The sequence below is a fragment of the Coturnix japonica genome, chromosome 3, assembly GCF_001577835.2.
Source record: "Coturnix japonica isolate 7356 chromosome 3, Coturnix japonica 2.1, whole genome shotgun sequence".
Lineage (NCBI taxonomy): Eukaryota > Metazoa > Chordata > Aves > Galliformes > Phasianidae > Coturnix > Coturnix japonica.
In genome coordinates this window covers 23238126-23684049 of record NC_029518.1, presented here as the reverse complement: position 1 = coordinate 23684049, position 445924 = coordinate 23238126, and the positions used below count along the sequence as shown (strand labels likewise).

The 445924-nt window shown below is 37.2% G+C and overlaps 2 protein-coding genes across 7 annotated transcripts; one reads left to right on the top strand and one right to left on the bottom strand.

The window, feature by feature from the left end:
- Positions 1-23977: 23977 nt before the first annotated feature.
- Positions 23978-277821, bottom strand: PRKCE (protein kinase C epsilon). Of its 3 annotated transcripts, none has more exons than XM_032443307.1 (16): positions 276918-277821; positions 189509-189572; positions 120198-120357; positions 119274-119308; positions 117709-117794; positions 116037-116169; positions 113634-113776; positions 112467-112563; positions 110760-110974; positions 107752-107925; positions 70249-70403; positions 51042-51180; positions 48445-48633; positions 44338-44484; positions 36848-36908; positions 27140-27251 (listed from the first exon to the last, which is right to left on the bottom strand). In XM_032443307.1, exons 1-15 carry the CDS (start codon positions 277263-277265, stop codon positions 36894-36896), a joined length of 2100 nt encoding a protein of 699 aa, XP_032299198.1. In that variant the 5' UTR covers positions 277266-277821; the 3' UTR covers positions 27140-27251; positions 36848-36893. The 3 variants fall into 3 exon arrangements, with proteins under 3 accessions (XP_015713011.1, XP_032299198.1, XP_015713012.1); XM_015857526.2 differs by having other exon boundaries at positions 27146-27251; positions 36879-36908; XM_015857525.2 differs by lacking the exon at positions 36848-36908 and having other exon boundaries at positions 23978-27251; positions 276918-277819.
- A 19336-nt stretch (positions 277822-297157) lies between these two features.
- On the top strand, positions 297158-411701 carry SRBD1 (S1 RNA binding domain 1). Of its 4 annotated transcripts, XM_015857537.2 has the most exons (24): positions 297158-297287; positions 297959-298115; positions 299705-299751; positions 301938-302121; positions 302894-302976; positions 303523-303688; positions 304516-304878; positions 306444-306610; positions 307516-307633; positions 307777-307915; positions 310450-310546; positions 311455-311590; positions 316461-316564; positions 320907-321014; positions 327430-327587; positions 329615-329705; positions 330688-330795; positions 353724-353815; positions 365547-365629; positions 392024-392130; positions 393933-394109; positions 397494-397661; positions 408352-408536; positions 410756-411701. In XM_015857537.2, exons 5-24 carry the CDS (start codon positions 302894-302896, stop codon positions 411043-411045), a joined length of 2940 nt encoding a protein of 979 aa, XP_015713023.1. In that variant the 5' UTR covers positions 297158-297287; positions 297959-298115; positions 299705-299751; positions 301938-302121; the 3' UTR covers positions 411046-411701. The 4 variants fall into 4 exon arrangements, with proteins under 4 accessions (XP_015713023.1, XP_015713021.1, XP_015713022.1 ...); XM_015857535.2 differs by lacking the exon at positions 299705-299751; XM_015857536.2 differs by lacking the exon at positions 299705-299751 and having other exon boundaries at positions 301938-302129.
- The last annotated feature ends 34223 nt before the right edge of the window (positions 411702-445924 follow it).

Genomic DNA, 445924 nt, shown 5'->3' with positions numbered 1-445924 from the left:
CCTTTCAAGTCCACAGGAGAAAAAAAAAACCAACAAAACAACAACAAAAGTATGTGGGGGAAAGAGAGCATGTAATACTACTGTTCTTACCCCCATATCTGTAATATTGACCAATGCATGAGTTTCAAAGGCTTGTTTTTAATTATTTTGGTATTTAATTACATTAGTGCACACAGTTACATTACCAGATCGGTGTCTCACAGGGGACTTGTCTACTGGCTGGAGCAACAGGCTCCAGTGATCTAATAAGTGTTTTCCAACTCCTAGATCTACTGTCTCACTGAAAATTGGCAATGTTTCCTGCATCTCATTCCAGCTTAAAATAAACCCTAATTACGGTCTTGCCTGAAGTTTGGCATCTGGTAGCTTTATGGCACATAGGTACACAAATACAGCAACATTTATTTTCTGTGTATTATTATCCTTCCATTTATGCTGGTGAGAACCATTCTGCACCAGCTCTTCCTCCAGTTCCTCTCCCTTCCCCACAGACACTTATTTGCACACAAACTACATTTTCTTGTCTATTTTCCCTCTTAGCTCCATCCCCCTCCCCTTTGGGAACAATAACCGAGACATAGAAACTTTCCAGTTACATTTGTTTTTCCCCTCAGAAATTAAAATGATACACACTGGTAGAGGGAAAGGACAGCACAGTAGCAATTACACTTATGTTGAGTACAGCATTTGGGCTGTGTATTTTGGTTGCCTTCTGAAGGTCCTTTTATTTTAGCCTCAGGCCTACTTGGCTCCAGTAGGTCACTTGTTTCCAACAGTAATAAAAATAAAAAAACTGCCCTGAAAGGAGCACTCTGGTGTTGACTTTTTTTTCCAAGGATGTTGTTTTCTAGTCTGTCTCAGTTTCCGGTTCCCATGAACCAGCAAGTTGCTGTTATGTTTGGATTCACTGCACCATAGGAAAAGTACTTGCTTTCTTCTTTAAAAAAAAAAAAAAAAAAAAAAGAAAGAAAGAAAGACAGACTTTAATAGAAGCCACCTTGGTTTCCATGTCTTTTTTTTTTGAAATCTAATTTTTTTTTTTTTTTCCAATCTTTTTCCTCAGTTTTTTTCTGTATGCTTCCCCTCCACACCCCCCAGGGTAAAAAGCTTTTCAGCTTTACTGAGAACTTGAGTGGTACCAAATGGATGGGGCTCAGCTTCTTGCAGCTGCTCACTTTCCCCATGGAGAGCACTGCTTTGTTGAGAGAAGCAGAGGTTTTTCCATTCCAACCAGCACATCAGGAAAGAGCATTCTTTTAACTAACCAGTGAAGCAATTTAAAGGGCTACATCTGTAAGCAGGACTAGAGCTTTGAGAACATTCAGGTCCTTATCAAACACACCTTGCTTCATTCCAAAAAGAGAATTCAGGAGATAAAGGCACAATGGGTAATGAAAGCCCAGGGAACAGGATTATAGTGGGCCCCGGTGGCACAGGTGGTAGGAATGCCGCATTGCAGCACCGGGGCCCGGGTGTCCCAATCCCCCTGTGGTGCAAGTGGTAGAAGTGCCACTCTGCTACACAGAGGCTCGAATCCCGGGGTTTGGACTCGATGATCTCTAAGGTCCCTTCCAACCCGCACGAGACTATCACTATTACTATTTCAAAATCATAGCTTGTATAAAACACACATACATTAAAACATATATGTATTTACACATGCAAGATTTGCTACACCATGATCTTCAGTAATTACTGAAGGATTTAGATTCAGTAGGTTTATTCTTTTGTTTTGGTAGCCTAGTTTCATAAGTTAAGACAGCTGGTGAGGTCACTGGACTAGAAGATCCACTCAACCTTCTTTCAACCTGAGTTGCCCTTAAAGGCAATTCAATTCTTAGACCACTCCTCAACCTTAAACAGTTTCTGGACTTGACTGATGCCAAAGCTTGGCAAAGATATCAAAAGATTGTAAAGGTCCAGGAAGCTTTTGTCAGAAAAAGGCAGGAGAGAGGAAGAAAAAAAAATAAATAAAATTAGATTGTTCCTTCCCTTCCCTCTACTGGGAAAAAGCAGAATGTTTTTTAATAGTATACAGCAATGGAACATGTATCAAACAATATATTCTCTTCAAACATTTATGCCTGTGACTTTAATAAGTCAAAGAAATACAAACTGTCACATCAAAGCCCCAGTTCCCCTCCTAGAGACCTTAACATTTCTATAGCAGTGGTCGCACTGATCTACCAGGCTTCATGCAGAAATCACCCTCAGGTGCAGCTCTAGGCACTGGAGTTCTCTGGCATGCTGTGAAGAACACTGTACTCCTAATGAACAGCCGTTAACAACCCATGGAAGCAGCTTAGGCATACCATGGAAGAGCTACCACTTACTTTAACATCAGTGACGCAGACACACTGCTTTTTTTCCATTGCAGTTTCATTCCAGGGATAGCTATTACATGCTCTGACAATTCTCATCTCAAAAACAGTGGTCTTGAAAACTTCAGGATGCCCCTGAAATGTTTTCAACCCCTAGGAAAGGTATGAGGCAGATGTGAAAGCAAGATTTTGGCCCCAGTCTGCAAAACACCCTTGTTTCTAGGGACACTATCTCACCTTGGGAGTAGCGTATGTTAATGTCTGAGGAATTAGCAGGAGCTGCCCTGGAGGCGACAGGTGAGGAGCTCCAACACTACCCAATGGCAAAGAATGTCTCACAAGTGCTGTGACTACAGTGCCAGTGCCGGTAAAGAACACAGCTTCCCTACAGATAAGTGGTTTGGAGATAATAGGATATCTCTCCAAAAACAGACACGCTTTTCCACACAGGAGCTCCAGGTCCCAGTTTATAGCTTTCCAGATTTTACTCCCCACTCCTCCCTACCTAATGTGAAATAAAAACATGTAATAGAGACTGAAAGCTTTAAGGAAATCCCTCATAGTTATTTATGCACACAAAACATGGTTTGGGGTTGGGCAAGAACAAGGGCAAGAGTTATTCCCCACATATTGCCCTTTATGACAGGGTAATATCTGCTTCCACAAAAAAATCTTACTGACACCCATGCTGGGATCTCTGCTCCTGGATTCTGCCTATGCTCTCCTATATTCACTTAGGATAGTGGTGCCAAGAAAATCTGAAGAACCAAACTGACATTCCACTGTACAGAGTGGTAATGCATTGATACTACAACTTACACAAAGATGGACTTTTCTGTGAAACCAAGGGCAACACATCAGCTTGTCTCCTACAGGCTCATGCTGCCCTTATCCCTTCAAGAAGTCTAGAATGGAGAACTCTACACTGGAATATATTTATTTTGCTGGCTTCTAACAACAAAGAGGATCAGCAACCATCTTCTGTCTTGTCTCTTTCTAAAACCAAAGATAAAAACCTATTTAATTAAACAATAATACTTTGGAAACTGATATCCAACCAGTTGATCAGGGCCCTTTTAAAATCTATCTTGGCTGCCATTGTGTTTCTTGATTGGACAGCCTAGCCTTTATAAACTACTCCTTCCAAAAATAAGGAAACAAAAAACACCCCAAAACTTCTCCTCCCCCAGCACACACCAACACCACAAAGAAAATACCTCAAAATTTGCTGGGTCAGAAAATAAATTGAATTTGTGATAAAACAGGACTATCGATTTTGGAGCCCTCTGAACTAAGAAAATGTTGTGGTTCCTCCCTTGAGAATTATAACAATAGTTATAAATACCATATCAGAAACTTACAAAGCCTTCTGAGAGAAGGCTTTAGCCCACTCCTCCTAGACACAACACTTTTTCTGAAGAAAACATTAAATTGATACTGCTATCATCCATACTATTATTTTCTACAACTGAGATGGTAACGTTCTGAGGCAAGTTAGATTCAATAAAACACCTGAGTCTTTAATAGTTGAATGACTAAGAACAGGCATTCCAGAGGCAAAGAAAGAAAAGGAATTTAGATTCAATGAAAATGCAACAGTTTCAGCCTCAAAGATATTAACAAAGAATATGCGCTATAAAAGAATTCGCAAGGTCAAAACACAGTAAGAATATTCATATTCCTTCTAGACACTGCCAACTGGATTTGCAGGCTTCTTTGAAACCTATTCTAAGCTACAGATTGCTTCAAGTTTTTCTCTACATACGCGCTGGTGCATTAATAGTACCTATAACCAAGGTAAGGTCTTTGGGTACATATTTACTTGCTTTTAACAAACATGTTTGTTTACACCAGATTATCTGTTTTTCCTCAGTTTGATGACAGAAGTCCCACCCAGATGTTAATTACAGAGAATACTTCAAAAGCAGAGGCACTTCTCAGAATAATTCTGGAGAAAATGCATAGCGCACTTTTCAATTACAAGCTGAATCCACTTTAATATTTTTGATGGAGGATCAACAGCTACTTACGCATTTGCTATTGTTCTGTATACTTAATGAGGCAAGTAGTAATTGTGGAAATATAAATAAAAGCATAAGCACTGACATCACTCTTTCCATACCTTGTGAAAGCATCTAACTTTCAATTAAATCTACACAATTTTTTGCTTTTCAGTGTTAGGCTTCACAATACTAACCATATTTTATTTTTATCTTCCCCCTGACTCTCCCTCAAAGAGAATGGCGTTGCAACCCAGTCTAGTACTAGACACAGAGGTGACAGGGTTGCATTTGGTGATCTTTGGGATCTCTTCTAACCCAAGGCATTCTATGGTTGCATACATGATGTGATAACAACCACCATCTCAGCAGCCTTGTGGAGGCAGCATGTGGGGTTAGATGTGAGCAGCAGCTCTGTAGCAGACATCCAGCGTGCAGAGCACTGGACCAGGTATTGCTGGATCACAACATGACCCTGGATAAGGAATTTGACTGTTCAACTCCAGTTTCTCAGTTTGTGAAATGGGAATATTAATGTTTAACTACCTAAACAAACCAACAAGAATACTCAAATATCAAAAAGTCCACAGTGCTTCCATGTTTGAACTACAGGTTACATACAAGGAAGCTCTCTTCACCAAGGATCTGATCTACCATTCCTTCCTCAATAGAAACCTTCAAAAAGTTGTTCAGGAGAGCAGTACAGAATTGGCACAAGGCCTCATAGTTAGGATGACATGGGGATTTAACTTAAAGACAAGGTCAAAAGTTAACTTGATCACAATCTACAGGTACACATACAAAGAGAGAATAGTTATAACTAGAGGGCTCCATCTCTTAGACAAAGGCAAAACAAGTACTAGAAATCCAAATTACCCAAGGCTGCAATGAGTGAGCCAGCAGTAACAATCTTCAGATCAAGGCTGAAGAGACGTTTCTGAGAGATATGCTAGGTTCACCCATAAGTCACCAGGTTACCTGCAGGCATTGCTGGCTGAGATTACACATACATTCCTTGCAGAAGGTCAGGTTAGTCAACATTTATACATACTTTCAATCTCAAAAATTATTTGTCAACAGCAGAAATTGAATTAAAAAAAAAAATCTAAGAACATTTCTAGAGTTATAATCAGCCTCGTGTATGGATAACTAATAGTGAGGCACTAGTAACAGGACACTATTAAACTTTCTGTGGTAACTCCAAAATTTAACAGCCTTAACACTGGCTCAGTATGGTTTAAAGCATTTTTCTTGGTGGCACATGCAGGAAATGGGAAGGCAAATATTGCAGAAAGGGTTGGCAGAGGTCAGCTGTATAGCACTCTGCTGGGAACAGGGGAGAAGGGAGGGACAAGCAGAAGAAAGTTAGTATGTATCAGAGCCTCAGGAATGAGAACAAAGGTTTCACCACAGCTCACTTCTGGGAATACCTTCCTTCATTCAATTGTAAGTAGCCCATTTTCCTTCCTAACTCGAAATATTTCTGTAAGAAAGCACAGGAGTCATGCTTATTTTTGCTAAAATAGCCAGCACTCGCCCAATTTGAGCAGCACATTCTTCTGAACAATTAATCCACTTCATTGTAGCTGGTAGTGAAGGCACTTTTTGGATGCACACCTCTTTTGAACAAAGTTTATCAAAACTAGAAAGTCAAAGCCCTCCACTTTTAACCTTCCTTATCATGATTAAGATGTCTCCAGAATCAACAGGCAGCATTACTCAGTAATGCGTGCATCCTTTAAGGGCTAACAGAAGTTAAAAGCTGAGCTCTAGGCAGGGATCAATTTGGGTAGTCTTGCATAGCCTGCTATTCCACCACATATTCCTAAGATGCAGCTAAAAAAATAAATCTATCTTCCAGATGCATATTAAAAGAAAAAAAAAAAAAAGGTAAATACCATAAAGTAGCATCTAATTTATTAGAAATTTTTCATCTCTGGTGTTAGATGTTTAAACAGACTTCCTTCCCATGAAAAATGGAGGTATTTATGCTCAGTACTTTGTCTAGATACAGAGGATTTAGGTTTAACTACTCCTTATCTGCATGATTTAGAAAGTAAATTAAACCTACATTTTCTCTCTTGGAGGCCCTACAGGCTACTGTGCCATGAAGATATTCTGGAGCAAATACAGGTGAAGATTATGTCGAAATGATGCACTGCCTCCAGTACTACATTCCAAAAATAATACGTTATTTACTGTAAACACCCATGAACTTTATGTACGTGTACTCTTATCTTTTGATTCAAAGGTAGTTGGCTGCAGAGACCAATAGAAACTGAACCACAAACAACATTTTGTGATTTGCTATTTACTTTCCATCATTTACCAGCACAGATCCATACCCATCCAGAAAGGGGCGAGGTGAGATACTTTTTTTTTTTTTAATTATTTGTATTCTTATTTTAATTATTTGTATATATTTTTTTAATTATTTGTACAGAATGGCAAGTTTCTAGATCCACAAAACATTATGCTACAAAGACAACAGTAAGTAAGAACAGCTAAGTACACTGAGCTGGGAACTACTTCAGATGTCACTGATGATCCCAGGTCTCTTGTTAAAAATCCACTCTCTTACAAAAGACTTCACAGTGATCATTTGAGCACAGTTTCTAAGAGGCATTTAAATAAGTTTTTGGTAGAAGCTGAGCATCTACCAGTCATTAGGAAACAAATTACTCTCTGCTTGTAGATATCTCAAGTACAGGGTACTCACATTCCTACTATCAAAGGAAAGTCTTTCCTCATTTTGGGAAACACCCATTCACAAGTACTATAAGCTTAGAAAAGTACAGACCAAGTTCTGCATCATTCACATACCCCACAAAACATATGTGAAGTAATCAGGGCTCTATAAGACAAAGTTTATTACTTAAATGGGAATTACACCTCACCTGGAACACACATTCTGGATCTCACTAAAAATAATCAAGTATAGATAGAGACCACAGATTTTTATCATTGTTGGTTAGGTTTTTGTCCTCTTATGCACCCCATTACGCTATAACCCATTCTGCATCAGCCTAAGGCCAGAAGAGGCCAGGCAACATCTTGTTTACCCCCTGGTTCTGCTTTTGCATCCACCCAGATACCAAATCTGATCCAACTGGCTAGATACAGCTGGATTTACAGTGCATTCCATTAAACAGTGATATCTAGACACTCTATGTCCTAACAGGTAGGCTTGTGCTGAGTGTGCTCATCAACAGGATTATAAAAAGGCAGCCACTCAATTACAGCAAGTCAGTGACATCATTCATCTTCTCTGCAGTCCAGCAGGTAAAATTCTTCCCCAAAAAGCACTCCAACTATAGGGCTTTTAGCTCTTATGAAATTGTGGCATCTTACAGTTCGGAATGCAAACATCAAAATACACCTGATCTATTGTGCAGGTTTTCAATAAGCAAAAATCTGTCAGAAGACACCCAGTTTATCTCCTTGATTGCAGGAGGTGCCCAATTCATGCCTGCAACACTGGAATGTAAAATATCTAGTAATCATCACTGTATCTGAGAGCATTCCCACCTCCAGACTGTGACAAAATTGCTCCAAGTGACTTCCCCTTCTCCCAACAGAGATCTTATCACAAAAGAGCAATCTTATCTTCTGGGTTCACAGTGGGTAACCAGATTTCTTTGCAGTTCTAAGTTCAGTTAACCTCTGCTTTAATGTTGGTATGATCACAGTTATACTTCAATGTGTAGCACTTTTTTAGCCGCGACTCTCTAAGATCATGATGTCTGGTAAGTGTTAAGCCATTCTGAGACAACTCCCCCACCCCACTCAGTTTTGGTCACAGAAACACCTGGCCATTGATAACTGGATTACAATAGGGCATGCAGTGTCATAGCATCCACGTGTTTTCTATAGTATGTAAATCATTTTCCTTGTCCTAAAACTAATAGTTACTAAGAAAGACTCTCCCTTACCCAATAGGGCTGCATTGCAAAGGGGAAGATGACATTTTGTAGCTATAAAAAGAGCCTTTCCCTCCATCTAGTTAGATAAAGGTAACCTGACCCAGGCTTACCTCTGACTATACTTCAATCACTAAAGAGGCATGACAATGGAGACCAGGTGCCTCTGCTGCCTATTCAGTTGTATTTTGATGAATCTCAAGCACAACATGTACTGCTCTGCTGCAGTAATCATTCATACATTGTGACTTGAAATGCACATCTCAGTAGGGATACCAGCTTTAGCAGCCCTCTGCCCAGTTTCCTCGCTTTTTCTCATTTGCTCTCTTCTGACTTTCATTCACATTATCCTGACACATTTGCTCACACAGCTGTGCATGAGTAAATGACTCAGATTAAAAATGGTAGAACCAAACATTTTTATTTTACCTATGGGACTACTCATGGTTCAGTCCAACAAGCACAACTTAGTGTATTCTGGTAAGTGTGTAGAAGAGGAATATAAAATAAACAATAAATGTGAGGCTGAGGGAACCCACTTGGAAAGGTATGCTCAGTCTGCTCCCATAGCTTGCACCCTGCCCCCTGTCTATCTTGCTGCCTTAAACTGTGTTGTCAAAAGCCAAACAGGAAGACAAAGAGGAGACATAAGTAGTAATTTCTGTGTTATTAAGCTGCCAGTTGTGTATACACAGAGCCTACATGCCATGCATACACTAGGGAGAGAAGAACAAGGAGAAGAATAGGGTCAGCAGGGAGTGACCATGGTATGGTCAGCCTTCCCTCCACCCTTCAGAGCACCCTGCTCTAGCACTGCTGCTTCCTCAAGCCTGTGCCCCTTTGACACCACTTCCATCATCCTCTTCTGCAGAACCACTTAACCGGCCATATTGGCAAGCACTATTAAGAACTCTCTACCACCAAATTTGCTCTTTACCTTTCAATTATGTGTTCTGTTAGTCAAACAACAAACATAGGCGAGGAGGATAAAGAGGTCCCAGTATAGCAACACATGCACACCAAAATGATCACTGCAAGTGATACTGAATGATGAAGTGCTGCATGTTCAAATATGCAAAAATACAAACCAGCAAAACACACAGAACACAAACACCCCTAAAACCTATGTTCTTCTTTCAGCTCCAATCACCAAGCACAAACTCCCTTCTGCAAAAGAATGTTTCACACTGCAAATGAAACCAACTCTGCTCTTAGTCACTGAGATACAACCATATGACCTGAAACTAATATTCAAATAAAATAAATTAAAAATCCACAACCAAGTAGCATGAGACTCACTAACTGAAGCGTTAGTATAGTTTTTATATTTTTGGAAAGAAAAAGATAAGAAATGTTCATATAAAAGAAGAATCAAGAAGTATTTTTCAGTCTGCAGTTTGCAAGACTTCAGTGGTTGTCCAGAGAACTGAAAGAAAAAAGAAAAACCCACAAGCATTTTTACTTTTACGAGAAATAAAGTAGAGTAAGTATTGCTAGTGTTCAAGACATAGTCTAGCATCTAATTTCTATCTAGAATAAGATTTTCCTGCAGATTATTATCCCTGAGGAAATTTCAGAAGCCTCACAGTAGGCAACTACAGCATATTAAATCTTTTTCTTTTATATAGAGTTTGAAGGGATGATAATAAAGTCCAACAATACATATATGTGAATACATATTATGTATTTCTTCCAGAATTCAATCTTAAAGGCTGCCATGGTGGCAACTACCTACAGCAGAGATGCTTCTTGACATTCATAAATGCTGCTACCTGAGCATCAGTGACAGCATCCTTCCTTCAAGTTAATTCTTTTCCCCAGACACGAAAAACACATTGAGAATTGGTTCTGTTGCAATATAAAACATTGTAAAAAGGTAGCTGCTTAAATGGGCATCAACCAATGGGGTCCAGAATGCTAGCTGGAGAAGTCTTCCCACGACTGCCAGCTCATACAAACGAAGCCAACACCAGGTAGAGGTACTAGGAGCAGGTCAGACTCTTCCCCTGCACAGTGGCAGAGCCATTGGAGCTTGAGAGACTTTATTGTCAGCTTACATTTACATTAGTGTTTATATTGCTTTAATGAACACTTCCTATACCAGTGCCAGTATTTCACAGCTTCCCTTCCACACCCTTCACTGCAAGAGGTAGCATTTTCTTGTGGGTTCTATCTCCTGCAAAGACTTCCTTATATGGAGGAAGGGTTGGTCACAGCCTGGCTTAGACTCCCTCCAGATGGCCTCTCCATCATTGCCCAGAAAACTGGACAAGTTCTCTGGGTCACTCTGACATGTAATTTCCCACACAGAGACTTTCACATCATTTCAAATACCAATACAGAGAAATCACTTGAAAACAACAGAGCAATGAAAAAACAAAACACAATAACACATGGTGAAGCAAAAAGGGTGGACTGAAGTGAGCTGCCATCTGCTTTCCAGCTGACAGCAGCTTAGTACACAATGCTTTAATCATAGAATCATTAGAGTTGGAGGGGACTCTTAAAGGTCACCTGATCATCTCTCCTGCACCAAACCGGGACAAGTAAAGCTACATCTGGGTGCAGCTCCTGCTGGCCACACTATTTCTTATACAGGCCAGGATGCTGTTGGCCTTCTTGGCCACCTGGGTAAGTTCTCCTGTGCTACTGGAAGGGGTGGAGCCTGACTACCACTGGGGAAGGATCTCTTTTGGAGACTGCTCCTTGTGGAGACTTTTAGGGTAAGCTCCATCCATTCTTCATTAACATAACTTGTTTAGCCTAACTCTTCTGTATATTTCTTAATTATAACATCAGTATATTCATTGATTACACAGTATCTCAACAAAAGAGAACTTCTCTCTCATTATCTGCCAGCCAAATGTTGGTCATCAGCTAGGCTTAACGTTATCTTATCCCTCCAGGTGCTTTGAGGCAAATCTAGCACACAGGTCCTACACCTGCTGTGAGGATAATCACATGGTTACATTAAAATAAGTTTCTATCAGGAGGGAAAAGAAAAAAAAAAAAGTAACATTTGCAGTTAAACCAAGGATAAATTGTACAAAAATGAAGCTAGCCTGAACCTTCACCCATTAATTTTATTTAAACCCTTCAAAGACGCAAGGAAGCATTATGAATAGTTGGTTTTAGTACATGAGTGGAATGGGGTCGTGTAAGGTTGAATGATATGAAGATGGCAACAAAGATGATAGCAAATATTCAAAAGGTTATTTGTAAAATTCAAAAGGTTATTTGTAAAGGAAAACTCACCAATATCGATGCCTTGGCTGGAAAAGCTGGGGCAATCTCCACCAGGGAGCAATCTCTGAGAGATGCTGCCTTAGTGGTCGTCAGCCCTTAAATGAGGTCTACAGGAGGTGGAGTCAAGCTCCACCCCTCTCAGGAGCACAGCTAAATTACTGTTACCTGTGCTCCCACAGCTGACCCAACACTTGCCTCAGCTCATTAATCAGAGGTTCAGGCTGTGATTACCAATTTCCCATACAGGCTGCTAACCCTCCAGCCTCCCACTGCCACAGTGGAACTGCCAGAGCACAAAGAAACTGCATGCATAGCTCTTTTCTCTGGCCTCTAGCCATCTCCTAGTGAGAAAGGGGCAAGAATAGGCTACCCTTTACACCAGTGTCCCATCTCAAAGCTTTTGCCTCGCTACTGAAACTTCAAAACAGCCTCTAATCTAGAGTTCACATAGTTTAACAAAATGAGATAGGAAACCAGAAGCAGAGATTAACAAAGGATTATCAAACCTTCAGTACTGAAGAACAGCTTTTGTCTTTACTAGATCATCTAATTTTATTTCCCTGAGTAAAATAAAAGTGATCCTACATACCAGCATATGGTGAAGCATAACAGCAGTTTGTGCTAAAACTAAAAGCGTAAAGTATGTATACTCTTTATGCTTGAGTGTAGGAAAGACTTCACACATCATATTTTTCAGTATTGCATAAGATTCTTCAGTTACATATCAACACAGTAGCATGCTCTATTTCTGCCATATTCTATGATACTAAAGATCTCACAAAATATAAAGCATTTTGAGAACACTTTTTTTGTGGGATAGACTCAGACATTTGAATGCAATCAAACATAACAGAAGCCTGACTGAAAATTCCATCAGCTACTACAAGAAATAGTTCAGCAACAAATAAACCTGAACATCTTCACCCTTTATATTGGAAGACCACTGGAAATCCTGAGTGCTTGTACAGACTGTATAACCAATACTAGGGAAAAACACACCTCAATCTCAGAGGTTTTACAAAGGAACAGTGAGTTCCTCCGACTCCTTCCAATGCTCCATCGTGTTCCACAACAAAGAAAAAAATTTGATCAACCTCTTTGCTTACTATGCACACATGCAAATCATAGAATCACCAAGGTTGGAAAAGACCCCCAGTATTATCCAGTCCGACCATTCACTCATCACCAATATTTCCCCACTAAGCCATGCCCCTTCACACATTGAAATGCCCTTACCTCTCAACTCCCCACCTCTTAAAGTCACCCTTTATATCATCACTACATATATTTATACTTATATATAAAAGAAAAAAGAAACCTGCTTTCTACAGTACCTGTGTTTCTCCAGCAGCAACCCTTCAAATCAGTCTCCACAGTAAAATGAAGTTTCAGCTTCAAACCTAGCAGCAAAACCTACTTAAATCCTGTAATGGCCTCTACAGCCCTCAGCAGCCCCAGCTGCTGGTGATGGCTTTGACACAGCTGCTGCTCATGATGGCTCTGCTGGCTCAACACCCCAGAGCTGCACCTGTGCAGGGAGCAAGGCCAGTGAGCCTCTCCAGACTTATTTGGAGACCAAAAAAACTCTCAAACCCAAGTGCTGTAGGTAGTATGTAAAGCTTCTGATAAAACTTTCCAAATAGGAACAAGAAGTTAGAGTCACTCCTTTCATGCAGAATTGAGTTCAGGAGTGAAATCCTTGTGGGTCCCTACTAATTCAGGATGTTCTATGAATGGCTATCAATAATTAAAACCATTACTGGAGTGGCAACCATCTCTAGGCAGGGAAAAATCTTTATGGATGGTAAAGGTTGAACAGACAAATCACTGTAAAAGAAGGAACTCAACTCTTCCTTAGGGTGTGTGTGGGTTATAAATTGGAGATCACAGTGTGTCCAGGTGATGCAGTAGGTGAGGGTAAAAGGCTCAGCCAGGGGAAAGGAAATACAACCTCTTTTTTGTGTGCTTATTTGTTTGTCTTTTTCTAAGAGCTCTTCACAAGACAGCTCACCTCTCCTATTGTGCTATTTATCTCATTAGAAGATCAAACCTACTCTTTGCTCTGCCAACATCTGATTCCCTTGCAATACTTTAATTCCTTGTAAACACTTTCGGTGTCCCTCAACTCCCTGTTTGAAGCTCCCATTCTGTGCAATGCACATCAAGTGCAGCAGTGTGCTTACAGCTCTAACTGTAGCTATTGATTTTAAATTTACCTTTTCAGACACACCTCCTCAATTCCTTCCTTTGCTTTTCTCATCTATCTGTTCATTATTTTAGATTATAAATGGACTTTAGGGCAAGGACTGCCATGTTGATTAAAAACAAAAGTTCCCCACAGAGTAGGATCGTGATCTGTTTAGATATATGGCTAACAGCAGAGAAAACATGAATATTTCAAGTGGACAATGTTATTGCTCATCAGTCACATCTGTGCTACAATAGGGTGTATGAATTAAATTCAGCAGAGTTGTAAAGAGTATTCATCAGATACAGGGTAAGCATTGAATGGTCATTATGGTAATTTAGTTTTCATCAGCGTGGCATCTTGTGGATGTAAAACATCCTGGAAAGTTCATGCTCAGAGTACAGAGGAAGCCAGGAGAGACAAAACACTTGACACAGAAAATTAACCTGAGAAGTTTCTAGGGCGGATCACTTTGTGGGCACTGCACAGACAGAACGGAGGTGCCTGGAGCTGGCCTAAGGAAGGGCTGCTAGATTGCAGTTCTGCTGCTGCCTCTTCACAGCTAGCATGCTACTTCAGGAACAGAAGTACATGTGGCACTGTCAGACACTGGATGGCATTTACACAGATTACTGAGTAAAACTGAATCACTGCAAAGCAGTCAAACTGATGCTCACTTTGCCACTCCTAATTATCATTGCATAAAAGACAAAAGAAAGAGATGACAAAACATGTTTTCGAAAACATATCACCATAGCAGATGTCAGCCCTTCTTTTCCATTGTACTTATGGCTATTGTACACTCAACAATGAAATCATCTGTCACTTCATCTATCCTTAGGAAAGAGAATTGTATGTATTCATACTGACATGTCAAGCAACAAGTAAATTTGTTGGATATCAACAATATTAAAACTTACAATAAGAGGAAAAACTGTACGCGTCTGAAAACTTGTTATATATATAAAAATACTTTTTATAGCTTTCTATTTCCAATTGGACACAAGAAAGCACAGGAGGGGGAAAAAAATAGGAGGATGTAACTGTGGAGAAGACACATGATTAAATCCTGGCTGATGCCTCCAAATAACACAGACCAAACAAATACCATTAAAGGCCTCTCTTCTGCAAGCAACATAACTCACAGGTCTCCAGAAAGAACATCACTGCTCTACTTCTCCCAACAGTACTCTGAATGCTGGTCCTAACTGGTGATGTGCACCTGGGAAGCCAGTGTGCACTGGTTCCCACCCTGCCCCTGCTCTACAGGGGGCGTGGCAGTGCTGGGCAAGACAACAGGATGCCCTGGTTCTGGAGGTCAGAGAGAGCAGCTGCTGGGCTCTCACCAACTGTGCAAACTGGCAGAGGGAACAGCATGAACAACCCAGCACTGTCAGAAAGAGAGCCACTGGTCTGCAAAATAAACAATAGGAGACCAGTCTTCTCATCCCTTCCTGAGCCAGGACTAAGAGATTGAGCAGTCTCAAGAAGAGAAAAAGAGAAGTGGCAGAATTCTGACCTTACTGCAGAAGTTGTGGGGGAAGGCAGACGGAAAGGTCCTCTAATGAGCTCTGTTTGTTCCCTGAAGTATTTACAGTGCATTTATAGGACTTGGAAAGAGTTTCAGGTGTCAGAGTCATATGCTGGAAGAATCATCTGTGTTGATTCACTCCTGTTAAACTGCTAATAGGAGTCTTAATCTGGTCCACTCTTCATCCGCTCTTTATTTTAATGTGACATACAGTACCCTAAGAACAAGCTCCCAATAATGTGGTTTTTCATTGTAATTGTGGGGACAATACAGATTTCTTACTTTAGGGATAAGTTTGCAAGGCCAATTCATCTGTCTTTTTACACTGTGAATCTCAAACACATTTCTCATTGCCAGAGAACTGCAGAGGACTGATCAGTAGTCACAACAGCTACTGACAAAGCCACAAGCATTTAGAGTAATTTTTTTTTCCTGTTTACATAGATTACTTTAAAAAAGATTTCAAAGAGTCAATTAGTGCTTGTTCATTGGGCATCTGTGATAGAAGATGACTAAGTGAATCAGTAGCTCCTTTCACTTATAATCACTCGCTGTGAGTGCTGGATAGCAGTTGCACAAAAGTGTATGGCTACTTTTATTGCACATGAAAACTAGCATTCAAAGCCAACTGAGGGACAAATGGGACTGCTCAGAACACCCATTAGCTTCCTGATCAAATCTCTCTTTGATATCCAAAGAGGTACATTCCAGCAGCACATGCTATCGACTGCAATACCATGAAAACTGGCTGGTTCACATGCAGGATTGCAATTTTGGTAAATCTGTTTCCTTTAAAATACTTTTTGCAGTGAGGAGAGAAAGGGTTGCAGAGAAGAAAAGGAGACTGAGGTAGTAAAACAAGGCAGAATGCCAACGTTTTCTTTCAGTCAGTGCTTGTACCTATTAAAACATTTTGCCAAATCAAAGAGAAGAATCACTTCACTGTTTCTGGGGTCTGATGCAACCCTTTACACTCACTGTGAGGCTGCACTTAGCTGGTATCATTTTGCAGGCTGGGAAAGCTGTGATTTACAGTCTGGGGGATATGAATTCAGCAATTGGTTCACAAGTTTTTGGAACTTTCAAAGCACAGCACTGGACATTTGTTCATTCAGGATGCATTTTGGCAGATGGTGGTAGCTAAGGAAATTCATCCAGCCTTCTACCTCTATTAACTGTTGGCTGGAGGGTAACTAGCGCTCTGTGTTTATGTATAGTTGGTAGTATTAACATTGTTCTGGGCTCCTGTAATGAAACGATTTCTTTGCTTCTCCTGCTGTGAATGACAGTGAATGAATTGTATTATTGTAGCCAAAGTCACAGCAGGCACTGGGTCAATGGGTAAAACTGTCCAGTGTAAGAGGGAATATCAGCTAACAGCTCAATCTTCAGCTGTTGCTGTGAACTGGAGGGAAAAAAATAGAAAGATGGGGGAAGAGACAAAATTAGTCTGAAAGAAAAAGAAATTAATAATATCAGTGAGAAAATAGCCATAAATGGACCAAACCCAAAGCAGCTTGTGCACCAGACAGTTTGAGGGAATGCTTCTAATAGCAACTTTCGAATTTCCACATTGAGGAGAATGCACATAGCTTAATAGGTTTGCAGGAATATTTGAGGTGCTGAACTTCATGCTGAGAATACGCTCCACTCCAGTGAACTTAAGAGTTTTCTTTCCTCTCAAGACCTGAAGCTGCCATGCACCTCACAGGCCAGGCTCTTAATTCTCTTGCCTTAAAAGAATGGCTCCAACCTTCCATCATCTTGCTAGACAAGGCTGTAGCTGAGCTGTGAGCTGGTGGCTTGAAATGGGCTGGAAAATCCCCATTCCAAATCAATGGAAATCATAGAAACAAAAAGTTTCAGCAAAGCAGCTGGTAGTCCAACAGGTATTTGGTAAAATACTAACCACGCTGAGTTCTTTGAAAATTGCATGTACTAACTGGTAACCTACTGAGTCTGCCTAGAGGCTTTCAGGTCACCGAAGAATGCCTGTTTGTAAAAAACAAAATCAAACTAAACCAAAAACGACATAAACATCCCCCTAAAATGGCATGATTTTGTCAGCCCTATTATTTGCTACTTTCCATATACTGGTAAGCATGGAAAGAATGTATGCCTGTGTTCACACAGTAGCTGCCATCACTTTGTATTCTGGCTGAAGCATGAAGGCTATGTGGAGAATGGCAGTATGCCATACTCAGCTGGGTGATGTTTCTGATGTCTGAGTGGGAAGAGTGGCTGCTGTTCAGCCCTGGAGGTGATGTAAGCTTCTTGTCTGAGGACAAGGTATTCTTGACAGGGATCACTGGCAATTCTTCCTTCACATCTGCTCAGTGACAGGTGTTTGTATTTTATCTTAGTTCTCTATCAAATATGTCCCCTGAAAACTACGGGCTTTCTTGTTGAGTATTTTTTTATAAAATCCAAACTTCAAGAACTTAATTTTATGTCTCATTTGAATCATTACACTTGAACTATTACCATTTCAGTAACTGCATCCTTAAAATCAGAACACCAGCACCAGACCAGCAAGGGTTCCAATGCAGTCCAACACCCCACTGATAGACCTGCTTAGTTTCCTTCAGCACAGGATTGCCCTTTATCCACTTCTCATCTTTGCAGTGGTGTCCCCTCAATCTATTTAAATAAGAAGGGGTAAGGTTACCTCCCACTACTCCAGACTTTCCACTCTCTACCTGCCATTCCACAACCTCACTGCTTGCTTTTAGTAGTTCTGCATGCAGACAACCCTTTGAGGAACTAATTCAGCCTCCTAAAATGAAAGAATATTGACATGGACAGTTAGCAGTTTTCTATCATGTTTGCAAGCTGGATCGTCTCAAAAGAGGTCAGGCAATTGCCAGAGCCAGTGCAAAGCAAAAAGTGCAAACAGGAAACTCCAAGAGGCAGGAAGGGAGACTGCCTTCTTCATGCACTAGAGCGTGCTTAATCATCTCCACATATTGTGAGAGTGGATGCTGACCTACAGCATTTCCCATAAGAACACTTCAGGGAACAGATAAACACAGAGGAGGAATGGAGTATAGCACCTAGTACACTTGAATCCTAGCTCAGAGTGTCCACAAAGTTGGGATCATGTGTCTGAGAACAGAAGATGAGCAGGATCACCCCTTTCAGCCTCCATGAGCTGACAAGCTGGCTTAGCAATCGCAACATGGTACACTTAAGACCTTCCAGAAGCAAAGAAAAAATGAAATAAATCATTTTGAAAAGTAGCACTTTTGTCAGGTTGGTCTACTGGTAACATTATAATAGCTTTCTTTTCTGAAAAATGAGCAAATAAAAAAGTAGAATATCGATAAATTCAAATGTCTTCTGACTGCATACAATTTTTGCTCTAAAATAATTTTCTAGACTGGAGTTGCGTAGTTATTTGATGATTCTCATATTTGTTTTGTTGAATTGTTTTGTGTGTCCATGTGACATAGTCCCACAATGGCAGTGAGATAACAGCTGTTGACTGACATTGGAATTCTTTACCTTGTGCTGCTGACTTTTTGTTGATGTTTCCATTATGACAAAACATACATGATATATTTTTCATGAGCATGAAGACCTTTGGGATTTTATTTAGATGCTTCTCAAGTGTAAGTCAACACTGCCATTTAAAATGGGGCACAAATGAGCTGGGTTAGCTTTAAAGTAGCTAGCTCTTTACTCCTGGTGACGTAATCAGCAGCCACCTCAGTTCTTTGCTGATTGTGACCTCCCCTCCCACAGGTGACAGATAACTATTTGAACAAGAGACTGCACAGCTGAGGTACTGGTATCCATGCTAGTTATGTTAAAAGCAGCTTGGGCGTATCTCGGAGCAAACCTTCAAGGCAAAGACATCCACTTTGCATTCCTTTTGTTCACTTCTACATATAGCTTCTATCCAAGATCCGTTTCTTACTCCGACCACCTTTCAGACCTTTCCTCACCACAGTGAAATCCCCTCCCATTCCAAGGAGATTTTTCCTTTTGGACTGTTGCTGCATTTTCTATCTTTCCCGTTCTCACCAACTTTTTCCTCATTTCTTCTGCTGTCCTTAAAATAACCTCCCTGTCCTTCCACTTAGTTCTTTGAATGCCTCCCATGACTTCCCGTTTCATGTCAGAGCAAGCTGAAATTGCGTGTCCACTTACTCCTGGCCCTGCACAGCTGCCGTCTGGGAATGCCTGATAGCATGTTAACGAGGTGCTCATGCATCACAGCCATGTGTGGTTTACATATTTCCACTGGCAGCTCCGAAGGGGTGTATGTTTTCCCAGATGTTTGGCAGGAGATGGCCTCAGCAGTTTCCTCACACTCAGAAGTGCATCTCAAGGTCTTGCATTCTTCCACTTCCAGATTCTTTTACTGAGGAAACCATGTTCACTACTAAGTATTATTTTACCTTAGTAACGTATGGTTTCCAGCAGAATTCCTGGAATCTGATGTTTACAGGCAGGGTCAGAGGTTATAGAAATACTTTCAATTTGCATAAGAGTAATACACCAGCAGTTTTTTGCCCACGCGTAATGTCTAATTTGTGTGACAACTGCTTTTTTATTGGTGTTGATAACCTCACTGGCTCTGAAATCAGCTTGTGTGGGTGGTTCAAATCATTTCTAGACAGTTCAGTAAATGAAAATTAATACTCCCTGCTCCTCTTCATAATCCAGACTTTTCTCCCAGTGAGAGCAAGAATACTAACAAGAACAGAAACATCAGTACAGCTTTCATATTTGAACTCTCCCAGCTGGAGATCTCTGTCAGTATATCAACCAAATACATGGTGGCAGCATTATTATCCACTGCAAAATGTTCCTGCAGCGTGTTATATTTATTCCTGAGCAAGCAATTGGAAAAGAAAAAAAGGATTATGTTACTAAGATGAGCATCTTGACAGTTCACAGCTGGGTATTGGCCCTCAGAAAAGTAACGGTTTCTCAGGCATTCAGCAGGACTGTATGAGGAGGGCGTTGTCTGCAAGCGGACTCCTTATGGAGGCTAATGCTACTTATGTACTTCTTCAGCTTATCAGAATAGCGGTGTTCTGCAGCTTTACATTTCTTCTCTCACTGAAGTCAAGATGTGTCCAGCTGCTGCATGGTCATACAGGACTGCTGATGTGTAAGGGGAGGTCAGGTGATAGCAATCTCATATCTAGAGTAGCGCTAGATCACTATGAGGGACCTGCTGCAATGTAGACTTTGGATCAGAACTTTATGGCCTGTACTTGGGAGACTGACTGAAAACTGATGATATTAACACACTCAGAGACGTTTTACCTAGAGATACACATCATAGAGTCTATTTCAAAGGTTTATGGCGGCAGTTGCTAAAAAAATTGGTCCAAAATTTGGGACTGGAAAAGTGCTAAAAAGATCTGCTCTAGAACACATATTTTTCAGCCAGGATTTCTGCAGTCTGGGAGGACTGATCTCAGGGTTACCAAGGGACTCGGTTAAGCATCTAGGATGGGGTGTTTGAGGGATGGGCACACATCCCTGTACTTTGGGAAAGCAGCATGATAAACTGTAAGAAGACCTCATAGCAATGGAATTTGAGATCTAAGAGGTTCAGCTTTAGTCCTATACTACATTAAGTGTGCAGATGCAATGCACTAGCATGTGAGGAGAGAGCACATGGTTTAATCAAAGAACAAATGTATCCACATTATCCCAGCAGGTAAAGTTTAAAGGTCTTCAGTTCACTTCTGAAACAGGACAGTGTTCATCCCCACCCTAACACAAACATTTACCTAAGTGACATTTGCATAATCTCTGTGGCCCTCATCTGTCCACCTTAATCAACCACACTGTTATTAGAAAAAATACGCCTCAATGTGCCTGATGTCTTCACATACTTCTCCTTGCTCGTAAACCAAAAATAAACACAAACTGTTCTTTTTTTTTTTTAATGTATCACAGCCTTTGAGTGAATAGCTTTCTTAGAACACAAAAGTTCTCAAACTTTGCCTGGGTGTGACCATATTTCACTTACAAGCTTAGCTCACAGATGCATCTTCTCTCATTTTTATAACAAAAGCCACCTCCCTAATGCACCAAGCACTGTACCCAATTACAAACAGCTTTTCACTGTTTGGTTTAGAAACCAGAAAGAGGATCTTAAGGGTCTCCAAGCAGCCACAAAGTCTTTCCACAGGAGGCCACCTGCAGGTATTCTGTGAAGCACAGTCTGGAAACACCTTATGCTCAGAAACACCAGTACAGTAAGAAGAGGCACTGACAAGATCCACCCATGTTCTTTTTCTTAACACTAACGCTGACTATATTCACACAACAATGGTCAAAGCACCACTGTGGCACCTTGGCTCAGTTTGCTGATTTGCAAGATGAACATAAAATATCTTTTCCTTTGTACAAAAGGAAACTTTCGCTCTCTATGCCAGTCCTGTCAATGAAAATGGGAGGTTATTTACATATATGCTCTTTTTTAATTTTTTTCTATGTGAAAGGTCACAAGTAACAAGCACGGTTCTGACTAATTTTAGACAAGCTTCTTCATGTTGATATACCAGTCTTTCTCTACCACTGTAACCATCTGATAGTTATATTTGAGTAGGGAGGTATTTATTGTCACTCAAGGAACATCTGGCCAGTTCCCAAAAGGTCAAGTGAACAGTTACATAAGGTGATCAAACTAACACAAATTAGCTCATGTGTGCCAAAGGCAGGACTCCCGTTCCTTCCTTCCCACTCACTGCACCAGTCGTCAGTGCTTGATCATAACTCCTCCCTGGTCATAGATCTGGGGCCAATGGGGGCTTTGCTGAGCCAACCAAATTTGCACAAAATTGTACCATTTAGACTTGCTCAGCTTAGAGAAATGAGAATCTACTTTGGCACAGAAGAACATCAGCTTGGAGCTGACTCTTTATTGCGGTTACTAGCAGTGATAGTCATGCTGCTTCCTGTAGTACACCAGTCACTAAATCAAACTGGTGGTATTGGATAGTGATGATAATTGTATGCAATGCTCACATCAGTTCTCAGACCGATGCCCAAATCAGCAATAGAAACATCCGTGTACAAACCTGGAATTCTTTAATGCATTTCCAAATTCTGGAGGTAGTCTTGTGTAACAATTTCACAATATTTACACTGGTAGCTTGTGTTCCACCTCAGGTTGCTGTTCTTATCTCTTGCTTCCACAGCAATGATGAGGTAAAGGAAAGATGGAGTGGAAATTATTTTATTATACATAGAGATACTTGAGCAGGCTTGGTGCCATGACCCTGGGCAGCCTGTTCTGTGCCCACCGCTCTGTCCCTCACCCCCATCTGGCCCTCCCCTGACACAACTCCATGCTGTTCTCTCTGGCCCTGTTGCTGTCACAGAGAGCAGAGTACCATAAGAGGTGGTACTTCAAGAGTAGCTGGCACTGGTGAACTCCAGTGCCTTCAAAAGCAGTTTCCCAGGGGACCTTGCTAACTAGTTCCCTGAGCAGCCTAAAGCCTGACTTGTTTACATCCAGGGCTGAAGTTTTAGTGGCCACTGCCAACCTATTTCCTATCACCACAGATTGTGAACTTCACTGCTTCACAGTCACTATGGCTAAAAAGGCCACTAATCACCACTTTGTTTAAAGACAACAAATCTAGGTGGGTATATTTTCTAGCTGGCTCCTTTAATACTTGCACCAAGGTGCAGCACCAGAGGTGTTTTAGGAATATCCTGAACTTGTTTATACTAGCTGTCTTTCCAAATCTTGCAGTCTAACAGCAAGCACAAAAACTCATATGCATCATTTGTGTTCTGGAAACATCTAAGACATTAGCTACAGCAGTAAGAGAAAACATCATATGGACGGATACATTTGGAGACCAATGATGCCTGTTGTTTGCAGGATGATTTTTAAGCTCTTCAGATGGTTTAATTTTGCTAAACATACTCAGAAAATCAAGATCTTACATAGTTTTTTAAGTGGCAAAGTCTAGACAACAAAACTTATGCCAATGTTGTCCATACATAGAATTCAGAATATGCGTATAATGACAAAAACTCATTGTGAAGAAAATAAGTGAAGGATTACACAAAAACTGCAGTGAATAAAAGAAAGCATGCTTCCAATTCAGAAATATATATTTTTAAGGCTATCTAGTCAACCTTTGAGAGGTTAACTGGACTCAGTGCCAGACCACGCTGATAGCTGGCTTTCTGAAGCAAATGTTAAGAATTTTAGACCACGAAAACTGAAAGAATTTAGGGTTAAAATCAAAACACAATGAAATATTGAAATATTTCAGATAATGTCACAATGACAGATAATGTTAAAAAAGCATTTAATAAAGTCTCTAATTAATTAAATCCCTAATTAAATAAATTAGACTTATGCATGCTATTAATCCTTCTATTCAGTGAAATGAAAGACTAAAGTAGTCTCACGTGTTTGCATGCAAAGTGCCTCTTTGAGTTTCAACAATACAGCTAAGCAAAATTTTGGGATCAGAGTGCTAGGACTCAGCAACCATTGCTCAGTTGGTAAGCACATAAAAGTCTGTAAACTCACCTTTCAGTTTTGGGGGCAAATATTATATTGCCTGAGGTAAATGGTTTGTTCACCGTTACCTGTGTTTCTCTTGGAGCCTTTAGTTCTTCATAGATGAATCTGTTAGTAAATCCTTCCTTTGCCAAATGTCCACTCCTAAAAGACAAGCTCATAATACTTTGTACAATACTTAACAGGAATAATACTCGTCCTTCATCTTTGTTTCTTCCTCATGAGGAAATACATATGAAGACTTTGGGAAAAAAAATAAGATTTAACATCATTGTATTTATTAGGTTTTGAAACAATACACATTCACATCCTTTTGAATACAGTACATTTGGCACAGTAATAATGTTTACAATGAAATAACACTAATGAATGGCAAGAGATTCAAATTACATCCATAAGAAAAAAAAACAACCCAAACTGTACAAATAAATCCTCACAATAAAAAAGCCTACCCCTCCCCCCCTGAAAACTGAATATTTTATATTTAGCCAGAACTATTCTGCACATAATTTAAGAAGAGGTAATTTTTAATCCTTTTTTGGAAAGAGTTACTTTTCACCTTTTTATGGAGAAAAACATGTTTCACTTTTTTTTAATAAGGTTTATTTGGAGGGAAAACACGAAACAGTGGATTCTTTATAATCATTATTGATAATCTTTTTGGCATTTTGCACTCATTTTACAAAGAAGGAACAGGGAAGATTTTACAGAACAGGCAGAAATGTAAATGTCCATTTTTAAGATTTATCTTTAAAAAATGTTGTAGGTAACAGACAAACCTCCTGATGTAAACCCAATGCAGAGGATCTAACTAATTATACTGAAGAAATATCTGCCCATGCAAAAGTTTTTATCTCCTTGACTTTTCTCTAGCATCCTACCAAATAATGCAGGTGTTGAGGCCTCTTGAAATACAAACATTTGCTGATTATCTCTGTTAGAAATGGGAATATAGCTTACTTTACAAAAGCTTTAAGGGATGCTTTTCTTCCTTCAAAATAAATTCTCATAGTTTTATGTAAAGGCCTCGTGTTGTACAAACAGTAGTGCACTATTCAATAACTTGCCTTCCTAGCCAGTCTACACACCTATGGAAAGGAACACTTCAGCATTGTGATCAGTTCTTGCCTGGATGTCAAATGCTAACTGTGATGAGAAATAAACAGAGCCAGTAGTGAGACATGAATTGATGGGCAGTTCTACAATATATTTCTAAGAGAAAGAAATTTAAACATTGAGATGATGAAATCATTAAGATGTTTCTGCGCTGGTACTCAGCTCCAGAAGCTAGTCTTTTCCCAGTACAAAAGATCACTGAAGATAAATTAAATTAAACTAAAGGCTTGATCCATTATTACACCTGTAGGCTAGACAACACATTAATTGATATATCATAATATTTAATATTTCGAAATCATCATAAGAATATATATAATAATTACACCTGAGTTTTAAAAACAAAACAAAATGGAACTGAATGTTGTCATCAGTAACAGGCTATGAGCAGCCAGACTTAAAACTGACACAAACTAACTCATCTGCTTGAGACCAAGATTATCTCTTAAAGCCAACGGTTCATACTTTGTCCACCACAATTTGTAACATTCCTTCTCTTTCCTAGCTCTATCATATCATAATAGAGTTGAAGAGAACTATACAGGAGATTTAGTATAGCTTAATATATGTCTACATCTTTTTATAACAAAAACCTCATCTCTCTGACAGTAACTTGAACCAATACACATACAAGAGTATTGCACATGGACATTATTATAATTATTCTTTCATAGACTAACATTTTAATAGTATGCCTGAACATGCAGCAGTTGATACCTCTATATTCAATGAATTCCACAGGCCTTGCAGCAAACACTATATACAAAATCTCACCTGTACAAAAGGCAAAAAAGCTTTTTAGTGCCACTTTGCCAATCACAAGTATATATATTTTTGTGCAGCTGGAAATCCATGTGCAACAATTAAAATGGATTCCAATGACCGCTCACTCAGTCCAGTAAAATATATAATAAAATGACCTCAGCGATACATGTACACACACACACACACAAAAACAAAAAAACAAAAACAAACAAACAAAAAAACAAAAAAAAACCAAACCAAGAAACCAAAACAAACCACAGGGTACTCCTGGAAATATAAGTACATAACACTGTTAGCGTATCTACAGGAGGTAACTTCACATTAGTAATATTGTCCACATGAGTTACCATTTCAATTAATACACAAAAAAAAATCAATTTACAGCTTTCGATAATGTCAGTTTGTAATGTTTGATCTTCAGTTTTTCAACACACTTCCACAGAATGCATGTGTAGCCTTATTTTGTGACTTCTAAAAGCAGTTTTCTTTTTAAGATTTCAAACATAAAAAACAACAAACACAGTAGTATTATGGTTTTGTAAAAGTGTGCAAAAGTAACACACTGCTGAGAAAATAAATATAAATAAGAAATTATTTATCAACTTAGCTACAATGGAAAATGCAGACTTACAGTGCTTATAATTAACTTTTAATATAAAATTAATTATAAACATTTGCAGGCTTGCCATCACATTAACGGTTTGTTTCAATGGATATTCAGATTAGTAACATGGATCCAATTGCCTAAAAAACTGTAAAATGCCTATATATAGCTGTGTTAAAGCACTATAGGCTTTTCATTCTTTAGCCCTTCAATATCTATCCATATAGGATCTTTCTTAGAATATAATTTCAGTTATCTTCATTACTCTTCTTATTCCTAAATGTTTTCATATATGTTATGAGGAAATTCATCGAAAGTCTTAAGTGATTTACTTCTTCCTCTGGACTGCTTTATGTTTGTACCTCACCTCAGTAAGACATTCATAGTTGAGGACTACACCCCAAAGAATGCAGACTTCTTCACTTACTGAATGAAGGGTAGGTAATATAAGACTTGTTCCACATTTAAGCAAAGATCTCACAGCAACCACTAGAGCCGAAGAAACAGTTCTCACCTCCTTAGCTTAAATTCATGCAATTACATGACATGATCTGTTAAATTGCTTTTAATAGCATGGCTCCATTTTCCATGAAAAGATTAAATTTTGTCCTGTGGGGAGATCTTAGGAATAAAAGAAAAGTTGCAAATATATGGCAGTGTGTTACATCTACAATTTCTGATACAAAATTGTTTTGCATTGCTTGTGAGACAGAAATTAAGAGTGCTTTCATGTCAGAAGATTAAAGAAAAAAAAAACCACAACAATAAATATATACTTAAACGGGGGATATGGGCTCAGGGTAAAAGAAGTAGTTCTTGATCTACCGAGTCTCAGTAATCTGACGATCTCTTCAGAATCACTTCTTGCAGCATCATTCATCTGTCAGCCTAAGGATGTCTATGGCAGTAGCTCCTCTCCAAAATAAGAGAACCCTTTAAATTCTTCTTGATTGATTTGTTTTATAATTGTCTCATCCACTAGAGTTAATACCGGCTCTTCTCGTGTAAAGTCTTGATCAAAGTTATTTACATCCCTTTTGGTTTTCTGAGAAGAAAAATACAAACAAGGTGAATGGTAAAATAGCACAGCAAAATAAAATATCCTCTCCCTGCTTCCCCAACCCCAAGAAGCTGAATTTTATGGAATGGCTGAAATAAAAGAGGAGCTACTTCACACAAATAATAACAGATGTATGAGAGAAGCTACAAGAGCAAGTACTATAAATGAGTTCAGGAGAGGCCAGAGAAGCAGTACTATCAATGAGTTGCCAGAGACTTGCTGGCCTCTGACAGGCGAAGGAATAGCAATATGATGATAAAGCAGGAAGCTGAGATCAGGACTAATTTAGAAAGGGTCTTGGCATAGTTGACGGCTGTTTCCTCATAGATTTGAACACAATGGTATCTCATCTGAGAGGCAGAGAGTGAATTTGATTTCCTCACAATATACCCAACTCTACTTTAACCATTCCTTTGTATCTGGATATATTTGGCTTTAACATTAGATGACAGTAGATCACAGTCCAAAATTTTGATCATTGAGAACTCCTAATGCAGACTAATGTAATCCAGAGCAACATGGCAAAGCACAAAAGTCTAGCTACAAAGAAATCCATCTCAGAGCTCTCCCTTGTTTCAGTGGCACCAGGATTTCTCCATGAGACACTAAAGAACCTTGGTCTTTCAGTAAATTTGGCCCAATGGGTTGCAATTGGACATGCTCTGAGTGGGATAAAATGTGTTAACTAGAGAGTGAATTGAAAAGGCTGGCTCATTTTCCTTAGGGTGCTCACAAAAGTGACTATCTGTAACCACTTACTTGTAAAGAACATCAGGCCATGGGGGAAAATGTTCCTTAAAGTCATTGTCCTGAGACCCGTACCATTCATATTTTCCATGTTAGCAGCATATTTCAGGCATGTACAGGTTCAGGGAATTGGAACAAATATTTTCCTTTCCCCTTTTTTATCTATCTTTTCTTTTTGTTTCATGAAGTCTGACACTTGATGGAGGCACAACGGCACTGTAAAAACCTGTTTTGCATCCATTCTCCACATCTAAGATAAAGATGATACCAGAAATAGAATAGCTATTTGATGCGCAAAGTTAAATGATAAACTCATGAAGTGGTATATCATAGTGTATAATATGATTGATACACTGATGAATTCCAAATGGGTTAGAAGCCTTCTTTCAATGCAGATAAATTTTCCTATAAATTAGATATATCATAGTATTTTCTTCATTAGATCTGCTGAGACTTATAGTAAGCATCAACAGTGTAGCTTGTAAGGAGTTTATAATTATAGAGACTCTGTAAACCAAGTACTTTCTAAGTTCAGGCAATCAAAAATATGCATTCTCTATCTACAGCGTTCCACTAAAAGGAAAAGAATATAGACTTTAAAAACATTTATATAAACATATGGCTATTTTGTCTACATTTGTAATATTTACTTTGTACAGACATCTGCATATGAAGTGTATGTGACCCACTCCAAACCGTGTAAAGAGTAAAGGACACAGCTTAGGTTTCTTTTCTTTTTTTTTTTTTCCTCTATTTTTTTTTTTAAACCACTAGCTATTTGGGGCGAATAAACCCTGCAGTAGCTGAAAACAAATTCATGATATATGAATTATGTTCAGTTTTTCATACTGAACATATTTGGCAAAATCATATTTTCTTTCTGGAATTAAAAGATTAAAATGAAAATTTCCCAGATCCTAACCAAAGCAATAATTCATAATAGCTACTTTTTCCAGAGCACTGTTGCTGAGATTTATTAATATGTTAAGTGAAAATCAGTGCAGATGAGTACCTGCAAAAATCTAAATCCCGCTGATTACAAATAATTGCACTTCCAAAAGAACTTTGAAATGCAAACACTTCTGAAACAACAAAGAAAGGTATTTACTTAGATTAAAAAGCCTAGCATTACTTACAGACTGCCTTCAATGAGATATCCAAAGAAGGAGAAAAATATTTTACTTTTTTATGAGCAATTTCCTATCTTTTTGGCAGCAAAAACACAAAAAACATTCAATTTATTAACAGGACAGGTATGGAGCGATCTGAGGTTGCAAGGATATACTAGCAGGCCTCTAATTAACCAACTGCTCTAGTAAGATGAAATAAACCACAGAGTACAAAAGTGAAAGGATTAAGCTATAGAAGTCAAGAAGTAGAGGTCATAACAAGGCACTTTTCAAAGGAAATATATATTTGAGAAGTCTTTCTTAGCAACTGAGGCAGTTTCTTCCTGAAGCTATGGCTATTTTGCAAGGCTCCATCCCCTAAAATGAAACAGGTCTGGCTACATTTCTTCCAGCATTGCTATCTTGATGTACTTGCATTGTGAATACTCTATAGATTGACAGCATAGTCAAAAAATAGTTGTAATATGAGGGCTCAACATGTAGGTATGAAGGGCTGTGGTTGTCTCTGAGCAGAGAAGCAGAGAAAAGAAAGATGATCTGTGAGGTAGGCAGAGCATATGATAAAACAGACTGCAGCTATTATCCAATTCGAGAATTAAAAAAAGAAATCACAAAGTACAAAGGTCTTTAGATTGGCTAGCAAGTGCATACTATAAAGGCAGTACTTAAATAGGTTCTCTTCTTTTTGCCATAAGCTCCTGATTCTTTGAGAGATATTATTTTCATGTTTTCAAATGTTTTTCCAGATAAGACTTCTTAATTTCAGATGACCGAAGAAACGATAGTTATTAGGAAACAAGAATCCCCCATATCACAGCTGTCTCCAACAGAAAAGTTTAGTTTGGCTTCAGATTCTATTTTAAAATCGTTTTTCCTTAGCAATCTGAACACTTCATAGGTATCGCATCAGAGTATTGACCTCATGCATGACCTAGTTATTTTGGGAGACTTGATGAACATACTACATCTGGCTGATACCATCTGATCAGACAAAACACTGTTACACCACAGGAATAGATCATCATGATTTAATAAATATTAACATGACCTCATCATATTAACATAATCTCATCAAGGATGACACTTTAAAGTCAAAGTTATGTTTGATTCTATTCACAGATTACAGCTCTGTGCAAAGAAGTAAAGATATTAGAGCTTTTAGAATTCTGTCTTCATAAAACAGCATTTCATAGAATCATAGAATTGCTCAGGTTGGAAAAGACCTTAAAGAGCATTGAGTCCAACCGCAACCTAACCATACAACCCTAACTCTAACAACCCTCCACTAAATCATGTCCCTGAGCACCACATCCAAATGGTTTTTAAACACATTTGGGGATGGTGACACAACCACAATGCTTAACAACCCATTCTATAAAAAAGTGTTTCATTATATCCAACCTAAACTTACCCTGGCACAACTTGAGGCCATTTCCCTTAATCAGTTTTCTCAGTTTTCCAGTACAGATACGGAGAAAGACCGCTATTTAAAGAGCTAAAATGTTTTTACCCCCTTAAATCTCTTAATATAATTATGAAAAGAATAAAAGGAATTTAATGTGCTATTAATAAGCACATATTGAGCAGTATTTTATCAGACTGGGTTATTTTTCTCCATAATTTCAATGAAAAATTAATTTTCTACATTCAATCACAAACCGAAGTTCAAAAAAGAAACTCCAGAATTTGTTAATAAGTTCTCCAGTGTCAACGATTACCCACCTTTTCTGTAAATTATTACTATATGGCACTATATGAATTGCAACAAAGAAAAAAATCTAAGTTGGTGTTCTCAGCAACATAAATACACTGGGAAGACTAGAACTTGCCATTCATTTCATTACTCTTCTGAAGCAAATGTGAATAACATGGGATCACTGGAACTGAAAAGCTACAGAAATCCTTGCACATGGCAGAAGGTGGTCTAAACCAGGGAACTCAGCAATGCCTGAGCACCTCCTCAGCTGTGCCACAAGGCCAAGACAAGAGGTTTGGTGGACTCTGATGTCTAACTAGGCTTAAATCAATTCTACAGCTAGTTAATATGTGCCTCAATTTCATTACTCTGTTTTGCTTAGTTTGCAGAGAATCAGCCTTTCAAGTGCTTTAATGGTCAATGCCTCCACAAAAATGGGCTGGAATTGTCCAATGGCTAGAAAAAAATACTGACATAGAAGTCTTATTTTGTAGGAAAATCAGACTAAAATACAAATTCAAATGATGAGTTAAATATAAACTTGCATTAAATATAACTATAGGAATCATTAAGTCAATTTGTATGTTTTTGCTCAGTTCAGTAGAATAAAGAGTTAATCCAGAGCAGACAGTTAATACCAGCAGGTGGGGTCAGGAACGGTCACTATAACAACAAATAAATATGCTAGTAGAAAAAATTATTGTATTTTTTGGTTAGCATACATTTTGACACAATCACAGAATTATCAAGGTTGGAAAAGACCTAGAAGATCATCCAGTCCAACCATCACCAATACTTCCCAGCTAAATCATATCCCGCAACACAACATCCAGACATTTCTTGAACAGAAACAAAGCTCATCCATGGTTTTCACAGACTCAGATACTGTCAGCACCTTCCTTCACATACATATTGGACTTTCTATATCACTGAATTACACACTTTACTCCACTGCAGTTTGCTGTCAGGAGAAGTGCTTGATGCTTCAAGCCCACAGTGAAATCCGAGACTTTGCCATTCTTCTGGGAAACTCTTCCAGGGCAGCACATGGTGATGTCAACTGCACACCAGGCACATTCAGTCTGGGCAGGATGTTGCTACAGCTTTTGCTATGCAGCATCGGGGGCAGGGGACAGCAGCACAGAATGAACAGGATGGGCAGTAGGAGGTGAAAGATTCACACAGTATTGTTCAATTTTATCCAGAATTTTGCTTCACTGAGAAATGGTGGCTAGGTTTGACAGTGTTGCCAAGAAGAGGTCCTTGTACTGGGATGATCAGTTTAGTATTTTGTTTCTACCAGCAAGATTTTCAGATTATTTTTAAAGACAAATGGAAACTAAAGGCATCAGACAAATCGGTTTGAAGCACAAGGTTATGTGGCTAACCTCACATCTATATCACTGTCCTTTCATTCACCTCTCTTTATTATGATAATAAAAACCACAGCAGAAGCAGAGATCATTGCACTAATGAGTGAATTTCTTTTCACAAAGGTGCAGCAGCTTCTAGAAAGTTGAGAAAAGTCATGATAAGCACTCACTTTCACATATGACTCATTCTATATATAGAAATTAGCACAAATACTGTGAAAGAAATGGGCTAAGAAGCAAAACAGTTCAGGCTTGTCTTTCTGTTTCTCATATTGATACCTCTTCACAGTATTTGCATGCATGGAGAGGCCATTTGAGAACCCTAAGTATTTTCTAGAATGTCTGATTTGAGAAGTTATCAGAATAACGGTAGAAGCTTGAATTTTTTATTTAGTATGTCAGTTTCTCTATTCACATGACAAAGAGTTGCAACAAATCAAACATAATCTATAGTGCATCAGTTAAAGGTTATGATGAAAAAAAGGGTTTTTAATCCAGGTAGTTTTCAGAAGAATACCAACATTAATTACTCCCAAGTAGAGGGTGACATGTTGTGCTTCTAGATTATTTCTTTCATTAGATGTGAAGGATGCCAAATTAAAAGAAAGAAATGGATAACAAAGATATTCAGCAAAGATTTTAATGGACGGGCAGTATCTAGAAAGTATGCCAACCTATGGAGGCTGTAATCTAATCTGTTATGTAAGTACATGAACATTTAATAAACATCAACCTAATTCACAGAACTATGAATTTTAAGAGGAATAATTTCTGGTGCAGGAAACTGAAACCACGTTTCTATCAAAACAGTATGTATCTTTCCTAGGAGTAAGAAGTGGGTCAGGAGGGAAGGAAGAATTACCTAAAGAATTAGAAGGTAGATAGAAACATTTAATGATTACATGGCTGAAATGCCATTCTTAGCACTTCACTTCTGCACAGCCTTTCTCTTATCCCATAAACAAAAAATACAACAGTGACAGAAACAGCAAAGCAAAAAAGATCAAAGCTCTGCAAGTTCACTGACAGTCACCTTGTGCTCACAGTCTGAGAAATGAACCTCACCCATAATAAAATGTTGTAAACCACAGTACCTTATGGCTATACTTCAGTATGGCTTTTTGCTGAACAGAGCACACAGCACTAAACCTGTACATACCAAACTTGTTTTGTTCACAGCCTGATTGCTAAAGCACAAGACTTGGCTCTGTTGAAAACATCTGTGAAGACAGAATTCACAGGAGCTGCAAGGGAAGCCATCACTACAACTTCCTGCCCATGGTCAGTCCTTTACCAATAAGATCTGTCTCATTTATCTTATCAGAGCTTGTTTCCATTACAACTTAATCATAACTAAAGCACAGAAGTATGCTATGGTAGAAAACATGCCTTTTTTAGAGTGAGAGAAGTTGAAGGGAAAAATGTCAATTTTTGCACTTCTGCTTTTTATTTTTCACCCTAAAAGTATGCTTCTGAGGGTCTAGCTACATGGGAAATTATTTTATATTTCTTTGGGGTGGGGAGGGCTTGGGAGAAGGGAAATAAATGGAACAGCCCTATTAAAATGCCCTTCATCTGCACAATATAACTCCTACTGCAATTTAATGATACTCTCTGCAGAGCAGATTTTATACGGTTCCCTCTCCAGTTCACATTTTATTGGCAAGCCTCCACCAAAATCCTCAGCTGTTCTCAGGTCGCGATCGCCAAGTGTCACCTCCCATCTTACATCCTGGCACACATCCAAGGTTAGACCATTTTTGGTTGTGAGCTCCTGAAAATGTGTTTTAACCATTGTTATTACAGCTGCATTACAGCCAGTCAGGGCAGGTGCACCTGCCACATGCTGAAACACCTGCTGCCAAGTACTCATATACACGTGTAAAAACCTTTCTGTCTTACAGATCACTAACGCCTCATCGCAAAGCAATGGATAAACTCAGAGAATGGAGCTGATTGGTGTAGAAGAGGAAGAAAAAGGTGTTGCAGGAGGGTTTGCAAGTCAAGCACAAATCCTGGATAAGTGGTCCTAGAATTCCAGGAGCCACCTGATAAATCATGGAAAAACTTAAAATGTGGAAAGTGAGATATTTGACCAGATTTGTTCTGTAAAGGATCTGTAGTGCATAGAAATATTACTTAGCGCATAGCAGTCACAATCCTACTACAGAATCACAACAGTTTTCACAATAATCTTTTTTTTTCCACTTCAGGCAATTTAATAATGAACATTTTGATGCTACTCAACTTGTGACTTACAAGAAAATTGATGAATGCGATGTCAAGTGCATAAAATGTTGGGAAGTCATCCATACCCTTTTCCATATACTGCTCATATAGCTGTTGCATACTGTATATATGTGCATGTGTATATGTGTAAAGTTACTTTCCTAGTTTGGTAAATAGAAAATACCCTATTTACTTAACCCTCCTCTGAATCACTGTAATTTTAAAAATTAATTTTCACAAGTATGAAAAACAAATGGCTACTAGTTTAATTGTATTGCTGCTGACTGTGGGGAGAAGCTTACTCTGCTTTCCATGGGTTAAGCAAGCACAAAAACAAATTATGGAGATTCTAATACTAGTCAATAGGTGACTGATGTAATTAGATATTTCAGGACTCATCTCTGCCACGTATCCTGATTAAAACTGGCTGACTTTTCAGTGTTTTATTCCACCTACAGTCACCTAAACAATGTAATCATAGAAAAAACCCCTAACAAATAACAAGTTATCTTGCACATAGAAATGGTATTGCAGGTCTCACTGTATGGAAATAGAGAAAGCTAGACAAGCATGGCTTAATACTGACTACTTAATTGTTTGCATGGACGTGCAGCATCTCACTGTCATTTTCTGAACATGGTTTTATTAAACATGCCCAGTAAGATTTAGTATTTGTAGTGGAAGGGGTTTCATTCTTGGTTCTTCTACTTATCTGTTTTAAACTTCTGCAATTGAATATGTGTGATCTCTTGATTGTTTCTCATAGTGCACTTAAAAGGCTTTTGCACAGTGGGAACCTCATCTTGCAGGGAACTTGAGATGTTACTGGGGACCTGAGGGCATAAATATATTCAGTCAATTTCTCCTTCTTCCTATTCTTTTCAAATGAAAACACAATCTTTCAGAGACTCGCAGGCAGTCAAGATCTTCAAGTTGTCTTTTCCTATACTCCATAACTCAGGAATATTATTTACATGAACATGTTTCAGTTTAAGCACTTAAGAATGTACTGTAAGTAGCCATGATAATGTAATTTCACTTAATGGTTTAAATTGTTTTATGAAGTAGGACTAGAGAAGAGAGAGCCAAGAAGTGAAAAAAAACCTGTCCTACTCCAAGGAAGTCTGAAAGGAAAGCAGAAACACTCTGGCTTCTTATCACTACATGAACTTTATTGACAACAATGAACTTTATTGAATATAAACTACATGAACTTTATTGAATATAAAAGTCTTTAGTGTTAAAAGACCAGGACTCGACAAAACAAAATATTGCTGATCCCTGGTATAGAATCAAAAGAAACAAGGGAATCCTACAGTAGCTTTCAAGCTTCTACAATTCTAGCATTGTGGCAATCACAGCTAAAGGCAGCTGCTGCAGAGATGCTGTAGAGAACAAGAAACATAAAATAAGACAGACTGAATGAGCATATTCTGGGAAACAGAAACTTGTACATCTGAGCATACAAAGCTGGGATTTGCTAAACACACCAGCTTGCTTACTCCCAGTGTCTTTTAGCTGTGATACAAGCTGGATTTAAGTTTCTTGAAAGCTGTCTACTCACACCTGAGAGAAGCTCATGGTTGTGCAAAGTTTTAAAGTATTTGAAGTGATCTGGAATCCAAGATCTTTTGTCATGCCGAGGAGAGAGGTAGAAGAAGACCAGACATCTCTGTCCTGACCTGCCCAGACGCATTATTAGACCCACTGTTACAGGATACATTGCTAGAAGTACTGCTACTATTGCTCTTGACTACCTGCTGCTGACTAAACTGCGGTGACAAACTTCATCCCTTACTAGTTGCCAATGCTTCTAGTAGCGAAGTGGCTAACACAGCAAAGTGGTGCTTTTAGGAACGAGCTTACATGAAATACTCTAATTTGTGATACCCTGTGGCAGAGCTAGTAAGTTGGACTTCAACAGCTAAGAAGGTTTGTAATAAAATGGCTAACTCCCAACAACCCACAACCATTTTCCTTTAGTGATCATTTATTTATTTATTTAAAATTTCATTTTATTTTTTATTTATTTAAGGATTTATGTTAGCAGTTTTGACACCAATAACATCTTCCCTCTTCTCAAACTTTTTTTTTTGGACATTAGTATTAATCAAGTCAGAGTCACTCCCAGAAGAAAGGTCACTGTTTTCCTGTTCCTAAAACGCCTGCAGGGAAGTGGGAAATATATAATGTGCAAAGTTTAAGAATGATATGTGAGTGTCTGAGGTCTCAGGATCCCACTCTGGTGTTTTGTCTAAGCAGTAACAATTCATGCAAAAGCATGCAGGATAGCCCCTTGCGCACCCGCCTGCTAAATGCTCATTGCCATGCAGTGATGACCAAATGGAAATATATTATGGAACTGAAGGGACACCTCAAGGTTATTAGGCCTAAAAATGGACCTACCTTGATATTTTCCCCATACTGAAGGCCTTACCTTAAAGAGGGACATTCACACTGAAGCAAACTTGAAAAGAGAGAACATTTATACAAAACGAAATTTACTTGGCCTGTAATTTCCTACGTTCTGTTTGGTGCTACTGAACGATACTGCATTTTACAGGGCTTCTCCCCCACAATGCAAAGTCATAATTCTGCATGTATGACAATACAATCCACTGTCACCAAAAACAGAGGTGTGCCAAAAAACCCCCGAGAAAACAGTATCATGACTTCCCAAACAGCAAGTTTAAAAACCCTCACTAAAAAGTAAAAATATGTTTGCCTATTCAAACCTACCTGACCTACCTAGGTCAGGCATGAAAACATCTGAAAACTTGGGAAGATTTATGAGTTGTGTATCCGTCTAATATATTTGGAAGTTTTCTCCAGAAATGTCGTCCCTCTTTAAGGATTCCAGCCATTTCTCACAGTCAGCAGATGGCTGCTGCAGCAGCATTTTAAACACACATTTGTCTCATTGAATACTTTTTTGGGAAACATTCAGTGAGACACCAACCTACATGGGAAAGTGCGGCTTCTGCCTGTTTGCCTGTGCAAGCAGGACAGCTGCACACTCTGTACGCATTTGTATTTACTGTTTCTTACTCAGTTTTCAGACACTGTGGATATCCAGCTTGACACAAGTCATAAAAGAAGTACTTTTGATTTTTTTCCAGTTTTTCACTCATTTGGGAGAGAGGGAAAAAAAAAATTTATCAGTGCTCAGAGACTCCAGTTATAGCACAATCATTGGCTAGTACCAGGATTTGTTTTTTGGGATGATTTTGTGTCCAAGCTTTGCTGCAGCACAAAATTGAAAGAGGGCAGATTGCTGGCATCCTTAAGTCAAGACTTAACAAGGGAATTTAGGTTTACGAGGAAACTGCATACAGACAACGTGGCCCAGATAGTGACAACTAAGGGGGGAGGGATTTTGATAACATTTTGTGTTTATATTAGGCCTACAGGAGATAAGATACATGTAAATTATTGTAGGAAATTTGAGACTGAAGATCAAGATGAAATCTGCTAACACTGAGGTCTGGTATAGTATAGAACACTCTTCCAAGGGAAGTGCCACGTGTTCCATCAATTTAAAGCCTGGCTGATCATGAGCATTTGGATTCTAAGTCTTCTCAGTTTTATCTTTTCACTGCCACAAAACTTTGTTATGCACCCTGATCTAGTATTACCTGGGAGTGGAAACTGAGGCACAGAGGTGTTAGGTGAGAAATCCTGGGCCATGCTATGAGTTTCTAGAAAAGCTGTTAGCAGAACATTTAATCCTGCAGAATATTTAATCCTGCACTTCTCAGATCTCCGGTTATAGTTGCCAGACCAATCCTCTACCAATTCCCTAGTAAGTCAGAACTGAAGAAAGAATGTACAAGTATTCAGAAAACATTCTCAGTGATATAATGGTAGGAATAGAAGAGACTACAAAATGAAGAGAATCAAATCAGATGAACTAAATAGGCCCTTTTGGCAGCAGCTGTTGTTATTCAATACTGAAAGATAAAGTCCTGCAGTAGATTATCTTGCCCATCATGTCTTTAATGCTCTTGAAGAAAGTGAAATTTAAAAATGTAAAATCAAGCAGTTATGAACGCACAGAGAAAATGAAAACAATGTATTGTTCTGTAAAAGCTGCATCCTCACAGTAAATCATCATAATGTAATTACTTTGTTAAATTCAACTACATGCAGCCACACTAAGATTGAATTGCCACAGGCACTGATAAAGCCATTAGAGATGAAACTTTGGCTTAATTGCTAGAAGGAAATACATATGGCAAACATCTGTTTTATCTGACTCAGAGTTTCAGCTTTTTCATGTAGAGGACGTCTTATTCAAAGCCTCAAATATCCCCAACCTTGATATTTACAAACAGGGTACAACAAGTCTTCTTATTTGTGTGTGTATAGAGTTAACAGAAAACTCAGTCTGGAAGGACAGGAATGGACAGGCTGGGAGGTTATCTTTGCAGCACAGTGCCTTACATCTTCCTATGTCTCACTGTTCCTCACAGCACACTGGGCTATTGTGACCGATGGCATAAGAAACATGAGAATGATTTCACTGAGCACATCTTGTTTTACCAATAAACCCCAAAAGAACAAAACAAAACATGAAGAAATTGAGGCTTACACAATGCTATCACTTCAGCCAAATGAGTGAAATTTGGGGGCAATAATTTTCCTGTGCCCCTGCCAAGTGGGACTGGAATATTACACATTACTATCAGCCTTTAGGCCACCTCTGCACACCTCTTGGTGAGCTTCCCTGCCTGATGTTAGTGGGATGTCAGCTGACCAGCTATGCCCTCAGAAAAGGCACAAACAAACAAAATTTCTTGCAGGGGATTTAGAGCAATATGGAGAGAACTGAGGAAAAAGCAAAATATTCCAAAATATACTTCTGCTTCGCTGTTTCAAACATAAGCTTTTCCAATAAGTAACAACATGGGACAATATAAACTCATAAATACATATTCAAGGCAGTCATCTGTTGCAATCATTGTTTTTAATGTATGTTTTATTATTTGTTATGGAATTGACTGAATCATTCCATCATGGCACTAAGCAAGATCTACCACAATATTAATGACTTTGGCAAGAAATTAATAGAATGTTCCCTTGCTTTTGTTATTAATATTGCAGATGTGCTTTGAAAATGAAGATTATCTAATTAACCAAACATTACTATGGAAACAAAGAAAGACAGAGGGTAGAGAACTCCTGAATACTGACAATGTCTTTGTGGTTTTGGACAGTAAAAGTATATTGGAAACCGTAGCCTGGTGTTATGGCTAGTGCTATGCTGGTGTTATGGTTAGTGATTTGGGAGATTTATTTCTCTGAATGAAAATAATTTCAGAAAAACATATGGGCCAAAATATTTTAACATAGGAATAAAGTACCTCAGAGGGAGTGCTGTCTCATAACAAGAGCTTTGGAGAAGTGATACCTGCCTGTACTAAAATGGTACTTCTCTCTTGCACATGCAATTACAAATCCAAGTCTGAATTAAGAGCAGCAGGGAAAAAAAATATTATTAAACAAATGTTAAGACAGTCTGTGAAACCATAAGAATTATGTTTTAAGAAAACTGGAAATTATCTTCAAAAGATAGGTCATTGGTGCTTAGAAGTAATAAATGTCTTCTTCATATCTCCTCCAATGTATGCTTAATTTCTAATGTACATATTAATGTTCTGTTGATTTTTCTACAGAAGTTTAAGCTTTTTAACAGCTCCAGACTGGAGAAACCCTTAGTATAATAAACTGTAACAAATAGAAAAAGTAAATCAATTTTGTTCTGGATTTATGAAAGGAAGGGGTAGTACATAATATACATCTTTGTACAATGGATTTTCACCTCTTGGTGTTGTCTTTTCCAAGTCACTGTGCTGGAGTAGCAGTAAAAGACCCTTCACAGCAGGTGTCAGGGAAATCAAATCTGTTTTCATTGTCAGTACTTCCTAGCACAACCTGGCATTTCATTCCTGTCACTTCTTAGCAAACTAAACTTAAGCCACTTGTATGAGTGCTCTGCCCTCTTGTAAGCTTTCAGAAAACACAGACAGATTTTCAAGGATCTTTTGGAATTCAGTAATTTTCGTTCCAAGGCTAATGACAGTTAGGAAACAAATTTCAGCTTCCAAAGTGTCATTAGAATCACCACATCATTCCCAAAATAGAAGGACATTAATGGTATATTTCTGGTATATTGAAGAATATGTTTGTATGCCTCCACAGTATGAATGAGATTTAGAAATAACTTTCAAACTGACTAATAAATAGTCATGCTGTGTTTCTTCCAAGCACACTTGAAAAATTCAAAGCTCAGGCTGGCAGAATTGAAGAGACATAACTTTAACTATGGAGAAGTTACAGTATCGCGTGATACAGACTGTTATAAAACCTATTATTTTTGAGCAAGGAAAAAAGCTAAAAGAAAGTAAAGTTGTTGTGCTAAGCAAGGAATGCATACATTTTTGGAGTCAGTAGATTAGTGATGCAGAACTGAAGCAATCAATGCCTGTTTCCATCCTAGCACTTCTTTGACCTCCCTTGGCAGATTATTCCATTCTCTGGTGAGACCTCAGTGTTTGACCACTTTCCCCAATGACTTTAATTGTTTAGTTTCAAGATTTTACATAGTTCAGAGCTCATCTGAATAAACCCTATGTTTTATATTTTTGAAGTATACATGACACAGAAATTATATTTCCCCCCTTAGTCATCTTTCCTGTTGGGTCAGAAAATAGACTAATGCCTGTGTAAACATACTCATTCTTGCATGAGCAGATTTTTACAGGTGTGTACAAATTGTAGTTCACATGTATGCATGACTATATATATGTATTACATGTTATTTTTTCTCTGCACCTATGTACACTCACATCAAATGCAAGAATGTCTGTTTTCTAAGTAATTAGGCCTCATTTGTAGCTGTATTCACGAACCTAGACTTTCCTGAACATAAAATTAAATATATTTTTTGTATCTCTTTTTAATGTTAGAAGCCACTTTGAAATAATCAACAGTCCTTTATCAATACTGAAAGATGTTAAACCCCCCCCAGAAAAACATTCCAAGTACATCATTACTTATGTTCAGTTAATTCATAGCTATGGAATCAGTGAATCTCAGTGCTACTCCCACTACTGAATTTAGAGACAAACTATGTAGATTTTAAAGTAGATATTATTTTACTAGCTTTAAACATCTTACCTTTTTATTATTATTATTGTTTATTATTTTTCAAAGCAAGTGCAATTTCTTCTAGCTTGCCAAGTATCCAAAATCACCTTTTCAGCATTTATAGAGAACTGAACTTCCCCAGAATCCTTTACAATTTCTGAGGTTGCATCATTATTAATTAGATTCATGTGATCTTTCTGTCTGGGCTACTCCTAGATCATGTTCTAATTTTCAACTAATAAAGCATTAAATGTTAAGAAGACAAGCAAAAATTTCAGAATAATCTTGGTCAAAGATTTTTATACAGCAAAAAAACTGAAACAGTTGTAAAATTTATACAGCTGGTATAAAACAGCTGATGGATCATAAACACAGTGTAACTATATAAAGTATACCCTTCCTAAGTATAAAACAGTTATTAGTAAAATTGATAGGATGAGGTCACCAGAGAAGTTATTATACAGAAAGCAGACTGAAAATATGAAAATAATAGGGTTGCCTCTAATACAAACCTCATGCTATCTAAATTTACCACCATAAAATAAGATTTCAGAAAAAAATAAACATACAGAACCACTAGACAGCAGGAATCAAATTTGCTAGAATGTGGAAAAGTTGACATATACAGTTTAGACATAAATAGTATAAAAATCCAGCACTATTAAAGCAGCCTGAAGAAAAATGAAGATAAAGGTAAAAGGAAGTATTAAATTATCCGAAGAATTATTAGATAGCAACTAGCTGTTACTAAAATTTTACTAAGAATTATTTTGAAATAATCTGAAATCACTGCTAAAAAGGAAATAATCAGTAAAGAAAACAGAAAAAGAGAAAAGAAACAAAACAGCAGGTGTGGGTAAAATAGGAATGGCTTTACAAAACAGCAGTAGTGAAATAATTACCAGAAAGAGACAGAAGCTGCACTGAGAAGGCAAAAGAGAAAGGATAAAAATGCCTGGCATTCCAAATCCCTCCTGATTTTTAAGAGCAACCACCATGAGAATACTTATAAAAAAATATGGACATTATGAGAACATCTACTGTCGGAGTGGACTTGCATCTTCAGTCATCAATGGAAAACAGCCATTAAACACAATAGATGTGAGGATTCTGAGACTTATTAGATGTAGGCTTTAAGTGAAACCTAATCTGGAATTGTGCAGTCTGATCGATACCTGTATAACCAAAATACTGATAGATACTGAGCAAAGCAACACAAATGATTACGAGATAAAAGGCCAAGCTCTTATGAAAACAGGAAAAGAGATACTGCACATATGGTTCACTGCTAAACAGTGAATAAGGCTGTCTGGAGCTCTCTGAGGAGCCTGTCTTGAGAGCATTTAGAGCATTAAACAAGTTTCAGATAGATGCCAGCAGGGTTAACCTGGGGTTTACACTTCCTGCAGCAGCACAGAGATCTGTAAACTGGCTCTGGCACTATATGTGATCCACCTACTCCTCCAGGGAAGGGCAGGGCAGCAGGGTAGGGAAGCCAGGAGCTGGCTCTGGCTGCCCTGGGCCTGTAGCATTGCAAGTCCTGTATTCTCCAAGAAATATACTAAATAAAATATTCCTATACGATAACACTTGAAACTCCTTGAAATTACTCCTAGAAAGGCATTCACTAGGGTTAATTTTCACACTGAGTCCAACCTGTTGAATTCTTCCTTCATAGCTATAGAGGGAAACACACTTCTCCAAGTGCAGGCTCAGAGGAATTACTTCAGATTCCTCCTCTGGGTGGTCCCTGCACGGCCACCCCCACTTCCACACATGGGACTCAGGGAAGTGTATCTCCCTGGACTTAAAGTAGATACACCAAATACAACAGATACTAATTCAACAATGACAAAGAAGGCTTTCCACTCTAACATTAAGCTGATATTCAGTGTTGAGACCAAAGATTCATTATTCCCTTTTTAATTTATTTAAACCTTCAAACACTATCTAAAGAAGTAAAGAAAGAAGTATGTTAACTGTATTTACAGGCAAATCAAACATTATGATTAGGAATATTCAAAATCAAAAGATGAAAAACAATGTCAAAGGATTATGTCATAAAATTATTCTCTTGCATTGTTCAAGTATCAAATTTGCTGCTCACATTCACAGCTGAAAAGTTGTCATTTCATGAGTTGCAAGTACAAACTACACTTTGAGTAGTTTCATCCAGGGAAAGGCAAGAATAAAAAAGTATTTTCTCTTGGCATTTGTAGCATCTGCATGTGGGGCCACTAATTGCATGTTTCTGCCAGTTTAAAATGCAAATACTTGATTATTGGTTACCAAAATGCAAATGTATCGATTTATCTAATCATGATGTACATTTATTTTCCCCAAGAGGATGTTTCTTTGGGAATTTTTCAGTCAGAAATCTTTTCCTCTACCTTTCCCTGCAAAATCCACCCTCCATCAGCAATGCAGGACTTACACAGAAAGTTTATATCCAATTGAAATAATCTTTTCTGACCAAGACATCTTTAGAAATATGGGAAAATAATTAAAAGAGGGCATTTACCTCTCCCATGGTTTCTGTGACTGAACATGAACATCTTCCTGTGTGTTGAATCTATCCTTAGCACTTACCTTTGCAGAAGAAATGAGAAGGCAATATTTTCTGCTTGTTTTTATGCTACTACTTCAACCCTCAAATGTTGCATCAAGTAATTTCATGCCTTAAAAAAGACAGCGACTAGAATAGTCAAACCATGTTTTCTATGAATGTTATTCAAGCTGCTACTTACAATCCGAGGTTTGAAGGGTGGCTTGATTTTCCTTTGTTCTAGAAGAACCCAGTCAATTTCCTTGAAAAACGGATGCTGCTTAATCGCATCTTCCCCATTTTGTGATGCCACACAGCCAAGTCGTTTATTTGGATTTTTTGTCATGAACTACAGGGTGGGGGAAGGAGAAGAGGAAAATGTTAAAACACAAATGACAATGGCTGGAAACCATTTACAATTTAATTAGTAATTACTGTTCTTGGGGTTTAGTTTTTAGAGATAACCTCCTTTCAGAATGTTACTTTTCCTGGAAGAGCAACAAGGACACTTCTCCAAATTTCAGAGGCTACAGTCAAACTGGAAGACTTGGAAGCTCTGAAAATAAAGTTTCCTATAGGAAAATCTTTCTGTTAAATTCTGTGACCTCCTGGCTGGGAGTGCTACAGGAGAAGATTCTTATTCCACCTTTGGCCCAAAAATATAAAAGAAACAAAGAAAATATTAAAACCTCAATTAAACCTCCTGTTTATAAAAGGTGTTTAGGATAGCTCTTATTTTATCATGTTTGCACTGCCTTAACAACTAAGTTTGGAGACAGAGGCTAAATATTATTCTCGTTTTTTATTTTCTTTGGATACATAGGCTTCATATAGATCCAATTCCTTTCAAGCAAACACATGAAAGGTCCTTTATGAACTTCTAGAATTTCTTTATCATATGAATAAGAATAGCATCCATAGCTATGAAAATTACAGGAGTTCTGCCTGTACATTTCAATAAAAATACATGGAATATATTGAGAAACACCACAACATTCTGATCCAAATATGAGCCTTTGGTCTTGCATTCAACTGATCTGCAATTTCTTTTGCAAGTGGACAAGTGCTATCTAAATTACAGCCCATATTTTCTAAGGGCAGGAGAAGCAAAGGTTTTGAAAGGATTAGTACACTTTGGTGAGGTCTCTTGGAAAACAACCAAAAGCATTCCTGCACTCCTCTGCTTTATTTCACCTCCAAGAGCCTCTGGTTACAAGAGAGAGCAGGCCAGGAACCATCAGCCATGCATTTTGCAGAAGCAGAACATGGAAATTACAGGGTATGCTTTTTGTACTCTGTAATCCAGGTATCAAAGAAGTAAAACCTGATCCTACATACATCTTTGTTTTAAGCTGCAGGCAGGGAAAACATCATGTCATATTTAACAAGTCCAGAACATGATAATATTACTATGTAATACAGTTTATCACTGTACTTCACAAACTTGGAAATGAATGATGAGGGAGAAAAAATAAATTAGGAGCAAATACTTAAAACAAGTGTCATGCACAAATATGATACAATAATCTCAGAGTTCTGAAGAGGACATTTAATTCCATAAATTTCATACTCTCTGATAAATATTGTTCTTTTTCCGCTTTTATTGCCATTTCTTAAGCACAAGCTGGCATTTAGTTCCTGTTTATCAACAGCACCAACAAGGATGCTACTGTCAGTGCCCTGACAGCTGCTAGCTGTATTGATGAGATGGTTGCCAGTAGGGCTTATTATACTTACAACACTTACAGTCACAGCCATACGTGCTGCCTATACTATGGCAGGAACTTCTTGTTTAAGTGAGAGCGCTGAAGTTCAGAGCTCCTACTGACTAAATGACAATGGGAAAAAAGGTTGCTCAAATATCCATGTAACTTGGGGCCTGAATCAAGGATAAGCAGGTTCCCAAAACTTTGCTTTGAAATAAGCAGCAGTGTTTAATAGCAGAGTTTTGCCTCTGTAGCCAGAGATCTATGTCATCTGCATACTCAGAGGGCATACACTGTACACACAACCTTTCTCAATCACTTGCAAAGAAGCTAATTTCAATGAGGAATTGTTTTCCTTACCGGACAGGAAAGAATTTTAAATAGCAATTCCTGTCAATTCACAGAAACAGAGCTAATAAGATTCCTGGGATTTCATAGGATAAGCAACATTCTGCCGTGCAATACTGAGTTGTAAAATTATCCTTGTTAGGATTTTGTTAGAATAAGTGAGAAAACTGTTTCTTCATAAAAGAGGAAAACATTTTTACTTGATGTAAGAGAAAATCATTATGTTAAATTCTCCTTACAGCTTGTTTGGAGGAGTGAAAAAATACATGGTTTCTAAAGAATAAAACTGTCTCGAAGCACAATGTGAGGAAATGAAGTGTTCCAAAGCTAATCCCTTGCTAGCATTCAGCAGTAAAATACATAGACGCCTCTTTCTTTCCTCTGCTTTTCCTGTTCTTCATTTAATAGAATGTGGACAAGGATCACATGCAGAGCACAAATTTCAGGAGTGTTTCACACCACAGCTGCATAAGCTGCAGGTTGTTAAATGTAAGGAAATGTATTCTTTTTAGTGTTACATTACATTCTATCACTTTATGCTAGTCAAATCATCTTGTCCAATTAAGAGTAATCTCTTATTATGGTGCAAATCTATTTTATGGATGTCACTCTCTTTTTACAGTTTAAAATGGCATTAAGGATTAACTTTAGACAAAAAGATGCAAAAAAACAAGCAGACTGTACCAAAATATAAACCACCATGTCTACTATTAACATACAGACTCAGTAAAATAGACTAATGAAAATGTATAGCAATGTAAACTTTGAAAGAAATGTATAGTGTTGGATGCCTTTACAGTCATATTCACAAAAATACATTGCTTACACCTACAGCCTAGTTCCGTGCCTCTATTTTTGTCTGGTTAATGAATAACATGTGCAACATTAACAACTGGACATCTCACTACATGCACCACAAAGAGTGAGACCGTAACTACCAAGCCTGTTTTTCTTTTTCCTCTGTCAAACAAAAACCTTCTTCTAGATACAGTGATTCTTGCACTACACACTAGTCAAGGGTTATCAGAAAACTTGCCCCCTCCAGTGAATGTTTCCACAATTCAGAATAACAGATGGACTGGTTAATGTTGACTCACAGAAAGAGCCTTTGGATTGAAAGACAAAGGAACACACCTTACAGAATGTGAAACAAAATAGTACAGAAAATCTCTGAAATTCTCTTCAATAGCCTAGAATAATCCTGAAAATCAGTCTGAATTCCTGTAGTTCAATTCCATACATCCTAGTTGTGGGACCGATAATAACTAAAGTCTTTGGGAATAAAAAGAGACACATGAAAGTATCATGTCAGCTAATAAAATGACATCAGAGAGGTGTCTGGGGGGAAAGGGAGAACATGTATAAAGGTTAGCTTTAATAAATCCACCATGTTTTCACTACCATGAATGGACCAAAAGAGATACTCCAGCAAACAATTCAGACAGATTAACTTGGATTTCTGGTCTGAATCATTCTCTAGAGCTCCCTCTCCACCTAGCCCACTATGGTCTCTCAGGATAAGACTGAAGGTATCTTTATTAAAAGATTACAAAGTGCTACCTGTCCACTGGTGTAAAAATCAGAATATGTTCAAGTTTTCTATATAATTTCAAAAGATAATCCTGTATGAATGTAACTCAAAATATAACTCTGTAGGACTTCACATTACCAGCCGCCCCGTTCATTGAAAATTTCCTTTATTCCAGGCAAAAACTGGGGCAAAACAACTGCCCGAGAGTAAGACTACTTAATCTAAGTGTTATGTGAATTAAAAAGCAGAACATGCAGCTGTAAATAAAAAGCTTTCAACCCATCTTGATAATGTAGGAACAAAGGCATCAGGATGGCAAATTCCCCATTGGGTTAAATCAAAACACTGAGTCTGTTTCTTTACACAGTGCTTTCCCAGCTCTGGAGAATATGCAGCATATGAAGTGTCAAAGTGATAGCACGGTTCTAGTTGGTTGGGTTTTCCCTGAAACATGAATCTGCAGTACACAGATTTATGCAGTGTACAACTGCGTGGAATACAAACATTCTGTTCCTTTCCCACAAGCGGTGTAATTTATCCCAGGCCCCATTATCCTAACAGTGGCACTTTGAACTGTGCTTGAACTCCCAGTGGTGACTGTTCTCAACAACTTGCAGCAAATTCAATTTTAATCAAGGGTAAAAAAACCAACAACAACAACAACAAAAAAAAAAGCAACAAAGAAAACCATGAAGAGAAGGAAAACAAGTAATGGAAGACTCACTGCTTTTAGAATGCTGACGGCTTCTTTACTGAGCCAGACTGGATATAAGACATCATCATGAAGGATGGATTCAAAGAGATCATCTTCATTGTCAGCTTCAAAGGGGGGTTGCCCAGCCATCATTTCATACATGAGAACACCCAGAGCCCACCAATCTACTGAAGGGCCATATTCTAATTCCTGGAGGATCTGGTACAGAAAAAGAGATCCGGTTGAATAGTTAGTTTAGACAATACAATCAAATGCAAATTTACTGCTTAAACATGCTAGACTTCTTTTTTTACCCCAGGGCACATGTAGGACTAAAACCCACACTGATGTCGCTAAAGAGCAGGCATGATCTCTTACCAATACAATTTGCACTAACAGCTATGTGTCAATGTGTAGTTATTCTCAGAAGTATTAACTGAGTTTAGTAGTCCCGTGAGTAAAAAAGTATGCTCGTCAGCAAAAGAGCTGTATATCCTTCCAAACTGTTTAAAGCAGGTCACGCTATAAGGGAAGAAAGATCACATAAACAAAATGGATCGGTGGAAAATGTGAAACATCTCCTTGTCCCTATCTTGAATAAAACAAACGTAACCAACTTGTAATGTTGTACAGAGATCATCCAAGAGATTTATTTGCATGCTTTAGGTAGGGCTGAAGGAAGCTAAAAGCAGTTTTTGCTCAAGTTCTTTTTACAGCACTGAAATGCTGCGCAATACATGGTTCTAGGACTCACTTCAACTGTGTTTGCTTTTAAGAAAAAAAAACAAAACTGGCAACAATTTTTTAGGTGGCACAAGTTCAACCTTGTAGCAAATACTTTTAGTAGGGAGTAGTTATTTAGCATGATGGATTTTTATTGTCTTAATGTTACAGAACTATTGTACAAGGAACAAGTTTTTGGCTCCTTTCCACTGAAAAGAAGCTTGACGTTTGGCTGCAGCATTTCAGCATGACAGGAGACTGGGGAAAGAAGGGGAGGTGACTGTTTAAGGTGAAGGTGACTGGCTTAAAATTGTTGGAGTGGCAGCAACTCCTTCACCTTCTTAAAGAACATTAGTATTTCAGCCAGAAGCCTTGTGGTGAACTTCATTAGCTTAATGTTGTTTTGGAAGAATGATTGTAAAGTAACGTATAAAACCAAATTTAGTTGGACGTATCTAAGTAGCTTCTGACTGGATTTTTAGTTGATTGGATATTAATTTTATACACATTAATTACAGAAAACAAAACTCTTTGCAAGTGTACTTTCTGAGTGGTTTGGGTACACTCTGTAAATCAGATATTGCTAAAGAAAAGGGAATCGAAACATAGTACTGTGGTGCAAGAGAAATAGAATCAAGAGGTATTCTGTAATCAAGATGACAATATGGGAAGCCTAAACTATTGAATTCTGCAAGATGAGGATTTAATATAAAAGATCCTGGGATCTTGTTATTGCTTTGTTTTTAGCAACATTTTAAAAAGAACCTGCCAAATGACACAATTAGTATACTAAATCAGAAAAGAATTCATATAAAACCAAATCCATCACACTGGCATTTATTTTCTTTTATCTCCAGAGTTCTTTTCAAATGCCACAAAACATGTTCATAGATGTCATGATAGTTACAGGGTGACTCACACCTTAACAGTTGTGCTTCCAGAGCTTGACAGCCAAGAACTCTAACAATATTTCTAATTTATTATCACCAGCAAATAATAAACTAATATTTTTCCCTGCTGTAAGTTTATGGCTGATGAAAGACAAGTTAATGAAGCTTTTAAACTAGGTAACCACACTGAAACTTTGGCAAAAAGATGCATGGATTACTAACCAAACTGAGCAGACAAAATCTGTCTAGCAGGGAAACCGTGCAACATCAACTCATTTGAGGCACTCAAAAATGCAACTCATAATATTAAAATTTAGTATATGTGAAATAAGTACAAATATCAGCAACTTCTTTTACCCAACAAATGCCTATAAATGAATTAGGGTATTACCAACTGTGTGCAGCATTGTGTATGAGAGGCTTTTACTTCTTTATGAAGGTATCTCTATTTTCTCATCATTCATGTGATAAGAAGTACTGAAAAAGTAGTGTCTTTCACTCATGAACACTTTAAAGAAAGGAAAAAAATACATTCCCACAAAACATTATGGAAAATGACACCAAACCTATGGTCTCTTCTGTATGAACATCCTCTTTTAATTCTTATGAACAATTAATAACATTATTTATAACTATTAAAGACTAGTGCTGATAGTAGTCAGTTGCTTGCAGCTTCTTAAGGGCTTCTGTGAAAGCTTGAAGTGTTTTCACAATGATGCTGTGTCAGAAATGAGATTGTGGAGAAAAATACTATTAAATTCAGGGAATAAATACCAAAAAATCCATGCTTTGACTCTCTATGAACATGGAATACTGTTTCTAGAGGAATACTGTTTGTAGAGGAAACAATTTGTGCAGGATTATCCCAGAAAATCTGTGGCGCAGTCTAGCCTGCTTAGTATACTACTTTCATCTACATGTAAGAAGTGCCTAAAAAAGAAGTGCCTACACATGTTATATAGTCCATCTGATGGATTATACTATCTGTGTTCTTAGCACCATGCAAAAAAGTACCTCTGGAGCTATATAGTCAGGTGTGCCACAGAAGGTTGTGGTGGTCACTCCATTCAGAATCCCTTCTTTGCACATTCCAAAGTCAGCCAGTTTACAGTGGCCTTCTGCATCCAGAAGAATATTGTCCAGTTTCAGGTCCCTGAAATATAAAGGCCCGGAATTATGTCAACTTTCAAATTTTGAGCATACACTCATGAATTTGAACACAAACTATAAAACACACCGAACAGATGGTTCCACAAACAACACTGAGTATTTGGCCTTTGTGTATGCATGAAAAATAAGTGGCAGCACTTACTGAATAGACCTCAATAATGGCAATAAAGAAGCAGGTACTGACAAACATTTTGCAAGACAACACCTTTACTCTCTCTTCAGCTGCATGGAAGCACAACTGTATTAAAAACAGAATCAGAAATGTTTGGAAAAGATCACATTCTCTTGATTGCTATGAATCCAAGATTCTATGTGAAACAGGTTAATGATATCTAATAAAGCCACTCTCACTTTTTTATCAATATAGTGTAAGGAGTACCAATTTAGCCATATTTATCAAATGGGCTGAATTAATAGTTACTTTTCAACATGGATTACTTTGCATTGGATCCTTAATATCAACAAATTCTGTCTGAGTGAGGGACTAGAAACCTTTACTTTGCTCTGAAGACTTTTTTTTCAGAGAAATGTCTCCCTTCCAGTCCCTAGAATACAGAACCACAATTATACTGGAATCATTAAGACAAATAATTTAATAGCCTTTCTAAGGCTGCACTATTTGAGATACATCCAATTTGCATTCTGAAATTTCTCCAGAGATGCTCTTTTCTCTCTATCACCCCAATTTCAACAGGTAAAATAAATTATTTTTTTATTGATTTCGCCTTTTTTTTTTTTTTTAATGCTTGTTTAATATTTTTGTGTATGCCAGCCTGCCTGTATCTTTTACTATGTCATATGACAGCAAAAAAATATGGTATTTCTGGTATACAGCAGGCTTAATATTCAAGGTATTTGTAATGACTGCACATATATACAGTGCATCAGACACTTCTGGGAAACACTTGATGACAATGTTGTAGAAATTAGTTGTGCTGTATACATACTACTAAGTTTGTGCATTTGCAAGAAATTTGAGATGGCCAAAGTCAGATTTACCTCACTAACTGCAAATCCACTGTCTCTCATGTAAGCTAGCCTTATCAAATATGGTTTATGAAGCTGAAAAATACATGGGCTCATTGCAATCAATACCCTCTACACCTGACTTTGCTCTTTCCACATCAGTTACACTACTTTTGTATACATTCATCTGGTCACACCCATGAGGCCCCCAGACCACATTTATCGTTTTTAAGGTCAACCTTTTTATGAGGTCCCTAACAATCCAAGATCTAACTGTTTATAACATAATCACCTACATCTAATCATTTCACCCATCAATCACCTCTTGCTATCCCTTTATTTGCTTAAAGATTTGTGTAAGTAACAGAAACCAGAAATAAAAACTTGACAGTAGAGAAAGAGAATAAACAACCTGAACAAAAAGAAAAACATGAAGAACCTAAATATATACTTACCTATAAAGACCAAAAGTGAAATTTTAAGCCTACCTACAGGAGGTTAAAATGTAAGTTGGGAGTCTGCCAAAATGATAAATTTATAGCTAGTCTATGAGAATATCACACACTGAAAACCTTTTAAAAACAATTTTGTTAATTTGTAGCTGACATTTTTTTTTAGAAGGTAAATTTTTAAAAAGAAAGTGTAATAACTCAAGAAATGTACAAAAGTAGGTAACGTGCCATTCAATGCCTCAGAGAAGAAAAAAGGAAGACTAAATCAAAACACTCGAAGATGAGGAAACAAATGAAAAAAGAGTCCTCAAGGAAGCATTTTTTTTAAGTGCTTGTGAAAAAAGTTTAGTTTAAGACCTTTATGTCTCCACAATTGAAACCTAGCTCCCCTGTCATCTCCAAAATTAAGAGCTATCCATCTCCAGAATGTAAATTTGTTGCCTATACAGAATAATCCATTTGGATCCATTCTGTCTTTTGCTTGGTCCCTGGTATTAGTACCAGCTGTCTGCCTTTAAATCAGAGCTTACCAAATAATACAGTGTCAGATAGCTCCGTGACAAGGATCTATTACATTCTTCTTTTTCTCATTTTGCATACTCTTTGTAGGAACTAAGAAAGTAATCTGCGTCTGACAAAATGAGCTCCTATAACCTGAGTAACTACTTGCAACTGCAAACAACCTAACCAGTTAAGCTAGGAAAATGCGAGGTTGTTTGAATGTATTAATGATACATTAAGCTACTTTTCTCCTTTGTTTGTTTGCCAAGATACTTTGTACAGCCTGTTCAGTTGACTTGAGCAGTCAATTGCATAAGTTAAGCATTGTTTTTTTTTAATCATTTCTTTTTCTCAGAAAATGTTAAAAAGAAATTTAAGCCTTGATTTTTGTTTCTGGGCATTTGCCAGCATCACAATCACCTCAGAAACAGGAATGATTGGCAGGATCTCAAGAGATAATCAGGATTATAACAATGCGGTTTGTGCATGTCAGAACAGAAGAACAGGCTCACAGCAGGTAACCTGCAAGACAGCATCCATAATGCTCATTCATTCCTCTACATGCCAGTGTCATGAGACACCAAGTGTTCTTGCTTCCCAGAAATGCTGCAGTGGTGAGGATTTCACAGAACTGGGTTCTTCAAGTCTGACTCCAAACAGTAGCCGGTGAGATAACCACCTTGTGTGTGTGGCATGTGTCACATGTGTCATTTAGATAACAGGTAATGTTCTTGTTGAAAGTAAGGCAATTAAACAGTCAAGATAGGCTTTGACCAGAATGTCTGCCAAACATTACTAACAGTAGCCTTTGAATCAGGTAAACATTAGTAACTAAATAAAACCATATTTGAAGAACAGGATCAAGTAGCTAAGAAACATGATCACATGTTGGTTTAAGCAATCATTTTACAATGAAACATCTCCACAGCATCTACTTCTACTCTAGTTGCTGAGAAATTAACAATATACATTTCAGCACGTAGGTCAGCATGAAGGTGAAAAAACAGTACCTAGTGATAATAACTGCATCAGAAACAGGTATATTTCTTTGTAGGATGAAAATGAAGTGAAGGACAGCACCGTACTAAACATCTATAGAACATCAAAGCAGCACAAGTCAAAAGTATGTAGTTACTGAACAACTGTCAAAGAAACAGATCCTTCATATTTTTTTTTGTTTGTGTAACTTCCAGCTACAATAAACGCTTTCAATACTGTATTTGAAATCTTTGCCACTGCCATTGTTTCCCTGCATGGGAAAATTGCATCCTTTCTGCAGGCGTTGAATAGACAGGCTATTCACAGAAGGAACCACTGAAGGTAAAAAGGAAATATCCCCATAACACACAGAGAGCCAAAGAATCATTTTCCAGTAGTATAGTTATTGAAATTCATAACTGAAGGCAACATCCTCATTAAATCAATTAAAAATTTCAATTAGTAAGATGAAATTTTTTTTCTATGTTAATTAATGTAAGACTTCTACATTCCTAGAGTTTTAAACTTACTCAGCAGTATCCAAGTTGTATCTGAGACAGAGATGCTCTCTTGCATCTAGAGGTCCCTCCTGTACCCAGCACTAAATTTCTCTTTGCTGTATTTTAAGTTAGTTAATGTTGCATTTTCAACATAAGTTTCAGTCAAAAGCAGTAAATACCATAGAACATTTGTATCACGCTGTCTGAAATGGTATTTTCTGAATAACTTCTACATTCACACCATACTCCTTTTTAAATGTGTTCCTTCCACGATTCCCACCTGGAAATGCAATAATCCTTCAATGAGCCTTAGGCAGAGATGGGATATAGTGTTACAATGCTGCCTCTTGATTTAGCCAAATTCCAAGGACTCGATTTAGTCAAACTTTGTGCTGGATCCCAAAGGCATTCCTACATTCCCATGGCCGGAAGGGCAGTAATTTTTTTTATCAGGTAAGAAAAGTCATGAATGGAGCTGGCTTCTGCCTCAGAAACTTGCAGTTGCATCAGATAATAAGCAGTCTTCTCCTTTTGAAAAACTTCAGATTTTAAAAGACATTTGTGTTGAAAACACAGACTGCTCAAAGGTTTTTATGAAAGCAGCATGTGAACAGCTGAGGGCTTTGAGCTCAGTCTGCTGTCCTATTCCTGAAGCTGAGCGGTTTGGTCTCTCTGGGCCTCCAACTGTGCATGTGAGTGCCCTGACATTTTGGCTACTAGCAGTTCAGTGAGGGATTCACTTCTTTTCTTCTCCAATTTGTTTAAATACATCATTTCCTTTCTTTTTTTTTTTTTTCATCTCAAAGATTTTAGCTGAAAAAAAAAATCCTGAGAATGACAGGATGAATCTGTATTCCCACTGACTGTGTCACTCACTGCTAAAAAAACCTTTATGTTGAGCAATTGCTAAATATGCAATGTGACACAACCTGTCCTCACTGACACCTCCCTGATCCCACTGAGGACAATAGAGTCCTTAGGTTTAGCCAAGGACTAACTCAAGCTGAGGCGTACTACTGTGTGAAGTACAATGCTTTGTGTTCTTATTTTCATATCTCAAATAACATAAGATTGCATACTGTAACAATAACTTAGGTGGAGCACAAACAAGCAGTGCCTACTTATGTAGGTCTATAATCCGTTTAAACAAAAAAATACTAAATCATTATTTGATAAATCCACTTGATGAAAGATGGTGAAAGGATGGCGTGAAGCTAGAAAAGCTTGTCAGATCAAGTTCAGAAAAATGAATTCTGAAAAAATGCTAGCAAAACCTTAGTAAATTTATCAGAAGACATACTAATTAAGTTTTCATATTTGGATCAGGTAAAAATTTGTCTTTGGAACTCAAATGAAGTGGTGACTTTCCACAATGGCCTTAGTAGATATGATGACAAAGTCATTATCGTTTTGATGGTGGAATATGAATTGTGCAAACATGAAGAAAATAAAAGAATACTTTGTTTTAAAGTATGTTCCTGTGGCTAAGTGAAAAGGCAGATTCCCCCCCCCCCCTTCTCTACTTCCTTCAAGTGAAGTTTTCTTACACAGAATAGAAAAACATTCAGCCAACAAATGCATCACTACCCATGTAGCATGGGTAGCAGTCTTTATTAACTATCATCTCAGCAATACAGCCTCGCAAATCTTAATAGCACAGAAGAAAATATATTACTGCCTTGCACATGGTAGGAATGACAGAATAAAAGACATAATCACAATTCATTCCATTTCTTTTAAGAATTTATCTAAATCATGCAAGTAACTAGAGCTGTGAAACATTTTGCGCTGTTGAGGTAGCACAACTTGCCTCAGGATACCACTGGGGTCATTTCCAGTGGTATCTCCAATATGAATATACGGACTGTGCAGCTTCCTAAAGAAACCTGTCATTCTTTCTTGGCTAAACGCACTCCAGGACAGCCAAGATTGGGACCTGGGAGCTTCACTTGCATTCCTAAAGTTAGATGAAATGAATTTGAGCCTTTGAGTATATTCACGTATGTGCTGCTTCCCAGCTTTCTGTGTTCCAGATAGAGATTATCCTGTTTTCATTTCAGTTAGTCTTGAAACTAATTTTTGTAGGAGATAGCCAGACAAAGGCAGATTAACAACAACAACAAAAAAAAGACCTGTATTCATTTGTCTGATAGAATTCTCCCTCTCTCTCTCTCTCTCTCTCTCTCTCTAACACAAACACACAGAGTTTGTAAGCATTTGTAGTTATTCACTGTAAAACTTATTTTTCTTCAATTATTTCCTATTGCACTTTCTTGACTGTAAAACCTCTTCTCCCAACACATATCCATTAAACAGCCAGACACTTAACTGTTCTACTTGGACACACAAAATAAAAGTCTCCAAAGCATTATTCTACATTGTTTCAGGCTCACGAGAATGAGCATTTTTAAAAAAATATGAAAACAGAAGAAAAGCTGCCACTGTAATCAGCAATGGTTGAAGGCATTTCCTGTATTTTGCTATCAAACCGGTTGTTTTTTCCATTACATGCTAAATGAACTTTACTAAGGTCAAGACACCAAAGAAAAACAGGATCATAATATATTTAATCAACCAGTTGTCTACTTTAGTCTCTTTCTTTCAGATATTTAGTCCTGGATCTCATCCCATGTCCCCAGTTTTCTCCCTTAAATTACCAACGCATGTATCAGATCCTTCAAATTCCGGATTACGATGGTTGTTCTCTATGGCATTTAATTTAGGTTTTGCACTTACCCTAGCCAAAAGGTCAATTAGCTTCACATTGTGTGACAATACCAATATTGTTTTAGCACGATATAACTGTAACAGGAGAGACAGATTTTCATTTGCTATCACAGTAATGAGCCAAAAACTTCCCTTTTAGTTGGATGTCCACTGTTTTCACAATACTGCCTATTAAGATCAAGTCTAAGGTTTGAAATGACTATTTAAAAAATAGTCGAAGCTACAGTATCATAGGTTAATTTGATCCAACTCCGTACAACATTACTGTGCTGTCATATGTGCTCTACATACAAACTGTATGAAGGTATAAAGCACCCCTATTCTATGCTCTGACCCTATCCTTTCTCTACAGAAAAGTCATCTTTGTTTCTTCGAGGAACACCAAACAACAGCCTTCTATTTGGTAACATGACACAGAAGTCAACACCTCCCTCGGAAATGACCAGTTCCAAATGTATTGTTGACTCAGTGAAGGGAGAAGGATGTCATTTTTTCCCAGCAAATAAGAAAGCCCCATGCTCTGGTCCAGTTTTATACATAAAGGAGAATATTAGCCTGCCTGAGCTTTGTGATAAGACTGAAAACTGACTCATGAAGCCTTATTATCTACCCCAGAACAAAGAAAGGCCACTTGGTGCTAGAGATGGCCTCCAAAGCTCTCCTTAAGACCTGATCTCTCCAGCACCCCACTTTCTTTCCAGCTTTAAAGCTTTACATTTTCTCTTTTTAATTCATCTGAAGCTGTTTATCAAAAGAAACAAATGAGACTCACATAAATCACCATTTTTCAGCCAAAGGGCCAGAACTCCAGCATTCTCAAACAAGATAAGACACAGTGAAGATGAAGAACTCTAAAAATATTAGAATCTGCTCATAAAGGGTAGTACAGATGTTATACACCCCCAATAATATTTATTCTGCTCTCTGTCAGGATGAAATGGAATAGTCATTCAGGAAAAAATAAAACTGTTGCAATGCTGGAATACAACATTATAACTTGAATTTAATCATTTTCTTTCATTTCTTTTCTGGAATATCTATCTACACCACAGACCTATAAAGAAAAATATTTTCAAAGAGATTAATTTATTTTAGCAACCCCTACACAGGGCATACAAGAAAATGGCCAAACATAGGTGACAGGGAACAAATCCTGAGCAAGCCATTAATGTGTCAGCATGAATCTACATTTCAGCTCATTTCTTTACCAGCCAAGGATCTCTGCAGCTTTTTAATGCACTGGAAGTGTAAAGGAAACGAACTGCTGAGGGTTTTTACATCCAGGGTTTCTTTTTTTAAAAGAAACAAATGTATCAGAATTCTCTTCCTTGTGCTCCCAAGGGTGTCCCAGCAGGGAACAAACACAGTCCCTAGCAGTAAGCAGACTCCTGTTAAAGCTCCATATCACGTTTCCATGGAGTAGAATGCTTTCTTAGCCAGAAAAAAACCCTCTTTGGTGAACTTTTGTACAGACACTGATTTTTCCAGCCTCACTTTGGCTTTAGTTCAACCTCCTGGGTCTTTTTACAGAAAGCCTTTCCACAGGGTAGTGCCCGTAATATTATTCAGCATGGACTAAATAACTTATATATCATAAATGAAATGATGTAATTCAGCAAGAATTTTGCTTCTAACAAAATGCTTACTTATATGGAATCACTGAGAAAAAGATTTTAATAATTTCTGCTTCTATTCTGATTTCAGGAGCATAGCTTACATGCCTGAACATCTTTTTACCCGATCACATGATCTGAACTGGGGAGGGTTATGAAGACTCTTAATATAAAACTTTTTCTAATCCTGCTGTATTTACAAGGATTAAAACAGCAGCAATCAGAAAAAAAATCTTAATATATTTCTGCAGAAATTCTTGGGAAACCAGCTGGTTATGCCTATTCTATTTTTAATCATTTAAAAGGATTCATTTATACAGGAACATTTGGATTTCAAAATTCTATATAGCTAATTTTCCATTATATTTAATAAGAAAGTTGCTGCCGTAGAGGGATTCTGGGAAAACTAAGACAAACCGTTATTATTTGTCTGTAAAGTACAATGGAGATGCCAGAACAAAATGGCAGTTACTTTCCCTTCTATGTTAACCTATACATAAAATAAACCTCAGTATCACTTCAAGGTAGTGGTCACAGAAGCTTGTGATTTGCCCTAATGGTCCCAACTGCAGCTCCAAACCTCATTTTGATTCATAATTAAAAGAGGGTTACATATCTTAATTCATAAGATATGCTTTTCAAACTACAGTTGCATAGTGAAATCAAATTATCCCCCCAGCACCTCTGACAGCAAGCTGTACAAACCCTGGGGGAAATTCCCTGGGCAGGAGGCTCCAACTCCAGCATTGTTTCAAATGCAGCACAAGTAGCTCCCCCAGTGTCCTCCAGAAAACACATTCTCAGGAGAACTACTCTGTAGTGCCAACAGAATAATATGAGCACCAAAAATGTACTCATACAAAAGAACTCACTATTTTTAATTAATAGAAATGCTATGGGAAGGTGAGTCAAGTGGGTTGCTCCCATGAAAAATGACAGGTCAAGACTTAGGAAATGTACAGGTTATTCACTTTTACCAACATCAGGTTAGCAAAGAGTGCTGTACCAATTTGCCTTTAGTTGTAAAACAGAGAGGCTACACACTAGGGTTCAATAGTCTAGTTCAAATGAAAATAAAGAGAGGTAATTCTGAAAATAAGATTTAGGAGACTGAAATATATATATAATAATAATGTTAGATACTTTCTGAGTAATCATTGCATGTAAATACTGACTTCAGCAGGATTACAACATAAACTGTTCACCAAAGTAAGCTATTCACATTTAAAAAAAAAACCAAACAGCTGAATTTGAGCCTGAGAAGCTGCCGTCAAAACTTGTGTGTACCTATCCAATACAATACTACTTCAGAGACTTGCTCCCCAGATTCTTTGCTGTGACAGGATCAGATATTATCACGTAAAACTCCCAGATATTTATGTGGGCTAAGACTAGACTGGAATCTAGACATCTCACAGATGAACTAAGTAACATAAAGTTTCATTAAATTATACTATTCAATAAAGTCTCTTTGCATCCTTTTGACAAACTGAGTAAACTGAGCACGATTCAATTCCCCTGTAAAACTGCTTTGCTTTTCTGGTATCAGAAGCAACTATTACTGTAAATGAGAAGCATGGTTTTTTTTTTTAAGAGGTAGTCTTTATATAGCTATATATAGAAGTAGCAGCCTCTATATAGCCGTGTCAACTTACAACCAAATTTATCTCAGATTTTTATTATGTATTATCACCTTCTGGATTTCCAATAAAAATACATGAACAAATGAATCTCCGAGAAAGTTAGTAATCAAAACAGAGTATAAAACAAAATGGGAGGGACTTTGCACCATCTCACAAAGACATGCATATGATGAATTAGACTCAACTTTGGCATACTGTGGAGCAAATGAGGATCCTAGCTTATGGACTATGGACTCTGTGGCCAATTTGTAGCATTGTGTTAAGACTTGAAGGAATAGTAAGTGAAATATCAAAGGGCACTACAATATGATTAACATCCAGTTTGGTCCATTATCATCCACCCTGCCCCAGCCATCATCATTTCCACTTTCCTTCATAGTCCCATGCTACAACTGCTGTAAGAAGGTGAACATAACTGTGTATGACTGTTTTTTAAAATGGATCCTATAAATAAGATGTGTAAAAAATAAAATGCTTTTTTTCTGTATTATTGTGTCCTATGAGCTCCCATAGCCAAGCCAGTAATGACTTATGTCTGAGTTTTATCAATAGATTTGTAAGTTTCAGCTTATTAATATCAGCTAATATTTCGCTGCTGTTGTTATTACAGAGAGGATTTCCAGCGTGCTATCTCAAAAAAAGAAAAAAGAAGAATTATGCAGTTCTTTTCCTCTTGGGTCATCCACAGAAACACAGAAATTTTGTCCTGCTGCTCAGGTATCACATCATACAATCTTGTGGAGGCTGTCAAATTACCATCTTCAGCCTTGTAGCAAGTGGTATACTTCTGAGCTGCTGTCTGCTTCCCCACTTCATAATTCAAGGATGTTTTTTATTCTATTAGGTATTTATAAATTTTCATATGAATGAGATTCGGGGCCTCTTCATGATGATAACGTAGAATAATAAACTGCACAGTCCCCTTTGGATTTATTAGAAATTATTAACAAATAAAGTGGTAGACATTTTGCATTCCTTTTTTATTTCCTCAGAATACAGTACCATAAGCACTTGCTGTCCACTTACTGGTGGTTAACTTCAGGCAAATATGTACTGAGGCAGTTTCTTAACTGCATATTATTTTTGCTTTACAAGTACTCCTTTACAGCTGTGTCAGATTTATTGATGTTTGGAAGCTTTTAAATATCCAGTAGCCACTTTACTGACTATAGCAATTCCATCTGACTCATTATTTCTGTTAGGATATATTTAGGCATTTTTTAAAATGGGTGTTAGTAGACCATAGGATCTCCCTTGGAAACCTTATAATAAAACAAGTAAATAGTTGCTGAAGTGCTATAATGCTTACTTGTTGCAACTTAATAACATACTTAATATTCCAGGTTTTGCACACATTAAGTTCCTCTACTCAGGTCATTATTCAGTTAGCTTTCTTTGTTTCTTTTTCTTACGGCACTCCTACTTTATTCAGTTTTGTGACAAAGAGCAACCAGTGCTAAGCCTTCTCATCCTTTCCTTCCCTCTGAAAGGCAATCCTATGCCTAAGACTGGAATACTTTATGTAGAGTATTTTTACAACTTTTACTGTCAAATCGACATTAAAAATATATACAACTGCACGTACTATTTGCATTTGACATACTTTGAAAGATTGTATTTTCTGACTGTTCCATATATCAACAGGACTAAATTAAAGCCTGGAGGAAAAGATACACCTATGTAAGTATAGGCATTATTTCTCCCCCCTCTCTCACTGTTTTGCAAGACTGACTAACAGAAACAAATTCCAGAAGTAAGAGGCAAGAAGTGAAGATGTATCTGTCATTGGAAGAAGTTATGCTGGAACTTCTCCTTATACACTGAATATTATCTTATATTACTTTTTTTTTTTCTTTTTCTTTTCAATAAAAAAGCCCTTTATATCGTTAAAGTCAGCAATCTGCTTATTTTTCTCTTGTCAGGGCTGTGAGGCCTACATTAACGTTTGTTTTGCTTTATTTTCTTCTCACATAAAGGCCTTCTCAGTAGCATAATACAAACATGCATAAAAAAAGTAACCATATATTGCAGTTTCACCTGATATGGAGCACTGATCAAACCAAGCCACCATATTATGCTTTCATTCAAAAATGTTATTAGCCATTAGATTTACTATAAACAGGATGAATATAAGACTTAAACAAAAATGCAGCCCTGTGATGTTGGAAAGCAAAACTCAATCTAGCCACAGCAGAATGGCCCTGCCTGGCTCCATCTTCCCCTGCATGTTTCAGGGTGCCAATAGCCCCAGGCCTCCCGCAGCAATTGCAAGGAGAACAGTCCCTGGCAGAGGTCATCAACGTGTGCAGCCCAGATAGCAACACTTAACTGAAGTTGTGACAACAGGAAGATCCCTTTCTATCAGAGTGTTTTTGCCCCTGGCTGATGCTTTGGCCAGTTGCATGTTTGGAACTACTGGCAGCAAAGGACAGGACAAACATTAATTTTGCCACAGGAAAGCAAGTTGAGTGACTCTTTACTCTCTAGCCTTGGCACTCAGCTTTCAGGTGATTTTCAGCACACTCCTGACTGCCTGATCTATTTTGTTCTGATTTTCTGATCCTAGTCTGTCCAAGGTCCTTCTGATGTAATCCCAGTACTGTTTATTCTAGTGGCAGCAAAAACTTTGAAGTGCTCCCCAAAATGCTGGGTTCCTTACAGGCTGCCTTTTCTCTGATTCGGTTCATTTAGATCTTATATTTAATCTCCTGGAGAGGGGTATTATTTCTGTTTTCTTACATAATATTATGAATTTGCCAGCTAAATGGATGTTTTTAATATTTTCAAAGGTTTCAATGGTAATGCAGTTATGCTCGCAATCAGATTAGCTATATTCTCTTTTTCCATAGCTTTTTGCAGGGATGAGAAAAATAATATACGTTTTTAAACAACAGCGAGGACTTCTATTTCAAACACTTTTGTAATCATTAAAATTGAAGCAAAGGGTTCTAAATCATACAGGAAGCTGCACAATACCCACATACGAGTAGTCTCACAGAGTCAAAATCAGCATATGAGTACAGTGATCTACATGCAGAGATGTTTGCTGGAGCAGTGTCTAAGAGATAAGCTGTTTTATAATAAGGAGGGAGTGTAAAGTGGGGGGAAGAGGAGGTAAAGAGACTAAATGCACACCTTGAGCTGAATACAGTGAGGTTCTGATCAAAACACAGAAAAAGTCATATGTAACTGCCTCCTCCAAAATGTGTCATCCAAATTTTCTTTAAAGGTGTAACATTTAAAAAATGCTAAATAGAGCTCCTTGCATGTTTTCATCTAACATTTTGCTTTCCTCTCCAATGCTTCTGTTGCATCCCAGGTGTATGACAAACACTCTATGAAATGCTTGTCACCTTAGAACCACATCTGCTGTGCCCTTTTCTGTATTACTGTGAGACTTTGGCAGAAGCACTTAATAGCATGCAAAAAGGCAAAGCCTCACCCTTAACATGACATAGTTTCAACACCGTTGCAACTGAGTTATAGAAATATTTTCCATTGTTTGAAGATAAACATGACGGAAGGGAACAGCAAAATTCAATCCTAACATTTGTCAGTTTGCAGCAGAATCAAATTTAGGAAGGAACTTCAGAGTTTTAATGCAAGGAGAAACAAAAACATTCTTTTCCTTCTGTTGGAAAATTGAAGACTGTGGCTTTGTTTGGAGCCAGTCTATGTGTTTCTGGAGAAACAAAGCTATGCCTCAGGGCTTTAGGGAAACTGCAGGGATTGCCTTATGTTGGTACATTTCAGTTTTACATGTGCTGTAACTCTACTGATTTTTATTCCGTATAGGCCTCCCTCAGTTAAAACCTTCTTATCAAATGCAGAAAGGTAACACATTTTTTCCTGTTATAAAAACAAAAGCACAAACATCAATCATCTAAAATCACTGACATTTATCCAGAAATAAATATAAACATGCTCTATAGCATTTAGCTGCCATTATCTGCTCAGAAGTGCTGTTGGCCTTTCTACTGAGAGTACCGGAACATGGCTGCCCTCGCTGGAATGTAAACTTGGCATTAACTCTGGCAGATTCCCACTCCCTGCCCTCTCTCATTTAATATTAACCCACTCCTATACTGTTATCAGAAGGCAAAGGTCGTAGCTTTATTTACAGAACACAGCACTATACAAACGATCATTAAACAAGAAAATCTTGCATCAAATAAACATGAAGCAAAAAAACAATGCTGACCTTGCTACTGGGAACTCCCCCTGGAAGTACCTTGTCATTCCCCAGATGAGGTCAATGTCGCTGCTCTGTTCGTCTAACTATTTACTGCCCAGCACTGCTCCTCTACATACCCGACTCCTACACAAGCGCCAACTAAGGACTTTCTTATGTTACAAAATCAGGAGAAATTTAGAAAGCATTTTACTGTTGGCAAGACGGCAGGGTTCAAATCCTATTCCCACAGTCTTTACTCATTCTTCCACAGCTGGAAACCTTGTCAAAGGCTCTCCTATCCAGCAGCAGCCTTTAGCACAAAGCAGAAGCTAGGCAGATGGCAGGGTGGACTCCCTGGGTCCGAATGCCAGAAGCCTGGGAACCAACCCTTCTTCCTGCTTCACATCTCCCTCGGCCCAGCTCCTCTCCACCCCAGCCCACTGCCTTTTCCTGCGGGAAGACATCCTGCTTATTTATGCATTTCATGACTGCTGGTTTGCCTAGACCCATCAAGAAAAAGCGCAGATAGGGTGGGAGGCCACTGAATAAAATCCCATCGGAACTCCCACCTGGTCTGGGAAACTTGGACCATACATGTACCCTGGGCCACAAGTCTGGCAGGAAGAGTCTGTCCGCTAGTGCAGCTTTGGCAGCAGTCCCTGGGTGCTCTGGGACTCAGCCATGCACTGCAGTGCAACTCATGCCTTGCCTCCTGCTGTCATCAAAGGGGATGGAAATAAATTGCTTATTGCTCTCTTGAGCCAGAATTAAACTAGCTTCTCTGTAGAAGACTTCTGCAATGGGCAGTTTAGGAGGGGAAGGGGCAGTTTTTAGAATATTGCTGTACTTAGGTCTGAGTATGGTCTGTGAGGTACATGGTCTTTTTTGCCCTTGTCCAGAAACCATAGCTCAAGTAGTGATTTAAACTTTAACTGTTTAGGCTAACAGTAAGATGATCTTTACATAATTACATAATATATAATTACAAACACATTCAATGTGCTCCCCGCCTACTAGTTTGAATTCTGTAGTTTAAAGAGTCAAAAAATGGAGGGAGGAGAGGAATTTTATTTGGTTGCTGCCATTCAGAAATAACACAGTGAGGTAACATGGGAGAATGACAGCTTTTAAGGTGTTAACCACTGACCATGCAACATTTTCATCAGTGTAAATATAACTCCTCATTACTTTGCCAAGGTTACACTGAATCATATGACCAACACTGAAGTCAGACTTTCTAAATATTCTTGTTTCAAGTAAAAACACTCTGATGAAAGTGATTTTAATTTTAGGTAGTTCTTCTCACTGAAACACCAGTGTGTGCTGTCTTGATAGATGGGAATGCTGAGAGAACTGATAATCCAAGGAAAAAATTCAGTTAGTGTTCAAACAAGTTTTTAGGGTATTTGTGTAAAGAAAAAAAATAATAAAAAAGCCCCGAGGGATTAAAGGATTGGCACCAGAATATTAATATTCACATTCTCCTCAATTTGGTGTTAGTATATCCTTCATCACAACCAACATACTAATTACAGATTTCACAGATCCTCAGAAAGCTGCAGCAAGTTACAGGATGGATTGCTACTTCGTATTGTTGAGCAACATGATAACCCAAAGTTATGAATATGAACTCCTCTGTAAACAGGTGCCGTGCAATTTGAAGGCAATGTCATCTCACAGACCTTACATTTGAAACCAAAAGAATCAGAGTCATAGAATGGTTTGGGTTGGAAGGGACCCTCAAGATCATGTACTTCCAACCCCCCCGCAATATGTAGTGATACCTCCCTCTAGACCAGGTTACTCAAAGTCCTACCCAGCCTGGCCTTGAATGCTTCTGGGGGGGAGCATCCACAGCCTCTCTGGGCAACCTGTTGCAGTGTCTCACCACCCTCACAGTAAAGAATTTCTTCCTAATATCTAGTCTAAATCTACCCACTTCCAGTTTAAAACCATTTCTTCTTCTGTTGCTACACGCCCTTAGAAGATGTCCTTTCTCAGCTTTTCTGTAGGCCCTCTTCAGGTAATGGAAGGCCCAACTGACATCCTCATGGAGCCTTCTCTTCTGCAGGCTGAAGAGCCCCAGCTCCCTCAGGTGGTCCTCCTAGGGGATCTCACAAGAGCAGAGTAGAGGGTCAGAATCACCTCCCTTGACCTGCTGGCCACACTTCTCCTGATGCTACCCAGGATACAGTTGGCCTTCTATACTGCAGGAGCACATTGCCAGATCATGTTGAGTCTTTCATCAACAAGCACCCCAAATCCTTATACTCAGGGCTGTTCTCAAGTCAATCTTCACCCAACCCGTATCTGTACTTGGGATTACCCCAACACAGGTGCAGGACCATGTATTTGGCCTTGTTGAATTTCATGAGGTTGGCACGGACCCACCTCTCAAGCCTGTCCAGAACCCTCTAGATAGCACCCTTTCCCTCTGATGTGTTAACTGCATCAGCTTGGTCTCATAAAGAATGGCTTAAACCAAAATAGGTGACACTAATTTCCAAGTCAAAATATTTTTAATCCTCTTGGGTAAAATTAAACTGTGTGCATTTAGTTTCCTTGTTCACCATTTCAGAGGCAGCACCCAATGGAATTATTTGAATGGTCTTGCATTATGCACCACAACATGCAATTGTTGGCCACTGAAACAAGATTTGCAGTACACTCAGTTATTTCCTCTATCAAATATTAACAGGGGATGTTGGTTTGTTTGTTCATGAGCTGGTGCCCCATCCTCATGCTGGTGCTGATGCCTGGGGAGACAACAGTTCTTTGCATGTATTTCAGGCCAGAATGGGCTACTTGCATCACCTCACTTGGAAATGAGTGGCAGAGTCATCCATACGAGAATTCCTGTATTTGGACCAACACTTGCAGGTTAAGTGGGTCTCATTTACACATCTGTGGGAATTGCACCACAGTGCATTACAGGGTCAGTATAAGAAGGAAGTACAGAAGTGGTGGTTTCTTAACACCCATTTTGACATATCTTCCCTGTGTGAGAAGATACATTAAGCTGACTGTAACACCAGACTCCAGAGACAGGTAAAAGTGAACACAGACCACAAAATTTCTTCATTGAGTTTTAAGTCCAATTCGGCTTGTAAGCAAAATGAGATTCATAGTCTTGCCCTTAGTTCCTGAAGGTTGGATACATTTTTTTCTGAGTGGTGCAATTGCACAACACAAATAATAACAGCCAGAAAAAGAGATGGAAAGTTTTGTTATTTCTGATTGACTCTATTGTCAGGCCCAAACTTGACATGTGCCTAAATAGTGCATGCCAGATGAGGGGGAAGGTGGAAGGGATAACGTATTTTCTATTAGTTGCTTTAGAGTTTCTGCTACAATGACAGTAACGTTATATATTTAAAAAGGTCACACAGGGAATTATCCTAAAGTTTATCTATTATGCAGTATGAATACAGTACAGCAGAATCTTTATAAAAATTGTGAGCTTAATCTTTGCTTCCAATATAAACTCCATAAACAGAAGGAAGGTGCTTAACTTCAGCCAGCACATGGATAATTGGATAAGCCTGGGAACAGCTGTGCCAGTTGCTAAGATGTGAACCTACAGAATAATTTCTATTGCCAAACAGGGAGCTGGTTTTCTCTTTGAACTTCAGGGGAAATGAGGATAAGCTAGTTATTAAAAAAAGATGATCATTTAGTATCATCATTGCACTTTCTAAAAATCTAGCCAGCAAGCCAAAGCATGAGCTAAAGCTAGCTATTTACTTCCAAAAATATAACTATGTTTAGTTCCAAACAAATACTTCCACATACATGGCTGAAAAAAGATCAGAAGCTAGAGCAGCTATTTTGGAACTTGCATTTCCATCAAACACCTCAGTTTATTTATATATTCCCCATTTTCCTTGAAGTATTGCCCACATAAGCACCATTTCCCACTTTGGAGAATAACCATTAATTTCATACCACAATGTTTTTTCTAGAGATATAATTACACAGAAGACAAGTATTCTTTATTAAAATTTCTGAAGGCAGGTTAGGTAGTTATGACTGGTAGTTATTCAAGAGCATAGCTGGTTTTTTTTTTCGTTTTTTTTTTCTCCCCCCCCCACTTTCCTTGTTTGCCAGATAATAGAAGCTTAGAAGAGGTGGAAGAATGACTTGATCCCAGTGCATTTTTCATATTATAATAAGCGAGGCAATAAGATCCCCAATAAAAGTCCAAAACTGGACATAATCATGTGCAAAATCCTGTGCCAAAGCAGAATACAACTACATGTATTCTTAATGTTCCTTTTGTTCCTACTTTCATGCATGCTATTTCTCTTCTTTTGCCTCTTCTAACAATACACCCAACATGTCGACATAGTTTCTGAATCAGAAGTTGAGGGAATCTTATAAAGTTTAAATCTTAAAGCACTGTTTCATCATAATGACATTTTTCTTGGGATCAAAGTATTTTGAATCTGACAAAAAGCCCCAGAAAGAACACATACACACCGGGTGACTCAATGCAGAAAATAAGCTCAAATCTTTTCATGGAGAAAAAACGTCCTAAAAATTCTTCCCTTTTTAAAGCATCCAAAATTGTCTGATCATTTATGGTGGACACTTAGAAAATTTTGAAATTGCCGCATTCTACTATCTAAATGTATCTAAAATGATCGCCCAGAAAAGGGTAAGAATATAAAAATTGTTAGAATTTATTTATGGGGTATGTCAGACCTCTGTCACAAAACCCATAAACCACTCTGTTTGTGAAAGCCTGAATTTATCATGAGCACTGACAGTCTGCTGATGGCAAAGAAAATAAAAGAGATGGATAAAATGTCAAGATAAAGGACTTATCAGCTACATTGACAACAGGCTGAAATTTTTCAAAGTGATTCCTTATTTTTAAAAGTAAAATACATATACCTAGATGCATTCTTCATAATGCAAAAAATACCACATGTATTTTTGTGTACACGCATGCTCAAGATTTGAGATTTGTGGGGGCGGGGGTTCAAATGGATGTGGGTTACTGGCAAGCAAATCAAAACAATCTGTAGAGAGACACTTCCTGCTGGTGACTAAGGCTTCACCCAAACAGTCAAGAGGAAGGGGCATACGTAAAGCATTGCAGACTACTATCCCGATTATATCAGAGTGAAGACAACTAGGACAAACAAACTCAGGAAGTGGCAGGGAGTTAGAAAACGAGAGGAAATCTATGGCACGGAGAGGAAAATGAAGAGATTACACTGATCTGCAGAAAGGTCACCTCTGGTTCACAATGTGCCAAGCTTTTTCAAAAACGCTTTATTTGTACTATAATACAAAACTGGCACACACAGCTGGCGACTGCTGCAGAGTCTATTCAAATGTTAACATTCTCAATGATAAACAGCCAAAAAAGTTCTATGTAAGCAAATTGGAACAAACAACTAATCTAAATCTGGTTGCTAAGAGACTGAGGATTTTAGCCAAAACCAGACCCTAGCCTCAAGAATACTTTATTTTTCGATCAAAAAAGTACCTGTAGATGACGCCATGTTGGTGAAGAAACATGAGTGCTGATGTGACCTCTGCTGCATAAAAGCGGGATCGAGGTTCGTCAAATTTGCGTGAGCGCTGGATTTGAAACATTAGGTCTCCTCCATTTACATATTCCATGACGAAAAAGAGGCGGTCCTGAAATTAATTAAACAGTGCTATTTAGCTAATTTCTTTTAGTCACACAAAGGACTGCTTGAAGCTGTGCTTGAGGCAACTGCAGCATTTGCGTCATGAAAGGAACAAAAGCTACAATTCTGAAGAAGCTAACAACCAAAGCCCCCAAACCTAAAGAAAACGAGACAAGATCTCAAAGTGAAATGACAAAAATTGAATAGAATCAAAATGTATTAATAAGCAATATGCACACACATACACATACACCTCCATGCATCAACATATAAGTAAGGAATTATAAGCAGTTTCAAGTAATAACTGCTGCTTGTTCTTTAATTTAGCCATAACAATAAAGAAAGTCAATTCCAACATCTACTGAAGAGCTTCAGAGGAAATTTCAGGCTCCTTATTTCTTCTCTTATCTCTTATAAGTTAGCTAGTTTGTCTACAAAATATGTTTCTCAAATTATGTAAAAATGAAATAGAATGGTTAAGCTATAGAAACCAGTGCTGCCAATCCCAAACACTCTCATATATTTTTTTAAATTGCCTCACACACTCATAAGACACTGAAATATAACTACGCCATTAAAATATATATTGAATTATTTTTATTTATTTTGATCCTTATCAATTCAAAATTGAAGTTTTCAAGTCTTACTCCATGGAGAACCAGAAATGAACTTAATTTGTGAGCAGTAACTGCCATTTTCAGATAACCACCACATCTTGTCATGTTCCAGAAAATGAAAAAATCCAGAATTCAAGTATTCAGCAAATAAAGAATTGAGGACACTAGTAAATTTAAAAAATCCCTCAACATCTTGAAACATTTAGGATCTACATGACAATGTAGATGGAGAAATAAGCAAAGAAATGACAATATCCACTTGGTATAAGTCCTACTTTGTAGCTGTTTCTTACTGATTTGAACAATTTTTCCCGATCTGTGCTAACAGCCTTGAATTCTCAACTCTTTTCACATCCTCCCTTGTTTTGTAAATCTACCGCCAGATTATTTATTTTTGTACTGTTAGTTACCTACATCTGTATGATTTTAGACAGAGATGGAGGTAACTCTCATGTGACATGAGAACAGGTACAAACATATACTCCTTGCTCTGCATGAGCTAATGGGAAACAAAAACGTCATCCTCTGGTCACACAGTACACAGTTTTTCAAACATGTGACCAGGTAACAGAGCCACTCTTCAGCTTCCACTTAACACTGCAGTTAAACTCTGGCTCGTGTTGTCTGGTTGAAGAAAAAGAGACCGGATGCAGCATTGCTTTGGACAAGCAAAACCAGAAAGATGGAACTTAATTAGCTTCCTACCATTGAATCCATTCCTGCAGATTACACAGTTTACAGATGCGAGTCCAGAAATTCATAAATGTTTTCTGTTTGTCTTTAATCATCTACTCTAGGGCTCAGTTTCAAAGTATAGCACTTGAAGTATGCTTAACCTTAAATAGACACATTAATCCTGCTCATTAAGTGCCTAAATATTATATCTATCAGGGTCGTTTCCTGGAGGAGGCTAGATACGTTGGGCTTACATTTTGCCACTTAAAGAAAAAAGATGCAGAAAAAAACTTGTGCCTTTCCACCCATATCGTGGAGATACAAAACCTTCAGGATCATGATGCAGAGCACTTAAACTTTTTGCCGTGTTTAAAAAACACATTTTTTGCTTTCTTTCTGAAAAAATACAGATCCCTGTGTAGTGCCACTGATTTCCTTCTGCAACCCATGGGAATTACAGCTTTGCTTTTAAAAGAAATCTGATAGCTCTCAAATGGTGTTATGATTTCAGAAACTAGTGGTTAAGGATAAGACAACACCTAGTCAGCTTTGCAACAGAGAAGTAAAAACTTTGATGATATTGGTATTGTCATGTAACATAAGAGGATAGAATACCTCTAAGCAGAAGACACAGGCATTATCCTTCATTAGGCTCCTCATCACCATACAAGAGGCAGAACACCCCTGGTGAGTACTCCTGGTACCAGTATCGCTTTGCATCATGTTGCAATAAATTATATCTTACATGGAAAGATACAGTGCAGTGTTTCATGCATAGGAACTATTTGGACTGAAGGCCGTGGAGAGTCTACCTCACATTTGGCTGAAACTTGCTGAAACTGAACACTCTTACGTTGCTATTTTAAACTATCCAAAATTGGTTGTCACCAATGCACAAAGGTAATGGCTGTCATACAGAACTTTTTAGATCAGGGCCATTTCCTAACATATCAGAATACAAATTTAATCACTTTTATATTGAATGCTTCTATTTTTGAGCCAATTTTTTTTTTAATTATTATTTTTTTTTAATATCCTCCAAACACCTGACTGCTGATTCTAAATATCAGAAACTGTGTTTAGTTCAAATTTCTGAGTTCAGTACTTTGTAGTACATTTCCAATTTAGCTGACTAAAAACTATCATCTCGATTGTTTAGTGAAATGTCCTGTCAACACTTGTTCTGAGCAAAATATTTAGCAGCAGCTCCATTATCAGAGCTGAACTGTGTTATTTTCTTCTTCCCCATCATTGTTATGTTGCATATCCCATTCTCATGTGACGGGATATTTCTGTCAAATTCTCGGCTTAGTTAACCATCTCTTCAAAAGTATACCAACTAAAACTTTGATTTATAAATCTATGGTTGAAATTGCTCTTCTGTTGCATTTTTCTGCTACACATTTCTATTTCAAATTATTTCAAATTATTTTCCCAGCTTCCTAATTAGAATTCATATGAAAAAGAAACACTTTGAAAATTCTTTTCTCTGTTTTTAGTCTAGCAAACAGTTTGATTTTTAGAGAAGGGAAGTACTAATTCTCAAGTACAAACAAAAATATGCACAACATACACGTGTACAGCAGGCTAGAATTTTAACATTAGAAGACAGTATTTTTTTTGTTGAAATATAACCAGTTCCCCATAAAAACTACTACCCTAAAGCTACTCTCTGTTCTGCTTCATTTTTTATTGTTTCTTTCTTTTTGCTCTTTTTCACTTTTTGTTTGTCAGGACAATGGCATAATCTGCTGGGACACAAATTTACATAGAAAGAGGATGCAAGAGAAGACATCATCTTATGAACATCATCTGAGACTGGTAAATCTATTTATTTTTTCCATCATGTTTTCCAACAACTAAAACAAACACAGCTTTAATTCCTGCTACATAAACCTTTTTCTTTGTCTTTCATCACAAGTTAATGATTAAAATACAATTTCTTATCACTCCATATATACACTTTCTATCAGGATGTATGTATGAATGTGTATGTGACCCAACAAAACCATTTTGAGTTCCATAAGGACAGGATTTCATCCTCAAATAGTTATGAAGTAATTGAACTATGCCTTACTGTAAATATTATATGCATCATGCTACAAGTATCACCAGGATATAATCAAGTCTTTGAGTGCAAAAAGATAGAGTGAACGCCCTGAAGAATTATGCATTATTAAAGAACAACATCGTGTTTACTTAGTTAAAAATGAGATACAAGTTATGACTTTATTATTGATTCTGTTCCAAAAGAAAATTGAATGGATTTGGATTGCATTATTTTTGGACTACATTTTAATAATATCTGAGCAGTATGTCTTGGTGAACAAAATAAATGTAAAGCAGCCCTGGGAAATATTTCATTACATAAACAGAAATAAAAGGAAAGATCAAACAAAGACGTTGCAGATTAATACACTTTTGGCATCTATAAAGCAAAAAATGATGCAAAGTAAGTCAATAGGCTTTCTGAAGAAATTAGACTCTTTTGCAGGGTTTATTTTAGCTCTTAATCATACCTGCCTTTCATTAAGTTTCTCAAAAGGTATGGTTGAATGAGAATACTTAAAATAATAGGTGGGAAGAAAAACAGAGCAGAGAACACAGAGAAGAGATTTTAAAAGTGGATATGAAGTAAACAGGCTAGAAGTCAAGATAAAACACAAAGTCAACTTTCTATTTTCATTGTATTTTCTGACTCTTAACCACTGTATTTTAATGCATGGCTGCCTGCTTTAACACCTCAATTATTCCAGACTCTCCTCCTGACGTTCTTACTTATATTAGTCTTCTGGATGCTTTTTGTTGGACTCCTAAATAAATTTCTCTAGTCTTTGTTACTATCACAATTGGGAGAGAAAGCCCAGTTTTCACTTAATGCAGGGATATTTCATCTTCTCCTTTTTTACTCCTATATTTGAGCCTTAATTTTGGTTTTCATCCTCTTTGACATTCAAAGAAGCCTTTCTTTTAGCTCTACAGAAAATACTTCTAACACTTTACTCTTGATTCTGATTACTATCCATTACTTTCCCTTTTTGAAACTGCTTTCTTTAATTTTTAGTTGTATTTACAGTTACTTTGTCAAGATCATTGCATACATTAAGTCATCCTCCCTCCATCGCCACTTTACATTTACTTGGCTTTAAGTTTTAAATGTTCCATTGGATAGAGCTTATATATTTTGTTTATTCTGGAATAATGACTAAGTTTTTAATTGGAAAATGTGGGGTGATTTCCAGAAACATCAATAATAACAAACTCTCAGGTCATAACAAATTTGATTTAGTTCCTTTCTGTGGAGGTGTGATTAATGACTAAAGTCTTCCTACCACCAAGACCAAATATTCTTGCCAATCAGTTTTGATTTAACAGATGACACTGCACAGTGTATTATTTGTTTACCACTGCTGAGGAACTGGCTTCTACGTAAACCCTCCATGAAAGTCTAGACATGGAATGACTTTGATGTAGTGTTTACATTAATTATTGTGTAGCCCTTTAAAGATATTTTTCAATTGTTATCCATTAACCTGTCTGATCTTTGTTTGCCAATTAAAATCTCCTTAGCCTTAGATTGCAGCCTAAAGATAATGGATGGATAGACATAAGGCCAAATACAATTATCACTAACAATCTGAAGAATATAAACATTTATTTTTTTTCTTTCAAACAATTCTTCTCAACTGGGGAACCCAATATACAGTTCAGCAGAGCATCATTGTTGAAATATCACAAAATAAATAAATAAATAAACAAACAAACAAACAAACAAACAATCTGTCTCTGAGTTTCAAACAGGAAACGCATGTCCATGCTACAAGCCTGAGAACAAATCTTTTCACTGTTTTTTTGTTTTTTAGTTCAACTCATAACATTTAAAACAACAAATGTGCACATCTTACATAACATCTGCTGTTGATAAGCCAACTCAAAATACTAATTTTTCTACCATTTATGTTTCTCATGCAACTGAATGTGAAAAAATTTTTCTTGATTTTCATTAGATCCCCAAACTAAGTTCTTTGTGTGAATACACTATTTTCCACTCAGTTTTGGGAAGCTGAGTTAGGTTTCTCCAAAAGCTACTGGAATTATCAGGGAAACTAATATGTATATTAAATACAGGTAAATTTAAATACAAAATAATTCATATTCTAGTAGAGTACTGTTACATAATGGGACCTGTTCTGTCAGGAAACTTGTTACCAAAACAGAAGTCAAAGATATAACTTCCATTGCACAAGAAATCAAATAGATTTGGAATGCTTTGCCAGATGATATTTTATTCATATCATACATGTATAGAATTCTTTTCCAACTAGTACAAAACTGTGATTACTTAACTTTATTTAAACAGGATGCTCAGTTTGTTTTAAAATTACCTAAAACTGCAGCAACCGCCCCACCCTTCAGAACTTGGATAAACATTTCCTGCTTCTGATGGAAATTACACAGGCACACTGTACACAAAACTAAAAGAAAACCTTCAAACCTGAGCAAAAGAGTAAGCAGAATGCTAGACTCATCCTCCACAATCACAGCATCAGAAGGGAAAAATATAAAAACAAGAAAAATACCTGATATAATATTAAAGAAAACACCAAAATTTCCCTCCTGTCAATTTAATTCCCCCTTGAAATTTAAAGCAAATGTTTTCAAGAAGATACTGTGATACATTGTCTGACTTCAGTGTTTATTCTCATGACTAATTGTGACGTTTATCTTGTTTTGTAGCAATGCTTTCATAAAGTTCCAAATAAGCTGGTGACAATTTCTGTGAATCCTGGATTTTGTGGAATAAATGCCTGTTCATAGGAACTGATATCGTACACTTCCTGAGAACTACATATGTAATGTACGATTTGTGTTTTCCAGTTAAACAGAGTTTTTAAATTATTGATTTATTTTGCCAACCAGAAACTTCAAATCTCTCTTAAGTTGGAGAATACTATAATAGCAAGGGCCTTTGCTCAGTTTCACTCAGCTTTCCTTGGCAGGTAAGTGAACTGTTCTTGAAAGTAAAGATGCCCTCAAAGTCAAGAAATAAACTGGAGCATCCAAAAACCATACAAATAAGTCTTGCAAGGCCATCTACTTTATTCTGCAGATAACAGGCAGGCTGAACCTAGGCCAAGGGCAACTTCAACCTTCTCAGTGCTGCAAGTCTGTCCCGTGGAGCTGCAGGCCACTGGTCTAACTGCAAAACTGAACTGTGTTTTACTTGGCCCACACAGACCTAAGAACCAGAAGCCCCAAGTCTCAGTTAGGCTGGTCTGCTGGAAGGAAAGTGGTTTTGTCTGCACTGCACTGCAGTGAGGTCTCTTGCTGTACCAGAAATGCCCTGTTCCCAATGCAATGGGTGGCATTTCTTTAACGTACTCTGCTTCACAGGTGAGAAAAACACAAATCTAGAAATTGATCTTGATATTATTCTGACTAGCTCTGAAAATCAACACTGATAAAGATTCTTTGCCCTCCACTGTCATTCTGTTTCAGTACTCGAGATAATAACACTTCAACCTGTTTTCATTGCTTCAATTTATTTGCATTGCTTCTTGCACTTGTCAAAATATCAATTCCCAACTGCACTGCAAGTAATATATCACCTTCAGAGAAGCTCTTCAGTGCTCTACATATTTGTTTCTCATTCTCAAAGAGTTGATTATTTTTACAGATTTTACAAACTGATCACAAAACATCTCTGTTTGTAGAGACCTCAGAGCCAGAGGTTCTCAAAATCTTTACACTGTATCACTATAAAAACTTTCATTGTAGTGTTTACTGAACTATAACATGAGTCATTGGAAAAGAGTCTTTAAGCAAGTTGTTTGCTTGAAATCTCTAATGGAAATAAAGCAGGCCTGGTATGTTGCTCTTTTCATGGAAGATTTATGTTGCCTCCCTGTGGAATACCAATTCCTAGAAGAGAATGCAAGTTTTAGCTTGTTTTTCATGCTCCTAACACATCCCATAGCACTATTTAAAAAAAGAAACCATAGCTAATCTATATACATTGAGATAAATTGACTGGATGGTGTGCTGTGGAACTACTATGTACTGACTGTAGGTCGTAGAAATACAAGATTCAGAACAAGAAAAATCATCTAGGACATGATGGCCCCACCTAGTCTCTTCAAAAAGATATCAAGGGATGATTAAGTTTTACCTGGACTGTTACTCATGAATGAAGTATTGTTCCATGAATTTTCCAAAGATACATGAAATCATACTTTAAAATTGTCCAAAATGAAGGAAAGTCTGGCTATCCCAAATGTGTAAACAGAGCAAAAAAAGAACAATTTTGTTGTCCTGCTAGCATTAGCATTTTATAAAAGTTTAGTTGATTATTTCAGTTATTCAAACAATCTAACCCTATTAACTTCACTATCACTTCCAAAACAAACAGGTCCTCATCTTTATTACAGGTTTTCAAGTGTGGTAAGATATGGATATGAAAAAGAAACAACAATACTCTTAGAACTAACCCTCATATATGGAAAATAATTAAGGATGGTTATGTCCTGTACACATAGCATTTTCCTGTGTAAACTACAAATACCTTATGCTTCCTATTTTTTTCCCACATAATTATTCAGATTACTATCCTGACTGAATTCACCATATTTTTCATTACTTAGTGTAATGATACTCATTCAATGACAAATTAAAAAAAATATATATATAGTTCAAAATATTGTTATTAAAATGATAAAGTTTAGACTAATTCAGTGTAGTACAAAAATATTGGGTGGACAGTTGTTAGTCTGCTACCCATATAATTTACTTGGTGGGAATATGATGTATAATTCTGGCTCAATTTGAATTTCCTAAACAGACCAAAATTTCATACTGTGACTCTGTTCTGTGACACATATAACATTTAATGCTCTGACACATTTTAACTATCATATTGGGCTTATATCAGAAATAAATGTGGATTTTATTAGCCAAAAGCTTGCAGTGAAGGTGTATGGTCATTTTCATTTCATCAGTTCAGCCTCTACCATCCACCTTTAGAAATGAACTGAAACAAAAAATTTCCATCTTTGGGAAGATCTTTAACCTCAAATTATTCTGGAGAGAGATGTATTCTCTACTCAGTGGACTGTTCTGGGAACTGATGCAAATCTTTCAGTCTCTCCCCATGCTGATGTATTGGGAATCATGAACTCCATAGTGAGCTCAGGAAAGGTCAAATTCCGCCTGTTCCCAAAAGCCCAGGCATAGTCTGGGATGAGAGCAGGGTCCCCAGAAGTGTGCTAGCTGGTGCAGGATGCTTTCTGTGTTCTTTCTCTGACACAATTGGAGAAACACAACTGGAATCCTCCTCAGAAAAGGCATGTTTTTTGGTTCTAGTCACTTCAAAAGGGGTATCAAGTAGGAAAAGCTTCTCAGGCCATTTTCCTAATACCTTCATTTGACAACTGATAAGCTGTAGAAGGAGCCTTTTATGAAATTCTTTGATCTCACTGTTTTTCAGTGTTGTTTGGAAAGAAGAATAGTTCTGGTAAGATAATTTTAAAGACCTCTCATTTATTGGCCTGATGTACACTGCGGAAAATTTTGTCAAGCCTACAAGACATCATTTTGGAGAAAATGTTACAATATGCAGGCAACTATTAATATTCCTTTGTTCTGATTATTATAGGAAAAATATAAACTCTATCTTGCAATTAGAACTAACCGTATAGCTTTTGAAGGCACGTAAGAATTTCTAAGAGCAATTTTAACCTGTTGATATTTTACCAGGGAGCTTGGACAGAGGTTCCACATGTCCTAGGTATCTCCTCCGCCCATGGTTTGGTTCTGAAACCTGTCTTGTTTTCTCTTTTCGAATTGCACCTGGTCATCTCTTTCATGTCTTTGAGTGCATGGGGAAATTCATTCCATGCTATGCAGCTAACAGAAAACTCCTTGCAGAACTCGGCCAATTGGCCTACCAGCAGTGATATAACTTGGGAAAGGAACTTAGCTAAGTAAGATAATGAAAATAAAGAGATAAAATACTCATCTGACAATAATTTTTTGAGAAAGTATTCATTATCACTGAAAAAAAAAAAAAAAAGCCAGAGAAGTTGTTATTGTTTTCTGAAGTGTGTGAAATTGCTGAATACAAAACACTATGCATCTGCAGGCGGGTCAGTGAACAATCTTACATTATTTTGCTATGCGTAAAATGACTGTGTTGGTTGTAACAATAAGAACCTGAAGAACATGCAAAGGGATGCTCTGATGGGAACATTAATTATGAATGACTTATTGATGACTTCAAACTAGATGCTAGTCAGCCAGAAACAGGCTAGTGACTCTTACAGGACATTTTGTGAGATTAAGTGATAAGGAACCCGCTCATTTGTACTTTAGAAAGTTTACAGTGGGGGAGGACAGGGAATCCTGTGCTCTATTCAAAGGAAGTAGATGAATGAAGTCTTTGGCTACATAAAGATACTCACTACCACAGAAACAGCCCTTCTCTATGATGTGAAGCTTTTCAGTAATGTTCCCACGTACTTAAAAGCAAAGGTCAGCCAGTGACAACAGTCGGTTCTAGTCTGACAACACAGCAAGAAATTTCTACTGCACTGTGATCATCCAGATGGAAAATTTATATGAGTTACTGTCGTATCAGTTCACAAACCATGCCCTGGGTGCCAGAAATAACTTTTATTCTGCAGTTTACTTGAACATGATGTTCTGAATAGCAAAATAATAGTTGCATTTGTACTAACAAAACCGTGCAGAGGATTTCAAGTTCCCTAAAATGACACATGAACATGAGTAACTGTGTATCTAATCACATGAAAGAAAAAATGTGTAGTATTATTTTGTAGTCTTTATAGAGAAGGCTTTTATTTTGGGAACTCAGTTTGGGAACAGCAAAATTAGATTATTTTTCTTTTTTTTTTTTTTTTTTAGCTCTGAAGTAAGCAAAGAAACATTTTATTCAGATACATCTAATTGGGCTTTTCTTTTTGTACCCTTCCTTTTCATGTACGCATTATTTCATTTTGCTCTGATAATAACAGGCACAATAACAGATTGGTCCTCAGTTCTTCAAGTTCATTCTTTCAGACTGTACATACACAAATAAATATGTTGACTTCAAATGCATACTACTGCTAGTTGTAAATTATCATAACAAGAACGAATGACAGGGACTCAAGTATTTGGTAAGTGTTGGAAGTGGTGGAATTAGGATGGACAGAGAGAAACAATGAGACAGCTACTCAAAACAATGCTTAGAAAAGTGCCTGTAGAACATCTGCCCAACCTGAGTGCAGTGCAGACTTTGCTGAAGGCTGGTGCATTGCTGTTGCTGGAACCTCAGGAATTGCCTCATGTTGCTGAGATGCAGTGTGCACACTGCTACAGAGCAGCTGCCAGAGAGGGAAATTTAACCTTCAAATGCTCTCTCATGTTTCTTGTACATACCACTATTACACCTACAAACTCAGTGTTTCATGCTTTGCTCTCATACAGTAAAAAAACCCAAAATAAAACAAACAACAAAAAGGGAGAATGAAATTACAATAATGTAATTAAGGAACAAAAAAAGTTAACATTTTAATGTAGTTAATCTAAATTCAAAAAAATATGTCAATTTTGGAATATCTAATTAAGCACATACTCTCACACACAGCAAATGCTAGGAGAGCAACATACAAAGTTATTGCTAAAGGGAGGTGGGGACCCTGAAGTATTATCTCAGTACAGGACTTTCTCCTGAAATGAGCAGTCATCACCTGTTGCACCAAATTTAACATTTAATTGCTTTTGCATTTTTAAAACTGTCTGTGATAGTCAGACCCCTCAGGGCACTTATAGCCCCTAGTGTCTCCACACAGCCCACCTTGGGAGGGCCAAAACCTCAGACACCCAATTATGGGCCCAGGAGCTTCACTTCAGCCTAGCACATGCCCATAGGTGTGTGCCGCTGCCTGTCAGATGGACAGTCCTGTTTCATCTCTTTGCCATGTCAGAGATTTCTGATGGATCCTGTTACCAACACTCATCCCTGCCTTCAGACTCTATAGATCTGTCTTGGTTCACAAGGGTGGACTGTACTGGGTCACCCTCAGTGCCAGGTGCTAATAAACACCAACGTTGAAGGTTTGGACAAATTAGAATGAATGGTGGTTACATTTCTATTCCTCAAATGAAGGCAGTCAGTTTTTGGTACAACATGATCCCAAGTAGCATAATGTACAAGAAGATAATCTGACTTAAGCATGGGTTATCCCCCACATGATCTAATCACTACCCAAGCTACCTATGGGAAAGAAAGCAAAGAAAGAGATGCCTCAGCTGATTACAGAGATGTCAAGTGCATACAGACATACAGACTATAGATGAAGATTTTCCTCTAGATTGAGTAAGGCTCTACTCACTTCAAGACCTAGTAACATCCTAGTAGGTTTAAAAACAGGACAAACAAGTTTCCCCTGAAATAAGGAATGGACATACATCAAGATATAGAGTCAGGACACTACCAGCAGCCACCGACCTCTGTTTTGGGCAAAGCTTTTGTGCAGTCAGACTAACACCAGCTGCCTGAAGTCACATTGGTATAAAGTCTTCAACTTGTGTACATGCACTGGGCAGCTTCAGCGCTTGTATCTACAGATAACTACACATTTTGAATATATATATATATATATAAATATATACACACACATTTTATAAATGCCTAAATTGAGACAATTTTGTCAGCTATCCAATCAGTGAATTTTGATCTTTCTGAGTGGGAAAGTGTTTTGATACACAGCAAACACAGACTTCAACTTATCCACTGTGTCTATATTCTTTCTAAATTATCTAGAAATCTGTCTCTTTGACTTGTCCTTTAACTGGTTAAAGGTTAAAAAACTTTAAAGATCATGGTATTTATTGCAACATCAAGGATGATTACAGAATAGCCTGGCAGTTTACTTCTCAGAAGAATGACCATAAAAAAGAAAGATGTGTACATCAGGAATTTGCAGAATGTGTTTCACTAAAAGATAAACTGAAAAAGGAATGTATGTTCATGAATAAAGTAAAGTTCCTATGTTGACAGTTACTGAAAAGCTGAAGAGGCAATATTTTCTTCTACATTCTGTCATCTAACTTGCTGGAAAATAGTTAGATGACAGAATGAATTCTGGTCAGATAAGTTTAATTTCAGGTTAAATGGAAAATATAACACAATTCAAAGCACAAGAGAAAAAGAAACTGCAAGGTAGAAATATTTAGTTTACATTAAATTCTTGGCACTGTTACTGCCACTAAACTGCCAATCATGTGGAGATGTTACAAGCAGATACTGTAACCGAACAAAACGAATTAACCTCAGAAGGAAAGACTTGGACATTGTTCAGGAACTTTAATAAATGTTTCTGTTCAAAAATTTCAGGAAATCCTTGAATTAAAATCCTATTAAAAACTACTTTTTTATGTTGTAAAACATCAACTCAATTTCACACCAACTCCTACTTTAAATAATAATCATGCAGGACACCTATAGTTGGAATTGCACTGCCCAATAGCCTGCAGCTTCTCTCTTACCCAGCATTAGGACAAATATTTTCTTTCTAGGGGAAAACCTCTGAAACCAGTTCTCTACCTTCTCTCTCTAAAGCATCTTTTATTTCATTGTTTCAGCAGCAACATAAGACAGTAGATATAGCACTATCTGGCCTGGGAGGACAATATCATATTTTCACAGACTAGAAAAAGCCCTTCCATTGTTAACATATATTCAGACATATATGTTCTGTATAAAGACATACACAAAATAGATTTTTAAAAATTTCTTCATCTTAGTGAACTTGGCAACATACATAATTTTATTACCATGGTCATCCTGTGTGAAAGATGGCAGCATAGGGGCAGTCTGACAGAATGGCATCTGACATGGAAGTGTGTATGAAGCATTAAGGTATCACTGAATTCCTCCATGAGGAAAAGATGGCACCCACTGACATTCACTGATACTTGGTGAATGTTTACAGAGACCAAACAGGGGATGTGATCATAGTGAACCTTTGGGTGGTATAAGTTTCTGCAGTGGTGATAGGGATAGTGGGTAACCTCAACTGGTGCAGATTTTCATAAACATGGCATGCAGGCTCATGTTCATCTCTGGTGAAAACAGCCAGGAAATGCTTGTGACCATACTGAAAATTAGTCTTTTGTACCTGAGAATTTGCCTTAATGGTGTTCTTGTGCACCTTGCATCTGTTATATTTTGCATGGTAATAAATAATGAGGCATTATTTTGAGTGACCTACGTATTTTTAATGTACATTTAGCTCTGACCAAGTAAACCACAATAGTACTGACAAGAAAATTTCAAGACAATATCCACTTGATCATAACTAATTTTTAACCTATGTTAAACTTTGCAAAGCTCTAAAATCCTTTCATCCTTACTAAATTCAGAAGAGTAAGAACCTTTGCTCCAAATACATTAAAAGACATGATCAAAAATTTAAATTACATAAAAACTAGTAAGCTCAAAAATGGTAATCAGGTAATAACCATTCTGGGGATACAGAAGTTCTTTTTGACAGAGATTATTAATAATGCAGTTTTGAAAACACTTAATGCTGGAGATATAAAGTAAAACACTACATCAACATTATATAAAATATTCAGGAAGCAGGGTGATGAAAGATCTGAAAAAAGACCTTAAATTTATCTTTCAGGTCAGGTGAGTCTGAATAGATGTGATGAAGTAACAAACTAGGAGGTGATAACAATGCTTAAATTCTTCCATTAATCAGATGACACTAATGTTACTAAAATTACGCTGAAAAGCAATTTATCACAGGTTTCAGACACATCAGTGTAGATTTCATTTTGCAAATGCAACCAAACAATATATGTGAAAATACTTAAAGACAAGCACAGTCTGAAACTAGGGCCAAATTACATACATCACTGAAGTAACTGAAATTACTCATAATGGCAAAAGCCGGATTCAGAACTGAAGTGCAAAGCTTAATTTCTCAGTACTGTGATTATATGTATGCAAGTAAAAGTGTGCAAAATACTCAAAGCAGCCAAATACTCAAATACCAAAACATTAATAGTGACATCTGAAGTCAGATAACCATTATTTTTATAGAATATCAAACACTAAGACGGAAAACATAGTAATATGGTCTGGTACAATTCTATTCCTTTCAGCTTAAAGACAGCTTAGAAAGACATCTAGTTTCAGAGTTCTGTTAACCTCAGTTCCCTTCTTGAAGATAGATTTTATCACCAGTTTAGCATTATAGGTAGGCAGAATCAATCTAGGTTCAGATGTCTGTTACACAAACAAAACTGTTGGAGATTATATGCTCCATCCACGTTTAGAGTCTCCAGTTGTAAAATGGCCATATTAGCTTATTAGCTTCTGCTGCTCCCACAGGGAACTCTTTTTTTTTTTTTGTCATGCTTGTTTGTTTGCTGAAGCATTCAGGCACTCTTGTAGGTAAAAGAACCATAAATAAACTCACTAGTAAATTAATTAGGATAAAGTCTACACCTAGTACATACATAGGACATCACTCTGACCCTCACAGATATAGAAAAAGACAACAACATTACAGCTGTCCTACAGCAATGACCTGGAATAAAAGTATACACAAACAAGGACTAAAGGAGGCATCACACTGAATGTTCAGTAGGATGTACGACATAGGAAATCTTAGCACATTAATTAATATTACTAAGGCATTAAATCATTCTTTTCAAAACACTTCCCGCATGATTTAAGTATAGGTGAATCACTTGGTTAACTTATTTTGAGGTGCTATCATGAAAATTCTTGTATTGAAAATTCTGTCCAAGATTTTATACAGAACCTTAAGAGATTTATAAGGAGTTAAAAGTGCCTTTCCTTACAACAGCGATTAAGATAGTCAGGCAAGAATAAGAAAATTAGAACTATAATCTTCCTGAAGGATTTCAATGCCTTTCTGCAGAGCCAGAATTTCACCTTGCTCTACACTTGTGGAAAGGAAAATTCTTCCAACAGAAAGGAAATCAGGCTTGGTATGGCTGGCTAACATTAAGTCAACTTTAGAAACTGTTGTCTAAGTAACTTGGTGAAAGACTAAGTTTATGCCCTTGAAGGCATGCCTCTTAGTGTCTAGGGACATATTACATCGTGAGTGCTGATGGAGCAGGGACATTTTTAACCTTGGGAGGGGTAAAACAGGGAGCATAACAATGAATACTTTTCTTTTAAGCAGCAGCTGATTTCTTGAACTTCATTTAATTGAGGAAGTAGCATCCAGCTGGGCTATTCCTCTAACAAAGGCCTTGACTAGCACAGAAAAGAGGTTGGGCAGAAAAGGCAGGAAGAAAAATTTTTTACTTCTTATATAAGAGACTTTGTATTCCAGCGTGCTTTCTCAGACCTATTCATTGCTGGAATTCTCTCCACTAAATTTGTTGCTACAGAAAAACTCAAGCAATTTCAAAAATTTGGAACATTATTGTTTCTATGAAATAAAAAAGTAACTAAAAGTCATGACATTGCTTCATAGGAGAGGAAGTTAGCAGGAACATTATTGTGATAAGTGCCATGTAAGGAGATACACTCAGAAAAGATGTCCCCCCCCTTCTGCTTAAGGGTTCTTGGATATCTCAGCAGCATCTATTTTAGGCCTATCAGAAATAGGAGTAGGGGGAAAGAGGGAGGGAGGGGGAACGAAAAAAACCACAACAGGATTGGAAGGGACCAAAGCAAATGCTCAGCAGCTTTGGAGAGCTCAGAACTGACTCTCCCAGACCAGAGGCAGTAATTCAGATGAGGGTGTCAGCCAGAAATTAACTCTGAAACAGTCTTTCACAATAATTCTGCTACGTGTTGTTCTGACACATTACAAGCAAAACCAAATTAAGAGCATTAAGTTAGAAGTGATCCAGTAAGGAAAAGTCCCAGTATGAAAATGTAAAATGTATATACATTCTAAATACAAATGAAGATCTTTAAACTCTGAAAGTAGTAGCCAACCTCCTGACAATCCCTGTTCAAGTACTGCTCAGAGTCCATTTTAGAGGAGACTGCCAAACATACACATGGAATTTTACTTGTTTTTACTCTTTTTGAATGGATCTTTTGTCTGGGATGGAGGAAAAAAAAAAAAAGAAAAACCAACAAGAACTGTGGAAGCCCATAGGCTGCTTCGGAAGACTCAGAGTGGCTATGGTTTTAACTGCTACTACAGGTGTTCACTATCACCAATTACACATAGGTGACTTTAATGTTCTGTCAAAGATGAAATAAGGCAGTAACTTTTCTGTGCTTCTGTGATCTGCAAAACCTCCCATGTCTCAAACACCAAAGCCAACAGGTTGCAAGCAAGCAAGAAGTTACACTAGAAATTCCCCTTGTATCAAAATGAAGATGTGACATACCTCTCAAAATGCTCAGATTGTTCTTGACTTTAATCCAGAAACTTCAAAGACAAAACACACAAGAAGTGGAAGTCTGGATATCTACTAAGAAAAACAACATACCCGTTCTATCAGGCTGTTTCTAAACATCAACTTTTGTGTCCCGTAAGTTACAGCTGTGAAGTTCATATAATAGATTCTACAAGAGTTATGAGCTAACATGACACAGTAAGATAACAGAGGCGGCTTACTGACAGATTTGGCTTTTAGATTCTTTGAGTATAGTCAGTCTGTGAGGTTATAAAAAGTATGTGATATTCACCAGGAATGATCATTCTAGTCCAACATATATGCCAGATTTTCCAACAATCCTGGTAGCCTTAACACAAGTAACAGTGTTTAAGCAGTACTTCCATTTTGCACTTGTTTCATCATTATCCACAAATACGTGCAACTACATTTTCATGAAATTATTACACAGCTAATGAACTTCTGACACACTGATTTTCTTATAAAATCTTAACATACAGTAAACTGATCGTGAGACTAATCCTGCAGAAATTTTATTATCACAGATTCACAGGGGTTGGGCACTGCTAAGTCCCTCCAGTAAGTTGCACAGGAAAGTATCCAGATAGGTCTTGGATATCTCCAGAGAAGGAGACATCACAACCTCTTTGGGCAGCCTGTTCCTGTGCAATGTTACACTCAAAGTAAAGATGTTTTTTTCCACATGTTTATATGGAACTTCACATGTTCCAGTTTGCCCCTTGTCCTATAGCTGGGCATCACTAAAAAGAGGCTGGCTTCCTCCACTTGATTCCCACCCTTCAGATATTTAAAAGTGTTGATAAGCTCTGTTTAATGCACCCCAGGATACCATTGGTCTTCTTCGCCACGAGGCACATTGCTGGCTCCTTTCCAGCAGGCCAACCCCTAACCTGTACTGATGCACATGGCTATTCCTACCCAAGCATAGAATTCTGCACTTGCCCCTTGTTGAACCTCACAAGGTTCTTTTCTACAGAACTCTCCAATCTGCCCTTGTAGAACAGCAGCACAACCTTCTGGTGTGTTAACCCCTCCTCTCAGCTTCACATCAACATTATCCTCCCAGTGAATGAGTTCCACGTTTCTTTTCTAATGGCCAGAACTACTGTCAACATTAAAATTTGCTTGCAAAATCAAGGTGAGAAAACTTGTAGCTCTGGGAAGATTCATCAACTTGCCTGGCACTCAGCTCAGACATTCAGCTTTCTGTGGTCCCTTCTGAGCCTAACTATGACACACAAAGAAAAAGATTTGTTAAATGAAAATAATTCCTTTCTCCTTTTTATTCTTCTTACCTCTTGTATTATGATAATGATCACATTAATGAAATACTTATAGCTACATTCCACTGCCCAGGCAAGAATGCATTGGAATGGTTTTAGTTTTTCCATTATTGTAAAAGATCTGTCTTTCACGGACTCCACAAAGGAAACACAGCCACACATTGCAAAAAGACAATACAATTCTAAATAACCTCTACAGGCACTGATTTTTACAACATGTATATGCCAAATGGTTTTAATTTCATAAGAAAACAACATGATAGTTTTCTAAATTACCAATATAAAATGGTGCAAGTAATTTTAAGGTACACTAAGTTTCAAACTGTTAGAACCTAACTTCATAAAAAAGATAAAGCTCGCGGTAGCTTTGATTTCACTAACACAAATTTACTGAATGCCAGTCCTGGATTAAAAAGTCAACATTTTCCAGAGCTCCATATAGACCCTTTTTTTTTTTATTTTTATTTTTTTTCAGATTTAAATCTTACTGTTTAAAATATATATATATCTTGTTAACTCGATCTCTTAAGTTTCTTTTTAGAAAATTAGATCATGAATTGTTGCATGCATTATTTTTCCCCTGTGTCAGTGTTGGAGTGCACAATGTTTTTCCTTCCACATAAGCATGTCTATAAGAAGCCCAAACAAGTTCAGAAAGAGTTATATAACATTTTTTTTTCATTTTTGGGGACTATAATTAAAGCGATAAGATTATGGCATAGATCCTAGAACAGATTAAGTGCAAAATTCTATGATGAATTAAAGTTTGGGTCATTAAAAGTGCAGACTTAGATTTTTTTGTTGTTGTTGCTGTTGTTAAACCACACACAATTCAACATCTAGGACATAAAACCTTGCACTTAACAAACACCTTTATTGGATATCAGCAAGAGTACTGGTGCATAACTCAAAAGAATGAGAAAACAACCAAAAAATTCTTACTAGCAAGCCTGACCCAAAACTTCTGTGCTGTATCTGTCAAGACAGAAAGTAATTATGTGAGTACATGCATAGTCATAGTTGTAAGAAAATTTTTCACTAATTCTTGGGGGAAAAAAAAAAATCTTCAAAACAACTCCTCAACTCCTGACAGAGATAATTTGGATGTACACAGCACATCTCTGAATTTTGGTAACCGTTTTATAGATCTATAACATTGTCTGAACACAACGCTTAATATTAAGCATTCTGGAATTGATAGAAATAGAAAGCTGAAAATTTTTGTGTTTTGAAAACTGATAGAAAAAAATGAAGTCACTCAACCTCCACCAGGTATGGTGTTGTTTTCAGTGAAGATTCCATAAAAATGTATGTATGAGCAGCTTAGCAGAGTAATACACTGCTCTGCGTTGTTCTTTCAGGGGACAGTTTTCGCTGTATTAGAAATGTGACCACATAAAAGTATCCATACAGACCCCTGCTGCAACCCTTCCCTTACTGGAAGTTGACTGGCTGTTAACATTTTCCAGTATCGCCATCAAAATCCTTTAACACTGAGCTTTCTTTTTCCAAATGCCAATGAGTTTCAGTGTGTTTTTCCAAGTACAAAGCATTTAATGAGAGGTTTGAATTGTTTCTCAGTGCTGAGTCATAGAGAAATATATAATAAAATCTTCCATTAGTTCAATTAATGAATGTAAGTAGAACCCATGTTTAAAATCACTTCAGTAGATCTAACTTTGATTTGTGCTGGGGTTTTTAGTCATGGAGATACGCATGAAAATTCAAATCAGCTTAAGAATGAAGCCAAAAGTTTTTTGGAGAGTGATGTCAAAATAAAAAAAAAAAAACAACTTTTTTAAACAGCTCCAAAAGATCTGAAATTATAGCAGTCATATTAAGGGAAAGGTTATGAAAATAACCTGAGCACAGTAGAGGCTGCTGAACACTGAACAACCAGGACAGAAGTATATTTTAACAGAAGCGTAGGCACTTTGAGCACATGATTACACAAACACATTCCTGCAAATGTTTTCTACACTTGGTTTTGTTAGAAAAACTGTGACAGTCACACCTCTTTCATTCTCTTGAAATATACCCTCCTTCAGCCTCTTTTATGGTTTAGAATAGGAAGCAGATACTGTGTTAAAATTACAGTCAGAACTATGTGCAAGCACAAAGTCAACTGGATTTCAAGATTTACATGAATAGACTTCATGACAAACAATCAAAGTAGCAATGGAAAACTCACTTGTGCATGCCTTTCATATCGCTTTGTCTATCTGGCTTTCCTATTTTATCCATTTCATCCCTCAGACTCACAGTGGATAAGACACAAAGTGAGTGTAGCCATCAGGTTAAGACTTGTATCTGTCTGAGTCAGGCCTTGTTCAAACACAGAATGTCAAGACTGCAGACTTCAAACCAGCAGCCATGTGCTTGGCAGTGATACTAAGCAGAGCAGCAGGCTGGGAGCAGGGCTGATCCTGCCTGGAAAGCTCGCAGCTCTGCAAGATGATAGTGACAGGCAGTCACAGTGGATATCTGAGACAATTCAGATAGAATTGCCTGAAGAAAGGAAAACGCACAAAGACATACAAGATCCCAAAAGATCAACTTGTCTTGAAAGTGCCAACACCGGTGTACACAATGATACAACTACTCTTTTCCAAATTTACTGCTGTATTTTTAGACTGAAACTTACAGTCTCATCTTTTATTCTGCCCTTTTTAGAAATCAACATTCAGATCTTTTACATTCCACTTGGGATCAACAGTTATAAATACTCTCCTGCATAGGTAACATACTGCTGAATCCTGACCTAACACTACACAGAAGTGAAATAATTACTTCCAAAGATGGACAGCTAAAATGATGGCATAACATCTTGAGAGTATAATTATTTATGTGTAACAATTACTACCATGGTTTCATTGGCTAAATATACCGGAATTAAAAACAAACAAAAAAAGAAAACAGCAATTGCATGTGCTGCTTACATATCTATGGTGCCAAAAGCTCAGTTTCTAACAGATGACAAAATGATGTCTCATCTGCAATGCATACTTCTCGTAATGGCAAAAGACCTACAGGCTGGTGTTTCTGATTTTTCAGGAGTCAGTGAGAATTTAACCATTATTTTCAAAAGAATCAAAATTGACCCACAAATCTTGTTTTCCATTTACTGAGCAACCTAACAGTAAACGTGACTATAAACAATTTAGGAGCATATCTGAGGTGATTACAGCCAGAAAACACAAACATGAATAAACTGCAGTTCAGTCTTTCTTATTATTCTTTTGAGATGAAAATTCCTTTCTCTCTAGAGAAGTTGGGTTAACTGTAATTTCACAGCTGGCTTTCTGTCTGAATACTGAACTGCTACAGAGCAGAGCAAGTCTCTTCCCCTCTTGTTGCATGTCAGGCACCCAACAGTGTCAGACAGGTTAAGCTTACTGATACATAGATTTCTGTTTTTCATTTTTAATTTTTTGTAACTGTTGTTTTCACCTCTATCAGCAAATAGATCTGATTCATCCATACCAGGGCTTGCTGGAATGGATGAAATGAAATTTTAGTTACTCCAGGAAGAGGGAACAGAGCAAGTGATTTCTTCTTTCAGCAGCAGCTGTATGGCCTCAGATCAATGCCCACATCTACTACTGAAGTCACGCTACTAGTTGTTCACTGTTCACATGACATGGAGTAAAATACCCATATTTTGTTTTTGTACAGACTCAAACAATGCTTATTTTCCATTTTTGTTCCTCTAATAGTTAACTGCACTTATTCAGCATCACTGAATTAAATGTAGTCATTACGAAAACAAACCAAAAAACAACCCCAACAACATCACACAAGTTGGGCAACATCCTGAAAAAAGTTTTCAATGACTTATGCCTGACTGTCAGATATAAACTCAGAAGACTTTCTGTTTCCTTTCCACAAACATCCTCATTTGGTGACAGACTGTGACAGTAAAGTGTTATACAACACTGTGAAAAAATGTATGGTGCCATCACATGGTATCTTGCTTCCCTCATTATGAGACTGATTAAAAACTGATTAAAAAATATCAGTTCTGGATCAAATCACAGCTGCAGAATAACTGACATAGCTTCACTTAATTGTTCCACACAAACAGTGATGAGAACATGAACCTTATTTTTTAAGATATGGCTTTAGGCTCAAGGGAAACCTCATTGCACTCTACAACTTCCCAAAGGGAGGTTGTGATGAAGAGGGGCTTGGCCTCATCTCCCAAACAACAAACAGAACCCAAGGAAATGGCTGCAAGTTGTACCAGATGAGGTTTAGACTAGACATGAGAAGGAACTTTTTCTCTCAGAGTAGTGAGACACTAGAATGGCTGCCCAGGGAAGTGGTGGAGTTGCCATCCCTGGCAGTGTTCAAGAGGCATCTGGATGAGGAGCTACAAAATCTGGTTTAGTGGTTTGTTGTAGTTACGGTAATGGGAGGACGGTTGGACTTGGTTATCTTGTAGGTCCTTTACAACCTTGTGATTCAATGATTCTATGCTGCTATGGAGCATTCAGTACCAATTTTCAGCATCAAGGTTGACTACAAAGAATATATGAAGCTTAGAGACATGTAAAAATAAGTGTAGGTTTTTATAAGCAGTAAGAAAAAGTGAAGAATTTTTATACACTTAACTGTATGGCTTACAGGTCGAAAAAAACTCATGCCATGTGTACAATACTGACATATTTTAAAGTGGGCCCATCAGTTTTTCATATTACAAAAACAAGGTATTGGCTTATCAAGCTATTAAATTATCAATAGCATTTATGAACAGTGGATTGGTGGAAATGCCATAAATAGTTCGAGAAAATTCCAGTCAGAAATTTTATTATAAATACAAAGTTAAGACAAACTGAATCCTTTGAATGCAAAAAGGATTGCAACTAAAAATTTTAAAAGATAACTTTTATATAAATTAACAGTTACATCTATGTCTGAATCTGCCTTTACATTCATGTAGATAAATATCTTTAAGTTTGAGCACTCAAAAAAAAAAAAAAAGCTATCTTATTTTGAATTATAAATCACTTTATTTTATTCTGTGTATGTCAGTGAAGTATGCAGGTATGTATTTTTTGAACCTTACCTATTTTACATTTTCAGTTTCAGGCTGTGGAATGTTCTGTCCCAGCATAGCAAAGAACATAATATAAAAAAAGTTTCTTGTTCACAGTTATTGATACTTTGGAATCAACAATTGTTGGGTTGTGCATTTCAAAACTAATGTCAAAGCTTTTCATAAATCATTTGACAATAAACACAAGAACAATATATGCTGTAACTCCTAATAAATTAAAATATTTAATTTTAGTCTATAGCATCTGTGGTGTTACACGAAACAAGGGAGACAGATAAAAGCTTTGCTTTCTTTCTTCCTTCATGAAGTATCAAAAACTAAGATCAGGACACAAGAAATACAGACAAACACGACAAGCTGCTAAAGCAGAATGATGCAAAGTTTGTCAGCTATGAAGAACTAAAAAGAAATCTCATGCATTACTGGAAAAAAATGATCATTCTCAGTGGGATGTATTTCTAGATTCTAAGATTACAAAATTCTGGGCTTGTAGCTTACGTTGTCCCAGTGGTTTCACGTTGCATTTCTAGAACTATTCCTGGACTAAAATGCACCCGATGAATACAACATGGCATAACCTTGGTCTTGTGCAATTTTTCATTCTAAGAAAAATTATATTAATCATTAAAATGTGTTCCCTGGAATTAGGAACAAAAGAGCAGCGGTAACAATTTACATGAGCTACACCTTTTGTGATTCAGTAAATACACCAGCAGTGATCTGAAGCTTCCCATTTGGTACTTTGTAGTCATACTAACGTAGCATTTCAAAGCACATGTCAGCTGAACTGACACAATTTCCCATGTCTTCAGTTCCACAGGAGAGAAGACCTTTTTGAAATTTTCCTGTACATTCATCTTGAGGTTTCAGAAAACTCCTTTGAAGTTTATAACCAAAAGGTTTCTATGGGACAATTTACATAAATCTTAAGTGAGTTTTAAATAATGATCACAAACTTCCCTCTTTTAAACTAACAGATATACATACACAGGGGGAAAAAAAGTGTGTTTTTTTTAATTTTCAGATTGCAACTTTTTACAATTTTTAATCATCCTACTCAAATCCTCAAGTAAATTTATTTGTAGTCAGTGTGTCTTTCTGAGGTCCTCAGTAATTGGATGAAGGCAGGAACTTGCAAGAAAAACGTGTGGGCAGGACAAAAAAAAAAGATAATTCTTCACTGCATCACGATAAGATCTGGGAACTTTTTTCATAGTTTTGAGTTAATTATTCAAATAAGACACAGTTAATTCAGTTTGCCAAGACACAACGTTCTCTTTGCAATCCGGGAAATAAGTTGAATAATGTAATTTAGCATTTACTTCAAAAATATTTTCAAGAAGAACCCATAAACTCATGTGTCCTTTAGCCTCTTCAAGCAGTAGCTTCCGCATTTCCTCAAAGAATGTAAACAACATTAGAAACAGCATATACTAATGGATAAAACATTACTTTGCTCTGGACAAGGCCAGTAAATAAACCTCATTTCTGTCAATGCTGTTTGCAGAATGATCTTAACCATGCAATCAGATAATGGTTAACAAATTTTAATGAATCTGTATTGTGTACCAAATTCTGAAAAAGGTGATATTTTAGGTTCAAGGGAGCTGCCTGTGGCTTCTTAAACCCAAGTCATCAGTCTAAATCCAGTTAAAAAGCAAAGTGAAACAATACTCAGATATTGGGTTACGCATGTGGCTGAGATTACATGTTAGCCTAAGGGATATTTGAACCACACCAAGTGTTTTATATAATAATACAACATTGAACTGTACTGTGGAAACCAGTAAATCTCCCCAGGCACATCACCCAGCAACAATTCTTTCTTAACTTTTCCCACAGGCTCATGGCAAATTTCCAGAAGTTCAGAGGTTTTGTGAGTTTAAGTCTCTCTAAATTCAGATTCCTATCTAAAATTCTGACCCCAAAATCTCACTAGATAGGATCTTCCTGTTTCTTGTTGTTGCCAGAAAATCTCTGCAGGCTTTCTCTCCTATGCTGCTGAGTATAGCAGTTGCCATTAAAGAACTTGCTCTTGAATACTGCTTGCGTGGAAAGGATGTTTGTATGTATAACCAACAAAGCAAACATGTGGCACTAGCCGGTCTGAATGACAACTCAGCAATATGATCACATCTAAATACAACTGAAGAGAATCAGAGTTTATATCATTGGGAATAATGAATTTTAACTCCCAGATGAAAGTCCCTTTTCCTGCCTAAATATTGTTTCCCTTTCACTCTAAAATTATCTAAAAATACAAATGAGAATTCTTGGATGTCCAAACAAGTTATAGAAGAGCTTTTAATTAGCTTGTTCTTCTACTGTATGGGTCCACAAATGGATCCATGGGTTTTACTCATCCATATATCCAACATAACTACTACTATTTATGGAAGAGATGTCTACACTCTACCTTTATGCTAAGCAATGCTCAGATAAAGGTGTAAAATAGTCACTGAAATAAATTTTAAAATACATTTAATTAAATTTATATCTCAGAAATTCAAGAAAAGGACACTGCAGACAGAAAATCTGAAAGACAATGGCACCACTGTTTCATTGAAACACTTCATTGAAAAATGAAGTCTAATGCATTATGCACAATGACCTTTTGGCTCAGGCATGACATTGCCAGCAGTGGTTTGCTGCCAGCAATACTGATGGGAAAACTCAAAATAATGTAATACTTGCATCTTTCTTTTATCACCTCAACTCTCAGTGCTGGAAAACATAAATTGAGACTGTTCTATCTGATTTATTATGTATCATTTACCTATACTATAGTATGCAATATTTTGAGTTAATTACAGAAAGCACATCAATCAATCTGTTGGAAATCCTTGTTTCCTCTGTTTTGGAAAGTGCAGGATATCTAATTGCTAATAAGGTAGTCAGATACAGTAATTCACTATTGTAAAACACTGGAGAAATAATGCAGCTTGGAGAATTTTAATGTTGTAGACATTAGATATATATGCAACAGGTATACTGTTATAAAGAAATTGTATAAATGCTGCACTATAGGATCCTCTATTTACAGGCAGGAGAGAACTCAGTACAGTGATCTCCATCATTTGCATTTCCATATAGTTTTCTAGTTTTCTGTGTAGTTTTTCACTCTTAACATTTCCCACAAGCTGTATTATGCGCAAGGATGTCACCCCATTGAACGCCATCTTTGGCACATGAAATATCAAAATTGCACTTCTTCTGATACTGTTAATGTATCTTGAAAAATGTCATAATATGCTTCATTCTCTGTCTACATTCTTCCTGCACATCATCTTCAGTATTATTAGAGATAAGATACTGGGTCGAACAAACATTTGTCTGTTATTACATATTATTCAGTATTTCAGGAGATCATATCCTGATATGACATTTTATGTGCCTCTCTGTGAAAAATAGCTTCCTAAAAGAGGATGAAAAAAATCACATAAAAGGTTAAAAAAACTAAACCACCCACTTTCAAAGAGACAAATTGTGAGCACACAGAATAATGAAAACTGACAAATACATGCAGAATTCTTAGTTGATATACAACCTTCTCTGTTCAATGCATTTTCACAACCCTTCCAAAAAATGAAGCTCTTCATAGTTATTTACTGATCAATGAAAGCACCACACACTGACTTTTTTTTGTTGTTGCTCTATATGATAAACATGAGTTACCTGAGCCAACCTTTCCCGATACCTATTGAAAGTCATTATTTGTACATCTCTCTCCACTGTCTGGTTTTCTGTTGTTCTATAAATGCAACAGTGACCTTTGAAAGCATTAACTGGATCTACTTTCTTTTCTATCTTTTCCTCTTTTCAGAACATGATTTATTTTTGGCAAAGCTCCACACAGCTAAAAACCCTGGCAATTCACAAGTATAAATTAATCAGACAACAGGAAATACTGCCCAAAACTATAATGATTTCAGTCATCATCTGAAATATCTAAAGCAGTGCAGAAGAGAAGAGAGGCTCTTATCACCAAGACATGTTTTTTTCTACACTTCTGGAGGCAGTTTTAAGGAGTAGAATTCTGTGTGATTATTTTAGCACTGGGCTTTTAAAACAGAAAATAAGTGCTATAGATTTTTGAAGAAACATCACTACTAAAGTATTTGAAATTATCATGGCTGATTATGTGAAGATTTTTACAAAAAATAAACATATTTTCAGCAGTTTATAAAATGGATCTCCTTCATCCTTTTATCTGCTGAACTAAAAGTACCTAAAAGCACAACTTCCTTTCTTGTGCAACTGGCAAGGCATATGTACTCTAAAGAGTAGTTGTTTTCCCAGTAAAAAAATGTGTCTTACAGATTTGTGTCTTACCCATATGTGTCTTACAGATTTAAATTTACTGTTTCTAACTATCAGTGGAAGTTGTATTTACCCCAATACCTAATTTCTTCCCAGTTCAGAGTTACTGTGGAAACACAGGCACGCAAGTGACTCTCCTCTAAAGAGTCATTTCTCTTAACTGCTATGTTCGTGTCATGGATCAGCTTCCTTATAATCTTTTTAAGGAGATAAACAATGCACTGAATACTTCTGAGCTTAAAGAATGGTCTTGGACCCACCCAACATGGAAAAACAAAGAAGCTCTTTACTCATTTCCCCATATATAAGCACAATGCTAAACACTACTGTAATAGACAAAAGCACACCCTTCTGCAATAAAAAAATAAGTGCTTGTATGTGTGTGTTTGTTGCTGCTAAAATTACTCAGGACTGAAACTGACACAAAATGGCATGAATTCGACTCTCTTAAATCTTCTAATGCACCTATTAGAATCATAAAAATAATCTCATTATGGTGTGGTTTTAAGAAGCAGAGATTGGAAGAAATCTATTCTAAGTTACACCCTACTCAAGTTTGACCTACCTCACACATGGTATATGTGCAGATGACATTCTATGCCAACACTCAAATTATTCGGTATGGGCCACAACAATATATTTAAATGTGAGATGAGACTGAATTTAGAATTATGACTGTGCACATTTCAAAAAAAGCAATGAACATTTTAATAAAGATGCAAACACGATTGTTTTGTAAATCCCACTTCTTTCCCATGGCAAAATTATCCTGTGTACAATTATCAACTACTAAGCTGTTGCAAAAGAAAACAAGAAAAAGTATTAAAGTGCCCAAATTAATCCATAAATCCCAATGAGAATAATTTCCTGCATTTAGGAAAGAAGTTGAAGAAGAATCAAATTTTATATACAACTTCCTTTTTCCTGTCTCATCCTGTGGGTTGTTGTAAGAGCAACACCTAAAAAATACACTATAAAATGTTGTCCCACTATCACTTAGGTAAAATGGATTTTAAGAGTTTTTTAAACAGTTAGCCATTATAAACAGGGCATCCTGGCAGCAACCCATGAAAACATTACATTTCCTCTTATTTTAAAGGTAGGTTTTATCATTATAAATTCATTGTTGTATGGAACCCATTAGAGGTAAATTCTGAATAGTGCTTTATGACTATAAAATACAAGAAATAGTGTAAAGTGTACTTCTAGGGCAATGAGAGTCATGAACTGAAGTCTGTACTGACCAAATTGAAGGGAGAAAGGAGTTCTGCACCAGGTCTGAGGATGGTCTCAAGATGTGAAGAGGAAGAATAGGAAAGAGGGTCATGGCACATGACTGCAAGGTGATACGCCCTGATACAAACCCATCAGGCATATTTCCTTCAAGGGTACTGTCATAGCATTAATTACCTCTATCTTTTCTACTCCTTTCTCCCAAGATGAAACTAAACTAAAGTCACAATCCAGCCTTATTCTGCAGGATTTTATTTTAAGCAGCTTTGTCCTATTATCCTGTTGAATGATGGGCACTCCACTGGGTAGTCCATCCCCCCAGTTTACTAAATTAGGTATATCAGATAATGAACCAACTAGTATCATGTTAAGACAGCAATAAGACAAAGCTTCTATGATGATTTTACATATCCAGAAAGTGATGGATATCCTCCAGTTCTATTCAAAGTTGGCTACTCCCTTTGCCCTGTTTGGATGACAACATTCCTTGTTCCTCTGATCTCTGCTTAAAGCATAGTGTACAAGACAGGCAGACTCTACAGGAAAGTTACTGGCAAAGAATATGGTATATTCTGAAAACTTTTTCCCCCAAACATGCCTCAACTGGAGCAAGAAATTTTTCTCAAGGGGAAAAGTGTACAGTATGTAGCTTGAGATAATCTGTTCAAGAGATATGCAAACAGTACTGAAAAAGCTCCTTACCTCCACCTGTTATCCTTAAACCCTCCTGTCTGCACTTGACTGCAACAGAACTAAAATCATGAAGCTGAATTTTACACTTGGCTACACTAAGGTACATGCAACACTACTGGCAGCATTAACTCTAAAATCCTAATATACTGGCATTAGGTAAATAAAATCAGTACAAATTATAACTCACCCTCAACTATTTCATGACAGTAGTTAAAACTGAATTCTGGCTGCGGATGCTGAGTCAGGGCTATTCCCAGGGTTTGTCGAGGCCTCAAAAGGTTACAGCACAGCAAAAAACATGGAGCTGCAGCTGCAGCTCTCACTTTTATACATGCAAACTAGGAACAAGCCCTAGCTTTGAGAGGGTGTGAAAGAGTCCTGTTCAGTTTGGGTGCTGCATCACAAAATAAAAGTCTTTCCGGTCTGAATGAGAAGCATTTAGACTTTCCTGATTGATGCCTTCTCTATGCTGGAGGAGCACTTTCTCCTACAGGCCCTTGATGAGTCTGGCTGCACCGATAGCCTGACTTGAAGTGTAACACTAAAAGGGCTAATGTGAACAATGAGTCTTTAGTGACCTAACCAGGCTTTAATAATCTTCAAGAACAGCTAGCAATAACTGAGCAGCATAATAGCAAGTTTCCAAAACCGGGTCAGTCATGCTGGAAACAGGGGCTTGTGTGTGAGAGAGAGACAATGATTACAGTATTTAATCAGCAGCTTCACCGTTCCAAGTATTTTTGACCACAGCATCTACTTTTAGACAATACTCTGATTGCAACCAATGAATTCATGCTCTGTAGCAGTCAATAAGAAGTCTAAATTTAACATATTTATTACTCGAATGCTAGAAAAACCTTATTCTGCCAAATTTTCCCATATTTACAGGGCTTTGATGGTGTGATATAAGCTGTCACAAGACATTACTCTGAGTGCTTTCTGACATATTCTGAAGAATGAGTTCACTGCAGTATTTGTGATATAAAATGACTGCAGAAACCAGTTGAGAATAAAAAGATAGCTATAATTGTACACATTCTGTGTATATACATATTTAATAATGCAATTAAAATATTCAAAAGGATTTTGAACATAAATAAGTATAGATGGATATAAAACACCTACCATTTTATTCTACTTTTTTTTTTACTGCAGTTAGCACTTTCCATTAAGAAATAATTATCAGAAAAATTTCCATTTAGTTTGCATTAAAATATTTTAGCACTGAAATAGCTAAAAATACAGGGGCTAATTTAGTCTTTTGTCACACACATGTACAAATCCAGCGAAGCAGGGATAATAAGAAACAGAATTGGGACCTACAAAGTTCTAATTTGACACTAATCAGTAATAAAAGGCAATGCAAACTTGTGTTAATCTGATTACACCCATATAGCAATATCTACATAATGGCTTTAGCTGCTTAGCAACAAAAGTACAAGAATACCAGATAAAGCAGATTATAAACTCTGATTATTCCCAGATGAATGTTACAGTGGCCAGTCAGTTAGGTTAATTTGCACTGTATATCATAAATGGCACAGAAGACATATACTTTTTTTTGTACAAATATATGGAAGAAAAAAAAAAAGACTATCTTCCACGTTAGCTGAGACAGTTCTCGTTAAATATTACAGTGCTTCTTCTTGAATTAATTTAGAAAACAAGGCTTAGGGACATCATTAATATATATTCCTCTTCCTTTACACTTTTACATTTTCTGACAAAAATATATCACTTTAAAAATGTAACTTCAGTTTATATCTTTTGAAACAATACACTATTTGATACTGATCCTAAAACAAAACACTACTATAGTACAGTAGTGCTGGACTTTCAAACTCTCCCTGTAATCATTTCAATACGTAGGGCACCCTGAAAGTAAGGTCTCCAACCTTATTTATGTCTATGGAAAATACAACAGACACAAGGAGGACAAGAACACTATTTGAAACAGCAAATTCTCAGCTACAAAATATAGTTTTTCAACACAGTCACCACCACCACCAGCTACGCATTTTCACAAGCAATGAATAAGAGCTTGCAAGCTGTGCTTATAACAATCTGCAGCCACAGAAGTGACCCACTGTTACTGTCAACACCACTGAAACATACCACCCACCACCTCACTGTGCTCACATCCACTCTTTGGTGGTCCACTCTATAAACATTCAGTGTCAATGAATGTCAATGGGTGCCATTTATTTCCGCATGGAGAAATTCAATTCCATACCTTTCCTTCATATGCACATCAATGTCAAACACTATTTTGTCAGACTGCCCCATGTCTGCCAACTGTTGGGCAACAAAATGTAACTGAGTACTGATGAAAAGGTTTAACTCCCACTGCCATACCACCAGCATCCACCTGCGATGTTATGGGCCAGCATAATAAGATAGCAGGCCTTGCTTTTAGAGCAGCCCTCATTCAAACCATGAGTAGATGAAAGGCTGATCCCTTTTGTTTTTGATAAAGAGGCACAAAGATACGGCAAAAATTAGAAAGTAACGGCACAAGTGCTGAAACTAAAACAAGATCTCCTAATTCTTAGCGTTAAAAACTATCAGCCTTACCCAGAGCACTCTAGACATTGTGCAAATGCACTGAGAGGAGCAGTATCTGAACCACAGTGCCCAAACCTAGGACAAATAAGTACAAAGCCTCTAGGTGAAACATAATATTTAATAGATCAGCACAGTGGTAATAGGCTCATTACTGTCTATTCATAAATGTCCCTGAGGTCTTTCAAAATTATGTTGCTACCTAAAAGCATCAGAATATAGAGAAAAACCAAATGGCATTGCAGGTCTGTTCCAGAACTGTGCACAATGAATAGGTAGGCTGCAGTGAACATGAAGCCAATTGCACAAAAATAAAAAATTGTTTTTAGGGTTGGATAAGTCTAAAATTTTAACTGTAGTGACATTTTTGACTCATCGTAACCTTTGTTCAATTGTTTTCTCTAATGAAAATAACTGTAATGCTGACTAAGTGTCCTTATGAATTCAATTAAGTTTTTATAATTCATTATGAACGTTGTTCTGTACTTGAAGTACTCCTTAGTACTCTGTACTATGGCTGTCTAGAAAGCAGTTTTGTTGAAGACAGTAATCTAAATAGAAAAGGAGAACCCAAGTCCCAGATTTAAGTCATCTCAGGAAGTTGGATAAAAAACCCAAATGGTTGATGTTAGAAGCAATATCTCCCCAGTGTTTGAAATTTATTATGAATTATCATAATCTTCCCATCTTAAATACTTAAAAACAACAACATTTTCTTTCTAAAGCATCAAGATAATTTATTATAAAAAATTGGAGTGTGAACATACATGTGTATATATATATATAAATATCTCATATGATAGAGCTCTACAAAATTTTGTATGCTACAAAGAAGGTTGAAAGGGGCTTGTGAGGAACAAAGTGAAGATATGTATACCTACATTTGTAGTGTAAGGTGAAATGACACAAAGATGGTAACAGATATTCAAAAAGTTATTTTCAAAAGGTTTTTTATGAGGAAAAACTCACCAGTATGGATGCCTTTGCTGGGAAACACTGAAGCTATTTCCACTGGGGAGCAGTCTCCCAGAGATGCTGCTTTAATGGTGGTCAGCCCTTAAATGAGGTCTCGAGGAGGTGGAGTCAAGTTCCACCCCTTCCAGGAGCACAGCTCAATTACTCTCACCTGTGCTGCCACAGCTGACCTGACACTTGTCTCAGCTGATTAATAAGAGGTTCAGGCTGTGATTACCAATTTCCCATACACGTAGAAACTCAACTTTCCATCGGAAAGTCTTTAATTTTCAGAGTTCTAAAACTTCCAGCTATGAATAAAATATTGCATTCAAGAATGCCTTCAGAGAATGCAGCTCTAGTACTTAAGACACCCTCACCAGCCACGTGACTGAAGCACTATCAACCAAACCTATTGCTGACACTGTCGAGCAGCAGGTTGCTGAAGCAAGGCATAAGGTTGAAGAGGATATGAGAGAGGGGAAAAGGGCAATGTTAGAATTCTTGTCAGAGAAACACAATATAGATGAGAAAAAGAAGGTAAGAGGAAAATGTGAAAAAAAAAAAAAAGAATGCAAACAGAAGTAGAAGAAACTTTCCATTCCCTATCTCTGACATTTTCTCAATAAAGGACATGAAGCTCCTGAATAAATCGAGGATGATGATAAGCAACAGTAAGCTCTTACAAAAGCACTGTACACTGGATGCTGAACTTTGTGCAAGTTTCTGTGAACGTCATATGTAGAATGCAAAATTCTTTATTTGCATCCCAGTAGACAGGGATTAGCTTATAAATTTATGCTTGCAAAGCAGGCCTTTGAAAACACTGCTAGTCTAGAGAATAGGAATTGTACAGGATGTGATGTGGTTTTAGAATGTTTTATTCACTAAAATACATGAAAGCCTTTCAACCTAAAAACACACGTTGGCCGTGTTTGTGCCACTATATTTTACACTCTTTCTAACGTGTGGGACTGGGTCACAGAGTTCATACCTCAACTACTGCAGACAAAACATCATATATCAGCTTCACACACTTTATCTCAAGCCCTGGAATAGAACCCAGCTCTCTTGACTTCCTGGTCAATGTAGAGGATGACAGTACTCTCTAAAGTACAACATTTATATGCATATAATTTAAATATAGAATGTTGATTTTCTAGCTCATTTTTGATGGAATTAGAGCAAACGGGTTTCATTAAATAAAGTTACTTACTGAGCTAAGCAAATAGGAAACAGAATTTGTATTCCATAAATAAATTTTTAGAAGTTTATTAGTCTTTCAACTCAAGGCTCAATTTCTGAAAAGTACATTTAATTCTCTGGAAAACTTTGACCTGTGCATAGTTTTGCGATTAATCATGTGTAAGTATGTGCTTATAGTTAAACAGGAATATTCTGATGAATTGAGGCCACAAAAAGATTACGATGCTAATCCTGAGTTTAGAAGAATTATTCCTGTATTTAAATTAGTGATGCATATAAGTTGTTTTTTGTTCCAATGCCTGTAACCTGCAGAATTTTCATCTGCATCAAGAAGCTGGGTAAGGACTGCAAAAGGGAGGTTGGGATATAGAAGGAAAAAAAACCCAAAAAACCAGTATGCTGTTATTAGCCATTATTTGGCATGATTTCTAAATATTAAATAATTCTAAAATATAATCTCTTGGATATTAGTGATGACAATCACATAATTTAGTAAATGGTAATAATGAAAATTAGATTTATGGAAAAAAAAACCTGAAGCATACTGACTGAACAATGCATGTTAGGCAACTTTTCTTTAGTAATAACATGAAGACACAGAGGGAAAACACCGCAACACCAAAAGCTGAACTCTTGCATTTAAATTTCTGTGGAAGAGGAACAAAGCAAGCAGTTTTATTGAATAAAATAAACCTCTAAGAGCTCTGGCAATGAATACTGAGCCAGCCTTCCCATTAGTTAGGGTGTATTCAACAAATAAGGTCGACTTGAAACTTAGAATTTAATTCCAGCGTGATGACTTCAATGACCAGTTCTGTAAAATATAGCAGCCATGGTATGGCAAATAACTCCAATGTAAGAAACTAGATACTACTGTTCAACACATTTTAAGTTCTACTGTGCAATGGCCTTTCTCCCAGTAAAGCTACTTTAACCACAGACCATACTTGTTTAAGCAAGTTTTCCTACCTGTTTTTCTACTAAACACAGGAGAATAATTCATTGACTCATTCACTTAGTACCATTATTTTTTCTTATTGATAAATATCTTATGGCTTTTACAAAATATTTAAATTATTAATTGATGTTAGTATTAATTCTAGCTTTTACATTTATTGCTTTCTCATAGAGTTCTTTGCAAATTGCATGTAGCCTTGAAAACCACTGATTTTTCATCTATGGACTTTGCATTTGATTGGATATCATTCGATGTAGTTTTGATTATTTGTTGTCATTGGTCTATGATTTAACTACCAATTCTTCTGAGTTCGACAAAAAAAAAAAAAAAACAAACCACAAATTACAATCTTGTTATGTACATTCATTACAAGAACGAAGTAGCTCAGTTTCTCTGGGTAAGAGATCTAGGAATAGAGAGGCTGGTAAGAGGAATTTCTGAATACCTTGCTTTGATAAACTACCCCAGAGAATGGTGAGGAAGACCAAAAGCACAATACAAAAGAGGCAAGAACAAGTGGGAAAAAAAAAACACACAGCAAAAAGGAATAACATCTCCAGAAAACCAGAGTAGTAGCTGGAGAAACTTCTGTCATAACTCACTGGATTTAACTGACATGTTCTGATAGACAACAGTGAAACATTTATTTCTGTTTCAAAGTGTGCAATTTGCTATAGACTTAAAGATTCCTCTCTGTTCATGGAGTTTATCCCTTGAACCCTACTACAACCTTTCTATCTCTTTCTTCATCTAAAATTGCCATTATGCTCAGTGACAGTAACACTTTTTACAGTGCTTATATGTACACACATATATTCAAATGAAATTAAAGTCTCAGTAAATGAAAGAAACACCCTTTGTGGACAAAGTGTACATGGAAGAATCTTCCCTGTACACACTTTCCTGGGCCACTCTTTTTGCATGTTAACTTCAAAGCTTATAAAACACTAATGCTTTTTCCGTATTTTTGGAACTGTTGAGTTCCATTTATTTTTCCCAACAACTTGTAAATAATTCTAAACAGGCCCTTCAGTAATTCATTTGTGCTATGCACATTTTTAGCTACACCACAGAAATGGCTGGCAATATGTAGATATTTACATAAGCACACACATATGGTAATATGTACCATTATGTACTCTTATTTTTATTTAATATGCAAATTTAATTATGCCTTTAATCTAACAAACATCTGTTTCCATTAAATTGACTCAACTGCTCAAATGTAACATCTTAATGAAAGAAAATAAACCCAGTAGCTTGGATCTGTATGATGACTGGCAATTGAAGGAAATTAATTTTCAAGTATGTTATTTACATTTTATAAATAAACATATATGTGTGTGTGTGCATATGTATACTCACTAAACTCATTCCCTGTAAATGAAAAGCTGATCCTGTTGAAATAAATGGGATGATTTGTTTGATTGGCAAAGATCAAACACTTATGCATTGAAATAATAAACATTTTATCAGACAATTCAAAAATAAAAACTGCTTCTGTAAATTAAATTGTATATCACTGATATTCTATTTGCAAGAGAGATTCACCTTGCATACATTTTGTCAATAAAGCTCTCTGAACAATTAAGTAAAAATTGTCAGGTAAGATGAATGATGAGAGAAATAAAGTGCCAGGAAAAAAAAAAAAAGATAAACAGTAACAGTCTGCTACATAAATTGGGTCTCACACACTCAGAATGACTGGATTCAGAGATCCCAGATAGTCAGCCACAGCATCCAAACATTTGCTTCATCTCAAGAAGCAAATCCAAACCTTATATTAAAACAAGGAATTTTTAACAAAAAGTTGCTAGCAAGGAAAACATTGTGGGAAAAGGCTCTCAGTATCAGTTTCTTCCACCTTTCCTTCTTCTTGCTGCTCAAGTACATGGCCAGCATTAGCGTTATAGGAACTTACTTGATAAGCAGCACACATTGATTTTATACTGCACAGCACAAGGAATGGAACAGATGGGCATTCTGCTATAAACGTGTTTCTAACAAAATCATTTTAGAGTTTTTCCTCTGAACACTGGACATTAAAAACATTTGCACTTAATTCAATAGGCATTATAAATGTACACAAGAAACCCAGAAAATGGCACCTCAGCAGCCTTTTTTGTGTTTTATTTATTTATTTGAACTCATTTACTGCCATCTCCTGGTACTTACAGGGTAATAGTGTTTTTGCTATTTATCAGCAGCCAATGCCCCCTTTCAGCACTACTGAAACGCTGAAACATCTGCATGTGCTCAGGAATGATTTTGCATTATGGTTAACTATCCATGTTGCTTCTTGTTATTCTGGAAATAGTACATATTGTAGTGTGGGCACAATCTCATAGAAGGTTCATGTAGCTTACCTTTGTCTGGAAGCAGCAGTAAAGTTGTGTTAGGTATGGATGTTTCCGTGCTAATGCCAGAATTCTCTTTTCTGTCATTGTGCAGTCTACATCATCATCTTGAAGTATGACATCTTTTTTCAAGACTTTCACTGCATATACTTCATCTTTTCCTTTTAGCTCAGCTAACATTACCTAAAACAAACAAAAACCCCATGTACACAAAAGCAACACATATGATAAATGGAGGACTGTGTATGAGTTTGAATGCACTGGGAATAAAATGAATAAATAATGCAACAGTGTAATGTTAGTTAAAATTTCATCCAGGCAAGTATGTATGCTTATAAAATTAAATTATGGTAAGTTTAGGGAAAGATCTCTCTGGTATTCTTTAAATTTGAGACAAGCCTTACATAGTTTGATAAGAATGCAGAGGACAAGAAGTTTGTATCCCTTTATTTGCATATCTCAAATAGTCCCTATTAATTAGATCTCAAAAAATCTAAAATCTAGATCTAAAAAAAGAAGGAACATAAATTAATTCCCTCCCTTTACATCCTATTTCTGGTTGTGAGACTTGTATGTGATGAACCTGATATACAACCCCACACACTACCCTTGAAAACTCATGATTTGAACTGTTATTTAAGATTCATGTTCTGTGCTCTGTTTAAGGTTAGTCCTGGCTTGGAGCCAGGATAAGCTTCAGAGAATAGATCAGAAAATGGGGAGACAAAAAAGAACTGCTTCAGCACTGTGCTCTTACATCTGCAGTTCCCATATATCAAGGAAGGAAGAGAGCACTTGTGAAACAAATTCACATTTCAGTTCTCCTTTTAGGTTCCATAGTGCATAGCACTGTGAAAAGAAAATCTGTAAGCACTGTAAATAGAGCCCCTTCTAACCTCGTCAGTTCCCTATTGTAGGAAAGTATCTGGTGAATTATGTCATACCTAGTCTTTTCAGTAGCTTTTTAACTCTCTTAAATTCATTGTATCATGTAAATTGTTCAGTGAAGTGAGTCAATTTGAACTGGATATTATCTAGAGAGGAAATGAACTCAGAACTTCACAGAGCTATTCCTGGGCTGATTTTTCCTGCTTAAACAAAACTATTTCAGTGATAAAAGGAAGGTCAAGGAAGATGTGGGCCCTCTCCAGAAGGAAACTGGAGACCTGGTCACAAGGGATACAGAGAAAGCTGAGGTGCTCAATGACTTCTTTGCTTCAGGCCTCACTGGCAAGTGCTCTAGGCCCAGAGCCCAAACTGCAGAAAGCAACAGTAAAACTTGGAGAAGGTGGATCTGCCTGTTGTATGTAAAGATCAGATCTGAGACCATTTGAAGAACCTGAAGGTGCACAAGTCCATGAGACTCAATGAGATCCATCCACAGGTTCTAAGGGAACTGGTAGATGAAGTTTCCAAGCCACTATCCACCATATTTGGAAGGTCATAGCAATCTGATGAAGTTGCCACTGATTGGGAAAGGGGAACCATAACCCCCACTTTCGAGAAGGAAAAAAAAGAAGACCCGGGGAACTACAGGCCAGTCTCACATCTGTGACTGGCAAGATTGTGGAGCAGTTCTTCCTGAAGGCCGTACTAAGGCACATGGAAGATAAAGACACAGTGATTGGTGGCAATCAACATGACTTCGACAAGGGCAAAACATGCCTGACAGACTTGGTGGTCTTTTATGACAGAGTCACAGCATGAGCAGATAAAGGAAGTCCAACTGACATCATCTACATGGACTTGTGCAAAGCGCTGATGCAGTCCCAAATGACATCCTGGCTGACACAAGTTGAAGAAAAACAGATTTGATGAATGGACCACTCACAGGATAAAGAACTGGCTGGATGGTTGTACTCAGAGTTGCAGTCAAGGGCTCAGTATCCAAGTGTAGTCCAGTGACAAGTGGCATTCCTCAGAAATCAGTGTTGGGACTAGTGTCATTTAATCTTTTTAGGTGACATGGACAGTGGGAGCAAGTTTGTAGATGACACCAAGCTGAGTGGCTCAGTTGACACACCAGAGGTAAGGGATACCATCCAGAGGGACCTGGACAAGCTTGAGAAGTAGGCCTGTGCCAACTGCATGAAGTCCAACAATGCAAAGTGCAAGGACCTGCATAATGGTCAGGGCAATCTCAAGCACAGCTACAGGTTAAGCAGAGAACAGCTTGAGAGCAGCCCTGAGGAGAAGGATTTGGGAATGTCTATTGATGAAAAATTCAGCATGAGCTGGCAGTGCACACTTGCAGCACAGAATCCCAAATGAATCCTGGGTTGCATCAAGAAAAATGTGACCAGCAGGTTGATAGAAGTGATTCTGTCCCCTTGCTCTGCTCTCATGAGACTTCACCTGGAATACTGCATCTGGTTCTGGAGCCCCCAACACAAAAAGTCATGTAGTTGTTGGAGCAGGTCTGGAGGATGGCCATGAAGATGATCAGAGGGCTAGAACACCAACCTAACAGTATTGAGACTCTTCAGCCTGGAGAAGAGAAGGCTCCAAAGAGACATTATAGCTGCCTTTCAGTACCTGAAGGGGGCTTACAGGAAAGCTGGCGGGGGGACTTTTTACAAGAGCATGTAGCAACAGGACAAGGGGAAATGGCTTCAAGCTGGAGGAGGATAGACTTAGACTAGATAGCAGGAAGTAATTCTTTATTGTGAGGGTGGTGAGATGCTGAAGCAAGCTGCCCAGTGAGGCTGTGAATTTCCTGCCCCCGAAAGCATTCAAGGCCAGGCTGGATGGGGCTTTGTGCAACCTGGTCTACAGAGAGGTGTCCCTGCCTATAGCAATGAAGCACTGACATTCTGTTTCACAAGACTTGTCCTTAGACACCGTAGTGAGACAGAGCACGGAAAATTCCATCTGATCAGCAGACAGATATTCATGATTGTCACTGTAAAGGTGGCATCATGGTAGAAACACTTTCTGAATATCAGTATGAGTACTTTCCAAGTAGTACAGTCATAAATAAGCTACGTATCAAGGGGGAAAAAAAAGTAGCTACCTACCTTGCCAAAGCTGCCTTTCCCTAACACTTTGATGAAGTTGAACTCCTCAAGGCCTATTCGTTTGGTCTGTGCTTGTTTGACTTCTCCATTTTCACCATTCTCCCCAGGTTTGTTAAGCTGGTTGTCTGCTGATGTTGTAGCTGTTGCCCTGTGCTCCTCTCCCCGGTTGTCAAAGGATAATGCTTTCCTAATGTTGTTTTCCAGCTCTTTGATTTCTGTGGAAACAAGAGAAAATTTTAAACAAACACCTTAAGTACAAGCTCTATTAGTCCATATCAGTTTGGAGAAGGGACATTCACCACCCTTGAAGGTATTCTGCAGCTAAGTATATATATTTAGTAAAATGTTTCTTCACTTTAGAGTAATCAGCTAAAAACCTGCTGCAATAGGAAGAGAGACCCTTTGAAATGAAGCTAAGACACATCCAAAACGTGAATGACAACTCAGAAGAGAGGCCAAATAGTTATTCTTGTGATTTTTTGGGGTGTTTCACTACCATGGAACATTACTTCATTTTGAATGCTCACTCTTAGTGCAGCTCACCTTCCTGCTTAAGTATTTCAAAGCCATTTCATCAAAAGTTCAAAGGATAGCTGGGCATCCCCATTGGTGGAAGCCAACATGAATGGAGTATCTTTCTCAGCTCCATCTCCTATCAGACACAAGTCAGTAAAGTATTTGACAACTTGTTATTGCTGATCCACATAGCGATTATTGTGTAGATCTGCTAAATGGTTTTCAAGGCTTCTAAACACCTGATGGTTAATGTACTTCAGAATCTGCCTCAAGCTTTTACATAGTACTTCTGCCTTATGGCCCTGAAAGCAAAAACTGGGTATCTAAAACAGTGAAATGTAGAAGAGTATATAGACAAATTCTTTATTCTTATTTTAACCAAAACATCAGATACTTCAAAATTATTATTTAACAAAAATGTTGCCTCTGAAACCAAAAGGTTGAGAAATTTAAATCAGTTCTGGACTTCCCTGTGGCAAGTTTCCACTTCAGTTAAGGGTGGTAAATTTCTCAACTGGAAATAAGTTTTAAAGAACCTAACACAAAAATATTCATTTTCTTTTGCCTTTGAAGATGTGTTCACAGACGTTCACAGATATTTTCAAAAATACCAGCCAGAACAGATTTTAAACGTACTGCTGACATACATGTTCTGTCAGTCAGGATGTTCAGCTCAAGAAACAAACGTAGTATCAGTGACAATTAACAGTATTTGTCTCTAAATCCTACAGAGAATGCATAGATACGCTAGCATACCCTAACTGGGTGGAAGTTTTGATTATCACAAACATTCAACATGGCACTGCAAAGAGGTAGTTTTATCTCAGAAACTTACTAAAAGACAGGCTTTTCTCAGATAGTTAAAGACACTTATGTTTTGTGGTACTATTTAAAATGTTATCACTCTTACAATAGCACAACCTCCCTACTAATGTAGGCAAGGACCCTCCTGGTAAACTTACACATTTTTTGAGAGTTTTATAATTTTACCTTTCACAGATTTTAAAGAATTGAGAGCAAGCTTTCAAAAACAAGTTTCTACAGTTTGTATCTTTCTCAGTAAATGATTCATTTCCTCATTGTAGCTACTTGGTTGATTAGGTTCAACAAAGGCTGGAGCTGTTAGCTTTTTTACTCCTCATAAAGAAGAGCAGTAAGTGACAGTGTGTATTAGAAAAGAAAAAGTTCAACCTTGATCACATGGAGAAGTTGGTGCTGACTTTGACCTATCTTCTTCTGATGATGTGCTTCCAGGAACCGGTTGCTGATTCTCTGCACCTGCAATTAGCTAAAAACAAAACCAAAAAGGGTACTAAGCTATAAGGCCCTCCAGAGTAAAGTGCTGAGTGGAAATTCATCAACATCAATTCAAAAGTAGAAATATAAAGAAAACTGCTGATTCTCACAGAACCTCAACCCTCAAAAGATGGCATCACACAAAATCGAGACCAGAATATAAAGAACCAGCAATTTAAAAGACAACTGGTTCTTCAGATGAAATAAATGTAATAACCATATCCAGCGAGAGAAAGTTTTAAAAAACCACCCCAGACCTGTGTAGAAATCAATCCCATAAATACATTTAACTATGTATCAGTAAGCACTGCAAACTCACTCATGAAGTAACAACAGGAAAATATCTTTTCCTAGGAGTCTAATATCAATTAATTTCTGAGTCTTCTCTGTTTCTGTACTGTTTTGAAACAACATACAAGGATTCCAAGTGCACAATAATTGGAAAAATGTGAAGAAACAAAGATACATTGTTTTATGAAATTATGCTTAAAATTTGCCTATTCCTGCAAGTGAGAGCAAAGTGAGATAGAAAATGTGACCAAATTCTCATCCAGGATATGTAAGTCCACAATAACTCCTGCAACTTTGGATGAGGTGGGTTAGCTTTTCATTTAAAGAAGATCAGTCTACTTATAATAACAATGGCAACTCTGGAACCATCATCTGACGAACAGTTCCTTTTTCAATTCGTTCACTTACTATCACTTATTAGCAATGTTATGGAGTTTGTCTCAAACAATCAATTAGAGACGCATTTATGTTTTCATGAACTGCTTTGTCAGATATTGTCTCTCTGTCAAATCTCCCTTCTTAGAATTAAGAAGGAGAAATATTTTGAGACTGTAGAATCTCCAGCTCTAGAGAATTACATCAGCTCAAAATAAATTTCATATTGAAATTCAGAATAGATGAATAAATCAATAGCCAAAGGCTTAGTTATGCACTAACTTAAAAAAAACAGAAATATAAAAATCGTTTGTGCTCATCAAGAGAGTGGGATTGAGCTCCAGCTTGTGAAGCTACAACACAGCCATAGTAGTCTCATTTTTATAGCAAAATTACCTTTTTCCTCCTTTGCCCGCTATTAGTGATCTTATCTGGAGTGACTCCAAGATCAGCAAGAACTTTAGCTATGCCTCTAGCATCCACTCCACAGTTTGGTGCCACATTTGTTTCACAGCGTCGATGTACATTCATCTTGCAAACTGCAACAAAATGTAAAGTAATAAAATAGCTATCTTATATTTTTGTCTTAAATCAAACCTCACTGGATCTACCAATAGTTTTTTCAAATAAATATAATTTTGGTAGAAAAATACTTAGCTGGATTTGCAATGACAGTTGAATGTTACTTTAAAATGACTGAACTAGTTATTATTCTTCTGCTAAGAAGACGCAGAACTTACAGTTTTCATACAGTTTTCATATAGTCCCCACAGGAACAAATGAAAACATCTGATGACACTACAAAAGTCTTATACAATTTAAAACAGAAGAAAAATTTCTCAGAGCTTGGACTTTAACCATCCATTTGCTCTCATTCTGTATGTAGTTCCTTGCTCAGTTTTACTCAGGAAAATTAATTCCTACAGCAGGCAGGTCTAAAATCACCAATGTTTTACGTTCTTTGGCACTGTCAAACATTCTCTACTCTCAAATGGAAATTCATGTATTAAGCTCTTTCTCTTATATACCATCTCCTGAAAATCGCATACCAGTAGGAGGGCAGTAAGGTTACAATTAATAAGAAGTAACAAGGAGAACACAGCTCTCTTTAAAATAGCTTAGAGTGAGGAGACAGATGACTTAGATTTCACTGCCCTCTTGTGGAATAAGGCGCAAAGAAAGCAAAACAGCAGCTGTAGTTAAATGCTAAATGAACATTCAAGTAATCCAGTTCCTCACTTCATTATTTTTAGATCAAACTACCAAAACAAAAAAAACAAATAAATCTAAAAGATTTATAAATCTGTGCTTTGTTGTATTGTTAATCAGTGTCAGTATCACTGCATTAACCTTAAAGAAAAGACATTTCCCTCATCATGAAAGCAGTGCAAATAATCTTTGGAAGTAACCATGGTCTTCAGGAGTCAGGTTTCCAGATATACTTCTATTTCCATATATGTTTCAGCTCAGAAGAAGAGCAAAAAGAAACTGCTACAGGTGGTAGTTTCAGTATGTTTAGTTTGTATATTCAGCATTGAAAGCTAAGTGGAGAGGACACTGAGGAGCTGAAAGCACAGCATTTCTGAATACTCCAACTTCACAAACATATTCTGCCTAAAATGCAGTGGGAAAAAATAAATAACAAACAAACAAACAAAAAAAGCAAACCAAACAAAAAACAAACCCAGGAAAAAAATAGCTCTGGAATACACGTTTCATGGTATTAATAATTATACTGGGCAAACAAATACAACTCTGAACAAGTAAATGTTCACCACTTGTTAATTAAAAAAAAAAAAAAAAAAAAAAAGCATGGGAAAAAATTACAACTCCAGCTTGGAAGAATATTAGATTTCGTGAAGATAATATTGTATTTTTCTATGTTTTAGTTTTATAAAAATGTAGAAAGTAACATAGGATAGAGATCTTTTGCATGATGAACTATTGCATCCACAGTAATGCATATGAGACATAACATAATAACATTATTCTCTGTAGTTGAGAAGAAAGGAATGACTATGGTACCTAACAGAGAATATGCCAGTGAACTAAATAAATTCACTATTTAAGTGGAAAGATACTGTAGTTCCGATTAAAAATCAGGGGAAAAAAAAACCCCAAAAAATCAGATTTAACTGAAAAAACTTTTCTGAACATATCTCCACTGTAATTAAAATAGCAATTTGAACAGAATCTTTAATAATAACAAAGTAACAAAATTTCAAGTTATTTCATCACTAAGCACTGGCTAGAATCACAAGGTTAGGATGAAATTTCACAGTGCTCTTAGTGTTTATCACTTAGCCATTAAAGGCATGTATTCATTCTCTTAGTGATCAGCAATATGTGATATAAAACATTAGGTCTGAACTTCACCTATAATTATGCCTCATCTTAAATAACTGCAAAAGACAGTGTTTCAGAGATTACACATTTAGACATATATAGAGGGCTGCTGTGAAAGTAATTCCTCCTATTTTATGATGTTGGCCCACGATGTCAGAGCAGTTGGTGGTGGTACAGCAGCTGAGGTTGAACCTTTCCACCAGTATCACCAGTATCACACCATTACATGTTGCTGCTGTGTGACAGATGACAGAAGAGGGGCACTCTGACACAATGGCGCTTAACATGGAACCACATATGGAGTAAAGGTATTTATTTGAATTCTTTCATGTAGAAAAAATGGCATCCAGTGACATTCATCAACACTTGCTGAATATTTATGTGGATGGGAGCACAGTGGGCGATGCGTTTCAACAGTGGCAATAGTGACATTTGGGTACCTCTGCACCTTACCTTTGCATTGTAAACCTTGTCTCAAAAGACCCCAGAGCAATGAACCACAGTGGTCACAGAAGGTGGGCACTTTGTAATTGTGAATGCTAAACTTGTGAGGCATGTTGACACTGAAGCGCTGAGATCCCACTTGCTGAAAAAGAAGAGCACAACACAATTTACTCTAATCTCTTTATACTTTGTGTACAACAAGGCCTTTTATGTTTTGAAACCACACATAATTAATAAAAAATGAAATAGCCATATACTCAAAAGATGATTTTTGCATTAGGTATACTCTAGACTTCTCCTCACTATTTTATCTGGGGGAGAAAAAGGGGAAGAACTGCTGTTGTCCAAGACAAAAAGTCTAAAGTATACTTCCTAGTACTTCTGGAAAGAATAAATACATAGCTATCAGGCTATCATAGCTATCTTAATGTGGAAGGCAAGGAAGTCACTCCCAATTGTTTCAGGAGCAGGAGGCAGAACTAATACAAGACTAAGAAAGAGATATATATCGCAACCCATTTACCTTCTCATATCTCACTGTTCTTTAGATGATGAAAATGACAACAATTAATTGTGTTTAGGGATTCCAAAGTTTGATTACTTACTAATTAAAGGATGTCACTGATAAGTTTTTATAGTGGCCACTGTACAGCAGAAGATTTATTTCAGTATTTTTCCTTCCCTTTCATATTACCATTGGCTTCTCTCCAATGATCGAGTACCCATTCTAAACAATGAGAGCATTATATCAGCAAAGCATGCAAGTCTCCACCAGTCTGGAGCCTGGGAATATAAATCCACACAAGATTTCCTATCTTCCTGTGGGTACCATGCATAAACAGCACTAGATAAACACAGTACTTTATCACAATCCTATACAGGAGATCAGCTTTTAAGCATTACATACTTATTGTGAACCACATATTGAAGAGCAGTTCAAATATGAAAAATGGCAGTGAAGTGCCCAGGAAGCACGAGTATAGTCAGTGTTTCAGACAAATTCTGAAATTCAGACAAATTCTTATTCAGACAATAATAAGATACCCAAGCTTACTGAATATCCAATCTGCTTGTAACTCACCCACTCAAAAATATAGTGAAATATTTATCCTGGAGAAGAGAAGGGCTCACAGAGCCCTCTTCCAGTACCTGAAGGTAACTTATAAGCAGAAGGGGGACTGACTATTTACACAGTTTTAATAGTGATTGGCCACAGGGGAATGGATTTAAAAATAAGAAGGAAGATTTAGCTTAGATGTTAGGAGGAAATTTATTACACAGAGGGTGGTCAGGTTCTGATACAGGCTATTCAGAGAGACTGAATGCCCCATCTCTGGAGGTGTTCAAGGTCAAGTTGGATGGGTCCCTGGGAAGCCTGAGCTGGTGGATAGCAACACTGCCTGTGGCAGGGGGTTGGAACTACTTGATCTTTAAGGTCTCCAATGTAAACCATTCTATAATTGTATAAAAAGTTTATTAATTAAAAATGAATTGTTTTATAACAACTTCCATGTAAATTAAACTACTGTCATAATCTGTCATTCTAAAGTAAGTTCTACATCACAACAGGACAAGAAGGGCACAAAGAAGTTTACAAAATTTATTGATCAAATACAGAACACAACAGTAATATAAACAAACGAAAGACAGAATCTAGAAAATGTTTTTTATAAACGCTTACCTCGTCATGGGTTTCCTGTTTTTTTAAGCCAGCACACTTCGTTATTATAAGTTCATGGCATCTTTTGTGGACTACACAAGTGCAAACTGTAAACAAGAACAAAAAAAGAAGCACCAAGATGTTTAAAAGGAGAGATTTCATGCAGACTGACTTAAAACTGATTTGAAGACTAGAAGAGCTGGGATGTTAAATACAAGCCACAGGTGACTGACTTTTGGTAAGTTGTATCCAACACGTCTCACTTACAAAGTCAGACAACAATGAACATTTGAGAATGAGGGTTAAGAAAACTAAAGAATATTTGCCAAAATCTCAAGTATGACCACTACTAAAATATTAGCTACGTTTGTTTCCTGATTTTTACATAACATTTCATTTATTTGATAAAATCCACGATTTCCAAATTATATACTACGATATATATTATATACTATAAATATTACACAATATACTACTATATATATTTTATACTATATATATTACACAAAGGTAAAAAACAATTATTGTGTGAAGAGACTCCAGTGAAAAAAAGACACAAAGGTAGTCGATTGTAAAATTCAAAGAAGCAAAAAAGGAAGGTGAACTTTCCTTCTGTAATACATTACCAAATGTTGATAAAAATAAAAGTGTTTCAAGAGGCAAAAGTATTTTGTCAATATTTGTACTGATTACTTAAGCAATTAATAGCATTTGAAGATATGAAAGATTAAAAATTACAAGGACTATAACTGCAGTATTCAAGGTTATTAATTTAAAAAAAAAAAAACAACCTGCATCAATGTAAAAGAATGAATTTGATTTTATTTTTTTTTCTTGTATTGGTCATGGCCAAGAGAAAAAAAAAATTAAAACTCAGGGAATCTCAATCGTACATTAATGCAGTATTTCTTATTATAACATGTAAAATCATTTCTTCATTTGTTTATTTACACTGAAATTTCATCAAGCCTTTTGTAATGAAAAATCATCACTAACTTGGTTATTTCTACTTGTCACATGAGAATTAGTTGATAAACATCATCCCAAGAGGTGACTGCATGAAAAAAAATTAAGAGTACAAGAAACTCAGATGAAAAGTTGAGTTAAAAATGAAGCATTTGTGCAGTCTTTGCTATAACCTTCTTTAATTATGACCTCTATAATTATCTCATCTATTTAATTATAGTCTATACAATTACCTGGCATTTTTAAACAGTAATTCTTAAGTTGAATAAAGACTTAAGGAAAATGAAGACAATTTAAAAATGTGTGAGATGAAAAACAAAGAAGCCAACATCCCCAGACATGCCATCCTAGTTGAAAGTGCACAGAAGAGAGTTAAGATTTGCTGTTCAGAGATGTTAACTGTGCTGCAATTTCACATATGCTGCCTACGACTAAACAGTCTTGAAAATCTCACTGTGAGTTACTGTAAAGACTGAATCTTAGGTGATACCAGAATATTCAAAGTAAGTTGTGCTAAATCCTTATCGCTGTACATATAAATTATTTGATGAAAATATTATTCATTATTAATATGTTACAACAGATGTATTCAAACTGTTTCCCCATAGACTTTCTCTTACCTTGACATTGGTATCCCTGTTTTCCTATTACACCCCTGAAAATAAAACAGTGTTTTAGAGAGTAGAATATATATCTATAAAAACAAAAAACATTTCCCCCCCCCCCCCCTTTTTTTTTTTACTAGATATGTACAGGCTTAAAAGAATTATTTTAATCACTAATCTGATATTCACATTAATGTAATGAGATGATTAGTTCAAGCAGGTACCCCATTTCAGTTACTAAACAGTAACAAGTTGGAACACAGCCTGTGAAGGGATTCAGAAGTAAAGACATTTACTACAGCAAAAAAGTTAAGCCAAAGGACACAGAGAGGGAAGACATGAGAAACTAAAATGGTCATTAACTCAATAAATTGACAATAGACTTAATTTGCCAATACTGTTGCTTGAAATTATCTTAGCTAACCAAAGGCCTAAACTGCAGACTTTTCTTAAAGAATACAGTTGAATTCACATACAATGTAATTACATTGTTTCTCACTGACAGTTCACTGCACACTCTTAAAAAATTCTAATTATGGATCACATCAGATCTTATATGCATTAATGTGCAAATCAGTATCTCTGGGTAGCTTTGGAAAACCTCAGTAGAGTTGCTGAAAAATAACTCAGAACCAAACGTCTCCATCCTTTATCTGAAAATTGAGTGCTAAACATGAACTTTTTTTCTGAAAGGGAGTTTTCAACATATATTGCAATGACAGACTGTACACTAAGTATCCTAAACTGGGAACTTCAGATACCTAATGTTCCCATATTCCTTTAGTAACAGTTACAGAAGCTTGGTATTTCCTAGGAGAAATGTGGTAGTACTTGAGTATCAAAATGAAAGTTATCTTGGCAAAACATAACTGACCGGTAATAGGTCCAAATTTACACTTATAAAGTTAGAAAGAAAACCAAGCCAAAGTTGCTTCATACCATATAAAATCTCTGCAGTGTGAACAGTATGTTGGTTGTCTAAGATAGGTGGCCATAAACTTGTGTCCATTGACCTGATGTACTCTGCGTCGTACAGCACCCTGCCGCTTTCTAGGGCGCATCCGTTCCCGAAATACACGTTCTTCATTGTCTTTGGGTGCTGAAACAGGAGAAAAAAAGAGTAAGTACTGGCTGTATAAAGTAGGAATATGAAAAATAAAAAATAAAAAATAAATATATATATATACAAACGCAATAAATAAGGTGATAACTTAAAAAACAAACAAACAAACAAAAAGCCTCTTGGTTCTAAACCTTTACTTGTAAATTTACTTGTAAATTCACACTAGTCTTGGAAGCAAGTATTCTGCACTTTTTCATTATCAAGCACACCGACAGCCTCTTAAACAACAATCACATAGTTAGATCCTCGAACCAGCTCGGACATTCATGTCATTTGATCTTTATGGACAACAAATGAAAAACTATAAAAAATTAAATAAAATTTTAAAAAATCACCAAAAAAGCCCCAACCTTTCTCCCTCTCTGAAAATGCAGACAGAAGAGCAGGGAAGATGAATAGAAGTATACATTATCATACAGAACAAAAAATTCCAAGGATAGTTTACTAGGAGATTTTGTGGTTATGGTATGAGCTTCAGGCTCTAGTAATCTACTTTGGTCTTAATACACTTTCAGCAAAATTTTCAAAGGAAAGAAGCTGTTCCTCACAAACAATTCCAATTTGGTTGTATATGAGATTTAACAGAAGAGGAAATAGAAACTAAAGTTACTGTATCTCAGATACGTCTCAAAATGAAATCGTTGGAAAAATCCGTCATAACACATTGGGTCCTTTTCCTAAAACATTATTTTGAAAAGTGTTACAAATACCTCCATTATTCTATATTTGCATTAGAAATGAAGAATAGTACACAGTCATTAATGAAAGATATACTTTACAAGCATTCCTAGAACCACCTGTATCATTTGAAATTAGAACAGATGTAGAAGGCCAAAATCTACTCATGCACTGGCCTTCCTAAATCAGTGAGTATAACACTAATGTATTAATACTTGTTAATCAGCTAAACTGAATCATTATAAAAGCAAAGAGATGTGGTTAATTGTAAGCCTTGCTTTACATGAATGAGTTCATCCCCAAGAATTAATACAACATTTAACAATAATGCAGTGGAAATAAACCATTGGAGAGCAACTCAAATCTGCGGCAATTTCACTGTGTTACAAATATTTAACTAGCTCCAATTTTTGAGGAATTAATCCTCAAAAATTAAGGAAAGGAATCAAAATAACTAATCTTTTTGTAAATTTGAAAGGTGTTTATTTAGGAATTCTTAGAAAATTATTTCAAATTAAGCTGATGAAAACACAGAGCAGAGAACCACAAATCAACATCAATTTCTTTCACTGCACAGCAAGGACAAAAAACCATAACACTGTTGAATTCATTTACACCCTAGAAATACCGTGCTCCTTTCGCAGTAATATCATACAGAACCTCTCAACTGAAAGTGAGATATCACCCCACCAGATCCATCTGTGGGACGGCCAGAATAACACTGCTTTTATATTCTGAGTTCTCAGTAAGTAAGTGCTGACTTACACACAATGCTACCCCTTTTGTTTATGTCAAAGAGCAATCATTATAATGGTTCTAATTCTCCTTCAAGAAAGAGATATAAAATAATAACTTTATAAAATCAGTTACACTTCTTTTTGTGAATTAAGTAAAATTCCAGCTTCTAAGAAATACCACAGCCTATGGGGAAAAAAACTTTCACAGAGTAAGCACAGCAGGTAGTTGAAATTCCTATCAAATATTCTTATTTCCAGCTTCTGAAAGAATCACTTTAAATGTCACTGGAAACAAACAGAATTGTCTTAAAACAAACAAACAAGCAAACAATCACCAACAAAAAACACTACTGTGGGAAATAATTCTATAGGTAACACGGAACAGCTCTTCTGCTCATCACTCAGATTTTACAAGTTGCTGAAGTATGCAGTCTGGATATGAGAAAGCTAACACACCACTCTCCTGGAAAGGTTTCACAGTTATCTGTTTTTATGAAGAGAACAAGATGTTCTGAGATTCTGAGAGTGCACAACTCACAGTTGATACGATAATCAATCTACAGTGTCATTTTTCTCCTTTTTGGCTTTTTTTTTTTTTTTTTTTTTGGTCTTAAGAGTAACTCTTAACAGATAAAGCACATGTAATTTTACAGAGCAGATGAAAATCTTTCGACTAGATCAACAGAACATCATGACACCAGGGTTAGTTTTTGTTTGTTTTTTATCAGTACATCTGTAAAAATAATTGCATTACTTTAATTTCTATCCTTAACACTTTCATGAAGCTTTATTTTTTCACTTATAATTTTTACAGTTAAAATAACAGACCAATGTCTTTTTCAGAAATACACTGATTTGAAAACTGATAGAAGAAATATACTAGTTCTAAATATCCAGGTTAGACAGCAGGTCTCCACCACACTAGCCATCAGCCTTACTTCAAATAGATCAAGGCACATTAAGTTCTGTTACACATCGGTAAAGGTTTTCTTTTTTACAGTCATAAAACTGTCTTGCATGCATCACTGTGATGTTCAGGACCAGAGACCCAAACCAAGGAAGTTACTTTTCAGGTAACTTGGGTCTGAATGAAATGTCCATGGGTTCACACCCAGGGCTGTGAACCACTCCTCTCTACAAGCACTGTAAACACCCTTACTTCAAATAAATCCATATCCATTTACCTCATACATGACCAGTCAAACCAGAGACATTCATTCAGTTCTCTCAAAACATCCATTTAAAACTAAACCCCAAAGTTTTCTCTTGTTACATGAGCAGGAAAGTCACAATCTCAGAAAACAGTGAATAGTCAGGAAAAAATGGGAACATTTTGCTGAGAGAGCCAACTAGCATTTTCAAGTCTTATTTTGGAAACTCTGGCAACACAAACAAAACTGGCCTTTTAAAGCTATTTTTAAAGGAAAAAGTCCTACATCAGTATAAAATAGAAAATACTACTAAGATGTAGCACAGTGTTCAATCACGTCATTTACATTCTTAGCAGAGGAGTTCAAATGAAAATTGATTCCGTCATAGTGAGCCTACAAAGCATTCCAACATAAAGAAAAATGTATTCACATAGCACTTCTAAACAGTCACAGAGGGTTATCATTCCTCAGTAAAAGCTGGTTTATTTCTTTGCTTTTTTTGGGGGGAGGAGGGGGTAGGGGGGGGAGTGGGGGAAGGAGAGGGGTTGTTTTTTTCCTGTAAAATACATTCTGTTCCATGTTTTCATTTGGAGTCCTTCAACTCTTTGCATTATTCAGTTTACCCTATTCAAATTTCATTTCTGAAAGGAGGAGTAAGGAAAGCTCATGATCACTTCAGAGCATTCATGGAGAAAACTTACAATGCAGCATACTGATTTTAGGCTTTCTGTGACGGCACTTGAGAACTGCTAAATTTAGGACTAATTTTGCCTCATACTGTATCCATTAATGCCTTTGCATCTTTTCACTGCAGCCAAGTGTAATTCTCAGTTATTTGGAAAACAATAGCACATAATTCTTTTTACATACTCATGTGTACATACACGTATGTTGCCTATAATTTCAAAGTTCACAGTCCTAAAAAGTCTTGCAGGCTTAACTTCAAGCACTTAAAGAAGCATTATACGAGTCAACAGAAGTATCTGGAATTCAAAATTCCATGAAATTCATAAATACTTGCAGAAATTACAAAATGGATGTTGAAATGAACTGTTTGGAACTTCATTTAATACTGTTAATCACATGGTTTCTGTTCAGTACATTTAATAGCCTTAAATTAAAAGACAAATAAGTAATACAGAGTACTCCATAATCTTCAAAGAGAGCAGGACTAGGGGATAAAGACTCTGAACATTAAATAACAAAAGCTGATACATGTCAGGACTCTTTATAATGTGGTTTGAGCACAAATGAGAAAGGTTTAGTGTGGAGTACCATCTGCAACAGACAATTATCCAGCACAGCAAAGTCTGGCATTTTAGTCCCAATGCCCTGTAAGTTTCAGGTAGTTACATAATTCTGAAAACAAACAAAAACATAGAAAAATATTGCAGAAAATGAGAGAGAGAAATGACATTCACAAAATAGTTTCACTGCTTTCACTGTTACTGTGACTGAGTTTTTATGGGTGGACACAGATTGGACAGTTTATGACAGGTATCGAAAGAGCATGCAATTTTTGTAAGCTTTGTCCTAAAAGCATACATTCTCCAGTCAATTTCACTAGTAAAAAGCAAACACAAAGATTTTACTTACTATATCTTGAATCTATATCTTGATTCTGCCTACATGTATTTAAAGACTTCCCCCTGACACATGAACAAATGAAAAGTGATTGAAGTGTGAGAGGCACATTCTGTTTCAGGGCCTGTTTTACTTTTCTTTATAAAAAATGCTTTAAATACATCTCCAGTTGCCTCATACCGAGCCATTATTTATTCCTGGCTCAAACCTTCTCTTCTTCACTCTTATCCCAAATGTACTCATTACTTCCTCAGAGCTGAAGGAACAGTGTCTCTCCACGTCCTTTCAAATGGAAATACTTTCACAGTTGATTCAATCACTAAAGCAGACCATAAAGTAAAAAACTATAAGAAGTCTAATGAGCACCAAAGGTACTACTGCAATTTCAGCATGTAGAGAAGTTTTATTCAATTTTCAGAACTCTCCCAGCCCCCGTTAGCTGGCAGCAATGTGGAGCTAGTGCTCAATAACTGGCATGTTGAGCATGAAAGGACACTGCCACCACAGCCATGATCTGCCCACTCTGCTGAAGGAGAGGCTGGTAGTGAAGAGGAATGAGGTCCTATGCTTGGTTTGAGCAAAGCTCTCCATTAAATGACACCAAGAATTTCCATGTGAAAGTAAGTGAAATAAGCCCTTATGTCATACTGTGTTCCATCTACCCAATGCCCACACAGTTGGTGACAAGCTTAAGGTATTAACAACATGGAGTCACGTGTGGTTTTCTTCAGTGTGCTTTAATGTATGTAAGATCTAATGAACAGACTTCTATTTTATAGGACCTGCTGACAGGACAACCAGTAGGATACAGGTATTGCGTGCCACATCTGTGTTTTAGACCACGCTTATCTCAGAGGAGGGGAAGTTCTTTGACAGACATAGATGATGGGTTCCTGCCTTCATCTAAGAGGCAAGAGTAGAAATCCCTGTACATAAATACTTGTAAAATCAATGAAGTAAGAAAATCAGTGACAAATTAATCCTTTTTCCTCTCAGTTTCTTCATTGGTGGTATTTAATACAATCTTAAGAAACATGGTTTTAATGAAGAAAATAATTAACTATGATTTTAAATTTACTCATTGTTATATTACTGAAAATACCTTAGGGAAGTTATTGCTATGTGAGGTTTTCTGAAAAGTTCATTTCACATTTCAAGGCCTTTAAGATAAAAAAATTAACATTGATGACAATTTCCATACAGCAAGAATTAAGAGTGTTTTCAGTTTAAAAGGAGATAAAATCACAGAAAATGGGACAAAAGAAGTTGATGCTATCTAGGGTTACTTCAGTCTTGCACTGTTATTCTTTAGGAGCAACAGTCTCACTTTGAACACAATGTCTCTATGCCAGAAAATCTGCAATTGAAATCAGAGAGGTGAAAATGTATTCTACACATGGCAAATACAGAAGCTGTTATTCAGGAGAGAAACCCTACTCCAGTGAATGTAATAAGTCTAATCGTGTTTAAAAGTATATAGTGTAGAATTATAACACATAAAATATAGAACAGTTTTTGTGGCATAATTTGACCTCATAAACTTACAAGGGAGATCATGAATATCTCTCATTAAATCAACCATTGACAAATGCTAAAACAAACAGATCTTTTGAATGAACAAACTACATGTATAACACACTATACTATTATAAAATTATTACAACTATGATTATGCTGTCCTTGGGACCAGATTTCCACATTTATTGCTGCTTGTCTGCAGACTTGACCTGCAATATGCTTGCAGCACTTTCCTGAGAGCATGCCCAGCTGCCTGAGACGGCAGATAGTCTCGTGACACATGTTCCTATTGACTGTCCTTTGTTTGGCTTCAAGGAAAGAAGGAAGACAAAACATCATGGTAAAGGCTTTTGTGGAAAACAGCCTTTCAAAATGGTTTATCCCTGGGCACTTATTTTAACAGAGCCCCAGGCAGGATGAGCTGAGCCACTGGCTTTTGTCACCTCCTGGAAAGGAAATGATGTTGTGATGCTAAGAAAAACAACCAACATTGTGAGAATCCCAGGACAAAGCCCCTTTTCCCCAGAGGAAACCATTAAACCAGATAGATTCTGAATGACAGAATTTTAAGCGCGTGTTTGTGATAGATCAGAATAGTTCAAGACTCTTTTTCTAATAGTTGTGTAAGCTGTGTAGAGCTTGTATGATAGGGATTTTAGATCTTTCAGAAGATCATAGTTTCTCAAATATTTTTTCAAACCCAACTTTGTTTCTTCACTGCAGAATACAAAAAGCAACATGCATGGCAGGTACGTAAGATGCCCCAGCCCAATCTCCTGCTGCGGGGAAGTGTCTTATGCACTTCAAGTCTCCCCAGCTACAATTTTTCTGACAGTTCTTGAAAATCTCCAGTGAGAGAAATTCCACAACACAAGTATCCTGTTTCGCTACTCTGGCAGGCAAGCTCTTTTGCTAATATCCAGTCTAAATCATTTAGGAGTAAGTTATCCTGAATGAGTGAATGGCCAACTAAGACAGGAATTTTCTTCCAGCACAAGGTAAGTTAATGCTAATGAAAACGCAAAGCTAACTGCAGTGACTATATTGAAAATAGTGCTTTGTAGCTGAGAATGTATCTCTATCTTGTGCTTTTTGTACTCATTGTATTTTCCACGGTAATAAAGAGGAGGCATTACTTTGGGTTCGAACTAGTATATGTGGCCCAAGACAATTCCTCTTCACTCCAGGCAAGTCAAAAGGCTGGACACCCAAGAGCTATATTTACAATTAAAGCTCTGAAAAATCAGGAGGAATCAGAGGATCGGGATGTCACCAAAAAGTGTTTTGATGAAAGTCCCATCATGGGAGCTTGAGGCACAGAAACTGCACTGAGGAGAACTCTGTGGCTGATAGCTAGTCAGCCTGACAAGAAGATCAAAATTTCTAATATAATTAAGAATATTTAAGAATGTTTCTTTAATCTTACAACAAATATCTTTTACACATAGCTCTCCACTCTAAAAAGACATGGTCTTAATAAATACCATTGATATACAATACAAATACCAATACACTTGATTGGTAAAAGATGGGTCTTCGTTTCAACTGCAGAGATAATTTTTTCCTTTCTTGGGGGGAGGTTGCAGGAGTCCAAAGGTAATCAACCTTTGCACTTCCCATATCTCACAACTTTATTGTTGAACTGAATAAAACAACTGAAAGATATTAGTGTCACTCACCACCTCAGAAAGGATTGTTCTCCAAGACAGATTCCACCAGTAAACATCTGCCACAACTTTTCCCTTTCTAAGTCTGATGTGTAACCCACAACACACTTTTACCAGTGTTCCAACATCTCTTGCACTTTCTGGTTTACATCTTCTCGCTAAAGGACATATTCTGACACCCTGGACATCTTTTACAAGCAATCTCATCTGGTTCACTTCCTAACCATTTGTAATAGACTAAAAAAAAACCCACAGCAAAATAACTCCTTCTCTCTTTTCATCATCTTTTTTGCAAATGTGGGAGGATATTCTGATAATTCCCCTCACCTCCCCTCCACTGTACAACAAAAGCTTAATTAGGAATGTCTCTGACTCACAAGCTGTGCTATTAAAGCAGCTCTCCCATCTACGTCTTTCAATATTAAATATATTATTACTAATTTCAATTCAGTGAACAATAATAGATATATTATGTAAATCCTGAAGTACTTGTATGATTTATTACCAGCACACTCCTTAAAAAATTCAATTTAGCCAAGCATTTCTGAATATGGCTATATGAAAGAGCATATTCAGTGTGTGATGGCTTTCAATGGAACTCTTCCAATATTTGAAGCACTACTTACCTGCCCCGCTAGATGTTAAGTCTAAGCATCTATTGCAGCACTGTAAAAACAGAAGCATGTGCTAAGCAGCACACTCTTTTTCCTTGTCAGACTTATGGGCACAACACCATGAAGCAGCTATGAATGGTGAATCTGAATACAGTCAGTTGTTCCTGAAAGTGCTGTATGATATTTTCTTTTCTGTGAGGGGTGGAGGGACAGAATGGGGAACACAAACTACACAGCTGTCCTTATAATCTACCATTGGCAGAACAAGAGAGCAAGTTTCTCAATAACAAGATTAAATTAGAGAAGTTTTAAGGCTTCTTATTTATTTTTGGATTTCAAAGAAGCAATTTAGGGCCTACCACACACTTGCTAACAGTTAAACAGCACTAATTTCTAATATTAGGCCACAGCTTGTAAATACGCTCTTCATTTTTCCTTTTGTATGTCCTCAGGAAACAAAATAAAGAAGAGATTTCTTTCCTAATTCTTATGCCTGTCAACACAGTTTTTCAGTATTTGATATTTTACAAAGTGTGCTAGCTGAAACATAGTTATATGAGAATCTTGGCTTTTGTTAAACACAGAAGTGCATCTAGTCCCTGGGTTCAAATTACTATGGGGGCTGATCAAATTGTGACTTACCATATGACAGAAACAGCATGATAGAAGATAAAACTAGGTTTGAAATGAGTAACAAAAATTTTTATGTTCCTGACATTTGCTGTCTTCTTGCTATTCAAATCTTCCTACCTCCAGCATTCCAGTATTTATTTAGTCCCTGTTCTCCAGTCTTTGGAAACACAGACGTATCAGGGTCTTTTATGTTTTTAGTGATTCAGTGAGTACATGGTACAAGCCTTTAAAAAAAAAAAAAAAAGAAGAAGAGTACTTCTAGCTTATGAAAAGATTCTTAAATAGATATTTAATTTCCAGCTGAGTCAGAATTTCAGAAAAGTGTTAAAGTATCAGCTGCTTGAAGTAATCTAAGAGGACCTGAGGCACTTTTCTTGACCTACATCAGATTATATCTGTACTAAAAATTATATTTACATAGGAAAAGAATTGGCAAACAGCCTTTAAAGAAGTAACAGATGAGTTGATAGAGATATATTTTGTTATTCATAGCTCTGCAAAATTGATGTAATATTCAGGATGCTTAATTTGCTGATGGAAGCAGCTGGGAAGTGGGAAGGGTGGGATATTGGATGATGAAGTACCTTACTGTGGGAACTGAGGAAATAAAAAGAAGCAACCAAAATGGAAGCAGACAGTTTTAATCCTTTCACTTTGCAGAATGAAACTCAGAGAAAAATAGGATAGGAAAAAAAGAAGGAGGAAGGAATGAAAGCAAACCTGGGTCTGATGAAAGACAACACTTCAGAGAGTATTCTTCTTGATCATTGGGGGAGAAATTGTGAGCAACGTGGCCCACATCAATGAATGTCTCGAACTCCAAGGCCAATCTGAATTAAGTACTGCTGTCAATCAGAAAACTATTTTATTTTTTTAAATTTGTTTGCTGTAAGGGGAAGTTAAATTTCCCTGTTATGGAAAACTCATTCATGAGCACAAGCAGATCTAAATGCATTTAAAGTTAGCTACATAAAAGAGCTGTCAAGATCTGTATTTTTTTTTTTTTTTCCCACATGGATCTAGCAACCTGTCTTGCACAGCTCCAGAAGAATCAATATTCTCATGTCAAAAGAAAACAGGTGAGGCTCATCACTGTCTTCTATAAGATACTCAGTCAATCAAGTTCATTGAAACAACTCCAAAAATTAGAAAGTTTACATCAGCTTTTGTTTTCTCCAGATAGGTGACAGAGCTAATTAAAGCTATATTTATGCAGACAAGGATTGGTAAGGAAGAATAGCTTACTAAGTTAAAACGGGTATCTTTTTGAACCAGTTTACAATACTCTAAACCAACTGATTTTTAGACTTCAGCGTTAGTTAATTTTCTCAGACTAAAAGCATTTCTGTACTGACAAATCCCCACAGCATTCATGGAAGGTTGACTTTTGAAATATAGAGCAAGACTCTATATAAAAATTATCAGTGTGTGTGGGAGAAAATCTGCAACTGACCTTCCAAGAAAAATATTTGTTAAGCTCTGGGCAGTGCATCTGTGTACTGTTATTAGAAGAGAAAATTAAACACAGAAAAAAATAATACTGAAATATTTTCTTTTTGCTTCAGAAAATAAAATAAAATAAAAAATAAATCTATTGTTACTTTAAGTTCCTCACAACTTTCTTCCTGTTTAGTCCAGAAATTTACTCAGACAATGAAAACAGAAGCAAAACAATTCTTGGCGTTACTGCTGATTGAATGTTTCCCTTATTCTTCTATTGCCCTGTTTTCCATTCAGCGTTCTATTTGTCCCTTCCATCAGCAGTACAACTTTCAGCTATCATAAAGAGACAAAGCAGTTCTGACATCACTGACAACACCACCTCATCCAGACACCCATGTGCAGTGCAAGTTCAAACTGTAAGAATAAATACTGCTTCATCAATTGTAAAACACTAATCACTACAATGCTCAATTTATTGTTTTGTTTATCAAGAGGCCAAGAGATAGCAGACACTTTAAAACAGCTTCTCCAGAGAAATTCAAGAGAGTTTATGATCTCAAACCCTTTCTGTCCAATTTAGTTTTCCATGCACCTCAGCTTGTATGCACACACTCCATAATTCATTTTAACTTAGCCTTATCAGGTTGCTGAATAAGGATGTGAAAGTCATCTGGCTGTAAGTTAAAGGAAAAAAATCAGTGCCTTCTTATTGCTGCTGTCACTGATTTAGCTGTTCCCATGGTAAACTTCAATACTGCCCCAGGAAGCTGTACCACCTATCAGTTCACAAGTTGGGAAGTGTGGCATACAGAGATTTGATTTAACAGATCCCAGAACTGTCTGCTTGTAGGATGTGTCAGTTGAAAGCTGCAGTGGAAGGCTGGATTACTTCTCCATTTTTTCCCTTCCTTTTTAAACTTGGAAAATCTCAAGAGAACTATGGCATATGGCAGCACTTCCAAGCTGGTTTCTAAGAGATACTGATTTCCCACTTGCTTTCTCTAAGTGTGAATTACCTAAGAAGGTGGCAGAGTTCCTCAAAAAAAAAAACCCCTAACAGGAGTTATCTTTAGAAAAGGCCTTCTAGAGAGAATTTCCAACTATTTTTTTTTAAAGATTTTGAAAGCTCTACAGCTGTCTTGACTGCACACGACACATCACAGAACTCATGAATTATTTTTTTACAATCATTTCAATTCAGAAAAAAAATAAGCTTCTTCATTAACAAGATGAAAATTAACCACAAAAGATTGTCACACAGCATAACGATATTTTCATCAGAAATCGCATAAGAAAATCTAGTATCACTGAGTGAATCCAAGCTAATTATTTGTGCACAGTGATTCTGTGCTTCTCCATTTTTAGGACCTCACCACAAACTTACATTAAAAAATACAGTCCTTGTAAGATGCAATGCAACCATTTGAATTCAGTTACTTGAAAGTGTCTTAAATCCTATATCTCAGACCGGAGGTATTCAGAATAGCTGCCCATATTCAGAAACCTTAGCCAGTATGCCCATGTTGCAGAATCATTATGCTTGTGCTCCTACATACATGGATATCATCTTAGCACACAAAGTATCTCTGATTTCTTGATGGACAAAAAGTCATAGATATGGGATGTAGAAAATTAGAAGAAGCAGAGTGCTTTTCAGTCAGCCCACGCAGAACATTAGGGGGAATAAAGTATTCCTCTGAGCAAGCATTAGAACTATTATTAGCAGCATCTAAACTTATTTAAAATCATTATTGCAGTACCCATTCCAGCAGGAAACGCTAAGTGCACTTGTCCCTTAGAAAGCAAGAAACGAAATCATTTGAATATGATTCTCTATCTGCATTGTACCAGTCTTTGAAAGAGACATGGAAAATAGGACATACAAAGTGTTCCTGGAAACTAAGGGTAAAAATAAAACTTTATTTAATGGAAGACATTTCAAATATTCAGATCATTCTGCTGGAGGTGTGCATTTGAAAAAGGTGGATTAGAGATGGTCTGGAAGTTAAAAGCATAAATATCAGAGTCTGGCATTTGTCCTGCAGGGCACATGGAGGTAAGCAAGGCATGCTGTTAATACCTGGAAGGAAAAGAGCTGTAGCTCAATTACTGCACAAGAAGTACTTTCTGAATCACACCTTCCAAAAACTGGACCCTTCACAGTAAACTAACATGAGTGTTTACAAGTTTCTCAATGACTGGAACAATCATGAGATGAAAGGCTACAGACCAGCATAAAATCGTAGCTCTATTCTGAATAACAGCACAGCTTAGAGACTAAGAGATATTTGGTGATTTGCCCAGCACCACTCAGAAGGCCCAGGGCAGAGGTCTCTTGTATGCTGTCTCCACACTTTGCCCCCTGGACCCCTGGACCTTCTTCCCATCATTTCTAAGCACTATGAGACAGACAGGGGCTTACATCTGAGAATCACTCCTTTATTCCTACATCCTCAGTATCCTGAAGCTGTTGGAAGCAAGTTGATACAAAGACTATATATAAAGGCTATAAAATAAACCTCTCCTAAATATTTAGTAGTTATGAAAACACTGTTTTCTCCCTATAAAATGCTATTTTATTTGCAGATCTTCATCAACCAGAAGCATAATTACATTCTCACACACGATGTTTGTTAACAACAAGGTGATTTCAGTTATAAGTCTCCAGGCCAAGTCCTGCCTCAAGCAGGTTTGCACACAGCAGATCCTTTAGAAAAGTACAAATGAAAAAGCAGGAGCTAAAGCTGCATCAATAAAAACTGTAAGTGGTATTACATGTTAAAGTGCCTAACAGAAGAAAATGAGTTAATGCAGGAGACCTGAGAAAATTTACTAGTGGTTAAAGCTAGGACATATACCTAAAACCCGCTGGAATCACTTGAGGATGACTACTATGATCTTCTCAACGCCTGCTTTCTCTTTGCATCAGCATGAGTACATTATTCTTATATCTAAATTAAATGCATAGAGGAGTCATTAAAGTGAATAAAACCTATTTATACAAGTTACATTTTCCACTAACGCTACCTTGGCCATGACTGCCCCCATTGCTCCTCTCCTTAAGAAAATCATTTGTACTATTTATATGGAAGCTGCCAAGATTTTTATATATCATTCACAATGAAGTGGGTAGGTAGGCAAATAGATCAATCAACTTCTTAAATTTAGTATGTACGGTTTATTGTGAAAAAAGATACTGTTCACAGGACAGAAATTCAGGATTTTCTGGTTTATTTTTGGTTTTCACATCATTCTAAGTGATTATGATTCATTCACTTGTCTTCAAAGAAGATCAGTGCACTTGTATACTTCAAGTGCCTGCACATTCTAACACTCATATGTTGCAGTAAGATTGGAGCTCTGATTATGTCTTGGAATTTCTGCATGTGCAGTTGTGCAATGAGCGCTGAAGAAACCTGCAACTTAAACTGGACTGATGTTCTGCAGAGACAATGCTGCAAATTAGCACATAATATGAAGACTTTCAAGACTGGACAGAACTTATGTTTCTATACAGGGTCTTCAGCACAGGGAAGTGGATATGTTACACACTGAAGTAAGGATTTAGAAAAAAAAACAGGCAAAATATTAATTATCCTGTTATGTGGCACATTTTTGTGGGCACACAGTATGTAGACAGTCAAATCTCATAAAAGAATAGATATACGCTCCCATGAAATTTCTTTCTGAAAGGGAGGTATGCCTTCAATTATCAATTAGGTATTTTGTCAAATACTGGCAGAACTTTTTGGCCTCTTGTATGGAGCCATCACCAAAGACCCTAAGAGGCAGCAACATGTACAAATACTTTGCCTTTCCTTTTACAGAAAATCTATTCCCCTTAGTGCTTGTGGTTTCAAGGCAACTTCAGTTCAGTGACTTTCCACTGACTAGTACTCGACTTCCAACTGTAGCAAAGTTACCAAGAATGTGAATTAACATTTAGAAATTTTAAGTAAGGAACTTCTAGGAAAGGAGAATTCCTAGGAATCTTAGTCTCTCCAAACACTAATGCAGAATATTAATGGAATGGAAGATGAAAAAGAAAGAAAATTACTAAAGAAGGCTACAAACGCAAAAAAAATTACGGGCATTTGTAAACAAGAAGATTCAAAATCAAGGCAAACAAGCTTTTGAACACAAACCGTATCCTTCACCAGCTTTCCATGATTCAAGCTCTGTAAAACTGTCAGTTAAAAACAGAAGCACCACATACACCCTATCAGATACAAAATATCCTATGAGACTATAATCAACATACAGGTGGGAATTTTAGGACTTTTTCTAGTGAGAGTAAGCAGCCGCCGTGGTGTATTATAGCACATCCATAAACTGCAAAATATTATTCTTTAACTCAGTTGGCCTGTTTATGTAACTCAAAAATTTTATCCTTAGACTAGAACATAAACTCAGCCGTACTTGGTATAGAAAGCTAACAAGAACATTTTACCAGAATTACCATTCAAGCTAGCACTCACTTGTCTAAATGTCACTTACTACAGTTTATCTTTTAAAAACAAGATTTCAATTATTTGATTTTCCCATCTAGACAGAAAATAGATGCCAAACTGCCTTCAAAGAATATTAAAACTTAAATGGAGAGATCACATGGAAAAAATGAAGCAGGGAATAATTCTATGCAAAAATGCCATCCCAGCATTTAAATTAGTTGAAGAAGCTTAATTTGATAAACACGATTACATTTCAGATATTGTGCTAGACACATTATAATATAAGCCGTTATTAGTTGCAGCACCGTGCTGTAATTTGCTCTAGTTATTTTCCTTTTCAGAATGAACTGAATATGGAGTTTGCTTCTAAAATAGGAAACCCAGAAAGAAAAACTCAATTACCCCACTGAAAAACTTCACACCCACAGCCAACGAAGAGCATATTTTTTGTTTCAGGTGACTGCAGTACATTTCCTGTTTATAAGAACTCATTTAAAAATACTTTGAAGACTTGCTTCTAAACAGTTCTATGACCTAGTTTAAAGAAAATGTAAAAGGATTATATTTTTGGCTCTTTAAATCGATGTCCTTTGGCATCTACAAACTTTGCTGAATCGTTTTGGCTGTGGTGGCTTTCCTTATCTGCCCAAGCAATACTCAGCAGTATGGAATTTTCTTTCAGTGCACACTAGAAGTGTTAGAGCTTTGCAAAAAACATTATTTTCTTAGTGAAACTTCTTTCATTGTATTCTACAGAATGATGCTGAAGCCTTTTCAATGCAGCCATACAAAGTCAATCAGCAGAAAAGAAATGGACATAAATGCATCCAAGAAGACCTCCAGAGAGACCTGTGGGTCAATCACAGGCTGACCCAAAAACCACCACAAGACAGAGCTGTTGATTAATAAATGACTATGGGACCTAAGGCTTCCAGGAGTAAGCACTGAGAATCCAACACTAAGCCTGCTTCTCCACAGAGACTGACTTACTGAAGGTTTCAAAATCTGCAAAATCAATTAAAAGAACCAAGTCTCCTTACTGAACATATTCCAACTAAATTAACAGCAGAAGGCTGGGACTCAGAGTTAACACTCAGAAGAGCTAATAAAAAGGAGCTAAGCAGTTTAATTATACCTTTCAAATCTGCCTGCACACATACACACCACACTTCAATGTTCAAACTTAGTTTCATCCCTTCCACTAAAAATATCTTTTATTACAGAGGAGTAAAAGCAAAAAGCTTATTCAGAACAAAAATTATAATTTCAGACAATGCATGGTGGGAAATGACATATACCTTGCCATATTAATGAGTATTTCAGTAGCAGCACAGCTTACGTAATAATCATGGGGTTTATGGCAGCTGGTTATTTTGACAAGAAATCTGAAGGAGCTGCGTGAAAATAGCACAGAAAGAAGGAAAGAAAAGCAATAGGTCTGACATGCTGGATATACTTTTACAAAGCCTACGAAGTTTGTCCTTTGTTACTTTTCTTGGTAATGATATCTGAGGTCCAAGTTTGAATTCTGTGAATAGATTAGAAAAACAAAACAAAAACAAAACAAAACAAAACAAAATAACAACAACAACAAAAAGGAATTGGCAGCAAAAAGACTTAAGGAATCCATCTGCAAACATTTTTCTGCAAGCTCCTCTCCCACTGAAGTTGGAAATCATTGCATAGGGAGAGGGCATTTATTCATTTTTTAAGCAAAGGCAAACTTCTTCAATATATCATAAAGAAAAGAACTAAACTATAAAACGTTTAATCTCGACTGTTCGATAGGGATTTTGGAAAGTAGCATTTGATTTCAGAATGTAGGTACCAACCCTGTCCTAAAGTATCAAAGAGCTTGATCACATCTTTTCAACATGGAGAGGAAAATCAAGAATACATCATTTTACAGCAAATCCTGGCAGTTGAAGACAGACAATTTTGCTAATTGAAATCTTTTCTTCCAAATATGTATTCTGCAGTTTAATCTGTACAACCTAAACAACAGAAGTTAACAAAGTCTGATCATATAAAAGCAAACAGTTGTGACAATGTCTAGCTAGTTTTAACAAAAGTGAAACAGTGCGTCTGACTTAAAATGGTTGCAGCTTCTGAACAAGATAACCACATGAGGGCAGAAGAACCAACGTCTTGCTCAGGATCTCTACTGTTCTCTGGAAGACAAGCGACACAATGGGCTCATACTGCAGGGTAAGCGATTTGTGGCTAAAGATGTTGATGAAAAATGTATTGGGGCAACTCCAGCCTTAGTACTAATGAAGGCAAATGTTTTCCCCTCACCTTCTAGCTACTGCAGATTGAATGGTCATTTTATTGATTTTCACTATTTGTTTGGTTTTTTTTTTACAACCAGTACACTTTATAGTATGATCAGATTGTTTTATATCAAGCTGTTATTAAATTTGCAGAAAAATATCCCACTAGATATTTTATTTATTTATATTTATTTTTAGATCTCACTAGATCCCACATCTAGTTTAAAAATCTGAAAGAACTCCCATTTGAAAACACAATGCAAGAAAGAGCATTTACTGAATATCTCCTATACCCAGCCATAAGTCTTTTATGGCTTTCAGAAGAGACCACTTTATGAATGAGGGCTCCTGATAACAGCCAGATTTACTGTTCTCTCCTCTATCCCATGCTTGAGACAAGATTCTCCAGACCCAAGTGCAGAGACAGGGCCTGCCTTCCCCACCCCAAGGAGCAGTGGCTGAGCTCTCAAGGTCAGACCCCTCGCAGCTACTGCACATGAGCAGCCCCGCTTGGCTACCCAAGCATCAGTAGTAAAACCAACAACCCAGTGCTTGAGCCTGCACGATGACAGGAACCATCTCCTCCACATCCCTTGCTCACAAGCTGGAAAACAAACTGCTAACCCAAAAGGCTGTATCCTGAATCAGTCTGAACGCTTGCCCAGCAGTCTGAGCTTGGATGAAACCAGGCAGAAAGCACGCTGAAGCAAAGCTCCAGACAGTGCCTGCTGCAAAATGCACCATAGAATTATTACTGCTATTATTTTTTCTGAGCTTAAAAAATAATTCTATTTTGCAACTGAAAGCAAGGAACCACCAAAGAGATCTCATCAGCTTTTTACACAGCTCATTAAATATCACTGCTACTATTTATAACTTCAAATAATTACCCATATTGCTTCTACCTCTCAACAGTGAATTTTCCTCTCAGCATTTCCTATCAAAACTGAAGATGCCCTCAGCTGTTTTGAAGAAAAATAAAGAACAAACAACAGCAGATGTAGATCCCATAATGGCTGATGCTGATGAATTCTTGTCTTACTCATGGGTATGGGGTGAATTTGTAGCAAGATGATAAGCTTACACGTAGGAAAACAGGACAGCATAAGAACGTACTATTATAGTAACTGAGAAGGACATTTGCAGTGGCATTTTTATCTATGATGATGCCTTTTCTAAAGCACATCTGATGAGCAACCATGTTTGTACACTTCGTTTTACTCTATGGAGTGCTCTTAGAGAGCACAAAGTGGGCTCCTTTTTAATAGACACAAGCCAGCAGATAGGCTCCCATAACTTTGAACAACCTCCCCTGCAACCAGGGAGCTGCAGCCAAGAACCACCCCAAAGTCTTCAGCACAGGCACAGTGTGGGTTCTGTGCCCTCCAAGCCCCATCATACTGTGCCAGACTGTGCACTCATGTAGCCACAGCAGGCATAGGAAACCCTCCAGGAAATCAGAAAAAACAGCAACAATGATGCTACCTCAAATTACCTTTACACTTCCTCTATTCTGTATATTTCAAAACATCTGCCGTGACACAGCTTATAGGAATGTAGAACATAAAAGTGTATTAAAACAGAAGAACCTCATACAAAATACTACTAAATAAGTTTTAGGAGAAAAAAACAAACAACCTATTTCAACTCCTGGAAATTTCATACTAGGCCACTGATTTCAGCAAGGTTAGTGAGTAAATAAGCATAAAAACAGCAAAATCCCTGTAAATTATTTTGGCACTTTAATGTTCCTACCCCAAATCACAGCTACTACACAATGCTCAGGAAAAAAAAGACACTGCAATGGAATTGTGCACCAGATACTTTCAAAGAGGATATTTGCATGATCAGTGTTTGATTAACAGAATGTTCATATCAGCTAACTGCACTTGAACTATGTTCTGGTGCATGCCATTAAACGGTATATTAGTCTTTTTGTTCCTGTGATTTTCTTGCAAAAGTATTAAAATATGATAAGAGAAATATGCCACAGGTTAAACATAAATTAAACTTGAATAGAATAAAGTAAAAAGAATACAAAACACTCATACTAACAGGTTTTTAGCAGCAGAGAAGACAGTACTTACTGAATTCCCATTGCGCATGTTTTTTTTCTATGTGATTGCTGTTTCTTGTTAGAAGGACAAAAGTTTGTATTTGCATAAGTTTATTTAAAGAATTATTTTTCTTGGTTTTACAAGAAAAGTTTCAACTAGAAATCCTTAAAGCAAGTTCTGTTCCTTACTAGGTCATACAAAGAATCCTAACTCTGCAGCTTCTCTTCAGCTTTCTTCTCTGACAAGGTGCTTCTTCATGCACCGCTAGTTGCTACACTGCACCCAAGAACGAGAGGCACGGCACCACATCTGTGCACAAGCATTCATAGAATAATTCTGGCTGGAAAAAGAACCTTCATTCTGTCTGGAAAAGATGACCTTACAAGGTCATCTGGCCGGGAGCCCATCCATAGTGGGACCAATCTTTAGCATCAGTTGGAACTCACAGCACTCCTCTGTGAAGGCTCTGTTTCTCTTTTGCAGCCTGATGACATAAATTTGAATAATTCACAGGGTCTCAGGTTTCTGTAGCCACAGGACTAGAATAACAATAGTACATCATCTGTAAGTTGTGAAATACTGTACTAATGCTTCTACATCCCTTGGAAAGGGGCAGCTGGCAGAAGTTGCTTGATCACCAGCCCTTGTTCTCATAGGGGACTTCAGCTTCCTTGATACTGGATGCAGCAGGGAATATTACCACTGAGGACAAGGAAAAGGCTGAGGTTCTCAATGCCTTCTTTACTTCTGTTTTTAATAGTCAGACCAATTGTCCTCAGGGTATTCTACCCCCTGACCTGGAATTCTCTAATGGGGAGCAGAAAAAAACACCCACAATTCAGGTGGATACAGATGGAGACTTGCTACTCCCCCTGGACTGACACAAGCCCAAGGGGCTCGATGTGATCTGCCCAAGGGTGCTGAGGTGATCAGGGCTTTGAAGCATAAACCTTAAGAAAAGTGGCTGAGGGAGCTGGGTTCATTTAGTCTGGAGAAGGGGAGGCTGAGGGGTGACCTTATTGCTTTCTGCAGCTACCTGAAGGGAGGTTGTGGTAGGATGGGTGTCAGCCTATTCTCCCAAGTAATTTGCAATTGAACTAGAGGAAGTGGCCTCAAGTTACACCAGGGGAGATTGAGGTTGGACATCAGGAAATAATCCTTCTCTGAAGGAATGTTCAGGCACTGGCATAGGCTGCCCAGTGATGAGGTAAAGTCACCGATCCTGGTGGTATTCAAGAAACACTGAGATGTTGTACTGAGGGACATGGTTTAGTGGGAAATATTGGTGATAGGTGGACAGTTGGACTGGATCATCTTGGAGGTCTTTTCCAATTCCTTGGTGATACTATGTAATCTTGAAATTATGTTATAAAAGAGCACAAAATATATGAGCAGAGGAAAACATAAAGCTTAAATTTCAAAAAAGATACTTGAAAAGTATCTAGATATTCAAGTGTATTCTCTAATTGAACAGGTTTAAGAAAGATAAAAGAAGAGAAAAGGGAATAAAAATTAGCTATCTAAGCTCCATGTTCCATGAAATCACATGGCTCAAGAGCTGGCTGCTGAACAGCAGAAATCCAAGTAATGCTAATAATGGTAACAGAGCTATTTTCTTTTTAAATTGCAAGAAAAAAAATAAATCACTGAGGCTTGTGTACACTGTCCTAAGTCCATTCTGCTGAGAGAAGAAGTGACCTTTATCATGTGGCAGCCTTCCTGGAGTGCATCCTCCAGCTTGTATGGGGCTCCATGATGCTCAGGGTACCAATACAATGAAAATTAGCACTGAGTTATATGCTTTTTAAATTATTATTATTCATGCCTTCAAACAGAAGCCATGAGGTAGTACATCCATAAAACTCTCCAAAAGATGCTGCCAATATGACTTCACAAACATGAGGGGCTTCCTAGGCCCAGCATCAAGGAGACAAACAGCAGTGCACTATTTAGATTTATTATTATTTTTATTCCTTAGAGATGCGATTCCAGATACAGTTCTGAACAATGAAACATACTTGGATTTGTGCAGCCTCTTTCCTGCTGGCCGCTCACTGCTCTGACATCTGCTGCCCTGATGCCCCACCATTCTTTTCCCCTTCAATGGAGCCCTGGAAAAGTAAGACTGACACCAGAGAATAAAAGATGGAGATTTCAGTGCTAATAGTTGATGTGGCCCTTACTCATAAAAGCAGCAGTGCCAGCTTTGCTTTTTTTATTCTTTAGAGAGAAGGAATACTGCTTTTTCAAATCAGTTCCACACATTTTTACTGTTGTTCACCTTTCCTACAGCAGAAAAAGGCTGGCTTGTTACCCTTGGAATGGCAGCATTTATTTTTGCCCGTGTTTTTGCAGTGAGCTAAATCTCATGCAACGAGATCTGCCAGCACTCTTTTCCGAAGTCGTGAAAAGCTGATGTTGCCCTGTAGGCATCCAGTGAGAGCTGAAACACTGCAACCCAAATCCTAGACAAAAGCAGGACTCTGGCAGTATTTACCCAGAAGATTTATACCAGCAAGATCTGGCTGGACTTGCACCAGAGTATGGATTTTAAACATACTGAAATGAGAGGGGAGAACTCTCTCACAAGGAACTTCACAGAACAGTCAGCTCTGTGAAGCAGCCCTTTCCTGGCACCAAAGCCGGTACTGTGCTGCTGTTTAACAGGAGTGTGGGAGAGCTGCCCCAATCTACCTGCGATTATGCTTCTAGAAATGTTATTTCAGCAGTCCTGAAAGCTGCAACTGTGGCCTTACTGCTACTGGCAATTTCTGAAATCCAACAACAAACCTAGGAGACAATCCTACAAAGTTCAGAAAATTCATTCTAACAGATAAAAAGCTGTCTGCTACAGAAAATAATTCTGGTCCAAATTATTTCCTCCCAGCATCCTGAATCTTAGGGATAGATCCAAACCTTAGCACAAATTGGGGAAAAAAAAATATGAAAAACAGCAGTTCCCAGGGACCCTTTGATTCTTTATTTATTAATTAATTTATTTATTCCTATGGATTTAAACAACTCAGGACAAAATGAGAACTGAAGTCGCCTTGCAGAGCAGACAATAAATGTCTGCTGAAAGGGACAGAAAAGATTAAGAATTCTGCAGGTTGGACAATGATTTATACCCACAAAGTAGACAGCACTGTTGATTGCCATCCAGGAGCTTCAGCTTCCTTACACAAGCGTTAGAAACAACTTCTGTGGTTGGTGCTAGAGAACCAGCGCAACTTGTTTGCTTGGGCCAGCTCCTTCTGTTTCCCATCTTCCATCCCCTTTCAAATTTCCCACTCCCCCTGCCGCATTGCATTCCACACATTTATCTCAAGGCAGCAGCCTAAAAGAGATGAGTGAATGCCAGCACTCAGAGCTTAGATAAAACTGCATACTCCACCAGCATGCTCTGCCTGAGGGCCTTTCTGCCTCTGCATTTGGGGCCAGATTTCCCCCCTTTTGAGCCACTGATCAGCCACTGGTCTTTACGTCTCTTCATTCACATCCAACTTTGCTTTCTTCCAAGCCTACCCCCCCCAACCCTCCCTCCCCCCAGCCGCTACTAGTGCAAAGAACTGTGTCCCAAATGTGTCCCAGATTATGAGGACATAAATGCTATTTAAACCCCCAGGCTATGGGGCCTCAATTGCTGAGATACCTCTGAAAGCAGGAAGGCAGCTGGTAATGAGCATGAAGCCAAGTGACTTGGATGATACAAGGTTGCTTGACTTAAACATTATCCCTTTCCTTCTTCAAAACAATGGTGCATTTCCAATATATTCCAGACAATATTTATGATGCAAAACTAAACCACTCTGTTTACTGTACTCAATAAGTGCTATTAGGATGTAAATTATTAGGGGAAAATAATAATGGAAAAGTGGAGGACCGCTTTAATTCCAGAGCAGCAACTGTGCCAGAGCTTCCTAAACATTCACAAGTTCAGTTTTTGGATCAAAGCAGACAAGACGGGTGCTTCTACAATTTTCTTTTGAAACACGGTAGCAAGATGACACTAATTGCTAAGTAATGAGGAAAATTCCACACTAAAATATATATTGTGAATTAAATCCTTAATGAAGCATCATCCTTTTTTTATTTAATCCTTGGTCTATGTTCACCTATCGATGTTTGAATATGGCAGTTCCATTTCCAGTCTTGATCTCATGTGGCCCTTTTCTGCTTGATACGTTTGTGGTTCCAACTAAACTCAAGATTACAAACTGATGTAGCATCAGTTTATATCACCCTGCTCATGCAAAAGCTTCTCTTACACGAGAGTTCCCAGAATAGGTTAGAGAAAATGTTGCCCCAGGGCCTTTCATAGAGCTATGCAATTTTTTGTAATGGATTTTTTAAGGAATTGACTATTATTTTCAGAGGTATTCTGTGAGTGTTAAAGGGATCTCCTGAGTAATCGAAATGCTAACTCCATCACCACCACGGCACCCATCTTTACGGCCAAAGGGAGCCTATGAGGGACAAAACTGCAGAGACTCTAACCAGGATGGGTGACTCAAACTATTCTTGCGCCCAAGCGCTCTGCCAGAGTTTTTATTTATTTGCTTATTTATTTAATGTCTAGATTGAGAATAGAGTAACTGGAAAAGCCACACATTTTGCAGAATGAGTTTGCCTGGGTTCCAGCAACAGCACTTGCAGTTGCTCCTTGTTCTGTCTGCATGTTGGATAACACAAATCTTATTTGTAAACACTCATACAACACTTCTAAATAGCTTTCTAGTCACTATCAATACACTACATACAGCTTGTGCACTTGCTTTGTTCATGACAAAGAACAGAGGTCAATCCCCTTCAACAAACACACACACAGAGCAGCCTGCATTATACATTTTAATTATTCATCCACAGACTGCTGATCTAATGAAACAGTCCAGCAAAGTATCACGTAGGCTGTCTGCACATGCACCCACTCATTTTGTTTACTTTTTCTTTTCCATTACCAGTAAAAGACATTACTTGCAATTCTTTAAATATATATATATATATATATCTATATATCTTCTCAGTAACACCTTACTGAATCTTTTACATGTTGTGTCTCTTCAAGACCAATTACTGTGCAGAGCAAATTATGACCATTTTTGGACCATCTTTGGTCTTACAAGTTCATCAAAAACTCATTCAGAAATCTTTCAGAGCTGTCCAGTCACTGGATTTTAGTGTGCTGCAAACTAAACTCACAATAGCAAGCACAGTGATGGCAGAACAGGCTAACGCTGAGAGACACTTTGAAGCCACTTTCTCCTGACAGCACAAGGTGGAGAGGACCAGTGAGAAGGAAACGTCTTCCAGAGCTGCTACTGTTGACAGAGGTGGCTGCTGCTGGCAGCCAAAACCTTGGGACACCTTTCTATGTTCATCACTGGGATCCATTTATTGCTCTTTGAAAGCACCCAAATATGTAAATCCAAGATCAAAGCAAGATTAATTTAAAACAAGTTAATGTAAAAGTTTAATTAACCATCAGATCTCTTGCCAGATTCTGAATGTAATTATAGTACCGAGTAAATTCTTGTTGCTGCACATGTCATCACTAAAACCTTGGACAAGTGCTTCTAAAGAATGTTGTTGTGAAAATGTCTGCACTGAGGCACATGTTTATGTGATGCTTCTACTACTTTGGAGTTTTGTATAGAAACTAATCAGCATCATGAAAAAAAACACAGCATTTAAATTGCATTATTCATACAATAGACAAGTTCTTCATGTGTGGGCTGCTGTCTCTGAAGATCCTCCCACTGCACTTTCATCTCTCAAAACCACACACTTATTTCAGGAGAAAAGAGATGTGCATTCCTTTCACCAAATCTGTGTCTTTTTATGTAACTTGTTGCATTATTTGCTTAACAAATGGAAGTATATTTTTGTTATGAAAAATCATTCATCTTTCAAGCTTGCCAATTCATAATTTGTCCGTAACTTCACTCTAGGTTTCATCTGCAGCACCTATGGCATTAATGTCATCAGTAATTCCATTAGAAGCACTAAAAGGAAGTTTGCATAAATGCAATTTTCTAAACTCATTTATGCAGCCAAGGTTTCCAGAGACTAAGTAAAAAGAAGTGAACTGTTATATGATAGGCCATTAATCTTAAATTACCGTTAAATCACAGCCTGGTCTAGCCCAACTTGCTGGCTTGTAATCAACTGTTACTTGCACAGCTGTGATCTCTCATTTAGGGCCATTTGTTAAAAGAAAAGGAGGCGCTAATGCATAAGTGCAATAGGAACTTCCTGGAAGGATCCACCTTTTAAAAATTTCCTTACATCCCGCTGTCAGGCAGTTCAGCCTTATGGGACAGGACTACTGAACAGCCTGGCCAGTGACAAGAGCAACAGCCCCAGGTCACTGGGAATGCAGCAGAGTGGAGGCAGTTCTCTGCTACTTCCTTGGGTGGGAAAGGAAATGGCTGAGTCCTTTGCTTGTGATTTCTCCAGCAGATAGGAGCCAGCAGAGACAGGAAACTGAAGAACTGGCTTCTCCTTCCCTGTTCTGTGGCACTCAGTGGGGTGAATGCTGGGACTTCCGCTTCCCAGATGACCTCCCAAGAAGAGTGGAGCAGACACCTCATTTAAGTCTCAAATACTTCAGAATATCAGAGGTATCTAACTCTGAATATGTCTGAATATCTTGTTGTGGTATTCCTTGTTATTGTCTACCAGATGTTTGCTGGTACATCATCATCTCCACCTGAGGTCCGACATCTCTACTGCCAACCTCTGTTGTGATTTTGTCACTGCTTTGCTGCAAAATGTACATTGTGTCCTCCATGTGAAAAAACCCACACACTGACACTGCACAGAAAAACACTGAGGTAATTTTCTCTCAGATAAATTTGACATAAATACTACTTTTATTTTCATCAGCATTTAAATGTGTTTCCTCATTCGGAGGAAAAACATAGGAGAATTTCAGGGTTAAATCTGTACTCTGCCAATATATTTAGTGCACAAGTGCGACAAAATTGGATATAGATCTAGATGCGTCACAGGCAATAATGGTGGTGTATAAATGCTACTGTGTAAATATACACACACACGTATTCATACGCACTATATATATATATTGGGTCTTACTTTATATATATATATATATATTAATCTCTTTCCTCCCTCTCTGTCTTTCCTCCCCCCATTTCAATTCCTTCAGAACAATATGAAGGAAGTATTAGTAAGGTCCTGCAAATAAATAAATTATAAACACAAACAAAACCACACAAGCCTAAACCAAAAACTGCATACACATTGCATCATGATTATATTTAGCAGAAGCAATTGAAAAATTTTAATACTGTGACCATCAAGATGCTCACATCATAACAAGGCACAATTGATATGAATATTTTTCAGGGTAAAAAGTTTCTGCACTCCCTTTAAGGACTGCTTGCCTAGCGTATTTATTTCTTTATGCTTTATAGCTATGCTGCTACTGTCATTTAATGAGGCAAGATCGTAAGAGAAGTATACAAAGTACGAACAGCAGCGGAGAAATAATTATACTATTTGATAGTATTTTAATTCCATTTTTTCAACAGCATATTAATTAAGTGCCAACTCAAAGTTCATGTTAATGAAAAGGAAGAATCAGTCGGTTGTTTGGACAAATAAGAATTTGATATGCAGAATTGATTGGATAAGGATAGCCTGAGATAATTTGGGAATGTCCTGCAGTTAGCATATTCCAAACTGTGCCTAAGTGTGATTTTTAAGGGAAGATATTAAAGCTAACATTGGCTGAACAGCATAAGAACTCCAGCCACTACTTGATGCAGCTAAACTTGTTTCTCTTTATAGAATAAATTAGGAAAATTAAAACCAAACAAGCAGAAATTAAAAACAGTGCTATCAGCTGAGAACTACTGACTGAAAGGTAAATCTAATTTCAACCTAGATTACTCTGTTTTCCCATTTTATTTTTTCTTCTTTAAGAGCACTCAACTTTTGGAGATCGATATGTCCACACACATTTGGGCTTAATTCCAGTTATTTATATCTGGACATCTGGTCTATTTAACTAAATCTAGCAAAAGCTGTTTAACTTAAGACCACACACTGAGAGAAGACAATTACAACAAGTAAACTGGATTTCTCACTTTGCAAATTACAGAGAGGGAAATTTTTCTACTAGTAGCAAAAAATGAGAACTCTCTGCATGAGGTATTCCCATAGTATCAGATAAGTTTCCTCGTTCTCTTTACACCAGCCAGAAGCTTATCTGCCTCTCTTTCTTTCTTTCGAGATAATGCTCTGATTATGCTGATTTCTTTCTTTTTTCTTTCTTTTTTTTTTTTTTTTAATCAGTACCAGGATCTCAGCTGCCACAAAAATATTTTACAATAAATCAGCATAGTATAACATTCTCCCATCATTTTCAGGTAGACACAAAATCTGAAAGAGGCAAAACTTTGCAGCTATTTTTTCCATGAGGATATTTTTGCCTTTAGATGCTGGGTTTGGCCAGGCTGCCAGGGTCTGAGATTCCAGTAAGTTGGAAGAGTCTTTTGCAAAATCTAGTTTATGACTATGTGATACATTGCATTCTTGTATATTACTGTGAAGATCACAACAGGGGGAGGTTAAAGGCAACATGGTAGAGAAAGAGTAATATTTATTGAAGTTAGCAAAAAAGATGGACAAAGCTTCTACTTTTTCTTCCCCTCCTCCCCTAGCCTCCCTACCTCCTCCCCCTCCCCCCCCCCAAAAAAAAGACTTACTTTGCTTACTAAACTTCTACATAAACTTATATTTAAATTTCTAGAAAACCCCTAGAAAGAATAAAGAATTTAAAATGTTTATCTCAATGGCTGAACATATTTTAACCTTGCCTTTCTACTTCTTACATTACATATCATAAAACTTCCACAGATTCCAAACCACAAGAAAACAACCACTGAGCACACATACCAGTATAGATATAGCCCTCATGACAGATAGCTGAGGAAACAGGCCTAATAGGGGTACCTGCGGGCTTCTGGATGCTGTACACACAAAAGCAGCTTCAAACATTGCCCAGAACACATGGAGATGACAGAGCTGACACACTGTGCCTGTTTATTATTAATAGGGTATTTACATGTCTAGCGTATTTACTAATGTCTCTCTTGAAAGGTAGGCTGTAGACAAAGGCAGGCAGAAGTAGTTTTGCCAGGACTGAACTAACATTATTGCTAAAGATATTTCCATTGAGGCTTATACTTAATAAAATTAAACTCCAAGTTTATATGACTGAAGAGATGGGGAGCGCAGCCATGTGCACAGTTTGGAAATGGCAGATGATGACAATGCAAATGTCCTGAGAAATACAGAATTTTTTAATCAACTCTCCTAAAGAAGCCTACCTCAGGCACAGCTTCAGGCCTACTATTTAACCCCAACCGTAGGGTTGTAAACTTCTGTTCTATAACTCACAACCCCAAATTGAGCAGCCAAGCAATTCTCAGATCTAACACCTCTAAAAATACTGCAGTGAGTTTATCCATAGATTTTGTTTTAAAAGGACAAAAATATGTTTATTTTATACTTCAGTTTTTAGAATAAAATAAAATTAGTGCAAGCGCTACATCTATCTTCTGCATGTAGAGCTCTCATCCACATAGATGACACCTATAGTATGCTCACCAGTTTTCTATACTGGCTCCCCAAAGGGAACGAAGACCTCAAGCATGACAGCATTAGTTATATCCAATTTGCTGAGACATAATTTTACTTTTATGAGACAAATAATTATGTGACACTGTAAAAGCATTGTTCTCTTAGTAGAAATACTTGGCAGTTAAATCGTCTTGCAGAGAAAGATACATTCATACTCTTTAACATAATAAAGGTATTGAAGAGATACTTTATGCCACAACATGTTGACTTTTCTCATGATTTCTCACACTGAAAATGAGAATAGTAAACTTTCTTCTATTTTTATAAATGCTTTTTGAATTTTATTTTTTAATTCTTCTTTTTAAAAAAAATAAATTCTTTTTTCTTTAAAAAAAAAAAAAGTAGAGTGATGAAGAATTAGTTGGAAAGAAAACTTCATGAGTCCCACTGAAGCAGTTTATTCTGGAATACCATTTATAGAAATGCCATTTTGTCATTTTTACCCTGAGCAGAAACTGTATGTGATATTTCCACCCTTATACAACTGAACTCATTATACTGTTTCCATAACAACAAATAACAGTACATGAAATTAGATCCCAATAAGATTCTGAGAAAATTAAGTTAGATCCTGCTAATGTGTCTCTTCAAGACTCATTCAGTGAGCGAGAAACCAAATCTGCAAAACTGGCTATGCAGGTACCTAATAATAGAGGCACAAAAGGTTAATACTCATGAAGCAAATCAAGGAAGAGCTACCTTACTCTACACCAGCTAGGTAGGAGAAATCTGTGTGTGACACAGTCACAGGAACTATCGGGACTGACATATCTAACAGTTTTATGAAACAGAGGCCTAAAATAGAGACAGTTCAGAGATGAAGAGGAACCACACCATGGGGCAGTTTGTCAGACAACAGCTTGTTGCCTGGAACAGTTCTTCCTGCCTCCTAAGGTCTCCTGTAGTCCTCCCTTTCTGTTCCAGATAGCACACACAACTGAAGGGTCTGAACTTTATGACTGCTTCATTAATTTCTTTTGGACTCTGCTTTGATTTAGTAAAACAGAAGTGAAATAAGTCCAGTGAAATTACTTCCTCCCAAAGGAATTCAGTCTAAGCATATACTGATGGAAAACCAACTGAATTCCATTGCTAAACTCTGTTGCTACTCTAATCCAAACAATTTTAACCTTTCATTGACCTGCAACACTATAACCATACTCACAATATGGCAAAGCATCATGCCTGTTCCAAAACAGCAGGCAGGGAAAGGGCAGATTTTCTGCACTAGTCTGTGCAATACTCTTTCTCTGTTCAATGACACACTAATAATTTTAATGGAGACTAACAAGGCATTACTACAAATTTATAAATGAGTAATAATCCTAGATCATAGAATCATTGTAGTTGGAAAAGACTATTAAGATCACCTAGTCCAATTATCAACCCATCATCACTGTACCCACCAGACCATGCATCTCATAGTGATATCATGCTGCTTCTTTCTCAGCCTCTTCTCTCCATCCTTCAGCTTCCATCAGCAAGCAGCTGTACAGTGTTCTGCTGACTTGGTGCATTAAGAGAAGCCTGGTTGTACCTACATCTCAATGGATGACATCACACTTCGGAACAGCTCTTAGGACAAAGCTTGTGCAATTTTTCATATAGCAAGCAACATTCTGAGGCAGTACCTATGGTCCTGGTATGTCTGGATGGCAAAAAGAACAAATTCAGTCCAATGAGCTGTTTGTTTCTGGCACCTGGACACCATATTTTCAACACTTGAAAAATGCAAGCTGGTTAGCTAAAAACTGATCCTTAAGCTGGAATCTAAGATTTTTGTGGGCAAACTCTTTCCAAAAGATTTTTGTCTATCATTCATAGTGCTCCTTTACATAGCTGTAACAAATACTCAGACAGAAGGCAGTAGTAGAGTAAATGGATATCCTAGGGAGAGAACAGCACTCAGAATATTTGTCTGTGGGGGACACATAACTAGCCAAACTGAAGGACTGAAATCCAGGCATTCTGCCACAACTACATGGCCTGAGAATCTAACAAAAGCATAAATAAATAAATAAAGATAACCAAAATACAGGACACTGTCAGGGCCAGAAAGTTTAAAATTAGCCTGGGTATCCATGTTTCGGTCTGCACTGCACAAGGCTTTTTTTTTTCCAAGCACAGTCTCTTGTACTGGTCAGGTTAGAAATCAAAGCAGATGAATCCTTCTCATTATTATACAGAGACAAAACATTACTGTTTTCAGCACCTGCTTTCTTCTCTGATTTGAGTGAACAAGAAAGCAGAAAGGGCAGCGTTCATGCCTCTGTCACAATGTTATTCCCACTTCAAACCAGCCGATGTAAAGAGCTGAATAAAAGGGATGTCTTATTGCAGCGTATGCCAGACATCTTTCTTTGTGGGAGACTGAACTGTAATAAAGGTTCTATTTATACCTCACTAAAGAAAACAAAAATTGTTCTTCAAAGCATAACAATTCATCAGGTTGAATCAGCTGGATTTCAAATATGTACTTCCTTACTTAAAAATCTGCCTTGCTCCAGTTTTTTTGCAAGAGCTACATTTCATAAATTTTCCACCATCTACTTACATTGTTACTGAATTTCAAAAGATCTTATTCATCAAATATTGGTGCTAATTCAGAATAGTACTACCATCATAGCAGCTTTCATAAAAATAGTGGCATGGTTTAAAAATTAGTTGTGGGAATATATACTGAAAAAATATCTCTTTTGGGGAACTGATAATACAAAAGTACCCTTATGTAAAAAACAAAACAAAACTAAACTAAACTAAAACCAACACCTTGGTCTGACCTAGTTGTAATAACCACCGTAAAGGTACAGGTATTCCTGTCTTTACAGGAATAGTAACCACACTACATAGCAGCTTACCCATGACAAAACATTTTAACAGCCTGTATGTAGGTATGCAAGCACAGAGCACAACAAAACCAATTTATTTTTTTTCCAGCGGAAAGCCATCCCCATGGATAACTTCTTCCATGGTGATCCCATGGGCCCTAACTAGTATGCATGATGGGCAAAGGACTTTCTGCGTTCCAATTTGAAATATTTCTGAAATGAGTGTGAAATATTGCCTTTCACTCTAACCTGGATGCACACACGGACTATGAGCACTTCCCAGAAAATCACCCTACAATTAAGTACCAAACATGTAACCAGGACAGCTACTAACTTAAATACCTCAAACAGAAACACAGGAAGCAAGGCATCCTCTGGGTGACAAAACAGTCACAGGAAGACACAAGAAAAAGAAGAAAGCATATGGTCAAAAAGCTTTCCTCAAAAAACCAAAGTCATTTCTACCACTTCATGAATCATTTTGGCACATAGAAGAGTAAGACTGGATAGGAGAGGAGCAGTGCTAAGAATCACTATCCAGTTTACCAGGACTGTTTTTTTTTAAGGTTAATGAAAAGTTTGTAGATACAAACAAATTACTATGATATTAAATATAAACTTGAATCAACAATTTGCCAACATGCCAGAAGAGTATTAAGTACTTTGTATTTGCTTTAGGTCAAGAGTGCATAGACAACTATCATCAGCCTCAGTCAATAATACTGATAAAAGAAGATATGTCTGTTCCCAATCCATTACATTTATGCCCTCAACTCCTTTTTCTTCTCCTTTAAACAATCACAGTGGTTAATGGTGAAGAAAATACTTTGTAACAGAAAGATCAAATGTCTGCAAGCACAAACAAAATGCACTTAAGTAATATTACTTTTGATATCATCTTATTAGTTTTACAACAAATTGTTCCATCAGGCCAGTGAATCAGACAGGAAAAAGAATAGCTGCTACTCAGCAGAGAAACATATCTGCATTTTCTGCAACTGCCTCATTGATTCTACAATAATATAAAGTTTCACTGTTGCAAGAATATAATTTCTATTCCTTGTAGGATAGATAACCCCCTGCAACTGAGTAGATATGATGCCCAGAGCTCTCTTCAGACAGAAAGTAAAAAAACAATGGACTGCTATAAAACAAAACAAACACACTTCCCTTAATGCTTTAAGTTCCAAGCCCAACAATGACAACTTCATAATGATAGCAAATATCTTCTGATATACTGATCATTGTAACAGAAAGCACCAGCAGGTATATGTCTTGACAAAACGCTTACAGCTTGAGGAAAGTCATAATCTGTAAACATCAACACCACTTCCATCCCTCCTGCAGGACTTCCCAAAAGGGGTTACTTGCTTATTGAACAGAAAGTCGCAGTGTGTGGTAAGTTTTCAAGATATTACAAGGACTGAACTTTTAGTTTTTGTACACAAAATAAACTGCGACACTTGTACATCCACACACCCATATGCAAACCCACAGACACACTCATACACACACACTGTTGCCCCGCACTTCACCAATCCACTTCACCAATCCACTTCAAAAAACAGAAAAGAATAAAAAAAACTAATGCATGTGAAAATGTTAAGAGTTGGGTTGCTGGCTTTTATTCATACACAGTTACTACTGGTACTCATATACTGTGTAACTAAAGTTAAATCTCTAGAGATTAATTACTTGACTTTTTTTCCCTAATAACTTTCATTTCAGAAAGATTCCGTGATTTTCCCTTGCCTGAAGCATCCGTAATTACTCTGAAAAGAAAAATAAAGTTTGCTAAAAAAACCCACAACAACCGTCAATGACTGGCAGTGACTTTTCTCTGCCTCTCTCCTCTTCAATAAAACCCAGAAATTGCTGATGGACCAGAAAGGTTTTTATTTATTTTTAAAGTTTTATTGAATACAGAAAGTTTGAATAGTTTAACTTAACCTGCCTCTTCATAAGTGCAGTAAAGACATCCAGAGCTGCTGCTGCCTTCACACATTTTGGACTTAATCGTGTTGTCAATACTAATGTCATTTGCTAAGAATTATCTTTCTAGTAGTTTCCTGCACTGTTACACTGTGGATGATTAAGTCCAGCAAGAAAGCTGGAGAAAGAATAGAATACTACATTTATCTATAAAGTTACGCATCAGTAAGTGAGAAAATATTAAACAGTAATAGATGATATATTTTAAGTTAAGAAATTAAAAACATACGCAGGAGAGCATTAGCAGGCAGTGAATTAGTTATAAAACTTTTAATAGCAATCCAGGAACCTGTTGTTACAATTAATTCAAATCCAGTGTGAATGCTGATGAACTTGCAACTCTATACATTTTATCAGTAGGAGAAGCAAGGGCGGCACATAGCTTAGCTGTGTGAAAATCATAGATGCACAGCTTAATTTTCTTTCCTTTTTTTGGTTTAATGCAGATTCGTTTGATTCTCAGAAAAGAGTACCTTTTCCTGTATCTGAGAGAGTGGGGAAGAAAGGAAATCAAACTCTTCGAGTTCTACACTGGTTAGGTGAGGTTACAGTTAAGCTAAAATATAAGTATGAGGAGAATATAGCCTGAAAGTTGGCATCCATAAATAGTTTCCTTTAGTTGCAATGAATTGAGAACTAAGAACACATGAAGCTAAAATATGTATTTTAAAGTTTTGCTGCAGAGGGAAAAAGGACCACATATAAAATGGTTAGACCGATTTTTGAGAACTGAAACAGTACAGAAGGACCTTTTTTATCTTCAAAACTTCTGATCATGGGGCCAAGTCAGTCTCCTATCAATTCTCATTCCTTCTGACACTCACTTAAAGTCGATTAATCAAATAACAATAGGAGTTGTTACTCCTAACAAACCAAACTTTACAAACTTTACTCCTATAGTGAGCACATGCCAGTAAAACTGTATGATTAATTTTTAGGAATTCGAGATCAGATAGAAATTTAAAAATAGAAGTGAAAACTCCTGTGGATTTTCAAGCACAAGTAGCAGGTATAGTTCCTAAATCATCTTCTCTAAATGAAAGTTACCTCAATGATGATTTAGCAAAACAGGCATGTACGAACACATTAATTCAAATTAGATTTAGCTGAAATGAAGGAAGCAATTCACACCTCATAGCTATTGTTTCAGGCTCTTTTGTAAACTCAGGAAATCATTTCAACACTTCTAAAGTTCTTTTCATGTTTGGAATGTTTTCTTTGCAACTATTTGAAAGGCCTCAGAAACCTAGCACTGTGTGCTACAGCTCTTAATACTGATTGTGCTCCCTCTGCTCAACCCAGCATTCTACATATTTGATCTCTGAACACTTGATTATTGCACATATAAACACAGTAGTACCACAAAATTCTTGTATAATACCTTTTCTTATGCAAGAAGCTCAAATTCCTGACCTCCCTAAGGAAAAATATTTGCTATGTTCTCTCTATGTAAATCAAAAGACAAAACCAACTCAAGCCACTCTAATTTTCTGTCACTTCATACTTTGGTAGGTACCATTGCATGCTCAGTAGAACAGTGTGAGACAGAAGAGATTTCCAGCCATACAATCAAATAAAATTTAAATGTGTATGAAGAAATGATTTATTTATTGCAGAATCTCATTGCATTTGCCAATTTAAATCATGCACAGGAGGTTTACATTTTACATTCCCAGAAAGTCATGATATTTGTCATCAGTCAGGTCTATTACAGTAATGTTATAACACTACCAGCCACCATGCATAAATCATAAGTGGTATGGTTGGATTTGTCTGCTCACTGAATTCACAGTTTGAATAATGGTGATATTATTCAATTGCAAATATCATTTTTGTCTAAATACTGTATTGTTATATTCAGCTGGTGTTGGGATAGCAGCATCACACCAAGGACGAATGGAGTAGCGGCTTTCTACTGTATTAGTATGCAACTGAATTCCTTTATTTTGTGAGGCATTATACCTTACTACAGTACTAAAACCAAATCCTAATTCCCCTGTTCTGTTGTGAATACTACCCTTATCAGAAATATTTTCAGTTGGCAAATTATCCTGCATTTTTCCAAATGTTTACTTGCCAAATTTATAAGAAAGAAAGCTTTATAGTGGTCCAAAAAGGACAGCAAGTACAATGTAAGTGCTTGTTTGCATGATGAAGCAAGCTGCAAAGGCTGTTCCACAGCAGCTCCCACAGCAGATGATCTTATTTCATAAAAGTGCTTTTTTCACACATTAAGAAAAAGAGTAAAAGCCAAGGCACCCTGAGGCTTTGACTGTGTCAAGTAATACGACCCTCATAAAGAGTTGAAGTGAAAGAGTTACTGTTTCTGAATACATACACTACAGTATTTCATAGGCTTTCAGTCTCTCCTCCTCCCTCCTTTCAACCTCAGTAGACTCGTCTTAAGTGATTTACAGGGCTTGATCAGTTTGAACGATTTTGTAGATAAGAAATCCCACTAGGAACTAACAGAAGAGTATTCAATCTGCTGATCCAGGAGAGCTTGCCTGTATCACTTCAGACAGGTCATAAGAGCATGGCTGAGGGGCAAATTCACCATCTATACAGGGAGCAGAGCTACAGAGGGAAAATCATAGTTTTAAGATATTATGTAGCTAAGTTAAACAGATTTCCACTTTAAATAAGTCAAAATTCTATTACATAAAGACAAAAAAAGAAAAAAAGAAAAAAAAAAAAAAAGAGCTAACCATTCAAAAATAATGTAGGTTTTCATACTAAACAAGGCTGAATTAGGTAAATTCTTTTTTTCCCCTTGAATGTGGTACAAAAGTGGATTAATTTTTATTCTTCAATCTAGAAAACAAAAAAAACACACTGACATTTCAGTTTCAGTATGTTTTTAATGTTTATATTGCTGCTTTAATTGTCTCTTTTCTTCCCCCCACTTGCCACTGAAGCTAACTGAAAGATGAAATAACCTCATGTAATTTCTCAAAAGCACTAGTTTTTCCAAATACACAAAACAATAATCAAGTTGAGTCCACAAGTTTTATAGTATCTTCAGCACACAGCTCCTCAGTTACAACATCTGGTGGAAAAACTCACCTACACCTAGAAATATACCAGTACAACCTCAAGTCATCCAGACCTTTATGCGTGTAGATGCTATCACATACCTATATTCTATGAATGGGTGTATGGGTGCTCTGATGCTTGTTCAAAGTAGTTTATCCTTTGTTTGGTTGGTTGGTTTTTGTTTTCCAGATAAGGGCCACCTTGCTCCCAGATTAAAGTCTCAGTCTAGCAGTGGCATGGCCTTTATATGTTTTGTTACACACAGGTGTTACTTAGCCTTGATTTTTCTGAAATTGGCAAACTGAAGAAGCCTCAGAGCCTGGGCTGGGGCCTTATAGGAAAACAAAATAAGAAATGCAGTGATGAGAGGCTGCTTAATGTAGCTCTCTGCCTGCCAAGCCCAAGTCTGTGGTAGTGGTCATGTTCCTCTAATACACTGAACTGACCTCAAGTGCAGCAGGCGCATAACCCACATGAAGTGATACCTCCTCCCCAGGACCATCCCACGCTGACATATACATCAGCAATTCATACAAGTGTCACTGCAAAGAAGCAGCACATAGGGATCCACACACAACAATAACCACACAATTTCAGTTCTTCCTGCTTTGGAAATGACGTGGTAACAAACTATATCTTTCTTCAACAAGGAAGAAGCAGCCACCAGAGGGCTCCTACTGTTTTTTGGTTTTATTCCTATTAATGTTAATTTTATTTATTTATTTATTGAGTGCTGAAATTAAGAAAACAAGTTTAAAAATTTCACCTTTCAAGTTTAAAAAGCAGAACTGAAAGACAGACAATAACGGACAATGATCTTAATAAGATACTTGGTCAGTACAAAGATTTCTTAAGACAAAAATCCGCAGGTTTTGAAGGCTGATTTAATATTTATACATATAACACTAAACAAAGTGGGTCAGAAACTGTATGCAACCTGTAGGAACTTCAGTACAAAGAAAACCCTAACTACGGTCTATGTCACCTGTTACAGACTCCCTAGAGAATGCTACAAAGTTCTTTTTAAAAGAAGCCAGAAAAAATAGAACAGCCAAACAGAAAAGAAACCCTAACAGAGCCTATAAAAACTTCATGGAAGTGCCAAGAAGGGTCAAAATTTTATCTTCTGAGAGACAGCCTTCAAATCAGGTGAAATAACACTACAATTAAAAATAAATAAAAATAAATAAAAATAAATAAAAATAAATAAAAATAAATACAAATAAAAGGGGAAAGCTAAAACCAGAACAAGTCTGCGCAAAGTAGCAAAATTGCACAAACAGGCACACAGGCACACAAATATCACAAAAGCAGACACAATTCCTTCTGTTCCAGTTCATGAACTGAACTGCTTGGTGGCTACGATGATGGAACATGCGTGGTCTCAGTGATGTGAACTAAGAACCCAATGGGCAGGAAAGCTGGTGCTGTTCCAACCTCCAGGTGACAAACGGGTGCTCACCCAATGCCTTGCACTGTGCCGTGGGAAGCGTGCAAGGGGATGCTGGAGCCTAGTCAGCTGGGAATGGATCCCAGATGGCCTTGGGTTACAGAGATCTGAGCTTTCAGCAGCAGCTTGGCTCCTTTCCTATCTCTCATTTCTATGTGACACTTAAGACAGCCATCAAGATGCAGTACAGAAGTTATGTGTCCTGTAATTTGATGGGGAGTGCAAATTCTGGAGCAAGTTAGTGCTAAGAGCATGAAAACAGCTGAGCAGGAATAAATGCTTTCAGAGCCATACATTTACAGCTCACCATTTGGGACTAACAAAGGCAATAATTCAATGTTAAAATGGTTCCTCTATCATTTAAAACAATTGTTAATAAAACCATAGTATGATCATGAGAGGATGGAAGGAATTTCTCATAAAGGAATTTTTAACCAAAGTTTGCATTCCCAGCTTAGTGTGAAAATGTACTTTATGAAAACAAGGGCAGAATAGAAACCACTTGTGAAATGGAGAAGCCACTCAGAGATTTAGATGCAGGAATTCATGGAAATACAGCAAAATAAAATACATACTTTATCAAGGTATAGCATATATATAGCAATATATACTATATACAAGGTATAGAAGAAATGTCTACCCAATTAAGGAGAAGCTTGTATTCTTCATGCTACTCTGGAAATACATGTATTTAGGGATACGTGTTTAAGTGACATTAAGTGTGACTGAGTACAGGGATATCAATTAGCAATTCATTGTTTGTAGAGTGCACAAAAAAAAAAAGGGTGAAAAAGTACTATAGCCTCTGTATGTTTATACTCCCCATAATCCTGGCAATCAACATAAAACAGAAAAAAAATCAAGTCTTGAGTGAATTTACAAAGTTGAGCTTCAAAATATACAAAATATATACAAATCCAAGTTATGAAAGCAATGCAAGACAGAGAGGTATCTCACTGGTGCAGGAAGAGAGAAGTAGAGTAATTCCCAGTGGAAGACAGAGTACATTGTTTTCAATAAGAAAATATGATATCAATTGTCCTGCGCCTTCAAGTCTTGGCATCAGTAATGAAGCTACTGTAAGTGGTACTGAGATTTCACACAGGGCTTTGAGACAGGAAGCACAGCAAATGCACAGAGCTGTTAATATTTACAGCATCACAGCACTATTTGGAGCAAACAGAAAAGCCCCTCCAACATTGTTCTACAATCACTAATCATAATACTCACTACAAAATCAGTCTAACATCTCTTTCTAAACCAAATAAAAAGAATTTGCCAAACACTTAATCAAATCTATCCAAGGCCACACATTTTAGCTATGATATTTAACAACAAAACGGTAAGTAACACTATTCCTTTGCAATTTCCAACCTGTCTCTTCAAAATGACCTGCCTAATTTCCTCTGAACATCCCAAGCACAGTTTCCTGCTGGCATGGGACTCACAGATGACAGTTTTCAGTCGTGCTGGTCTCTTTTCAACTCTGTTAGACGGCGGGTCAAAATAGGTCAGATACTGGAAAACCAGTCACAGCTATTGCTTTTTTTTTTTTTTTTTTTTTTCCTCTTTTACTTTTCCATAAACAGCAGAGAAAACTGGCAACAAGCCAAATACTTATTTATAGACAACATTTATTTTTAGGCATTTATTTTTGTCGCTGGAGAACAATTGCAGCTAAATGTACTTACAACTGTCTGGAAATCTATTTTGGAATCAACCTCTGTCAATGCAAAATGTTTTTGTTGCCCTGTATAACTGTACCTACTCCTCTAAACACAGCTTACATCTAATAAGCATCAATATTTCCACAGCAATGGTGTTACTTCGCTAGGGAAAATGCAAGTCCTGAGGTCTTTGCTTCATGTTTTATAAAAAAAAACCAAACCCTGAATTGCTCTGCATGGAGTTTTTCTTAAGTAAACATCAGAGCAGGAAGGGAGCTTCAGGGCTGTATACTACTACTTGCACAGACTGCACTCTGCTAGCAGAGCCAAGCCTCTCATGGACCCTCTCCACATTAACTGCACCGTGCTCCAAAAGCAGAACCATTTGTTTCCAGCGCTAAACCAGAAAGGCTGTGGTTTCCCTACTATGTTTGTTGCTTTCACAGCCAAGACAGCATGAAACAAAAATTGTGCACAGTTTTCACAAGCTACTTTTACTGAATTCACACTTAAAATTTCACGTTCCTGTCACGAATTCATTTGTTGCTTGATAAAGCAATACTTTGTTTTCCCTGTGTTTCCTGCATCTTTCTCCTTGCCCTCTCACTTGATTTGTTCCACGCTCAGGACAAGATCCAAAATGCCTGCAGCCCCAGCATGTTGGCCAGTTATTTATTGACACATGCTCAGGTCAGCCTTCACAAGGTAAGAAAGATAGGTTTACCCTAATTTACCAACTGATAACCGAATTGTAAATTTCACACTAATGTAACATAATGACAGGCGCTCAAGCGCTGTTATTTCAGGGCCATGCATTTCATCCTGCTCTTACATTTCAGCTACCAATAGAGTTGAGAACCTTCTATGCTGTTTACAGGGTTTAGAGGGATCTAACTCCTGCCCTAAACACCAGCCTAAAGGGGCACAGAACAGCCTGCATATGCACAAAGCAGCTTAACAGGCATGACTCCTCACAAAACCCCCGCAGAAATGAAAGAATCATCGGGACAAAAAAATCAGGCAAATAAATAAATAATGATAATCCAGAGATCAGCAGTTAAAATCACTGAGCATGCAAGATGCCAGTCCACCATTCCAGCCTATCCAGATTCTGAGTGCTGCTGAAGTAGGTGAGAAATTACCCGCTATCTGGCTTCTAATTTTCTTGTTCCATATTTGATATTACTTTCTATTAAACAGATGACATAATTCCTCATCTTTCAAGCCACTGATTTTGCTGTGTATTGACCAATGTAGTGACAACAACATCTTTAGAAATGATGCATAGGCAGAATGCAATGCAAGCCTCACACATTCTTCCACCCCCCCGTAAATGTCATAATGGCTTTTTCATTATTGATGACATCTCCAAATGTTCCTAAATGCACAGAGGTGGTTACTGGACCCAATTCTATCTAGGCCATTAGCTGTTTCTCTGATCATATCAAAATGCATCTCAATTCCCCATCTCCCTCCTTGCTACAATTGCTTCATCAATATTCATAAGATCCGAGAGCTTGATATTGATTACCGTAACTAATGGACTCATTATGCAAAGTCATCATGACCTCTGAAGCAGTTCTGCTTTTGCAGCTTATCTAGATGCCTGTTCACAGCATTTTGAAACATCAGCATGAGCGGCACAAAATTCACAGCAGCTCATGATGCTCACTTAGAATGGGCTTCCTCCTTACCTGCCTGAGATGTCACATAACACTGAAAGCTGTCACATTATCCTAAACTTAACAGGAGCCCATGTTATCACACAGCAGAAAGGAATAGTTAATATTAACTGATCATTATTAACATTCATTACGGAAAATCAATCTGATCGTGCTACAACCTCCCGCTGCAGTCAGCTGAGTTATTCTGATATTTACATAATATTGAGCTCCTGCTAACCTAAATTATGGCAGTTATATAACATTGTTCAATGTCATGGTGATTCTGCAAAGAAAAATCTATTTCAGTTGTCAGCAGCGAGGTATGCACTTGGCAAACAGTATCTAATGATAAGGTTTTATGCACAGTGTGTCCAAAATTAATAGCGGCAAGTATCCCTTTTTGGAAAGATAAGAATAAATTCAGGGCAACTACAATGCAAGTTGACTTCCTTGTCTCAAGAATAGCTATTTCTGGAAGAATTATATTTAATGAGAAATCGCTTTTAAAAATAAACAAATAAACATCTCTTTCAGTTTTATGAATGTAAGGAATTAAAAGTGGCAGTTAGACAAATGTCTTTTAACAGGAGTTAGAAATACTGTATTAAGCTAAAGCAATAACTCAAAAGACTGAATAACCTAGAAGAAAAGTGAGTACATCATCAACTGGATCCTTAAAAAAATTAATCTTTAACTCAGAAATTATCATCCAGATGCAAGAATAATTTAGTTAAATATAAATGGTTGAACTGCAGCTGTCCCAATACAGTTAACTATGGAATTATTACCAGCACGTTTTCTGTTAGCTTTATCTGACTTCATTAAAATGGAAAAAAAAATAATGCATATGCGTTATCAGAATTCCCTCTCTTTGAACTGTTTTTGGTACATTAATAATTGTATATATCAAAGTTAAGATTACTGTCAAATTCATCCTCTTCTGCGCCCTGGAATAATATTACTCAGTCAAATATTGAAGTTCTCATTCATATTTCAACATTAAACCCAAATTTAATTTGAAGACTCCCAAATTTAATCTATAGACATTTTATAGTTTACATATACAGTTATACAAAAAAATAGAACACGATCCCATTGTTTAATCAGAACACTGTAAAGGACTTATAGAAAACAACAGCATGCTGGTCTTGGACTTGACCAAGTGCATCAAAGCATAACAGGTTTTGATTACCTTGCTTCAATATTTGTTCTAAAATAATCTAACCCAAACATAAGCTAGCTTCATGTACCTCAAATAATTCAGAGATACAATTTTCACATCCACATGCATTTGGTAATTGGAACATCTTGAAAAGTCAGCATAAAAGTCAAACTGAAATTAATTTAAATGAAAAGACTGAAGAAAAGGTGTCAGCCACAGTTAGAGCAAGAGATTATTTCACCTGAGCATGTATGGCAAGTGCATCCATAGCTAAACTGCTTGGATTAAAAGATGCCCTATGTAGCATGCACATCTTTAGAAGGAAGATTCAGGAGAACATTATATTTTTACTAAAGCTTAACTTTTACTATGTCTTAAACATAGATAAGGTAAGACTAAAGGCATGTTTGGCACATTTCATGGAACCCTTCAGGTAGTTGCTTAAACACACCAAAAATGGCACAAACAAGGGACATGATTTAGTGGAGGGTTATTAGTTAGGGTAGTATGGCTAGGTTGCAGTTGGACTTGATGATCTTCAAGGTCTTTCCAACCTGAACAATGTTATGATTCTATGATTTGCCTTGATCTCTGCATTATTTTCATTCTTTATATCAAAGGTATATCCACATTGTGCTGCTGAATTTTAAAGAGTGGCTCCCAAAAGTGTTTGTCTGCTTAGAATAACTCAGAGCTATGCCATTCACGTTTGAAAGAATGGTGTAAAACATCAAATCTGACTTTCTGTCAGAAGTTTCCATTTTTGGAGCAATTAAGCAACTAACCTATAATGACAACATTTTTCACAAGATGAGGAACCCAAATTAATTATTCAAAGTACATACTCGCACTCCATTTCACAGTGAAATATCTACCAATTAGCAACTCTGTCAGCAAAAATTTAACGTTGCAAAAATTTCACAGGTAGAACTAATTAGGAACTGATAATAATGAATCCAAATTGTATAACTTCAAAACTCTCACTTTTTATTAGCATTCTGGTGCATGTGTACAAACATACCAAGAGGCACCTTTGATTCACGTATCTGAAAAAATTCATTTCCAAAATGTAACTAGTATGGATGTGGTTGCTATTTATCACATGGTCACTGTTAGTTCTTAGATACAAGTTCACTAACATATATTAATGACTGAATAGTGATATCCTTATGACAACTTGGTTCCTTCTACCAAAGAGAAGTATGAAGAATATGCTTGAAGCATTTATAGGGTGCCAAGTCAATTTCAAGCACATATTGGTGCAGGAACGACACAAAATAATGGCAATATGCAGGGAGAGGATAGGGCCTTTCTCTGGAAGCCAGTCCAAAGGAGGGAGCAGTAGACTATGACTACACAGCACAGATATTTTCTACCTCCAAAATAGGCTTGGTAAATAACACATTGATAGAGAAAATCCTCAGCTAGAAGACACTATTTCTCAGTGTAGTTACAACTGTTAGCAAATTTGCAAGGATGAGCTGACTGAGATGCTCTTCACTTTGTGGTGCAACAGCTGTACATGGCCATCTGGATCAATTGCTGAAATACACAACCTCCCACCTCACAGTCCTCACATCCACTGTTAGGTCCCCTTAAACATTCAGCAAGCATCCATGAATGTCAATGGTGCTTTTTTTTTTTTTCCCATGTGGAGGAATCCAATTCCACACCTTTGTTCCACATGCCCTTCCATGTCAGATGCCATTTTGTCAGACTGCCCCTCTGCTGCCATCTGTCACATGGCAACAAAATGTAATGTAACAGTGGTGGGAAGTTTCAATCTCTACTCCCATAAGACCAACGTAATAAAATAAGCAACATTACTTTTGGAGCAGTCCTTATATAATCCTACTCTGCATCTGCAACTGCCGTACCCTTTGGCACAAAGGCTTCCAACTTCTGGTAAGATGCACTGTTATATTCTTCAAGTGTAATCATATGAATGAAGTCGCCTAACATAATTTTCTGCCCTTCTAAAATGCTATCAGCCTCTTGGACATATTCTGCTTAGAGGAAGAACCTGTCCCTGTCTTAGATACACCATGAATACCAGCAGAATAAAACCAGGTCATATATATATATATTCTACAAATGGCACTAGTAAAAATAAATATAATGGTACACCAAATTATTACTCCACTTTCACTGTGATCACGGAACCTACGGAAGCTCTGTCTAACAATTAAGTGATTGCTAATTAATCTGCAAATTCACTGCTGACTTTTTCCCATTGTGGGAAGCCACAAACCTGATGTAAGTAGCAATGGCAACTGATGACAAACCAAAGTATCACAAAACTGAAACAGCCCCAACATCACTTCTGCATTTAGTCCCTTGTGAATGTGCTAAGTATCTGTAAAATCAAGTTGCATAAGTTTAGATCAAAATCATTTGTACAGAAGAACCATAGTGATGTTCAAAGTCAAGTCTGAGCTCTGAGGGTCATCACAAAACCAAAGAGAAGCTACACAAAACTTTCCAAAGGCAGCAATAGACTCTGAAATGTTACATATATTGACACGATCTTTCATGTGCCTAAAACTAGGTACTGTTATTGCCCAGTAGGACCTACAGTCTGAATATAACAACAAAAAAACAGTACTTAATGAGGCACAATATGAAGCCACTATTACATTTCATATCTTCTATCAACAGCTTCTAGACCTCAAGATCACTCCATCCTTTCAACAAATTGTTCAAAAGAAAGGGTACGACGCAGTCACAGAACCACAGAATTGTAGGGGTTGGAAGGAAGGGACCTCCAGAGATCATCGAGTCCAGCTCCCCTGCAAAGCAGGCACTCTACAGCAGGCTGTACAGGTAGGCATCCAGGCAGGTCTTGAATATCTCCAGAGAAGAATCCACAACCTCCCTGGGCAGCCTGTTCCAGTACTCCATCACATATTGGTATGGAACTTTCTATGCTCAAGTCTATGGCCATTTTCCCTTGTCCTGTCCCCAGAGACCGCTGAAAAGAGGTTGGCCATATCCCTTTGACTCCTTCACTTAACATATTTATAAACATGAATAAGATTAATTCTCAGTCTTCTAATGGTTCAACAGACTCAGGTCACTCAGCCTTTCCTCATCAGAGAGATGCTTCAGGCCTTTTATCATCTTCGTGGCACCCTGCTGGATTCTTTCCAGGAGATCTCTGCCTTTTTTTGTATCAGGGAGCCCAGAACTGGGTACAGTACTCCAGGTGACAGAGGATCACCTCCTCTGACCTGCTGGTCACCGTCCTTTTAATACACTCCAGGTTCCCTTTGGGCTTCATTACTTTGGTTACAAAGTGAGAAATACAGTTATAAACAAACATATATACACATACACACACACACAAAACCCCCAAAAAACAACAAAACAGAACTGGAAATGAGTTCAACTTCAGTAGGGAATGATCTGGTAGTCTTAAAAAGCAGCTATTTGTTGGCCCTGCTGGAAGAACAGACTTCTTGTTTCCTGCAGAAGCTCTTCGAAAGGGCTGATAATAGCAGGACTAGGGGAAATGGTTTTAAGTTGAAGGAGGGAAGATTTAGGTTGGATGTTAGGGGAAAGTTCTTTACTAGAAGGGTGGTTAGGTCCTGGAACAGGATGCCCAGTGAGGTTGTGGATGCCCCGTCCTTGGAGGTGTTCAAGACCAGGTTGGACAGGGCCCTGGGCAACCTGATCTAGTAAATGTGTATGTTTGGTGGCCCTGCTAGGCAGGGGGGTTGGAACTACATGATCCTTGAGGTCCCTTCCAACCCGGGTAATTCTGTGATTCTGTGATTCTGTGATTCTCATGAGATGGGTAGGTGGTCAAGCAACAGAGCTGTTTCCTAAAGCTTTCAAACTTTTGCTAGAAATCACAGTGATGGATCAGGTATTTGTAACTTATGTATGGGACAGTTTTAAGACAGGGACGTAGCATTCCCTGTCAGATCATTGCACTGAAGTCCATTCTTGGCTTGGTGAAGTACAACAATTCTCACAGGCTGTGAAGCCCCTGAAATCACATGAAAGGTGCCCAAGTGTAGCTTTAAGCAACATGTGAAAGAGTAAAGAATCTAACCATCACATCCATCACTCACAGCAGTGATGAATGAGCAACAACACCACAGCATGCAGAAAGACCAAAGAGCATTGGATAGCTTACGAGTAGTCTGTGCTTTTAAATAACATTTGTTTTCACAAATCTATGGTCAAAGAAAGAATGATTTTTTCAACCATTCCTCTAAGGAAAAAGGAAAAAAGAAAAAAAAAGAAAAAAAGAAAAAAAAAAAAGCCTAGGAAGTCAACAGGTAAAATGAGTGAAGATGCTCATGACACAGAAAAGTGCTTGCATAAGCACTAGAATCACCTAATCCTACTTTCCTACTGATAAACATCACAAAGCTGATGAGGTCTCAGTGCTTCTGAAGTCCCCATGGAGGGCACAAGGGATTCCCCTTCTTCCACAATGCTATTTCCACTGAGATTTTAGAAGCAGAATTATTTTTGACATTTCAGTTTTGACACTTCTGGCTCCTCTGTGACATAAGAAGTCAACAGGTTTAAAGCAGGAACAGTTTTTCTTTATTAAGAAGGAGGGGTGTAGACAGAGAAATGGAACAGCTTTGAAGCTCAGTCCAGATGGGGAATGTATATTGGGGTATGGAGGAAAAACGCATGCTGCAAATCTTGAGAGACAGAAGGCCTGAACAACATTTACTTTCTGTAGAGTGTTTTGTTTCAATCCATCATTCAGGACTGACAAAAACTGTCATTATTACCATGGAGATTTAGAGCTTCATAATGGTATCTACCTGGACATCAAAAGTTTCAGATTTCCTCTATGAGTTCCTAGATTTAGAACAGCACCTCCTGAAAGAAGTTTTTGTTCTCAAATTATTTTGTGAAACTACAAAGCTAAGTGGAAATGCTCTTTGTAATAATTTCAGTCAAAAAAAAGAGTCTCGTGCTATTTTAGCTTTTTGTTCAAATTAGTCTTAAAATATATGTATATTATTTTTGGTGATCAAAACTCATTAAAAAAGGCTGAGGAAGGATGGAAAGAAAAGGTTTTAACAAAACTGCATGCTTTGAGAGCTTCTAAGCAAGGTATTTTTTCTTAAAATTCCTCCTAGAAGGAAAAGAAAACCCACAATTTCCTGTCCTGTTCTGGCATCTTGCCTTTGAGTGGCCAATAATAACAGCCCAGTAAAAACAGACAGCAACACACAGGATCCAACTGTTTCCTCCAGATGCACCTGCAGATGTCTCTTTGCCTTATATGAGAAAATGCACTGCTTCTCTTGAATCTCTTTTTTGGAGAACAACAGTTTGAAGGAAATGCATTTAATTCCTTCAACCAGATCTCTGATTGATTGTATCAGCTTCTCTATCCCATTCTACAGGTTATTTCACATTAAGGAGTTCTCTGGGTGTGAACAAATGAAGTATGATTTTGATCCACAGACTGTGTATAAAACTTAGTACTGCAAAATTTCAGAATGAAATCAGAGTAGTGAAGCAACTGAGATAGTCAATTTAGATTAAGCATTTAAAAAATCCACATTTGCTATTGAGGGTAGATGGAAAAGGCTTACACCTTTTCTATTCATGCTTCCCCTTTTACTACTCTTAAATTCCAGTATCACTGAGAATTTTTAAGATAACACTAACAGTATCTTTGCATAACACAGGAAAACTTGGGTAACAGAGGAAAACTTGTAACATGCTTATAAGAATTAAGTTTCATCACTGCAATCCTTGCTGAAGATACGTGGGGGAAGACATCAGTCAAGCTACTTGCACTGAGCTAACGAAAGTCTGGAAGAGAGTGATGCAGAAACATGTAGTCTTTGGGCTGCATGAGTTCTCAACTGGAACACCTCCCATTCCTGATTCCTGATTTGCAGAATACTGGGAAACAGCAGAAGAAACAAGAATGATTTTTTAAGGTAAAACATTCCCCAGCATGAAATGCCGCCAGGCCATAATGCTCAGCAAGTATTTGAGCACTGCAGGCATTACTGCATAGGAAAAGCACTGCACCAAACATGAGAGGCATACAGCATCAGGAAATTATTGCAGTTTAGGGGATTGATAACTTTCTAAAATACAAAGAGAATGCAAAATATTCTTCTAATTATGAAAGACACCAAAATCAGGCCGTCTGTTGCATTCTTATTCACTTTGAAAGCTTTAGATTGTGACCACGTAAAACCAAGCCTCTGGAAATAGGTGGAAACCTGTAGTTTCTGAAACTTGATACGTAGAAGAACCATATAATCTCACATAGAAAATGCATACTTATTTGCTATTTGTTGCCCATCTTAAATACATACCCTGTACCATCTACAAATTCTGCTATGTCTCACGTTGTTTGTTTTTTTTTTTCTTTTTTCTTTTTTTTCTGAAAGCCACAAAGAAAAAAGAAAACGTAATGACTTTTTAAATCTTAAAGGATGGACTGAAACAAAACACTCTACAGAAAGTAAATGTTGTTCAGGCCTCCATCTCTCAAGATTTGCAGCACGTGTTTTCCCTCTGTGCCCCAGTATAAATTCCCCAGTTGGACAGAGCTTCAAAGCTGCTCCATTTCTCTGTCTGCACCCCTCCTTCTTAATAAAGGAAAACTGCTCCTGCTGCGAATCTCTACTCTTATTTTCAAAAGTAAAAAGCAATAGAAAAAAAAAAAAACAACAAATCAAAAGTAATCAATAGCCTTCCTATATCTAAATATATTAACTCAGTAAACCGTTCACTTGAGCAATATCACTTCTCAATGAATAGGATCATACTGTAAAAAGCTAAATATAAACTTATCAAGAGAAAAAACAATACTTTCTAAAGACAACCCTCAGCTTCAGAGCATCCTCCAAACAGATCCTGGCTTAAGACAGTAATTCATTGAGTTCATTAACACCTGAACTAAATTTGTTTAACAAGACCTGAAACAGGTTGCTACAGCAACATTGATGTGAACCAGATCTCATATCACCTTCTGACTACTTGGCAAATTAATAAGTTTCATAGAGCACCTAAGAGCTCAAGGTTTATACTTTTTTATGCCCTCCTGTTCTTATTTATATAAACAATAATTTAAATAGTTATTATAAATACATTTAAGCAAATTTGTTTTAATATAGGATGTGCTATAATTACATAATTATTTAAAGCCATTGTAGACAGATGCAAGCAATCCAAAAATGAACACGACTGCATTTGCAGTTACCACAGCTCTTTAAAGAATGTACTTCATAGCAGAAGAAAGCGACACCCTTATCGCCCAGTACCAATAATAACCAAGCAGAAGATATCTCTTCTCTGTCTAAAATTCTATTTAATTGGCTAAAACTTTGTGATGTTGCTGGCGGGAGCTTCCAATTTCTCACCATGAAGCCAGTGTATTTATTTGGTTCCAGTCTGTGCATTTCCTTGGCTACACCCAAGAGAAGATAATGTCAGAATGAAGCTTGGTACTACACTCACTCCAATTCCTTCTTGCAACTGACAGTAAAGAGCACTCTGAGCTGTGAAAATATTGCCTGGTATGCAGAATCCCAAAGCACATAAAACTTACCCATTGTTGGCTGAGTTGGCAAGCACAAGGGCAAGAAAACTTTCTGGATTAAACTATACTACATGCCTAAAGGTAGGACATACTGATATTACTTTTCAAGGTATTTACTAAGTATCCAAAACCAACTTTCTATTGCTAACTTTCTCAGAAATCAGGAAGCAGCAGACAGAACTCCCTGCTTACTCTGTATTTGCAAAATGATTTAAGGAAACTGAATCCAGTAACTAAATAACACAGTGAGCACTATGCAGCTTTCTCTAGCAATATGGACAGCATTCCAGGAGAAGACAAATTTAAAGGTCGAGCACTTTCCTCCTCAACAGTTTGGTTCTCTTTCACCCTGAATGTATCAGCAAGGGTGTTGTTTATAACAACGGGGATTTTTGTTTGTTTTTGGTGTACCCACAAGGAATTGCAGCTAGACCACCAACTGATTCCACACAGACCACCCAAGTATTCTCCAATATCAAAAACAGCAAAAGATTGTTGGAAGTCCTTTATTGGGGGGGGTTTCTTTTTCTTTTTTTTTTTTTTTTTAACTGAAAGTTTTGCTTTTTTATAATATCAATGATAATTTAATCCAGCAAGACACACCGAGGATTCAGGATTCCTCCTGTACATTAGAACAGAAGTGGTGCATAAAGGCAAGGGCTATTTCAAGACAGGAGTCGTGATGGAATCCCTGCATTGCAGGCAGCATTGACAACACGGCACTGTTCTCCCTGGAGATTCAGTTTTCTGTGCTCTAGGCAAATAAGTGCACAAAATGCACAATTGCCTTTTATCAGCACTATTAGTTGTTACCATGAGAGAAACATAGGATAAAATCGGCATCTGTTACACTGCATAGTTACCTTAAATGTCATCCAACCACTGAAACACAGAGGGCTGGAAAATTACTTGGAGCAATATTGTGTCTTTGCATGTGCCACCACATTTTTCACTTGATGCAAAAGCATTAAGACAGTTAATCAATGACAAATCAAAATCCATTCTGTGTACTATTGACAAATACAACTTTGTTTAGGTAAAAGCATTGTGTTGAATTACTTCAACCTAAACATTAACAATGTATAAATTATAAATAACAATAGCAGAACAACCTGCTGCAAGAGTTTTCACTTTTAAAAGTAGTTCTTCTATAATGTAAAGAAACTTGTTTTCTTCTATAAATACATATTTCACATACCAATGGTCTTTTGAAGTCTCCTTAAAAAAGTGGCTGAAAAGTAGTCAAGCAAGGATCTGAAGAACTGCCTTCCTACCTCCTCAAAACATACATGCTGCCAATTTCAAACCACCTTTTGCAGTTTGAAAAGATGTTGAGCTATTTTCATAATCAGCTGCTTTCTTCTTCAAGAGTTTTCAAGTAATGCAATGTGGAAAATGAACCATCTGTATCTTCCATTAGCATAAGAATAAAAGACACAGCAAGAATAAGTTGATTTGATGCTCTATATGAAATTGTTAATGTGGAAAATTCTATTAAGAACTAGCTGAAAATATTATAACTAATTAGCATTAGATGTTAATTAAGCTGCTGCTTTTTATCTATTTGCATCATAAACATAAACGTATCCTAAAGAATGTGTACTATAAAGAATTGCACCTTGTACAGCAGCATCTCCACCTGCTCAATAAGGAATGTGCAGAGATTCAGTCATAACTCAATAGCTTCAAAATGAATTACTTTCCCATCCATATTATTATAAGAATTGACATCCCAAACTTGACTTTGTCCTCAAGGAGGTCACAGATAAAGCATGCTGTAGGTTTTAATGTGTCTCTGAAGAAAGTGTTAACAGAAAAACAGAAGAAGCTGCCTATGGCCAATCCTATGGGAAAAAAAATCTGAGAGCCAAATCTTTGTCTCAGCCTTTGTCAACAGCTAACAGGAAAAGGAAGCAGAGCAAAACAGAACAGGGACCAATAGCTTTTCCTCTGAAGTGACAGAATGATTAGATATATATTTACATGATCTATGTAAGCAATTGAGAAATTCAGCTTTAAATTCACAGCACTTCAGATACAGATTATTCTGTTTCCATCTAAGATTATAATAAATAGCATGGAGCTGATACCCTTCATTTATAGATCGGAACACCAGCTCATAGAACATAACTCTTCTTCATAGATTTGACCATGGCTTGGTGGTCTAAGGTGAAAAATAAAGCTCTTGGTATTAGCCAGAGGCTCTGATGTACTGAAATGGGAAAAAGCCTCTAATGATATTTCCTTCCAGAAAAAGGGCTTTCTTGTTAACAGAAGGAGTTAAAAGACTAAGGCCAGTTACATTCCAACAAAGACATTATTAATTTCATGTATCATTTTTCTTCTCAGTGCCTGACTGTCTGAGTTAAGGGCTGTCTGCACATGAGAATTGATCTAAGATCCAACATGCTTCAGTGTCTTTGCTACCCTATCTGCCTGATTCAGTTTTCCATGTATTTTTATCCCCGGCCGCTCAATGGAATAATAGAGTAGTGCTCACACTCGCAGGCAAAACTGATGTGTGGCATAAAGTGATGATTTGTCCTAAGTCACAAATACCCTTCTGCTTGGGCAGCTTCCCAAGTCTTGTATTCACTCACTAACTCATTACTTCTATAATCCTCCCAGTCTCAGAGGAATTACAGCATCTCTGCCTCGGTTTCCCCATGTAAAAGTACATCTTCTGAAGATTTTGTAAAGCCTAATAATGCTACATATATAACATTCAATGAAGATTTAAAAAAGAAAAAGAAAGCCATGTAGATGCAGCTATTACTGTAAATACTGTATTACAGGAAATCTTGGGCTGTTTTCCACAGAAAAGGCATGAACTATACCAGCAGAAGGAACAAGACTACACTGTCAAGATCATGGTTTATATAATACACTCTACCATAAAATTACACTACCTCATGTCCCGCAGCTTATTCATAAAACCATTTTTAGTAGCCTAAAATGACTGTAAAGCACTGGAAGTGCTTTACAAACACATTATGTTTTGCTGCAGAGTCCCTTGCTGCTTAAACTTTAGCTGGATTTTCATGCTTCCGACTTGCAGAAACTCTTAGCTGTCTTCTGTTTTCCTTTTGGCCTTTTATTTAGTTTTCAGATAGCTTATTTAAGTGCTTTTACCACAAACAATATAAGAATTCTAGGCCATAAACAGAAACAGGAAGCAGAAGTAGATAACCCAGTCTTAGAAAACAGTGTTATTATTCAGAAAACAATTTAAATATTGAGATGTAGCCATCTTGATTTCAAATAAAGGAAGTGCTTTCTCCAGAGGTTTGTCACCAGCTGTGATGGAAATACAAGATGGACATAAATTGCTTAGATTTTCTTCATTCAAATGAAGAAGAACATAGTGGAGCAACAAGGTGCAAAACAGATCTGAGATGGGCACAAATATTTAAAAGAGAGCACAGTATGGTGCAATAGCTCAAAACTGACCAAATTAGTAATGGTCTATTTTTTGTACTCGAGAATTTTCCAGTTAAGAGAGTTTATTATTCATAGGAAGAATCCAGACAGGCACAACAATAATCCAGAATTACAACTGTGATTTGAACACAGAAAGAATGCATGCTACATCACTACAAATAAATATACAAATAGCATTGTAATCCTTATTGATTATTAGTGCATTCGATAAAACAGTGATGGAACTGCATGTTTTTCTGATGCAAGGTACTAAACATACTAACTTTATCCAGGTACTGGATAAAGGAGTATTTCAGTTACAGTTAATTGTTTAAACAACAAAAACACCAACATACAAATGCAGAATAATTTCACTTTGCATCTTCCTTATGGATATAAAATCTCCTCCTATTTGGATCTTGCATATGCAAATGCACACAGTATAAAACTGAAACGCTCGTTTGTCCAAGATCACTCCATCCGCCTCAAAGTCTGTAAATAATTGCTCCTATTTTCACTGATAAGACCACTTTAAAACATATTTTTAAAGTATTTTAAAGTGTCTTTTCTATGGTAAGTTTGTTTCTCTAAACTGGATGGTCTTTAGACAATGGGGGACTGTAACCTCTTCATTCTTTTTTCTTTTTTCCTATGCATTCTGTTCATCTTATCAAATGCAAAACCTACAAAAAATGGTGACCTGGATAAGCAACTCCACACCTCACTGTCAGCATATAAAGGCAAGTTAATTCCCTCCCTAGTATTTGTTTAAAAAATAGAAATATTACAATTTGCAGAGATAATTTCTGCTAACTGTGAACATCTAAATAGGGAGAAGTAGTTTCCCTGGACTGTGTAGTGGCTTCACCCCACAGCAGTCAATTGCCCATTTCAGCATCCTTACCAAGAGAAACCAAAACTCTACCATTCTGTTCAACTGATTTTATCTTACATGTAACTGCTATTATTTGTTATAACTATAGCAAGCTTTAAAGATACCTCACAGGGAAGGATTTGCAAGAAGTTACAGCTCCAAATAACAACATCCCAGTGCTGGCTGGGCAGGAACTTCAGGCTTTGGCTGCTTTGCACTTCTGGAAATGAAGTTGGCAGGAAGTGGAAGGGGAAGTAACACACACCGGGACTGGATAAGCAGCACAGCAGGAAGCAAGCAAACGCAGTAATGGAGCAGTCAGCAAAATAACGAATTCAGCCAAATCTTAAAACTAATGAGGAGTAAAGGAAGCTTGACTTTGATTCTTAGTTGTAAATTCAAACAACATGATTAACGGTCATCTGCTCTATCTCTCTTATTGAAACAAAGCATAAAGCAAGCCTTGTTTGGTTTAGCACTCAGAGCAGAAGACATCACAACTCATGAACTGGTGCAAAGAGCTGCAAATAATTAAACCCCACATAAGCAGACAACCACGGGACTGAGTCAGGCTTTAGCACCTGCAGAGACAGAAAGCAGATGAGATTTTTAAAAAGAATTTAAGTGAGACAGGTAGTTGCATACCAGTGGAACTAATGAACAAAACAAAGAAAGCCTCAGTTCCCCACTGCCTTCCATAGAGAGGTATTTGCCTCAAGAGACCACAACTTTTCCACTGACTTCTCTAGGAGTTATCAAGAATAGATGCTACATGAAGAAAAGAAAGACAATGACTTGTGGAGTAAGCCGAACTTATGCAAACAATGACCTCATGTGCTTTTCTTGGGCATTAGACAGTTCTTTGGTACTACACTTTTAACACCTAATGAGGGTGCATAATCCTATTAAACAAGAGATGAGAAAAGAAACTGATAACAATCAAACTTCTGTTGATTTTAATAACTTTTGACATTTTACAATTGATTTATATGCAGTTCTGCTTCCATAGAGACTCCTGAAGGGAAACAATTTTTAAAAATAAAACAACAAAATTAAAGGAAAACATCTTTTCATCACAGTTACTTAAGTTTTGTACCATTTCTTATACAGTGACCTTCTGAAAAGGCACTGATTACTGAGCAACACAAAAGCAGCAGTAAATTTCCAACATATATATGTATATATGTACACATACACACACACACACATATATATATATGTTCAGAGAACTGTAAAGGAATCACTTCCAGCAGGAATTAACTAACCTTAAAAAACACACTTTAAGTTCAGCTCATCTGTGAAAGATGTATCCCAACCTACAAAGTCATTCCTAAACTGTTATTTGAAGAAGCAGGACTAGAATGGAAAAGAAGACAAATACTTAGTTGGGTACCATGAAGTACTAATAAACTTTATATCCTACTGAACTTAACAACGCCATTATTTAACTTTATTCTCATAATGAGGAATCCTTAGCAGAAACTTCCATTTTCTAATTAACAAATATTTCAGCCATATGTACCCCAGGAATACAGAACATAAGAATGAATGAAAAGAAAACTCAACATCAAAACCAGCAAATTGAAAAATAGATTCCAGATGTCTATGGACTGTTTCTTTTCTTAGTCTTTTTAGAGTAGGTATGAAACTGGAAGGTTGGACTCTTTCCATGTTCTTTTCCAAATCTCTTATTGATGTAAAATGTTCCAGTGGAACTGGACTGACTTCATAAAAACCAGAGATGAAATACTGGATGCCTCACATTATCTAAATTTTCTCTGACAGAAAATGCTGCAGTAATTTCACTTTCATCTGTGCTATATCACAATCCAATCCACTTGAAGTCTTCTGCACACTCCTTTAATACTGCTAACTTCAGAAGCAGTCATGTTGTTGAAGGAATCACTTTTAGACTATAATATAAATAAAATCCTGTGACACAATAGCCAAGACTTCAACAGCATCTGGCATTTGCAAATGAAAACAGAGTTGGATAAAAAATTAATTCTGATATTTTATTTAATTAAAATATATGAAAAAGGTGCAATTCCTCAAATACAACTTTTAAAGCCTCTATATTTGTTGTATAAACAATAAAGGGAAACTGCTTTCTTTACACTTTACATGTTAAAATAGGAATTAGGAATTTTGCACCTTTGAAAAATACTACTTCTGCAGAAAAATCAGCGTAGACTGTCTTGCACAGTATTAGTTGCACCAGGTTATCTACGAATGATCTCAGGACTCTTAAAACTTTTCTTCGCCAAAGTCAGTAGCAATGAAATGAAACACTCCAAATATTTTCTACTGTTTGTTATGTATAGCAAAGCTGGCACAGAGGAAAGTTGTGTGTATTTCCTTCTCAAAAATCTTTCACTGAGTTGCAGTTCTTAGTTTGTAAGCATGCCTCACAATCCAAGTTATCAGTCCAGCTCATGCTAAGAACACTAATGATTCTTCTTGAACCCATGATTCACTTGATATATGGACAATCTGAAAAGTGTAAAGAAACATAGGCCATACTCTTTTATAATCCAAGCCAGCCTTTCTGGAGCAGTGTAAGAAATCTTTAAGTAATGAGAACTGTAAAAAGAGTAGAGACATGAAAAGCAGGGTCACATCCCAGTGTGCCAAACAGCTTGGTAAACATAGAAGGAAAGTCTATGAGCATGCTTCAGAGAAGATATCCAACAAGATGCTACTGACTTACGTAAAATCTCCTTCCTCTTCTCCAACTCAAAAAAATTAGGAAAAATACTCGAAGAATGAAATATGTTGTCCTTATTTAACATTGTCAAATACTGAAGCACAGATAAGGGAAATGCTTAATCTGCCCAGGAGAAGCTAAATAACTTTCAGTGATGTATGCATTATTTTGACAGAAATTACTCAGATGTAGCTCCTTAAAATAAGAAATATGGTTTCTGACAATGAATCCATCCCAAGAATAAATGAAGTAGTAAAATATATCTTATGCATGTTAGATGCCTGACCTTTCTTGAATGTGCAAAATTTACGCTATCAATAAAGAGCAAGAAAGACAGCTTTTTTAAACCTATAATTATAAACTTTTCATCATCGAATGCTGAAGGCTGTCAATAGACACTTGAGGGCTTTTTTCCCCACTCTTCACCATGCCCCTTCCAGAAGATCTATTCAGTAAGTACAGCCAGCAGATCATGTTAATCAGTAACGGATTCTTAACAAACAAAAATAAAAAACTAAAAGTTAATTTGGGATTCTGAAATAGGGATAAACTGTATCTTAATGACTGCAAGTGCATTTCATCACCTTTAGTGTTTTTTCTCTGCTCTCAATGAAGAGTAGGAAGTGAATTGAAAATAACACATGAATCTCAATCTCAAGTCCTTTTCTAGCATTTACCAAGCTCTTTCTCTCAAGGATAACTTCCACTTATTAATGGTACTTGCAGCACATTAGTTAGAAGTACTCTTGTTTATGACCTCTGACTCCAAATGTTTGCTCATGTGAAGAGAAAAAAAGTAGTCATCTGAATTTTACGAAGCCCAAGTTAAAGTCCTTATCAGGAGAACCGTACTGTTAAATTAGCAGTCTTTCAAAAAAGAAAACAGGATAGCTTCACTTCTTTGTCATACAATAATTATAGACTGCACAATGTTTTTAATAAAGACTGAAGTAGATTTTTAAGCATCCTGATCAAAATCTGAAATTACACTTTCACAAAGTTTCACCAGGAGTTTAAATGGGAAAATAAGTCTTCTCTTCTAGTTCTTTCTTGCATTATGATATTCTCCTGCAAATGTAAGCAATTATATTGCTTTGAAAAAGAAATACAGCTGTTTTCAGTATTACAGCCAGAGGTAGCCTGCCTAAACAACTGGTACTTTCATTTACTACAGAAAATTCAAGAATTGTAACAGAAGACCTTTACTTTAAGGGACACCATTTGCAGCAGAGATTTCCAAAATGTTGGCATGAAAAAGAAAAAAATTAACAACAGAAAGTACACCAAAGATTTTTTTAAAACCAGTGAGTCTAGTAAAAATAAAAGCATATGCTTGGGAATTTACGGGAAAGATAACAATTTCCTGGTACTGATCTGGGAGTTATAAACAGAGAATTAAGAAGAAAGGGAGTATGTCTCAGTGCTTCTTTACAACACTGTTTTATAAATGAGCTTTACTCCCCACTGCACCTTGTTGGTAGAAAAAGCACTGACAAAAACTGGAGTTAATAAAACACAGATTTATTCTGGTTGTGTATTTTGTCCCAGATTCGGATACTGATTTGCCATTTATTAATGGTTAAGATTAGTGTGTGTTACAAAAATTATACCTTCCAGTTACTACAGGGGAAATCATGGACCACATGGAGTAGCTAAAAGTGCAACTTTCAGTTAGTTCAGTTAATAAATTGTTTCTGGAGATTAAAATCTATTCTACATTATTTCTGATATCACACAACACATTTTTAAGGAGAAACACTAAATAAAAATGGCAGAAAGAATGATAGGAAAATGAAAGTGCTAGCATGAAAATGAAAAGACAAAGGACTAATCGAAATATAAATCAGAGTATTTATCTCTCCTTCAATCATCACTTTTAATACTTTCCTTAGTATAGGCCCTGTGAAAATCCAGAGATGATAAATGCACTTGAACTTCCTTGTCCAGTCTTGCACCTTGCATTCTCTGTATTTTTCTTTAGCAAATCCTAAACTTGCAGCTAACACATACATGCTCAGTTCAGTCATTTTTACATGCAGAGACTGTCTACTATAGTGGCAAAATAATTTTTTTGCCTGTTCACGGGTAGATAGCATGCATGAAAGGTTTGTAGAAGAGGAAAAGGAAAAAAATAAACTGAGGAAGGGGTAATGGTACCAATAGAAAATGAACTGCACAATTTCAACCTCAGTAACCCACAGATATCTCCTATTACACACTACACACAATTACAAGAGTATTCCTATTCTTTCAGCCAAATTACATCAGCAGGAAGGTGAGGAGGAGTGACGGATCTTGGGAAAGGTGAAACAAGAAAGATTCTCAAGTCCATAAAACCATGCTGCATTCTGAAAGTACCACTAGCGTGAATACAGTATTTATACTAATTTCTACCAAGATCCATTTGCAAAAGAATTTCTGAGAACATGTTATGGTTAGAGGAATCATTAAAGAAAAAAATAAAACCAAACCACATCACAACAGTCTGGGAGAAGCTCCAGTGCATTCTACTTTTGTGTTATCCAACCCACATGTTTAGTGACCAACACATCTTGAAGATTCATCACAAAGACTATTAATATATGAACTCATCTGCATTTATAAAAAATAAGAAAAGGTTTCTGACTATTCAAAGGTAATGTGCAGAACCTGGCCAATATCAGAACTACTGCTCTCTTATCTGCACCTTTTAGCTACTTTTAATGTAAAATATTTTTAGTCATTTGACCTAGTAATTCTCACCTATAAAGTATTCAAATTATAATCTTTTTTTCTAGCATACTATGAATAAAAACTTAACACTGAAGAAGATAAAGAAATCCATATTTAACAATACCAAGTGCCCAGAAGTATAATCAAGTCTAAGCCCCTCCTTACAGTAGCCACATTCACTAATGACAAGGTTTTTAATTAATAGGTGGCTTAATTATTCTTATTTTCATCTCTAATTGTTAGGACACTCACTCTACTTCATGAGTATCGTCTCAAAATAAAAGTAGTATATTTTGCTGATTTAAAGTGAGAAGTACTTTTTCCTCTGGTGCTTTATCTTTACTACAATTTACTACAATTCCAAATTATACACCACAAATATCGTTCATTTTCCCTAAGCCTAAAGTGCAAAAGACTGAAACTACTTAAGATCCTGTGGCAAATGAGCACAGTTAATGCAGGTGTTTTTTAGTTTTCTAGGAAATCTAAGTCAGAATAGAGGCTATTACCTAAGAAACAATGACAGTACTTCCCAGATAAATGATTATTTTAAATAGTTTTTAGAACACAAAACAACATTTTACCTGTGCTTAACATATTACCATTCTTTCTTTTATGCTTATTTGCAAAGAATTCGTGGAATAAATATTCAACTCTATGCAAATTTTGAACCTCTATTGAAAGGAACTTTCTTTTCTCTGTTTCCAGCTGTACTTATAAATATTTAAAGCTTTCATGACTATACTTAAAAAATATATCTTTTGAGACTCCATCTGTTTTCATTACTGAAAATCTCAAATTTGGAATATAAAATTAGATTTTTATGTTACATTGAAGACAGTAAACATTTGGTTAATAACATTTTAAAGGGTTGTTAACATTCCCAAAACTTTCACAATCTCATGAATACATGGAATGGTCAGGAATGGAGTTAGAACCATCTTTAACTTGTACATTACCACATATATTAAGCCTCTGATCAACTAATCAAAGTGGACTGCACTATAACATTTTTCTCGATGATACTAATAAGCAGAGTTGACTATTGCTGGGGGGGTGGGGGGGGAAACAGATGAAGATTGATTCAGAGCATGCTGCTGAGCCAACTGCAAGTAGGTAGAGCAAGAAAACAAGAAAATCGTATCAGAGTATAGGCACTGTGTTCTATGAAGTGCAATGAAACAAAGGAACTCCAAAACAAAGACATGCATGTAAACTACAATACTAATGCTTTTTAATACCATATCTCATCCCAGACAATAAGTGATGAGTTAATGTATGCCTACTGTGTCTTATGAAATAGTTAGACAAATACAGATATCAAAAACTACATATTTTTTATTCCAAATCTTGTTACTAGCTTGTGTATGAAATGGAAACAAAAACACCAGTAGAGTTTTTGAACTGATAGTTTTCACGTTTTAAAAACATCCTACATAAATGCAGTGGTAATATTAAACATAATTATTCCAAAGGTCTTGAATTATTTTGTAACGAAAAAAGCAAAGAAACAACATAAAATATATGTACTGCAAAAGTGGAGGTAAGACAGACATCATTTTGGAATCGTGATATGTGTATGATTCACTATTTATTATTTACTATTACAGACTTATGTAATTTTCCTTAAAAAAGTACAAACTTACAGTACAAGACAAAGGAGCCTTTAAAACTCCCAGTGTCTTGCTTTCTGTGAAGCACTTGTTTTGGCAAACAGCTAGAAGTCTGTCAATAAAAGGTCACCGATCTTTGCCTGAAAAACTCAAGCCAGCTTTGTACAGTAAGGGCCTATTACAAACACAATGCTTACCAGATGTTCCATCAACTAGCTGGATGCAGTCCAAGGGATGGCTACAAGTCCATGCAAAAATGTTCATTGGGAAGGTATTTGCTACAGAAATTGCATAAGCACCCTTTGGAGTGCCTGTTCACTGAGCATTGAAGTTCAGAAGCGTAGTGCAGCAACCGACTGAATCGTCACCAAGTACTGATCTGTATTTGCATTAATTTCTTTAAAGAGATCTAGTTAGAATGTAAGGTTCATTTTCCTAACCAAATGCCTGTGCCATTACTGAGGACAGCCTAACTCATGCGTACAAAGAACTTTACATGGATTATCACACTATTATTTCAATTGTCCTCCATTCATTCTATTATCACTTGGGTAAAAATGGGCACACACCTGTTTTCAGATGCTAGGCTAACAACATGTGAAGTTTTGTCTCAGAATATATGGCTCACCTACCCCATAAACATATAATCATTCACCAGTGTTAGAAAAATTAGATACCTACTGACATCAAATCTGCTTCCCCAAATCTGCTTAGAATTTTATTTCATAATTGTTTTAAATCTTCTTCTTTAAAGCTTCTTGATTAATAAGCAACAAAACCATCAAGAATCTCAGCTGCTTTTTGTTAGCTTGCTTTACAGCAGCTGACTAGAAACTCATGATCTGGCTGAACAAAGATTTCTTACAGTTGTAAATGTTGTCATAAAATAAGTGACTAGCTCCAAGAAATAAATTCATTCTTGAAATAAGCTTTCACGCTTTAACAGAAAGTAATTCTAAGAATAAATCAAATACAATCCAAGAGAAAAAACATTAGTAATAATTTTGATTTATGCTGCCTGAGAGAATGAATGCATAGAAGAAGAAAAGTTTCAAAAATTAGAATTTAAGCTTCTTTTATTCCCTCGGTTTTGTCTTTTTTTGCCTCACCTGTGGTTTGAATCAGTTCTGATCTTTTGATGCTAAAAACACGAGCAGCTGAATAAGAAAAGAATTCCCAAATCCTACTGACATAAAACCAAAGCTTCAAAGGAAATAGGTTCTCAGCTGGCACAATGTATAATGAATTTTGAAAACAGAGTTTCTGGTTATGTTTAAAGTTGGCTCTCACGCTACTCCTTGCTCTGCTTCTATGAAACAAGAAAGCGTATTGGAAGAAAACTGAAAACACTGTAGTACTCTACCTTTGCCCAGGTAGTGAATGAACTCACTGCAAGCAGAATCCATACTGAGACAGAGCAGAGAGCAAATGTGTGCCTAGTTTCTCTAGTTATATATTTTGCTTCACATCAAAAAGAGGAGAAAAGCTATAAAATACAGTCACTACAAAGTTTATATCTCCAAGCACAAAATATTCCTTACAAGGAAAGCTGCGTGAGTGGAGAAGATCCATCTCATAAATCTACCTGAATCAAGTGACTGAAGTCAGAAACCATACCTTTGCACTGACAATTCAGTTTGGTCCCATTCAGATCGTTCCAGATTATTTTAACTCTCAGAAAAAGCCACAGCTTTGAGTCTAAAAATATGAAGCTCTAGTGCTTTGCTGAATCTAGGTAAACAGTTTCCCAGACATCAAGCAGCATCCTTACACCTCGTATACTTTACATTTTATCCCTGGAGGAGGAAATCTGTCTGCTTCAATGCCACGACAGATCCATTTGAACAGATGATTCCCGCTCTAGCTACCTACTGCACAGAACTAGCAGAGACTTGCCAGGGCTCTGACTCCCTATTTGCTTCTCCCTGGCCTCTGTAACAGTAACCATCAGAATCCTCTGGCTTTTTCCAGCACAATTCCAACACATCACCTTCCTCTATAGCACTAAAATACAGAGGAAGATAAGGACACATGCTGCATGCTCAATATTGAGTTCCAAAATAAGACAGTTATTGACTCTGTGCTTCTTTTCCCTGTTTTTACCATAAGCATGAGGGTTATGGGTCACTATACTGTAGGTTCTGGAATTTATTGGAATTTAACTGCCCTTTCTAAAGTGAAGAATCTTTAATTGTATAGGAAGTTTTTTTTTTTTTAGCATGAATTTGAGCATCTAACAAAGATTAATAATCGTCACAACTCATTAGACATACTAAGTAGGAAAAGACTCGCATTGTTCTTAAGTTTTAAATACCTATTGTCTATAATAAACACAGGTAGAAAAAACTCACAACCTGTCAAGGTTATTATGCAAATCATTCTGCATTTTCTGATTCAATACTGACACATTACAAATGGAATTTAATTTCTGAGATGATAGAGAACTGCCTTAAGTAACTCGATATATTATACACAAGCCAATAATTCCAAAGAAATAAGAAATCTACAAATGCAGCAACGAGGTCACAAGTTTTAAATATAGTAACATCTCTCTTTCAGACTATATAAAACTGAGTGTGTTGAAAATGTTTTTAATCATTCCTCAGGCAATTTACCTTTTTTCCATTTGGCTGCCATCTGCTATGCCAGTTAATGAATTGTATCACAATGTCATCGCATTGCTTATGTTTTAAACATTCAAACTGTATTTGGATCTCAGTCAGTTAGCTCCTAAATATTTCTGAAATCATTCAGAAAATTTCATGCACAAGATTTTATAAGCACTGAAATAGATCAAAAAAGTACTGCCAAGCATGTCAATAAAAAAGTCAATGAGTGCACTTTGGCCTAGAAATAATGTCTATGCTACAGCAACACTGAATTAGTATAGAAAATCAATATGACCTTGGACACAGATCAGCAATGAAGAAACAGACGGCGTGTTTTATAAGAGCCTCCTGTTCATCCAAACACTAATAAGCAGACACACTATTATCCATAGCCCTGGTAGAAGCTAAAGATGTATGGGACAAAAAAACCTTTGTAATCATTACACTGAATTTGTGAAGAAAACAGAATATATACAATAGATTTTTCCCAAGGAAATTACTTACAAACGCTAATCTATTATAAACATATTTCTTACAGCCATATATACATACGCATACTGTATATATGTATGTGTATGCGTGTGTATGTGTGCTTATGGATGCATATAGAGCTACCAGATGTTTGGTTAATAGCAAACTTGACTGATCTTGTTTGCAAGTCTGGCAAAATATCTGGCAAAGTTTTACAAGTGCTTATTATTTAATAAAGATCCTACGCACTTGCATTTTGTGCAGTACAAAGTTCAATTAAGTTAATAAAAAAATCCAACTAATACTCTTGCACATTGTGTCAGGCCTACAGAAGCTATGCTTTTTCTGTTTGACTGCAGAGTTTTCTTTTTAAAATATCCTTTTTATGTTCTCAGTGGACAGTTACTTATCAACACTGAAAGAAATCCAATAGAAATATTAAAATTATAACCAAATATTTGTGTAAATGAACTTTACTAATTACCTGTTGCATTTATTTTAACCTATAAATGGATACCTTACTTTGTATCTGTACTGGGGAATTTTCCACTGACACCGCTGTTTGCATCCACGAGGAATACTTGCATATTTACCCCAAATGTATAGAGACATTTTAAATGAAATAAGTCTCAAAAAGCTAAATAACCTTGCAGATTAGATTTGGTATAGAGAGTGTAAGGAGTTGGGCCACAATTGTAATGAAAACAGATATAGAATAATAGAATGGATAGAGTTAGAAAGGAACTCAGTCCAGAAAGGAATAGTCCTTTAGCACTGGTGTACTGCCACCAAAATGGGGAATATACAAATGTATTTTAAGAAACTGTTTGCTCTCCCTCTTCTTGCTATATCCAGATCAGCAAAACATGCTAAACACTTTTCAGGATTGGTTTGGAAAACACACTATGGTGATATCTGAGCTTTTGCAGAAAATCTGAAATCCTAAGTTTAGAGGGCATCATCTTCAGTGCAATAAACAGTTCACTTTGCATTTTATTTTCAGAATGTGGGCCAGACAGTTCCTACCATGGAATTTACAAAAGATCACTAAAATGAATAGCTACTCACCCTCCCTCTCAGTGCAGAACAAACATCCCAAAGCTATAAGTGACATTTAAAACAGCATTAGTTAAAACAAAACAAAGAAAAAAGAAGAAAAAAAAAGTTGATAAAAACATTTCTGTTGGGCTTTAGTTTTATGCAGCTTGTCATCCATTTCTGGGATTTGAATACTTGTGCTTTCCAACCCTTTTCTGCTTCAACTTCTAGAAATGAATGAGTGCAAGTTCTAAAAAGTGACATTTTCAGAAGAAATCCAAATACCTTTGAACATTGAGAGTTGGCACTGCTGCAAGATACCTAGTGGAGAGCCATCTAAACCACTGGGCTTTTCAGGAAGCTCGCAAGTACAGTGTTACTACTACAGTAGAGCTACTTCTCTAAGCAGCTTCTAAAGGAAGCTTTGCAATACATAGGAAATGGCTCCATAAGTGCCTGCGTGTTTGTAGCTTCTCTTCAGAATAAGAGAAAAACTGCAAGCAGCAAATCCAAGAGCTCAACCCTTCTTTCAGTAGTTTAAAAATACATCCCAGATGTCCATACTGGTATCTAACAGAGTCTCAATAAGCCTAGCAATGTGACAAGGAGAGGCAGAAGTACTCTTTACCTCCTTTTCCAATCTCTCACATAAAAGTCTGAGAATGATTCCACTTAGTGTTAGAAGAAGTTCTGTACATTTGCTGAAGAAGTCAGCTCATAACAATGAGTTGTTATTATTATTTTACCATACAACTGAAAGTAGTGCCAAGGGATGAGCAATCTGGAAGCTGTGATCATGGGACAATTTAATTTTAAGAGGCATATGGTAATTATGTTTTCTGTCGGTATCAAGTAAAAAGCTTAAACTATTGATAATATACTACTCTGATTAAGAATGTTTCTTCTTTATCCATTTTTTAGGACCCTATATTAAAAAAAAATGAACTTAAATTGCAGTTTATTCACATAGGAGATAAGCTGCAGAATTAGGGCTGTTGATTCTTAGGGGCAACTTAAACACAGGCAAAGATTTCTGCCCATACTAATGCACTAATCTAATTTACCAAAATAGAACTTCCATCTTAAAATCTTGTAGAAGTGCCAAATAACTGAAGCTACAATATTCAAAACTGGTAATTTAGAAATTTCTTTTATGTGATACAGTGCACTACATTTGCAGTGCACAGAATTACAAGACAATATTAGTTTCTAAGAATGCAGTTCATCTCAATGCCTGCTGTCCTTTTATTGCCCATTCTATGACCTTTTTTTAAAGAAAATACTAAGAAACATGCCACATGATTGTTTCTCCCAACTCAAGTTATTGTTACAGGTTGTTTTTTGTTTAAGTGATGCTTTTCCCCCTCAAGAACATGATATGAAACAGTGAAAATAAAAGGATTTAAAAGACTCAGGAGGAAGCTTCTGAGACTACACTATTTATTTTATACTACCACACATTCCAAAGCTAGGCAAGCTTGGGATCCCAAACACACTGATAAACATTAAGCTACATTTACAGAAGTAGTAAAGATTCCAAGCACTCAGGAAGAGACCTAGCAAGATACACAAATTTAAATAGGGTGCATAATTCCAATTTGAAAGCACTGTGCATCTTCTCAGTGCACTTCCAATTTTTTATAATTTCTATTAAGTGCCTTTCTGATTTGGTTGGTACTCTTACACATTTGGGTGACACTTAATTGTTCCTATGGCTTCCAATTTAATTAAAGTTAATTAGTAATTCTGGAAATCCCAAATTGTATGTTTATAAAGAGTAGGTGGATTTAGATGTAGACTCAGACATCATTATGTTTGCCCGTCACGTTCCCCTATTGGGAAAATTAAGCAAACAGCTCAAGCAACACTAGCCAGACAGAAGTCATCATTTTAGTCTAACTTAGGCTCCTTTTTTATTCAACATATACAGATCAACTGAGATGAACAGTCCCCATATAATGCAAAAATATATAGGGTGCTCCAAAAAGTGGCCTACATCAGAGGTGGATGTGGGTGGTACTGCAGTAGATGTTGAACCTTTCCACCAATATTCTGTTATATTTTGTTGCTTTGGGACATATGGCAGCAGAAGGGCAGTCTGACAAAATGGCGTCTGACACGGAAGTGCATGTGAAGAAAACGTATCATTGAATTCCTCCTCTGATATTCACTGACACTTGTTGAACATTTACAGAGATCAAATAGTAGTTAACAAAACAACATAAAACAAGTTTAGAGACTGTTGTACATAACTGATCCACTTTCACTTGTGAGGAAAACTGTAGCAGCTCTTCTAAAGAATTTTGCAATGCTTCCATACAAAGCTTTTCTGTTGTTACTCAGATTCAGTAGGAAAGCTCTAAAACTACTTCTACTACATTTTGTAAGCAAAACAACTTCTCTAGAGTTCTACCAAATTCACCTAACTAAAGTCTCAGTCATAAGACAACATTTCATAAGCTTTTCTCCTCAGAGGCCTATTTCCAGATGAGCTCTCCTGTTTTTATTCTCCCCTTCAACAATAACAGTAAAAACAAACTCAGCTCTGTAGATTTCTTTCTAAGTAGCTCTAAGTTGTTATGGGGTAATGTACCACACAGCATAGGAGACATTACCATAGCCTTCTCCCATCCAAACACATACATAATAAAAGGATAAAGAGTTTAAGCAACATTTGAAAAGCAGAACACCATTCTTCCCATCTTTCAAGGGTTTAACACACCTGAACACATCTTGCAATGGAACAGTAATGCTCTGCTTGCCTGGTTATCAATCAACTATAAATGGAAGCCTGGAAGAACACTTGCATCTTACAAACCAATAAAATTAACCACACCTTTGTTCTTTTATTGACATAGCGATCAGTAAAATACGTAGAAACTACTATTAAGGAGATGGGTGCTACTTCAATATGAAGGAGAGAAAAAGGCAAAGTCCAAATACTAATTTTTAAACTTCAGGATTTAGTGCAGTATATGCACTTGCAGGATACTGTTACTAATTGGTTAGAGCACTGTACTCATTACAATGAACAAATACATGAAACACATTCTTCCACTGTTTCTTTACTGTTCCAGGCAAAATAATTTCATTTCATACCATTTCCATTTCCAGCTGCTGTCAGGGTTTACATGAACCTTGTTTAGCTGAGCTCTATGAGCTACTTGGGAAAATTGTTAAGACAACATCACTTAAAATAACCAAATCCAAACCAGCCATCCTAATTTCAGCAGGTCAGGTTGTCGTTAAGAACATGACCAATATACTCAACAGAATTGCTTCTTCATGAAATTTTATTCTTGCCATGTACCATCCAACCATGCCAATTAAACAGCAGAAAGATGTCTTACATTAATAAACACTTCTGCATCTTCCTGCATTTTTCCCAGCATTCAACTACTGTACTAAATATCAAAATACCTCTTATCATTACAACATTGCACTCATTAATTTACTTGGAAAAGAAAACATTTAGAGGAAAAATAAATATTAAAATAATTTTTAAAAGCAAATAAACACATTTTCCCCCTTCTGACATCTCATCATTTCTAGCTGTATAATGGGTCACATTCTTAGAAAATTAAGAATTTGAAATTTTATTCTAGGAATCAATAATCCCAGATGACTTATTTCATTACTGCACTTTTAGTTGGCATTGTTACCAACAATGATTACAGATTAAGATGAACCGGAACTGCTCATTGACTCACGAGCATTTACATCAAAATATGTTCACTGTTACTTAAGCTTGTACAGATTAGGAGGGCATTAGCACAGAATTGTCTCTAATGGTTCTGTTAAGGCCCTTGGAAGATTCCATTTGTTAAAGTATGGAAAAAAATATATATATATTTAAAAGTCCCTACCTTCACCCGACGATCCTGAAAGGTCTATGATGACATACACTCTCCCTTCTGGCTCCAAGTCAATCTGCAATCAAGAAAAGAATTAAAAGAAAACTTAGAGTGACCCCCAGATAAAGTGATTGCACATGCAAGGAAACCCAAAGTTTCCAAAACCTGTGAAGCCAAGCTATGGGCATCTCTACAGTTCACTACTAACAGAGCAACCTTTTGCAAGGAGGTGTTGAGGACCCTGCACCTCTCCGAAGCAAAAAAAGAAGGAAGTATCCTTAGCGCTTGGAAAGCTTGAACCCAGTGAATTTTTACAAATCAAACATTCAAAACACTATTCTAAGAAATAGTGTTTTTTATGTGGCAGGAATAAGAGGAGAAAGTGAAATAGCAATATCAAGATTTTTATTTTTATTTAACTGTAATTTACACCAAGCCCAGCTATGCAAATATGAAAAACACTGTAACCTATTCAGATCTCAGTAAGATAGATCAGCACGGGTGGCAGAACAGGGGTAAAAATTAACACACACAGCTCATATAGTAAGTTAACACGCATTTATAATACTCCCTTTGTATTCTTACTGGGCAAAAGTAACACATGCTTTATCCTCTTTCTCTGAAATGCAAAATTCATTTATTTTTGCCACTGGTAGATTTTAATGAGTTTGCTTGCATGGAGATTGCTTTCAGTGAGAGCTGTAGGTTCTCAGTATGAAGCTGAAGTACTTAAATGCTAATTCTTACAACCTGCAAAATCTTTAAGTACAGCAATGAAGTTCTCATTATAATCCTTATGTATTTTACACACATCACCAACTCTACACACTGCTGGTTTTGCATAACTTAATGGTGCCTCACACATTATAGACAATTTTTGTAGGTGTTCATCTCTCAAAAATTAAACTGTTACTAAAACACTACACAAACAATAGCTCTGAATGTTGCAGACCTCACGTAATTGCATGGACTGTGAGTGAAAACAACATGGTGTTCATTAACCTTATATTTTCATTCTCTTCTGGTAAGTAAAGCACACATAAAATTGCATGGCAACTGTCAGGGCACTTCAATCACGAGTGGCCTTGCCTGCAAAGGTCTGTCTCATTTTACACCACTACAGCTAGGAGTGAAGCAGCCCCAACACAGGGCACCATGAGGCCACGCTGGGATTTGGGCCTGGCTCCCAGAACTTCAAAAGAAGGAAATGAGAAAGGACCCCCAGAAGGCCCCTTCTCTCCCACAGGTCCTCTTGGACAAGGTCAGAAGGGAGACCATACACCTCACTGCTGGCAGTTAGCAGCTCCTCAGTGTGCACTGCAGGAGCCGGATGCCTCTCTCCCAGGGAGGTGGTTGAGTCACCATCCCTGGATGTGCTTAAAAACTGTTTGGATGTGGTACACAGGGACATGATTTAGTGGAGGGTTGTTAGTAGTTAGGGTAGTATGGTTAGGTCATGGTTGGACTCAATGATCTTTAAAGTCTTTTACAAACTGAGCAATTCTATGATTCTACACTTCTCTCCTAAGCCAATGCAGCAGCACCTGGGACTCACAGTCAGAAGCGGGCGTCATTTACTCTCATATCACCATGTTCAGCTTCCCCCCACAGCAACAGGGAGGGTGGGTCTCCTTCCACCATTGCCAGCCACCTGAGCTGACACCAACTATACAAAGATGCTTCTGAAGTCGCAAGTGACCTTAGGGAATGACAGTGGCCTGGAATATTACAGCAATCAAGAGAACACTAATTCCCAGTAATAGCATGGGAGACCATTCAGTTTATCTTTGCAAATTAGCAAGTAAACGAGCAGAATTCATAACACAAATATACTTTGATCATTTTGACAGCCACAATTTCAATGTGATTATTAATGATGGTAATTCAGAAGCTTAATAACTAGACAACTTACTACATCGCACAGAGGAGGATATCACATTTATTTGTGATACACATGCACAACTGACCATAATCTCAGAATTGTTCTGCCAAGAACTAGTAGGTTTTCTTCATAAATGAGATTCTCCAAAAGGACCATCAAAATTTGACCCTGTACACAGTATTTGGAGTACACTACAGATGGAAACTGTCAACATGGATTGTAACGGACACCAAAGCTCAGCACTCTGCCCTGCTCTACCCTTTCTACCTGCAATAGTTCTCAACAGATGGCTGTATCAAAGATGCATGTCTAATACTCTGTTTGTATCAGCATTATATACTGTTTGGTTAAGCTTTCAGTAAAGTACTTGATGCAGTTAAAATCCCCGCATATGCACACACAACCCTAACACTACTCTGCAGAACAATCGTACAGCTGAAGGAGCAGATGACCATCATAATGAAGTTTCCCTTCTACTCATTTATTAAGCACAAACAGCTTTAGGAGGGAAAATTGGCACAATGAACACAAGTTTCCATTATGCATCACACAGTTGAAAAATTGAATTCAGATTTTTTGCTGATGCCCAAAGCACAATATATTTTTTATGAAAAGGGATTCTCTTTTACTGAGGAAAGATTTTCCAGTCTTAAAATACTCTAATTCCAATAAGAATAAAATGGACATTTTAATATACATATTTATAAATATCCCCATTTAATTTCAGAAAGCACCTATGCTGACAGTCTTATTGGTCACATGAATTGGTACTTGCACCAGGAGCAGACAGCTCAGCTGCCTCAGCTGACCTCTGTATAAAAGAAAACCCATTACTATCCCTCATCCTCTAAAACCCAGTAGAATCCCCCAAACTTTTGCAAAACTTTATGATTTCGGGTCCTTCATATTTGAAAACCAGCCCAGAATGAAAAGGACTGATTCAATTCTAATTTTGCATGAAACATCATTGAATACCTGGAAACATAACACTATAAATACTCAAAATCAGTCAAGCTACTAGAATAAAAGCTATGTGATTTTCTTTCAATCTATGTATTAAACTATACTTTGAATAAACTGCAGACTGTACAAAGTCATTTCACAACAAAAGACACATTCAACACAATCTGAAGTTCCTACTTTTTTTTTTTCTTGTTTTAACCTGTAGTTCACTGTAATATAAGAGTTATTAAACCAGTGTCCTATCACTATAGAAAGACATCAGTTTCAAAAGAATTTTCACGGAATGTCCAGAAGGATATCACAGGTAAAATGCCCAAAAATATACACATGGGCCAAATTCAGCTGAATGTAACAGACACCCTTGAATGCAATGCAAATAGTCTATTCACAGCAATTCTGAATTTCTCTTCTATTCTCTTACCAAAAATACTTCTCCCTGAATGCAGCCAGGCACTTATACATGAAGAGATGTGCTATGAGAAGATATCTAAAAAGATAAGATTGGTTAAAAGGACAACGGGAGAGAAGAATAGATGCAAATGAGAGATAAGGTCAAAGAAATGATACAGTAGAGCTTTGCTGTTACTGTGATATGTAGCAAAATATATTTCTTACACATATCGACCACACTCTCCACAAGCAGCGAAAGATGTAACACATATCACTGAGCAAATCATTTGATCATAGAGGTATTTTTGTTACGTTACTGCCCTATGCTACTGTCATGGAACTTTTTAAAATACAGTTATCATAGGTGAAAGTGTAAGATTTTTTCCTCTTAAGGAGAACTATAGTTCCTTCTCCCTAAGGATATGAAACTCTGGCAGGATTCTCTTAGACAAGCAATTTGCTCAGGAAACTACACAGACTCTAATCCTATCGGGACTAGGCAGATTAAGCATATACTATTTCATTATTTCAGTTGCACTGATAGTTTACATTTGAATATGAAGACTCTGCATTCTTGATCATTGTACAGCCTGAACAAATCCATTAACACTTGGGGCTCGTAGCCCCAGAACAGAGATTTTGCATGTTCTATGGAGCAAACCAAGACAAAAGTGATAAATCACTATCTTCAGTGGCTTCGTGCCACATTATCATTTGTTTTCAGTTGACCATAAACAACAACACAGGAATGTCATCTATGATTAGGTGCATTGTACTTGTTTCCATGCTAACTTGCCTAGAGAGAAATCCGAGTATTATCATTGACAAAGAACTCAAATCTGGAATAAACAATAACTGCATAAGCATATTTTTCATAACTTTTTAACAGTCCCAAGCTTGAGGAAGTTTTATTTTCATGTTCCCTATTTAGGCAGTACACAAAATGCAGCAAAAACTCTTGAACTGTAAACATGTTTAGTATTTTGGCAACAGTAAGAATACAAATGGTCTCTATAAGCAACAGAAACAGAAAGAATTAAGTCATAAAACCTGCTTTTCACCTCTTGTTGTGATGTTCTAGGATCATCTCTTACACTCTTAAGCATTAACACCTGAGTCCCCCAGCAAGTTCAACTAAAACTGACAGCTTTGCTGTACACTATATAAGATATATATATATATGTTCTCTGCTATAAAATAGCAGAGAAAATGTTATTAAATATCTGAAAGTGAATAGATTTCACAGGATGCATGATTAATTACATGAGGTAAACTTGACTTTTAAAGAAATTGCACAGAAGACATTATAATACGTTGAGTAAACTTCCCTAGGATCTCTGTTTACCTCCACTCTTTTATTCTCCACCGCCTCTTGCTCTTCTGGCCAGAGAAATCAGGTCCCTACCAGAGCCACAAAGTTCACAAATCTGCCTTTCATTATAAATGTTACATATTTGATTTTTATAATTAAAGAGAAACTTAACACAGCTTGCTGTGTTGTAATTGACCACAATGATATACATAAAAGTTAAGACTTTTTGGCCACAGGGGATTCAATCATTTATTTACTTATGCTCAAAAGTCAACAGAAAGACATCAAACATCTTGCATGACCTACAGAAAAGATCAAACACTTTGCTGTGCCAGACACATGTACAGACATAATACAAAACAGAACTAGCCAGGGAAAAACAAGATTTAGCTAAAAGAGCAACAGTATTCAGAAATCAATTCTCAAACAAGAATCCTTCCATTACTTAATATAGCATTTATAGATATTCAATGAAGTGTCCTGAACACGACTTTAATCTACCATGACCTCTAAAGACCTCCCAGCCACCAGTGGAAGAATATTTTTGAATGCATAGCATCATACAAATGAATGTGTTTGCATCCAAACACACACATCCTCTCAAAAAAATAACATATTACAAGGAACAACCGCATTTGTGGATCACTGCATTAGGACTAGGGTGTTCATAGTTCATTTTGTGGTAGAGGCCAGAATGCAAACATAGACAGATGGCTGTATTTACATACAGCAAAATAGCACAGCAGAACAAATGGCTGCAATGGCATCAAACAGCATGACCACACAAATATCACTGCAGAAAACCAAGTTTTTGGCTGTGATCTGAAAAAGGAGAAAAGAATACTTTCACTTTCTTGAAATCTGCAGGTAGAATTGGAGCACATACAGCATCAGGTCTCTGCTGCACCCCACCCTAGAGATCTTCATTGCATCTTTCATATTGAGAATATAGTACTAAAAAACTGTGTCTGTTTAAAATAGTTCTCTGCCCAAAAAGGTTAGAGTTCCTAAACATCTACACTAAGGGGTTAAGGCACCTCTCCTAGGAAGAAAGGCTGAACGAACTGAGCTCATTCAGCCTGAAGAAGAGCAAGTTTGAGGGAGGTCCCGCTATGGCCTTCCAATACTTGAGTGGAGCTTATAAGCTTAACAGATTAATAGCGAGAGGAAAAGGAGAAACAGTTTTAAAACTAAAAGAGGGGAGAGGTTAAATATTAGGAGGAAATTCTTTACTCTGTTGGTGGTGAGGTGCTGGCACAGGCTCCCCAGACAGGTTGTGGGTACCCCATCCCTTAAGGTGTTCAAGCCCATGTTGGATGGGGCCCTGGGCAATGTGACCTGGTGGGGGGAAGCCTTGAGTTGAGTGAAGGAGGGGTCAATAACCTTAAGAGAAGAGATCACCCAGACTGCATTTAGGGCACTTCACAAATGAGCGGGCCAACTGAAAATCATACTAGCTTTAGTGATTTAGGCACTTGTGCATGCTAGTTTATAGGCTTGTTTAACACAGTACAGTTATTCTGAGAATGTCAACGTCTGCAGTTGGTGTCTCATTTTCCTACCTTCAAGCTATACAGCATGTATATTCACTGTACTATGCTGCATTCACACAAGAAATGGAGGCTGCTTTGTACTAGTACTAATAATGAATATAAGGTACAAAGAAGCAATACAAGCCCAGAGGTAAAATGAAGTAGGATGAGCAAGAGTTGGTCTTGGCTAAAGGACGCTCAGCTAGACTGAGCAAAAGCAAAAGCCTGCATAAAGACTTTGATTTGAAACATGAGCTAAATATATTCCAAGGAAAAACAATCACCACCACCACTTTTCATCATTCAATCACTTAACACTTTCCTCAGTAGACAGTTATTGGATTTAAGAATAAAGGAACTCCATCATGTGGCAAGATCTGATTTGTACTTTCCATCACAATGCTTTTCAAAATCCATTCTTCAGCATACTGCAACTGCCTTATCATACATGCCCTGTGGCACTCGCCAGTCTGTAGGGAAATAATTAGCTGACAAAAACATTTAAAAACATCTCCTTCTCACTTATAGACATATTTAATATTGTTATGATGCAGAATTGTAACCAGAAAGGTTTGCCTATGCATATAGGAATAAAACACTGAATTACTGCAATAGGCAATAAAGATTGCAAGTAGACCAGGGTTAGCTGATTAAAACAGATTAAAAATCAGATAGTATTTGTTAAGAAATTATTTTGTTATAGTGGATTTAGTGTGTGAAGTCTCACACAAAATTATATCAAAACAGCCCTGTTTCCTATATTTTTCTTCTCTTTATGAACAGAACACTTTGGTTCCAAATGCACTCTTCTCCTAGGCATATCATGGGAAACTTTGATAGTATATAGTAGGAAATAATCACACAGTATTACTGTGAATAAAGGAAACAACAGTGATGATTTTTAGACCACAAAATTCAGTGACACTAACAGCTGGAAGATCTTAAGTGGCATAAATTCAAACACTTCCTAAATGAGGTAGGATATTTCCAAAGTCAGGGCATAAGTAAATGCTAGGAAACTGTGATGTTTGCATGAAGTGAAGTTGCCCTTTATTTCCTCACATGTTAATCCAATTTTAGTTCTGTGGTTATAAGAAGAGATTCCAGAATTTGTCTATTAACCAAGCGTATTTTAAAGCAGCAGCTTAGGAACACAGCTGATGTCCTTGTCCTCTTACCTATATTGGCAGGAAAATGTTCCCAGACCAAAAGTTAAAATTAATACATCTTATATGAAATATCAGCAGAAAATGAAGATCAGCATTCATCATAGATACTTGTAGAAGAGTTTTGCACCAAGTATTTGAAACACTACTGTGTGATTACTTTCAGCAACTTTCCAGAGGTCATACTGAATTTGCAGTTATTAATTAGCCAATTAGAAGAAAGCAGCAGAGAACTTAATCAACCTTAGTTCAGATGTAAGTGAAGCTGTGCAGGCTTTGTTCCAGACAAAGAGCAACAAAACTCACATATATAAAAATAAACCAAAACAACTACTGTTTACGAGTTTGAGTTCAGTTCAGCTCCCTGGGAAGAAAGGAGACAGGCTTTTCTTATCTGCAAGGCAACCACATTAAATGTTCTCTCCACTTGTACTCATGATAGAAGTGTACTCCTATCTTTGACAAGGAAGGAAGCATCTCAATCCAGCATGCTGCAAACAAACACACTGTACTTCTCTCACACTCACTAGGACTCCCGAGCAGCATTTTAGTGTTCAACACAGGCATCAGATGCAAGCCAGAGTTCATCAGCAAACAAGAAAAAATTCCAGTTGATAAATTCTTACTATTCTACTTTGCCAAGCTGATTTACATACTAACAAGATTTTCATTTCTCTTCAATAAAGTGGCTGCAACTACAGAATATGCAGTTATGATAGATTGGGAGATGGGCCCAGAAGAATCTTTGATCTCAGTAAATGGCTACGAAATAAACTCTTTCCCTTAAAATTTCTGGAAAACAAACAATATTTTATTTGTAGTCTAAAAATTCCCCAGAACTGCAGCCACTTTCTGCAGGATATAGGTTTCTTAATGCTACAAAATTCATTTCACTTTGTAGTTAGCTGAAGTGCATCCTGTGTCCAATTTTGGCTGATGATCAATGCTGCATATGGCCCAGATGTGACAAGAAACTGTCACACCCAAAGCAGGTGGATGAAAAATAATATTTCAAAAATGAAAGAAATTTATGCTAAAAATACTTGTGATGACTTAGGGTTTTTAATATTCCTTCATGGAATTACAAGCTTGTCACCTTGACGTAAAATTACTTAAATTCAGTTATGAAATAAAGAAGAGATTGCAGAAGTGACACAAAAATACTTCTTTTCTAGTTCCAATTTGCTTTGTTTTTAAATTCTTTTTCCAGCAAGCTCTAAGATGAAAGCAGGGATACACAGGCTTCAAGAATAAACAATCTTTTGTCGGGTTAAAGATGGAAGGAAAAAGTATGTTCTACACAAATATTCTCTGTCCTTGCACATATGCATCTGTAACCTTAGCTGCTTTACAACAAACATGAACATTACAATAAACAAACACTGAATGATATACAAACCACAATAGAAACAAAACAGAATTGGCATCAAGTATTTAAACAAAAGTATCCTTCCTGGAAATAGCTCTCCTACTTATAGCATGCCAAGAATTGCATTGGTTCAGAACCTTTGTTCAAGTTACACTAAGCGTTTAAAAGAAATTCAAAAGAAGAGACGTGAAAACAGAGTTAAGAAAATAAAAGTGACCTGCAAAAGTATCTTTGCTTTCCATGCTCATTTATTATCTTAGAATGTAAGACTTCATTCTGACTTCACACGAGGTGACGCACAAGTTACAGAAACTGGCTGCCATGTGGATCTATCTGCCCTTTTTCATGCAGAGTCCAAGCCCAGAGAGCATATGCAGGAGGACACCACACTTGCAGGTACCACTCCTAACCCCCCCAAACTTCATTGTTGTAGGCCCCAAATTGGAAAGGGCCATTTAGGTAACTTACCACAATGTGAAAAGTGACTGGATTGAGAATATCCTTGGAGCTGCCACCTTTACAACGTAGGGTAAGCAAAGTGAGCACAAAATGGTTTGCGATTGCCCAGTAAACTCCATACAGTGCTTCTATATAATAATTATGGCTGTTGCCTACCAGATTTCCAACCTGGTCATAAGTTTTCCAGTGCATCAGGCCAAAACACAGAAAGAATGTGGGAGTAGTGCAGTTCATCACTGTTTCAGACATCACTGAACTCTGAAGACACAACATCCTCAATTCTGCTTTACTTTAGCTAGTACTTTAATAAGTACTTAAGAGACCATTTTGATGGGTTTTTGGTGTTATTGTTGCTGTTGGCTTTTTTGTGTGTGTGTGTGTGTGTTTGTCTATCTCTGCTGATGGCTTACTCCGTTTAATTACCACATTAGAAAGATTAATGAAGCTAATTCTGCCAACAAAGCAGCTATCCTGAAGACTAGAATTATCAGTGATTCACTTGGACTTCCTGTGCAGCCTAAGCCATAACAAACCCAGAGCAATTCTGAGATCCTCTAATGTCTGCTACAGAACACTGCTACAAAACAAAACTGCTCTAGTTCATGCTACCTGTGTGTGAAATCAAAAAGGGAAACCGAGTGAAGTAAAATTTAGTAACTCAACACATGCTGCCAGGGAAGTCACATTCTATGAGTCAAACAGACCAGAATGTAACATCTTGAATACAGAGATTACAGAAAAGGAAATGGCAAAAAATACCCACTACTATTATTACTGTTCCTGAAAAGTCGGATGATAGATTCCACTTCTCAAGAGTGCAATACTAGCAAAAGATACATTTTCATGCATGCTGCATTAATTGATATGAGGTTAGTATTTATATTTGTTTGTTGATAAGCTTCAAACTAGAGAAGCTGCAGAGTTCCCACATTAGGTATGTGTTTGACACAGAGATGTGCAAGATACGGGCTCAAGATTTTTTAAAAACTTACTCTGGCTTTTTAGATTTTCAGACACCTTTGTTTTTTAGTACTTCCTAGAGGCAGAAGGGGAGAGGGCACCCTGTCATTTATCCTGCCCTATATTGTAGTGGTTTGGTTATTCCTATAACCTATTATTGGTCTATATTGGTCTATAATGAAACAGTATGTGTGGTGTCATATAAGCTAAGCTAATGCATTCCAGAAAGTGCTTCCAGTCTTTTCTGAAAATATATTGAGATGAAGGATCTGTTACATCTCTTGTTAATTGGTTTCATTAGTTTATCACCTTTAACATGAAAAATTGATGCTTCACTGTTCATTTTCAGTACTCTGGCTTGCTATCAGTTCCTGTTTTACCCTTGTCAGATTAAAAAGCCCTTTCTCTTTAATGGTACTTTTTTATATCCAAATTAGTGACCTCTCATTGTTTCTTTCCAAAAAACTAACTAGTGAGCTCAAAGTTTCTCCATGGAAAGAATTTTCTTCACCATGCTTCTATATGTTTAACTTTGAGTTCTGCTATTGACTGGCTGAGTTACCATGAGCACAGAACTTCACTCACCTCCAGGTGCATATTTCACCTCTTACTGTTTGCTCTATTTAGAGTACATGTAAGGCTCTCTAATAACACATCTATACAATAAGACCCTGACCTTTTTGCCGTTACCTACATTGGAATTTATGAGTTCTAGGCATGATCCTATATTAGTAGCATTATTTGAACAGCTAAATTGACTGGAAGTAAACAGCTGTTATGGTAGTCTACTGATAAACCTTCACATGCTTCAGTATCTCTGTACATATCATACCCTAATACTTGATTTACAGAATTAATTACATTTAGGGCTTACAGCCTGAGACACATCTAATTTCACCCAAAAGAGGGCAAAGATGGATTTCACAGCAAGACAAATCTATTTGGCCCTCAGTATACATGGACTGCTCCAAAAGTAATGCCTTTTTTAAAATGCTGGATCGTGACATCAGATGTGGATGTTGGTGATATCGCAATTTCCCACCAAGTTTCCCACCGATATTCCACTATATTTTGTTGCCGTATGGCAGATGGCAGCAGAGGGGCAGTCTGACAAAACTGCATTTGATATGGAAGTAGATAAGAAGCAAAGGTGTGAGCAAAGTGTAAGTGCAGCACACAAGCTCTTCTTCAGTGTTGACAGAAATGCATACCTAAAGGTGAAATAGTAGCATCTGTGTTGAAAAACAGGTTCGTAGGCAGGAATTTACCAAATTACATGCTTGTGCTCTTTGTATCTGTTGTAATTTCTATGGAAATAAATAGAAAGGATTACTTTCAGAGCAACTTATATACCTTCTGCCTCAATTTCCAGCCAATCAGTTTTTAAAATATTATCTGGTTGTGATCTTCACAAAGAGAACAAATAATTTCAAAACTGGGTAAAGCACCATGAAAAATGTGTCATCTGCAAAAAGCATGGAGGTAGGCACTACAGGCTGCTAAGTTTAAGATACCTTCGTTCCTTGTTCCTTATTCCCCAGTCAGCCTACAATTTTCTTAAGTACTACCCCACACAGTGTGCAGAAATTTCAGATTTAAAGAACCCTATATTCATCTACTATGGGTGAAAACTTAGCCCTACCCAAGTTTGTTTCAAAACCTCTCTCCAGTATAAGAACTGAGCTGGAAATGATATATTTACGTTTTTAAATAAAACCATAGAAACAGTTCCCAAAGATCTGACCAGAAGAGCAGCAAGAGTCTCTTTACTGCAGAGACTTCAAAGACAGAATAGGAAATAAAGTTACCTTCGCATAACAGAAAGACAGGTTTTTGGGGTACTTCATTTCAATGCACTGTCTTGTTTTTTATTGTTTTTTCTTAATCCCCATAGCAATAAAGATGAAAATGATTCATGCACAAGTATGACCTCGTTAGCTGCCTGGGCTACCTCCCTTTAAATAAGGCTCTCTGGGGAATCCTATAGATCTCCATGATGTCTGCATAACATGCCTGAGTGTGAGTTTTGGACTGTTTCCATTCCTGATTCTCTGACCCTATCCAGCATGCTGCAAGTGACTCTGTCAAATATGTTGTATTCAAACTTTTCCCAGGAGTCTACAGAGTTTCTCCTTTGGACTGTTTCAGATTTCCTTTTCTACAAAGAAGCTGCCTCTAAAAGCACTTTCAATTTATCAAAATTCAAAATCACTCCGCCTTCAATGAATTAAGTTCCCAAAGTGAAAACCTCAAATGCATACATGTTGCATGCCAATTAAGTTCTTAATTATTGGAGATACAGATGCAGTGGAATTTAATAAAGAAACAAAAACATAAATGTTGGCATTCTCATGATCTGGCTCAAATAGTAGTTGATATTCTGCCATAGAGATTCATGGACTAACTCTGAGTAACAGTGCATTTTCTTATGCAGTCCTTAAAAGAAAGAAAGAGACAGTACAACCTTGGAACTATGTATTCAGAATGGAAGTAATAAAACTTAAACAAGAAATTCAGGGGAAAAAAAAAAAAACAACCCACACAAAAAAAACCACCCTAAAAACAGCAACATGCAGTTACCTCTTTACTGTTGGAGTTTCTTCAAGGCTATCAATTAATATTTTGAGGGGATCAATCCTAAGGAAAAACAGGTTCATTCTGAACCACGACCAGCAATTCAATCTCATTTTCATCTTGGATCATTTAAAAATAAAATTGTTTCTAACACAAGGAGCAATCCCAGTAATAACTCTGGAACACTGCCAGCTGCTTATCGATAGTTTAATAAAGGCTGCTTCCACTTTGTGACAGAGCTGAACACCTTCTGCATATCCTGGCAATAAGGAGAACCGAACCGTTGCTTCTGGAACACCTGGGATCCTACGTACATCCAAGTAACTTGTATAAAGCAGATACATCCTGAAACGCCCTACACTACAAGGTGGAGGAAAGCACAACTCACCAGCCAGACTGAAGCACTCCGAATACTACTCACTGATTGCACACTACTCTGTAAATTGTAGCCTGTTCTTGAAGGAAGGACAGCTTTTCTGACTGCTATCATGTATTTACCACAAAGGGGGTACCACAAAGAACTTTTTAGCTCGCTTTCCTCTCACATACATACAAGCAACATCAAGCATGCTGACATTAAAAGCAACAGAGAAAGATTAGGTCATCTAATGCACAGGCACACTGCACGGATTTCACAAGCTGTAACAGATATTTTGGCAAGAAAACAGAACAAAGATAATGCATACAAAGTAGAATCACCACTGCTTTGAGATCTGGTGTTTTATCTGAACAACTGAAGATTTTCATGATTTTTTCAGGTACAAAAATCAACCAAAAAACTGCAGATTCAGCACTTCATTGAGAATTACTTTCAAAGCACATGGCTTTGATTAAACAACCATGAATCAAGGCACATCACTAAAAAAAATAAAAGATGATATCTGCTAAATTCTGAAATACTGTAGCTAACACTGAGCATTAAAGAATCACCAGCTCATTCTGGAAACTGCTGTCCAATTAACTTATATTAGAGAAGCAGCTACTTCAAATACCTCCTACCCTGACTCTTGAATTCTTATTTTATTATAGCTTTTGATATGAACTTCAGTTGCTTTTTAAAAAGATATTTTTATATCAAAAATTGCAGTAGCTAAGGATAAAATGTATTGCTTGCATTTAGTCATTACAATGTAAGTAACATTACAGAAAATTAATATGTCAACATTTCTGAGAGCCATAAATCACTTATTTCTGTGCCATTCCAATTTTTAGCAGAAATTTGTTTATAACTAGGTATGTATGAGTTATTCAAATGGTAATATTATACATAAAAACATGGCTTTCTTCTCATGGCTAAACAATCAGATCCCATGGCAAACAAAATATAGGCTTTACTCTTGACTACTTTTCTTTCTTTCACCTCCCCATACTTTGTATATAAATCAGAACTGAAAAACTCACTGTGGAAAAAACTCTGTGGAAAATAAATTTTACTAAGAGCATGAGAGCTTGTTTGTTGGATCACACCTTGAAATATTGCTAGCTTATGGCAGCTTTGCCCTTCACACCCAATGCAGAAGATTGTGAAATACCATCTATAAGATAAACTGAAAGACACTAAAATACACACTACACAGCTAGCAGGGTTTTTCCAGAGAGCTTTGAGACATTACTAGAGGCTGAGACTAAAAGAAGCTTTTGGAGAATATTGCAATGGGCTTACTTGGCTGCAGTCTTAAAGGGAAAATTGATTCAGTCTTTAGAAATAAAACAGTCCGAACTCCGAAGACATTTTGAAGATAACAAGATGTCCAAGAATGAAGTACCAAACCTCCTACAAATTGTAGTCTGTATTAGGTTGGTGTAGTGACTGATTCTTTTCCACCGACATCTCTAGTACATCAACATTCAAAGGACAGCCCAATAATGTCTGGGCTTAGCACAATGTTTAGTTCCACTCTTCCAAATCACATACCTCTCACGATCATCTCTACTACTAAAGAACAACACTTCAACAGGGTGTCATTTTAAAAGAGCATAGAAGGTTAACACACTTCAGGAAAGTATGTTTGGTCTCTGGAAAAATCATGTTATTATCTATCTCAAAATTACTCTTCTTGAAAATATCCAAATATTTTGGATAAATATTTGGAATCTTCTTGAAAAATCCAAATCCAAACCATTACTGCAATAATGGTTAAAGATATGCCCATGTTTTCCTTCTGTTTTACATTATGTTGTTTCTGCAGCATTGGTTTTACTAAGTGTCACTAAAGGAATGGCACACAATAAAGATGACCTGCAGTCAGAGTCAGGGATACTTCTATCTCTCAAGTGTCTTAAAAACCACAGGCAGCCATCTCTGCACAGCAGCAACAGAAGAATACAGAGTAGCTTTCAAGAGACAGAAACTTCCACATGAGCACTGAATTAAGCCCTGTTTTAAATTTTACCACAGAACTTATATTATCACTTCAATGCACCTGGCCTCAGAACTACCAGAAAACTGCATGCATTTTATAAGGTTGAAACAATGAAGGTCTCAATAGACCTGTATTTGCATGTGCTGTTCCAAAGCCTAAGGTTCAATTAACCCATTTCTATATCAGTATGCATCACATAAATGCTGTTAATAGAACACCTCGAAAATGTAAGGGAAAAAACAAAACAAAAACACACTAAGTTTTGTAGAACAGATTAAAAGTTGAGATTCATACTTGCTACTTGAAGAAGGCAAGATAACAAGCATAGATATAAGCTGTGGTTTCTACAATACAGTAGAAAAAAAACACTCTCTACTTAACATATCAGCTAATCACAAACTGCTATTTGAAAAACTAATCCAGTTTCATCTTATGGATCTCATGCAGTAGTACTGTTCTCATAATACAAGTTAAAAATCATAGAGGATGGAGAACAAGCAAATGAAGAAAAAGTAGCACACATGGTACATAATAACAACCACTAAAACTTCAAATAGGCAAATATGGAACACCATATACAGGCCAAACTCCCATTGCTAACAGATAAAATCCTGGAAGATAAGAGGCCTACAGAGATTTTATTATTTTCTTCTTTGCAGTTTCAGCTGTGTCGCATTTTTGCTGTTTTGCAGCCATGTAATTTCTATGCAAACTCTTTGATACTTATAAGCTGATGCAATCTCTAAATACCGCTGTAAAAGTCCTCTAAATCTTGGACTGAGCAAATGGAAACATTACATCTACTAAGAGTCTCTAAAGACTTCAGTCATGATGTACCTACTAAAAACACATTAGAAAAGAATTAAGATGCAAATCTGCTTGATCCTCATTTGGCAGAATGAGGACTAATAAGTTGGAACTGCAGCCTCTGTGCTCACTGAATTCCTTTGTTTCTAGAGTTTCAGATAGGCAAACAATTTTTCACTGCCGTGTTGCAAGCCAGAAGATTCAAGGAAGAATGCAAGACTTTTTTCCTGTGCTGTTACTGATGAGAATTAAGACTAAGCAGAAAAAAGATTTAAATTGAGTAACAATAAGAAATGCAAGCTTTCCCTTCAGAGAAAGCTGATGAGGAGTCTCCCATTACAAAACAAAAAACACTCTGCAATCTTTTGTAAGAACTCCATGATTTGATTCCTCCTACATGAAAATAGTTAAGTTTCCTGGCCCAGGAAAATAGATTCGAGATTCACAAAGTCTTTGATTCATACCATTCATACCTCCATATCTGGAGCTGAGAACATTCCCTTTACAAGAAGTCTGGCTTCCCCTGTGCTGGTTGTTCTTTCCTGATGTTTTGCCAGGGAATTACCTATTGCTTTGGAGAGCACCTGCTACTGCTCCAGAATATCAGAATCACGTATGCATCCGTGACAATTGCCACATAAATGCAAAGTTTATAAATAGCTTGACTATTCAGAGCATATGTTAGAAAATCTTCCATATACTAAATTGCCAGAAGCTGCTTACAACAGAGAAAAGAAACAAAATTACTACTGAAATTATCACAAGGAATAAAAATAATTGGAAAGTAATCCATATATGAAAGACTAACACTAATTTGGGCATGCAGTGATCTTATGTGTTCTTATATCATATTTTATTTACTTAATCTGAATTTCACTGCAAATTCGACTGCTGAACTAGCTCCTACTGCTTTCACACCGACCATGATATTTTTTGCCCATGGTGCATAGTGCTAAATTATGTCTCTTTACTACACAGAGGATAGTCATCCTAACAAATCCCAAACAGTTTAAAGACATTTATATTGTTTACAGTAAAAAGAAAAGCAAAGTGGGAGTAAAAAAGGACACATTACTCCCAGCAAGGAGCAGAAATCTCCCTCCCCATGGCACACAGATCTTCACAGGAGATTTGGCACTAAACAAATAGTCAGTGAAGCAGAGCATTTGAGGAAAGTGCTCTGAGTGACAAAAGCTGCTAAACAGAAACCATCTATCATCCACAGCAAAAGCAGAAAACTCCTTAATTTCATCAAGGGTGCAGTACCAGAAGACAACACCTATCACACTATTCACACTCTTCTACACTTGGATAAAGGACAAACAGAAGTATCATTCATAAGCTGATTTATCTACATTTGGATAAATTTCACTTGAAAGGCTACATTTTCAAATTAAGTGCTCAAAATCCCTGGCATTACAAGGATTATGCACAGCATCCTCAACACATGCTTAGAAAAACAGAAAATAAAAATCAACTCAAAATAGCACTGAGTGCCTACACCAGGAATCCTGAACTTGTAATGTGAGGGAGATTAAATATAACCTCCAACCCTTCTGCCAGCAGTGATTTCAGCTCAGTAGAATAGCTCAGGTAAAGCGAAAGAAGACAATAATACCAACCCTCAGTAGGAGTAACAAATTATCTCTGCAGCAGTAATGCTGAAGAAATGTGAGAACTTCTAGCCCCTTTGGCAGTTACATGATAAAGCACCCATTGCCTGTACTGGGGAACTTCAAAGTGGATATGGTTTGGCACTTCAAGTAAAAGCTTTTTCTTCTCTTCTTGGAAACCACTCACAGGATTCTGTTTGATTTTAGACACTGCTGGAGAAAACAACTAGGGAATTCGGGAGAGAGGGGAAATATAACTTTTATACTTTGTCTTAAAAGGAAATTGGAGAAATTCTGACACACAGATAAGTAACTGGAAAGAAATTGAAACATCTTACAAAATATACATATATATATTTAAGTGTTTTTTTTTTGAAGATCAAATTTGCAGCATATTAAACTGTTGCTTAATCAATGCAACCAATGTAAATCAATGTTACTACTTATGTGCTTAATGCAAATCAGTTTTACCCACTTGTACTACTTCATCATCAGGCAACCTAGCCCATGTGCATTAAAATTATAAAACTAAAATGCTCTGTTATTTCAGCTGATGAAAACTTGATGCTACCCCCCAGCAGTGCTTTTTAAACTATCAGAAGCTGTTGAACTGAATGGTACTGAGTATCAGCCATGAAAGCAGAAGTACTGGGACTTGTCAAACGTGCAGGACATGGAAGGTAAAGTGCTTCTCCATGACCAGATTTTGCATGCCATCTGTGTGGACCATAATGAGACTCCCTTCCACTTTGAAATACTGTTTTTCTGGTGGTTAGAGCAGTTTATTCACCAAGAGTCTCTCTGCCAGAGCAGAGCAGATATGTCTTGCCTGGTTTGACGCCCTTACACTGGGGGTGAGTAAGGAGTAGTTTCAGGCACAGTAGAGAAAGCAAAGGTTTAAATCAATTAGAAATCCATGAAGTAAATCCTCATTTACTTGTCCTGCATGTCAATTAGTAATTCCAAGTGATTTTGTTCTATTTAATATCACCATCAATGACCAGTATGAAGGGATGAACTTCACCGCCAGGAAGGTTGCTGATGATATGAAGCTGTGAGGAGGAGGTGGCACATCAGAAGGCTATGGGCACAAACTGGAACTTGCTTTGAAGGTGACAGAGCACTAGAACAGGATGCCCACAGAGGTTGAGGAGCCTCCTTCTGCAGAGATATTAAAGACCCATGCTTTCTTGTGCAACCTACTCTAAGGGAACATCCTTAAGAGGGGGGTTAGACTAGATGATCTCCAGACGTCCCCTCCACCCCCTAGGCTTCTCTAATTTTGTGTTAAGGAAGGAGTGAAAAATGAAAAAAGTAAATAAAAATCCAACCAAGCACTTCTCTGAGCTCCTCTCCACCAGTAGATCCAAACTACTGACCAAACTATGATTACAATGTAGAATTTTCTCAGAGCCCACCAGTTTTTAAGGTCTTTGCTTTCATCTTCTAGAAAATACTTCACCACCATGGCTCTGTGCTGTCTTCCAACTTATCAGCCACATGAATTCCTGATGTAGATTTTTCGCAGTTTTACTGGAGCACAAAGGGTTAAAATAGGTTTTTGAAAGCAGTTGGCTGATGTGATGTTCTCCAGCAGCCTGAACAAACAGGAAGCCCGGAAATGAGTGATAATTGTTAAATAAGAGCTCTTAAAACACCTGCTTAGCTCTAACTGCTAACTATTAAACCATTATAAGAAGTTAAAAACAAAATTCCCCTGAGAGATTTCCACCTGCTTTCTCCATTTATTTTCTTAATTTACACAATGAGATATTCAGAAAAACCCAGTAGATTTGGAAGTGCTCCCTCCAGGACCAAGCAGAACCTGAGAGTCTCTGTGTTCAACAGCTTTCCTAAAGCAATACGGGCGTTTGCATCCTTTTGCCTTTCACGGACATGCAGCTCACTGCGCGTCAGCTAATTGCTACTGAAAGTTCCATGCAGAGTTCTTCCAAACATGACCATACGTCATTATCTCATGGACAGATGTTACATAGCCATTCATGCTAAACAGAAGGGAAGCTGTTTTCCGGGACAGCCCCAACACCAGAAGTACAGCATTTTGTAAGGCCATTAAGGGAAAAATAAGGGATTTTCAGGTCAGAAATGGAAAAGCATAGACCTTCCCTACCCTTAGACTTAGTAAGAAGGCTTTCTGCATTGTCAAAGTCAGGAACTCAGAATCACATTTAGTTAGCTTTCTTTCTTTTTTTAAACCATGCAAGATTTAATATAAAAAAGGAATCAAAAAACAAAAAAACACACAAATAAGATGAATACTTTGAATAAAGTACAAGTGGCAAACAAAAATCCCATAGCTGTTTGGATTGCTGCCATATCTGTTTCCTCTGCTTGATCTGTCTTCTCTTACAGGGCACTAATGTAGTTTCTGGGAAGGTTTTGATTGGCCACTCAATTCTTTTGCATTTCATGCAAACACTTTTTATTATATTAAAACCAATACTCTCGGAAAGAGCAAAATAATTATTTAGGATTTACATGTCTGTATACGCCTTGTTTCGTTCAATACCCTCCATAAACAGTTTTAAAAATTAAGAAGAATATTCTCTCCTCAAATTTCCAATAGATAAGCTAAGTTAGAAAAGGCAATTCATCTACAGAAATTTTACAAATCAGTTTGTTAAAAAAAAAAGAAATCATTTATGTGGAAACAAATGGTCCATCCATGCACCCAAGCTCATTTTCTCCAAGCAGAAATCAGATTCTTTGAAATTGTATTTGTTTTCAGGGAAACAGTTTGAACTACATTTCCTTTCTTCCTCAATTGTCAAAGCTACAGAAATATAAAATGGCACAAGAATATGATTCTAGAAGAAATGTGAGCAGTTGATCTGGATTTAAGCATCAGTAATTTGACCTTCTAAATCACTCTGGTAACTATGATCATTCAAATTGCTATCCATTTCCCCTTGCTGTGAAAAATAATTATTTACAACATGTCTGGATAGGTTTACATAGTTCCATGACTGTCATTTTCTAGAAGTTTACCAAAAAGTTATTAGTTTATAATTAAACATTACTGAACATCTGCTTTAAAAACTATAATTTAAAGCAAGCATACATTTGAAAAGAAAATTGGCTGCATTATTACAGCAGCTTATGAACAATGTATCATTTGTGCTATTAGCCCAACCAGAATAATTTGAACTGTACTTCCCACCCAAAATACCATTGGATCTGTCAAATGGGAACATGACAGTAGCAAGTTCAGAAAGATCTTCCCTCTTAAGAATAATAAAAAGAATAACAAAGAAAAGGGGTTTCAAATTCATACACTTTACCCTGCTTTAAGCATGTAAAAAAAATTAGAATTTAGGTTACACAAACAATCCTAATGTACAATACAAAACAGTATAAGATTTATATACTGTTCATTAAATGCTTACTAAATTCATCCATGAAAGCTGTTCTAAGTGACACTGCAATAACAGCTCTCTTTTCTATCATTTCTCACATTTTGCATCAGGAGAAGGGGCTCTCTGAAACAGTGACTACTTGCATGCACCTTAGGCACTGGTCTCCAGCCTTCAACATCCCACAGCACCTATGGGTACTACTTGGCAATTGTACTACAGAAGAGTAATACCATGCCTTAATTCTTGTTTGACCAAAGTAGCCCAGTAGTTGAGCTAGATGAACTCTGAAGATCCCTTTCAGTTGAATTATTGTACCTATTCCTTTGGTTAATGAACTCATCAACATGCTTTAGATACTGATACAGGGCTGCAAATAGGACAGTAACTACTTAATTGGTTTGTAGCTCTCCCTGCACTCCCTAACATCAGCTCCACAGCAAGCCCCTGCTGACTCTTGCTGTAGTCACTGGGAATTATGTGTTGCCAATTAGCCTTGTTAACACTCCCCCATGAAGCTCCTGCTGTTCTATTAAGCCATATTGTTGTATTGCTGGCAGCACCTGTGGGGTGTCTGGCGCTTTGGGACAAGGCTTTACTTCTCTCCTCCTTGGCACCACATGGGACCAATCCAACCTACGACCAGTAAGAAATGGTAACATAGGGAATTAATATGGAAAAACAAAATTAGTATTCCCACAAAAAAAGCCTGGAAAATCTTAAAAGCCTGAACAGCCACACAAGCTCCCTAATTAAAACAGTCTAACACTTCTGTAACATTGTTGGTTGCTCTACTTTTTTTTTCTGCATTCTGTCAAAATTTCACGTGCTGGATCAGACATGACTTACACATACATCTGTATATTACATTTTTGCTGCACTACCTACTACCTACACCAGCTTGGTTAATAAATCTTTCTCCAGGTCTAGCAGAAATGCAATGACAATTCTGCAAGCCACCAGGCAGGCTGTCAAGCTCTACAGTGATAACCAACATTTATGATGTCCTTGTCTGTACTTCTAGCACTAGCACAGAACAGATCTTCCTCTCCATCCACCACCTACAACACTATCCCTCTAGATGCCTATACCATTATTTATTTATTTGTAAGTTGGAATAGAAAAATTATTCAGACTAGTACTTTAAGTATATTTATAAGGAGGAGCAAGGTCTTACTAGTTTTTTTACTCTTACCAGGCTTCTTTCACAGTACATCCAACTCAAGCATGCAGCAGACAGATCTTTGTAAAGGGGACTAAATACCACTTAAAATCTTCAAACATACCGACTGTTAACAACTCCACCACAGTGGTACCCATAGGCTTGAGATTCTACATAGCAAAGGTCTATATCATTTATGTCCTTACAACAGACTACCTTTCATTCCTAGTGGAAGTTTCATCAAGAACTTAAGATACCGTAGACTCCTAAGGTTACTGGAGTTCACACAATAATCTTAATAGCACTAGTATGAACCATGGCATTGTATAAAAACAGAAGCATAGATGACTGAGAATTAGAAGAGAGCAGGAGGTAATAAGGTTATTTTAAGATGGAAAAGTTCAAGAGTATTTGGTCCACAACCAGTTGAGAGAGAATACAAATCAGAGATTAGTGAGATAAAGACAAAAGTTTCTTGTTGGTGGGCAAAGACGAGCCTGTCCAGTTAGAGCAGAGTTTTGAAGTCATTTAAGCAGGGAGGGGATATATGCACGAAAGGGAACAGCAGGGGAGCTTCTGAGGCTGGAAGCTGAAACAGCTTTCCCAGTTCAGATCTGGTAGGTGTAGAAAGTTATGGAAAGACAAGCAGATGTATTTAAGCTTCTGTTAATTAACTCCTGCAAATTTAATGAATGCCTAATTTATAATCCTTGCAATCTTTTTGCGATCTTAAGTACTCCAAAAGCTGCCTTCAAATACTTAAATAAAAGCCAAATATTTGCTAGAGTTAGTGTTCACATAGAGTTGTAAGTATTTAATTCCTTCATGCCTTTCCCATCAATACATTTACTGATCTGAACGACCAAGACTTTCCCTTGTTCATTATTCATTGAAGAGACTGAAGATGCTGCCTGCCATTTATTTCTGCTGAACTACAAATATTGTGCTTGCTCTGAAATAGGTCCATGGGAGCAATAATAAGAAAAAGCCAGTCGCTGAAAGCTGAAAAACAAATGAAAGTTAAAAGGACCATTACTCAGGAATCAATAACACTGCTCCCTAGAAGGCGTTCACCAGTGAGATAATCACATTTGCTGTGGTGGAGCTGCAGCAAGTTCACCCTGTGTAAGGGTTAGCAGACAAAATCTGGCGCAGGTAGATACCATGTGCAGAACACAGCAGTGAGGGTGCGAGGGGTGGTAAGCAGGGCAGACAGCAGCAAAGAGTACACAGCAATTGCTGCAATTTTGTTTGCTCATTGGACAAAGTCTACCTGAACCACACAGATGAACTTTCCAGACAAAACTTTGGAAAACACCACCACAATAGATATCAGAAAACTCAGTTTGCCAATGGTGTTTCATTTCAAGTATCTTAAATTCTACTGCAAATGACTGAAGAGATCAGGATGAAAAGGGCAGCCTGTTAATTAGTCTCACTGGAATACCTGAAAATGGATAAACTGACTTAACTTTTGTACAGCTGTTGGGATTCACAACCACATTTAAATCTCTAGAAGGACTTCAAAATTTTCTAGATATACAACCCCAAACAATGAGGTATAGAAGACCACCCTCATTTGCAGTTCAACCAAAATTAATTCAGTTTACATGCATGAATGCAGATTATTTCAGAATACTTGCTTGATGTTTGTTGCACTACAACAACATTCAGACGCCTGTCTCAAAATAGCAAAGATTTCATAAATGCATACACACAAACAATACTACAAGAGATAGTGTTAGGTTACAAATGATACCAAATCTTCAATTTATGTATCTCAATCATCATTATTCTCATGTCTTAGAAAATACAATCACTCACCTCCCACAGGGAGAAGTTTGAGCCTGGAGCAGAATTTTGAACTGACTACAGAACAGATGAGGTGGTAGAAGTGGGATTTTTGCTCAGATTTAATTAAATATAAGCAACAAGACAAAGACTGAAAGTTTCTGGAAATTATCAAATTAAAGTTAATGGTCCTTAATAGGAAAATAGGAAGAAATAGAAGCAGAGACGATTCAGTACAACTCATAAATGAAAAAGAAGTGAGGAGCTCCTTGTTTTACAAGAAGAATAGGAAAAGGATTACCATTATTATTTCAGAATATTATGACGTACAAAAGATGTAGGAAATATATCCTCTCAGAAAATCATTCTTAGTGTATTTTCATGCAGTTTATTTACCTGCAGTAAATAAACATTTGTACTTCCAAAATTTAATTTCACAGTGGAACCCACTTATAAGAAAACTAATAATATACAGAATGATTCCTATTAACCAATCTTCTTTTTCTGTGGAAATAAAAAAACAAAGTTGTAGATATTGGGCTGGCTTGAGTTAAGAGAGATGAAGCTTTAAATATATCATATTATGCCAAATAGCACAAAAATTGAAATACAGAGATGAACCCTACAGTAAAGACATATGATGTGTGTATCAGACTTTTCAAACTAATTCAGCATTATATGAGATCATTTTTCATTCTGATCTTTCAAATACAATTCCAGCCCTCCAGACTACAAAACTGGATGGATCAAAAACCAGTATTGTAGATCCTTGTACCTACAGTAGTTGTATGACAATACCATCTCCAGGGAAGAACCAAGAAACAGCCCTTTGGTTCGCCAATTATATTCAAGACACACAATTCAGCACAAGCTAAAAGTCCTCTCTTGTAATCAACGATAAATGTTCTGTTGTATCATTTTTGCACCGCAGGTAGTTATGCTGCTTCTCAGCATGAAACAAGGCTCTCTAGCTCCTTTGCAGAGATGATCATAACAAACCAAGACATGCTTTACTTTAGATTTTTATCACTCACTTTCAGATCTATCATCGAAAATCCACTTAACATGACAAATGGAATGCAGTTGCAGTGAGAGTTTCAAGTGTTCAAATCATGGACCTTGTCAAAAGAAAATATATGGGCAATATAACACACAGAAATAGCAAAACAAATGTGTTACTGAGGTTGTTAGATGCTACAGCCAAAGCCAGAGGAATTAAATGAAAGTTAATTCAGGTTTTCCTGTTTTTATTCTAGAATCAAACACAACAGTATTAGCATGCACAGCTGATCAGCTAAAGGTTATAGATGTTTTTTTTAGAGCCTGTAAATATCAACATATTGACAGAGACAAATTCTATAATATCTGACTGGGTTGTTAATTTCTAACACCGTCAATTAGTGCTCTCTGCAGTAGAAACAAGTTTATAAGTACAGTTTAAAGGAACCGCTCAGTGACAATATGGGTGACAGAATAAGGACTTAAGAAATTAGAAAGTCTGCATAGGAAATGTACTTATAATTCGATATTAAATAGGATGCAGCATAAAATACATGACATGCAATACAATTAGGCACTGCATTGCTGCAGTAATTTTTCCTGTTTATGTTTTATTCCTAAATCCTGTATTACACACTGTTATTCAGGCTATTCTGTTACTGTGTTAACTTTCTAACTGTGATCCTGCAAATGCACAAGCTCTATATAAACTGTAGTGAGCTAGGAATCGATAGTCAGTGAACATGAAAGGAATATAGAGGGAGAAAGAGAGTGAGGATCTCTGAATAACTAATTTACCTGGAAAACACACACTCAAGAAACCAAGAAGAGATCAGGATCTTGATTTTTCAAACCATAAAATGCTGTAAAAAAGACATTACCTCAATCAGGAAGACAGAACATTCACCCCGAAAGAAGGTTTTAAATGGGAAAAACAATACTCCATTACAAGAAATCCAACTATATTTTATTACATATATATGCAAATTCTCAAAACAACCAACACCACAAACACACACATAAAGGTTCACAGCCTGAATCTAAAACAGTTTGAAACTCACATGAAAACCTGTAGGAAAATAAGGAGGCTTGGACAGCTGGCCTGAACTAAACTTTTCCTTAACTAATGCTTTCTCCAGGCTACAGCAGAATCACAGATATAAATTCAGTCTACTTTAGTCTTCTTTGATAAATGAGATAATATTAATAAAGAGGAACTTTGGAAAATTTCAAAATACTTTGGTCTTTATACTCCAGATTATGCAAAATCTGAAAGATTCAAGTATTTCTGTTAGTCTTCCATCATGTTGATGCAACAGCACTTGACAGTTAATTCTAATTGAATTATATTTCTTTAACACAGATCACTGATTGCCAATAACTTTATGTCTTGACCTTTTTCTCTTAGTTGTGTAACCTGCCAGAGAATTATTAATAAATACACTATTTTTGCATGCAAAATATATTTAATATGAGAGATCTCATCAAAGGAAGAGACGTTTTAGAATCCATGGCAATATTTCAGAAACATTATTTGGAGGAGAAAAATCCAGTTTCACAAGTCTTGTCTGGAATAGGAATTTTAGTATATTCTACTGGTATTGAATATACCATATGACTGTCTTCATAACTTCAGATTAGTTAACAGGAGTAGTGGTATTTATTCTAAAATCAAACTTGAATAACCATAAGTTTTGTTCTTAACTACAAGGCAGCAATTCTAACTTTTAATTCTTCACAGACAGAAAAAGGAATGGAAAAGGGCAGACACCTGAATCTTGACCTGCAGAGCACTTAAATGTCACCTAGAGATTAAACTGAAAAGCAATAAGTGCATGGCCTCTACCAGCATCCAGACTGATGCAGTCATTTACACTCTCTACACATCCATATCATATACCTGCCTTTCCTTTGTCTCTCCTTTCTCGCAGCTATTACAGATACCAGGTCCTGGCCCAAGTTTTTCTCTTACCTTCATCATCTGCTTCCTGCAGATAAACTGTGGGAAGTGCTACCACTATAACAAAGATCTATAATAAATAATTTCTGAATGCTGTGTCATATTCCAAATAAAAAACAGTGCACAGAGCTTCTTAAGAGATCCCAGATACTCAACCCAAGCCAAATGAAGGCATTGAATTTAACAACTTTCTCTGACCACAGCTCTGACCTCCTGTGTTAATCCATACATATATCAAACATATATGAGCAGTAAGACAAAGCACCAGCAGTGATGCAATGTAGAGCACAAATAGAAGGTTAACCATACCACCTGCACATGATGACAAACAGATAAACATCCTCAAGCACAGAAAGATGAGTAAGAGCCACTGGAGTGTGGAATAAGAGGAAAGAACATTGATTTATATCTTTTATGGATCATATAGATTTTCTGAAAGACAGGTAGCAATTTGCTTGACAAGAGATATGTAAAGTACTCTTGATCTTATTCATTTCATTCCTAGAGGACTGAAACAGAAAAAGAAAAAGCAGTTAACTATGATGGTGTCGTTAACAATCACTCTGCTGTTGTTCTCTGGTTTAAATGCAGAGTGAGGCAGAGATTAGTCAAGAAGTGTGCATTGGTGATTTATCATTTACCACTTGATTAAAAAATGTAATGATTGGGCATGAGAATTAAACAAAAACAATTACTAATGTATTTAGAACAATGTTCAGGCTCTTAGGTTTTGCACTGCTACGCTGAAGACTGATGACTAAAGAAGCAAGATTAATTAAGTGCTAGGATTAAATCCAAGAAAACAAAAATTGCTACTGAGCTGATTCTAACCAGTTGAAGTTTCAGAACAAATAGCATAACAAGTCAAAAAATAATATTATAAATGAAGTGTTAAGCTGTTACAAGATAACAACAACTTAATAATCATGTGGGACTGTCTCCATTTCTATGAATTCTCAGCAGACACTGATCTCCATATATCAAAGAAGAAAAGAGACCACGTTCTGGAAATTGCTTTTATCCCAAAGCATCAGCCATATTCTTCCTCCTGCTTTCTTCCATTGCAATCCTGGAACACTTTCAATATATCCTTGCACAAAGCCATGGCAGGTAAAAAGAACTTTTTTCTAACAAATGTTACAGGTATCAGAAGATCAGCAAGTGCAAATGCTTAAATTCACCTACACTTTGCAGAGGCACTGACAATGACGTGACCTAATAAACTAGAGCACAGAAGCACTACCCTGTCCCTTGATGATTTACACTAGTCTCTTTACAAACTGTTTTCTATTTTGCATCTGAAAAATATTTCTGATTAGTCAGCAGTGCACAGAAGAGAAACTCCTGCAATAAAATACTGACATTTTCCACAAGTTTATGGGAAAGCAAAGGACCTAAATGGTCCATTTAGTAAACTAAATGGAAACATATGTTATGACTCCAAGAAAACAGATAGATAACAGTAACCTAGAGGGAGGAGCATGACAGGTCACAATCCTCACTCCCACTAGATGGCAATATTGGTTTTTTTGCAAGCATAGAATATGAATGGAAATTGCAGTATTTTTCATGTTTTCTGAAAGCTGCATTTCCTTCAAAAAATAAAATAAATGCAAGCCAGGCTTTATTGATCACAGGAGTGGGGAACAAAAAGACTTTATAGTGCATGTAAGTAAACCAAGATATGCATTAAGCCATAAATAGAGGTAACAGTACTTAAAAAATACACCAAATGGATAATAAATGTAATATGAGTTTTAAGGCTGGTAGGCTTATAATTAGGCACATCTCAAATTAAACCTTCATTTAACTCTTTACCACTGTGTCAGCAGGATACAGCAAAGGAAACAGCATATTTAAATTCTACAGGAGAGAGCATCTCAATTTACTCTCAAACCACCTCCTGTGACATTAAACAAAAGCTTAGAGCAGTGTTAAAGATGCTACAAATCACAGAGTGCTCCAATTCCATCTCTCACAATGAGAGAATGGGTCACTATGACAATAGGTCCAGAAAGAGCATCCTAATTACTAAAAACAAACAGAAAAACAAACCCCACAAAACACCACACCAGCCCATTGAAACCATCACTGCAACAAAAACAGGCTACTTCAGTAAATAAAACCTAAGGCTTAAAAATGAAAATGAATTTTCCATTGCAAACAGGTAAAAAGAGCTAGCCAGGTGTCATCCCATTAATGCTTATGTTTAACATTGTGCTTTAAAATCTGCAGAAGGAGCAGGTGCACATACAAACCAAACACTGATACAAACATGCAAAGAATGACAGAAAGGCTCAGCGATGAAGATGGAGGGTGCTGTCTAGGGGTTACAAACCCAGGACTTGGCCAAATCAAGTTCAAGTTCACATGGACTTGACTTCATGCAGGAACCCAGGCTAATCAATCACCATTATCCACAAACTAGAAGCCAACAATCAACCTGGAGTCAAGTCTGGAGACAAACACCCTGTGCAGTGCGACAATATTAATGCCAGTTCTCCAGCATCTCACTCAAGACATCCCTTTCTGCTATAATATGATGCTGACATGTCTTACAATACCAAAGCCTTACACTCTTGTTTCAAAGATACTTGCTTGCAATAACAGATTGATTCTGACTCACAGAAATCAAGCTGTTTTAGAACATGAAGCAAACCTTCATTTCAGTCCTGCTTATAGTTGATTACTATGCTTTACAGGTAATCTCATTTAAGTGTTTTGACTCATTCAAATTAAGCATGATACAAAGCCCCTCCTCCAATATCTGATATTATAAGTACAGTTCTCAGGTATGACATTCCCATTCTTGAATGAGGTCTTGAAATAAGTAAAAGCCTGACAGATCCTTTAATCAGTGCTGGAGAACAAAGGAAAGTGTTGTATAACAACAGTTCTCTTGATAGAGAAGTTTCTGGAATGCATTTTGTATATTATTAAAATACTTTAGACTAACAGGTTAATATATGTACTAGTAGTGATAAACAGACTTCTAGAAAGGGTAATGTATGATCAAAATTTTGTTTGATGAATGAGCTTTTCCCATTGCCCATCCTCAGTTTCCCACTCCTTGCCATAAAAGATACACAACACACACAAACGGTTCTTCTGCTCCCTAAGAGGGATGTAGACAGGGAGCAGAAGTTGCATGCCTCCAACTACGTCCATGCCCTCAGTCCAATATCTATCCCACACAAACCCACATGCTTACACACACAGGTATTTTACTGTGCTAGAAATAAATTTTGAAAAAACATATTGTATGCAAAATCCCAAGTATTCTCATAAAACATTACAATTATCCTGAAGGTAAATGAGGTGAATTCACATAAATGAAAAATGTTTATTTTGTAAGAAGCTTTCATTTACTGTTCCATCTCAAATTCCCCATCATTCTCAAAAGATCTCTAAATTCTACATGGATGACTCCCAAGTTTTTAAATATTAACACCAAAAGACAGATCCTGATTCCATAGCTTACAGCCCTAGCCAGGTCCATAACAACAGTGCTGATATCACCTGCATCAGTTCCCACTTTGATTCCTCCTTCGACTGAAAGTAAATCAGCCCTTTCATTGGACATCAAATATCTTAAAACAGATACAACTGAAAGACCATACAATATGCCACAACCAAAAAACAAATGGCTGTGTCACCAACTGTGAATTTTCCATTAGCTGGTGTTGCATCAGGAGATCACCCTCCAGTGAAGCACAGAAGCAATGACGTGCTTTATGAGACCACGCTCTTGAAATTGAGAATTATCATCACCACCACCAGTGAACCACAACGTGCAATCTGAAATGCAAATGCCATTTTGGACTGCAGTCAGAACAGGTGTGAGGTATTCAGAAGTGAGTGAAGGTGACTTGGATGTATTTGTGCAGATACAAACATATTCCCCTGTAACACTGACTTTCCTCGTTTCCCTAGGAGAGGATTCTGAGGGAGCTGTCAGCACTTAGCACAATGAAGTTGTAAGTGATATTGCCTATGCTGCTGCCACACAACACTGACCACCAGATGCTGTCCCATGCATGTATTTATAATCAGTGCATCTCCAATTAAGCAATCAACATCTTCTTATGTTTTTTAGTGGATAAAAAAATCTATTTTCTTCATCCCTGTGATTCAAAAATAACAACAGACCAAGAGATATCTGAATATTCTGGATGATATCAAACACTAGACATAGCCAGACAATTGCACAATTTTTAGGTTTTGAGTAAAAATGGTTTTGGCATGCTTGATCCAAACACATCCCTCAGACCACTCCAATTTGAGCACATTAATTGTTCCATACTGCACTAGCCTTGCAACCTGTCCTTTTTTCAAACATGTGGCAACCATGTAGAACACCCACCGTCAGCTCACACAGTCATAGCTACTGCGTGTTCATAATATGTTAATAATACACTGCTCTCTTCGTTTGGTGATAAAGGCTTAGAATCAAAACCCAGGCACTTGATAGTTGTGCCAAATATGTGTAATTTTGTTTTAAAGGCTGAGAACACCCACTGTGAATTGACTGAATTTGCCAAAATTAATATTTTATTCTCACAATAGCCATATGCTATTCATTTGTACCTTAGCCTAGAAACAGCCATTATAAATATCAAAATCTCAGTGAAAACATTTTGCAGCAAATTACAACAATTTACTACACCAACACAAAAGGGCAGACAGAACCTGTGAGGTCAGAGAGTCATTAAGCTCAACTTCAGATAACTCATCAGAAAAAAATTATCAGATGTACTCTGAGCCCAAAACAGGAGAAGAGCTTCCAAAAACATCAGAAGGAATGTAGGTGAGTAAGTCCATTTGGATCAACTTGGTCGCAAAAAAAACAGTGTTATCACACAGACTAAGACAGACTGGTCAGGGCACAGATGGAATGCTGCACATCAGGGTCAAGTTTAAAACATCTCCGTGTTGGGCTTTATTGTATTGATACAGAGAAAATGCAAATATTGTCCAGACTCTTAAAAGATCAAGCAAATCCAAACAGTCTTCCTTCCTTCCTTCAGTAAAAGTAAACATTTAAAGCAGAACTTGCTTGAGCTAATAACCAGCAACCTTCCCTCCCAGGTTTTCCTTCCCTGCTCTCTAAAGAAAATTCCAAAGACAGAGCTGAGAGATGGTGTGCATTGGGGTTGGAGGAAGAGTTAAGGAAGCAGAGGGTAAGGAAATATAGTTCATTCTCTGCAGATGACCCAGTTCTGTAAACTCTAACATGCAGTCACTTCTCGAGCTGAGAGGAGAAGTCTAATTCCCTCTGTCTGCATCCCTGCACCAAAACCACTTTTCAGCCACGGAAAAGTAGAGAGAATGGTAAAAACAAGAACTCAAGTGTTACTACTGATGTACTCAGCAGTAGAACACTTATTAACAACAGCAAGGTCAGGATTTTGTCAGATTCACAAAAAAGTAATTTATAAAACTCCAAATCAAGTCCCTAAACTATTTGTCACAAAAAGGTGAGAATCTGATTAGATATTATCCCCCAAGTCTGCTCTTTCTGTAAGAAGGTTTGTTTTATTTGGCTCTAGCTGTAATGAATTGCTAAATGTCATTGTAAAACGCAAAAAATATTCATTCATAAATATTCAGTAACATAGTGAACTTACAGTGAACTACACTGGCTGCCGCAGCAAATTTAACTCATACCGCACAGAATTTGAGAAGTTATACAATTAGATCTAATTTATCTGGCTGCTGTTGCACGACAATAGAGCAGATCCCTGCTTTTAGCACTACATAGCACGTATTCATACCACAGAATGATTGCACAACTCTGAGAAAGGCAGTCCATTAACCTTCAGGACCTGAAGCTGTTACCATAAACAACACTTGCTCTTTTACAGATGCACTTCTCCCCAACAGATGCCCCCACTACCTTCACAGTCCCTCACTGCACGTCACACTCATCGTAAAAGAAAACAGACTGGTTATGAAGGAGAGCATCTCACTAAGGCAGAGAGCACCCCTTTACTGATCTAGTGGCTTTCATTCTGTAGGCAACTGCCACCACAAACTACATTCTCCTTTCTAGTGCCCTGACTACCCGTACAGGATTCAGTTTGAATACGGCACTAAAAAGGACTTCGGGTGTGAAACTTCAGCTGCCTAGGAACACAGAACTAAGCTCAAAAGCAGGAAGTGAATCACATCATATACAACTGAAATTGAACTTTGTTACTCAGTGACTTCCTCCTGGGGCAAGATGATCTTTCTAGTCCACAACACTATGGGCTGCCTGGATGCTTGCAGGAAAGAGACGCACCATCACAAAATGTGGAGATTCAAACTCCAAAAGCCACACATTTTATGTTTCTATCTCATAAGAGAAGGCCTGGGTGCCATAAGTAAGATCTTTTTACAACAACAACAAAAAAATGGCACAGGCATCACTACTATTAGTGAAACACTTCCCATTATTTCCTATCAAAGATCTCCAACAACCATCCTTCTTAGGCCATTGCTGAAAAACAGGTTCTGGAAATAACAGAGATGTGCTGCCCACAGAAATACTAACAGCATCTGTTTCAGTTACATTATACTTTACATTTGCAGCCTGCCACTTTGAGATAGATGCACTGGCTGCTTCTAAAGTATTTACAGCATGATATCAGGGATATTACACCAGAAACTATTGAATAAGATGTTTTTATCAGTGTTTTTGTTTTGATATTCTTGAAAGTATTCTTCTTTTCTTAAGTGATAATAAAAACTGAAGTTAGTCATAGCAGCAACCCACTAACTTACTGCAAATCAAAAGAATTATCACTGTTGAAAAGTCATTAACTGTGAAGAAACTCTGCATTTCTGTTGCATCAGTAATTCTTTGGAAAGACAAGATTCACACCAGGTATAAATCAGTGCAGCTCTAGCAAATTCCAATGGAATTGCACCAGGCTCCGCATACCATAAGCCATTCTGTGCAGTTGCCAAAAAGGAGAGAGAGGGATTGGCCTACAGCGTGGTTTGGCTCATTGCTCTCCTCATGGGAAAGAAAACGTCCATCTACCCTCCTCTTCAAACCCAGGCTAAAAAGGCAGTATAAGGAATGTTTTAAAATGCTGAGCCCAGTTTATTCAGCCATGTCTATTAAGGGGTTTCTTGAACTGTAAAAACGAAATAACATTTATATGATTTATAATTGTAAATGTCAAAAATGGAAATATTTCTTTAATAGTAACAGAGTCTACCTGGAAGTAAACTCAAAGCACATGAAAAAAGCTGCAGCAATCATGATAAAATCACTAATGGAAGCAGATTAATGCTTCCTTTTCAGCAGTTACCATTTGAAAGCAGAGCACCTTTAGCAGCAATTTTTCCTAGAACAATTTTTCAGCTGTCTTACCCTACTTCATACATTGCCAAATCCTGGCCCCTGTTGAGAGCGCAGATGGCAAGCCTGAGGACTTAGGATGAAAAAGAATGGGAAATAAAGAAATGGCTGAGACATAGCCCAGGTTTTACATCAGTTTGTTTGGTTGGTTTTTTAACTCCCTGTCAGAGTAGTTGGTTGCCCTTCAGCAAGCATTTTATATATATTACTTTTATTTACAAAGAAAAACAGGAAGAACAGATCATTAGATTTAACCAGAAGTTAAATTTAGTTTTTGTTAGAAAAACTGAATTCTCCTTCATACGTACAGACTCTGCAAATTGGGTGCAATTGTGAAGTTAGCAACAGGGGTCAGGCAGAGTGAGGAAGTGTGCAACCACAAACTTAGCAAGGTTGAAGAAGTGCTCACTGTGTGCAGCAACAGTAAAAGAAAATTAGAAAGAGGAGAAATTTTCTGCTTCTGTCAGTTGGCACACTCCATTTATTAAGGGAATATTGAATCGCAGAACATTTTCTCCCAGCTTAGCTTGGGTAGTACCTCTCCTTTTAAACAGACTGCTGTTGGGTGTACTCTCTCCTAAAAATGTAACAAAGAGTTTTAGCACAAAAATCAATTAAATCACAAAGACCACTCCCCACACACACCAAAGAAATGCGCAAATAGTGCCAGTCTTCCATTTCAAACTTGGTATCTTTTATCCTTCTCCCGGCTTGCAGTGCTGTAAAACATGTTGCCCAACTGCAGAAGAGAAACACCTATAAAAATACCTGCAGAGAAGAGGTCACCAACAGCAGAGTAGCTGTCAGAACACACAGCACTCAGTCCACCCTTGCAAAGCCAGAAGGAAGATCTGAGCTGAAGGCCACATAATCATCACTGGCAAAGGCTCTGCAGGCACATAAGCCCCTTTATCCAAGTAAGGAAAGTCAAGGATACATTTACACTGAAAAATCATCTTTTAACTATGAGCTCCACTAACTGCAAGTAATTGCATTTTAAGTACAGAGCTAAATGTCACTTAATCTTTCAAAATACCTTGCCTTTCAGTCTAGTTAGATATCTGCATTTTCCTTACTACGAGAGAAGAAATATTTCTCTATTCCAATCAACTAATTTACCACTCCTCTATGTAAACTATCATGCTCTCCGACAACAAAATATGTGACTCTCACCATTAGAGTTAACCTTTATTTCAACAACACATGCAAGTCATTCAAATGAATCTTGACTTACAGATACATCTTGCATGGGCATTATCAAAAATTACTCAGATTACTCCATCCAGACTCAATTAGTACTGTAATTAATTCAGCATCTCAGTGCAGTAATTCAGATTTCCTATTAAGAAATCCAGATACTTCAGTACATTTTCTGCAAGATACCCCTTCTAAAGAAAGAAGCAGCTGGAAGGTGATGCTTTAAAGGGACTACGGGCATGAAAATGCTTTTTTACTTAGTTGGCTCCATCTGTTTGACAAGTTATGAACAGATGCTCCATATCCTTACAAATGCATTTTACCAGTGACCAGGAATGTCAGTTTTTCAGCAGACAAAACATCAGTGTCCGCAAGTAGAGACAACCACTTTCAAAACTGTTCATCTTTGATCTGGAACAGTTTGTACAAAAACTGATGTAACGTACAGCAGACAAAAATATGGGCCATTAAAATAAACGGAGGCCATTTTTCCTTAATCTGAGGAAAAAGTAAGAAATGAAGGTACACACAAGTGAGGAAGAATCAGAAAGCACCTTCAGGAGAAAAGGGGACAAGCTGTTTGCCACTGAGTTGCATAGCAGAACAAGGTCGTGCCTATCAGCAGCCAGCTTTTGGGCCTAGTTTGCTTCACTTAGCATCTATTTAAACAACATCCATCAGTCACCTCCCTTCTAAAAACAAATGAGGAAAGGAGAATGATTGCATCAATTTGATAATCGATTCCAAGCACACTACTGTTTCAACACCTCCACCTTACGTGCCTTTTCTTGGAGTAAAAGCCAGGGAGCAGTGCTGGAAGCAGCCATCACATCAGCCCCCGGTCCAGGATAATTCCGCACTGAAGCACAGACTCAGTATAGCTGAAATGTCCCATAGGAAAATGACAGTGGCCACCATACCTCTTTTAGACCACCCAAACTGAACATATGTGGACACACTTGGAGGGACTTGAGACACCTATGCTCGGAAATCTTGCACACCAACAGTACTTGAACAGCATCCAGATTCATGCCATCTGCTGCTGATGAATGTCTTTTAACAGATATCACAGTGACATAAATCTTAATTGTGCCTTAGTGTCTCTGGACTTTACAAGTTGCAAACTCCCTATCGTATGGAGTCACAGTGGTATCAAGATGATCTGACACCATACAGCCACCTGTATTAACCACTCTACTAGCTGGAAGATATAAACAGACACCAAATATTTAGATACCAAAGACAGGTAAATTCTATACTCAGAACCCAAACAAACAGAGATCCTGGGCATTAAACAACAGCAGAAATTTTTCACCAGCAAACAAAGAACTCTGTTAAAACCAAGGAGACTGTAGTCTCCTTGGAGTCTTTTGCCTGGGATTCTTGCTACTGCCAAGAAACCCTGCCTGTGTCTCATGTACAAAATACAGCTCAAGTTTAAGAAAACAAAGGTACTGTGCAAATTCTGCACCATTTTAAGGGATTTCTCTTGGACCTCAGAAAGTTAGCAAAGTGACTGAAAAAATAGCTGAAGTCCAATTCAGCATTATCTCACAGCAGCGGATACTGCCTTTTCCAGTGCTGAGTCAGGCCTTCCATAAAGAGGACACACACACAAGGAAGCAGTGTTCAGAGAAAGAAGATTTATGAGTGTAGCCACTCAGAGCCATCCTGAACCTGGCAGGAACAAGCAGAGAATGCTGTGGCCATGACTCAGGCTGCAAAGGTGTTCCTTCATTACAGTGAAAGGTATAAGTCCCAGCCACACAGCATAACCTGGCAGAGTATTCTGAAGTGTCTTGGTGTTCATTGCTCTGCCCACCCTTGCAGCATTAAATTTTATTTGGCAGTAGTGGGTTAGCAGCTCTCTGACAGGTTCTTTAAGTATTTAGAAGGGAAAAGGAGAGACTGAAGATGGTAACAGAGGAGGTACAGATTAGGTAAACTCTTAATGCTTCCCGATGTTAGTAGGACAGAAAGTAAAGCAAGATTTAAGAGGATGTGTAGACATGATGAGGCATATGGAGCTTAACAGAGGGCAATCCTTGGCCTTCAAATGAAATTGTGTTTAGTAATTCTTCCCATGTTAATATCTTCCATTGAAAATTTCAGATTGGAGATGTTCCCAGCTCTAGCTCTGAACTACAAGCCAAATTATTCACATTTTCAGGCTAATGCAGTAAATGGAATCCTACAGACTAGGAAACTCTGCAGTTATTCATGATACCTGTTGCTCTGGCCCCACACGGCCTGAACAAGCAGGCAGCCCCAATAGCTATTGTATTTTGAATTCCAAGAAGAAAGTGAGAGCTACCAAAAACACAACAAAAAACAAACAAAAACAAATGAACAACAACAAAACCCACCAACAGAACAAGCAAGAAGTAATGCTAAAGCTATGACCAGTAGAGACAGAACATTGATCAAAGGTTTGAAACAACTTTCTGTGGTTATCGCATGTGTAGCCACAGCTGACCTAACAGTGGTTGAGGTTTCCAGTGGTCAAAAGAAAATACAGAGTTTTCAGATGGGGACCGTACATAAAATCACCAGTGCTTTGTAGCAGCCACAAGAAAGTTTTCCTTTTGGCCTAGGGCCCCTACGGGGCCCACGGCCCCCTGTCACGAACGCAGGTGGATTTTCATTTAAACCGTGACAGTTTTGAAAAAATAAGTCTGCCATTAAACTGAAAAAGCATTCAGTTAGGCTGTAAAACACACCTTATTTGTTATATTTTACAATCATTTTACTAAGTTTATAAAGCTTCAGAAATACAACAATTTTGTTTATCCTGCATACCCAGTAACAGTAACAGTGCTGATGATGTAAAGTTCAAATAGAATTAAAGTATAAAAGCAGAGTGCAGTGCCTTCAGCCTGCAGAAAGCCCAGCTCACCCTGGTCTGCCTTGATATGAGGAAGAGAACTTGTGTTTTCCTATCTACACTCATCAGTATGGAGCAGCAACAGAGGAAAGTATTCAAACAAAAAGTCTCTTCTAATCCTTAAGTCAAAAACATGTGACTGACACATAGTTTTCACTCACTTTCTGTTACCTGCTTCTCTTTCTTCTCTTGCTCCTGCTTACTGTTTTACACTCTGAAGGGTGAGGTAAGATTCCTTTCTGGAAAATAAAAGCCACTCAGTGCCCATAAGCATGTGTGATGAGAATTTTAAGAGGAACAGAAAGCTAAAATTCTCAAAAGGCACCAAAACTACATTTAAGAATACTCGGGTATCATCTCCTTCTGAACTGTATTACTAGTAATTGGCTTAACTGGAAACTAAGAAAATTGCTGATAAGGAATTAAGTCAGATCTGCTTACAAAATCTGATCTGCTGCTGTAACACAACCGTTAGTAATGAACCTTTATGTCCTATTTCCAAAGCTCTCTGATTAAACTCTGGAGCCTACAATCTACAGGGCTAGGCAGCATATGCAGCTGTGATGAGTCCACTCAGCCTGCCTTGAAGATTTTAATTCTGAGATTCAAACTCATTTAATGAAGATGGAGTACACATCAAATCTTTTAATAAGCTTTCAGAACATACAAGATCACAGTCTGTGAAGCTGGTTGAACAGTGACTTCGCTAAGCAACAGACCAATTTGATGTTGATTTAATTCTGCAAACACCACCCGCAATAATTTGACATGGAAAGATTTACAGCTTTGCAGAAGTCATTAGGAAAGCTGCTCTGCAGGGAGGAAAGACAGTAGGCTCCACTGAGGTGGATTTGGGAATTGGGGCTGAGATTCCCACCTGACTGGTTAGCAGCTTCAAAGTTACACTGGTCTCTCTCTATTTAAGTAGAGCCCCCAAGTTAACTCTATCCAAGTCAATACAATTCTACTGATAAAGACTGGGCCCTAAAATTTCCTATGAAACAACTGTTTGCATGTAGTACAAGAAATGTGGCTACACAGTGGTTACTTAACACCGTGCATGGAGACAAGGGGAAACGGCTTTAAACTGGAAGAGGATAGATTTACTCTAGAAACGAGATAGAAATTCTTCATTGTGATGGTGAGATGTTGTAACAGGTTGCCTAGTGAGGCTACAGATGCCCCCCCTTCCTGGAGGCATTCAAGGCTAGGCTGGATGGGGCTTTGAGCAAGCTGGTTTAGTGGGAGGTGTCCCTGCCTATAGCAGGGGCTAGGAACTACATGATATTAAGTTCCCTCCAACCCAAGCCATTCTATGATCAAGCAGACAAGTGGTATATTTCTAAACATAGTCTGTTGCTAGTAACAGCTGCTTTTTAAAGGTATCTTCTTCATTTTAAATGAACATTTCCTCTTAACACTAGTTTCTTTGCAATAGAATTCTATCAATTAGCATTCCTTGTTCACATTAACTCTATGCAGAGGAATGGTTTGGGAGGCACTTTTCTCTCTTCTATTAAACAAGAAACATGCAGAGAGGTGGAATATCCATCACAAAGCAGGAAAAGAAATGCAACGTGACTGACGTAAAACAAAGACACAGAGGCCATGAGATGTTTCGTCAAAATGGCACATTAGGAGTCTGACTGTTCTTCTTGAGCGTTCTTTGAATCACAATTTTGAGTATAAATGTGGGTGAAATCAAAAGGGACTTTGCAGGATGCGGAGAAGGCTTTGTACATATACTGGTTCATTGGCTCTTTTACAGAACAATCTAATCCTATTCTTAAACATAAAAATAATACCCTAATTGGACTGATTGTTTTGTTTCTCCAGAAGCAAAGACTGCAACAGTTATTGAAATCATTAAGAGACTGAAACACTTCAAGGGATACAGATTGTCTTTCTTGTGACTATGGCAACATATGCGGCAGGATAGTATTCACACACAGTCTTTAGGCATCTAAATTTGGTTCCCCGTGCTTTAAACCCAGTTTCCCTATGAAACTTGTTTAGAAATACAGGCAGCTGTTCTAATTTGTTCTGCAAAATCACCTTTTAATTCACTGCCTCCACAGGAAACATAATTTCCCAGTTTAGTTCCTAAATTCAGCTCCATAATGAAGACTGTCTGAATACCCTTTCCTGTGTGATTTTGCCTTGTCTTGTATTCCTGATGATAGAATGAGTGCACTTATTTTACACCATGTAATTGATTATCCATGCACACTTAGCAGAAACATAAGCCTACAAATCTTTGAGAACATTAAAATATCTCAACATCTTAATCTAAATAAACAATGCTGTGCATATCAGTTCATCTCCCCTCACTTTTGACAGCCCATCAGACAGCAGGCTGAGCACCCAAATACCCACTGAAGTCAATTCTGCAATGAGGCGCAGACATTCTGCTTCTACCACTGAAGTCACTGCTAATGACAGTGACCTCTATAACAACCCTACTTTATTTGGCTTTATTTGCCTATTTGTATTGTCAAAAGCCTAGAGTAAGAATCCTCAAAAGTGTAACTATGAATTGACTTTCACAAATGATTATACTCCCTACAGTAATTTTTCTGGGACCTGGTACACCTGCCACAGTCCCTAGCACAATGTACAGTCTTGTATTCCAGGAGTGCTGGGACTGCCCCTTGCTATATCCTTCACCTCCTCTAGCTGCCACCAAAACAACTAGAAGCTTAAACTAGCTGCTAATAAGAAAGAGGGTTTTTTAGTCCAATTACTGCTTTTGCCATGTTTCATCAGTGGCTTACAAGGCTGGGAATACCTGAATCCTCAACTCTAGCACTGAAGCTAGTTCTCCTAAAGACAGTGTAGTTTAACAAGAACCAAACTGTTTTTGGTAACTGGAACTGGAAGTAAATGATACTCAAGGTTACAGAACTTTACTGAACATACCTCTTCCAGCAGTCCTAAAAATCTTAGTTTGAACCTTTCTCCTTCACAATAAAGAGAGACTTGGGTTATAGGTAGTGAACACGAGTGATAAAACACCCTTTGTCATTTACATTTAACCAATATATTTCCACTTCTTTAAGAGTCAAGAGATGTATTACTTGCCTAGTGTTAGTAATGATATTTTTCCATTCATTTTATTCAGAAGTTATTGCAACTGATGAAGAAGATACAGAAACCTACAGACAAGGCTTACATGAAAAGCCTTATCTTTTAGTCAAGGCCCAAGTTCCTTTGATGGTGTAATAGAATATTTTCCAGTAATCTGCACTTCAATTCCATCAGCTCAAAGGATAAAGCATAAGCTCCATTCTTTTGCTTGAGACTAGCAATAAAAAAGGTCATGCAGAACAACCCTTGTGTATTTTTACAGGAATGCTCAGTGCTTCCACAATCCTCTTCTCTTCCCTTTTCATAAAGGTTAATGCCTCTTGTTAATCTGTATGTTTGTGCACTCATGACCACATTACCTGAACACAGTATTAAATCAGAAATGTAAAGAGAGAAGCTTCCTGTGGCATAGCTAATGCATGCCTCAGTTGGTTAGAAAAGCCAGTGAATTAAAACTATGCTCTGCTTCAGTCTAATTGGTATTTTGCTCAGCTATATTTATTACTTTACTGTATTACAGCATGCCCTATGCAGACTTGCTTAGTGTTATACAACTTCAAGTTGCACTCCAACTGGTATGCTCCACTTCAACTCATAAAGTTCTCATTTTCATATCATGTTTTGTAGCAAGATGTTACAAACATCCCACATCCCAATCTAAGTACCTCTCGTTATGAGGTCCCTGCACAAAAGCGGAGTATGGCACATGGCACATGCTAGGTACACGATCACATCTACCTCTTGCAGTTCTAGCTTCCCAGCTTCTTCCCTTTCCCTGCCTTCTACTGCAGTGCAAAAACCCACATAATATCAAAGGAAAAACCATAATTTTTCCACTCACTACCAACATCTTTTCTCAGAATAAAGACAACACAGAAGAAAATCACTCAGAAAGTGGGCTTCCTCTGTAAGCCATCCCATCTGATCCAGTTTCACTGAGACTGTTGATATTACAAATCTCATAACAAATCATAACTACAATACAAATCCTCTTTGCTCTAGGGATGAGACTTGCATAAACCATATTACAGATGTCATATGAATTTGAAAATGTCCCAAGAGGAAAATAAAACCCCGTTTCTAGAATTTGCCTTAGAATTTTTCAGCCTATACTGTTCACTCTATTATCTAAATTCACCTTCCATAATGAAGATATTAAAAACTACATGTTTTCCAAGGTTGGAAAAACACACAGTCCTAGTATATCAACTGTGAAATAGATTTAAGTCATCTCTCATCAAAGTCTTTGTTTATATAAAAAAATAGGAATCTGCTAAAGGACAATGGTTGCAAATACTTAAGTTCTGAAGCAAGGATTTTTACTGATCTGCAATAAAAAGGCATAAAGCAGTTAACCAGCTGGATATGAAGTTGTTACACTAGTAAACACTATAATGAGAATTTGTTTCTTCCATTCAGTGCTACTGTAGCTGGGAATGTTTAGACTTCTATTGGGAGAACAAACTCTGGAATCCAGCAGACACTTCTCATCTTATCAACAGTTCACGTTTCCCCTACATGATTCTTTTCATTACCAGGCCAGCCATAGGAAATACATCTTTTACCCTTCTTCAATCTCTATTTTGTAGTTTGTCATCCTATTTTGTCTCACTTTTCCATGAATCATTGCAGTAAAATCATACAACTAGCTACTCCACTCGTCAGCATGCTACAAATTGCCCTGTTCAAAGCAGGAGCTGAAACAGTGACAAAGCAAAGGAAAAAGAAAATTAGTCCTAGACAAATTCTGAGTACAAAATCCTTGCTGAGTTTTGTGCATTTTGATGACTACATGATTTTATTTGCAGTGCTTACAAGTGCAAAAATCAAGGAATGATTCACTGAGATATATCTTTTCTTGCTCTAACTCTACTTATTTAGAAAAGGGCAGAAGAAACAGAATGGACCAGCAGTCATGTGGAGGTTCAGTTTTAAGATGTGTCTATCTCGACCTGTTTGGTTTCTTTGTTTGTTTGTTTGTTTACTGAGAAAATCAACTCACTGTTTTTTCATATTTAGCAATACTCAAAATGCTCTAATAAATCATGACTTCAAAATCTTTTATGATAGCTGTTCTCTGTAACCACTGTTAGGATCAGGCTGGATGGGGCTTTGAGCAACCTGGACTAGTGGGAGGTGTCTCTGCCTATAGCAGAGGGGCTGGAACTACATGATCTTCAAGGTCCTTTCCAATCCAAATCATTCTATGATTTTGTTTCTTCCTAAAAATAAAGAGATGGGAAAGGTAGGTAGTGGTGTCAGGAAATACTGCTGCAAATGTAACCATGCTACAGAAGCTGATCTACTTCTTGCCAAACACAGGGCTGCTCTGTGATTAATAAAGGAGTTTCAACAGGGAATCTTGATTTGGCTCATAGATCTAGTTATTTCCAGGATCATACTGTGTACCAGTCAGCACTACTACAAGCTATATTCATTGTTCTAAGCTTCCCAGGCACACATAGGATGCCAGTACGTCATCTTTTCCAGGAAAAGCTAATTCAGAGAATATCGTAGGTGCTTCTGGCTTAGTCACATCTATACTAACTCCATGCTCCAGGCTAATGTATTTGCACAAATTTTGTCAAGCCTAGCATGTGAGAATTCTTAAACAGTATTGAATTATCAAGCAAATGTTTCTGTTGTATCTATTGCCTTATTACACATGGCTTGCTCTTTTTTCAGCCAGCTAAATTACCATGCACTATGATACCATGGTGATGGGAAGAAAAAAGAAAAAAAAAGAAAAAAAAAGAAAAGAAAAGAAAAAAAAAAAAAAAGCATAACACTGAAACAGGTTGATTCTGTTGTCTTTAACTGAAATGCAAATTCCTTGTTTCACACAGGAAATTTTACTCAGAACGACTCAGCAAATGAAATCCTTGCAAACGTGACTTTTGTAAGTGAAAAGTTGACTTAATGTAAATCTAAGCTTTGTACCCATATGTGTGAAGCCTAAGCAAACAAAGAATGAGACACCAGAAAAAAATTCTACGCACAATCAAAGTTAATTGGGATAAAATTATACCAACATATGACAGAATGAGGAAACATGAAGTGGTCAGAAATAATGATTGCATAACCATTATGGATTACATTCAATGAATCATGTCTTTCATTTGGAGGTCAGACCCATCAGTAATTTGCATGAACATGCTACATGACTGGCAAAGCAAGAAACACGCAGTTCCTCCAACACGTTTTCAAAGTGACAGAGCTATAAAAAAAATAGAAAAAGTATCATGCAGATAAATTAAGTGGAAGAAAGTCCACAGATCACTGAAGCATCAAGTAATTTGTGGTTTTATTTCAGTTACATGGAAATTTTAGCTTTCAATTGTAAAACTTATCACTAAATTTCAATCCTTCCATACCCTACCAGCAAGATCCAAGTTTGAAAAAATGACATGTGTAAGCCTTATAAACTAGAAGACAAATTCAAATTAGTATAATTACTTGAACCTCCCAATCTTTAAGATTAATCAGAAATCCATCACCCAGTGTTTTGCATTCCAGTTCAAGATCTATGTAGGCAGCACCATGCACAAAAATACAGAGTCATCTTAGGTTCCGTAGGTAGCAAATAATTAGTAACTGATTTATATAGTAGTCATGTCTAACAATGACTTAAAACCAACATAGCTATACAACTGTCAGCACACAAACCACTAACTTTGTACCTCTGTTCCTGCAACCATAACTGTGGCAAGCAGCATCTGCTACCAAGTTTAGTCTCCTTAAGAAGGTCCGTGAATATTTTATCATATGTATTGAATATCTTACAGTGTGGATTTCAAAGTAATAATCCTTTTGATTTGCACACAGCTTGAAAACGTCAGACATTTATTTCAATATCCAACAAGCTATGGAAAATGGATTTTATTTCAAGCATTTGAGATTGTTCTTGACAACAGAATGGTTTCTCATCCTGCTATTCGAGTTTCCAGAAGCCCAGATTTATCTCAATCTCCACACGTTTTTTTCCTCCAGCAGCTTGTGTCACTTACCAGTGATACATTCCTCAGCACGGGCTGTCAGTTCTGTACCAAGCTGCAGTGACGTTTTTAAGTCACCAACAAGATGACCTAATCAGCATCTGTTCTTGCTATGCCCATGTGGTGTCAGGGTATTATTTTTTTTACCATGAATATTTTCACATGTAAAATAACATTAAGAAGTTCTAATATTATGGGAGAAAATGTAAAGGTTTTTAATAAGAAGCACATAAAAATCATTTAAGTGACTTCTAAACCATCAACGTACTTCACTTATAACTAAAAAACAAACAAACAAACAACAACCAAATAGGTAAATGCTTTTACTTCTAATCCTCTGTTTTCATTCCTTCTTTTTTTAGAAGTCTTGCTGTATTGCATATTACTACATGTGATTTTTCCACCTAGAAGGAACAACTCTGGATACATTTCTCTGTTTCAGTCAATTATTGGGTCAAAATTAATTGCACATTACTTAAAATTTACAGGATTCATTTTTGTTTCCATAAGGATTAATATTTGATATGGATTTTATTTCCAGGAAAACTGTGCATATTGCAAGTAGAAAGCAAAGGAAAGAATGCTTCCAAGAAGCCATGAAGATGCTGACATGCAAGATGTAGGAGGAACAAACTCAGAAAAAAACACTACAAGATTACACAAAGGATGGTATGCTAACTTATGTACAGAAGGCAAATCTTTTGCAGAACATACAAGGGTCCACTATCATTGCAAACAAAGTGCAAAAAGAGAACAAACCAGAGCCTGCAACAAGGAGGTGGCAGGAAAAGGTATACTGCATTACCCATCCCTGTAGGCATGGCTAGCCTTTAAAAAGTACAGCATGATCTCCACTGTGACATTATGGCCCACTAGCTGGTATCCAAGGGGAGGAAGAGGAAGATAACAACCCACCAACCACCTGTCCCCTTGAAGCATTTGGTGCCAATATTTGTAAGAGAGAGCCTTGATTTTAAACTCCCAAACATACAGACAGATTGTTGCTTTACTCTCACCCACTCTCACAAAGCTGCCTCTGGCATTGTTTGAATCTTTGAGAACTAACTAACAGGGACTCAGGTAAGTCAGAGTCAGTATGTACATATTTTATTCACCCTGGAGAAGGGATGTACAGTACTACATCATTAGCACACACACACACTCATGTGTGCTAGGCATCTCAGTTGTGCCACGCAAAGAAAGATTAGCTTACTCACACAATGTTTAGTGCATTATATACTCATGAGACAGACAGGAAAAAAAAGTTACTGTGGAGTACATACAACAATATTATCTCATTAAGCAGTTAATGCAAGAGCAAATTCCATAGCCTCAATATTGTAACCATATATTCCTATAACCAGCAGAGCACAGCAATCACCTCCAATCCATGCAATGCAGTTGTATGATGACATATTTGCATTGAATGTCATGTTCCAAATTGGAACTGGCAAGCATCTTTGCCTCATACAACAATGCCATATGGAGTTACATCTGATACTGCTCAAGCAGAGCTCCTTTCCCATCCAGAATACATCAAACAGTGGCACAGATACGCTATGGCATTTAAATAGTAATAATGCAAGTGTGACGGCTAAATTAAAAATGTGTTGCATATTAGAAACAATTTACGCAATAAGATTAAAAAAAAAAAAGAAAGAAAAAAAAAAGATTCACTGGCTTTTGGCAGCAGAGCTTACAGATATTTTAAGAAAAAAAAATAATTACCTATATGTCAACTTCCATAGTGGAAAAATTATAAAACATCAAAGTTATTAGCACAGAGAGAAAAGCTCCTGTCAGAAGAAGATGAGCACTAGAAGTTGTACATCCAGTTAAGAGGGAGCAGGGCTGTGTTTGCTGTCAGAAACAGCAACTCCATTTCAGTTAGCGTAAGTTTTGCACTTGTACAGATCAGGTTGATGTTTTCCACTTGCCCAAAGAACAGCTGAGACGCATGTACTCCCTCACCAATATGTCTCCACTCCCATCAGCCAGGGTCACTCTCGAGGAAAAAAGTTCAAAACACTGACTTCACTATTTCTAAAGAATTCATAGTTTACACATTCACGGCATGCTGTCAGTTTGAGCACAATTCAACTGCTCAATATCAAGGAAATAAAAAGGTTACCAGTTATAACCCACTGCAATTATTTTCCATTTTGCTAACTCCAAGTCCCTTGCCCAATAGATGCCATAAACCACAGAGCCATCATGCAGTACCACTCACTGCAGCCCACAGTAGAACCCAAGCACTGTTACGCCAGTGGAGTTCTGTTACCAATTGAGTAGGCTGCTGCTGTCTCTTGGGAAGCCTGTTTTTTTCAGTGAGGGTGAGTGCTCAAGTATACAGTCATGGGTAACAGAAACAAAAAGCACAGTTCCCCCATAATAATACCTTTACTTTCACAAAGAAATAGGCTACTCCAGGAAACCAGACAAATAAGTTTCTACCCTAGAAGCATTTAATGTTGTTTGATTGTTATTTTTTTCCTTCAAAAAAGTTTTTTTTTTTCAGATGATGTACTTTTAGTATGTGGCACATACTTCAAGACTCCTACAATGACTACGTATTTGATGGGTCAGAGTCTAGAGATGAACTCGCTGATGACCAGGAATGTAGGTTGAGGAAAAACAAACGGATTCCTTAAATATTTTGTATTTCCTGAAGCACGCTGCTAACTTATATCTGCAGCCTGCTTTCTAGAGGTCTTCAAAGGTCTATATTTTTAAGATGTCCTCTTTCATTAAGATAGAAACAGGTCTTAGTCAGCTCTTGACACAATGCAACCATTTGCCTAAATCTACGCCTATCCTACAGTATCACTGGTCTTCCAGAAGAGCATGTAAAACCTGCCTCCATGACACATTTTTGGAGATCTCATAATAATACATTTGCAAGCCAGCTTCACTAAAATAAGTTTTCCAAAGCTCCAAAGGAAAAATCTTACCCTTCAAGTTATTTCATAATTGTTATTAATATTATAGCTTCAGGTATTCAAGTCATTTAAACCATCTAGCAAACAAAAATATTACATTTTGCATTACACAGCATGCCCATGCCTGCCAAACACTGAGTTCCTTCAGTAAAGCACAGGAACTGCTCCACAAAACATTCACAGAGTCCGACCAACCAAGCCAACCCTTCTGAAGTACCAAGGCAAGAAAACGGCTACCCAACTACAACAGCCTATTACCTTTTCAGTGACTTTAGCCACATCAAAACTCCCAGGTAACTGTCATGTTGAACATGCTTCTATTTTGAAGAAACTGTGTAATTTAAGCACTGTGATTTACTTTTCTTTCCCTGCAGTCTTTGCTTTTCTGTTGTTCTTTTTAATTTAGACTGAAGAAATACATAGAAATTGCAGTTCTTTCAATTTATGCCGCTTGTTAACAACTTTATCTTTAGAAATTTTTAATCATGCACATTCATACAACAGAAGAACAAAACAAAATAAAACAGTAACCTTCCATGTGTGTCCTTGTCTGTCTGAATAGCAGTAAAGACACACTCTCTGTATGATGATAGCTTATTGTGAACTATGGGCACATGCTAGACTTAAGAAGCATTAGAGCATTATTTGTGATCTTGTGAAAAAGATATATTTTCAAAAAAGGAAAGAATATCAAGAGCTGATAAATTATAGTGAAGCAAAATAATGGAACAAGAGAAACTCCAGTTTCCATGGGAATATGATCTAGGCGTTAACACAGAAGCATGCCAAGTTCAAGAAGATGCAAGTGTATGAATGTATATTGTTAGATGATCAATTTCACATATTTAGGAACTAATCACCTTATAAACAACACATAAAATACAACTTATGTTTCCATTAAATCCACTCTATGTTTGGGTGGTTATCAAGAACCACGCCTCCTCACAGAAATTTTAACCTAACTTCACTTACATGTAACATTTCTATGAGAGTCAATGCAATCCACCAGTGTCTCAGAGGTTTTGTCTTGGAGTATGAAGTATTTGCTGCTGTTTGCTTTAGACTAGACCTGGCATATCTCATTTTGCTGACTGATGCAATGATCGGGTATGTATATTGAAACATAACAAAATTATATTTAAGTATGCTTGTGCAACTTCTGCTACTTGAAGAGAAAAAAAATCTGAGCTTGCTGTCCACAGACAACCAGGCATTCCCTAACCTTCACCTGGAGGTAGGTCAAAGCTACAGAACTAACAGAACTAACTGTTATTACATCCATAAACTGAGAAAAACAGACTGAAAATTCTAGGTTGTAACCTAGCATATTTAGAAGCAAGTTACAGCAAGTTTAATAGCTTTATGTCCCGTATAAAACCCTATTATCCTCAGGCAAGTAGGGAGAACTATTTAAAAATGGCTAATGGTTTTGGATGGCTCATGTACCAGGAGCCTACAGGAGGAATCTAAAAGAGGCTAAATTGTCAGAATATGAATACTTAAAATGTCCCAAATGTTGTCTTAATATAGCAGTCAAAATTTGGTCTAGATAATCACTAGCACACTTGGTCTTAGAAGGAATCACAGTCCAGGGACAACACCAGTAACTGATACCATCCAATGCAGTTCTCTTTTGCCTCTCATGGAAGCATACACTTTCCACAATCTAGAGTTTTCCCAATATATACAAATAGCAAAATTTAATTCACACTGCTTGCCTTCATTCTTCTTCCAGGTAATTCAACATGCACAGCAAGATTTAAAATACTGTAAAATAAAGCCAAATTATTTTGTCATTGATAGCCAGCTAATATATGCAGATAAAATTTATCTGCATTTATATCTACATATAAATTTTCTAATTTTATGCATATCTTTAGCATGTGTAATAAACACCACTGAATTTAAAAGTACTATTTTAATTTTATTCTGCTGTATTTCTTAGTTCTAGCTGCTATGCTATCAGTATATTGACCCACTTCCATAAAGCAATTAAATTTTTAAAAAATGCTTGAGTTATTTAAATATCTAGGTCCTATTCTCAAAAAGAAACAACTGGAGCAAACAGGATATATGTATCCTTGAACAGTGAACTCCCCTTGCAGACCAAAATGATTAAGTTATTCCAAAATTGTTCTAATTATACTAAAAAGATTTTATTGTCCTTTCAGCCTTGTTGTTGTTTCCATAAATACTAACACTTCGCTTTTTTCCTCCTCCTCCCATCCTTCCACTCCTACCATGTGTAGGCTGTACCACTCCTTGACCTAGAGGCTCAAGCCAAACCTGAGAGTTTCACTATACAATGTGTTTGCACACAACTTAGAAATCGATGAAGTTCAAAACACTGAAGCACACAAAAATCAGTAGAAGAAAGCTAAAAAAATGTAATAGGTAAGTGCATTTAAGAATTATAAAAGATATCAGGAGAAGTTGCAGAAATCAAACTCTAGTTTCTGGTTTCTCAAACTACCGCCAAAAATAAAATGATTTCCATTCTCTTGTAGTATTTTCATTTCAACACAAGTGAATCTTTTTTTTGTCTTGGAACAAGCTCTTAGCAAGATAGCAGCGTGTTGCACTGCCTATGAAGAGCAGAGCTGTAGGGGGAAGAATGTCTGCAGGGAGGGCCAACTGTGCATCTTCCTCTACAACCTTCATGTCCTTAAAGAGAAAACGATCACATCCTTATCGAACATCCTTGCCCAACTAAAAGTTTAATTGAAAATTTAAGAGAAATCACTGCATTTATTCCACGTTATTTATTCACTTAATTTATTCCTCTCTAAGTAACCAGCATCTGTTCATCTTTGTTGCAGATTCACACAAAATAAATTAGAAATACTACAACCCATGAACGTTTTAGTATCAACACTTTCATCCACAATGCTTTTGTACAGAAGATGTCCACAGTCCCGACTGTGTCCCAAAAGAAAAGCACACTTGTCTGAATAGAAGATTCTCCACAAGCAACAGTAACTGTTAGTTGCTTATTAAGAAGATAACGACTAACAAGCAGGTAGGATTAAGATGTACAGAATCTGTGGTTCTATTTTTAGATTCTGCAGCCTCAGGCAGAATGCTGAGGTACTGTGAATTACATGAAGTATGTTAACATGCTCCACAGTCACTTACTAGGCGTGCTTCCTATTATCTAGACAGGATAGGAGTCTAAAGAACATCTGTGCAGACTGAATGAGAGCCAAGACCTCAGTGGATGATCCCACTAACAACAACTTTTTTGCTGATATTATCCAGACTAGACATGCTGTAAGAAAACTAACAATCTGGGGCCGACACTACCCAAAAGACATCATTTTAAAAGATAGTTTAGAGATGCCAAGAAAACAAACAAATGGCATTATGTTCACTTTTGGCAGTATGTAAAAGATAAATAATCTGATCGTGTGAAAAAAGATATGACTTCCAGTATAAATACATATTCTAATCTCTTACTGTTATAACAAGAGAAAATGAATGGGATTTTGGTCATATCCTTAACACCAGAGAATGTTCAGAGATAGGTCCCATGTCTTCACAATATAACTTACCCATATAAAAACGGTAAATGTCATAGATACTTTCTTTTTGGTTGTTCCTCATGAAACAAGAAAGTTCCTCTGAGCAACTTCATACCCTAAGCTAATACTGAAAATGACACAGTTCATTCAAGAATTACATTTCTAATATTATAAAGCTAATTCTTCACTGAGCTGGATTTACAACATACCCCTTACATCCAGTGGTGGGAATTGGGACTAGGAATCATTTCCATAACATCTATATCCAACACTTACATTAATACCCATCTGTTCAGATGGCATAGTGCCTACTTGGAAGTCAGCATAACCTGTACTCTGGGGCATAAATGCCAAGAACTTATAGATTATTTTCACAGCAGTGCTGCGCAGACCATACACACTGCAAAATGGTTCCTTTTGCCCTATATTAATGTACAGGCACTGCTATCAGAGAAGGTCAACTGTTTCATTAAAAGACACTATTTTTCAAAATTGATTGAAAGGTGACAGAAGGACTTTACAGGCTTTCTGGCTTTCACTTAGACTGTGTTGCTGCAGCTACAATAAAAAGATTGTTCAAGAGTAAAATAACATTCACTATTCCCTTCATTTCTGCATAAGTATAAGTGAGAAATAAGTTGCAAAAGTGGAAATGATCCATTCAAAAACTATTTCAGAAGAAGGTAAATTGAGCTGTGAACATAATGTATGCACACCAGAGCTTTGAACATAAACTACTGCACTGGCTCCAACGATATTCAAAAGAAGATTTCTTAGGATCTTTTACATCTGATATTGTCTCTCTCAATCTGTTAAGAAGCATGCTACATGGAAGAACAAATGTACTTGAGCAGAATATAAGGGTCTTCAGCAACATAGGAGGGACTGCTTTTCAAGACAAGTTCTCAACTTAAGCACATGACAAATCATTAGCAAAGTAAAACGGAAAGAAAACCATAACCAACATATTACACATGAACTTATCCAAACTAGATGTAAGAATTTGAAGTCATGGACAAGTGGAATACATAATTCAGTCACATGGCACACAATACAGGCAGGCTGAGGAAGGAAAGGGAGGTTCTGGTTGGAAGCAAGGATCATAGCATAGCAATGTTCTGTACCACATGAAATTCACAGCTCTTGTCAGATACACACAACAACAGCATCTGTGTGGCATCCTGTGAAATCACTCCTTCTAAATGGCATTCTGCAGATGAAACACTATTTTTTTGGCAACAGTCTAAGGTAGTTTTGAACTAAACATCATACCCGCCCATATTTCCACACTTAGAAAGGTCTAACTAAAGCACCAACTGCATTGAATGCAATGTACACCAAATAAAAACAAAATCACCAGCAGCTATATCATAAACAACGTAAAAATATTTCTTCATTTTTTTAACTGAACTCCTATTCTAAGAAAAATCCTGAGAATATCTGTACATCCATAACTCAAAATATTGCTCCTCGTAAGCTACTGTAGTAGTTAATTATTTTAGCATTGTACATTTAAATTATCCTTCATGCAAATTATACAACAGATTTCCTTAAAGTTTGCATCAGCACAGGCTATTACATTTAAAAAGCAGACTCCCTGTCACCCATCACAGCCAGGACTAGCGAAAGACTCTTTCTGCCCACTGGTAGGAGTTTGGTTTTCCCTTTCCACAGCTCTCTTCAGGGCTTTGGCCTAGATACATACATTTATACCAGCAGCAATTATTTTGTGTCACATACAACCTTTCTACTTGAACTACCACTTTTATCTTCCCCCTACGATATTTCAGTCACATCTCTCACCTCAGCATGTTCTTCCATGCCTCTCTTTGGGAGAAGTATTTCCAGAACCCACATCTCAAGTTGCCAGCTGGGTAATCAGACCTGGAAGGAGCAGGAAATCCCTGCACTAATGGGCTACACTACAGAATGCACAATTCAGCTGATGCCCATCAGTGTGAGCTGTAGCTGTGGAGCAGCCCACAGGCATGGAGCTGTGCCAGGTGGGGGTTAGGAACAGGTTCTTTGCTAGGGGGTGGTGAGCATGATATGGGCTGCCCAAGGCAGCAGACATGGCCCTGAGCTGCTAGAGTTCAGGGAGCATTTGGATGATGGGTGGTGCCATGTGGAGCCAGGAGTTGGATTTGATGATCATTGTGGGTCCCTTTCAACATAGGATATTCTGTGATTCTATGAAACTGTGCCATGCTTTTCCAAAATTTAGAAGAAAATGCAAAAGAAAGGTCTTCTGTGAGGATCATGATCACAGGAGCTCACGGCAGCCTAGCTGGATTCAAGAACGGAGGAGAGAGGTATCAACACCTGGGAACAGCAGAGATGAAACAGTACAAGTTAAATTGAAATTTCTCTGATCTTCTTCAGATAAGATGTACAGTAGTATTTCACCCACTTTGAGCTAACTGGTCTTTTATTTAATAGAAGGTTCCAGAAAAAAATATTTTCAAGAATGTGAAATAGGAAAGGAGAGACAAATTTTGCAAAAGCAACACCTCTAAAGTACTGTAGAAAAATACGAGAGAGACAAAGGGAATCAGAGAGAACCCAAGTATCTGTGAGACATAAATAAATAAACTTGCAGACAAAAACCTCTTCCATCCTGAATGGTAATGACCCAGAGCATATCCCTGCCACAACAACTGGGGTTTTAAACACTTCCTTACCCCAGAAACAGCTCATAAATATGAAACATCTAATACGTCCAAATGAGCGAAGCAGTACCAACATAACCTGGACACATGTAACATGATGAAAAGTGCAGTAATGACAGTAGAGTAGCAAAGTTTTAGGCTGCAGCAAGTGAGGACTTGCTCAAATGCAACAGACTTAGAAACAAAGAAAAGAAACTGCTTCCCTTTAAAAGTACACAGTACACAGGAACCTCCACAGCAATACCCTCACCTTTGTTGCCAACCCTTACATGTGGTATGGGATGGATCCTAGCTCCACACCTTCTGGTCACTCAGGAACACTGCATGTGCCTATGCTCCCCTGGGTTGGCCCTGCCTTCCCACCAGGTGCTCAATCGCTGGTTCAGGCCATGACTTATCAATTTTGCTACATGTAATGCTTCTGTGACACTTTTCAAATATTTGGAGACAAAAAAAGCATCAGAATCAAAAATACATTTCAAAGTTAAATCTTTCTTTGAGGTTCCCAAAATGACCATACAAAGCTCCGGGATGTGAGATCCATGTAATTAGGCAAGGTAGAAACAAACAACAGTATGCCCTTCATTAATCCTACCGAGAGATACCAACACATTATATACCTAGGGATTCCTATCATAAACTTAATTTTTTATCCCCATAAGGCTCTCCCATTTGTCATGGATAAAATTGTCACACTCTGTTCCAGAAGCAATCTTATCACCATCATCTTGCTACAATAATCCGGTCAAGAATACTGTTTTTAATTTTCTCTTCTTAAATAGTTAAAAGCTTCTTCTTTGCAACTTCCTTTTACCATTGGTTTTGTCCTAATACTACTTTCATTTCTTGATAACCAAGGTGGGCTAAGAGCTAACTACATTTAAGACACCGTGAATGCAGTAAGCCAAGGAAGTGTCGCGATCACCCTAAATCAGCATCTCTCTGAGCTCAATGACACCTATTAAACTGGTTTAGCTGGCAGCACATTTTGGTGCAGATTCAAAAATAGCTTGAGCTCATTACTCTGGATTTAATATACTTTTTGGATCCATAAAAACAGACAAGATTGAAGGCCTGCTCTTTTTATAGTTAAAAGCTTCCAACTTTGGCCAGGATCTTACCCATGAATTTGCCACTTAATCTCTTCTTTTGTTTTCAAACTCCCGTATTTATTCAAGTTATGTAAATTTGCCTCTTCTGTGAAACTTTTCAGATGACAATGACAAGGATCTAAAATTTGCAAACATTCCTATTCTTCTTCCAGAATGACTTCAGAAGTTCTATTCAAGGCTTAATTTCTTCCAGTGGTATTTAATACCACTGTATATGATTAATTATAGATAAAGGGCTTCTTACTGTATTCTAATGCTTAAAATTATTTCAGCTAATGAATGAAGTACTCTATTCATCAAGATTTGAGACATTCAAACCTACAGTTCAGGACAGTAATTTAGTTTTCTTCATTTGAAGAAACTTGATTACTGAACGCTTTAAGAAGCAAAAACCAAGGGCAACTCATTCAGGACTGCTAAGTTTTTGTTAAAATCCTGTGAAAAAAAAGACTCATAGCAATCAGCCTCTATGAATATTGATAGTTATATAGTTCATATACCATTTTGGCTAAAGTTTTCCTTTATAAAACCTAATTTTTTTTTTATGAAAGTTTCCCACATTTATTATTTTAACAACCTGCACTGAGAATGTTCAGAGCTAAAATAAAAACATTTTTTTATTCCAGGAAGGGTTTTGTTGTTTCTTTTTCTAAAATTTTCAAGGTTATGCATATTAGAATATATAAATTCATGACCGACTTTGGTTCTAATATTCTATTTAAGACAAAAATAATTGAACAATAATAATTCTAACTTGCTCTTTCCTCAATAAAAGAATATTTCTGCTGTTCAGTCCAATAGCCCTGAATATTTTCCTTCCAGGTGTAAGATATGGTTGGAGCACTACAGACTCAAAAGCACACTTGTGTGAGATGAGATGGAACATATCTTAAAAAAAAACTCATAGTAAGGCTGACTGGTACAGAAAGTACCAGGCTGCAAAAGTTAAGTAATATATTAAGCCCACCTCTCATTATTTTAAGAGTGGAGAATCATCATCCGAAAAAAAAGATGGTCAGCATCAGGGTCGTTTATTAAATGTACTATTCAGCTTGCATTCTCCTAGTTAAGACCTATCTCAGAAACATGCTTTTGGGATAATACAGTTATTTCTCAAATTTTTCATAAACACCCCTTGAAAAGATAGCACAGGTAGTAATGGAGCTATTACTGAAATCCTCATAAGCTGTAACAGCAACTACTTTTGTGTGACACAGAAGCATTCTATACCTTGCTGTACATTTTTTCCAATAATCATTTACTTTCATGAGTCTCCTACTAAAACATAACCTTTTAAATGAAATAATTTCTTGTTAGCAAAATTTGCCATAACAGATTTATTGTATTACCACTGTTGCATAATATTATCTCTTCTTACATTCCAGCCCATTTAAGCTTTTGAATTCTGCACCACTGTACTGAATCTGCATTACTGAAGCCAGAGAACTTGGTATTGAACTTATAAGCATCTCACTTCGCAACATAAACATGTACATTATGATGATTGCATAGTAAGGCACACAAGTTACAATATAACACACCAATGACTGTGTAATTTTTCTAAAAGTACTTTTTCCAAATTGAGTTAAAGGACTAGTCTAGTTAGATGCTATTGCAAAGACTGCAATTGTACTCTGTATGTGTTCATGATAGTATGTATTTATTCTCATACCATAATTCAACAAGTCATTATAAGTCAACAACCAACAAAAATACAGATGGATTCCAACTGAACTTCTATATGGCGTTGCTCAGAAAATTAAGGTATTAATCAACTCTTATCTCTAATTGACATATCATGCTGTGTGTCTACATTTTGGATGAAAGTGCTTGAAATTTTTATGAGAATGAATAATTCAATTATGTTACAGATTGTATCCGTTATATTGGAATAAATCCAGAAAAATGTGTCCAGGATCTACACTGCAGAATAAATATGTGCCAATCCAGAATTTCTTTTCAGAGGGTGACTTTTAAGGGACTGTCATGATTTTTTAGCAAATTACACGCACCATGTACCTAGTCTTCCAAAGAAACCAAACGATTGAATTCAGCCAACTAACATTAATAGTTGCCTGAAAGGACGCTGTGGTGAGCTGAGCCTCTTCTCCCCTAAGTAATAGGACAAGAGGGAATGGCCACAAGTTGTGCCATAGGAGGTTCAGGTTTGATGTTATGGAAAATGTCTTCTCAGAAAGAGTGGTGAGGTGTTGGAATGTACCACCTAAGGACGTGGTACAGTCACCATCACTAGGGGACTTCAGGAAAAGGGTAGATGTTGCTATGAGGGATGTGGTTTAGTGGGCATGGGTGATGAGTTCATGCTTGGTCTAGGTGATCTTTGTGGTCTTTTCCAACCTTAATGATTCTATGATTCTATATCATTTCATTCAGTTTTCTTTTCCATCCAGAATTTTCCAGAGAACCTAAAAACTGCCCCATATGCCAGGAAATATTAAACATTATTACACCTCAATATCCTTTTTACAGTCTATTTATTTCATAGCATCAAAAAGAGCATTTCATGCAGAAATTTTCTCACTTGATATATTAGTTTAAAAGAACTTAAATGTACAGATAATATTTGGGTAAATATCAAATGTTAGTCAAGGGAACTGCAACACTCAAATTTGTAATAACAGAGGAGGTACAAACTGTGAAGCCTGCAGTTGTCACGGAATGACTCAAGTGAGCTGTAGTTGTCTTTCTCTGTTTTCTTTAACAGCAAAACGGCAGCACCTTCAGTCTCAATTTGTGCTAACCATGCCATGAGGCAATTAGTGGCTTTAACCTCCCACAGTCAGCAAGTACAATGCTGTACGTGCACAGAATATGTGCTTTCACTGTAGAGGTCTATTTCAGTGAGGTTATAACTGGAACTGTTTGCAAACTGCTGTGTTGATATTAACCCAAAGTCTTCACTGCAAGTAAGTCAATGTAAACACTCTGCTATTCCTTGGCACTGAGCTGTGGACTCCTACTCTGATTCCTTCCCATTGCAACTGACATCCTTCTGTTAAGATACTCAGAAGAGTTTTTTTAGTTTAGTTTTGTTTACAAATGAGTCAAATTCAGTGAAATTCATTATTAATCTTAACTGTCATGCTTAGTTTCTTGAAGGGTGTATCCTGTATCTCCACTGAAGCCAGTAGGAATACTTGCAAAGATTAGTTCTACTCCACACTAGAAAATTAATTATTAACTATTGACATGGCCTTTCTGCTTCAAGGAAATCTGAAAAGGAAACTATAAGCAATATGCTCAAAAGAAAGAGTCTTATTAGCTGAACACCCACTTCTGCAACTTAAACTATACAGCCATAGGCATGCAGGCAAACCCCATGCTAGCAAAGCTTTCCTAACTTTCCTAACACCTAGATCCATCTGAGTTTTTAATAAGAAAAACTGGTATGTGAAACGATAGTGAACTGTCCCAGTCAAATCTGAACTCAGGCATAAAGCAGCAAAAGTTAATACAATCAAAAAAGGCTGTTACAATCTTTAATCCAATGCATATCTGGGACATTTGCTTCTCGAAGAGGAATCAGTTCAGAATGGGAATAGTGCGATTCTGGTGCGATTGCTACACCAAAAGAACAAATCCCCAAATTCTTTTGTTTCTGCTCTGCTTAATAACCGCATACAGCCAGGATTTTTGCTTCCAGCTTCAGGATCTCTTTCATTTTTATATCTCTTGTAACTTCTCCTCTTAAATCATGTGATTCTTAACTCACTGGAAATCACACACCAAATTCTTTGACAAGAGTGCTACTACAGATGTGACTTTTCAGAAGAATAAAAATTCTAATATAACATAACTGAAGTTCTCTTTTGTGTTTGTCCCCTTTTGAAATAAGGGGGAAATAGCTGAAGTTTCAAGGCAGGAAATAAAGAATACTTTAAAAGTTGTTCTGTAATACTGATGTGAGCTATTAGAAACACTGTATCTCATGAGTAACTAAACATTCATCAAACCTAGTAAAAATGAGTCACTGAAAAATCCTTCAATAAGAAGAGCAGTAAAAATGAAGAGTGAAATTCCAGTTCTACTGAAGGTAAGGCAAAACTCCCACTAATCAAAATGAGTTCATGAATCTTTGCCACTCACTTCATGGAAGAAAGGACTTCACTCCATATTGTTCTTTAAAAAAAAAATAGAAAATTTCAATTCCTGCCTACCCAGGAATTTAGAACTTGACTCTACATTTTACCATCCTAAAGATCAAACTTTTCTTTCTTTGTTCATGCACATAACCAGTTCTATGAACTCTTGCACTGTACACACTTTTACAAAAAAACCATGTTTCTCATAGGCTGGCTTCATAAAAGACCTTGAAGAAAGTAAAAATATTTTAAGATAGTATGTGAAGACAGCAAGAGCCATTGCTGGAACACAGCAAAGCAATAGGTGAATTCAATCTGGGAAACAGAAACAGCTTACAAGCACTACACTTGGTCTGAGCATAGAAGCAAGCAGGAGAAGAGACAAACTTAATCACTGGAACAGGAGCACATGAAATAATAGATGATATATGTGGTGTGCCTAACAAACAAATAACTTCCCTTTAAAGGAATGAACTCATATCCAGCTTCCTCACAGTGAAGAAGCCAAGGCATATTACTAATTAATCTCAGTAAAATTTGTTGAATTGGTGTACCTTCTGAAAGTTAACCTGATAAATTTATGTTCATTATTTTCATTCTGCACTGCTGCTTATTAACAAAAGCCATAATATGTGTGAACAGTGAAGTCTAAACTTAGAATTTTATGCAAAAACAGCAAAAAAAGTCACAATCACAGGCTGAACATCAAGAAATACAATTTGGGATCTTAAAGTTAACAGATGGTGTTAACCTTTCATATATCAGTAATTCTTTTGGAGATACCCTTATTTGCTAAGAATTGTTTAAAAGCTGGCATCTGGAAGAAAAGGAAAAAGGAAAGAAAAAGGGAGAGGAGAGGAGAGGAGAGGAGAGGAGAGGAGAGGAGAGGAGAGGAGAGGAGAGGAAGAGGAAGAGGAAGGAGAGGAGAGGAGGAGGAGAGAGGAGAGGAGAGGAGAGGAGAGGAGAGGAGAGGAGAGGAGAGGAGAATTAGTATACCAAAAAATTTAGTTACCGTTATAGAAGATACTACACTGACAGCCTCAATGTAATCCAGAATTTAAAGACTTAGCATTCAGTAAACTACTAGAGGCCACTATTTTCAAAAATAGTCAATTATTAATTCCAGAAAGATAAGAATACTCTTTAAAGTAAAAATAGTTACTTCTATGTTAAATTTGAAATTAGGTAGAAAGCTACATACAGAAGCTTAAATCAGAGAACAAATGGCTTTCTTCATTTCTGCATTTCATTATAGGAATTCATCTCTGCTTTCCATACTACTCCAGAGGAAGATTCAATTAGTTACTGGAACCTAAACACAATGAATTGTTTAAAAGGCATCTCTTTTCAGATGATATTATGCCCATTACCACTGTCATGTTTCTACTGAAACTTTTCAAATTAAGAACATACAAAGTCCAAAGCCTCAGCTAGAATCTCTAAGAAACTTCCAAAATGTCACAGGAACAGTTTTCTCCTGTGCTGGTGATGAACTGCTTTCCAATGTATTATGTCATAAATACATACATTATGATATTCAAAAGAAAAAGATGGGCTTTCATAATATCTGATTGTGCTAATAGAAATTTCTTGAGACATTCTTCAGTTTTTGTTTTAGTATATCTACCCAAGGAAACATCAAACTGCTATATGAACAACCAGCTACAGCTATGTAAATGCAAGAGGTGAAATATCTTCCTTTTTCAGTGCATATAGAACTTGGAAATAAGTCCTTCCAAGAGCACACCTAGAGCTGTTGATATTTCTCCAATGTAAATTATGTGAAAACTGCTATGTTTTAAAGTTGGAATTGTCTAGAATCAGATTTCTGTTGTGTGAGTCTATGTATGACAAGAAAAACTTTCTATTGTCAGCCACAGTAAGTGAAGAGGCAGTATCAAACTGTACAGATATTTGTATCAATGCATAATTCAGGAAATAAAGGTTTGCCTCCAGCACCTGAAGAAAGACTTTCTGATGACAGTTACATTTGGAAGCCTGTTATATGGCTGACCTCTGACTGGGAAAGGAGGTTATCTGACTTCTGTGCAAAAAGCCAAAGCTATTTCAAAAATCAGCATAACCTTCTGTCCTGGACATCTGTTGAGTCCTTCAAAGACAGTGGAATCACCTTGATAAAAACTTTTTTATTATTTGTATGACATCAAGATAACAGAGTTATCTTGATTTTCTTGAGTTTCTTCACTTAATTGTTACTCCAAAGTGTAATTTCTGATACAAAGTCTGCTGGGGGAAGATGTATCAAATAAGGTACATCATTTCTCATTTATTAAGAAAGCTAGTATCAGCAATAAAATTAAATACAGATACATATTCTAGGTGATAGGGTGCAAAGGGAAAGGAGACTTAGTTGGTTTGTTCATTTTGTATTTTGAAATACAACTAGCCATTAAAAAATGCCATAACTAATGTCACAGACAAATCCCAGTGATAGCCATAAATCAAGCCACCCTTTACAAATTTACATAGCCAACTGGTCATTTCTTTAGAATTTGTCAACAAACTTTGCTTTATAAATGAAGTAGTCACTGAACATGCGGGTATGTGAAAACTAACCTTAGTGAATCTCTTCATTGTTGGAAATCAACCTGACTGCATCTGAACTGTTTAGATTACCTTAAACTATACACTAGGCAGTCTCAGAATCCACAGCAGGGTGGAGGCTACTATTGTTTTAACTTCCTGGTTGTATAAAGAAGCTTAATCCTTACCACCATCATAAAAGGAGTGGTTGCACACTTCATTTCAGAGAGGTTTAAATCAGCTATCAACAAAACGTCCAGTGAAAAGAAAGTGAGAAATGAATGAACTACATTTGAAAGTATGCTGCAGCATAGAATTTCTTCTGTGCTTAGATACGTGTGGAAGAGAAAGGCATAATTGTCAAGGTCACCACAGATCAGGAATTTTTATTTCTCACACTGTCCTATCCCAAAGATCATTGCTAAGATTTAAAGGCAAAGCATTTCTAACACAGCACTAGGACATACCCACCATAGTGCCTATTGCATAGAGCTGGTCAGAAAATGGCTTCCCTATCCCATCCCATTAAAATGTCAGAATTTTCTATTATTAACACTACTGCATACTAAAACAAATCCAAATATCTTTGGTGGACTCAAAATTAAATGAGGGAAGGATAAGAGATTTACCACCAAACAGTAATGTGACACCAGAAACTCATACTAATCAAAGAAACAGGGCCTTGAAAGCACTCTCCTACGCGCCATCAAGCTGTTCTCATCATGAGCTCCTGGCTAGGACTATTAATTCCTTCCAGGACCAAATAAATATTTTTCCATTGTAAATTATGTGAAAACTGCTCTGCTTTACAGAAAAAAAAAATAATAAAATAAAATAAATAAAATAAAATTTACTTGCGACAGATCAGTATTTTCAAAATAAAAATTGGATTAACAAAAAAGTCCTGACCAGCTGGAATGAATAGTGTAGACAAGAGGTCTCCAGTTTGCTGATTTGGCTCTTTTCTGAGCTCTGGAATGCAGACCATCAGCCTCGCTTTTTGGCACACTTGTACATCTAAAATAATAAAGCAAGCTACCTTTATACTAGCAACCTTTATATTAGTCTCCAGGTAACCCTGACTGCCAAGGAATTTATAGCTAAGCTTCATAGACAATGGAAACTACACAGTAATGATTTATCAAGCAAAATGCATCTTTGGTGCATGCATCAACACCCACAAATTGACCCGTTGTACATGATTACACGTGTAGCACTGTATGAAAAAGTACAATGTGACTTGAAGTGCGTCAGTAAAAAAAGACAAGAAGTCCTGCATTCCTCCAGGCTACTGACAACGGAAGCGTTCTACAAGCTATTTTCTAACCACAAGCCCTGAAGCAACTAACCTAGAAAAGCTCTCTATCTGGCTACTCTACAGCTAAACATAAAGTGTAAGAGAACTGGTTTCATGCAAATAAATATTCAGTTTTCTTAGATACTGCCTGTATATTTCAATAAAAATAGCACACTATACATCATTGTATGTTTTATGGAATGTGGACCCATATAGATCCATCATGCAAATTGACATAACCCAACATTGCATCTGCCAGAGTTATCGAATGGTGGTTACCATGTTAACATTATTCTGCAAGATGGCATAAGGGCATTCTAAACACAGTGTTAGGATGGCTACTTTAAAATTAATGCAGACACGAACAAAGTCGTTATCCTTCCTGAAGGGTGTTAATTGTCCTAATATTTCTCAGCACAATCAAGCATAAATTAATAACACATGCACATATTTATTAAGAAAAACATAAAATACATCATTACTTTGATATGTAGGACTTGGAAGTCCAAAAAAAATCTCCTTCCAGTTTTATGTTGCTGGAAGTCCTGAAATGTTAGAACGGTTCTTGGCATAAAAGAAGCAATGGAAAGAAGCTGAGTACTAGCATTCTTATGAATCAAAACCATATATAAAATTCTATACAGTGTGGTATTTGGTTTTGAAATTTGCTATACAGAAGATACATATTTATGCTCATTTACAGTTCAAAGTTTTTGCATGAAGTTCATTTTCTGAAAATCGTCGTATTGTACCTTTTTCCAAGGGGTGCAAGAGTTTTTATAAACTAATGTTAACAATGATACAGTAATTTCTGTAAATAAAAATACAAGAAAAAACCACCACATTTTCTCAAGTGTTGCTCAAGTTCTATCTGTAGGGTTTTTTTACGTTATTCATATTCTTGTTTGCTGTAGAGGCAAGTTAACTGGTGGATACAACTATATAATGCTAATTTTTCAAGCGTCTCCACTTTTTGAAAGTCCAAAGTGGCCACTGCAAAGAGCACTTCAAATAAAAGTAGAAATTATACTTAAAATTTATACATTTTGAGAAGGCTCCAGGCAAACCTCACTGCCATCTTCCAGTACTTGAGGAGGGGTAGGAAAGGGACCAACTTTTTACATGGTTTGATAATGATAGGACAAGAGGGAATGGCTTTAAACTAAAAGAAAGGAGATTTAGGTTAGATGTTAGGTGGAAATTCTTTACTCAGAGGGCGGCGAGGCTGCCCAGAGAGGCTGTGAGTGTCCCATCCCTGGAAGTGTCAAGGCCAGGTTGGATGGGGCCCTGAGCAGCCTGAGCTGGTGTGGGGCAGCCCAGCCCACACCAGGGAGTTGGAAATGGGTGGGCTTTGAGACCTCTTCCAACCTAAGCCATCTCATGGTTCCACAATTCACCAAAAGTGAATGAGAAAAGCAAAATTTAAGTAGGTTAATTTTTAAGAAATCACATAATCCCACAAACAGGAGGCCTCGGGGAAAACCTGTGAAGAAGGATGGAGAGAAGTCCTTATAGGCTACATTCAACATTTAGCATGAGTCTGGAGCATGATGCTAAAATGTATAGCACCAAAAAAACTTCCAGGAAGCTCTGCAGGTTGTATGTTCGCAAGTGGCCTCTCCCTTTCCTGTCTTCACTCAGTTCTTTGCTGCCCACTGTCATTACACTTCTGGTTCACTATCAAACCCCAATGCCAGAAAACGTCACTATGTCCTTGCAGCAACCACGATGCAAGCTGGCTGCTTCCTCACTGCATTTGTTCCCACTTGTGACTTGCAGCGACAGTGTTCCTGCCTGCAGCCACCCATGTGCTTCCTCTCAACAGCTTCCTATGGGACGGGCTCAGCATCCCCTACCACAGCAAGACTTCCACTCAGTTCCTACAAATCCTTATAAAGACAGAAATCCCAGTGCAGTTAGAGGAAGAGCATCTGTTTGGCGGTGCTCTGATTACACCTTTAAAGCCTGCAGTAGCTTTGTTTTAAGATACCATAACTATTAACCCCACGCTCTTAATGATTATGTAATTATCAATATAGACCGAATGATTTCCTATATTCCATCAGCTAATTCCCCTGTAAAATGCTAAACAAAACATAAAATAAATGGAAATCTGCAAGAAAAATACCCTGTTACAACACAGCTGAATCCCAATTAAGAAATGTTTATATTTTTATGTCCCAGTAAAGAGAATGTTAGGTGGCAAATTCACCTCAGCACTTAAACAATACAAGCAGCACTCAGCTTATTCCTCTTGCTTCTTACTCAGCCTTTCTGTGCTAAAGATTATAATGCAAGATGAAAGTCAGGGGGGCACAAAGTATTAAATCCAGATAGGTTTTATTCCTCATAAACCTCTGGCTATGGATGGGCAACACCGAAACATGCCTTAAGTTCTACTTGTACCTCTGCACACCTGATTTGCTAACCCTAAGGCATGCAGACGGCATAATTTTTAGAGGATTTTTTCTTACTGTTATCTCACAATTAAATTATTTGACTCAGGGAGAAAAAAAAAGGGGGGGGGGAATAGGCCAGGAAAAGTTACAGATAAACTTACTTGTCCATGCTATAGAATAAAATGCTATTTATCAGATCAACTTATTGGCATGGTACTCATCTAGAAGAAAATCCTCAACATAACACTGAAGCCCTAAGCAGGCTGAAAAGTCATCAGCCTTCCCTATGCATCATTCCCTTCCTTCTCACTCACAAAAAAACAAACAAAAAAAACCAAACTCATAGGAAAACTATCATGCTCAGCTAGGGATAAAACTAAATGAGTACTTAATCAGAGGCATTTATTTTAGAGAAAGGCACACTTTGCCCTTCATGCATCTCCAAAAGCCTTTCTCTCATCCAAAAGTTCCTCTTGCTTTGGTGATAAGAGTGGGAGCTCTCCCAGTAACAACCACAGCAGATCAGTTCTTTTTCCATATCTGCCTGCAAAAGCAGCACTTAAACTCTGATAGCATCCTAAATCAGGAGAGTTCAGCCTCTTTCTGCTTCATACAGCCAAGCCAAATTCTGATTCTGGTTTCAAAGTAGCAACTTCAGAGTAGCTCCAGCAGGGTTTAAAAGAGACAGATGGCATCAAATGCTGAGCTAGGGAGAACTGACAACACTAAGCATCTTACAGAGCAAGGCCCGTATATGGCTGTTCTTAATATGGCACTTTGTACTTTGCTACTAGAGACACATAAATATTTTATTTTAGGATTACAAGGGTTGCAAACAAGGTATGCCAACTAATGTCAAACAGAATAGCTTTACAAATTCCAGGAAAGTTACGTGCAACGTTTAGACAACACATACCCAACAACAGGCTTATTAGTGGTTACAGTAAGAAGAGACGAGACATATCCTCAAAATAAATGACCCCACTGGAAAATTCAAAGCACATTGCTATAATTAAGCTAGAACATTTTTTGCAAAGTCATATAACGTAGACTTTTTAAAGTGGGGCTTATGTCTGTTCATAAATTTTAGTATTGAGTAGTCAGAAAATAAAGTTTATAACACTTTAAAATATCATTCAGTCTTGTTTCTCAATAAGACTAATTAAATCTAATTACTTTTAAAAACAATTTTGCTGTCAGAAGTTCATTCACAATAATGGTACAATGAACTTAAATGTGAGCAACTTCTTTGGGCGATGACAAATGAGTGCTATCTAACACTGCTTACATATCTCCTACACGAGGTGTAGTGCTGTCTCTCCAAGTATATGATGATACAAGCCCTTTGATTTCTACTTGAATGCCTGAAAAGTTGGCCTATAATCAAAAACCCCTACTGACTAATCTGTCCTGCTACTGCATGGAAATGTCAGCACCATCTCTGATGCTTATGCTCTAATACCCTCTTAGCTTATCTACAAGATCTACAAGATCTTTAGTTGCACTCCATGAGCACTCATCATATACAATTATTTGGATTCATGGCATTAACTTTTATTTCATAATTTTTCTTAAGGAAAAAAGAATTCTTAAACGTTTATGATATCCTACAGATAAAAACAATACAGGCTCCACACAATTAGAAGCTGAAAAAACTTAAATAGGAAATTTGAGTTACAAAACTATTATTTATTCCTTTTCTTGCTCAAACAATGGAATGTCACTCAGTGATCTGTCACTGGCAAGCTTTTAAAATTAAATACCAGAAATAAATTGCCTGAAGTTAAATAAAATAATCCAGCAAGCAAAACAAAACAAAAGCAAAAGCAATAAGAGAGCAATCTCAACAAGAAATCCCCTCTCCACCATTATCTAGTTCTAGCCAACACCCACTTCCACACCAAACCAGACAAAGAAACGCAGGCGCTATAGTGCATCCTAGAGGCTAGAAAATCTGGGCTGTTAAGCAGCAGGAATTGGCAAATTCGGGAAATGCAGAGTTCTAAAACAGAGCCTGCCAGATACTTCTCCTTCCCACTCCAAAAAAGCTTCAATTCAATGGCTTACAGAATTTAGATCTCTGGCAAAAAGGCTGAATGTTTTGCACACGTTTAAATGCAGACATAGTCAATATCTGCACAGAATTATTACTGCTAATGCACTGCATCACAGACTGAGAATCGCGTGTTACCTGCTGTGGTCATAAAAACATTTCTGCGTTCTCAAACCTGACAGTTACTGGGCACGATCTCACTGCCTTTAGACCAGAGAGAAAGAGAGCAAAAGAAAATGAAGTGACAGAAAAAGAAAAAAAGAAAACAAATACATATAAGAAAGGTCATGCAGAGCCAGATTTGTTCAGAGTGAAGTTTCAAATGCTCACCGCTCAAAATTCAAACCAGATTTTCAAAAAAAAAACAACAACAAAACTAAAACTCATTAATGTCTGTTATGATGTTTATGATTAGATACTCAAGCAAGCTTGTTAGTCGTTTAGCAGCTAATAAACTCTACTAAAAAAAACAGCACGTATCGTAACCTAAAAGTGCATTTATTTACATGTAAAACATTCCTGCAAAAATGCATGATCTGTATTTTGCAAGCCTTTGTTATTTAAGAAAATCAGATCAAAATTTCTCAAAGCACTATTTTTTTTCCATGATATGTCACTTTTCATGCAGCTGTGAGGGGATGAGTTTTGGCAGTGAAGTTCACGGTAAGGATGAGATTTTGAGTAGAGGAATTCCTGTTCAGTGAAGGTCATGCGTCAGAAATACCCTTTTCTGTATATCAGCCTTTAAAAGGACAACACCTCACTTCCTGGTCTGAGCTGAATATGTTGTGAATTTTCAAAATAACACTGCTGTGCTTTTAGCAGTTCCATTTGTAATGGTCAAAGCTGCAGTTAAAAAAAAAAAAAGCAACCCAAACCATAACAAAGCCCAACAACAACAAAAGCAGTGCTATTATCCTGTAGCTGTTTACGCTCAGTCTGACTGCTTGTGGTTTATTTGCAGAAAATTTCAATAATGGAGGGACTGCTTTATTTCCAGGGCCGGGAAAAAAAAAAAAAAAAAAAAAAAAAAAAAAAAAAAAAAAAAAAAAAAAAGATTATCCCAATATGATCTGTTCCTATTTATTTTCACACAAGCTCTGTGAGGAGGGAATATGAAGTACTTCTGAGTTTTGTTTTAACATTCAGTTTATTTGCAAGCCACTTCACTTCAAACTTGAGCACAAAGAGCAGGGGGAAAAAAGTGAACTCAAAAAGGGAGCAGTAACTGCAATTTCTCCACCTCTTGCCAAAAGCACTACAAAGAATGGAAAAAAAACTGTCTCACTTTAAGCCCCAGAACTGGTTAACCAAAGCACCCAGTGATCAAACACATCGGCTAGAGGGAAATAAAAACAAGAAAAAAAAAAAAAAGCTATCAGGTAGTCTACTGATACAGTACTTACAACTGTTACCTCCAGCAGCCTCAGATAGCAAACAGGAGCTGCCATGCTTTTTTCAACAGTCTGAGCAAAAAAACCCTCTCAATAATGCCCTCAAAACACACTGTGAAAAGGTGCAATAAACCTCTTTGTGGGCAATTATTGAACAACCAGATTAGCTCAGGCATCGCCCTAAACCCAGCTACATTCGGCCCTTATTCAGATGCACAACCACCTGAGGATGAGATTTTGATCAGCATTGCACATATCACGATAGCCCCACACTCCATTTTGCAGGTAACATACCATGTCCTTGGTGGGAAAGAAACAGAGTAGAGACAGCCTCACATATAAACATATTGTATAAATCATACGGTATGGAATAATTTAGGTACAATCCAATAACCTTGCAGTATATCTTATCAGAAAATTGTTTTAGCCAGGTTACACAATCACACTACAGACTGATCAACATATTAAGACCACAGAGGGCTGCAGTGCAGCCTGTGATGATACATTTCCCATAAGCATTTGAGCAATATCAATATCTGATGTAATCCTGTGGTATTTTCAGAAGTTCTTTATTTTTTTAAGGTTACTATTATGACTTCAGTTTTTTTACTGGTGTCTCTCCTCACTCAGATAATGCTACCCAGAAGCTCCAATAGCTTTGATGTCCCTTTCTGATAGAAAATAAGGGGTGAGAGAAGAGGGAGGTCTGAGCTTCACCCTACCCACGTAAGAGAAGTATTTCCTTCCCTTGTTGGGTCCCTAGATACATACACTTGATTTCAAAGTCTTTCCAAACAACAGTTTATGAATGCCCTGTGCTCTCTGTTACAGCTGTACCTCTGCTGGACATCACCTCCCACGTGAGACCTTCCTACAAGGTCTCCAACTGCACCCTGCAGACTGAAGCAACCAAGACTAGCAGAGGCATCATTGATTATCAATTCAGCACAAATGAGGAATAAGAGTTGGTGGTAGTGTCCGCCTTCACCCATCCTTTTTTCCACAGATACTAAGGAGACAAACACGGCTCTTTTTGTTCCTCGGGGCTCGGGGAAACAGTAGCAGCATTGAGCCCTCACATTCAAAATCAGCACAAGGTATTTTTAAAGCTGCATAGGCTTCTGGCCTGTTTTTCTGAAGCAGACACTCTGCGAGCCAAAAATATCACACAGTTACTTATTGTATCGGTAAACCAACTGCAAACAGTTCTTTCCCAGTTCTTGATCACAGAATCACTGCAGACCTGGCTGCAGGACAAGTAGTCATAGCTTCCACATAAAAAAATGAATTCCTAGTATTCAAATAATTTTGATCCTTTCTGTATGGTGAAGGGTAAGACTTTGTCTGGTTCTTAGAGTAGGCATGGTTTGAAACACATTTATTTTAATGCTAAGAATTCTGAGGTTTGAAGTTACACTCCGCAAATGTTTCAGAGGAACAGTAATTGTCCTTATCAGTACTGTCCAGGGAAGTCCTGTCAGAGACGCTTGGGCTCAAGAGGATGTGATGAAAATTCTGTACTCTGAAAAGAAAGGGTCCCAGAAATGTAACTGCCCCCCTGTGACCCACCATGCTTCTCAGTATTATCACCCTTGAGCTAAGGGAAGCAACACTGGGATGTTCTACATGACGGTGTCACATTCCCATGCAATATTACCCACTCAAGATCAATGTATATTAAGGAATATGTCACATTTCCCAGAGCTGTCCTTTTTACTATTTTCTGTGATGATGAAAATCATCAAGGATAATTTCAAGAAGACAAGTAAGGCTCCCCAGGCTTGAGAGGAAACTTCCTCTCCTCCAAAGGAGTAAATTCCTTTCTTGCTTGCTAAATTCAGTGCAGGCATCACCATGCACCTAGAGGGGGAAAAAAATTTGCCCAAGAAAACAACTCAACCCCTCTCTGCCAAGTAGCCAAAGTTCAGGATCTGTACTTTGGATACTTTCCAGGTGCTGCAGGTCTACAGGCATGGAGACACTCTGAGGTGTGTGGAGCACAAGGAAGGCTAAGACTTCATCATTAAATGAGTGTGGTCAGCTTGACTCTCCCTGGGAAGAATGAGGAAACAGAGGTAGAAGAACCTGTTTGATGAACCTCTGAGCACCGAAGCCTGAGACAGGAGCTTTTGCAGAATTAAACATTGTTTCTTTTAAAAGCCTGTCTAATTTTTCCTCCCATTTACCTCCAATTATTTCTTGATCTGTATACTGGAAGAGTCAATAAATGTAAAAGTTTTATTTAAGTAACAGGAAACACAACAGATATGCTATAATTTAATCAAAATTTGTTTCACTCAGGGTTGACCAAAATTTTAACACAATAGTAACACAGCTTAAATATTTCAGTCAGAATAAAAGGAATCATACTTCATTTCCGTCATGTCACTATGATCTTTGGTATCAATTCAGACTGAGTTTTATTCCCATATGCTGCAAAAAACAGACATACAAAAGTTAACTGCATGTTCATCATAATAGTAATAAGTTACAAAAAACTGAATTGATCTGAATAGTGTACAGACTTCTCAGCTCATGATTATAGAGCGTACGGATTTCCTTGTGTAACTTCTTGAAACTACAGTGAAGAAAAAATAGTTGACCCCTTTATCATGACTAGCAGCAAAGTGTCATTATACACAACCTCGATTCAAATAATTCTAATAATCACTGCATTCAGAATACAGGTAGCAAGTTAACCTCATAGGAACAGCAAAGTGTGTATTAATGGGAGAGAAGGAGTTTAATTCAAATATCCTGGACAAGCTCTGAACCTCTTTACAGGCCATCTGAGATGCTCATGCATCATGAATGGTTCCACTGAAGCCAAGAAAGCTAAACATGAAGGACTGCAATTCACCTGAAAGCAATACTATGAGCTCCATCACCCAGTGGTCTTGATTGAATATTCAATACATTCAAAGCAATACTCATTCAGAAATCTATTGATGAAAAGTACTACTCATTTCTGGGACTATTTTACTGTACATTATGGAACTGCATGTAGAAATGTTCCCAAACAAGGGAGTAAAAGTGAAGAGGGTTTTTCCTTTTGCAGGTAAGCATCTGGTATTTTGCTTTACCCTGTGATGTCTCATTTTCTTATCAGTGTTCTCAGCAGCATGGCAGACAAACAACTAGAATGTGAAAGCGATATAGTCCCTGTAGATCAGTTTCTGTCTTCCTCAAGCGCCACATACGTCTATGTACAGACAGAACACTGCTGATGTGCACTGCAAGCATTATAGCCCCCCAAAAAAGCTGACAGCAGTAACATGATTTACTTCAGAGAGTCATCGTAACCTTAGGATGTGTTCTTGTCAGAAATGAGAGCTGTAAGCTTACTGCAAATCAAGCAAGCTCAGCACTTCACTGGAGACACAGCATCTTACAGATTCAAATCCATACTTTTTGAAAGTCACTTCCTATTTGTCCTTTGTTTACCCTGGCTCATCCTGAACAGTGAGGCTTTCCGCATAGAGATAACTTTGGAAATGATTGCTCTCATGTTCTTTGATGATTTCAAAAGGCAGGAAAAAATCTCTCCCCTTTCTGAGGGCCACCCAGCTGAAGAAAATTACATTGCTTTTTTCAGGAATGCTAATAAGAGCCAGTAATAACTCATCTGAGTCGCCTTGGCCTTGACATACCTGACAGAACTCGCTTTTGTTCTCCTTGAATAACATATTTTCCTACTGTAGCTGCTTTCACACAGTTATCATTCAGCCCTAAAAGGGAGGCTGCCCACAATGCCCCTTTCCAGTCAACGTAACCTCCTCCTATGACACGTATTCACAGCCTTAATGTATTATGACACTAGAAGTACAAGCACATTTGGATCAGGCCACTGGGAAACATAGTGGAACAAATTAGGTCTTCAAATTAAACTTTGTAATGATTAAATACGTTAACAGTAATTAAAGCTGCTACCAGTCTCTCTTTCTCTGGGGAAAAAAAAAAAAGAAAAGAATGCACGGGTGGTAGAGTACACTGTCTACTTTTCTAGATTTCTAGTAGTAAGGAAAACCAAGAATGGGTTGCATGTATGTACCCAAATAGATGAGGATAAACTATTTAATCCCTCTTATCCTCATGAATTACAGCTATACTGCACCAAAGCCAATTTCTTTTATTTTCTTTTTCTGTTTATAATCAGGCTATCACGTCCCTGAATTCCTTCAGTTATATCCACTTTGTCTGAACCAAAATGCCTCACAGGAGTTCTGATAAATGCAAACTGTCAGAATGATTGTTAAGTTCTGCCAGCAGCAGAAGCGAGGTATGTCTCAGGTGAGGAAATGCAAACAGCAGCCAAAGAAACAGTGACAGCAAGTACCAATGGAGAGCAAGGCATCAGAGGAATGCGCTATTGGAAATCCACTTCCCTTTGGATAGCAGGGTTGAAGGAAAGTGGCACTGAGTCAGAAGCATTGAAGATGCAAGCCCTGGAATATGGGATCTGGGCTTGCAAGCTTCTGAGACACAGAGGAGGGGCTCACCTGGGGCCTTCGACTGCACTTCTTACTAGGAACACAATTTTTGATCAGAGATGCTTTTGTGACTGACGGGTTTCTATACCATATACCCTCCTTTTTTTTGCTCCTGAAACATGTCAGCTTTGAGATGAACACTGAAGGCACTACATTCATATTTTAAGAAGTGAGGACACAGCCGCTGACTTCATATGGAAGTGATGATGACTGATAAGCTCTCACATTGTCCAACAGGCCTGTCAGCAACATTAATAAAGAAATATGTATTCAACTAGCATTCATTCAATTCTAGTATTTATTCAATGTATTATTTCTTAACAAACCTCAAACTTTATCTATTTTTCTGTTCCAGGAAAGTAAACCTGTTACACCAGGAGAATTTGAAGAGAATTATTTGTATTTAGGCACCATGTTTTCTCATATTTGCCTAACAGTAGTGCAAGAAAATTGTAGCGTCTCAGTAGCCAAAGGTCCCACACTACTATAAGCTGTGAGTTTAAAGTTAATTCTCAGGAACAGACAAAAACTTGAAGCAATTGAAACCATGAGTTCACCACCTTTCTACACAAAAGTGGTACTCCCTCATCACTGACTTCTTTTAGTATGATGAACCTTGACAATCCACATTTTGACATTTATTTCTGCAGTGTCTGGTTAATAACATTCAGATGAAAAGACTGAAAGTAAAAACCTTCATTATGCTTACAAGTCCACCTGTTATATTTGTACTGGTAAGGAAGGTAGGTAGTATATACACAAGATCAAGAGACCTCACAAAATGCCACTGAGAAATGATTACAGCAGGCAACCTGTGTTTTTTCCTCTCCTGACTTGAGCTCCAAATAATAACCTTGCAAAGCAATTATAAGTAACCAAACTATCACGTCCTTGCTAAAATCCACACCGAATTTGTCCCACACAGGATCCACCCTGAAGCACAGCATGTTAACCTCCAGACATGCTAGTATATCCAGTCCATTGCTATGGTCCAATATGAAAAAACATAAAAATGCCTTTGCCTTTTTTCTGGGTGATATGGAAGAATAGTTTCTCCATCTATTACACTTCCTCTTAGGAATGCTGTGAAGGTGCCTATGCTAAAGATTCACTAGATTCACATATTTTGCTAATGAATTTCATTATTACCTGAGACAGATAAGATCTATGTAACACTATGCGTTAAATTTAAAGCTGAAAAAGACCTCTTCCAGAGCCATTAACACAAATGGCTGGACTATTCATTTTATAAGAAGATTTATACCCGGATTATGAGTGAGTGAGTGACCATCTCAGCATTCCTCATTACTGATGTCCTCATTTGTCTAAAGAATTACGTGAAGTAAAAAATTACAGAGGACAGAGGAGATAATGTTATATCGCAAGTACATGCAGGACAACTTAAGTGGGTAAAAACTTGTCTGACCAGTTCACAGCACGCAAGTTTATGATGAAGTTCTTACACATTATCTCACACCCCATGAAGACTTCAGACCATAAAGTAATAAGGATCAGGAACAATGCACTTTGTGCACTCTGAAATGAACTCACGAACCTCACCTGATCCCACAGATGCTGTGGTACTGACAGTAGCTATTTCTATGTTGTGATATGCTACGACATTTTGAAACTTTCTTCTAAATAAAACCTACTGCAAATATGGTGTTCCCTATTTCGGTAGTCCAGTACATTACAAAATGGCTTCATATTGCTGACTATCCATCTTAATTACCTGTTCCCTGGTTTGGCACACAACTTCAGCCTCAGCCTCTTCCTCTGCTAGCTCATGTCAATTAAAATTCTCCCTTACCAATTACACAATTTCTTCTTCAGGAGCCATTGAATAATTTTTTCAAAGTTGTAATATCACTAAATTTATTTTTTTTTAGTTGTGTTCTAAAGAGCTTTGCATTTTTTTATGTGTATTTAACAGCTTTTGTACTTTGCCTCTATCTGGATATACAGGTAAAGAACCTTTATCGATCTTATGCTGTAGTTTATCATCCTAAAGTGGGATAATAAGTTACCTGATTTTACAGCATAAGGTCTGCCAGGAAGGAACTATGAATTCTTTGTTACTGCACCACCTAACACAGTATGAATGTTAGCAAAGAGAAAGTAATAGCTCCTACATTCAAAATTGTCACCTACCAAATGTATGCTTCCACACTTGGTGGAGGCTTCCGTGCATCATTCCTCTCTTACTGGGGATACCCCTATCATTGAGTACATTTTCACAGGTGCATAAATGTCTCTCGGACATCATATTACTTGCATCATAAAGTTGACTAACAGTGCATAAAGGGGTTCTGCAGACTGCACACTGGTGCTGGGACACAAAATTTACTTGCTAGTCTGCAAACAGGACAGAAATGATTCACAGTCCTGGAAGAGCTGCAGAGTCATTGGCAGTACTACAAAATACTGGGCCTGCAGTTTGTCTTACTGATGATAGCCACAACTACACCCAAGTTCCATACAGAACAAGCCTACACTGTAACAGCAGGAGGTGGCTGCAGGGCTGAGAGGCTTCACCAAAACTGCACCCATTTCTCACCATGCCTGCCTTCAGTGTCAATAAGAGATGTTTATTATCTTATCTTGGTCTTCCAGGAACAGCATAAAAATCTAAAATGACATTCTCACATCTTGTATCTGATCTTAAATCTGACATTAAAAAGATGTAAACTTTGGAATACACTTAGGATCTCTTTGCAGTATTAGTAGTACTGATAGAGCAAAACAGTGCTTGGAGAGCATGCACTTTCTAAATAAGATGTAATAGTTGGAGTAAGTGAGAAAAGATCAGTTTGATGTCCAGAGTACATTTAAAGGAAGTTAGAGATCAGTTTAATTTTCTTTGTTCAAATATCCAGTTATTTACTGCTGATTTACTAATAAAGATCCAGTCAGAAACAACTCCCTAAACAACATCAATTGGAAGAACACAAAAAATGTGTGTACCAGCTGAATGAACAGATGGGAAATCTCATGGAGGGGACCTGACCATTCTGGAGAGTGTGCTCACAAACAGTTGACAAGGCATTCACACACTGACTCACTAACAGTGTTGGCTGGAAAGTGAATGACTTTCATAAGGGAACCAGGACCCCATAGTCTTACTAACTGATCTCCTCCAGCTGAAGGGTCTTGTCACAAATGGACAAAGCAGACAAAAGAAATGGTGAGAGCAGGCAAGGAAAGAGCACCTAAAGGCCACAGGGACTTGTGTAGGTCATGGTGTCTGGTCCGCTAATTCAGCAGGAAATAGTTAAAAATCAGTCTAGCTGAATTTGTATTTTAAAACCTTTTACAGGGCCTTATAAAAAATGCATATGTAAAGCCACCTCCTAAATGTGACCACTAAACCAATATTCTTTTCAATGTAACGGACTTGATTAGAGATACATAAAAATGAAGTACTGCATAAAGGTCACCAGAAAAAGCTAAAAGACAATGTTTTGCTCTTTTAGGAGGAAAGTGTTGTGATTTCCACAAAATAATGTGGGATGTTAAAAACCTTGTCCTTCTTTCATTCCTCTCAGAGCCTTGACATGGCTCTGAGAATTTTGCAGGCACAAAGAGTGGAGAAGCAAAGCAAAACTTAAGACATCTTATCTCAGCCAAGTGGCATTAGTACTTATCATTAACCCTATACATTATATCTGTATTCGATTATTGCACTGGCAGTGCTCTAACCCACTACTGATAAAGAAATCAAAAAAAGCTCAAATGTAATAATACAACTAACACTTTCACTGGTTCCAGGAGGAGAAACACCACATCAGGCAGAGTATCTCCAGGTAGGTGAAGCAAAATTGCCACTGTTGCCTCTCCCCTTGAGATTCTGAGTTAAGTACACCAAGTTAAAGTCAGCTGATAAGCCATGGCTACATCTTTTAATACTTGTATTTTCTTATTGTTTCTTCTGGCTTCCTCAGTCTGCCTTCTGGGAGCTATTGGTAATAGGTGAACGGTTGGACTGGATGATCCTTTAGGTCTTCTCCAACCCTGGTGATTCTATGATTCTCTTAACTTGAGCTGCAAATTTTTGAAGACAAAAATCAAAATTCTCCTTTATATTAAAATAATAATAATAATAATAACAACAACCAAACAAAACCAAAACAAGACAAAACCCAACAACAACAATAAAACAAACCAAAGCACCAAACAGTACTGGGAGTTTTCTGTCAGAAGTTGTCGCCGCTAATTCCAGTAGTCAGTACCAACTGAAATGCAACTAAAATTGCAATTGCAACACAGTTTCCATCATTCAGGAAAGCTCAGTTTTCAGTGAGGGATCACCTTCCTTCCATGCCCCACCGACAGCTCAAATCCAAGAATTTTGCTTGAAGCTCAAAGCTACCACATTACATTTCTTTCCTAAACCACTTCAGTTGTATAACTAACTGGAAATCCAGTGCATCACTTCTGACTGAAGATAACTGCTCAGCCAGGCACCGATCTGCTTGGTCACATCCCTACTGATTGCTGAGAAGCTCAGAGGGAATGAGTTTGAGAGGAGAACTGCTGGGCAGAGAGCTCTGGGCATCAAAGATGCTTTTAAGTCCTACTGACACGAGCTTGCACAGTGACAAGAGGGAGTGATGGAGCAGTGGGAGTAAAAGCAATAAGGAAATATGTGGAAACATTAACAACAACAACAACAAAAATCTGAAATAAAAGCAAGGACAGACACCCAGGCCTTAAGGATGTGGTGATAACAGTGAACTGAGGAGAAAACAAGCAAGGTATGAGCTCCAATGTTCTAGAGTTGCAAAGGCAATACAAGGTAATGGGGAAGGAAAAGGCAAAGAAAGTCAGACAAAAAAAAAAAAAAAAAAAAAAGAGAGAGAGAGAGAGAGAGAGAGGGATTCCTCAATAAATCCAACTTGAACCACATATGAAAGAAAATAAAGTGAATACAGCACATGTGATCTCTAGCCTTTCCCTTTCTAACACATTCTTTTTCATTGTCTTCACAGACCATGGATCAGCCTCACTTCAAAATAAAGAGAAGCTGACAAATGCCACAAAGTTTTATGCAAGGAGTAAATACGGTCCCAGAAAAAAAAAATAAATAAATGTATTTGCAATAGATTTCTGTAGGATATTTCATTCATGTAGCCTGCTAGCATTGTCAGAAACCAAATCTTAGGCAATCTTGTGAAGGTCAGTATCGCTTATTGACCACTTTGAAACCAGAACAGATAAAGAACGATGGAGAACAGGCAGCATGAAGCCAGAACAGATGATAAGAAGGAAACTGAAAGAAAACAAGGAAGGAGAAAACACTGCTATCATTCTGCCTTATGTTCCACAAAGCAAAGTGGTGTGACTGCAGCCATTTCCTTAACATATTCCTAGAATACACACCAGTCTTTCCTTCAGGATCACAATACTGTTGTATCTGCTTCATTGCTACTACTTTACTACTTATCTAAATATACCTGTAACATTTAATATCTGGCAAAGCCGTGCACTTTTGGTCAGGTTAAAAAGGTCACTTTTTCAGGACATTGGCAAGTTCTTCTCTTAGTTTCAGCTAGGACAGAATTAATAGTACCAGATGCTCTGAAGAGAACAATTCTGTCCCAAATGAAACTAAGACAGTTCTAAAACATGTTAAGAAACCCTGGTTCCCCATAATAAATTGCCTGACACATACCGATACTGTGAAGAGCTGAAAGATACTCAGTTTGAAACCCAGTTTAAGTTTGCTTACCCTAAATGAAGATTAAATATACAGAGATACCATGTGGGCCATTCAAACAAGGCAGATATGAAATTTATTTGGTAACACCTGGCCATTATTGATGCCATTTTGCTCCCACATGCAATGAAATTGCCCAGCAGGATATCAGAAATAACTAAAATGATTCTGTTGTCTGTAACAACTAAATCAACTTCAGTTAGCTGATACAAAGTGAAAATGGCTGCCTGCTAACCTCTGATGGAATCAAGCTCCGCCTTTTCTTTACATTCTAAAAACAAAAGGTTTTTTGTTTGTTTGTTTGTTTTTTATGTTTTTCAACAATTTGAGCCCTACAGAATTATGAGGGGAACAAAAAAAAAAAACAAAAACAAAAAAAACAACAACAAAAAAAAAACACCTCCTAAAACCACGCAGCATTTCTCTAACACTGCTTCCAATAAAAGAAATGTCAGAACTCCCATTAGATTTAACATCAGCATGACAATATCAGTAGGTTTTTCAGCTGTGCTGTTCAGACATGTGAGACATTGGCTTCTTTAACTTCCTTTAAGTCAGACCAATGAAAACTTAAGATTTTTTAGTTCATAGAGCGAGGGGACACTAAAATCAACTTTACTAGCAATTCAAGATACCGCGACTAATAATAAGAATAGAGAACAATTGTGCAGATGCTCTTAAATCCTACTCATTTGCCTTTTGTCTTGTACAATGTGGTATAAAATACATAACTGTCATTAAGCTTGCTCAGACTCCAAAATTCTGTATTAGTTTCACAGTTGCAGTTTCATGCTACTATTGCTAAATATACTTCTAAAATCTTCTGTCTGCCAAATAGAAAAGTGGTCACTTAGAAACACGAGGTTGAAACTTTTGTCAGCCTTCTGTAATGACTGCCTTGCCCCCAGATGGCAGAAACTCCTCTAACTGCTACAATTTGCATGACTTAAAAGGACAAGAGAGATAGCTCTCTTCTTATTATCTTACTCAGTCTAGCTCCTTGCAAGAGACAAAAGGGTTAGTTTGCTTCCCCCTCCAAATGGCTGCTTTCCAAGCTGTCTTTACACTTTTGATCTTATTCCACATCCAGATAGTTCCAGCCCTACCTTTCCATGTGCATGGAGGGAAAGTCTCTCCTCTCTGACTACAGATTTCCCATTACTGGCACACCCTGTCATTTCCAAAACCTCTCAGCATGAACTGGATGGAATAGATATCTTTTTTTTCTGCCTTACAGTCTAGTAAATGGGGTGAGGAAAAGGGAATTAAGACAGTACTGGATAAAGAAGAAATGAATACAACCATTCAATCCCAATAGAAATATTTTCACCTTTTTTTATATACACACATATATATACAATATATTCACATACATCCCTTCAAAAACTGAAACCCCAATCTCAATTTGTTTTAAGTTTAGTTTAGGGAGTGGAAACTAATTGCACTTAGAGGCCAAGTCCTACAATTCCAACTTAAATCCTCACTCCAGCAGTATTCAAAGAATTCTGGATGGGGAGGGCAGAGATTTAGTTTTGATGGCTGAGGAAAGCAGAAACCAGGCTTGCATACATAAGATTTTCAGAAGAAGAATAAATCAGTAAGAGTAAAATGAAAGTAAAGGATATCGTCAAACAGTATTTATTCTTGGAACAAAGGCCTAAGTTCCAGAAAGAATTTAAACAGCCTGAATAAAATTCAGTGAGCCCAGAGAACCCACTGAACTTAATTTACTCACAGCCGTGAGGTTCTGCACTGTGCCTATGGAAACGCTTGGGCTGCAGTGATGTGCACTGTCTAAACAGTGGCTCAAAAGGAAAACATAGGAACAGTTGTCATCAGATTTGGACATTACTAGAAGTGCAGCTTAGAACTAGTAATACCTATGAACTGAATTATGTTACTGGCAACATTATCCTACGATTTCTACAGAGCTCAGTAGAAATGTTGTCCTAGTCAGTACCAACATTGTTCTTATCAACACTATGAGGAACTTTAGTCAGTCATAGGGTCAAATCTTGACCTACAAATATGATGATTCAGTGCTAAGTGAAATCCATGTTCGACTACACTCTTTGGGACTTTAAAACTAACAGCCTGAGGAAAGGAGGCAAAAATAAAAATAGTAATAATCCAAAAACAACAAACAAACTAACAATAACCAATAGGTCAGTGAGCACTGGAAGGCCATCCACTAACAACTAGTCAATTTGCCTATGCCAGCTCATCCTTGTTTCCTACACACACAGCTTTCTGCTGCTGCTAAAGAGGCAGCCGCAACTACTGATAATCCTCCAAGTTTCTCTCCATGCCACATCTCTCCCTTTCCCTAGACTGCCCTTTCCCTCTCCCCACAGAAGAGGCTGCAGAGACAGTTTCTCTCTGCCCATGACTCCTCAGCAGGCTGAGAAGCACTGCAGGTGAGCAGGAGCTGCTGGGAGAGAACATTTCTAGCAAGGAGTAGGAGTAGACTTGTGCAGCTGCAGAAAGGGATTGAGTGAGGGAGTGGGTGAGCTGAGTGATGACTGTACCACATCCACAGCAGTGAAGGAAAAGAGGAGGCTCAGAGGGAGACAGGATGGGGGAAAAGGCAAAGCAGTTGTACAAAGCACTCTCCAACATCCCCCCTCTGCCCTTTACAACTGCCCACCCTCACACCCTCAGAATTGCACCAAGTCCCTGTGAAGCCCTTCTGGCTGCTGCTCGCCCCTCAGCCTCACAGACCTTGCCCAGTGCCAGCCTTGTAATGCAGAAACCTATCCAACAGGACAGCAATTTCCCTTCCATTTCAACAAATGCACTTCTGATAACAATGCTTTTCAGCAGCTTGTGAACTGTAGTTTGGATGAGATGTAAAACTTCCACAAACAACATGCATGGCCTTTCACCACCACCTGTTCAGCTGGTCAATGAAAATCAAAATGAAAATACACTACAATCACGCGCTGCTAGCCCAGTGACAACCTTCAACAGAAGTTCCTGTGTAGTGACTTATGATAAGACAATCGTGACCCCACTCTCTGCTCACCAGCTATGAGAGATCACCTACTAACTAGAATAAGGTGTCATTTGAGCAACAGGAAAGGCAAAGGGCTACTAAATAAATGAACAAACCACTCCTCCCCGCCCCAAGAAACCCATCCTCTGAGAAGCCCCTGAGCAGTTTTCCCAGTTAATTTGGATGAGAAGCAGGAAGGAATGGCTGTGCTTCCAAGCAAATGGACACTCACATTGAGGACTCAGATTTGTTTCAATTCTTCCCCCACTATTCCCTCCTCAGTTCCTTATTGCCCTTTCTCTAAAGCACTCCTAGATTTTCTACTGTATGGAATACTTGTTCCTCTTATTGCTCGCCAAGCCAAAGCCAGGAGCTGGTGTCTGTATTCTGCTTGCATCCGATCATTACACCTTATGAGAGGTAAGCACATTCAGGGCAGCATTGCCTAACTTTACAGATGGCAGCTTGGAGATCCAGGATACAGTCTTTCCAACTGGAAAGCTTCATCAGCAATATGCTATAAGCATGACAGAAAACCATGTAACTCAGCAGCTCAATGAGTATGTAAAACAGTGTCCATTTTTCCCATTCCATCTCCCATAGCTCAGCATCAAATTGCTGCTGAGATATTGCATTTATTCATAAGAAACTTGCTTTACACAATGGTGGCACAGCTGCATTACTAACTTCACATTAATAACATGGAAATATGAAAGAATGCTTTTAAAAGTATGTTCAAAAAGGTCTTACATATCAACGATGAAGAAGAAATAAAGGAAGAATAGAAGATATTTAAGGCTAGTGAGGAGAAGCTCACTGATTTAAATGTTCATTGACAGTGTTAGAGATTATTTAAAACAGCAGAAAATTGAACACGTTTAATTAACCTAAATACAGCTGTGAAATATTCTGAGTGGAAAGACTGGCTTTTCCTGCTAAATGTTGTGATGTTCTGACTGATTAAGCTCTGCTTCTCAGCCTCCAAAAGGATTTCTTAGGACAACTCAATAGGGTTTCTCATGTATAGTTAAGCTAATGGCTAAGACCCTTAGATGGAGTCTTTGGCATTGGTCCAGCTACACTGATTCCATCTACTGCCAGCTCTGAAAAGTGGACATGAACTCAGAAGCCATACTACCAGTCATCTAAACCCATTAATATTGATCATCCTAATTCACTGAAGTATAACCACTGGGCTGAATGCTAAGGGAATCTTCCTTCCTGATCTAAAATCTACAGATAAAAGTGTAGCTACAGTATCAACTCGACTGCACTGCACCATAAACTGTGTTTACATATGCAACGTGTAAGAAAAAGTAGATGAAGAAATATTTTGCTGTGGCTTGAATCACCTAATTCAAAAGATATAGTTATTCTTTTTCCAATTAGAACTTTCGTATTGTTTATTGTTCTGCATTTTCTATTTATCAAAATGTAAGTCCTTCAATAACCTTTGGAAAATGCTTTGTGCCATTCTGTATGACATTTCATTCACTTACAGGAATAAGCCTGCAAATGAAAGCTTGCTTTGAAACTGCAGTGTAGCTAGTGCTTAGGAAAAAAACAACAAAAATCTGCAACACTGATACTTTCATTACGCTACATCTGTATTGATGCACCACTGGAAAAGCCGCCATCTTCTTAACTATCACCAACCAAACCAAATATTTACTTATCGATCCTCCTTTAAAGGCAACGTATGAATTTTGTTTAGAAGCTTCCATCCAGTAAAAGTGTTAGGCCACAATTTAATTTCTCTGCATATGTATGTGCAGAAAATATAAATATCTTGAGCTTAAAAATCATTCATGCAACCAATGAACACTGCAGAAAAAAAGGAACTAGAGTTTCACACATTTATGTTATCCATTCCAATACAATAGACGCTATCACAATTTCAAGCTTTGTGCTTGTTTATCATTAGTGTTTCCACTGTAACCATGGCATCAGTATATAGCACAGGTTTAACAGTGAGGAAAAATACCCAATATTTTCCTAAAAACCTCATCTTGCACAAAACATACGAGCACATGAACACAATGGCAAATAAATAAAAAAAAAAGAAAAAAGAAAAAGGAAGAAGGAAACACAAAGGTAGACAAACAGGCAAAACAGAGGAATTATTTCTTTTCAGGGAAAACAACAACAACAACAAAAGAGCCAAAACATTATCTCTGCGCAAGTCCTTCTTTCATCTTGGACTTCTGACAAGAGTCTAGAAATATGTAACAGCATAAGTCATAACCTTGAGCCTAGTGCAGATAAAACAAATACTGAAATTTCCTTGCAGAACTGTATGCAGTGTTATGCAAAATTCAGTGCATTAAAGCAGTTAGTGTACTGGCAAGAGCTGCTCTCGGAATATGAGCATTTTCTCAGAGCTGTTTCAACACTGACAGTCCAATTCTGCAAGATCTGTTGCATCATTCTGAAGGTAAAAAGGGGCAGGAATGCAATTAATTACATCAAACAGACTCAACAGATTCAACAAGTACATGGTACCCATTCAGACTTTTAGGACTCCTTAAAGGGAAACACTCAGAATGGCATAAAAATATTTTATATTCTCCAGCAGTGTTTATAGCTTGATATTGGTATTTCAAGCATGAAGGAGGAATGGGCTTCTGTGAAAGCTGCTTTTAATTTGCTTGCCATAGAGTTGAAGAAGGGTGTTACAAAAACATCTGCCTTGAATGCCGAGAGCTTAATGAAGGAATTAGTCCTATTACTAAACAGAAAAAAAAAAAACCAAACAGACAGTAACATATCAGGTCTCAGTTTTACACTGATTTAGGCCACATGCATCTTCCTTGCCCTGTGACAGCTATTCAACTGATTTAGTTCCAAGAAGACTTTAATACAGACTCCAGACACTGATGAAGATAGCAATAAATCTATGTACACCACAGTATACTCTATAGAGATGTCATAACCACTGGTCTTATTTAAGTCGGTGAAATCAAATGAACAGTCTATTCTCTGGGGTTCCTGACCTATTAACAGTGCAGTGAACACACTCAATATTACAATAACAATGACACCTTTTATAAAATTGGAGAACTTGGAAAAGTAAAATACAATTCTGCAAATGCCTGCACCCTCTAGTTCCAACTGTGTTTCAGAGGGGGTGGCGTTCTCTGCATATTACATGCACAAGCACAAAGAGAACTCAGAGCATGAAAATAAGATATAAAAGAAGTAAACGATGCTTTAGATACCATATTAAACTGAGCTAACCAATTATGATCCAGTGCCACCTACTCAACTCTGTAACATCAACACACAACAGCAGTCACTCCCTTGTCTCCTCCCACCTACTGGATGCTGGACAGCAATGAATCCTGGTGCATTAAAATACAGCATTTATCTGATTCAGCTATTCAGTTCCCTTTGGAACGTCTTTACAATGGGCCCGTTAAATTCCACTGTTTACCCAGGGAGCAGGTTTGGATGTTTGAATTCACCTCAGAAATCAAAGCCGGGATGTACCCTCTCACGCCAGCCCACCAAAATTCAAACCTGGCATCAGTAACCTGCAAGGTCCTTCCAGATTTGGCAACACACTCAGAACGTGTACCACGGACAGAAGGAAAATTATTGTTCCTTCACTAAAAATCCATGATGACATCCTCATTCCATTGGTCTCAACAGTGAAATGCCCTCTGATTTCAGAAGGATCACAACACGATTATCATTCGATCCAGGTAAAAGGCATCTGCAATACTACTGCATTAGTCTTCTCCTGATTTATTTATTTTTATTCTGCCTATCACTGAGTTTTATGATCCAAGCTTGCTAACGTGTAGCTTTTATGTGTTTTACATGTAGCACCAGAATAATCTAGATCTTCTTTACAACAATGTAACATGTAGCAGAAGTGGACAACATTTTGAAGTTGTAAATGTAGAAGTTGTAACAGTGAAGTTATTCAGGTCTTAATCAGCATAAAGGGAGCCTTCCCATTGTTCTGATGTCTCTCTATACCACTGCATCATGTAAAGGAGCTTCAAAGGATACGTGAAGCTCAGAGCTGTTAACTCTTGCTGTTTTCACTTTGCCCTGGGTTCTTCACTTGCCAACAAAACATCACCCTAATCATAACAAATAAACGTGCAAAGATGAGTGTACACCCTTCAGATGGATGGCCAGGCAGGGCACATTTAAAATTAGAAGGCAGTTGCTATTGTTTTATACATCTTATCTAAAGAATACCCCATTTAACCATTTAGCCGCAGTAATGTGTATATTCCTGTTTCCTGTGCTCCTTTTTGTTTTATTTTCAGTGCTAAATCACGGTACCTGAGTCAGTCAGTCCAAGGATTTTGTGGCTTATTTGTACTCCCACTGAGGCACATTTGCCTCTGGGTCTTTGAGATGCAGTAGAAGCTGTTCAGCACATTGTGCATACAGGCTGCATCTGCCTGCTCGGGGCCAAAATCCACCAGAATCCTTTCATCAGTTTCAGGCATTTGAAGAAGCACTGCATTAGGTCTATGCACAAAGGTCCAGACCATCTAGGGGAAGGAGGAGCATCAGCACTGATGCAGTGAGCTTTCAAGTGACACGATGGCCCCAAAGTGTCTGGTATCAGAGGTCAGACGTGGGTTTTTAAGGCTTGTCATGACCTCGTCACGGCTTTGTCACTTCACACCGAAATGAACACAGTCTAAGAGCTGGGTTTTCTCGTACTGTATGGATGGATTGATCGGGGGGTTTTGAACAGCAAGATAACTGGATCTGTCTTTATGTAACATAATTTCAGAAGTGGTAATTATACATCTCTTAGAGATGTCGTATTTTTCTTTCTTCCCATACCTACAGATCACATGCATTAGATAGACAATAACCACAACTATCTGCATACAACAAAGTGCAGAAATAACGAAAAGCCTCCCGAGCCATGGCATGCCCTTGGCAACCTGGGTCTGCAATACAGATGTTGCACCCGGAGCAATGCCACCAATACATGCATCCCTGTATGGGCAGCGTGTGCACTCACCCAGTCCTCGAAGTGGCGGCTCCCGTTCTGCAGCAGGTCCTCGAACTGTATAGTGCAGTTAGCTACAAAATCGTCGTACCCGATGGGGGCATCGTGGAAAACAGCCATCTCTATCTTCCTGCCGTTGCAAACATCGGTGACAAATTCATCGTTCCACGCGGGACTGTTGGTCTTTTGCTTGGTGGAGGTCTGCCCAATCCTGGAGTCGTCCACATTGAGGGCTATATAAGGGTCCAGCAGGAAGGTCTGCGGCCTGGGGCCCACCGCATGCCTCAAGGACCACGCCGTGGGCTTCAGATTCACCGCCTCGCAGATCTTGATCTTCAGCAAGCCATTGAAAACCACCATGGCTGGACGGACGGCAGCACTTTTCCCGGGATCAGGCACTGGCACGACGCGCTCGCACAGAGCGGAGGGGAGGAGGGCTCGCCAATAAATAGGGGCAGGTCTGGGAGAGGGGGAGCGGGACGCCGTGCGGGTCCCCTCGCGTCGCCGCCGCCGTTACCTTGGATTATTTCGCCTTCGCTCTTGCGACACCCAGTGAATGCATTTATTTTCTCGCCCGTGCTTCTAACGGAAAACGAGGGAGGGGGGCCGCAGGGGAGGGGGAGGCTGCAGGAACCCCCGAAGGCGATCCCGATCCGGGCGGCGCGGACCCCGAGCGGAAGCCTCCTCCCCTGCACCTACACCATAATCCCGGCCGGGGCTCCGCGAAGGGGGCAGCGCCGCGACCCGAGGCTCCCGCAGCCGCCAGCCCTGCCCGCCGGCGGCACAACAATACCCGCGACACGCGAGGCGGAGGCACCGGCCGCCCCACCAGCCCTGCTACTGCGCGCTCCCCGCTCGCCCAGCGGCCGCCCGGGCACCTTCCGGCAGCGGCAGCGGCGGCCGCCGCCCGTCCCGCGCCTCCTCCTCCTCCTCCTCCTCCGCCGCCGAGGCCGAGGAGCCGGCGCGGCGACCCCCGCGCATGGGGCGGGGGGGGGCGACGGCAGCGGAGCCGAGCGGGCCGCGCGGCTCTCGGCGGGGCTCCGGCTGGGCGGCCGCCGCCCTGGCGATGGGCAGAGCAGCCGCCGCCTCCCTCCCGCCGGCCGCCCCCCGCCCGCGTCCCTCCCTCCCGCCCGCCCTGCCGCCTCCCTGCCTGCCTCCCGCTCTCCTCCCTCGCTCGCTGCGCGCAGCCCAGCCCGCCTCCCGCCGCCGCTCCGCCGCTCGTGCAGGAAATGCGCAAAAGACGTCAGTGTGCGAGCGAGTGTGTGTGTGTGCGTGTGTGTGCGTGCGGCTGCGGGGAGCGCGGGCGGCGGGAGCGCGACGGCGTGCGGAAACTTCGGCTGCGGGAGCTGCGCCCGGGCCGCCTTCCTCGCCGCTCTGCAGCCCTCCCGGCTGCGTTACACCGATTCGCGTCTTGTTTTATTTCTTATTCTTTATGACTGCCCTTATCGCTGTTGTTATTCCCACCTCCGTCCTCCTCCTCCCGGGGTAAGAGTGGAAAAAAACAGCCCCGATCGCCTTCCTCCCGGGCTTTAAACAGCCACTCAGGTTCTACTCCTGCACCCCCCGTGCCGCCGTACGCCCGCTCCCACCCGGGCGAGGAGCAGCTCTCCCCGTATCCCGTATCGCTAACTCCTCCCCCGTACAGCGTCGCCCCTTCGAGCCCTTCAGCCGCGCCCCGGCCCCACGTCGAACAGCGGTTCCGTAGCACCGCCACCGCCTGACAGCGCCGACCCCCGGGCCGCGCCGCCCCCGCCCGCCGTGCCGCGGCGGCAAAGGCACCGTTACGTCAGCGGGGGCCGGGCCGGGCCGGAGGAAGAGTTTCCCCGCGGTGTGCGAGCGCCGGGAAGTGCCGTGCGCCGCCGGGGGAAGCGGCCTCCCGCTGCCCGACAGGGAGGAACGAGGCTGCGTCCCGGCCCGGCCGCGGTGCGGGCCGCCCCCATCCCTTGTGCTGCCCCGGCCGCAGCTCGCACTCGGTGCTAAGGGGAAGCGCCGCCGGGGTAACCGCGACTGTGCTGGAAAGATACCGAAAGGGGAAATAAATCTCCTAAAAGGACGTGCTCGCTGTATTAGCGATTTGATTTTGGTCATCTTCGTTGCCGTGGTGCTGACTGCTGTGTTAAACAATCAGGAAACTTCGCACAGCGCAGCTTTCTCCTCCCCAGAACAATTTTGAGTTGATTTGACTTTTGTGTTTTTGTTTTTGTTTCCTTTTCCTTAAGAAAGTCATTGGGAAAGGGCTCTTGCACAAGATATGAACTGACTTTACTATCAGAAGAAAAATGTCAGGCCAGCTCTTGTGTTCAGGATGGCAGCTGGGGGAATCCGAGGCAGCATGAAGGAAAACCCAACTGCCAGGACACACAAGTAAGTCTGTGATAGATGAGCACCAAGGCTTGGCTCTGTACCTGGTGTTCTTGACACGGCAGCAGCGATCAGGTAACCGTGTATTTCTGCAGGCAGCGGCTCAGAGGCAGGCACTGTGTGGAGCTGATGAAACAGCACTGGCATCTGTGTTTCCAGAGTAGTTCCCAGGTAGAAAATGTGGTACTAATGAAGCCTAAGGGTCATGAGAGCATTCACATAATGGAAGAAAGCTTTTTTGTGTGCCAGTAGCTGCTTCATCTGGTAGTAAAAGCAGTACGGTAACATCTCCATGTTCATTATCCTGACAGTCCCCGAGTGCTATCATTTGATACAAAGCTGTGATAAGGCCCAATTATAGGAGCCTTCCCTCCCAATTCAGCCTTCCCTGTGCTCCCAGCGGCTGTCATACATCTATCACTTGTTTCTGTAAAGGAGTGCGCTCACAGGCCCCACCTGAAATATCAAGATCACCCCCTCCTTCCCTCCCAATACCATTCACAACCTAGAGTCTATCATGCCATGTATTCAGCTGTGCACTCTCGATTCTAGTGTGTGAGGAAGAGCTCTGTAATTAAATATTTCCTCTGGATGTGTTTGTGTAGCAATGTAAACAATATGCTCAATTTCCTTAAATATTGGAAAATACAAAAGCTGAACTGATACCGTGTTTAATTTTGACTGATAATTTGTAAGAGACCTGCAACTATGTGTAGACTGAATGCCCCAGGTAGGATGTAAGCAAACACAGTCTCCATGGTGAGTTCAATAACCCCGTGTGTCTGCAAGGTCACACCTGCATGTGACAACAGTCTGAATCAATCTGGGCTATTAATGCAATATACAGAACAGCATCAATAAATCTCATACTTCGTTAATTATATATTTAATCTACTAGAAATACATGAGTACTTAGGCATTGGCGTCTGATTTGGCCTATCTAATCTTTTCCATTTTCCATGCACTGAAATAAGCTAAGGTTTAATTTCACATCTTTTTTTTTTTTTTTTTTTTTTTTTTTTAAAGGAGATTGCCTGCATGAATAAGCATTTACAAACTGACCTAGCATCAGTCACATCTGTCCTTATGATGGTTAGGAAAATGCACATTAAATATTTTAATTTTTGATATATGAGGGCTGCTCTGAAAGTAACACTTCCTATTTTATTCTGTTGGCTTGCATGGTCAGAGGTGGATGTTGGTGGTGTGGCAGTAGAGGCTGAACCTCCCCACCAAGATTCATTATATTTTATTGCCTTGTGACAGATGGCAGCAGAGGAGCAATCTGAAACATGGTGTCTGACATGGAAGTGTGGTTTGGAGCAGAGGTGTGGAATTGGATTCCACCACGAGGAAATAGAAATGCACTCCTCAATGCTTGCTGAACGTTTATGGAGGCTAAACAGTGGATGTGAGCACAGTGAGGCAGTGGTTGGTGTGTTTCAGCAGTGGTGACAACAGTGGTCACCTCCACTGGTGCATGTAGGCTCTTGTTCATAGCAATACAAACTTAATGGTAGTGACTGTTGAAAAACAACATTTTGTAGCTGAGAATGTGCTGTGTCAAGTAGTGCTCTTTGTAGTATCTTTGGAAATAAATAGAAGGCATTACTTTCAGCGAGACCTACATACATATAAAATGAACATTGGGAATGCTTGCCTATATCTTTTACACTAAGCATTTACTAACTTACCGAAGACCCTAAAGCAATATTCTTAAAATCCAGTAACTGAAGTACGGTGAGCAGCATTATGATGCTTCCTGCAAATGCCATCAGAAAAACAAACAGAGCAGTAGTCTGGAAAAGTCTATGTGACAGAACCAACTGCATGTGCCATTTTCCTCTTGAAAGAGTTTTAAATGTTCGTTTCTTGATTTTACTTCTGTTTTGGGTTTGAGAGGCTTTGGTTCTTTAAGAATTGAAGTGCAAATGCTGTTCCTTCCGTGTACCACAGGGTTAAGGACAAGATACAGCACATGCAAGATTTCTGCTGCAGGACAATAGAAAGGACTCTACCTGTATTTCTGTGTCCTATTGCAAAGGCTACAGCAAAGCAGTGAACTGCATGCAGTCATCAGCAAAGAACAGCCTTTCAGCACCTGCTTTTACTCCTCTAAACCCGTCTCTGCCTTCTCTGTTTGCTTTGCAGTGGCAGCGACGTGGAGGGAGCGGGCAAACTGTAGGCAGTTCGTTACCTTGAGTCAGCCCGTGACCTTTCCATGGCCCGTGAATCCTCCGAGCTCTATGGAGAAACAGCACAATCTGGTGGACGGAGTGTGTAAAGTCCTGTCAACCACCGGCTGTGCTCATGTGTTACAGCTACAGTTGCGACTGCTTTAGCGGTGTTCTTGCCCGGTGTTTCCAGAGATTATTTTATTTTCTTTTAACAATGTCAATGGCAAGTGAGTATAACCAGCTAAGTCTTTGTAAAACTCATGCTTTTATCAGTTTCTATTGCTTACCTGAAGAATTTTTTCACCCTCTTGTGTTAGTAAGTTTTCTGGATTTTTCTAAGTGCAGCAATATGAAAGAAAGGGAAAAAAAAGTTTAGATTTAATTTTAAAAAAGTGTTATTACTTAAAGTTATATAAAGCAGATGTGAGTGGAATGAAATCCAACTTGCGTGCAAGGGTTTTCAGAAACATCTTCATTTAAAAAAATGAAATAAAACCCAGAACCCAAGTAAAAAACTTGTGAAACTTTGGCCCTGAATTGACTCTGGACATAAACGCATTCATAGAATCACAGAATATACCAAACTGGAAGGGATCCATACATTGAGCCCAACTCCTGGCTCAACACAGGACCACCTAAAAATCAGACCCTATGTCTGAAAAGCATAATGTATGTAAAAGCATGTATGAAAAGCATCACATTTGTGAAGATGTTGGCTAATATAATTATGTCCACCGCATTCCACTGAACTTAATGGATATTCTTATGCAAGTGAAATAGTTGAGTGTAAGTGCAATCCATTCCTTCACTGGAATCAAAGGTTGGTCATGAATACTGATTCTCTTTGCAAGTCAAATTACTATTTAGTTATCTAATTTTTTGACACATGGCCCTGAAAAAGAAGCATCCTTAAGAGCATCTTTATTCCTGACATATTGCAGTTGACCTTTAGAGTATACCATTAACTAACTTGTTTTTTCTAAATGTGAAGAAAATATAAACAAGTCTCCCTGAGCTTCCTTCAACTTCCAACTCAATTCCAGAAGTTTTCCTTGTTTGTCCTTCCAATTTCCTCCTAGTTTATTCTTTTTTTGCAAAGCTTGTACACGAAGAAGTTACTTAAGGCACTCCTAATGCTCCCCGTGAAATGTCTTAGCAAAAGAGTGCTTTTCAGAGTGTGATTAATGCTTTCCAACTCTTTCTAGTTTAATTATACTTTTGGTAGCATTCCCAACCACTTGTGAAAGAACATGCTTAAACTCTACCTCTATTTGTTATTTTTTCTTGTTAATAAATCTTTCAGAATGTATCACAGAATCACAGAACTGTGGGGTCTGGAAGGGATTTCTAGAGATCATTGAATCCAGCCCCCAGGCCAAAGCAGGCTCCCTAGACCAGATTGCACAGGAATGTATCCAGGTGGGTCTTGAATGCCTCCAGAGAAGGAGACTTCACAACGCCTCTGGTCAGCCTGTTCCAGTACTCCATCACCCTTACTATTAAGAAGTTCTTATGAACATTAGTGTGGAACTTTATATTATAAACATTAGTAAGATCCCCTCTCAGTCTTCTTTTCTCAAGGCTGAACAGACCCAGCTCACTCGGCCTTTCCACATAAGGGAGGTGTTCCAGGCTCTTTATCTTATCTTCATCTTATCTGCATGCAAATGATACAGATTTGAAGGATCTGTTGCATTAAGGTATCTAGTTCTGGCAGACATATTGACTTCAATGCAGTGGCCACTGGTCAGACTGACTTGAAGTATATACCTGGTTTTCTAGCCAAGACTAAAACCTATGGTATCATACTGTCCTAACAGTTCGTATCTGATTGAGATTAGAGCTGGCTTGAGCATATCTGCATGCATTACAAAAACATTTCTTAAGTTATAGACCATATGCTTAGGTCACATTTAGACCAGAAGCTTCTGACTCACCTAGTCAGGGCTGTAGATCTGTATGATCCCAGAAAAACACAGCTGTGCCAGCAACTCTCATCATTATGTTTTTATTTTATTTTATTTTTGTTTGTGGATGGTGACTTTTTGTATAAGCATAAAAATCCTTACCACTGTAATAGCTATCTGGTAAAATAAAGTGGACTTTCCGTACTGGAAATGTATCCCAAGTATAGGCTTCCACTTGGTCTTCTACCTCCATCATCTCAGCCTTTATGCACACAGCTTTCCTTTTCAGTGGCATCTGCTGTGGGTTTGCAAGATTGCTCTATTCTAGCTCAGGAGCTGATGGAGAAATTTGTGAAGGGTAAAACTCAGGTATGGTTTCAATTTATCAGCCTTCATGTAGAGAATTTACAACAAGTTTCTTGGGTAGGGAAGCTTGCAAGGTACTGCCATTGCTCTGGAATATAATAGGAACTTGCTACCATTCAGACACAATAAGATTGCCTTTACTGGGAATAATTTTGGGACAAAGGAACAAGGATTTGTACCACCTTGCAGAGAATTTTGGAATAGATCAGACTGCAAGAGAGACCTCCCTGCCCTAAATCAGCCCCTCTACGTACATAAGGAGAGCACTGGAAGAAGTGTTTTTCTAAAGGTACAATTCATTCTCCATATCAGAAGATGACAGGAAAATTAACTTCAGTCTTGCCTGTCTGGGTGCTTTTTTCTGTTGATTTCTGAGCAGCACACACAAAACAACAATTTAGTACAGGGGCTTCTTAAAAGAATGATTTTGTATCATGCCAAAAACAAATTTAAAAAGCCTACCAAACTAGCAAGTAGGGAGAAGGATTGGGTCTTTTCATTCCTTTCCTGTCTGCCAGTTAACCACTTTCAAGTGAGGAGCAAGCATAGTCTGTTGTTACATGCAGTTCTTCACAACACAGAATCAAAGAATCACCAAGGATGAGAAAAACCTTCAAGATCATCTAGCCTTTTATTATTATTATTATTATTTTTCTACCTTTTTATTTCTATCTGTAGAGTACGACAGTTGTACAACAGCTCCTACTAGAAACTCTTCCCTACTCGATGTAGACTTGAAAAGAAACTCTGTATTTGCCTCCAGGAAATATATTTTTCTTTCTGCTTCCTCATACGCTGCAGGAGTGCAAACCATAAAACATCCTGCAGGATACAGAAGAATAGGCAGAAAGGCTTATTGTTCTGCTAAAGTAGATGAAGATAAGCTCATGCACAGTCTAGGTGCAGGTGTCCCATATACCTTGTAAAACATTAATGTGTTTGAGTTATGTGAGTTTGGAGGAAGACTCGAACTCCAGGTACACAAATGTTGTAATGAAAAAGCTCCATTAACTACAATGGGGAAACTGCAGGTTTACAGCTGTGTAACTGAGATCACAATCTGGAATGACCGGCATGCACTGGAAATTTTAACTTTAGTACCTCTGGGTACTGAGTAGGGCATCTGCATTGTAATCAAAAGAAAAAGGCATATGAAGAATGTCTTGAACAAATATTCAATATATACACTGAAAGAAATTTTAACAATAAGGCAAACTGCAGGTCCTAGCAGTTTGGCATTTGCTTTTGATTTGAGCATCACTGAGTGTTCTAAGGTTCCTGACAAAAGTAGCAGAGTAGATGGACTTTACTCAAGCATTGCTGGGATTTGTCTTACTGTCTCCCAGAACTCTGTACAGGATTGGGAGTATCTGTTACTATTACATGTGACACTACAATGTAAATTCATTTCACAGTTGCTAACTAGTAAGTGTGCCCGATATGTAACTATCATTACCAGCTTCCACTATTTTTATTTTTTTTTTATGATTTTAAATTATACATCAATTCAGTATAAATATATTCAATATAAAAAGAACACACAGTTCAGAAGTAGGTATTATCAGCACTTTGCAGAGATAAGTACTGAGAAAGAGAATGATTAAGGGACTACATTTTGGAAGTTGCTCTGAGTGCTGAGTGCTTTAATTGCAAAATATCTGATGAAATATATTAGGTATCTGAAGTTAAGAGGACAGTTGTGAGCATTTACTCCTAATCACCTGCTTAAACTCAAATGTGAAGTCATTAACAGAGTCATTAATAAAATCCATATCTCACAATTCCCACAGCCTTCCTCTGGCCTTTTCCCACGGTAGTGAAATCAAGAATTCACGCTTTTAAAGTTGATAACGCAAGGCATAATAAAGAAGTGATGTAATGATTTATAGTGTTTGGAGTACTGCCATTTGGGACATGTAGGACCCACTGAGCTTTGCTTTCTGCCTTGCATCACTAACTAGTTACAATTCTGCCCAGAGCTTTAAAATGTGTGTGCAGAACACAATACATTCTAACTATCAGAATTCAGGACTCTCTGTAAGACGTATTCTTGCACACGTCTTTGGAGAACTGAAACATAGTATTTAGCCACATAGTTACACAATATTCACCTGAAGTTACACTTTGTTTCCTTGTACGGGTGACCCTGTAAAATCTTTTAAGATACAGTTTCTGCTCTAAACACATGGTTCATGAGGGGAGGAAGGAGGAAATGCAGGGAGAAAACTACAAGGTGTGGACTGACAGAAACACATTTTCCCACATGCTGATGCCTAATGGGCATCTACGGGCAAACACAGACTAGAAGACTGTTGACTACTAAGCTACATAAATATATTATATTTATACATAAATTCAGAGTTCACATGCAGCATAAAATCACAGATGATAATCTGATCACAATTACTCCCCCATAGTTTATTTTGCTTTTTCTTCTTCTTGTTATACTGTGGATTTGGCTGGGAGGTTTTCATACTCCATCATTCTTCATTCAGGCGCCCAAAACATGCACCTCACCAGTGGTCCATCTTAAAGTTTTGTTCTGTATGTCTTAGCTTTTTCTGAACTGGGTTGTGGAAGGTCTCAATAATGAAACTGTCATGAAGAATTTCATCCTGAAGAGTAATTTCTAATGCAACACAAGGCAAGTAGAAAACATGAGATGCTATCTTATGAAGCAGTACTCTACTGGCAAGACAACATATGATCCAATCCCACAGAAGCAAAAGTGCAACAGATCTGTGTTAACATTTCTTGGCTAGTAATTACACCTCTGTAACTTCACTTGGTGTCTATAAAACTTCCACACCTCAATCCTCAGAGCAGACTTGAATTTTACGGATTTAATTTAGGATTTGATGGCCATTATATAAAGGCAAAAAACATTTATATTTGATTTAATTAGAAAACAGATTTTCTTAATTAGGAAAAATCAAGGAAAATGAGACTGGAGTTTTGCTTTCTTGTTTGTTTCATCTGTATCTAAACAGACTTAGAAACATGTCAAAATTTCTAGGTGTTTAGCAGATAATGTCTAAGAGACATTCTTTTGCTCCCTACCATAAATCAGAGATACTTCAGGCATAGAATATATCAAGCAACTGGGGACAAGAAGAAAAAAGGAAAAATCATAGATTACAGATTTTCAGTGTCTGAAATTAATTGAGTTTCAGCTGAAAATAATCCACCGTGAAATGTAACGTTTCCATATGAAAAAAAAAAAAAAAAAAAAGTGCATTTTTTTTTGTTGTTTATTTTAAGGACAGAAGAGGAGTCTCATATAGAAACATGTGAGAACTGACTGCTTTCATCCAAATCAATACAGTTATGTTGGTTACTTCAGGTTACCTGGACTTAAACAAATATGGGGATACTTGTCCTAATGCTGCTGGTGTTGAAACTAGCAGGTAACTGGTCTAAATGAATCATATGTAGGGCTGCTGACTCTTACCAGATTCAAGGTAGGACAAGTTGTCTGAATGATTATTTCCAGGTAGTCTGACTATTAATTAATGTGTCCAGATTAGGTTACTTTGAGTGTTTCTTAGAATGAGTAAATAAAAACAAAGTAAAAGATTAAGCATTAGTAAAAACATTGCATATTTACTTTTTTATTATTATTATTCTTCCTGTAACTGTCAAAATATTTGGATGAAAATGTGTGTCAGGATCATAAGAGCACAGCATTTTTCTACAAGGCTGTTCAACATTCCTGGCTCTAATATTAACATAACTGAAGGAGTCCTTTGGGAGATCCTCAGTGTCTGTGGTGTTAACATTCTGTCTGATCCCAGGGAATCTGGCGTCCTTCATTCATCCCTACTGGGAGTGGGAGAAAATTACTCCATCTAGAGGACTGGATGTGATGCATGAAAAAAATAGTATAGAGAAAATACTAATGTTTCCTTTTCTGAATTACTCTACTTTTCTCACAGGTATCACAGTCCTCACAACACCTCATTCTTTATAAAACAAAAATAGTTTATATTAATTCAGTTCATTCAGCCAATCAATGTTTCACTTTTTTTTCCCCTTATTTATTTGTTTATTCTGCCTATACTGATCATTACGTATTTTTGTAGCTCCTTCAAAGTAAGGAGATTTCTGGTTTGTGCTCTTACGATCCAGTTTGTATTTGACCTTTTAACACTAGATCTAACCAACAAACATAGAAATGTTGGTGCTTTAATACAATTAAATGTATTAAATTAAAGGAGTGTTGTTCTTATATGTACCTCTTCTTCCAACAGTTAGAAGTAGTTTACACTTGCTCCAAAATACAGGAAGCTGCTATACACAGTAAGTCATAAGAGAGAGAGGAGGAAAAATGAGTAAGCAATCAGGTTGAAAACTGCAATGTGATTTTATATTTAATAGGCATTTGTTATCACAGAAATGGCTATTACACAGTATGATCAAAGTAGAATTCCTTCTTTGATTCTAAAATACCTTCCAAGTCTGTGCTAATATTCTTATAACTTTACAAAATGCTTCTTTTGAGCTGAAAGGTTTCTGTCTTTTCCTGATCTTTTTTTTTTTCCTAATATATATATAAAAGATTGAGTACTATAATTCCAAATATTTCTGAGCTATGTGTGGATTAACGTAGCATTTTTCAGATGTTTTGGTAGCATATTTCATGTCTGAATTGTTCAATAATGGCAGAGGATGGAAGCCTGATACCTAGAATTTTGTTGTTTCTGTGTTTTCATTTTTCTTAAGTGGGCTGCAGCCCAGGCTGATACAGAGGCACCTTCATTCTTTAGGTCTTCAGAGCAATAGGTAAGGAAACATGGGCAGCTATTTTTATGCATTATCCACTGCGGTGGTCATCTATTATTACACTGTGCCTTTAAGAGAGTAAAAGAAGGAAGAAATGCAAGATACAGAGTAGTGGAGCCAGGTCATAGGAAAGAGAGCAAAAGAGGAGAAATGGGAGCATCCTTTGACAGTGTGTGTATTGACAACTGGCATAATACTGGGACATGACTGTAACACAGGGTTATCACCAACCAGCAGTATTTATTACTGTTGTTACAGAATCAGCACCACTGAAGTATAGGCTGTTACTTGTTGTCATTTTATTTGACAACAAGTTGAGAACACAAATGTCTTCATTTTAGGGGAAGCTGATTTTGAATTCTTGCAAACTTACTGAAATACAAAGAGACAAACCAAACAAGTTAATATGATTTTGTTTCCCATAGTGAACCTTCCTTGTTATCTTATTTCTTGTCACATTACTGTCAGGTCTAATAACATAGATGTCAACTTCTACTCTGAATTAACTTCAGAGTTTGTCTTGCTGATTTCTTCAGCAATAGAATTTTCAATCACAGCCCGTCCAAGATACAATTGAGCAAGATTCTGCTTTTTGGATTGTGACAAATGTATTCCTGCATCATTCCTGTTTATTCATAACTTTTTAAAGGTTTGCATAGGCTTTTCCCTATATTAAATATGGCTTGCTCTCATTTATTCCTGTTTGAGTAAACTCGTGCTGTTCCTTTTCTGTTTCAGGTTACTATACAGTTCATCCCCACTCTTCCTTAATATGTCTCTTCCTAATAAGATTTTCTGATCACTGTCTTTAACAATCAGGCAAATTTCCTTTCCTACATTTTAATTTGAGTGCTTTTCCTATGCTGCCCTTAAGTTCTGGGGATGCCTATTCACCTATTCAGTGTGCTTCACAGCTTTAAACCCTCCTTTACTACATAGCAGGTAAATGTGCCCAGTACTGCTCTGCTTCTGTTCTGCCATTTGCCATACAGCTTTCCACGGTCCTGCTCCACCACAGCAGCTCCTGGTTGCTGTTATTATATTAACAACAGTAAGAACTGAATCAGTAAAATTTATTTCATAGGAACAGTCTTGTGTTCTTTCTGACTGGTCTATATACAAAGCTAGCTTCTTCTCAAAAATCACACATGAGAAAAGAAAGAAGCGAACAACTTTCAAACTGTTATGTAGGTGCCCTCTGTATTTTTCACATCTGAACTTCAGTTAAAAGCTATAAAGAATGAGCAAGCTTTCTAACTCTGCCTGAGTAAGCAAACAACACACCCTCCACTTACAGACAATGAGTCCCTATCCTTCAGTAAAGGGTAGAGACCACTGTAAATGTACCTCCAAAGATACTTAACCAGTGCTTCTTCTAACCAGCATCACAATCCTCAAGCTATTTACCTTCCCTTTAAAGGATTTATCATATCTGTACTGATACATCACTTCTGATTTTATGTGCTAGCAATTTACCTTACTTTTGCTACCTATCACAGACATTTTAAAGATGCTTTTTTAAGAGTTTCAAAATAATATTGCCTAAATAATACATATGAATTCCCACAGTCTCCTAAATCTGTTGTTAGACATTGATAAATCTTAAGTACCTATTAATGACAACAAATTCTTGTAGTACAATATATTCAGTGAAATGCCTAAATTTCTTTACAGAAATGAAAGCTAAGGTAGCCAGCTAAAATGAGAACTGAGCAGCTAATGGAATAACACTTCATTTAGGAATGTGAGGAAGTATAATATGCCAAGCACATCCTAAATTAAGTCTCATAGCATTGCAGAATTATGGCTGCAAAGTCATAGTGTGTATGTAGACGGGAGTCAGCAAATACTTGTAGATGTGATGGAAGCTCAGAATTTCTCCTTAATATTGTAATGTGTTCACTGGTATTTTGTTTACAGAAGCGATTGCTTCTGGCTATATATAGTTACTCTGATAGTTATTTTGCAAAAATAGCAACCAAGTTTTATATGTCAACATTATCCATTCACTGGAATTTTTTGAACTACTTGTCAGGGAATGACTGATCTGCTATGGTGCAAGATTAAAAAAAGACATGAAATCAGTGAAATTCCATTTTCCAGGCCTGTTACTCCTTCTAAAGCATAGGGTGCTGAATTGCTGGTTCTTGACTCTAAAACAGTGCTGTAGATTTAGCAGGGATGAGATATAAAATTAGTTTATGTTAACTCCAAAGTTTTGGCCTGGTTACAAAGTACTGTATGAACTTCAGACTGTACAGGTTTTGTGACTAATTCTGCAAGACTGGCCGCAGTTGTTTAAAAACAAAACAAGACAAAACAAAAAAACCCTATCACCAGGATTCCCAATAAAATAATCTTCAAAGTATTTTTAATAAAACTGCAGGCTGCTGTACTAGTAAAAAAGACTTACTTAACAGGCACAATCAGAAAGCAAGCTCTGACTTCATCTGAGAAAGCCACGCAGTGATCTAGCATGGTCTTCCAACCAGCTGATGGCTGCAGTCATCAGTTCCAGAGCTGACAGATGCAAAGGGCAAAGATTTACAGCCTTGTCAGTTCAGTCCAAGGACCAGGCTAATCAATCTCCAGACATGAAATTTCAGGTATGTGAAAAAGGCCTTAAGTAACTTTACTTTGATGTTTACAGTTATGTGGACTTGGAAACATGCATAGAAATCTTGTGAAATCTTCTGACTTACAAAGCACCATTTTACCTTCGAAGATGGAAAAGGAGAGGAAATGATGACTAAGCAATGAAGTTCCCTTAGTGATCACTTGTGTCACATGCAGTACTAAGGATACATTTTGCCTATATACAAACATTCTTGTTTCAAATTTATCCCCAGGTTGTTTCATAGAAACTAGATAAATATGTCTGTATAAATTCTTCCTCCAACAAGTATCAGACAAAAGCAAACAGATACTGTTACTGTCTATGTGCTGGAACTGAAGAATTTTTTTTCCAACAGGAGTTTTCAGTTACTGAAATCCAAGACTCTTCTGTGCTAATATTTGAGCATATCATAGTCATTATTTACCTTCACACACCATTTTAGTAAACATTATTGGCAGGCCGTTTTACTGATGAGGAACTGATGCACAACAGAAAGAGCAACTTACCAAGGTCACATGGGACGTCTGTAGTAGAGGAGGAAATTGAATCTGAGATTCAGATTAATGTTTCCTAGACCAAAGCCCTTTTCATATCTTGCTGAAAGCATCTGATCAATTTGCAAGCACTTAACTGCTACTCGAACAGATGGGAATAATGCACACTTTCTGAAGATACTCTTCTTGGCAACATCATCTGCTTTCAGAAGAGATGGATTTAATTTGTCTGTAACAAGTCACATAGCCTTGTGGTTGCTGAAGGTTCTGACCGGGATGCCTCCACAGAGGCAACAAAGGAAACGGAGACTGATTTGTCTCTGAGATTTCCTAGTCCTGCACATAGAGAACTGCAAGGTAAATGCATATGATTTCTTTTCTCATCTCCTTATGTATACAGTCTTGATGTATTAACAGTAAGAGAGATTCAGGAGTAATTCTGCAAAACAGTTGCAAGGATTGACTGAGAGAAGAACCATGGTATAGTACTTCTGTGCAATTAACAGATCGGGTATGGAATACCAATGGATTTTGAAGATGTTGGATATGGTCCTGGACATGGTGCTGAACTATGAAAGCTGTTTGCAGTGTATTCTTCAAAGTGGATCTGAGCATGGAGGACTCCCATTCTGAAGTTGTGGAGATCACATTAGTTTTCTGGATAGGCAGGACAAAGAATGAAATTAGGGTCTGACTAAAGCAAAAAGCTCACTGTAGTGATGAAGGATGGTGACATGTAGCTTTGATTTACTCACTACAACACCAAATAAAAACAGCAGTACCTTGTTGAACTGGCAAGTAGAAAATATGAATACAGTGCAAATAATTATCTGACAGATCTCAGATATTATCGGTCCCAAAACAAGTGGTTACTTAATACAGATCACCCATATCACTGCTAGACACACGATAGTGGTCAGAAGTCAGAGGCACAGATGAAGATACCATCACACCATATTTTTGTACAAACACAGTTAGTCAGATGGTCTCCCTCTCAGAGACAATTCAGTATAAATATATGACAGGAAGGAACAGAAGAAAACAAAAACAGATGGGGATTGCAGAAGTGTTTTGAGATTATATTGGCAAGGTTGACTATTACTCCACTGGCCATACTCTTCTAGGACTTGAAGACAAAGAAAAATTAAGGAAGTTTTAAAGCAGGACATGTTTTTCACAGATGCACTTGTCCCTGTATTGCTTGCAAGAGGTTTTTTTCAAATTAATGGTTTTTAAAATTAAAAGTTACTACTTTTTTCTTCTGCAAGGTTACAGAAACAGGTGCAGACAGATGCAAGCAAGCTGTGTTCATGCTCTGAGTTTCCCAGATATAAGCTAGCTTCTTTCTGGGGGATGTAGAGTCATGCTAATGTGGCACTGTGCCCAAACCAACATACCCTGACTCTCAGCAGTGCTTATTAGCTGAGGTTCATGCAGTTATCTTACTTCTGGACTGGAGCCTTCCTGTGTCTGACAAGCTCAGGGCACAAGCAGAATTCTCATGTCTGTCTGATTTTCTCTGTGTACAGATATCACAAGATTCTGCTACCTTTGGTTAAGAAACAGTCTGTTTAAAACCACCTATTCTCTTCTCCCTGTTACACTCCTAAGGAAATTTTTGTCAGTCTGCCAAGATGATAACAAAACACATGAACAACTCATGGTTCAGCTCAAACTGTCACCAAAGCAGCACTAATGGCTGCAAAAAAGCTAACTCATGAGCTGCCACAATGCAGCAACAGAAGTATGGATGGTATTGTTTATGAAGCCTGAATACAGACGATATGACCCTCAGCATGTTCCTGCATCATAGCCAAGGCTGCACCAGGTTGCACTCCTATACCATAAGTAATCCAGCATCTGTCCCCAGCAGTTGATTTCTGGGAACGTTGTGAAGGACTGGATTTCTTTCAGTTCTCAGGAGGAGAAAGAAAGACCCAAACACATTGCTCTCGTGGTTCACCTGGCATTTCAGGTGGCATGATTTTTACAGTTCACAGAAAAAGAGAAAGAAATGCAGCTGTGCTGGGTTTCTTCCCACTGACAGCTGTACGGATCTGTAACCCATCGCTTCTAAGCTAAGATGGTAAATTCCACTGGTTTTATATTGAACTATGCCAACTGGGGAAAAGATGCTGGATTCAAACCCCACTGGTAATGCAATATATGGCAAAAGTGCATTCAATTTAGTTTTTACATTTCTGTCAAGTTTAAGATATTATACTCAGCTGGGCAAGAAAGCTACTGAGAATGGAAAATGAAGGACTCGGTATGAGGGATAAGTAATTAAATTCAAGTTGCTTCTGAGATGGTAATTTTGTTTCCTTGTGGTTATTTCACTACACTGTTCTCACGTTTTCCCATGGGATGCCTACCTTCATCAGTAAATATTTACACAGTGAGCAGAATAGAGGTAACACAAGTAGTTCTAAGTATGCTTTTAGGTTTGGCTTTGCAGCCCAAATGATATTCTCTAAATACAACTTAAAAAAAAAATAAAATGCATCAAGCATACATATTTGTAAAATAACATTTATACTTGCACATAGATGAAGGACTTCTCTGTGGATATGCCTGGAGTGCAAGCAAATATGAATGCATTTCATCCATCCTGCAGACTTCTAGGTAGCTACAACAGCACAAAGCTGCAGTTGATACACTCTCCATTTGCACATTCTAGTTGTTCAGGTTAAGTGATGCACCAGCCACAAGGCTTTTGGCCAGTGAAGAGCATAGAATGATCTATTGTTTGTAAAAGACTGCATACCTGTACCTAAAGAAATATCTTTAAGCCCAAGTTTGAAAAAGCATTCTACTTGGGTAATGCAGAAATAGACTGACAGAAACCAGACAATAAAACAATACTTAAGCTTAGCTATATGCTTTAACCTGCTTTTTAACTATTTTGCTGTCCTGAATAAACATAAATATGTGCTTTCCTCAGTGGAACTCTAAAACCATTAGCACACAGCAGTTCAGACAGTGTTTTTTGGGTGTGAGGTCTAATGCTTATCACAGAATAATAACACAAAAGCAAGCATTGCAACCGGGGCATGAAAAGCTATTTCACTTTGTAACTCAACTGCATTGCATTAGAAAGTAAATCTTACACATCTGAGAAAATAAATAAATAACTATGGATTTCATTCTGAATGATCCATGTAAGGGAGTTTCAAATGTTATATTCCTAACTTGAATTTACAACTGGTTGGTTCTTTTAAGCTGACCTCTGAAATAATGGGGTAAATGCCTTTTTAGAGGCTTAGAGAGAAGTCAGTCTTAATCCTTTGCAGCAGGGGTCACTATAAACAAATCTACAAAACTCTGCCAGAATATAATACATGTATCAGAACAGACAGTAAAATTACTGGTTATAAGGAAAAAATCTTCACTGCGTGTGAACATGAAAAAAGAACATTTTTATCCAGATGATTTCTCTAAAACCAACTGTACAGACTAAGCTCTTCCTTATAAGACTGGTGACCTAATTTCAGAGTATTAATAGAACAGAAATAAAGTTGACTCCTTGATATGTACTCAGGGATAGGAATTTTAATGCAGTGCATCAAAGGAGTCAGATGACACAGGCAGTATTTTTATACAATGCAAAGTTTCACTGTAAGTCTTACAAAACAAAATCAGACCAACTACTTAAATGTGATTTCTAAGCTATTTATAATCACAACCTTTTGTCCTTATCTACATAGTACACTGGGTTCTTGTATTTCAAGGTTACTGCCCAGTTGGTGCAAGAGCAGCATCTGAGATGAAACATAAAAAATCAGTATCTTGGCTATTACAGATTAAGATATTTCAGCTGAATAACTGTCTGAAGTTCTAATGTGACTTAATACGTATGACATTAGCTGTTAGATTACAGGAATTTAGTCGTAGCAATGGATATTTCCCCAGTATGAGACTAAACCACTCTTTGTTTGGCTCTTACTAGGACAAAGCTCCAAGTGAAACAGCTCTGCGCCTGCAAACACTTATGCACTCAATTGCCTTCAAACATATGAATAATCTTATTGAGGTCTACAAGTCAGGTCCTCAACTTGTGTAAATCACAGGCCCTATTTGAATCAGCAGGACTATGACAGTTTATATCAGCTGCAGACTTGGCACCACAGATATAACTACATGCATAAAGACATACATGTGCATAATTCTGTCTCTGGGCCCCTGAAAGTTGTAGAGGTCAGGTAAACTTCATGGAAAGACAGATAATGCATTGAACATTACTGTGTTTAAAGTAATTCCAGGCTGTTAAACATATATTTATTATGAAGTCAAGATGAAAAATTATGAATTATTTAAGTTTATTACACCTTAGTTCTATTTAAGAAGTTACCATTCCAGCACATGAGGACAGCTGGCTGGTAGTTATGACCACAAGTTACAAATATTTATGATACAAAGCAGAAGACCTTTTAGGGTAATGGAAGCATTAAAGGCAGCTTCAGTGTAACAGCCTACTGCTCCACTCCTGGAGCGATGACTTCAGAAAACCAGAACCCATTAACTTTCACATAAAAGACAGGCCTCACAGGATCACTGCTGAAAGCAGACAAACTTACATACAGGTGAAAAAGGAATTAATATGGCGATCACGAGAGAGAGTAATTTCATCTGAAACTTTATGCTGGGATCACAATGTTGACAGTTTTTCTAACATGACAGTGCAAATATTCGCAGTGTAGTTAAAAAGAAAACAAACACAGGATCTAGTTAGTAGAGATAAAGGGACAACAGGAAAGTTGCACAGTACCAGTGGGGTTCTGAGCCAAAGGCAGTGAAGACACTTCTAGCAGCTTCCAAACTCCTATTAGTCAGGAACTGAACCTAGATGTTTTGCAAATAAAAGGACATGGCCTTTCCCATTGCAGCAGGCTCATTTCATATAGGACCACTGGCTGCACAGTACACAGCCCTCACCCCTTCATCTCTACAAGGACCACTGACAATATTCATCCTGCAAATAACACATCTTTGCAGATACTTGGTAGCCAGGAGACCTGCACTAAGACACCTCATTGCAACCTCAGAGAAGTAATGTGGGGTCAGAATTCTGGTTGAGGAGAACTGAGTGCACCCTCAGTAAGTTTGCAGACTAAATCAAACTAGGGGGAAGTGTTGATCTGCCTGAGAGCAGGAAGGCCCTCTGGACAGGCTGGACAACTGGGCCAATGGGAAGAGGTTCAACAAGACCAAGTGCTGTACTTCAGTCACAACAACCCCATACAACACTACAGGCTTGGGGAAGAGTGACTGGAAAACTATGTGGAGAAAAAAGATCTAGGGGTGTTCAATGATCACTTCAATGATGCTGAGATTCAGACTGTCCGGATCCGGAAGACACCGAGGCGGACCTCCGACCCCTACCCGTTCCCCAGGCCCATCTCCAGCTCCGCGGCACCGCAGGGACCGGCCACCAGCGCCCCCTGACGGCAGCCGTCCCTAAGCGGCCGCGTGGACCCGACGGGCCGGATCTGCTGGGCCGTCACCCCGCCGGCCGCGGGCAAAGCGAGGCGGAGCGGAGGGCGGGGCCCGCAGCGTTCCCTCCCCTCTGGCTGCCCGCTTCCTGCAACGCGGCGCGGCTGGCGCTTCCTGCTCCTCCCCGTGCTGCGGTCGGCTCCGCCGCGGCGGCCCTGGCGGCCCTTTCAAACGCGGCAGCAGGGGTAAAGTTTGGGGGCGCCGCCCGCCCTGTGGGGCGCTGGGCCGTGGGCAGGAGCAGGGCAGGGCTGCCGGTCTGTGGGCCCCGGGGATCTTGCTGGTCCCGGAGGGTTCTCTTTTGTTCCGCTGTTCGCGTCTCCTGGAGGGGCGATGCTCTCGGCCGGCAGCGTATCACGTTGCGGGAGGTGGTTCCGGGGTGAAGAGCTGGGCTCCGAGCGCGTAGCGGCTGTTTGGAGCCCGGTCGCGTCTCTGTGCCACCAAACCTAACGGGAGTGTTGCTTTCTGGCTGCCTTGTTGGGTTGGAGGAAGCCGCTAACACGCTGGCTGCTGTTCTGAACCAGAACAGCCCCCCCTTGCCTTGCTTGGGCTACTGTCATACTGCTTGTATGTAGTCTAGCGGTACTCAGGCATCCCTTCCGAGGTACCTTTCCCAGTTCAATGACAGCAGTATTTTATGCACTTGTCCTTTATGTCCTCGGGATTGATTCCTCACATCGAGAGGGACAAGTCAGGGTGAATTGTGCTCCCTTGGTGTGTAACCTTGACATATTACCATTGTGATCCTTCTGTTTCATCTCCAAGCAGCCATACACCTTTTCTTTTGTGATTAGATCTGAAGACTGCTTTCTGTATGTGCGTGCCTTATATGTGTCTGTCTCTGGCTTTAATTTTCCAGGTAGCTCTGGAGCCCCCGCAGTGTGCATCCTATCCCTTTCCTAGGTAGCCTTGACCGACTTTGTGCAGGAGAAAAAGTCCTTGGAAATTTGCTGTGCCGGCTCTGGTGTGCAGTACGCCTGGCAGTTCTCCAAGGTTTTGGCCTCAGGAGGATCGCTGTAAGTTGAGTTTATGTTTGAAGTACAACGTCGTTGTTAAAGGTGACAATAACCTTGTGGAACATAGAAAAATTTCAGAATGATTCCTTACATGTGCCTTGTTTTCTCCTCTTTGTTGCTTGACTCAATGCTCACGTTGTGTTTGCACCTTAGTTATAGCATGCAGTGGAGGCACTTTAAAATGATGAGTGAAATCCAACTGTTAAAGCCTTCATAGGGTTATCAGAGTGGGCCATTCAACTGCTGCTGCTAATAATGGTCTGAAATCCGCTTGTCATGTGGGATTTGTAGTGCTTTTTCTGTCCTGCTCCAGATGCTTGGTGTTATAATAAGCTCTTGGTTGGCTGGGACTGCATGCTTTAAGCTAACATGTAAAATGTTATTGTCTGTGCATTTTCTTCACCTTACAAAAGTGGAGGCAACAGAGCAGTGATTGAGAAGCTTCCTGCGTAGCCAGATTTCCTTCCTGTAAGGAACATGTTATTTCGAATTAAAACTTTAGAAGGTTCAGTGTTCAGATTTTTTCACAGGTCCTGGAATAAAATTACAAGTGTATGTATAGTTTGGTAGTTTTGTTTTGTAAATATTTTACCTTCAGATAGAAATACTTTGGGTTTTAAGATGCATATGCTTTTGTGGTCTTTGATCTCAGTATAGATCTTCTATCATGTATATTTCTCTTTATGAGGTACTTATGTCACTTCATGTAGTAAGGCTGTGTGATGTAAGCCTGCTATGATGACGTTTGCTTGATCATGCTTCAAAGGTAGAATATTTTCTACAATTTTTTTCCCTAGAAGATAGGGATGATATCACTATAGAAGATATCAGGGGAACAGTGGAACGATTTCTGATTTTGAAGGTAGTAGCTCTAACAGTTGAGCTACACAGTGTTGTAGTAGTGATGGGTTTTGTTGGCATATTTTTTAAATAGTGTTTTTGTTTGGTTTTCTTTGAGAGGCTTTTTTCATCTGATTCCAATTGTCCAGTTGTTAGGAGTTTAAGATGTTTTACAGATAGTTGCTTATGACACCTGGATTCACATTTGATGAAATTTACTTTGAATGGGCTGTATCTTTGCATGAATAGAGAGAATGGGAGGACTATCATCCCTTTAAAGTTTCTGAATGAAGCCTGGATTGCCCTTCAACAAAATAATGCCCTTATAGCCCTTGTCTGCTTTCTACCCTACAGGCTGCCTACATCTGTAATTTAAAAGCAGGTCAGTGGTGGCTATATGTTTTGTGCAAATTGATGCTAGGTTTCTGTAGAGTGAGGCATACTAAGAGCTATGCTGTCACTTTTCTTTGTTCCTGGTATGACCCAACTCTGATCTACACTAGCCTTATTTTAGAGAGTTAGTTGTCAGGCAGGGAGAAGCTGCCCTTTACTGCCCTTGGGATAACTGATTCATTATGGAGCTGTGCGTTCTGTGGAGAGAATAGAAGCGGTGGGAACAAGAGAGTGACCAGAGATGTATATTTCTTTACATAGCAATGATTTAAATAGATGAGTGATGGGGAAATGGGTAAGCAGAAGAATATTGATTTCCTTGAATGGAGAGTGAAGGTTCTGTGTTATGATTTCAGCCTGTTGCCTAGAAGATTGTGCAGGGACAGATCTGAAATGAAATCAGGTGGGTGTTAAAGTATTTGTGTAATGCAGAAGTATTTGGCTCTAAACTTAAGTAAAAATACTGTTGGTAAGATGGTTGTTAAGAGCTCTTTCTCAAGGGAAAGCATTTTTAATCACCACAAAACCTCTGACAAGCACGTAAAATAACTAAAAATAATATGCTAGCAATCATTACTTGGAGGTTTGCTGGCTTTGGCTGCTAGGGAGAGTTGCTAGAACCAAGCTGTAGAAGTTCAAAACACTGAATGGCAGGCCAGTGAAATGGTACACAGGGTAGTTAACTTAGTTGTGTGCCTTGCTGGATGATTCCTGTGAGTGCTGAGTATGGGAGATGCTGAGAATCCAGGCACTGCAAACACCTGCCTTAAGATACAACAGCACTGAACACAAGCTCAGGTAGGGGGGAAAAATGTTTATTCTGACTTCTCTCTGGCATAAATTCTGCTCTTAATTTTTCAAGAAGTCAGCTGTATAATTGGCTCTTCTGCTTTTTGGATTTGGGCAGTGAACATGTTTCTGTGTAAGCTATAGTTTCTTTCCTGAGGTAGAAACAGACTTCACCTAGCTGGAGGCTATGGAGAGGGAAGTAATAAAAGCAGTTTTGCCACTGATGTCGGTCTAACCAGGGAATATAATAATAGATGAGAGGCCAACTTCACATTGTCTTGATTCCAGTATGCTGTGTGGTGAGTGCAGGCCTTACCAATTCACTCAGCTTTTGGGAAAGAAACTTTTTTTTCACTTGTCATGAGAAGTCTGCTTCATGGAACACAGAATATCACGTCCAAGTAGTAATGGAGAACAGAGCAGGCAATAGCTTGAGAGCTTTGTTGTCTAGTCTGTGCAGTGAGCATTTTAGGTATCCTCGTAAAATATATCTGGGCGTGTTTCTTGAGTCTTCTTGACTTGCTTCACTTATAAAAAAAAAAAAAATAGCTTAAGCTTAAAAATTAAAATAAAATTGTTCATCATCACCAGTGGCATTTAGACTCATTGCTTTCTTGTCTTCCCTGCCTCCCTCTGCAGTGAATCACATAAGGACTGTTTTTCTTAGTCATTAACTGTGGGTGTTAGCACACTCTAGCGCAGGCAGCTCAGGAGTAAAATTTAGCAGACAGCTGTCTGACAATTTGGAATCACCAGCACGTTTGTGGACATAGGAAGATGATTCTATGCAAATAAAAAGAGTATATGTAGCAATGGCAGGATTATTTTTCTAGGAGTATAGCCACTTTGGTGTATACACTTATTAGAAGAGGAGCTGGTTTTGACTGGACCTCACCTCATCTTGAAGTGTTCCAACTTTTTTCTTGGTGATACCCCTTGCTCTGATGCCCTTGATGGTCTAGGGTATTCAGTTTTTACTTTGAGCTGTAGAGTTATATAATTCCGTTTTAGCTTCTGACCATAGCTTTTCTGTTTCACAGTTACTTAGAAATAAGTGTTGGACTAACGTAACTTGTGAGTGTTAAGTACAAATTAATTTTAAGTGTATGTACCAACACCTTCAGGAACAAGTTATTGTAGAAAATCTAGTAGATAAGCTAAACTTTTACTATTTAATTAAATATTATTAATCTATCAGAGGCCAGTCCTATCGCAGTGCATGTATTTGAGAACTGGCACATTACTGATGACTGTAGCAGAGGACAGGTTCTGTGCTGACCTGATCTTCTGGCCATACATGTATTTGGTATTTCTCCAGTTTTGTGAAGGACTGCAGCAAACAAAGGTAATCCAAATGAGTCCTGCCTTTTACTGGGGCTTTTGAGCACATTAAGTTAATGTGCTGAGTGACCAAATTTTGCAGGGAAATCAAAAGAGCAGTGTTATCTAGGGGGAATTCTCACCTCAGATTTGTTCCTTTTTCTTCCCTATGGTGAAGGAGTGATGATGAATAAGCTGTTTTCACTGTTTAAAAACTGGTTTACTACCTTCAAAAACTGCCTGGAACACTACAGAATACTAGTTGGATTAGCTGAAGTAGCTTGACTGATAGGTAATATATTTAATCTAGTGTATTCTAGTGAATACCAGTTTGAAAATGGAAAGAACTGTAAAGTTTGACCATTCTAAAAAGTGTCCCTGTGCCTGCAAAATCAGAAATCCATCTGTCTAATGCATTACTTATACTAGAGATCTTAGTTTTGCAAACATGGATAATGTTTTTAATTCTCCCTTTCACAGATTACAATATAAAATGGAAACGTTATTTTCATGCCCCTGAGGCAAAAGGAAGAACTGTATAATTAATTCAGGTCTATGATAATAACCAAGAGCAAAGGAAAAGGGAGAGCAGGGTGTCTGGGTGAAGTTGCCAGGTGCCTCAGGACTCCAAGTGAAGAAGAAAAGTCAGAAGAAAGCTAATAAGGTAATAAAGTAAGTATTTGTGTGTTCTGTGGAGATTTGTCTTCCTGTCATGGATCTGCATAGACCTGTGTTCTCACCATTCACACAGTAGCATTTCAGCCAATGAAAGAGCACAGGAGAGCTGACTTGTTGTTACCTCTGATATTTACTACGTACTTCTATGATACAAGCAAGCTTATAGCTTGTGCTAATTGATGTAGGCTTCCAGTAGTTCTTGTGCTATGGTGCCAACAACTGCCACTTAAGTAACTTAATTCTGGAACTGCTTTTTGAAGAATACAAGCAACTTTTGTTTTTAATATGCATGCAAGCAGCAACAGCCTTTAAAGATGAAATTCAAGATCTAAATGGAAAATCTTCTTGTAATACTGTTCACATCAAAACCATATGCTAGCTTACATTATTGGATCTTATTTTTATTGTTCCTTAGAAGACTGATGGAGGCAGGATTGGCACAGTACATAACACACAGCAATACGTCTGAGAACCAGTATTCATTTTGCTAGGGTAGCTTTACGTGCAGCTGGAATAATTATCTGCAATTGAGAAAAATAATTTAGTGCTGGTTTGTTTATTGGCTGAGTTGAAATCATTGTTGGATGTCTGCTGCTGTGGCCTAAATTCTTGGGTACTACGAAATGTGAACTTACTCTGGAGGAGTTTTTTGATTGGTGAAGACGTTGTAAGGACGCACTTGGCAGAGAATTAAAGGACTGAATAAGAAGCTAACTTCAACCAAATGTTTGATTTCTCTCTTCTTCACTCTGTTTCAGATGACATCTCTACCAAGGAGGGTGAAATCTGAAGCCAAAGCCTCTACATCAGAAGTTGATGAACTACCCTCGTTTCTTAATTCGTAAGATCACTGCTTTCTTAGAATGAGGGTTTGTTTTTGTGGGTTTTTTTGGTTGTTTTTTTTTTTGGTGTGTGTGTTGTTTATACATTATATATATTTTCTTTGGTATTTATTTTTTTGCATATATGTTACAACAGTTTTCATCAAAGGTTTGTACTAAGCTTGAGTGGTAGAATAACACTCAGTTTCTGGGAGGTTGGATAAAAGTTTTAATTTGTAAAACTTCAGTTATAAACCACGAATTACTTTTTATGTTTCGTGTTTGCAGTGATGATGGGATGAAACTGAATTGATACTGTTTGAACCAGTTGTCCAAACAGAATCAAACATGTATGCATGGTAGTGACCACCTTCAGGAAAACTTGATGAATTGTTCCAGCTATGAACTCTGCAACAGAATCAAAGACCTGTGTTCTCTGAGTCTGCCTTCTTTCTGCTCACTTTTTCGGTTCCCTTTCTTTAATGTCAGAAAACACTCAGATGATCTTTCTTATGTACTTTTTATTTATCTGTCTAACAGTATTGTTTACTTGTTTGTTTTTCCAGGAGTTCTGAATCAGAGGAGGAAGAAGAGGAATGGGAGCCAAAAAGCAAAACTACCAAGAGACCTCGGTTGCAGAAGAAAAATGAGGGAAAACCTAAAAAACTTGCTTCTCCACGTTCAGGAGTGGCTGGGAAAAAAGTCAAGAAGGTAGCAATAAAAAAGGAAATGGTGAGTGTTTATCTGCAAGCAAGAGATATTTAATGTTTGTGGAGGGCAAATAACATGCTCAGAATTTTTCTAACTGTGGTTCACTTGGTTGTCTGACTGAACAATTGGATCATCTAATTCCACTTTTACTTTGAACATTAAGTGTATATGACAAACATGGCTTTCTTGCATGCTTGTATTCCAAATCTAAAAGCCTGTTCTTTAAAATTTTGACCAATGATTATTGACTTGGTTTTCCTTAAAAACCTCTTTCTACAACAAAAATAAAAAAACACCTCTATTCTTTCTATAACAGAACCTACGCATTAGAATGTCTCTTTGTCTCTAGTTTCTGTCTTGTCCCTTTGATGTCTTCTATGTTTTTACCAGCTCAGTGCCATGACAAAAGAAGCCCTGTAGTTAAAAGTTTCTTTGCATGGTTGTTCAACTCAGTAAGGATAGAAGCTTGTAATGACAAATACAAGATTCTGCACACTGTATTCTATTAGAAGTGTGCTTCCCTGCCACGCTATCCCCAATTTTGTTCAGATTAGTGGAGGTAAGCACTGTAGGTCAATATCTTCTGAAGGAGAGCCCTGGATAAATCTTGAGCGGATAGTTATATTTGATCTTGCAAATCATAACTCTGTTTGGTATGTTTTTCCTTTAATTTCTTCCACACAAGAAATATTCCATGTTACTTGAAGTCTATCTTGGCATTTCCCTGCCAGACAGAGACATCACTGGAGAAAATATCTGGTTTCAAATGTTCTGTGGTGTTAATTGAAATGTTGTTGAGCTAGTTTATATCAGTCAGTGCTTAATACAGTTTCACATGTTCTTGATAGGATGTATCATTGCCTATTGCTCCTGCAGAAGATAATAAGGTACAACTTCAAAAGCCTAAGGAGGAAAATGTAGGCAGTAAATTGAACACTTTAAAGCAAATGCCTGTACAGCCTAAAAAACGTGAAGTAAGTCCATTTCAAGGAATGAACGTAAAGAATTTAGAGAGTGATGAAAAACCTTCGACGAGTGCTCCTGTAATAGAAAATCAAGTGAAACATGAGAAATCTGAGGAGGATTTTGCATTTGATGAACCACCTTTAAAAAAGATGAAATCTGCTACGTCTCCTGAAGGAAAGCCAGTAAAAAGTCTAGGATGCAATAAAGTAAAAGAAGAATTTGAAATGAACTGGGATATTGTACAGGTATGAGATCTTTTCCTTTTCTGAAATGTCAATGTTACAATTTCCTACACAATTTGAATTCGCAATCTAACGTACAATTTTGAATCCTCTTGACATCAGTTGGAATGTCAGAGTCGTCATGCTGTGTAGTACTCACTTAGCTTCTGATTACATTGTCATAATACATGTATAAATGTTGCTTGATAACTTAGAAGTTCAAATCTTAACATTATTCTAACATCTATGGCTTATGCAGTCCTTAGTACAAAGTTCGCTTGTAATAGGTTCCTGCATATTTTTCCCTTATCAGCACATGTGGTTGGTTGTGGTGCTTTTTTTTTTGTTTGTTTCTTTTCTGGTAGATGTAGTTAAGTGAACCTCCTACAGGAATGCACGCTGAAAGAGTTGGGATTTCAGAATTTAAGATTAGTTAGTGTGGAGCATTGTTGTCAAGGTTCACCTGATTGTGTATACCAACTTGCATTACCATGAAGAAGGAATTAATAAAATTAATAGAATCATTAGAGCTCAAAAAGACCTCCAAGATGATCAAGTTGATTTGTCAACCCCTCACCACCTTGCCTGCTAAACCTTGTCCCTGAGTGTCACATATAGCTATTTCTTGAACTCTTCTAGGGACCGTGAATAGACCACTTCACTGGGCAGCCTGTTCCAGTGCCTCAACTCACTTTCTGTGCAGAAATTTTTCCTAATATCCAATCTAAACCTCCCCTAGTGTAGCTTAAGGCCATGACTTCTCATCTTATCGGTAGTTATCTGGGAGAAGAGGCCAATCCCCACCTTGTTAACTTTCAGGCAATTGTAGAGAGCAATAAGGTCTCCCTAAGCCTCCTCTTCTCCAGACTGAACATTCATAGTTCCCTTAGCTGCTCCCCTTGAAACAACAGTGACATCAAGGGAGATAATCATGTTTGCTTTTGTAGGATGCTAACTTTGGAGCCATTCAAATAAAGACAGCTCTCATTCTCGGAGACTGACTATTGCTATGGAATGCTTTAATATGAGCTGCATGGGAATAGATTGGGTATATCCTATTCATCATACTCAGTACTACCTGCATAAAAAGGTAGAAAATTTGATTTGTCTTGAAACCTGTAGAAACTAGCATGACATTGCTAACTATTGGCAGAATGGAATTAGGATCATCTTTGGGTTTCTTTTGCTTTGTTTAACTGTGAGATACTTTGATGCTGGCTTAAAAGGAACAGTTTCAGGATTTTTGAGTTGGATGGTTTGTTGTCTTAATGATTCTTCTTTATAATTATTATTTTCTTTAAAATTCCTTTTCCTTTTTACTTTTTTCTTCATTTATTTATTTATTTATTGCGGTTACAAGAATTTGGAATCCCTGATTGCTACACATCTGCTTTTGAAGTACTGGTTGTGGTGGTTGGGTGCATGGGGAACCTGGCAACCTGTTTTAGAGATGACAGTAGACCCTGCTGGTTGATATGCTATTCTGGATTTGGCTTAGAACTTGAGTAAGACACCATTTAAAGTAATTTATTGCCTTCCTGAAATGTTTTTTAATTCGTTTTATTTATTTATTTTTTTGCTTGTGGCAGGTTTTGTCAGATAGAACAAATGTTGAGCCGTGGGTATGTGCAAATTTAATTCGTCTCTTTAATGAAGAAAACACAATTCCTTTTATTGTTCGCTATCGAAAAGGGCTCATCAATAATCTGGAGGCTGATGCCTTGCGAGATGTGCAGCAAACATTAGAAGAGCTACGGTAAGTAAGCTAATAGTAGGAGGTATCTGGAGAAGGAGGTGAGTAGGTAGCAGCCTGTAACCCCTTCTTTTGACGTTTTGTACACGCTGCAATTATAAAGAAATTATTAAAGAAGAAATTTTAAAGCTGGGGTAACTATCCTTGGTGTCTTGTCTGTTGTTTTTTTGTGTTTTGTTTTTTTTTTCACTCTAAGTAACAAGAAATCTAACATCATTTTTAGTCAAAGAAAAAATAAGTTATTAATCTGCCTGAAATTTTAGTAACTTGCAGAACCTGTCAATATGTAGTTCAACTAAATGCAAACTGTACCCTTGAAAACTACTAAGAGTCCTTCAACTCACTACCTGGAACAGTAAAGCTTCTAGACATGGGTACTACTTGAGGTTGTAGTGTACCAGGAGAGTGGGTTAAACCATCCTGGACCATTGCATTTGGATGTACTCATACTATGTTAATATCCTCCAGGAAAAAATTCTTTCCAAAGAGGAAGTGTGGCCTGAGATAGTCTGAACAAGTTATTTAAATCATAACAAAATACCGTCTGCAGTAGAATATTGTCACAGGTACTTTATGAAACATCAAAGAGCTTAAAACATGGTACCTTGCACTTGGTGCTGCAAAACTATTTTGATACAGACTGCAGCTATTAGTGGTCATTGACATAGATTTGTCTTTGAATTAATATTCTTGAGGCCGTTGCAACATATTTTGATAGGATTTAAAATTATTTAGAGAGAGAGAATAATAGGAACTCTTTTTTGAGTTGTCAAGTTTTGAAGATTAGTGTGAGATTCAATCTTGAGTGTTTTCTGATGCTTTAACAGTGTACTAGATAAGATCATAATTAGAAGCCACTTCAATCTGCTATGAAATGTGGCTGATAATATGAATGTCTTGTATTTTAGTACTGTTGCTAAGAAGACACATACAACGATACAGAAGTTGAAGAAAGAAGGGAAACTATCAGGATGCCTATTTACATCATTATTAAATTGCAGAACTTTGGAAGAATTGGACCATGTGGTCAGTATGCTAGTCTTTTTTTTTATCATCCTTAGTTTAAACGTATCCCCACATTACTAAATAGCACATTAAGTAATGCTGATAGTGTGTTTTAAATATTTCTTTGCCTTTTAGTAACGGTGTTATTTTTGTTTTGTTTTAAGACTACACCTTATAAAACGGGGAGTAAAGGCACCAAAGCCCAGAGGGCCAGGCAGCTGGGATTAGAACCTGCAGCTCTTTCTCTCCTGCAGAGACCCATGGAACTCAATCTCTTCTCTTATATTAGACCCAATACCAAAGGTAAACACTTTGCTTTCTATGAGCAGTAATAGCCTAAACTTTTTGGTAGTTTTTATGGTGGGAATTATTTTAATTGTACGTAGGTTATTGGAAGTTATGCAGCTACTTTAAATTCCAGAGATCTTAGAATCATAAAATCCTTAATGTTGGAAGGAACATTTAAAAGTCATCTAGTCCAAGTCTCCTGCAATGAGCAGGGACATCCACAGCTAAATCAGGTTGTTCAGAGTCTGATCCAGCCTCACCTTAAAGTCTCCAGGGACGGCCCATCAAACACATCTCTGGGAAATCTGTTCCAGTGCCTCACCATCCTCACTGTAAAAGACTTTTTTGCATCTTTTAGCAAGATACAATAAAACGTACATTTATTGCCATAGCTCCCCAACCTCTCCTGTCTTTTTACATTATAAATAGTATTTTTTCTCGTAATGTAAGAGTCAAAAGTCTGGGAGATGTGATAGTCTTAAATCTATATTTACTGTAAAGAGAGAGAAATGTTACTTTGTACCTGAGACATCTCTGTGATTCTGCTTGTACTTGAATATCAACTGAAGTTTTAACTCTGGCTGTGTAATGAAGAGGCTTATGCTTATACTGTTGACTAAATTTAATCAGAGTATATTTTAGTAACAGCTGATCTTGGTAACTTAGAATGAGCAGGTGAGATGTTGCTGTAATATGGCAGGGGGAGTTAAAGAAGATTTTTAATCTCTGAAGTTCGAGCAGCAGCTGAAGCAATCTGATTGCTGCATATAAAGACTGCAGAATTGTTTCCTTGTGAGTGCAGTTATAGGTGAATCTGTAGGGGGCAATCTCTGACAATAAAACATGGAAATTGTTACAACCTTCTGTGTGGTGTTAAAGTGAAATTGTTTTTCTTTACCCTCCCCTGATACTTGCTTTTTGAATTTGAACATAGAAGTGATGAACTTCCTTGTGGGGCTGATTCTGACTCTTACTACTTCAGCTGTTCTGTTTTATTTAAATATTATTTGTAAAATGTTCCCAACTTTGCATTGAAAAATCAGTTACCAACCACTCTGATTAATTAGCTCCTATTAATTTTTTTAAAAAGAAACATGTCATTATTTCATAAAGTGATAGACTACAATGACATATTTGGCTATTCTGGACTTAACAGGGGCCAAATTAAAATCTTCATGATAAAAGTTCAAATAAATTATGTAGGGGTCCCTTAGACGAGAGCACTGTTTGTTGCAGCATAAACATTTGAATTTTTTATGTCAGTATATTTACTTTCATTTTTGATTTAAAAATAACGTGGTTGGGTTTATATAATCATTTTAATTTGAGCGGAGCATCAGAAAATGTACACGTTTGTATGTATATGACTATATATATACACACAAAAATGGGATCACTCTTATCAACTTGGAAACTAGTTTGATAGCCTGTAATCAGCTTGAGATCAGAGGGAATCTTTGTTAAAGGGATGAGCGGTTTGTTGTGCAGAAAAGTTTTCATCAAATCCCAGCAGTGAGAAGGGTGCCTGCAGTTTCCTGTTGGTTACGAATTCAGTAGAAATATTAGTTATCAGCTATGCCCTTTTTTTTTTTTTGAATGATATTATTGAATTCCTTTCAAGATACTTCTAGGCTACCAGAAAGCAGTTATAAATCACGTGTTTTGTGGGAGATGGTTAATCCAGCACCTGCCAGCATAGAATTTGTGCATTTTGTTCTGAAGCATTTGACCACTGCCAGGAATAGAATTATATAGATTGATTTTTTTTTTTTAATTTTTTTTTTTTCTAATAAAAGATTTTATTTCTTATTCTTTTATTTATTTTGTTCTGGTGATGAACAATTGCAGTGTGAGGTGGAATAATGTGCTGTCTAATTTAGTCTTTAGAAGCGAGGGATGGTTCTGTGTGCTGGAAAGCTTAAATGATTCTGCAGGTGATTTGTCTGTAGGGATACATTTTGTAACTTCACTCTGAGCAGTGTTTTGTGGGAGAAAGTGACCGTACCTGGACCTGAGAACTGTCACTGTACAGTACTCCTGCTATAGACCGAAGGAAGTATAAAACTATTAACAGAGAAAGGGTAGAATTACCTGCAAAGATTTGGGACTGTTTACATATCAAGAGCAAAATGTGTGAACTTCTACTGTGATTGTCTCATTTTATTACAACCTCACAAATTATACTTCAGTATTCAATTTTACTAATGGAAATAATTAATCTGCATTACAAATGTAAAAATTTGTTAGTATCAAACGTAAAATTATTACTTTTAATGTCATCTCAGTTTGTGAGACTGCATTAATCAGTTTATATTCATGAAAAATATGACGGTTTCAAATGTCTTGGGTAATTTATTTAAAAATAAATTATTTAAAAATAAATTACCAAGAATTCTTCATCTCTTCATCAAAGCTCCTTTAAATCTGATAGATAACTTGCATGAAATTTTTTCAGCTTGTATATATTTTCTTAGTGCTTCTATGTTTGTGTATTTTTATTAGCTTTTTTTTTTTTTATAATTATTCTTATTTTTTTCCTCCCTTCTAAGGGCTTGCAAATATTCAGGAAGTAGAGGCTGGAGTTCAACATATTCTAGCAGATATCTTTGCTAAGGATAAAGATACACTGGATTTTATCAGGAGATTGTAAGTTTAAATTATACTTCCTAAGCTTTCTAGGTTACACAGTAAAATTCAGTCTCCTAGCATGCAGGTACCGATTTTCTAATAATGTGAAAATAGTGTTACTGTAAGGTTACATTATAGCTGTTTCTTCGCTTGTGTTGGGACATTATTTAGCATTTCTACCCGTTTTACTGTCAGTGGAAGAGAAATCTTTTCTGAATGTAGCAAGGTACTGTGATTCCCAAGGACTGAAAAGTTACTGGAGTGTCCAACTTCATCAAAAGTCTAGAGCACAGTGATGTGATAGTTTCAATGAATTGAATGTTTTATAAAGGATATCCCATTGTTACTAAGATGTCTTATTCTTTTGACTAGTAGAATTGGTCATCCTTTATTGAATACGCAGTTCTTTGCAGATATTTTTTTTGATCTAAATTGGGTATTACATATACAATAATCATAAGAAGCATTTAGGAGGTTATTTTTGGGATCTCTGTTACTCATAAAAATAAAGCAGTGGAAAGTTCTGTGGGTGTTTTGTGCTCAAAACAAGAAATAAGTTCTGAGATTCAAATGAAATCTTGCATTTTTATATTGTAAATGACTACTGTAGCATTTTTTTTGCAACTTCTCAAAACCTTGTAGAACAAGTTGACCAAACTTAAGTACAGATGATGGCTTTTGACTGTCCATCCATTTCATGAGAAGGCAGCATTCAGCTTCTCCTGATGTCTCTTTGAATTTCTTCTCTTAGTCTGTTCCAAGTCAGTATATGTCATGTCAGCCTCAGCATTAAAGTCTGCAAGCGATTACGGAGTTGACGTAGTTTATAATAGAGCAAACTTTGGTTTTTATTTAATACAAACACTAATGACTTTTTACAAGTTTCATGCTAAAATAACTTAATAATGTTTGTTTCTTTCATTCAGATGCCAGCAAAGATACATTTGTATCCAGTCAGCCTTGGCAAAAGTGTCATCCAAAAATAGTAATGAAAAGAATATTGATAAATTCCAGCTATACCATGGATTTTCTTGTAATATAAAGAACATTCAGCATCATCAGGTATACCTACAAATTATTTTCTTCTTATAATTGTAGTTGTAGCATGGCTAACTTTGCTTTTGGGTTTTGTTACTTGAAACTGATTTAAATGAGTCTTGAATTTTTATTTCCTGTTACCTAAGGCAATAGAATTTCAAATTCTTCTTGACACAGGTCTGAGATGTTAATCTCTTCATTAAGAAACATGACAGAGGTCCGTGTCTTCAATATGTCTATTGTCTGTTTTACTGAATGAATATGTATTGGAATTTCAATACTGGTGTGATTTATTTCCAGCATGTGTGCCATGCTCACCTTCCCTTCCACCAGTGATGAGTCCATAGCAAGTGTTATCAGGAGAGGTATAAAGGCAGAGTGATAATTTATCATTTTACAGCATGGAAATAGGATGTTACATAGTATTGGAAGGTGCTTGGTTAAGTTGTAAGTATTTGAAGCAAGCATTTGGTTCTAAGCCTATCAGGTTAAACTGGTGAAAAGTGTCAAGGGAAGATCCAGAAAACTGAAATTGGAGGTGATCTACAAAAGTAGCTCTTGTCAGCAGCAGCTTATTGTAAAAAGTAAACAACCCAAACAGGCTCAGTGGAACTGTGCACTGCTCCTGAAAATGAGTATGTTCTGCATGTCATCAACATTCCCTCCTCTGATACATCCTTGAGTTATCCTAAGCCCAAGCCCTGATCTATATGGCTAGGAAAAGTAATGGGCTACAAAGTAAGCCTACTGACTGAAGATAAACTGATGTTTTGTAAGGCTGCCCCAGTTACTGCACTTCAAATGTTGTAGCGGGATACACTCAATACAGTTGTCAAGGCCTTTGCTCAGATTCATCATTAATCACCAAGTGATTTGTCTTCTGGTTTGGTCATGGTTGTGTAGCTTTAAAACAAGCAAAGAACACTCTCAGCTATTTCTAGCCAGGAATATCCTTTGCCTGCCTTATTGCACTGCAAAATATCTATCGTATACTGCTTTTTTTTTTCCTCTCCTTGCCATTTTAAAACTGTGAGATATTTGAATTAATAAAGGACTTTCTTGCATGTGTTGAAATGAATTTATTATGAAAAACATTTCACAACATGAATGTGCTAACTTCATACTCACCTCCTCCAAGAAAAGACAAGGCAAGAAAAAATTACATCTTGTTTGGCTCCTCTGCTATTGAATGGATACTTCAGCTGTGAAAGACTATATAGTTTTTCCTGCTCTAAAAGCTTTAGGTGTTCTGTCTTCATATGCAAAGTGTATAGGGCATACAAGTATTTTCTGATATGAATTACTTTTTGGGCAAGGCATCCTTTTCCTCTCCCAATTTATGTGAGGAAAACTGTTGCTTAGATGGAGACAGGACTCAAAACCAGATTTCTCAAACCTGGTTGGCACTCTGACCCTGTGGCTGCATTGCTTATCATCCAGGATGTTTACTGATTTTGTGGTTTTGATGTTAAGATTAATTCAGTCTGTTTTGGTTTATTTCTCCTTTTGTCTCTCAGTAACCTTAATGCCTCTGTGCCAATTCCTACTCTCCAGTAAAGAAATAACCACAGTTCTTAATGCTGCTGCTCCTGGATGATTCTGCAGACCTACTTGTTGTCTTTCATTTCCAGTTTATTTCTATTATTGCCTATGCTAATGTATTGATTACTTCTCTGGCATAAATCTTTAAGTCAGTTGTTTGTACTTTACTGAGGCCATGGGTATGTCAGGGCTTGTTTATGCTAGACAAGAAAAAGAAAAAAAACAAAACACGTGTACTTTGCGATTTAAGTTGCTTAAATATTTTATTCTATTTTTTGTTGATTTTTGCTTCTCTATTTATTTTCCAGTTAATTTCTTTAACTTTTGTGTTTTGTTGATAAAATAAAGGAATAAAAATAGAAAAAACAGGGCTGTTGTTTTCTTCTAATCTGCCATTTCTTCCTTTAACCTACACAGTAGAATTGCAGTTCTTGAAATCTTTCTTATAACTTTCAATTTCTTTATTACCCAGCCTTACTACCTTGCTAATACAAATGATCACTTTTTTCTTTGTTTTGAACCTTCCTTTTTTAATGCCTCTGTCTCTGCTGTTTGGAAATTACGTTGTTTATAAAGCCTCCTGTACTCTCTGGTGACTGAATACTAAGAAACATTTCTTTTCTGCTCAGTTAGAAGTCAGCTTTAAGATTGCCTTTTTAGATGGTTGCGAATAAAAGATTCTGTATAATACTGCACTGAAAATGAGCACTGAGTAAGGGAACGCAGGTCATTTTGAAGGCCTGTGTACAACTTACTCTGCTCTAGAGTGTCTGTGGTTAAAGGCAGCAGACTAGTGTCACACATAAGAGGACAGACTGTCTTTAAGACCAAAGCATGTGAAGCCATGAGAATGCCTTTAAATCTTTATTAAAAGGTAGAATGATGTGCAGTAAGCTGTACTTGGGTTCTGTGGTTGTGCAGCTGTGTGCATCTGTAATTGCATGTGTGGCAGTTTAGTGTTTTCTTTGTTTACTGAAAGGCATGATTCTGTGTGTTGAGACATACTGTAAAATAATTCGGAGAGATGGAGCCAAGATTCCAACTGAAAAAGTTAAAATACTGAACCTGAAAGACAAAAACTTTTTTGTATAATGAGTCCAGCTCCAGGTTTTGACACAGCTGGATGGCTGTGGGTAATTACAACTGGAAGGTTTTGCTCTCAGGAAGTTTAGCCATGGTTCCTTCCTCTGGCAGCAGAGAAACCAAATGGTCTCTTTGAGGATGTACAAATGCTTCCACGACTAAGGAAAATGTCCTTCAGGAGTTAACTTGATTTTTTCATCTGTTGTGCATGCCTTGAAGTTGCTTTCCTCTCTTTGGAAAAGGCTGAATTTGTGGGAGGAAAAGAATTTATTCACGAAGCATAATGTTTGAGGCAAGTGCTCTATTTTCAATCTCATACTTAAAAAGGAATTGGAAATTAATGTCCTTGGCAAAATATACAAAACTTAGTGAGTGTAAGTAAATCTGGGACATAGAGGAGAGCTGTGAAATAGGAAGGGTTTTGCATTTTTCTGATAAACAAAATTAGATTTGATGCATTTTGCAACTAGATCCAGTTTTTATTCTTGCTTTAAACAGTGTGTATTTTTTTTCTCCATTAATTTGTTTCCTGGATCTGTTCCAGTCTGGATTAAAAGCAGTCTGTTTTCCAGAACTGAAAAGTTACTTTTGTCTAGAATAGTTGTGTTGAATGTTAATTAAATAATAATAATAAATACCCTTGTTACCTTAAAGGGAGGAATCGATCAATTGAGTACTGAATTGAGCATTTCTGAGACGATAGTTCTTCTCTGAGCACATGACTTCAAAGAGGAGAGTCAGATTAGCTTTTTTATTATGAGATTAAAAATGTAAGAAAGCAGTAGTGCAGTGCAGCTGTTTTAAGTTCAGGTGACTGGCACATTCTACAGACAGTGCCCATACACAGCATGTGATGTAAATCTTGACCCCGCTAACAGCATAGTGAATGATGACATTATAATTCTATCAGATGCATTCTTTGTCCTGAGCATCATTTTGATTTCGTTTTAGTTTGACATTTAGCTTTCTCGCTTTTTTTAAAATAAAATCAGAATAAACATGAAAGCATTTGATTTGTTAAAATGTGTCTTTCTAATCTCTACATGAAAACATTTGCTTTGGCAGTCAAGGTACCAGATGCTATAATATTTCACATGCAATCTTTATTATTAGCTTTGTTGTTCAATGATATGTCAGGCCTGGTATGTCACAGGAGCAGTAAGGCTGAGGAATATAAATTGGTACTATGTCCTGGAGTCATTTAAAACCATTGTATTTAACATATGTGACATGTCTGAGTTAGCTAGTGATTGAATTAAAGTTCATGATTGACACGGAATGCTCTGTTGTGACAGTGCTTAGGGCCTGCTACGTACAGCAACATGTGTAGTAATATGGGAATGTCAACTTGTAGCAGATTTCTTATTTTTATTTTTGCACTTTTAAAAGTATTTTGGAAGGGAAACTGGACTCTGAAAATGTATTTTGTTTGTAGCTGCTTCTGTTTGTTTGTGAAAGACCTTGGTTGGTGAATTTCCCTGTAAAATGCTAGAAGGGCTGCTTCAGCTGGCTATAACTCATCTTCAGGGTGAGGGTAGGCTAGGAGATAACCACTGGGATCCACCACTTGGTTGTCATCCTGGTTTTAAATTGTGACTTCCATTTGAAATAAAAAGCTGTATGCAGATACCACTTCTGCAGAAATTTATGTTCAGAACACGAAGGTGCAGTTGTGTTACACAAGACTTCCAGAAATATGTGAATACACTGTAAGGCTGGAGCCTTAATATCTATAACATGCCTGTAACATTTTCAGTTGTTCGTGACCAAAGCGCAAATAGCTTAAATTAATCCTCTTTCAAATGAAGCTGATCATTTTTGTGTGTCAAGTTCTGATACATAATTAATTTTAAATTAGTGATGCTCTTGGGAAGCAGAATGAAGCCTAAAGCATAGAACTAACTTTGTTCTTCTTATTCTGATTGCAATCACTTTTTTGATTCGATTTTGAGTTTTAATTTGTCTTATTAATTTATTCGACTGAATCAGTTTATGCTGACTTGTGCTTTTAAGGGTGTTTAAGATAAAAGTGGATCTCGGGATTGCAGACTCAGGGAAAAAGGCATGCTTTGTTATGCCACAGCATGATTTAATCTGTGTTTAAATTGTGGATGTTATCTGTACAACCTAGTACTTGGTGAACTGATTTACTGTACCACCATCATGATTTGCTACAGAATGTCAAGCAAGCGCGTACACAAATGTTGATAAGTTTATCTTTTGGATATTTTGTGTGTCATCTGTCTCTGCCATTTATGTTTGCGCTCAGATTCTGGCCATTAACCGAGGGGAAAATCTGAAGATCCTGACAGTGAAGGTCAACATTCCTGACGGGGTGAAGAATGAATTCTGTTGGTGGTGCGTCAATGAAAGGTCTGCATGGATACATATTCTTACAGAAATGTTTTTTAATGTTTTCTTTTTTTTTTTCTTTTTTTTTTTTTTNTTTTTTTTTTTCTTTTTTTTTTTTTTTACTGTAGACACCTACATGCTGAAATGTACCTCGTGTCTTCTTACATTAAGAGTCCAATTTAAACAACTGCTTATTAGATGAAACTAACATATGGGTAATTCTTACTCTACATTTCCCACTGCTGTGGCATTACAGACACACACACACACACAAGTGCCTTTGGCATTATTTGGGGAATTCTGGCACCATTCTTCAAGCAATTGAATTTTTAAAAAACAAAGACATGATGAAATGTGAATGTATTTTTAATTTACAATATGCATCACATCCAGTACTCTTTACTGAAAGGAATTTGAAGAATCCACACTGGAACGTACTTCTAACTTCTGAAAAATAACTTTGTATGCCTGATGATAATGATTAAAGACTGCCTCAAATTTTAAATTAGGAAAGAATGTAACTGAATTCTGTGTATGTAAAGAACTGCATTCATTGATCTGGTTAAAAAAAGTCTATCAAGTTTAACTGACAACCTATAAGTGGCTCTCTTCAATCCATAATCCTCACATTCTTTGTGACTTGATTCTTGCGTTCTGATCTCTGGTCATTTCAGAAAAATGAGCTCTTAATTCTGGGAGATTGTCTTATTTCTTGCTTATTTGCTCTGACAAGTTCCTTTTTACGTTTGTAGTGAAACGTTTTGTGTTGCATAATTTTTTGATGAAGTTTTAGTAGAATATGAATTGTTTTGGGCAGTATCTCTGTTACTTATTTTCTTGGAAACTGCACTTCAGCTTAATGCTTTCCATTGAAGAATATTGTTGCCCAAACTCTGCATTTTCCTTGCATGCATGAAATACAGATTTATCTTTTTTAACTGAGATATGGAGCATGGTTGTGAGGATGTTAGAGAAACCTTTAACTTTGCCACTTAAAATTCAATTACCAAACAGAGGAAACAAGATGGGGGGGGGTGAGGGTGGGGAGTGAAGGCCTTTCTAATATCTAAAAGCAATTATTTTTATTCTACAATAAATCCAAGAAAGAGTCGTGGTAAAAATGTACCCTTTGTCTCTGAAAGACTTATTTTCATTTTGACAGATAATGTAATATGATGTAGTACTAACAGGAAGTTATTTTTTCTTAAAGTATCAGGATTAATAAACACACCTAAGGTATCAGTTTAGTTTTAATATATTTAATGGAATTTCCATATTCCTCACGCTGTATTTTCTGTAGGCAGAAGATGACCGTCAGTCTTGCTTTTACTGCATCTGTGAGCTACAGATAATGGAACAGCTTGTCACTGTTACACAAATTAAAGTGGGATGAAAATTGGGATATTTTTGGTTGATTACACTTTTGTGAGTCATTCTGAGATAAAAAGAACATTGACCTTGGAAGTGGAACCACTTATTAGTACTTAGCATTTATTCAGCTATACATACTCATACTTTTTACTATTTAAGGGCAATTACTCCAACACCAGAGAACTTCAGAAAGAATGATTTTTGATGTTGGTGTGTTAACGTCTGAGACAGATTCTCAACTTCTTCATTAACATGACTACTGTTACCAAATACACAGATATTTCTTACTTAATGTGCCTTCTCCTTTACAAGCGTGGAGGTGACAGTCCAAGATTTGAATTACTTTCAGTGTGTTCGTTTATTGGTTAGAGCAGAAGGTTAAGACACTTGTTTGGGATAAAAATTTCAAAGTTTTACCATGGTACTTTTTCAGAAGTTTGCAGGCATAGTCAGGTGTAGAACCATAAATCCTACCTTGCTACCAAGTCTGACCAGTGTTCTACTCTCTAGACTGTGTCATATATTGTTTATTGAATTAGTAGTAAATAGACTGACCTTTACTTGTTCTTCTGAGGCTAATATTTTAGTATTGAATACCACAAGGATAAAAAGTGGGTTTGAAAGACTAGAATTCTTCATTGCTGCATTCAGCTCTGTGCAGACATTTTCTATGAAATCTATATTTTCTTCACAAATTCAGGACATTCAGTTTATGCCTGTAGTAGCATCTATCATTTCTTGAAATATGGGATTGCATGGAAAATTCACGAGTACCCTTATACTAGATCTTGTAGATTGAACTTCTCTCCCTGAAAACAGCTTCTCTGTTAGTTGACAGTGTTTAGGAAGTGGGTAAATGAGCAATGAGAAGCTGCTTTGAACATAAAGGTGTGAACTTGTTCCAAAGTGGGATTGAGCCCTTGGAAGTGAAGTTCAGGATCTGACAATGTTTTTGTTCCATTTCACATGCTGTGTAAAGTCTACGGCACAGGTTTTACATGAGATCACTGATTTGGTACAAGTTTCACATGATGTTTTGGAAGAAAATAAAGCTCTGCTTTCTGTGCTTCAGGTCTAAAAGCCTGACTGTTCTCTTCCTAGAGTAGTTGTTAATTAACATTTGTAGTCCTTAACATACTCTCCATTAATTTTGTTAATGTATAGTTTCACCCTTTGAGGTATATCAGTAGTCTGAGCCATTTAAATTTATGGTGATCCTTGTAGGGAGCATGTATGCACACAGAGATGATGAGTGGAGTAGGATATTACTCACATGGAGCTTTGCTAAATAGGGCTTCATTTAAAGGGCTTTTGTCAGTTCTTGATGAAATAATTGAGGAAAATCTACAATTAGAGTAAAGCTTAAGTATTATATGCGCATGCTTGTAATGTTATAACAATAAATTTTTCTCTTCCTTTACGCAGTACTGGAATGATTGAAGTACAGTATTTGCTATGAATTGAAGTCACTGTTTGGCTATTTTTTAATTTGTAGCAATTTAGGATTTTAGTAGAATGTTGCCCGTCATTTTTAGTTGTGTATATATATATATATATATATATACGTAATAAAAACATCTGCTGTGCTAACCAATTTACAGATAAGATGTAAGCTAGCTAGCTATAATGCGTAGAAGAGAAGGACTAAAAAACTACCAGTTTCAAAATTGATTCTTATTTGCTCTGAAGATACCTTCTGGGGGGATGTAGTCATGCTTTACCACCTGTATGAATTTTATGTTTATTGAAATGGATGGCAACAAGGGAATTTAAAGCCTTTGACAATTTTACATGTGTATGGAAAGAGTCGCTAGTAACAAAGAAGTATAATACATCTTTTTGCAAAAGCTATTAGGAAAGTGATGAGGTCATGTGGCTAAACACTTAAAACTCTGAAAGCTGTAAAACTAAATGGTAGGCTTCATTCTGCTCCTGTGGCTGTGTGTTGAGACAGCGTTGACTTCATCACACGTTATGTTACATACACTTAAAAAAGAAAAGCTGTCTTGGGAAATCGTGGAATTCCCTTAAATTGCTGAAAAACTGTCTGGATAGGAGCAGTCGGTTTAGGAGTCTTAGTATTTCTGAGTGAGTGCAAGTAAATTAAACAAAGTCAAAAGTTAAATTCAGTCCTGTTTTTCTTTATAAAATGTATCCAGACATTTAAAAATGTATTTCAAATCCTTTTGCAGTTAGAGACCCAGGCGTATGAAAAATACACCAAGGGAAGGAAACTCTGAATGTTAGCTTTGAAGTTGAGGTATACTTTAGTTCAAAATTTGAATAGTAATTGTTCCTATGAATGCTGTGCAAGTTCTCTCTAAAAAACTGTATACTTTGAAGAGTTTGGCTTAGAAGATGGTGGGAAATGATCTTAGTTCTGTTGGATATTTCTTATTGAGAATTCATTTTCTAATTGTTTGGGGCTATTTTATTTGTTTTTAAAGTGGGACTGCTGCTAAATGGGTAGATTTTTATTAAACTTGAATAGAGTACTCAAAGCGTTTGAAATGGTATTTGAGTTTGATTTCATTTCTATCTGGACACGTTTGCCTTGTATCAAGAGCTCTGATGATGCTCAAAAAAGATGTTTCAGCATTTTTTTAAATGTATGAAGGTTTAATAATTAACACAATGTTAATCGTTATATTGGTCCAAGTTTCTTATTCAATTGAGACAGTTCAGTTTATCAAAGTGAAAGGTAATTCTTTAATTATTTTCTTTAAATTGTAAAATATCATTGCATTCTAACACAAATAAGAAAATAAAAATACAGGCTTCCTACGTTGTCTGACAGCAGAACAAGAGCTAGGTATGATTCTAGTCACATTTAAAACCATTACTTCATTACTTAATTATTGTAGTAATTTTGCAGTTTATAGAACATTGCATTTTAACTCTCAATTTAAAAGGCTTTTTAAGATTCCCTTTTTATCTGAGTTTTCATGTGTTTTTGTTTTTTTTTTTTACTTGTTTTTCTATTTTTATGCAGATGGAGACCAAAGCAATTTTTAAAACCAGAGTTAATGAAGATACTTCAAAACTCAGTAGAAGATGCATACAAACGCCTTATATATCCTCTCCTTTGTAGAGAATTCAGGTAATCCCAGAATAAATGCATATTTTCATACTACTGAATTCTTAACAATTCTCTTTAACTTGTTATTAGAATAACTTTTATACATTTGAAAATATTGGAAATTTTTTACTTTCCATATTTTCAAAACTATGTATTCTTGGTTCTGTTGATTAAATATGTGACCCTTCTTGGTTTAGGCTAGGATAAAGAAACCTGTTAAGACACTTGGAATGTTTTGCGAGTTTCCATCTTTATGTATTTAATGAAGAACAGTATGGAGTTACATGATCATGATAGAATTATATAATTATCTTCATATTAGCATGTAAGTTTTACGTTGCTGAATTTCCCCAGGATCTCTTAATACTGAAGCAGTGTCAATTACATTGTTCTAACACCATTTCTTGTTTAAAAGAAACTAGCAAAGTAGTTGCTGTGGCTGAAGGTGTGCATCGTGTTGGCCCTCTGCAGTTTGTGGTAGATGTAGTAGTTAGTGTTAGTCCTATTTGTTTGTTTATTTTAAATTGTAATTGTCTGTAGAGAAGACAGTATTGTTTCTGGCGGTACTGTAGAAATGATGTCATTAGATTGTCGCTTGTAAGACTTATGTTGCTCTGAACTGAAAGGAAACTCTAAGCTCAGAGTCTAAGTAACAGTAGATAAGGTGTTTTTTGTGGTGAAGTGTAAGAGTTTACCACATAATTGAAATGACTGAATATGTCAGGAAGCTTACTTTCTAGAATTGTTGTCTTCAAATGAGGTGTTGTATTGGGCTTGATTTGTATTTGAAGTTTCCTTTATGGCTAGAGATTGGATGGTCAGACCACATATCAGATTATTCTCATGAGAAGGAGAAAGGTCGTGCTTCCCAAGTTTCATGATTAAAGGCCAAGATGGGAAAAGTAGCAATGCCTGTTCTTCCTCTGAGGATGTAGCTGGCCAAAAGCACATTCCTGCTACATCTTACCTGTCCATATTACAACTGTTGTTTTTTGGGTTTTTTTTTCCACCCTTCTGAATTAATCACAGCATGTAAGATGAAATGAACTCTGTTCCTTCCTGGGTAAGAATAGGCTTTCTTTTTCCCCAGAATCACCTGGCAAGAATATTATCAGATTGGCTAGCAGTACTGATGGTGTGATACTTACTTTGTGAATGCAAGAGAAACTGCCCAGGCATTGTGTTTGATTTGGAAGAGGCTTCCTGATACTTCAAGTTTTAGAGCTGTTTTGAAGCAGTTCAACTGGAATGTATTAAAGAGACTTTATTTCTGAGATCACATATGTTGAAATTTGTGTTTGTTATTCAGCATAATATGAAACTGAAATTCTCAGTCACATTCTGATATGTAGTTCTTCCCTCCCAGTCTGGCTGTGCTCTTACATTTTGGTTCAAATTAGAGCAGTTTTCCTGGCATTTGCTTCTCAGGAGCATTGTTGGATGAATGTTCTATGTTCTTCCCTGCAGAACAGGACTGTCAGCTAATGTTTTGAACAGCAGACATTTGTCATGGCTTTTGGATTTCTTCACTGCAATCTGCTGTGTTTGGTCATTTTTTTGGCAAGTGCAATTGCTTCACATCTTTTGTTTAGTCACTCCATGGTGAGCCTGTGTTTTGTGTGGTTGTTTTTGTGTGTGTGTATTTCACAGTTTTTCAAAGTGCTGAGTTGGCTCATTTTTGTGACCTTAGTATCTGTAGCTGCTTGAGGGGAGGCACTATCTATTGTCTGACCAAAGTGGGGAACATCTCATGAACAGTGTGTGCAAGTATTGGCTTCTGTCAAATGAGTGTGAAAGTATTTGTCATTCCTAGCCTTCTCTGAAGTCAAACTGTTATTAAAACAAATAAATTCGAACCCACCTGAAAGGTAAGTCTGATGTCATAAAATAAATAGTCAAACTGTAATATAATGGTTCTTTTTTCATCTTTTTTTTTTTTTTTTTCCATGGCTCCTATCATGGCTTAATACATTTAACCGTGTATTCAGATTTTAACAATAACAAGGGGTATCGCGATTAACATTATGAGGGCTACTTCAGCAGTAGGTTATTTTGTGTGTTAAAAGAACAGAAAGCCTTGCAAAAAAACCCAACTTATTTCCCTACTACTTTCTAGATGAGGAATATAAGGGATAAATTTAAAGAATACCAATCTTTCTGTTTATTCCTGAGTGGTTGCTTGTTTATATTTTACTCATTGTGATAGTTTGGCACGATTGGCAGTGTCTGACTAGAAGAAGCTGAAGCTGCTCCCATGGAGAAGAATGCATAGAACGTGCCAGTATTATTCCTGGTCCATAACCACTTAACCCTTGTCCTTCTTTTATTCTCTTCCCCCACACCAGGAGCTGATTTTTAGGGCTCTTGGGAAAGGCTGCTAAAATACTCAATACCTACTTTCAGCATTAATATCTGCAATCCACCCCATGCTGTTCTTTCTCTTTTCTTTTTATTGACATTAAACATTTGAACAGAAAGTTTCCAAGAATGTATTGAAATTTCTAGTGCATCTAGTGATCAGAAAGATAAAATATGCCGGCAAGAGTTACCTTATTTATTGTTTAATTTCCTTTCTTCCACTCTGTCAGATACCATAATTTCTTATATCTGGTATAATAATGTCCAGTGTTGCTTTTGGCACTTTGAAATACATTTTATTTTGTTGCAGTCCTTCATGGAAGGATTCCATAAGGATTTGATGCAAGTGATGTGGCATGGACATTTCTTAATGTATAATCCTTTCCTAATTTTCCATGCTTTCTTTTAAAGTGAGTGCTTTCTCTCCTCTGTCTTCAGGGACACAAACATTTCTCTGTATATCTTGTTTCACACCTGAAGCTAGTTTGCAGACATTTTTCCAGGGAAAGGGTTCCCTCACAGACTGTGTATAAAAGCGGGGAGTCCTAAATCTCAGTTTAAAGACATACTCATCTAACTTTGAATATAGAAACGAATAGGTCACAATTAGGTTATTTGCTTTTATTACAGTGTAACTATTAGTGATATACAGTCTGAGTGCTTTTTAGAGTTCAGAGGAGGAACTTGAAATTCTGGCTGACTGTTTGAAGAGGAGGGTTGCTATCCTCTTCTGCATTATATCTCTGCCACATTAATGAGAATTGTCTCAAATTGGAAAAACATGAGGCTGGGCATCTTGCCATTTGGAAGAAGCTAATGGTACACTAAAAAACAGAAAGATATTACATTGTTTGAGGTAGCTTAATATTTGTTCAAGGATCAAATGACTGTTCCAACTTTGAAATGAAGGGCCAATGACAGTAGATCATGTCATTGACACAAGTGTTGAGTGAGAGACAGTTAGAGGGAAAAGGAACGTCTATATTTGAAATTAAAAAATACAGGATATTATGTAATAGAAAGGACATACATTATGTTCCCCCTACGCACCTGGCACTTTCAGTAACATTTCCTGTTACTATAAAAGTTTTGGTATATCCATTTATCCATGCCAATTTTAAATACCATTTCCATAAGGTGTACATAACTAATAGCATGTGTTTAGGGACAATTTTAATTCCAGCACAAGGCTCCCTTCACAGATAGACTGACGTGAATTTGCAGTGTGGGAGGACTCAGCCTTCTGGGCCATAGGGAACCCGTATCTCTGGGATAGATGGAGAGATGGAATTCAGCCTGTCTCTCTACAGTCTCTAGTTCAAGAGCTTCTAACCTTCTGTTGTTGACTTTTAACTTTGTTTCTACACACATTTGCTGTCTGAACTTTTGTTGTGCCCATATGTAGAAAGTGATGCAGTTATGAGGCATAGGCATTTGCTTTTTTGTTTCTGGCCTTTCACAAAATACATCAAGTATTTCTGGTAATTTTATGGGCAAGAATTCAACCAGCACCTTCACTGATATCCCTGGACTCCCTCTGGAAAAGCGTGGTTCTGTGGTTTGGGCTATTTAACACTTTAAGAATGGTATGGACTGTATTGTATTACAGAAGGATGCTGCAAGACTGAATGGCAGGAAATGAAATGGCAACTGAAACGACAGTAAAGTGATGTTTGAGTAATTCTCTTTTTATAAGTAAAATGATGAATTCTGAGCTGCCCTGACAGTCTTTGGCACTGTGGAAGGTATTTCCATGTAGTTGCTAAGCATTCAGAAGATCATTTAGTTGGGGGATAAAGTCAAAACAGAATAACTGGTATAGTGTGCTAATATTTAGAATTCTGATCCCCTCATCTCAGAAAAATAATGGATAGCTATCTCTTTGTATTTTTATTAGATCTGGAAATCTCCCAGTGAATGGAAGTTATTGGAGATAAAAGGGTGTAAATTTTTTCTCTCTGTGGATTGTCAACTAGGCAATGATCCCACACCTTAGGAAAGAGCAGACTTACTGAGGTGGAGTGCAAAGAATGGCAAAGAATTTTCAAGGCTAACTTTCACTCTTCTTATATGTAGGCCAACCATAAGAATTAAACAGACCAAGACTCCAGCAAAAAGAAGGCAACTCTTTACTGTTTGTGGTAGACCCACTAAATCACTTTGAGAATACAAGATGTGTGTGAGTTGATAGAGTAGCTGGACAAGAGATTTGTTGTGAACCACTAAAGAAATGAGCAATGTCAGGCTCAGGAAATACTGAGATGAAAATAGTTGGAGACAAGGATAAAATTTGCGAATGTTGTGTAGCTTTGCTTTGAATAATATCTATCTTAATTTTGTATAGTTGATAAGTAGAGAGAGGTTTGTAGTTGTTTGTTTGTTTTTATAAAAGGGAGGAATTTTCCTATTGCACAGTTCCTTAGAAAACGCTCTCACAGTGATGTGAGAAAGAGAACAGCTGATTGACTTCAACAGTAAACCATGAAACTGAAGTTTTGTGTACCTATGTACCACTTGTTTGTATGTCCCAAAGCCAATTCTTGTGGGTCAGTTTGTTTATTCATTTTCTTTTCCATGGTTGCTCTGACTTTGAGTATGGGTTGGCTGTGGCCTGGGTATTGTGAAATGCTACCAAGGTTGCAGAATTTACTGTATACTCAAACTATGAATGAATGAGAGTTGGGAAGAGAGAGAGCATCACCGCAGACTGGCACGAGGACCTCTAATCTGCAAGTGACAGCCAATGCACAGTTTCCAGATCTCTCTGCCACTGTGGAGTGGTACAGTGCTGAGCTGGGTGTGTTTGCTGGATCCTGGGTGTGTTTAAATCAGACTTCAGTTTTTCCACATTTGAAGGTTACTCAGAAGAGCTTCATATTGAGTCATGTCAAATAGCTTTTGTGCTATTTAAGAGTTATTTGAACTCTTTGTAACCTGCTTGAGACTTAGCTGTTTGGCATTGGTTGACCTGAACCATTTCAGTCACTTGTTTTTACAGTGTTTGATTTACTGCAATGCAGGTGTTTTCTCTGTTGAAAATACATTTCGAGCTTACTTTTTTCAGTGGTGGGTGGAAAGAAAAGCTGATTAAGGGCCTTGGCAACCCTTAAAGTTCTGTGAAGGCTTTTGCTTGTCTAATTCCTGTAGTTCTTGTCAATGTAATGCAGCTGAAAATTGTAACGACTGCCTGAAAAATAGAAACAATCCACTACATAATGAATATTTGTGTCCCTGTTACTTTTTCAGTTTTTTGTTTTTGTTTTTAATTTAAGATGCCATATGTTGTCAAAAATGCTTCTTCTTACTAGTCTCTCTGTGTCCACTGTTGACAAATAAAAGATTGTGTGTTTTTCTGTACCTTCATTCAGTAAGGCTGTGATTTGTCTCATGTAGTGCTGTGAAGTATGTATTCTTGCTTGAAGTCATCAAAATCAGATTGTTCTTGCACCAACTCCTCCTTCTGTTAAAGAAATTGGAGAATTAACCCTGTCCATTTCCTACTTTGTTTGGTTTTGAGGAAGCAGGATAACCTCACAGAAACATGTCAGATCTGTGTGGCTCTACAATATCTGTCAAAGAACTTAATTTGTAGATGAAACTATGTGGCTCAAGAGTTGTAATGTGTTAGCCCTTCCACGTTGTCTCTACTACTTCCCAGACTAAGTGATTGTCCTATTTTTGCTGGATCATGATTTTTCTCAAGAAGTGGGAAGTTACTCTAAGTTCAATTCATGCCTTCCTCAAATCCAGTTTTCTCTGAAAGTAGATACCAGCTTCTTGGGGAGCTGTCTTCCAGTCAAAATTACATGGAGGCTTTAATTTTAGTTTGCTAATGAACGCTATTTTTATAGGTTTTTCTGTTATAATCTTTTCTTTCTTATGCAGTCCTCTCATTCTGGTTTTGACTGACCAGAAAACTGCTCAGAAAACAGAAAAGTGTCAAAAATGTAATTGAAACTGTAATATTTGATTAGAGAGCATGAAAGCAGAAGTGGAAATATTTTTGACTTTGGAACTATTGAAAGTACATTTGAAAGGAAGTTGAAGTAAAAATGATTTCTGCTTTCATCCTTCGAAGATCAAAGTTGACATCTGATGCAGAAAAGGAATCTGTGATGATGTTTGGAAGAAATCTCCGGCAGTTGCTTCTGACCAGCCCTGTGAGAGGTCGTACTTTGATGGGCGTAGATCCTGGGTACAAACATGGCTGCAAGTTGGCTATTATTTCACCAACAAGTGAGTTTCAATATAGATTTTTGTTATTATTAGTTTTGGAAGGGCTGTTAAAATCGTGTATTTAACTACAGGAAAGAGTAGTTTCAAAAAGCTGTAAGTGTTACTCCAAAAGTAATGCCTCCTACTTGTTGAAGTTGGCCCATGGCATCAGAGATGGATGTTGGTAATATGACAGCAGAGACTGCACGTTCCGGCTAGTATCCCATTACATGTTGTTGCCATGCAACAGGTGGTACCAGAGAGCCAGTCTGACAGTACAGTGTCTGTCTTGGGTGGTGTGTATGAAGCAAGGGGGTAGAACTGAATTCCTCTATCCAAAAAAAGTTCATTGACACTTGACTGAATGTTTCTGGAGAATAAGCAGTGGATATGAGTACAGTGAAACAGTGAGTGGTGCATTTCAGCAGTGGCAACAGTGATGTGGATGATGAGTCACATTCCAGATGGCCATGAAGGTTTTCACAAGTGTGGCATACAGGTTCTAGTTCGTAAGTGCTGGAGATGCATAGCTAATGGTGGTGACTGTTTTGAAAAATAGCATTTTGTAGCTGAGAATTTACTCTATGAAATAGCGTTTTTAATATAATACAATTAATATATTATTAGCATAATATAATGTTATTAATATAATATTAATAGTGTTATGTGTTGCAGTTTTCGTAAAAATAAATAGGAGGCATTACTTTCAGAGCAACCTATGTTCATTTTATCAAATAGATGTTTGTTTGCTTGTTATATTTTTTAGTGATTTCCACACATCCTGTCTTAGAAATTCCTTTCTTCAGATATAAGGTTAAATTTTTTGCTTGTAGATTCTGGTGTCTCTTGTGATATTATTACTCCTCAATAAAATAGAATTTCAAATTCCCTCAGCCTTATTGAATATAGATTCAAATAGCTGTGTTTCTCAACAGTATGCAATGAGAACACCTGGCATTTTTATTAGTAACAAAGAGTTTGAATTTAAGTGCTTTCTATGACTTAGCTTTTTCCTGGGTAGCATCTTGAACATCTGGACACTTCATCAGACCTTTTGGTTTTGCTTATATGTTAACGTGAGAAGTCAGAAATGTTTTACTTGTAGAACTTATGTTGTTCAGGTTTTAGACAGATAAAAACCATAGCCTTTCCAGTGCATCCTAGTCTGATTTGGGGATCCATGCTGGTGCTGTGAGGAATTTTTTTTGTCTTTGATTTTTGACTGAAAATATGCATACCCAGTGAGGGAATGAGAGAAGATATGCTCTTAATGTGTCTTAAAATGGGAATGAAATGGAGGTAAATAGTTTCTAGCTTGCGCTATACTGTTAGCTATCAGTACTGTTCGATATAGGCTTATTTCCGAATTTGATACGGGAATATGGCAGGAGCAAGCCTTGAAGTTCTAGAGTTCCTGTTCTTCTAGTCCTTAAAATGGATTCCTAATTTTACTCTCTCTTTGGTGGATCTCTTTTAAAACAAACAAATAAAAATTAGTCGACTGTAGCATTACCATTTGTAGAGGTGATCCTCCCCTTCTACTCTGCCATTGTAATGCCTCATCTGGAGTACTGTGTCCAGTTCTGGGCTCCCCAGAAGAGATCAATGGAGGGCCACAAAGATGGTGAAGGGCATGGAGCATCTCCCCTATGGAGAAAGGCTAAGTTAACTCAGTCTGTTTAACCTTGAGAAGACCGAGAGGGAACTGATCCGGGTCTACAAATAGAATCATAGAAAGTTTTTTTTTCTCTTTGATAATATTAAGAGTATAAAGTATTAAATGATTTCCTGCTCATTATTTCTTGTTTGGGTATGACCTCAGGGAAATAGAGAGTGTATCAACTTGTCTTTCTTGGGCAGCCAGAGCATTTTTATCCTTTGCCTACCATACTTCTTGTCTAACCAGAGAAAAAATAAATGGAAAAGATGTCTTATTAAAAAGCTTTATTTGTAAATCATCAAATTAACTTAAGTAATTCAGGAGGAAATAGCCTTAGAGTATGTCTTGCTTGTTTGTTAGTAAATAGCTTTTCTTTTTGTTGCTCTAGGTCAGATACTCCATACTGATATTGTATACTTGCATTCTGGTCAAGGATTTCGTGAAGCAGAGAAGATAAAGAGGCTTCTGCTACAGTTCAGGTATGCTGAGGAAACTTAAGTTTATTATTCTTACTCACTTAACATAATGAAAATTCTTTGCTGCATCAATACTGGCTTTTGAGTAGAATCAAAATTCTATGAAATTTAATGGAATTATTCTTCTGTGTAGTTTATAGCTTAGTTTTCCTTACTGTATTCATGCTTTTTACCCTATGTATATCATAGAAGGATATGAAATAAAGCAACGAGTATGACTAAGACTGCATACTATTAATGTATTTCCATAAAGCCCTGTCATTCTATTTATTTTTAGGATTTGAAATTAACATTAAGTTAAGAAACAAATTTAGACATGCTGTCTTCCCTTCTTCCCACCCTGAACCTACTCATTGATCCTTTCCTATTCCAAAAGCCAGATATAATTTTTGAAAGAAGTTTGTTACGCAGAGGAAATCCTACCCAGATAGATGTCCAGATGGAATAGCAAATGGAGAGCACAATTAAAAGGTGTTTTCTTTACATGCTTCAGGACAGACATCTTGTCCAGTGAATCAGCTGCTGCCCTGCCAGGGTATATGAGCCAATTTGTTTTTAAGCATTAGATTGGCTTTAAACGTTATGATCTGGTGACTGGTTGGCTGTACTGGGGCAGTCAGAGACATAATCTGTAACTAAGATTCTGATTGCTTGGGCACCTATCCTTTTTCATGATTTATAGTAGATGAAGGAAATAGCAGGTGAGTTGGTCTGAGGACTGTAAATACGTAACCTTTCTTTTATAAATATCGATATTTTTTTAACTCTTCAATTTCATTACAAATGAGTGAAATTTTTGACTCATCTTTTTAAGTCGTAAAACTTTTAAGCAAAATTTTATATTACTAGGAATATGTTTTTATTAAATACAGCCATTATATTATGTAAAATGTAATCTATGGGTCATTGTGCATTGAGCATTGTGTGAAAAAGTCTTAAAAAAAAATAGTAGAAAATTGTTTTTTTTTTCCTACCCCATTCAAAGCTGTAGCACTGTTGTGATTGGCAACGGCACGGCTTGCAGAGAAACAGAAGCTTACTTTGCTGATTTAATTATGAAGAAATACTTTGCACCACTGGATGTTGTTTACTGGTAAGATTACTTTGCTTTTTGTGATGTTCAGGCGTTCAACCTATTTTAACTTAACAGCTGATTTTAAGTGTAAGGTTGGTTAAGTGATTCTTTTTGTTACTTTATCTGTGTTTGAGTTGAGCTTGATCCATCCTTATAGCCAAAGGAAAAGTGGTGTAGCTCTTTGGAGCATGAAGTCTCCAAGAGACTTGAGACAAGAGAGATCTGAGTCTCCAAAAGGCTCACTGAAGCAGCTTGTTTTCTCTTTTTGTAGTTGATTCTGTTGCTGTTATCACACTTAAGTGTGTGAGAATTGTAGCTAAAGAATTGTGTTAATTTCTTGGTAAATCAAGTTTAACTACCAATGATAAACCTTGTATTGTCAGATTGTTGTGTGGAATACTTGCTAATCCTTTGGATATTAACCTGTCTGGAATTAAATACTTTGTGTATAGCTAGCAGAAAGTAGTGAAGGTTTTTGTCTTCTTTATTCTTAAAATATTATCCATTAGTTTATCAAATTCTAACTATTTTACTTTTGGTTTGTATGGAACTGTATTGTAATCCTTTTTTTCCATGCAGAATTGTGTCTGCTGTTTAAGAGACGTAGGGATTTTCTGATGTTGATAGGCAGTATTTCTGTTGTGGTGGGTTGATCTTTTTATTTATTTGTTTTTGTTTGGGGGTGGGAGAGTTCTGCAAAGGATGGAGATGGTTCAAACTAATGAGAAATAATGCATCTGCTTCAGGAAACCGACTCCAAAACAATGGATTTTTATAATCCTTATAAAATGAACAGCACTTCATACTGTGTGTTTTGTGGCAAATGTTTTATGTTAGTGTTGTTCACTTCATGCAGTTTGAACATCAGTTATGTTAACATAAGTGTTTTGTCTGAAGGTTGTCATGATCTGATTCGTCAGAACATACAAAAATGAAAGTAACCGTTTGGCTTATACAGGAAAAAAATATTACTGCTGTTCTGTGGCAGATCATTTTCGCATTCTTTTCTTGTTTTACTTAAACATTTTCAATATTGTAGAGCAAGATTATAGAATCTGCATGATAATAAGGTATTGATTTTTTTTTTTTTTTGGGGGGGGGGGGGGGGGATGGGCAGCCAGTAGAGTTTGGAAGTGGGGAAAAAAAACTTTAGGAATCTAAGGCAGAAGTCATGCAGTTTACCAAGTTAGTTGGTTTTTGTATTAGTATCTGATGATTTTCTACCTTTCATTTTTGCCAAAACTTTTGGTGATAAATGTAGGGAAAATACATGGGCTGCTCCAAAAGTAATTCCTAGTGATGGGATGAGGTGTCACCACTGTAAGCTGGAGTCAAAACAGCAGTCCATGGAATGGTGATATGTGAATTCCCCGTCAAAGAAAAAGATGGGGAACACAGCCCTCAGCAGGGTAAAATAATGTGCAGACTTCTGGGATAGGAAAGAGATGATCCTTCTAAATTTCCTAGAACCTAGATATGGCATCAGCTCTGACTGCTGCATCATGATGTAGATTAAGCTGAGGACTCAAACTTTCAGTGTCAGCCTAGAGAAGAAAACCTTTGTCCTGCAATGGTGAAACACCACACTCCATACCAATCTGAGGAATATGGAGCACATTACAGTTTTGGCTTGGCTATCCTACCACATCCACTATATAGGCTGGATTTGGTGCCTTCTAGCTTCCATGTGATTGGGCTGATAAAAAGTAGATTGCATGCGCAACATTTTCTTATCAATGATGCCATCATAGCAGCTGTGAAAGAGCGAGTCATCTCTGCTGGATGCAGATTTGAGCAAGGCATGCAGGCCCTTGTTTATTGCTGGCAAAAATACATAGGTAATGTTGACAACTACGTTGAAAAACTTGCTCTATCAAACAGTGTTATTTTACTCATTGTATTTGTTGTAGTTTCCATGGAATTAAATAGAGGAAGCATTACTTTGGGGGGAATCTACATATATAAATGCAATCCTCACCTTCAAGATTAATTCCTGGGAGTGAAAATTTAGCAGAATGAAAACAGTTTTTGCTTTTGTCCTGTGTTTATATTTTTATTGTAGTAGAGTTTGTGGTTTTCTTGTTTTGCTCCTTTCTGACAAGAAGCTGGTCCTCACGTCAGGTTTTGTATGTAGAACACTGAAATACTGCTTAGAAAATACAAAGTCAACAGCTGTAAGATTTTTGTTATCGTTGTGTGGTACATGACAATTGATTCTGTTAACCTATGTGGAGTCATTCATACTGTTTGTGTGTGCTTGTATGTATTTAAGTTTACTTAAGTTGCCTGTATTTACTTAAGTTTATTCTATGATTCTACGAAATAATCTGGATCTGCAGTCTTAGTATGTTTTTTAACTGTTTAGACAGTTTATTTCTTGAGGGTTGTGATTCACATGTTGCTATTTCTGCTAAACTAGTTTATGTGCATCTCTTTGCCTTAACCAGTACCACAGTTGTCCAGACATGCTTCTGAATCTTACAAATTTCCTTTCCAGCTCTAGAAAGTCATCTTTTGATTTATGTTGTTTTCTCATACATATTTTTTTCACCGAAGGGGAAATCAAAGAGTATTGTACATTGCCTGAGCACAGTTCAGTTTAATTCAGTGGAAACCCACTTTATGCCTTTGGATCAAGTGAATTTACATAGTGAATAGAACAGTTCATTATTAAGGGTGTGCTTAGGCAATTTTAATTGAAAAATGAAATTACAAATCAACTGTTTGTACAGAAAAATAACAAAAACAGTCAAAGAAAGAACAAACCTCACTCACTATACTGAAACTTACAGAATGCATCAATTACATCTTACGTGATACCTTTGGCAAAGCATTGTGCATCTCGGTAAGGCACTGAACTGTGTGAAGATAGAAATCCTTGCCTGACAAAACTGAACTCTTTGTTGTTCTGTGCAAGTTTCAGAGAATTGCCAATGGTATTTACATTTGCAATCTTTGTCATGTAGAAATCCAAATGTAAAATGACCAGACTTTGTTGTTTATAGCATCTTAAAACCAAAATCCCAATCAACTTCTTAAGCTGTTGCTCAGAAATGACATTCAGTAAAATAGAGTGGTATTGCATGCTTTGGCTTCTCTGTCAAATAAAGTTTGTAATAGGATCCTAATTTTATTGTTTCCTTATTAGAAGTGGAGAGCAGGAACAGAATTTAATGACATCTCTTCATACTATTTTTCTGTCCATTTCATCTTATGGGACTTGAACCACTTGTGTTTGGAGAAATGAGACAGTAATGTTGATCTAGAAAGATTTTCAGTTGATGCGTGCACAAATAATCTTGATAGGTGTGCATTCTAATGGAAGTTAATGATGGTGATTGGACTAGATGATCTGTAGGTACTTTCCAACCTTCTGATTTTATGATAACCAGTTGAATAATGATCGCATGTATGTGCATTACATGCAGGAGTATGCTGAAATTCTCTCCTGGGCTCAAGTCCTGTGCAATTGTTTCAGAGTTGTGCATGAAGTTATTCCTTGACTTCAGAGTTTAACTCCAGTGAGCCCAAACCTCAACTAAAACACACAGCTAAAAATGTGAAATAGGGTCAATAATCAGGTTAACTGATTGTCAGTTTAGAATATTTCGCTTGTATTTATATCAAAAGATATTTCCCAAACGATTTTGTTTATAGGAACCAGTTTTTCTCAACCATTTTATTAGATGGCTACTTTCTATTTTTCTAGTGCTAATAAATAAACAAAATGCAATCTGTTAAAATACCAGGTTCTCAGCATTGATAATTATAAAGTTTTTACTAAAGCTTCCCAGAGAGAAGTCAAATGAGTTAAGACAATGATAGGAAATAAAGCATGCGGCACGCTTTTTCTTGTGGCTTTAAAACCTGTCTGGACTCAGTTTGACAGTTTTTGATTTAAAGGAAATATTTTTCACTATTTTTATAACCAACACACTTTCAGCACCTACATCCAACCTAAATAACTGCAGGACTCTTTTGCAAGTGCAGTTTTCCTTTTAAAGCTATGTTTATTGACTTAGATTAGAACTGGACTATAGCCCAGAGACAGTCATATCTAGTCTTCAGGTTTTTTGTTACAAATCAGTTTTTGTTACAAGGTTCAATAAATATTCTTGATTATTTATGTTAGTTCTATTGTGAGTCTTTGCCAAAGATGCATTGTATTATAACCAAAACAGATGTTCTCTTTTAGACAAGTGTATTTCTTTCAGCAGAACCAGAAATGTAAATGTAAATGCAACAACAGCATGTTCAGCATTAGCATGGCCGACGATAAACGTTTAGGATTTCATTGACCATTTTGGATTAAATAAAATTCTCAAAAAAAAAAAAAAAAATCACTGATCTTATTCCATATTTAGATCACTGCAACTGTTTTACTTTGATTGCTGCCTGTTCTGGGCATCTTGGAAATGAAACTGTTTAAATGACAGGTGAATACCAAAACTGGACACTGTGAGCAGCTCAGTCATTGTGTTTGGAAAAGTGAAGTTGCATTTAGTTTTTCATTCTGCCTCTGTGGTTGCATTGTCACAATATAAGCACTCCTAGTCCAGCTTTTCTTCCGTGCTTCTTGTGTTAAGGCAAACTTTGAATATATTATTCCAGCTCATTTTTGGAAAATAAAGTCAGTGTGTTAGGTATCAGGCACTGCATCTAGGCAAATGTATTTTTATAGGGATGTTTTCTAGGTGGCTTGGTGTTTGTTTTCTGTTATGCTTAGATTTAACTTGGTTTGAAATCCTTTTCTACTGCTTTCAGCAAAATCTTTTCTTGCTCTCAGGGATTTATAAGCAATGTAATTAATAATTTACTGCTGTTTAAGTTCAAACACTTCTGTACTGTGACAAATAGGGGAAAGTCTGTAATGTCTTGTAAAGTTCTCATTTGGTTTTCTTTAATGTTTAAATTGTCTGCTATAGAATACTTAGTAAAGTTCTGCTAAGGTAGAATAGGACTGTTTAATACCTTTTGAAGTTGGACCTTGGTGGCAAGAAATTGATTTAGAAATGTTTGTTCTACAGGATTTCAGGTCCACTTGTATTTTATAGGTGTCTGCACATGCTTTAAATATCCTTTTCAATTTAAATGTGTGTTTTATGTTGTTGAATATCTACATTATGCTCTCTCAGCTTTAACAAATGCCACTTTCAAGTTCCATGCCTCTACATTTCTAATGTTACACTAGCTTAATTCCCATTACTTTTCTGCTTCATAGCACTCGCAGTTTGAAAGGGACCTAACATTCGGGTTCACATTATGATAATTAGGTTTCAAAGCAGTGTGGGGGGATTAAGATGTCTGAAGTCTAGTTGCCGAATAAAGTTCAGAACTACTTGTAAAACTTGTTTAAGTGGTTAACAGAAGTGGTTTTATTTATTCAGTGCTCATGCAGCATTAATCCGTATTTCATCGGGTACCCATGGTGCTGTAACTCTAGATATGACCTTGGGACTTAATTTACCCCATCTCAGTTTTCCTTATTAATGTGCCATGAAAGAGGTACATGAAAGATAGCCAACATCAAAGCACCTTTTCAAATAAAGTGGTTGATATGAATCCTCTGGTATTTAACACTGTCTGTCAAATGTTTCAGCTGGTTTGCATCCTTTTACAAGCTATTGCTTGCTGCATTAATGCAGTTGTTTCAAGTCTGTTGAGAGTACAAAGGAGGTAGGAATATGGGAAACTTTATTCCTATTCCTTTTTGATTATCTTTTAAGTTGTTTTTGATGACATTTATATGCTTGCACTTACTCACCTGAGGTCAGTAGATGCCTGATTACAAAACGTAGAAAATAGTTTGTAAAGTTTTTGTGAAAGGAATACATATTTCACAGAAACTGCAGACATCTGAAATATGCACTGAAGATCTTTTGTTCTGCTTTCACTTATTGCAGACTGTTCTAAACAAGAAAGAAATACTATGAGGAAGAAATAAGTTTAAAATGTGTTTGAAAAGATTATCAATGAAAATATTTTAAATCCTATGCTTTCCAACTGAACTGTTTTTCCAGAACAGTACATCATGTTGTTTGACTTAGATCTTGGACAGTATATGGAAAATAGTTGGGGGGATGGGGGAGGAAAGGAAGTTGCATGAATAACTTCCCTTCTTTGTCTTCTCTTTCTGGGAAAGCCACAGCAACAGTAACATCTCATTTTAGAAGTTACGTATTTTGAATGCCTGAATGTCTTCAAGACTTTCTAAAGATACTAAAGAAAAAGGCAGAAAGTTAACTTTTGTATAATTAGGGAAGATTTTGGGACAAAAGGCTATTAAGCTTGTGGCAAAATGTTTACAGATAGTTTTGTGAGCTATTCAGTTGGAAGCATGCTGATCACAAATCCACTCTTGCAAATCACATAAGAAGCATTCAAAATTATACATAGAGACACGAGAAGAAATTGAAAAGGTAAAAGGTTATTCAGAGAAGACATGCAAAGGATATGCAATGAGCAAGTGCTGCTATTTCTGCCATAAAAATTTACTGAGGCATGAAGTCTTGTGTTCAAAGCCACTTCTAAGTCCCAGAAATGATAGAAGAAAAATGAATGACTAGATCTTAAATGTGCTGGACTGCTACAGTAAAGCAAACTAGCTCATTTGCATGTATGGTATTTTTGAGGTGGTATGGCATCTACTGGGTTTCTGTTTCAGACTGAAATGTTTTAGGTTATTGTTTAATATGGTTACAGCCTTTGGAAGTCTGTGCTATTTGGTCAGCGCTGTAAAGTTCATACCAGTTTGATTTCAAAGAGATTTCCTTGAAGGGCTTCTTTGATTCTTGAAAGGGTTGCTGAACCTTGGGGTGGCTATTCGCTTACCAGCTCTTGAGAATGTAACCTTATGAACAGGGAACTAGTTTCCTTCCTTCTCCGTTGTGGACCTTTTTGGAAGATAGCTGTGAACCATAGGATAAAAGCAACTGGATTTAGACCGGAAAGTAATAAAAAGTAGAATGACTCAGAAATTCATATTTGAAATAAGTGAAATCACATATAAGAAATTCTCCCTCTTGTTTGCATTTGCAGAACTTTGATTGCAGGAACCTGAAAGATGGTTACCATTACCAATGTCTGTACATCTTACCCTGCTAGCCATTGCCTGGGATGAAATATCATGGCTTCGATTAAATGTGGTATTGCCATTCTACCAAAATCTTCGATACTGAGAAGTCAATGTAAATTCAAACTATTAAAATGTTAGTTTGTGATTTGTAACAATATTGTCTTTCCAAAATAAGTGAGAGCTGAGGTATTTGTGATGTTATTCCGTTATTCTCTTACTTAGAAATGTCAGAAATACATGTGTGCTTTAAGTAACTTTGTCGTTAAATGGCTGTGACAACTGGTAACTTTTCTACTAGTATAAATGCTAGGAAAACTCATTTAGGCTCTTCACTTATGTAAAAAGACTCCAGGAGGCATTACTTGTGGAAACCTGTCAGGAGAGAATTTAAGTAGAAGCATCAAAATATAAAGGAAGATTAATATTGATAGCCTCCAGATTAAAATGATATAAATACAAGACGTATTCCTTGATTTGTGAGGTACTAAGCCTGAGTGTTATGGCACAGTCTGACCTGGTTGTATGTTTGGGTAGTGTTTTGTCTTTAAGCAGACATTCTGTTGGAACAGAAGGGGAAAGTAAGCAGTTTTCCATTTGTGTGAGATTGCCAGTAATGTGTTTTTAGTCAAGTTGAGATTCTGCCAAACTTCATACCTATTCATTTGTGAAACCACATTTGGTGTTCTGCATTTCAGCTCTTTGGGGGCTTCCTTTATTGTAATATACAGATTTATTTATTTCTTGAAGCTTATGTTATGCTATTATCATTGATGCTGATAGCAGAAGCTTAGGTTAGGTGGTCGGGTTACATTAGATTGCCTAGTGCTCAACATAATATACCTTAATTTCGGTGGCTTTAAACTGTCAGTTATCTTTGGGATTGAATTCTTCATTCTAGGTGTATTTGTGCAGATTTAATGTATTGTTTTTAAAGAACAATTAGAAATCTTGAAGAAAATTGAGTGAGCATATACACAAATACTGCTATTTGATGGGAAGTGAGTTTCTTTATTTTATGAAGCACTGGTGGTTTTTATCAGTCATATCCAAAGTTTGGACAGAACTCTGTCTCTCCTTCTGAGAGTCTGTCCAGGTTTGTTTTGAGTAGTAAGCCTCATGAAATAGATATCTGTATAGCTGCTAATGCCCCCCCCACCCCCTCCACCGGTGCTACAAGATCAGCTATTATAACCCTCAATAAAAAGAATTATTTGGATTTTAGGGACATCTGAAAATTATTCTTCAGTGACTTTTCTGGGTCTGATAGCCTGAGAATTGTCTGGGATGAAGAAAAGCAAGTACAATACCTCGGTTAATAAAGCTAGGGCTCTTTTATTTTGTAGTTATATAAATTCTCACTTTTATCCCTCATTTCAGATTATTTGCTCATGGAGCCTGTTGGCAGCAGAGAGATGCTTTCTACTACCCATGTCACACATGAAGCTGGTGTACTTTTGTTCAGTGCTGAAACTGTGAGCTGAGCTAGTCTAGGCTCATTTTTCATATCAAACAAGTGTATGGCAGTCTTAAAAGCTTCATGAATGACGCTGAAAGAAGCCACAGCAACAGGAGATGCTTCAGCACACTTGTGATGTTTTCAGGACATGAGAGGCAGAGAATATAGACGTGCTGTGTGTCTCAAAAGGCCTTTGAGTAGGTTATTTCAGCTTGAAAAAGGATTAGATTTAGATGACTGCAGTGTCAGACATTTGTAACTGAAGGTGCCTATTGAGAGTAATTCCTTTCTATAAATGGATTCCAGTGGTTTTGTCAATGATGAGCAAGTGGAGGGACTAAGAAATGATCCATTTGTCATAGAATGCGATATGAAGACAAGAAAAAGTATGTCTGAAAAGAGACATCAAAAAAGCACAAGCTCTGTGAAGCACCTCCTTCAGTACCAGCCCTTCTCACCAGCACAATGAGAACAGCTGGCACTGGGTAGGGAAAAGGTAGAGGAAGGCTCTTTTTCCTTTTCTTTTCAGTTTTGGAATAAGTGTGCTGCTTTGATAGCATCAGGTAGAGATGTAATGTAATTGTGTCCTTCTAAGCCGTTCTGTATATTAGTTATTTTCCTTTCCTTCAAGTAGTCCTGAAAGCAAGTGTGTAACTGAGACAGAAGTAATGGTTTCATTTTAATCCTGTTTGCAATTACAAGTAAGATTACAACTTCCAATTGTATGGTGTTATTTTGTATAACATCAAATGCAGCTCAGTTTTCTGTGGATCTTTCCAAATATAAAACTTCAGAGGGTGGGAGGAAAGAGAGATGTCCATCGAGATGCAGCTATTAGCTATTGCTAATTTAAATCAGTATTACATTAAAATTATCTCTCAGTCTTATATAATTGTTATATTCCATTGCTCATTTTTATATTCCATTATATTTGATTGTTTTTATATTTCATTCCTGGCAGACAAGGCAACATGCCCACTGCCTTTTCAGACCTTTTATTGGAGTGTGCTGGAAGTATCAGTTGAATAAAATACATTTTGACATTTGAACTTGACATCAGTGTTTCAGGGAAACAATTCAGACATACAGCTTCCACAGATGATTCTCTTGTCACTACTATGATGTTGTACTGTAAATACACTTTGGAAGTGGGCTTTCAGTAAAGGCATTGATGTGTATATTACTTCTTCCTGGCCTATTTCTACCTCGTGATGTAAAATTGCACCTCAAAGTTTGTTGTGTTTTTATTTAACCTCCTCTTCTGGAAGTTAGTTTGTCATTTTTAAGTAAATCATAGTAGATATTCCTGTGTTTCCTCTCAGTGATTCTCTCTCTGAAGATCTAACATTTTCTTCCTGTAAAAGTAAATAGAAAGAGACATTGTCAATTCAGATGTTGTAAAGCAAAATAATTCTGAAATCATGATACAGTATTCTTTTAGTATGTCCTCTTTCTTTGGGTACCAACAGCAGCACCAAAGACTTCCATAGAAGTGCTTAGTTTCTTTCACAGAGATGCATTAGGCCAGCTTCTTACTCTTTGCTGTTGCCCTGCCCCGCTGAGGCTGTGGCTCACCCTCCTACCCTCTATCTGCTCACCAAGAATGGCTCCCAGCCTGCTGGGGAAGGCACCACTGCTGAGTCCTATGAGCAGAGCAATTCGGATGAAACCAGTTTTCCTCTCACTGGATTCTTTTTGGTAAACATGTTGCTGCGGGTTGGCTTCCAACAGGAGCAATGTTTTCTGAGATGAGACTTTTTTATAAAAAAAAAAAACAAACCTAGTTGTTCCATATGCTTAGTAAGAAGAAACTGGTGACATCTAATTCAGAGCATGGTCTCTTACATTTTATCACGTGTAGGGTATTTCTTTTAGCTGTTTGTGAATTGAATGCTGTTTATAATTTGTGTAAGTACATTTGATTTACTATGCAGTGCAGTAAGGGCAAAATGGATTAATATCTAGCTGAACTGGAATATCAGCATCATATGCAGAAAAAGAATGGTTTTGTTTAATACTAGGTTGTGATAAAAATATATGATTATTTCAATAAGATTAGGGTGAAACAGTTAATTTTTATATTTATACTCTGCAGAGGGTGAAACTTTTAAAGCAGGTCTGAATTTAAAAATTTGGTGCAAGTTAAATGTATATCTACTTGTTATTTATGAAGTTATTCTGAGTTAGCTTCCACTGGATTTCATGACAAGATGTCATTTTACAGTTTCTCCTTTACTGTGGCCACAGTTGACATAATTAAACTGCATAAATCACAGTGGTGCTGGTGGTGTTGTGAGCCCTTCAGACCTTCAGGGGAAATCCAGACTTAGTGCTTGTGAAATACTGATTCTGGTTCTCTGGGTCTGATGGAACCCAAATCTGGCCCCCTCCACTGTGAGGTGTTAGTAACTTGAAACTTCTATTTGTATTGTGCAGGAGAATGTTTCAACTTGATCAGAATTCTGAACACATCTGCCTTTAGGTAACTTTGGAAAATAGTTTTCAAATATGTATTTCAGAAGCATTTGGGATTAGTGCTATTTAGGATTAGGTTGTCCTCAGTTTTTAGGGGAGAAATAAATTGAAGGTAGGTGGTAATTGAACCCTTAATGTTAAAATCTGCATTTTAACAAAATTAGAAGCTGAGTTAGTTGAACTTGTATTTGTGCTCAGGCTTGGCAGCATATCCTTCCTCTGGGGGTAGATATTTGATGTTTGTTGCCTTGTGCTTCTCCATCTGGCACTAATAGTGGAGGAGGAGCGCTTTACACCATCTCTGCAGTGTGTGTAGGAAGTGTTCCCAGTCTTGAAACAGCCTTGCCAGGAAAAGCCTTGGCATGACCCAGCATGGATCGTGGCACACTGTGATGGTTTTTAGCAATGGCAGCTTTGTGTTCTCCTGGCTGATGGCTGCTGAGGTAGTGATCACCCGACCTGTGGTGCAGGGGCAGGCCAAGGTGGAGGCTTGGCTCTGTCACCATCCACACTAGCCAGCAGAATGAGCAAGTGCCCAAGGGCAGGAGGTGCTTGGCTGCATTGCAGGGTCCTATGTTTTCCATGCTGGCATATGTTCTCTGTAACCCCCTTCAGAAGCTGCCTGCTGCAGCCTCTGGCTCTACACTGCCATCAAGTCTCTCCAATGAATGCTCATTCTCATCTGGATAATTACTGTTGTGATACTGTATTCTCCTGCACCCTTGATATCCAAGTTGTTTTTAAATAACAGATTGTGAGTTATCATCAGCAAAAGTCTTTACACTCAAAATTAAGTGGGCTTTTTACTGCAAGGATCAGAAGTGTGAATATTTCTATTTAATTCATTTCTGAACATTTTCCAAAGAATTACAGGTTTTGGTTCTTGTTAATAGAACCTGAGGAAGCTAGGATTTTTCCAGTGCACTGCTGTTTACTTTCTAAAGCTCCACTTCTTTGTCAGGCTACAACAACTTTTCTGAAATCTAAAGGATCACTGCAAGGCCCTGTTTCTTCATTGCCTGTTTATCTTTATGGATCCAGACATAGGACTCCAATGACTGAGCCATGGCACTCTTTGCATAGCCTATGTGATGTTGTACCTGTAAACTCCGCTGCTGTTTCTAGGAGTGGGTTCAGATCATGGTCTCTTCCGACAGAATGCTCTCTCCCTAATACCCTTCCATGAAGTTCCAGTCTGCCTTTGCCACTTGTTGTCCAGATGTGAATGGGGAGGAAAGTTTTGAAGCAATTTGTTCTCGTTTTGAAGTGATGTGTGTGATTCAGTGGGAGAAGGGCAATGTCAGCACTGTGGTTTTTATGTGATTCTGTTCTGTGGTTTTGTTTTTTATCTGGAACTTTTCTTGGGGCTGTTACTTTTTTCTCCTGATTATGAGCTTCCTAATGTGAACTTATTTTGTTAGAGAAAACAACGTAGTTGTATTTGAAAAGGATATGATTTTCATTTGTACATTTGTTTAGAGTTGTGTATTTGTCACCTACAAGTCCTCGTGTGTTTCTAAGATATTTTTCCCCCTTAAATATAGGCCTCAAAGAAGGTTAATAATTAAAACAATGTAGTTCCGTGATTTCTTTCAATGAAATGTTTTTAGCTGAACTCATAATAGAGTCATGTTAATGTATTAATTTAACTCTATGCTGTTTTAGAGATACTTTCATTGCTAGAATTGCAGGTGATTAACTACATGGTTACTGTGGAATATATGTATGAGTAGACGAACACTTTGCAAATTGAGGTGTAAAAAATAGGCCATAAAATAATTATGCTGTGTTATTATGATTCGGATATAAGACTAGCTTTTCAATAACAAGAAAAGTGTTTTATTCTATGCTTTTGTATATGGATAACTAAATAGAAAAATGACTCGTCGTTTGGGTTTTTTTACTTGGTTTATTTCCAGTTTAAAAGTAATTAGTTAGAAATGAAGCATAAGGAATTTCAGTGCAGAAAAAGAAATTTTTAAAATGTTTAACTGGATGAAAAATGTGTTTTAAATGAAGTGGTCTTTCAGCATATGTTTATGCCAGTTCTAGTGATACTGCTCATGGAAAGTCTCCAGTGTGGATCTGTCACAACCTGAGGGAACAAATTATTCCCTCTTAAAAGGAGGGGGAAAAAAAGAAAGGAAAAAAAAGCAGGGAGACTGGGGGTGGGAACAAGTATAGCACTGCCAAACTGAACTCTAATTTTACTAATTTCTGTTGTTTTGTTTTTTTTTTTAATTGAGTCAGCTTTTTTTCTTTAGGTTGAGTCTTACTAAAGGCATCCATGTTTTCATGAATTGCACATTTATTCAGAATTTGTTTTGTATTTGTGGATGTCTGGGGGTTCTTGTTTTGTTTTTCCACTGAGGTTGATAATGTGAGGCTTTGTATTGGAAAATAAGAAGGTATCCCTGTTTTAAGTGGTCAAGCAATAGACAACAGCAGCTCACTTTCATCTGGAGACACATTTGATTCAGATTCACATCTCTTACTGTAGATGCCCAACGGTGTATATGTTATCAGTAAAATAATAATATTTAACCCCATGACAGTGAGGAGCACTAGAGAAGACATAGAACCCTAGAGGCCCAAGAGGAGAAAAATGTATAATTTATTAAACAAAGCGTTGAATCTACTTATGTTGCTCTGCGGGCACTTAGGTCTTACTACCTTTAAATCTATGGCTGAGGAAAGTGACTGTTAGAAAAGATTAATTTTAAACAGAACATCTTGCTTTTTGAAGGATGTTAAAAAGCTTTTTCTAATTACAGGCAAATTGTTTAGTTTTTGAACTATCAGAATATGCTACTTTTTTCTGAATTTTACATGAGAAAAAGATACCTTCTGAAGAATCAGAGTTATGTCTTTTTTTGTGTGTACATTTCTCTTGACTTTCTTATCTGCTGTGATATTTTCTCTATTATAACGCTGTTATTCCTTTTACAGGTATGTAATAATAGATTTTGCTGGGAGCACTAAAATAGCACTTTAGTTTACAGTCTTCCATACAGTGAAGAAAATTATTCCCTTGATGGACATAGAACACTTTTTTATCCATGTCAGCTTTGAATTGGAATAAACTAAAGAGAAGTGTAAAAACTAACTTTAGCATCTTTTCTTTAATGCTGTAAAGAAATGTAAAGAAAGAAAAATGGAGACTTCAAACATTGTAAGAACATTGTAATGATTAAGTTTGCAGAAATTACTTCTGAGACAGCAGTATATAATTTTAACAAGGTCTTCTTACAGTGCCATTTACTCTATGTAACATTTGACTCAATAATGTTGAGTTAGAGAATAAACATGGGAGGCTTATCTGCTGTGAACTGGAGAAGACAGTTGTCTAGGTGAATTCCAAATCAAAGAAAAATAAGAAAACACATCCCTGCTAGAAAAATGTAATAGTTACTTTTTTTCCTTGTGATATAATACATCAAAGATGCTTTCTTTCCAGCAATCATTCTTAATTTATTCCAAGTTTCACTGTGTGGAAAACCTGGGTACCTCAGAGCTCAGTGTGCTATGCCAGGGAGTGTCTGTAATTTGGAAATATTTAAGATAATGTTGTCAGATACAACCTTCTTCTTAATAGGGTTGGGGAGGGGAGCAGTGGGAGAAGACTGTTTACCTCACAGTGAGTAGTCAGTACAGTATTGCGGGGGCTCTTGCAGGAGGAGCACAGGCAGTGCAAACCATGTAGCTTCCTCTTGTCAGTCTGCACCTGGGAGAGGGTAACTTGCTAAGGAGACATAAAAGTACTAAGATCAGAGACATTATAAGGGAAAGGGAATAGAACAGAGACAGAATCAAAGGTGCTGGTCACAATTCTGTGTCAATCCAGGTACTGGTTGTACCAGAACTTGTACTGGGCTTCCTCTAAAGGACTTTAAATGAGTAATGAAGAGAATGGGAGTTGCTAGTGGTACAAGCCCTCTGAGAGACATTTTCCCCATATGCTGTGGTCTTGTCTTTACTCTGGGTAGAGAGTTAACATCACCTGAAGTTCCAGCCTTCCATCTGGGTAACAGGACATTTGTCTCAACACTTACCTCCCTGTTGCCCGTTTTCCAGGTAAAAATGTTTCCTGATGGTAAGTGTAGCAACCAAGACAGTAGCCTGTCTTCTTGTAGCCTTCCTAGATAATTTCCAACAGGTAGCGTATAACCCTTCTTGATACACTTTGTATAGGACTATGTTAGTACGCTCTGTAGAGTCTCTGGCAAATGAGCAACCAAGAGAAACTAATGGAACTTCCTTCAAAGATCATCTGTGTCTCGAATGTCTGGTGTCCTGTAATAGAATAATGCTGTGGATGCGACAGTGTGTGCATGCAGCAGAGAAACATAATTTAAGAAATCAGGTAGACATCAATTTTCCCAATTAGAAAACATTGATGATATCTCAAAATATAAATAATACTAAGTTTATAGTTACTTCTTTATTGGCAGAAATCAAATTTTAAATTGAATGATTCATCCTTTTGTTTGTTCCCTTAGACTGTAGTTATTTGTGACTTTTATAATGCTGCCACTTGAATAATTCTGCATTAATATGTAACTGATGCATTCCAGGATTTGCACCATTTGCTGTTTCTCAGAGCAGTCAGGCTGGCTCCTACGTCTGCAGGATCTTGCTCTGCTGCAGACAGGCTGCATGACCCACCAGCTTTACTTGCATGCTCCTGCAGGGTTTTCCGCTCAGCTGAGCTGATCTGGGGCTGCTGGCAGGGCAGTGCTGGCAGTGGGCTCCTTTTCGGTGCCTCAAGCTCCGTCTGGGCTGCTGCAGACCATGGCCCAGCTGGGCTTGCAGGACCTAAGAGAGAACAAGGTTGAAAAGGCTTGTTCTGCTCTTTGGTTTTGCTAGGCTTTGTGAGGAGTGATGTAATCTTTGTTGGACAATCTAGGCCATATTGTTTTAAAAGTCTATGAATGTATCTAACATAGTCATTTTGCATGACTTCTGTTTGAAGCCGTACCTACATACATCAGTTGTGTTTTTGGCTCCCTTGTTCCAACTCCAGTCCCTGAGGGTGAAATGAGGTTAGTTAACATCCTTGGGGTTTGTTCTGATGAGGACATTGGGATAACTGGGTTGTGTTAAACTAAATGAGCTTTGGCAGGGGTGATTTTGAAATTATCAGGTGTATTTATAAGGAACAACGAGGTCTCAAGTCTGTTTTATTTTTTAATTTGAGTTTCATTTCCCCTATCAATTCTGAAGCCTTTTTTACTGTCTTTCCTTTGTTCTCATATTGATGTTAATTAGCTATAAGTGGGAAAGATTTTTAAGAGATGTGAAAATATTTACTGTTAATTACTCTAGATTGACTTAAATGCTGTCATACTGTAATCACAGGAAAGGTGCTTTTTTCAATTCAACTTTTCCTCTTACATTAAGATAGTGTAGCATTCTATAATATCAGCACTGCGGTGATTCTTTTCCATTAGCATTGCTACAACAGGGAGAGGAGCTGTAGTTGATTCTGTCTCTTGTACTACAGTGTCTATAGGAAAAGTAAATGGCTCAACTGCTTTTTAGTTGGATGATTAACTTTGGAAGTAGATTTTGAACATGTAGTTCGGATTTTAAAGTTCTCTGCAGGAGCAGAAGGATGCTTCCAGTCCAGCTGCTTTATGAGCAATGACAGGACCTGTTTTCTGAAACTGTCAATAGGAACGGTGGGGGCAGTCGCAGGTAGCTGTCACTTTCAGTCTCTAGATGTGCCACACTAGGTCGCTCACTTTTCACTACGGGCATGGGACATGTATTTCTTCTGGGGATGAATCCTTAGCACCAGTTTTGTTCTGATAACAGCATCTGGCACTAGATTGATTTAACAGGCTATGAGGTTTGCTCTTTTCAGATATGCACTTGTACGGCAGCTTCTGTACAGCTCTGACATGGCCACACGCTGCTGTTGTTTTTTCTGCCTCCTAGCACCACGTGTGAAGCTAAAGCTCTTTGACACCTGCCATTTGGACCCTTTTCTTACTGAAAAATGTCATCGTTTTCAGACAAGATGAAGACAGATATCTGATCATTCTTCCCTTCACAGAGATGTGCAGAGGGCATGGTTTGTAGACAAATGAATTAAGGGTTGCAGGCCATAACTATACAGTTAATTTTATTAGTTTAGCACGCTAAGTGGTTTCTGTTTGATTTAGGGGCTCACAGAATTACAGCTAATATGGAAAAAAAATAAAGCATGTTAAGTCTTTGTTACATCTTGTAGGGATTCTAAAACCTATTTTATTCCACTAGTAAAGCATAGCAATTGTTCTACTCTTTTAACTCAAGAAATTTCTCATTAGTGGATTTTGGGGACAGACAGGAATGATGGTAGATAAAGATCAGGATAAGAAAATTTTCAAGTCTTCTACTCAGTGAAATGTTTCATATAAGTCAGTTTCTCTGCATTCATCTAAATCAGAAAGCTAACAGAATGGGACAGCATATTCTAAAGTCATAACTATTTTAAAGAAGCTTTAAAATCCCATGCCACAATTGCTTCACTCATACTGTTGAAACCTGTTTTGTGCTCGTGAAGAGGCAGTTGCGTTTTGTGGCTCAGTGTAGTCATTCTTTTGTTTGAAGTAGCTTTTTTTCTTTGAGTACATGCAGAATATAGAAAATCAACTTGCTGTCCTCTTCTCCACTCCAAAGCAGTAAAGTGTAAAATGGGACTTGATAATATTTTCTAGCTTACAAGGAAGTAGGTAAAACTTGAAGATAACGATTTCAGTAACTGTGTTTCTGAATATAATTCCACCTTTCCAGTATTTGTCACACATTTCACTTGTTCTTTCAGATCTTACTGTTGCTCTGTGGCCGGACTGCGTAATTAAACTGTCTTTGATTTCTTATATTCCTTTTAACTTCATTTAAAACAAGAACTTATTGTTGTGCTCAATAGGTTCTAAACATCTAAGCTGTTCACTAAGAATGCCATTGACATGCCTGGTGCCACATATGAACAGGAGAAAAATTGGTCATGTTAACCTTGATATGGTGATGGCTGCCTTGAAATTCTGGCACTTCAGAAGCTGGTTTATCAGCTGATTATTGCCCCTGCTGTAGGTCAGAAAGCTTTTGGAAAAGTAGGGTTTGCGACTGAAAGACATATCATTGTCCTGTATTTGAATTTGCTGCATGACTGTGTCGATTTGAAACAGCTTAATTTTTACTCCAAGAAGGTTGAGTTGGTCAGATTGAATTTGCTTTCTTCTTTGCATGCTGCAGTTTCTGGTAAACTTGTCAAAAGATGGAGCAAGTTCTTTCACTTTGGATAGAAACATATATAGAATACTTTTGTTGTAGTTAGTTCGGAAGACTGCAAGCAGTTTCATCTTTTGTATTTTCAGTGGGAACTTACAAACCGTGGCTGAGCCACAATGCAGGATCTGTATCAGTCTCTATCACTCCTAACCTGATGGGCTGTCTGAAGGCACCTTGTGTGCTTGGGAGCTCCTTGGTGGGACTTCTTCAAAACTTGTCTTTCCTCTCCCCTAAGCTGATTGATTGGCAGTCTCTGTGAGCTCTTCTAACACTGTAATACTTTATGCCCAGAGACATTCGAGTCTAGGCTGGATGTGAATCTGGGCAGCCTGGTCTGGTGGTTGATGACCCTGCACATAGCAGGGGTTTTGAAACTAGATGATCATTACGGTCCTTTTTAAGCGAGTCTGTTCTGATTCTGTGACTGATTTTGCATAGTGGGCTTCTACATATATGAAATGTAGCATTCTTTTCTAGCAGATGTTTGATCCTTGTATTTCTTCCTGCCCTGTGTAATACTTAAATCAGTTATTTGGAGAAGTAACACAGTAATCTTTTGACCCTCCTGCCCGCTATCTGAGCCTCTTGTTTTGTCGACACAGGTTTATGAAGAATAGATTTCTTAGATAAAATGTTTAAAGTTTTGTTAGGTTAGTTAACCACAGTCATACTTAGTAGCTGATAGTGAGGGCAGTTGTATTTTGATGCAGATGATCTTTTTATAAGCTAACAAGAAAACTTGGGACTTTTTTTTTTTTTTTTACTTTAGCTGTTAGATTTCTTTCTTTGTTTTTATTTATTTTTTTAAGAGAAATTTTGAACGGTTCTTCATATCAACTGTATAATTCTTATTTAGGCTCAGCGAGAAGATAATTTGTTCTAGTGCGTTAGAAGGCGTACCTGAAGCATTTGGAATACAGCTAGCGTGGTTTCTGGCATAAAGCTGAGGGACCACCAGGTGGTGCTAGTGGAATACACTTTACGTTGCATTAGTGATATATGAAATGTCTGAAACTGAACATAAATGAGACCAGCACGATACTCAAAACATTTACTTTCTATTTAACAAAACAACTTGATCGTGGCCAAATTGAAATATTGTGTAGCAGCTTTGTTATTGACTCCTTTTATTAAAAATAATAGTAATGAATTGCATTATATGTGGAGGAGACCACCTTTTTTCTTATTTTTCATTTAAAGAGAGCTCTATGAAACTTGCCTATTAGTGCATCATGAGCTTAGCCTTTTATGATCACTTATTCTTCTGCCACACAATAACTTTCAGTAGCAAAACGACTTTTGTTAATATTGTTTTAACTGCTGTTATTTTGCTTGTTAGAAGAAATTAGTATTATCATTTTTAATTTTCCTTGGAAAGGGGAAGTAGTTTTTCATTAGATTATTTGGCTTGGAAAAAAAAAATAGATATAGATATATGCTTATTTTTTGATACATATTTATCTACAGACTTTAGGTGCCATTTTTAACAAACCCTTACTGTGGGATCCTGAGTGCTTCTGGCTCTTGTTAAATTGCATCCTTTAAATAAGGGAGAAAAATGAAAAGGAATTTGTGTGTGAAGAACTGTGTGGAGCACATTAAATTTATGTGGCCCACTAATTTGAGCAGGTTTGGTTTTGGCTTAATGTGCTCTGACATTAAAAATACATGTTCTTTGAAAGCAGAGCATTTTGCAGCATTAAATTACTGTAAAATTGTTCTAGATAGAACTGAATTATTAAATAAATAAGAAAGAAAACACTCCCCTGGATTATCTCAGCGCCAAAGTGGCACTCCCATCCAGTCAAATAATAAAATCCAGGAAAACTGCAAATGTGAATCCCCGTACCTGTTTTGTTTGTAATCCTTTATTGTGACCAAGCTCCACGCTCAAGTGCTGTGTGTGCCAGTGTCGCATTAGCAACCACCTCGCTGTAGCTAAAAACAGTGAGTAAAACCTCTCAGCAGCCACTAATATGTCTGTAGGATCTTGCTTTGCTACGGTTGCATGACCCAGAGAATGGTTTCTTTGGCATTTGTGGCCCTGTGCATTTACTGTGGGTAACGACTTCGGTGTATTTAACATCTGGATTTCGCTGTCCTTGGGCAGCAGTGCAGGACTGTTCCTCCTTCTATTTCAAATCTGCTCCACTGAATAGTTTGTGGAATAGCTGCGTGTGTATACAAAGCCATCTCAGAGTGGCTGTCAAATATCCCATGTATGCATCTTCTGAAAGTGTTTTTTGTATGTTGTTTTCCTGCTTGAGATATTTTTGGGTTTTGTTTTGTTTTGTTTTCCTTGGCTTTCCCCTCTCCTTTCCACCCACCCTTTTGCCCAGTGAATAAATTTTCTTGCACTTGAGAAAAGGAAATGTGCTCTTTTCGACTGTTTTTCTCTCCCATCCTGAACTCTAATTTTATTTACTTATTGTAGTAAGGAGCTCTTGTTCTACCTACTTCAAAATTTGGCACAGTGATTTCCTTTTACTACTGTGGAATCTGAGCGTTACCATATTCCTCATTTCTGAACATTGTTTATGCGGCATTAATGAGAATCAATAAAATGTGAAGTGTCCTAAAATCCCCATCCAAATCTTTCAAGATCTTTCAACAATACAAAATACTGAGGGGCATCAGGCAATATTCTGTGCAGTAATGTAATTTATGGTACAGTATTGTGTAACTAATAATAATAATTTTTAAAAGTGTGAAATTTAATTAATATGAATAGCAGTTACTTATCAGAATGCATTACCAGTAGAAAAGACACTAAATTTAGAAGCTGCTTGAGAGGTTGACTTTTGGAACTGTTAGAATAAAAAGATTGAAGAGAGGTTAGTTAAAGCTGTTGGAAGTATGTGCTAATGTGTGTGGGTTTTTGGAAGCAATTTCTCTTTTACGAAGAAAGGGAGAACTCGCCAGATGCTGCCTTTATAATGTGTGAACAGGTTAAGAAATACATTCCGTTGCGTTGTTCTTTAAACTACCAGTTTCTCAGGAAAATCAGTTTATGGCTTCTGTCAACATCTTCATTTTTCAGCAGTTGTGTTTTTGTGATCTGTGACTGTGTTCTGCAATTAGTTTTGCTGGTGGCTGTCAGTTCTTTCTGTTGGAGAACTGTGTTCTGAACAGCATCTGTATTGTAGTTATGCTCCTAGTGCTGAATCTTCTTAGAAGAAACAGTTTTGCTTCTATTTGCTGTGTCCAGCCCGTTGCCCAGAGGGTTCAGGCAGATTTTTGCTCTGTTAAACCAGTTGTTCAGGAGATTCTGAAATTACAGGAATGCCGAAGAGCACGGGATTTTATTCTCTGTGTTTTTGAATGATCCAATCTGTTTGTCATGTTGAATGTTTTTTGAGGTTCCAGTAACTACAAAATCGGACGTGTCGGCAAAAAATCCAGCTTAGATTGAATAGCAAATAATGCAGCATTCCAGTATGTAACAGCAGTAAAAACGTATAGCATTTTTATCTTTGCATTTTATATTATTTAAAGTTTAATGTGCTTGTAACACTGATGGGAATGTGTCTTATCTCATTACTCTTCTCCATTTTTTTTCTAAAGGAAGAGGTTTCTAAGTTTCAGTTTCTTTATTGTAGATTTGATGTACTAAACATTCTTTAAAGAAAAGTTTATAGTCTCATTTAAATGAAACACTATAAAGCAAAGTTATGAATTTACTGAAAGGTCGGCTGCTTAAGGGTTGAGGTTTCCTTCCTTCTGGCAATGATAAAGTTGTTATAATGGGTGGAATAATAAAAGTAAAAACAGTTCTCAACCTGATAGTAACTCGGTGTAGAACTTGTACTGTGTCTTAATTATAAACCTGAAATTCGAGTTCTGTTGAAGTTATGTGGAGTTATATGCTGTTTATTCAGTGGTGTCAAAATTTCCCTGCTACAAATAAGCTTTGACTGCGAATATTTGAGCACAGTTCTCTCTTGAATGGAACTGAGCACTCCAGGGTTTTTTAATTGCATGCTGCAATTTGAATCACTGAGTTTATCATTCCTGAATGAGCCTGAGGTGTGCTGCAGATACATTAACTGTAGCTGAGACTGCTGAAGACTTTTGGTCTGCAGTTTTCTTTTGGGATGACAGTGAGAGGAGCCGGGGAGAAGATGGAATTAAATGCTCACTGAGGAGCAAACTGTAGTTCAGCGACTTGGTCTGTGCAGAGGTGAGACTTTGTCCTGAGCAAGTCAGGCAGTTATTAGTAGACAGGGTGTGCACACACACGACTTGGGTTCACATGTTTTATGAACAGATATTAAACTTCTCATCCTAGGTGTTTTTAAAGAAATTATCAGGTAGGTTTTTATTTTCTTGTTTGTCTCTGAAAGTCTGTTTGTCTGCTGACTTCTGGTAACGCTTGTTTACTGTGTGCATTTTCTGTGTTATGAAAGTACTATAGATGTTTCTAATTATAATAGAAAACTGAAAAATACCGAATGTTGCAGGTTAGGCTTATTTGGCTTAAATAGCGACATTTTTCTTCACACTATCTTACTTTTATAACTATTCAGTTCATTCAAAATTTTTTAAAACTGTGATGCTTTAAGAAAATATATATTAATTTGTTAAATTAGGTCAATGTTAGATCTTTCAGGTGTGTTGTTTTCAGCTGCATGTTATTTGATTATTTACTGTATTATTTTACAGCATTGCCAATGAAGCAGGAGCATCTATCTACAGCGTAAGTCCAGAAGCATCCAAGGAAATGCCAGACCTTGACCCTAACTTAAGAAGTGCAGGTATTGTGCCTGTTCTGGTGTGATGCTCAAATCTCAGACTGCACTGCTTGTAATATAATGTTTAATAACAATCAATGGCATGTTTATTTTAAAAAAATTAAAAACAACACAGAAAAACAAACAAAAAACTGCTTTGTTTTGAACTTTAGTTCTTAAATCACTTCACATCTCAAATCCTAGGTGTTCAAATCAGTGACACCATTGTCTACCAAGGCCTGTAATATTAAGGCACCTTTGGATGTATTCCCATACCAGGATGGTAAATGAGAATTTTGAGGGATTAAATATAGATAATGAATTGCATAAGCTTTCACATGTTCATGTCCACAAAAGCAAGTCCTCTCTTTTCTTTTTCCTTTTAGGTAAACAAGTATCTCTGACAATAATTAAACATGGTATGGCCTAGAAAAACTTGATAGTAGAGAACAGATACTTGAAAGATTTTGTCATCCTGAAGGATGATTGTGTCTGTTTCTTTGCCTTTGTTGTGACCACTTTCCAGAGTTTCATATAGAGGAATGTAATAGGCAAGAAATACTATTTAGTTCATATTTTAAAACCATTCAGCACAAATATTACTCAGGCATAATGCAGTATAATTTCTTAGAAATACACAAGTGTCAGTGTTACTGTTTTCAGATTTTTATTAAGGAGTGGTTTTCAAAGATTCGTAGCAACTTCACCACTGTCTGAACTAGTCGTGGAGTTTGTTGATTGGGAACCATGTAAGGTTATTTTGTATTACTTCACATGTATATTTTTGTTCATGTTTCTTCTTGTGCTTGTTTTTATCAATCCTAGCTTTCTCGTTTCTTGCTTTTCCTTCAATTTGCTGTCCTACTCAGTCCAAGAAAGCACACTTAAATGCAGTAGCTATCTTAGATAAATCTCCAAATGATGACTTTCTTAATCTTTCTTTAGCAAGTTTCTGGCCTGGAAATTCTTAGGAATGCATCAAAATTGGTCATCAGAAAACAGTTCTGAAGTTATGTGGTATCTGAGGGTAAAACTTTCAGGATTTCCCATGTTCCTCTTTCCTCTCATTTCCACAAAAGGGAAAAGGGAATTTGTGTTAATTCGATGTTTTAAGAGAAAGCTTTTGTGAGGATTTTGTTTCCAACCTCTGCATCAGCCCTTCTCTTCCCAAGACAGGGAGTCGAGCAGAGTCTGCTTGACTCATTCCTTCCCGCCTACAAACTGGTTCCACCCTCATCATTTTGTCCCTGGGCCAAAGAGATTTTGCTTGTGTCATGGTATGGCCTGAGCAAACATTAGGCATGTGACATTTATGTGTTTGTGACAGATGCCACTAAGTTTCCCATGGGCTGAAGTTCTTTCTGTTAAGGATATATCAAATGTGGTATTAGAGTAAATGAACAGAGAAACACCAAGAGGGGGAAGTCTAATTATTAATAGTTTACCAAATATGGCCAGTTTTCTTTTTTACTGAAGTTTCTGAAATGTTCAGACACTTTTATTTTGTGTTGCAAGGCAAAAAACAGTAAATGGAAATCAAAATTTGTAATACATGATTGATTTCAGTATTAATTATCTAGAATTCATCATTTCTCCATTATTACTATGAGGTTGCTTCAGGCATAACTTGAACGTTATTGCATCTGGTTTGAAAACACTCAGCTCTTTTAATCTGCCCCAGCAGTACCACAGAGTGGATATCAATTGAAATAGGATAGTGTAGAAAGGGAAAAATAATTGCTTAGTTCCGTGGATGTCAGCTTGTAAGGAAATGACACTGAGAAGTGTATTTATTACAGTAGAATCTTTCTAGATGTTGTAGACTAAAGACATTTCTCAAGATGTCTTTTGGTGTCAATTTGTAATTAGCTGAACTAAAGTTGTTGATGCTTTTTTTTCTTTTTTTTTTTTTTTTTTGTAAGCTAAACAGAAAAGTGTGAATTTAGGGGGGAAATAATAACTGCTGTTGTCTTTCTTTGCAAACATTTTTAATAGCCTTTACTTTTGTACTTTTGATTTTCATTTGTTTAATTTGCAACAAATTGAAAAGTGACGTGGTGTCAAAGCTGACTTGTTTTTTATTTTAATTGTGTTACATCATGTCAAGTTCTGTGCTTACATGATAGCATGTAATACGTTAAAAGAAGCTGACAGCTGCATGATGAAGTGTGACATTTATAGTTAAAATAAAAAGTACAACTGATGTGAGATATCTGTGATCTTAACGCAGTTTGCCACTTTAACATTTCTCTCAATGCAAACTTCAGGTGTTTTTTAGTTACACAAGTAGGCTTGTGTTTGTCAGGTATGTGAGTGTAAAATATTAAGCACACAACATTAGAACTTCAAAATGTTGTGAAATCAGACATATTTGCGGTGATGTTTAGCAACTGTAATAAATCCCATATATTATTTCATATATTCACAGATAGAAATAGAAGACATAAATCCTACTTTTGAATAAGTAAATCCATGTATTATCCTAGTAACTTCTTGGCTAAGTGTATAGTGGCGAAAAAAAGCATCTATTGGGAGTGCTAATTGGATATATTAGTTAAGCCAAGAATTTTAAGGGTTATTTTTATTCTTTGAGCTGCCTTTGAAGGACATGGAATGAGTGGGTTTGTAATCGTTAGGAAAGGTAAACTGATTATACATGCTTAAACTACAGTGGAAATTTTTTGTAGACATTCATGCAATGCTTTTTAACACTGTTGCACATAGTTGAAAGAAAAAAATGCTCACTTCATAAGAAATTTGCTTGTATCCATGTTGCAGTCAATGGAGTAGGATTTGTCCAGTTTTAGAATTGTCATCCACAGAGATGGGTACCTCCCACAGAGGTGGGTACCTCTTTCTTGCCCTAGGCATTATGAGCATTAATTCTTTATGTTGAACCAGGTTCTCAAATAATTTTTATAGCACCAAATGTGAATATTTCTTGAAAGAGTTGAAGCTTCTGTAAAATCGTATAGGGTGGAATTCAACTAAGTAGACAGTAAAAAACCTGATGAAATCTAGTTATTTGTTTTGAGTACTGCAAGAAGGTATATATATATATATATATATATATCCTTCTGATAGTCGTTCTAGGATTAATGAGCAGAACAGTTATCTTTTTCAGCCCTAGATTATTAGGAGATGAGAGGCTTGTAAGGTAGAGAAGTAAAAAGATTTCCTGCTTGGTAGGCTGAGGAAATTCAGCTGCAGAGGTTGAGGAGGGTTCTGTCTAAAGAACAAGCTACTGGGGTGCAATGGCTGGGAGTTTTGGATGATCTGGCAATGAACTTGCTACTTGTGAGAGAAGAGAGTAAGACTTCCTCGTATTCTCCATATCTGAAGCTTTATAATGGGCTGTAAATTTAGGGTGGGAATTTTTCTAGGGGAAGACGGTGTATGTGTTGATCATCTGTGTGTATCTTATTCATATTTGCCCTCGAGGCAAACCCTTGATAATTGGAGGAAAGACACTGTGGGAACAGAGGGGCTCTCTGGTTGAGATTTGCTTGTGCTTTTCTTAGTGAAAGACCTGAATGCAAGTTTCCATTTGAAGTATTTGTAGGAATCACGTTCAGTGAACCTGTGTAACAGTGTAAATATATCAGTCATTCTTCATGCCATCACCTTTGGTTCAGAAAACTGTCTTTGCCTGAGTGAAAGAAAAAAGCTAAACTCCATGCCAGTCTCAGATGGGCTTGGTGGCAGTCATTATCAACTTGATTTTGGTTGGTGTCACTGAGCCTGTGAGCTCTGGAATTTGGATCTTCCAAAACTTGATATCTTGCTTTACTTCTGTCTGTTTCTATATAGTTTTGCCCAGAGGTTTATTCTGAAGTATAGAATCTGTATTGCTGATGAATTTGGGGTTCTTAGGAAAAGAAATAAAATGAATCTTTGCAGCTGTTAGTGTATAGATGCCACCAGACTTTTTTACATACATTTTTCTTCACTTCTATAATTCCATGTTATTGCAGAATTTTTGGCTGAATAAGGTTCACTGGACTAAATGAAAGGATGGGGTTGGACAGCGTAAGTTATACAGGAAGCATATATACACGTGGCCCTTCTCAGCACTGAAGGGTTGGTGCGCAGACAGACAGAATTTATGTCCTTCCCAGAGGCCTGAAAAACTTCTTGAGCTACATCTTAAATAGTGTTTTAATATTGTTCTTAGTGCAAAGTGGATGACGGATGCACCATTGTTTAGCACGTGCTTAAATCAGAATTTTTATTTTCTTCTCTGTAAAGAGCAGTTGATTGATGGAAATAATCTCCTCCACTTTTTGAAGCAGCTTTAAAACTCAAGAAACAGAAGTGCAGAGTTCTGGCCTGATGGTGGAGAATTGCTGTGGGGCAATTGTATTTCCCTGATGCACATTCAGTAACATTAAATAAGGAATTATTTAATTAAATTGAGGAATTACCTTACATTTTTATATGACTGGTCTAACAAACAAGCAATCTCTTCTTTCACTGTTTAAAAAGGAAATTAAAAACTAATATATTCAGTTCATTGCACAGATTCACAAAAATCATGCAGAACAATTGTAAGTACTAGAATTATTTAAACATGGAATGAAGTAGGAAAGGGCACATCCTTTCAGACATCGTATTTGTATTAGCTCTTCTTGGAAGTAATCCTGTGCTAAGCCTCATTTACTTCCATAGTTGAAAGTGATCAAATGCATTTGGATTTTAATTTGCCCTTCTCTGTTCAGCTGCTGAAACAAGAATTACATACTTTGTCTAATGTAGCACTGTCTAGTGCTCATTTTCTCCCAGCCATGTAGCTCTGTCACCCAGTTAGAAAAATAATGAATGTAGGTAAAGTGCTGCATAAGATTACCTTTTGTAAAGATTTGGAGTAGTGAGAGGGCAAGAATGCGTGTCATGTGGCATGCACAGGTATTGTCTAATATAGAAACTGTGTTGTTTCTAAAGGATGATTTCTGAGGATAAAGAGTCTGGGAGAGCAAAAGGTCACACAGCACAGCTTGCCTTAGCATTGTCAAATCCCATCTGCTTGTCTTCTCTCCACAGGGCAGAATACATTGGATTATTGTACACTCAAAGTTCAACAAACCACTTGCACTTTTCCTTGCAAAAGAAAGCCTTATAGGCTTTTGGGGCTTGTTAGGACTTTGAGACTGTCATGCCTACAGGGTTTTATTCCCTTGGGTGCTGTTAAAGATAGAGACGTACAGTTCAGAGCTGTCATCGTGGCCAGCAGATAGAAGGTAAAGATCAGAAAAAATATAATTTCTTTTGACTTTATCTTAAGGAAAGTGAAACAGTTTGATGATTAGATGTGTGGGACATAGTGCCTTGTTGTCTTCTTGAGCTAATTTCTTCATCTTCTTAAAAGAGCACTACTCGCCCTTGGCAACCCAGGAGAGAAGGTCATTTCTCAAAAACTTTGTTGGGAAGAAATCTTATGGTTAAACTGTTTGTGCTGCTGAGTGGAAGCTTCCTTCTACAGCTTGCCATAGATGACTGGTGCAAGATCCACAAGTATTCAAAAAGAGTTACAAGAAAGGAAAGTAAGCTCTGAATTTTGTATGCATTAAAAACATTTTGCTTCTGCTACAAAGTCATACCTGTTTAGTTGGGTTGCATGGAATTACAGGTGAACAAAAAGAAATTACGTTGTATTCTACAGCATTTAAAAATGAATTTATTGTACCTGTTGGAAGGGAAAAGGTGGAAACAAAATGATTGATGACCTGTTCCGGAGAGGGCTTGTTCCTTCTCTCCATCAGGAGTGTGCTCTTACCAATGAACCAGAAGCTGCTCTGAAAGTGTGAGCTGGGTTCTACTGTTTAATCAATAGTCTGTAAGTACAGGTTGTCTGAAAAATAATGGGGCCTCTTACAGTTGTTCGTGAACATCTGTGCCAACATCAGGTTTTTTTGTTTGTTTGTTTTTAAGAAATAGATAAATGGATTTGAGTTAACCAGAAGCAGTAGGAATGGATTTTTACACAGCATTTTCACCAAACTAAGAGAGGTTTATGCACGTAGCTATTAACTGACTGTCATTCTCTGAATGGGTTTTAGTCTACAACTGTAATCTTTGCATACTTTGTTGAAAGATGTGATCTTCACCTAGTCTTCCTCGCATGTGCTTATCTGGATCTGAGTTTAGTTGATGGACTCGTCTTCTATTTTTCTTCTACTTACAGGGCATTGTTTGTTGGACTTTTAAACGATCTGAAAATATACCACCAGTTCTGCCTAAAAGCTATCTCCTGAGATAGAGCATTAGTCCAGGCTCTGGCAAAGGCAGTTGCCATTAGGGTTAGATTTGAAAATGGTTTACTTCCCTCCCTCTGGATGTAACTCTAAGCATATATATGTGTATTTTCCATAGAAGGCCTTGTTGCCTCCTTGAAGCATTGAGCCAAGGGAGTGACAAATACAAGGCTGCTCTTTTATTTGTGGAGATTTTTGTTTTGCTTTTAGTATAGCAGCACAATTCATGAAAGCTGCTGCTGTTTGCTTTTTTAACTATAGACATAGGAAAGAACATTTTGGTCACTTCAGAAAGGTTTGTTTTTGTTGCTGGCTTAAATGAATAATTCTTGTAAGTACGGAGCTTCAAGCAATTTTCATGTTTTGTAGTCATAGTAATCAATGCCATGGTGATGCAGTTAAAATTAGGACCAGTGATCTGAATGTGAAAAGTGGACTGACAGTTTCTACCTCTTAAGCTGAGCAGATGGGAAAGACTTTTCTGAATTTCAACCATCTTGCAAGACTAACTGATTTCTAGGGCAGAACAATCACATCATGCTCCAGTTAAATAGTCATGTATCTCCCATCTAAGATCGAATGTGGAGAAAACAAACAAAGCAAAGCAAAGCCATTATCTTGTGATATAGACAGATATAAAAAGCATTAATGCTAAAGAAAAGTGGAGTTTTGGGGTGTTTTTAAGAAGAAAATAGCGACTTAAAAATCTGCATTGTAATATTCACTTACTGAGGATTTTCTCGTAATATTTTTAATTTTTCCTTGCTTTTTGTATTCTGCAGTCTCTTTTAAAGATTTTTGTAGTAAGTAAATAGAACATTGTCATTCATTATTTCATTAATCTTAAGCAAATAACAGATTATCAGTTTTATGGAGTTAAAAGTAAACTAAAATGTAACCTTTTTAAAACAAAAACCTGCTCACTTGCCACAGAAGAATTTTGGATGAAATGCAGCTGTTGAGCAGTTGCTTAAAATAAATTGCATACTTTAAACCCACCAAGAAGATATATGAGGATTCAAAACTGTGTCACAAATCCTGACCTACTGAGAAAGAATGCTTAATGAAAAGACTACTGTACGTTTCACTGTATTCTTTGCAAGAAGGGTGAAATTCAGGTCAACAGGATAGAAAGCTTCCAGGACTCAGGAAACCTGAACGATCGATCACCGAGTAAACATTATTGCAGATACTTATGGAGAGTAATTGATCTTGAACACAATAATAAGCTTCATAAAAGGATTTAAAAAGTTGTAATGTTTCCATATCTACCCTTATATGATATATTGGCAGTAATTACACATGCATTTATGAGTTAGTCTTTGATTACATTAACACATTATTTTTATTTAATTGACATTTTCTGTTTCACCCAGACTTTTAAGGTGTAAAGGTTAATTTAAAAGTAGGAAGAGGATATGTTTACTTTGAGACATTTGTAGCTGCACATCTCAATCAAAACAAAATACAGGAATTATAATAAAAACACAAAAAATGATGTTATTTATGACAAAATTGAAGTTGTAGCTCGTGGCTGCTATCTGTTTATTTAAAAACTACCCACTACCTTCATATCTTCATTGTTTCAAAACACAGATGAGTGTTCCCACTCATGAGGTAGGAAATTTGTCATAGCTATTGGTGAGAATACGTTCTTTTCTTTATTCCATATGTAATTCCCATATATACGGGTGGTTAAAGAGATGCCGTCATCAAGGCATTAAGTTTTGGCTTTATGGTGTGGCTCTTGCATATAGCACTTCTAAAAGATAACATGTTAATATGTGGCTGTCTAGACCACAAAAATTGGCATGCTGCCCCAAAAGTGGGTACAATACTTTAGACTACAACCTATTTTGTTATGTAGTTGACAGACTTTCTTGTTGTTCTTGCACCTTCATAAGAGTACATAACTTTGGTCATAATTATTAGTTGACATCTATTCCACTACTGAGGGAAGGCAGGTAACCCAATTTGTAAGTCTTACTGATTTTCAAGAGAGGGCACTTCTTTTTAATCTCTTTGAAAAATGATATTGCTGATTGTAGAAAGTATTAGTAAAACCAAAGTTCAAATACATAGTTGTGTTTGTGAGGGCAGTAGTCTTAATTTTGGATTTTTTAGTTGGGGCTGATGAGAGACTTGCCCTTTTCAGAGAGGAATATCAGATAATGAAGTTTTTTTCCAAGCTTAGGAGGACGCATCTTTTCATTAGCTGTCAGGGAACAAAACATTTTAATATAACCTTGGTTTTTCTGTAAAGATGAATCTGGGACTTACATGAGTTGTGCAAGCAGCTCTTATTCAAGCTTTTCACCCACCAGACTGTCATCACTGACAGGCAAAAAGACATAACTATCTTTTTTGTCTTCTCAAATAACCAAAGGATGTTGTGAACAGAGACCACCAAACAGTTAAATAAACGTTTGTTTGTTTATTCCAAAACAATAGAGAAAGTCCCAGTGACATTGCACTTTTGGTAAGTATGCTTTCTGCAACCTTCTTTTTCTTTCTGTTTGGAGATGAAGTTCATCTGCATTAAAGTCAGAGGACCACCTAGGCCATCTTGTCCCCTCTAGCTTTAAAATTTTATGTGAATTTACTGCATGGCAGCACAATATGTTGCTGTCATTCCAAATATTGCAATGCTGTTTTGTTCTTAATTGACAACTTGAAGAAGCTTTTCATGTATCTGGTGTGCAGTTTTTGTCATTTTCTACTAGAAGTCCATGTCACCACAATGCTAATGCCCTTTAATATGGAATAACTTCTTTTCACGTTTTCGTTGGGCTATTGTATTTTTCAAATGGTATTTCAAATGTTGCAGGTTTGGTTCACTGATTACTTTGAGAAATCTAGTTTTCTGGTTTTGCCCTACGTGCAGTCATGGATTTTTTGAATTTTAGGAGCATAAATGAGACATACCTTTCATAGCAGTGCATGTGAGAATGTACCACCCACTTCATTGCCATTATTCTAAAAGTTCATGATTTGTAGCCATTCCTGAGATGCGCTTTAAACATACAAAAAATGTCTTTTAATAAATATTGAAGTGTAATAAATATTAGCATAATGTTTCAATATGAAAAATGCTTGAAATGTAGTGATGTAAGACCATCAGGTTTTACTACCTATGATTTTGCAGTATGGTCTATAGGGAGTAGACATTGGCATAGATGCAGAGCCCTCATGATTTCAGTAAGACTCTCCTTGTATTGCAGGAATCTATATCATCAGTGACACAGAGTGGAGCCTTATTGCCACCTGAAAAGATATGGCTATTGAAGCATTCTATTACTATAAGAAATGTGGCTTTGCCTATACGATGGACAGTAGATTGTCATCTTAATTCAGTGTAGATGTGAATTTGTTCCTAGAGGTAGCACACTCTTACTGTTTTCCCTGTTCTGCTCTTTTGTTTTGAATTTGAAATGTTCTGGAATAAAATAGAGGCTTCAGTGGAAACTGCAGGTCAGCGTCCCACTGGTGCATGTAGGAACTGCATCCCTTAAACCGTACAACTGACTGCTAATTGATCTTCATGCTTCAGTATTGTAACTATTTTCTGTATCATCCATGCAAGCACTTAACTATCTGTGTAACTTAATGCATGTGAAGAGTTTCTCTAGTTTGGGTGGGAATACTGCCATGCATCTGTGCTGAAGGGCTTGCCTGGGTCAAGACCTACATTACTCATAGGATACAGTGACACTGTCAACCTAACTTTTCAAAAGTAGGATCTAAATTTTCCTTTTTATCTGAAGATTCCCTAGAGAAGTTTATGCTTGGAAATGTCCTAAAAGATGTAATAAAAGGACATATGGGCAGTGATGTTTGCACTCCTCTTGTCTAAAATGTAATTTTCAAAATGTTTGTTATGAAGCTAAAAAGGGAATTCTGTAAAACATTCTTCAGATACTGAGTTTATGACAACTTCTTGGTAAACAAAATGCTTGGTGTATGCATATAGGGCTAGGAAACATCTTCTGAATGTTCTGGATCCATGCTTCTTTGTGTTGTGCTCCATTTTTGTTTATTAGGGGACTGGTGATAGGTACTACTAGTGTTTCAAAGTAATTAATGCAATACTTACAGGAAAGCATTTCTGTAGTAAGCTATACTTTTGTGAGCTATGAGCAGCGTACTTGCACTGCTTGACCTTTTCTGATTTTTGACAAGAAGGCATATGTGATAGCCTTTGAATGCACAACCTCTCTCCTAGAGAAGCACACGTATCAGATGTCACTAGTATAGTGCTCTCTGAGCTGAGCTAGCAAACTGCCATTGTCAGCGTGTTAGAATTGATAATAGAAGGTATGAAAAAGTCTTGCATGACCGAGCAGTGAACTTTGTGCTAACTGTACATTTACCAGTGCAAATCCTTAAAAGTGAAATCTCTAATGCTGGACTCAAATGATAAGTTTTGTGGTTATGGTTCGAGGAGCCTGCATAACTAATAAGCATTAGGTATACCGTTTTGGCTTCAAGTATCAAAGTTTAGTCGAGTCCTTTTACGAAATGCTGTCAAGTCTTTAACAATCTGCAGTAGTGGTAGCTGTCATTTAAATTAGGGCCTCCAAGATGATTAAAGGGTTGAGGCACTTTTCATACAAGGAACAGATGAGAACTGGGACCCTTCATCCTAGAGAAGAGAAGGTTTGGAAGGATGTCACTGATTTGTGGAAATACCTGTGTGAGGGAATGAAGAACTAGGCAAACTTTCTGATAGTGCCCTCTGACTTGAGAAAAGAACACACACAGAAACAGAAATTTCCACCTGAACACGCACACACAAAAAAAAACCCTACTTATTTACTGTGAGAATGGTCAAATACTGGCAAACAATGGCAGAAGTTGCCCAGAGACTATAGAGCCTCCATCCATGGAGACAATCAAAACTGAACTGGACACAGTCTTCGGCAACCTTGTCTAGCTTACCTTGCTTGAAAACAAGGAGTGGGGTGAAACAACCTCAAAAGACTACCCAAGAACTTTCTCTAAGTGAATATTGAATCTTGTGGTTGAATAATATAAAAAGATTCAATTCTAAGTGTGCACATTACCTTAGAAAATACAATATTTGCGAAATAAATCTGTGGTTACTCCATTCATTACTTAATGCATATTTGTTGCTACATATCTGTGATTTAACATTAAAGAGAGGAATTTAAGTTGCTAAATGTTTATAAATTTTACAGTATTGAAGCAAGGGAGAAATTTACTGTACACAGTTCTGTTTAACTTTGTGGCCTGAGTGAACAGATTTAATGTTGTAATTACAGTATGAAATCTATTTAAGGTCTTTGTTTGAATTATTCAGTAAAAAAGTTTTATTAACATATTCTTCATCTCCTGGAAATGGAAAATAATTTTGCTTAATTATTGATAATTTCCAGATTAAAATAAAATATTAAATATATAGAAGACTGAAAAAATAGCAAAAACTGCTACATGCTTGTGATTTTCTGTTTAAACTATTGTTGTTTTCTAATTCTGTTTTTCAGTTTCCATAGCTAGACGCGTACAAGACCCACTAGCTGAGCTAGTGAAAATTGATCCCAAACACATAGGAGTTGGAATGTATCAGGTAAGATAATACATATCATTTAAGCAATCCATCATGATAGAAGGCAAAACGAAAATGCTTTTTTTTTATAATCAAGTGCCAACTAGTTATGTCTCCTTTAAGGGTTATTTGTAGAATTCATGAAGTGGTTATAAAATGCTTTTGAAAAAGCCAAAGAATACCTCTTCTCTAATCTCTAGTTTTAACGATAGTGATTGAGACTCAGAAATGGCTGTAGCTGGATTTATAGTCTATTAAAAACATCAAATCAGACAGGTAATTTGATATGTAAAACCTTCTTTACCCCCATTGTTGCAGCAATGGGGTTTTAGCTCTTTGTGTAAAATACAATAGGATATTGATCCTCCATTTAGAAGCCATTAATTTGTGCTATTTGATACATTTCTTAGAAGTTTATAATAAAAACGTTTGTTTTGAAGTTTTGCCTTTACTAAAGTTGATTGACAGCATTTGTCGTCTCATTGGTTTTCCTGCGTCTTTGTGAGTTATTTCTGGGAAGTATCATCTACCTTCAGAGTGTCTTTTACAAAGAGAATGGCATTGTGAAGTGGTTCAGAAGGGAAGTGGTGAGAAGGGAAACATTTATTCATGTACTTTATTCCAAACAAATAAACATTTAATATTAATAATAATAATAATAATAAAACCTTAGCATGTGCTTATCTCTATGTTTGAGAGTATAGAATGAAGTAAATTTGAAAGTCTGTCTGACATGGAAGTCAAAAGGAAAGTACTATAACTTTTTGGATTGGTGTGTGAGTGTTAATGGGGTCGGCTGCAGTTAGGAGATTATAATAATTTACTTTCACTGCTAAAAGTCATGTGACAGGTTTTGAAGAGGCGTAACATGGATTACTGTATTATTGTTTGGTTGTCTTTTTTTTTTTAGAAAGAATCGAGGTCAATATTTTGGTTGGTAAAAGAAGCACTCCAGCTGTTTTTGCAAGCTGTACTTGTATTGCCGGAGACTACATTTCATGTACTCGTGTTCCTTGCTAACCGTGGAATTTAGCAGTAAAATTAGCTTATGTCATTAATATTTCAGTATGAAATATACCATATTTCCATATAACCAGGAAAGTTAGATTTAAAGGTTGATATACTGAGGAGTTCTTTAACTTAGGTATCTGGATTTCAGTAGAAGTAAGGTTTTAATGGTGGCAGCTAAAATTGGGGTGGTCTTCTGGCAAAATGAGTAGATTCCGTCTGAAGCAGACCTGGTTTTTTGTTTTTTTTTCCCATGGAGATAGGTTGCTTTAATTTATAAAAATAGCAGCATTAACAAATGGTACAGATTTTCTTTGGTCTTAGTGTTAAGGGAAAAGAAACTTTGTATTGTTCTTTTAAATCAACAAGTTGAAATGTGATGTCCAAATAAGAAGCCCTTTGAGTAGAAATTATTTTTTAACAAAATTAAATACTTTACTCTTTGAAGTATATACTGTGGATTCCTGAGTGCTCCTAATTTTCCTCGCTTGGCTAGAAGGTATTGATTTAGATGTACACTATCCACCATGACCCATGTGCAACTTGTACAAGCATATACTGACAATGGAAAGGCATAGAGTTGATGGTAATTGTACGTTTTGAGAAGCATTGTTGCAATAATCATATTGTAGTGACTGTTCACTACTGAAGCCAGTGTGACTTACTTGAGACTGATTTACTTGAGACTGTAATGGTACTGATGAGTGCCATTTTCCTGGCTCTTCCTGGAAGATTCTTGGTCCTCCTGTCTGTCCTCTTGGTACTCTACTAGTGGCTCTTGATGTGCATGTGTGAACACTGATGTTTTCTTGTCTTGCTAGCAGAAGCTTTCCAAGCAAATTTTCCTGTTTGGGTATGAATACTTTAATCTGATTTTTCCAGGTAGCAACAGATCTCTGAAAACTGAGCCTGGTTAGCTGTAATTTGTGTTTACTTCCTTTAGATATCCAGAAAGGATTGAATACATGACCAGCTGATGTTATTTTCCTTTCAAGTTGTGAATCTGAGTTTGTAACTGCTGCAAAAATCTGGTTTGTCAGAAAAAAAGATAAACAGGCCCCTGATCTCTTAACAGGTACTTTCTTAAACAAAGAGAAGAATCACCTGATTTATTACGGTTTCTCTCAGTCCAAAATTCCAGTTGCTTAGAGGTCCTTGTCTTCTTTCATCTTTATCTCATTAGGAAAATTGTTCTTTCCTCTCAGACAGGAACCTAGCCAAAATTAATTTATCACCTTCAGGCTATATTAGTATGATTTCTTCTGTAGTCAGGCACAAGGATGATGCCCAGGCCCTGCCTGATGGAGTATATGTTTGCCTTGTCTCCACCCAATCTCAGTTCAAAGCTTAATTCCTATGAGTTAAGCAGTTAGAGTGGCTCAAGACTACACTGTACTGCAAACTGAATTTTGGCTGATGAATCTCCACAGCAATTGTTATGTGATTGGATGGTGTAGATAAGAGCTGAGAACAAATCTGCTTCATGAAGGCTGTGCTTAGGGAATTAAATTCCAGAGGAAAGAAATGGGATTAAAAAGTAGAAGAATCCTAGAGGGGAAACAAAACAAAAACAAACAACAACAGAACCCTTCCTCTCAAACAGAAAACTAACTTTTCATAGGAGAATAAATCAGCACTGGGATAAGCACTGTGTTCACTGTTCTCTTTTATAATCAAAATAACCTCAGGTAAAAGAGGAATTAAATGGGTAAAGCTTTTAAAAGTCAAAATAAGAATGCTTATTACAATACAGAGAAGGGAAAAAGAATGCTGAGAGATGAGGTTAAGTTTGGCTTGTCCTTTGCTTTTGATTTGACGTGCAAAATTCTTGGATGCTAGAAAAACAGTAACCTCAACAGGGAAAATAGAGTCATGGCAGTGGAGCTCGTCTAGGAATACAATATATGGTATGTGTTGAAAGATAAAAGTGTTTGACAAGCTATAATTATTAACAAATGTGCTATATCTCTGATTTTGAAATGCAAAGTCATATTTGGTCTTTATAGTGCAAAACCCTCATCATGATATATTTTTGACTGTGGTAGCATAATTACTATTTAATGCATTTGTAGAATTAACATTGCAAAAGAATGTAAGATATAATATATGCAGCTTTGTAACCTCCAAAGTGCATTGAGTCCAGATGTGGCTGGAACATTTTTGTCAAAGAAATACAATTTATGACTGATAAATCTTTAGCAGTGGCTTTCAGGAAGAAGAAATGGGGGGGGGGGGGGGGGGGGGGGGGGAAAGGTGGATCTAAATTTGTTTTAGTCTCTTTACGTTTCTGATCACAAGGGAATTTCATAAAGCCTAATTTAAGTAAATAATAATACAAGATAAACCTTAGAAATACCTTTTCTGTCCCTCTCATCTTTTTTCATCTTGAAATTCTGCTTGTTATTGAAGCATATCGGTTTTTGTATTTGATTACGTATGTGACATTTTATTATTTTATTATTTCAGGTGAAATTTAATAGTCATTTAATTGTGGGGTTTTTTTTGTGTGTGTTTGTTTTTTTACCCCAGAGTATGGACACATTGCATTAAATGGCAATGCGATTTAAGGAATGCTTTTAATCAGATATGCATTTTATTTAATAGGTTTGGCTGCATCTTAATTATGGTGTGGTAGGTGTAAACACAGCCCATTAGTTAACACTGGGGCATTCAACTGAAGTAATATCGCAGTTTCAGATAGAATGAAGGGATTTTGTTCCCCTCTCCTATGAGACTGTGTAGAACACTTTCTCTCCTATTGCTATCTTGTTGCAATTGGACCTTTAGTAATTTAGGACGCAACTTTTTTGCAGGCTGAAACTGAGTGTCTTTCTTTGCCAGCTCCCAGATGACACGAAACTGGTGGGCAGTGCTGAATATTACTGGCCTGTCTTGCATACATCTTTAACTGAGGGCAGCCCTTTCATTTTGTTGCATTCTGTAATATTTTCCCCTCAAAATATGTCCATGGCATTGCATCTGTCAAGTCTTTTTTAAACCTGCAGTTGTTGCCTGTGATGACAGATTGGGTATTAAAAAATTTAAGTGTTAACCTAATTTTTGACAGTGGCATCATTTCAAATTTTATTACTGTTCCACGCTCCCATCGTGAGAAAATATTTACTTGAGGCAGTGTATTTATTAAGCATATTTAATGCTTAATTATTTTGGAGATACCTGAGAGGCAAACTATAGCAAAACATTAGAAGTGCAGAAATCAACTGTGTGGGGTGAACAACTCCATATTATTTCCATAAGCTGTCTTTTCTGCCAGAAGGAGCAGAAAAGCATGAGGCATATTTATTGATACATGATTTTGATTATAAATTCTTTGCATATTATGCTTTCATGAGAGCTATTCTGAAAATAACACCTTCTGTCTGATTGTGTTGGTCCACAGTGTCAGAGGTGGATGTTGGTGGTACAGCAGTAGAGACTGAATCTTCCCAACAGTATTTTGTTACGTTTTGTTGCTGTGCAACCAGAGGGGAACAGTCTAATAAAATGGCATCTAATGTGCATATGAAGCAAAGGTGTGTTATTGAATTCCTCCATTCAGATATTCATTGACACTTGCTGAATGTTTGGGAGACCAGACAGTGGATATGAGCATAGTGAAGCAGTGGATGGTGCGTTTCAGCAGTGACAGTGATTCGTGCTTGCTGGTGCAGATTTTTGTTAAGTGCAGCAAGTAGGTTCTTGTTCATTGCTGATGCAAATGCACAGTTAATGGTGGTGACCATGTTTTGTAGCTGGGAATCTGCTCTATCAAATAGTGTTATTGTGCTCTTTGTATCCGTTGTAGTTTCCATGGAAATTAATAGGAGACATTACTTCTGGAGCAGTCTACATTTTAAATAATGTGGACCAAACTACTGGAGATGGCTGTTCCTTCAATCAGATACATACATTTTTCACTAAGTATTTAAGAACTTTATTTCCCCTTTTTATTTTTTTGGATTAATTGACCCATGGAGTATATGAGTTGTTAGGTGTATTACTTGGATTGCATAGGAGAATCACTTATGTGTGATGTGAGAATACGATGATTTATGAAGTGCAAGAGAGTGCAAGATCTCTGTGGTGTGATTGTCAAAACAATCTTAAAATTGAACTTGCTTTGTTAAGCTTATCAAAACAAATTTGTGTTGGTTTGCAACTTAATTTTTTGTGTTTTAAGAAAACAGGATGTCTTATTTATTAGGTGAACAGTGCTTTTTATATTGTGTGATTCATGTGGCTCCTGTGGAAAACTCAGTTCAGAAGGAATGTGAGAGAACTTTGCTTGAACAGTCATTGTCTGTTTATACCAGTGTTTAGTTCTATGTATGTTACTTGTTATCAGCAGTCTGATGGTATTGTTATCACACCTTTTGGGCAGCTTGTGACAATTGGTTAACTACAAATTTACTTCAAGTTGAAAAAAGTTAAAATGTGAGATTTGGTGGTAAATTAGATTCTGTTTACAACTGTAGGGTATTGTGGGAGAAAGTGGCTAATTCTGATAAGGAGTGTTGACTAGAGGTTATATTGGCATTATTGAAAAAGAAAAAAAAAAAAGAAGCAAAGATTTGTCTGGTTAATTCCTCTATTGGGTCTCATTTCTGAACAAATTCATTGTGACTTTGAAGATGGGCAAGTGGGATAGTATTGCACAAGAACACTCTTAGCTCAGCTTTTCAATAAAGGAAACTTTAATCTCTTTCCTGAACCCCTAGGCTCCTGTAAAGAGGGCTATTCTCACAATTACTATTGGGTTTTTTTGGGGGTTTTTTTTTGAGGAGTTGCTCTGAAATTTGAGGATAAGGGTGGGGGGTTTTAAAGTTCGAAGTTTTAAAATGTACAAAAAAAAAAAAAACATTTTGAATCTGGTGGTTTTCCTCATAAAATCTCATTAAACGCAGGCCAAAGAATGTCAATAGGGAAGAGGTGTGCGAAGTAAATGGATGGGTACACACGTCTGTGCTCAGTTCAGGAATTCTAATGCACAGGAAATTACGAAATCCTTTTTCTCGGATTAGTTGTCCAACCTTCAGCTACGTTTTGCAGACCATCAATTTGCTGGCTGCAAAATCTCATAATTATAGCGTAGTAGTGGTAAATTATTAACTCTGCTAGGAAGCTAAGAAAAAAATCATACGTGTTCTTGCCCAACACCACTTTAAGGGCAATTAATGTGCTCCTCATTTTGAAGAGTAAATTTCTGTGAACTAAGCCTTCTAACATCTATGAGAAGAAAATCTCTGAAGACAGCTTTGTCAAAAAAGAGGTGGGCAGTTTATAATGGTTTTTGGATGTTTCTTCATGTCAGTGAATTGGGTTCCTTTCCAAAAAAGAAGTTAATACCTGCTTGATTTCCATAATTTAAACCCATCTTCAGAGTCAGTTTTGCTGACTGCTGAGTGTGGTTTATAACCCAGTAACTTGGCAGCCTCTTTGCTTGTGGCTACCTATTCTCTGTCTGGCAAATAGCACAGCAATAACACAGTAATCTTTAGATAGTCTGTTATTAGCTGGTTATAGTGAAGAAAAAAATATATAGAGAAAAAAAATATGGCATATGTTATTAATGATTTTATAAATCCTGGCATCCTCTAGGAAACATTTCTGCTCAGTGAGGTGTGATACTGTCCCTTTAAGGAAATGAAGTAAAATAGTACTTGTGTATTTACAAAGAGTGCAAGAGCACAGCAGTATCACTGCATCTGCACATGTCACTCATGAAGCTGCCAATGGATTGCATCTATTTTTCACTGCTGTCACAAAAATGCGTACTAGAGAGCATGTGAAAACTGTCAGAGATGTGCCCTTGTAAGCAGGTAAATTTTAGACTTTAATAATACCCATCTTGCATTGCTGCTGTTTAATATTGTGTGTGCATATATGTATATTTCATAGCTTTTGAAATTTTTAACAAAAGTCGGAAAGTTTTGCAAAACATGTTACTTTATGGAGGGGGAATAACCTACATCTGCTGATACGGAACAGCTGTTTGACAGGTTTGCCCGCACTTGTCAGTTTGTTTCTGATTGCTCAATTACCAATTCTGGTAGCAGAAGATTATTAGGAAGTTTTTTGTCACTAAATGAAAACAGACCTGGTGAAAACTTTCTCACATGATTTGCACTCCTGATTGTATAAAAATGATACTTCCTATAGTTTCCTGTAAAATAGGTGAAGAAGTTGTTTACTTCCACTAAAGAAGCAGATATGAGCTCCTCTGCAGAATTCCTCAGGTAGAGCATACCCTCTGTGCTAAGCTGTTTAATATTTCCGATGCAATTGCCTTTCTGTGAGGTTACTTGGGCAGAACTAGTTCAAATACAGGCTAGATCGGTTATGAGCCAACAGGGTGGATTTAAACTCCTACAAGACTCCATTCTGATGCAGGAGCAAAATGTGAGCTGCAGGACTGGGATTTGGCAGATCGTCTCAGTGTGGCTCCTCTTTGCATCAGTTTGGAAACAACTGTCTAAAGGCTGAAACAAAAGTGGGCAATAAAAACCTTTTTTTCAAGTGTGTACTGACTGATTGGTTTCCTAAAGGTGTGAGATGATACTGAGTTTTCGTTTTACATTGGAAGTGTTTAGTTACCTTGGATTAAAAAATATATACAATTTTATCAAAGAATAATTTTGCAACTCCTTTCATCTAGGTTTGGTTTAAATTTTCATAGTGTCTGTACAAGTTCTAAAACATTCTTGAAAATACTATAGTAAAATAATAGCCAGTGCATTGGAGATTACTACCGGTGATACTATTGATGTAATATTTATCATATTCATAGAACTTGCATTTTTACTCCAAATGTTAATCTTTTGTGTGAAGTAATTTCATCTTTTATAAGTTCTAGTCGGATTTTAATTAACAAATTTTGTAATTTAAATATTTAAAACTATGGCTGTAGTGAAAGCATCTCCCTATTGCTGAAAGACGGGTGAAAGTGGCAGTCAAGATGTGAATTGCTTGCTTTGAATACATGTGTGCAGTAAACTTAATCATTTTGAATAACAAACTATTCTTCATTAGTGGAGTTCCATAGTTACTATTTGCTGTGAAAGGTTGTGTTGCATCTCTTGTTTTGGTTTTATGAATTAACAGTATATTCATTTGACACATAAGGAAAAATAATATTATCATATTGATTCCAGTTTAGTTCGTGGCAGGGCAGCTGTTGACTTGATATCCAAAAAAACCCCTGAAATTGGCAATAAATAAATACTTGGTTTCAGAAGGACACCAAAAAAAGACCTTTGGAATTTTGCTGAATATAAAATTCTGTTGAATTTAAATTGGTAAACTGTTGGCTAGTATGTGTGGCTTTTGTGTTAAATATGTAAACTAACAATTGGTATGTGCAATACTGAAATACCTGATTTTTTTTTTTCTTTGAACAAATATGAGCTATGGAATGCTGCAAGAACTCTCCTAGTTTCATTTAGCTACGGATTTATTTTTCACGTTAACTGTTTATTAGAAAAAATTCAATAACTGATAAAAATCCTACATTAAGGTTGAAGTTGTAGTGTGGTGCTAATGAGTGTATTTGTTTACGTATTTGATCTGTGACCAATTTATTCCTTTTTGCCTTAAATTAATATGAATTCAAATTAGTGTAAAATTTAGTTTTGCTGTACCTCAAAATAATCCTGTGACAGTTATTATCATTCAGTTGATATCACTGAAAATTGTGCTTTTCACCAGGACATAAAATGCAAGATTGATTTTTCTTTTTTTTAATTTGTTGGTTTTTTAGATTTTTATCTTGCTAATAACACTTTTTTAACAAACAGTACTGGAAAAAAAAGTCATCTCTTCAGAAACTAAAATCATGTTTTGCTAGACAGTGATTAATATCTGTGACCTTTATTTTTGGATCACGAACATAAATATACACTTTTTGCTATGTCAGTCATTGTCTAAGATTTCATCTTTGTTCTGCTTTCCATTACATACCATGAATTATATGAAATTAATTTAATCACTACTCCAAACAGAAATTAAATGTGTCCTAATCCAGAGTTACGTTGTTTGCTTTTACAACTGTAAGTCATAAGTAATTAATTTTCCTTGGAAAATTAATTCACTTACCATTCCCAGTAGCATCATATGTTGACACAGGGTTATAGATAGTTTAATATTTTTGTTCAGCATGTTGGCCTCAACTTTGGAAGACCTTAAATCAAAACAAATTCAAATTTACTCAACTGTACATAATTCAGGGTTATTTAAAGTGAATGTTGTCTTTATTGCTGTCAGCCAGCTGATGATAATGATTCTAAAAGTATGTTCAGTCTTCCAAAATCTGAAAGTCTATGGACAAATGTGTGTTATTTCCTCAGAAATAAGTAAATAAACAGTTTCTCTCCAGACATGTAAATAACACGGCCACTGGAATACTAGCAGTAGTGGCATACATGAGCTCCTCAGAGGACATAACAGCTTGGGAATATGTTATCTCCTGCAAACTGGGGATTCATTATTGTGATTGCACTAGACTTAATTGGGAGCATGGCTCCATTTTGTCACGAGCCGTGGTCCAGTAACAGGGCAGATACATCACGGTGCAGAGGCAGGATGAGGCTGCTTGAGCTGGTGGGCCTGCCCAAGGGCCTCCGAGTAGCCGAGGCCAGGAGTCTTCTGGAATGAGAGAGGCGGCTTTTAAGTCTGATCTATTAAGTTTGTTAGGAGGAATTCTGTTTGTGTGCGTGCACAGCTCCATAAAACATGGTGTTTATTACTTTGGTTTATTTTTATTTATTTATGTCTCCCGGGTGAAACTCCAGTAACGGCAGTGTTGCAGTTCAAACAAGCAAGGCTCATTTCATAGATGTACCTTTGTGGGTTGGTTGCTGCATTTTTCTTGAATGTAGTGGGTCCATGTATACGGCAGTTAATTTGGTATTTGGGGGGTGAAAAGTAAAAATTAGAATTTAATTCCAGTGTGGAGTTACTGGTAAGTCAGGCATAAAAAATATTGTTGCATTAGCAATCAAAGGAAACGACCAAACTACGAGCGCATTGAGGATATACAGTAATGTACCAGACTTGCGTAAAGCAGAGCAGATGGAAGAAAATATTCTTTCAGATGCTTTTTTTTTTTTTTGGTTCATCAAATCATTTATTTATTTTTTATTCAAGGTAAGCAGTAGAGAATGTACAGGAAAGATTTATGTTGACAGAATTGCATCCTATTACTAGTATAAGTGAAGGTTAATTCACCTTTGTGTCTGTGGATACTATAGTTTTATGCATCTCTTGTGTAGGTGCATGTTATGCATCACCAGTTGATGTTTTGGCAGAACTCTCCATTAAATTTAGTGTCTGTTAATTTGAAATTCAATTATTGGAAAAGATGAGTAAATAGGACACCTGATGTCATCCTGTATCTGATAGTTCAACCATTTTTAGTAGGTATTGATGCAGGCTCATTATTAGAGTTAAAATAGTTTCAAAAGTTTCACAGTGATATTTAAAAACAGAAAATCTTCTGTGACTGCAGCAGTGTTTGGCCTTGTGCTTCTTGTGTGTAATGGAAGTTGCATCTTGCTCACTGCTCTGAGGTGTTTGCATATGCGTTCATTACGCAGGCTATCAATTCTAACAAACTGCAATTTCTACCAAGCTTGCAAGAGTTGTTCATTTGTTCATTTTCACCTATTCTGTGATACAGCGCAGCGTTCATCTCAGGAAAAGGAGAAGTGAGCTTTGTCCTTTCCTCATCCTTCCTTGCTGGAGCTTGTGGTGGTCACACACAACAATAGTCTCAGCATACCCTGCTCCAGTCTATCAGCATTCTTATTACACTTCTGTGTTTCTATTGTCTATGAAATGAATGCAGAAAATGTTTTGGGAGCCCGTCAAAAGATCTTGCTGTTCTTACCCATTACTTGGCAGTTTCAGTTTGTATTTCTTTCAGGATATTCCCCTTCATTTCACGATGACAGTGATTATCTAAATTTGCAAGAAAAATTAAGTCAAAGTAATTATTGTTTTAAAAAAAAAAAAAAGAAAGAAAAAGTCTGCGGAAACTATTTCAGGCAAAATTTATGTTTTGAGTTTGACTGTAGTTTTGCATTAGATAATTCAGTGTTGGCACTAATTCTGAAACAAACACTGCTATGAAGTACAATATGAAAAAACCCAAGAAGCAAGAAAAGTGTTTCTCAATGTAAGTGCCTGGCTCTTTGGAGGCCACCAAGAAGTCTACAGTGATTGACGTGCATTCTGGCAGAGCTTTTTTTTCCTGCAGCAGTGCTGAAGTCAGTCAAAGTGTATAGACAAAGCTGAGTGAATACCAGTTTCCCCAGTACAGGGGCTATTTTTTCAGGAAGTCTAACTCAAACCAGATGTTTTGCTTAGACCTAGAGTTTGTTGCTGCCAAGCATCTCATCAGAGGTCAGAGTTCCGGGCTCAGGGCCCTGCTAGAATTCTTTCACAAATTGCTATTCGGTGAGGTTTTAATCCTAATGGAAAGAATAATGTGCTTGTAAAATCTGCAGTTATTACAAACACAGTATACATATTGTGGACTTCAAATGACTACATATTTCATTCCCATAAACAGGGAATGCAGATGAATGCAGTGTGTAATAGTTTTAGACATTCAAACTTAAACCAAGTATATAGTTTATACTGCTGTTAACCATTTGCATTCTTAACACTCCTGTAAAATGAATAGTAATCTTAACTAACAATTGGCAGCTCCTAACAAAATAATAATAAAAAAAAAAAAAACCAAAAAAAAACCTCCAGCACGTTTTGACTTGTAAGCTGTTTCCTGAAGTAAATAGGAAATCCTTATGCTTTGGGGAATGTTCAAAAAGTACTCTGCTTATTAAGGCAGTAGGCTTGGCACAGTTTTTCTTTTCCTTCTTTCCCTTCTTTTTTTTTTCTGTCTCAATTTTTAAATAGCTTGGTAGCAACATTATCTGGCTGAGTTAATCTTACTTCGTCTGTTTATTCATACAGCTAATTGTTAGTCCCTGAAAACTAGAGCAGACATATGCTGCAGCTTACTTGGAAGCAAATGCTGGTAATACAAATTGATAAGAACAAGAACCAGCAATGAAAATTCTCCCTGTATTTCTTGTTTTCTTATTGCAAGCCTTGCTGATAAGCTTCTGTTGTGCTTCAACTGAAGTAAAGGTTGAGTGTAACAATAACCTTCTCAGGTGACTTTTGTGCTGTACTGCAAACCTGCAGCTAGAGAAATGCAGCTTGATTTAATATAAAGATTAATGATATAAATATCGCATATATGTTGGTATGCTATAAAAAACAGTGCTGTAGTGTGAAATCAGGTGATGTGACTAATATCTTGGTACACCAAGGTTGTAGTGATGACTTGTTTGAATGTAATTCTGTGCAGCATCTTAGTTTTCTGTGAATGCTGCTGAAGGTTCATATCTGTTAGTTGCTTGCTTTACTCATACAACTTTCATTCCTATAAGTTGAATTATTTATTACAGCTGTGCTAATCTATCTTGTTACAATTACTGAATTTTGTCACTTCATAAGTGTGTTTTCCTTTTGCTGAGAAGCATAACTTGAGTGGCATCGCTCAGAAGAATTAATATCATACCATTCACACTGTACAGTGATTGCCAGTGATAGTCACACTAGGAAGGGGGCAAGTATAAGTGAAGCAGAATAGCTACACTACTACTGTAAACTGAGTCATACTGAGGTGTTCATCTACCACGCAGTGTATTCACTTATTTATATGTTTATGCTGAGAACTGTGTAATGAATGCTGATTTTATAGAATGGATATTCATACATTTTATAGGGCAGAAATAGCAGTATAGAACCCAGGAGGGCTTCCTTATTAGATGAATCTTTTTCCCATCATCGAATGTAGAGATTTGTGAAATACATAAGTGATTACATCAGTCTATTACTTGAGAAAATGGATGAAGCTGGTATTTAGGTAGCAAATTAATTTTCAGAGACCGTATACATTTCTCAGAGAATTGAAAAATAACTTTGTTCCTGCTGTGAAGGAACTGTGAAAGGAGAATGAATCTGAAGTGTTATTACTAAGCTTGTGTTCCATTACAGTACATGCTAGTGTAAATAATATTTTCCTCTTGTTTACTGAGTGAAAACACATTTACATGTGCAGAACTGGATGAGAAAACTTCTTCTTTCAGTGGTCAGAATATAAATTTTAACTTCATTCTGTTAGAATATGTGTTTTGATTAACTGAAAATATTTATTTTGTTTAATAAACACAACAGCATAGACATGCTGTTTTTGTTGCGAGTTAGATGTTCATGGTGCAAGTGGCTGCCTCAAGGTGAGAAAAGGAGCATTAAAAGGATTTGAAATAAATACATACAACCTAATCATTCAGATGCAATAAAAAGTGGAGTCAAGCTATAGCCTAGTAAGAGAAGCTTTTTCATATTAATGAGTTTCCATTTGCCAATAATTCTGTCATTTGTAACTTGAATCATTCATCACCCCTGCAAATGGTTCTTTCAAGACATTATTTGCAATTTTGTCTTGTGTTTTTGTCCTTGATGTTGTGAAAATGATCGTCTACTGTTACAGGAATGAAAAGAGATCTCATTCAAACATCTTTTGTGTTTCCACTTTCAGTGAAAAATGTTTTTCAAACCTGCAGCTGGTTATTTCTGCAGGAGTTCCCACTTATATTCAGGTTTGATTGACATTTTGAAATGGCAGCTTTTCATGAAAAGCTGTTAACTTGTAGAATTTGGTTATGGTACTAAGACAGACTGACTTTGTTCTACTGTTGGGGCCTGTCCAACCTAAACAGAACCCTGCATCTGAATTTAATAGTGCTACTCAGCACAGAGAGTGCAAGGGCTTTTTTGTTTTTTTCTTGTGTGTTTTCTTTTGTTGTTTTTTTTAACACTGGTGATTCTGATATGTTTTTGAACTTGACCTGATAAGTACTCATCCTCATATCTTTTCCGTGAGTAATTGCATTAATTGGCATTCTCTTTCTTTATCTCTTTTCTTGAGCAAAGAGATTTTGTCAGGTTGCACATCCAGTTCAAGTGTTGGAATAAATTTTCATTCGACGTGATGGAAATAAATGGAAAATGGATTTTATGAATGTACAAATCCCACATCCTGTCTGAGTTTAGATAAAAGTGGCTATCTGCAGCTTTTATTACTTCTAATTTTTGAAGTGTTGGGGGTGAGGGCAAGCTTATGGTATTAACAAATGTTCTGAACAATGATTACTAATTTAATTTCCAATCAAAAATGAGAAAGCAGTGCATAACTTAATTATTCTCCCCTTGTCTTTACCAAGTTGGTCTTTAATATTATGCCGGAATGTTGGAAGTGGAATAGAGACACTACAGAATGGGTTACTCTCTGCATCTATTTCCAAACTTACGAAGATGGATATAAGAATACCCATATGCATTTAACATTAAAAGAGGAGGAGTATTTTTAACTTCAGAACAAATGACTATTTATATAAAGGAACTGGGGGGAAAAAAAATAAGGCCTAAAAATCTGTACATCCTGATCTCCGTCACTTATGTCTACTGTTGTTTTACTTGTTTGTGAAGTAAAACTTTGCAATTATTTGAGTTTTTCCACCATTTGACTGTACAGTCCTGTACAAATAATTTTAAATGACTTGTATGAGAGAGTATTTGAATCTCATTCTGTAAGTAGGTGAGTAATAGTAGTATTCGTTGTTATATAGATATTTTCAAGGAAAAAAAAAATTAAAACAAGAACCACTCACAGCAGTTAGAATTTCTAAATTGAGCTCTACTCATAGCTGACTAATTACTACTTATAAAATCTCTACAGATTTGCACCTGCCATAAATCGATGTCCTTATCCAACCCTATGTTAGTCGAGTAATTACTTTTTGAGGAACGTGTGTATTTTTTTTTCTTCTGGAGTTCTGTATGTCATCTGTATATTTCATCTTCCTTGTCAGATGTATTTCTCATATGTTGATTTGAACTTCAAATCAGCAGCTAGATATATTGGTGCTAGAAATGAGTCCATATGGCACCAGGAAGAAAGTCTTGGAATAAACAAAAAGTTAAATAAAAACAGATAAGTCTTGAGGATTTAAACAAAATATTCCCCCGTGATTCATTGGAAGGTTTGTACCTCTTGTGTTGTTAGAGGTATGTTGGAGGTACAGTTCGAAAAGGAAAAATGAAAGTGTAATTACTTCTGTGAATTGTTAGTTACATTTTATAGTCTGTTTAAAATGCTGAGGCTGGAGTTATCTAAAATGTCCTGCCTATGCTGTCTCTGCAAATATCTCCCAAGCCAGTTGCAGTATAGCACTGGGAACAGGCACATTTTTGCTAGTATTGAATAACATGTGCGTTCCTGCTGTGAAATAAAATGTGATTTTTGTGATCTTTTTCTTTAAAGTCATCTGGTCTAAATGAAAGTGAATGTTTTCTCAGATGCCTTTACTGTAGTTTCTAAATTTTAGAATAAATTTTTGAGTGCCAACTAAAAGCTTGTAGTGTAGATGAACCAACACTTACAGTTTTATCTCATAATTTTGAATGAATGCTTTAGAGCTTGATATGAGCTTTGAAAGTAAAAGCCAGTGTCCTATAGTTACCACCCAGGCTTTACTGTTAGAATCTAATACATGCTGTTGCTATTCCTCCAAGCAAAAGAAAGATACATGGGTACAAGCTTTTCAGTATACCCGTAAGGTCCCTGTGAAATACTAGACCAATTGAATTAAATGGCAAACTGCCCACTGACTTTAAATGGAGCCAGGATTTTGCCCTTTAACTCTATCAAGCCCTAAGGGCAAGCAGGTTTCATTCTTAAACAGACCAAGCGTGGCAGCATTTCAAAGGGAAGTTGAGCCCTTGCAAAGTTTGACCCAAACAATGTAGAATGCAGAGGACAGTGTGGGGAACTTGAACTGCACTAGCGAATACAGGAACAGGTAAATGGCTATTGTCCTGTTGGAAACAGTGGAATATAGTAACAATTTTGAAATGCTATTCCCCATGTTATTTTTGAAAAAGAAGTTGAGGACATGGTTTTTATTTTGTCCTCTTCAACTTTTATCTTTTCAGTTACAGATTCCATTTACTCCTGAATGGTGATGAAATGCAGGCCATGGCCTGTAGTTGCACAGTGGAGTTACTGTCCTTTGCTTTTCATCCTTTCGTTTCCATTACATTTCTTCAAATCTATAGAGGAAATCTATCCTTTCCCTTACCTCTGCTAATGTGACTCTCTGTAGTGGTAGTAAAACTGTGTTGCATCGCTGTTATTTGTATACACTTTGATGAAGTAATATTACAGAGATCTGAAGTAAATCTGTTTTTGCCTTAGATTTTTCTTTATTACCTGTACTCCTTCATCTACGAGGGTTGCTCTGAATGTAATGCAATAATTTGATAATGTTAGCCTGCAATTCAGAGATGGATGTTGGTTGTATAGTGGTAGAAGTTGAACTTTCCAACCAGTATTCCATTATATTTTGTTGCTGTGTCACGTATGGCAGCAGAGGGGCAGTTTGACAGAATGGCATCTGATCTGGAGCCGCATACAAAGCAAAGGTGCAGAGCTGGTTTCCTCAATGCAAAAAAAAAAAAAAAAAAAAAAAAGCACAAGTTAACATTCACTGATGCTTGCTGAATGTTTATGGAGACTAGACAGTGGATGTGAGCACATTGAAGGAGGGGGCGGTGCATTTCAGCAGTGGTGACAGCGACAGTAGATCACCTCTGCTGGTGCAAGTTTTTACATGCATGGCATGCAGGCTCTTGTTTGCTGTGGGTGAAAATGCGCAGCTGATGGTAGTGACGATGTTGAAAAATAGTAGCTGGAAATGTGCTTTATCAAATAGTGTTATTGTGCTCTTTGTATCTGATGTAGTTTCCATGGACATTAATAGGAGGCATTACTTTCAATGCAACCTACTTTTAGTATGTTGTTAGAAGTGTTTCTGAATAGGACTGTTAAGGAACACAGATATACTGCTGAATGTAGATAAGAATGGTAACAGCCACAGAATTTGTCCTGAGGTACATGCAAAATAGAATATCCATGCTTTATTTTCTTAGCGTTCCTCCCTCCTTCTGTGCGCAAATCATTAGACTGTCTTTCCTTTTTATCGCATCCTGATATCTGATCTGTTGTTACTAGGTACTATATAATTTCCCAGCTCTATTTAGTCAGCCAGTGTGTTTCATTCATAATCTTTTCTGAAAAGCCAGTGTCCCAGGTAAATGCCGTATTTCAATGTGTTGTGGAGTTTAATTTTAAAGGGCTTTAGGAAGAAGTTAGCTAAGAGCTAATGCTTCTCTTTCTTTGAATGTCTGCATCCTGATTTTTAGAAATGTTTTATTTTTTGGGGGGGGGAGAGCAATATTGTAATATTAAAAACCTCCTCCTTTTAAATCCTCTCTAGATGGTCCAGCTTGGGACATTTTTAGTTTTTCTACCTGTGTTGTATGAAATCAGTATCTTAAGAATAAAATTACCTTAGACAATCTTGGAGCTATTTGATTATGCCTGTAAGCTGGTCTCGTTGATGATTCTAGCAGATAGTTTTCATCATTAGGGCTTGGGATCAGCTTTTAGAGTTGTAAATTCACTCTATTAGTATTTAATTAAATTGCTATTAAATAGCAGTTCTCATTCAGACCTTAAATCGTAGTCTAATGATATAGCCGGATCTCATCTAAGTCTTGATACCTATGTGAAAACAATTTATAGAGCACAGCAGCGTAATTTTGACCTCTAAGGTTGGGCATATAAACCCTTCCTCTGGACCAGAATATAATGGATTCAGTTGCAGCATTTTCCTCTCTCCAGCTGTAATAACTAAGACAAGTGCTTAATAGGAAATTATTTTTAGTTCCTAAAACAGAATCTTTTATTAAAAAGAATCGTTTCCCATCAATGGATGCACGCCACAACTCAAAGCAAAGAAGCAAAAAACATTTGTAAGCTGCCCTTGAACCATACAATTAGAGAACATAATGATCAGTACATGAACATAATAAAATTTTGGGAGCATAGGATGTTATTGGGTAATTATGCTTAGGTTGCAGACAGGAAAGGAAGAATTGAGTTCTCAGTGACTACATTTCATTGACTTCCTCTATGGCTTAAGATAAATTACTAAGTTTTTATGTTTTTAGTTTGTCATCTGTAAAGCTAGGACTGTTCTTATGTACCTGTATCTTAAGTAGTGTGAAGGTGAAAGGTTCAGCAATGTTTTTATGTATGTGTCTGGCAGGGGATGTTATTGCTGTTGTGTTTTCATGATATTCTAGCAAAACCAGAACTGTTACTGTAAAAAATATATCCACTAGATTCTATCATCTTCAGGTCAACTGGTACACCAAAACCAAAAGTTACGGCTTGGTATGTCCATGGTACCAGCTACCTATTAGTTGTTGAGAATGCATCCTTCTTTTGTGATGGAAGGTAGTACTTGGGCCAGGGCTGGTGACAAGGACTTGCCAGGTAATGTTGTCTACATCCTCTCATCACAAGTGGGTTAAATTCACTCCTTTTTCCAGCCTAGCCAGGCACTTGCTGCAGACCATTCTGAAAGACTTGCACTTAAGCTTTTTTGCCAAGCTTTGGGTATTCTAGAAGTTGAAGTTTGGTCATAGCTGACTGAAGGAGTCTCAGATGTCTAATTTCTGATCAGAGCAATTTCTGCCTCATGTAATGGAAAGGCAGAAGCTTCATGCTTCTGTTGAAGTTGTTTAGAATAATGGTTGACTTTTGGTGTTCTTAAAATACAAATTCCAGACAAAAAGGAGTATACAATAATTTAGGATTTTTTTTTTCCATATTTGAAAATTCTGGACTCTTGCAGAGTGAGTAATAAGGCAGCTGAATATACGCAGAATGTACTTTTCTGATTTGGTTGGAGACATCTGGTACCACATCCCTTAAATGTCAACTTTGCAAATCACAAAATCAAGGTAAAACTAATATTGAAGTTATGCCCTTAATAATTACAGAGGGACATCAGCTGATGACTTCAATGGGGCAGGCCTGATTCTGTATTGCTCTCCTTGTTGAAAAATAGTGGGATGCTTGTGAAATACTGGGATGTGGACATGAGTGATACTAAATCAAAAGTAGTTTTAGTTCCTTTCTATCTTGGTTATATACCAGTCTCTCAGCTTTTAGTTCTAAAAGTTTGTACAAATAGAGATCTCCATTCTCTCTTCCATTTACACTTGAGCAAAACAAACCTGAGGCAGTCCTGGAATGCAGAACAGTTGCCTCTTGGAATAATTCCTTTAATAATTGAAGCTAATACATATGCTTTTAAGATTATGGTATATAGAGTTTCAAAACTGCAGAGTTTACATTTTCTAATATCTTTTTATTACTATTATTATTTTAATAGTTTATGATTTTTTTTTCACCTTGTGTAAAAGTATATGTGGTTGAACATTAAATAAATTATTTTTAAAAATTAAGGAAAATATAAGTTTTTAAGACATTACAGACTTAAACTTTGTGAACTTCAAGTCAATAATAATAACACAGTGATTATGTTTATGTTCAGATCTTCTACTAGACAATACCTGTGTTTGACAAATTTGCTACTCTACAGAATTTTACATTATTTTCTGCATTGTTATTTCAGTGTACAGTGTAGTAAATGCACTGCTGGTATTTATACCATTCACCTAGTTTGATCTCTGTTTTTTATATTATGCTAATTACTTCATCAGTAATGTGCTATTGACAGCAATGGTGGGCCTGAAGTGCTGCCGCTTTTTTGAGAGTGGGAAAAATATTGATATTCTTGTTCAGTTGTAAAAAGTTGTCACAGGGTAGTTTTTGTTGCTGAAAACAAGTTACAGTTAGTTTCTTAGTCAGCCCTGTCAACTTTTCAATTTTCAATATGCAAATGTTTTTCTTGTGTTTCATGTGTAATAGGAAAAGAACTGGATACACGTTTTAATGCAAAGTTTGTTAATCTTAGCACAGAGCAGATTTTGAAAGGCACAAGTTTACTATATCATGGAGGGGTTTTTACCAATTATTTATACTTTTGCTGTAAATATAACTTTGCTGTCATATGTAATAAGTGGTGCTGAAATTGGTTTCAATTATCAAAGATGTGAATGACACAATGGATGCTTATGTACTGTGCCTGTTAAATCCATAAACACTGGTGCTGAACAAACTTCTGTTTTTTCACATTTCCTGATTTTCTGTCAGCTTTGTCTTTCATGGGTCATTCGATAAACACTACTCTGGTTGACTCCTTTGTGCTGCCATATGTCAATCAAAATCAAGTGCCTGCTTCTTAGCAAGGAGAGAAAATAAGCTTGCTTTATTTAAGTTTGGCTGTGCTTTCTGCAGAACAGTGCCTTGCATTTTGTTTCATTCCTAGCGTGTTTTTGCCTTGAGCTATGCAGTGGAAGAGGTTGGGACAGAAAAGAGAAGGAGCCTCCAATGAAAGCAAAGGAGGAGATAAAGATTGGGATTTGAAGCTGTTTTTTAAGGGTATTAAATTTGAACAAATATGTTTAAAAAAAGAAAGGGGGGGTGGAGGAGGGGGATGAAAGGGTCTCATGAGTATTTTCACATTAGATTAAAATATTTCTTTTTACTTAACTGTCACATAACTAATTCTGTTGATATGAGATTAGAGAACTGCTAAAAGTCATTTTTGGCATAAATGCTTTTTTTTTTTTTCTAATGAGAGAATGGATATGTAATGTTTAATAATAAGTTCTGTCCATTGCTGATATGAATATTATGTTAATCACCACACAGAACAGGTGCTAAGTGTGTACATTAGCTCTGGGAAACCCAGTGAGCACGAAAAGTTCCTTATATTAGAATTGCAGAATACATGCATCAACTCCACATACCCTTAAATGGACTTGTATTTTTTTTTTTTTTTTTTTTGCTGTAGTTGGTAGTGTTTAAGTATCATGTTTCTTATGAGAGTCAAGTAGAAGGGACCCCAGTATGTCTTCTGTGAAGGGCTTCTGTTTGTGTAGACTTTTGTCAAGCTCTTAACATCGCCTGGGGTCTCACTTTGCCCTGGATGAGACCAGTTGGAATTTTATATCCTATTGCTGCTGTTCCTCACCCTTTTGATGGAAGGGAATGGTCGCTGGCTTCAGACTAAACAGGATTCCCACATTCCTCAGGAAAGACACAGTTCCTTCTCCATCTGAAAAGGAATAGAAGCTGAGTGTAATTTTGTTTTTTTCCTTTTTCCTCTCTTACACTTTTGCACTTTCCAGAAAAATCCCTGAGTGACACTTTTGCCTTTCAGATGTCTGAAATCACCTGTGAAACTCCAGTTCTGATGTTCCCCGCTTTGTCTTCCTGTAGTATTGCTGGATAATCCCCATATCTTTTGAGCTTCAACCTCCCTAGGATGTGGTTTTGTACGGAAATGGGAATGTAGATTTTTCCTTTAGATTTCTGGAATATCACTTTTACTGCATCTGTTAGGGTGCAAGAACAAGTAAATAGAAGATGAATTTCAGCAACTTGCAAGTGGCTTGAAGCACTGACATGATCAAGTGTGTATTTTTGTTTTCTTTTTCAGTGTTGAATCTTAACAGACATTGTTTTTGTTTTATCATTTTCTTTGAAAACACAAATCTATTTCTCTTGGAGTACTTCAGTAATAGTAATGTACCATTAAAATAAACAGAATTCAGATTTTTTTAAAACAAGAAATGAATCAGAGTTAAGTACATAGGATAACAATATATCCCTTAACAATATAATATTTGGAGAAGTCGCTATCTTCAAAAGAAATTCTTTAAGTCAGGACCTTTTATCAAACATCAGAGGAATAAGCTTGTTTTCTTAAGAGTGTAACTGAAAGGGGTTTTCCAGGGGATGCTAGAAATTAAAACCGCAGTCTGAATTTTCCTGTGAATCCACCTGACAAGGGTGGTAAAGGTACACTTATAATTTTAATTTTTTTAGAATTTTCCAATTCTGCCCATGAAAACTACTCATTGTTAGATAATTGTGTTAGTCCTGCTGTACTTAGTCTTGTCCTGAATGCATTTTGCTTCTAGCTTTCACAAGCATTTGAAGTGCAATGGATCGTATATGAGCCACAGCACTGGCAGAGAATGTTTTTCCCTTCTCAAAATTTTAAGCAAAATACATTTCTATGGATTGACTCTCTATAACATGATATAGCTCTGAACTTTGCTTAGCATGTGTTATCTCACCTAATTTCTCATTCAGTAAATGTCATTCAGGCTGCAAGGTTACACCTTTTTTTAAAGAAAGTATATATGTTTTTAAGGGCAATGTTGGCTAGTCTCACATGCCAATATTAAAATTCATGGGTACAGAAGTTAATGGTAGGTACCAAAAAAATAATGTTTTATGAGCTGCTAGAAGTATTTCAAAACTCAGGGAGGAAAAAAAAAACAACAACAAAAACATTTACTCCTTTACTTCATTGAAGGCTGACTTGAATTCAAAGGACAAGTGAGGTATAATTTGATCAGAAATGTTGGCCGTGTTACCGTTCCTCCTGGCCTCAGTCCATAACCCAATGCCTGTTGCACAGGATCATGAGCTCTTACCCTCCCTGCTACTTCGTGGGCAGCAGCATTAGGTCATGTCTGTGCTGAGCCTGTGGGCTCTGGGGAATGGCTGATTACTTTCCAACTGGGCTGGAAGGTGGCTGGCTCGACTCCTGGGTATTGTAAAATAATAATGAAGTGTGGGTTGGTCTTGTTGATTTCTACTAATTTAATAAATATACAATATATGTATTTAAAAGTCACTGTGTTTTGCAATAGAATTTTGAACTGTTTCTTTCACACAAAACACAATCCTAATTTATTTCCTGAAAGTATGATTTTTATAGCAGCTTTGGAATAGGTTGCTGAGTGCGTTGGTTATGTGCGTTGTTCTATTTGTCTGGGGTTATTGTGTTGACAAAGGTAAAGAGCTTAAAGCTGCTATTTACAAAAGGTTGCAATTTAGTGTTGTTCTAGTCTAGCTCTACTACTATGGTATTTTGAGAGTTTGGTCAAGTAAAGTCAGGGTACATATCCACCATTTGTTCTCATACAGACACAGCACACCTCCAGGCTACATGCAAACAGTGGTTCTTTCCCTTCATACATTTGTGGTGCTGATGATACATGTACTTTTATAGGGACTATATTGCTAGAGATCTCATTTTGAGTACAACAGGTTTTTGAAAAATGGCTTTCAATTAGTGTTGTAGCATCATTTCAAGGTTTTTAGTAGCATTAATTGTTTCCAGTGAGTGCACGTAGCTCTTCAGAGTGAGCAAGACAGCAGTCCTTGCTGGGTAATTCCTTAGAAAACAAATACTAAAATACTGTTACAGTGTCTGATATTTCTAAGCACAGATTACTTTCTATAGTTGAGAAGGTCGCAGTTTTTATTCAAAGCAAGTGAGTAGTGTGGCTTCTAGTAGTGTCTGAATAATATGATATCACCCCAGTGCATATAAATAGCATACAGAAGTGTATAATATCAAACCTCTGATACTGGAGAAGGCAAATAAATTTTCTGGAAGACAGAAAGATGCTTAAGCCTTTCTAAAGTATAATCTGTTAGCAATAGAAATTCTTTACAATGATACTGGGATCATAAAGTAATGCTTTTAACTACTTCTAGAAACTGAGCTCATAACGCTACCCTTTGCTTTGTATCAATGTAAAGAGAGGTGTAGAAATTTCTCCATCACAGCAAAAGGAATCTGCAAAGGTCTTGGAAGGCAGATTTGCTGGCTGGAAAGTTTTCTGTCATTTGCAAATTGATTTCATTTTCTAGCTTGAATATATTGTACATCTGAGAGGTATTGGTAGCTTTGAGACATGTTTACTAAGACAGCTGCACCGTCTTATGTTTATCTTGATCTTTCACACGTACCTTTCTGCTTTTTCCTCATCCATACCTTGATATACATGCTGGGATGTGCATTCCAAGTGGTATTTCTGTTAGATGTTGGAGTTCTTGGCCAAAGAAATAACTGTTGAATCAATTTTTTTTGCCAAGTTGTTTGCATTGTTACTTGAATTTTACAGTAAGTATTGTATCCAGTGTTTTAAATCATCAGATAAATGCCACTTTGACTTATGAAACAGAGGAATCATGAGCACTGATCTTTATTCCATTAGTATAAGTATTTCAGGATTCTTTACTTTGTAGTATAGTTGTCTGATTTGCTTCTGAGTTCACCCTTAGCAGAACTGGAACTAAAGCTCTTGCTGAATCAAGTCTCATACAAAGAACTGCTTGGAAAGACTTGGCCAGATCTGTATGTTTCCTTTACCTTCTTTGCTGTATTTCAGTCTATTAAATATTGTGGAGATGACGATGAATGTTTGAGTGTTGATTTGCATAACTGTGTATTTCTCCTACTGAAAAATGATCATTTTAAAGAGTGAGACCGAAAGCTATGGAAACAGCATTCTACCCAACCATTGTCACAGACTTGCTGCTTTTTGTTCTAATTAATTTTTTAAACATATATGTTTAAAAATTAAAAACAAACAACAACAATATACACTCTGTGTGTGTGTACATATGTATGTGTGTGTGTGTATGTATGTATAGTGACCAAGAATTATGAATTTGTGAATCAGCTTCCAAGCGCCTTGGAGTGAGTCAGTATCCTTACTCAAAAGCAAAACAATTTTTTGAGTACTGTGCATTTTTAGCTCTTATTGCCTTCTTCTGTCATAAAGAAAATAGAAGTTAATATATTTAGCTTACAAAATTTTAAGTTTGTTACTTTGTGGAAAATCCAATTCAGTATTTGGCAGTTGTACTTGTCAAAGAACAGAGAATTTGGGCATTTCTGAGCAATTTTGGTGTTTTATTCTCATACCCATCTATTAGTCTCTGTTTACATAAATACATCTGTGTGTGTGTGAGCAGGAATGTTCTAGTTCTAGTACATACTCAACTGACGACAAAAGGAAGGAATATATAGAACGTTATTACTAAGAGAAGCTACATCTTCAGAAAGACAAAAATATAGAAATGTAAGACAAGTGGGTTTTTTTTGTTGGTTTTCTTGTGTGTTTCTCTTTATGTGTCTATTCAGAAAAAAAACTATGATATACTAGTAATACATTAGTAAGTATAAATCGTTTGGTCTGCAAAATGTTCGATTAGGCTTTTTGTTTCTGAGGTTCACAATAAAATGTCATAGTAGATGATATCATAAAACACATTTGCATTACCTGGAACGAGGGGCTAAGTGATACACTGGCATAAGTTTTAGGCTTTTTATAGATATTAGGCAATCACTCAATAGTGAACTACAAATATTAGTAAATTGAAGTTGATGCTGTTGGCATGTTAAATTTAATTATGAAAACTTTAAAAGATCTGAATGGCTTTAGAAGATTAAACAAAGTAGTGGGTGAAGTGTTTGGTGCTTTGGCTCAATTCCAGTCTGGTGTCCTAAAATGAATGCATCACAAAACCACAACAGATCAACTCAGATTTACATGAGTGACGTATAAGAGCCCTGAAGCTAAGCCAACATAGTGATTGAATTAGCTCCTGCATTCAGAGAGGCTTCTCCCTCCAGGTCAGACTTCTAAGCACTGATGGATATGTGTGGGGAACTAAAAGTTATAGGTTGAAGTATGCCTGTGCTGTGAAGGGAAAGAAATCTTAGAGCTTCAGAACTTTTATCTTTTATCTTTGACAAGTGTGATAGATTTATTTTTTTATTTTTTTATTTTTTTGAGGGGGTGGAGCAAATGAGGAAACGTTATGAACAGTAATGGAAAAAGTAGAAGAATTTCCTTTAGTGGTGCTTCTGTCAAGGACCTGCCAATCTCCCAAGAAATCTGTTTAAAATCTGAAACACATCATTGCTGCAGGGTCGATATGTACCTAATGTATTTTCCACACTTACACAATATTTAGATTGTTCTTCTAGTGTCGGTACTGTAGTATTGATGCTAATACAAATGTGTATGCGAGTGAAAAAGAACAGCATTTATGATCTTTTCTCCAAATACCTTATTTTGAAAACTCTACCTTATTATTAATCACTCAAAGTGATGGTATGCATAAATGTCAGATTAAAGTAAGGACAGTGGATGAACAGAAACATTCCTCCTTTAAAGAAAGCATTATGCATTTAATGTAGTTTTGGTTTTTATGTATTTTGGCGAATTACTTATTAAATAAGAAAGAGAAGTTGATATGAAGAGTGACAAATTCTAGGGATCTTTATTATGACAGAAGTGTGGCAAGAAAAAACACCAAAGACAAAAACAAAAACATTTTACTGTTTGATTTTAACAGGTACCATCACGTAAGTTATTGATAAGTTCCAGCAAGGATTGCATTAATGTTACTTAAATAAGAACCTTAAACAATAGTTTGCTTCAGTATTTCAGTAACCTGATATCTCCATTTTTGTTTCACAGCATGATGTATCACAGACCTTGCTCAAAGCAACTCTGGACAGTGTGGTTGAAGAGTGTGTCAGCTTTGTAGGAGTTGATATTAACATCTGCTCAGAAATACTATTAAGGTGAGTCAAACATTTTCCTATTCCAGTAATTACATGGCTCTGGATCACAGAGTCTCTGTTTAGTCTGCCATCTGACTTTTACTCAGCTGGAGCGAATGGGTCTTGTGTTAGACTTCCAATTACATGAAAATGACACAATACTGCAGTATTTCACTGTCCTTGGAGTTCATTTTTTAGGGGTATGTGTGATTCTTCAGGTAAAACTATACCTTGGAGGAAAACAGGTTAAAAAAATTTGAACCAACACTGCAATTTAGAAAAACTTCTTTATAACTAATGTGTATTTCTGCAGTAAGAAAGGATTTTTCAAATGTACTTTCTGTCCCTTCAAAGGTATTTTTGTATGTACTAAGCAAAAAAGGCTGTAAAAATCTAGTGGGCAAAGAAGAAAGGATATAATTTAAGGGGAAGTTTTGACAAGTGCATTTTTTAATGTAATTTTTTTTTAAAAGTAATTATTCCATATTTAGTTGGAAAAATATTCTGGATTTTATTTCTCTTGGTTAGAAATTAATTTCATTCTTTCTTGAATATCATACTTTCTTATCCATTAAGTGCACTTGTTACTAGATATTGCACTTAGAAAGGGTGACAACATTTCAGCACCTGCATGACTTCTAAGTATCTTGCTTGAAGGACTGAAGACCATCAACTGCTTTGACAGTGAAAATAAGCGGTATTTCCTAATGTTTCTGTGAAATTTGGGGGGAAAATTCCATGCTTAATATTTTGTCTGTTGTTGAAGAGATGTCTCAGTTTTTGTCAATGTTGAATTTCTTTTTATACTTTTGCTTGAAAATGAGAATAGCAGATAGTATATAATATTTATATATTTATATATTTTATAATAATATATAAATTATAATTATGTATATATTATATATATATATTTCATTGCCAATTTCAGCTATTTCTGCCAGTCAGTTTTAGAGTCAGTTTTATTCCACAAACAGGTTTCTTAAAGCAATGACATCTGCTATTTGGAGGCATGTGGGTGACATTTACTTCTGAAGAAGTAGATGCCCAACACAGTGTTTTTATCACTTTCTGTGATTGTTGTACTCTGGACATAATTTTGGGTGTATGTACGTATAGAAAAGTTGCAACAAACTCACTGCTTCCTGAAGGAATTTGGCTTACTGCAGTTACACTGTACAGGTATGTTCTTTGCCAGATCTAAGTTGCCCTCTGAACAACTCATGGAGCCTGTTCCCAGCTGGTCTTATATTTCAAGAGCAGCTGAGAGAAAAGAAACAAGCTGTGTGAATCTGTGAAATTGTGTAAGGAAAGCAAGCTGCTCTCAGGCACCCTCCTTCTGGGTAGCAGACGCCAGTCCCTCATGTTGGGGCAAGGTGTTGCGGTATCACTGGAAGATAATAGCTGAGAGGGGGCTATTCTCACAGGAGTAATTCGTCTGTCCTGAACCCTCCTCCCACGTAGTTTCCTGAAGAGGGCAGCTGGGGGCAAGCCATAAGACATGACAAATCAAATTGGTATTACAGAAATAGCCCACAGATCATAAATTATGAGTCCTTGGCTTACTAGTTAGGCATGTGCAAAACCCTAATGCTGTATGAAGTTTTGTTGACTTGAGAGGATTCCTTCCACAGAATTCAGAGGAAAGATCCTTTTTCAGACTGTTCCTTTGCTCAAGGACTTTCTTGACAATATTCTTAACTGTATTTAATTTTTGTAGGTTTTTAAACTGAATTTTTTACTGTAGTCTGTGTACTTGTAATTTATAAGACTTGTATTAATGACTATTCAGCACTGAAAATGTATTTTGTAAACTTTACTCTCAGACATATTGCAGGACTGAATGCCACCAGGGCTAGAAATATTATTGAGTGGAGAGAGAAGAATGGACCATTTATAAATCGAGAACAACTCAAGGAAGTTAAAGGTTTGGGTCCCAAAACTTTCCAACAGTGTGCTGGCTTCATAAGATTCAATCAAGACTATATAAAGACTTTCTGCAGGTAACAATGACATTAGCCATCATGACAGAATTTTCCAAAATGCTGTGGGAAGACTGCTTCACCTTCAGTTTTGTATTCAGATTTGAAACTTGAGGACTTTGAAAGAAATGTCTTAACAAATTAAATTCTTTAAGTCGGTTGTAGTTCTTTAAGTTAGAGTCTCTATAAGAGTACAAGCTTAATGGCAAATCCTTCAACTGAATCAATAGAAGAAATTTGACATGTGGCAGCATCATTATCTATGAGGTATTAAAACCTTACAGGCCGGTGCTTCATATTTAACTTAAGAGATTGTTAAATCCATTTCAGTGTGGTGAAGATTGATACTCTGCAGAACACATTGGTAGTAAACTAGAGTGGGTTTGTGTAGAGTTTCAATTCCAGTGCCTGGAGAGGGAAAGTTAAATAAGCTGTCTGGGCTAAGATCTGCCTGTTACACTTCTGTATCTAGGAAGCGTGATGTGACTGCTTGCTTTCTCAAGTATGTAAGAAGCCCATTACTAACTTCAGTTTGTCAACACTGAGTCACCCTTTTCCTTTCCATCTCATTTCCTGTTTCCGTACTGAGCCTTCTCCTTCTCCCGACTTTCCCATTTCTCTATCCAGTATAAAGAACTAAGAAGGGATAGAGTGATAGCGCCATCCTCACCCCTCTTGCTGCTTTCTCATCTCCAAAAAAATATTTTCCTGGGAAGCACATGTTATTCTTTTGCCAACACTGTGCTCAGAAGTAATACTGTATTCCCAGTAGCTGCTGGCCAAACTGAACATGCGTAACTTCCAAGCAGGAGGTAGGGTAGGCACATTAGGACTGGCATACTGCCCGAGTGGAAGGGATACAGATTGGTTGCCCAACTGGCAAGGAGGCACATGCTGCAGGCCAAATGGTGCACACTAATCACCAGAAGACCAAAGAAATTATTTTTGAGGCTGCAGATGATCAGTAGGCCTTATGTTGTACAGATCTGCTCTAGTGAATGAAGCAGTACAGATAGAGGAAAAGAAGTTTGATGCCATGTTTTGTTTGGGGTTTTTTTCTGAAATTCCCTGATGAAATGTTTAACAGCACCATTTATTTTTTTACCTTTCTGGAGCACACTTCTGATATTACTCAGATTCCATAAAACTTGAGAACACTGTATAACTTGAAAAATCTGCTATAGCTTCAGAGTTTGAAGCCAAAATAAAGCTCTAAAAGCATTACCTCTACAACAGTTCATATGGGGCCAGGTGGCAAAATCAAAAGTTACTGAAATGGACTTTGGGAAGATTTTATTTTTATCCCCTCTGGTCACAATGATGTCTATAGAGTGCTGTGTGAATTAGTTTTTGTACTTTGTACTTGCAAGTTAACAAATAGAACCACAGAATCCTTAGAGTTGGAAGGGACCTTTAAAGGTCATCCAACCCAACTCCCCTGCAATAAACAGGGGCACCTACAGCTGGGTCAGGTTGCTGAGAGCTTCTCCAGTCTGGCCTTCAGTGTTTCCAGGAGCAGGGCTTTCACCACCTCTCTGGGCAGCTTGTTCCAGTGCCTCACCACCCTCACTGTAAAAGATTATTTCCTTGCATCCAAACTAAGTCTAACCCCCTTTAAGTTTGAAACCATTTCCCCTTGTTCTGTCACCACAGACCCTGCTGAAGTGTCTGTCCCTTCTTTCTTGTTGCTTCCCTTTAGATACTAAAAGGCCACAATATAGTTAACAGTTATTTAAATAGTTGTTATTTAAAATATTGATATCTGTCATGTCATGAAAGAAGCAGCTACACCTACATTTCTACCTGTGTTCCTTGTTGAGGTAGAGCCCGAAATGAGTGTTATTTGTAATAGGTCTTTTCTTTCCTCTCCTCTGTTGCTGCATTGTTGTTCACATATAGTCCTCATGCCATTGTGGGCAGTCTGTCCATGGGGCTCTCTGAGACTTCGGAACCTTTATTATCCTGCCAGTTAAAGAAAAACAGACCAACTCAAATGCTAGCTGCATCTAACTGACTAGGAGTCAAGATTGTATTCACTGTTTTAAGGAAGGCTATGTTAGGACACTTTTGCAAGACTAGAATGTAGTAGTTTTGTTGAGAAGGACTTCCAACAATCATCAAGCTTATCTTCTTGAGCATTTCAGAGCAAATCAAAAGTTAAAGCATGTTACAGAGAGCATTATCCAGATACCTCTTGAACACTGACAGACTTGGGACATCTCTCCAGGAAGCCTTCTCCAGGGTCTGACCATCCTCACCGTAAAGAAATGTTTCCTAATGTCCAGTATGAGCCTGCTCTGGCACAGCTTGTGCCGTTCCTATCTTGCCATCAGTTCCCAGGAGCAGAGATTCCCTTCTGCTTCCCTCTTCAGGGAACTGCAGGGAATAGTGGAATCACCTGAGCCTCCTTTCACCAGACTGGATGGTCCAAGTATTGTCTTTTCTTCATAAAGCATGACTTCCAGCCTTTCTGCCAGCTTTGTTAACTTATTGGGGATGCTTTCAAGAACCTTAACATCCTTTTTATGGTGTGGATCCCAGAAATACACACGCTACTCAAAGTGAGGCCACACTAGCACTCTTTTGAATAGCTGGCTATGCTGTACTTATTGCATCTCATGACATGGTTTGCCCTCTTTGCTGCCTGGGCATGTTGCAGGCTCATGTTATACCTGCTGTTGACCAGCACCCCCAGATCTCTTTCTGCAGAGCAGCTCTCCAGTCACTTGTCTTCCAGTCCAAACGCATGATTGGCATTATTCCATTCCAAGTGCAGAATATGGCATTTATCTTTCTGGTAATGATTTCTAAATTCTGAAACAGTGGTAGGTTTGACACTTAGGTTTTTACTGGTTTAAGTTTTTCATATTTGAAATTTTTCATATTTAAACCTGACCTGTATTAGAGCAAACATTTTCAGAAATGTAAATGTAGAGAGTGAAGTAATGTTATTCAAGGACTTATGATATTTAAACATTGCAAGTTTGTTCTGCAATTTGCTTACTTAAGGAGAGCACGAATAGGATTATTTTGTTATAAATCTTTCTAATTGCATCGCTTTTAATTTAAATGACAATCAGGCTGTTTATTGCGAAAGTATCCTCACGTGATCTTTATCAAGTTGATAAATACAATTGTGTGTCTTTTACAGACAGAAAATAGCATCCAGTTTGCAGACTAAACAGTAGGTTGTGTTTTGAGGAATTTTACTCTATTAGCACTTTCATTGCAGTTGATTATGTTGTTAAGATTCATCCACAACGGCCGTTTAGGGGTGTAATACTTTTGGATGAGAATGAGCATTGGATAAGAATCTGGTTTCATTTTTAATGCTTAAGCACTGTGCTAAGATCTTTTTCAGTTAAAATGACATGAACATTTTTATTTTTTTTTACTTTCTGACAGTAATAAGAAAACTCAGCTTGGAAGTCACGCACTTTTCACTAAAGCAGGTACACAACTCACCAATAAGAAAGGCAAAAAGAAGAGCAAGCCAACACCAAGTGCCTCATACCAACCCAATCCTTTGGACCAAACTTGTATCCATCCAGAGTCTTACAGCATTGCAATGAGGTAAGCAGTGGAAAAGTATTTTGAACCATCTATTTAAAAATAAAGGAAAAAAAAAGTAATTACTGTTGTGTTTTGTTTGGTGGTTTGTTGTTTTTTTTTCTGATAAAAACCTCCTCAGTATTTTGAGGCAGGTAAAAGATTTCAGGTAAAAGATTTGCATGGAAATTTTTGGTTGTTTGGCTGTTCTTTTGGCTTTTAGTTTTCTCACTGCTTGTCAGTAAGGAAACTAGTGAATTTTCTAAAGTTTGCCATATGTTTCTCCTATTACTCTTGAGTTCATATCACCATTTTCTCCCTTACTGAGACTACTTTTCTCAATTTCCGTTTGTTTGGCAGCTTTTTTATGCCAAATATTAGCATTAGGACTTTTGATTCACAAAGTGTGGAAACCAGTCATTTTTTCCAACTGATTTTTGTCTTCACCCTTGCCCTCAAATCCTATGTAAAGAATTTTTGAGGATAAATCTTTACATGTAGGAATACTTCCCTTTTTTTCCCATGCATTTAAGTTTACCCAGCAATACCACTGACTTTATTAGGAAAAAAAGTTTCCCTTCAGCAAATGCATCTACAACTGGGTTTGACCTCTTCATTGCTGAATTTTATACAAATGCTGGAGAATGTTGTCTGCTGTCTTTGAATGCCCAGGTGGAAAGATATTCTACTGAACATGATGAAACTTAAAGCATTTAGATGTTTTTGAGGCCATAATCTGGCCAACAGCGAAACAGCGTGTGCATCAAGTTTGTTAGTGAGACGTCTAATTTCAGAAAACTTAGTGGATCATTTTAAAACACTGCAATATAGTGTACTAGCTCATTTTATGCTCTGAGCAAATTAGCAGAAAGCAGCTAATTCATCTTGTGATTCGTTATTGCTTGTGCTTTATATATTATTTTGCTTAGGATCTTAAGTAAAAAATAATTGTATTTGTTCTTAAAAAGTAATCTCATTGAAACACTGCAAGTTTACAGGCAGTGGTAGTTTAATACTTCTGTATCATTAACAACTGCTTTTATTTCATGACTTGTGGTCAGCATGTGCTAAACAAACTTCCTTCTCCATGAATTTTGACCACAAAAATTTGTTTATGCATGATTGTTTGTGCACACAAATGCATGGGCATATATAAGCACGCCTCATTATTATGAAGCTCTACAATTAAATTCTGATGTTGCGAGATCTGATTAAGATGTCTATATTAAGTTTCCAAATACATGAATGTCATGGTGGTTTTAGCATGTGACCTTCAGCTAAAAGAAGAGAATGTTTTTTCTGTAGGTCACATAAAGTAATTAGGAACCCATGTGTGCCTCTCTTTAGGGAGGTACTGCAGCTGGTGAATGCTAGTATAAGATTTGATCTTTTCTATCATCAGTCCTGGTTGAAATTAGACTCAGCTTGTCCCCTTGAGAAAACATTATTTCCTACCATAAACCGGCACATATTTATTTTTGTAAGTGATTTGCGGTGAACAGGTTCTTTTTTTAAGGCATGCTGGAGATAATTTCATCAGCAGTTAAATGCTTTCAGGGTTCTGATGATATCTGAGAATATTACTCCTGGAGAAACTTCATTCTGCTACCTGTTTATAACAAAACAATCTCTAAGCCCCAAAGAGAGATGCTGAGTTTCTGAATTCATGAAGCTCAAGTTTCTTATCCTAAAAAAAAAAGTTCTTTCAGGACTTTGCATTTCTAGAATACCTTCCCTACAATGCATGCTTTGTTAGCTCTCTAGAAGAGGCAATTGCATATAAAATTTCCTTTACATAGGTGAACATTCTTTCCTTCAGCTGGGCACTTTTATTTCTGTCCACTCCACACCACATCTGCTCCTTTGGCCATGATTCTTGGGCCACTGTGAAGCTGACCAGTAGTGTCCCTATTCTTCATACAATGTATTGATAACTTTGATTTCTTAATTTCCTCAGTCTTTCTTCATTTTTCTAATGCATCACCATTTGTTACTATTTCTCTGTCCTACACATAGCTGAATAAATGAAATAAAAAAAATTTAAAAGACAAGATCCTGATATCAGGGATCGTATAGATAGGATTTATAGTGTGAGAAACCTTAGTCATCCCTACTTTAGATTTTTCAGAATGAATTTAATGTAGATAAATAAGCAAACAGTAATGCTGATTTTCCATATTGTATTTTGTTCAATTTAAATATCAGGTCGTCAGGATTTGGTCTTCAGTTCATTTGGCTTTCCAACTCTTGTACAACAATATAATAAAAAAAAAAAAAAAACAAACCAAAAAAACCCAACATTCATAGTGTTACCAGCTTCACTTAATGGTAGGTTGATGTGGAAAGACTTCTTCAGAGCAGAAAACTGTAGTCAGTTAATGGTAGAATACAGTAAGGTTTTATCTACGTGCTATGCCATCACAGAAGCTAAATTAACACAGCTTAATTTATATCTGAAATAGTGAATAGTATTGCTGTATGGGGTAGTTCACATATTCATATACAACTGGAGACAGTTTTAGTAGGTGATTGGAATTGCAGGCTTATGCGAGGGGGCTTACACCTATTTCACTGCCAACATTGCTTAGAGATACATTGGAGTTTCTTAGAATAAGCTCACAGTCAAACTTACTGGGCTTTGAGAGCTGCGAAGCTGTTAGAGAAGTATGACATAGCTAAAGACCAATGCTGTGTTTCATGTCATTTCTCTTTGTCTAATGCAGTTTCTTGAAAGTAGGATTCCAGCTGTGCCATTCTCTGCTCTTTGTTTCTCACCAAACACTTCTCCTTCCCAGACTGAATTTTCAGGTGAAATATTTAAATCCAAATGCACAATGTAGGTATTTTACCATAAAGTTTCATTATACAAAAAAAAAAAAAAAAAGCCAACTGATTACAACACAAGTATAAAAATATAATAACATTTGTTAATGAAACACCTTAAGTAATAAGCATAGCATCTGTTCCTGTAATAGAATCAGTCTTTTCTGTTTCCTTTGGACTTTTTCTGTTATCTTACTTCCTACATTCAAATAAAAACGTCTCAGACTGTTTTCTGTGAATGTACTCTATGTTCAATGTTATTTTCCTTTCAATTGAAAAATGTTTTCCTTGAAAGTTCATGAAATATGAAGGTGATAACCTGGCATAGTTTGATCCCCCAAAGTGATGTGGGGAAGGCAGGGGGGAAATATTTCTAATATTTTTATCTTGTAAATAGCCATTTGAAAAGGATTAGCTGTGCAGCAAACTGGCAAAAAAACACACCAAGCAGTATAGTATAAAAAATGGACAATGATGACATAAGGTTTAAATATGAACCGGATATCATACTATCCTGCCCTCAGTTAACTAATGTAACTTAGTAATGATTGTGTTTAAAATGACTTCTCAAAAAAAAAAAAGTCTGAAGGACTTCTTAAGATGATAGTACTACAGTAACTCTTCTACAGTTTAAAACCTAATTTAAATCTAATGTTCATGAAAATTATTGACGCTGTTAGAAGTGGGTTAGTATCAGAACTCATTACAAGTGTTTTTATACAAAATACATTTCGTTAGCTCTGTTTCTTTGCTGTTTTTAAAGTGTCATTTTCTTTTTTGCTGTTTACCCAATTTGTCAGTCATCATGTCATGCTCACAGGTGGATCTGTGCTAACAAAAGGAGATCTTTTTTTCTGATGAATATGATGGACAGATTTGTTTCAAAGCATCAAAATAATGTGTGTTACCACAGAAATCAAAATGGATGTAAATGATGTTGCATAAATTAATCATAACAGCTTCCCCATGTAATGTCTACCACATTTTGCCATGAGAAAGACTTTCATCAAAATTTTATTGAATCAAAAGTTTTCATGGGAAACTGCATTTGTTTTTAAGCAAAACAAGCTTATATTTTATATACTTACAAGCTTATCTACTTATTAAAAGTAATTTTTATACGGTGCTTCTATTCAAATTGCCCAGAGGCAGTAGTCCACATTACAGATTTATGACATGCAAAATTATCAGGTTTTAAGACAATGTTTTTGAGGGGTAGAAGTTCACCAAAATTTGAAACTTTTTTAGAAGTATTTTGTAGTTTGAAAGGCAAAGCCATTTAAAAAAAAAAAAAAAATGGTTATAAGAATTGCTCCCAAGTGGTGAATTTGGTTGCCAAGTTTTAGACTGGAGCCAATTTTAATGGCTGAATTAGAAACCTCTGAAAAATAGGGTGGTTTTCTTTTTTTTTTATAGTGGAAACACTGATGTAATCTTTACTACAGTGGCACAAATGGTGCTGGTATGATTGATTTACGGCATTTAGACAACTTAAATTCTGTACAATTTCTATAAAATAACTGGAAAACATCCTCCTGGTGATTTAACACATTCTGCAGATGACCAAAACATTTTTGCTCTGGTTTCCTCCACACTGTCAAAGCTTGACTGTGTCACATGTAGTGATCAATGTTTATTACGAATCATAATTTCCTGAACGGTAAAGAAAAAAAAGTCTTTTAAAATACTTTGTAGGCAGCATATTTTCCTGCAAGGGAGAGCTGTTTTAAGTTTCTGAAAAGTTTATATGTGAAAAACAGTTTATAGAGGCAGAATCTGCTACATACAATTAATACAACGTGTAGAACATATCCAGTTTCTTGGTGCATACTGTAAAAGAACTGGTAGGAAAACTGAGGAAATATTTAGGAAGTCCCATGAAGTTACAACCAGGTTATGGTTATAAACCAAAATGCTGGGAAGAAATGGCAGTGTTATTCCTTTGTTGTATCAGTCTGCTGGGTGCAGTTTGTGTCATATGACTGGATCTTACCATTTACTGATTTTATATAAATGTCATAAAAATACTCTCTGCTAAGGGTTGGCAATCAGAATGTGTATTGGCATCTCAGATATTGAAGCATCTGGCAGACAGGTTGTATTTCAGTCAGTCTGACTTACAAATATTGGTAAAACATTTCTAACAGACCTAAAGTTGTGATTTAGGATAACACAGATGGGCATCTTCCCTGGCTGTCCCTCATTTCTGGACAATGCCTACTAGGAGACAGTACTGCTTGCTGTGGATTGTTCTGCCTCAATAACCGGTTTCGCAGACAGTAAGAACAGCCTCACTGTTTGTTTCTGTGTTGATAATATTTGTTGATATCCCCAAGAGGACTTCAGAATCCCAAAAATATTCAGCAAAGGACATGTTCACTTACTTACTCGTCACCAAAATAAACATTTGGAGTTAAATGGTTTGCTGAAATGGCCATTATTTTGATAATTATTTTATATTATTACTATTACTACTACTACTACTATTATTATTATTATTATTTATTGTTATTATTATTATTGCTCGCTATTGATGAGTTTTCAAAACCTTCTGGTGTTTGTGCCTTGCTAGTATATGGGTGGATTCAGCAGATAATCAATTACGTTTTTGTTCTGTTGAAAACTTGCACCAAGTAGCTGCACTTGCTAGCTTTGAAGCCAAGTACTGACAGTTAAGAAAGTGCAAAAGCAGTACTATTGATAGAAGAGACCGGCAAAAGATAGGTCTTCTCTTCAGTCCATTATGCAATGGCATGCTTGTCTTTTGACAGCACTTCCAGATACCTGCCAGCCTGGCTTTCTTCTGTCTTTCAGGAAAATAGAAATCAAGGATGTGATGGATCAGTTACTTGGTATGGTGTTTGTGCAATGGAAACAGACTTACAGTAAAGCACTATAAAATTGAAGTGCTTTACTTCAAAATCATCAGAAGCATCTTTTGTCTGCTTCAATTAGAATGTATGCAGCTAGACTATTTTATTTTTTTTTAAGAAAGAGAAACTTATGGTCAGTGAATTAAATCATTTCTGTTATTATTGATTCTGTGATTCTATGATTTCCAGTAGGCAGTGTCTGAGCCTAATTAACAACACTTGCAGACTGAGGGACATTAAGTCCAGTAAGTCTTCATATTTGTCACTTTGGAACATCAGTTCATTTGCAAGTCTATTAACTTAGTATCTGGGTTTTTGCGGATGTTTTTGAAATATCTTCTTAGCAAATAAAAGGGCATAAAAAAAGTTTTCAGAGCTAATTGCCATTATATGATTAAAGTGCACAAATAAAAAGAACTTTAATGGAATTATATCATGTAACTGGTACTGATTTTTATTTTATTTTATTTTGTGGATAACTTATGGGATTTCACTGTTTTGTATCTCAGGTTACACTTCAGTTATGTGATATATTGGTGGTTATGAAAACAGCAAACAACAGTATGTCTAACAGCACTGTTGCAAAGTGACTGTGCTGCAATCTAACAGTCTCTGAGTTTCTTCTCTGTTAGAACTTCATTGTTTCTTGTTGCATCCTTTCAGAATATAGACTGAGCACTTCATAATCTTCTGCGTGCGCTCAGATCATATGTAAAGTTAATAAATTATGCATTTGAGGAAAAACACTGGTTAAATATCCTTATCTGACTAAACCATATGGAAAGTTCTAAATAGATTTGAAACCTTAACTTTGTGTCCAGCAACTATGTAATTGCAGAGTAATGCACAGATAGTGTTTGATTTATAATCCCCATCACCAGTTGAAATGTTGAGGACCTGCATGACTAGTGAGAACAAGAACAGTCCAACATCTGCATTATACAAATAATGCTTTTGTATTTCTAAGCGTTACTAAAACATCAATGCCTGCATAATTTAAGTTTGCTACTGTCATGAATGTATGTTTTACTTAACAAAGCACATGCTAATGCAAAGTTGTTTTGTTTTCAGAGTGATTATGTTGCATTACCATTAATTCATGTGTGCAGTGTGACAAGATGTAATGGCATATCATGTTGCTTTAATGTAATGAATCCAGTACTCCCAGCTCTTAAGTCCTGTTGCTGGAAATGATTACATAAAACAGAATGACTGTGACTAAAACCCTTGCAAAGCTTTAGAACTCCAGCATATTCTAAGAAGCTTTTTTGTTTTGTTTTGTTTTGCTGGTGGGAGTCCGAGGTGACTTAAAATTGTTCTGAAAACTTCCCTTAGTATATTACCATTTTACTCTTTTTAGACTTTATTTACATTCCATTGCAATTTGCATTATCTTTTAGAGCATTGCAAAGTCTATGCTATAATTTCGTGCAGATGTGTATGTTAAGTGAACATGATGTGCTTATTTGTTACATTTATGCTACTTTTCTTTCTTTATCTGGGTAAGATGGATGAAATTATGTATTAAATAAAAACCATCAGTGATTTAGCTGTGACCATTCTCTGCAGGTCCTATAAGACTGCAAACAATTGCATTTTAAATTAACGGGATTGCAAAGGTTTCTAAGTATTGTCTAAATCTCAAAACTCCAAAACTGAATCCTGAAAATAGTTAAATCCCATTCTGCTCTGAAAGACTTTCCTGGAAGACTTCTCTGACTTGTTCCTCAAAAGCAAGTTCACCATACACTTGCACTCGTAATATAGTATAATTTGTTAGAATGACTTCACTTCTGAAAGAGCATCTTGTCTTTCACATTTCCATTTTTGTTAACTTTTCTTTAGGCTTTATCTTTCTGGTAGATAAACATAGCACTTGAACTGCTGCAGCATGTAATTTAGTTCACTTATGTAGCCAGGAAAACACTTAAAGGGCTTACATTTTTACACAGATCATTCGTATTCTTATGGTTATGCAACTGGAACTGTCTTTTACAAATTGGGTGATATATGTTGGTTTTTGTTTTAAGATTGTAGTGAAATAGTTTACCACTACAAAGATCAAAGTAAAGAAATTAAGGGAATCCTCTTTTTTCCACTGTAGCCGCACTGTAGTCTGTCTTGTTGCTGACTATATATACTCTTTTTATTTTATTTTATTTTGACCTAAAATAACTTTCGAAGGGAGTTGCTGGGTTGCTTTTATAAATAAGGAAAACTGTGTCTGTAGCAATGACCTTTATGGTTAGAAGTGATCAGTATAATGCACCAGTGTTCAGCCATAGTCTTGTGCTTCATATTGATTTTTTGTCTGTGCCCTCAAGCTGTGTTTGAGTGAAAACGATACATTAAATATGCAATTAGATTCAGTATTTGGGAAAGATTTTATCTGTAATCCACACGAAATTACTTTTAATTGGCAATATTTTAGTACATAATTCTTCTTACTAAAACTGACCAAGATGACAATATCCAAAATAAAATTGTGTTACTTGTATTAAATATGGTTTGTGTGTGTGAATATGCATATGCATGCACACTGGGCTTTGTTGCAGTGGTCAGCTATGCCTATATATAGTTTGTAATTCTGAAATACTTTCAAGCAAATGCTGAACTAGAGTGATAAAGGTGAGGGCAGTGGGACTTCTTTATGTCCTTAGAGCTGAGTACGTATTTAAGCTTCTTTTGTCTGGAGACAAGTGTTTATTCTGAGTAGTAACCACATTAATAGGTTATTTAAATAACTATAATTAATAACAAAGGGTCCAGAGACGCTATCCCTGCCCAGATGTGTAAACCTGTATATCAGATAAATACTTTCTAGGAGCTGGGGAAGAAGATGTAGGAGTGGAGGAGGCAAATAACTGTCATGAATAGTAATCGAGGGATCAGACATCGGGGCTGTGTCCTGTTTTGTGCTGGCTTCCTTTCCAGTATTTTGCATATAATATAGTGCACATTTATCCACACATTTGAAAGTTTTGTACAGAAATTGTTTTGCACATTGGTGACTGTTCTGTGTGGTTGTACTCACAGTGAATCCCACCCTGTTACCAATTTACAGCATGAATTTGCTCATGTGAATCTCAAATGGTAAAAAAAACATTACTTGGAGGTACGCGTGCTGCGTGTCCATTCGAAGTGAGATAAAGCCAAGTACATGAATGTCAGCAAACTTGTTTATGGGAGCGCTGGCGAAAGCATTCGTTATTTAGAAGGCTGAGTCATGAGGCTGGTTGGGTTTGTCATGCTACATCTGACACATCACTCACAGCACGGACAGCTGCTGCCTGTCACCGGTGGCTGGAGTGGGTGGCATTGTCCATCTATCAATGTTAGCAGTCAGCAGCTCCAAGTAGCTTTGTGAAGAATGCCTTGCTTGGACCTACGCATGTTTCCAGAGTTACTGTTTTCATGTTCTTAAGCAACTGACAAGATGTTTTCATAAAATTCTGATGTTTTTGTAAATTGTCCTTTATTGGAATATTTGTGTGGTAGTATTGTTAGCGTACAAAAAAGAAAAAAAAAATTAAACCTTCTTAATATTAAACAATTTTACATCTGTTTTGATATTTTGTTTCCAAACAACCTCAGTTTACTTAAAAACAAACAAAAAAACTCATTGATTTCAAAGTTGAAATCTGGTCATTTAAAATTCAGTGAGTTCTGAGAAAAGTCTCATCCACTGAATTTCTTTTCTTCATGTGCAGCCACGTGAGTGATCCATAGAGACCATGCAAGTTAATGTGAAAAATTGTTTCTATCGTTGTTAAGTACAAATGTATGCATTTCACCTAACACTACCTTGCACTTAAAATAGTATGGTTGCTCTTGAATTCAGTAAAGGTGTGGAGTCTTGATAGCCAATTTTAGACATCTGTCTTTCTATAGATAAAATTGGCGGGCACTTTGGAGTGAAGATTTGTTTTTTATGCTCAACGATAAACCATGATTTACTGAAAAATCTGATAATGCATTAATTATGTTCCTTCAATGTCTGTTCTCTCAAAAATAAGTCTGTCATATTTCAGTGCGTACAACATTTAATGAATTACTACCTAGAATCCTGTCAGTTGAGTTACTTAGGTAAATAAATAAAAGTATGGTTTCCTGCCAAAAGCAATATCAGCCTCTGGTTCTGGATAAAATACAGCAATCACTCTTTAAAAAGCTAAAGTAGCAGGCTGAGTACCAGTAGGCTTGCTTTCTTTTGGAGGCTGAATACTTCCCACTACTCCCAAGTGCTGGGCACAGACCTACTGATCAACACTTCTTTTTCTCATTGTAGTTTACACCTGTTATGATGCATGATAATAGCAGGCGGAAGGGATCTTGTCTAGCAATTTGTAACAACATTCATTCAAAGTACAGAAAATGGGAAAAATTATTCTACTTGTCTCTTATGGAGAATGTGCCAAAAACATATACAGCCCTCTGACTCCAAAAGCATGATAAAACAAGGTGGACAAACATCATGGAACTTTGAGTTGTAGAGCTTGTTCCCTGGACAGGTCATTGAAATGTTAACAGAGAAAAAGACAAATTGCAATACTTAGTCCAGTGTAAATGTAATTTGTGTGAGCTGTGGCATTTATTTGGTTAATATATGTTAAGCACTTATTTTCCATGTTTAATTCTTTCACCAAAAAAAGAATGTTTACTCAGTGATAAATAAAAATTGTTTTATGGTGTCACTTTTGAAAATAGGTTGCTATAGGGTCTGCATGTGTATTTTTGTCACGTTTCTCTGCTTCTTAGCATACATTCCAACACTGTTGAACAAAAATTTCAGTAAGTATTCTGGGATTTCTTTCAACTTTTTTTTCTTTTCAAGAGATTTCAGATCTTTTTCTCTAGTTCTTTGTAACCATTTTAGGTGTCACTCTGTTTTTCTCCCAATGTACAATTTATTTATGTATGCAACAATTACAAAAAAATGAGAATATTTGCATTATATAAGTTCAGTTCCTAATGAAGGATGTTACAAATCTCTCTGCATCTCTGTTTGAATTTCACAGATTTTTATCCCTCATTGGAGGAAACACAAATGAAATAGGAAAATCAGATATGCAGCAAAAAGTAAATGCAGTAATTCAAAAGGAAGGACTGGAAGGGACAGCCAAAAGGCTAAACACAACTGTGCACACGTTGCAGCTCATTATTGATGGTCTGACTCAGCCTGAAGGCTTTGACATCCGAACGGGTAAGCTCTTGTTTTGAAGGCCGTAATCTCAGTTCAGTTTTTCATCTTACCAATTTTAAATCAGCATGTTTTCATCTTCTAAAGTCAGAGGTAGTCTTTCCTGAATGGGTAACTCTCTTTTTTTTTTCCCTCAGATAGAGAAAAGGCTGTATCATAGTCAGATATTTATTTCCATATCAGTAAGTAAGGAGTGTGAATCCTGTCTTAGATCACGGCCTTTTCAGCCATAGGAAGAGGGAGTTGTATGGCTGTTAACAAATGAAATAGTTTCAATATGTTGACTCAGTACTGATTAAATCTGCGTTGGTTTTCCATCACGGGAAGAATGCTGCTGAAACAGTAGTAATAAAGGTCTTTGGAGCTGGAGTGTAGATCTGCTTTTATTACACTAGTTCTTGGAGACAAGCATAATTGGAGCACACAGCTTGTGACAGAGCTTGGTTTAAAAATTTGTGACACTGCTGAGGTGGTGGGGAAAGAAACATGAAGTAGGCAGAGAAATAAAATATCTGGAGATGCTGTTTAGTGAAGCTTGTGATGGCAAGAGATAAAGATAGACAGCAAAGATACAGGCTTGTATTAACAAATAACAAACCTATGCTTAAAAAGGTAACATTTTTGTCTACTTTGTCTGGCTTCATGAATAGTTTTTTGGCACGTTTTAGAAATATTTCCAACTAGTGGGCTTGAAAATAAGTATTTCATGTTTCCATTCATTCTGGTGTTTTTGCATCTAAATCTAAGTTGTGATAGGATAGAGTGTTAACATACAAAGAAATCTGTCAGTAAATAAATGAATTAGTTGTTGAAGAAATGAATCACACCTAACAGGAATCAGGCAGACTGAATTGTTTGTACTCTACCCCAATTGAAAAAAAAAAAAACTAATAATAATTTTGATTTAACATTAAATTCCACCATTGTTCCCAACAGTATCCTGTTAAGTGTTGCTTATTTTTCCTGGATGATGTTAGTACAAAGGAAAATGGCAAGACGTTTGGGAGGAAGTAGAAAATACAGAACATTTTATCATATTCTAAACGTCTTTTTCTTCTCAAAGTTTTACAAAGAATTTCTTGCAAGGAAATATTTGTAATGTTGAACTAATCTGGTAACTGTGATAGATCTGCCAGGATGGGGAAAAAATTCAATCAATAAAAAGAATTCCCGCATTTCCTCTGATCCTTATGATCATTGTCCTGAGTAGTTGTCAAATTTTTGGAGCTTTTTTGTTTGTTTGAAGAGCTACTGCATGCAGAATGTGAAAAAGAATTGTTCAGTTTTGGGTAATTAGCTTTGTTCATTTTTTGGAAACTTTCATGTCATTCAGAGCCGATTGATGCCATGATAAAATTCTGTATTAAGTTGGGGTCTGATCCACAGCCTGCCAAAGTACATTTTAGCTATACGTTTGTTCGGATTATATTTGCCCTAATAAAAAATAAAATAGAGGAATATATTTGGAATCAACATTTGATGAGGTACTCCATGGAAAATCTTAGTGCTACTGTGAAAGGTAAAACAGCAGGAGGAAAAGATTGGAAGAGAAGTTTTTAAGATGGCTCAGAGGGGTTTTTTGTAGGAGCAGGAAGTGGTAAGTAAGTAATGACAATTTAATAAAATCTATCTGTGCCTGTAACTGTAGAATGTAAACTTGATATATTAGGTTATTACCCGCTTAAAATCACATGTGATTTTTAAATTATCACATCTGAGTCTGTGATGTCATAGTGCAGGTGAATAGCAAGCCTAAGAAGAGTGCATTCTTTATTTTTCTGCATAGTACGTGATGAAGACTGAGTATTCACCTTATTGTATCCAAATCTGTGATCTGAAATAGAATAATTATGTAATTTATGCAGCTCAAGTAAGAGTCATCTCAAGGCTTTTCTCACTAGCTCCAAGGACATTAAAGGAATGTTTTGATCAGTAGCTAATATACTGCATGCTTCTGAACCACAAATGATAGTTTCATACCACTGAGATCACTGTCCTTATTATTCTATTTATCACAGCCCTTAAAGGTGACATAGAAGTCAGTTGTTTTTCTTCATTTTAAAATCTGTGGCCTTATTTTTAAAAATGAAGCAGTATTTGGTGCCTTAGATCTACTTTGACATAATTTCTTAACTAGAAACTGTTAACTGGAAACAACCCATAGAAAATAATACAAACTTTTTCTCCAGAGTCTTATTTTTCTTTCTTGTTTCTTATAACAGATTTTGATAAACCGGACTTCAAGAGGAGCATTGTCTGCTTTGAAGACTTAAGTGTTGGTGCTGTTCTGACTGGAAAAGTTGAAAATGCAACCCCATTTGGAGTTTTTGTTGATATTGGTGTGGGAAAAGCAGGTTTGATTCCAGTGCGAAACATAACTGAAGCTAAACTTTCTAAAGTGAAAAAGAGAAGAAGCCTTGGGTTAGGTCCTGGAGAAAGAGTGGAAGTTAAAGTGCTTAATGTCGATATTCCTCGATTAAGGATAACACTGGATCTTATTCGTGTTTTATGAGAGGGTGGTTGTGATTTGTTTTGTTTTTTTATGATTGAGTTTTCATTTTAAATGTTAACAGGGTTCTAGAGATTCAGACATTTAATGAGAATGTTGAAAGTGAAACAGGTTTTCCCCATTTCTTGAATCCTTTCTGTTAATAATTGCTTGAGCAGTTTATTGGATTATCTCCAAGAAACCTGGCTATTTTGTCTGCAGAACAAGTGAAATTCTGGTGTGCTGTCAGACACATCTCTTACCTGTTCTGTCTGTGCAAGATCTGCTGTCTCATTTATTGGTCAGTACTGCACCAGCAGACATCTGCTGCTCCCCTTCAAAAAAGAGTTGTATCATTTCCTTGTTTTCTAGAGGAGACTCTGAAAGACAGTTACTTAGTTGTAGAAAAAAATGATCTTATTAAGTTAGTCAGTGATGACATTGATTCAGTAGTAGACTGAAGAAAAGAACATCTGCTAATATACTATTGATGGTTCAGAAATATTCCATTTAATTTGAGCAACATTGTTAGGAGGTCTGTTTTCCTCTCTGATAATTGCCTGTTCAGTTATTGTATTGATAAACACACTTGGATATACCTTGGGGTTTAAGAAACGTTACTCAAAGATGTTATGTTGTACTATACATGTACAAAATAAAACATTTCTGGCCACCTCTTCTCAGTGTACTTGATCTAAAAGTGTTTTAACAGTCCTAGTACTTGTTCTTTCAGACATGTTACATTATTAACATTTCAATTTAAGAATGCAATTTGTGAGGATGCTCTTGTCAAAATGTCTTCCCTTAGGTTTTGTCTTCCCATTAGTTGAACCTTCTGGGTTGTTTCAGTATAATCAATGGAAATAGAATATTTGTGAGACTTGAAAGAAATACAGGATCAGACTTGTCTGAAAAAAAAAACCAAAAAAAAAAACCCAAACATAATAAAATCTTATGAGTGATAGGAAGATTCTCTAGCTGTCAGAAACATCATTAGTACAGAGTTTAGATATAAATCCACAGTACATTAAGACAATCAGTCAAACTAGTCTTTAAACTACTCTGTGCTCCATGTTGATTTTGTGACAGATATCCTAAGGACTGGATTTAAGTAGTAGAAAGCCTATTTTAAGCAGTTCTTTCAGATGGAAAAAGGCTAAATGAGCTGAGAACATTTCCTGCGGGGCAAGTTTCTTTGGTAGTCAGACCTAAATTGCTTTTTCTTCACAAACCGGGTAGTTTCTTCCATCGTAGTTGATGTTCCAATTAGCAGGATCGTTTAAGGAAATTAGTGGGGTCTATCTGCAGGTGAAGAAGGAAGTGGTGATTCCTGATCCCTCTTTAATAATGAACAAGAAGCAACCCCTGAAAACAAAAGAGGTGAAATTCTTTTTTTTATTATAATTCTTGAAGAAGCAAGAATGACTGGAAATTCTGTACAATTTACTTACAGGCTGGTCCAGTAAGATACAAAGAAAGAAGACATTCTGAAGTGGTAGCAGAAAAACAGATACCCTCCACAATTTAGAAACCTCTTAAGTACAGTCAATAAGATCAAGAGATGTTTGCCTTCATTTTATTTATAATATTTTAAATTTCATATTAAAAATGTATTTGTTCTTGGAAGCTGGATGTATGCCTTAGTGAAATCAGGCTAATATGGCTAGATGGCTAAATTTTTCCTAGGTGCTGTATCTCTGAACACGTTATAAGCTTACAGTGTCCTGATTTTCCAAGATAGTCCTATTAGTTCTATTAGTCTGTCTTGGACTCTTTTTGTGTGGCATTCATTGCTGTGTGTCAGAATTTATTTCTCTGAGTGAAGAACAGTTTTTCAATGTTTGTCCTCACATAGCCTGCTCAGAAAGGTATGATTCTCCTTAATAAACATCCTGCTATCTGTAGATGTTTGCAAAGCTTGTCTAGATTTCTATTCTAATAACAGCGCATATTGTTTCTGTCTAGTAGTGCCTGGTTTGTGAGGTTTGGCTGCTCCTTAGGAGGACTAAGAATCTTATTCCCTGTGACACTGTAGACACTACTGGAAGAAGTCACGTCTCTGAATTTTTGAATCACACCAAAATGGGAAGTTTGGCTGCTAACATCTTTAGTGCCTGCCATTCTGCATATTTAACCCCATCACTTATCAGCTAATTCAATATATTAGCTGCTTCCCACAAAAATATTTCAGCAGTTTGGGTTGGTTTTTTTCTTTACCCTAACATAGCCTTTTTAAAATCTTCGTAAGATTCTACTAAGGATAAATGTGTCTTCATATGGACCTTCCAGTTTTTGTCAGATCTTTATGTCTGGTAATGTTAAAATTCTACCTTCTCAATCAGTTTTCCTTTTGAATTATTGTGGCTTCCAAACATCTCACAACAATGCAACAAGAGTATGTTTTTTTGTATTCAATTTTATCTTTAGTTGCTGACCAAAATAAAAGATTACTTGCTGTTTTCTTCCCTTTTAGGTAAAAAGTGCTCTTCCCTGTGCAGATCAATCTTTGGACTTAGTGGTGATGTTCCCAGGATTCAAAACAAAAAAATCACTGCTTTATCCTGATCTTATGTAGAAATTTCAAAGTACAGTTTCTCAGGTGAAGAATTAAAAGCAATTTTATTCCTCCTTGAGGCATCTACTCACTGTTTCACCTCTCCACAAGAAAAACCAGCCTGTTCCCTTAGCTGACAGTCCAATTTTTTTACTCCCTCCTCAGTCTAATAGTGGAATTTTGCATCTCCTTCCTCTGATACACAGAACCAAAAAAAAAAGCTTCTGAAGATTTTCTTTCTTTAAATGTTTTACAGAGGAGAAGAATTCTACCAAACAAGATGCCACTTGTATGCTGAGCTGTAGTAATGCAAATCAAGAGTTTAAAAGAAGTCATTTGTTTTGGTTTTATTCCTGCCCCAGGCAGTTTTAGACAGCATATATCAATTTTCCAGAAACTTGTCAAACTCGGGAATGATTTAGTATGCTGTTAAACATAATAAAATCAATAGGAAAACAAATAGAATTTCCATGAGGAGCAGACAGTTGGAGAAGCTTGCCCATATGGCACATAGACATGCTGGAATTTGGGGCTTTGTGGGGTACTTCCATTCGAAAAATTGCATTCTGAGCAAAGGTAATGCATAATTCAGGAGAATAAGTAATCTAGCAGTTTTGTCGTAGTTTGCCTTGAACTTGGTGTCTGTATTTATTTAACAACAAATGTACTCAGAAATTTTATGCCTGGAAGCTACAAAACAAATGAATTATATTTGCTTAATTTCAGAGCTTTGTGCATAAGGAGCCTCACCTCTGAAGAGAGTGTGGTGTTCTTGGTTCAAACTGAATAGTAATTTTGCTTTCCTAGTCTTCCGGAGGGTAATTTGTATAGCCAACTGGCTTCACTTAAGAACTTCCAACTTCAAGAGTATCAGTGCCACTAAGGCAGTGGAAGAATCCTGTTGGTTATGCCAGCTCCATTATTCTCTGTCACTCCCTTCTGTCCAAGGTTCCTAAACAGCTGTGAGGGCATTGGTGTGCCTGTTGGTGTTTGTAACAGCTAGCCAAGTCAGTAATTCCATCCTTCCCCTTCAGGGACCACCTACAGGTTTGAGAGCACTTACTGGTTTACTGGTTCAAACTGTTCTTCACCATTATTACACATACAAGCCATAAATGTTTAGTGCTGTTTAATTTTGAGAAATCCTTGTGAATCCATACACCATAAAGCTTCATGAGTGACTTAAATACATCTTTTGCAACTTGGAGATTTGGAGTCAAGTTTTTCTTAGGCTGGAAAGAACCGGTGCTCGAGTATTGCTACTCTGTGAGCTTGTACAGCATGGCTGTACATGGTCTTCAGTCTGCTGGGGTTCTTGAGGTTGGGCACATTCTTGTTCCATCAAGAGTTCTAAGAGATTTCCAGCAGTGAGAGAGAACTGGTGGCCATGCCCAGAGGACAGCCCTCGTGCTACTGATAACTGTAAGTATAACCAGAAGTTCCACATAAAGCATTTGAGCCTGCTCATTTCATGGGCTCTCTGTGCCTGCTTAGGAGCCATCCAGCTCTTGAAATAGTCATGCTTAGTCCATGTTTTTCTTGTTAGAGCTTTTACATTACTTGTGTTGTTCTAGAATTGGAGGTTATAAAGCATGCACAACATGTCAGTCCAAGTAATGTCATGGAAGATTTCTTCTTCTCTGTTTTCATCTGGTTCACCTCCACCAGAGGCAACAAAGAATAGAAGGTTTAGTAAGTTGAGCAGCCCAATCCTATTCTTAGCTTTGTTAAATGTGGTTGAGTTCAGGCTCTTTTTGTAAAGAGGCTGTTTGTCTTCAATAAGCAATCAGAAGACCTCCACTTTGGAAAAGTTAATGTAGGTGTTTTTTTCTCATTATCTTACAAACCCATTTACCCTGAATGTTATAAAATGTGTTTTCAATATTCAGTCAGCTAAGCTGGAATTTCTTATTCTTGTGTCTCATCAGTCATGTTTCTACTAAAGACTGTGTCTGAATTGGTGGTTAAGTAGTGATTTATATGTATATATACACACACACACACACACATGCATACATATATATATAAATTATATATAGGATGAAGTTATATATTAAAAATATATATAATTATATATATATAATTCTTTTTTTGCATGTGACTCATGATGAGGTATGTGAAACAGTGTCATAAGAAGAAGTAATATGGGGGTCATTTAAAAGGCTGCGTACAAGTGAAATCTTAGGAAAGTACATTTTCAGCTCAAAATTAAATGTGTGCAATAGCTTGGCAGAGAGGAAACTGTCACATACCAGAGGCTGCATATTGGCAGTGTGAATGCTTTTTTCATGTGATGAAGAGAAGGAGGGACAGGAAATGGGAAATGGAAGAAAATGGAGGGATTGAGCAGGAACATTCTGGAGATGTAAGTGAACTTATAGGAATGAAGTTATTATGTTGAAGAAGGTATTAATGTGATGGCTGTATTGTGGTAATGGAATCTGAGCCTAGTTGTCTATTACTCCTTGTTCTTCATATGAAGGTAAAAAGGATGCATATAAAGAATTCACCATAGCTGAAGAAGTTTGTCTGTCATGTAGCAGTGCATGTTGATAGTAACGAGTAGCATGGAATCATTTGGCTTTGAGTGAGGGAACCACAAATTATGTGCTGTTGGCTGGTTTGTTTCTCATTTCCTCTTGTTGCTGTTTCTGATTAGTTTATTACAAATAGATCAGTCCTGACTCGTTACTTCTGATGCGGGGCGTGCAGCTGTCATGTAACACGTGTGTCATCCATCGACAGACAGGCTGTGGAGTGTTCCTGCATAGTGGGCAGCAGCCACCAGAACTTTTATCCATTTCCATCTGGTGAGAGAAGTCCTTGAAAGTAGAGTTTGTCACAGTTTCCTTGGAGCTCTTGGAGCTACTGTGCTGTTATTGTCAGTGCATGATGATAGACACAGGATCAGGCAGAAGATGAAAATAGCAGAAAATCCAGCTAATACATCTGCCAGTTAGATTGGTGTCTTTTTTTGTAAGAGTGTGTGAAATCAAATTGTGTGGAATCTCCTCTATTTTCTAACGTTTTTGTTAGCACGTGGTTGTTGACCTCTAAAGGAAAATCTTTGTATCTCACATATGTCCCAGTGTGCTCTATGGCTGAGAAAGGTTATTCAGTTTTAAATTTGAGCATACTGTTTGTATGGACCAAGTTGTTTAGAACTGGTCCAAAGCAGCCCGAGCACATCGACCTGGTTTTCTCAGACACACGAGGGTGTGATAATCTAAGAGCTAAAAGAAGTGTCTTCCTATGTTTGCTGTTTACAGCCTCTTAGTTTATTGTGTATGATGACATTCTGTGGCCATTTTTTTGTGGAAGGAATGGTTGAGCTGTAAAGCTTATATGAAAAATAAATACACTCAAAATGATATAACTGGCAACTGTCTGCCTGGCAGTAGGAAACCCTTGGCAGGCTCTGTCACAATCTCTTTCCCACATTTCAGAATGTTAAGCTTCTCACTTGGATCAAATTGCAGTAGTGCGTTTCTTGGGAGACAGATGTCACTTTGTGTTTTCCCTCCATTGCTTACAGACTTTACTGGGCCAGCGACAATCTGGCCCTGGTTAGGGCAAAACAACAATAAAAATCCCTCCTATGGAGCTGAGCTTTGACTCATCTCTGAGAACAGGACTGGCCACAGTCAAAACCCTCTGAAAAAGTTCTGCTTCTTTTCCGGTTGTGAGAGGAATGGCTTCAAATCAGCTCTTCCTTTTTGAACAGAATGTTTTTCTGTGCTACTCTTTTACTCTTTTTTAATTTTTTGCATTCCATTATGTACTCAAATATAAAATAGAGCACTGCAGAGCTCTATTTTCAAATGTTAAAAAAATATATATATATCATTTTCAGTGTATGTTCTTTGTCCTTTACCTCTACCTCGTATCTGAGTTCATTGTGAGAAATACTAGAACACTTGACTAATAATCAGAGCAATAATTATGGTGCCGAATGAATTACCAGATCACAGTCACGTGGGAAGGCTTAACTGCAGACTGTCTGAGCTCAAGGAGGGCACACTGAGAAAATAGATTTTAAAATATAAAGGAATTCTACTTAAATTGACAAATCAGGTTCCTGAAAGCTGGGAGGTGCTTAAGGTTGTCCTTCAGTGTGCCCATCCTCTGAGATAAATGAGGCATGCATTGCACTGGAAAAATGTTGTATGATTATGCAGTTTAATTCAATGCAATAGAAACAGTGTAGATCTAACCTGTAATCCTAAGAAGTAAAAAATAAATGCAAATGGTATTTCCTAGCCTCTAAGTGCTTGGCTTTGCAACCTAAAGGAAGATCTTTCTTCAGAGACATTTTAATGTCCTTTCCTGAGTTATTTAAAGAGCGAAGGAGTAAAAACTAATTAGAAGCAGAAGGTAGGAAGACAGCCTTGAATCCAAGTTCCTTTGGATTCAATGTCATTCCATCACAAGCATCCCACCAAAAAAAAAAAAATACCTTCAATAAGCCCATTGAGTTCCTTTTTAAAACCAGTTTGACAATTTTATTTGGCAAAAGCTATTCTGCAATTAAGGAAAAGGCCAGGGGACCCCAGCAAAGCTTCAGTGAAATGGAGTTTTCATTCCATCTGAATGGCAGTGTGACTATTCAGATGAGGTTTATGTTAGGTTGGTATGTTTCAGTATGGACAAAGCCGTGTTTCAGACATATCAGCCCCTTGTCAAAGTACTGTTACAACATTAAAGTTGCTACTCGGCATTTGAAACAGAAACTTTTTGGGCCATAGTAAAATAAAGAACGCTGGCTTTGGAGGCATGCGTGGTTAACTTTCCATTGTGTGTAAATCAATTACAGCATTCCAGGAGTGTTTATGTGTCTTGATGATTATAAAAAGTGCAAATGTAGCTGAGAAATGGGTGTGCAACATACTTATCACAGGCCAGAAGTGTAGATATGTATGACATCTCTGTTACATTATTTCACTTCTGTTTGTAAGCTATCTTTTTAGACAAATCTATTTTGTCTATTTCTGGCTTATTGCTGGCAGGATAGACATAAATATGTCTAGGAATGGACATGCCATAAACAAACTATCCAGAGGTTTTAAAAAGTTGCATTTTAGTGGTTTTGAAAATAGGATGGTTTTGGTCATCAGATCTTCACTCTGCAGATCAGCAGTTCAACATGCAAAGTAATGCTTGTTCAAATTTCATTTGGCTGAGGTTTTGTGTTTTGGGTGTTGTTTTGTTTTCTGAAGTTAGAACTGCTTGTGGGAATTACTTATTTAAAGAGTTGATTAAATGAATTTGCACCTTCGTGGCATCTTTTTCAATCTGTGGGTGACTTCTACAGTTTTCTATTATACTCCCAGTGACCTTAACACTTGTGAAGTTCTGGTACTGCATACTTCTCTCCCATTAGCACCCTAAGGGAACAAAACTCATCTCACCAAGAAAAGTAAAAAGAAAGGAAAAGCAGAAAATGGCAAGGCACACACAATTGTACTCTTACTGAAGTGTGTTGTGTTCTCATTGTATCCCACAGAACTACCCATGTTATTTTATCGTTTGAACTCAGCTAAATGGTATTTCACAACAACAGTTCTTGAAGGAGCTTATACCAAACTGTGTATGAAAGGTTTAGTAAGTGAAATGTTATCAATGGAACAGAGATTGACTGTTCATCTCGCCTGGTATATATTGCTTTGTCTAACAACTTGCCCCAGCAGACTCCCAATTGGGATCTCTCTGAAGACCCTCCCAGCTGTAGGAGCTGATTGACACGGTCTGTAGGCAGATGTGCTTGCCAGACTCCAATAAAGATGGGGCCTTGGGAAAATATAAGGCAATTATTGGTGGACAGCAATCCACTAATCAGACAATTTCAAAATTAATCCCATAGTCCCTTACTGTATTAGCTTTCCTCCTTGTTTGTATTTATACAGCAAATTCATGACTTCAGTGAATACTCTCCCTTCCAGCCCAATTATGTCTCTCTGAGGATATTAAATTAAAAACAGAAGAAATATTGAAAGTGGCTTGCAATTAGTTTCTTTAAAAGGTAGTGTGGCATTGCAGGCTGCAGTTCTTAATATGATGCTTGATAATAAAACTAAACAGGATTTTTTTCATCATGAAAGCAAGGCGAGTTTACTGATGTGCCTTGTTATAAAGTGGCCTATATATAATGAAGGAAAAAAGTGATTTGATTTTGGAGTTTAATTATATTTTCATAAAATTCTTCTAGAATAACTGACAAGTCCACTGTGCCTCCAAATAGCATAAACAGATTTGATTTGATGTGTTTTGATTTATCTTTCCCTTCCTTTATTTTGATCACTTTATAACAGAAAATTGCATTGTGTTTGACTGTAACCCACCTTTTAAACGATCGAAAATGAACATTTCTTTCACATGGAACTGAAATATAAACTCATCTTCCAGATAAGGCTGTTTAAACACAACCCTGCAGTCCTTATTCACATGCACAAAAGCTCTTTTAAAATTTGAAAATCCTATTGGGTTCTTACAGAGGCCACAGAGCTGTTTCTGTAGGTCTGAACCTGATTGTGAGATTTCTTTTCCTGTTACCAAACAGGGGCAACCAATGAAAGACGTTGTTTTATTGAAATTATTTTGTGTTTTTGCGCTGCAATTTGCTGTCAGCCAGTGTAAGGGGACTGCGCACTTGTACTGGTTTCCCATATGTGGTAGGAAGCATATAATATTATTTTTTATTTATTACTTTGTTACCTAGGTGATAATTCAGTTTACACGTGGTTTGAAAAGTAGATGGTGCCATGCTGGCAGATGTAAAACCTGTAGAAAATATTTCCAAGTTGAAAAATACATGTTGCTGCAATTAGACTTGAGATACTTAGAAACTGCCTGGGTCTCTCTGGTGAGCTCTGTCAATTTTTCTGTGGCTTGGATTTTCCGCTATCCTATTGTATTTTCTTAAAGGTATTGCAATGGTAGAATTTTCCAATAAAAGGGATAGATTGTTCTATAAGTAGCGACAGAATTGGTTAAATCTCATCTTTTTAGGAAATGTGTCTATGTGGAGTTGGTGAAAATATATGTTTACAAACATCCAGCCCCATCTTCTACTTTGAAGAAGACAAAATTCAAATGAGCTGTGAATATTTGGCCCTTCTGTGATCACTAATAAGTTTGGCCTGATTCAAGGTGTGAAGGATGTATGAGGCAAGAATTACACCCTAACTATTCTCTGGTTGTTCTGATGTTTTCTCCAACTTTCTTTCTAGAGCCATAGGGTCGCTTGTAATGGAAAATGGCTGATGTGATGTGCTTGTATTAAGAGATATGTTTACCCAAGATGAAGGTCAGGAAATGCAAGGGTACAAGTTTTTGTGCTTCCTTCATTGCACGGGCATGTAGCAATGAGCCAGCAACAATACCAAGCTGCCTTTCCTAGTGTAAACAACATCCAGGATGAAGCTACCAGTAGGCCTTGTTTTCTTTTCATTTGATTTATTGCAGAAGTCGTTAACACCCCATGCGTAGTTCTTTGGATAACATAAAACAAGAAGGATCTGCAACAACACAAGCCAGGGAGCCTTCCATCTTCATTATGAGCTAATTAAGCTGTTGATTGCCAAAGGATTAACACCTCCATATGTAACAAAAGATGCATCTTGTGAGTAGGAATCTCCATAAGGTATCAACTGGTGTGGTTTGGCATATTACAATGTAGCTCAGGAAGACAAAGCATGGAATGTGTGAGCAATAACAATAATTTTTGAAGTAGTTCTCCTGATTTCCTCCCACCAACGCTTTATCAAGGAATTTGAATAAACTGCACTTAGACAAGAAAACATCTTGTCAATTTTATCAATTGTCCAAATAAATTTCACTTGAAATGATAAAGAAAGTGCATTTAAATTGCAGTGCTGGCTAAGGAAGTAATGTTTGGCAAACTAAGGCTAGAGCTCTGTGATGCTGGCAGAGCTTTGTACTTCTGCAAATGGACTTAGCCTGAAGATCCCAGGGCCTGAAACCCATTCATAGAGCATGATAGCATTTTGTGAAATGAGGGCAGCTCCTCAATTCACGTCTGTATAGAGGGGTCCTTCATAGATATGGATACAATTCAGATTACCTACTCACACTGCAAGTCAGTCAACTGATTGTGCTGCTATTTGTGGACATTCTTTTACTTTCCTTTTATATGAGCAGGTGGATTCAGACTTTCAGGTTTTGCACATGCCACCAACTAGTGACGGCTTGAAGCTCCAGTTGACCTGGATTAAGTAAAAGCTTGTGACCAAAAAGTCAGTTGGTGTTACCTCTGACTGAAGTTATTTGCTGTTCTTTAGTGGTTGCTCATTCTAAAGCCACAGCAATTAGATTTGTATGGCACAATAAACAAAAATAGAAAGTGCATTCACATGGATAATGTAAAGATTAAAGCTCCTGCACTCTCAGCTGCACACTGAATGGCTCACGTTTTTATATGCTTTTAAATAGGAGAGCTGCGTAACATGACCCTCTAGTTGAAAGGATGCAGAATCGCTATACTCCCATCTGGGTTATTACATTCAATTTAGGCCACATGAACTCCTGTGCTGAAGGTGTACATCTAAGAAAATGGTTGTGAATTGAGCGTGACTTGCATAAAAGAGCAAGTTGCACCTATTCTCTCTTGCAAAGCATCTGCTTTTAGTTAAAATCACAGTTGGCGTGCCAGCAAGACTTGGGGCCCCCATCTTCTTTTTTGTATCACCCCACATTCACATGCTTAATATACTAGTAATTTTATTATGGAGCTGTGGTCAAGTCTCTGTGGCTAAGGTTGCAACCGTGTTCCTTTATAAGCTCTGCTTTTTGTCTGCCCCACTAGAGCTTTCTCTGGGAAAATTGACTTGAAAATTGGCAACATTCACTCTACGCTTCATATCCATAGATCTACTTTCTCAGGCATGTTTAATTGTCATGCTCTCTGGTTTACTGCTCTTTTAACTTTAATGTTAATTATCAGGCTGCACTTAAAGTTAAGCCTTTCTTGGTGTCTTTTAATTGCAATAAAGCCCTAGGCACCTGGGTTACTGACCACTGCATATTACATTTCAGAAGAGCTGCCCTGTTTCTTGATTGTGTACCTCAGTTGCATTGATATGGCTTATTTGTAGGCTGAAAGCTCTTTGACATGTTGTTGAATTTGTTTATGCATGTTGGGGGTCCCAGTTTCCAGCTATTCCTGCAATAATAATAAATGCTGACAAACATGCAAACAATTCATAGATATAACCTGGCTTCAATTGAAGCTGATGGCAGAATTTGCATCAATGTATCCAAGACCAGGATGCAGCTGTGGCTCTTGTAAATGGTCATGTGTGTAAACTCATCCCTACAACCTCAGGAATCCAGTGGTGTTTCACAAAAATTGTTGCCTTACTCTTCTCAAAATTGAAATCACCATTTTTGATGAGATAATGGAAGTCTGCACATTTGAGCGTAGACTGTAGGTCTGTAGTAGAGTTGGCTGGCTATAGCTAGCAAAGTTTCTTTACAAAATAATGCTGAATTTGAAGGAGTGTAATGCAAGTAGTTCCTCCTTTCTTTTTTTTTTTTTTTTTTTTTTTAATTGACCTTTTTATATCACTTCTAAAATGCAAAATCAAGCCTTGCTCACCAGATCTGAGTGATGGTAGAAGATCTGCAAGCAGCCACATGATGTTGGCACTTTAGTCTATGTTCAAAGGTGAATTCAAATTAAAAGCAAGTTTCTAAAGTATGCATGTAAAACACAGTACTTGTTGTTATTCCACAGGAAGCTGTTTTTACTGTTCAATTTGACCCAGTTTCATGCAAATTCTGAATAAATATTCTTGACTATGTGTAAGAAAGCTGTCAAGAATCCTATATCTAGAAGCTACTTGGCCATGTCATGACCTCCAAATGGTGTTTTCTGATTCAGCATCCTGTGTGTATGATTCAGTATTTAAAACAAATCAGGATTTCCACAGTCCTCTATGTTATCTTCCAGGTTTTATCTAAGTTCTTTAGATACACAGATTCTTCAACCAGAGAGATTTAAATTGCTGAAAAAGCCCAAACCATCTGCAGGAAATTGGTATTTTCAAAAGAGATTTGATGGAGGTTAAAAAAAAAGAGAGAAGAAAAAGTAGAGAAGAAAGTCTGCCACAATGAAAACCTATTAAAAATAGAGCTAAGAGGATAATAGTAAGAATAATAAAAGGAGACAAGCCTCAAAAGAAACTCAGGTGTGGAATGGGAGATGTTTTCAGGCAAAGGCAAAGTGGATAGACATGAATGCCCTCTGGAATGTTAGTTGTTCTCTAATTACTTATTTTGGAAAAACAAACAAGAATCATCTTCTATAATAATATGTAGATTTTTCTTCTCTTCCACTGAATTGTTTAGTGTACTCATCATTTTGTGCAATATATTTATTCTTAAAGTATTTCTGTTTCTAAATTCACATCCAGATGGGGAAAATCATGCCCTTCCTTTAAAAGAAAGTCTATAGCTCTGCTATAAGATAAGGGAGCCGGGCCTGTGAAAAGCTGATATCTAATCGGCATGGTGCTGACTCTGCCAGAAGTACCAGTCCAGAGAAACATCTGTATTACAGATGTCTGGCGATATGCGTGTTCAGAGAAACACAGTGCAGACCTGAGGCCACAGTAACTGTAGTTCCTAGCATTAACTATGGTCATAGTATTGCTAGTCACAAGACACACACTTGCCTGAGAAATCTGGGAAGTGCAAGGGCTGTATCTGTAGTAGTCAAGAGGAATCTCTCTTTTCAAAGAAAGACTTGTGGGATAATATTGAAATTAGTCATCCATAGTTAAATGAATATGGTTAAATACTGGAAGTCTGGAATTTCCTTCTGAATTTCAAAGCCAGTATATCTCAATCCTCAGGATCTGAGAGATAATATGAAATATTATAGTATCAGGAGCAACCTACTAATTGAGCTGGTGCATTCCCTGTCAGATGGTACTAGTGTGGTTTGTTCACTGAACACAGGAAGGTGCATGAACATGTTCCTTGACAGCAAAATCATCTGCAAAACTAGAACTTGGTATATCTTTATTGCATACCTACTGTAAAGAGTTGTCACTGGACTATGTGCTACAGAGAGAGTTTGAGATGTACAAATTTCTTTAAAGTACAGGAGTTTAGGAGGCTGCATAGTGAAATCTGCCTCGTTAGTTTCATTTGTAGGTATTGCAGTTGTAAACGCAGTGATGCATATTCTAAAATGCATGTAACTCAGTGTGACTTGGTTTGCTAAATCCATGCAATATATATCAGCTTAAAAAAAATCACTCACATGATATATAAATGCTAATAATGAAATCCCTCAGCAGTCAAAAGAATTAGCCCATATTTGAGTGAAACACTAAGGCAAGTCCTGTTATTTTTATGAAACTGTGAATAATATAAGTATCCAATTGATAAAATTTTATTAAAGCTGACAGCCCTTAAGTGATCTAAGTGGTGAATATTGAAATGAAGTTTCAACAACACTGCAGTACCAAGGGAGGCCTAAGGCAGTAATAAGGATTAAACAATGATTTAATGTTGTTCCTTGGGGGTAAGGATTGTTGTTTTAATGGAGAGCAAAAGCTCACTTCCTTCTAAATAATTAAACTGTGATTTGAGAAATTGATCTAAGGTAGTTGTAGTGGTTTGTTAAGTCCGAAAGAGATAAATGAAGGCAAAGTATCCTGGGGCAAGAGGAAGTCAGGGGAGAGTAGTGAAGAGAGAGTTTTTCAGGATAGATTCATGACAAGTGTCCCTCGGGAAGGGGAAAGCTGGCAATGAGCATATTTTATCTTTTATTTGTAATGTAAACAGACTTGTGCTGCCTGAGGCAGGGTAATAGCTAATGAGCAGGGGGGTTTCCATGGGGTGCAGATTTTATTAGCGCAGCTTATAAAAAACAGAGCTAAATTAAAAATGTGGTGTCTCCTAGATAATCTGATAATCAGCGATGCTACGGGGAGCACCTATACCTAAGCAGAGTGAGTGTATTAGCATATGCATGTAAAATTTCTGAACAATTTGTTCAGCAATTTTAGTGAGCTGTATGACTTTCCCATCTTTGTAGCAGAGTATGGATTTCACATAATGGGACTGAGTATTTGGGGCTACCTTTGGAATGCAAGAATGAAGGCATTTTATAATGTGTTTCAAGTCTGTCATTTTTGTATAAGCAGTGGGAAACTTGGCCAGAGAACTCCTCGTTATATGTCTCTTGGATGATTGTTACAAATGAGATGACAACTAGGATGGTGATAGAGATGGGATATCGATGGAAAGGGAGTGAGAGAAAATTCTGCCTAATTAGATAATTGCTGAAGGTAATTTCCCAGGGGTTAACCTGATACACAGTCCAGAATATTTCTAGACTACTGACACATAGCTTCCAAAACTGTGCTGAAGAGTTTCCAGCTAATCATCCCTCTCAGCCAGTATGCATGTTGTGCGGCCTAGAAACAGAATTATATTGAGCTAACTTCAAATAAAATGATAGAATTCTTACTACTTACTGTAAAAGACTGTCTCTAAGCTCAAGCTGTGACTTCAGGTGTAGATACAAATGTGCAGGGTGTATGTTGTGTGGTCAGAAGAATGTTGTACTTGGGCTATGTTGCATCAAAGAAGGAATGAGCTGAAATATCAAAAGCCATTGAGAACACACCCCACTGTCCAAAACAATCTAGCAACTACCACTGACAGTGCCTTCATTTTTCTCTGCATCCAAAGATGAAGCTCAGAAGGCAAGTTTGGATGGAAATTGTACGCAGCATGGCTAGTAGATCTTCAATTTTCCATTAATATGAGAAAGGGATATTCTAACAGTGTGCAGCTTTTGTGGGCTTTGGGACATAATGAATGCGGTTTGCTGAAATCAGCAATTAACAGGACAGTCTCTGCAATATCTCATCACAGATTGTAAGTCTAGTAGTTTTAGACTGAGGTTATACAGTCAGAAAGATATCTTTGACCCACAATTAATTGAAAAATGAAATGAATTGAAAAAACATGCAACTATGTAGAAAGTGGCATCACTGGGAGCTGTCTAGTCTAATCTCCCTGCTCAGAGCAGCCACAACTATAACTTGTTGCTGAGGGTGAGGTAATGATAGTTCCATGATAGGGATGCTCCTTCAAGGAAAATTATGTTGTTTTATGGTGATCATCTGGGAATCGTTACTTCACTGCTAATGTGGATGCAAATAATTTCTGATGCTTACTTACTGGCTAGCATGGCAATAGACAGTTAATTCCTGCCACTGTCTTGTGATCCATGAAGGAGTATTCTGTGAGTCAATTATCTTTGTGGGCTTCAGTTTACTGTGTCTGCAGCAGTGGTAAGAACATCTCTCCTTTCTTATTGTTTCTAACCTGACTGCTTCTAGATGATCACCTCTTCAGCAATCATCTAAAAGGTCAGAGAAGATCAGAAAAAACGACCCCATTCTCTGCATTTGAAAAGAGCCTAAAAATAAATGTGAAGAGCTTTGTCACTGTTGGCTTGAAACGCATTCTGGCCAGGTTGCTTCCAACAGCTTTCTTTTCCTTTTTTGTGGCAAACATTGTTTTGTTTTGATTGAAATGTAGCAAAGTCTTTGACATCATGAAATGGCAAAAAATGTCACAGTTCATCATGCTACAAAGTATAAACAATCATCAAACAGGTGAAAAATACATTAAAGAAGAATAAAACTTCAAACAGGTTTTAAGCAGTTCACTTTTATGTTTTAATAGCTCTTTAGGAGCCTGTAAATAGAAAGTCAATTGGATTTCAGACTTGTTTCCATAGTTATATTACACACAGGGAGTATTCAATAAAACAAATCTTTTATTTAGTTCCTGACAGGTAATTAAAATGTGTCTCTGCATTTTCTTGTCTGTTACAGTAGGAATTAACGTCAAAGATTTCTGGAGTTTATGAGTATTTATGAATATGTTGCGAATTAATTTTGTCTTCTGATCTGCAAACCTGTTGCTAACACAGACAGAAATCTTCTGTCAGCGGGATGTTTGAATCCTGTTTGGTGTTTTAATTTGCCCTTAGCTTCAAGGATTTTGAATCCCATTTACAAATGTTTCAAATGAACAGACTGTGGGGGAAGCCAAATGTGTAGAAAATAAGTAGGAATACATATTTTGTTTTGTTTTTAAAAGAAGATACTGTGCCAACATTCCTACAGATGTTGGTGGGGAGTTGTTCTTGTGGGCTACATAAATGTTAAATTATTGAAATTGCTTATTAGTTGCCAAGGGAGTTGTGTAAGTGCTGTTCCTTAAAGGACTGCTTGATGCAGCAGTCTCAGCAGTTTTAGGTAACAGTATCTGTGGATGTAAAATCAAAACCTCATTGCTGATGAGCTACCTGGATTGGTCTGGCTAAGTCAGACACTTTCAGTCTTTGTACTGTTACAGGACTGTATATGATGGTACCACGTGGTAGGATTTCACTGCTGAGGATCATATAAAGGTTAAGCTGCTTTTTACCAGACTTATTCTTTTTTCTGGTATACCACTGTAGTCTTCATATTTTGTCCTCGGTATATGGCATAGTGACCAGTAAACCTATCAGCCTTTGAAAGAACTGTATCAAATCAACTGTTTGAAGCAATCCTATAACTGATGAAAGGATTAAGTGGAGCACATAATGCCTGAATTAGAAAATGGCTCAGTCTGTAGAGGAAACTTCCTCTGTACTACTCCTTGTATATATCCCAGGTGCCCAGAAGGTTGTTTCAGGAAGGGCTTTATCAATTATACTAACTGTTTTATAATAATTAATGTTGAAAGCAACTTTTCTTTATTCTGAATTGTCTACACCTACCTTATCATTCTGTCTGCAGTTCACTGACTGTATTAATAACTGCTTCATTCTTTGTGCAATACTAAGCATAAGCTGCATTCACTATATTTTTCTGAAACCATTGTAATATTTCTACCACTAGGCAGAACTTCGGGTGGATCTTTGTTAGCTTAATTTTCCTAAGACAATGAAATATTCCACAGCTGTGAACCGACTTGATGACACTGTGGAATGGTTTGAAGGACACTAAGAAGAAAGGCTGGGGTCAGCAGGGTATCCTAGTGCTTCCTAGTGCACCTCAATTAAATGGAGTCGGGAGTGATGGAGCTTTCAAACATTACATGGGAAGGCTATATGATGAGACTATTGCTTTCTAGATGGCCATGCCCAAAGGGAGCAGCCATGTACAAAAAGAAGAAAATCACCTTGGCAAGGATTGCCAGCTTGGGCTGTTGTGTTGGCTATTAGGGCTGTTGGATAATGTGAATAAGTATGGCTATTACCTTGCACACAGATGTCTCTGCCTGTTTTCTGAGGCTTGACATTCAGCAATAGGTTTATGTTTTATGAGTATTAAAATATCATAGCTCTAGTAATAACTTGTACAGTTTCTGGTATAACTCCCCCGCCCCTCACGTCTTCTTTTATGTTGGACTTAAAACAGTTAACATCTTTATTGTCCTTTAAAAATGAGCTTGGAGAAATTATTGTAAGAAGTGGTGTAATCTCAACAGAATGATAAGATTTGCAGTATTACTGATAGGCTCAGTTAGACCAATAAAATTCTAGAGAACGGCTTTAAGCTGCAGGATTTTACAGGGATTTATGAGTTCTTGGCACAAGCAGGAGGAACTGTTTCCATGAATGTCCATTTTATCAAAAAGAAAAATTACAGAGTTCTATAGGACAAGATGTTTGCCCTGGTGGAATAAGTCCTTGTTTCTGGATTACTCTTGGCTCTATCTGTTGTCAGAGTTAATCACACTGAGCAGTTCATCTGTTCATTACCATAATATTGTATATACAGCATGCATAAATACTGCTCTTTTTATATTAAGCCTGATAGCTGCTTTAAACCTGTCTTTTATCTATTGCTTTTACATTTTCTAACCCACTTATTGCATTTGCAGATACTGCAACAAATTTATGTGTTTTATAAACCTAACAAAATGCCTTGTGTACTGATTGATGGAAAATCAGTTGTTCGGTTGCCAGGCAATGATTGATTTTCCAACACAGCTGTTCCAGCTGTGCTACAGATGCTATTTTTTCTCAAGTATAGTAGATGGTGTTGTAAGCTATTAAATATGATTTCTAATTGTAAAGATCTCTGAGAAATCTGAAATGTCAGCAGTTAATGCCCTTTTGGTCACCATCTTCAGCTACACTTTGTCTTTTTACCTAGTATGCTTGCAATTAGCACTGTCACTTGGATGTTACTTTGGTGTATTTTGCAAGAAGTTGGGTTTAACTCTGTCAAAAAAGTAAATGTTTGTCACAGAAAATTACAGGTCATTACAAAATGCTGCAGCCAATAGCATGTACTGATGACAGCAAGCCTTTTTCCTGGAATGCATTTCATATTCTAGTGTTTTATTTCAAACCTTGCTCAGCTGTGTGTGGCTAATAAGTAATAGAGGAAAGTATGACTCTACTGAAAATTTTCAGACCCTTTGATCTAGAGAAGCAGACGTTGGTTTTTTGACATTCTTTTAGATGACCTTCATAATTTGGTTACAGACTGCAATTGGGCTCTGCTATCTTTTTTCACAGCAGCATAAAATATTAAAGTCAAAGAGTATCAATAATTCATACTCTTATGGCATTGTAGATATCAATGAGAGGATTGTTCCTATTTGCTAAAATGAAAAGTGCAACTTTACTTAAGATACAAATATAAGTTTGTGGCTTTCAATGTTCTTTGTGAGAGAAAATTAAACCAAATCTCATGTTTCATAGAAAGAGGCGCTGTAGTTGGTAGCTGACCTGCCAGTTGTACTTTAGCCTCCTAATCACAGCAGGCTGAAGCATTCACTTTCTAAAACAGATGGACTTATTGCTAATTTGTGTCCTTTTCCCCTCCCTCCTTCTAATAAGTATTTTTCACAGCTTTTTCCCTGTTATGAAATCTGATTGTTTCTAAGCTACCAGTGTTAATAGCATGTCTGGTTGAAGAGGAGAGCAAACCAGAAGAAGACTGTGGACTGGAAGTTAATGAAGGGGCTTCCTAAGCTTGCTTTTGCCAGTGTCCTATGGACTAAATCACTTTGGGTGTTCTGCCAATTCTTTCTCCTGCACTTAATGAGAAGCTCCTCAGGAAGAAGTGTTTTTCAGTGTCGAGTCCCAAGGGGTTCTGATTTCAGTGAGTTGAAGTGCTGAAGTAATTTGAGTAGGGAATTAAAAAGCAATTTGTTTCCTCTCCTGCTTCTAAAACATGGTATTTTTCTTGATATTTTCTCCTTCAAAATTAACTTGATGCCTCTTTGCCTAGTCTTGTCTTCTACTGAATATATTTCTAGATGATACAAAATGCAAGATGACTTAGTAGTCCAGTGGACTTCCATTAAATTAATTCATTAAATTAATTTTTTTGAGTAGTCACATGCCCTGTGTATTAAAGCAAAATTTTCGTGCATATCAATTTCTTTAGAACTGATATTCTTCCAAAAAAGCAATAAGAAAGCCATCCCCTTTTCAATTGTAATTGATACTTTTCAAAGCCAGTTTACTGGGGTTGTTTTATTTGTAGAATAAATTTATGTTTTCCTTCAGTGTTTTTTTAGTTACTTCTCTTTCAGTAAAAAGGCAAGAGAACAAGAGTCACCTCTGTTCCTTTTTCTGTGGTAAGTTGTTCAGCTTTTCAACAAAGACCTGTCTAGCAAATATAGGATGCAATTATGGAAGATGTCCCAAACCAAATTCATGTGGTAGTTGCTAGTTTTTACATAACCAGCAATGAACATCCCTCTAAATTACATTCCTCCCTCTTTCTGTATTGGTGGTAAGGAGTGCCTGTGTTATTTTAGCAGTTCTGTTGTAGTCAAGTAGACTGCATATTGTTGTACTCACTGTACTAGAAACTAGAACAGACGTGTTTTCTTGCTGTTTTTGTATGATGAGTATCAGTAAACACTGAGTCAAAAGACTGAGGCCTAGGTTGTCTTCATAATAGCATGTGGATGCTAATGTCAGTCATACAATAGGTGACTTCACCTTTTAAATTCCAAATAATTTCACTAATTGTGGGTAAGCTGTAGGAATCAAGCTTGAGAAGTCTGTTTTGGCAACCATGGAGCAAATGTAGCAGCCCAGTTCTGGCCTAGAGGAGAACCTGGAAGGAATTGACTTTAGCACTTTGAATCAGAAATGGTGCTGCAAGGAAATAAAATAAAATGAGATCCTTTCTATTGCTACACATCTCGTTAGTACAGGAAGAGAATTACTGCAGATGAGTATCTGTGTTAGGGATTCTTTGAATGCTAAACTTGTGGATTATCTGGTTACTCAAAGAAAATGAGGTTGTTTTAAGGGAATAATGTAGGATTTCTGAGATCTTTACTCAATTTTTCATCTTACACAACTGTCCTTGAACATCTCTGTGTTTTGCTGTGAGTGATGACACAAGTCAGTTTGTTTTCTTCCTGCTAGAAGTACTGACCTTGCTTTTCATGTGAAACTATCAAAAGGCTGTTCTCTAGCAGTAAGAAAAGAGGTAGTCACTGTGATCACTTTGTCTGCAGAAATGTGTGAGAGACAGGTCATACAATTTCAATTAAATTCCTATATCAAATCTGAAATCTTATTATGTCTATCTAGTGCGTGGAAGTGTCTTCTACTATCACATATCTGCTGCCCTTTGACTATGTGCAGACTATGACCAAGTTCTGTTCACATCTGCATATAGCCTAAATCAGTAGATTTCCAGTTGGCTCTGGTTCTAGGTCATACATAGCATTCTTAGTATTTTCAAGCCATTTCTGATGTTTATCTTCTTTTCCAGTATTATGCATTAAGACATGCTTGGAATGCTTTTCCTTACTTGCTGTTGGTCCACAGTGATGAGGACATCACATTTGCTATAAATGATGGGAAGGAAGCTCTCACTAGTCTTACTAACTATTTTTCTGCTTGGTTGACCTAGACATATTACCTTGCTTAGTTACATACCTGGTAACTCAGTGCTGTTTTTTCCCCTTGTAGTCCTTTTTCAAGATACTGTCCTCTTGTTTTCAGTCGTATATGAAAGATCTCATTCTTTTTTCTGAGTTTTAAGGTTATTAAAAAGCATGTGATTTTCCTCCCTTTTCATTAGGCAATTTAGATTATATTGTAAGAAAGACCTATCCTTACCCTCATTTACCACTGCATCAACTGCATCAACTATGAACTTTCTTGTAAGCATCACAGAGATTCTAGAAATAAATGTCATAAAGCTTGTGTAAGGCATAGAACTTTAACTCTGTCTATGTTTCTCTTATTTTCAAGAAGGGCTTTAATTTCTTCTTTTACACTGAACTATGTATTCAAACATAGCATACTGGTTTTCCTTTCTCCCCCACCATAATAAGCAAAGGATTCAAACTAACTCTAGCTCCCACTCCTCCTTCTGTTCCTTTTGGGATTTGTAACATTGGAGATATGTGATGACTGCTGAGGAAATTGCCCTAAGTGATATTGGAGTAATTCCCCTTCATTTCAGTAATAAAGGTTGCATATGTTTTATGAGAATAGCACCCCTGCAGTACAGAGAGCTACTGTGATCCATCACTTTAAATCAAGAAATCATTTGACACGTTTATTTCCTGAGCAGGAAGTGTTCTGTCAGATCAGTTGGAAACCCTGAAATCTGTACACGTAAAGATGAAAGTCAAATTAGCAGACATTGTTATTTTACTGGGCCAGTTCTGATTTCACTGGGAGGCCATTCTACCAAAGAAATGCTGAAGAAGCACCTCCTTTCCTTCCAGCATGTCTGAATAAATGTATTAAAATACAGATGGGATTTGTACTTAGTCATTGTTAGAGCACTGCGTATCTGTTAAATGATACAGTAAAATCTAATCCAAAATAGAAGAACTTCTCAAAAATAATATACATTCTATAAAAGTGCTTTTACAGAAAAAAAAAAAAGAAAAAAAAAAAAGAAAAAACTAGCAAGAGAGTTTCCTGTGGTATTATAATCAAAGAGTTGTAAAGTATATTTTGCATGTTTCACACAAAACATAATTGACTTGTAAATGTATTCGTAGCAAAGCCAAAACTGGACAGTTTAGAAAGCACTGTTAAGCAGGGAGATGTAAAGACAGGCAATTGAGCTTTCTTTGAAAGTGTGAATGCACAATAAATATGCTGTCAATGTGTTTAGATTGTATGTGTTGAAGCAGTGTCCAGCCTGATTACCAATTGTATGTGCATTAAAGCTAACCACATATCCTCAAGCTGGTCAACTTTGGCTTAAACATTACTAATATAAATACTATGCTGAGCCGTATAAGCCTTGCAAGCCAGCTGCATTTTTATTGGCCGTCTGCAACTTCAAAGTCTTTCCTGCTCTAAAGCCCAGACAGGTACTACTGACTGCCCCAAACTCTCCTTTGCTGACTTATTGATTCTCAACATGGCTTTACCTACAAGTCTGTGGATTTCTTTTCAATGTGAAATCATCCTGAATGTATGTTCCTATTGACCTGCTGAAGACATTTGAAATGTTTATGTCATTAATAAATACACATCACTGTTTCCCCCCTCCTCCAGCTCTGTCTGTTGTTTCACCTGTCAAAGAGATCTATTTAAGTAGCAGATGCCTGAAGTATTTTGACAGGGTGTTTGTTTCTGCTTCCAGCATTAAACTCATGTGATGACAAGCAGACAGTAAAAAGAGATTTGCCCCAAATGTGCTAGAGCCCCATTTTTCCTCTTCGCTCTCCCACTTGAAATTTATCTTTAATGTTATTACTTTGGCACGTGCCTTGCTGAAAAAAAATCTCCCTCCCTGCTCAGAAATGGAGGATCTTGATCTTCACTCTTTTTTAACAGATATTCTGTGTTCTTTATATGTCCAGAAAGGAATACCGGCCTCTGAGTATCACTGAAGATGAGATCTGCTCATCGCCTTGAACCTTACTCCAAATAGCTGAGGAGGAATAACCGAGATACCTGCTATACTCCTGGAAATCAAGCACAGCAGGTAATTTTTGAAATTCATTTGAAGTATTTATCTGTTTATAATGCAAAAATACTGAGATGTAACAGTGTTTAAGTTTGACCTGCCTTGGTTCTGATATCAGATATTCAGCATAACAAATAATGAATGCTATTTCAGACCATTTCACTGTATCCTGGAATTTTAATAAGATCAGGATTCTGCTGGTAGAAGTCATGAAGTAAGTGAGCTCATTGCATTTTTAAGTTGTCATTAAGAAATGTAAATGACTTTTTCTTTGTAGTATCTTTAACATACAACCAATGTTTTATTATAAAACTGATTTCTGTGGGGCTCCTTATGGGTCAGCAGCATCTCAAGATCAGAGTTTTGTATGTTCAGTTATGACTAAGTGTGTCTGCAACAGTTTGGAGTCTTCTAACTTGTTCCAGTCATGCAACGGAACAGGGTTTAGAGATGCCTCATTAAGCAGCACTCATGCTAGTTGTGGCATCAGGAGGAAAATGGCCCTGTGCATCTCAAATAATCCCTCCATTTTCACATGTTAGGGCAAATGCCACTATATGGTGACAAAATTTCTTTTCAGTATTCGGGTGGGCAGACGGCATCTGGAACACTACACTGGTGTGCAGTTCTACCCCTAGACTGCAAGCCCTCTGTAGCAAGGCCTGTCTCTTATTACATCAAAGCAAACAGTAACATGGGGTCCTAATCTGGGATGAGAACTTTAGATGCTCTTATAAAGTGGTATAGTAAAGACCAGTTCGTTGAAACTGAAAAATACATTAAGCATCCAACAGAATTTCCTCATTGTTCCCTGTTCTTACAAATAAAATCTTGGCGCAGCAGCAGCATGTCTGCTTTTCTGAAGTTCTTGTCTTAAATTCTTGGATAAGCAATGAAGGGTTACACCAGTACAAAGAACATCTTTACTATATGTTTTAGAAGAACCTTCCCCTGCCTGATTAAGTGTCAGTGCTCTAGCTGGACTATAAGATGCTGAAATTCATTTCAGTCCCAATATGTTTAAGGTTCATTTTCAGGCATGCGTGGAAACCGGCATGCCTGCAGATAAAATCAGTTCAAAACCAGTATGTCAGCATGGCAGAGGGATTTCAGGGCAGGCTACCTGTCTGAGCAGTCAGGCAGGAAAGGCCTTTGAAGTCGCAGACTGCCAATAAAAATGCAGCTGGCATGCTAGGTTTAAAGGGCTCCGCTGCTGAGCTTTTACACTGCTGTTACTTAGGCGAAGGCTGAAAGTTTTCAGAACGTGCCTCTGAGTCCAGTTCCACAGTAAACTTGTACCTACCGTGCGATCAAATCTCATCTTCTTCATTTCCTTGTCATTAAAAACAAACTGCAAGAAGCACTCCAGATAATTCATGCTGCAGTTAAGTGCAAGAGCCCTATGTACAGTCTTGCCCCCAGACAATGTCTAGATCCTGCAGCAGTCCAAGGCCCCCTCTATCCAGAGCAGAGCTCCCAAATGTCTGTGCCCAGGCTAGATGGTCACTGAGAAATTTCTTCTCAGAAAGGTAAGTGATGTACTGGCACTGGCTGCCCAGGGAAGCGGTGAAGTCACTGTCCCTGCGGGTGTTCAAGAAATGTGTAGACATGGCACTGAGGGATGTGGTTAGTGGGCACGTTGGGGATGGACTGACAGATGAAGAACTAGCTGATCTTAGTGGTCATTCCAGCATTTATGATTCTATAAAATGGTGAGGTGAAACCTCTGCTGACAGTGAGATCACAGGCTGACACAGGGGTTGTGTGAGCATTTTGGTCTCTTTGGCCATATTAAGACAGCCACCCATTCCCCTCCTGCAGTGTGGCTCCACAGTGTGGTGATGTAATGTGCCACAGAAGGTAATAGAGGAGCTGAGCACTTTTTCTTCTGTCATTGGTGGGAACTGGAAAAGTTGGTGCCCTGTGCTTTGACCCCTTCATGGAAGCCTGTTCTTCCCCAGCAGTTCCCAGGACAGTGGCATCTTGGTTTCTAAATTTACTTGCATGCATTGCTAAATAACTAAGACTTATACATGAAGTAGATGTGTTTGGAACAGAAATAAAATTGAAAATAGCCTCTGGTTTCCAGAACTATCTATGTTTGTTGGCTTTTGAAGAAGAAAATGGTTTTAGTTAGACACATCAGATAGAATGGATTTAATTTTACCTTTCTATATATTAGAATGCAATGCGACTATTCCTAATCACGGAAAGAATTAAAATGCTGGTTTTCTGGCTTACAAAGGTCTTTCAGGGAATCTTGAGTGGCCTTGTTTTTGCTGTAGATCCATTTAAGGGTGGAAGATGGGGGGAGAAGGGACATAAAACTATTCTTTTGTTGTAACAGGATCATGTTTGGAAATGGTTGACAACCACTGCAATTGGATTTTACAGGGAAATTGGAATTATCACACTAAAAAAGAACCCATTTTTATCATTCACGAGTCCTGAAATAGCCCGTCATGGGTGTAAGTGCTGAGCACTGCTTGTGCTTGGCCTCAGGTGAAGCTAATTTGGAGGAATGATAGATAAAATTTTATTGCTGGCAATTTTCTTTCCTTTTTTTTTTTTTTTTTTGGCAGCTGTTAGCAGCTGTTTTGTGGTTTGGGGTGTTAGAAATAACCCAAGCAAAGCTCGATGGTTGAAAAGAATACAGGTGGAGCAGCAGTCTAAGGCTTTGCCATTTCCTCACAGATGCATATACAAGGGTAGCACAGCCGGTTTATTCCCTGATAATTTATGCTTTTATCCAACTACAGAGCACATAATAAAAAGCCCTCAAATGTGTGCAGATGTTCTCTTTGCCATTTTCATTCCAGTTTCAAAATCCCTGTTCTAAAAACTGTCACTGCTTCTGCACCTCACAACAAAAAGTAGCTTCAGCTTTGCACGATAATTTCATTCTGGTCCGAAAAACCTTCCTATCCTGTATCAAAACCTCACCTGATTTCTGTCTGGTTTTGAGCAGAATGAAGAAATAATTAGGGGGAAAAAAATAAAAATGAAATGCTGCTGTTTACAAATTGCATGTTTTGCTCGCCTGATAAAACCTTGCTGTTCTAAATAAACACATCAAGCATTCATTGGATTAAGGGTGTAGAAAAGCAAACGTGTTCAAATCTTAAACACATCATAATTTTAAGCGTCCACAAGTGTTTAGAAAGTGTCGGTAGGAATGAGCACATATATCCATTCACTAGTTAAATATCATAACCTGTTTCTTTTCTAAACACATGCACAAGGGAACAGAGCACATTTAAAATGTTAAACACATTGACATGTTTACAATGTGTTGCAAGAACGTGTTTAAGTTCTTGTTCTCCAAAGCTAAACACTTTGGAATTAGAGGGTTTACTAATTCTGCATTTATTCAATATGACTGTCGCTTACTGACACTTATTGGATAAAGTTTGAATGCATTTGGAGATGACCAAAAAATGAATAGGCGAGTGAGGAACACTTTGACTTTCAATTCATAAGGGAAGAGGATGTTTGTTAACAGTCTGTGGGGTATTGTAGTTTATGTGTAAGTCCCAGTGAGCAAATAATTAAAAAAGAATTGATCCCAGATTTATGAACTGTCCCGTATCTGGTTCGTGTACATATTAGTACTGATCATTAGTTCAAATTAGAGGCCAAATTAGAATTCATTTACAAGGTGCGTTTAAAATAAACCTTTAAAAATAAAATCGAGTTTTAAGTAAACCACTGTCTGATTGACCTCCCAGACAATGGAATTAACCCCAGGAATCCTAGTTCAGTGGTGCAAGCACTGCAGTCTGGGCAAGGACAAATAGTAGGTAATACTGGCAATCATTTCAGGTGGTGCAGTTTTTAAATGCAAACAGTACTGGTCTGATCTTAGTTGCTAGCCCAGTTCTGAGGCTTTATGCAGTTTAATTTCCAGTTATCAGGGAACTAGAGATTTTTAATCCCATCCAAAACTGTAGGAAGACGATGGGGGCAGCAGGAGCTGGCCCACTTGATGAAGACCTGCAGAGCTGTTGCTGTGCTCTGCCCATGATGTTGTGCAGGGGCTGGAGCTGCAGGTTGTTTGTTAGACCTCAGAGCGTTCCATCTCTCTGCAGTGTTGCTGTGTGTTAACCTGCACTTATTCTGGATGTAAAACAAGCCCACAGAATATCTGGGTGAAGTTGTGAACCTCTTAAAATCCATCAGAAATTGAAACTCACCAGAGATATGGAGACAGCTGAAGGCAGCACTTCTCTGGAGTAGTAGGAAGCAGGTGTCCTGCTAAGGGAATACAATTATAAGATGCCCTTATTTCTGTCATTCCTCTCATTCCTAGGTTTAGCCTAACTTGGACAGTGGAGACTGACTGTTACTCTACACAGCACACATTTAGGAAGTACTGCATTCCACAGTACCCCTCCTCCCAGCATGCGAATTATGTATTTTAAATTGAGATTATGAAAACAAAAGTGAAAAATCCGTGTAAGTGATCTAAGATTAAGAGCTACATTTAAGAAGTTAAGGCTCCATTTAAACTGAGTGATGGGTGTACTCACACGAGGGGCTCATCTAACCTTAATGTCTGATTTTCTTCCCGTACATGCAGGGTGTATCCTTGGTAAGAAGTGAGATAACTTAGATGAAATAGAAAATCTACAGGATTGTAAAAGTGTACCTGAGGTGAGAAGCCATAGATTTGAAGGCAGAAGAAAGCAAAAAATACTGGACTAAGCACAGCATAGCACGTGACTGATGATAAAATGCATGCAGTACAAAAGGAGCTCTTCACAAGAGTGATAGGCAGTGTTGCAGCAAAACAGAAAGCAAAATAGACTGTTTAAAATCTTCTATTGAACGCTCATACATGAGTCAAGATTGCTGCTGTGTAATACTGAGAGGAATGAGACTTATCTTTAAAAGGGAAGCTAGTGGCAGTCTTGTTTAGGTAATAGAGATCAGGGTTGAATAACAGTTTGGAAAACAACAGTTTGTAAAAAGAGAAACACAAGAACATTTTAGATGGTGAACATGTCTCCAAGATTTTCTTTCACAGAACAGGTTCCATCAATGCAATATTATGAAATATGGTTTCTTCATCAGCCCTCAGGACTGTACTGGGCACTGAGATGCTATCGGAGACGTGAAGATTTCCTTCTCTTTGTAAGAGGGAACACTGCAGTGTTCCTGATGATAATACAAGCTGGGTATAAGATAAGACAGGCAATATCTATGCCTCCAGTTGGTATATGCTACACTTTTAAAAAATTATGGTAAAAATAGGAGATTTTTAGGAAGAGCTCTTAGCTCTGTATGGAATTTTGCTTAAAATCAGTAGGATGGTAATTCCGAAGGTGTTACTGAAAAATATATAAGAAAAGACATATGAAGGTCATTTAGGGATTGGAAAGCCTCAGAGAAAGGCCAGCAATGCTTTTTACTGGCCTCAGATAGTAGTCACATGGAAGAAATTCAGGTCTGTCTCTTGTGCCAAAAATATAAGCCAAGTAAACTGAACTGGTCTATATTGATGGTAAAGGAAAAACTGGCCCTTGAAGCAGAGTGGATGGGTTTGTTTGCTTTGGCTAAGACTAACTACATATGCGTCCTAGAATATAATTCTATCATTTTTGTGATAGCTTTACTAGAAGACACTTCTGATCTGAGGGCTGTGTATACTAGTTGCATTATTCAACAAATATAGTAGATACAGCACGACCTGTCTGATCCCCACTTTGGTAATTACTTAAGTGTTTAGAAAAGCATTATTCCACATTATACCCTGCCTCCAGGCTGGTACAAGTAGGTGCCAAAATAATAAAATATTTAGCATAAGGAACTGCAGAATCAGATTCTGGTGTGTGTATCTGCCATTGCAGAAGTGCAGAGAAGAGCCTGTGAGACAGGGGGTTGGTATCATGGTTTTGGTTGGCTCCACTGACTATATATATATATATGCAAAGTGTTTGAAGTAAATGCTAGTGTCAATGGTGTCAGCAATAGTATCATAGAATGGCTTGGGTTAGAAGGGACCTCAAGAATAATGAAGCTTCAGCATGTATAGTGGTATCTTGTGATTTAAGAACCCTGAATTGACCCTTTTTTAAAAGCAAGCCCACTATGGCTCCAAAATACCATTCTAGTACCCAGAGGGAGGAAAGTGAGGCTTAGAGTAGTAGGATCAGGCACCTGAGCTGGAAGAGATGGAATGCGATACGTTGGGTGACATGGACTGTTGTGCACTGTTTTTATTCCATTTGCATTTGAATATAGCATTCCCTGGTTGATGGAGGTGCCTGGCTGGACTTCAACTCTCAGGAGACAGCTGAACACTACTGTTTACTTACTCAGGGTGCTTACTGGTGCTGAGTTGGCACGGGACAAGTTTCATCTTTTAATCCTGCTAGAGTTTGCCTTGGGTCTCCAATAGCCTGTTGTCCCTGGGTGTCTGGTGGCTGTGAATCACTCCAGCATGCAGTCTAGGAACCTGGTTACACCACAAAACCTGTGTATTAGCTTGGCAATGAAGCAACAACAGGTGCAAATAAAGATAAAGAAGCATATGGGAAATTTCTGGTTCAGTGAAAGATTTTCTTGCAGAAAATGTGTCAGTGACACCGCTAATTAAGGTGATACTCTCATCTCATGCAACAGTTGTATAAGGTAAGGACATAATGAGTTTGAAGGAAACCTTATTATCTAAACATATGGGCATAATTGTGTATAGCAAAGAGGTTATTTATATATACTGATACAGATTGATATGGCTGTAGTTAAAGCCAATGTGGAATTGCAAACTTGCTGGCTGCCAGCAGAACCTGTATCTGAGAAATTAACAGCTTTGTGAACTTTTCTTGTTCTCAGAAAATGAAATCACTACTGGAAACTGAAATGAAGATATTTGTTTCAGGATTATAGTAATCAGCAGTTTCCCGAGTTTTATGAATTTTCTGAAGCTGTGTGTGATTTTTCTATGGGCAAAGCCATCTGTGTGAATGACCAGGGGAATGAGAAGGAATATGGCAACTGGATGTGAGTTCCTTACAGAAATAAGGAAAGTCAGCTGTGAAATTCTATTTCCAGTCAAGACCACAATGGGACATTAAAAGACCACATATTCAATTCACTGCTATGGATCAAACGTAGGAACAGAGTTCCTTGAGATCCTAAGGCCAGAGTAAAATTCCACTGCAGCTGATATAGAATTGCATGAACAGTGTGAACGAAACTGATTTTAAAGTATGTGAATTAAATTTACTTTTGCATTAAAAGGTTTTAAACTTTGGAGGCTGTTTCTGCTCTCATGTTTCTGTTGGAAATGTCCTAGAAGTAGAAAAAACAGGTGTGGGTTTTTTTGGTTTTTTTTGTTTGTTTGTTTGTTTTGTTTGTTTTGTTTTGGTTTGGTTTGGTTTTTTTTGCATTTATCTTAATGGAACAGAAAGAAAATCAAAAAAGAAGAGAAATGTGAAGATGTTGAACATAAAGAAAGGCAAAATAAAAAAGGGGGTTGGAGGTTATCTTAAAATAAGTTTTGAAGGTTTTAAAGATAAGACTAAAAAATGCCATTTAAAGTCTGTAAGTAAGAATATTCCTTCAGTATATGAGTGAATCCTTTCCCTCTTTTCCTAGTCTTAAGCCATTACTTTCTACTGTTCGTAACCATTTTGGTCATCATATGATCCAAACAATTTGGTAAAACTGTTGTTCTCATTATTTCCTTACCATATCAATTTTCTGCTGCCCACACATAACAGCAGAGATTGTATGTTCACTAGGGGTTTATTAATGAAAATTTAAATATTATCTGTGTTAGTGCTGACTTCTGTTGAACCAGTGAGTGGCAGCTCCTTGTCAACATCTTATTTCTGAAAGCTGTTTGCCATTTACTGTGCATAGTGCTAATTAGGGCATTTGTAGCTCTAGTTCAAATCCTTTGCAAAACTTCACAGAACTTTTATCAATCACATTTATAATGCTAGTAAAAAATGAAAGCATGCTTCGTGATCAGGCTTTATTTACTGTAGATTTGTTATCTTTACCATTATGCTGCTCTGATAGATTTAAGAGGTTCAGTTTGTTCAGTACGGAGGGCTTAAACATATTTATTTCTAGCTGTTATTGTTTGACTCAGATATTTTCTATTAGAGGGCCATAGCCATCACCTACTTGTTAAATACTTGGCTAACCACTTGCTTGAGCAGTATTCTCTCATCCTTGCGCTTATATCATCCTTCTTTTTGGGTGCTAAACCAGAAAAAAATAGTAACAAACACTTTCACTTAGTCTTTTATGCATTATCAACACAACTTTTTTCTTCATTTTTATTCTTTTGGCTGAAATCTATCTGTCTCATACGATTCCTGAAATCTTAATTTTCTTTTGCATGTATGTTTTGTTAAGAATCATAACTAAACTAGAATGAATTGCTATCTATTCTTTCTTAATGTTATTTATCTATAAATTCTTATTTTCTAATTAATCCCTTTGGTTTGCTGTTGACTGAATGTATGCACTGCGTAGCTGAAGCTGTTCTCTCTTCAAAGCAAATACTGACTTCTTGGGACATTTTGATCATTGTCCACTTGAAAGAGATGAAAAAGGAGAAAAGGATAAAGCAGGAAATGACGGGGGAACTTAGGAAACCTGATTTCACTTCCTTGCTCTGCTCCAGGTGTCCTCTGTTACATGGGCAAGTAACATTGACCCTCTTCAACTTCCTTCCTGCAGGATGGCCTAATAACACCAGAGAGGTGTCTTGAGGAAAAAGCCTTCAGTGACTATGAAATGCTTTGGCAGTGCATTGATGGGAAACAAGTAAATGCATTAAATATTTGAAGGAGCCACATCCGTGCTATTCTCCAGTTCTGACTCATTCACCTTGAGGGTCGGTCTCCTCACACATAATCAAAACTCTCTTCAGTCTGGTGGCTGTGTACTGGAGGCAACGGGTAGGGATTTTGGTGCTGCCCTCATACTGTGCTCTCTCTGAGGATCTGATTTCATCCTTAGAGTCTGTTCTCTGGAGATGCTTACTGTTTACTCTGCAATCTTCCAACAGGTTGTTGGAGGCTGAAGACTACTTATTTCCACCATCACACACTGCAATTTCTGTGTACTGTTTGTGTTTTCTTGGTGCCCTCTTTTTAGGGTTTTTATTTTACCTTTTTTTTCACCCACATGCTGCTAATAAAGGGGACGGAGGAAATCTGCTCATGCGCTGGTCCCCACTTGGTGCCTTGGGCAGCAGCTCTACTGCAGTGCATTGAGGGATGAGATTTGTGAGCTGCTGGATCTCCTCATCACCTTAGGTAAAAGCAGTCACTCTTCCAAGAGCCATACACATTGCATAAGTTTGTAGTTGCACACATATTCATTGCATCTCACTTTTGGAGTAGCTGTATGTTACCTGCAGCCTACTCCTGTGGGTAAAAACTATAGGGCTGTGATGAACAAATCCTGGTTCAAAATTATTTCTGATGTGTAGGGAAGGTGGTTTATATGCAGGTGTGTTTGTAGATCTAGTTCACTGTACATTTTCCCAGGTGGATCTATGGGCACAACTGTGATTATGATGCATAGCGGTATGTGAGTGAAGGGAGGATTGCTCCTGGATACCTTTTATTGAGAAACCACAGTGCAACAGAGGGTAGATAACCGCCTTCACTTTTGTTACTTCCTTAATCAGTCTTCTACCCATACACATTATTTGGACATTTTTGGATTTAAACCCTCCGTTTATGTTCCTCTTTGGACTAAGTGCCTTTCCTCTCCATTTATGTCACAGCAGGACATTCATTATCTCAAGTTACATATTTTTCCCTGCTACACCACTGGTGTGTGTATGATTTACACTCATCCAACCATTTATAACAATTCTCTTATTGGCATGAGTTCAGCTCACAGCTAATAAGCGCATCAGATTCAAGCACAATTTTGAAGCATCTGCAGTGAGATAAGCAAACCAGCAATGGGTCATTATATCAGTAGTCTACTATTGTGAATGTGGCATGTAACAAAAAAGAGAAAGTATGACTTATTTTAATAGAGAATAAAAGACATAAAGTGTATACAAACTTCTCGCAACATAAGTTCCTTTTTAACTGCTCATCGTGCTCTTATACAATCTTAGGTAACTTGACCTCCTTAATTGCCACATTTACAGTAGAAATTTGATACTGGACTGATTGAAAATGTATTTCTAATGGATTTTCCCTGGAGATATTTCTATAAATCTGGTGAGAACCTTTTCATTGCTTTTTGTATTACTTGTGAAAATGTTCTTCCTATAAGCAGTCGGTTTTAATTTTTTAACACATGCGCATCTGTTTAACTTTTTTGTTGGTTTTTTTTTGTTTGTTTTTTGTTTTATTTTTAAAATTTGATTTCCATGGTGAACTTCGTGTTCTTTGGAATTTCTTGTAATATTAGAAATATAAGGAGCTGGTTCCAAAAGGCTTCTGTTGTTGTTTTAGCATTCCATTGTCAATGGAGCCTTCAGTAACTCAGACCACATTTGAAATAACAGTTATCCTGAATAAATAAATACAATAAAATGATGAAGAGGGAAAAAAAGAAAAAAGGAAAAAGAAAAAAAGAAAAAAAAATAGAGGAGAGGAGAGGAAAAAGGAATATTTCTAATTCTGCAGTCAATTATATCTTAAAAGCACTCAACTCTGTTGGTGCAAATGGCAGCACTGCCTCCCAGCTCCCTGTGTTACTGGCTGCATCTGGCACCTGTCTCCATGGGGGCCTGATGGAAATCAGTGCAAATCTTAATTCTGAAAAGAGACAAAGCCATACAGAGGGGAGGAGGATTTTGATACCAGCAAGTATTGAGATACTGAGATGGCCTCTACCTGTTATGGGCTAAGTCTACACAGGGCCAAAGTCTGTTCTCAACTTGTCTGGTGGAAACAGAGAAGACTTAACCAGTTTCCCTGCTATAACTCCCACAGGCTTGCATGAGTGGCACAACTGTGCTGTTGAGACTGGGCTTTGGCTCAGCTGCCAACAGCAAATAGCTCATATTGAGCCTCCTGAACAGACAAATTAATTTAGCTAAGTAGCATGTCACTTTCAAAGAGAGTGTAAAAGAATGTGAGAATAATAAAAAAATCTTACACATCTGACTATGAATTTTGTTAAGAGTTCTCAGAATGTTTTTGCTAATGTGTGAATCTTACTGTCTATACTAATTTATTACAGAATAAGTAACAGAAACTGAAAGGTAAGTGTTGGAGTGACTTTTGTTACCCTCATATTCACATAAAAATAATTTTACAGTATGGTGCCGAATAAATTGACACTTTTTCTTTATTTAATAAATATATTTTCCTTTGTTATAACTCAATGAAATTCTTTTCCATGAAGCATTTTTATACTACTTCATACTTTTGGAGTTATTGGAGAAGAAAAG

Coding starts and splice junctions, on each gene's coding strand:
- PRKCE (XM_015857525.2), bottom strand. CDS start 277,265: ATGGTGGTTTTCAATGGCTTGCTGAAGATCAAGATCTGCGAGGCGGTG. Junction 113,777..116,036: donor ACAAGGTTTACAATGCAAAG/GTAAGGTGCAGA, acceptor ATTTTGTTGCAG/TTTGCAAGATGAATGTACAT. Junction 107,926..110,759: donor GGAAAGGCAGCTTTGGCAAG/GTAGGTAGCTAC, acceptor TGTTTGTTTTAG/GTAATGTTAGCTGAGCTAAA.
- SRBD1 (XM_015857535.2), top strand. CDS start 302,894: ATGACATCTCTACCAAGGAGGGTGAAATCTGAAGCCAAAGCCTCTACA. Junction 307,916..310,449: donor TATTAGACCCAATACCAAAG/GTAAACACTTTG, acceptor CTCCCTTCTAAG/GGCTTGCAAATATTCAGGAA. Junction 321,015..327,429: donor CTCCTTTGTAGAGAATTCAG/GTAATCCCAGAA, acceptor CATCCTTCGAAG/ATCAAAGTTGACATCTGATG.